The sequence below is a fragment of the Callithrix jacchus genome, chromosome 10 (assembly GCF_049354715.1).
Source record: "Callithrix jacchus isolate 240 chromosome 10, calJac240_pri, whole genome shotgun sequence".
NCBI classification, from domain to species: Eukaryota; Metazoa; Chordata; class Mammalia; order Primates; family Cebidae; genus Callithrix; species Callithrix jacchus.
In genome coordinates this window covers 37,974,582-38,501,606 of record NC_133511.1, presented here as the reverse complement: position 1 = coordinate 38,501,606, position 527,025 = coordinate 37,974,582, and the positions used below count along the sequence as shown (strand labels likewise).

The following is a 527,025-nucleotide window of genomic DNA, read 5'->3' as shown; positions in this document are numbered from 1 at the left end:
TGTTTGAGTTCCTTATATATTCTTATATATTAATCCTTTGTTGGATAGTCTGCAAATATTTTCTCCTATTCTGTGGGTTTTCTCTTCACTTTTTGATTGTTTTCTTTGCTGTGCAGAAGCTTTTCAGTTTGATGCAATCTCATTTGTCTGTTCTTACTTTGGTTGCCTGTGCTTTTGAGTTCTTATAAAAATATTTGCCTAGACCAATGTCCTGGAGTATTTCCCCAATGTTTTCTTCTAGTAGTTTCATAGTTTGAGGTTTTAGATTTAAGTCTTTAATCCATTTTGATCAGATTTTTGTATATGGTGAGATATAGGGATCTAGCTTTATTCTTCTTCATCTAGTTACCCAGTTTTTCTAGTATCATTTATGTTAGAGACTATCCTTTCCCCATTGTATGCTCTTGGTAGCTTTGTCCAAGATGAATTGACTGTAAGTGCATAGATTTATAACTGGATTGTCTATTCTGTTCCATTTGTCTATGTGTCTACTTTTATGCCAGTACCATGCTGATTTGGTTAGTACAGCTTTGCAATACATTTTGAAGTCAGGTAGCATGGTGTCTCCAGCTTTGTTCTTTTTGTTTGGGATTGCTTTGACTATTCTTCATCTTTTGTGATTCCATATAAATTTTAGGATTATAATTTTTATTTGTGTGCATACTGTTATTGGTATTTTGATAGGGGTTGCATTGAATCTGTAAATTGCCTTGGGTAGTATTGTCACTTTAACCATATTAATTATTTCAATCCATGAGCATGAAATAATTTCCCATGTTTTTGTGTTCTATTTATTCCATCAGTGTTTTATAGCTTTCCTTGTATTTATCATTTACTCTTTTGGTTAAATTGATACCTACGTATTTTAATTCTTTGTAGCTATTGTAAATAGCATTGCTGACTTTATTTTTTTCAGATTGCTTGTTGTTGGTATATATAACTGCTACTGATTTTTTATGCTGATTTTATATCCTGCAACTTTACTGAATTCATTTATCAGTTCTAGCAGTTTCAGTGTAGGTTCTTTAAGTTTTTCTAAACATAAGATTATGTCTTCTTTGAACAAGGCTAATTTGACTTTTTCCTTTTCAACTTACATGCCCTTTAGTTCTTTTTCTTTCCAATTAATCTCTCCAGGACTTCCAGTGCCATATTAAATAATAGTTGTGAAAATGAGTATCCTTATCTTGTTTCCGGTCATAGGGGAAAGGCCTTTTATTTTTTCTTATTCAGTTTGATGTTAGCTTTGGGTTTCACATATATGGTCTCTACTATTTTTGAGTTATGTTCCTTCTATATCAAGTTTGATAAACATTTTTATCATACAGGATGTTTTATCAAATACGTTTTTGGCATCTATTGAAATAATTATTTGGTTTTTGTTCTTGGTTCTGTTAATATGATGTATCACATTTATTGATTCGTGTATGTTGAACCATTCTTGCATCCCTGGGATAAATTTCTCTTGATCATGTTATATGATTTTTTTAATGTGATATTGAATTCTCTTTGCTAGTATATTGTTGAGAATTTTTGCATAGGTTAATCAGTAATATTGGCCAGTATTTTTCTCTCTTCATTGTGTCCTTATCTTGTTTTGATATCAGGGTGATTCTGGCCTCATAGATTGAGTTTAGATGTATACCCTCATCACTTTTTTTGAAGAGTCAGAGTAATATTGGTATTAGTTCTTTAAATGTTTAGTAGAATTCAGCAGTGAAGCCATCAGGTCCTGGGCTTTTCTTTCATGGGAGACTTTTTACTACAGCTTCAATTTCATTACTTATTATTGATTTAGTAAAATTTTCTATTCTTGGTTCAATCTTGTTAGGTTGTTATGAGTCTGGGAATTAATTCATTTATTCTGCTTTTCCAACTTGTTATATAGTTGTTTATAATAGTTTCTAATGATTCATTATATTTTTGAAGTCTTAGTTGTTTTGTCTTCTTTTTCATTTCTGATAATATTTATTTGAGTCTTTTGTTTTTCTTAGTCTAGATTTTAGTTTGTTGATTTTGTTTATAATACAAAAACAATTTTTTATTTTATTGATCTTCCATAATTTTTAGTCTCAATTTATTTCTGCTTTGATCTTTCTTACTTCTTTCTTTATACTAATTTTGAATTTGGTTTATTCTTTTCTGTTTCCTTGAGGTGCACCACTAGGTTATTCAAAATTTTTCTACATTTTTGATATAGGTATGTATTGCTATAGTCTTTTGTCTTAGTACTGCTTAAGCTATATTCCATAGATTTTAGTATGTTGTAGTTCCACTTTAATTTGTTGAAAAAATTTTTTTAATTTTCTTCATAATTTTTTATTTACTAAATACGTTCCAGAGCATATTGTTTAATTTCCATGTGTTTGTGAAGCTACTGAGACTCATCCTGTTACTGATTCCTAGTTTTATTCCATTCTAATCACAAATGATACTTGATGTGGTTTCTACTTTTCTAAATTCTTTCAGACTTGTTTTGTAGTCTAAGATATGGTCTATTCTGAACAATGTTCTTGTTCTAATGAAAGGAATTTGTATTCTGCAACAGTTGGGTGAAATGTTTTATAAATGTCAGTTAGACCTACTAAGTCTAGTGTTTAGTTTTAACTTTAATGTTTTCTTGTTGAATTTCTTTTTTTTTGGGGGGGGTCTGGATGATCTGTCCATACTGAGTGTGGAATGTTAATGTTCCTTACTAGTATTGTACTGCAGTCTGTCTCTTTCTTCTAGTCTATTGATGTTTGGCTTATATGCTTGTGCTCTCTGGTGTTGGATGCAAAGATATTTATAATTTTTATATCCATTTGTTGATTTGGTCCCTTTATCATTATACAGTTACTTTCTTTGTCTCTCTTTAGTCTTTGATTTGTAGTCTATTTTGTTGTTGGGAATTTTTTTTTTTAATGGAGCTCCATCACCAGGTTGGAGTGCAGTGGCGTGATCTCAGCTCACTGCAATCTCCACCTCCCAGGTTCAAGCCATTCTCCTGCCTCAGCCTCCTGAATAGCTGGGATTACAGGAATGTGCCACCACAAACAGCTAATTTTTGTATTTTTAGTAGATCTGGGGTTCCACCATGTTGGACATGATGGTCTTGATCTCCTGACCTCATGGTCGGCCTGCCTTGGCCTCCCACAGTGCTGGGACTGCAGTTGTAAGCCACCACACCTGGCTGATTTGTAGTCTATTTGATCTGATATAACTACTCCTGGTCCTTTTTGGTTTCTAGCTGCATGGATTATCTTTTTTCCACTCCCTTTACTTTCCGTCTATAAGTGTCTTTATAGGTGAAATGGGTTCTTAAAAGCAGTATATAGTTGCATCCTGTTTCTTTATCTTTTCAGCCACTCTGTGCCTTTTAAGTGAGTCAATTTACATTAAGCGTTATTATTGATAAATAAGAACTTACTACTGCTAATTTGCTGTTTGTTTTCTGGTTGTTTTGTAACTCCTCTCCTTCTTATTGCCTTTCGTTGTGATTAAGGGATTTTCTCTGGTAGTATGTTTTAATTTGTTGCTTTTTATTTTTAGTGAATCTATTATCGGTTTTTTGTATTGTGGTTACCATGAGGCTTACAAAAAATGTCTTATAGATATAACAAGTTATTTTAAAGAGAGGACAACTTATCTTTGATCATAAAGAATGAATAGCAACAAAGGAAAAACAACAAAAAACTCCTTACATTTTAACTTTATCCCTGCTACATTTTAACTTTTAGTTGTCTTAACATACATATTTATATATTTCCTGTCTCCTAGCAGGTTGCTGTAGCTATTAATGTTTTTAATAGATTTGTCTTTTGGGGTCATACTAGAGTTATGGGGGGACTGCATACCACAGTTACAGTATTAGAGTATTTTGGGTTTTTCTGTGTAATTTTACCAGTGGGTTATGTAAAATAACCAGTGGGTTATTTCTCCTTCATATAAGAAGGATAACTTTGCTGGCTGCAACAGTCTTAGATGGCGGTAGTTGTTGTTTTCTTTCAGCCCTTGAAAATGTCCTTCCACTTCCTCTGGGCCTGTACTCTTTCCATTGAATGAAGTCTGTTAACAGATAAATTGGAGTGTCTTTATTCATTTTTAACTTCTTTTCTCTAGCTGATTTATGGAATCTCCTTTTGTTCTTTGTCCTTGACCTTTGAGAGGTAGTCTTAGTTTTTTTTTTTTTTTTGAGACAAGATTTTGCTCTGTCAAGCAGGCTGTAGTGCAGTGACATGATCATGGCTCACTGTAACTTCAACCTTCTGGGCTCAAATAATCCTTTTGCCTCAGTCTCCTGAGTAACTGGGACTACACCTGGCCATGTCACCATGGCCAGCTATTTTTATTTTTAATTTTTTTGTAGAACTTGGGTCTCACTATGTTGCCTAGGTTGGTCTTGATCTCCTGGCCTCAAGCAGTCCTCCCACCTTGGCCTCCCAAAATGTTGGGATTACAGGTGTCAGCCACTACAGCTGACTCTGAGGTAGGCTTGTTTGAGTCAAATCTGCTTGGTGTTCTCTAACCTTTCTGTACGTGGATATTTATATGTTTCTCATGTTTTAAGACGTTTTCTGTTGTTTTTTCTTTGAATAAACTTAATTGGTTGTCAACTTTGTTGTTGGTTGTCTCTCTCTTGAACATTAATAATTCTTAGATTTGGTCTTCTGAGGTAATTTTCTGTATCTTATAAGTGATCTTCAGTGCCTTTCTTTCTTTTTCATTTTTCTCCTCTGAGTGTATTTTCAAATAGCTTGTCTTTGGGCTCACTGATATTTTTCCTCTGCTTCATCCATTCATTGATAGCCTCCAATGAATTTTTCAGTTAAGCAAATGTATTTCTCAGTTCCAAGATTTGTGTTTGACTCTTTAAATTATGATTTCAACCTCTTTGTTAAGTTTCTTCAATAAATTTGTGAATTGCTTTTTTGTGGTAGCTTGGAGATCACTGAGTTTCCTTAAAACTACTAACTTGAATTCTTGGCCAGTGAGTTCATATATTGTTGTTTCATTAGGGTCAATTCCAAGTTTCCTGATTTGTCTATTTGGAGATGTTATGGTTTGGTTCTCTCTTTGCTGTTATTTCTTGCAGATGTCTATGCCTTTGCATTGAAGGATTAGTTATTTATTCTAGTCTCTGTCTTGTTTGTTTTTGTTGTTATTGGGTATAGTTTATAGAGTTTCTTTACTGCTAGGTTGCTGCCTCCTTTTTGGCTCTAGGTGGTGCCTTAAGCCAACAGGGGCACTCCTAAAAGGGATGTCCCAGCAGTGTGATGTGGGAAGGCTAGTTAGGGGTTCATGCCCAGGGGACCTATTAGAAGAACCCCCTACAGCATGGTGATTCTGAACAGTTGCTCTGATTTGGTGCCTTCTTTGGCCAAGTTACAGAGTAGTTTCCAGGACTGGGGATGATAGTTCCACCTCCTTGAATACAGGCTTTGTTTCTGCCTGTATTCAGGGTTATACCTCCCTTCATACACTCGCAATGTTTAACATGGATTAAGTCAGGGACAAGCCTCCTGCCAAGGAACTGACAAGGGTGGGGAAACTCGTTTTTACCTTGGTCTCACTTTTTTCCAGTGTAGAAATTGTGAATTTGGGGGAAATTTTCCACATGCTTAGTGCTGGGCAGAATTGGGGAGGGGTGTCTTGGATGTGGATATCTAATTCTCTTACAGTCTCCTCAGAGTTTTTTCACTTCTCTTTGGCTCTGGGAACCATCTCATTTTCATATTTATGTTCTGGGATATTTCTGATTATAAGTTTGATGTGTATACTTGTTTTTAGTTTTCAGGAGGTAAGTGAAGCTAGCTTGTTTCTATGCTGCCATTTTGTAACCACTGTCTTTTTGCTTTTAACATAACTATGTGATTATATTTGAAGTGAGTTTCTTGTAAAGAACATATATTACTTTCTTTTATTTTTTTAGCTTTGGTTTTTTAATGAAATTTTCTGTATTTGAATTGGTGTTTTTAGACAATTTGTGCTTATGTTTAAGTTTCCATCAATTATTTTATTATTTGATTTCTGATTAACTTTTTAAAAAATTTTTGTTTCTCTTTTCTGTCTTCTTTTTACTCATTTCAATCTTTTCAGCATTCCAGTTTTGTTAACCTAGCATGTTTTTTATTATGTCTCTTAATCTAACATTTTAAATAGATGCTCTAGGAATTAAAATGAAATTACTTAACTTTGATGGTTTACTTAGAATCAATATCTTACCACTTCAAGTGAGTTGTAGAAACCTTACCAGTATATAGGTCCTTTACCATCTCTCCTAGTTGTCTTATGTATTATATATCCATACATTGAAAATCCCATTGGAAAAATGTAACAATTTTTGTTTTCGTTTTTAAAGAAAGAAAGAGAAAGAGAAAAGGAGGAGAGAAAACAGGAGTCTTGCTCTATTACCCAGGCTGGAATGCAATCTAGAAATAGGTATTAAAAACCTCTTTTATGCTGATGATTGTGCTTAACAGCGGAGACAGGAAGGAATAAGGAAAGAAAATAACAAACAGCCAACCAATATTTCATTTGAATCTGTGAAATGCTGTGCAAGTGCTGAAGAGTGATTTGCTTCCATTTATGTGTTCACTTTCAAAATAGGTATAATGTGATACTAAAAAAAATGTATGTTCTGTGGACCTGGGGTGAAGAATTCTATAAATATTCACGGAGTTTACTTGTTCCAGGTCTGAGTTCTAATCATAGATGTCCCTGTTAATTTTCTATCTCGTTGATCCGTCAAATATTAACAATGTGTTGTCAAAGTCTCTCGCTATTAGTGTGGGAGTCCAAGTCTCTTTATAAGTCATTGAAAACTTGTCTTATATATCTGGGTGCCCCTATACTGGGTACATATATATTTATGATCATTGACTCCTATTGTTGCATTGATCTTTTTATCATTATGTAACTCCTTCTTTGTTACTTTTAGTCTTGGTTACTATTGTAGTCTATTTTGTCAGAGACGAAAGTTACAACTCCTGTTTTGTTGTTTGTTTGTTTGTTTTGTTTTTCTTTCCTCTCCATTTGATTGGTGAGTCTTCCTCCAACCTTTTGTTTTGAGTCTTTGTGTGTCCTTGCTTATGAGATGGATCTGGATACAGAGTGCTGATGTGTTTTGACTTTTTATTCAGTTTTCCTGTCTGTATCTTTGATTGGGGCATTTAATCCATTTAAATTCAGGATTAATATTGATATTTGTGAGTTTAATATTGTCATTTAATGCTGGCTGGCTATTTTGCCCATTAGTTGATATAAATACTTCATTATGGAGATACTCTTTATCTTTTGGTAAGTTTTTGGGATGACTGATACTGGTTGTTCCTTTCTGTGTATAGTGCCTCTTTCAGAAGCTCTTGTAAAGCAGGCCTGGTGGTGATGAAATCTCTCAGTGCTTGCTCATTCATGAAAAAATTTATTTTTCCTTCATTTATAAAGCTTAGTTTGGCTGGATATGAGATTCTGGGTTGAAAATTCTTTTCTTTGAGGATATTGAATATTAACCCCCACTCTCTTCTAGCTTGTAGGGTTTCTGCTGAGAGATCTGTTGTAAGTCTGATAGGCTTCCCTTTATGGGTAACCTGACCTTTCTCTCTAGCTGCCCTTAGAATTTTCTTCTTTATTTCAACCCTGGTGAATCTAACAATTATGTGTCTTGGGGTTGCTCTACTTGAGGAATATCTTTGTGGTGTTCTCTGTATTACCTGGAGTTGAGTATTGTCCTGCCTTACTAGGTTAGGAAAGTTTTCCTGAATAATATCCTGAAGAATATTTTCTAGCTTGGATTCATTCTCTTCATGACATTCAGGTACACCTATCAAATGTAAATTAGGTCTTTTCACATAGTCCCATATTTCTTGGAGACTTTGCTCATTCCTTTTTACTTTTTCTTCTCTAATCTTGTCTTCTCATTTCATTTCATTAAGTTGGTCTTCGACCTCTGATATCCTTTCTTCTGCTTGATCAATTTGAGTGTTAATACCTGTGCATACTTCCTAGAGTTCTCGTATAGTATTCTTCAGTTCCATTAATTCACTTATATTCCTCTCTAAATTGTCTATTCTCATTGAGATTTCCTCAAATCTTTTTTCAAAGATCTTAGTTTCTTTACATTGGGCTAGAACATGTTCTTTTAACTCACAGAAGTTTCTTATTATCCACCTTCTGAAGCCTGATTCTTTTCACGGAATGCACTTGTTCTCCATCAGGCCTTGTTCCCCTGTTGATGAGGAACTGTGATCCTCGGTAGAGGGAAAGGCATTCTGATTTTGGGTATTCTCAGCCTTTTTATGCTGGTTTCTTCCCATCATTGTAAATTTATCCACCTGTTGTCTTTTAATTACCAGCTTTCAAATTAGGTCTCTTAGTAAACGTCCAACTTGTTAATTCCCAGGGCTGAAATCTGAGCAACCCACTGCGCTGGCTAAAACAGCAGCGTCAAGATTCTTGGTGCTTTTCTGTCCAGGAGTCTCCCGTCTGGCTTCCCTCCTGAATCCCTTCTTCAACCAGCTCCAACCGTCGGCCAAAAGGGGAACCAGTCCTATTTACTCTGCACCAAGAACTGCTGCACCAGGGCACCGGCAAAACCACAGCACCAGCTGCAAGAGTTGTGTTGGTGACCCGTGGGGCTCCTCCGCTGGGAATCTCCTGGTCCTTGAGCAACAAAAATTTGTCTGAAAGTGCGGCATCCTCTCGTTCTCTATGCTTTCACTGGGAGCTACAAGCCTGAGCTGCTAGTGGTCGGCCATCTTGGATCTCGCCACAATTTTTGTTTTCAACCATCAAATGTATTTTAAAGAACTTGAGGATATTTAACCAGATATTTACATTTCTGTTCTTCTCTCATTCCCTACATTCAAGGTTTCCTGCTTATATTATTTCCCTTCTCTCTGAAGAAATTCCTTCAGCAGTTCTTTTAGACCAGATCTGCTGGTGTGAATTATCTTATTTTACTTTTTTATTGCAGAGAATGTCTTTATTTCATCTGTCTTTATTTTTGTTGGTATTTTCACTAAATATAAACTTCTGAATTGACCGTTAGTTTTTCTCAACACTTTAAAGCTGTTCTATTTCCTTCAGGGGTCCATAGTTTCTGATGAGAAATTCACAATTATTTGCATCATAGATAATGCATTGTTTATTTCTTCTTGGTTTCAATATTTTTCCTTGTCTTTAATCTTCAGCAGTTTGATTATGTCTCTTGGTTTTGATTTCTACAGGTGGGTTTATTCTATTTAGTGTTCTCTGATGTTCTTAAATATGTAGGTTTATATTTTTTACTAAATTTGGAGAGTTTCAGGCATTATTTACTCTAATTTTTTTTCTGCTTCATACCCTTTATTCTCTTCTTTAGGTATTCCATTGAAATAAATATTATACCTTTTATTATTTTCTCACAGGTCTCCAAGGCTTTGTTAATTGCTTTGGTTTTTCTGTTGCTGTTCCATTTGGATAATTTATTTTGATTTATTTCCAAATTCAGAGATATCGTCTGTCATCCTTATTTTACTTTTGAGTTTATTCAAATATATGTATATTTACATATATATTATTGTATGTGATAGTTCTAAAATTTTAATCTGGATCTTATATTTCTTTGCTGATAGTTTATACTGTCTATTCATTTCAAAAGTGTGTGGCTTTACTTCTTTTAGTGTTTTTTTAATACCTGCTTTGAAGTTTTTTGGTAATTCCAACATCTGTGCTTTCTTGGTTTTGGCATATGTTAATTATACTTTCCTATGGAAATTGACATTTTCCTATATTTTTGAAAATGGAGTAAATATGAATTAGATCCTAAACATTTTGAATATCACATTATGATATAACTCATATCTATTATATTATGTATAAATCTTTTGTAAAATGTTGGTATTTTTAGTTTAATAGATAATCCACTTGGTTGGTTTTAGGTACAAGTCATGACTGACTGACCTATTTTCTGTTGTCATGTCTGTATCATGTCATTTCCATATATTAAGTTTTTTCAGTGTTGTTTAGATCTATCCCATAGGTGACCAGTCTAAGATTGGGGAGGTGGCCTATCTCATAGTTCTTTTCTTGTAGCCTTTGATATGTTGTTTAGTGTCTGATTCATATATATACAGCTTAGGGTTAAGCTCCAGAGTTCATAAAAAACTCTATAGGGTCTTTTTCATGAGTCCTTCTCTCCCTGTGATCTTAGTATAGTACTTTGCAGGTCCCAACCTTCCTTGTTCTGGTCCTCTGGCCAACGACTTGAGGCTTTTGTTACCTGATCTTCTGCACATGCACACTTATGTTGACTGTGCCCATGTCTGGAGCCTAGCACCACAAAGACAGAGAATTAAATAAATAAATCTCTAAACTGAAAAGTAGATGTTTATTCTACCATTTTTGGAGTGCAGCTATCTGATCAGAGAGGATGTTTCCCTTCTGCTGTGTCTGAATGTTTGTATACCCCCAAAATTCATATGTTAAAACTTAGCAAAAAAAAAAAAAAAAAAAGAAACCTAATTACCAATGTAATGATATTAGAAGGTGAGGCAGTAATTAGGTCATGGAGAAATAATATTGGGAAATAATTAGGTCATAGAGGCAGAGCCCTCAAGAATGGGATTAGTGCCCTTATGAAAGAGACCCCAGGGATCTGCTTTGTCCCTTTCACCATATGAGAAGATATTGTCAGGATCAGGAAATGGGCTCTTACCAGGCAGTGAGTCAGCTGGTACCTTGATCTTGGACTTTCTAGTTTTCATAACTATCAGAAAAATATTTCTGTGGTTTATAAGCCACCCAATCTAAGATATATTGTTGCAGCAGCCTTAACGTACTAAGACAGAAAATTGGTCCAAAGAAGTGAAGTGCTGCTATATCAATTACCTAGAAATATGGATGTGGCTTTGAAACTGGGTAATACATGGAAGCTGGAAGAGTTTTGGGGTACATGTTGTACACATCTACTCCAGAAGAAAGGAAGGATAAGGAGATGACTCAAGAATTTTAATTGAGAAGAAGATACAGCAGTAATTAACTACAAGGTCAAGGAAGGATTTTGTTTTTCTTAGAACAAGAGAGAAACTTGAAATATGTGTAGAGGAAGGAGCTTGTAGAAATGGAAGAAACTGAGAATGTAGGAAGAAGAAAGACTAAGATCCTAGAGGATCTGAGGAGAAGATGGAGTTGAAACCATTGGTGGAGAGATGGGCTTTGAACAAGAGTGAAATGTCTTGCTAAGGTTAAAGAAAGGAGGCAAAAAAAGTCATATCTTAAAGCTCAATTCGCGCATTTACTGGACATGATATGTGCTCAGGACTTTGTTACATGGTAGGGTGGGATGGAGAAGGGAATAGTAATTCAAGACAAGTACAAAACACTTGTCCTTTTAAATTATTGTTCTCAATAATTATATAATAGGTTATGAGATAGAATTAAGTTCCAGCTTCTTAGTGTCTCAGCAGAAGGAGAAAGAAAATCTTGAAAATATAAAAGGCTAACAAATACAAGCTTAATAGCACTGAGTTTAAAAATTATAATCAGAGAATATAAATGGATATCCACTCTGTATCCTTATTTTGTTAGGCTTTCACATTGTGCTAAAGCACGTTCTGTTTGTTTTGAACACATTTGAAGGGGTACCTTCGCTCTCTGCTATGGTACACACACTCCACTTCAGTTTTCTGCCTGGCCTCTTAAAGCATTAAACAATTGGACTAGAAAATCTGCACGATCTTTTCTAGGTTTAGATATCATGATTCTCAGGCAGCTTCCCTGGAGATATTTTTTATCACAAAACTCAATGCTAGGGATCACTAGAAACAAAGGATAAATTTAGGAGGGGAACCAAAGGAGGACTTTTCCTTTCCTTTTAAACTCGACTACTAGTACCTTCCTAAGCATCATATATTAAATTCTTTTTTTCCCATATAAAGTACAATCTCACTAGACATCTGTTTTCTTCTACTATCAAATTTTGAAGTAAAAGTGAATTACTGCCAAAACAAAGTAAAAAGAATTATTTTATACTACTCTAAAATAACAGCATCTAAATTATGTGTGTTGCTTAACCTTATATGGAAAACTTTCCATTTATGGGAAGATGTTTTTCATCTATGGGTATTATAAATCATTTATGAAAATAATGGAGCATATTGGTATGCCTCAGAAAAATTTAGAAAAATATTTAGCACCTAGAAAAACAACTATTTAAACACTTTTGTAGGTAGTCTAACCTTATGTACTCTGCTTCCCTTTCTCTCTGAATGGACAATATGAACTACTGATAATAGGCTTTAGGAGAGGAGGACAATGATGAGTATAACTGAGGCTGAAGAGAAACAGCCTCAGTTTATTATCCAGGAGGATCATCTTTGTGATGGCAGAGACAGGAAGCACTATCTTCCTGGGCAATCAGGGCAGCTAGTTCAGGATTATTCTCACAAATAGTTATTCCTGTGTCACTCCCTCAACATACCTTGTTTTATGCAATTTTAAGACAAATAATGCAAATATGAGATATACTAAATCTTATCCTCCCTTTTACTTTTGTTTAATGTACCAGGATTTTAGATAATTTACAATGTTTTAGAAATCATATATTGTCTTTATAGTATAGGTCCCAACTAATTAATTGGCCTGGCCTTGATGAAATTTTTTGTGTTTTTATTTTAAATTTTAATTTCAAAATTAAGCATAATCTTTATGAACAGTTGTAATGATTCCCATCTCATGTACATAGAAACAAGATAGTCAAATTTGAGCTATATTCAGAGCTGTTTTAGACTTCATTAAAGACTTTAACCTCAGAAATTATTTTTCCTTGGTACCCCAAAGTCAGATCTTTTTATTTTTAAATTGTTTGTTTATTTTTAAACTTTGTGGATATATAGTATGTGTATATAGACCTTTTTAATAATGGCAATACCTGCTAATCAACTTTTTCCCCATATACCTTCATTCCTTCCATTTCTTCATTAAACTAGTTTTCATCTTTACCAATGAAGTTAAAGACTTTGGAATGAACAACAAGTATTTTGGTAGAATGATAATTCAAAGTGAAGACAAAGTGAAATGGTCAATTGAGGGGCCTGCCTGAGAAACTAGAGTAGAAAATCTGTTTCCTGCTGCCAGTCAATCCTAGGTTCTGCCATCCCTGTCCTTCTCCAGGCCTTTTCATCATGAGTTGTGGAACTCTTTAAAGCAGTTGTGCCTTTGGACTCATAAAATTTTGAAGTTTGTATTAGCCACATTTTAAAATGTACAACGAAGCAGCTGACATTAATTTTAATTTAATCCAATGTTTTATTTGTTTTATATTATTTAACTGAATATATACAAAAATACCATTTAAAAGTGCAATAAATGTAAAAATGCTAATAAGGTATTTTATTTTTTCATGCCATGACTTTGAGATCTGGTGTGTATTTCATACTTTGTCACATCTCAATTCAAAATGGAACTGCTGAATGTAATTCACATTTAGAGTGTCTCATAAGTAGTGGATACTGTGTGGAACAGTATTGTTCCAAAAATGGATGGGAGCAGCTGTCCTTCACAGGCAGAGAAGGCCAAAAGCTCATCTCTGATACACTGAATTTCAACTAAGAGGAAATCCACATCCTGATGTATCTCTATATGCCTCTTGCATTATTTACAACTCTGACAGTTACATTCCTGGCCACTACAATTCTTGTTACAATGTGCATTTATGCATATAATAAAATAACCTCATTTATTCATTCATTCATTCATTTGCCAAATATTTATTGGGAACGTTCCAGTTGTTTCTGGCACTGTTCTAGCTTCTTGGAATATATCAGTAACAAAAGAGAGAGAGAGATTTTGCCCTGGTAGAGTTTACATTATACCAGGATGAGGCAGGTAATAAATCATTAATAGTAAGTAATTATATAATACGAATGTTAGAAGGTGATAGTGGAAGGAAAATGGAAAATGAGGAAGCCTAAGTGGGTTGGAAGTCTGGGTTAAGGAAGTGAGTTGTAGCTTTAAATAGAACAGAAAATATACAAGATAATAATATAGAAGAAAATAGAAGAAATAGAGAAGGTAATAGAAAATAAATAGAATATAAAGAACTAGGTGTTGAGATCACAGAGGTAACTGGGGTCAGGTACAAGATCCTAGCCTAAGTTTTATCTGAGATTCAAAGATGAGTCAGACCCAGCCCCATTCTTAAGGGAATCTATCAGGGGTAACATAACAAATATATTGATAATTATAATACAATACTAAATATAGCAATTGTCATGAAAGAATTTGCAAAAGATACCACAGGAATTAAAAAGAAGATTCCTAAAAAAGGCAACATGATAGAAGAAAGAACATGGGCTTTGAAGTTAAATAGACCTGGGTTTGCATCCCAGCTGTCATCTTACCAGCTGTCAATAGAGTGAACAATGATCCTGGATTGCCCAGGTCAGTCTGGTTTTAACACTGAAAGTTCTACATGCTGAGAAACCACTCAGTCTCAATTTTAGCACTGAAAGCTCAGCATGAGAAGCTTCTTTTCAGTCCAGATTTACCCTTGGAAGTCCCCACCTCTCTCCCTTGCAAACTAGTTTGGTTGGTTTGTGTGATTCAGGGACTGTATTCCCACAATTAAATTCAGAATAAATCCAATCTTGTGTGGTCGACTTAAGGATTATATATAAAATACATAAAACGCTTGGCACATTGAAGGCAGTAAATGTATGGTATTTGTTATTTCATTGATGGGGTCGAGGAAAGACTTCATGGATGTGGTAGGGTTTGATTTAGACTTTGAAAGAATAATGAAATCTTGTTTGCTATAGGGCAAGATAATGCTTAACTGGCAAAGAGGGATAGAGATAGGAAATAAGGCAAAGAGAACAGGAAGACCCAAAATACAGGAAAAGAAAAATTATGAGGCATCTTCTAGGGACTGGCAATTGTAGCTCCCATTTGAGCTAAGAGTGGGATATGATAAATACAAGAAAGAATTAGGGTTTGGAAAGTTTGATTTCGGCCTTCTTCCCATAAATCTTAAATGCAAGGAAGAGGAGTTTTTAAATTCAAGTTGCAAATATTGTTTGATTTCCCAAGTTTTATCTTTGTAAATATGCTTAATGAATCCTTACTTGTGTTGCTATTAAGCCAGATAAGTCAAGCTCAGAGACATATTTTCTGTTTCTAATGGATTGTTACAGTCATATTATTTATGTATTACATGTAAACTGAGTATGTGGGGTAAATATTCTATGTAAGGCTGGAAAACCTATCAGATGATTAGTTTTAAGGAAAGGGACAGAGAATACACCACTTACAAAGGCTATAAAAATTGCACTGGCATCACTACGAAGTTCTGTCAAGACCTGTCTCTGTAGGCCAGAGCTGGTGACAGGAGGGACCAATCTAGAAACAGTCTCATTGATAGAAATGGGAATGATAGGAGCAAAAACAATTGATGCCAGGTGGTATCACTGAACTTTTAAAATCCAGATGAATGCAATTATAAAGACCATTAAGCTCAGAAGCAGTGAAGGGGGTATCATCCACAGATCATTATATAGGTGCTAAATGAAGCACATGTTGCTAGGGCAAGATAAGAGGCAATCCAAAAAGACAGTGCTCAACTGGCACCACCAGAAAAAATCAAATATGGAGAGTCAGGGAGTCCAAGCTTCCCAACAAAAAGTCAACCATAATCACTAGCCAAGTGTTTGAACTAGAGCCAGCCTTTGGACCTAGAACCCAATGATGGAAGAAGAACCTGGGTGCTAAGGGAGCTGGCACTATGTTCTCAATAGGAAGAATAAATGAGTCCAGGAATTAACGGGTGCAAAGAGGAGTGGCTCTGCTTGTAATCACTCCCAGAACTCCCCTTGGGAAACTTGTGCTTCTTGTCCCTGCAATTTTTGTATCTGCAGTACGATCTTCAGATCAGTTTTGGGATTTGCAGTTCTCATGGCCCAAGGAGGGAACACTTTCAGCAGGGGTTACATAGTAATTTTCATTGAACTATATGCGGTGTTTAATATCTGGGTAATTCAAACTCATTGTTCATAGGGAACATTAGACTAAGTGAAGTCGGATCTTGGGTAATTGACTCTGATGGTCAAGAATGAGGAAGTGCAGTTACAAAATGGGGAAAGGCAGAAATATGTTTGACACCTAGGGGAGGTATTAGGTGCCTCTTGGTGCTTTCTTGACCAATTGTGACAATAAATGAACAATGCAGCCACCACACTCTGAGGCTAAGGGACTCAGATCCTTCAGGAATGATTTTTCAGGCAACAGCTAAGCAACTGAGACTGGCAGAAGTGCCAGCCAAGGGTGAGAGGAATCTGGAATAGATAATAGAGGAGGGAGACTATCAGCATTAGTTGAGACCAGCTGTAGATTAATCTGTTTGTAAATTTCCCCCAGGAAGACAGGTTACTAGATTTTGGACATGCTGCCCCCTTCATATAAATGAAAGAGAGGATTCAAGCAACATGAGGAGTAGAATGTGCGGGACACTGCGATCTGCTACCAAGATCTCTTTAATGAAGGACCTCTTTGCAAGTGCTGGTGACAAACAGCTTTTAGGTCTCAAGAACTGCTTCAGCTCTAATGAGCTGCCTTGCATATGGTCCTGCCCTTCTGAGTGGGCCCCTGATTGAGACCCGCTTACTAAGTTCTGGCCCTTTTTGGCCCAATGTAGGACAATTCTTATGAGCTGTTTTATCTCTTGAACTTTTCAAAAGATTGATAAAGCTTTGATTAGGTCTGCATCAGAGCTCAGCTTCAGCGTTTGCATTCAGTAAATGCTAGCCATTGTTAGCAAACAGGATTATTTTAAGGATAAAGAAAAAAGAGGTGAGACTATTGTGAGAATATTTTAATGATCAGTGTTCATATAAATAACACATTTCCTAAACTAACATCTTTTTTGCCTGATGCAAAAGCTAGAAGTAATTTCGTGCCCTTCGGAACATTTTATTTTCTTCTCTTGCCTCTACTCTTATGTTTCCCATGGTTACAGGTACCTGGAGAAACTGACTTCTTTCTCACATTAAGCCCTGCGAAATGAATGGGATGATGTAACCAATCTTCTAACTATAACTCTGTGTGTGTGTGTGTGTGTGTGTGTGTGTGTGTATTCAAACCATACACACTCAACAGAAGTTCTATGACAAAGAGTTTTCACTCTTGAAATGTCAGTACCACTAACGACATAAATATTAAACAATAATTCAATGTTAGCTTCTTTTTTAACTCTGAAAGAAAAATAATCTTGCTTTACCAATTCGACTAATAATTTTAGCCCCATTACATTCCTGGTCCCAATCTAGGAATGAAAGATAGAAATATGTTATCCCCAAAATCTTACTCTTTAGAAATTTGTAGATAGCTGTTTTTATGTTTTCTAATTCCTGGTAATTCCTACTAATGTGGTCACTGAGGAGTCAAAGAACTAAAAAAGAGTCTTCTAATGTAACTAATAATATAATAATTGCCATCTGTGAAGCGCTTACTGTGTGATAGACATCATGCTAATTGTTTCATTAATGTTTAATAAGCCAACTTAATAAATATTTATGGAACAGCCTCTGTGTACCAGGCACATAGTGAGCACTACCACGATGGCCTACACATCAGGCACGTTGCCTCTCCTTACAGCACTGATTGCCTTCTTGGGAAGGCAAACCTACATTATAATATAAAAAAATGCTATATTATGGAAAGAAAAGGATAGTATTGGACAAATAACATAGAAACAAATCTCAAACTATGTTTAATGCTCAGGAAAAGTTTTTCAAAAAAAGTGATAACTAAGTTAAGACCTGGAACATAAGCAGGCATTGGCTAAGAGATTGAAGGCTTTCGGGAGGAATAGAATGCACAAAGCAGCAGAGGAAGCAGATGATTTTCATCAGGCTGGAAAGCAATGTGGTTAATGGGAAACGGTGATAAAGACATCCAGAGAAGGGAGCAGATGACCAGCCAATGATAAAAGACCTTGCGTACCCATAAAGCAGTACCCATGAATGTACCCTCTACTTTTTCCTAGGGCAATGGGAAGGCATTAACCAGGATTTTAGTAAGCAGACAGATGACTTTTTGTATTTGCTGTTGAAAAGTTTCATTTTGATTACTCTGTAATCATAGATTACAGAGGCAAGCAAGACCAGAGGCAGCAGGAGGCTGTTAAAATCATCTCTGTGTTAGAGGGTAGTAGTTTGGATGAGGAGAACTTTGGGGTTAGCAAGATATTCAGAGGTTCAAAGGATGTTTAGAAAACAGTAATAATAGTTATTAGGGAATGTTTTGGGATTTGGTACTGAGACCAAGGAACAATAGGAACGCTGCATGTACTCCTGCAGATGTTGCCTTGAGCAAAGGATGGCTCCCCAGGAAATAGTCGGTGCTGATTCTCCTGTGAGCCCGCTTACCTGATTGTGTGCTCTGGCATGGCCTATGTCTGTCAGGGGAAAAGAGGATCTTTTCTAAGTTGCACAAAGATGCTGTATGGGCTACTGGTGACTGTGGAGGACGTTAACTGCAATACCGAGGTTTCTAGTTTGGACAATTGGATTACTGGTAGCACCATTTGCTGAGACTGGGAACAGAAGTGGTGGTGGGGAGGAAAGTAATGAATGCAGTTTGCACATAAACCCTACCACAGGCTGGGAAGGGTGTGTGTGTGTGTGTGTGTGTGTGTGTGTGTGTGTGTTTTGAGGGAGGTGAAGAGAGGTTGGCTAATGTATACAAATATTCAGTTAGAGAGAATAAATAAGTTCTAACGTTCAATAAATAGTGTAGGATGACTAGAGCTGACAACAGTGTATGGTATCTTTCAAAACAGCTAAAAGAGAGGATTTGAAATGTTTCCAACACAGAAATGATACATACTTGAGGTGATGGATACCCTAAATACCATGACTTGCACATTCTGTGCATGTAGCAAAGTGTCATATGTACACTATAAAAATTCACAAATATTATGTGTCAATAAAAAACTTATGAAGTAATATTAAGCCGATTTTATAAGAGTAATTGAGTTGTAGAGAGGTAAATGTTTTTCTTGAGGATACATAGTAAATAGTAAAACTGAAATTTAGATCTTGATACTATATTTTTTTATTCCTATAATTCCTAGAAAATAAGAAAGATAAAAGTCAATTACCACATTATGGGGACTACATTGTGAAAATAGATGTGATTTCATTTGGGAATTGGACCTGAAAAATTGTTGAGTCATTTGTGTATTTAACTTCTGAATATCCAGAAATTGAATTTCAAGACATATTTTTGCCTCTAAGCTTTCTTTTCACTTTTCCTCTCTTCCCTCTTGCTGTTCTTTTGATTTTCTCTTTTTTTCTAAAGCCCTTTCTCTTCTCTGTTATTCAAGCTCCAACTGTAGCCTTACTTCCTCCAAGAAAAGATTCCAAACATCCTGCTTGATATAAATATTCTTCTCATGAGCTTCCTGGGCATCTTGTGTATATTTTCACTTGAATTGTCACATTACCCTAATAGTTGGTTTACTTTTAATTTTACATTCCAAGTACCTTTCACATAGTTACTATTCAGTAAAGAGTGTTGTACAGAATATTGTGTGAATGAACCACTCCTCAAGGCACACCTATTCTAATAATCCTTCATTGATTTGCCAGTTCTATCCCCTAGTCCTATGACTCTCAGACATGGGTGGACATAAAAATGAACTAGGTATGTTTTTTTCAAAAAATATGGATTTACAGGCTTCACTGCAGACCTACTGAATCTGAGCCAGGGCCAAGTCATCTGAACTTAGAAAATGTTTCCCACATGACTTTCTAGTCAGGTCAGCCATTTAGGAACCATCGCTTTACCCCCAGCACAGTCTGATAAAACCCTTCTACCAATGTGTGCTTATAGTTGTTATATTTTATATGGTATTTATGTAATAAATTTATTATATTATTAGGGAATGTCGAGGTAATTATATATATCTAAACTTTTTAATATAACACCAGAAACTCAGCAGAGTGATAATGGTGGTAATGCATGCCTGTCCATAGTTTGTCCACAGAGTATTTTCCTTTGTCAATATTTTCTTGTGTCTCACATCTTAAATTTATTAAGGTACTTACAGTCCTTTCATTTTAACAGAGTTGCATGTCATACTTTGTATACTAAGTAAAATTTATGTAAACATACACATGAAGCAGGTAATTTTCTCTACTTTTTGGTAAAACATAGTATGATCACGTTACTGTTTTAGAAAATACGGGAAACACTGTTTATCTTGCTATCTGTTATTATGCACTTTATAAATTTTGCCAACATAGAATCCATCTGGGCTAAGGCCAGCAGAACTGTTTCACTTTTGCCTTGTTTGCCTGTTAACAACACAGCTAATGTCAACATGGCTTTATTTGCTCTTGCTCCAAAAAAGCTGACGAGAATCCATGTAGATACCTTATAAATCATTTAGATATTCTTCTGCACCATTAAGAAAGTGTTGACATTTTTTAAAGGAAGGCTTTTTTTTTTCAGACTACAGTAATTCTAACATTAAGCACGAAAATCATTTTTAGGTTGGCATTATTCATTTTTCTAAAATGCTATGTCCAGATCCCCATTTTTTTTTCAACAAGCTTGGCTGAATTAAATGAATGACTTGGCTTGACTTGACCTTGTAAACTTCGATGTCTTAATATTTTGCCATGGAAGTGCATTATCATTGACAGGGCATGTTTTATGTTTTTTGTTCCCATTTCCTCTGTTAGTAATCAAGAAAACCTGGCATTTCTTGATGCAATTAATATCTCTGCGTCAATAATGTAATCATATTTTTGGATTATTTCTCAACACTTCAGCTAATGAGACATCATTCTAGATTATCTTACTAAGTCTTTTATGCTCTCAACATTCTTTCAGATCTAAGATTTATCACTTGTCCTTCATTCTGCAAGTATGCTACTTCCTAGGGCTGGGATCTCTGAAGGAGTTCATGATAATTTCAACATCCCAAGATTTTGCTATGTCTTCTTTGTGGAAGAGCATCTCTCAAGAGTGGCATTTTCCAAATAACCTCGCAGGAGTCCTGTCAACTGTAAGCACACTTCTGGAACAAGTTAGTTCATTTTTACCTATTTTTGAGATGATAATTCCTGGGTGGGTTGAGTCACTGAACCTGTTCCTGCTGTATTGTCCAGTCATATCATGATTCTGTCATCCAATTAATTGCCTGTGTCCCTACCTCCATTCTTCCTAATTCTACTTCATCCGTATGTAAAGGGCCACGATAAGGTCTTCAAACATCATATTTAAGTAATTCTTTTGCAAATTCTGCAGAAATGTCTTCTTTCATATTGAATTGAGCTTGAACTTCTCAGTCTTCACTGAGTCCCCTGTCACTAGGCTGCCTCCAGGCCACCCCCCATCACCATTTGTTGTTGCCTAACGTGATGAGCTCTTGGTTTGTAGCCATTCTATTTTTCTTTAAGTTTCTGAACTTGTTCTTACATTTTATTCTTTCTGTCATGTTCAGTGCATTCCATTTTAATCACCTCCTTGTTCTGTACTCCTTCAACAATTATATTTAGCCATAGCTAAGGGAGAGTTGAATTTCTGAAAACATTTGTGGGGCTCTAAAATTAGCAAGGCAAGTTGCATTTTGAATTCACTAGAGGGAGTGAATTTAAATAATTAAAATGACCTTCCTAGAAATTACTCCAAGAAACTAAAGGAGTCCTTTTAAAGAGTAAAAAGTTACTCTTTAAAAGAGTAATTTAGAATCACAGAATAATAGAAGCTTAGTCTATGGATATCACTTAGTCCTAAACACTATTTTTTTTTCTTTTCCACAAGGTGGCTGTTTAATGAAAGTGGCAGCGCTCTGGCTGTGCTCTGCACACCCAGGCCTCTGTGGTGTCCTGCTGCTGTGCCGCCTGATGAGCAAGGGTTCCTGCTGTTTGGCTGACGAACCAAAACTACCTTCAGTGCTCAGGAGAAGGCGAGTCAGGGTGGAGGCAGGGAGGGTGCGAACGGAGAGGGAACAGGACGGAGACAAATGTTTGTTCTGAAGGAATCTGCTGTAGGTGAGCTCTTCCTCCTGCTCCACCACGTGGGACGCGCCGGCCTCCACCTCACCTTCCGCCATGACTGAAGTCTCCTGAGGCCTCCCCAGCCATGCTACCGTACAGCCTGCAGAACTGGCCCACTCTTTGAGCTCCCTGAGTGAGTGTCCTCAAACACAGCAGTGACCCGCTGGCCCCATGTCATATCCGGAACTCCAGTAACAGTCACATCTGTGCTGCTGGGGTGAGCCAGCAGGTGACGCTCCACCTCCAGGGCGCTGACCTTGTAGCCTCCGGCTTGATGATGTCCACCGAGGTCCGGCCTTGGATCCGGTACTGGCCGTCCTTAAACACCACGGTGTCCCTTGTCTTAAACCAGCCATCCCCGATGAGTGCGCTTTTAATCTTTTCTGGATTATTCCAGTATTCTCGAAACACGGAGGGTCCCCTCACCAGCAGCTCCCCGTCCTTCTCTTCAAACCCTGGGGTCACCATGGTGCCCTTCTCGTCTCCCTTTGCGTGGACGGTGTGGGCGCAGCCTTCCTTCTGCGAGTTTTCTGAGACAGCGCGCACCTGCACCCCTGGCAGCGGGGTCCCCACAGAACCTGGCAAGCGCGCTGCGGCGTTCAGGGGCCCGGGCAGAGCCATGCCGCTCTCGCTCACGCGGTACCGCTCCAGCAGGGTGTGGCCTGTGATGGTCTTCCACTTCTCCAGCACGGGGAGGGGCAGGGCGGCGAAGCCTAAGACCATGAGCCTGATTGTTTTCTTCACAAAAACGGCACGCACGAAATCCTGGACATGCATCCTGGTAAAATGCCATAGTACTCCATCAGCTTGGTGTATATGGTAGACACTGCCATAAATACACTGATATGTGGCGTTTCAGAACTTAAGAACTTCTCCCAAAGCTGCTGAGTGCTGAACAGGTGGCACCCACCAGAGCGGGCAGAGCAGCGTGTTGACCACACCATGGACGTGGTGCAGCGGGAGCACGTGGAGGATCACGTCGTCTTTGGTCCATGCCCACTTGTGGACCAGCCCAGTCACCACGGCCCTGAGGTTGCGGTGAGTGCTCAGCACACCCTTGGGCCTCCCTGTGGTCCTGCTGGTGTAGATGATCATGGCGCCCTGGTTTCTCCACCCTTGCTCCGTGACCAGCCCCTCTGCCACTTCCTCCACAGCTCCACTGTAGACGGCTGGCGTGAGAGGCAGCAGCGGGACCCCCTGCTTCCTGACCACTGGGCTCCGGAGCTACAGGTACTCCTGGCCGGCAAGGACCACCGAGCTCTGGGTGTCGCGGATGACGCACCTCAGCTGGGCCGCAGGGTGCTTCCTGTAGAAGGGGACCTCCACGCCGCCGCTCATCCACGAAGCCCACTGGGCCACGACATAGGAGGCGTAGTTAGCGCACAGGAAGGAGACCCTCTCCTCACGGAGGACCCCAGCCAACACACCCATGGAGCCTGCAGATCTCCCTGGACAGGTGAAGGCTACAGGAATAAAGCTCCATGTACCTGTGGTGGCCGTGCTGGTCAACCAGGGCGGTTCTGTCCCCAAAGCCCAGGGCACTGGAGAACGCTGGGGTGGTCCTGTTTGAGGGGGCCACGGGGGCTGTGCGCAGAAGGCCACTTCCTCCATGTCTTGCAGGAGCCAGACAGTAGGAAGCCAAGGCACAGGCCAGGCACTGGAAGGTCAGCTTCACAGGGGGCAGGTATCGTACTGACAGGCGTTCCCAGGGGCTTCCTAGGGGCTACCTACAAGACGGCTGCGCGGCCGGGGTGCAGGATCTGCCTCGCCGGAGCTTTTGCTCCGCTGCCCGGGCCGGGGTCCAGCATCTATGGCAGGCGCTGCATCCGGGCGACGCCGAGCAGGGCGGGAAAGGGAGAAGCTGAAGGCGCCATGATGGTGGCTGTGTGTGGGTAAGGGTGAGGGTGCAGACCCCTCCAGGCTCACGCTCTGGGTCCTGAGCCAACACTCCACTGACAGGCGATCCTTGCACTGCTTATGGCAGTTCACACCACAGGCTCGGCATTTGAGGCCTTGCTTATAGATACCCAGGATCGGGGCTTTGCAGTGGCGGCAGGTGACCGGGCGCAAGGAGTTGCTCTCCTGGAAGTTGTGTACGACGCCCACGCGGTCCCCCAGCACAGAGCTGGAGCGCAGAAAATAGGAGACCATCTTCTCCCTGCTGATGTAGCAGTCCTGGTTCTGGTCGAGGTCCCCAAAGGCGCTGAGGTAAGGGAAGTTCCCACGGATGATCTGGAACTCTTCCTGTGAGATGTGGCCATCCCCATCGACGTCAAAGTTCCAGAACACAGACTCCACCATCTTCTCAATGTGCTCCACCACTAGGGCCTGATCCAGCTTGGGTTTGGCAGCCGAGGTCCACTCCTCCAGCACCTAGGGCCGGGGTGGTGGGGTACAGCTCGTGGGGCTGGTTGGCAAGGACTTGGAGCGCGGCTCCCGCTGCTGGGATAGCTGGTGCAGCTCATCCTCCATCTGTTACTGATCCAGAGATGCCGTGAGCAGGCCGAGCAGATCACGGTTGGCCTGTACTGGTGACCAAAGCCTGGTCACTATGGCCAGCTTCTCCAGGATGCTGAAGACCTGCTTCATCTTGCCCTCATGGAGCCGGGTCCGGGCTGGGTCCAGCCAGTCAGGCAATGCCAGCTGCAGGGCCACCAGGTCCTTGAGGTGCACACCCAGGATGGGGAAGCGGAAGCCCACAAAGGCTGCCAGCCGGCGCTGGTAGTTGCCATAGCTGCCTGTCGCCGTCGCTAGTTCCACGAGACCATCCCAGAGCTTGATGGTCTCAGGGCTAAAGTGGCTGTGGGTCTCCTTGAGGCGGGAGATGGAGCTGTGGCTCAGGCCCCCGACCACTATCATCAGTATGTTGAAGTTCTGCAGCTGCAGCAGCTTCTCCGCCACGTGGACAAAGTGTGTGATGACCAGGCCCCGCTGCGGGGCTGTGGGTTTGCTGAGGATCATGACCCACTGCGAGATGCTTTTGAAGAGGGAGATGAACCGCTCCAGGACGGGGTTGTCCACAGTGTAGCCATGAGTCACAAAATTGTGATAGTCCTGGAACCGGATCTTGCAGAAGGAGTGATACTCCAAGTAGGTGAGATGCCCCGCCAGCTCCAGGGGCTCCAGGTGGTCGAACAACAGGGACATCTGGCGCTTTTTCTGTCCCATAGGGTTCCGCTGAGTCACCTGCCTCTTCCACTTGTAGGTAGGGACGCTGTCTATGTCGATGACGCTGCCGCGCCGCCAGTTTCCTGCTTGGTCTAGCAGAGCCTTCAGCTCCTTGATCTGCTCAGTGAGCTCCGTGTTCAAGTCAAACTCCGGTGGGAAGGCAGAGATCCAGTACGTGACCAGGTATCTTGTTTTCCTACTTGTTTCTCTTTTATTTTCTTTCCTAGTTATTGGCGGTTTCATCAATTGAGTGGTTTGAGCTAGGAACCTGAAAGTCATCAAGACCTCACTCCTTTGCTCAACTTAACACTATAATCTCTTCACCTAGACTGTGATCTCTTGAGAGCAGGATGGTGCTTGTTTGATGTCCTATCTCTCCTACCTAGCATAGTACTCAGAATACAGGAGGTAGTCAGTAAGTTCTTGAATTAGTGAATGAAACTAATCTTTCTCTCCTCCCTATATTTAAACCATTATCAACTTCCTTTGATTTTGTTCCCTAAATAGTTATTTAATCTGAGCTTTCTTCTTACCTTTCTGTTCTGTTCATTCCTTCTGATTTTACCTCGTAACTGGTTATTTAATCTGATCTCTCTCTCACCTCTGTTCTCATGATCTCTTATCTAGACTGTCAAAATAATCTGTTTGTACAATCTTGCCCCCCCACCCTCTATTACAATTTCTCAACATGATTCATTTTGAATTAAAATATGATCTTGCCACTACTGCTAGAATCTCTTCAATGGCTTTACATCATTCACAGGATTTTTTAAAGCCCCTTAGAATTAGACAAGGCCCTTTGTGGGTCCTTCAACCTTTCCAGTCTCAGGTTGTGTCACTCTCTCACTCCTCTTTTCAAATAGTACCAAACTAATTTGGTACTGTTTTATCCACCATGAGGTATATAGCTGATTGGTTCTTAGCCTGGGTTGGCGAAAAGGTCAGAGAAGGATTCCTAGAGTGGAAGACACATTAGAGAGACCTGAAAAATCAGTGAGAGTTAGGGGGAAAGAAGGTAGAACCTTAAAAAAAAATATAGCCTTACCTCTTTTGGTCCTATTTAGTTCTAAATTATAATTATTTAAACCTTGAAATTTATTGCCTGAAGTATAAGCACAATGCTACATCAAGCATTTTTTCAGTTAGGTCTTGTGGTTGACTGCAGGATCTTTCATTTATTTACTCATTCAACAATTATTCATTGAGTTCTGTTTATTTTCCAAGCACTGTGTTACACACTGATGGTACAGAGGTGGGCAAATGAGGCACACACCCTGACTTCATGGAATACAGTCACAGTTATTACTCAGTTACCCTTCAAAGCCTAAGACCTAAAGACTAGATTGGACCACAAGAGGAAACCAGAAATGCCAAAGATGTATCTTTAGCCTCTTCTCTATGTGAATGTTGTGCTAATTCAGTAAGGAATGAATAGCAGTTCACCCCCTTAGTGTCTGGTGGTGAGAATAACTGATACTTTTAACTATTTGCCAATGATACTATCATACAGATGAATCACAAGAGATCGGTTAATTTATGTTTTATTCTAATAATGGTTAGTGGAGAGTGTTGCCTTCAAGCATGGAATCAGTCTAAGAAAATCTTAAAAGCTTTTTGAATTCATATCAGTGTCATCACAGGAGTAGTTTTTTAAAGATGGAATTGACGTATACTCCACCCTTAAAGCAATAATACTGTTCTGTAAGAGGCTTAACACATCTTTAACAACCTCTCTTACTATCCTAGAAGAACTGCTGGATATATGTGTTCAAGCTGATGTGGTTTCAGTGCAGAAAGTTTCTTTAAGGTACCATGAAACACAAATCTAGCACTGCAAATACATACGCGGTTTGATTTATCAGGGTTTTGGATAACTTAGGTGTCATCTGTATAAATAACACAGAGGTCTCCTATGCAGCTAATTACTCAATATAGTTTTTAATCTTACTAGCTGATGTATGAATGCTTAGAACATATCTGAATGGTATATTTACTGCTCTTCTGAAAGTATGTTTTTAATATCTAATATGACCAGTTTAACTTATTGTTTCAATTCTCTGTTTGCTGCATTCAAAAAGAATTCTTTAGTAAAATCTTTTAGTGTTTCATTTTCAATTCAATACTCCCTAAATTTGCTTTTATTTAAGTAGTTTTGTGTTTGTAATTAATTCATATCTGGAAAATATTATGAATTTTTAAAAATTACACATATCTGGTCAAATTACTCCATAACGAGTTAAATGAATGAAGAAACCAGCAGTAAAAATGAGATGTGAAGGTGGGAGGGAAAGGTGAAAGAGAACTCATACATTTTCTCAGGTAGACATCAGAAGCCAAACATAGGCAAAGAGACAGGGTAATTGTTTACCAGATGTCAGAGAAAGAAAAGAGATCCAGAAACTGTAGAATCAAATCCAGAGCCGGGTGTGTAACTATGGTTACTACAGTTACTGTCTGTTACTTCAGCCAAGAAAATGGAAAGCATCAGGAATCCAGTCACAACTAGGATTGCATGGCATAAAAATAAATTATAAAGTACTTCACCTTTTGGAGAGTAATAGAATTATGGATCAGAAAATAAGAGAACTGGTATCACGGGAAAATCAATATTATACCAGTAGCACCACTACTACTCCTATGACCATTACTTCAATCTTTATGAAGATATGTGTTTACTGTAATATATCCAATGAAATGTGTAGATTTTGATAGAGGTGCTCGACGTGGCTGTTTACATGTCAAAGCACTCATCAGGCGCAGGTACCTGCCACTATGAACTAATAAACTCTCAGTCTTTTCTTTGCATTCAGAATCCTTTAAGGTGGTATTTCTCTTATTCTATTACAGTGAGTTCGGATGAAGTAAAATTCACATGACACAGAAAAGTTTCAATGTACACTAAGGTGAAATGGAGAGTGGCAGAAACAGAGAGAATATCTATGGTTAGAAACACACACAGGGAAGGGAGAAAGCATAGTGAAGGAGATAAAGAAGCACTGCTCAAAGTGGAGGAGGGAACATAAAGAACACAGTCTTACAGAAGCCAAGGTAATATCTATTAAAAAGAGAAGTGTGTGAAAGTGAGAAATGCTTAATTTCATCAAGTGCTATAGAGGAAACAAGAATGGTGAATTTGGTAATTAAAAAGACATTTGGAGCTTGGGGCAAGTGTAAATAATAATAATTGATGTCCACTGAGTACCCTCTACATGGTGGTTATTGTTTTAAGAACTTTTTATATAACATCTAATTTAATCTTCATAGCAACATTAACAATTTTAGGAAGTAGGCACTAGTACTACTCTCATTTTATATGTGAAATAACTAAAGCACAAAGATGTTGGTTTACTTACTCAAGTGTATGACGCTAATGGAGAAGCCATGATTTAATCCTCACAGTCTAGCTCTAGAAACAAGACTTCTACTGGAGGTTGATTTGAATTAGGTTGAATTCAAATTAGGTTCTGAAATTCTTGAGAAAATGTGGGAATAAGCTAGAGATGTCGGTAGAAGGTGACATGGTGAAGAGGAAGGATTCTTAAAACAGAAGGGAGTAGGCTGTAAAGAAGAGAGTAGTTGGACTAGCTATGTATGGAATGAGCCTAGAAGAACTGGTGGAGAAGAAGGGCATGTAGACTTTTCTCTTCTTTAGGAATGAATGGCCCTGACTTGACTGGGTTGGGGAGGAAGTAGGAATCTTAAGGAAAACAAACGATTCAATTAAGATGAAGAGGATAAAATGATAAAAAATTTAAGAAGAATTTGTTTTGAGACCCGTAGTGATTAGGTTTGCAGAAAATACCAATAGGTTAGTGGAAGGTTAGTGCTGTGCTGATTATGTACCTTAGGACTGAATTGACAAGAGTTCAGGAGACATCTGTAGGGGCCTAGATGTCTACAGGGATATGCTTAGAGGAGGTGTTGAATAGATAGAAAAATACCTTGTTTCCAAGTTACAAATATAATGTTATTATGATGGTAGAAGCATCCCCAAAACTCTGGCCCTAGAAATTAGGTTCTAAGAAAGCTTTAAAAGTGGTACTCCCAGTCTTGGGAGATTGATCTAAAATGAAACTATAAAAAAACTAAGAGAATTCAGAAAATTATCTGAATGAAGAAGTCCTTTATAAGTGTGACAAAAACTTAGAATTATTTAAAAATTTTTAATTAAATTAAGAACAATTTCAAAATAGAAAAAAAAACCACCACGAGCAAAGTCAAATGATAAACTCAATACATATTGGCATTTTTTAATAACAAATGCATTTTCTGATAGGTTAAGAATTTCTATAACTCAGTAAAAAGTGATTAGATTAATAGACAATAGTCAAAAGACATATTTATGTTCACAGAAAACAAAATAGAAATGGTTTTACAGATAAGGAAGATGTTCAGTCTCAACCACAAGAAACTTGTTAAGTGAAACCATAACCAGCTATCATTTTTTCTTATCAGCTTAACCAAGATAGAATAGTTGATAAGTTACTATGTTGGCAAATATATGAGAAAATACATACTTTCATACATTATTGGTAAAAGTATAAATTGTGTATTTGGCATATATGTAAAATTAATAATGCATCAAACCCTTTGACCCAGCAACGTGACTTCTAGAAATTTATCCCATAGGTAGAGTGGCACATATGCAAAATGAAATATGGTAAGTTATTTGGTGAAGCATTATTTGTAATTATAAAATATTGTAAACAGTCTAAATGGAACCAGTGCAAAGTTGGAATTAGAGAAAAAAATTGTGGTAAAATGGCATACTTAATACTTTTACATAGCATAAATCTGGAAGAATGGGCATACATAGAAAATAAATCCAACAAACTTCCTTGGTTTCCTCAGGGGATGTAGGTGTCACAGGAGATGTTTAGCCATTGTCTGTTCTTCAGTGTCTTTTTAATTTTTTTATTTTCTATTTGCTTTTTTTAAATTGCATTTTAGGTTTTGGGGTACATGTGAAGAACATGCAAGATTGTTGCATAGGTATACACATGGCAGCGTGATTTGCTGCCTTCCTCCCCTTCACCTATATCTGGCATTTCTCCCCATGCTATCTCTTCTCAACTCCCCACCCCCCGCTGTCCCTCCCCTATTTCCCCCCAACAGACCCCAGTGTGTAGTGCTCCCCTCCATGTGTCCATGTGTTCTCATTGTTCAACACCCGCCTATGAGTGAGAACATGCGGTGTTTGATTTTCTGTTCTCATGTCAGTATGCTGAGAATGATGATTTCCAGGTTCATCCGTGTCCCTACGAAGGACACGAACTAATTGTTTTTGATGGCTGCATAATATTCCATGGTGTGTATGTGCCACATTTCCCTGTTCAGTCTATCACGGATGGACATTTCGGTTGGTTCCAGGTCTTTGCTATTGTAAACAGTGCTGCAATGAACATTGGTGTCCATGTGTCCTTATGGTAGAACGATTTATAATCCTTTGGATATATACCCAGTAATGGGATTGCTGGGTCAAATGGAATTCCTATTTCTAGGTCCTTGAAGAATCGCTACACTGTCTTCCACAATGGTTGAACTAATTTACACTCCCACCAACGTGTAAAAGTGTTCCTATTTCTCCACATCCTCTCCAGCATCTGTTGTCTCCAGATTTTTTAATGATCGCCATTCTAACTGATGGTATCTCAATGTGCTTTTGATTTGCATTTCTCTAATGACCAGTGATGATGAGCATTATTTCATATGTTTGTTGGCCTCATGTATGTCTTCTTTTGTAAAGTGTCTGGTCATATCCTTTGCCCACTTTTGAATGGGCTTGTTTGTTTTTTTTCTTGTAAATCTGTTTTAGTTCTTTGTAAATTCTGGATATCAGCCCTTTGTCAGATGGGTAAACTGCAAAAATTTTTTCCCATTCCGTTGGTTGCTGATTCACTCTAATGACTGTTTGGTTTGCCGTGCAGAAGCTGTGGAGTTTGATTACGTCCCATTTGTCTATTTTGGCTTTTGTTGCCAATGCTTTTGGTGTTTTGGTCATGCAGTCCTTGCCTACGCCTATGTCCTGAATAGTTTTGCCTAGATTTTCTTCTAGGGTTTTTATGGTGTTAGGTCTTATATTTAAGTCTTTCATTGATCTGGAATTAATTTTAGTGTAAAGTGTCAAGAAGGGGTCCAGTTTCTGCTTTCTGCACATGGCTAGCCAGTTTTCCCAACACCATTTATTAAACAGGGAATCCTTTTCCCATTGCTTATTTTTGTCAGGTTTGTCAAAGATCAGATGGTTGTAGATATGTCATGTTGCCTCTGAGACCTCTGTTCTGTTCCATTGGTCTATATCTCTGTTTTGGTGCCAGTACCATGCTGTTTTGATTATTGTAGCCTTGTAGTAGTATAGTTTGAAGTCCGGTAGTGTGATACCTCCCTCTTTGTTTTTTTTTTTTTTTGCTTAGAATTGACTTGGCTATGAGGGCTCTCTTTTGGTTCCATATGAAGTTTAAGGTGATTTTTTTCCAGTTCTGTGAAGAAGGTCATTGGTAGCTTGATGGGGATAGCATTGAATCTGTAAATTACTTTGGGCAGTATAGCCATTGTCATGATATTGATTCTTCCTAACCATGAACATGGAATATTTCTCCATCTGTTTGTGTCCTCTCTTATTTCGTTGAGCAGCGGTTTGTAGTTCTTCTTGAAGAGGTCTTTTACATTCTTTGTTAGTTGTGTTCCTAGGTATTTTATTCTCTTTGTAGCAATTGTGAATGGTAGTTCGTTCTTGATTTGGCTCTCTTTAAGTCTGTTATTGATGTATAGGAAGGCTTGTGATTTCTGCACATTGATATTGTATCCTGAGACTTTGCTGAAGTGGCTTATCAGTTTCAGGAGATTTTGGGCTGAGACGATGGGGTCTTCTAGATATACTATCATGTCATCTGCAAATAGAGACAATTTGGCTTCCTCCTTTCCTATTTGAATACCCTTTATTTCTTTTTCTTGCCTGATTGCTCTGGCTAGAACTTCCAGTACTATATTGAATAGGAATGGTGAGAGAGGGCATCCTTGTCTAGTGCCAGATTTCAAAGGGAATGCTTTCAGTTTTTGCCCATTCAGTATGATATTGGCTGTTGGTTTGTTGTAAATAGCTTTTATTATTTTGAGATACGTTCCGTCAATACCTAGTTTATTGAGGGTTTTTAGCATAAAGGGCTGTTGAATTTTGTCAAAGGCCTTCTCTGCATCAATTGAGATAATCATGTGGTTTATGTCTTTGGTTCTGTTTATGTGGTGAATTACATTTATAGACTTGTGTATGTTGAACCAGCCTTGCATCCCTCGGATGAATCCTACTTGATCGTGGTGGATGTGCTGTTGCAATCAGCTTGCCAGTATTTTATTGAAGATTTTTGCATCTATATTCATCATGGATATTGGCCTGAAGTTTTCTTTTCTTGCTGAGTCTCTTCCGGGTTTTGGTATCAGGATGATGTTGGTCTCATAAAATAATTTGGGAAGGATTCCCTCTTTTTGGATTATTTGGAATAGTTTCAGAAGGAATGGTACCAGCTTCTCTTTGTATGTCTGGTAGAATTCGGCTGTGAACCCATCTGGACCTGGGCTTTTTTTGTGTGGTAGGCTCTTAATGGCTGCCTCGACTTCAGACCTTGTTATTGGTCTATTCAGGGTTTTGATGTCTTCTTGGTTTAGGCTTGGGAGGATGCAAGTGTCCAGGAATTTATCCATTTTTCCAGGTTTACTAGTTTATGTGCATAGAGTTGTTTGTAATAATCTCTGGTGATGGTTTGAATTTCTGTGGAATCTGTGGGATATCCCGTTTATCATTTTTATTGCATCTATTTGATTATTCTCTCTTTTCTATTTTATTAATCTGGCTAGTGGTTTTTTGTTTTGTTTATCTTTTTGAAAAACCAGCTCCTGGATTATGGATTTTTTGAACGGTTTTTTTGTGTCTCTGTCTCCTTCAGTTCTGCTCTGATCTTAGTTATTTCTTGTCTTCTGCTTGGGTTTGAGTTTTTTTTTGATCTTGCTCCTCTAGCTCTTTCAATTTTGACGATAGGGTGTCAATTTTAGATCTCTCTTTGCTTCTCATCTGGGCATTTATTGCTATATATTTTCCTCTGGAGACTGCTTTAAATGTGTCCCAGAGATTCTGGTATGTTGTGTCTTCGTTCTCATTGGTTTCGAAGAACTTCTTTATTTCTGCCTTCATTTCATTGTTTATCCAGTCAACATTCAAGAGCCAGTTGTTCAGTTTCCATGAAGCTGTGTGGTTCTGAGTTAGTTTCTGAATTCTGAATTCTAACTCGATTGCACTGTGGTCCGAGAGACTGTTTGTTATGATTTCCATTCTTTTTCATTTGCTGAGGAGTGCTTTACTTTCAATTATGTGGTCAATTTTAGAGTCGGTGCAATGTGGTGCTGAGAACAATGTATATTCTGTGGATTTGGGGTGGAGAGTTCTGTAAATGTTTATTAGGTTTGCTTGGTCCTGGTCTGAGTTCAAGTCCTGGATATCCTTGTTAATTTTGTATTTTTAAATGACTTGCTCTGTCATTGGGACTCCTTGTTTCAGGATAAGGATAGGACCAAAAGAATTGTAATTTTCAAAAACAAAACTTGATCAGCCACAGGTCCCCAGCACAGAGCTTAAATAAGTTGTAATGGTGGCTTAATGGTAGGTTTATGAAAGTCATAAATTCCAAATCAAGGCTAGTGTAGTCTATTTTGCAGGCAATGAGGAAGCAATAAAGGACTCTGAGCAAGAGAATGATGTATGTGGGCCATTGTTTTGGAAGATTCATCACAAATTCATGTGCAACTAGACTGGAGGAAAGAAGTGTCCACAGAGAGAAAGGCCAATTATGAGTCTATTGCAATACTATACTGTGCGCATGTTGCATATGTTTTATATGTGACATATATAAACACTTCAAAAAGTTCGTTATCTTTAACTTCCTGCCTCCTTTCTTTCATTCTTATTATATACTTCAGAAAGAATTGAAATTGCTAATACCTTGTCACCTAACATCTACATTACACTTTTCTCCCCAGTGTTTGGCATCTTTGACATTTTAATACAAAACAAAACAGAAAAATCAATTAATATTGTCTTTGGATAAATTAATTTGTATTTAGTTGCTTAACTGTTTTTTTCCATTTGAGCTAAATGTCATTTTGAAGGACCATTCATCATATACTTACTTCAGTTTAAAAGTTTGAGATAAAGATTTTTAGACCAAGTGAGAATTGGAACAGGAATAGAATCTAATTTTTAGAAGTAAGATTTGGAATTTCCCAGGAAACTTAACATCTATGCCTCCTTGGGAGTTAGTGAAGACTTTGTTTAGGAATGTGGCAATGGAAACGGAGAGGAGATGATACATTTGGGAGGAAGCTTTGACTATGCTTATGGACTAAGTGGATTTTAGAAAATACAGAAAAGCAATGGTTACTTTTGAACCTAATATTAGGAGAATTAGAACTCTAAAATAAAAAAGGAAGTGAGAGGAAATGGAGGAGGGTAAGCATTTCATAGAAATACTATGTTTTTAATAAATCAAATTTGGTTTGGCAGTAGACATCAAAGTGGCAATAGGCAAGCAACAGACCTTGAGCTCAGGGAGATTAATGTGGCTATGAAGATTAGAAAATCATTTGTACAGAGGCAGGTGACTTTTCTGAGAGTATAGAGAGTTTTAAAAGGGAATAGCTTGAAGGAAATGCTCCTTACCATTTTAATAATGTGTAGTGAAATTATTCAGCTGGTGTTTGAATTGGCACATGAAGTCATTCTGATAATGATAGACTTTGTGTAATAGTTTTCATGTGAAAGCTGAGACTGAGATAAGCAGTTGCATGCACCATGCATCATAGCAGTTCTCCTGACACATATCTTTAAGGAAAACCAGGATTTGGAAACAATAGCAAATTTGTTCAATGCATGTTGTATGCTTTCATGGCTGTTTTTTTTATTTTTTATTTTATTTTTTTTTACAAATGAGGTCAGTATAAGTGTAATTAGATTAACTCACTTCAATATGTTTATCTCATTGTAACCCAAAGTATAGATTCAGGAAAATCAACTACTCTTATTCATTAAAACATTAAGTTCAGTTGTGTAATATTTGTACTTATGTCTCAAAATAATGGAAAAACAATAGGAAAAATTGTTTCTTAATGTACCAAGTAGCAGACAACATAAATCTCTCAGTTCACTATGACACAGTTTCCAGATTACCCTACTTGATATATTTTTACACTCCATTTTAACTTAGAAATAGTATGATACATATTCTTCTCAAGATATAAATCAATTGAAATATATGATTGCTCTAAATAGTTGAATTCTTTTTAAAGCTAGTTTAATTCTTTTTAAAGTAAATATTAGCAGTATTACTCAAACCGTATTTATTTAAATAATTTGAGAATTGAGAACTTTAATATGAGAATGTATTCTTAAACAGAATTATGCCTTGGCTACCTATAAGAGGAAAATATGAAAGTTTTCTCAGGAAAATTATTTTTCACATATTTGATTTTAATGTACTATAGAAGAAATTATTTTCATTTTAATAAGTGAATTATTACATAGTCACAGCTAAGTATTACTGAAACAATTATCATGTTATCAATATATATCATTTAGAAAATTAGACTCAATAATAGGGGTAAAGACTGTGTTAACATTTAGGAAATGTAGATAATGTATCATTAGGAATGAACACTAATGCAGATTTTAACAATACTGTGCAATTTGTTGGTTCTCTATCTTGTATTAGAGAAGACTTCTTGTCTAACCTTGATTTAATTGTACTCTGTACATAAGCAGTAACCTCATTTGGGTCATAAATGTGAATCAGTAGAGTAAAAAGTACCACATTTGACCTTGCCATAATGCTAAAACTTTAGATATTTAATATTGTATTCCTTATTGAATGTACTAATTTCATTTGGAGATAACATAACTATCTTCATCTTTAAAAACATAAGTGAATAATGAATTAAACGAAAACAAGCATTTGAATCATCTTTTAGACTTTAATGGCCTTAAGAGTGAAATAAATAGAGACAATGTGAGTAAGTTACTCTGACATAAAGAATAAATTTGTGGTGCAGATTTAACTACATTCTGTTACAAATTGTGCCTGGGGAGTTTTATAGTTTTGTTTTCAAGGAGGTAGAATTAACAGGAATTGCATCAGGAATACCAAGCAGTATGAGAATGAGGAATCTCAAATTGCTCTTAGGACTCCCTGCTACCTAGCAAAGATCAGATATTCAAGTAAAGACCCCATTAAGACAGACCTATGAAGTTGTAGTTAATGAAACTTTACATGAACAAAAAGCATAAAGGGGTCTCACAAAATGATAGTACCCCTTTTTCATTTTATTTATTTATTTTTTAAGAATTAGTTTGAAGAAAGAGAGAGAATTAATAATTTTCTTGAACTGTGATATTCATTTTTTTTTTTTACTTTGATGTGATTTTTGTAAATAGTGTGAGGTAGGAGTCTAACTTTGTTCTTTTGTATGTGGATATGCAGTGATTCCAGCATCTTTTTTTTTTTTTTTTTGAGAGAAGGAAAGAAAAAATAAGGAGTGAAGGAGAGAAAGAAAGAGGAAGAAAAAGAGGGAGAAAGAATGGAAATGTTGCTTTATTCTAAAAAAATGGGTATTAATAATGGCCAATCAATATTTCATTTAAACCTATGAGTAGGTGTGATGTTGTATTGACAAGAATGTGTATTTCATGTATTTAAATTGGACAGCTCTATAAATATTTATTAAGTTTACTTGTTCTGGATCTGAGTTTGAGCCCTGGATATCCTTATTAATTTTCTGTCTCATTGAGTCTAAGTCTCTATGTATCTGGGTATTAGGATCGTTAGCTCTTATTGTTGCATTGATCCTTTTACCACTATATCTTTGTTGCTTTAAAATCTATTTTATCCGATATGAGAATTGCAACTCCTGCTTTTTATTTATTTATTTATTTATTTATTTTTGCACTCCATTTGGTTGGTAAATCTTTCTCCATCCCTTTGTTTTGAGTTTTTGTGTATCCTTGCATGTGAAATGGGTCTAGATGTAGCATACCGTTGGGTTTTGGCTATATCTTTTGATTGGGGGATTTAGGCGATTTAAATTTAGGACTACTGCCATTTGATGTTAACTGGCTATTTTATCCATTCATTGATGTAAATTCTTCATGTTGATGCTCATTACTTTTTGGTATATTTTTAGAAAGGCTAATACTGGTCGTTTCTTTCTGTGTGTAATGCTTCTTTCAGAAGCTCTTGTAAAGCAGGCCTGGTGGTAATAAAATCTCTGAGTTCTTGCTTGTTCATAAAAGATTTTATTTTTCCTTCAGTTGTGAAGCTTAGTTTGGCTGGATATGAAATTCTGGGCTGAAAGTTCTGTTCTATAAGGATGTTGAATATTGGCCCCCACTCTCTTCTGGCTTGTAGATTTTCTGCTGAGAGATCTTCTGTAAGTCTGACAGGCTTCCCTTTGTGGGTAACCTGACCTTTCTCTCTGGCTGCCCTTAGTATTTTCTCCTTCGTTTCAACCCTGGTGAATCTAAGGATTATGTGCCTTGGGGTTGCTCTTCTTGAGGAATATCTTTGTGGTGTTCTCTGTATTACCTGGGGTTGAATATTGTCCTGCTTTGCTAGGTTAGGAAAATTTTCCTGAATAATATCCTGAAGAATATTTTCCAGCTTGGATTCATTCTCTCTGTCACATTCAGGTACACCTATCAAATATAAATTTGGGCTTTTCACCTAGTCCCACATTTCTTGGAGACTTTGCTCATTCCTTTTTATCCTTTTTTCTCTAATCTTGTCTTTTCGTTTTATTTCGCTAAGTTGGTCTTCGACCTCTGATATCCTTTCTTCTGCTTGATCAATTCAAGTGTTTAAACCTGTGCATACTTCTTGTAGTTCCCGTATTGTATTCTTCAGTTCCATTAATTCACTTATATTCCTCTCTAAATTTCCTATTCTCATTAGGATTTTGTCAAACCTTTTTTCAAAGTTCTTAGTTTCTTTATATTGGGCTACAACATGTTCTTTTAACTCACGGAAGTTTCTTATTATCCATATTCTGAAGCCTGATTCTGTTAATAGGATGCACTCGTTCTCCATCAAGCCTTGTTCCCTTGTTGATGAGGAACTGTGATCCTCTGTAGAGGGAGAGGCATTCTGATTTTGAGTATTCTCAGCCTTTTTATGCTGGTTTCTTCCCATCATTGTAAATTTATCCACCTGTCGTCTTTGTAATTACCAACTTTCAAATTTGGTCTCTGAGTGTCAAGTAATAACGAGTAATTTTAAAATGTTGTTTTCCTGGGAATTTGTTAGAAATGCAAATTCTGAAGTCCCACCCCACACCTACTGAAAAAAAAAAAAACTCTGTTGTAGGGGCCCAGCAATCTCTGTTTTAACATACCTTCCAGGTGATTCTGATGTACACTAAAGTTTGAAAATACTGATTTAGAACAAAGAAATGAGTCTCAAAGCTGACTTTCTTATGTCTCTGGAAAGGTAATAGTGTTGAAAATCAAACATTTTTCATTGAGAGAATTTCTAAGTAGAAAAACTTCTCTTCACTTATGTAGTGAATAGCTTACTAACTTGAAGATAGAATTTTATTAAAAGCCAAGGTGTGGAGAATGTATAGAATGTGACATAGGTAGAGTCTCTCAGAAACAGAAAGGAGAAGTGCTTAGTGCACAGCCCTTCCAGACCTGAGAGAAGAGGAGAGAGAGGCACACACTCAAATGACCCTGCATTGCCCCTTCATGGTGGGAGTACCTGGAAAATGGGGAGAAGAAATCAAGTAAGGGATAATTTTCTTTCCTAGGAACACTCCATTATAGCAGGTCTTTATTTTTGATTCTGAGATCACAGTCCTGAAAGTTGCTAGCCCTGAAAAGATGTTCCACAATTTCCCTGGCACCATATCCAACGTGGTGCCCAAGCAGTGGAGCAGCAATGGCTATGGCATGTGCTGAAGATAGACTCACAGGCTGTACGTGGTGTGAAGAAAGGAGCTGGAGTTCTCAGGCTCTCACATGGCTTGAAGGAAAAAACTAGTGAATCAGAATAGGGCTGTGGCTTCCATCAGGGATACAGAAAGGAGAATTAAATAAATTCTTTTCACCTGAGAGTGAAAAGACCGCTCAAGTCTTCAGAAGTAAGGAGAACTAGCCCAAACTTAAACAGTGGGTGCTAGCATTGTCACTTTTAGACAGTGGATTTTGAATTAACTGAATATTTTCTACTAAGAAACTACTGCAAACCACTAGAAGCTGGTGAGAATGGTCTCTTGAAAGCAAGATAAGCTACAGCAAATTAACAAAATGTTAGTTTTTGCACACTCAAAAAATAAAATGTCATTCACCTTATATAACAAGAGATCTTTTTACTGAATTCATTATTCATTCTTTTGAGAATACTAGATATATAATAAACATATAACAGAGATGTTTAACACTTCAAAATGTGCTTCAAAAAATATATTCAACTTATAATCTTTTGCATACTAGTTTATGGTCTCTTACATTTAGGTTTAAAATCCATGGCTTATGTGATTTTAGTTTAATTTATAAAAAGATATTGAGTAAGTGTTATTTACCAATAGCTGTGCTGAAATCCTAGCATATTAATAATGTGCTGGAATATTATTATATTAACAATATGATATTAACATGTATTAATATTAAATATGTTTAATGAACTTGTTTAATAAATTAAAGATCATCTTGTCAAAATAAAAAACATTTTGTCTTTTTCTGCTGCCAAATAATTTCTTTTATACTCCTTTAGATGAAATATTTTGCTAATAAAATTTCCCCTTTTATTTCTTCTTTTCCCTAAGGACTCCCAATTTTTTTTTTTTTTTTTAATTGAGATGGCGTTTCGCTCTTGTTACCCAGGCTGGAGTGCAATGGATGATCTCGGCTCACCACAACCTCCTCCTCCTGGGTTCAGGCAATTCTCCTGCCTCAGCCTCCTGAGTAGCTGGGATAACAGGCATGCACCACTATGCCCAGCTAATTTTTTGTACTTTTAGTAGAGACGGGGTTTCACCATGCTGACCAGGATGGTCTTGATCTCTTGACCTCGTGATCCACCCACCTCGGCCTCCCAAAGTGCTGGGATTACAGACTTGAGCCACCACGCCCAGCCAGGACTCCCAGTTTTTATGGATAATGAAAATTATACTTTATTCATAACTCCATTTCTTTATTCTCTCCCCATTTGTTGTTAAGTCCCTATTCTATCTCTTCCTGGTACACATTCATGCTTAATTTTCTATCTTCTTCTATTTTTTCCATATACAGACCTCTTAAAAATCTTTCATACTTAATCTATTTTTGGGGGGGGCACTGAATTACTTTCCTTAAAGAATGAAAAAATTTCCTTGTAATTAAAAAATGTGTAATATAAATTTATTGTCACTATTTAGTTCTTCTAGACTGAGATCATCCAAGACCAGATGTTTCCATTTTCAAAATTTGTTTGAACCTCTATGTTTCTACAGTTATCCTCTAAACTTTAATTTCACACTACTCTCTGGCTCCTTCTACCTCCACTTCCATTCCAGCTAGACTCCAGCCCAGTTTGATGTTCTTAGTCGTCTTGCTAATTCATCCTTAAGATGCCCCATGTTATCTTTCTTTAAGACATTTTAATAGTTCAAAGACCATGTTCTTCAAGGAGTTTGACTAAGTCTGTCTTTCTTTAAAGCTGACAGTATGAAATTGCCTACAATTTGTATTCTGTACACTTTTATAACCCAGCAATTGTATATTTCTGAGAACCATTTTATTGTCCTGCTCCATCTTCTTATCCCAGTGTATCAATTTATCTCTTGTATGAATCTAGATTTCCATCTCCATTTAAGGCTCCTGGATGTACTTCTGGATCTTGAGATGGTTTTTAAGACATGTTAGCAAAATGTTGGACATTCTTCCACAAGAGTCGGCTTAGCTGTATTCCATTCCCTTGAATTTTGGGCCAGTCTTAGTGACTCACTTCTAGTGTGTTGGATGAGAAGCAGAAGGGCCTTAAAGGTTAGCTTAGGAAAGGCAATGCAGCTTCTGCCTGTTTCCCTTTCTTGAGACATATGTCTTGGGAGTCCTGAGTGGACACATGAGAAATCTGTCTATCGTAAGGCTTTGTGCTGGAGAGACAACATATAGAGGTCACATAGAGTTGCAAAGACCCAAGGAACTCCAGGTTTCCCAGCCTCAAACAGTTTGAATCTTTCCAGTGTCAACTGCTAGACACAAGGGAACAAAAGCTTCAGAGGATTTCAGTCCGGTTTTCAAGCTGCCCCAGATGAGTGGGTGGGACAGAAATTAGGTGTCCCTTCTGGGTCCTGCCCAGATTGCGTATCTGTGAGAAAAGTAATATACCTTGTTTGTTACTGCTGTTTTAGTTACCATGAGCTACAGTCACTGACTTCTCAGCTCAGAGAGATTGCTCTGTTGGGCTTCATCTCCCAGTGTCATAATTGAAATGTACCTCCAAGGAGAATGTCCAGGCAAATTTGATATTCAAATGTGCCAATCACAACTCTGAACTTCTGTGTTGTTGCTTATGGCAAAACGGTGAGTTCACTACCAGTTACATCATGGTAACCAGAAGTGGAGATTTTATTAAAGTAAATGTATACAGTGTTCATTTACTTTGTTTTTTTGTTGCTGTTTGTTTTGTTTTTTTGAGAAAGAGTCTCACTCCATCACCCAGGCTGGAATTCAACGGCATGATGTCAGCTCACTGAAACCTCCCGGACCTCCTGGGTTCAAACAATTCTCCTGCTTCAGTCTCCCAAGTACCTGGGACTACAGGCACTCACCACCATGCCCAGCTAATTTTTGTGTTTTTAGTAGAGATGGGGTTTCACCATGTTGGCCAGGCTGGTCTGGAACTCCTGACCTCAAGTGAGCTACCTGCCTCAGCTTCCTAAAGTGCTGGGATTACAGGCATGAGCCATCATGCCCAACTGAATGTTCGTTTACTTTGATGGAGATAAAATTCAAAACCAGAAACCTGCTGGATGGGAAAAAGATATAGCATGGAGTCTTTAAAATAAAATTAACTTTTAACTTAGGTTCAGGGGTACATGTGAAGGTTTGATATATAGGTAAACTTTTGTCATGAGGTTTGTTGTACATACTATTTAATCATCCAGGTGTTAGTTTAGTACCCAGTAGTTTTACTCTCTCCTGCTCCTTTTCCTCCTCCCACCCTCTATCTTCAAGCAGACCCCAGTATCTGTTGTTTTCTTCTTTGTTTTCATGAGTTCTCATCATTTAGTTCTCAGTTGTAAGTGAGAACATGTGGTAATTGATTTTTTGTTCCTGTGTTAGTTCACTAAGGATAATTGCCTCCAGCTTCATCTGTGGTCCTACAAAAGATGTGATCCCATTCTTTTTTCTGACTGCATGATATTCCATGGTATGTATGTACAACATTTTCTTTATCCAGTTTGTCATCAATGGGCATTTAGGTTGATTCCATGTCTTCATTGTTGTGAATAATGCTGCAACAAACATTCATGTGCATGTGTCTTGGTAGATGATTTCTATTCCTCTGTATATATACCCAGTAATAGGATTGTGGGGTTGAGTGGTAGTTTTGTTTTTAGCTCTTTGAGGAATTGCCATACTGTTTTCAAAAATGGTGGAACTGATTTACACTCCCACCAACTGTGTATAAGCATACCCTTTCTCTGCAACCTCACCAGCATCTGTTGTTTTTTGACTTTTAAATAATTGCCATTCTAACTGGTGTGAGATAGTATCTCACTGCGGTTTTGATTTGCATTTTTCATTGTGGTTTTTATTTGCATTTCACTAATGAATAGTGATATTGAGCTGTTTTTCATATGCTTCTTGGCCACTTGTATGTCTTTTGAAAAGGACCTGTTCATGTCCTTTGCCCACTTTTTAATGGGGTTATTTTTATCTTGTAAATTTAACTTCCTTATGGATGCCAGATCGCAAACTTTGTCAGAAACAAAGTTTGCAAAGATTTTCTCCCATTCTGTAGGTTGTCTGTTTATTCTGTTGATAATTTCTTTTGCTCCGCAAAGCTCTTAGGTTTAATTAGCTCCCATATGTCATTTTTTTTGCTTTGGTTGTGATTCCTTTTGGTGTCTCTGTCATGAAATATTTGTGTGTTTGCTATGTCTAGAATGGTATTGCCTAGGTTGTTTTCCGGAGTTTTTATAGTTTTGGGTTTTACACTTAAGCCTTCAATTATTATAGGAAATGGCAGAAAGATGTCTTGGTAATTTTAGTCACATAAAATTATTTACATTTTGTTTTCAACCCTGAAAAGTGGCAATAAATAAGATGTGGAAATTTATTTTTCTCCTAAGGAGATATGAAAAACCATGTTAGAGTTTACCAAAATATGAAGGTCACTTTGTCATTTTTACATACTCTTCAACATTTTATAATCATTTTATATAAAACTTTAATGTACAGTATTCTTAATTCCATGTTTTAAATTGACAAAATTGTATATATTCATGGGGTACATAGTAATATTTTGATATATATAATATATTGGAATCAGATCATGGTAATTAGCATATCCAATATCTCAAACATTTTTGATTTCTTTGTGTTGGTAGTATTCAATGTACACCTTCTAGCCATTTGAAAATATATATTGTTGTAACTATATTAATCCTACAGTGCTATAGAATACTAGACTCTATTCTTCCTATCTAGCTGTAATTTTGTATTCTTTAAAAAACATCTGCATATTCCTCCCTTCACCTTTCCCTTCCTAGCCTCATCTTCTATCCTACTCTTTACTTCTATGAGATAAATTTTTTTTTTAACTTCCACATATGAGTGAGAACATGTAGTATATAACTTTCTGTTCCCGATTTATTTCATCCACATAATTTCCTCCAATTCCATCCATGTTCCTGAGAATTACAAGATTCATTCTTTTTATGATTGAATACTATTCCATTTTATACATATGTTCCATATTCTTTATCTGTTGTTGGACACCTAGTTTCATTTAATAACTTGAATTCCCATCCATTTCATATCTTATATTCCCACCAACAGAGTATAAGTTCACTTTTCCTTCCATCCTCACCAGCATTTATTTTTTATATTTTTAATAATAGATATCCTAACTGGATGAGATAATACCTCACTGTGATTTTGATTTGCATTCCCCTGATAATAAGTGATACCATTTTCATATGTTTATTAGGCATTTATTTGTCTTCTTTTCAAAAATCTATTTTCAGATTATTTTCCCATTTATTAATTGAATGTTTTTTTCTGTTGACATGTTTAAATTCTTTTTATATTCTGGATATAATCCCCTGGTGAATGAGTAGTTTGCAAATATCTTCTCCCATTGTTTAGGTTGTCTTCTCACTTTATTGATTGTTTCCTTTGCTACATAGACAACTTTAAAATATATATATATATAATCCTGTTTATTTTTGTTTTCTTGCCTATACTTTTAAAGTCTTATGAAATCTTTGCCCAGACAAATGTCCTGAAGCATGTTCCCTGCTTTCTTCCAGTAGTTTTATAATTTTAGATCTAATTTGAGTTGATTTTTGTTTAGGGTGAGAGGCTAGAGTCTACACATATGGATATTCGTTCTTCTACATATGGATACGCAGTTTTCCTGGCACCATTTATTGACTGTCATTTCCCAGCAGTGAGTATTCTTGGTGCCTTGTCAAAAAATCAGTTTGCTGAAGATATATGGATTTTTTTGGGGGTTCTCTATTCTATTCTATTGGTCTATGTATCTATTCTTATACAATGCTATTTTAGTTACTACAACTTTGTAGTATACTTTCGGGTTTGGTAGAGTAAAACCTTCATCTTTGTTCTTTTTGCTCCAGATTGTTTGGCTATTCAGGGTCTTTTATGATTGCATGCAAATTTTAGGACATTTTTCTATTTCTGTGAAGAATGTTATTGATATTTTGATAGAGATTGCATTGAATATATAGATTGCTTGGGGTTATTTGTCATTTTAACAGTATTAATTCTCATTCATGAGCATTTGGAATTTTTCCATTTGTTGATGTCATCTTTAATTTCTTTCCTTGTAGAGGTCTTTCATCTTGGTTAAATTGATTCCTAAGTATTATTTTTGTAGCTATTATAAATGGCATTGCCTTCTTGATTTACTTCTTAGCTAGTTTGTTGTTCATGTATAGAAATGCTACTGATTTTATGTACTAATTTTATATCCTGCAAATTTAACAAGTTTATGTACCAGTTCTAAGAGATTTTTGTATCTGGTGTTCAGTGTATATATATTTCTTATTGTTATATTTTCTTCCTGAATTGATTCCTTTATTATTACGTAATTTCCTTCTTTTGCTTTTTTTAAAGATTTTAATTTCAAGTCTGTTTTGTCTGTTGTAAGATAGTTATTCTTGCCCACTTTTGGTTTCCATTTGCATGAATATCTTTTGCCATCTCTTTACTTTTAGCCTATGCATGACTTTATATGTAATTTGAGTTTCTTTTAGGCAGAATATAGTTGGGTTTTTTTCCCTTTATTCAGTCAATCTATCCCTTTTAAATAGGGAATTTAATTAATTTACTTTCAAGGTTATTATTAATAGGTGAGAACTTACTTCTACCATTGTATTGACTGTTGTCTGTTTTTTCTGTTCTTTTTTTTTTTTTTTTTTTTTACCATATTCTTTGTTCCTTATTTCCTCTCTTATTGATTATTTTTGTGATTGGGTTGTTGTCTATGGTGATAAGCTTTGATTTCTTCTTCTACCTGTGAGCTTTACAGTTTTGTGTGTTTTTATAATGGTGATTTCATTATTTTTTCACTCCGCACGTAAAGCTTCCTTGAGCACTTCTTGTAAGGCTGATCTAGTGGTGATAAATTTTCTTAGTTTTTGCTTGTCTGTAAAATATTTAATTTATTCTTCATTTCTGAGTGATAGCTTGGCTGAGTATAATATTTTTGGCAGACAGATATTTTTTCTGGTACTTTGAAGATATCATCCTATTCTTTCCTGACCTATAAGGGTTGGATGAAAAATATGTTCAGCTAATGGGGATTCACTTATATTAACTTACTGTTTTTCACTTGCTGCTTTTATAATTATTTCTTTGTCTTTGCCTTTTGACAATTTGATTATAATGTGCTTTGGAGAGAAACTGTTTGGGTTGAATCTATTCGGTTATTTGAGCTTTCTGAACCTGGATGACCATTTTTTTCACAATATTTGGAAACTTTTCTGCTATTATTTTCTTAAACATGTTTTCCTCACTTTTTCTTTTCTCTTCTCCTCCTGGAATGCCCAGAATGCAAAAATTTGTTTGCTTAATTGTGTCTTATAAATTCTATAGGCTTTCTTTTTCTTTTCTTATCTGCCTTTGCTATTTTAAAAGACTTGTCTTCAAGTTCAGAAGTTCTTCTGCTTGATCTAGTCTGTTGTTAAGCTCTTAATTTATTTTTATTTCTATTTCATTAATTGAGCTTTTCAGCTCTAGGATTTCTATTTGGTTCTTTTTATATCTAGCTTCACTGAATTTGTCATTGAAATCATGAATAACTTTTCTGATTTTGTTGAATTATCTATCTATATTCTCTTGTATCTCACTAAGCTTCCTTAATAATATTCTTTTGATTTCTTTTTCTGGCATTTCATATACTTCTTTATGATTGGGATCTGTTTCTAAAGCATTTTTGTTTTCCTTTGGAGGTGACATGTTTCCTTGCTTATTCATGGTTGATGTATCCCTATGTTGACTTCTATGCATGTGGTAGAAAAGTTGCCTTTTCTCTTTTATGGAATACCTTTCATGTGGAAAGAGCTATTTGTATAAATGGGCCTTGGGGTGTCGGTTTGATGGGGGTATATTCGCATCAAATATCAAGTTACACTTGATGCAGTAGTGCAATTTTTCATGTAGTTTCTTTAGCTGTAATACATACTGTTGGCATTTGCAAGTTCATCAACAGCTTAGGCTGAGAGAATCTGTGGTGTGGCTCTCCAGGAATGGGCTTGCCAGGCTGTCTCTCAGGTTAGGGTCATTTGTACACACATGGTGGTTTGGCTGACTTTGTGTCTCGCTCCCTGGGGTTGGGGCCAAGGGGCTGTTACTCTGGCTGGGATCATGGGCATGTGGTTGCTTGGTTGGTCTGGGAATGTGTTTGTCAGAGATGGCCCACAAGGTTATTTCTCAGACCTGGGATGGGGGTACAAGGCTACTTGGCTGGCCTGGGGATATTCTTGCCAGAAGCATTCTGAAGGGCTGTTTTTCAGTCCTACTATGTGGGCACATAGCTACTGGGCTGGCCTGGAAGCATGTCTGTTTGGGGTGACCTATAGGGCTGTTACTCAGGCCCAGGACACATCTGAATGGCTGCCCAGTTGACCTGGGAATGTGTTTGCTTGGGTTGGCCCACAGGGGTATTTCTTAGGCTCAGGATGTGGTCTTACGGCTTTTTGGCTGGTCTAGGGACATTTCTGCTGGATATGGCCCTCAGGTTATTTCTTAAGTCGAGGACGTGGGTACACAGCTGCTAGGTTGGAGAACAGACACCAACTCAGCCAAATCACAGTTGCTCTGGCTCCAGAGGAGGGGACACTCCAGAGGTGGCTCTGGTCTCAGATGGCACCATGCTGCAGCACCTTGTCTCACAGGGATTGGTGAGGGGGAGATAGTGTACACCTTATGTTCCTAATCTGAGGCAATGCATCTGCATGAATTCCCAGCAGCTTTCCAAACTGGGCTCACAGCTTGTTGAGTACTTATGGAGATTCTCCTGTAGTAAGAATGTGTTTTCAGTGGCAATAGAGAGTGGCGGGATCATCTACTTAACTTTTTCCTGCAACTGGAAGTCCCTCCTATCTCTGGGCCAATATGGTCCAAGTGGTGGAGACAAGACAGCAGAGGTGATGCCCTCCTGGTCTTCCAATCACTGCAAATATGTCTCCACTCCCCTACTGCACTTCAGTACTCTCCCTCTGACACTCCAGTCAAATCTTAGCTATTTATTTGTTATTGCCTTGGTCCTTTCTTGTCAAAGAGATGAGTGCTAAGCATCTCTAGTCAATCATCTTGCTCCATTTTTTAAATCTTTATAGCTAAAGAGCAACAAAACAAGAAAGTCAAAGATGCTATGTCACATTTCTACAAGACATTTAAAGACATTATATTTTGAAGCTTTTTCATTTTACTTATGACTCAATTGGAGTTATTACTTAGCTTTCTTGAATGGATTTTTGAATTTAATTGCCACTAAACTAATTTTGCTTTTCAAAACTGTTTTGCTGCTGTAATGATAATTTATTAGTTATACGATAAACCACCAAGGTGGCATACAGCTGCTCAAAATTCTGTGCAATAATTATACCAATTAGAAACTGTAGCTCAGGAAAGATGTACTGTTAAATGAAAACTTAGTAGTTACTAAATGCTGAGTTAAAAATAATCTTCTTCAAGTTATAAATCAATTCTCCAGATTGACAAAACCAGACAAAGAGTTTTAATTTATTTTTAGTTTATTATAATGAGAACACAAACAGTTCGGGGAAGTATTTCTTTAGTAATTATTACCAGCATACTGAGGCTTTTTGAAAAGTAGTGCTGAATGCCCTAAAATGAAACAAAAAGCAAAATAAAATAAAATGAAAACAAGCAAAAGAGATAATCGCAATCACTTTTAAAATGAAAGCATTTAAATAAAAATATAATTCAAGACAATGCAAGAAATAAAATCTGAAAAGGTTATATAATGATGCATCTTCAATTCCTGCTTAAATGTGTGAAAGAGCTGTCCCTGTGATGTATAGACTGAGAAGGCAATTGCTTCTGGAGCATGAGTTATCTTACTCCTACTCCTGAGTATCTCTACTATAAGAAGCTGAAATTCTAATCTTTAAATTTCTGCTTATAGAAGTAAGGTAAATTCTGAAGGCTTTTCTGCTACAAATTACTATATCCTAAATAAAACATGCATTTTTGCAATGCATTGCCAGACTCAAAGAGTTAGGAAAATCTCCAAGAATCACCTCCTAAACAAACACATATTATGCAAATTAATATGTGAGTTTAGGCTAAATTGGACCACTGAGCGGTAACTGGAGAACAAGCTGGAAAAGTGAAGTTGCCTGAAAAAAAGTGCTGATATTAGTGAAGAAAGAAGAGACAATGTAGTCTGTCGGTTGCAATATGGAATCTTTAAAGTGAACTCAAGTGATTCCAGGTGGACAGCAACTCCTGGCTTTTAGCAGAAGTGGTGCAAATCCTCTCTGGAAAATAGCAACTAGTATTTAGACTGTAAGACTTTCATAGATTAAGCCCAAGCCAATTTAGCTCACAATAAAGATCAATAAAACCACCAAAAAGATGAATTCATGTTGAAGTGTAATCCCTACTGCAACAGTATTGAGATGTAGCCTTTGAGAGGTGATTAAGTCATGAGGGCTCTGCTCTCATGAATGGTATTAGCACACTTACAAAAGGGTTGGAGGTTGAAAGGAGTGCTCTCTTGCTCTTCTGCTTCTCTTCCATGTGAGGACAGTGTTCCTCCCCTCTGGATGATACAGCAGCAAGGTGCCATCTTGGAAGCAGAGATCAGCCCTCATCAGACACCAGTGTAGGTAACTTGATCTTAGACTTCCCAGCCTCTAGAACTGTAAGAAATAAATTTCTGTTCTTTATAAATTACCCAGTCTAAGGTATTTTGTTAGAGCAGCATAAACAGACTAAGACAGTCATGCAATATCCGTTCCATCTGCACATTTTTATGGATTCTTGTGCCATTCAATGGTCTGGCTGCCTGGACTGATCATTGGCAGAAACACTTCCTTGTACAAGTTTGAAACTTTGGTTAAAGAATTCTGGGAACATTTTGTCTCATAGAGACAATATATAAATACTATTTTTGAGTGTCTATGAGTTTCAAAGTGCAAGATCAAGGTGTCCACAGTTTGTTTTCTTCTAAGGCCTATCTCTTTAGCTCTCGTCCTCCACCTGTGTGTTGTCTGTGTCCTGAACTCTTCTTGTAAGAACACCAATGATATTGGATTAGGGCCCACCCATGTGCCATCATTTTACATTAATTACCTCTTTAAAAGCCCTATTTCCAAATAGTCACATGCTACTTACTGAGGGTTAAGACTTTAGCATATGAATTTTGGAGAGACAAAATTTAGCCAATAACAGATGTACTGTGTCCCTTTGAAGGTAAAGGCAAATTGTGATGGAAGTCTATTGAAATAGGCCCTGAACACTAACCAGATCTATAGTACAAAAATCTGGGCCAGACGTAGTGCCTCATGCCTGTAATCCTAGCACTTTGGGAGGCCAAGGCAGGAGGATCACACGAGGTCAGGAGTTTGAGACCATCCTGGCCAACATGTGAAACCCTGTCTCTATTGAAAATATAAAACTTAGCTGGGCATGGTGGTGTGTGCCTGTAATTCCAGCTACCTGGGAGGCTGAGGCAGGAGAATCACTGGAACCTGGGAGGTGGAGGCTGCAGTGTGCCGAGATGGTGCCATGCATTCCAGCCTGCAGTCTGGGTGACAGAGCAAGACTCCATCTACAAAAAAAAAGCATCATTTTCTGATTAGATGGAGCCAGTAATATTTCAATAATATTTGGTATGAGTGCCTTAATGAGGGAGATCACAGTTTTAAGACTGCGTTTGAGCACTATGAGGCACCATTCATTTTTTCCAACTTTGTAAATAGGCCAAATAGGGCTGTTAAATAGAGAAGCAGTGGGGATAATCACTCTCCTTGAAATAGGTCTTATATAACAATTTTAATCCTTGAAGTTTCTTTTTAATTTACATTAGGCAGTATTCACTAAATTTAATTTTAGTTTATTAGTTATTGGCTTAAAGTATTCATGTTTACTTTGGTATATGTTAAAGCAATGGATGCTATGATCATGGGAATTTAGGCAAGGCAATAGTTTTGGTAATTAAGGTGACACATAACTTTTTGTTCTCTATGTTCAGTAACTCACCTAAGATTATAAGGTGTACTTTGTTTAAATTTAGTGGGAGCGTCAGGTACAACTGATTTAGGCCACAGTATGGATGAAGGCCATAAGATTTGCCAATTGATATATTTCAGCAGCTTTTAAAGTTAATTTAGAACCTGTATTTTAGATGTGCAGAAGCTGATCAGTATTCTTATTTTTCCCATATAAATTCTTTAAGTGAATTTTAGATTTCCGATTGGGCCAAATTGTGGATCTCTGTTTCAGTTTTGTTTGTTTCTTCCTCTTGTATCCAGGTTTCTTTCTTTTCTTTCCTTCTTTTTTTGGTACTTCCTTTATTTCTTCCTTCCTTCTTGCCTGCCTGCTAGCTGATCATCTTGGTAGTTATGGGATTGCTTTGGAGGTGAGGAGGTACTCTCTACTCATATTTTTAAGTAAGAGATTCTTCAAGAGAATCTCCAACCAGCACTATCAGCTTTAGGAGTCTCTCTCATCACAGTGGTAGATTTTAGCTTTTGACCATGTCACAGGGGTGCAATGGGTATTTTCCTTACAACCTTGAGGATCAGTATATTTTCTGGTGACAGAGGCATAGATAGCAACAGCAGCAGCAGCAGCAGCAGCAGCAGCAAAGGTATGAGCTATTTGCATTTAGGAGTGTGAACTTAGCATGTCACACAGTAACTACTTTTCCATGCAAGTTACCACCCAGTGGATATCAGTGTTTCCTTTCGAGTGTGCTATAGAATGGAGGTAACACCTGGTTGGGGCATATGACCATGGGGCCCAGAGTACAAGTTTCTGAGCTTATGCTAGAATTAAGACATATGATTCCATCTGAGACACACAGATAGGACTGGGATAAAGCACAACAGCAAGGGTTACTTTAACAAGGGCTCCAATACCGTAATCTGGCTCTAAATGCCTATTATAACATCTGACTTAGATCTATTAAATCTATAACAAAGGCTTGGTAGGACTTAGCAAATGCACCACAAACTGGCACAGCTCAAAGAGAAAGCTCACCAACAGGCATTAGATTCCGTTAAAAAAAAACAAATCAAAAGAAAACAGACTTCTGGTGGTGGTAATTGTGGTCTAGACATCCGGCTCACAGTGCCAAGTCTAGTGCCCACTGCTCTCCACACAAAACACCAAGCCAATTGCCTTTCCTGTATCTTTGTAGCCATTTTTGGACTTAATTCAATACAACCTACATTTTCCTGTAAGCTTCATTATGTGAGGAATAAACGTTTTTAGGCCCTCTTTGTGTATGCCCCTGTGACATCATCAGACTCAACCCAAACCAAATTTGGATAGAGTCCCTACTTTTTCAGCTGGATGGCTACAGCAGCTGGTCTAGTGGAGCCAAGAATGTATCTTTCAAATGAGTTCCCAGGTTAAGACCACAGTTTGGGTAGCAAACTCAAATATATCAGTAATCATAGTAAACATATATGAACTAAAACTGGCTGGTAAGAAAATTTGCTTATATGTTATTTTTGAAGACCAAGAAATACAAAGACAAAAAAACTTTAAAGATTAGAAAAAGCCATACCAGGCAAATACTAACCAAAATGGAAAGAAAAGCTAGGTTAGGATAGCTATATCAATATCAGAAAAAAATGTTATCTGTGATAAAAAGAATTAAGCGGCAAAGAGAGGATCAATATATAATGGCAACAGACTTAATTCGCTAAGATTTGATAACAGTTCTAAACTTGTATCCACCAAATAAGATAACCTAACTGATATTGATGAGAACTAACATATATACATATATACACACACATGCATCCACACATAATATATTTAATTGGTGGGGATATGCATTGGTACAATCTGCTTTAGATATTTGTGTTTAAAGTTTAACAGTCTCATGTAATAGAATGTATTATTTTTCTTCTAATTATATACCCTAAAGAAAATTCTGTACATATGCAAGAATATTCATAGTATTACTATTTGTAATAGTAAAATGGTTAGAAACCCTTTAAATGTCCACTAATGGGAAAATAGATAAATTTGGTGTATTCATGCAATAGAATGCTATATAGCAGCAAAAAAGAATGAATTCCAGCTGTATATAATTTTCTAGGATACAATTTGGCTGTATCCTAGAAAATATTACTGAGGGAAAAAATCAAGTCATTGAAGATTACATGGGGTACAGTTCTACTTTTACATATCTTAGAGATTATCAAATGTAAACAAATATTGTGTAGTGAAAAATACATATTTGAAACATTTAAAAATATAAAAATCAAGGGAAAATATATTCTAAAATTATGATTGTGGTTACCTGTGGTAGCAGGAGGATTGGAGAGGAGAGGAACATAGGTAGATACTAATATACTTATTATACCATTATTCTTGATCTGTTTGCTGGGTTATTTTAATTAATTAATATACATGTTACACATAGTGTCTCATATGAATCAGATGTTGTATTATGAAAATTTTTAATTTAAAAATATGAAAAAATATAAGGCATATCCCATGTCTAATGTATAGTAAACAACAAAAAATCCTAGCTTTTGTTAGTGTCATAAAGAAAAAAAATATTGAGAGAATCAAATTGAACAATTGCCTACATTTGGAAGAAAATTGGCCTCCAGTCACGATAGGGTTCCAGGGCAGCATGGCGGCACCTGGAGTTTATTGGGCTATGGGAGGAATGAAAACTAGGGGAGTGGGGAGGAGTTAGTTAAATGTACTGGAAGGGAAAAACTCATGTGTTGGGGGCTCCTAAATGCAAATATTTAGCAGTTTCTCATTGTATGTAGCTTATAACACCTTCATGAGATGTTCAAACACCTTCGGGAAAAGCCACATTTAGTGTTGCCACTTTTAGTGTTGACTCTGCACCCACTTCCCAATTCACAATGTACATTAACATCTTAGGAACAATGCACTAATATTAACATTTGTGAGAAAATTCACTAGTTAGCAAACAAAAACCAAAAACTCGTTTACCTTTATTTAACTAAGTAGTGCCCAGTTTGACCATGAGCCTCTTTTCTCTTTATGTAACAATATCTTACAGAACTGACTTTTCTATAGAGCTCATATTGATAAAGTCAGGCCTACTTTATTTTGTCTACAGCCAGTAGAAGGGTAGGGCCATATGTCAACCAGAGATCCGAGGTGAGGTAAAATGGCTTGGGTTCATTTGGGAAAGACTGCAAAGAATTTAAAATTTGAAAGTTAATTCAGGCTTTGGCATAGTTGCCATATGTTGGCTTACATATTAAAATTCCTCTTTATATTTATATTTGTGATAATAATTATTTCCTCTGTGCTTCAGAAGAAATTGTGTATGTTCATGGTTGATATATATGCATGTACACATGACTATGTGTAGCAGTATTTTTTCTTCTACATGAACTTCCAGCAATCTGTAGCCAGCCATATTCTCAGTCTGAATTTGGGAGTTTAAATTATTAAGGAGTTTGATGACCTGGAACAAGCAGTTCAGCTGGTCAAAGATTTGGAGGAATGAAGCTGAACAGAAACCAAAAACAGACTCTTACTTCCTGTGATGTGTGGCAAATGGAACATTTTAAGGCACTAATTTAAACCCCTTGTGTTTTGGGTACATAATATTCCACTAAAAGTTATTCGAGGGTTCTTCTACACCGACTTTACAGTCTTCAATTTTTCTGTGTTATTTATTTGTATGAAGTAAGGTTGGAGGAGCAATGGCTTCAAACCAAATGGGCTTGTGATTTTTCTAAAACAGAAATTGCTTAAAATATTTCTTTCAATGCCCTGGGTCATGGTGTTCTACTGAGTTCAGGCACACTACAGGCAACTTCCAAATTGTTTTATTTCTCCTTTTTTTCAGACTTAGATTCTAGCAGAAACATTTTCAATCTTTAGTCAATCATACCCAGTCTATGTTTAAAGCTTAGTGCTAAAACGTTATTTATCTTAAGAAACCTGGGAATGCAGGTAAAATATACAATCTACAATAATAAAGGAGTAGAAGGATATGAATGAATGAGCCTAATTACTATTCCTTGATAATTTTTTAAATTATTATTTCACAAATTGATTTGAGTACCTTACAGATGGACTGGTATGAAAATTTTGTTGCCAGACTATATTCTGTAATGGTATATGGATTAGCTGATATTATTATTCTGGTTACCAGAAATGTTACTGCAGTGGATAGGTAATGAGTATTCAGTTGAGAAAACAATATAAAACAATAATTGGGGAACGTTTTAAATTTTGAGAAAAGGGAAAATATGTATTGAGAAAGACTATACCAATGCTAGGGAGACCTTGCTAGACAATTAAAAGGCAAATTATGTATAACCAAACTATCCTGATGTTAATTTCAAGTACCCTTTCATTACCGCAGGGCTGACTATGCTTAACTAAGGTGGTTTTATTTGTTTAAACAAAGAAGATAGAGCTAGTTGAGCTTATATTTGTATTTTGTTATTCAGGTTCTGCCAGTCCTTTTCTGTGCATCCTGGCTGATGTCTGCCACAGGCTCCCTGGGCATCTTTCCCATTTTAGTCACAGAGATCTACAGCAAGTGGGAGTTAAGTAAATGCATGCTGACTGACTGGTTAAGTGCATGTAGTGGGATAGACATGTGTTTTGTTTGTTCGTTTGTTTGTTTTTGAGACAAAGTCTTACTCTGTTCCCCAGGCTAGAGTGCAGTGATGCAATCTCGGCTCACTGCAACCTCCGCCTTAGGGGTTCAAGCGATTCTCGTGCCACAGCCTCCTGAGTAGCTGGGATTACAGATGCCTGCCACCATGTCCAGCTAATTTTTGTAGTTTTAATAGAGACAGGATTTCACTATGTTGGCCAGGCTGGTCTTGAACTCCTGATCTCAGGTGATCCGCCCGCCTCAGCCTCCCAAAATGCTGGGATTACCGGCATGAGTCACTGTGCCTGGCCATATTTTGTTTTAAAATGTATTTACAAAGCAATGCTAGCCTCTGCATTTCCTCCAATTTCATTTAAAAAACATTATTCATTTTATTAATAGGAACAATTTGCTTTCTTCACTCCTTGCTGCATTAGGATCTAGCATTACTTACTCAGAAATGGCCCTCTGCATTTTCCTCATAGCACCTTCTGACATTAGTGTTGTCCGTATTCCCCTTGATCAACATTCTTTATTCTGCATTCTACCTGGGAAATTACTGTGTTTGGTGGGGAAAATAACTACATTATTGAAGTATGAGCTGAAAATAGATTGCTTCTAGTTCAAGAAAAGTCTAGACACCATGACACTTCCTGGGCCACATCATTAACTATCTCCCATTAGCTATTTCTCAGCCATTTTTGCATCCAGGGCTACCCTTTCACATTCATTGTTTAATTTAATCCTCATACTACATAAAAAGAGATCAAATTAGTACTGTTTTCACTTTAAGACACCTAAAACAGAGAGATATTACATCTGTCATTTAAACTCTCACAATTGATAAATGTCAGGCCCTGGATTCTGATCCTACAGTTTGCTTGACTCCAAAACTCTAGCTTTTACATTGAACTTGCAATTATACTGACTATTGTACATTGACTATATAATCGTATACATACAGTGCCTATGTGTTCATTTCCATGGTGCTGTATTTCCTTTTTAGCTAAATATATTTTATTAACTTAGAAGTTACTGATCTGGACATTTAAGCTCTTAATTTTTAAAGCAGCTTTCTCCCTCTCTTTCTCTCTCTCTCTCTCTCTCTCTGTCTCTCTCACAGAGGTTTGCTTTTATTTTATTGAATTATAGCAACAAGGCAATGCCAAACATGATTTTTAAATGACTGCATATTTCAGTTGTATTTGAAGGATGAGTGAATATTGCCAGGAGAAGGGAGAAGGGATGAACTGGCAAGATAGAGATAGTAACAAGTATAAAGGCATTGGTGCATGGAAGCACTTGATGTGATCAGAGATATGGAAAGTATCTAAATATATGAAGCTTTTCAAAGATTTCTCATATTTTCTATTATAGATTCTGAGTGATAATTTGATAAACCATTTAAAATGAGTATACAGGAAAACCCTATTGTGAGAAATTGACTTGAAGCTTTAAAGACTAATTGATCTTAATGTTTAAACACATTCCCGTACTACCTTCATTCTGAAACTCAAAATACTTGTAATGATTCAATTTCTGGGTTTCTGATACAGCTGAATTTTAGCTGAATTGTGTTAAGCAAAAGATTACATACAATTATTTCTTGGAATTAATAGTTGTGTATTGGAAGCAAGGATGTATAAGGACATCTTGTTCAAATCCTATCTTCCAGCAGTTGTGTTAAAATATCCTAAAATTATGATGAACTACTTTGAAAAAGATCTTCACAACTCACTTTTTTATACTGTTACAGGTTAACTCCTTATATGATCAATACATTCTTTATTTCTAATTACATTCAGAATCCTCCTAAAAAGTCCCCACTAGTGTCCACAGTGATTTATTGTATATTAGAACCTATTGTCCTTTCTCTTATAAAACCAAAATTGGCATGAATAAAGGAGCCTGAACTCTTTTTCAGCTCCCATTCCTTTAGCTAGACATATTTGTGCAGGGAAAAACTGGCACAAGCGATTTTACCTGAGGATCTTGTTAAAATACAGATTATTTGGCTTTATTTAGGATCTACTGATTCATAATCTCTGATGATAATATTTTTTAATTCACTTGTCCAGTGATTCTTTTGGAATCAGCATGACCCTTGTCTAAAGACTGAGGTTTGGGAACCACTGCTTTTCATAGAAACAAAATGGAATAAGTCAGTGCCTCATTCATTCATTCATTCATTCAAGAAATAGCCATAGAGAGCCCCTTATGTTCAGAAGTTATGGAAATAGGACACAATCCTTGATATTAAGGAATATCAGACTCTATGTGTTATATCATTATATTTTAAAATAAACTACTTAACCCCATGTGATGTGTTACCTGGAAGGATGCATGAAATTCTGTGGAAAACCTAAATTTATGGGAATCTAAAAAAGCTTCACCATGAAAAAGATATTTGAGCTGGGACTTAGAGGATGAATAAAAGTTTGCCAGGCAAAGAAGAGGCTGAGCAATCCAGGGAATAAAGAAAGCAATGAGTGGAGGAAATTTCTGATGGGCTTAGAGAATGGCAAGACAGAGTGGCTAGAGTATGGGACTTATGGGTAGAGAGGTGGTAGCGGAAGTTGAATTTGGAAAGATAACTTAAAAACAGAAGTTCCACGCTATAAATTTTCTTTTTAATTCTTTATCCAGGAGTCAACCAAGCTTCTTAATGGAAGCTTTAATGTGAACATTTGCTTTTAAGAATAACTCTTTTAAAAGAGTATGGAAGGAGTTGTTTAAGTATGGAATTTCGTATGAGTAAGAAATGTTGAAAAGAAAGCTGGTTAGTCCTTCTCCTTCCTCTCTCACCCTCTCTCTTGCTTTCGTTTTCTTTTCTTTCCCTGTTCTTCCTTTCATCTACCTTTCCTTCATTCTCTTCCTCCTTCCTTTCCTTCTCTTTCCTTCCCCTCTCTTTCTCCCTTCCTCCCCCTCCTTCTTCCTTACAGCAATTATCTATTAAGTAGCCACCATGTGCTAGACCCATTAATAGGCTTTAAGGATACAAAAATGAGTAAAAGATGGCCTCTGCAGTAAGGAGTCCATTGTCCAGAAAGGGAGACAGACAAGTCAGTGTGCCACTACAGTGTGGTAAAAGTTATGGAGAAGATGGGAAAAATGTCGTCAAGTACGTGATGATGAAAGCCTGCAGTGAGATGATGGTAATGGGTGAAGAGAGGAATGTCAGAGCCAGCAGGTCATTCTGTAAGTTTTGTTGATAGTACACATAATACAATTATATAGCACTTGGTACACAACTGTCTAAAGCATATGTGTGTGTGTTTGCATGCACATGCATATGTATTTAATCCTCACAAGCACCCTATGGAATAGTACATCCAATACCCATTTTACAGATAAGATAACTGAAGTAGAGAGCTTAAATGGTATTGCTGGGCTCTCATGGCTAGTAATCTAACCATGAAATTTATCTTGGCTCTCCCAAGATTACAGTCATTCAGCATTGATTCTAGAATCAATGCTGTAAAATGGATGGTGACTATGAGGGATAGGGAGGAGTACATGAACACCGTCAAATTTTTAACTTCAGAAATTGGTTCGATGATAATTCTATTCACTGAGGAAGGGATCACATGAGGGGTGGTAGTGTACTAGAAAGATAAACTTTATCTGGTAAATATTAATTTTGAGGTGTATATGCTTATGTACGTATTTAGTACTCTTCTTTAAATATGAGTCTGGAGCTCAGGGAAAGTGTGTAAGCTGAGTAAGAAAAGGGGAGAACAAGATTGGATGGAATTCTAAATGTGTTTCTGGGCAATGTCCTTATTTAACAAGAAAGCAGGAGAAATCCTCTGCAGTAAACAATGCCAGTTACTCTGAGTGACTGATGTAAGTTCACTTTTTGTCATTTGAGTATTTCTGAATTGTATCACTACTATTATAATAATTTATTTTAGGTTTACCATGATTTATAGTGCTTTTACACAAATAAACCTATAGTCTTATTTAATCTTCATGATAGTCATTGAAGTGAGGCAAAACAGATAGAAGAACTGAGATTCAGAAAAGTTCTGTGATTTGCCTAGAATTACACGTGTTCGAATTTGCACTCAAGCCATCTTATTTGACTTCAGTTTTAGTACATTTTCATCGTCATATGAATCTTTTCCTATGAATACATTCTATTTATTGTTTTCCACAGTGGGTAATTCATCGTGGGTACCAGGTGTCTGCCCATTTTCCAAGCAGTATGAATTTAGCTGAAATAAGATGTGTTTTACACTTTACAGTTCCTAAATTATCATATTTAAAGCCACTGCTAAATTACATTTCACCATTTAATGGGACTATGTTTGTGCCATCTTGTTCATCCTTCTTATTTAGAATTTAGTAAATGAAGAAGAATAGAGGAAGATTATCTTAGACTTTTGAATCAGTATAAAAAATATGTCTATCTAGCTATTGACTGGAAAATGAATTTTTTTCTTCTGAGGTTTTACACTTAAACACTAAAGCTCTTAAAATGATTCACAGTACCTCATTTCATCTGGTTCACCATTATTGCTGACTTTCATTTCTTATTGGGCCAGGGTTTTTTACATTCCTTAACCCCTCCATGTGCATTTTTACCTTGAAGTCTTAGAACTCTGTTTTGCTATGAGCTCCATTTCCAAGATCTCCTCCAGGCCCTTACCTCATTTTTTCATTCCTGTCTCCCAACTCCCTAGCTTTCTAGCACTCCCTATTTCTCTTTCTTGTGTTTTTTCTTATTATAGCAATTACTATAATGAAAAATTTTACTATAATTATAAATTACTATAATTAAAATTGCTTTATTATAAAGCAATTACTATAAATTAAGTTTTTAATTTAATTCATATTATACTTTAATCTTTATTATATAATTATCTCCCTACACTAAAATGGGAGCTGGATTTGTGTCTGTTTTGTTCACTGCTGGTACTATATCCTCAATATCAAGAACAGTACCAGGCAAACAGTAGATACTCATTAAGTAGTTGCTGAATGAATGAATGATATCTGGAGTTCTCCATAGTTACACAGCTTGTGGGTGGAGGAACATGAAGCAAATAGAGAAGAGTGTAATACACAAGTGAATATTTTTTAGTAGACAATTTTTAGAAGATAAATTCACATATATAAAGGAGTCTTGAAATTGGAATACTTTCAATATTATGTTTCATTATGCTGAAAAGCTGTCACATTCTCATCTGGGCACCTTTAGCTAATAGGAGGGACCAAAGATGAGAACAATAAGATGGAAAGAGCAGGAAAACCAGAGGCAGGTTACCTATGTTTCTTTTCCATCTGCTGCTCCATAGTACATTTGTAGTATTGGTCAAATCACCTAACATCTTGATTCCCAATTTCTAAGAACAGAAATTGAAGTACCCTGACTACAATCTCACTCAGATATTGCTAGGAATAAATGAGGGAGGAAGGAGGAAGTCCTTTGTAAATTGAAAGGCATTGTAAAAAAAAATGCATCCTAGTAGTAGTATCTTGCTAATACTATTTAGCAAAAACTTAGTGATTCTGTACTGGAAAAACTATGTGATGACCATTGCTATCTAGTAGGTACAATTATTGTCCCAAAAGAACAATGGTAGGGGCCAGGATTAAATGTCATCATTTGATTTGAAGAATATTCTGATAAACACCTATCACTTGAATTTGGTTCAATTTACTAATATTTTAGTGAATATATTTTTTAATCTTCCTGCCCCATCAAAGTCTCCAATTAATTTTACAGTAAAAACTAAGGTTGAAATGTTCAAAAACTTAGTTTATTCTGGATTTTGGTTTATGATTAGACTTTTTCAAGTTGCATTTTAAAAATATTCTTTTAGTTAAAAATCTACTCCCAATGTGATCTTTAAATTTTCATAAGTTTTAAAATTATAAGAGAATCTCTGGAAACCTCATTACATTTTTCTTTTCATAGTCTAAAATAATTCCTGAGATATAGTACATGTTTTTTACGTTTTGAAAAATTTCTCCTCTCTCGATAGATATTTTTAGTAGGATTCTTGACAATATTTATGCTGTAATCATCTCCTAATAAAATCTTTCTGGTCTTTAGAAGATCTAATATTCTTAACTTCAGTAAACCACATTGAATTGGTTAAAGCAGATTATAAATTATAAGGAGGGAGGGGAGAGATTAGAAGTGGTTCAGAGGTATGGTAAGAATGTGGTCAAAACTCAAATAATAGTAAGTAAGAGTAATGACATTTTCGTCTTACTGGGTAGCCAATTGATATTTTTAGTTCACCAGTTTCGCAGTGAATAATAATTATTCCTAAGTAAGACACTGTAAGCATAGCCACAACATTGAGTGGCAAATGTACTTAATTTCAGAATATTCATCTTTTCATTTCTAGTTATCTAATCTACTTCTAGATCTACTTCCATATTTTCATAGTATAACTACTCATATGCATTGTTTATTAGCTTTGTATCTGTTGCCTCACTATTACAGAAGAGGAAGCACTTTACAAATTGGAAGGCATTATAAAAATGCATTCTAGTAGTAGTATTTTGCTAACCAATGAAACTATAAATTTGCTGGGTATTAGAGAAGATACACTGAAACTTTACAGTATTGAACATCAAGATCTTGGGTCTGAGTAGGCATTTACTTAAACTGTAAGAAAAGTTAGTATAATTTCAGGCTTTAAAGAGTCTGAGAAATATTTGTGGTAAAATCAGAAATATCAGATTTCCAGATCCCAGAAATCAAAAATAATTCAGGAAATGAAAAATCTTTAACACATCCTGGATTTTTAAAAAAGTCTTTAAGAAACATAAAAGCGATCACTTTTAAAACCTTAGCTACAACAGTGGGAAGATAAGAATCAATGAAAATGTGTATTGTAGACAAAGTTTTTTTTCTGGAAGAGAAGTCATGGGTCATAGATTAAGAAGAATACTCTTTGTTCCTGGGGCATTGTGCTCCCCAAATCACAGTAATTAAATTGACTGGGAATATAAATCTTTCGCTTTCTTTCATTCTCACCCTCTTTCTTTAGATCCTAGTTATTCCTTCATGGTTATATTTTCACTATCAAGGCATATGCTTCATGAGTAGTTAAAATTGCTCTAATAATGGATTATTCATCACCTATTATCAGAAAAATATACAATGAAATCTGACAGTATTATAGACATCATATTTATTGATTCACTATAATTAAAATTTTAATGAATAACTATAAAAATATAAAATATTTTAATTATAACAGGTGAAAAATATGTGGTATGAGCACCTTTCCTACATTTACAGTGGTCATTGATAATTGGTTATAGAACTCTCTCCTGCTGACCCAGCATATCACCTAAGAATCTTTGTCAAAATCTATCAGCATTTAGTATTCTTTCCTTAACAATCAAGAGATCTGAAATATCATCTTTATCTTTAATCTTTCAACATAAAATGATTATTTTCTTTATCTTTTTTTGAGTGGTTTAATAGTATAAAGTAGAAATCCAATCAAAACTTTAAAACAGCCCTCAGTTTCTGATTAGTTTGGTAGTAATGGTGATTGTAGGTCTTGGTATATTTGGTTGTCTTGAGATGTGAACCTGCATCATAAGTCTATGATGGTATGATTGGCTACAATAGATTGAATAATGCACTACACCACTCATAACCCATCACCTATAGAATGAAGAAGGTTACATAACAACCATAGTAATTTAATCTTTGCAGTCTTTTTGTTGTTTTATTCTGTTTTTGAAATAGAGTCTCTCTGTGTCGCCCAGGTTGGAGTGCAGGTGAGTCAAAAGTTAGGAAGTTGGAATTCTCTTTCTATATATCTGTGAGTGTCTATCATATCAGTATCTCCCAGTGAAGGCATGTTGGCATTCGAAGGGTATCATTCCTTGTCGTGTAGGACTCTTCCTCACATTGAAGGATGTTTAGCCTCCTGTTCCTTAAGTTCAGCCCCTCTAAGTTTCAGTGTCTGTGAAGACATAAAATCCACCTTTTTTCATTTCTAGGCTGAACCAAAAACCCAAAAAAATTATCATGTTATGTTAATTACTATGCTTTTAAAGGTATATATATACATACATCTTACGTATATATGATGCATATATTTTATGTGTATGTATATATATTATATATATGTCTTGTGTGTGTGTGTGTGTGTGTGTGTGTGTGTGTGTGTGTATAAAAGATGCCTCATGAACCAGCCAATACACCTAGCCAAAGATTTTTATCAGGAATACTGAAGTAAAAGCAAGCATCTAGTCTTGGGTACATGGTGGATAAAGGTGTATTTTCTGAAGATAAAGCAATAGATAGCCAAAGATGAATTCAAATTTATTTTTAAATAAAATCCACAAAAATCAAGGACTTTGATAAATGAATCTTTCACATGCCGAAGCTTGTTTTCTTGCTTTTAAACTGACTCCACAGATTCATGCTGTTTTCTTATCAAAGAAAGATGCTTACTTCTGTGGTGTATTAAAATGAATAATTGTAATGACAAGAGAGAATGAGGTTCTACAAGGATAATATTAAAGTATGGTGAGATACATCTTGATTGAGAAAGGAAGGAAAAGTACAGCTTAATAATACAGGAGAATAAAAAAAACAGGAAAAATACAGCTTAATAATAGAATCCGAACATATTCAATGTGTCCCTTTCTTATCCACATTGCTTTAAAGAACTAAACAGGTGCTGTAAAGCACTGTAAGGAGGTGAAATAGACCATATGTCATAACACAGCCACACCCTCCTTCTCTGGGAAGCTAAGTTGTTAGTTGTTCTGGGTCAGACTCAGGAGATGGCAGGTTACAACAATAAAACGATTACTGATACTTATCAGTGTTGCATTCTTTGCCTCTGTTAATCTTCATGTAACTCTTGTCTGGCTACCTTCCAGGGAGCAGCCTCTAGTTTGGTTCCACCTCAGCCTTGATGCAGAGCTCTGGGATTTGCAGCATTCTGCCCCAGAGCAAACCCTTCTCCTCGAAACACTGAGCAAGAGAATGTAATGAAGATTTCCTGGGGGACTGAGAAGATTCACAACACATAGAACAGAGCAGAGCAAACAACTTAATGCAATTCCCCATTGGATGTTTTTATTTTCATCTGAAATCCCTTCTTTAATGAGCAGACATTAGATTTGCTCTCTCTTTCTCCCTGCCTTTCATAGCTCCACTATGACTTACGATGATGATTCACTTATCAGGGCAACCAAATAGGCCAAGTCAGACATCCAACATTAGTAACAAACTAATCAGCTAATCAAACAAATCAAATAGCCCAGCTCTGGCCCCAGATTTTTAAACAATGCTTTACAAAACAAAAAACTCTATAGTTAATGGGTTTTTCCAATTTTATTAAGTGGCTAAACAAAATTATCAAATCTTCATCCAGCTGGCCTTTTGGGGGTATGTGCAGTACCTCCCATTTTGCCCTTGCACACACATCCTTCAAGCAGTTTATCTAAGTACACATCACTGTACCAAAAGAGCTCAGATATTCCACCACAGAGGAAGAGGAGGGAATTGAGAATCAACATCTTGAGTCTAGCTCTTATATTCAAAGGTTGAATATTCATTCAAGACTTATCTGAGCATCAGATTTTTATTAACACATTGAAAATAAAATAGAAATGTAAAACCTTAAGCTTGACAAAATTGCTTTGTATATAGTTTACTTCATTTGATCCTTGTAACAATCTTAGTAGAAAGTATTGTCCTCAGTTTCCAAATCAGCACATCAGAAAGGTATAGGAACTTGCTCCAAGACACACAGCCATGGTCGAGTGGTAGCTTATGTCTATAATTCCAGCACTTTGGGAGACCAAGGCAGATAGATGACCCAAGGTCAGGAGTTTGAGACCAGCCTGGCCAACATGGCAAAACCCTGTCTCTACTAAAAATACAAAAAAAATTAGCTGGGTGTGGTGGCAGGTGCCTGTAAACTCAGCTACTTGGGAGGCTAAGGCAGGAGAATTTCTTGAACCTAGGAGGTGTAGGCTACAGTGAGCTGAGATCACACCATTGCACTCCAGCCTGGGCACAAGAGCAAAACTCTGTCTAAACAACAACAACAAAAAATACACACAGCTATTGTGTAGAGTGAGATTTGATCCCCGATATTCTAATTTTAATCTAGTACCCGTTTTACTCTATTGTATTACTTTGTTCATAAAGTAAAAGTATGTTCTAGATATTTGTTAAAATAATTAATATTGGAAGTAAATACCCCCTACTCCAAAAGAGAAAAAAAAAGTAAAAAAGCCATAATTTTAGACTTAAAACTGAACTGGAAAAAATGCTTTTCAAGCATAGTATGAAGCTGACAATCAACATGTTCATTGTATTAAACATCCTTTTCCATCATCAATTTTCATAATTTTATGAGAGAGGAAGGTCCTCTTTATCTAGAGAGTTTTCACCATTTATTATCAAGGTTTTCGATTTTTACTGTGTCATTCCTTGAAATGGCAGTCACTTAGTCCGTGGAATTAAATCTGCCATGTAATGTTTCTTAAATAGGCATTTAATGACCTCATTCAGGAGGCACAAGATCAGTTTCTTTGTCATGAATACTATGCCACCAGGCCTCAGAAATGGCATCTGGAAGATAGCTTTATAAACAGCAGCCCAACACATCATATGAACACAAAGACAAGAAAATGGAAAAAGAGAACTTAGGGCTCTTTGTATATAGACTTCCCGGAACAAGTACAAGATTGGTTAGTTCTCCCTTTTTACTCAAAACTTAATGAGACAGTTAAGTATAGCCATGAGTGTATCCCCCAGTGAAATAAACCTGAATGTCAAGATACTTTTCCTACTATCTGCAGTGAACTCCATTGACACCAGTTTATGACTATGGCAAAACTTGATTAGATGAAGAGGAAAAAAATGTTTGAAAGAGAAATGAGTCATATAATAATAATTAATCCTTATGAGGTATTTTGAACCTGGAGATCACCAGAGGATGCATAACACTCCAAAATAACTCTTGAAAATACATTTCTTCTTTGTTCTGGGGAAGGACATGTAGTTTTTGTAAAATTCTCAGAGACACTCAGAATCCAAAGAAAGGAAAAGCTGTTCAGTCTGAAGATGCACTCAGCCCCTAGGTTATGTGACTCAAAGCGCAATCTCTCATTTGCAGATTTTCATCCAACACTTTACCTCATTTAATCACATCTTATTCTTTAGGTTGGCATTGTAGTATCTCATGATAAACGTGTTTCACCAGTCTTGACTGCGGGCCTGAGGTTTTGTGCCTAGACTTGAAACTTCTCTGCTTAGACACCTTTCTGCTTTTTTTGTTTTGGTTCGGTTTTGGCTTCCATGGCCTTAACCATGGAAAACCCCTACAGTTAAACTTTCATTGGAGAGATCTCTTTGAGCTCTAAACATGTTGTGTTTAATTTCCTACTGGATCACTCCACTTAGGTTTCACTTAGACATTTAAAATTTAACATAATCAAAAAAACCTCATCACTGTCTCTACTATAGTATCATGACTCCCACATTTGGAGTTTTCACATCCCTGTCAACACTTAGCATTGTACGACATTCTAATATTTGCCAATCTGATGGGTAGAAATCTTGTTTAATTTGCATTTTACTAATTGCTATTGAGTTAGAGTAATTATTTGTTAGCATGTCCATCTCCCAATTAGACTGTAAATTCCCTGCAGATAGAGACTATGGGTTCTCATTTTTAGTTTTCTAGTCTCCAAAACAGTTTGTGGAACATGCTCAAGATCAATAACCTTCTATTTAGTGAGTTAAATGAATGAACTCATCAGAATCCCAGAGATTGCTGAAAAAGTGGCCTCTAGTTAAACAGAAATGGGCTGTATATATCAGGTTTAACCAATGCTAAGTATAAAGAATTGACACAATTTACTTTTAAAAGGTTGTAAGTAAGGTTACTTTTGACACTCATTTGACTAAGTCTCAACAAATTCAATTTTTTTCTCAGTGTGTGGCACAGGGGAAAGAGGAAGATTTTCAGAGTCAGGCATGTTTGTTTTAGCATCTTGGCTCTTACCTGTACTACATGTGTGACCTGAGGCATGTAATTTAAACTCTGTGGGAAAATAATACATATTTCATAGATTGAATTTATAAATTGTATTTGAACATAGCAGTGTATTGTGTTTGGGTATGGGGTATATTAGGTGGTCAGTAAATGGTAGCTTCATCATTTTTGTTGTAAGAATTTCATAAATTTTCAAAGTGTAATTTAAATTGAATTTCCATTCTTTTCTACATGAATTACCTTAAAGAGAAGTATACTGCATATTCTATGTGCTCTGCATTGATTTTTGCCATTTTCTGGATGACTGACTTATTGATGCTAAACAGCTTTATTGAGGTGCTGGTTTTTAAATCACAAGTTTCTGATTTGAAAAAAATCTGAGGATCTTATAATTTTTTTTGAGGACACCATTTTCTAATTAAAAACAAAAAATAAAGAAAGAAGAACTTTAGGGGAGTGTATTCAGCACTATTATGATTGTACTCATGATTTATTTAAGTCAAATTTTAAACAATTTATTAAGTGTTTGTTTAGTGTATTATGTTTAGTATAACAATGTGTATCCATCAGTTTTGTTGCAAAGATGCTTCCTGAGAAAACACTCTGAATTCAATAGCCTACGACAACAAATCACTTATTCTTTTTAATTTTTTTGTATCTTTTTTATTATTATACCTGAAATTTTGCAATACATGTGCAGATGTGTAGGTTTGTTACATAAGTATACATGTGCCATCATCTAGGTTTTAATCCCCATATGCATTAGGTATTTGTCCTAATGCTGTCTGCCCCTTGCTTCCCAGTCCCTGGCAGGCCCTGGTGTATAATGTTCTCCTCCCTGTGTCCATGTGTTCTCATTGTTCAGCTCCCATTTATGAGTGAGAAGGTGTGGTGTTTGGTTTTCTGTTCCTGTGTTAGTTTGCCGAGAATGATGGTTTTCAGCTTCATCCATGTCCCTGCAAAGGACATGAACTCATTCTTTTTTGTGGCTGTATAGTATTCCATGGTATATATATGCCACATTTTTTATCCAGTCTATCATTGATGGGCATGTGGGTTGGTTCCAAGTCTTTGCTATTGTGAACAGTGCCACAATAAACATGTGTGCGTGTATCTTTATAGTAGAATGATTTATATTTCTTTGGATATATACCCAGTAATGGGATTTCTGGGTCAAATGTTATTTCTGGTTCTAGATCCTTGAGGAATCACCATGCTGTCTTCCACAATGGTTGAACCCCCTCTCACCAATCATGTAAAAGTGGTCCTATTTTCTCCACATCCTCTCCAGCATTTGTTGTTTCCTGACTTTTTAATGATCACCGTTCTAGTGTGAGATGGCATCTCATTATGGTTTTGATAACAAATCATTTATTCTTAGACCCACATTTATATGTTGACTAAGCTTTAACTATACCAGACTGGTCTTGGGTTGGCTTGGTTCCAAACTACAGGCTGTGATCAAATCTACTAAATGTGCTTCTTATTCTCCATGGACTAATGAGCTACTCATGACATGCTTTTCTTAAGGCTATAGCAGAGGTGCAAGAAAGCAGGCCCAACTACAGCACATTGGTATTTGAGGATTTATCTGTGATAACACTAGTGATATACAGGCTTAGCGGAGAAGGTAATACACTACTTCAAGCAGGCACAATTTCAATACATAGAAAGAGAAAGCAAATTAACCTTCATCAAGCACTTATTATATATGAGGCACTTTACATAAATCATTGTATTTATTTCTGAAAACAACCTTGTGTGATGTGGTTGTCATTATCTTCTTTTATAAATGAAGAAACAGAGGCTTAGAGATATGAAATAACTTGTTGGGGTTGAAAAGTTAGTGGTAGGGCTGAGGTTGAAAATCATATATCCAGAGGCTACGTTTCATCTCAAGAAATAGGGGGAAAGTAAATTTCAAAGTGCAGAAAAGCAAAAGCTTGAAAGTAGGAAAACATGGGATGTATTTTGGTATTGGCAGCTAATCCTGTTGGGAAAGTTTAGTATAAAAGCCAAAGGCATGGAAGACAAGGTCACTGAGATTGCACAGCAGGCTAATTTGTGTTAAATTTTGAGCAGCCTCTGAAGAACTATTGAATAGAAAATAGGTAGTTCAGAGATGTACTTTGGAAAGCTTAATTCATCAAGTTATATGGAATATAGGAAAACATTTTGAAATTTGAAGACAACTCAAGAAGTTATCACAATAATTGATGTGGTGATGAGGGCTGACCTAAATTGGTGATGTGGAAACAAAAAGGAAGAGACAGATTGTGGAGGACACAAGCCAGGTGGAACAAACAATTTCCCAGCAACCTGTTGGGTAGCATAACTAGAGAAAGGAAAGGGCCAGGAATCGCTCCAATATTGTGCAGGAATAACTGCAAAAATGGCAATGACTTTCATAAATGTAGAAAGGACAGAAGAGCTAGATTAAGGGAGAAAGAATGAGTTCTGTTCTTGACATGTTAGGTTTGAGGAGAAAACTATTTGAAATTCACAACACACATTAAAAAGGGTTGACAGTAAGCTCAAGATTAGAATATGTTCTTACCTTCTTTCATACGAGTAGAACTGTAGCTAAGCTGTATGGTAATATATTCTCCAGGATCCTTACTTAGATTTATCTAACATGACTAAATTCCCACAAGTGATGTGTGAACAGAAGTCATACCTGTCTCCTTTAGACCTCTATGTTTGCACCTCCACACTCTTTAGGCTCAAACATTGATGACCAGAGTCACCTTGGAATTCACATGCTGAAGGTTGTAAAGCTACTAATTGCTAACCCCCTGCAACACTCTCCCTAGAATGTTTCATGAACGTTCTATAATAAATAAATATGTAGAGTCCTTCAGAAATAAACACCTATAGTCCTTAAGAATTTTTTGATTCTTTTATTATTTACAGTGCAGATCACCATTACTGTTTCAGCAATTGGTACCTTGCAGTCAGATTGTTGTAAGAAAAACACAAACTATGTGACATTAGATTAGCAGTTAAACTTGAACTTTGGGATTCTTGGATGCTGTGCTCAAATGTTTTGCAGTTCAATTCCTTGTAATAAATTGGAAGGCAAGGACAAGTGCTTACCTAACCTAAGCTCTAAGCAAAGTATCTGGAAAAAGTGAAAATTTCCTGTGTTGGCTGCTTCTTGTTGCTTTTATTAAGGTATAGAAAAAGAAGAAGAACCTAATCAAGCATTGATAGGTTTGCTAGCAGAGATGGAAGGAAGGAAAGTACAGACATTCAGGATCATGTCTACCTACTCATTTCTGATTTGGAAAAGCTTCTTCATCTCACATAACAGGAGATAAGACATCTGTAGCTTACGTGCCTCCTGTGAAGACTTGCTAGTCAAAGATTGGAACTACCTGCAAGAAAAGTAAATTGAAATACAGAGGCACCACTCAAACATCTATTCAGATGCCCTCAATGGAGGCCAATTACGGTAAGAGAGAGGCACAGGGGTAAGAGAGCAAGGAAGTAACAGAAGGCGAGGCTGTTTGGTAAAACCCAAACATTTTGAGTGAATTATATTGCTAAAAAAAGCTTTTGACTCTTTAAACAAACTTTGGGCTTTCAAATTTGTCCCAAAGATGAATATCTCTCAGGAAAGGCATAGTCCGTTAATGGTCATTTTAGGTGCAAGATGGGAGGTAGTAGTCAAAGAAGTGCTTATCTCTATCAGAGAGCCAAGTGAAGGCCCACGGAAAACAGTGGGTGAGATAATTCTTCCCAGAAAACACAACTAAGGTTTACTTAAAGAAATTACTCCATAGTTGGCCAGGTGCAGTGGCTTCTGCCTGTAATCCCAGCACTTTAGGAGTCTGAGGCAGGAGGATCACCTGAGGTCAGGAGTTCAAGACTATCCTGGACAACATGGTAAAACCTCGTCTTTACTAAAAATACGAAAATTAGCTGGGTATGTTGGCAGGCACCAGCAATCCCAGCTACTCAGGAGACTAAGGCAGGAGAATCTCTTGAACTGGGGAAATGGAGTTTGCAGTGAGCCAGATCATGGCACTGCACTCCACCCTGGAGGACAGAGTGAGCCTCTGTCTCAAAAAAAAAAAAAAAAAGAAAGAAATTCCTCCATAGGCAGGCATCCTGAGGGTGCCTGCCCAAGGATTAGTTCATTATTGCTTTCACTGCATACACCTATTCCTGCTACCTCTCCTCTTGTTTTTCATCGGAATCTCCTCTTCCCTCTTGCCTACCTTATTACATCTTGTCATGTACTTCTTGGAGAACTTTATTAATGGTATCAACAATGGTTCAACAAAACAGGTTTTAAGATTGTCTTAAGGACTGGCTTATCACTGTCTAGTTGTGAGGGGAACTCCATCTCATGTAGATGGTGGGGCATGGATAACCGCTGGCACAAGGTGGAGGCCAATGGCTAAGCTTTCACCAACACTCATTCAGAAGAAAGCCCTGGTGGCTAGAAATGCCCTTAATGGTAAGATGATTCAGACATTTGAAAGGCATGAGTGGAAAAATGTCTATAGGAACAAGGAGGTTGGCTGGTAATTAATAAGTTATACTTATACTGAGAGAGAGTGAAAAATGAGAGTCGTTAGTAAATTGTAAAGTCTATGCGTGAGAGTCAGCAGGCCTCTTTGGCCCTTAGATCATGGAGTAAAGAGTGGACACAGCTGAGGAGTGGGCACAGCTGAGGAGTGTGCTCAGGCCTCATTAGTTAGAATTGCAGAGCTCCTGTGAATTTTAACTGCTCAGCCCAGAAGGGTCGGGGCTTGACCTTTGCTAAGGTCAAGACCTTGATTGGGAAAACCTGGGACCACCAAAATACAGGACAGAAACATGTGGGGCCTATACCCTGAAAAAGAAGTGGCCCTCCATACTCCTCTGAACCCAGAGCCTGATGGGGTAGCTGGCCTCTCCCTAACAAGAGCTAGAACTTCCCCAATGTGAGCAAACAATGCAGCCTTACCCTGTCACCAGGTGACCCCTCAGAAGATTCCCTCCACCTCTTCTGCTGGCTGCCAGCAATATACTGAGGATTGAATATCAACATAACCTGGATAGAGATGAGCTGGGGCCCGAGAAAGAAGAGAAGGTTACAGTCACGAGGGAGATTCAAGTGTTCGCTGTCATGCCTAGCAGATGACAAGACAATATGCATTGGGTTTGGAGGGTGCCTGATTAAGAGATCAGCAACATAAGACTGAATAAGCAAGAGTTCAATGATTTGGAGGCCCTTTCTCGAGACAGTTTTGATCTCTGGCGAAGACGCTAGAGGATGAGACAAATTTACTTCTAGGGTGACTCTTAGCACCTGGAGAAAGTGGAGAAAGTGTTGGTTCTGAGTGAAATAGAAATGCCTGAGTTGTCCTGGCAAATAATAGAGGCAGGAATACAAAGGCTCAAGGAGTTGGCACCCTGGCATACATACACTTTGTGAGGCTATTGGACTCACCTGAGGATTAGGCTCCATAGAAGGGCCCACAGGATACCATCTTTACAAGGCCATCAGGGATGTGCTGTGTGAAGGCACAGTGTCAATAATAAGTTTAGCTGTGGATTTCCCTACAGACTAGAGATGATGGAAGGAGAAGCAACCATAGAGCTAGGTTCAGAGGTTGGTTCATTGATGGCAATAGGATGACAGAGCCCCCAAATAATAGAGGAGTTGGTTTTCAGTGCTTAGTCAGTAGAAACCAGACAACTGTAATTACGAAAACAATTGGTAAGTAAAAGGGGCATCCAAGGGAGCTTGACCCACAGAGAGTTGTGGAGATGCTTAATTGAACATGATGTTCCTAGGGGTAAATTGATGGGCAAACAACAAGGATGCTACATAATATCTTTAATCAGAAGAATGTGAGAATGGAAGAAAAGCATGTTGAGGGCTTGGCTCCGTTCCTGAACTTGAGCCAATTTTCAGATTCAGAACTCAGTGAATAAAGGGATGGTTGGGTTGTCAGGGAAGGACTCTGAAACGCTGAAGTTCTCCCTCAAAGAAATCTAGTGAGTGGTGTGCTGGAGCTGTCTCTTACCTGGTTCAGGGTTAACTGCACCTTTTTCCAGTTATTTGAAAGAAGTTTGAAATTTGTCATGGTAGGAGTATTTATACATGGAAATTAGCAAACACTATGAAAGAGGATATTCCCCTCTCACTTTCCTTGCCCCTGAGCTAGTGGTTAAAAATACTTATCAGCACAGCACTGCCTACAGCCATTTACTCGGGTACATTGGGAAACAGAGGGTAAACAGATATTTTGAGAACTATTGAGCATAGATCCTGAGTTTATATTAGTACCCAGAGACCCAAAGCATGATGATGATTCTACTGTTAGAATGGAAACTTATGGGAGACAGGTGATAAATGGAGACCTAGCTAACGCCTAGTGTACATTGGGTTTGTAGACGTTTTTTGGTTATCAAATTAATGATAAGGAACAAAACTCTTGGCAATTGGAGCAACTACCGCAATGGCTCCTTGGCTTGTGGGGTTAGAGTTGTCATAGCAGGGAAGCCAAGTGGAAGTCTCTGAAACTGACCCCTCCTTACCCTCCTGGCCAAGATAGTAAATCAAAAACAATAATTTTATTCTGGTGTTGGCTGAGGTTGTGAACCAGTAAGGTCCCAAAGGCTGCAGTGTAGTGTTATCTATCATGTCTAGTCCCTAGGGAAACCATATGCATCCTGGAGAATGACTGTAGAGTTCCCTCAAGCCAAAAGAGCAGAATGAGCAAGAACTGGTTAGCATACTAGAGGCCTTGGTGGTAAGACACATGTACTCCTGAGAGTGAGAAGAGAACCTGGTGAAGATTCAAAAACCTGGCACTTCAGTAAAGATTCTCGGAGGATAGTCAGGCATGTGATAGGGCATCGCCTCTGAAATAAAAGACTAACCACTGCATCTTGCATTCCTTCTTACAAAAAAGTAAAGATAGCACCTGATCGGCTTCTTTGAGTTGTGAAGACAAAACACTTCAAACCTAAGAACACTTCTCTGGCCCACATCCAGCCTGCCAGCGAGTATTGAATGGGACCCAGAACAGGTAAGGACTCTGTAGCAGGTTTAAGTGCAAATACAGTCCAAAAGACCATTAGATGAAGGACCCTGGAATTCTGGAGTAGGACCATACCCTCCTCAGTGGAGAATTACACATTTTCTGAAAAATAACTCCTGTTATATTCCTGGGCCTTATTGAAACAGAATGCTTGGTCCCAGAGTGCCATGTGGCCATCTCCAGAACTGCTGATTATTAGCTGAATTTTGTTGGAATTGAGTCATATGAGTCATTTGGTCCAGTACAGTCCATCATTAAAAACAGCCCAATATTGAGCCTGGCTAGAACCAGAGGTCAGATTTGGCTTCATGAGCAGGTAGCCCAGACCTCCATGTTAATCAGTGTATTTTCTGTTGTGCCCTCCTTTATTTCACACTTATGCCATAGGGATGGTCCTGTATAACCAGCTGAGGAGGAAGCAAAGACTCTAGATTGACTCACGAATGGGTCACCTTGATATGTAGGTGCAAGTTAAAAATAGACAGTGATTGCATTTCTGTCATCCTCAGGGATAGGCCTCAAAAGACAGTAGAGAGCATATATCTGTGAATCGTATACCCAGATATTCACTTTGTGTGGAAGTGGCCTGAGGTGAGACTATGAATAGATTCCTGGGCAGTGGTCAATGATCTGGTCATCTGGTGAGGGGCCTTGAAGGAAAAGGACAGGAATATCAGAAACAAAGAAGTCCAGGGTAGAGAAATGTGGATAGGCATATGGGAGTGGCCAGGAAATACACATATCTATATATCTAACACACACTGGATAGAACCAGTCACAGAAGGGGCACTGCACTGACCAAGTTGGCAAAAGAACTTAATCAGCTGATGTTAGCCAACTTCGGTGTGTTAATCCACTTTGCTTTGCTATGAAGACATACCTGAGGCTGCATAAAGGAAAGAGGTTTGTCTCAGTTTTATAGGCTGTATGAGCAGCATGGCACTGGCATTTGTTTCTGGTGTGGCCTCAAGAAAGTACAATCATGGTGGAAGGCAATGGAGGAGTTGGCATATCATATGGTGAGAGAAGGATTAAGAGAGAGAGAAAGGAGGTGCCAGACTCATAAACAACCAAAACTCACGTGAACTCAGAGTAGTGAGGACTCAAACACATTACGGTGGGATGGCACCAAACCATTCATGAGAGATTGTCCCCATGACCCAAAAATCTCCCACTAGACCTACCTTGAACATTGGAAGTCACATTTTAACATGGGATTTGGAGCTGACAAAACATCGAAGCCATATCACGTGGTCATTTGTTACCCCAGAACTGTCACAATGGATGTGAATTGAGTGGCTGTGGTGGCAGTGATGGAGGCAACATATAGGCTTAACAGCATGAATTCCTACTTATGAAGTCTACCTACCTATTGCCACCTCCAAATATCCTACAGAGACCAATACTAAGCTACCAAGTTGACATTATTTCTTAGGACAACTAATCCCTTATTTAATGACAAGTCAACTTCCTTGCACCCCTGGAAGCCTGGAAGGGCCTGCAGTTCATTCTTATATGGATAGATCTTTTAACTGTGGATTAACCTTTTCTGCCATAGAGCCTCAACCAGCACCCATATTGGGGACTTACAGAATGTCAAATTTTCAGGTTCAACATTCCATATAACGTTGTATTCATCCGGGCATGGTGGCTCATGCCTATAATAGCAGCACTTTGGGAGGCTGAAGTGGGTGGTTCTCTTGAGCCCAGGAATTTGAGACCAGCCTGGACAACTTAATGAAAACTTGTCTCTACAAAAATACAAAAATTAGCCAGATGCAGTGGCATGTGCCTGTAGTCCTAGTTACTTGTGGGACTCCCACCTCAAGGTTGCTTGAGCCCGGAAGGTTGAGGCTGCAGTGAGCTATAATTTTACAATTGCATTCCAGCCTGGGTGACAGAGTGAGACCCTGTTTCAAAACAAAAAGAAAAACAACAAAAAACATTGCATTCAACAAGAGAATACACTTTTCAGCAAATGAGATGTGAGATAGGGTCATGTTCATGGGGGCCCTACATTTGTGTTATATACCATACATTCTATATCCCATGCAGCCAGCTGGATGGGCATTGACATGGATTACTGAATACACAGCTGAAGTACCAGCTTAATGGAAACACTTGAAAGGATGCTATTGTGTAGTATTCCACATAAGCAGTAATCATAGACCTCTATATGGTGCTGTATCTCCAGTAGAAAGACTACATAGGTCTGGAAACTTACAGATGAAAACAGGAGTGACCTTACTGATTATCACTCTCAGTGACCCATAGAAACACTTTGTGTTTCTTGTCCCCACACTCTAGGCTATGCAAATTTAGTGATTCTGACTCCCAAAGGGGAGCACTTTCTTGCCAGGGACACAACAAAGATCTCATTAATGTGCAAGCTATGTTTGTACTTTGGGTTCCTTGTGTCCAGGGACCACCAGATGAAAAAAGTCACCATTTTGGGAAGAGTAATTGCCTCTAATCAACAAGAGGAGGTAGGGCTACTTTTACATAGCAGGAGCATGGAGTAATACATTTGGAACCCACATGATTCAATTGGATATCTCTTGATTCTTCCATGACAGTTGTAAATATGATTAACATATGCAGCAACACTGGCCTAAGAGGGGTATTTTACTATGGGCTCAGACAATGCAAGAACAAGAGTTAGGGTCATGCCACTTGGTAAATAGCCAAGATCTGCAGAGACAATAGTTAATATCAAGAGGAATGTATTATTTATTACTTATTTTTAAATTTTTATTTTAATAGCTTGAGGAATATAGCAGTTTTTGGTTACATGGATATACAGTGGTGAAGTCTGGGCTTTTAGTATACCTGTCACCAGATTGTTGTGTAGTATACCCAATAAGCAAATTTTTTGATCCCTCACCCCCCTGCCACTATTCCTTTTCTGGAGATAATAGTCTCCAGTGTCAGTTATACCACTGTGTACAATTTACATGCCATAACTTAGCTCCCACTTATAAGTGAGAAATATGGTATTTGGTTTTCCATTTTTGAGTTACTTCGCTTAAGATAGTGGCCTCCAGTTTCATCCAAGTTGCTGCAAAAGACATTATTTCATCCTTTTTTAATGGCTGAGTAGTATTCCATGGTGTGTGTATACCACCATGGTATGTGATATATATATACCACATTTTCTTTATCTACTCATCTGTTAATGGGCCCCTAGGTTGATTCCATATCTTTTCAATTGTGAATTGTGATATGATAAGCATATAAGTGCAGGTATCTTTTTGATATAATGACTTATTTTCTTTTGGATAGATACCTAGTAGTGAGATTACTGGATCAAATGGTAGATCTATTTTTATTTCTTTGAGAAATCACCATATTGTTTTCCATAGAGATGGTACTAATTTACATTCCCACCAGCAGTGTGTGTTTCCTTTTCACTGTATCTATATCAACAGCTATTGTTTTTTGACTTTTAAAAATGGCCATTCTGGCAGAATAAGTTGGTATCTTACTGTGGTTTTAATTTGCATTTCCCTGATAATTAGTGATGTTGGGTATTTTTTATATGTTTGTTGGCCATTTGTGTATCTTCTCTTAAGAAATGTCTACTCATCATCCTGATACCAAAACCCGGCAGAGACCCAACGAGAAAAGAAAAGTTCAGGCCAATATCCATGATGAACATAGATGCAAAAATCTTCAATAAAATATTGGCAAGCCGATTGCAACAGCAAATCAAAAAACTTATTCATCATGATCAAGTAGGATTCATCCCGGGGATGCAAGGCTGGTTCAACATACGCAAGTCTATCAACGTAATTCACCACATAAACAGAACCAAAAACAAAAACCACATGATTATCTCAATTGACGCAGAGAAGCATTTGACAAAATTCAACAGCCCTTTATGCTAAAAACCCTCAATAAACTCGGTATCGATGGAACGTATCTCAAAGTAATAAAAGCTATTTATGACAAACCAACAGCCAATATCATACTGAATGGGCAAAAACTGGAAGCATTCCCTTTGAAATCTGGCACTAGACAAGGATGCCCTCTCTCACCACTCCTATTCAATATAGTACTGGAAGTTCTAGCCAGAGCAATCAGGCAAGAAAAAGAAATAAAGGATATTCAAATAGGAAAGGTGGAAGCCAAATTGTCTCTATTTGCAGACGACATGATAGTATACCTAGAAGACCCCATTGCCTCAGCCCAAAAACTCCTGAAACTGATAAACAACTTGAGCAAAGTCTCAGGATATAAAATCAATGTGCAAAAATCACAAGCATTCCTATACACCAATAACAGACTTAAAGAAAGCCAAATCAAGAGCGAACTGCCATTCGCAATTGCTACAAAAAGAATAAAATACCTTGGAATACAACTCACAAGGAATGTAAGGGACCTCTTCAAGGAGAACTACAAACCACTGCTCAACGAAATCAGAGAGGACACAAACAGATGGAGAAACATTCCATGTTCATGGTTAGGAAGAATTAATATCGTGAAAATGGCTATACTGCCCAAAGTAATTTACAGAATCAACGCTATCCCCATCAAGCTACCATTGACTTTCTTCACAGAACTGGAAAAAACCACCATGAACTTCATATGGAACCAAAAGAGAGCCCGCATAGCCAAGTCAATTCTAAGCAAAAAGAACACAGCGGGGGGCATCACACTACCGGATTTCAAACTATACTACAAGGCTACAGTAATCAAAACAGCATGGTACTGGTACCAAAACAGAGATATAGACCAATGGAACAAAACAGAGGCACCGGAGGCAACACAACATACAAACAACTATACAATCTTTGATAAACCTGACAAAAACAAGCAATGGGGCAAGGATTCCATGTTTAACAAATGGTGTTGGGAAAACTGGCTAGCCATGTGCAGAAAGCAGAAACTGGACCCCTTCCTGACACCTTACACTAAAATTAACTCCAGATGGATTAAAGAGTTAAACATAAGACCTGGCACCATAAAAACCCTAGAAGAAAATCTAGGCAAAACTATCCAGGACATAGGAGTAGGCAAGGACTTCATGAACAAAACACCAAGAGCATTGGCAACAAAAGCCAAAATAGACAAATGGGACCTAATGAAACTCCACAGCTTCTGCACGGCAAAAGAAACAGTCACTAGAGTGGATCGGCAACCAACAGAATGGGAAAAAATTTTCGCAGTCTACCCATCTGACAAAGGGCTGATATCCAGAATTTACAAACAACTCAAGCAGATTTACAGGAAAAAAACAAACAAGCCCATTCAAAAGTGGGCAAAGGATATGAACAGATACTTTACGAAAGAAGACATATATGAGGCCAACAATCATATGAAAAAATGCTCATCGTCACTGGTCATCAGAGAGATGCAAATCAAAACCACATTGAGATACCATCTCACGCCAGTTAGAATGGCGATCATTAAACAATCTGGAGACAACAGATGCTGGAGAGGATGTGGAGAAAAAGGAACACTTTTACACTGTTGGTGGGAGTGTAAATTAGTTCAACCATTGTGGAAGACAGTGTGGCGATTCCTCAAGGCCTTAGAAATAGAAATTCCATTTGACCCAGCAATCCCATTACTGGGTATATATCCAAAAGACTATAAATCGTTCTACTATAAGGACACATGTACACGAATGTTCATTGCAGCACTGTTTACAATAGCAAAGACCTGGAATCAACCCAAATGCCCATTGATAATCGACTGGATTGGAAAAATGTGGCACATATACACCATGGAATATTATGCAGCAATCAGAAATGATGAGTTCGTGTCATTTGTAGGAACATGGATGAATCTGGAAAACATCATCCTCAGCAAACTGACACAAGAACAGAAAATGAAACACCGCATATTCTCACTCATAGGTGGGTGATGAAAAATGAGAACACATGGACACAGAAAGGGGAGTACTAAACACTGGGGTCTATTGGGGGGAAAAGGGGAGGGCCAGTGGGAGGGGTGGTGGGGAGGGATAGCCTGGGGAGAAATGCCAAATGTGGGTGAAGGGGAGAAGAAAAGCAAAGCACACTGCCATGTGTGTACCTACGCAACTGTCTTGCATGCTCTGCTCATGTACCCCAAAACCTATAATCCAATAAAAAATTAAAAAAAAAAAAAAAAAGAAATGTCTACTCATGTTATTTGCCCACTTTTTAATAGAATTATTATTATTTTTTCCTTGCTGATTTGTTTGAGTTTCTTGTAGATTCTGGATATGAGCCCTTTGCTGGGTGCATAGTTTGTAAATATTTTCTCCCATTCTGTAGGTTGTCGATTTATTCTTCTAGTTATTTCTTTTGCTGTGAAGAAGAATTTTAGTTTAATTAACTCCCATTTATTTATTCATTGCATTTGCTTTTGGAGCCTTGGTCCTACTTTTTTTTTTTTTTTTTTTTTTGCCTAAGCCAATGTCTAAAAGAGTTTTTTCTAAGCTTTCTCCTAACTTTTAGAGTTTCAGATCTTACATTTGAGTCTTTAATTCATCTTGAGTTAATTTTTGTATATAGTTAGATATAAGGATCCAATTTTATTCTTCTTCATGTAGCTATCCAATTTTCCAAGTACCATTTATTGAGTAGGGTGTTCTTTCCCCAGTGCATGTTTTTGTCTGCTTTTTTGAAGATCAGTTTGTTGCAGGTAATTAATATTATTTCTGGGTTCTCCGTGCTGTTCCATTGGTTATGTGTATACTTTCATACTAGAACCATGCTGTTTTGGTTACTATAGCCTTATAGTATAATTTGAAGTTAGCAAATGTGATGCTGCCAGCTTTGTTCTTTTTGCTTAGGATTGCTTTGGCTCTTTTTTGGTTCCATATGAATTTTAAGATTCTTTTTTTAATTCTGTAAAAAAAGACACTGGTAATTTGAGAGGAATTGCTTTGAATCTGTAGTTTGCTTTGGACACAATGGTCATTTTCATAATTTTGAGTCTTCCAATCCATGAGCATGGGATGATTTTCCATTTGTTTGTATCGTCTATAATTTATTTTTTAACCAGTGTTTTGTAGTTCTCCTTGTGGAGACCTTTCACCTCCTTGGTTAAACATACTCTGAGATGATATAGTTTATAGATATAGATATTGATATTTGCAGCTATTGTAAATGGGATTGAGGATAGTGGAGGAGGGGGAATATAAGTACCTGTTGTGATCCAGAGCCCAACTGCAACAATGGGAACTGGAGTTCATCCCATTAATATCCCTCTTCTAAATGTCCCCCCAGGTAGAAAAGTCCACAAAAACCATAAAGGGGTTGCCCCTGAACTGTGGAGTGTGGATCTTCACAATGCAAAGGATGGACTTTGGAAATATTACTAAGATTTCCAGGAAATCCTGCAGCAAGAGGGATTGTTAGATAATAGTTCCCATTTGCCACACCTTTGGAACTTTACATTTTTAAAGCTGAGTCATGAACTTCCAAGGAATGCTTCTAACCTGTGACTGAACCTGGTGGAGTGTCTGTGAGGAGGCCATTCCTGCCCCATGTGATGCAAAACTTCTCTGATAGGCAGTCTTTGCCCTTGGACTCCCCTTAGGTGTGGCTTAGACTTTCTCACAATGGCAGTGAAGTCTGAGGCTCCTCCTACTAAATCCTCCACATATGCTCTCTTTTCACAGGTGTCTGAAAGGCCGTTCTCTTGAGTCCTGCTGCTCCTTCTCCTCTGTCATTTTAATGGAGTTTCCCCAGTAAATCTCTTGCATATCTAATTTTGTCTTGATGTTTGCTTCCCAAAGGACTAAATCTATGACAATATCTGAGAGAATAAATGGATACAAGTTGAGCCCTTTACATGGAAAGCCAGTCTACTTCATGATGTGGTGAACTTTGGAATCTGATGCTGCTTCATTTTGCCATTCTGAGTTCAAATTAAATCTCTTGAAAACTTCTAAAAGCTCCTCAGGTAAAGTTACAGGCTTCTTCTTCTTCTAGGCTCCTGTTGTATCTTTGAGCTTTACCTGCAATACCTACTGTAACACTAACAAATGTTAAAAAAATTAAATGAAAACTTGTCTAAAGAGGAAAATAACTATTTGCATTTTGATATATTTTTCCAATTTTTGTACTTTGATTTTTTTTTTTCTTTTTTGAGAAAAGAAAAAAAAATCAAAGTACAAAAACTGGAAAAACATATCAAATGTTTTGTCTCTCTCTATCACCCAGGCTGGGTCTCTCTCTATCACCCAGGCTGGAGTGCAGTGGTGTAATCACGGTAACTTCAACCTCCCTGGGCTCAGTGATCCTCCCACTTCAGCCTCCCAGGTATCTGGGACCACACATGCACTCCACTCACCTATCTAATTTTCGAATTTTGCATAGAGATGGGGCTTTTCCCTGTTGGTTAGGCTGGTCTCAAACTCCTGGATTCAAGCGATCTGCCCATCTCACTGGAATTACAGGTGTGAGCCACTGCATCTGGCCTGATGTATTTTTTTGATTTTTAATTTTCTACATATGAAATTTGTACAAAGACTTTAAATAACAGTTTATCATGTGACATCTACAATTTTGTACCATGCTGGTATTCACCTAATATTTTAGAGTGGACATAGGCCAAGTGCAGTGGCTCACAGTTGTAATCCCAGCACTTTGGGAGGGCAAGGTGGGAGGATCTCTTGAGGCCAGGAGTTTGAGACCAGCCTGGCAACATAGAGAGACCCCATCTCTACAAAATAAATATAAATAATTATAATTTATAGTAATTATAAGCAAAAATAATTATAACTAGATGTAGTGAAATTTTATATTCACCATATACATAGTAAATAGAAAATTATTTTCTATACATAGTGAATAGAAAATGATACAGAGAGATAGATATAGATAGATACAGTGAAATTTTGCTGTTCAGTGTTGTTTCCAAAATTTCTTTAAATTTATTGAAGAAGTAGTGCTTTTGAGGAGAACCAAAAGAGAAGGGAGCTTTTGAGGACAACCAAAAGAGAAGGGAGCACCTTTGAAAGGAACAAGGGAAATTGGAAGGGAGAAAGAAGGGCATTTTAAGATTGTGAAACAAGTTAGAGGATAGGAGGATTGGAGTGGAACAAGCAGAGATAGCCTGACTCTTAATGTTGGTGCCCTGAGGAGACAAGACCTCCTCAGGGGGTCGTAGAAGAGGATGGCTGTGTGATGTACCTAAGGATGAATTTGAATATATTGCCATTCTTGGCTTTGACAAAGATTCCTGTGTCAGACACGCAATAGTCCAGAGAAAAGATTCATGGGCCTCGTCAATAGAGGTGTATATGGTAACCTTAATAGAGGAGAGGCTAGATTATTTTCTCCATCTTCTGGGCACTGTAGACCAGGCACTTCATATACTCTGGAACTACCTTGGGAAATACAGGTGAGACTGAAATTCAGATTCTTGTCAAATATGTGACATAGAAACTCAAGGTCAGATTTAATCTAATTTAAAGAAAATATAGGAAGGCACTTATTGTTGAACACCTACATTTAGAGACCATGATTTATACCCACTATATATATATATATATTTTTTTAGTAATGGTCTCACTTTGTCACTCAGGCTAGAATGCAGTGGTGCAATCATGGCTCACTGTAGTCTCGACTTCTTCAGCCTCAGCTTCCCAAGTAGGAGGGACTACAGGTGCATGCCACCAAGCCCAGCTAAGTTTTGTACTTTTTGTAGAGGCAGGGTTCTGCCATGTTGCCCAGGCTGTCTCAAGCCCTTGGGCTCAAGAAATCCTCCTGCCTTAGCTTCCCAAAGTGTTAGGATTGCAGGCATGAGCCACTGTGCCCAGTCAACCCACTGTAATATTAATTCCTAAACCTATCCAAAGAAAACCTCCTATTACCTCCAATCTGTTCTCATGCTCTGAAAAATATCTGCTCTTATTTCTATAGTTGTGTGGGTTATGTTTTTTCCTACCCCCTTCAGAACTCTTCACAAGTCAAGTCGATTAGATTTTATTATTAAATAAAAGATAAGACACCTAAATTTATTAGATTTTATTCTTCTTAATCCGGTAGATTTTCTAGAATTGTATGTGTTCGATGAAGGCAGAAAGGAGGAAAGGAGGTGATAAGCTCATTATTCTCCCTTGGCATAAATTTATCTCCCACATTGATCTTCCTTTCAGCTAAGAGTAAGAGAATCACTGTCCCAAAGCAGTAGCTCACTGCAGTTGCATAAAATTATCAGAGAAGCTGAGATGAACAGCAAACTTCCTGCTGGGACCATACTTGGGCAGCAGGTGTAGTCCTAATTCAGTCTGTGCATTGTCTGAGCACAAATGTGCTCTGATCCCATCCTGGGGGAGTACAACTCTCTGTCTGTAGGGAACATTGTACACACCATCTCCAAGCCTTTATCAAACTAAGACCCATTTGAAATTCAGTTCATTTGTCCAACCCAAGAGTCAGTGGAGACAGATGGAAAGAGCAAGAGTTGAAGCTAAACAAGTTTAGGCATAAACTTAGATGTGCTACTAATGCACTCTCAACTTCAGTATCTGTATCCATACTTGTAAAATGGGAATAATAGTGTTTATCTTGCAGGATTAAATATTTGGAGAAGTAAATGAGACACATAGATAATATGCCAGGCACAGTGCATTGTACATAGATAACCAATAAATATTAAAAATTCAAGGGGAGTCATATTAAATAAAATAATTATAATAAATAATATTTTGAAAAATGACTAATGAGATATTGTGATAAGCACTTTACAATTCACATAAATCCCAGGAGACAAGTGCTCTTATTGCATCGATTTCTTGATTAGGAACTTGAATCACAGAGAGGTTAAGGAACTTCCCTGGCATCTTATAGCTAATAATGCTTCAAACCCAGTTATTTACTTCCAGAAATTGTGCTATTAAATATTGTGCCAGATGGTAATAACTTCTTTCATAAAAAAAGGAGGAGGAGGTTAGATTATCTAAGGGCCTGAAACACAGAGAATGAATTAACTGATTATTACTGATCTTAAATTTAATATTCAATGGAAGCTCTTCCTTTGAAACCCAAAGGGAATAATGAAATGCATTTTAGATTTGGAATCATAAGACCTGTGAACAGTTTTCTGTTTCAGCACTTATTGTAAATCTTAACACCTCTAAGTTCTTCATATGTTAATAGGGGCAATTGCTATCTTACCTTGTTGATAGGTATAAATGAGTCATGCAAGCACCCTGTAAATGTAATTGCCTAACAAGTGTTAGTTGTCCTTAGCAAATGAGCTTAATTATACATTGAAGAGACTAAAATTAAAATAGCAATCACAGTGATTGTTCTGACCATTCCACTTGGAAAATACACCGAATTATTTTGTACTTCAGTGTGTAATGTATAACCAATTTCAAAATATTTTTAATATCTAAATTTCTAGAACCATTTTAATATTATAAAGTTCACATCGATGAAAGCAAAGAAGGATGCCACACAGTAATGCCTCTTTCTTTATTTTTACAGGAAGTTTCATGATAGGATGAGAAACAGCAGGTACCCAATATTCTGAAGGATGGCATTCTGGGGTTGCCTAGGTTACTCACCAGGATGCATTATCATGTTATGTCTCATATTCTTTTGGAGTGAAAATGGGCAAGATGTGGACATGGAAGTTAAGACTTCTGATAAACTTGCATCATCGTCACTATAATCAAGAATGTGAAAATATTTATTTGTTCATCACTTTTTAATTCATTTATCCAGTAATGTTAGACATGTCCTTTCTATTGAACTGTGCTAGATGTTGAAGAAGGTGTATCTAGAAATATTCAGTCTGGTTGAAAATACAGGATATATACAAATGGGCCAAGTGCGGTGGCTCACACCTGTAATCCTAGCACTCTGGGAGACCATGGTAGGCGGATCACTTAAGGTCAGGAGTTTGAGACCAGCCTGGCCAACATGGTGAAACCCTGTCTCTACTAAAGATACAAAATTAAGTTGGCATGGTGACATATGCCTGTAATCCCAGCTACCTGTGAGGCTGAGGCAGGAGAATCGCTGAAACCCAGGAGGCACAGGCTGCAGTGAACCAAGATTGTGCCACTGTACTCTAGTCTGGGCAACAAAGTGAGACTCCATCCTCTCAAGAAATACATATACAAATGAAGTAAATAACAATGTAGAAGGGTATATCATTAACTGACAAAATGAGTGATATAGCTGGTAAGTGCAAAGACAGTTCATAGAAAAGAGTAAGCAAGACAATGAGGGAGATTTTACAGGAGCAAGAAAGAAGCCAGGGGGGTTAGGAATGTCTGGGTTTCAAGAACTTATGAAGAAGTTCTTTTGGCAGAAACATGATAAATGAACTATAAGCATTATTCAGCCAAATAACTGAACAGGGGGAGGAGTGTTCAATTATAGAGAGCTTTGAATGTGGGCTGAGGAATTTTTTTTTTATTTTGGGACGGAGTTTTGCTCTTGTTACCGAGGCTGGAGTGCAATGGTGTGATCTTGGCTCACCGCAACCTCTGCCTCCTGGGTTCAGGCAATTCTCCTGCCTCAGCCTCCTGAGTAGCTGGGACTACAGGCATGCACCACCATGCCCAGCTAATTTTTGTATTTTTAGTAGAGACAGGGTTTCACCATGTTGACCAGTATGGTCTCGATCTCTTGACCTCGTGATCTGCCTGCCTCGGCCTCCCAAAGTGCTGGGATTATAGGTCTGAACCACCGCACCCAGCTGGCTGAGGAATTTAAGTGCATTATGTGGGCAGTGGATGTCAAAGTGGCAGTAGTGTGAAAGAACAGAAGTCTTCTGTCCACAGAAGGCAGCATTCACCTGGTAGAAGGATAAATATTGAGTTTTCTCTGAGGTCTTGACCTTCAGTTGTGAAAGAATTTACCTTAAGTATCAGAAAACAACCAACAGGTGCTTTAAACACATAGGAAAGTGTTTTTACTTGTTTATTTTGTTTACATTTTTTAAGGTATAAAAAAATTGCAGATGTATAGGAAAACATCAGTTATAATAATTTTTTATACCTTAAAAATATTTTTTAATATTTTTTGTTATCTTTTGTTTAAAATATATACATACAGTGATTTATAGAACAAAATTCTGAATTAAAGTCTACCAATGGTTTACATGTATAAAATATGTAATTAACTATGCATATTAGTTAACTAATTAATTGAATTAGAAATTTAATAGTATGTTTATAAAATCAAAATGTATAAAAATAGTTATGTGGACAAATTTTCTACCTTTGTTTTCCGGTCAACTGAATTCCTCTTTTTAAAGGTGAAAAATGTTTTCATTTCTAGGGTATCTATAAATATTTTGTGTATTTTCAATTATATATATATATATAAATACATTTTTTTCTTTTATTCCTCCTTTTACAAAACCAATCACATACTGCACATGTTATCCTGCTTCTTTTAAAAACTGTGCTAGAATTTGTTCCACATTAACATAAAATAACATCCTTATTTTGTATGAGTTCTTTTAATTCCATCATATGAATATATCATAATTTATTTAACTATTTGCTTATACAAGGGAATTTAGACTGATTCCAATCATTTACTTGCACAAATTGTTTCAAAAAATAACTTTATACATCTGACAATTTTTATTTATGTAAATTTATTTTTAGGTAAAATTTCTGCAAGTGAAACTCCTGTGTCACAGGGCATGCCCATTTTAATTTTGATTTTGTCAACTTGCTCTTCTTAAAGATTATATTAATCTAAGCTGTTACTGGCAATGTATAAACAAGGTTGCCTGTTTCTTCACATTGTTGCCAACATAGTAGTATCAAACATTTTAATCTTGGCCAGTCTGAAGTGAAAAAGACATCTGAACATGGCTTTATTTAAATTTGTATTTCTTGACGTCAAAATCGGGAACAAAACTATAGCATTTTGCTATAGACTGAATGTTTATATCCTCCCAAAGGTTGTATGATGAAACCTAATCCTTGATGTGCTGGTCTTTGGAGGTGGGGTCTTTGGGAGGTGATTAGGTGATTGAAGCCCTTATGAATGGAATTCGTGCCCTTTTAAAAGAGACTCTCGAGAGCTTCCTTGTCCTTTCCGCCATGTGAGAACACAACAAATAGACAGCTGACTGTGAACCAGGCAGCAGGCCCTCGCCAGACACCAAATCTATCAGCACTTTGATCTCAAACTTTCAGTCGCCAGAACAGTGAAAAATAGATTTCTATTATTTATAAGCTACCTAGTCTATGGTATTCTGTTACAGTATCCTGAACAGACTAAGACTCTTTTGATTCCCTCTTTACACAAGCCAAAATTCAACTTTGTTTGCCCCCTCTACCACTGATATTGTTAATTCAGATATCCCACTCTCATATATTCACAGTATGCCTTCTCTCCAAATTTATACATTTCTATAGTCCTTTGATCATTATATTTTCTGCTATTCATTAACCCATTCATGGTCCTATTTTCCTATCTAACTTAGATCCTTTACACATCAGTTCCTTCGCTTACTTACCATTTTACGCTTCTACAAATAGCCATGTGGCAAAATCACAACCTCTGATTAAGCCAACTGTTCACCCGACTGCAAGGATATGGGCAGCTGGACACTGCTGAATAAAATCACCCAGACCAACCAATGTCAAATCATCAGACACAGCTCCTCAGTCCTATCTAGGCCCTCAAGGCTGCCAAGTAGTTACTCAAGTTACCACATTCTTTCATTTTCAAACTTACTATTTCAAATATTTTTCATCTTCCTCAGGCTTCCACCACTCTTCAACAATACTTCTTATTTTCCAAAAAGTCTCTATCTTCCACCTTGTCTGTAAAGAGAAACTTTCATTCAGGAAGTCCCTCGATTTAACAGCACTAAGTCAGTACAAACTTACATGGTTTGGTTTTGTGTCCCCACACAAATTTAGTCTTTAATTGTAATCCCCAGGTTTTGAGGGAGGAACGTGGTAGGAGGTAATTGGATTATGGGAGAGATTTCCTGCATGCTGTTCTTGGAATAGTGATTAAGTTATCACCAGATTTGATATTTTTATTAGTGTTTAACAAGTTCCTCCTACACACACTCTCTTACCTGCTGCCATGTAAGACGTACCTGCTTCCTCTTCTGCCATGATTGTAAGTTTCCTGAGGCCTCACCAGCCATGTGGAACTGTGAGTCAATTAAGCCATTTTTAAAAAATAAATTATCCAGTCTCAAATATGTCTTTATAGCAATGTGAGAATGGACTAATACGCAGACCTCATCCAGACTTTCTTCACTTTCATTCTAATAAGAAGAAAGGAGGAAATATCAATTTCCCTTATCTAAAACCAATTTCTTTACCTTTGTTTTTAGTCACATGTATTCCTGCCCTCTCAAGGAAATTGCTCTACTAATTATTTTTTCTGTCCAGCCAACTTCTCCCTATATACTGGTCCTTTGCATAAACATTTAAATACGCATCTGTCACTCTTGTTTCAAAAACAAAGAAACTCATTCTCCTAATTTCGTCATTTCTCTCCAGTAGTTAAAACCTTGGCTTTTTTAACTACCATTTCAGTTCACTTTCTTTCCAGCTGCCTCCTCAATCAGTCTACTCCAATTTGACCCACCTCCAACTTCATGGGTATGTCTCTCCTGAATTTGCAGCATGTTTTTTATGCTAATTGAAAGAATTCTTTTTTTGGTTTTCATCTCACTTGACCTCAATTGCATTTGACACTGTTGATCATTTCCTCCTTTTTGAAATTCTACAGGTTTCTAAGACACCTACTTCCCTAATATTCTCTCCTTTCTGAACATTCTTTCTCAGTTCTACTTTTCCTCTCCGCCTTCTTTAGTCATCCCTTAGGCATGTGGATTCTCCCAGCTATCTTCGCTATGTCCTTGTCTTCTCACATGTCACTCCTGAATTACCTAGAAAGACCAACTCAGCCTGTCCTGAACTAAATTCTCATTTTGTACACTATTTTTTTATTTTTTGGAGGAGAATGAGGTCTCAGCCTGTCACCTAGGATGGAGTGCAGTGATATAATCATGGCTTACTGCAGCTTTGAACTCCCATGCTCAGGTGATACTCTCACATCAGTTTCTTGAGTAGCAGGGACCACAGCTGGATTCAACCATGCCTGGTTAATTTTAAAATTTTTTTGGTAGAGATAATTCTTGTTATGTTGCCCAGGATGGCCTCAAATTCATGGGCTCAAGTAATCCTCCTGCCTCAGCCTCCCAAAATGCTGGAATTACAGGTGTGAGCCACCACACCTGGCCCTCTTTTAACCTTTTAAACTTCCCTCTTTGCCATCTTTCCTGTCTCAATAAATAAAATCACTATGTCCCTATGACTCAAGCTAAAATCTTGGTAACTATCATCAAATTCGGACTAATTTGTTTATAACCACCCAGCCTCTCTTCATCACCTTTTTCTGTTTATCTGGGCTTCTCAGATTACCCCACAAGTGATCTCCTTTGGTTTATTCATGACAATCTACATTTATGTTCCACTCCGAATCAGATCATGTAACTTTTCTGTTTATAATGCTTCAATTACTTCTTATTTTCCACTGGGATCATTTCAAGATTCTTAACATGGTGTGTGAGACTCTGCATGTCCTGGCCCCTACTTGGCTTTTGCCTCCTCTCCAACCACTTCCTCCTTCAGTCTAGCTGTTCCAGGTGGAGTGCGCCACGTTCTGTGTTTTGTCCTCAGATCTTCAAATATGCTCATCTATTAGTGTGAGACAATCTTCAGCAGCTACCATCCTCCTCACCCCTTTTGGCCTACAAGAATAACTGCCTGTTACCCTCAAGTACCCTTTCACAGGTTATGTGCTTGGGAATGTTTTCTTTGAACCCTCCTCATCTCAGAGCCCCCCACCCCCTCACACATAGCAGTTTAGATTACGGCCCTTTGCTCTATGCTCCTTTGTCAACTGTTCTTTTCTTTTATTAACATTGGTTATACTTGTATTTATTTTTTATGTCTTTATTGAGATACATTTCACACACTTTAAAATTCATCCATTGAAATTATACACGAGTTGTTTTGAGTATATTCTTGAAGTTGTGTAACCATCATCACAATATAATTTTAGAACACTTTCAGTATCCCAGAAATAAACCCCATACAAATTAACAATCATTCTCCATTTCTGCTCCCTGTCTCCCTGACCCATTCCCAGGCAACCACCAAGCTACTTTCTGTCTCTAAGGATTTGCCTGTTTTGGACATTTCACATAAATAAAATCATGCATTGTGTAACTTTGTGTCTGGCTTCTTTCATTTAACATGACTTCAGGGATTATCCATGTTGTAGCATGTATTAGCATTTTGTTGTTTCTTATTGTCCAATAATATTCCATTGTATGGCTATCAGTTGATAGACAATTGTGTTGTTTTCCTTTTTTTTTTTTTTGAGACAGAGTCTTGATCTGTCTTTCAGGCTGGAGTGATGTAGTATGATCTCAGTTCACTGCAACCTCTGCCTCCTGAGTTCAAGTGATTCTCCCGTCTCAGCCTCCCGAGTAGCTGGGACTACAGACATGCACCACCATGCCCGGCTAATTTTTGTTTTTTTGGTAGAGGCGGCATTTCACCATGTTGGCCAGGCTGGTCTCAAACTCCTGACTGCAGATGATCTTCCCACCTCAGACTCCCAAGTGTTGGGATTACAGGTATGAGCCACTACACCTGACCTTTTCTATTTTTTCTGTTACGCTGCTACAAATATCCATGTGCAAGTTTTTGTGGACATATATTTTCATTTTTCTGTGGGAGGGGAGGTAAACTTTGAAGTAGAATTGCTGAATCGTATAGTAAGCCTATGCCTAGCATTTCAAGGACTGTTTTCCAAAGAGGCTGTACTGTTGTACATTCCCACCAGCCCAACAATGTATGGGGACTCTAATTTTTCGACATCCTTATCAACACTGTTGTCTGTCTTTTTGACAGATACTCTTTTTCATTTTTTATTTTTACCGATTTGTGTCTTCTCCCCTTTTTTATTGTTTTGTCTAGCCAGAGTTTGGCAATTTTGTTTATCTTTTCAGAAAATCAACTTTTACTTTTGTTGATTTTCTCTATTGTTTTTCTATATTGTTTCATTTATTTTTACTACAATCTTTATTATTTTCTTTTGTAACTGAACCTAGCTTTGGCTGGTTGTTGGTCAAAATTCAAACTCCAGAGTTAAGAGTTGGTGGGAGAAAAAGCAGACTTACTCAAGAGCCATAACCTGAGAGATGGCAGACTAGTGTTGCAGAGACTATCTCAGTTCTTCAAGCTGGCTGGAGGGTTTTTATGGTGTGGTGGGGGAATATGGAGAAACTATGCCCAGGGGTTTGCTATATTTAGGTAAGCATGTCTGATCTTGATGGCTATTAGCCTGATTCCAACAGAAATATAGATTAACTGCTCAGCATTCTTTTTGGGGAGGAATGTTCCACAACCTTGATTCTACACTTAGTTTTCAAGTCTAGTTCCTGGAGTTCTTTAAGCAAAGAAAATGAATTAAACATTGCTAAAAGCCCAGCATAGAAGGAAGGGGGAAAAAGAAGAAAAACAATTGTTTTTCAAGAAGGGACAGTAGTTTCTGGTACACTTCCTTCTGCTTCCTTTGGGTTTAATTTGCTCTGCTTTTTCTAGCTTCTTAAAATGCTTTGAGAACTTTCTTCTTTTAATATAGACATCATTAGCTATACATTTGCCTCTAAGCATTGCATTAGCTGCATCTCATAAGTGTTTGTATTTTCATTTTCATTTATTTCTGAGTATTTTCTAATTTACCTTGTGATTTCTTCATTAACAAATTTGTTATTTAAGAGCGCTGTTTTGTTTTTCTTTCTTTTTGAGATGGAATCTAGCTCTGTCACCCAGGCTGAGATGCAGTGGCATGATCTCAGCTTGCCTCAACCTCTGGTTCCTGGGGTCAAGCAATTCTCCTGCCTCAGCCTCCTGAGTAGCTGGGATTACAGACACATGCCATTATGCCTGCCTTTTTTTTTTTATGTATTTTTAGTAGAGATAGGGTTTCACTGTACTGGCCAGGGCGATCTCAAAATCCTGACCTCAAGTGATCTGCCTCCCTGAGCCTCCCAAAGTGCTGGGATTACAGGCATGAGCCACTGTGCCTGGCCCAGGAGTGTATTGTTTAATTCAATATATGTATGAATTTCCCAAATTTTCTTTTGTTGTTGAATTTTAATTTTTCTTTATTGAATTTGCAGAATATTCTTTGCATGATTTTAATCCTGTTAATTTTATCAAGTATTGTGTTTACCTTAGCATATTCTGGAGAAGTTTCTGTGTGCTTGAGAAGAATGCGTATTTGTTGTTGGGGGAAGTGTTCTGTAGTTGTCTGTTAGATGTAATTGGTGTGTATATTTCTTGAAGTTATCTATTTCCTTGTTGATCTTATACCTCAATTGTTCCATTATTGAAAGTGGGATATTGAAATATCCTTGTTGAATTATTTCTTCTTTTTCTTCTGTCTTGCTTTACGTGTTTTAGGACTCTGTTGTTAGGTATACATATATAATACATTATATGTATTTATAATTGCTATATTTTCCTAATGGATTATACCTTTTATCATTATAAAATGACCTTAATCTCTAGTAAAATAGTTTTTTGTCTTAAAGTCTATCTATTTTGTCTAATATGAGTTCAGCTACTCTAACTGTTGCAGAGCTTATAGCTTGCAGTGAATGCTGAGAATGAAGTACTCAGACAATTCCAGCTGAGCTAGAGAGTGGCTTTTCTGAGAGAGTCCACCTCAGCATCTGTCCACCAAGTATTTACTGAAAGGACTTGTATTAGCTACAAAAGTCCACTAGGTGGTAATTTGAGGTGGGTTGCTGAGGCATCTGTGATCTTGTGCACACTCAAAGTGCATGCTCAGGAAGCTGTTTTCAGCAATTCTTATCACACCACATACTCTACTCCCTGTCCTGTTTTCAGGGTCAAGAAGTTTCATTTCCATGCACAGATAACATACACAGTGCCTCATATTTTTTGCATGCCCTGACCTCAAATGCCATGTACATAAGCTTGAATATGTTTCCGTGTGCCCCCCACATCTCCCCTTTCTTTAATTCTTAGAGCAGACTATTCAATGCAAGGTAAGCTTCTATTGTTCTTCCCTGGTTATAGATGCATTGGATGGCAGCACAGAGCCATCTACAAATGCCTAGCAACAGATACAAAAAAGATTAGGTATAGCAGCCATCACCCAAATGAGTATGTTTAACCCAGACAACCAAGTGTTTGGGTTTAACCATTGAAAGCCTTCTTATAATTGCTGAGGAATACTTGCTTATAATTGCTGTGACCATTCTTCAAGTTGTTTCTTTAATTCATATTCAAGAATCAAAATTTGAGAAGACAAATGGTATGATAAGCCCCTTGCAGATGTGCTTTTCTAAATAACTGCAAGGCAGAATCTCCTTCCAGTTCTGGGTTAAATTTATAGGCAGCCACAATTCTGCTCACCATATCAAGATCATAACATAAGCTATAATTAACTGTATAACATTTTGATGAGACAAAGATATAGCATACCAGCTACTGGAAGACTGTAATACTATAAAAGGATTGATTCTGTTCTATGTTAGGAACACCTTGCCCAAACAGAAGTATATAAGGCTGCATAGTACAAACCAAGACTACATCAGTAACATTATTGTGCATAGAGAGGGTACAGTTGTCATCACTAGTAATGTACTCATGATGTGAAAGAACCTGTTCAGAAAAGGAAGACCTTGTCTCCAACTGTGGGTATGAGCAGGGCTTAAGGCTTGTTTCCCTTTTGGTTGTAATATTTGGTCCTGAAAGCCCATACTCTGACCACATGATAAAACTATTAGAGGGACTCCCAAATTCAATAGCCTGATTTGCAGACATAAACATGGGGGCTCCAATCAAGTAAAGTGCCGTTATCAAACAGAGGCACCTGGTATGGTACAGATTGTCTGCATGGAGACCACTGGACAGCCTCAAACTTATATTGCCAGTCCCTATTTGGAGGAAATATAGGAAGATCAAGTGCTTATGTAGCTTCGTTAGAGGCCTCAGTAAGATTAGTGGTAACAGCAGAAATAAAGGTCAATTTGCAAGCTTAGCATCCCTTTTGGGCTGATAGTAAACAGACTCCTGAGGAATGAGAGTAACTGTAGAAGAACAAAGAGGGGGATTATTACAATAAAATCAAGGAGTTATTAAGTTTAATCCATCTCAAATTTTCAGTTAAGGGATATGACAGGGTCATCCATCAACCTCTTGTCCAAGATATGTTATTAGATGACAGGGGTGGGTCAGCATCACATCATGTAATAACATTAAAAACAGGGATTTAGAACATGACTCCAATAAATATGTTCTTGAGCTGATCCCACTTGGCAAAGGACAAGAATTATAAGAATTACCAGCCATCCTAACATCCACGTCTGTCTTACTTTCTCAGAAGTTTCCCCAGTTACCGCCAGATACATAAGAAACTGGTTCTCTGCAGTCGCAGGGGCTTCCAGGTGGCAAACTGGATAGCTGTCTTGTGATCCAATTTCTTTAGCTGTCCTCAAGTAATGTCAGATGCCTTCCCAGTCATCACTGTCATTGCTGGTTGATTCTCCAATGACAGATCCTGTTCTCAAGGAAAAGAGCCCCATAATCCCCCTTTTTTGTTTATTAAGATATACTTGAGTTTAATGAGTTTGTTTAATAATGGGCTGATGGTTTGAGTTATGGGGGATGCCAATTTTATGTTGTATGTGCCGAAGTTGCATGTGCAAGTTGAGCACTAAGATAGCAATGTCCATTATCAGTTTTTATAGTTTGTGGAAGGCCTAAATTCATAATAGATTTAAACAAATGAGCAATAGCATCTTTAGTTTTTTCTCTGGTCCAGGGAGTAGCATGTATTAAACTTGTATAAGTGTCCATGATAATGTGGAGAAATTTAAAACATCTAAAATGTGGATACATCAGTATCTAAGTAACATCAGTTTGCCAGATAGCATTAGGCAGCAGACCTCATGGGTTGGCACCAAGCCCTAAGGAAAAAGGAAAGAGAGAACGTTGTTAGCAATCAGGACAAGTTTTAATAATCATGCGAACCTAAGCAAGTTTCAAATGAAACTGCTGTTTAAGACTGCAGGCATTCTGATGAGAAAAGCATGATCAGCTTGAGCTCACAAAAATGCAGAAAAATCTGCAAACCACATTTGTCATTGTACCAGAGCATTGGCTTGAGCGTTCCTTTCTGATAAAGGACCAGGTAACCTGGGATAAGAGCGAGTATGGGTGATATAAAGATGGTGAGGACAGGCACAGAGGAGCTCTTGCACTGTAAGAAACAAAGCTAGTAGGGATTTATTAGTAATGCCTCTACATGTGCAAGATCTAAATTAGTAATACGATACACCGCATAAGCAAAATCACTTACTATATTTACATCTTGGTGAGGATGTAAAGTGTGTAAAGCCAATATTAGGGCACCTAACTGCATCTATTGCATAGTTTTAAAATGTTCCTGGATTTCGTGTTGCCTGTTTTGCATGGCATCTTGCCACCCGATAGCTGCTTTTACTTGTTTTTTCCTGAACCATCTGTAAAGAAAGTAGTGGCGTGAAGCAAGGGCTCAGAGACAACAATAGACACAAGTTTAAAAGGCACAGTTCGTAAACAGTTCAGGAGCTTAGAGGCTCGTAAGTGGAAGCTGATATTACCAATAAAGTCAGGCATTGCTACTTGCCAGTTACGATCACAAGCTAAGGGAGTATGAAATTATTCCTTGCTTACCAGTAGGAAAAGAGTAGTGCGATTATATATTGATAATTGGATGCAACGCTGACATCTCTTTATGAGAAAAGAAGCTATTAAATCTGTAGTTTTTGTATGTGTTTAGAGGGATTATAAGACATGAACATAATATATAAAATACAGAAATGGCAAAAGATAAAGACTTCCTGTTAACGAGGGCATAGACAGGATGGATATTTTAAGTGACTTTTACCATATTTTCTGGCCTTAAAAACTCATTAAAATGTGACTGCAAGTCGCCAGGATAATAAACCTGCATTGAGTTAGTTTAAGTGTGTAAAAATTAGTAGAAAACTTTTTTTTAAAAGTCTGGCCTGGCAGGGTAGCTCACACCTGTAATCCCAGCACGTTGGGAGGCTGAGGCAGGTGGATAACGAGGTCAGGAGTTTGAGACCAGCCTGGCCAACATGTCGAAACGCTGTCTCTACTAAAAATACAAAAATTAGCTCGATGTGGTGGTGCATGTCTGTAATCCCACCTACTCAGGAGGCTGAGGCAGAGTTGCTTGAATCTGGGAGGCAGAGATTGCAGTGAGCAAGATCACACCACTACTCTCCAGGATGGGTGATAGGGCGAGACTCCATCTCAAAAAAAAAAAAAGAGTCTTTAGGTGCTGGCCATTTTTCTGCATTAGCCTTTAGCTAGAATGTTCCTAGATGTGAGCTTGGGAAAGTAGGGCTGTGGCCAGTTTCTTCCCATCTGCTCTGGGCTCCTTAGGCAGCGTCTCTTTTTAACAGTCACGACCTGTTGCTGCCCTTATACTGCAAGTGGCAGCAAGAGGTTAGAGAATGACCAGGTGGTAAAGTGTTTGCATAATCATGGAGGCAGGAGGCGAGAGGGTAACAGGCTAGGAGAAGACGTCGCCCCCATCCTCCAGGACACCTACGCTTTGAGCCAACCCTGTTAGGTAAGTTACTGAAAATATCTTTTTTTATTTTTATTATTTTTACCACCCCCAAGCAGAGAGGCTCAGGGGAGGAGCAGATATGCAGCACAGGGTCTGCTTTGAAGTTTCCTAGCCACAGTGTTTTAGGACATTTTATAGAAAAGCAAAATAAATATTCCTTACTGTTTCATCTGTTTTCTGAAGATGACAGCAGCTGGCAGAGCTAATTCACCTCAGCCTAGTTAGCATTTAACATATGGTTATGAGAGAGCGCCCCTTATTAGCTGGCTTCTCCCCTAGAGCTCTGTATTCTATCCTGCTCCACACCCCTCTGCTCACCTTATGCTAATAAGATCAGGGTGCCTATGGACTGTTTCTTAGTTCTTTCCCCAGGGGGCCAGGGAAGACAAGGAATTGCTTGTTATGTGGCAGAAGTAGGCAAAACATCAGCACAGCAAGCTGCAGGCCGCTTTCCATGCACAGTTACTAAGGTAAGTAACTTACCTTAAGGGACCATGGTGAGGGGCATCCTCAGGACCGGGCTGGAGCTGCTTACAGCCACCCAGAAACTCCCTTGGTTTCCTCTCCATTACCACAAATCCAGGAAGGGACAACTTGCCTAGACTACAAGTGACTAAATGGGCACTCCATGGCATCTTAGCAACTCTCCCGTCCCTGGCCTCTGTGGGCAGCAAGAAAGCCAGAGCTTTCTGGGATAACACCCAGGAGGCAGCATGCAACTTTCCTTTATACTCCAGGGAAAGAAAAAAAAGACAAGGCCAGTGTTGGAAGTAGGAAGTGAGAGCTTGTATATTAGGAAGACAATCATAATTGGCCACTTTCCTTCCCTCCTGGATGCACTCCTCCAGCAGGGAAGTTTGTCAAGGGGACATAGCCACCTGTTTGCTGACTAGGGGTCTTATCCAAGAACCGTTCTTTGGGCAGCCTTGAGTCTTAAGGGGAATGGGAGACACTGTTGCCTGAATGGGGAAAACAGATTCAGGGTCCCTTTAAAGGTGGAGGAAAGGAGGGCAATAGCTTTTCTAGAGTGGGAGGAAAAGGCTGCGGTCCATCCTTATCCTCACTAGAAAAAATCTCTTCCTTACTCCCTATAGAAGGGAATGAAGTGGGAAGAGAAATCTCTTTGTTGTTCTGGTTTGTGTTTCTTCTTCTAAGTCTCCTGAATTCCCTTCAGGTGGAGAAGATGGGCAGTTGTCTCAGTGCAATCTGGTAGATAAAGAGGATACAAGGCAGAGCATACCAGTGCCCGGGTGATCAAAATAGTAACATTAGTAAAATGACCTTGCTCATGTCCTCTTTTCAGGCAGTGACCTACCTGCTCCCATAACTTTAAATCTAAGTTTCCTTGATCAGAAAAACAAGAGCATTCCTACCTCATTCAGACCATAAGCTTGTGTAGAGCTCCAGGCACTACAGTGCACTGGATAGCCTTAAGTAGCTATTGCACTGTTTTGAAAAATACTTTTTGCTCTTTGGTTATTTCTTGACCCATGGTAACACAGCCCTTGATATTTTATGTGTGCATCCTGTCCTCCTGATGGGAGTCAGGACTGCCCCTTACCAGGATTCCCTGAAAATTGATGAGTTCTCCTCCATGTGTAAATTCAAGGTGATCACATTAAGGCCACCACTTGCAGAACTTGTACCTTGCAGTAAATGCCAAGAATGAAGTATTCAGACAATTTTAGCTGAGTGGGGATAGAGGGTAGCTCTTCTGAGAGTGTCTGCCCCAGCATCTGTCCACCAAGTATTTATCAAAAGGGCTTGTATTAGCTACAGACATCCACTAGATGGTCATTTGAGGTGAGTTGCTGAGGCACCTATGACCTTGTACACACTCAAACTGCTTTCTCAGGAGGCTGTTTTCAGCCTTCCTTATCATACCACACTCTCCACTCCCTGTCCTGTTTTCAGGGTCAAGGAGTTTCATTTCCATGCACAAATAACATACACAGTGCCTCAGTACTTTTCCATACCCCGACCTCAAATGCCATATACATAAGCTTGAATATGCTGTCACGCATCCTCCCCCTGACAACAGTATTTTGGATATTGCTTTTATGCTGGTATTGACATGCTGTAAAAACAAGGTGGACCCTGTTTGTTTTGATGTCAAAACTGATGGCACCATACACATACTAAGAGGATACAAAAAAATCAATTACTCACATAATTATCCTTCCTGGGAAGATCAAGTGACTCCCAAGCAAATAAAAAAACTGTGGTAAGAACACGGAAAGGAGCGACTGGCTTGGGGTTTATGAGGGTTGATTTTGGGTGTCAACTTAAATGCATCAATGGATACCCAGACCCTTTGTAAAGCATTAATTATTCTCAATGTGTAGGCCATTAATTCATTTCTTTTTATGGCTGAGTAGTATCCCATTGTACATCTATCTGTTATCTATCTATCCTCTTTCTCTCTTTCTCCTCCTCCTCTCTCTCTCTCTCTCTCTCAAACACACACACAGACACACAGTTTCTTCATCCACTTCTTGATTGATGGGCATTTGGTTGGTTCCACATTTTCGCAATTGCAAATTGTGCTGCTATAAACATGAGTGTGTATACATCTTTTTCATATAATGAATTCTTTCCCTCTGGGTAGATACCCAGTAGTGGGATTGCTGAATCAAATGGTAGTTCTACTTTTAGTTCTTGAAGGAATCTTCATACTGTTTTCCATTGTGGTTTTACCAGTCTACGTACCAAGTGTTCTCCATTGCATTCATGTTAATATCTGTTATTTTCGACTTTTTTTTATTATGGCCATTCTTGTAGGAGTAAGGTAGTAACGCATTGTGGTTTTGATTTGCATTTTTCTAATTACTAGATGTTGGGCATTTTTTTCATGTGATTGTTGGACATTTGTATACCTTTCTTTGAGAATTGTTTATTCATGTCCTTAGCCCACTTTTTGATGGGATTGTTTGTTTTTTTCCTTGCTGATTTGAGTAATTGTCAATTCTGGATATTGGTCTCTTGAAATATGCATAGAGTGTGAAGATTTCCTTCCACTCTGTTTGTTGTTTATTTTGCTGAATGTTCCATTTGCTGTGCAGAAGCTCTTTTGTTTAATTAAGTCCCATCTATTTATTTTTGTTTTCATTGCATTTGCTTTTAGATTCTTAGTCATGAAATTCTTATCTAAGCCAATGTCAAGAAGGGTTTTTCTGATGTTATGTTCTAGAATTTTTATAGTTTTGGGTCTTAGATTAAAACCCTTAATCCATCTTGGGTTGATGTTTGTATAAGATGAGAGATGAGGACCCATCTGTCATAGGAAAGAATTCATTCTCCTACATGTGGCTAGCCAATTATCTCAGCATCACTTACTGAAAAGGGTATCCTTTCCCCACTTTATGCTTTTGCTTGCTTTGGCAAATAACAGTTGGCTCTAAGTATTTGGCTTTATTACTGGGTTCTCTATTCTCTTCCATTGGTCTATGTGCCTATTTTTATACCAGTTCCATGATGTTTTGATGACTATGGCTTTATAGTGTAGTATAAAATCGGGTAATGTGATGCTTCCAGATTTGTTTTTTTTTTTTGCTTAGTCTTGCTTTGGTTATGTGGGCTCCTTTTTGGCTTCATGTGAATATTAGGATTGGTTTTTCTAGTTCTGTCAAGAATGATGATGGTCAAACCTTTTTTCAAAGTTCTTAGTTTCTTTACATTGGGTTAGAACAAGTTCTTTTAATTCCCAGAAGTTTCTTATCATCCACCTTCTGAAGCCTACTTCAGATAATGGAACACAGTCCTTTTCCATCAGGGCTTGTTCCATTGCTGATGAGGAACTGCAATCCCCTGTAGAGGGAGAGAGGTTCTGATTTTGGGTATGCTCGGCCTTCTTAGGCTGGTTTTTTCCCTTTATTATAAATTTATCCATCTGTCGTCTTTACAATTACTGCCTTTCTAATTAGGTTTCTGAGTTGACGTCCAATTTATTGATTCCCAATGCTGGGATCCAAGCAACCCACTGCGCCGGCCAAAATAGCAGTGATAAGACTGATGGTGCTCTTCTGCCTGGGAATCTCTGGTCTGGCTTTTTTCTTGAGTCTGCAACAAGTGGCTGTGCCTTCCCAGAGCTCCAAACACCGGTCAGTAAGGAAACCAGTCCCGTTCACTCTGCATGAAGAGCTGCCACGCCAAGGTGCCAGCAAAACCACTGCGCTGGCCACAAGTGTTGCGCTGGCAACCCTGTGGGGCTCCTCCACTAGAAATCTGCTGGTCTGTGAGTGATGAAAATTCGTCTGAAAGTGTGGCATTCTCTCATTCTCTGAGCTTTCACTGGGAGCTACAATCCTGAGCTGTTAGTGATCAGCCATCTTGGATCTCTCTCCCAAGGTTTGACAAAATGCTGAAAAGAATAGACAATATAGAGAGGAATATAAATGAACTAACGGAGTTGGAAAATACAACACGAGAACTTAGTGAAATATGCACAAGTTTAAATAGCAGAATGGATCAAGCAGAAGAAAGGATATTAGAGGTCGAAGACCAACTTAATGAAATAAAATGACAAGACAAGAATAGAGAAAAAAGGATGAAAAGGAATGAGCAAAGTCTCCAAGAAATATGGGACTATGTGAAAAGACCCAATCTACGTTTGATTGGTGTACCTGAATGTGATGGAGAGAATGAATCCAAGCTGGAAAATACTTTTCAGGATATTATCCAGGAAAATTTTCCCAATCTAGCAAAGCAGGACACTATTCAACCCCAGGTAATACAGAGAACACCACAAAGATATTCCTCAAGAAGAGCAACCCCAAGGCACATAATCATTAGATTCACCAGGATCGAAACGAAGGAGAAAATACTAAGGGCAGCCAGAGAGAAAGGCCAGGTTACCCATAAAGGGAAGCCTATTAGACTTACAGCAGATCTCTCAGTGGAAACCCTACAAGCCAGAAGAGAGTGGGGGCTAATATTCAACATACTTAAAGAACAGAACTTTCAGCCCAGAATTTCATATCCAGCCAAACTAAGCTTCATAACTGAAGGAAAAATAAAATCTTTTATGAAGAAGCAAGTACTCAGAGATTTTATTACCACCAGGCCTGCTTTACAAGAACTTCTGAAAGAAGCATTATACATAGAAAGGAACAACCAGTATGAGCCTTTCTAAAAATATACCAAAAAGTAAAGAGCATCAACATAAAGAAAAATTTACATCAACGAATGGATAAAATAGCCAGTTAACATCAAATGGCAGTAACCCTAAATTTAAATCGACTAAATCCCCCAATCAAAAGATACAGCCAAAACCTAACGGTATATCCAAAGATACACAAAGACTCAAAACAAAGGGTTGGAGAAAAATTTACCAACGAAATGGGGAGCAAAAATAAATAACACATTTGAAAAAATAGATTTCAAAGCAACAAAGATACAGTGGTAAAAGGATCAATGCAACAATAAGAGATCTTAATACCCAGATACATAAGACCCATAACGAGATTTAGACCCAACAAGACAGAAAATTAATAAGGATATCCAGGACTTCAACTCAGATCTGGAACAAGTAAACTCAATAAATATTTATAGAGTTCTCCATTTTAAATACACAAAATATTAATCGGCCATTATTAATACCCATTTTTAGAATGAAGCAATATTCCTGTTCTCTCTCCCTCTTTCTTCCTCTCCTTCTCTCCTTTCTTTACTTTTCAATATCCTAGTTCCTCACCTCTACTCAATACATTCCTCTGAACACCTGATTCCTTGTGATTCTCTCATCCCACTGAAACCTCCAATCCATTAAAAAAAAAAAAAAAAACTTCTCAAGCCTGAATCCAGAAGGTCCTCAAGGTCATGTGAATTATTTGATCTTGAAGCCCATTCACCAGGTACCTTGTGTTTCTACACCAACCCTCCTTTTCCTTATGCAGGTAACTAATTCAAGAGCCATCACCAAAATCTCCCTTCTGAAAAGAACCATTCAGAATTTTCTGTGACTCAGAAGTCATTGCTGGAGTTCTGACATAAATTTACTCTTAACAGTAGACTCTTCACATCACCACAAAATGCTAACTTATCTTCCATGAGGACAGCAGGTTCTCTCTGTCTTGTTCACTGTTGTATCTCCAGCACCTACATGTGTCTCACACAGTTCACACCTAATAAATGTGTCTGATGAATGAACGAACTGTAAAGAATAGTCTATGTTGATATAGACAGCCTATGAAATACAGCTTAGGAAGCAGAATAATACCAACACTCCTAAGTGGTAGGCAGCATGGCAGCATGTTAAGAAAATGGGTTCTAGAGTTAGACTAAAGGTTAAATCCCTACTCTTCCATTTCCTAAGTGTGTGCCATTGGGCAAGTCACCTAATTCTACAAAGCCTCCAACATTTCATTCATAAAAACTGGGAAGAAAAAAAAAAAAAAAATGATGGTGGTATTTTGATGGGAATTGCATTGAATTTGTAGGTTGCTTTTGGCAGTATGGTCATTTTTACCATATTGATTCTACCCACTCATTTATGAGCATGGGATTTGTTTTCATTTGTTTGTGTCTATGGCGTCTTTCATCAGTGTTTTCTAGTTGTCTTTGTAGAGATCTTTCACCTTCTTGGTTAGGTATATTCCTAAGTGTTTTGTTATTTATTTATTTATTTATTGCTGCTATTCTAAAAGGGGTCGAGTTCTTGATTTGATTCTCAGCTAGGTTGCTGTTGGTGTATAAAAGAGCTACTGATTTGTATACATTAATGTTGTGTCCTGAAACTTTGCTGAATTTATTTACCAGTTCTAGAAGCTTTTTGGATGAATCTTTAGGGTTTTCTAGGTATATAATTATATCATCAGCAAGCAGTGACAATTTGAACTCCTCTTTACCGATTTGAATGCCCTTTATTTCTCTTGTGTGATTACTCAATATAGAACTTCAAGTACTATGTTAAATAGAAGTGGTAGGAGTGGGCATCCCTGTCTTGTTGCAGCTCTCAGAGGAAATGATTGCAAATTTTCCCCATTCAGTATTCTGTTGGCTGTGGGTTTGTCATAGATGGCTTTTATTACATTGAGATATGTCCCTTGTTTGCCAATTTTGGTGAGGGTTTTAATCATAAAGTGATGTTGAATTTTGTCAAATGCTTTTTCTGCATCTATTGAGATGATCGTGTGATTTTTGTTTTTAAATTTTTTTTGTGGTGTATCACATTTGTTGGCTTGCATGTGTTAAATTATTCCTGAATCTCTAGTGTGAAACCCACTTAATCATGGTGAATTATCTTTTTGCTATGTTGCTGGATTTGGTTAGCTAGTATTTTGTTGAAGATTTTTGCATGTATTTTCATCAGGGATATTGGTCTGTAGTTTTATTTTTTGGTCATGTCCTTTCCTGGTTTTGGTATTAGAGCAATGCTGCCTTCAAAGAATGATTTAGGGAGGATTCCCTCTTTCTCTATCTTGTGGAATAGTATCAATAGAATTAGTACCAATTCTTCTTTGAATGTCTGGTGGAATTCAGCTGTGAGTCTGTCTTGTCCTGGACATTTTTTGTTGGTCATTTAAAAAATTACCATTTCAGTTTTACTGCTTCTTACTATTGGTCTGTTCAGGGTATCTAATTCTTGCTGATTTAAGCTAGGAGGGTTGTGTCTTTCCAGAAATTTATCCATCTCCTCCAAGTTTTCTAGTATATGTGCCTAAAGGTGTTCATAGTAAGCTCAAATGATCTTTCATATTTCTGTGGTGTCAATTGTAACATCGCTGATTTTGTTTCTAATTGAGCTTATTTAGATTTTCTCTCTTCTTTACTTGGTTATCCTTGCTAATGCTCTGTCATTTAAAAAAATTTTTAAATAACCATCATTTGGTTTCATTTATCTTTTGTATTTTTGTTTGTTTGTTTGTTTGTTTGTTTCAATTTTATTTAGTTCTGCTCTGATCTTGGTTATTTCCTTTCTTCTACTGGGTTTGGTTTGTTCTTGTTTCTCTGGTTCCTTGAGGTGTGACCTTAGATGTCTATTTGTGCATTTTCAGACTTTTTGATGTAGGCAATTAGGGCTATGAACTTCCCTCTTAGCACCACCTCTGCTGTAACCTAGTGGTTTTGATAAGTTTTGTCACTATTATCATTCAGCTCAAAGAATTTTTTAATTTCCATCTTGATATCCTTGTTAACCCAAAGATCCTTCAAGATCAGGTTATTTAATTTCCATGTATTTGAATGGTTTTAAAGGTTCCTTGTGAAGTTGATTTTCAGTTTTATTCCACTGTGATCTGAGAGAGTACTTGATATAATTTCAGTTTTCTTAACTTTTTTGATACTTGTTTTGTGGCCTATCACATGGTCTATCTTGGAGAATGTTCCATGTCCTGGTGAATAAATGTGTATTCTTTGGTTGTTGGGAAGAATGTTCTGTAAATATCTCTTAAGTTCATTTGTTACAGGATGCAGTTTACATCCATTGTTTCTTTATCAGCTTTCTGTCTTGATGACCTCTCTAGTGCTGTCAGTGGAGTATTGAAGTCCCCCACTATTATTATGTTGCTTTTTATCTTATTTCTTAAGTCTAGTAGTAATTATTCTATAAATTTGGTATCTCCAGTGTTAGTTGCATATATATTTAGAATTGTGACATATTCCTGTTGGACAAGGCCTTTCATCATTATATCATATCCCCCTTTGTCTTTTTGAACTGCTGTTGCTTTAAAGTATGTTTTGTCTGATAAAAGAATAGCTACTCCTGTTTGCTTTTAGTGTCCATTTACATGGAATGTCTTTTTCCATCCCTTTACCTTAAGTTTATGTGAGTCCTTGTGTGTTAGGTAGGTCTCTTGAAGGCAGCAGGTCTTTGGTTGGTGAATTTTTATCCAACCTGCAATTCCGTATATTTTAAGTGGAACATTTTAGGCCATTGACATTGGATATTAGTATTGAGATGTGAGGTACTATTCCATTCATCATGCTATTTGTTGCCTGTTTACCTGTTTGGTTTTTTTTTTTGTATTTTTGTTTTATAGGTCCTGTGAGCTTTATGCTTTAAAGAGGTTCTGTTTTGATGTGTTTCCAGAATTTGTTTCAAGATTTAGAGCTCCTTTTAGCAGTTCTTGTAGTCCTGGCTTAGTAGTGGTAAATTCTCTCTACATTTGTTTTTCTGAGAAAGACTGAATCTTTCCTTCATTTATGAATCTTAGTTTTACTGAATACAAAATTCTTGGCTGATGATTGTTTTGTTTAAGGAGGCTGAAGATAAGGCCCCAATTTCTTCTAGATTACAGGGTTCTGCTGAAAACCTGCTGTTAATATGATAGGTTTTCCTTTATAAGTTGCCTGGTGTTTTTGCATCACAGATCTTAAGATTCTTTCCTTCATCTTGACTTTTGATAACCTGATGACAGTGCGCCTAGGTGACAATATTTTTTGTGATGAATTCCTCAGATATTCTTTGAGCTTCTTGTATTTGGATGTCTACATCTTCAGCAAGGCTGAGGAAGTTGATCTCAAAAGATATATCTTCTTCCTCAGGAATGCCAATTATTCTTAGGTTTGGTCATTTAACATAATCTCAGGCTTCCTGGAGGATTTGTTCATTTTTTTAAATTATTTTTTCTTTGTCTTTGTTGGATTGGGTTAATTCTAAAATCTTGTATTTGAGCTCTGAAATTCTTTCTTCTTCTTGTTCAGTTCTATTGCTGAGGCATTCCAGAACATTTTGCATTTCTCTAAGTGCATTTTTTATTTCCTAAAGTTTTGATTGTTTTTCTTATGCTATATATTTCACTGATGATTTCTCCTCTCATTTCTTGTATCATTTTTTTTAATTTTCTTATACCGGACCTCATCTTTCTCTGGTGCTGCCTTGACTAACTTAATAACAGATTTATTTTTCAGATAATCAGGAATTTCTTCTTGGTTTGAATCCATTGCTGGTGAGCTAGTGTGATTTGGGAGGGGGATGTTAAAGAACCTTGTTCTGTCATATTACCAAAATTGTTTTTCTGATTCCTTCACATTTACATAAGCTATGCCAGAGGAAAGATCTAGGGCTTAAGACCGCTGTTCATATTTTTTGTCTCATGGGGTGTTTTCTTGATGTAGAACTCTCTCCCTGCACCCCCTCCTTTTTTTTTTTAAGAGATGTCACTTCCTGAGAACTGAACTGTAGTGATTTTTATCTCTCTTCCGGATCTAGCCAACCAGCAGGTCTACCAGACTCTGGGCTGATACTGGGGCTTATCTGCACAGAGTCCTGTGAGGTGAACCATCTGTAGGTCTCTCAGCCATATATACCAGCACCTGCTCTGGCAGCGGTGGTAGGAGGGTGAAATGGACTCTGCAAGGATCCTTAATTTTGTTTTTTAATGTATTATTTTTGTGCTGGTTGTCATCCTGCCAGGAGGTGGTACTTTCAAGAGAGTATCATCTCAGGTAGTAAAGGGAGTATCAGTTGGTGAGTGGGGCCCTGGAACTACTGAGTATTTGTCCTTTGTTTTCAGCTACAAGGGTGGGTAGGGAAGAACCATCAGGTGGGGACAGGGCTAGGTGTGTCTGAGCTCAGACTCTCCTTGTGCAGTTCTTGCCGTGGCTGCTATGGGGTATTAAGGTGTGGTTTCCAAGTAAATAGAGTTGTTTCCAGGAGGATTATGGCTATCTTTACTGTGTCATTCAGATTGTCAGGAAAGTGACGGAAAGCCAGTAGTCACAGGCTTCACCCAGCTTCCATGCAACCCAAAAGGCCAGTCTTGCTCCCACCATTTTTCCCTTCAAGAGTACCGAGTCTGTTTCTGGACAATCGGTGAGCAGGTTTCACTTGCCCCACACTACACCCTCCCAGCTGCTTTAAAGCAACAAAGATCAAAAGAGACAAAGAAGGACATTACATAATGGTAAAAGGATCCATACAACAAGAAGAGCTAACGATCCTAAATATATATGGACCCAATACAGGAGCACCCAGATATATAAGGCAAGTTCTTAACAACTTACAAAGAGACTTAGACTTCCACACAATAATAGTGGGAGACTTTAACATTCCACTGTCAATATTAGACAGATCAACCAGACAGAAAATTAACAAGGATATTCAGGGCTTGAACTCAGAATTCATTCTTCTCAGCACCACATCACACCTACTCCAAAATTCACCACATAATTGGAAGTAAAGCACTCCTCAGCAAATGCAAAACAACTGAAATCATAACAAACATTCTCTCAGACCATAGTGCAATCAAGATAGAACTCAGAATTCAGTAACTAACTCAGAACCGCACAGCTTCATGGAAACTGAACAACTGGCTCTTGAATGTTGATTAGATAAACAATGAAATCAAGGCAGAAATAAAGAAGTTCTTTGAAACCAACGAGAATGAAGACACAACATACCTGAATCTCGGGGACACATTTAAAGCAGTCTCTAGAGGAAAGTATATAGCATTAAGTGCCCACATGAGAAGAGTGGAGAGATCCAAAATTGACACCCTGTCATCAAAATTGAAAGAGCTAGAGGAGCAAGATCAAAAAAACTCACAACCTAGAAGAAGACAAGATATAACAAAGATCAGAGCAGAACTGAAGGAGATAGAGAAACCCTTCAAAAAATCAAGAAATCCAAGAGCTGGTTTTTTGAAAAGATCAACAAAATAGACCACTAGCCAGACTGATAAAAAAGAAAAGAGAGAACAACCAAGTAGAGGCAATAAAAAACGATAAAGGGGAAATCACCACAGATTCTACAGAAATTCAAACCATCATCAGATAATACTACAAACAACTCTGTGCACATAAACTAGTAAACCTGGAAGAAATGGATAAATTCCTGGACACCTGTGTCCTCCCAAGCCTAAACCATGAGGAAGCCAAAGCTACGAATAGACCAATAACAAGGTCTGAAGTCGAGGCAGCAATTAAGAGCCTACCACACAAAAAAAGCCCAGGTCCAGATGGGTTCACAGCCGAATTCTACCAGACATACAAAGAGAAGCTGGTACCATTCCTTCTGAAACTATTCCAAATAATCCAAAAAGAGGGAATCCTTCCCAAATCATTTTATGAGACCAACATCATCCTGATACCAAAACCCGGAAGAGACCAACAAGAAAAGAAAACTTCAGGCCAATATCCATGATAAGCATAGATGCAAAAATCTTCAATAAAATACTGGCAAGCCGATTGCAACAGCACATCAAAAAACTTATCCATCATGATCAAGTAGGATTCATCCCAGGAATGCAAGGCTGGTTCAACATACGCAAGTCTATAAATGTAATTCACCACATAAACAGAACCAAAAACAAAAACCACATGATTATCTCAATTGACTCAGAGAAGGCATTTGACAAAATTCAACAGTCCTTTATGCTAAAAACCCTCAATAAACTAGGTATTGATGGAACGTATCTCAAAGTAATAAGAGGTATTTATGACAAACCAACAACAAATATCATACTGAATGGGCAAAAACTGAAAGCATTCCCTTTGAAATCTGGCACTAGACAAGGATGCCCTCTCTCACCACTCCTATTCAATATAGTACTGGAAGTTCTAGCCAGAGCAATCAGGCAAGAAAAAGAAATAAAGGGTATTCAAATAGGAAAGGTGAAAGCCAAATTGTCTCTATTGGCAGATGACATGATAATATACCTAGAAGACCCAATCGCCTCAGCCCAAAATCTCCTGAAACTGATAAGCAACTTCAGCAAAGTCTCAGGATATAAAATCAATGTGCAAAAATCACAAGCATTCCTATACACCAATAACAGACTTAAAGAAAGCCAAATCAAGAACAAACTACCATTCACAATTGCTACAAAAAGAATAAAATACCTAGGAATACAACTTCCAAGGAACAGAAGAGACATCTTCAAGGAAAACTACAAACCACTGCTCAATGAAATAAGAGAGGACATAAACAGATGGAGAAATATTCCATGTTCATGGTTAGGAAGAATCAATATCATGAAAATGGCTGTACTGCCCAAAGTAATTTACAGATTCAATGCTAACCCCATCAAGCTACCACTGACTTTCTTCACAGAACTGGAAAAAAACACCACGAACTTCATATGGAACCAAAAGAGAGCCCACATAGCCTAGTCAATTCTAAGCAAAAAGAACACAGTGGTAGGCATCACACTACCAGACTTCAAACTATACTACAAGGCTGCAGTAATCAAAACAGCATGGTACTGGTACCAAAACAGAGATATAGATCAATGGAAAAGAACAGAGGCATCGGAGGCAACATAACATATCTACAACCATGCAATCTTTGATAAACCTGACAAAAACAAGCAATGGGGAAAGGATTCCCTGTTTAATAAATGATATTGGGAAAACTGGCTAGCCATGTGCAGAAAGCAGAAACTGGACCCCTTCCTGACACCTTACACCAAAATTAACTCCAGATGGATTAAAGACTTAAACATAAGACCTGGCGTCATAAACACCCTAGAAGAAAATCTAGCCAAAACCATTCAGGACATAGGAGTAGGCAAGGACTTTATGACCAAAACACCAAAAGTATTGGCAACAAAAGCCAAAATAGACAAATGGGACCTAATGAAACTCCACAGCTTCTGCACAGCAAAAGAAACAGTCACTAGAGTGAATTGGCAACCAACAGAATGGGAAAAAATTTTTGCAGTGTACCCATCTGACAAAAAAGGGCTGATATCCAGAATGTACAAAGAACTCAGAACAGAAAATGAAACACCACATATTCTCACTCATAGGCGGGTGAGGAAAAATGAGAACACATGGACACAGGGAAGGGGGTACTACACAGTGAAGTCTATTGGGGGGAATAGGGGAGGGACAGCTGAAGGCAGGCGGAGCTGGGGAGGGATAGCCTGGGGAGAAATGCCAAATGTGGGTGAAGGGGAGGAAGGCAGCAAAACACACTGCCATGTGTGTACCTATGCAGCTATCTTGCATGATCTGCACATGTACCCCAAAACCTAAAATGCAATAAAAAAAAAAAAAAAGAAAAAAAAAAAGCCAGCAGGGCTTTTGGGCCTGTGGAGTTAGCACACTGGATTCCCGCCCTCCCCGAATTCTGGCCAGGAGACTGCATTTGGTTGGAATCATTAGAAAGTTCAGGGTCGGGCGCAGTGTTCAAGCCCATAATCCCAGCACTTTGGGAGTCCGAGGCGGGTGGATCACGAGGTCAGGAGATTGAGACCATCCTGGTCAACATGGTGAAACCCGGTCTCTACTAAAAATACAAAAAATTGGCTGGGCATGGTGCGCATGCCTGTATTCCCAGCTACTCAGGAGGCTGAGGCAGGAGGCGGAGGTTGCGGTAAGCCGAGATCGCGCCATTGCACTCCCGCCTGGGTAACAAGAGCGAAACTCCATCTCAAAAAAAAAAAAAAAAAAAAAAAAAAAAAAAAAATACAGTTCAGGTGGAGGTTTTCATCTCCCTGTGGTCTTTTCCCAGTACCTCTGGCAGGCCTCCCTAAGGACTCCTGTGAACCAAAGCAGAAATGACTTCCCAGGGGACCCAGAGAGCCCACAGACCCTTTCCCATAGCTTTTTCTACCCCTCTCTAAGTTTACTTACCTCTCTAAGTTTACTCAGTTTTAGGTAAGGTCAGAATATTCTCCAATGATCTAGACTGTCAGGTTCCCCAGTGAGAGTGTTCAGGGGTAGATAATTCCCCCACCCACTTCACAGCTTGGGCACTCACAGTATTTGGGGTGTCTCCTGGGTTCTGTAGGATCAATCTGCTTTCCTCAAGGGGTCTGTGGGTTCTCTCAGTTTTCCTCGTTTATTCCTGCAGTAGTTCTGCAGCAAAAGTTCACAGTGAGATTCTCCATACTCCGCTCTGTCTGTCCAAGTGGGGCTGCAATCTAGTCCAGACTCCTGTCTGCCATGACATGATCTAGCCTAGTTTTTTTGACTTTGTTCTGTTGGTTCAAACAAGAAGAAATAATTTTCTTTGGCTAATTAAAACCCAGAGAGAAGGGATATGAAAAGTCAAAAGGGACGAAATCATGGGATAGTGGTATGGAGATAAGGACAGATGATAGTTATTTTTCTGGATGACAACTACCTCTTTGAGCTGGCTTTCCTACAGTGCATCGATGGCTTTACCTCCATAGGCACCAGGAGTTAGTTTTAGAGTCCATTTTGGAAGATCTGTCCCTGGGAGTCTTCAGAGAACATTCTATAGGTGCTGTGTGGATGTAGTCTGTCCCCACTTTCACCACTTGCCTCTTGCCAGTGATCACTCAGCAGCCCTTTTCCTAGAAGACACTACTGGGAGCCTACTCAGTGACTGTCATGCTATTCTACGACTTGAGGCTGGGGTTCACTGTAGTTGCTCTATGTTCCATACTCCAGCCTGGGAGCCATGTCTATCAAGAACATGCCCCTGCCTTCTAGCAGGACATGGCTATCTGTTTTGTGTCTGGTACTTTGGAAGGTAATTAGAAACATCTTAGGTTGGTTGGAGATTACACTATACTAGAGGGAAACAGAAAATAACAATATGAGTTATGATGTAATGTGATAGAAGTAATTGTAGACTCTTTTATTAGGAGTAGCAATGCATTACTGCAGTCACATACATCAGTGTGAATTTACTTCTTATTCTTTCCAAAGAGACAACTGTCTGAACAAAAGGTTTAAATGGTAGGAGGAAAGGAGGGAGTGGAACTAAGAATCTCAGTTTTGACATAGGCCACACTAACTGGAAAAGAGATGCTAGAAGGAGAAGTTAGAAGATCTTTAAGAAAAGCTGTGACTGTTGCAGAGCTTTCCCTGTTTTGGCTTTTTCTACAGTATTGTTGCATTTACTTGCTCCAGGTACTCACTAGGTCATTATGACATTAACCTGTGAACAGACTTATTTCAGCTTTGACTAGCCTGGCCTGTTGCTTCAATGCCATATGAATAGCACTCACAATACCTGCTTTGGCTATAAATATGATACCTGGCCCGTTCCCTCCTCCTTCTCCTTCCCAGAGATTTTCACAGAAACTTGTATATCAAGTAGGTCTGAGAAATCGTCCTGCCTGTGTAACCCCAAACTCAGAGTACAATAAAAGGAGTTTTAGAATCTGATGGAATAGAAATACCAAAGAAATGTTTTCTTCTCACTCATATTTGATTTAAGGCTGAATAGACTGTCAAGACTCACTTTAGTTACCACAATTCAGGTCAAGATGTCTAAATGTAAGTGAATCAAAAAGTCATTATGACCTGAGAAGTGTCTCATCAATTACCTTGTAGACTGTAGAGACCAAAGCCTTATGGCTTATTATGCCAAGAGCACATTGACTAGTTGGGGAGAAAGGAGTGATGTTTTGGCTTTCTTGACTAATTTATTTGAAGCATGTAAACTATTAACGATGTTAAGATTTTGACATCTAACTTGAAGCCTGAGAAAGCAAAGGGAATGTGTTATTCTTCAGTTTTCACATGAACTTAGAGTTCTGGTTAAATATTCCTCAAGTTATATCTAACAAATGGTAGTATACCTTTAATTACAGAATTACAGAGATAAGGCATTATGTTCACAATTATTAAAAACAATTATAATTAAAAAATTTTTATGATATTTAAAAATTAGAGTAGAAGCCTTAAAATGCTGAAGGTACAAGGACTTTTTCTGTGCATATTTGTGTGTGTGCATTTTTTTAGTATTACATCTGCAAGCTCCAGCTCCTGCATGATAGGATTACATCATATTGCTTTAGATGTTAAGTTATAAAGTCATTTATAATGCTAACTTTTTATTTATCTGTATATCTAAGATCTCTCTATATATTTTAAGACCTAAGGAGTGCTAAAATGAACACACAACACCAATTAGAACTAAAAAATAATTAATATATTTTAAGTCTATGTGTGCCCCGCTCCAAGTCACATTCTTTTTCTAATTCTGAAAAATTTTAGGTTCTATACATATGTTTTGTTAGAATTTTAGGATATGTGTTTGAATATTCATAAAGTTTAAATAATTTAAGTCATACTGTTTATATTGCACCTCCACTACAGGAGGTGACATTCCAATGATGGATTCTTTCTTAGCCTTCATCCTTGAGAGTTTGTGAAACAGAGCCCCTAGCCAGCCTCAGGGTGAGAAACAAACCTTTATTTTAAATCCCTGAGACTTGGGGCATTGGAATTGGTGATTACTTATGCCATCTTGACCAATACAAAAATCGTGACTCAAAGTAGGATGCCTAATAACAACAACCTAAAATATGCAAAGCAGTTGGCATTGACTTAATGGTCAGGGTGTGACTAGTGAGGAAATTGCTATCAAAGGCTGGAAATACACCAATCCATTTAGGTAACAGCAAAACATTTAGTGAAATTAGTGCCCATGGTTTTTTGGGGGAAGAAGATCTTGTACATAACAAACTTCTTGCGATAGAAGAGTGGGTGAGAAAAGAATTATTTTGCGATGTGTGTTTATTGCTATGATGTCTTGGTCAGTTATGAAGAGAAACACATATACCTAGAGAAAATGGACCAATTTACAAACAGAAATGAAGGAGAACAGAGGAAACCCATGATTCTTGGATTCATGGGATTATTGTTTGGGATTGGCTTCTCAACCTCAAAAAATAAACAAAATTAAAAAAAAATCTTAAAACACAAAGTTTGATTAAATATTTATTTACTCTATTTACTCTTCCTTGATTTTGTGCCATGGGGTTATACTGTTATTCTCTCTTCCAGTATTGTTACTTTCAATGTTTTGTTTTTATCTCTTCTGGAATTGCAACTGGCTAGCCAGGTTTCCTAACACCATTTATTAAATGGGGAATCCTTTCCCTATTGCTTGTTTTTGTCAGGTTTGTCAAAGTTCAGATGGTTGTAGATGTGTGGCATTACTTCCAAGATCTCTGTTCTATTCCATTGGTCTGTATCTCTGTTTTGGTACCAGTATCATGCAGTTTTGATTACTGTAGCTTTGTAGTATAGTTTGAGGTCAGGTAATGTGATACCTCCAGCTTTGTTCATTTTGCTTAGGATTGCCTTCGCTATGCAGACTGTTTTTTGGTTCCATATGAAGTTTAAGGTGTTTTTTTCCTGTTCTGTGAAAAAAGCCAATGGTAGCTTGATGGTGATAGCATTGAATCTATAAATTACTTTGGACGCTATTGCCATTTTCACAATATTGATTCTTCCCAAGCATGAGCATGGAATGTTTTTTCATCTGTTTGTGTCTTCTCATTTCCTTGAGCAGAAGTTTGTAGTTCTCCTTGAAGAGCTCCTTCACATCCCTGGTTAGTTGTATTTCTAGGTATTTTATTCTCTTTGTAGCAGTTGTGAATGGGAACTCACTTATAATTTGCTCTCTATTACTGGTATAGTAATGCTTGTGATTTTTGCACATTGTTTTTGTATTCTGAGATTTTGCTGAAGTTGCTTATCATCTTAAGTTTTTGGGCTGAGATGATGGGGTCTTCTAAATATACAATTATGTCATCTGCAAATGGAGACAATTTTACTTCCTCTTTTCCTAATTTAATACCCTTTATTTCTTTTATGCCTGATTGCTCTGGCTAGAACTTCCAATACTGTGTTGAATAAATAAAAAATGTATTTAAAATTAAAAAAAATTTCAGCAGCCACATCTTGGGATCAATTGATAATCAGGCTCCTTCTATTCCCCACCTCCAATCATTTTTATATTGAGCTTATAATCCATCTATCCTTTAAATTTTTAATGTATTTCTTACTGTCTAATCATGTCACTCATATTTTATATCAGTAGATTTTGGGACTCAAGTGTAGAATACAGTTATCTTTACTAGGTTTTACTTCCCTATATTTATTCTTTGCTCCAGCCTATAAATAAACTTGGCAGATTTTGACATCGAATGAACTGCTATTTCACCCTCTCATCTGTAAATCTTATATGCTATCACCTGTTCTTATGCAAATTATTGACAGAAACTTAAATGAATTAGAGCTTGGCACACAAGTAGAGAATTTATGATGTTGACAAGAACCAATTTTTGTTCTGAGATTTCAGGACCCTTTCCTTGAATTATAGAGATCTAGGTGGCATGTACTTTAAAAGATGTGCTTTTTGTAAGCCCAGTCCAGTTATCTTACCTCATTACTTCATTTTCTCAAAAACACTCTTTTGTAATATAAAGTAAATGAAAAACCAGAAGGTCAGGTTGTCAATGTTAGATAGTAGAAGTTGAGTAGAAAATGTAATCTTCTAATTTTCTTGCTGGCTCTCTCTCTACATTTTTTTCAAGATTATTTTTTCCTAAAACAACATCTTCCTGCACTTCTACTATTCAGGTATATAAAAAAATTTAAACAGAATGTAGGTGGTTTCCAAACATGGCAATGTAAGAATTATTAGGGGAAGATTTTAAAATATAGCAGAGTCCTGAAACCGTCCTCCAAGATTCTGATGGAGTATCTTGGGATGGAAGTCAAGAATTCGCATTTTTCAAAAGATCCCTGTGTTGTGCATCTACCTCAGACTTCGGATAACTACCTTTGGGACAAATGCCAAACAAAAAGCAATTTATTGTAATGAGCAAGTGGGTAAACTCTAGACTAGACTTCTTATTAGTATAAGCAGACATCTTTTTAGACACTGATTTACAACAAAAAGTTCAGAGAATTTTCAGCAATGAGAGACTAAACATGATTATGGAAGGATTGCTGGCATGAGAGTATTGCATCTTTGCTATAGCATGTTGTTTTTGTCATTTTCAGTTCCATCTCAAAACACACGAAAGAAAATATTGAAAATAGTTTGGATTAGGGAGATGAGATAACATTGACGTCTCCCAATCTTCATTTTAGCCTATATGCTTATACATGTTTATATCACTATAATTACAGTATGCATTGCAACTTAGTTTACGCTTTTCAATTATCACTATTTCTTAAACTTTTGCCCCATTGCTACCTAGTGTTCAGAAGTACAGGTTGAGTGTTTCAAAACATTCTTTAAAACTGGGTTTCCGTAAGTTAGATAATAAGCCCATATTACTCTTTATAGTTGTGTATAATTTTATAATTTTCTATCATTATGGATAATTGTAAAAAATAAAAGCTTCTGAATAAGATACTTTTTCTTATTTTAAAAATTATTTCCCTAGAACATATTTCCAGGAATAGTATTACTGCACCAAAATAGAAACACGTTTCAAGTTCTTTCTTCTTTTTTGAGACAGAGTTTCACTCCATCACCCAGGCTAGAGTGTAGTGGCATGATCTTGCCTCACTGCAACCTCCGTCTCCCAGGTTCAAGTTTTTCTCCTGCCTCAGCCTCCTGAGTAGCTGGGATTACAGGTGTGTGTCACCACACCTGGCTAATTTTTCTATTTTTAGTAGAAACAGGGTTTCACTATTTTGGCCAGGCCAGTCTCAAACTCCTGACCTCAAGTGATTCAACTGCCTCAGCCTACCTGGGATTACAGAAGTGAGCCACTGTACCCAGCCTTCCCTGTTATTATAATTACTTTCCTAAGTGATTAACACCCAATTATAATGCCATCAGAAAAGTATTCATGTATAAGTTTCACAAGAAGTTTACCAAATCAGATATTATTGATGCCCTTTTAAAATGTCTGGATATTTTAAAGGAACCATGGTAAACCATCATGTTTTATTTTATGTTCTATTTTCCCAGTAATTGTATTAATGCCAGTCAAATAGTATACTTTCTCTTTACTTTCTGTTATTTTCAAGTAGAATACTTTCTAAGATAGAAATGTGTGGCTCTGTCAGGCAGAAAAGCTGGGATCTACTAAGATGGCCAAACTAATTCGTATTGGTCAGCCTTTGCTATAGTAAAATGAACAGAGAAGCTCAAGAGCTTAAACAGTGGCATTGGTTTTTCTTGCTCATGGGTGCATGGAGCAGTTTTAGTGCAGCTTAGTCTGGTTATCTTCTGTTTGGGTACACACACATTCTTATTCTAGGATCCAGGATGAAGAGAATGGCTCTGTCTAGGACATGCAATTTTCATGGCAAAGGGAAGAACCGCAAGAAACCAAGCCAAAACAATGAGTCCACATTAAAGCTTCCGTTGAGGATTGGCACTGGGTCACTTCTGCTCATAATCCATAGGCCCATGCAGGTTACATGACCATGTGGGTGGAAAGTCTCATACGTACCCAAGAAGGAGCCTGAAGCCTCAGCCAGTTCCTGTTTAATAAATAGAATATAAAAGAAGAATTTAGTTAGGAATAAGTATCATGAGTGATTAGATACTAGACTTATTGAATATTAAGTGTCATGAGTGATTAGACATTAGTAATATTGAATATTAAGCCTTGATTAAAGTCTTCTTGTATTTTATGCATTATTATCTCGGAACTCTGGGTTGCCGTGGTCAGGGACTGATAGAGGACACTATGGAATATGGCCACGAGGCAAGGGCATTAATATCTGTTGAACAGGACTGGTGGTGATCAGCAGAGATAACCTATTGAATTCGAAAACCAAGCTCTCTGTCACACCAGAATAAGGGTTGCTGGAGGGCATTTAAAATCTCTTCAGTAGTGCCAGCACTTGGGGAAGCACCCGCTACTCAGCAGACCTTGGAAGGGAACATCCCTGTACTTGGGAGAGTTGGAGAACACTCCACTCCCCTACAGTCTTGGGGAAGGACTGATACCAGAGAGCCCAACCTGTAGCTACCTGGGGGCTTAATTGTTTCTATGTGGTGCTGTGCTCTACTGGTTACAATCTGTGCCTGCTTTCACTCCCTGTTTCTGTACCTGGGTCCTCTTTTGTAAATAGCAAGAAGTAGCATAATTCTTGAAGCCTTTGTTCTTGACAGGCATAACATAAAGGGCTGACAATTCTCACTGCCCCCATTTCAGTTACTTGAAAGCCCTGGTCCCTCGTTTCTTAGACACGTGATTACCCTACTTACCCTGCCCCGTTTTTTACCTAATGAAAGTCGTGTCCAGGTACTTGGGGCCACTACTGGTCTCTGCGTACTGGTGGTAGTGGTTCACTGGGTCCAACACTTTTTTCTTATTTTGGTGTATCACATCTTTATTTCTCCAGTCTCTCTTTTCTGCACCTGTAGAGAATACCCTCTAGACCCAGCGGGGTTGGACCCTGCATGACCAAGCCAGATAACAGGATGGGGAATATACTCTGCCTACAGAGACGTTCCTCAGGTTGCATGGCTGTGGATGTGTCTGTATGATAATCCTCATAGGAGGTGAGAAGATACAGTTGGGAATAACCCCTGAAGTCTTCTTTACTTACATGGTACTTGTTCTCTTATATATTTTCCTATCATAGAATTTAACACATTTTATTGACATTTATTGCTAAATTTTCTCTTGTAGACTTCAAGTTCCTCCAGAGCAGAAAAAGTGATTTACTCACTTTTGTGTATCCCTAGTGTCGGTGACACTATAGAACATGCAAACGTTCGCAAAATACATATATTAAGCAAATGGTTTTAGTCTCCGCTTCTGGAAAAATTATCAGCTTCAGCGTTCTTTTGTTTTAGAACTAATAAAAGGTAATACAAGTTAATCTGTTCTAAAATTACTAGACTCTTCTAAAGTACCTTTTTAATGCCTTTTTTTAAATGAAAATATTCCTACTCCTATTTATTTTAAAATCTACTTCAAGACTATAGGAGGAAAAAAAACCAGGATTTTCGTTTGTATTAAGTGACATCATAAGCATTAGGAGACATTAGAACTCCACTTAGAAGTTCAGTGCACATTCAGCCTCACGCTCTCAATTCAATAGAGGTTCTCTGGTCAAGTTGAGCACTGCTTGGGAAGAAGATAAATGTATAACAGACTGACTTTTCTACTCTCAAAGAGAGAAACTGAAAGGTTGTCTGCCAAAGAAAAATGTTTCTATTGAAAAATTATTTTTTAAAAGATTTCAAATCTGGGTGTAGAGCTGAAAGTACACATCGTCATCACTGAAGATGTCTTGACATTGTTAGAAAGTTGATAAGAGGAAGGAAAATATTAAAAGGCAATACAAATTCAGAAAGGAAGCTCTACAGTCAGAACCAGTTCATTCACCAGGCACAGAAGGAACAGTGCCTAGAAACCATACTTACAGCAGCTCTTAAAAATGAAAACAATTTTAATATCTTTGAAAATCTAAAACAGGGAAATAAAACATAATAATAAATCCAGCCTGGAATATAGCTGTCTTTGTGCCAAGTTCGTCATAAATGTAACTTTAAATATTTTTTAATGAAGGAAGGTGTCATAAAGGCAAAGTGCCTAGAGTCCACTAAAGTCATCACGCAGTCCTGTGAGTAAACTTTTCAAAGTAGGAGGAGGAGGCATAGAGCCACTGAGCTGAGCAGAGGTCTCCATAATTGTAGACTTGGCCTCATTCTCAGGGCTGTGAGTAGAATTATTTTAATTTTTCCCAAGCTAACACTGTTTAGTTCTTAATGCTAGAGGTGACTTGGAGCAAGATCATGATGAAAATTATTTAGGGGTCTTCCATCTTCTGTGTGTGTGTGTGTGTGTGTGTGTGTGTGTGTGTGTGTGTATGAATGTACATACATGCAGTTCAGTCCTTTTTTTTTTGATTATATAGAATGTGTTGAGCACTCTTCGAACCATCAGTTAACAAAGGAGAAAAAAACCCTCAACAGTCTCTCTCTCTGGACCAGTGGAGTCCAGTGTATGATCTGTAGACTGGCTGACGGCTTTATTATTTTAATTTGAAATTAATTACATATATATATTCCTGGTTCACAATCAGATCTTATATTCATTAAAAAGAATGGCCATTAATCTCTCATGGTTTTTATCATAATGAAGATGTTCAAAAATGTATTTGTATATCCAGATTTTCACCTACACCCACCTCTGCTTCCTTTTTTCAGTTTTGAGGACATGGGTAGGTAGAGGGTTAGAGTGAAATGTAGCAATGTAGTGTTGTGGTGACCAGGCGAAAGAACAGTGAGGAAGGAAAGTGAGAGGGAAGGAGAGGAAGAGAAGAAAAGGAGAGAAGAAATAAGGATGGGGGAGTAGGGAAGAGACATAAGAGAGGCACACAATATTGTAAACAGAATCAAATGTGCAACACATAAGTGGCACGGAGTCTTTAAATGCACACTTTTTAGGTATACAGATGTATAAGTACTTTCTCAACATTTTACTATGGAAATTTGCTAGTATACAAATTAATCAGAACAAATTTTACAGTACCATGCATTCACCACACAAATTACCATCAATATTTTACTATATTTGTCCTACAGCATATATATTTATCTCTCCTTCCTCTCGCCATCCATTAGTCTTTCTTTTTATTGAATGTATTTCAAAGTAAATTGCTGTTGGGGACTTACCCTGTAACTTTGTACATGTTTGTTTACAGGTTACTTTTTTCTTTTGAGATAAAATTTATATACAATTAAAAGTCACAAATCTTCAGTAAACATTAGCTGAGTTTTGATGAACACAAACAATGTTTGGTTTTCTATTCTGAATTACCTCACTTAGAATAATAGTCTCCAATTCCATTCTATATGTGTACATAGAGTTTCATTCTTCTTACATGTGTCTTGCCACTTATCCCAGCACCATTTGTGGAATAGGATGTCCTTTCCCCACTTTGTGTTTTGTTTGCTTTGTCAAAGATCAGCTGACTGTAACTATTTGGCTTTATTCTTGGGTTCTCTTTTCTGTTTCCTTGGTCTATATGCCTATTTTTATACCGGTACCATGATGCTTTGGTGACTATGACCTTATAGTATAGTTTAAAGTTGGTTTAATGTAATGCCTCCAGATTTGTTCTTTTTGCTTAGCCTTCCTTTGGCTCTGCAGGCTCTTTTTTGATTCCATATGAATTTTAGGTTCTTTTTTTTTTTGTCTAGTTGTGTGAAGAATGATGGTGGTATTTTGATGGGAATTGCACTGAGTCTGTAGGTTGCTATTGGCAGTATGGTCATTTTCACAATATTGATTCTACCCATCCATGAGCATGGAATGTGTTTCCATTTGTTTGTGTCATTTTTGATTTCTTTCAGTAGTGTTATGTAGTTTTCCTTGTAGAGGTCTTTTACTTCCTTGGTTAAGTATATGCCTAAGTATTTTATTTTTTGCAGCTATTGTAAGAGGTTGAGTTCTAGATTTGTTTATTCCCTTGGTTGCTGTTGGTGTATAGGAGAGCTACTCATTTGTGTACATTAATTTTGTATCCTTAAACTTTGCTGAATTCATTTACTGGTTGTAGGAGTTTCTTGGATGAGTCTTTAGGGTTTTCTAATTATACAATCATATCAGCAAAAAGTGACAGTTCAACTTCTCTTTACTGATTTGGATGCCCTTTATGTCTTTCTTTTGTCTGATTGCTCTGGTTAGTATTTTCAGTACTATGTTTAATAGAAGTGTTGAAAGTGGGTATCTTTGTCTTGTTCTGGTTCTCAGAGAGAATGCTTTCAACTTTTCCTCATTAAGTATAATATTGGCTGTGGGTTTTTCATAGATGGCTTTTATTACATTGAGGTATGTCCCATGCATGCTGATTTTGCTGAGGGTTTTAATCATAATGGGATGGTGGATTTTGTCAAATGCTTTTTCTGCGTCTATTGAGATGATCATGTGATTTTTGTTTGTTTGTTTTTAATTCTGTTCATATGGAGTATCACATTTATTGACTAATGTATGTGAAACCATCCCTGCATCCCTAGTATAAAACCCACTTGATTGTGATGGATTATCTTTTTGATACACTGTTAGATTTTGTTCACTAGGATTTTGCTGGGGACTTTTTCTTCTATTATATGTTCACCGGGGATATTGGTCTGTAGTTTTCTTTTTTGTTATTGTTTTGTCCTTTCCTGGTTTGGGTATTAGGGTGATACTGGCTTCATAGAATGATTTAGGGAGGATTCCCTCTTCTTCTATCTTGTGAGATAGTTTCAGTAGGGTTGGAACCAATTCTTTGAGTGTCTGATAGCATTCAGCTGTGAATTCATTTGATCCTAGACTTTTTTTTTTTTGCAGTTTTAAAATAACTATTTCAATCTTGCTTCTTGTTATTAGTCATGGGTTCAAAGTTATTATATCTTCCGGGTTTAATCTAGGAGGGTTGTATATTTCCAGGAACTTAATCCATCTCCTCTAGGTTTTCTAGTTTATGTTCATAAAGGTGTTCATATTAGCCTTGAATAATCTTTTGTATTTCTGTGGTATCAATAGCAATATTTCCTGTTTCATTCATAATCGAGTTTATTTGGATCTTCTCTCTTTTTCTTTTGGTTAATCTCACTAATGGCCTATTTTATTTACCTTTTCAAAGAAGTAGATTTTTGTTTCATTTGTATTTTGTATTTGTTTTGTTGTAATTTCATTTAGTTCTGCTCTGATCTTTGTTATTTCTTTTCTTCTGCTTGGTTTAGGTTTGGACTGTTCTTGTTTCTATAGTTTTGTAGCATGTGGCCTTAGATTGTCTATTTGTGCTCTTTCAGAATTTTTGATGTACATCTTTAATGCTATGCATTTTCCTCTTAGCACCACTTTTGCTGTATCCCAGATATTTTGATAGGTTTTGTCTCTATTATCATTCAGTTCAATGAATTTTTAAATTTTCTTCTGGATTTCATTGTTGACCCCATGATCATTCATGAGCAGTTTATTTAATTTCCATGTATTTGCATGGATATGTGGGTTTCTTTTGGAATTGATTGCCAGTTGTAGTCCACTGTGGTTTGAGACAGTATTTAATATACTTTTTACTTTTTTAGATTTACTGGGACTTGTTTTGTGGCCGATCTGGGAGAATGTTCCATATGCTGATGAATAGAATGTATATTCTTCAGTTGTTCAGTAGAATGTTCTGTAAATATCTGTTAAGTCCATTTGTTTTAGTGCGTAGTTTAAATCTACTGTTTCTTTACTGACTTTCTGTCTTGATGACCCTTCTAGTGCTGTCAGTGGAGTATTAACGTAAACCACTATTATTGTGTTGCTGTCTATCTCATTTCTTAGGTGTAGTAGTAATTGTTAATTTGGGAGCTCCAGCATTAAGTGCATATATATTTAGGATTGTGATAATTTCCTGTTGGACTAGTACTTCTATCATTTTATAATATCCCTTTGTCTTTTTTAACTGTGGTTTCTTCAAAGTTTGTTTTGTCTGACGTAAGAATAGCTACTCCTGCCTGCATTTGGTGTCAATTTCCATAGAATATATTTTTCCATTTCTTTACCTTAAGTTTATGTGAGTCCTGATGTGTTAGGTGAGTTTCCTGAAGATAGCACAAACTTGGTTGTTGAATTTTTGTCCATTCTGTATATTTTAGATGGAGCATTTAGGACATTTACATTCAATGTTAGTACTGATGTGTGGTACTATTCTATTCATTGTGCTATTTGTTGACTGAATACCTTCATTTTTCAATGTGTTATTGTTATATAAGTCCTGTGAGATTGATGCTTTTATGAGATTCAATTTAGTTCTTATAGTGCTGGCTTGGTAGTGGTGAATTATCTCAGCATTTGTTTGTCTGAAAAAGACTGTATCTTTCCTTCACTTATGAAACTTAGTTTCACTGAATACAAAATTCTTGGCTGAGAATTTTGTTTCAGGAGGCTAAAAACAGGACTCCAATTCCTTCAGTTTGTAGAGTTTCTGCTGAGAAATTTGCTGCTAATCTGTTAGGTTTTCTTTTATAGGTTACCTGGTACTTTTGCCTCATAACTCTTAAAATTATTTTCTTTGTCTTGACTTTAGATAACCTGATGACTATATGCCTAGGTGATGATGATTTTGTGAATTTCCCAGGTGTTCTTTGAGCTTCTTTTATTTGGATGTCTAGATCTTCATTAAGGCTGGAGAAATTTTCCTCAATTATTCCCTCAAATATGTTTTCCAATCTTTTAGATTTTTCTTCTTCCTTGGGAATACCAATTATTCTTAGCTTTGGACATTTAACATAGTACCATACTTCTTGGAGGTTTTGTTCATTTTTAAAATTATTTTTTCTTTGTCTTTGTTGGATTGTGTTTACTCAAAAACTTGTCTTTGAGTTCTGAAGTTCTTTTTTGTACTTGTTTGATTATGTCACTGAGACTTTCCAGTGCATTTTGCTTTTCTCTAAGCATGACTTTTATTTCTAGACTTTACAATTGTTTTTATTTATTCTATTTCACTGAAGATGTTTTTCTTTCATATCCTGTGTCATGATTTAGATTTCTCTAAGTTGGACTTTACCTTTCTCTGGTGCCTCCTAGATTAATTTAAAAATTGACCTTCTGAATCCTTTTTCTGACAATTCAGAGATTTCATCTTGGCTTGGATCCACTGCCAATGAGCTAGTGTGATATTTTAGGGTGTGAAAGAACCTTGTTTTGTTCTATTACTAGAATTGTTTTTTTTTTTTTTGGTTCCTTCTCATTTGGGTCGACTATATCAGAGGGACGATCTGGGACTCAAGAGCTGCTGTTCAGATTCTTTCTTTCCATGGGGTGCACCTGTGATGTGGTATTTTCTCTTTTTCCCTAAGAATGGGGCTTCCTGAGAGTCAAACTGCAGTGATTGTTTTTGCTTTTCTGGGTCTAGCTACCCAGTGGAGTTACTGGGCTCCAGACTGGAACTGGGGAATGCCTGCAGAGTCCTATGATGTGATCTGTCTCCAGGTCTTTTAGCTGCAAATATCTGTTCTGGTAGGTGTAGCAGGGGAGTGAAGTGGACTCTTTGAGGGTCCCTGGCTGTATTTTTGTTAGTGCAGTGGTTTATGTTAGTTGGCCTCCAACCAGGAAGTGGTGCTTTTGAGAGTGCATCAGCTGTGGTACTTAGGAAGGATGTAAACTTGTCCTAGGATTTCTGGTTAAGTATTCAGTTTCCTCAGGCAGTGGGCAGGGCCATAGAGCTCCCAAGATAAATGACTTTTGTCTTCTGCTACCAGGGCAGGTAGAGAAGGACCACCACATTGGGGCAAGGATATATGTATTTAAACAGACTCTCCTTGGGTGGAATTTGCTGCAGATGCTGTGGGGATTGAGGTTGTGGTTTACAAGTCAATGAGGATTATAGCTGCCTCTGCTTGGTCATACAGATCACCAGGAAAATTGGGGAAAGCAGCAGTCACAGGCCTCACCCAGCTCTTACACAGCCTGAAGTCCTAAAGGTCCATCTCACTCTCACCATGCCCCCTGAACAGAAAGGAGTCTATTTCCAGTCAGTTGGTGACCAAGTTCCCCAGACTACCAACCTCCCTGCTGAGGAAGCAAGCAGATTCACAGTTTTTCAGCATCTCAGGAAACTGCAGCAGTGATCTCATTCCTTCAAATGATTTGTGGATTCTCTCAGCTTTCCTGGTATGCTCTTGGAGGAAAAGTTCATGATGTGAATCTCCACACTGTTCTGTCCATCCAAGCTGGAGCCGCAAGCTACTCCTGCCTCCTATCCACTACTTTTATCCTCCGCTGGAGCCGCAGTCTAGTCCTGCCCCCTATCCACTACTTTTATCCTCTGCTGGAGCTGCAAGCTAGTCCTGCCTCCTACCACTACTTTTATCCTCCCCTGGAGCCTTTATTCTTACAGTATCTTTTGAGGAACAACAGTTTAAATTTTGATGAAATCTATTTAATCGATATTTTTTAATAGCTGTGTCCACTGTAACAAACCTTTGTCCACTCCCAAGTCACAAAGATATCCTCCTATGATTATTTCTGAAAGCTTTTTGATTTTAGCATTTATGTGTGGATCTGAGTTCCATCTCAAATTAATCCTTGTATATTGTGAGGTAGGAGGTTGTGGTTTCTCTTTTTGTACATGGCTAACCAACTTTCTTGATGTCTTTTGTTGAAAAGACTTTTTCCCCTGTTTGACTGTGGCTTTGATGCTCTTGTCAGGAATCTAATAATTGTACAAGTTCAGGTCTACTTTTGGGCTTCGTATTTTGTTCCACTGATCCATTTTTGTGGATTCTTATGTCACTTATCACACTGTTTTCATTACTGTAGCTGTATAATAAGTCTGAGAGTCAGTGTAAGTCATCTAACATTTTCAAAATTGTTTGGGATAGCATAGGCCCTTTGAAATTCTATGAAATATTAAAATTAGCTTGTTAATTTTTACAAAACCTACTTGAGTTTTGACTAGGATTGAATTTAATCTATAAATGAATTTGGGGAGAATTAACATTATGAAATATTGGTTTCAATCCGTAACTGTGACATATGGCTACATTTTTTCTCTTTATGTCTTATTTTACTATGTCTTGGAAAGCTCTTTTAACTGTAGCTCATTTTCAGGTTGCTGATAAAGACATTTCTGAGACTAGGTAACTTTTAAAGAAAAGAGATTTAATTGACTCACAATTCCACATAGCTGGGGAAGCCTCACAATCATGGCAGAAGATAAAAAGGTACATCTTAAAATGGTGGCAGGAAAAAGGAAGGTGAGAGAACTTGTGAAGGGAAACTCCCCCTTATAAAACCATCAGATATCTCATGAGACTTTTTCAATCAAGAGAACAGCTTGTGAAAGACCCACCCTTATTATTCCATTACTTCCCTCCAGATCCCTCGAATGACACATGGCAATTATGGGAGCCACAATTTGAGATAAGACTTGGGTAGGGACACAGACAAACAATATCATTCTCACCCTGACTCCTCCAAAATCTGATGTCCTCACATTTCAAATCCAATCATGCCTTTCCAACAGTTGCCAAAGACTTAACTCATTTCACCATTAATTCAGAAGTCCACAGTCTAAAATCTCATCTGAGTCAAGGCAAGTCCCTTCTGCCTATGAGCCTGTAAAATCAAAAGCAAGTTAGTTACTTCCTAGATACAATGGGGGTACAGACATTGGATAAATATACCCATTCCAAATGGAAGTAATTGGCCAAAATAGAGAAGCTAAAGGCCTGATGCAAATCTGAAATCCAGCAGGGCAGTCAAATCTTAAAGCTCCAAAATGAACTCCTGTGACTCTGTCTCACATCAGGGTCACACTGATGCAAGAGGTGTGTTCCCATGGTCTCGGGCAGTTCTACCACTGCGGCTTGGCAGGGTATGGCCTCCCTTCTGGCTGCTTTCATGGGCTGACATTGAGTGACTGTGGCCTTTCCAGGAGTACAATGCAAGCTATTGGTGGATATACCATTCTAGGGGCTGGAGGACAGTGGTCCTCTTCTCATGGCTCTACTATGCAGTGCCCCAAGGAAGACTGTGTGAAGGTTTCAACCTCACCATTTCCCTTTTGTACTGCCCTCCAGAGGTTCTCCATGAAGGCCCAGCCTCTGTAGCAAACTTCTGCTTAAACATCCAGGCATTTCCATACATCCTCTGAAATCTTGGTTGAGGTTCCCAAACCTCAATTCTTGACTTCTGTGCATCTATAGGCTCAATACAGATGGAAACTACCAAGGCTTTGTGCTTGCACCCTCTAAAGCCATGGCCTGAGTGGAACCTTGGCCATTTTCAGCCATGGCTGGAGTTGCTGGGATGCAGGACACTGAGTCTCTAGCTGTACACAGGCCCTGGGCCTGATCCATGAAACCATATTCCCCTCCTAGGCCTCCAGGCTTGTGATGGGAGGGGCTGCAGTGAAGTCCTCTGACATGCCCTGGAGACATTTCCCCCATTGTCTTGGTAACTTTTGGCTTATTTCTGCAAATTTCTGCCGCCTGCTTGAATTTCTTCTTAGAAAATGGGTTTTTCTTTCCTATTGCCTCATCAGGCTGCAAATTTTCTGAATTTTTATGCTTTATTTTCCTTTTAGAACTGAAGGCTTTAACAGCATCCAAGTCACATCTTGAATGCTTTGCTGCTTAGAATTTCTTCCACCAGATACCTTAAATCATCTCCCTCATGTTCAAAGTGCCACCAAATCTCTTGGGTGGGTCAAAATGCTTCTAGTCTCTTTGCCAAAATATAGAAAGAGTCACCTTTACTCCAGTTCCCAACAAATCTCTCATCTCCATCTGAGACTACCTCAGCCTGGATTTGTCTACATAATTATCAGTATTTTGATCAAAGCCTTTCAACAAGTCTCTAGGAAGTTCTAAACTTTTCCACATTTTCCTATCTACTGAGCTCTCCAGACTGTTCCAACCACTGCCTGTTACCTAGTTGGAAAGTCACTTTGACATTTTTGGGTATCTTTACAGAAGCACCCCACTCTACCAGTACCAGTTTACCATATTAGTCTATTTTCATGCTGCTAATAAAGACATACCTGAGACTGGGTAGTTCATAAGGAAAAAGAGGATTAATTGACTTACTGTTCCATGTGGTTGGTGAGACCTCACAATCATGGTGGAAGGTGAAAGGCACATTTTTTTTAATTATACTTTAAGTTCTAGGGTACATGTGCAGAATTTGCAGGATTGTTACATAGATACACACATACCATGGTGATTTGCTGCCTCCATCCCCCCCACATCACCTATGTCAGGCATTTCTCCCAATGTTATCCTTCCCCAACCTCCTCATCCCCTGCTGTCCCTCCCCTAGTCCCCAAACCCCAACAGACCTCAGTGTGTGATGTCCCCAACAAAGATCAAAAGACACAAAGAAGGGCATTACATAATGGTAAAAGGATCAATGCAACAAGAAAAGCTAGCTATCCTGAATATATATGCACTCAATACAGCCAGATGCATAAAGCAAATTCTTAATGACCTACAAAGAGACTTAGAATCCCACACAGTAATGGTGGGAGACTTTAACATTCCATTGTCAATATTAGATAGATAAATGAGACAGAGAATTAACAAGGATATCCAGGACTTGAACTCAGATCTGGACCAAGTGGACCTAATGGACATCTACAAAACTCTCCATCCCAAATCCACAGAATATACATTCTTCTCAGCACCATATCACACTTACTCTAAAATTGACCACATAATCAGAAGTAAATTACTCCTCAGCAAATGCAAAAGAATGAAAATCATAACAACCAGTCTCTCAGACCACAGTGCAATCAAAGTAGAACTCAGGATTAAGAAACTCACTCAGAACCACACAACTACATGGAAACTGAACAACCTGCTCCTGAATGACGACTGGATAAACAATAAAATGAAGGCAGAAATAAAGATGTTCTTTGAAACCAATGACGATGAAGACACAACGTACCAGAATCTCTGGGACACATTTAAAGCAGTGTCCAAAGGGAAATTTGTAGCACTGAATGCCCATATGAGAAGTGAGGCAAGATTAAAAAATCCTTACCCTGTTGTCAAAATTGAAAGGGCTAGAGGAGCAAGATCAAACAAGTTCAAAAGCTAGAAGATGACAAGAAATAACTTAGATCAGAGGAGAACTAAAGGAGATAGAGACACAAAAAAAAAAAAACCCTTCAAAAAATCAATAAATCCAGGAGCTGGTTTTTTAAAAAGATCAAACTAGACAGACTACTAGCCAGATTAATAGAAAAGAAAAGAGAGAAGAATCAAATAGATGCAATAAAAAATGATAAATGGGGTATTACCACCGATCCCACAGACATACAAACTACCATCAGAGATTACTAAAAACAACTTTTATGCACATAAACCAGTAAATCTAGAAGAAGTGAATGAATTCCTGGACATTTACACCCTCCCAAAACTAAACCAGGAAGAAGTTGAAACCCTGAATAGACCAATAACAAGGTCTGAAGTTGAGGCAGCAATTAATAGCCTACCAACCAAAAAAAGTCCAGGTCCAGATGGGTTCACAGCCGAATTCTACCACAGGTACAAAGAGGAGTTGGTACCAGTCCTTCTGAAACTATTCTAAACAATACAAAAAGAGGGAATCCTCCCTAACTTATTTTATGAAAGAAACATATGGCAGCAGACAAAAAAAAAGAGAGAGAACTTGTGCAGAGAAACTCCCCCTTATAAAATCATTGGATCTCTTGAGACTTATTCACTATCATGAGAACATCATGAAAAAGGCCCACCCTCATGATTCAATTATCTCCCACCACATCTTTCCCACGACACATGGGAATTGCGGGAGCTACAATTCAAGATAAGATTTGGGTAAGGGCACAGCCAAATCATATCAATAATTATTTTTCTCGTTTGGTTCATTATTTAGTCTTTCTGCTTAAAATAAGGATAGTTTATACACCACAGTTACAAGTATGATATTCTTCATTTTTTTTCTGTGCTTACTAATGCCAGTGAGTTTTGTACATTCAGATGATTTCCTCTTGCTCATTAATATCCTTTACTTTCAGATTGAAGTACTCCCTTTAACTTTTCTTGTATGACAGATCTGGTGTTGATGTAATCCTTCAACTTTGTTTGTCTGATAAGGTCTTTATTTCTCCTTCATGCCTGAATGATATTTTCAATAGTTACACTATCCTAAGGTGATTTTTTTTTCATCATTTTAAACATGACATCCCACTCTTTTCTGGCCTGTAATGTTTCCACCGAAAAGACTACTGCCAGACATATTGGAGCTCCATTGTATGTTATTTGTTCTTTTCTCTTGCTGCTTTTATAATCTTTACTTCATTCTTGACCTTTGGGATTTTGATTATTAAATGCCTTGAGGTTGTCTTCTTTGGGCTAAATCTACCTGCTGTTTATTATAACCTTGTTGCATTTGGATATTGATATCTTTCTCTAGGTTTGGGAAATTTTCTATTATCCCTCTCAATATACTTTCTACCTCTATCTTTTTCTCTACCTCTTCTTTCTGACGAGTAACTTATATTTGCCCCCATGAGACTGTTTTTTAGATTGGAGGCACACTTTATTTTTAAAATTTTTTTCTTTTATAACTGTGTATTTTCAAATAGCCTGTCTTCAAAATCAATAATTGTTTTGCCCACTTGATCAGTTCTGCTATTAAGAGACTCTGATGCATTTTTTAGCATATGTATTTCATTTTCACCTCCAGATTTTCTGTTTCATTCTTTTCACTTAAATGTCTTTGTTAAATTTATCTGATAGAATTTTGAATTCCTTCTCTGTGTTCTCTTAAATTTCTTTGAGTTTCCTCAACACAGCTATTTTGAATTCTCTGTCTGAAAATTCACATACGTCTCTCTCTCCAGGATTGAACCCTGGTGCCTTTTCATTTAGTGAAGTCATGTTGTTCTGTGTGGACTTGATGCCTGCAGCTGTTCATTGGTGTCTGATCTCTGAAGAGTTATGCATTTATCATAGTTTTCACAGTCTGGACTTGTATGTATCCATCCTTCCTGGGAAAATTTCTACATATTCAAAGGGACTTGGGGGTTGAGAGCTGAGATTTTGGTCACTGAAAGCCATATCTGCATTACAGAGCACCCAATGAAACGTGGTGGTTCTTGCTTTTCCTTTACTTTCTACTGAACCAAGGAATCTCTCTTTCTTTGCTGAGGTGCATGGGGTGGTGAGAAAGGTTACTCGAGCACCCCTGTGTTCATCATCACTGGGACTGGGCTGGATGAGACCTGAATCTCTCCCAAGGCCTGCTGTAACTACTACCTGGTTACCACCTATATTTGCTCAAGGCCCTAGAGCTTTAACATCAGCAGGTGGTGAAGCCAGCCAGTCGTGTGACCTTCATTTCAGAGTAGTGAGTTCCCTCATGTCCTCGGCTGATCCAGAGATACCATCTGGAAGCCAGGGCCTGACGTCAGAAAACCTAAAAATCTACCTGCTGTGGCTACACTAGCATTCAAACCACAATCCAAAGCCCTTCCCACTTTTCCCAGGCAAAATAATGTCTCTCTGTGCCCACCACCACACAGGCTCACAGAGAGTACTGTCAAGCTACCGGTGATGTTCACTTATGGCCTCAAGGGCTCTTCAGTCAGCTCATGGTGAATGCTGGCAGGTTTAGGATGCACCCTTCAGGGTGAGAACTAACCTCTGGCCAAGGATAGGCCCACAAATCCCATCCAAGAGCCAAATTTTGGAATCAGAGACTCTAAGACCCTGCTTGGTGTTCTTCCCCACTGTTACCAAGCTTGTATCTAAGCTGCAAGGAAAATCCTTTTTGTTGTTACCCCTCCTTTTCTCAAGCAGGAGTCTCTCCTCATATCCACCATGGTTGTGAATCTGCTGGGTCACACCTGAAGCCAGGAAATCTCAGGATCTCATCCAAAGCCCCACAGTATGTACTACCTGGTTACCACTGCTGATTATTCAGATCTCAATAGCACTTCAGTCACCAGGTGATGAATCCTGCCAGTACTAGATCCTTCCCTTCAGGGCTGCAGTTCTCTTCTGGCCCAGGGTATGTCTAGAAATGTCTGGGAACTATGGCATGGAAAGGGGACCTCATGACTCGGACTGGTGCCTTATTCCGCTGTGACTGAGCTGGTACTCAATATGCAGAACAAAATAATCTCTACTTTTCTGTCTCTTCAAGCAGAAAGAAGGGGTCTCTTTGAAGCCATGAGCTGTGTAGCCTGAAGTTAGGGGAGGGTGGTATCAGCATTCCTTAGCCACCCCAGCTGGTGTTTCAGTGGGTCTTGTACATGTGCACTCCCATTCTGCCATCTCTGGCCCAGTTCAGCCCTAGGCCTCACCTGGGTGTTGCAATCCTTGTGGCCGAGACTGTCTTTCAAGTTTGTGTGGAGCCCCAGAGAGCTTTAGCCTGTGATGATGAGGCTGGCAGGAACTCAAGTCCACCCACTGGCATCAAAGTTCCTCTCTGGGGATGGTCTAAATACTCCCTCCGGTGGATCTTGACTGAGTTCTGCCTGTGCTGGCAGCACTGAGTTCCAATGCAAAGTCCCGCAGTCACTTAACACTTTCTCCCCCAAGAACACAGATTCTCTCTCCACGCTGCCATGTGGTCACTTCTTGGGGGCTGGGGAGGGTGGGGTTGGCAATTCAACACTGTCTTTTTTGCCTTCTTCAATGCCTCTTTCAATACTATGAACTTAATACCAGGTACTGTGATCACTAACCTAATGTTTGGTTCTTACAAAGGTGCTTTTTTGTGTAGGTAGTTGTCAAATTTGGTGTTTCTGTGGGAAGGACAATAAGTGGAGGCTTCTACTTGGCCGTCTGCTCAACTTCTTTCCCATTGTTGTTAATCAACCCTTTCTAAATAACTACTCAAATTTATATATTTTTATTCATCAAAAGATGAAAATGGCAGTAAAACACATTATACTGATATTTTTGGATATTTGTATATAACTGGTATGAATGTGTGTCAAATTCTGGTCTTTCTTTTCTGGTTCATAAATCTGTAAAATAAAGTTCAATTAATTAATCAGTTTATTCCTTCATGAGTTTAAGCATTTAATTATCTACCACATGCCAGATACCTTACTAAGCAAGGGCTAAAACAATGCCTAATACACATACACAGACTTGGCCTTCAAGAAGAAAAATTCATAAATAATACTATATATACCATGAATAAGCACATGTATTGCCTTGCTTGAATCACTAAGTTTATATCTGTTTCCTCATTTGCTCATTTATACTTCTAATACTCTTAAAATTACCCTTGTTTAGACAATAAATTATGTAGTTATCTATAATACATGAACTTAATTTTATAAGCAAAACATGAATAGATGAATTTAAACAATGTAAAAAATGTTTATGATATTTTCAGTTTATCAATTTAATGATAAATTCATGTTGAAGATTTTATATAGGCATATATAATGTGATAATTTAGTTTTTCCCTTTTCACATTTTATTGACCAAATTTTATTTAAACTCTCCACATGTATATTTAACATTTGTATTCATATTTCTGTCTTTTGCAGAGCTTTTTTTCCCTAGCTATCTAACAAAATTTTGAGCATATCCTGTTTACTTACATATAAATTATTTGAGATATATAATTGTAGGGGAAGGGCGATGTATGCGTGGGGTAAAAATTTTAATTTTTCATATGAGACAGGACAGTTTCCTCCAATTCATTGTGTAGCTACATATTTGTGACCTTCATGCAACCAACTATTCTAGTGGTGTTAAATTATAAATTTAGTTTTTTCTTGGTAACTTCCAATATTTGCAATTGCAACATTTTACCCTGGGGAATAATGACTAGTTCTGAGTTAAATTTATTTTCCTTATTTCCTCCAATCAGGTGATACATAAAGATCCCAAATTAGCATCAATGGAGATGTTTCAGACTCAGATGTCTCCACTAAAGAATACTTTTTCGATTAACATAAATAACTCAGTGTTATTTATGTTAAGGTGTTGTCCAGCAAACAAAAACTTTGTAAGAACTTAAATACCAGGTGACAGTTTCTTTTCTAAAGGCCTAATCTATGTAAAAATCTGGTTAAGTATTTGGATATATATGAATATTAAAGCAGTGTGGTAGGTGCTATAATAGAAGAATATATGAAATTTCAGGGAAGAATAATAGAAAGGACTCAGTCTTGGAATTTGTGGAACAGGAAGAGAAGGAAAGAACAGAGTGCTCCAAAACAAAAAACAAAACAAAAAAAGGTAGGAAGGGGAAGAATAGGGGAAGTAAGAGAGAAAAAAATGGAGCCCAGGATAGCAACATTTCTTTTAAGAAAGATCTCATGAATTCAACCAGTGAATAAATTTTCTGGGAGTGCACATGGTCCAGAGCTCCATGGGGCCTTGCATCAGAAGGGCAGACATCATCATCTTTGTGCACATTACAGACGGAGTTCCAGGAAATGCCTGAGAAGGTTCCGTTTCTTCTTACTTGTGGCATTTTCTGATCATTAAGTTAATACCTGCTTGCTACAAAGAAGCAGGAAATATCCAAAGTAGAAAATAGAAGTCACAATAATCCCATGACCCAGAGATATAACCAGTGTTTTGTTCTTCTGCGGTTTCAATATAGCAAACAATTTCCAAATAATGAAATCTTGAGTCATTTACCTGGGAAATCCAGTGATACAAATAGAAACAGAAACAAGAAGCTCCTTGTAAAATTTCTATTTTTAAATTTTAATGTTTGAGGGAAACCTATACTTGTAGTAAGGCAATCGCCTACCAATATCTCTACCCCTGCCCTATTCTCTGTTATTTTTGTTGATAGGGAAAGAGAAAGGCCTGATCTGGGAAGGCTGGAGAAACTGAGGATGGACTGGATGACATTGATGCTACTGCCTCATGACAAAATCTGATGCAGGTAAGCCAGGGCAACTTCAATACGAAGACTTTGGAATGTCTTCATATATTTGAGGCTAAGTGAAGACCTCTCCACTGAAGCAGGCAGCCACTCTATCTGCCAGACTCCAGCAATGTACCAATGGCATGAGGTAGGAAGTAATGAGTGCGCCTGCAGGCAGCACCCTAAGTGTGGATGTTGGTATTCTGTGTAACCCCAAGTGGTTTGCAGGAAGCATTTGCAAATAGACAGATTGAAGCTATCAGAGGAGCAGAATGTAGAGTAAGTTGTATGCATGTGGAAACTGTAGCTTATTGGCTGAATTATGTTCCCCTTTGGGAAATATTTTCAATCAAAGCAATTTTCTTGGAAGCAAGCTAGACTTCAAGTTTTTTTTCTTACTTTGTATGATATCTGAAATACTTGTGTGTGTGTGTTTGTGTGTGTGTGTGTACGCGCGTGTGTGTGAGTAATATCTCTTATTTATTGCCCTTGGTTCTGTAAATGACTTTTAAGCACATTTTCTATTTGATTCATCAATCATGAGGATCTAATTAATAATGGTAAACAATGATTTTTGTAATGTTTCTGGAGTCCATGTACAGAGTGCTACATGATTAAGTTGTGAAACCTCCTTGCTGAGTTGTTACAGATAGTGAGGATGTTTATATGACTATGCTGAAACAATGGCATCCCTATTTTTTATGTGACTTGCCATCTCTTTAAGTTTGTACCCAATGTAAAGGCCTCACTGTGTTCCAAGATGTGTAAACAGTAAAACACTTTTCATTATGCCAGTGAGAAAGGAAGACTGCCTGAGCGCAGACCACTCAAAGCAGAGAGACAAAAGGAGCAACCACATTTCTCACTCAGACACACAATGGTTCTTGAGTAATAGTTTCCGTAAGACATTCTGCAGCTAGGGTTGAAGGAATTAATCTTTCTTGTAGAACAACTACAGACTAAGGCCTTTTATTCAATAGCTGTAAGCCTACAAATAAAAGGAATCAACATCCCTGGGAAGTCCTGCTTTGGAGAACACAAAGATGACTAGTAACAGGAGTGACACAGGAAGAAAAGAGACCATTTCTTTAGCTACACCAGGCAAAAAGCATTTTCACCAGTTCTCAGAAAGATAGTATGAGATTTAGAGCCCTACTGCATGTGATGTATTATGCTAAAATTACAATAGTAGGCTACATAAGCTTATTTAGTTGGGCTCAGCCTATACTTTCTGTTACATTTATAGAATCCTGAATTAACAAAGAGACCAACCTCTCCAAGTTTTATTTTAGCTGGGCAGTTGGGCCTGGAAGACATCCCTTATAGAAGTGAAGATTTGGTGTTTAGATGGAGCAGACTAGATACTGCCTAAAAGGATTTTACTCTACTGGGGATGTGGGACAGGAATGGGGGATACAAGTGACACATTTTCCCCATCAATAAAAGAAATTGGGTATGTTTTCTGAAGCCATGAGGAATGGAGTACCCTTTCCCTACTCCTGTTCACTCCCCTACATTCTTCCTCTCTCCCTGAAGGAGTTATAAATATTAGTGTACAAACAAAGAGGGTAGGAAATGTAGCTCTATATTTATAGCTCAACTGATTGGTCTCTGAGTTCTGTATCCTGTTGAGCTTCTGGGAAGCAGCTTGCTCTGTTTGCCTCTCTCCAAGACTGTGCTGCACTTTACTACATTATTGGGGTGGGAGGGCGTTGGTGGTAATGTCGTGAAACCCTCTAGTCCTTGTTCATTTTCCTGGTCCATGAGGCGCTTCAGTCTCAATCACTTTTGTGCTACATTTAGGGACCTGAAATCTTACAAAATGCTTCCTATTTTGTGTGCATCCAAATGTACCACAAGACTCTTTTTGGGGGAGTGGGGGGAGGGGCAGTGGTTACCTTCTCCCAGTAATGCTGCTAGAAAGCCAAGTAGAGGGTGAACCTACTGCAGACTCCATTCTCTCTCCCTACCTCTGCTAGCCCAGGAGAGTCTCATTCAACAAATGAGGAAAGGTTGGGAAACAAAACTTCTGTTCCAAAATATTCTGTCCGTATATTTGCCCATTTTTGCTCTTTAGACAAACAAAAGCTTATAGAGTTTTTTGCTTTCTTCCTGACACATACCTAAGGTAACAAACATAGAGCCAGCCACAAGCTTAAATATGGTAAAGGGAAAAGGGAACATGCAGAGAGACAAAAATAGCATGGAAGGCAATATCTCAAAATACGTTACAGTTGCAATTTTTGGCCTATGTAATTATTTGTTATGGCAGGTTTCTAAGCAATTACTATGGTTGTCTTTAGTAGTCCAATGGGTGGCCATGCACAGCTTGGGAAGCCGGGCTCAGAAAGTGTAGAGAAATATGCCAGCAGACCTGCCCACTCTCTTGCTGTGGACACTGTGAAGGAAGGCAGTGGAAAGAAGCAGCTCCTTGCTTTTCCCTGGTATGATGGTAGAAAGAGCACAGGTTCTACAGTTAGAAAAACCTGCCTTCACATACTGGTTCTTTGATTTGGGGTAAGTCACTTATTGACGGCTGTCACAATTTGGAATTTTCTTGAAGTAGGATCATATTTTGTTTTTTTTTTTCTTTTGTCTTTATGTCCTCAGAGATGAGCACACTGATGAAACATACTTGGCAAGCAATATATGTGGAATGGATGTATATAGTTTAACACTCCACAACTTCAGTTTTCTTATTGATGGGAAGTGATAATAGCAGCTGCTGCTGCGAAGATTTAGTAAAGCTCCACATGTAAATAAGCCTGGCAGACCTCGAAAGGGCAGGCATTCAGTAAACGATCATTTCTCTCTTCCTTTTCCCCTCTCCCCTTCTGTCTCTTCTACATTTCCTCCCATATTTCACCACCCAGTGACTGCCCATAACTGGTGTTTTTATTCACAGTAGGTATAATATCCCTCTATTGATTAACTCATAGTCATCATCATTATCAACAATAACGGCATAAATAGGAGTTGAACATCCAATCTGTGAGGTATTAGGCTGCTCATGTTTTTGACAGCTTTGGAGTAAGTGCAACCCCTGTCTCTTCCATCACATCTCCATCTGCCTGATATCTTACCGCTATTTACCCAGAGAAATGAACTGCTGCTTTCTCTCTTTTGAAGAAGGTAATTCTGTCCTTTAATAAAACCTTTTTTCCCATTCATGATTCTAATCTGCTATCCATCTAAATAATTTGATTTTTTTTCTGAGACTATTGTTTTTCTGTGTATAGTTCTTCAGAGTTACTCAGTTTAAAAAAAAAAAACCCTCCCAACAAATGACACTTTGTAAATATCATTGTATGTGGCTTACAATTTATATGTATGTATCTTATTTTACAACAATTTAATTCCTTTAGACAGCAGTCCCCAACTTTTTTCGAACCAGAGACTGGTTTGTTGAATGACAATTTTTCCATGAACAAGGGTGGGGGGTGGACATGGAAACAGGTGGATGGTTTTGGGATGAAACTGTTCCACTTCAGATCATCAGGCATTAGATTGTCCTAAGGAGTGTGCAATCTAGATCCCTTGCATGTACAGTTCACAATCGGGTTTGTGTTCCTGTGAGAATCTAATGAGGTCACTGATCTGACAGGAGGCAGACATCAAGCAGTAATGTTAACTCACTCACCTCCTGCTCTGTGATCTGGTTCCTTTCAGGCCGGGGATGGTACTGGTCCACAGCCCAGGGGTTGAGAACTCCTGCCTTAAGGGGTAAACATTGAGTGGGTAATGTCAGTTTCTATACCTTAGAACAGTGATTTTTAAACTTTGTTTCTGAAATAAAACCCTGGTTTTGCCCATAGATAAATGCAAAATACAATTATATTTTTCTAAGGTCAATTTTGTTAATATAATTCAAAATCCTATTTAGTTTACTATAAAGTCAGTCAATACAAATAAGAATTTCTGTGATGAATACAAATATTTGTAGTTGGCAATATAATACTGGTTTTACAATTTTACATCAGTCTCAGCAACCTGTTTATTTCTGTATTTCATGGGGCTCAAAGCTGGAAAAGATTCTGATTCTTACAGAGAAGAAATTTCAAGTGGTACTGGTTATGTAATCTATGATTACATATCTTTGTGTGCATTTTGCAGTCACAGACATCCTGCAAACAGTTAAAAGGCTGGAGAAGCAAGTCTAAGATCTGCATACAAACCAGTTAATCTAGTTTCATAAACTAACATATTGGTGGCATTTTATACCTTTCCAGGAAACATTTCCTATAGTTCAATAAGATAGTAAAAAGATAGTTTAGAACTGGTATCAAATGTTGAAAATAATTTTCCTGCAACATCTTTGGAGACAAGTTATACCTAGAGTCACTTCAAAACCAATTGCATAAAATATTCAACGTTACTTGTTCCATGTTATTAAATTAAAACAGTCTTCTGAAAAAAAGTCAGCTTCAATTGTCTTTGGTAGGTCTATGTTATGCTCATGAAGATGCTATGCAATTGTCATGATAAATAATAACTACCTCTGTCATAGCTCTTTTATACTTATTTTCTCAATTGACCCTCATAAAAACACAGCAAGATAGTTGTGGATATTATTACCGATCTACATAGGAAGAGAAGATTATATGAATTGCTTCAAATTACACTCCTAATTTCAAGCAAGAGATTCAAACATGAGTCTTTGTGTCCCTGAAACTCAGTCATGGTCTGTAGAGCCCCCTGCAATGTTTTCACAGCCCATGCCCTGGCAGAATGGGAGCCCTTGTTGACTGGACACAGGGTTTATAATTTCTCATTTATCCTTTGTTTATTAAAAACAAACCTTTAGTATGTATACATTCAAGAATATAGAGAACATTTATTCATGGTACTCTTTTTTTTTTCTGAAAGAATGTAGTATCCTTTCATTTGAAGGAATGTTTTGAACGTCTCAAATCAATAGAAATACGTCTTCTACATCTGGCTGGGCTGGCTTCAAGTTTTCAGAGGAAAAGAAAAGGAACTTTACATTACTGATAGAGTATGAGAAAGCAAATAAGTATAGGAGAAATTTTTTTTTAATCTGAAAGCACTGGCATCTAATAAACAATAATTCTGTGCCTGTTTTCATCCTTCCTGCCTCAAATGCTTTGTGAACAAAACGTAAGATGATGTCGGTAATCTTTATTTGTAGCCCTCAGAGTATGCTGCAGTGATGGTGATTTAGGACTAGGAGAGTTTCATAGGGTACAGGTCAAGATTTGAACCCAGGCAGTTGGATTCCATAGCTTGCCTTCCTAGTCACTATGCTCAGTTGTTTTCCATGGTGGCAAGTATAGTATTCCTAAGACCATTCATTTTTAAAGGATTATCAGCTGTTAGAACTATCAAATATTGTTCAGATTTCCTGGCTTTGTAGGCATCCATGCAGAGGCTGGGAGATCACCAGCTGAAATATTGTAAGATTTCTTCATTGGTCAGGAAGTTGGGTCTTTAGATATAATTCTAATGGAGTGTTTTACTACTGGAGCCTTTACCTGTAATAGTTTCCTCAAATTTGATCTTGAACTTTTTCTCATGAGAGTGGCAGTAAACTCTAGCTGTGCCCTGTTGAGATTCTAGATAAGGTAGTCATGTATATTGCTTATTTATCCTGGTAGGTAATCTCATGCCTAAGTGTCTCACCTGTGACCAGGAGTTCCTCTCACAGAAAATTTGCTTGTACTGGCATATACCCTTGTGGCTCTTGTCTGATCTGTGTTCATTTTATTTTTACCAAGATAACCACTTTCTAAGACAGCCTGATTGGGAGGAGAGTTAGATTCTGGGGTATTTTTTAGTTGAGACACAGAAGAAACAACTCAACAAAACACATGAAGTAACAGAAGCAGCAGATTACTTGTAGATCCCAGAGGAAAGAGGGTAGCAAGACTCACAGGGTTAATAGCAAGTGGGGAATCACTGGGGACAGGCACACTTAAGCAGTGCATGGAAAGCAAGAGAGAGAGAGTGAGGAATCTGTGGGCCAAGCCTTTCCAGGGTGTTCCTTAACCAGGATTCCTGAGGGTAGTTCTAATTGGTGGGTTTACAGCAAGCAGGCATGAGTTCCTTCAAATTACGCTGTGACTGAAAGGTGGTCACTATGGCATATCTGTGCAGCTCATGTGGAGTGTGAGGGTCATTTGGGCAAGTCAAGTAGGTTATATCTATCTGTCCACGGAGAGGTGGTCACTTGAAGGTGTCTGTATAAGGCAGATAATCTGGATCAATCACATTGAAGACCTAGGAGGGGTAGAGAACTAGAAACTGTGTCAAGGTTTAATAAACATTGATTCTGTTGTGAGAAATTTTAATTTATATTCAAAATGCATGTCGAGGCAACATATACTTATAATTTAGTATATTACCATATTAAAGACTCTACATTGAATGGGTTACAAGGAGACCATAAATCCCAAAAATAGTATGCAAAATGTATACATCATCAAAAAGCTAATCTGCCACAATCAAGTAGACTACTCCTGGGATGCAAGACTGGTTCAGCATATACAAATCAATGAATGATTCATCACATATAAAAACAAAAACCACATGATTATCTCAACAAATACAGAAAAGGCTTTCAGTAAAATTCAGCATCCCTTCTAACAACTCTCATTAAACTAGGTACTGAAGGAGTATACCTCAAAATAATAAGAGCCATCTACCACAAACTCAGAGTCAACATCATACCAAACAGGCAAAAGCTAGAAGCATTCCCCTGAGAACTAGAACAAGGCAAGGATGCTCACTCTCACCACTCCTATTCAACATACTACTGGAAGTCCTAGCCAAGCAAGAGAAAGAAATAAAAGACACCCATATAGGAAGAGAGGAAGTCAAACAATTGTTCTTCAGAGACAATATGATACTATGCCTAGAAAACCCCATAGATTCTTCCCAAAGGCTCATGAATCTGATAGACAACTTCAACACAATTTTAGGATACAAAATCAATTTACAAAAATCAGTAGCATTTCTATACACTAATAAAATCCAAACTGACAGCCAAATAATGAATGTAGTACCATTCACAATAGGCACCAAAAGAACAAAATATCTAGGAAAACAGCTAACTAGTGAGGCAAAAAACCTCTACAATGAGAATATTAAAACACTGCTGAAAGAAATCAGAAATGACACAAATGGAAAAACATTCCATGCTCATGAATAAGGAGAATTGTCATTGTTAAAATGGCCATACTGCCCAAGGCAGTTTACAGGTTCAACACCATTTCTATCAAACTACCAATGATATTTTTCACAGAATTAGAAAAAAATTCTAAAATTCATTTGGATCTCAAAAAGAGCTGGAATAGCCAAAGCAATCCTAAGCAGGAAAAACAAACCTGGAGGTATCACACTACCTGACTTCAAATTATACTGTAAAGCTAAAGTAACTAAAACAGCATTGTACTGGTACAAAAATAAACACATAGACCAATGGAACAGGTCAGAGAACCCAGAAATAAAGCTGCACACCCACAACCGTCTGATCTGTGACAAAGCCAACAAAAACAAGCAATAGAGAAAGGATTTCTTTTTCAATAAATGCTTCTGAGATAACTGGGTAACCTAATGCAGAAGAACAAAACTGGACCCCTACTTTTCATCATATACAAAAAGCAACTCAGGATGGATTGAAGAGCAAAATATGAAACCTAAAAATATAAAAACCCTAGGATAAAATCTGGGAAATACCATTCTGGACTCAGCCCAGGCAATAACTTCAGGACAAAGACTTTAAAAGCAATTGCAGCAAAACCAAAATTGACAAGTAGGACTAATTAAAGAGCTTCTGCACAGCAAAGAAAGAACAACAGAGTAAACAGACAGCCTACAGAATGGGAGAAAATATTTGCAAACTATGCGTCTGACATAGGTCCAATATGCAGGATCTATTAAAAAAAAACAAGTCAACAAGCAAAAAACACCCCTATTAAAAATGGGCAAAGGACATCTTTGGTGGGAATCTAAATTAGTTCCGCCACTGTTGAAAGTAGTTTGGAAATTTCTCAAAGAACTTAAAATAGAACTGTTCAACCCAGCAATTCCATTACTAGGCATATAACCAAAGGATTATAAATTGCTCTACTATAAAGACACATGCAAATGAATGTTCATTGTGGCACTATTTACAATAGCAAAGATAAATGTTATGGTAAATGCCCATCAGCGATGAACTGATTAAAGAAAATGTGATATATTCCATGGAATACTACTACAAAGCTATAAAAGATGAGATCATGGCTTTTGCAGCAATATAGATGGAGCTGGAAGCCATTATCCTAAACAAATTAACTGAAACACAAAAATAATTATCACATGTTCTTACCTATAAGTGGAAGCTAAACAATGAGTACCCGTGGACACAAAGAAACAGTAGATACTACTGTAGCCTTTACGAGGGTGAGGAGGAGGGCAAGGATTGAAAAACTACATGTCAGACATTATGCTGATTACCTAAGTGATAAAACCATCTGTACATCAAACCCCTGTGACATGGAATTTATCCACATAACAAACCTGCACATGTGTCCCTTGAACCTAAATAAAAGTTGGAAAGAAAATAATAAAAAAATTTGCATATGCATAGTTGTGATTTTCTGGGAAGAAAACTATAGCTTTTTACCATATTCATAATCCAAAAAACGTTTTCTATTATTTTTTTGAGCTAGAGTCTCACTCTGTCACCCGGACTGGAGTGCAGTGGCATGATCTTGGCTCACTGCAGCCGCCACCTCCTGGGTTCAAGTGATTCTCCTGTCTCAGCCTACTGAGAAGCTGGGATTACAGGTGCACACCACCATGTCTGGCTAATTTTTTGTATTTGTAGTAGAGATGGGGTTTCACCATGTTGGCAGGCTGGTCTCAAACTCCTGACCTCAGGTGATTCACCTGCCTTGGCCTCCCAAAGTTAATAATAATGTTATACAAATTGATTTACTGATTGTAAATATGTCAATCTCAAAGGATAACCCTTTCTTGTTAAATTATTAGCAGCAATAACATTTGGACAAGATTAATTAAAATGGGTTAGGATCTGTAATGTAGCTAGATGATCTATACATCTATGTATCTATATCATCTAATCATATATCTATGTTGTGTTTTGTTTTCTAATGGTTTATGATTCATAAGTGCTTCTGTTGTATATTGTCTCATTTAATCCAGTGTCACCCTTGTAAGTGGGTTAGTAATATTACCATTTTTATAATTAAGGAAAAATATTTTTGGTAATTCCCAACTTACTGTTATTAAGTAGAGGAGCTAGAATTCAAATCTAGGCCTATCAACATCCAACCTCAACAGTTTTCAACACTGACATGATTCAGCTTTCTATTTATTAATCTATTCTTTTTACAATTTTATTGAGGAATAACGAATAACAGAGAACCCGAAAACCTGCACAGAGCTGAAGAAATTTGCTGTTATTTCTATTTTTATTTCTTTATGTATAACAGGCCTTTAAAAAAATTAATCTTTGGCTGCTTTTCAAATTTTCTCTTTATCATTAGTTTTGAGATGTTTCCTTATCTTACGCCTTGGTGTAGTTTTTATTGATTGTGTTTTATCTTTTTGGGGTTCATCAGGCTTCTTATGGTCTTTATTAGATTTAGAAAAATTTGGCACTCATATACTTGAATACTTTAATTAGATAACTGACATTGTGAATTTTACCTTTTTGGATGCTAGATATTTTTTTATTGCTACAAATGTTCTTGAGCTTTGCTCTGGGTACAGTTAAATTACTTGAAAACAGTTTGATATTTTTTGGTCCTGCTTTTAAAATTTGTTATGTGGGCCCAGAGCAGTGATTTGTTTAGCACTCCTCATGCCCCTACTGAGGGGAGATACTTCTGGTGCTCTACCCAGTGCCCCATGAATGAGGTTTTCCAGTCTAGCTGGAAGGAAAAAGTAATCTCTCTGTCCTTGTGTGAGTACTCAGCAATCTAAACCTGAGTTCTCAGCACTCTCAACCTGTTGCTTCCAAATCTTTTGGATGTTGCTTTTTCTTTTTCCTGCTGCTTTGAGTAGTTTTCAAACATACATAAATTTATTAATACTCTGCTGAATGCTCAAGGGGACCCTACAGAGGTCTCTAACGTTCTCTGTGCAGCCTTCTCCTTCTCAGTAGCCTGTCTTGCCAATTCCAGCTACCTTGGTATCTCTGGACTCTCACACAGACTTCTAAACTCTGAGAGTCTACCCGGCTCTGCCTCGGTTCTTCCCTTCCTCTATTGTATCTTAGAAATTATCTCAAAGCAATTAAACTGAGGAATTTGTAGGTCTCACCTTATTTCTCCCTAGTTTCTGTCCTTTACTGCCTGATATTAAATGATTGGCAACATTGTTTTATATATTATGTCAAGTGTTTGGTTTTTCTTTTCTTAAACAAGGAGGTAAATGCAGTCACTACCACTCCATCTTGACCAGAAGCAGAATTCTCTTAGCCTTTTGTTGTCCATCTATTCAACTCAGATCTTTGAAAAAATAGAAAAGGACTCTTTTTTTTTTTTTTTTTTTTTTTTTGAGACGGAGTTTCGCTCTTGTTACCCAGGCTGGAGTGCAATGGCGCGATCTCGGCTCATCACAACCTCCGCCTCCTGGGTTCAGGCAATTCTCCTGCCTCAGCCTCCCGAGTAGCTGATATTACAGGCACACGCCACCATGCCCAGATAATTTTTTGTATTTTTAGTAGAGACGGGGTTTCACCATGTTGACCAGGATGGTCTCGATCTGTTGGCCTCATGATCCACCCGCCTTGGCCTCCCAAAGTGCTGGGATTACAGGCTTGAGCCACCGTGCCCGGACCGAAAAGGACTCTTTTTTGTTGTTGTTCTTTGCTAACTTGTATATTCATAGCATAACTTTCTGTCTGTAGGCTTACTATATGTGGTGGAACTAGAACAACTATATCTTATCCAATGTGCAACTCCACCACATAATAAAATTTCCAGTAGCTAATATTCACTGTATAAATGTTTGAGTGCACAAATGAATAAATTAACAAATATATAAAATCCAAGTCATCCTTGGGGAAGGAAATGCAAATATGATGGTTGTATAATACATACTGGTTTTAAAATGTATTTCATGCAATAAATTGAAATAGAAATGAAAGAAAGGAATGCAGAAAGGAAGTGCAAAAACACTTGGAAATGTTATTAACTATTGCTTAGAAGTGAAGAGGGAACCTGAGCCTTCCAAAAATAAATGGAGCATGTGGTGGGCCAGACTCCCAAGGGGAACGAAAGTGTATATACTTTCAAGTTCACCTCTTTTTTTCATTTCTGCCTTGGTTATCGCTCTCTCTGTGTGTGTGTGTCTATGTTTGTCTGTCTTACTTTCTGTCCATCTCCCCTCTTTCTGTCTTCTTCCATGTCTGATATTACATGTGCTATATTTAAGGAGTCTAAAATTCACTAACCAAATAATTGTGTTGATGAAGTTTGGTGTGGACTAGACAGATTGTGTGAATCTAGCAAGAGCAGAGGTGCAATCTGTAATTGCAAAACTGTGCAAGATTATTCTAAGACCCCTTCTATTTCTGTTTCTGTTTGCCTGTGGGATCCAAGGGGAAGTGGACAGTCCTCCAGATTACAAAGAAGGTGCTGTGTCTCATTGACTTACAACAGCATAATTCCACACAGTTTTTCCTTAACTTTCTGTTCCTCCAAAGGATTACTTTAACTTGTTATTAATTTAGAAACATTTCACATTTTAAATGTTGTATTTGTAGGTTTTTATTCGTAATTTTTACTTTTTAAATGTTAATTTCCCATGGCTAACAACTCAGGCCTTAGTTTAAGTAAAGTTGAGGGGTAAAATTATATTACCAAAATAATAATTGAACATATGAAGGCTTGTGGTTTACGTCTTATTTCTTTCCATTAATATAGCAGCATTCCCAGAAAACAAAATAAACCCACAAAAATCACTGCCTTTTAATTCTTCCATGAAAACCATTGTGGGTCAGGACACCCTTGTGTATTTTTATACCTGCCCATCTTGATATATGTCTAATATTTTCTCCTGCCTTTAATTCTGTAAACATTCTATCCTTAGTGAGTGCTTATTTTTGATGCAATCAAATCTGTAGCACACCTGTCTCTGTGGATGAAAAGAGTGAGTCATTTGTGAGGAGCTCGGTCACATTAACTCTTAGAAGATACAAAAGATGATTTATGAAATTGAGTTTTGAGAACATAACATGATGCCCTCATGATGGAAAAGAACTCATGGATCTCCTGGCAAAGGTCATCTCCTTGATCTCAAAAGGGGATGCAGAGTCATTGCGAAATGTAACTCTCAAGTTAAATCCATGGAGTTTAGTAAGCTAGTTGAGTAAGTTGTAAGAAATGCCATTCAAAACGTTTATTTTCAGGCTGTTCCTAGTGACTGCAAATCAGCCAGTTGAACATGTTTGCACCTTGCTGATCTGCTCCATCTTTGGAGATGCATTTTAGTATAGATACAGTCTGTGTTTTAGGGACACAAATCAGAGGAATAACAGAACCAGTATTACTCCACTGAGTCATGGCCTTTGATTTTCAGTAGAAGCAGCTGGCTTCATTTTCTCACTAGGTTCTTTTCCTAGCTCCCCACTGAAAGGGAAGAAGAATATAATAATGAATGTTAAAAGCCAGCCCTCTGATGGACCAAGGAAGAGAACAGTGTCAGGATAGCATTTCATAATGATAAGGAAAAAGCAATTTGCTAATGTAGGTGAGTGCTTTATCCTCTGTGCGTGTGTAACCTGAAGAGGGTAAATTACTTTTTCCTGGTACCACTTGGTATCCATGAGGAGGTAATTTGCCTCACAATGTCAAGACACCCTGCTGCTGTGAAAGTGGTTATACTTCTGGCTTGCTGAAAGGAGAGCGTTTGGCTCACAGTTGAGCTAATCCCTTCATTAATGACCCAGGTCAAGGCTAAGATGTTTCAGGACATACAAGCAAGTGCACAAATGAATAGATGCTTTTTTAAAGGGGGTGGTTGCAAGTATGTTTTTTAGCTCCTTCATTGGTTGTTATTTAACTGTACTTTTCCCTTAGAGACAGAGGGTTATTAAATTCTAAAATAGTTAAAAGGAAAGTAAACGTTTCTCGCTGATCTATAGGACTACAATTTAGTTTTACACATGCCTAGCAGCTCAGTGCTGTGGGAATGATTTCCTCTGTTTGCTGTTTTGAGGCCCCACATCTGAAAAAGGGGCTTTGGTCAGTTGGATACCCCAAAAGAAGCACCTGCCTCTTTAGGAAATTTTTCAACTCATTGTAATGTGACTGGTAACAAGAAAGCATTATAAGCAAAATGCCATTATTGGGATGAGTCCTTTAGGACAAGAAAATTTATCACTGGTCTGGAGATTTATTACTTCTGCTATTTCTTTTGAGTTAAAACTTTAGGGCGAATAATACTCCCTGAGTGTAAATATTCATTCTTGGGTACCTTTAACCAAACAGTCACCTTGTACAGAGCCACTCAACAGAGTATCTAAAACTCCACTGTAGCGCATCTGTCTTTCATAAACTGATAAGACTACGCTGCCATTTTTCTCCGTGGTATCTATGAAACTCAAAGGGTTTCACAGTATGGTGTATGTGGGCGGAGAGTTATGAAATCAGCCATTATTCATTCATTTTATTTACTAAATATTTTGGGGGAACCTAGCACAGGTGAGATATTGTACTTGATGCTGGGGTTAGAACACAAGTAACAAATGTAATCCTAATGCTTGCATCTTGGGACGTATAGTCTGTCTAGGTACAAGAGCATTAGGTAAGAAATCACACAAATAGTTACAATTGTGATAAATCCCCTAAAGAACAAGTAAAGGGTGCTATAAGAATGTGTACCAGGGAAATAATTTAGTCTGGAGAGTGAGGTGTCAAGAAAACTTTCCTTTTTAAACTGGGTGCCAAAGAAAGAATGAGTGGAGATAAGAAGGATGAGGTGGGAGAATTCCCAGTAGAGAAATAAACTTGGGTAGAGGTGCTAAGGGGAGACTAAGCTTGAAAGTAGAAGGGAGTCAGTACAGTACAGAAAATTAAATAAGGGAAGAATGGCTCAAGATGAGATTTATTAATTTATTCATTTAATAAACATGTATATAGTATTTACTCTGTGCCAAGAAGAGCTGTAAGTGCTTTACAAATATTGAATTCTTATAATGGCCTTGCAAGATATATTCTATTATTATCCCCATTTTATAGATGTGGAAACTAAAGAACAGAAAGTTTTATAATGAGAGCAGGGACTATATAAAGAGACTAAAAAGCCATGTGAAATATTTAAAATCTTGTCATAAGTGCAATAGGAATTTGAGAATGGTTTTAAGTGGTGAATGCCTTCATCACATTTATATTTTGGCTAGATATCTCTAATCAGTGTCTGAAGAAGGAGGTGAGAGGTAAGGGGTGCAACAAGAATGAATGAGAAAATCACTTAGGAGGCTACTGCGGTGTTACAGGAGGGGATGGCACTAAGCAATGCAAAGAGTTAGATGGATGTAAGAAATGTTTTGGAAATTGAACAGGCAGGACTAGAAGATGGAATTGATGTGGTCCAGGGTATGAGGAAGGGAAGGTCAGGGGTGATTTTTAAAATCTGCATCATAAATAAATATGTGGAGAACAATTTGCTAGGTTAGAGAACACAGGCAAAGAACATTTGGCAGCAGGGCAGAAAATGACTGTAAATTGAATTTCAGCCATAATGCATTTGAAGTTTCTAGGATATATTTATGTGATAAGTATTTGGATTTGGGAAAATGAAATGCAGAATCAAACTGAGAAAAAAATATACATCTTGAAGTTATTTGGCATCTATTAAATTTTTAACTTGTGTGTTTCTTCTCTAGACTCTAATGCAGACATAAGAAGTGTAAGGCAGTATTTAAGAAGTATCATGTAATCATAAAATCCATAAAAGTAGTTAGAGCTTTGAGACCATAGAGGCTCTATATTAATAAAAGCATTGTGAATATTTATTCCATTTCTGCATAATTGGTTCAGAGGAAAATCTCTAAGATGAAATGAAGCTGAAGGCAGGCAAGGTGATGATCCACAGATTCCAAGTACTCAGTTTATAACTGAATTGTTGCTAGCTTATATTTTGAGTTTCCAAATATTTTAACAAAATTTTGAGACTTTCCCTTTACCCTCACATTAAACTTTAGGAATGTCAATCTCTAACACACTTCACTGAAACTCCACTAAGAGACTTCTCCTAATATCAAGCTCCAGAAAGAGTGAGGTGTTACTCACATTACATACCTAACATGTCTGTGTGTAGGCATGCTTTAGCTGGGTAATATCCTACACTGATGAGCAATTTAGGCCTTTGTTTCTGACATGCCAGGCTATGGAGTAGAGCATCGGATGAATGGATACCTTTGAAAACAGCAATTCCAACTAACTCTGCTTTTTCTTTTTGAGATGAAGTCTTGCTCTGCCTCTTAGGCTGGAGTGCAGTGGCACCATCTCGGCTCCCTTCAACCTTGCCTCCAGGGCTCAAATGATTCTCCTGCCTCCGCCTCCCTAGTAGCTGGAACGACATTCCTGCTCCACCACGCCTGGCTAATATTTCGTATTTTTAGTAGAGATTGGGGTTTCACCATGTTGGCCAGGCTGGTCTCTAATTCCTGACCTCAAGTGATCCACCCACCTCAGCCTCCAAAGTTCTGAGATTACAGGCATGAGCCACTGTGCCCAGCCTAACTCTGCTTTTTGGTAAGCTGTTCTGATGCAACTCATGGCATCTAATAGCATTTTCTGAGAAGATAGAAAAAGCTTTGGAAGTCACGGTCCCTTCAGTCCCATAGTCTGCTTGCTTTATTAACTTTCTCTTCAGTTTACTCCCTCCTCCTTTTATCATATGACAATTTTGACTATTCCTAAATCTCGCAACAGGCTTTCTTTTTATTTTTCCCTCCTAGCTCATTAATGGGCTTGGGACATTTTATTGGCATTGGAGCTGAAGAAATCTGTGAAAAAAAAGTCTGTGTGTACATATATATGTCTATGTGTGTATATTTGTATATATGTGCATATATTTGTGTAAGTGTACATATATGTAAAGATGACTATCACACATTTATTTCTTGAAAGGATAATAAATTAATTAGCTTGATTTAGTTATTTCATAACACATGATTTTTTTTTTTGAGATAGAGTTTCACTCTTATTGCCCAGGCTGGAGTGCAGTGGAGTGATCTCTGCTCACTGCAACCTCTGGCCCCTGGGTTCAAGTGATTCTCCTGAACTCAGCCTTCCAAGTCGCTGGGATTACAGGTGCCTGCCACCACACCTGGCTAATTTTTTGTATTTTTAGTAGAGATGGGGTTTCACTGTGTTGGTCAGGATGGGAATACAGGCATGAGCCACTGCGCCCAGCCAATATATGTAAATTTCAAAACAGAAATATACATGTGTGTTATAAATATACATGTTTTAGTTGTCACTTTTAAAAATGCCAGTAGAAAAACTAGCTTTCCTTTTATTAAATGAGCTGTATCCTTCTGTTCAACGTCGAGTGTGGGGCAGATTTTCAGGGTTTTGAATATGTGCTCTGTGCTCCGTAGACAGGAGGAAGACTAATAAGAAGCCAGCTCTACTTTTGACTCCATGAGGTACCATCTTAGGCTTCAGTTTCCTCAGCAGTTTGGACAACAGGGTCTGCAAATTTCCTTCTTACTAATGTTCTATGATTCTTTCTTTGAGTAAAAAGATGAATTTATGACAAAATTTAAAAAAAGAAAATCAGCTTTTATAAAGGTGTAATTCTTCGGAAAAAAAAAACTGCTAATATGACTTGTGAGATAAAGCAGATTATAGAGCAAAATTGTTGGATTTTTCACAACAAAAATACATGGAAGCCAAGAGCAATAATTAACATTTCTGAAATATTATGTTACTTTCTCACATTACAGAGTAATACTTGGGACTGTGAGGTGGGTAGGAGTACATTTCTTTACCTAGCTAGGGATTTTAGACAACTTAATGTAAGTTGCCTAAAGGTAAGTCAGTAGACCCAAGAATTTTGACTTCAAATTGCAGGACTCATAGAGATCCATCCAACTGTAAATTTAGGCTGGGAAGGGTCAGATTATTACTGGACTTCTGATATCACATTGCTTAGCGTCGAAGCACAATTTACATATTTTCATTGATATTTCTATATAATCAATTCTAGACATATTTGTTTACTGTCTCCAGATTTTAGAATTTTCAATGGCGTGTAATAAGGAACAAAAAACATCAGAAGAGGGGAAAAAGATCTGTTGTGGCCTAAGTAGCAGTGATAGCACGAACACAATCTACGCTGTAAAAAGCAATGAGCGAAACTCACAAAACATGTGGACAAATAGGAGCTAGTGTAAGAAAGTGACCCAATGGAAAGATGTCAGCAAGTGGCAGAACAAGCACTAAGAAAATTGGACAAGTTCCTCAACATGACATGATTTAAGGTCAAGAAGAACTTGAACAGCATGAATTTGGCATTGAGCAGAAATGTGAACTCCCAAGAGAGGCAGCTCCCTCAGCATCACTTCTAGACATTGAATTTGGCAATAATAGAATGTTAGCTAGTCCAGGACATACTCTAGACAGAAGAGGCTCTAAACATCTATAAAAAGCCTCTACTCATTGTAAAACAAAAATACTTAAAATACATAAAATTAAAAAAAGAAAGTAAAAATCTTTGTAGTACTGCATCTAGGAAGTTAGTTCCTCTTACCATTTTTGTATATTACTTTCCAGTGATGAAATAATGAGCTGTAATGTGGAGGAGGACTAACAATTCATCAAGTGAATGCAGGGAAGAAAGGATGAATCTGGACGTGAAATTTCAAGGCAGGGCAAGAACTTCTGTTCACCTGTAAAATAGAAAAAAGTTTATTTTCAGTCTCACCATTATTTTCCAAGTGAGGTTATTTTTTTAAATTACTAAACATAAGCTTCTCAAGGGCAGGGGTTGTGCCATTTTAATCTTTGATCCTCCAAAGACTATTATAATGGTTCAGCAGACACTCAATAAATATTTGTTGAATAATCGGAGGCAAGTAAGACATAATAAACACAAAAAACTAGCAAAGGAAAATTAGAAGGAACTAGAGTTTAGTAGAGTATTTAATGAAAGTGCAAAAAACTTGCAAAAGAGTTTGGGAATTAGGGAGGGATAAAGAGGATTTGACCCAACCCTGGGGTAGCAAATGACATATAGACTGCCTGATGTTAACTTCTCCCTAGTAATTCATTAATCTCTAACAGGGATCATTTTAAAAAATACATTGTTAAAGATTTAGAGGGTACAGTACGAATTTGTTACATGGATAGATCACAATGTAGTAGTTGGATTTGGGCTTGTATTGTACCCGTCATCTGAATAGTGAATATTGTATACAAATAGGTAATTTTTCAACCCTTTCCCTATCCCACTGTCCTCTTTTTCAGAGTCACCAACGACTATTATTTCCCTCCGTGTGTTCATGTGTACCCATTCTTTACCTCTCACTTATAAGTGAAAAGATGAAATATTTTATTTTCTGTTTATGAGTTATTTCACTTAGCAAAATGGTCTCAAGCTCCATTTCCTATGTTGCTACAAAACGTAGGATTTCATTCTTTTTTACAGCCGTGCAATACTCCATGAGATATATATCTATATAGATATCTATATATGCATATATATCTCTATATACATATATATAACATGTACATATCACATTTTCTTTAATCATCCTTCAGTGGAACGGAGGTTAGTCCATGTCCTTGCTATTGTGAACAGTGTTGTGACAAACATGAAAGTGCAGGTGTCTGTTGGTGGGAGTGTGAACTAGTTCAGCCATTGTGGAAGACAGTGTGGGGATTCCTCAAGGATCTAGAACTAGAAATACCATTTGGCCCAGCATTCCCATTACTGGGTATATACCTAAAGAATTATAACTTGTTTTATTATAAAGACACATGTGTATGTATATTTATTGCAGCATCGTTCACAATAGCAAAGACTTGGAACCAACCCATATGCTCATCAATGATAGACTGGATAAAGAAAATGTGGCATATATACACAATGGAATACTATGCAGTCATAAAAAAGGATGAGTTCATGTTCTTCACAAGGACATGGATGAAGCTAGAAACCATTATTCTCAGCAAAGTAACAAGAAAAGAAAACCAAACACCACGTGTTCTCTAAGTGGGAGTTGAACAATGAGAACACATGGACACAGGGAGGGGGACGTCATGCATTGGGGCCTGTCAGAGGGTGAGGGGATAGGGGAGAGACAGCATTAGGAGAAATACCTAATGTAGATGACGGGGTGATGAATGCAGCCAACCACCATGGCACTGTATACCTTGTAACAAACCTGCATGTTCTGCACATGTACCCCAGAACTTAAAAATAAAATACTATGTAGGATCATAAAAAAAAAAAAGTGCAGGTGTCTTTTTTACATAATGATTTTTTTTTCTTTCAGTATGTAACCAGGAATGGGATTGCTGGGTGGAATAGCAGCTCTATTTCTAGTTGTTTGAGAATCTCCATACTGTTTTCCATATAGATTGTACTGATTTACATTCCCGCTGACAGTGTAAGCATTCCTTTTTCCCCACACTCTCACCAACATCTGTTGTTTTTTGACCTTTAAATAATCGTTATTCTGACTGGTGTGAGATCATATCTCATTGTGGATTTAATTTGCATTTCTGTGATGATTAGGGATGTTGAGCATGTTTTTATGTATTTGTTGGTTGCTTGTATGTCGTCTTTTGGGAAATGTCTGTGAATGTACTTTACCCAGTCTTTGAGAGGGTTATTTGTTTTTTTTCTTGTTGAGTTGTTGAGTTCCTTATAGATTCTGAATATTAGTCCTTTGTTGGATGCATGGTTTGCAAATATTTTCTCTCATTGTGTAGGTTGTTTACGCTGATATTTGTTTATTATTCTTATTTTATTATTCTTATTATTTTTTTTTTTTTTTTGCTGTGCAGCTTTTTAGCTTAGTTAAGTCCTGTTTATTTTTGGTTTTGTTGCATTTCCTTTTGAAGTCATAGTCATAAATTCTTTGCCTTGACTGATGTCCTGAATAGTTTATTCTAGGTTTTTTCCTAGGATTTTTATAGTTTCAGGTCTTAGATTTAAGTCTTTGATTCATCTTTAGTTAATTTTTGTATATGGTGAGAGACACGGGACTAGTTTCATTCTTCTGCATGTTGCTATCCAATTTCCCCAGCATCATTTATTAAATAGGGAGTCCTTTCCCAATTGTATATTTTTGTCAACTTTGTGGAAAATCAGTTGGTTATGTGTGTGCAGCTTCATTTTGGGGTTTTCTATTCTGTTCCATTGATCTATGTGTTTATTTTATACCATGCTGTTTTGGTTACTATGGCCTTGCAGCATACTTTGAAGTCAGGTATTATGATGCTTACAGCTTTATTCTTTTTGCTTAGGATTGCTTTGGCTATTTGGGTTCTTTTTGGTTCCATATGAAATTTAGGATTTTTTTTCTAATTCTATGAAAATTGGTATCCAACAAGGACCTTGTAATTGGAAAGGGTAAAAGAGCCACTTGAAAATGGAGACCCCAAAAGACAACACTTCTCTAATTTAAGTGTCTTGCAGAAAGTACAGATATTGGAAGAATTGCAGAAAACAGAAGTGTCAAACTTCTGGAGCTGTGGAACAGTAAATAATTATTTGGAAAAATGAATTGCAGACATTATAGTCTAGATACCAAACTTGATGATTTCCAGCAAAATTCTAGAATAGATGATCAGGCAAAGCAAGACTGACTTGGTTGAATGCTGGCTCTAGTGCTTACTAGCTACATGTCTTTTGGCAAGTTATATAACCTCTCTGTGCTTCAGTTTCCTCAGCTGTAAAATCAGAATACTTTTAATATCAGTCTTGTAAAGATGCTATAAACATTAAATTCTCTTAAGGCATGTAGAAGATTCCAGCCACATAATAAGTGCTTTATAATTGTTACCATTACTAACACTTAAAAATGAAGTGATTATCAATAGAAGATATCTCAACTAAGAATTAATCATACTTTACATAAACATTTTACATTTTTTGAAAAAATTTGGGTTGCTTATTCAAGGGTATTTCATACATGTGTCTGTATGATAGGAAAGTCTCTTGAGTCTTTATTGCTTTTCTCATGAGTGTGACAATGGCATCCTCGTGTGATAGGTGGTTGACTAGGAGAATATAGTAAGAGGGCAAATACTTTAATACACTTTTTGCTCTCAAAACTATACAGAATACTGGGAGAAGTTTCGGTCAAGATTTTTGCTTGCTATACACAACTTTATAAAAATAAGTTGATCCAAAATTGTTAACTTTTAGAGTTGAAAGGAATTTGAGGGATCTTCCAGTCCAAACATTCGTTCTATAGCTGAACATCTGAGGCTAGGAGAGAGCTAATGATTTGCCCAAAGGCACACAGCTAGTGTGTACCCTAGCCAAGACTTGAATTCATATGTTTTGGATACTAAATGTGTTTGAAGCTAAACTCTGTTAGGCAGTAAGTCACAGTACAGATTGTACTTGTTTCTCTCTGTAGGTGCTGTTTATAGGTGGCTATTTCCTCATTGCAGCAATACAACATCAAAGTGCTGTTGTTGTCTGTTTTCGACAGAATCTGTTGCCCAGGCTAGAGTGCAATGGTGCAGTATTAGCTCACTGCAACCTCTGCCTCCCGGGTTCAAGTGATTCTCTTGCCTCAGGCTCCCAAGTAACTGGGATTGAAGGTGTCTGCTACCACGCCTGGCTAATTTTTGTATTTTTAGTAGAGACAGGGTTTCACTATATTGACCGGGCTGGCCTCGAACTCCTGACCTCAGGTGATCCACCCACCTCAGCCTCCAAAGTGTTCGTATTACAGGCGTGACCCTCCATGCCTGGCCCAATGTGCTGTTAGTACATTGACCTTCATGGTCTACGTAATGAAGTTACCTGTTCCTACTACAGCCACTGCTTTGCCCACTTATACTCCAGTGGTATTCACTGAGGAGTTTAGATAATATTCTTGAAGCCACACAGGAGCCTAAGGTTTGGGGTAGACTGAGTGTATTTCTCTGAGTAACATGAAGCACAAGCTTCACTGCCTGAACTGTGAATTACAAACTTGCACTCAGAATTTCTTTTTAAATTTAAATGCCGTTAGGCTATGCAATCGTCCTCTGATTTGCTAGAGACTCCAGCACCTTTCTGCCTGTTAAAGGAAAATAAGTTGTGATCCACATCGAACTCCAAAGGTGTTCCACAAGGGCATGCCTTCATCTCCAGACACTTCATTTCACAGCCAGCATTTCCTTTTCATAGGCTTTTGTCTGTCAGTTTTCCTTAGCCCACCCCTTTTCCCAGCAAGCACCAATCCTCTTCACGCTTCTGCCTTCTTCCCCTATTGACTTCTGCGCATATCATGGCTTCTGCCAACTGCCAACTGTAAATGCTTTTGAGGAGAAGGGTGGGTTCTGGTCTCAGTGCTTGCTATTTTGAGGAGGAATGGGGAGTCCTATGGCTAATGGAGAGGGGCAGGAAAGAGTGGGAAAGCTTCATCTCTGGGTTACAATTGTCCTTTTCTTATAGTATCCAACATCAAACACATTCCACCACAATATGAAATTATTTCTCTTCTGAAATTTTCGTTGATTCTAAATCAGAAATTCATGTTTTTCACGTTAACATAATGTTGACACCTCTTCCTGAGGAAAAAAATAAGCCTGGCCTTTTAATGTTAATAGTGTATTCTATTTCTCACTGCATTCAGTGTATTTGTAAACTTCTTTGCACTAACTGCCACTGAAAAGAACTGCCATTTAAATTAGAGAAGAGCAGTTTGCCCAGGCCCAAACTGCTTTTTTCTAATCTAAAAGTTAGGTCTTGACTGCAGGAAATGATGAAAGAAGTTTGGCTCACATCCACTCTACTATCCTAACCTAATAAAAACTCCAGAAACATGTATTCAATGCCAGTTATGCTCTGGGCACTGTGTTATTTATCTCTGCATTCCCAGTGTCTAAGGCAGAACTTTTGCCCTAGAGGAGATGACAGCATTTCTGTGGTTTACAATTTTATGAAATCCGATGGAGAAGAATGTCAACAAGAGCCAGTAGAGTCTGGGAAAGCCTCGTGAATCAGCTGAAGACTTCAGTGGTCTCTGTGGGATTTGGGTGCCCGGAAGAGATAGGGAAGGTGTTCTCCATCAAGGAAACAGGAGATCTGTAGGCATGGAGCTGTGACTGTCAATAGAAAAGGGGAGTCAGTAACTTCTAGAGGAAGGTTGGCACAGTATTAAAAATAAAAAGTGTAGGTAAGAAAGTCAGGTTCAAAAGTGTATTCTTTTTAAAATTTATTGTATCTTTACTTTTATAGATTCTGGAGGTACAATAGCAGTTTTGTTACATTGATACGTTGCATAGTGGTGAAATCTGGGCATGTAGTGTAACCATCACTCAAATAGTGTACGTTGTACCCATTAGGTAATTTCTTATCCCTCGCGCCCCCTCCCACCTTCCATCTCTTCCAGTCTCCAATGTCTATTATTCTACCAGAAGTTTATTTATAATGAATTTATACAGCTCCAGAAATAAAATTTCTTTACCTATTCAACATTTCTTGAATATCTTCTGTTTCCTAAGTACTGTGCTAGGATTTTAAAATAAAGAGGTAGATAAGACACAGTCTATTCTATTAAGCATCATACAGTCTAATGATGATAATTCAAGATCTCTCCAAATGCAACAAGTAGCACCACTTCCAATTCCAGCACAATTTTGGAAGACTACAGAGAATAAGTCAGAGAGAGCAGAGATGGAGTAGAGAATAGTTGTTGAGCGATTAAAAAAAACTGCCCCAAGCCAATATCATGGCCAAACCTTTTCTAGCTATCACAAGATAGATAATATTACCCAACATACCTTCCATTTTGTTAGCATTTACACATTCACTTATTTTTAATGTAAAATTTAAAATTGGATGTCTATCATATGTCAGGTATGATATTAGATTCTAGGAATTCAGAAATGACCCAAATAGATTGATTGCATCTCCTTCCTGAGTGTATCATCTGTCATGGCTGGAGAATGAATGGTATTATGGGACTACATGAGAGACACCTAACGTAGCTTTTGGAAGGCAGGGTGGGGAGAGATCTCGGAGGACTCCTTAAAGGAATCTAAACTGAGGATAAGCTACATTTTTTTAGACAAAAATAAGGTGAAAATTGTTCTAAACATGGGGAAAAGCATGTAAGAAGAGGAGAGAAGGTAAGATACATTTGATGGAACTCAGGGAAGTTCATTGTAATATGAATAGTCCAGGCCTTCTTGCTTTATCACTAAAGGCTATTCCCATGTAGTGATATATTCAAAAGACACAAAATGCTAGTATCAAAATAGCTTGGAATTGTAGTCAGTCACACAACATGTAGAAAACTTTCTAAATGTCTTTGACATTATGGTTGTTCAAGTTCTATAGAAGCAGAGCCTGAGGCAGGAATCCGGGTGCAGGTGATTCATTTGGGAGTGTGCTTCAAAAGAACCTGTGAAGGAAGTAGGATGATCAGGAAATTGAGCTAAGCAAGGGTGCTGTTTCAGGTTAGATCCAGCCTTGTGGATCCAGTGGGGAAGGGCTCTGTAGTATAAACCACACCAGACAGCTGCCCCCCACCCTTCAGGAAAGGGAGCCACTTTTTTATACTCATAAAACCTAGTCATTGGTAGAGGCATAATATCAGGATCATACTTTCTTGTTTCTGACATTTATATTTTAGCCCTTCCATCTTATTTGGTTTCTATTATTTTGACCACACAGTGTTTTCTAGAGTTAAGTAATACAATTATTGACTCCTGAGAAAGTTGAGAGGGGAAGGAGAGATGGGTGTTGATGCTGTGATGCTTTTCTCAGTACTGCTGGAGAGCAGCGGGTGTGTGGAGGCAAGGAGTGAGTGGGCTGTGGAGAATTTTAGGCCGGAGAGGTAAGTAGGAAGCTGTGTAATGGGGAACATAGAAAAGCATCCAACTGTACTCAGAATGAGTTTAGGAAGACAGTTTCTCAAATGGAGGCCTGAAAATGTGGACTTGTTCATTTCAGTGTAACTTAGAAGACTTGCTAGTTTGTGTTGGTCTCTGCTTTGTTCAAAGTGAATCATGGATTCCCTGAAAAAATCATAAACTTGGTTTGCAGTTGTCTGCTGGTTAGAGCAAAGAAGAGTATTTTTTTTCTGTCTTGTGATTGGGGTTGGAATGACATGCTCCTGCAACGATTTTGTAGGGTCATAAAAGTAGAAAAAGCTGACAGAAACGACGTCCTCCACATGTTTCCTGTGTTTACCCCACCCTCCTCAAATTTGATCTTCCAGAAAAATAATCACTTTATTTATACATTCTGATATTTGAGTTTCCATGTGTTTTATTTGCCAAACACACTAGTTGGATATTCTTTTCCTAGTTTAGGAGTTTACGCAAGATAAAGATGCTTTTTTGTTGTTGTTGTTTTTAGAGTTGATGTCCTTTTTATGATGATTATTAATTAATAAGACATCTTCTTTTATGGATAGTACATAGAGAACCTAATTATGCTGTTTAGACAACTAGCACTTAAAAAGTAATAGTGATTTATTCAGTTTCTTAATTTCTGGAGCATGTGGTCAGATAGTATATGTTTATAAACCACATTCTGCTTACAATATTGTTTTCAACCTTGTTGAATGCTATGATGGGAAAAATAGTAGAAATTACTCCTATTTATGAGAAAATAATATACTAGCATGAAGAAACAGAACAAAAGCTAATAATTAAATGCACATATGCTTGGGTTTACATGACATTTGCCACTCCAAGTTCTTGTAAGAGTAAATGGCTCATAGTAGTCAAATGCTCTGAAGTTGTTTGGGAAGTAGCACAGATGTGGTGGATGTATATGGACAATTGGCAAAATGGTCAGATGTGAACTTGATGTTTGTATTCAGGTTTCCTACCATGGATGAGCATCAGAACTGCCCATAGGTTTTCAAACTACTGTTTCCAGTGTTCACCTCAGACGACTGAATTAGCATTTTTTTTTTTTTTTGGTTCCAGGTTTGCATTTTCAGAAAGCTATACAGATGGTTCTAATGCTTGACCATAACTGAGAACTGTGCCCTAGGGGTTTATCAAAGCTGATATATGTCATATCTGGAATATATACAGGAGTGAATGCTGCAACCTAGGCTTCAACTGTCTGTCCTTCAAAGGTTTCAGGGGTCAGTTCTTCAATATGCTCTGCATTCTTCTGTCATATACTTTCATGGAATCTGGGGAATATAGGGATGGGGAAGAGTTTATGACTAACCAATTTACTAAACCATTTTCAGAACATCCCAGAGGACAGCCTACAAATACATCCAATCTTAGTTTATCTCTTGTAAACCATGGAGTTCATGGAACAGACCCATGTCTTAGAGACACTGACAGCTGCTTGTTGTGGTTCCTGGGTCTCGCAGCTTTCCTAGGACATGACCGCAAGTCCAAGACTTTCTTCAGGAATACCAGCAGGGCTGGGGAAGCAGCCAGAACTAAGGCAGTTGAAAATAATTGATCTGGAAGGATCATGACTCCTATTTTTGCAGGAAAAATTAAAGTGACTTGTCCAGGAAAACCTTCTTGACACAAGACACAAAACTTTAAAACTCCTGTTCACAAGAACAATAAAAGAAACACAATAAATGGAAGTCTGGTAGAAAAACAAACTGAAGGAAAGTATTTGCAGCATAAATAAAAGATGAAGAATGACTATCCTATTAAATACCTATAGTTCTTGTTTATTAATAAGAAAAAAAAGTAGTACCTCAGTGGAAATACACACACACACACACACACACACACACAGAGGAGTATTCCAACCCAGGCTTCAACTCCTGTTCACAAGAACAATGAACAAGTCATTCATAGAAGAAATACCAAATGGCCAACATATTGAATATGCCAAGCATGTTTCTGCCTGATCGTTTTACAACTGCTGATCCCTCTGCTTGAAACCCTCCTGCCTGCAGATATCCTCATGACTCATCGTCTCACTTCCTTCAAGTCTCTGCTTTAATATCTTCTTACCAGAGACACTTTCATACTCACTCTACAAAATATCATGCCCCCAGGTTACTCTGTATCTTCTGTCTCACTACCTTATTTTGACTCATAAAATTTGTAAATATCTGACAGTTTTTTAAATTGAATACTGCCTGTTTCCCTGGAGTAAAAGATAAACTGCGTGAGAATGAGAATGCTTTGCTCCATATCACCAGCATCTTGATAGAAGAGGGCTTCCATATTGCCAGAAAAGAATTGTTGATTTAGGCCAGGTGTGGTGGCTCACGCCTGTAATCCCAGCATTTTGGGAGGCCAGAGCAGGCAGATCACAAGGTCAAGAGATGGAGACCATCCTGGCCAACATGGTGAAACCCTGTCTCTACTAAAAAAATATAAAAATTAGCTGGGCATGGTGGTGTGCGCCTGCAGTCCCAGCTACTCGGGAGGCTGAGGCAGGAGAATTGCTTGAACCCGGGAGGCGGAGATTGCAGTGAGCCAAGATCACGCCACTGCACTCCAGCCTGGTGCTTGGTGACAGAGCGAGAATCTGTTTCAAAAAAAAAAAAAAAAAAAAGAATTGTTGATTTAATGAATAAAACTTTTTTAACTAATAATAAGGGAAAGTAACATGAGAGTTTAATATATTTCTTTTCCCTATCAGGTTGGCAGTTTTTTGGGTACTCCCAGATACTGCCCAAGTTGACCTCCAAAAAACTACACCACCTGTAAATACACTAGTTGCATATATAAAATTTAAAATCCACATACCCTTCAATCCTTTCAATACAGAAATAAAGCAGACATGTATGGTCTTTGGAGCACTAACAGTGACAGCAAAAACTTAGAAGCAAACTAAATGTGCACCAATGAGAACATAGGTTCATTTTTACACCCATGTGATGGTACAGCATCAATCTGTACAAATGAGGCAAATCTATATTAGAGTTATAACAAAAAGTTCTGAGATATATATACACACACACATATATGTGTCATATGTATGTAGAAACAAATGTAGAATTAATCTGCTTTTGAAAAAATTATGTTTATATATAATAGATGCATGAATTCTACAAGAAAAACACAAGATTATGCCACAATATGGCATATTCAATATGTTTACCATTTATTATTTAAGGCAGTTCCCTATGGGGAGGGAAAGATTCTGGTAGGGTTGGGCATGGAGTGGGGACTGTACTTGAAATTATTTACTTTTTTATTTTTAATACCATAGAATGTATCCATTGCATTACCTGAGACATAAGACAAAAGGGAAACTGGATCAAAAAAGTTAATATAAAATCTGAAACTACTGCAGAATGCTTTCTACAGCTCTTAATAACACACCTCCAGGATGTGGGACCAAAAAAAAAAAGGGGGGGACTGCCAGTTCTGCAGCATCAAAGAAGGGTTACAAGATGCAGTCACTTACTAACAACTAAGGGAAATTGCCTCTCCTCACTTTGATGTTTTGTGACTTTCATGGCCCTTCACAGGGACTTTCTGGGTCACTATGCTCTCCTCTCCCTTCTGAGCTGCCCTAATCCTTGGTCACTTAAGTATCTCTGTGAGTCAGATCTTAACGATAAGGAATTTTATTTTTTGCCAGAGAAAAGATTCTTTGAGATAACTCTAATCATGTGAGGGTAATGTTAGTAGATATTTGGGAATTGTCTGGGAAAACAGTCTCTTTTGAAAACATTCCAGTTGGTGTCCAGGATAAATGAATATTTGCTATTTATTATGTACCCAGAAGAGTCTTAGGATACGTATTTTCAAAGTGATTTTCCCAACTTGACCAGCTTGTAAACTCTTAGAGAAGAATGAACAACCTTCTCCATTTGCCTGGGACTGAGGGGTTTCCTGGGATACGGGACTTTTATGCAAAACCAAGTAAGTCGTTAGCAAATTGAGACAAGTCACTTACCTTACAGGCAAGGATAAGACAAGTTACTTCAACAAATATGTATTAAATGCCCAGCCAGTATATGCAGTGTACACTGTGTTAGAACCTGGAGAAATGAGTAGTGAGCCAAACACACACATAACCAGTTCCTGCCCTCATAAAGTCTTCTTGAAAAGAGAAAAGTGTGATGTCAATTCTGCCACACAGTTTCATGTGCATTGGCTAAGCACTTTTGACCCTTAGGGAGAGAGATCCATGGTATCTGTAGAAAATTTTTGTGAACTAGAAAGGACTTGAGCAGATTGTAAAAAGGATGCCTGGCTTTTCATTCATTCAGCTCCTTGAACATAAGTGGGCCCTCAACAGATGTTCGTGGAGTTAAACTGATACGACGTTTGAAGCAACTTTGATCGTGGATTGAAACTAAAGAGGAGGAGAGAGTTGTATGGATTGGAGTCTGGCTTCTGCTTTGGGCAGATGCTCAAATGTCTCTGTAGTCACATGCTCTGAAGTCTTGTCCTCCAGCTCTCCAATTCAGGAAACATTTTTAAGTATTCATTTTCTTAGAGGCATTGGGCTTTGAAGAACTGCTTCAAAATAATTTACATTTTAGTATGTAGCTATTAGGTAGAGTGAATATTTCTGTACAGCAATCATGGCTATCCCTTTTGGATAACAAAGCAGCTGTGAAAAGTTATAATCCACAAGATGGGGGAGAACCAAGAATGATGAGTGGGGGCCTTAGCAAATATTTTTCATTGAACTCTGGGGATCTGATGATGTGTTATTTGTTCTGTCTGCCAAAACTGCCAAGGGGACAGAATTTTGACGTCACTGGTCAGGATTCAGTAGGAGAAGCAGATTGCTGAGACATAAGGGAACCTGGATGTCACCCCACCCAGGCTTTCCCATCAGCTGTCTGTGTGACTTGAGAGAGGTAACCTAACTTCTCTGGCTATAGTTTCCTTATTTCTAAAACGCAGAGTTCGAACAAACCATCATAAAGACAGCTCTCGTAGTAATATTCCAGATTTTTACCCTTTTTTTCCCATGCATCCTCAGATCATCACTGTCATTGCAATACTATGCTTTCTCAAATTTAATAGGCTTTATGGCATGTAACAACATGATTTATCCTAACTATACCTTATGATAGTGACTTCTGAATGATATATACAGAGGGGTTCAGTCTTAATGATAATGTTCCTCCCTTACACTGTGTAGGCAGGAAAGGAGGAAGAGGCAAGTTAAGAATGCTTGATCCTAAAAGACTGAAAACAGTCCTTAAGTCATTTAAAGTGCTTTTCAGAATAATCCGTTAGTGAGGAAGAAGGGTAAATAATTACCCAAAAGCTCTTTTCTTTTCCACTGGTTAAGGGTGTGTTCTACAAGACATTGACATAATTGTTTTTCTAGGTTAGACATGTGTAAACATAATATGGGGTCCCAGTCCATGTCACACTAAGGAAGTGGTGAGTGGTACAATCCATCTGCACCTGTGTGAGATAAGATATTGTCAGATTGCCTCAGATCCCATAAAAAGTACTATGGCAGGCTGGGTGAGGTGGCTCATGCCTGTAATCTCAGCACTTTAGGAGGCTGAAGCAGGAGAAACACTTGAGGCCAGTAGTTCATAACAGCCTGACCAACATGGTGAAACCCCACCTGTATTAAAAATACAAAAAACATTAGCTGGGCATGGTGGCACATTCCTGTAATTGCAACTACTCAGGAGGCTGAGGCACAAGAATTGCTTAAACCTGGGAGGTGGACGCTGCAGTGAGCTGCGATTGCATCACTGCACTCCAGCCTGGGCAACAGAGCGAGACTCTGTCTCAAAAACAAAATAAAACAAAACAAAATACAAACAAAAAAGAGTACTATGACAGAAGCTGAACCAAGAGACAGGAAAAGACTAGCGTATCTTAAGCAGTATTTTAGAGGTTGCTGATACATCTTTTTCCCCCCCGGGATGTAGATGGGAAATGTGTTCATTTTAATTTGTAGAAGGAAACGCCTTCCAGTATTATGAGGTATAGTGAGGTTATTCACCCCATCCAGCAGACTCATAAACAGAATACCACCATGGAATCGGAGATATCTAGATTGGATCTAAGATTCACTAATGACTAGTTTTTTGGTCATAGACAAGTCATTAGCTCCATAAAAGTGTCACAGAGAAATGGAGGCAAAAATTTATGGATTTCTGTACTTAGTTCCCTCCTCCCCTTAAAAGCAGCTATGTAGTGGCTATAAATTCTTCTTCCTATAAAATAATGGATGTGTACCATTCAGAATATATAAGGATTAAATTTGAAATCATGCAGACTGCTGAGCTGATCTGCATGATAAGCATTTTCCTGGTTTGTTCAGCAGATGAGGCAAAGGGGATGGACCTAAAATCTGTCCTGATTCATGTGCCCCTTATGAGTGAGCATTCAGGGATCCAACCCCAAGGTCATGATAAACAGTCCTGAGAAAGATATCAACCTTCCTCCAGGGAGCGGTCAGCGTGATTCTGCTATGGGCAGAGACCTCTTACTGTTCTTGTACTGAAGTTCCCTGTTTCTTGTCTCTTGCCTGCTGGTCCATTGCCCAGAGGTGCTATTCAGTCTTGGACCAATGCCCCCCATTGGCTGGAACAGGTTTCAATGCTGATCCATTGTTTACCTCCTCTCCATAATGAATAATTAAATGTCATATTTGTTAATTGGTCCAAAACCGGCGAAGTTTTTGACTTTCCTTACTTGCTTATTTTGGCTAAAAGCAAACAGGTGTTGAGATGAAAGCAAACAACTTGTTTATTCCTTATGAAAAAACATGAAAAACTGAAATGATTCTAAGTACTAAATAATTTATATAAAGCTTAACAAGTATTGGTTGTTACACAGCAGATTTGATTTCCTTTCAGGGTGAAACTGTCTACATTTGATGCCGCAATATAATTGTCATGTGTTCCTTTTAAAATCTTTCATTCATTTAATAAATACTTATTGAGGGTCTTAAATGAACAGTGACTAGACTGTGTATTTGCAATTTGTATTATTTTTAATGATTACTATGGGGGAATTCTAAAATTTAGGCTGCCATAATATTGCACTCTTATTAGATGCCATGAAAGGAAATATTTCCTGCAAAATCAAATACAAATCTGCATAATGACTTTCAGATTTAATGTGAAAAATGTGCTTACTGAAATAATAACTTAGAAGTACCATTTTGTAAGATTATATTTTCTTTAACCTCTTAAAACCCTAATTTTCTCAACTGTAAGATAACTGGCCCACCACAGTGGCTCATGCCTGTAATCCCAGCACTTTGGGAGCCTGAGGCCAGCAAATCACAAGGTCGAGATCGAGACCATCCTGGCCAACACGGTGAAACCTGGTCTTTACTAAAAACACAAAAATTAGCTGGACATTGTAGCATGCACCTGTTGTCCCAGCTACTTGGGAAGCTGAGGCAGGAGAATCGCTTGAACCCAGGAGGCGGAGATTGCAGTGAACCGAGATTGTGCCACTGTACTCCAGCCTGGTGTCAGAGCAAGACTTCATCTCAAAAAATAAAAGTAAAAATAACTTGTGTCCAAAATACCACGGCTAAAATTAGTGGAGCAGGGGGTTTAATCCCAATTTTTCTGACCTCAAAATCTAGATTGTCAACCACTATCAATATAGTATATTAAAATTTCAGATAAGCAATCCAGTAATGCCTCCTAAGAACTAGGAAAGCAAGAGCAAGCCAAACCGAAAATTAGTAGAATAAAAAAACATGTAAAGATCAGAGCAGAAATAAGTGATATTTAAATGAAGAAAACAGTACAAAAGATCAACTTAAAAAAAAACAAACAGTTTTTTTGAAAAATAAACAAAATGAAGAACCTTTACACAGACTAAGAAAGGAAATAGAGAAGACCCAAATAAATAAAATCAGAGATGAAAAAGGAGACATTACAGCCAATTCAAAAGAGGCTACTGTGAGCAACTATATGCCCGTGAATTGAAAAACCTAGAAAAAAGGGTTACATTCTTAGACACATACAACCCACCAAGATTGAACCATAAAGAGATCTAAACCCTGAACAGAACAATGACATGTTGATATAATTTAGATTTGTATTCCTGCCCAAATCTCATGTCCAAATTGTAATCCTTAGTGTTGGAGGAGGGAGCTGGTGGGAAGTGATTGGATCATGGGGGTGGACTTCCCCCCTGCTGTTCTCATGATAGTGAGTGGGTCCTCACGAGATCTGGTTGTGTATAAATGTGTGTAGCATTTCCCCCTTCTCTCCCTCTTCCTCCTGCTCCAGCCATGTAGGAGGACATCCTGCTACCCTTCATCTTCTGCCATGATTGTAAGTTTCCTTAGACCTCTCAGCCATACTTCTTTTACAGCCTGTGGAACTGTGAGCCAGTTAAATCCCTTTTCTTTATAAATTACCCAGTCTTATGTAGTTCTTTATAGCAATGTGAGAATGGACTAAAATACATGTAACAAGATCAAAGCTATAATAAAAAGTATCTCAGCAAAGAAGAGCCCAGGACTCAATGACTTTACTGCTGACTTTTACCAAACATTTAAAGAAAAACTAATATCATTTTTACTCAAACTATTCCAAAAAAATAGAGAAGGAGGAAATACTTAACTCATTCTGTGTGGCCAGTATTACCTTGATACTAAACACAGACAAAGAAACATTAAAAAACAAAAATTATAGGTCAATATTGCTGATAAATTTTGATGCAAAAATCAACAACAAAATTCTGGCAAATCAAATTCCACTGTTATGGTGTGGGAGTCTAAGTCTCTTTGTAGGTCTCTAAGAACTTGCTTTATGAATGTGAGTGCTCCTGTATTGCGTGCATATATATTTGGGATAGTTAGCTCTTCTTCTTGCATTGATCTCTTTACCATTATGTAATGCCCTTCTTTGTCTCTTTTGATCTTTGTTGGTTTAAATTCTGTTTTATCTGAGACTAGGATTACAACCCCTGCTTCTGTTTGCTTTCCATTTGCTTGGAAAATCTTCCTCCATCCCTTTATTTTGAGCCTATGTGTGTCTTTGCACTTGAGATGAACACAACACACTGATGGGTCTTGACTCTTCATCCAATTTGTCAGTCTGTGTCTTTTAATTGTGATATTTAGCCCATTTACATTTAAGTTTAATATTGTTATGTATGAATTTGATTTTATCATCATGATGCTAGCTGGTTATTTTGCCCATTAGTTGATTCAGTTTCTTCATGGTGTTGATGGTCTTTACAAGGTAGTATGTTTTTGCAGTAGCTAGAACCTGTTTTTACTTTCCATATTTAGTACTTCCTTCAGGATTTCTTGTAAGACAGGTCTAGTGGTCACAAAATCTGTCAGCATTTGCTTGTCTGTAAAGGATTGTATTTCTCCTTCACTTATGAAGCTTAATTTGGCTGAATATGAAATTCTGGGTTGAAAATTCTTTCATTAAGAATGTTGAATATTGGCCCCCACTCTCTTCTGGCTTGTAGGGTTTCTGCTCAGAGATTCACTAGTCTGATGGGCCTCTCTTTTTGGGTAACCTGACCTTTCTTTCTGGCTGCCCTTAACATTTTTTCCTTCATTTCAACCTTGGTGAATCTGATGATTATGTGTCTTGGGGTTGCTCTTCCTGAGGAATATCTTTGTGGTGGTCTCTGCATTTCCTGAAGGTGAATGTTGGCCTGCCTTGCTAGGTTGGGGAAGTTCTCCTTTATAATATCCTGAAGAGTATTTTCCAACTTGGTTCCATTCTCCCCATCACTTTCAGGTACACCAATCAAATGTAATTTGGCCTTTCATGTAGTCCCATATTTCTTGGGGGCTTTGTTCATTCTTTTTAATTTTTTGTTCTCTAACCTTGTCTTCACACTTTATTTCATTAAGCTGATCTTCAATGTCTGATATCCTTTCTTTGCTTGATTCATTCAGCTATTAATACTTGTATATGCTTCACAAAGTTCTCATGCTATGTTTTTCAGCTCCCTCAGGTCATTTATGTTCTCTAAGCTGGTTATTCTACTTAACAATTTCTTTAACCTTTTTTCAAGGTTCTTAGCTTCATTGCATTGGATTAGAACATGCTTCTTTAGCTCAGAGGAGTTCATTATTACCCACCTTCTGAAGCCTACTTCTGCCAATTCATCAAACTCATTCCTGGTTCAGTTTTGTTCCTTTACTGGTGAGGAGTTGTGATCCTTTGGAGGAGAAGAGGTGTGCTGGATTTTTGAATTTTGAATTTTTGTGCTTTTTTCCCCTTCATCTTCATGGATTTATCTACCTTTGGTCTTTGATTTTGGTGACCTTCAGATGGAGTTTTAGTTTGGACATCCTTTTTGTTGATGTTGATGCTATTCCTTTCTGTTTGTTAGTTTTCTTTCTAACATTCAGCCCCTTCTGCTGCAGGTCTGCTGGAGTTTGTTGGAGGTCCATTTCAGCCCCTGTTTGCCTGGGTATCACCAGCAGAAGTTGCAGAACAGCAAAAATTGCTGCCTGTTTCTTCCTCTGGAACCTTTGTCCCAGAGGGGTACCCACCAGATGCCAGCTGGAGCTTTTCTGTATGAGGTGTATTTTGACCGCTGCTGGGAGGTGGCTTCCTGTTAGGAGGCATGGGTGTCAGGCACCCACTTGAGGAGGCAGTCTATCCCTTAGCAGAGCTCGAGTGCTGTGCTGGGAGATCTGCTGCTCTCTAGAGCTGGTAGGCAGGAACCTTTAAGTCTGCTGAAGCTGTGCCCACAGCTACCCCTTCCCCCTGGTGCTCTGTCCCACAGAGATACCCTGCCAAAAGAGGAGGAATCTACAGAGGCAGTCTGGCCATGGTGGATTTGCCAAGATGTGGCAGGCTCTGGCCAGTTCTAACTTCCCTGAGGCTTTGTTTACACTGTGAGGGGGAAACTGCCTACTCAAGCCTCAATAATGGCAGATGCCCCTCTCTCCACCAAGCTTGGAAGCTTTGTTTTGCTCAAGCTCAAGCATCTTAGGTTGACTTCAGACTGCTATGCTGGCAGCAAGTATTTCAAGCCAGTGGATCTTAGCTTGCTGGCTCCATGGGGATGAATCCACTGAGCTAGAACCCACTTGGCTCCCTGTCTTCAGCCCCCTTTCTGGGGAGTGAACAGTTCTGTCTCACTGCTATTCCAGATGCCAGAGGGTTATTTAAAAAAAAAAAAAAGAAAGAAAAAAAAAAACTCCTGCAACTAGCTTGATGTCTGCCCAAACAGCTGCCCAGGTTTGTGCTTGAAACCCAGGGCCCTGGTGGTGTAGGCACCTGAGGGAATCTCTTCATCTGCAGGTTGTGAAGACCGTGGGAAAAGCATAGTATCTGGGCCAGGATGCACCATTCCCTATGGCACAGTCCTTCATGGCTTACCCTACCACCCTGTTTCATCTCACCTTCTGTGGGCTACATCTACTGTCTAATCAGTCTCAATGAGATGAGCTGGGTACCTCAGTTGGAAATGCAGATATCACCCACCTTCTGTGTTGATCTTGCTGGGAGCTGCAGATGGGAGTTGTTCCCATTTGGTCATCTTGCCAGTTACCCAATATACATCAGGATCTTATAAGGAGAACAAGACAAACAGCAATCACTGGTCCTAGAGACAAAAGGCTGGGATTCTTAGCTTGGTTTCTCTGTTCATTAGCTTTGCAAATTTGGTTAAGTCATTTAATCTTTTGGTAGCCAGTTTCTTTATCTCCTAAATGGTGATGTTAGCAAATGCCCCCAGACTGACCTCAGGGGTGTTAATAGGGCCAAGATAATACATGTCCATGTGATATGTACTGTGCCAAGTAATATTATTACAACAATTTGCTTCCATTCCTCAGGCAAAGGGAGAGAGGGAGGAAGTTCCTGCATGCACTAAAAATTCTCTGAAACTGTTCAAATGAGAACTAGACTGGAAGAATCTGTTATGCAGATTTCCCTCTCCTTACTTTTGGAGTTCTGTTATTTAAAAGTCCCAGAAGTCAGAATCATCTAAATTCCAAAGGGGACATTTTCATAGAATTTAAAGGTTGAATATGGCTATGCTAATGTGAAATGGGCAAAGAGGTTTGTTTAAGTGATAGTTTCCACAATAATTCTTAACAGTCCGGATGCTGACAAATAAATTACTATTCCTTGCAGGACTAAACCTTAGATGTCAGCCCAAATTTAAATATCTCAGAAGCTGATTTAATGCCACCAAATTCTGCTGGATTTTCTAATGTTATTGCTCCACACCACAAACTTCCAGTCAATCTGTGCTTGAGTAATTTACAGGAGAATTCACCAGACTAGCAATATGCTATTTTCTGTTCTCTTATGTTCTCTTCAGTTTCTTTAAACAGTATTTAGGAGGCTGGCCGGGAGTGGTGACTCACACTTGTAACCCCAACACTTCAGAAGGCCAAGGTGGGTGGATAACCTGAGTTCAGGAGTTCGAGACAAGCCTGGCAAACATAGCAAAACCCTGTCTCTACAATTATCCCTATGTAGTGGCATGCACCTGTGATCCCAGGTATTTGGAAGGCTGAGGCAGGAGAATAACTTCAACCCTGAAGGTGGAGGTTGCAGTTAGCCAAGATTGTGCCACTGTACTCCAGCCTGGACAACAGACTGAGACTCAGTCTCAAAAAAAAATGCTTAGGGGACTTTAGTTCAAACTGGCAACAGACATTATGGGCTGCGGCAGTCACGTTCTGTTATGTTTCTGTGTTGGCAATCTAAAAACCTCGAACCTTAAGTCCAAGAAACTGTATGAGGCCGTCAACAGTAGAGGTGCAAATGTTGAGGAACCCTTGCTTTTAAACAGGCATAGGATCAACTGTGAAGTGAAGACTTTTCTTTCTAACATTTGTTATAGTTTATCTCATGGGAAAATACAATTTAACTTTCTGATACCAAATCTTTTTCATGTTGTTTTCTCTAGATGGAACTGTCAAAGTTACATCTTTATAAATATATCCATGTATCTATCAATTTGAGAATTAAAGGAAGAAAATTAATCTCAGAAGTATTTTTTCAAAATATGGAAATGTCAGGCAAATATTTTTAATTAGTAAAATAACTTTTCTCTGAATTAGAACTTTTTTTTCTATATTATTTCCAGGAATAAAAGTGATCATCCTAATTTCCAGAACATCAAAGCCTACACAGTTCTGAAAATCGAGAGTTTCATAACTTCCCTGCTGCAGCAGGGAAGGCCCCTGATGTGTTGATAAAGCAGGCAGGCCCTTTGGTCAGAAGTGTCTCATCTACTTCAGTGCTTTGATTGCCTGTAATAACTCCTTTGGAAAACTTGTGGAGAAATGTGAGCAGTATTAGACAAGCGGGCAGTAAATCAAGACTGATGGGAGAGTTCATAGAATGGATAACCTTTAATGGGAAAGAAAAAAAATGGATTTGGAGAACTATGGAATCCACTAGTTTTCTCAAAAGTCACATAATGGTATTGAGGATATGAAATGTAAAGAGGAAAAAGACAAATATGCTTCCTTCTTTACATGAATTCAACAAATATTTAAGAGTATAAACATGAGAACACATAGTTTCCATGTTCAAAAAACTTACAGGGTCAGGTGCAATGGCTCACACCTGTAATTTGAGCACTTTGAGAGGCTGAAGTGTAAGTTTTGCTTGAGACCAGGAGTTTGAGACCAGTCTGGGTAACATAGCAAGGCTGCATCTCTACAAAAATAAAAATTTTAAAAATCAGCTGGCCACGGTGGCATTTCCTGGTAATTCCAGCTACTTAAGGAGCTGAGATGGGAGAATTTTTTAGCCTGTTGTATAACTGCACCCAAGCCTGAGTGACAGAGTGAGGCCTTGTTTCTAAAAGAAAAAGGAAAAAAAATCCAAGAAGCTTATAGCAGTGAGAGATATAAAGGTAAACAGTTAATTTTAATATCCTGCAAGACATGCTACAATAAAAGTAATACAGGAAGATATAGGAGCATGAGAAAGGGGTGCCTAGCAACCCAACCAACTAACCTTTTCTTGGAAGAAGTGAATTCTAAATTATTACATTTGTCTGGTCTGAGAGAGCAATAATAGAGGCAGAGGAAACATCACACTCCTTATGTCTTCAAAGCTGCATTTCAGAGAACTGCAATGAGTTCAGAGTACTGGTGAAGGATCTGATCGAAGTGAGGCTGTTGAACATGGACTCAGTTCCACCTTAGTTAGGAATTGAGCTTTATCCTAAAGGCAGTGGAGACAATGTATTCTCAACAGTTCTATGAGAAGACACAGCAAAATAGAATATTTAGGATCATGGGCTCCATGCCTCATTTTTCTTAACTGTAAAATGGGTATGATAATAATAAAACCTCCCTTATAGTGTTGTTGAAACAATTGAGCAATTTAAACCACATGAAATACATAGACTAGCACCTGATACATAGTGAGTACTCTATAAATGTTGGCTCTTGAATTACAATGTGTTTTAATCTGGGGAATGACATGATTAGATGTGTTATAAAATGATGACTGGCTTCAGAGAGGGGAATGGGTTCTCAGAACTGCAGTTCATCTAACAGTGTGAGCTTTTTCACTGTAGGGAATAGTTGTATGTATTATTTATTAGTTGTGGGCAAGGAATGGCGTGGCGTTTAAACACTTTGCTGAAGCTAAAGTGTATATACTTTTTGACTAAACTGAAGAGAACCTTACATGATTACTTAGGTTTTACCCTCTCATTTATCAAACCTCCGAGAGGTTAAATGACTTACTCAAAGTACCATGGTAGTGGTGGCAGATTTGGTATGAGCATCAGGTCCTTCGGACCTCAGTACATAGTTTTTTTTTTGGTTGTTGTTGTTCTTCCTTCATGTTCTTAAAGGATCTCGAGGAGTAGGTCAACAATGACTAAAGTGTGTTCTTGAGGCCCTTTTCTCTACAGCAAGTCTCAAGCTACCAGGAAACACTGTGTCCTGCATTTCAATAATCTCCCCAAGCACTATCATCTTGTTATTGAAAGATTTTTGTTGATTCTATCTTATATTTCAAAAGATTAAAGGAGCTTTTAGTTGAGGATAGTGTGTTTTCCAATTTCTGGACTAAATCCTTTAACTGAAATAAAAAACAAACTACCCTCTTGAATGCAAGTGGTTGTTAGGAAGGTAGACAACTGGGGTAATGTCTGCTTCCCAGTTAGTGTCCCATAATATAACCTTTTAAAAACTTCTTCAAGAGCAGCTTTTTTTTCACTGTGGGAAATAAGGAGCAATTTTGATGGTCCTTCCAATCAAGGAAATTTGAGCAAAGAAAGCTTTTAGGGCCTCTGGTTCCACTCCCTCCACTGATGCATTGTTATCAGAATGACAAAAATGGCTTGTCTGACTCTAGATTGGGTGATGGGATCATGGTGTCTGGTGCTGGCATTGTCTGTTCTGTGCCTTTGGGGAAATGATTTGATCCTCCTTTTGACCCATCAATAAAATGAGAAAGAATGAGTGACCTGTAAAGATTGCTGTCTAGTATGACCTGGCACAAAGTATTCGAGAGACTTGAACTCAGAGAATTGAACTCAAAATTGTACTGGTTATATTACTTTTTAAATACTTTTAAAAAACCGATTGGTTGAAAAGAGTGTCATTTTTGATGCAGAGTTCTGGGGTTATAAACATGTAAATCTGGAACACAATATTTATTAGGGTGGTATACACATCTGTCTCTTACCATTACCAAGATATTTTGTTTGTGAGGGCTGCTAGAAAAATTTTGCCTATTGGAACAAGATATATCAACAACCCTCTTTCCTAGAATCAAGCAGGGCGATAAGCAGGGTTGGAATCATGGCAAAAGGCAATGGGCATTTGTCTTATAACTTTATCTACTTGACTTATGTCAATTCAGGGTGGGAGAATGTGTAATTTGTGGCCGGCTTCCTCTGGAAAGGGGGCCTCATGTCACACATTGCTAGCAAAAAGACTTTCGTTTTCAGTATCCACCATAGATTAATAACGTTCTCAACCAGGCCTAGTGCAAACTGGATAATTGATGTTTGCTTTCAGAAGGAAAGAGTTTAGGTTAACAAAGTTTGTTTCACATGTGTGTAGGAATAGAAGGTATGATGAGAGGAAGGGGATGTTTTTAGTCAAGTAGACTTTGGTGAAGAAGGTGGTTGAGTTTGAGAGATAATAAAGTTATTATTGAACTAATACTTTCATCATTCACTATACATGTAATTATTAGGCACTTCCTATTGACAAATGTATACAGTATCAGAAACTTTGTTAATGACTTGCTCGGTGTAGCACAATGGAGAATAGTAGAAGAATCCTGACTATGACGAGTATTAATGGATGACATCCATTACATAGAATACAGTACACATTCAGAAAGTCATTGTGCTCACTTGGACATTATGAGAATGAATTTAAGAAATAACCTGGGAAGATTCTAGAATCAGAAGGGCAATCATTGCCTTGGATCAGCTTTCATTTTGGTAGGGAAGACAGTCCTTTCCCAAATTTTCTTTATTATGAATTACATCAGATATTTCATTGTGTATTTCATTGTATATTTATATAAATAAGATATTGACTAAAACAGTGTGGAAGAACAGAGGAGGCAAAATGGCTAATAATAAGCAGTGTATAGTGTTGGTCTCATTGGTGAAGCTAGAACTTTATAACTCATGGTCCATTGCTCCCTCCCTTCTCCCTCTTGGCTTAATATAATCTCCCTCTTCTGATAAGCCTGATATCATCTGTGAGATAGCACTTAAAACATTACATTTTGTCAGCATAGAAATTTGCTTAAGGGATAAATAAATTCCAGTGAGAAATAAGAACAATAAAAAGAAAAGAAATAGAATAATGTATGTGGAAAATATTAATCCTTCATATACTCATTGTTTTCACAGGTGTTCATTCTCCCTTGTAGTGTTTTTCTATAATTCTTGCTATATAGTTGTCATGGATGAAAGATTTTACTTCATTCATTTTCATTTGTAAAACAAGATTAAGATGTTTTCTGCCTCTTCATAATTGAGCTCAAATACCTGCTGTTTTTAGTGGAAAGAAATTACATTCTCTTGTACTAGAACACAACTTTGTTTTTTGATCCTTGAGTATTTGAGTTGCCTGGAGAAAGTGAAGTTTCTGTGTCCTTAACTTTACCTACTATATTCTGAAAATTGACTTCTTGTTCTAGAAACTTTAAAAAAAAATCATCTTTTTTCAGAATCCTTTTGCATTGTTATGTTACTTTAATAATCTTTGTGGTTTCCCCAGAAAGAAGCAGCCATGTGTGGGTAAATATTCTTTAGCCTATAATAAGCAATTTTGCTGTCCAAAATTAACACAGCAGAATAATACAATTCTATTGACTTATTTCCTCATTGTATATGACTATACAGGCATGAAAGAATTTGTAGAGAAACCAATTATTCATGTAAAGTTATTATCCATAGGAAATTCTCCTAAACAATTTATGTTTCCCCCTTCTGATAAGATTATTTTTCAAGATTATTTCTCTAAGTGCATAGAGACTACTTACTGTCAAACCTTGTTTTACCTCCAGTGAAGCACTCTCATTTATCGACCAAAAGACTGCAGCCAATTTTGGTTTGGGAGACTTCGAAGGACATTGAATTTGAATTTGATTCATTTGCTTCCACTTCCACAGAGTTGCTATCAATTCTATAAGTGATTCATAAACCAACAAGCAGAACACATTGAAATGATTTGTAGTTTGTAAGAATAATATTTCTCAAGTTCCTGCCTTTTTTTTTTTTTACCTGCATCATAGTTATTATTGGACAGAGACGTATCCCTATATCGCCATGGAAAATAAAGTGGGGACCACAAGAAAATTTAATGGATGAAATTCAGTAACATGCAAATGAAGTTTCTCAGTTTGGAATATATCTGCATCCTGTATTTGGCTACCTTTCTTTTGATGGCCAGTTTATGTGTACTTCACCCAATTTTCTTAGGGTTTTTTCTGACAACTCAAATGTAACATGTCTGAAGCAATATCAAGAAAGGATATGGACTTTAAATGCAACACCTAAATTAAAATCTCTGTTTAGTATTACATAAGCTGTGTGGTTTTCGGCTAGTTAATACAACTGAAGACTTAGCTCAAATGAATATATTAACAGATGCACCTCAAAGGCTATTGTAAGAATTAATAAGACTGATGTGTAGAATGGTACAGTGCTGGCTGTTCAAAAAATGATACTTGCATTTGCATTCAATAAATGATATCTCCTTTCACTTCCATTTTCTACACTTGGCCAAATTATTCATCAATTTCCAATGAAAAATAATTTGAATTAATTCCAGAGTTGGGGAATAATTCTTACAACTTCCCTTTCCTCACTCTCCTATATGAATTAATTCACAGAGATTTGCTTCCCTGCCTCGTATTATTTCCAGAGTTGATCTTTTCTCCATCTCTCATATCACTAAAAAGCCTCTTCCAACTGAATATTTCACTAGTCTTTAACTGGTTTCCTATACCTACTTTTGTCACTATTTCCTGCCTATCCATTTTCTGCCCTTATTTTGCTGTTATTTTTTCTAACTTCTAAAGACAGATGCTTAGCTCAGTAAATAGCAGCCCTTTTTATTTTGTAATGTAATCATTTAAGGCTGTAAAATGATAGGTATTGTTTTAACTGCATCCCACAAGTTTTGATAATTAGTGATTATTGATTCTACATATTTTAAATTTTTCAATGTTTCTTAATTTCCAACATACAGAATTTATTTTGCTATCTTTTGTCATTATTTCCACTTTAATATTGTTGATAGTAGAAAAACATCTATGTGATTCCTTTCTTTGAAATATGTCTTGTTTTATTGTCCAGTTTGTAGTTCATTTTTGTAAATGTTCTATGTGGGCTAAACAAAATAAATCTACCCTGTTGTAATGTGTTCAGTGTTCTAAATGTTCCATCCATTAAATGTAGCTTGTTTCTTTCAAATCTTCTATAATTTACTGATGTTTTTATCTGCTTAATTTATTACTTATACAAACATATTTATATACTCAACACTTACATAGTTCACAGAAGAAGGAGAAATCAACATGCCTGTTAAAAATCTTCCACTGTTTCAAATCACTACATTTTTTAAGTAGTAAATTCTTCTTGGTGAATTGAACTTCCAATTTTGATAAAGCTATCACCTTTATTTCTATGGATATCTTTGCCTCAAAGTTTATTTAAACCTGATATTTACATAATTTTTTAAAGCTTTCTTTTGGTTTGTATTTGACTAAAATATCGTCTCATCCTTTTACAGTTAACCATTCTTTATCCTTATTTTTCGTTTTTTTTTTTTGTGCAGAGCTTGTGTGTGCGTGTGTATATCTATATATAATTTTTTCCTTTCTAACTTTCAAGTTCAGGGATACATGGGCAGGTTTGTTATATAGGTAAATTTGTGTCATTGGGGCTTATTGTACAGATTATTTGGTCTGTTTTTATAGTTTTAATCTGTAACTTTTTTTGTAAACTGGGAAATTTAAATTATTTATATTTATTGTGAATACTGATAGATTTTGGTTTGTATGTACTGTATTATTTTTTGCTTTTTAGTTGTTCTATCTTCTGTGTTTTATTTTCTTCTCCTTAGTAGCTTTCCTTTGGACTATTTTTTGTTCTGCTTTATTCTCTACCAGCTTGAAGGTTTTACACCTTTTTCTCTACAAGAAGCTAGGCTAGAAATTATTACATGCATCTGAACTTTCGAAACCTAAATTTAATCAATGTCCTACTTGCTTCCTAAGTAATAAAAGAACTCAAAACAGTTTGAGTCCATAAGCCCACTCTCCAATTATGTACTAATGTTTAATATGTTTTATTTTCATCTCTCTTTAAAACTGTACAAGATACTCTTGTTGTTGCTATTTAGATTTAATATTTTTAACCTTTATTTATATATTTAACTGTTTGTTCATTATTTCTTCTTTCACTTAAGACGTTTCATTTGCTACCACTGTCTAAGTGAGATACACTCTTTAGAACTTCCTTTATGGAGCGTTTGCTGTAACAAACTCTGTTTGTTTATGTTTGGAAATGTCTTTATTTTGCCCTCATTTTTGAAAGATATTTTCACTGTGTATATCTTTTAAATATATTTTTTAAAAATATTTTTATTTTAATAAAAGATACATGCAGATAATTAATAATTCTTGAGTTTTCAATTTAATGAATTATTATAAACTGATCACTCCTGTGTAACCATTACCTAGATCAAGACAGAGAACATCTCTGAGTCCCTAGTGACCTGCCCTTCTCCCTTGTTTCCAGAGGTAACTTCTATCCTGGTTCTAACATCACAGATACATGTTGCCTGTTTTCAAACTTTACATGTAGTATGTGTTATTTGACTTCTTATTTTCTACAGTATCACAGTGGTGAAATGTCATTTATGCTATATGCAGCATTCATTTGGCTATCTGCATTGTTTAATAGTTCTCCATTGTATAAACATACTACAAATTATTTATCCTTTCTGTGGATGGTGGACATTTGGATTGTTCTTCTTCAGAGCTATTACAATAAAACAGTATGACATGCTCGTACTTGTCTTTCTGTGCACATATATTAATTTCTGTTGGTTATATGCCTAGGAGTAGAATTGCTTGGGATGATTATATACATGTTCTACATTATTTTCCCAAAATTTTCCAAAGTGTTTGTACCTAATTGTGTTTACAACAATAACGTTTAACCATTTCTCATCCTTGCTAACACTTGGAATTGTGGAATTATCAGACTCTTTAATTTTTGATATTGTGTTGGGTATCCAGTGATATCTCATTATGGTTTTTGTTTGCATTAACTTCCCTGATGAGTGGTCCCTTTTTTTGTTTTTTGAAGATAAATCTTTCCTGAGAGAAGATCTACTTTGTGTCAGGCAGTTAAAATCAGGACAGATCATTTGAGTTTAATTAGATATTATAATTGTTTAAAGCTAGCTTTCAAGGTTTGTGTTTATTTTTAATTCACTGCTATTCCAGAGTGTATCCCTTTGAAAGTCCCAACTAACAGCCTAGAGTGTTTATCGGGCCCCCCAACTCCTCCTAGACGCACATTCATTTTTCCACCAGCCTTAAAAACCTACTGAAAGCTTTGGGCAGCTTTTCAGTCTTTCAGTACCTGCTTCTAAGACAGCAAATGCCCCAGTGAGAAAAGTGACAATGAATGTCAGGTTCGCCTCTCTTTGTTATCCCCCCAAGTTTGTGCTCTCTGGGTGGGTCTCCGACACGTTCAAGTATTTTTTTTTCTTTTACTTTGTATTTTTCTACTTGTTTTTGAAAGAAATAATTATCAACAGCAAGCTGATTTGCAATTACCAGAAGCATCTGGTAAAATATTTTGATTGTTATTTTTCAGCACATTGAAGATTTTATTCCACTAAATCTCCACTTCTGTTGTTTTGCTATTGATAAGTCAATTCTCGATCTAATTATTCTCCTTGAAAAACTATGTTTTTTGTATATTATCTCCATGCTTGGTGTTCAGTACTTTCATTATGAGTGCTCAGATATAGATTTTTTTATTCAGTTTATGAATTATTAAACTTCTTAGATGTGTAAGTTAATGTCTTTCATTAGATTTGAACAATTGCTAAGTAGTCATTGCTTCAAACATTGCCTCTGTTCTATTTATTTTTGGGAAATCTGGATTGATATATATTGGACTTTCTTACTCTATACTCTCTGTATGTTATTTTCTCTATCCTATTTTTCATATATTTTGGCCCTTTTTCTACACTGCAGATTTATTTCCCTGATATATTAAGTTCTTTAGTGTTATATAACCCATTGTTAAAATCATCCATTGGTTATTTTAAATTTTAATTGTTGATAATTTGGGGGGAATTTTTATTTGATGCTTTAATGTTTTTTCTAGGTTACTTTTATTTCCTGTACCCTGAATTGATATTTTTGTTTCTTATTTCCTTCGATATAATAAACCTAACTATTATGTATTCTCTATAGGTATGTTTCAAGTGTTCACTGTTTCTGCTGGTTTTCACTAATGGAAAACTTGTTTTACTCAGTGCCTAGTGATTTGTTTTTTGTTATATTTTTACTGTAAACTGCTCATTTTCCTTGTAGGTTTATTTGTGACACTTATTTGATGCTTAGGATGAAGGCAATTTCCCTTCATGTGGATTCGTTTCACTTCTCTGGCAGCTAGAATCACTACTTGTGTGGGACCATTTTAGTTAAAATCACCACTTAAGTTATTTTGCTTTACCCAGTCAATGTGAATTTGAGCTATCATTGCATAAGAAAGCCACCTTATATCACATTTCTCAGAGACATTTCCCCCTTTTTCTCAGTAACATTATTGAAACAGGAAGTATTTCATGGGAAGAGCAAGATTAGGAAGTCATGAGTTTATTTCTAATTCATTCAAATACTGAGGATGTGACTTTTGGGGTACCAGCTCTCTGAAAATAAAGTCTGTTGTTATCTTCCATACTTTAGTTGGCCTTGTACTGTGTCTCATTTTGCCCATACCCAAAAAGCATAAAGAATAAAACTTGAGTTCAACATCTTTAGCTGAATGTAAGATAGAAGTGGTTTCTGTGTTACTTTCATTCATATGGGTTTCTGTCTCCATGTGGATTTTAAAGTCAGTATTCCATACATTTCTTCCATTAGATTGATGGTTTTTTACTGTATTTTATCTAGAATTTTTAATTGTTTTCATTGGGAAGTTTGGTTTGGTTACTACGTCTACCATAACTGGAAATGGAAAGCCTGTCTAAACTATTTTCTTCTGACAACCACATGATCTGTTTTGTTTTCGTTTTAGTTTGTCATATTACATCAAGGCTGAATCTCCTTTAATGGGTTTCTGTTTCTCTAAGATAAAGCTAAAACTTCAACTTGGCTCGCAGAGACCCACATGATCCCCTCTCCTAATGCTCCAGTGACTTCTTCTCAGGCCACATTATTCCTTGACCATCTGTGCTTTGGTCATACTGCTCTTTTACACTTCTTTGCATATCTTCTCCTAATGATTGGTGACTTTAATTTTTCTCTGAATCTAAGAGTTTCTGTTTTCCGTTTGGTAGGTGCTGGCTATGTGAACATGATAAAGTGCAGCATGTGTTCCTCAGCCTGGCTTCTAGGAGTGTGTGGTCTCTATCTCTGAGAGTCAGAACCTATCCTCTGGTTCCGTGTTGCCCCTTCTATCCCGTTGTCTGTACAAAGCTGAAACCTATCAGCTAAGGTTGCTGCTGCCCATTGCTCAGCTCAAGTCAGCAAGAGCAAGGAGTCAACTGGTTTACCTGCTCTGAATATAGAGACAAATTCAATTATCCCAACAATTGTCCAGCAGGTCTCTTCTGTTCATTGTTATCTGTTGGTGCTTTTGTGGAAAACAAAATGGATTCTGAAAAAATCTTAAACTCTCTTTTCCTCCTATGGGTTAGACCATGATTCTTTATTTTCTAGCAAATATGATTGCTTTCACTTTTAGGAATTCCTCAAGTATCATCTGTGATAGTCAATTTTATATGTCAGTTGGGCTAGGCCATGCTACTCTGACATTTGATTGAACATAATTCAATATGTTTCTGTGAAGGTATTTTTTAGATGAGATTAACATCTACATTAGAGCTTGTGTAAAGCAGGTTAACCTCCATAATATGGGTAGGTCTCATACATTTAGTTGAAGGTCTCAATAGAAAACATCCCTGAAGAGGAAAGTCAGCCAACAGATAACCTTTGAACTTGAACTGCAGCATCAACTCTTCCCCAGGTGTTCAGCCAGCCAGCCTGCTCTGCAGATTTTAGACTTGCCAGCTTCCACAATTACATAAGCCTATACATATATGTTGTCTATTACATAATATGTCATATTACATATACAATAGCTTTATTAGTGAGAATAGGAGAACCAATCTGCTACTGGTCCTGTTTTTCAGGAGAACTTTAAATAATGCATCATTCCACTTGGTGGCACTCTTTCCTGTTTTACACATTTGTTATACTTTTATTCTTATATTCCTATTTCTTTTTTTTTTTTTTTTTTTTTTTTTTGAGACGGAGTTTCACTCTCCTTACCCAGGCTGGAGTGCAATGGCACAATCTCGGCTCACCACTACCTCCGACTCCTGGGATCAGGCAATTCTCCAGCCTCAGCCTCCCGAGTAGCTGGGATTACAGGCGCGCGCCACAACGCCCAGCTAATTTTTTGTATTTTTAGTAGAGACGGGGTTTCACCATGTTGACCAGGATAGTCTCGATCTCTTGACCTCATGATCCACCCGCCTCGGCCTCCCAAAGTGCTGGGATTACAGGCTTGAGCCACCGCGCCCGGCCATTCCTTTCTATTTTTTAACTTCATGGATATTTTGGTACATTATGTGTTCAATATACCATCTTGATTTTAAAAATCTAGAACCCTTCTTTGAGAAAATCATTCAATAGCTGTAGAAGAATTTGAAAAAATTGTCGGTCATTTAGATGTTTAAGTAATTCTTGAGTCAACTTTGATGACACACTTCTCTTTATAATTTATTAAGAATGGATTTAACATTTATACAACATATCCTGATTTTTTACTCTGTCAGTGATGTTACCTTGTAATTTTCTACTTTACACCCAAACTGCTTCTTATAAATACAGCCTCTAAAAACTATCAGTAGGGAGAGAGATAAGGAAATGAAAAAGAGATAGACACACTTGTAGAAAAACTCAAGTTGATATAATAAGACAGTAAGAGAATATGATCTATGGCAACTCTTCCCCAAGTCTATGTCTTAATAACCAATAAGTTTTGCTTCTCTGAAGTAAACGTTACTTTATCGTTATATGTTAATATACTACCAGATTCTATTTTTAGTATTTTGTATAACTCAAAAATTGGTTTATTTACATTTTATTACTGAGGTAACTGCTTAAGATATGCCAACTGATATGTTTTCTTTCACTACATTACATGTCAATACTCAAATTGTGGAATCAGAGTACACTTACCTTTCTTTCTGTGCCACAAGAGTTAGATTTTTGGTTTTTGGTGCTGTTGGCCTTTTTACCTCTTCACAAGTCAAAGCTGCAGCAAGGGAAATTAGCCTGACCTTTACCTGGTGATAACCTTGAGTATCTCTTTTCAGCCCTGTGCCTTCACTAATGATGTCTTTTGCTTACTAGGGATTGCAGGGGCTGTGGTGGGGCTTCAAGAAATGATTTACTCCCCCTTTTCTGCCAAAGACTTTAAAAATGACTCAAAGATTCTTACCACAGTTTGACACTGGTAGAATTCAAACCAAGTAGGGTATAGGAAAGAAATCTGAGTATAGAAATTTTAAACTATCTAAAATGTCCCCAAGAACCAAACAGAACCTGTTATCACTGTGCAGACCTTCCAAGCATATTCTCGTGGAGATAATCACACCTTCTTAATGCACGAGCTTACCTGGAGGCTCTATATCCCCTGCATTTCTGGGCTGTGGCCCTTCCTTCACCCCTTCTTGTGTCTTGGTAGCTTGGTGGTATGAATTCATAGGTTTAATTACACCCTGTGCTGCTGGCTAGGGAAAAAGAAACTTCTGGTCCTGAGCAAGGAGCAAAAAGGGAGAGTTTAAGTGTAATTTTAAACCCAGATGGTAGTTTATTGTTTTACTGTCTCTTACTGGTTTTGGTTGAACTCAAACAATTTTTTACAATGAAAGAAGTTGTCTCATAGCCTAAGGATTCATCTTTTGCCAGCAACACTTCCAGGGTCCTCCTGCGAGGTGCATGTCCTCTCTGTCAGCATAATTTTCATGTTTGATAAACATAGAAGTTTATAAGAACGTCTGCTTCCTTCCAAAGCTGAATCACATTGGGAATCTTTCTTATAGTCACTTAGCCTTGACTATTCCAAATTTCTTAATCCCTCTAAATCACTTTTTCTCAACTCCAGATTGGAACAGAGACATTCTCAGCCTATTTCATTCCATTTTTTCATTGATGATTTTACTGTTCATCAGTTGTAAGGAGACTACATAAGTGTATATATTTATGGGTGTATGTGCATGCACACATATGTGTACACAAATATATATTTGTGTATACATATACATTTTTTGCCACATAACTGCATTTTGTATGCTTTAGATACACTAGCAACTACACCAAAATATTTGCCACAGAAGAGAAAATCTCATTAAAGTAATTGATGCCTTTAAGAATATATGCTTACACATATATATATGCGTATATACAGTTATACATATATAAATGTATATGTATTTACTGAGCATGTGTGATGCGTCATGCAGTATTCTAGTTGATTAAGAAAAGCCAAACAAACTAGGCAAAATACATTCTCTCATGCTAGTGGAGAGTGGAGACAATATATGCATAATTCAATTTTAAAAAGTAGTTTCAGGTGTGATAAGTACTATCAAGAAAAAGCACTGTAATCCCAGCACTTGGGGAGGCTGAGGTGGGCGGATTGCTTGAGGTTTGGCATTTGACAACAGCCTGGCCAATATGGTGAAACCCTGTCTCTACTGAAAATATGAAAATTAGCCAGGCATGGTTGTGTGTGTCTGTAGTCCTAGCTACTCAGGAGGCTGAGGCAGGAGAATCGCTTGAACCCGGGAGGCAGAGGTTGCAGTGAGCTGAGATTGCACCATTGTACCCCAGTCTGGGCAACAAGAGTGAACCTCCATCTCAAAAAAGAGAAAGAAAAAGCAAAATAAAAAGACAGCAAGATGAGAATTGCTATTTTAGATGGTCAGGTTGCCTTCTCTGAGACTAGAATGAAGGACTGTGCTGATCTCAATAGGCAGCTGTGAATACATTGTTAAAATAAGACGACTAATCAAGAATTGTTCAATGTGGGTAGCTGGCCCCCACACTTGTGCAGGGGCAGGAGGACTCTCCCTGCCTGGAGTAGCTCTCAGAGTGTGTGTTCACTGCCGTGGGGTGTTCCTTCTTTGTTTGTACATGTGTTTTTCTAAGAGAAAAGTACTTAAGTCAATATCCAAGTCATGGAATATGTAAAACAGAATTATTCTGTCTTCCTTTATAAATAATTAATTCCATGTTTTATAGAAATGCATTCTCTGTTGTTAATCTTGTTGCTGTTCTGAGTGATTTTTCTTCCCTTTGGATTCATGCCTTTACAGGTACTTTTAATTTTGGTTTGGATACTGACTTCTCTTCTCGTTTTGTATAGTCTCCTTGCCCAAGCTAGGCTAGAAGAATAAGAAAAATTCACTTAGCTCTGTACATAAGACGTCGAATCTAAATGTATCTGTAGCAATATTCACTTGTCTTTCCAGACTAGCCACAAATTGAATTGCCACTTTGAATGATACAGCACGGTATTCCAACAGTCTTGTTTTCTTGCTCTGATTACATAGAAAATGACTGTCAGATTTTCTAGCCTGTCCCAAACTTGAAATGTGATAGAAAAGAACACAGTGGATTTTTTATCAAATTGCTATATTGGCAACAGCCTAATTTTTCTTCCAAGTGAAAGAGTGCTGCTTTTCCCCACTTGCTTTAGTGCAGCTATCAGAGAGTACATTAGCACAGCATTCTTCTGCTAAGGTTGGGTGATAAATGATAAGAAAACATACAGAATATATTATAAAATAAAAAATATGTCCCTGCTCTGTTTTTTTTTTTATTAAGAGGAATGCCTGGAAGAGAAGAATCTTTATAAAAGGAAAATAATAATTGAAAGAGAAAAATTTTCTTGAAAGTGAGAAAAAGTAAAGGAAATTAATTCAACAAACATTTATTAAGTGTTGCCCAAGTACTAGTCATCATGCAAAGTGCTTAGAACACCAAGGTAAATAAAATGCTGTCCCTGTCCTTAAAAAAGTTGTGGCCCATTAGGACATGACAATTTCACTTTCTTGACATAATGATTTTAGTATTGCTCTTGGACGTGTAAATGGAAAATGAGAAAGCAGCAGAGAGAGTGATAATCTCTATTTATTGAGGAGCAACCTAGAAAGATGTCCCAGAAGATGTTATCTACAAGTTGCAATTGAAAGACATAATTGGAGTTCATTAAGTGGCTATGCTGGTGGATAGGCAGTGATTGAACAAGCATTTCTTGAAGAAAGGTACATATAAAGGCTCAGAATCATGAAACGGCCTAGTATATGCAGGACTTCAGGAACAGTCTTGTACTGTTGGAATATAGTTCCTCAAGGGGACCAGCTTGTTGACGTACTAGGCTGATTGGTGAGACAGGAAAGAAAGGTCAGATCATGATAAGTGTTATCTTTTAAGTAAAACAGCTTGGCTTTCATTTTTAAAACTATGATTCAAATCCTGGCCGCATATGAATCCCCTAGGGGAGCTTTGAAAAAAAAGTTTAGTTTCCATTTCCGAAGATTTTTATTTAGTTTATATTAAACAGAGCATAAGCATCAGGATTCTTAAAAAGCTCCCCAGTGTTTTTTTCTACTTGTTTGTTTATTGTTTTGGTTTTAATGCACAATCAGGGTTGAGAACCATTGCTTACGGAATTGGATATTCAGTAAAGGATATGAAAATACACAGTCACATATAATCTTTTTAGTGGAACGAGCTCACCCTTCAGGTCTAGTTCACTGTGTTAGCATTTTCATCATGGACAGACACCCTCTCTGAGCCTCTCATCCTGCAGCTGTAAAACTAGAAACCTAGTAATATCCACCCAACAGCACTGCTATGCAGTCATATATGCAGGAGCACTGTATTAAGTGTAACACAGTCCACTTTTCTAGGTCGAAGCAGTCCACAAGTTGAAGCACACGTTGTTCTGGATTGTCCAACATCCTTTGCATTCCAGCCAATAGTAAGATTTCTACCTGATTTCTACAAGTTCTATTATTGATAAGCTTTATAAAGAGGTCTATATAAAGGTGGGATGGTGTCTCTTCTTTCCTGGGACCCTGTTGTTTCTGGAGGTAACTCCTTGAACTGCTGCTGCCATTTTATTAAAGAGGAAGAAATGTGAAGAGTCTGTGTCCTTGAAGACAGTGTTGGCGATCAAACATCCAAGCTTGGAGTCCACATGATGTCAAGCCTTCTCGTTATGTGAGAGAATACATTTCTTTAATGCCAGTTTGGATATGGCTTCCTGTAGAAAATGTATCCTAATTGATGGGCAAACTGTAAATCAAAAAAATAAGAGGTTTCATGAAGCAAATACTCAACCTTGTTGAATGTAGGCAGTTTTATCTCAAGCTTGAACAAATTGGACTGAATTAAAACACACCTAAAGAATCTTAGGTCTGATTTAAACTTACTAAAAATAGAAAATTGATTCCATTGCATATGGAAGTTACAGGACTATAACGGGGCATTAAGGACACAAAGGGGAAAGTGAAATTCATATAATACTAAGTTTCTGAAACCAATATGACTTTGACTTTTGTATCTGGAATACCAGCCTCCCGAGAGATCACAAGACCAAGTACAAGCTTGAGGGATCACTGAATTAATTTAATTCCATTACTTTCAAACTGGGTGACCTCTGGCAGGTTACTTCTGTGAGCCTTGTTTTCCTCAGTGGTAGCATGAATAAAAGACTTCAAAGCATCTGTTGTAAATATTAAATGGAATACTATAAAGCATTTAACACAGTGCATGATAAATAGTAATAATTATTATTACCACAATATTCATTTGTACAGGTCTTAAATGGAGAGAGAGGAGCCATGTCTGGCAGTGATGACCCCGCTAGAGTTGTTCCAGACTAATTCTTGTGCCTAGAACTATGTCTAAACAGACTTAGCCCCCAGAAAATATGATAGGGAACTTAAGCTGTCTTTTTTTAATTTTAAGAAATTTAACATAGAAGCATATTCTTTATTCATTATAGAATTTCCATAGGACATTGGAAATTCCTCCATTTAAAAACAAGAAATTGTAGTAAGTAACTTCATGCAAGACAACTGTGGTACATCTTTAACATGTATGAGTGATTTGCTTTTAACTTGATTTTTGGCCTTTTTCCTTAGACGAATAGCCTGAATTTCAAAAATTGAGTGACCTCATAGTTATTAGTGTCCCATAGTTACTAATGATGAAGACATGCTTAGACCCTGAGCATTCACAGACAGATGAGATCTCCCTGGGAAAATGGAACATAATTTTCTTTAGAATAAAATGACAAAATGTAAAATTTGGATGGATATTAGGGCAGAGAATTAAAAGACATATAAAGCAAGAATATTCTTTGGCCCAAGAAAACATGTTTAAATCCATGTACCGTTACTTAGGAACTATGCTAGATAATAAATCTTTCAAGAATGAATGCAATTAGGCTACAAATCAAAATGAGGTAAAATTTCATGAACAGAAAAGCCCAGAATGAAGGGTATTGATGGGCTGTTAGAAGAAAAATGTGAAACTAGCTGCTTTGAGGAATGAGCTTCTTCCTTTCAGCATTGTTCCCAGTCTTCTCTTATATTGTCATCAGAAATCAAATCTGCTCTAAATCTTGACTCAATTTCATCTCTGGGTCATGCTACTCGGCGAACTCTATAAAAATCTTCAAATTAGGTTTAGGGTTGTCCTCTGAGCCCCACTAGCATCTCACTGTGTGAATGGTGCTGCATATACTTTGTCCTTATTCTGCTGGATGCATTTTAACTGGGCTCTATAGCATGAAGAATCTGAGTTCTTTACAAAAAAGTAAAATTATTTATAAAGAATATTTTACTAAATATACTGTTTTCTATTTCTTGCATTCTGTTCACTTTTTTTTTTTTGGATTAGGTCCCCTCCAAAAACCTTTTAATAGACAGAGCCCAAAAATAGACAGAGCCCAAACACAGAGTGGCTGCTTCAAGCAGTGGTGAGCTTCCTGTTTCTGGACACTGTTCACTTTCTATAGCTGTGCTCTATAGCATAAAGAACCTGAATTCTTTATCAAACATAGACAATTCCTCATAATGAATTCTTTGAGAAATATATTCTTTATAATTTTTGTATTCTGTCTTCTATTTGGAAAACAAAACATCAGATCCATTTCTTCCATTTTTAAAATAGTCACATACCTACAACCATCTGATCTTCAACAAAGCCGACAAAACCAAGCAATGGGGGAAGAACTGTCTGTTCAATAAAGGCTGTTGGGATATCTGGCTAGCCATATACAGAAGATTGAAACTGGACCCCTTCATTATACCATAGACAAAATCAACTAAAGATGGATTAAAGACTTAAATGTAAAACCCAGAATTACAAAATCTCTCAAAGACAACCTAGGCAATATATTCTGGGCATAGAAACTAGCAAAAATTTTGTGACAATGATGCCATAAGGAATTGCAACAAAAGCAAATATTAAAAAATGCAATCAATAAAAAAGCTTCTGCACAGCAAAAGAAACTATTTGCAAACTGTGCATCTGACAAAGCTCTAATATCCAGCACCTATAGGAAACTTAAGCAAATCTAAAAATAAAAACCAAACAATGCCATTAATTAGTGGGCAAAGGACATTAATGGATACTTTTACAAAGACACATATGCATTCAACAAGCATATGAAATGCTCAATATCACTGATCATTAGAGAAATGCAAATCAAAGCCACAGTGAGATAGCACTCACACAAGTCAGAATGGCTGTTATTAAAAAGTCAAAAAAATGACAGAAGCTGGTAATCTGTGGAGAAAAGGGAACACTTATACGCTATTGGTGGGAGTGTTAATTAGTTCAGCTATTATGGAAGATGGTGTGACGATTCCTCAGAAAGCTAAACAGAGAACTACCATTTGACCTAGCAATCCCATTATTGGGTATATACCCAAAGGAATATAAATCATTCTACCATAAATACACATGCATGCAGATGTTCCCTGCAGCACTCTTCACAATGTTAGAGACATGAAATCAACCTAAATACCCATCAGTGACAACTTGGATAAAGAAAATGGGGTACATATATACCATGGAATACTATGCAGCCATAAAAAAGAATGAGGTAATGTCTTTTGTGGAAACTTGGGTGAAGCTGGAGGCCATCATCCTTAGCAAACTAATACAGGAACAGAAAACCAAATACCACATGTTTTTGCTTATATAAGTGGGAGCTAGATGATGAGAACTTATGGACACAAAGAGGGGAACAACAGACACTGGGGCCTACTTGAGGCTGCAGGATAGGAGGGGGGAGAGGATCAGGAAAAAACAACTATTGGGTACTAGGGTGACAAAATTATCTGTAAAACAAACCCCAGCAATATAAGTTTACCTTTGTAACAAACCTACACATGTACCCCTGAACCTAAATTTAAAAAATAGAATTTTATTATTATGAAATATTTTTACTGCTATTCTTTTTAAAACGTCATTGTTCTTGTCAGCAATCTTTTCTGGAACAATCATAAATTTTAGATCAATAACACTTTTAATCGACTGTAAAAAGTGTGCCATGATTGACATGAGTATTCACTGCATAACTTTGTATCAAAAGAAGCCTATTTGCCTTGGGGCCTCATAAAAATTTTATATATTTCATGGATATTTCAAAGTCAACTTATCTTTTCTAGTATTCTATCATCAGAAAAATGTTATCTTGTGTGTATTAAGCTGTTCTCCAAGAATGTAAATATTTCTGGGAGATATTAAGAGGAAACTTAGTTATTTGTACCTCCTCAGTGCTATTTATTTTAATAAGCCATTTCTCCCCTCACCCCCAGCAATAACCATAGCCAAGATAATATTTTTCTTTAGGGAAGAAGATTTGATAGGAATGTAGTCAGTAGGAATGGGTAATTTTAAGTTATTGAAAATTGTCCTGTGATAGCAGATTTAGGAGGGTAGTTGAGGACAGTTATTCAGAGTAAATGGAGGAATTTGGGACATATGGACACAAGAAGGGAAAAATCTAGGAAGATTAGAGGGTCAGCTTGTTATTCTTGACATTACTGAACAGGTCCTTAAACCTCAGTCTTGGAGATGAAGTGAGGGACAGGTTCTCTCCCTAAAGTGGGCTCATTCAAGAAGTTGAGAAGGGGAAAGGAAGCTCATCTGATTCTACCTTCCCTGTGGCATCTTCAGGGTAAACAGATGCAGCAAGTGATACTGGAGACCTTTCTCCTCTGAAACCCAACTTCAAGACAAGAACCAAATATCCTGACCTGAGGTTCTTGTGACAATGTTCCCATCTATCCTGTTGAATGAAGGCAAGAACACTATGAGGAATGCTGCTCTCTCCCCTGGCTTCCATTTCTAAACCATCTCTCAGCCTACTTCCCCTACTCTTGTTGCCTCAGACTACCTACAATCCCTTAGCATTTCCTCTAAATACACCAAGATTTTCCCACCAAGCTCTACCTGGACTGCTCTTTCTCCAGCCCTTTGAACGATTTGCTCCTTTTAGGTTGAAATACCATTTTTCTTGACTGTCCCATTTGGAAAATGACTTTTTGTTATTCTCTGTCTCAGTGCCTACATTTTTTAATCACTTTAAAAGAAATAATTCCAGGTTCTAATATGTTTCTGTTTATTATTTGTCCCCTCTCTCTCACTAGAATGTGAGCTACTTAAATGAAAGGCTGTCTTGTTTACTACTGTTTCTGTAGCACCTACCACATGACTGACGTTTTAAGAGCAAACATACAGTGCTGGGTTTGATGGGAGCTAAATGGTGTCACTCTCAGCTCTCTAAAGGGTCAGGCTACCACTGTGCTGCTTAAGGTTGAAAGCAGGATTTGTAGACTTTCTTTGATAAAGGGACCCTCAATGCAGCCTAAGGAGGAGAGGAGAGGGAATGGTGGTATCAGCAGTAGATGCCAGCATTTTCCTAGGGGAGGATCTTTATCTCTTCTCTTGCATTTGCACAAGCTATTTTTTGAGGCTTCTTTACCATGTGGGCTGGTCTTTGAAAAACAGGAAAAAAAATGTCATTTTACCAAATGTTACCTACTCATTATTTTGTCAAAAAAATCCACCCAAAACAAACAAGAAACTTGTATAGTCTGTGTAATATATGAAATTTTAAGAGTTGCTTTTTGAGGACTGTAAACCCCTTGAAGGAAGGGACTCTGTGTCATTCATCTTTATAATATAATGTCCTAGACCAAAAAAGAGATTCATCTGTCAGAAAATATTAACTGCTCCTAAAGCAAGCCCCATAGCGTGAAACGGCTGTCAAGAATACTCCCAAATCTAGAATAATAACCCAAGGGAGACAATGTTGGTTACGTTTAGATATAACTAATATGATTGTTCCTAAGGCGATTTTCATTTCTAGCTCACTAATTTATATTCTTTGGTCACCTGACATCAGAATTGAATAATCATGGTGAACAAGTGTGAAGGGGTGATGATTTGTCTAGGGCTTCCTATACAGCACACCCAGATCTACATGCAGCCCCTAGAATACATTGTGAGAATTACATGAAATGGTATACAATGTAGTTAACTACTTTTACTGTTATACTGAGGAATATTGAAATTCAGAATGCTTTTGCAACTTGCTCACAGTTACAAAGCTAGAAACTTGCTTATGCTCTCAAAGCTAGAAAGTGGCAAGGCTGAAATTTGAAATGAAGTTACTATGTTTAATTTCCATTATAAGATTCTTTTCCAGAAAATAATCTGGGAAACTAAATAAAATCCTGGGGCTAAGGATGTTCTTTTACAACAGAAAGGCAGGAAGAGATTGACACTTAGACCAAAAAAGGGCTTTCTAATAGTAGAATCTTAGACATGGTAATAACTGCAGCAAATTTTTGGAAGGAAAATCCTTCTGTGCTTATGCAAATGGTACTTACATGATCTTCACATGGACCAGCACTCAAGCCTCATTATTTCCTTTCAGCCACTCTTATTCTACATCTTATTTCTGGGAGTTGGTCATTTTATATTTTGACTGCCTGGTAGTTTTTTCCAGAATCATTGCAGCATTCATAAAGCATTAGTATCCAATTTCATGAAAGGCTGTTAAATAGCATAATTTTGGTTCTTCCTAAAAATACAAACCTTGACTGAAGCCTCAAGTTCCTTTTTATCATATGACTTCCCATGATAAACATGCCAGATGTTGTTCCAACCTACGCTGTTTCCTCTTTTAAGACCACAGTGACAAACTGACTATATAAATCCAGACTGGCAACACCCATGTCACGTTATTTTATTTGAAACTCAATTCTGTCACAAAATAATATGTTGCCCAAATTGAATTTCTAAAAAGATCGGGTCACAAAGATAGAGACATACTCTCTTGAATTCAATTGTGAAAAGCATCCCTTGAAAGCCACTCCACAGTATTACCATACGCTCAGCAATGCATCACATCTTTTTTTTTTTTTTTTTTGAGACAGAGTTTCGCTCATTACCCAGGCTGGAATGCAATGGTGCAATCTCAGCTCACCGCGACCTCTGCCTCCTGGGTTCAGGCAATTCTCCTGCCTCAGCCTCCTGAGTATCTGGGATTACAGGCATATGCCACCATGCCCAGCTAATTTTTTGTATTTTTTAGTAGGGGTTTCACCATGTTGACCAGGATGGTCTCAATCTCTTGACCTCGTGATCGACCCGCCTCGGCCTCCCAAAATGCTGGGACTACAGGCTTGAGCCACCTCACCCAGCCAATGCATCACATCTTGCCATAACCGTGAAATAACTTAAAATTTAAATGTTTCACTCCCGCATTCATTATCTCTCTCATTCCACAACTGTCTTCTGAGGAAGGTGTTGCCTAACCTTTATTTATTTTAAAATATATGCTAATTATATCTCAAAATGTATATATTGAGATATAATTAACATACAAATTATATGTATGTAAGGTGTACAATGTGATGATTATGTATAATTTCACTCATTTACAGGGTATAAAATTTGCTCAGAGAGTAGATCTGAAGTGTCTTCACTGCACACACACACAGACACACATACACACACAAAATTGTAACTATGGGTGGTAATAAATATGTTAATTTGGCTGTGATAATCATTTACAGTAGATATATTTGTACTTATATATAATTATGTATAGAAATACATTTGACTACAATTTAAATATATAAATATTTGAGAATGTGATAATCATTTCAGGTATATAAGTACAGTATAAATATATTCTTATATATTTCATATATGTTTTATATATAAATATATATTTATATACATATATTAATACTATAGATACAATTATATTTTATATATTATGTAAATATATAAATACATACTGTGAAATGATTATCACAGTCAAATTAACACATTTATCACTACCCATAGTTACCATTTTGTGTGGGTATGTGTGTCTGTGTGTGTGTGTGCAGTGAAGATCTACTCTCTCAGCAAATTTCATATCATGTAAATGAGTGAAGTAACCAAGGCAAAGCAAGCTGAAGTGATAACTAAGAACTAGGACTTAAATGAACTTAAGTAGTCTAGAGCAAAGAGCCTCTTGTTGGAGAGCAACGACACTGGAATCAGACAGAGTTACTTTTAAATCATGCCTCCGTTATTTTTTTAGCTGTCAGAAAATCAGCAAGTTCTTAACAATTCAATGCTTTGGTTGAAATAGGGATAATCATTATACCTATTTTATACCTATTTTAAAAGATTATATGAGGATTCAAAAAACATTATCTACAGATATTATTAATTATAATTATTAGTTCCCCCTTCATCATTCTTTCCAGTTCATTTGATCTGCAAACATGAGTATGAAGCATGCAGCAAACATTCCTGCAGTAGAATGTAACCTCCATCCAGCTACTGGCAAAAGAGCATCTCTCTGGCTCCCAGGGTGACTCATGCAGGTATTTTTATAGTTCCTGCAGAACACATTAACAAGAAATAGTGCTATTTCCCTCTGAAACTACATCTCAAAGTGAGAATGGTACTCCATTCTGCCTTAAGTTTAGATCTCTGTGGACACAACTTCCAGTATTGATGATTGCAAAAGTGAAGTATTAGATTCTCACTGCCTGCTAAGGAAGATATATTCGTTAAGCATGCAAGTCCTTTAAATACACAAAATATACATTCTCCACTTTAAATACACAAAATATTGATCAGCCATTATTAATACCCATTTTTAGAATAAAGCAATATTCTGGTCCTCTCTCCCTCTTTTTCTTCCTCTTTCTTCCTCTCCTTCACTTCTTTTTTTTCCTTTTTTTCCTTTTCTCCAAAAAAAAAAAAAAAGCATGCAAGTCCTTCTTTATAGCTCATTTCCAAATTATTATACATTATCACCTTTCAAAGGAGTAAATCTTCAACCACAGGCAATGTGGTCTCTGTGCTTGCTTTCCTGTGCTTGCAGAAAACAAAAGCAAGGCTCCTTGATAAGGTGGCCATGAGAAGCAAGAAGTCATGATCACAGAGCTGGCAGAGAGCAGGAACCAGATCAGTGCAGCATCTAGGGTAGGGGTGGGACTGGAGGAGTGGGGCTTGTGGAAGATTTCTAAGGCAGTCCCGAGGGAACCATTTTTAAAGCACCAGCATCAAGGTTGGGGATGGGATGGGGTTTGAGGGCTTGAAAGGGGAGGGCAGGTAGGGTAGAGGTGAAATGTCTTTGTTTTTCAGGCTGCTTTAACAAAATACCATAAACTGGGTGGCTTATAAACAACAGAAATTCATTTCTCACAGTAGGAATAAATGGAGGCTAGAAAGTCCAGACTCAAGACACTGGCAGATTTGGTGTCAGGTGAGGGGTCACTGTCTGGTTCATAGATAATGCCCTCTTCCTGCGTCCTCGCATGAGAAAAAGAATGAGGGATCTGTTTGGGGTCCCTTTTATAAGAGAACTAATCTCATTCATGAAAGTTTTTCCCTCATGACATAATCATTTCCCCAAAATCCCACCTCCTAATACCACCACTTCAGAGTTAGGATTTCCCCATGTGAATTTTGAAAGGACATGGACGTTCACTCTATGGTATGAACTGTCAAGACCTGAACACCCAAATGATACTTCTGCAGGAGTGGGTAGCTGTCTCTTAGCCTGTGTATGGCTCCTGTCTCTAAAACAATCTCAAGAAGTGTCTCAAGCCCACAGAGAAGTACAAGGTTGGTAAGACTTCCAGGACCTTATGTGGACTGTTTCAAAACCAGGAGGAATGTAAAGGCTTGCCAAGGGATGAGTTGCCTTTCCACTAAGAGAGGAGAACAGTTTTTTATTCTTTTTTTCTCCCACAACAAAATGAAAGCATACCCAAGGCCATGGAGACCTGTTCTCTAGGACACTGTGACCTTTCCCATTCCAGTTTAGGCTTAAGGCGCAGAATCTGCCACTTAAGCCATATATCTACTTTGTGAAATTGTTTTGCATTCAAGTTTCCAGAAAATACTACGTAGTACACTGTACTTTTTAAAAAAGCTTCTTGTTTAAGATTTGATGAATGTAAATGTTTGCATGTGAGAAAAAAATGATTCTGAAAGATAAAATTTAGAGGACAGTGTTCCTTTGTTTAATTATTTAATATTTTCTTCAATGATTTGTCAAGAATATATGTAAAATTGGGTTTAATTCCTATGCATAATTCTATTTGTATTTAAAGTCAAAACTAAGGATAGCTAAAGCATTCTAGAATATTCAGTGTATTTAAGTTCAAGGAATGGTTTCATGTTCAAATGCTGACTTTGGTGACAATGAGGCTCTATTTATGTCAAAATAAATTTTAGAAGAGCAATGCCAGATTAAAAATTTGGTCAAAGTGAACAACTCAATTAAAGATAGTCAAGGCTGTCATTCTACTTTTTATAAATGGTAACACAAGATAAAGAATTTAAGTGAGTGGATCTCAAACACTAAAACTGGACCATGATAGCTTTTCTTTCACTCTACATTGTCAACAGTGTTCTCCATTCATCAATAATACAGTCCATCCTTTGGAAATTATTCTGAAGATGAAGATGATCGTGACAGTCTTTATTTCTAACAACAAAGTTAAAAAAACAGTATTCACATGTTAATAAAGCCATATCATTGCAGCTTAACATGTTAACTGAAAACCCCAAATGTCTCGTGTTTGTCGGTTAGTTTTTGCTAAATTACACAATTTTCCAGAATCCTTATCATACGCTAGCATTCAGATTCAACAAGTGTTTCAAGACCTGGTGTGTGCTAGGAAATATATCCAGGATGCTTACCTATTTTATCACATGTAAGTCCCACCATAAACGTTTAGGATTGCCTTTATTGCCATTGTAACCCAGCATAGGATTGGGTTCTGGCTCTCTACTTTGGAGTCACATAACTTTGTACATGCCTATTAGCCTGTCTTAGACAAGGATTTGGTTTTGTTTTTCTTATCCCTCTGTGGATAAAATCCAAGGCAGACATGAGCAGTAGTTCTCAACTTAGAGTGGTTTTTACCCCACGGGGAAATGTTTGGCATTGTCTGTAGATATTTTTATCGTCACAACAGGATGGTGCCTAATGCACACAGTCTAACGATGCTGCTAAACATCCCATAATGCACAGGGAAACTCCCCATAATAATGAATTGTTCATCCTAAAACGTTAACAGTACCAAGGTTGAGAAACCCTGAACAGAAAAACTGAATTGGGTAACTAAATCATGAAAGATGAGTCTTAAATTAGTGGTAAACATGAGTTCAACTAAGTTGAAAGAATACAAGCATTTAAAAATAGGATATTAATTTTAACTCATCTGTTTTTTGGCGTTCCAAAGGCTTTTATTTTTCACTAGCAGTTAGCACAGATTTTCATTTATTCAATATTTATTATACATTGGTGTATGCCAAATAACACCCATGAAGTCATAAAAATAAACAAGGCATGGTTGCTATCCTTAGGCAGTTCAAACTCAAATGAGGGGAGGCTCACCAAAAATCCAATCATTTTTATGAAATGTGTGAGTGCTGTCATAGTCATGTAATAGAAAGGTCAAGGAACTCTGTCTGGGTCAGAGAGATTTTCAATTATGAAAATTAGAAATTTTTTTGAATATTTAGGAAGTTTAACTAAAATTTGAGATTTATAGTATCATGGTCTACAAGATTTTTAATATGCTTTGTCATTAGGTACTTTCTGATATGCTTTAAAAAAAACCCAGAATTCATAAAACGAGTTAGGGATGAGTCTCTCTTTTCCTGTTGTTTGGAATGGTTTCAGAAGGAATGGTACCAGCTCCTCTTTGTACCTCTGGTACAATTTGGTTGTGAATCCATCAGATCCTGGCCTTTTTTTCATTGGCAGGCTATTAAATATTGCCTCAATTTCAGAACTTGTTGTTGGTCTATTCAGGGATTCAACTTCTTCCTGGTTTAGTCTTGGGAGGGTGTATGTGTCCAGGAATGTATCCATTTCTTCTAGATTTTCTAGTTTATTTGCATACAAGTGTTTATAGTATTCTTAGATGGTAGTTTGTATTTCTGTGGGATCAGTAGCAATGTCCCCTTTATCATTTTTTTGTCTATTTGATTCTTCTCTCTTTTCTTCTTTATTAGTCTGGCTAGTGGTCTATCTATTTTGTTGATCTTTTCAACAAACTAGCTCCTGGATGCATTGATTAATTTTTTGAAGGGTTTTTCATGTCTCTATCTCCTTCAGTTCTGCTCTGATCTTAGTTATTTCTTGTCTTCTACTAGCTTTTGAATTTGTTTGCTCTTGCTTTTCTATTTGTTTTAATTGTGATGTTAGGGTGTCAGTTTTAGATCTTTCCTGCTTTCTCCTGTCGGCATTTAGTGCTGTAAGATTCCCTCTAAACACTGCTTTAGCTGTGTCTCAGAGATTCTGGTACATTGTGTCTTGCTTCTCATTGTCTTCAAAGAACTTATTTATTTCTACCTTAATATCATTATTTACCAAGTAGTCATTCAGGAGCAGGTTGTTCAGTTTTCAAGTAGTTGCGCACTTTTGAGTGAGTTTCTTAATCCCAAGTTCTAATTTGATTGCACTGTGGTCTGAGAGACTGTTTGTTATGATTCCCATTCTTTCGCATTTGCTGAGGAGTGTTTTGCTTCCAATTATGTGGTCAGTTTAGGAATAAGTGTCATGAAGTACTGAGAAGAATGTATATTCTGTTGATTTGGGGTGGTAATTTCTGTAGATGTCTATTAGATTCCCTTGGTTCAGAGCTGAGTTCTAGTCCTAAATATCCTTGTTAATTTTCTGTCTCATTGAACTGTCTAATATTTAGAGTGGAATGTTAAAGTCTCCCACTATTATTGTGTGGGAGTCTATGTCTCTTTGTAGGTCTCTAAGAACTTGCTTTATGAATGTGGTTGCTCCTTAATTGGGTGCATATATATTTAGGATGGTTACCTCTTCTTGTTGCATTGATCCCTTTACCATTATGTAATGCCCTTCTTTATATCTTTTGATCTTTGTTGGTTTAAAGTCTGTTTCATCAAAGACTAGGATTGAAACCCCTACTTATTTATTTTTATTTTTTATTTTTATTTTTTGCTTTCTGTTTGCTTGGTAAATATTCCTCCATCCCTTTATTTTGAGTCTATGTGCATCTTTGCACGTGAGATGAGTCTCTTGAATACAGCACACCCATGGGTCTTGATTCTTTATCCAATTTGGCAGTCTCATACTGAGAACAAAACCTCACAGAGACACAACAAAATAAGAAAATTTCAGGCCAATATCCCCAATGAACATTGATGCAAAAATTCTCAATAGAATACTGGCAAACCAAATCCAGAAATGCATCAAACAACTTTTCTATCACAATCAAGTCAGCTTCATCCCTGGGATGCGAGGCTGGTCCAACACATGCAAATCAATCAGCATAATCCATCATATAAACAGAACCAATGACAAAAGCCACATGATTATCTTAATAGATGCAGAAAAGGCCTTTGATAAAATTCAACAACCCTTCATGTTAAAAACTCTCAAGAAACTAGGTGATGGAACGTTTCTCAAAATATTAAGAGCTATTTATGGCAAACCCACAGCCAATATCATATTGAATGGGCAAAAACTGGAAGCATTCCCTTTGAAAACTGGCACAAGACAAAGATGCCATCTCTCACCACTCCTATTCAACAGAGTATTGGAAGTTCTGGCCAGGGCAATCAGGCAAAAGAAAGAAAGAAAGCATATTCAAATAGGAAGAAAGAAAGTCAAATTGTCTCTATTTGCAGATGACACAATTGTATATTTAGAAAACCCCATCTTCTTAGGCCGAAATATACTTAAGCTGATAAAGAACTTCAATAAAGTCTCAGGATACAAAAACCAATGTGCAGAAATCACAACCATTCCTGTACACCAGTAATAAACAAACAGAGAGCCAAATTATGAGTGAACTCCAATTTACAATTACTATGAAGAGAATTAAATATACCCAGGAATACAACTTTAAAAGGATGTGAAGGACCTCAATTAGTACTACAAACCACCCCTTAAGGAAATAAGAGAGGACACAAATAGATGGAAAACCATTCCATACTCATGGATAGGAAGAATCAATACTGTAAAAATGGGCATACTGCTCAAAGTAATTAATAGATTCAGTGCTATCCCCATCAAGCTACAATTGGCTTTCTTCACAGAATTAGAGAAAACTTTAAATTTCATGTAGAACCAAAAAAGAGCCTGTATAGCCAAGACAATCCTAAGCAAAAGAACAAAGCTGAAGTCATCATGCTAACTTCAAACTATCCTACAAGTTCACAGTAACCAAAACAGCATAGTACTTGTACCAAAACAGATATGTAGACCAATAAAACAGAACAGAGGCCTTAAAAATAACACCACACATCTACAATCATCTGATATTTTGAGAAACCTGACAAAAACAAGAAATGGGAAAAGGATTCCCTACTTAATAAATGGTTTTGAGAAAACTGGCTAGCTGTATGCAGAATATTGAAACTGGACTCCTTCCTTATCCCTTATACAAAAATTAAGAAGGATTAAAAACTTAAATGTAAAATCTAAAACTGGCGGGGCGCGGTGGTTCACGCCTGTAATCCCAGCACTTTGGGAGGCCGAGGCGGGTGGATCACAAGGTCAAGAGATTGAGACCATCCTGGTCAACATGGTGAAACCCCGTCTCTATTACAAATACAAAAAATTAGCTGGGCACGGTGGCAGGTGCCTGTAATCCCAGCTACTCAGGTGGCTGAGGCAGGAGAATTGCCCGAACCCAGGAGGTGGAGGTTGCAGTGAGCCGAGATCGCACCATTGCACTCCAGCCTTGGTAAACAAGAGCAAAACTCTGGCTCAAAAAAAAAAAAAAAACAAAAACAAAAACAAAAAAACCTAAAACCATAAAAACTTAGAAGAAAACCTAGGCAATATCATTCAGGATATAAGCATAGGCAAAGACTTCACGATTAAAACACCGAAAGCATTGGCAACAACAGCCAAAATTTACAAATGGGATCTAACTAAACTAAAGAGCTTCTGCATAGCAAAAGAAACCATCATGAGAGTGAACAGGCAACCTACATAGTGGGAGAACATTTTTGCAATCTATCCATTTGACAAAGGGCTAATATCCAGAATCTACAAAGAACTTAAATATACAAGAAAAAAAAGAACCCCATCAAAATTAAGTGAAGGATATGAACAGACATTTCTCAAAAGAAGATATTTATGTAGCCAACAAACATATGAAAGAATATTTACATCATCACTGGTCATTAGAGAAATGCAAATCAAGACCACAATGAGATACCATCTTACACAGTTAGAATGGCGATCATTGAAAAGTCAGGAAACAACAGATGCTGAAGAGGATGTGGAGAAATAGGAGTAGTTTACAATGTTGGTATAAGTGTAAATTTGTTTAACTATTGTGGAAGACAGTGTGGCAATTCTTCAAGGATCTAGAAATCGAAATACCATTTGGCCCAGCAATTCATTACTGAGTGTATACCCAAAGGATTATAAATTATTCTACTATAAAGACCCATGTACATGTATGTTATTGCAGGACTGTTCACAATAGCAAAGACTTGGAACCAACCCAAATGCCCATTAGTGATATACTGGATAAAGAAAATGTGGTACCTATACACGATGGAATACTACGCAACCATAAAAAAGAATGAGTTTACTTCCTTTGCAGGGATATGGATAAAGCTGGAAACCAGCATTCTCAGAAAACTAACGAGGGACAGAAAACCAAATACCACATGTTCTCACTCAAAAGTGGTAGCTGAACAATGAGAACGCATGGACACAGGGAGGAGAACATCACATACCAGGGCCTTTTGAGGGGTGTAGGGGTAGGGGAGGGATAGCATTAGGAGAAATACCTAATGTAGATGATAGATTGATGGTTGCAGCAAACCATGCCACATGTATACCTAGGTAACAAACCTGCATGTTCTGCACATGTATCCCAGAACTTAAAGTATAATAAAAAATAAAAAATTAAGAGTTCATTTTTAAAAATCTAAAATAGAAAATATGTGGTTTCTATGTTTTAAAAAATCCCAGAATTAATTTCAAATTCATTTATATGGGCATATGCTTTTACCAAGCATGAACAAAGTAAAAGGTATTTTCTACAGTCTTTGTGAACGAAGTCATACATCTGAGTTAATAGACTTTTTCTCAGGAAAATGGCCACCCAAATGTCATTCACATAATGTGAGTTCTTAGAACTTTACTAATGCATCTACCATAGTATTTTTGATTGCAAATCAAGTGTCATGGTGAGTTTATTTAAATCTCTTTATTTCTTCATCAATTTTTTTCATCTAGATGATTTATGGAAACTTTCTGTCTAAATAGCAACACTCAGAAGGTAAATCAGTATTTCCTCAGTGTCGATGGAAAAAAATATGTGTTGAGTAAACTGATGGACAGTTCACAGAACACCTATAACTTGGGCTATATACTATGCTAGGTCCTGGGGTTACAGACAATTGAAGGTGATAGACAAGTGAGTAAATAAATATGATCGTTTTGCTGTGTGCTGTTCCCATCCCTTTCCTCTATCTACTGAATTATCAGTCACATTTATTCTGCTCACTACATTTTCAATCTGTGCACATCTCTCAGTTACAGCCACCAGTCAAAGCCACCAACATCCCTCTTTGGTGTCTTGTAATAGCCCTTTAACTGGTCTCCCGACATTCTCTCTGGCTACAGAATAAGCCATGGCATGGGTGGAGGATAGGAGTGATTTTTTTTTAGTTGGAGTTTCACTCTTGTTGCCCAAATGAAGTACAAAGGCACAATCTCAGCTCACTGCAACCTCTGCCTCCCAGCGGATTCAAGAGATTCTCCTGCCTCAGCCTTCTGAATAGCGGGGATTACAGGTGCCCAACACCAGCTCAGCTTATTTTTGTATTTTTTGTACAGATGCAGTTTCACCATGTTGGCCAGGCTGGTCTCAAACTGCTGACTTAAGGTGATCCACCTGCCTCAGCCTTCCAAAGTGCTGAGATAACAGGCGTGAGCCATCTCACCTCACCAGGAGTGATCTCTTACAATTCAATTCTGATCTCTTCACTCCTCTGTTTAAATACTTTAATGGCTCTATTGGTCTTTTATAAGGAATTAACTTAGGAAACCAAAACATATCTGTGGCCTTATAAGAAATACAAAAAGTTCATTTTAATGACTATGTTGGTCTTTTATAAGGAATTAACTCTAAGAAAGCCAAAACAGATCTGAGGTCTTACAGGAAATAAAAAAGTATCAAAATGGCCTAACAAGCAATAAATAACTTGTATTTCTTTAGGATTCCATTCATCTCATTGAGTTATTCAGATCTTTTTGCATATTCTGTAGGTTACTCTTACTAATTCCTGATAAAACCCACTTTATATTTTACCATTCATTTTTTTTGTCTTTGTGTCTTTTCCTTTTTTCCATAATTAGATTAGCTAGTATCTTGTCTATTTTGTGTACCTTTAAGACACATCAAATATGTATTAGTGATTCCAGTTTTTTTCTTTTGTAACAATTACTAATTTTTATCATTATTTCCTTTTTTATAGCTTAGATCATTTTGCTGTTTGTTTCTGTCTTCTTGAGTTAAATACATTACTAAAAATTATATAAACATTCAAATTCAAGCTATGAATTTCTTCAGTCATAGATTTAGTCATATTTAGATTTGTTATATTTTTTGTTTACAGTAAATTCAATATTAGTATCTTTTAGACATTCTGAAATTTTGTTCTTTATCTTTGAAGATACCAGAATTTAGGAGATTTTTTTCAAATTTGAAGTAATGAGGTTTTTTTTGTTTGTTTGTTTGTTTCTTTGGAATTATTTTCTGATTATTTAGAGTTTTGGTCAGATAATTTCTAATTTGGTAAATTTATTGAGGTTTTGGTGACTTAAATTTTGGTTGGTTTTTATAAACTGTTCCATGAGCATTTCACCATCAATCTGATGAAAAGAAGATCTATTCTGTTAAAAGACTTAAGTCATGGTGATACAGAGTAGATGTAGTAGTTGTGAGGTTATGAGAGAAACATAAAAATAATTGATATCTTAGAAATAGATTCAGAACTTAAAATCTCTAAGTAGAACAATTTCAGACAAGATCATTTTCTAACGTATAAACATACAGTTGGTTAGAGGCAGATAAAATGATAAGAAGCCAAATGTATAAACCTCAAGCAATAATGGAATCAAGCCATGAAAGCATCATTGAGAATTAGAAAGATGCTGCTACACGTTCTAACCTTCTCCTATGTAAAATGCAAGAGAATAAGCAGCCCTCATAGAAGATACCTTCAAAAGAAGTTGTATCTTCTAGAACACCTATCATTTAGTTAGGTTGATGGAAAGTTCTTGAAAAGGGGATACTATAATAGGATTGGCCCTATATCCCCATATGGTCAGAACAGAACCAGTTCAAAGTCTGTTGCCCAGCTTAAGTGTTAATGTTTACTTCACTCTCTAAACTGTCTTAGTTTGGGAGATAAATTATATGGTCACCCTAAAAAAAAAGAGATAATATTTTTGAAATCCATGCAAAATTGAAGAGTTCTGTGTAAATATTGGGAAGAGGAAAGAGATGGAAATAATGATAAAGGAATAACAAAGCACAGAATGGTTTGGAAACAAGAATTTCCTTTGTCTCTGATTTTAAAGAAAAATTAAAGCCAGCTAATGGTAACTCCTAATATACTCTGTCACAGACTCACATAGTCATGGAGTCCATGCAGTAATCTTTATTATTATTTTGTCTGTTAAATATGACACATTGTCTTCCTAAGGATAAACTCTGTACTCTTGCACATCTTTTATTTCCGTAGGTAACTTACTTTCCTCCTTTACCAGTACATTGCCTCTTTCAACTTACGGCCTGTCAGCATTTAATTATACTTATATGTCCCTCCTATCCTAAGAATAATAAATTCTCTCCAAAATAATAAACTTCCATCTGCTATAATGTGTTTTTCTGTATCTATTATCACTTCTTCACCTTTCATTCATGCTCAAGCCCTCTATAATCTGGCCTCAGCTCCTCAACTTCATTGAAACTGCTTTTCAAGTTCACCAATGATATTCAAAGACACTTTTCCATTCAAATATTTCCTTGACTTTAAGCACTAACCACCCCTTCTCCCATCCTGAAACTGGTATGGACAGGAGGCAGGGAAATAATAGGCAGAAAAGGGTGGGGTGCCTGGTGAAGCCCCACCCTCAAGCCTGGATCCACGGCCCAAAGTGAGAACATACATTCTTCTTTTCTGCTCAAATGTTGCTTTTTGGCCTGCCCCACGTCCATCTTGTACCCCCAAAAGACCTGAGGCTCCACTGGCAGAAGGACAGCAAAGTAGCTGAGCGGCAGAGTAGAGCAGCAGAGAAAGAGAGAAGCAGCAGCCAGATGTCAGAGAATAGCAGCTTGACTTGAGAGGGACAGCTTAATGGCAGGACTTTGGAGAAGAGCTCAGCCAGGGATGTCCAAACTCCAGAGGAAGACCACCCTCCCATTCCATCCCCTTTCCCGCTCCCCATTCCACTGAGAGCTACTTCCACTGCTCAATAAATTCCTCCACATTCACTACCCTTCAATTCATTTGTGCAGCCCGTTTCTTCCTGGATGCCGGACAACAGCTCGGGTACCAAGAGGGTAGTTGCAAAAGGCTGTTATCCTGACCCTCCACTGAGCTGTTTAACACTTAAGCCATCTGTGGATTGCAAAGCTAAAAAGCACACTGTAACACCTGTCCTCTGGGGCTCCAGGGGTCATGGGTACCCTTCTAGATGCTGCCGTGGGGCCACACAGAGTTCTACTCCTGCCAGTACCCAGAAGCACCTATCCCAGCACCTGCACCTACTCACCTGTGTGCTTCCCCTCTCGTGAGGGGTTAAAATCTGTGGGCTGAGTAAATAAGCCAACCCTTTTCGAGGGGTCAAGGGGACTATTTCATCTCAAAACCATCTCTTCTTTTGATAACAACACATTCCCTAATGTTCTTAGCTCGCTTTCAACTCTTGTTTGAATTCTATTTTGGGCTTCATTTTTACTATTCTCCCTTTCAGTGGTGGTATTTATAGGATTCTGTCCAACTACCTCTTATTTTCTCACTCTTCTTGATAATTCTTATCAATTCCTTTCATTTTTAAATTTTTTTTTTTACTATTTTGTGTTAGCTAAGGTCTCTCAAGTCTCTCTCTCCCACCCAAATTTTGCTCTTGCATCCTGAAGTTCAGATCAGTATATACAGCTGCTTACTAAACATCTTCATTGACTCTTCCACAAATGCCTCAAATCAGCCTATTTACAATTCAAATCATATATTGTGCTCAACATGCTATTCTTCCATGGTTCTCATCTAGTTTGATGGTTCTCATCTAGTTTGATAGTTCTCAGTTGCTCAAGCTGGAAGTATGGGTATTATTGTGACCACTCTCCCTTCCCTTTGCTCCAACATGTACCTAACCCCAAAGGATTTTTCCTACTTTTATGTCAAAATTTATCTACTTGTCTCCATTTACATAGCACTACTCCACCTTCTAACTGGTCTGCCTCCTTCTGTCTTAATTTCCAAACTCTTCCCCTACCTGCTGAGTATACACACAGAGGAACACTCACCTACAACCCATTCTCCATATTGTACCAAGCAATCTCCCTAAGAAGTGAATATAATCAGAGCACCCTCTTTCTCAGAAAAAAAAAAAAAATTCAATGTCTTCTCATTGCCTTGAAGAAAACTTCAAATTATTATAACTAGATTCTTGCAGTGTCTCCATTTGGTGGCATATAACCCTGAAATTTTGTTTTGTTTTCTTTTCTTCTCTGTTCACTCCTGACAGTCAATATTGGTTCTCCTTTCCTTGCTTAGAAGCAGGGTCCTTCATGACATTTTGGGCAGATTCCTTAACACTTGAGTCATTTTTGTCTGTTAAAAGTTCATTAAGTTTAAAAGACTTTCTCTTCAAAGTTCTAACTTCTAGGTTATGCCAGGACAGGGAATGGTGGGGGTAGGCAGCATCTCTCTCCCCCTAAACTGTGTTGGTGGTTCTTGCAGTCCTTTCTCTGTTCGTTGTTGCTGCTTCTCTGGCCAATGATGACTGACCCTCTAAGCTCTTGGTTTGTCTGGCACTCAAATGCTCATTCTTCTGTTTGGGTTGGGGGAAACTTATGTGCATTCTTTGGAGGGTCTTCTTAGGTGGAGAGGTGCAGGCATTATTGCCATACCCTGATGTGAGAAAGCCAGTTTCCCACCTACCTCTTCCAACTCTCTTCAGCTCCAACTCCTAGTGATTTCTACTCGGCAACTTCTTCCTACCAGATTTTCTTGCTAGACAGCCAACTTCATGAGTGGGGTACTTGAAAGAAGGCTGGGCATTGTACAAATTATTGCCATATAAAATAGTTGGGTACAGGCACTCTGCCATAGCCTCTTTCTCTGATATCTTCCTCCAATTCGTTCTGTCCTGTTTGGGTAGGAACAGGGGCGATCCATAATTTGGCTGCTTACACCGATGACTAGCTAGGTGTGATACGTTATTACTCTATCTTCAAATCACCTGAGTAACTTTATTCAACTTTCAAGTATAATTTGTTATGTCCCTTTTTCCACACTATCTTTCTGAAATTCTGTACTACTCCATTGTAGCCCATTTAACTACATCAGTTACAAAGATAACCTTCAGAGAGATCTCTTTCACTGAGAGCAGTCAGAGGCACAGAGGTGGCCTGATTCCTCTTATATTTTACTTCCTGATTTCAAGGGAGTCAGCTCTGTTCTCTGGCTCAAGCCTTCTCCCCTTTTTACCTGAAGCTCTATGACATCAACTCCTACTTTTCACAGACATTTCAACTTAATCATTTTTTTCCAGTCAACACTTTTAAAATAAAAACTGATTACCCTTTTCTGGGTATGAGGGGAGCCAAAAGTTGTAGAATACAAAATTCTAAGAACCCTTTGGGGTCAGGGAAAGAAAAGCACCCCTCGTTTTTATAATAAAGTTATAGTTGACTAAAAAATGCATAATTAATATATTAATTGGAAATTTATTACACACTACTTTTTTCTTTTATTTTTAGTTGACACATCATAGTTGACATATTTATGAGCTACAGAGTGGTATTTTGATACCTGTATACAATTTGTAATGATTAAATCAAGGTAATTAGCATCAATGTATAATTAATTTTAATTTCTTTGTGTTGGGAACATTCAAAATCCTCATTTCTACCTTCATGAATATATGCAATAAGTTGCTTACTATATTCATCCAGAAAATATTTGTTAACCAGGCATCTGACAAAGGTCTAATATCCAGCATCTATAAGGAACTCAAACAAATTTACAAGAGAAAAACAACCCAATAAAAAATGGGCATTGGATGTAAACAACACTTTTCAAAAGAAGACATACATGTGGCCAAAAAGCATATGAAAAAAAGCTTAATACAGTGATCATTGGAGAAATGCAAATCAAACCACAATTAGATACCATCTCACACTAATCAAAATTGCTATTATTAAAAAGTCAAAAATAATAGATGTTATCTATGGAGAAAAAGGAACACTTCTCCACTGTTTGTAGGAGTGTAAATTAGTTCAATCATTGTGGAAAGCAGTATGGAAATTTCTCAATGAACTAAAAATAGAATTACCATTTGACCCAGCAATCCCATTACTGGGAATATACTCAGAGGAATATAAATCATTCTGCCATGAAGACACATGCTCATGAATGTTCATTGCAGCATCATTCACAATAGCAAAGACATGAAATCAACCTAAATGCCCGTGAATGACAGATAGGATAAATAAAGCATGGCACATATATACCATGGAATACTATGTAACCATAATAATGAGATTATGTCTTTTTCAGAAACATGAATAGAACTGGAGGCCATTATCCTTAGTAAATACATGAACAGAAAACCAGTTACCACATGTTCTCATGTATAAGTGGGAGCTATACGGTGAGAACTCATGAACAACACGAAGAAGGGAAAAACAGACACTAAAGTCTACTTAAACCTGGAGAATGGGAGGAGGGAGCAGAGCAGGAAAAAAAAAAAACTACTGGGTACCGGGTAATACCTGGGCAATGAAATAATCTGTATAACACACACCCATGGCAAACGTTTACCGATATAACCTTTTCATGTACACCTGCACCTAAAATAAAAGTTTTTTAAAAAAACTATATTCACCCTACAGTGCTACAGAGCACTAGAACTTAGTCCTACTTAGCTATAATTTTACACCTATTAACTAACCTCTCCCTAACTTACTCTTCCTCTTACACTTCCCAGCTACTAATAATGACAGTTCTACTTTCTACTTCCACGAGCTCAACTTTTCTTAACTACCACATGTGAATGAGAACATGCAATATTTATCCACCTGTGCCTAATTTCACTTCACATAATGTCCTCCAGGCTCATCCATGTTACCATAAATGACAGGATTTTATTGTTTTTAATGGCTGAATAGGATTCCATTGTGTGCATGCATACACACACACACACACACACACACACACTACATTTTCATTATCTGTTCATCTATTGATGGACATTTAAGTTGATTTCATACCTTGGCTATTGTGAATAGTGCTGTACTAGACATAGGGGTACAGATCTCTCTTCAGTATACTGATGTCCTTTCCTTTGGATATATACCCAATAGTGCAATTGCTCAATTGTATGTTAGTTCTATTTTTAGTTTTTTGAGAAAACGTCATACTATTTTCTGTAAGGGCTGAACTATTTTGCATTCCCACCAACAGTGTATAAGAGTTCCCTTTATTCTACATTCTCATCAGCATTTGTTTTTAACTTTTTAGTAATAGCCATTCTTAGTGGGGTGAGATGATATTTCATTGTGGTTTTGATTTGTATTTTCCTAATTATTAGTGATGCTGAGCACTTTTTCATGTACTTCTTTGTCACTTGCGTATCTTTTTTAGAAAAATATTCAGATCCTTTGCTCATTCTTTAATTGGATTGGTTTTTTCTATTGTTTCTTTGTATATTCTGTATATTAGTCTCTTGTCAAATAAGTAGTTAGCAAATATTTTCTGACATTCTGCAGATTGTCTCTTCACTCTGTTGATTATTTTCTTTGCTGTGCAGAAGCTTTTTTTCTTAGTATCATATCATCTTATTTTTCTATTTTTTTGCCTGTAGTTCAAGGTCTTACCCATAAAATCTTTGCCAAAACCAATATTGTCTTAGTCCTTTTGTGTTGCTATAAAGGAATACCTGAAGTTGGGTAATTTAAAAAGAAAAGAAGTTTGTTTGACTATGGCTTTCCACATTGTACAAGCATGGCACCAGCATCTGCTTCTGGTGAGGGATTCAGGCTACTTCCACTCATGGCAGAAGGTGAAAGAAAGCTGGTGTATAAAGGTCACATGGCAAGAGAAGAAGCAAGAGAGAGACAGGTAGAAGTTCCAAGTTCTTTTTAACAACCAGGTTGTGTAGAAATTATTACAGCAAGAACTCCCTCATTTCAAGGATGACAAGTCATTCATGAGGAATCCTCTTTCCTGACCTGAATGACTCCTGCTAGGTGCCACTTCCAACACTGGGGATCAAATTTCAACATGAGGTTTGGAGGGTGGAAAATACAAAGTTTAGAAAATGTCCTGAAAATTTTCTCCTATGTTATCTTCTAATGGTTTCAGAGTTTGGGGTCTTACATTTAAGTCATTAATCCCTTTTGAGTTAGTTTTTGTATACATTGAGAGATCGATAGTCTAGATTCAGTCTTCTGCGTACCGACAGCAAGTTTCCCAACACCATTTATTGAAGAGACTTTCCCTAGTGCATGTTTTTGATGAACATTTATTGAAGAGTCCTTTCCCCATTACATGTTGGCAATGCCTTTGTGGAAAATTAGTTGACCGTAAATATTTGGGTTTACATCTTAGTTCTGTATTCTTTTCTATGATTCTATGTGTCTGGTTTTATGTCAGAATCATACTGATTAGGTTACTATAGCTTTGAAATGTATTGGAATATATTTTGAAGTAAAGCTACCAGGCTTTACATGGTGGCTCATGCCTATAATTCCAGCACTCAGGGAGGCCAATGCAGGTGGATCAGGAGGTCAGAAGATGAAGACCATTCTGGCCAACATGGTGAAACCCTGTGTTTACTAAATTGAAAAAATTAGCTGGACATGGTGGTACATGCCTGTAGTCCTAACTTACTCAGGAGGCTGAGGCAGGGGAATCATGTGTACCCAGGAGGCAGAGGTTGCAGTGAGCCGAGATTGTGTCACTGCACTCCAGCCTGGCAACAGAGCAAGACTCCATCAAAAAGGTGAACAAAAAGTCCTTGCACAACCCATTTCCATAAAATGTTTCCCCTATGTTTGCTTCTGGTAATTTCATTCAAGTATTTAATCCATTTTGAGTTGATTTTTTTTAATATGGCAAGAGGCAGGGACCTAGTCTCTTTCTTCTCCATATGGGTATTTAATTTTCCAGCACCATTTATTGGAAATACTGTCCTTCCCGAAAGTGTGTTCTTGGCATCTTTGTCAAAAATATGTTGGCTGTAGGTGCAAGAATTTATTTCTGGGGTCTCCATTTTGTTTCATTGATCAACGTGTCTTTTTTTTTTTTTTAATAAGCTCCATGGTCTTTTGTTAACTGCAGCTTTGTAGTATATGTTGAAATCAATAGTGCGGTTCCTTCAGTTCTGTTCATTTTGCTCTTGTTTTGGCTGTTTTAGGTCTTTTAGAATTCCATATGAATATTAGAATGCTTTTTATTTCTGTGAACAATGTCATTGGAATTTTTGTAGGTATTGCATTAAATCTGTAGATACCATTGGATAGTATGGCCATTTTCACAATATTAATTCTTCCAATTCATGAACACAGGATGTCTTTTTACTTGTTTGTGTCTTCCTCAGCTACTTTCATCAGTGTTTTTTACTTTTCCATGTAGAGTTATTTCAATTCCTTATTTAGTTTTTTCCTAGGTACCTTTAATTTTGTAAGTCACTGTAAATGAAATTATTTTATTTTTCAGATAGTCTGTCATTTGCATATAAAAACACGACTGATTGTTGCATATTGATTTTGTATCCTGCAAATTCACTGAATTCATTTATTAGTTCTAACATGTTGGTTTTTTTCAGGGCGGGGGAGTTTTAGGGTTTTCTATATATACAATAATATCATCTAAAAACAGGGACATTTTGACTTCCTCCTTTTCGATTTGGAATCCCTTTCTTTTCTTTTCTTTTCTTTCTCTGATTGCTCTAGTTAAAACTTCCAGTACTATATTGAATAGAGTGCTGAAAGTGGGTACACTGTCTTGCTCCTGATCTTTGAGGTAAAGCTTTTAGCCGTTTCCTGTTTAATATGTTAGCTGTGAGTTTGTCATATATGGCCTTTATTCTATTGAGGCACATACATTCTATATCTAATTTTTTGAGCATTCTTGTCATGAAGGAATGTTGAATTTTGTCAGATGCTTTTTCTACATCTATTGAAATGAACATGTGGGTTTTTTTCTCTGTTTTGGTTAATGAGGCGTATCACATTTATTTATTTGCATATGTGGGACCATTCTTGTATACTTGGGATAGATCCCACTGGCTAGTATCTTAAGAATGTTTGCATCTATGCTCATCAGGGATATTAGTTTGTATGTTTTGTTGTTGTTGTTGTTGTGTTAATGGTTTGGCTTTGGAATCGGGGTAATGCTGGTTTCATAAAATGAGTTTGGAAGGATTTCTTCCTCACTTTTCAAATATTTGATAGGATTCATCAGTAAAGCCATCATGACTTGGGCTTTTTTTTTTTTTTTTGATAAAATACTTTAAATCACTGGTTCAGTTTCCTCACTAGCTATTGGACGGTTTGGATTTTCTATTTCTTCGTAATTTAATCTTTGCAGGTTGTATGTGTCCATTTCTTCTATGTTCTCAATTTGTTTGGTGTTTAATTTTTCATTAGAGTCTTATGATTTTCTGTATTTCTGTGATATCAGTTTTAATGTTTCCATTTTCATATGTAATTTTATTTGGGTTTTCTCCCTTTTATTTCTTGGTTAATCTAGCTGAAGGTTTGTCAGTTTTGCTTATATTTTAAATAACCAGGTCTTAGTTTTGTTGATAGTTTGCATAATTTGTTTCTTTTTTCACTGAACTTTATTATTTCCTTTCTTCTACCAATTTTAGAATTAGTTTATTCTTGTTTTTTTAGCTCCTTGAGGTGGATTGTTAGGTTGTTTATTAGCTATCTTTCTCATTTATTATGTATGGATTTACTGCTATGAACTTTTCACTTAGAACTGCTTTTCTTGTGTTTCATGGTTTTGATATAATTTGTTTTTATTCTTATTTGTCTCACACAATTTTTATATTTCCCTTTTAATTTCCTCATTGATTGACTGGTTTTTTAGAGGCATGTTGTTTAATTTCCATGAGTTGTTATGGTTTTTGATGTTTTTCTTTTATTTCTAATTTTATATACCATTGTGTTCCAAAGAGATACTTGACATGATATTTATCTTTTTAAAGTTGTTAATACTTTTTTTGTGGCCTAACATAATCATTCCTAGACAGTGTCCCATGTGCGGTTGAGAAGAATGTGTATTCTGCAGCTGTTGCATAGAATGTTCTGTAAATGTCTGTGAGAACCATTTTGGTCTATGGTGTAAGTGAAGATTGATGTTTCTTTTTTTCCTTTTTTTTTTGAGATGGAGTCTCACTCTGTTGCTCAGGCTGGAGCAACACGGTTGTGAGATCTTGGCTCACTGCAACCTCCGCCTCCCAGGTTCAAGGAATTCTCCTGCCCCAGCCTCCCACGTAGCTGGGACTACAGGCACATACCACCATGCCCAGCTAATTTTTGTATTTTTAGTAGAGATGGGGTTTCAGCATATTAGGCTGGTCTTGAACTCCTGACCTTAGGTGATCAACTCACCTCAGCCTCCCAGAGTGCTGGGATTATAGGCATGAGCCATTGTACCCGGCCAGAAGTTTGGTGTTTCTTTGTTTTGTTTTTTTTCTAAATGATCTATCCATTGTTAAAAGTGGGACATTGTAGTTTCCTACTATTATTATATTGCAGTCTATCTATCTCTCACCTTAGATCTAATAATAAGTGCTTTATATATTTGGATACTCTGGTGTTGAGTGCATATTTAAAATTGTTATATCCTCTTGTTGTATTGATCTCTTTGTCACTGTGTAATAACCTTCTTTACCTCTTTTTGCCATTTTTGATATAAAGTCTAATTTATATGGTATAAGTATGGCTCTTCCTGCTTGCTTTCAGTGTTTGTTTGCATGAAATTTTTTTTTATCCCTTTACTTTCAGTGCATATTTGTCTGAAGGAAATGAGTCTTCCGTAGATAGAATATTGTCGGGCTTGTTTTTCCGATTTTTTAAAAATCTTAGTGACTTTATCTTTTGATTGGAGAATTCAATCCATTACATTCAAGATAATTATTGATAGGTAAGGACTTACTACTGCTATTTTGTTACATTCTAGTCATTTTGTAGATTACTTCTTTCCTTCCTCTCTTGCTGTTTTCTTTCATGGTTAAGTGATTTTCTTCAGCAGTGTGTTTTGATTCATTGCTTTTTATTTTTAGTGTATCCATTATAGGTTTGTGCTTTGTGGTTACCATGAGGCTCACAAAAGACATCTTACAGTTATAACTGATTATTTTTACCTGATAGCAACTTAACTTTGGTCATGTCAAAAAAGAAATCATCAAAATAAAACTCAATGATTTAAATTCATTTCTGCCCCCTCCAAAATTTTGAATTTTTGATGTGACAATTTGCATATTTTTATATGGCCTATTCCGTAACAGACTTTTGTAGTTACAATGAATTTTAATCATTTTGTGTTTTATTCTTCATATTAAGGATATAAGTGGTTTATGTATCATAATTACCATATTACTATTTCTGAGTTTGTCTGTATACTTAATTTTACCAGTGAGTTTTAAACTTTCAGATATTTTCTTATTATACATCTTCCTTCAGTATGATAACTCCCTTTAGAATTTCTTACAATACAGGTCTGGTGGTAATGAATTCCCTCTACTTTTGTTTGTCTGAGAAAGTCTTTATCCTTCATTTCTTAAGAATAATTTTGCCAGGTACGGTATTCATGGGTGGCATTTTTTTTTTCCTTCGGCACTCAGAATATATTATCTTACCCTCACTTGGCTTGTAAGGTTTCTACTCAGAAGTCTACTGCCAGGTAAACTGGGTGACCTTTATAAGTCATTTGCTTCTTTTATCATGCTGCTTTTGGAATCCTGTCTTTGTCACTGACCTTTGATAATTTAGTTATAATATGACTTGGGATAGTCATATTTGTGTTGAATCTATTTGGTGATATGGAACCTTCCTGTATTTGAATATTTATGTATTTCTCCATATTTGGAACATTTTCTGTTATTCTTTACTTAAATAGGTTTCTACCTCCTTGCCATTTTCAAGTATCTTTTGAACTTCAGTGACCCTTATATTTGCTCTTTTGATGTTGTCCCTTAGAACCTGTAAGTTTTGTTTGTTTCTTTCCATTCTTTTTCAATTTTTTTCTCCTCTGTTTATTTTCAACTAGTTTATCTTTGAGCTTGCTGATTATTGCTTCTGCTTGATCAATTTTGTCATCAAGACCTTCCAACAATAACAAACAAAAAAAAAAAAGGAAAAAAAAGACCTTCTATTGTATTTTTGAGTTCATTTATTACATTTTTCAGCTGTAGGCTATTTGATATTTTAAATTTTTTCAATAACTTTGTTAAACTTATCTGATAAATGTCTGAATTGCTTTGCTGTGTTTTTCTAGAATTCACTGAGTTTCCTCAAAACTACTATTTTAAATTCTTAATCTGAGAGATTACACATTGCCATCTCATTAGCATCAGTCATTGGCTTCTTATGTTGTCTGTTTGCTCTTACTTATTTCAGATGTATGTCTATGTCTTTGTACTAAAGTATTAGGTATTTATTCCAGGTTTCTCTGTCTGTCTTGGTTTGTTTTGATCTTCCTAAAGTATATATGTCTAGGCAGACTGACTGTTAAAGTTCCTCATCTCAAGATTGTTGACTCCTTTTCAGCACTAGCTAGTGCCCTAAGCTAATGTTTGCTGTAGCTTTTGCACAGGTTCTGAGTTTTGCCTAGTGCCTATTTTGGATGGGCCTGTGGTTGGGATGTAAAGTAGATATGTGGCTGTCTGGGAAGGCTGGCTGAAGGTATGTACACCAAGGACTCATGGAGAATGCCTCCTATACAGCATGATGCTACTGAATAGCCTTTCTAATTTATGCCTCCCTAGGCAGAAATGAGGAGCAGCCACCAAATGTTGTATGCTGACTGCTGCTAGCCTCACCTCCACTTTTTGTCTCTAGCTAACCTAAGGAATTTTTACCCTACAGGCACTTGTAATGATTCCCATGGGTTAAGGCAGGGATGTTTTTCCTTCTAAGCAACCCAGAATGGTGGAGAAGTCAGATGTCTGTCTTGATCTCAGTTTTTTTAGTGTGGAGGCTACACTTTTTGAGTGTAGAAGTCCAGGGGCCATTTTGCATGTGGTGCCTGGCAGCTTGGTGGAGGGGCATCAAGGTTAAAAAAGTCCATTTCCTCTACCTTCTGTTCCTGGGTTTTCACTTCTCTGGGGCTCTAGGGATTGTCACAGCCTCAGTTTTAAGTTTTTGGATGTTATAGGTGATGATCTTGGCACTGGATAGTTGTTTTTGCTTTCTATGATGAAGAGTCAAGCCAGATTGCTCCTACTCTGCTATTTTGATACTATCAGTGAATCCATATTAAATTTTCACTGAATCATCTGCTGGAGGAATTAGAGAAGTAACTTCACTGTCTGACATGTTAACAAAAGGCAGCTAAGTGGTTGCAAAGGTCACATGGCAGAGTCAACAAATCAGCAGCTATTACTAGGGAAGAAGGAGGACAAGAGCAGTCTCTTAGGGTTTCTTTTTCTCTTTGAGTTCAGCACAGTCTTGCAGAGAATCAACCTTTCCTCTTCTCATAGTTCTTGAATTGTGTGGTTATTGTTATTCTTTTTCATCTTCTGGCTGCTACTTTATTTTTGGGTTTTTATTCTGACATAAAAGAGGCACTGCTGCACCCTTCAGTTTTTGTGTTCTTCTTTCTCCACTTCATTCTACATTCTCCTTCTGCCTGTTGGCTTTCGTTCGCCTTTCACTTGGAGAGCATCGGCAGGAATCAGCCAGAGGGATAGTTTGCTGTTTATAGAACTGGCCTCTTCAAGCTGTAGACAGACTTCCCTAGAATGTCACTTCAATGTCAGACAGGTCTTCAGGGCAGCCACACAGTACCTGGAAGGATGCAATGGCCATAAAAATGAGCCTATCAGATCTCTTGCTTCAGGGAGCAGAACTGATCAGTAGTCTCAGCTGCTCTTCTTCTGGCTCTTCCCTGCTCATTTGCTTGTGCTGAGAGCATGCCTCCCATGAATTCCTCCTAGCAGCAAATGAGCATAGTGGGGATACTAGCCTAATAGATGCAGGCCTATTTCTGTAAAACACAGGACTCCTTTTTTGGTGACTACTTGAGAATTTCCATATAGCTAAAACTTTCTTAGAACAGTGCTGCAGCTTAGAAATCTTATTACTTAATCCCCCTTACTTTCTCCTTTGGAAGCCCCAAAGATGTTTAAATGCTGAGAAAGATTGAAAATGGTCGAGAAAACTTGGGACCCTGAGAAATGAGATGGGGGCATCTGGATGGGTATCCTGAGGATATTGACTCTGCTCACTCTTCCCCATCCTGACATTTCTCAGAGCTTTCAGCAGTTATCTGCCCTTCCCTAGTAAGAACTAACACTGTCCTCTTGCTAGAAAATAAAGCAATGAGTCAAGAAGTATCCTACTCAGCCGGGTGCAATGGCTCAAGCCTGTAATCCCAGCAATTTGGGAGGCCAAGGCAGGCAAATCATGAGGTCAAGAGATCGAGACCATCCTGGCCAACATGGTGAAACCCCATCTCTACTAAAAATACAAAAATTAGCTGGGTGTGGTGGCGTGTGCCTATAATCCCAGCTACTCGGGAGACTGAGGCTAGAGAATTGCTTGCACCCTGGAGACGGAGGTTGAAGTGAGCCGAGATTGTGCCCCTGCATTCCAGCCTGGCACCTGGCAACAAAGTGAGACTCTGTCTCAAAAAAAAAAAAAAAAGTATCCTACTCAAGAGCTGCCCCTACTTCCTCTCCTAGATTACACACTGATAACTATGATACCAGTAGAAGATGTGCTGAGCTAGATAACGGAAGGTAGAAATTATATACTAGAGAAACTACAAATTTTAGCTAGCTAATACTTGTATTGGAGTTTTAAGGATGTTTGATGCAGGGTACCGAAATGTAAGAGGGGACAAGCAAGAATTCATTGACTTGGGGGAATTTTCTCGACACTGAATTTACCATTTTTGTTAGGACCCCTGGGAATAAGGCAAACTCACTGCTAGAGTGGCTATTAGAAGCTTGGAGTACTGTGGAGGTAAACCGCAGGCTTGTTCCTGCGAGAAATGCATTTTTGCCTGGGGTACTTCAACAGGCAGCCTCAGCTGATCTGTTTGCCATCGGCCTGGCTGACACTTTCTTCGAACTACACTGCAGTTTGCTGCAGGTTGAATTGCCTTCCACCCAGTCATCCTTCTTTCCCCCTCTCTTTCGCAGCTGTCTGTCTCTGCCTACTCTTTGAATTTCCCTTTCTTTATCCTTATAGGTATTTCCTCCAGTAAATTTCTCATACATAACATCTTGTCTTGGTACCTGCTTTTAAGAGGAATCCAAATTAACATAGGGGAACATTTTGGTATTAGTCTATGGGGGGGGGAGTCAGGAAGCAGTAGAAACTCCATAAGAACTTGTTTTTCTTGAGAAATTATTTTCCCTGGATTTTTCCCCCAGATCTCCAGTAAACAACTTCAAGCAATGAGTTGTTTGGCCCCAAGCTATCCGTACATTCTCAGGCTTAGAATTCTATTTCCCAAGGCTACTCCCCTTCACAGAAGAAAATAAATTGTAACATTCATACAGCAGAGATTGAAGAACATGAGCTCCAATTTAAACTTCTGAGGCCAGAGAGCTCAGATTCTATCCTCAGAGCTACCAGTCCAAGTCAGTTTTAAGCTGATGATCATGGAAACAAAAGGAAGCTTGCTGATCACAGTCCTGTGTGGTCTCTCTCAGTACAATATGTCTCAGTCCCTCCCTTTACTTTCATATTTAATAATGTTATCAGTGACCCATTAGGGATCCATAAGACCTGTTCTCACATACGGCCCACCCCAGATGAATTCTTGTGTGATTCTTCAGGCTCCCCCCAGGGCTTTTGTAATTTGACTGGAAGAGCTGCCTTGGGGTTTGACAGAACTATCGAGAAATGAGAGCCCATCTTGTGCCAATTTCCTTCCATTTGAGTGAAATTACTTTTACTTCACCACATTCAGTATCATCAAACACACCCTCACTTTTAAGCAAGAATCACCTGGTTGATATTGGCTGCCTTCATCAGAGCTTTCCCCAGGCTCCTAGATTGTGAATTTTTACGAATATTCTTCTGTATCCCTCCTCACCTGTGAGTTTGTGCCCCTACTCACAAATGTTCATTTGCTGTGTGAAGTGCATGTTACTTTGATATACCTTTGCAGAAATGTGTATCATAGAACATTGATTCCTTTAGACATTAATAATTTTTCTGCAAAGATGGCTTCACAGTTAAATATACAGAAAAGTCTGCATTATAAAAAGCATATGTATAGGAATACATGAAACGTTTGACTTTAAGACTTCTCAGGGTCTATAAGGTGATTAAGAGCATGGTGAATCTTCAGGAGGGAGTAAAGTATATAATAACTTCCAAAATTATTTACCACAAAATTCATGGAGTCCATTCTGACTTCTGCAATTACTTCACAGCTGATGGCCTCGGAACGGGATGCACAAAATTCAGGGCTGCATGTTGAGAAGGGTGTGGGGTGCCTTCCCCTGATAAGGAGTCTCTGCTGAAATAAGACTGATCCCTGTTACCCCTCCAAGGAGCTTCCTGCAGCGAGAGCCATCAAGACTGTGAATAATTGATTTTAACGTCCTGGATGCTTTCATGGCAACATTAAAGTATTTAATGCTAGTCCCTGCCTTCAACTTTAAACACTGCCAGACCCAGACTCTGAGATGAGCAGTTAATTACTTTAGTTCCTTTTCTTCCCAGATTCATTTGGGTCCCATCAAAAACACAAAGCGCATCGTGGCTGAGAAAAACAGGTCACAGTTGGAATTCATTTGGCAATAGAGGATATTGGATTATGTCCCTGAATATCTGCTTTGGAAACAGTAAAACTTCCAAGCTTTGCTAAACAAACTGCTTGTGTTTATGTGACTGACGCACCATAAGCCATGGGTCCAGACTGTACTTCTGTTCGAAGGCTTCCTAAATTGTAGTTTATATTCAAATCTATTGTGCATCAAAACCCAAAGTTTAGCAAACTCCTCCAGGAGACATATACATTCAGAGACTTTCTGATATGTGCTGTAGTCTAAACATAACCTGAATTGCTTTAGAATGAACATTTTTGTCAATTACTCTCTGGAATTAGGGACTCCTTTCTATATAGATCACATGACAAACCCATGCAGGGAATACAGCCTAAGTCGATTTGAAAAGATTTAAGTGCTTGGCTAACACAGCAAATCCTAGGGATCTAGGATTTGGGAGACATTCCCTTATTGGTGGTTTTCTTACAGTCTTAAGGCTCAGTCTGACGGTTGTACATAATTCGATGTTTAAATACTCCGGGGCCAACTAAATGAACCTGGGAATATAAAAAGGACTACTGTTGCACTGTAGAATATTCAGTTATTACATGTAATTTATTTAACAGTTTCCATATATTATCTACCACTGAGGATTTAATTCAATATTTATTTTTGTGTATATATTTATAACTCCCTTCTACTGAAGATCTGAGGGCATGGATTTATTCCAAAAATATGAAATCTTTCCAAATACACAAGACTTGATTTCTCTTCATTTGTTGCTCATTCTGCATTGGTTCCCCAAAAGTGAACCTATCACTATTCCTATAGGGATAGGACATCACAACTCCCTCTTTCCCCTTAGTAATTTTTTTTTTCTGGAGAAGAATGACAGTGTCTATGAGGGGGGCCTGTTTGTTGTGGCATAACAGGAGAAGGTCCATAAAGGGACGGGTGATGGAAGGTGTGGTTAAGAAGAGATAAGGGAAAATGAGGACAGAATTAATGAGCATGTTAGGAATGAGAAGATGTCAGGAAACTGTGTATTTGACTTTCTGAAGTTTGCATCTCACATACATGCATTTGTCTTGTGGCTTAACTACATGGAGCTTTATTAATGCTCTTTTCCTAAGGGAAACACTGACACTTCAGGCCTGCAAAGACAAGAAGAGTCTAGCTCAAGCTTGTCCAACCCATGACCCACCAGCCACATGTGGCCCAGGATGGCTTTGCAGCCCAACACAAATTTGTAAACTTTATTAAAACATGAGATTTTTTTTTGCAATTTTTTAAAGCTCATCAGCTACTGTTAGTGTTAGTATATTTTATGTAGGGCCCAAGACAGTTATTCTTCCAGTGTGACACAGGGAAGCCAGAAGTTGGATACCCTTGCTCCAGCTAAATGAATTTTCCAGAATCTTTTTTTAATGTCGAAAGGAAATAAAAATCACAGAATATTTTGCAAGACAAAAGATACGATATTAATGTAATTGGAGGCACAGACCCTGTGCCCTAGGAATCGGTGGAGTTCATGAGCAGGGCACCTGCTAGGGGTCTGGTCACAGTAGCAGAGGTCTATCACTTGGCATGGGAGGTTTGGGTAAGCAGAGAGGAAAGTCTCTGTATAAGGATGAGGTAGTCTTTTTATCCTTCAACACTTTTTAAATCACCTTACAGGAGGGAATAATTTGAATTATGCTTTGGAAAGTTGCATTCTTTAATATGGTCTTTTCATTTATACGAATTGAGATGTTTTCTACAATTATCTTTATTCTACAGCAATAGAGGAAATCGCTCCCTTATCGGTACTACATCCTTGTAGCTTTTGTGCGTTGATCTGTTATCACAATTACCACCCTATTTGATTGCTTATCTGTCTTCTGTATTAAATGAATCTTGGAAGGACAGGGAGTATGCCACATTCTTCTCACTTCCTCAGTGCCCAGCACAGTGCCAAATTTAACAAGAACTAAAACAATGGTTTTTGTTTTGTTTTGTTTTCTTTTTTACTTAATTGAAGGTGGCCACAGTGGGAGTGGGGAGAGATAGGAAAGGTATAAAATCTACCGTCTTTTCAGAATCAGAAAGAAATTAAGAACAGAGTTACTGGAATCATTAAGCTTTATTTTCCACCTGCAGCCACAAATTTGTTAACTATAGTTACATTTGCACAGACATGCAAACATTAACCATATACCCTTCCTCCATTATAGCTCAGGCTGAAAACCAAGGCTCTATCCTCAGAGTTCAGAGCCTGACCAAGCCAGTCTAGGTTTGTACCAGCCACCAGCTGCTCCTCGTCCTTGTCAGACAGAAAAATAGATACATGACCTATAGCTGTCACAAATTACAGTGCTCATGCTACCCAGAATAGTACAAGCTGTTCTTTCTTTTCTCAACAGTCAATCAACCTAGATGTGGAAAACCCATTAGGGCATCTTTGCTGTGCTTTCCCCTGCCTCCTTCATCCTCTCATTGCATCCCTGTATGAAGTGCTCTAGGCTGAACTATTTCTTTTTCTAAGATAATTAAGGCATAGGACAGCCACTGCTACATACACATGAACAAATTTTATCCTTAATATCTCCCCCTTAAAAACTGTTTCATATTCAATTTTCCTGGCTCAGTTTCATTTATTACTCATAAGTAGAGTTGGCTCTTACTTAATTCAGCAGGTATTTTTGAAGCATATATGGTGAGACTAAGGCTGTGTCTGTAACCACTGGCAGGGAAAAGACACAAGTAAACATCTATGCTTGATATTCAGCATGCTCACTCCTGACACATACAAGCAGGGCAGCTCAGAACCGTGGCAGGATGGGTAGTTGGGAATGTGCAGATCACTTTGCTGCTGTTGGGGTTATTTAAGCAGGGGCTGCGCTCACACGTTCATTCAACCACTGTTTATTAAGTACTTCCTGTGAATAGAAGTCCTTGTGTTCTCCGCTGTTGAATAGATCCAGGAAGGTGGCTTGATGAGAATTTAGGATTGGTGGTGGTTTGGGTATGGGTTAGAAATCATTCTATGGCAGTTTAAACTCTCTGATTCTTCTAGTAGGGCTGGGCAATGCTGCTTATTCACAGAATCCTGTCTATCTAAAAGAGAAAAATAAAGTTATTTGAAGCAAGACAGCAGGGACTATTGTTTGTCCTTCCAGTATCATTTAGTCATTGAAAAAACATTTTCTAGTGAGTTAAAAAAAATCATTTCAAGCCAGTTTCAAAGATACTAAGTTACCTGTATCCATAAAGCTCAGCTCCGTGTTTGCCTATAGGGAAATTTTTATACTGATCTTCTAAATTTTGTGGAAAGAAGATGGAGGAGCATTATGACCTGAGGAGTTTGGGATGTCTCCCCTGAACCTTTTTGGCAAGAAAGTTGAGCCCCTTGGGTTTGCATTGATTACATCTACAGGAAGAGGCAATGGCACCCTCTGCTGGCTTACCTAGGTCAAGATGCCTTTTTGCTTCTATCCTTCATTGTCAAATTGAAAGACAAATTGTTCTTTACCTCACTTCACTGCTGATAGGAGCAACTTGACCTGAGTTTGAAAATTACTTTAACACTCGTCCTCTTGAGAGAGCCTCTTCTTTTGCAATTACTGTACATGCTTGCATACGTAAAGTACTAGCCTTGGTCTTAAAAGCACTAGGATTAGAATCCTGGTTTTCAGCAAGAACAATGATTGCTACTTCTTTTCTCTAAGATACAAGATGGGGACTACTGTGAGAATTAAATTAGCAAATGTGTTAAGATAGAACGTGAAGTACACCCAGAGAAAAATAATATTAAAGAAACATTCTGTAAGCATTCATCTATTTTTTTTCTCACTCTGAAGCACAACTTAAATAGTGAGATGGGATCGATATATATATATATAAAGGGGTACAGTGATTGATAACATATCTTTTTGTCTTTTGCACAAGGTACTGAGTCAGATGCTTTGCAAGGAAAAATAAAGAAATGCTATCCGTTTATCAGACCCTTCTGTATTGTATTCATCTTTGATCAGTTGCAGAGCTTAGGACGCAAGGTTTTCTTACTAAGGAACTGATGTTTGCTTTAACCTATGTGATGAGGAAATAGAATTCAGAATAAACCAGCAATGAAACAAAGAGTCTCATCAGAACAGACCACTCTCTGTATGCTAGCTTTATGTTTTTGTGTCTTTGGAACCAACACAAATCAGTCTTTTGTTTTTGTGAGCTCTGGACGTGGCAGTGTAAAGTGGGATCTCTCTCCACGACCTGAGCTTCTGGAGCTCCCCCAGCCATCGCTGCTCCTCTGAGTGACTGGCTTTCCTGGTGGGCTGTGATCGTCTGTGGAGAGAGTTGTTTTTCTTCTCAGAATGGAAGATAAAGGGGAGCTGACAAGATATTCTTCCATTTTTTGCAGTGTTATAACACACCTGATGCAACACCATTAACTGTGTGTAAATCTTCCTCCATCCACAAAGATCAAACGCAGATGGGTGAATTAAGGCATTTTTAACTCCAATGTCTGTACTTCTTGCATTTTACTGTTACTTCCAAAAAGATTTTATTTAAATCCTGATTCTACCGCTTATTAGCTATGTAACTTGGAGCCAGTTATTTGATCTGACTGAACTTGAATGTTCTCATCTCTGATAGAATAACATCATGTAGGGTTGTCACAAAAGTTCGATGAGAGGAAGTAGATAGAAGACCTAGCACAGAATCTGCCAGTTATGTCTGCTTAATAGATGACAGTTATCATTGATTAATATCACTAAATCTACAGGAATAAGGACTTCTGCATAGTAAAAATTAAAAATAAGTTATTATAAAAATCCTTGTTATTTTTAGATACATTTATGTTATATTTGAATACATTTATTTGCAAAATGCAAATATTGCAGCGTCATCTCACTCACTGCCGGGGAAGAGAACATGAAGGAATGACTTGTGTATGGCCCATGTACAAGTCAAGGCCATAATTTCATTGGCTCTGTTAATGGTCTTTAGGGACCCATCTCCAATGCCATAGATATGAGCAGGGTTATTAGAGCCTACCAGTTACCTCATAAAACCAGTCTGTGTCACAGTGCTCCAGGCCTCCCAGCAGGCTGCTCCAGAGCTGAAGCACAAGCTGCTCCCTGCTGGCTGCTCCTTGCCTTGGAGATGGCCAGCTGGCTAGCTATATGCAGAAGCCTGAAACTGGACCCCTTTCTCACACCATACATGAAAATCAACTCAAGATGCATTAAGGACTTAAATGTAAAACCTAAAACTATCAAAACCCTGGAAGACAACCTAGGCAATACCATTCTGGGTAGAGGCATGGGCAAAGATTTCGTGATGAAGATGCCAAAAGCAATTGCAACAAAAGCAAACATTGACGAATAGGGTCTAATTAAACTAAAGAGCTTCGGCACAGCAAAAGAAACCATCAACAGAGTAAATAGGCAACCTACAGAATGGGAGAAAATGTTTGCAGACTGTGCATCTGACAAAAATCTAGTATCCAGCATTTATCAGGAACTTAAATGTAAAACAGAAAAAATAACCCCGTTAAAAAGTGGGCAAAGGGCATAAACAGGACACTTTTCAAAAGAAGACATCCATGTAGCTAACAAACATATGTAAAAAAGCTTAATATTACTGATGATTAGAGAAAGCAAATCAAAACCACAATGAGATGCCATTTCATACCAGCCAATATGGCAAATATTAAAAAGTCAAAAAGTAACAGATACTGGTAAGGTACAGTTTGTTTCAGAAAAACGAACACTTACCAACTGTTGGTGGGAGTATGAATTAGTTTGACCACTGTGGAAGACAGTGTGGCCATTCCTCAAAGACCTAAAGACAGAAAAACCATTTGACCCAGGAATCCCATAATTGAGCATATACCCGAAGGAAGAGAAATTGTTCTGTTATAAAGACACATGCGCACATATGTTCAGCCTAGCTCTATTCACAATGGCAAAGACAGAATCAACCCAAATGCCAATCAGTGATAGACTGGATAAAGGAAATGTGGTACTTATACACCATGGAATACTATGCAGCCATAAAAAACAATGAGATCATGTCTTTTGCAGGGACATAGATGGAGCTGGAAGCCATTATCCTTCGCAAACTAACACAGAAACAAAATACCAAATACCTCATGTTCTCACTTATAAGTGAGAGCTAAATGATGAGAACACATGGACACATAGAGGGGAGCAACACATACTGGGGCTGATTTGAGGGTGGAGGGTGGGAGGAGGGAGAAGATCAGTAAAAATAATTAATGGGTACTAGGCTTAATACCTGGGTGATGAAATAATCTGTACAACAACCCCCATGACACAAGTTTACCTATGTAACAAACCAGTGCATGTACCCTTGAACTTAAACGTTAAAAAAAAAAGAAAAAGAACTTCATACATCACTCCTTCTCCACCACAGGGCGTGCTAGAAAGTGACTTGGGCACTATGGCTCAAACTGGCCGTGGCTTGATTCAGTCACAAACCACAGTTGGTTTGCGCTGAAATGCCAGCTCAGGTCCGTGAATTTCAAGAAGAAAAAGAGAGTTTAGATACTCTTTTTTTAAATCAATGTTCATTTTGGCCTCTAATTTCCTGGCCAAGCACTATGCTAATTTTATTGCCATTTTTTTTTTTAACGTAAATAGGTGGGAGGATGAAGAGTGGAAGTTTTCAGGAAAACACCAGGTAGCCTAGTATACTGTCACTCTGGTTGGGGGGAAATTTGATGTCTAGCAAGACATCGAATGATGATAAAACTGCACTATATAGAATACTTTCTTTTCTGACTTAGGATAGCCAACACAAATTCCACTTCATTAATGACCTGAAAAACTATATGAAATATATGTATTCTTCATCTGGACTATGCTGACCATTAGAAATTCAAATTGTAAATCAAATTACAATTTAAAAACTGAGGCTAGCATCAGTTTTTCTAGGGACAAAAGAGCCCATGTCACGGAAATTATGGGGAAAAGGTGGGAGAAAGGAAGGAAAGAGAGATTCAGCTAGAAGCTCGCAGGAAGGAGGAAGGCTTGTGGGGAAAGGCGGCTGGAGATGGAGATAGTGTGAACTGGATAGTGTGTTCCAGTTCAGCTTCGGCCATGTGTCAACGCAAAAGTCTGCACAGAATGTCACAATGTGGGTCTGACCCAGCCAATTCTGATGCTCCCAATATCACAAGAAACTGCCATTCAGGAGATGATGGCAAAGTAAGATGAGGAAAGGAAGGTCGCCGCTCTAGAAGTGAGAGTAGGAACGGGCCCTGCAGACAGACAGCCAGAGAACAGTGTTGCTTTCGCTGCCTTCAAAATCCTGCGAGGGCTTCCTTCTCCACTCAGTGGAGAAGCGCCTTCCCATGGCCCTCCCAGCCGTCCAAGCTCTGACCATTCTTGTGATCTCTCTGACCTCATCTCCTCCTGCTGTCCCTCTCCCTCCCTCAAACCCCCTCTTCTCCTCGCTGTTCCGCAATCCCCAAGACGTGCTCATGCATCTGAGTCTTTGCACTCAGGTTCACCCAGCCTAGAATGTTCTTCCTACATACCTGTGTGCTCCCTCTGCTACCTTCTTCAGATCTTTTTTCTCGTTGCCTTTCCTGATTGGGCACATCCACTCCAGGGAATCTTCAGTCCTGAGCACATGGGGCTCTCACAGAAGTATCAGGGAAGGGTCTCTAGTCCAGTGGGGCCTAGGAATGCTTAAAGAGTGTTTAAGACTCAGCAATAGACCCCTGGCGGTTTATGGGATGATAACCCAGCTGACTTCGAGGAATAGGCATGAGACTGGGGCACCGATGAGTAAGTCCTTACCATCAAGACCAGGGAAGTGTCAGAAAATAAAGCCTGGTTGAAGCCATGTCCCCGCAGAGACAGTAGCCACACATAGAAGAGAAGACCAGTGTGAAGTTTGGAGGTGAAATTTAGTCAGCACCTAGATTAACCAAAGGTTATAGACAAGAACATGTGTGTCTGTCTTGTCATGGCTCTGGGCCAGAACTCCCCATTTCCCACTCTGCCACCTGCCTGCCCCCTGTCTTTCCAAGACTGGTCTGCTCATGTCTCAGCCTTGTCTTTATTAGCCCAGATGCATACCTGGAGGGTTGCCCTGGGATTATTTTACAGGCACAAATAGCATCTCAAAACTGAGTTGGGCCTCTAGGGCAGACCTGATGCAGATGTATAAGGCATGGTTTTAGCCCAATTCCTGACAGGGATGCTCAATTGTTAAGTCCCTCAAAGAAAAAGCACTTATATACATTTTCTTGTTTAACCATCACTTGACCTCATCAAATAGGTTATTTTGAAACAGCTGAGGACAGTAGGCCTCAGGAAGGCTCAACATTTGTCCAAGTTCACCTGGGAAGTGGTAAATGGCCACTGTGGTAGGTTTTGCTCCAGCTGTGACTCTGGAGCTGTGTGCATTTCTTTGAACCACTTTGCCATGTGACATCAGCACCAGTGGCAGGGGGTAGGTGCTTCCTGCCTAGTTCTTCACAGGCCCTGTCACCAGCCTGCCCGAACTGTGTCAGTGTGACCTCTTAATCTGGAATACTGTGTGTTTTGGCCAGCAGCCAGGTATACAGGAAACAAAGAGAGTGCAAGTCAAGCCAGGTTTATGTGTTCTTTCTGGCAGTCTTTAGGGAGATCCTGTGCCAGGCAGCCAGAGATAGCGCATCTGACACCGGAGATCAAGTCTTCCACTAAGTGTCAAGCTTACTCAGCCTGGAAAAGGTTACTGAGACATCTGTGTCCCCACGTTCATCCAGAAAGTCTTGAAATGGTTCCTTGGGAGTTTTTCTCTACCAAAGGTCTGTTTCACCTTTTCCCTCCCAGGCTGTAGCTACTAGCCCTTCTGCGGTTGCAAATTGCACCAAACAAAGGATTCTTTAAACAAATGTATTCATTTAGTAAATATTTTTGAGTACTGAAAATGGGCTAGGATACCTGAAAGTGGCTGTGAACTAATTCCTTAGGTTATGAGTCTCTAAAGTTTGTGCAGGGTGTTTTTTAGTGTGTGGCAGTAGGGACGTGAGTACTGTGAACCAGACCACCTAAGAGGAAATCAGTCATTCGGGCTGCTGGCTGCCTTTTCTCAAGGTCACCCTTGGTCCTTACATTTCCCATGGCTGTCTCATACATTCCTGCTGCCTCTCAGGCCAAGGACACAGCTATGGAATTCTTGATTACAAGGCAGCCTAACAAAATGACCCCATATTCTAGATATTTTCTTAGATGCTCATCTAAAGTTATCAATTCTGGGTCTCATTCTTTAGAGATCCAGATAAATTCTGTCAGGTTAATATTGATAATTGGTTCATGTACAACCCTCATTAAAATTGCATTTCAAAGAAACATAACATATCTTCACTTAAAGGAAGGACAACTAGTGGGCAATTTGAAAGGCCTAGCTGCCTCATGAGGAAGGGATGTGGTCTGGGATTACTCTCTAACCCCCAATTGATATAATTTAGTTTAATAGACTAAGCAGCCACCTATAAATACAGCCATGTTTCCAGGGACAAAGATGTCACCTGGTTTAACCCCATGTAACCCAGACATTCCTTGACTTCAAAAGCATACAATGCATTTCCTCTATAGACTCAAAAAAAAAAAATTAAAAGTAAAAAAAATGCAATTTCTTACAAAGTACCTAAACATGTGGCACCAAATAACATTTTAGAATTCTAATGCAATCTGTGACCGCAAAGAACACTGTTCCTGGTGCTGTGCATTCGGTGTGGAGTAATGTTGTTGGTGTTCCTCCAAAATCCATTTTTAAAAAATATTATACTTTAAGTTCTGGGTACATGTGCAGAACGTGCAGGTTTTTACATAGGTATACACATGCCATGGTGGTTAGCTGCATCTATCATCTGTCATCTACATTAGGTATTTCTCCTAATGCTGTCCCTCCCCTTTCCCCCTAATCCCTGCTATCCCTCCCCTAGCCCCACATCCCTCAACAGGCCCCAGTGTGTGATGTTCCCCTCTCTCTGTCCATATGTTCTCATTGTTCAACACCCACTTATGACTGAGAACATGCGATATTTTGTTTTCCAATCTTGTGTTGGTTTGCTGAGAATGATGGTTTCCAGCTTCATTTATGTCCCTGCAAAGGACATGAACTAATCCTTTTTTATGGCTGCATAGTTTTCTATGGTGTATATGTGCCACATTTTCTTTATCCAGACTGTCATTGATGAGCATTTGGGTTGGTTCCAAGTCTTTGCTATTGTCAACAGTGCTGCAAAAAAAGTATATGTGCATGTGTCTTTATATTAGAAGGATTTATAATCCATTGGGTATATCCCCAGTAATGGGATTACTGGGTCAAATGGCATTTCTATTTCTAGGTCCTTGGGAATCGCCACACTGTCTTCCACAATGGTTGAACTAATTTACACTCCCACCAATAGTGTAACAGCATTCCTATTTCTCCACATCCTCTCCAGCATCTGTTTTCTCCTAATTTTTTAATAATCACCATTCTGACAGGTGTGAGATGGTATCTCAATGTGGTTTTGATTTGCATTTCTCTAACGACCAGTGATGATGAGCTTTCTTTCATATGTTTGTTGGCTGCATAAATGTCTTCTTTTGAAAAATGTCTGTTCATATTCTTCAACCACTTTTTGATGGTGAAAAAAAATTTTTTTTCTTATAAAGTTGTTTAAGTTCTTTGTAGATTCTGGATATCAACCTTCATCAGATGGGTAGATTGCAGAAATTTTTTCCCATTCTGTTGGTTGCCAGTTCACTCTAATGATAGTTTCTTTTGCTGTGCGGAAGCTCTTGAATTTAATTAGATCCCATTTTTGTCTATTTTGGCTTTCGTTGCCAAAGCTTTTGCTGTTTTAGTCATGAAGTCCTTGCCTATGCCTGTGTCCCGAATGGTATTGCCTGGGTTTTCTTCTAGGGTTTTTATCGCGTTAGGTCTTACTTTTAAATCTTTAATCTATCTGGAGTTAATTGTGGTATAAATGTAAGAAAGGGATCCAGTTTTAGCTTTCTGCATATGGCTAGCCAGTTTTCCCAATACCATTTATTAAATAGGGAATTATTTCCCCATTGCTTGTTATTGTCAGGTTTGTCAAAAATTAGATGGTTGTAGATATGTGGCATCATTTCTGAGGCCTCTGTTCTGTTCCACTGGTCTATATCTCTGTTTTGGTACAAAACAGAGGGTGATGCCTACACTTTCTCTTTTTTGCTTAGGATTTTCTTGGTTGTGTGGGCTTTTTTCTGGTTTCATATAAAATTTAGGGTGGTTTTTACCAGTTCTGTGAAGAACGTCAATGGTAGCTTGATGGGAGTAGCATTGAATCTATAAATTACTTTGGGCAATATGGCCATTTTCATGATACAGTTTCTTCCTAAGCATGAGCATGGAATGTTTTTCCATCTGTTTGTGTCCTCTCTTATTTCCTTAAGCAGTGGTTTGTGGTTCTCCTTGAAGAGGTCTTTCACATCCCTTATTAGTTGTATTTCTAGGTATTTTACTTTCTTTATTATTTCTAGGTATTTTCTTTCTTTCTTAGCAATTGTGAAGGGGAGTTTACTCATGATTGGACTCTCTGTTTGTCTATTACTAGTGTATAGGAATGCTTGTAGTTTTTCCACATTGATTTTGTATCCTGAGACTTTGCTGAAATTGGTTATCAGCTTAAGGAGATTTTGGACTGAGACGATGGGGTCTTATAAATATATAATCACGTCGCCTGCAATAGAGACAATTTGACTTCCTCTTTTCCTAACTGAAAACCCTTTATTTCTTTTTCTTGCCTGATTGCACTGGCCAGAACTCCCAATACTACGTTGAATAGGAGTGTGAGAGATGGCATCCTCGTCTTGGGCCAGTTTTCAAAGGGAACGCTTCCAGGTTTTGCCCATTCAGTATGATATTGGCTGTGGGTTTGTCATAAATAGCTCTTATTTTGAGATATGTTCCATTGATACCTAGTTTATTAAGAGTTTTTAGCATAAAGGACTGTTGAATTTTTGCCTTCTCTGCATCTGTTGAGATAATCATGTGATTTTTGTCTTCGGTTCTGTTTATGTGATGGATTACATCTATAGATTTGTGTATATTGAACCAGCCTTGCATCACAGGGATGAAGCCAACTTGATCATGATGGATAAGCTTTTGATGTGCTGTTGGATTCAGTTAGCCTGCATTTTATTTAGGATTTTTGCATCAATGTTCATCATGGATATTGGCCTGAAATTTTCTTTTTTAGTTGTGTCTTTGCCTGGTTTTGGTGTCAGGATGATGTTGGTATCATAAAATGAGTTAGGGAGGATTACCTCTTTTTGTATTGTTTTGAGTAGTTTCAGAAGGAATGGTACCAGCTCCTTTTTGTACCTCTGTTAGAATTTGTCTGTGAACAAGTCTGGTCCTGGACTTTTTTTTGGTTGGTGGGCTATCAATTGCTGCCTAAACTTCAGACCTTGTTATTAGTCTGTTCAGGAATTCAACTTCTTTCTTGTTTAGTCTTGGGAGGGTGTAAGTGTCCAGGAATTTATCCATTTCTTCTATGTTTACTGATTTATTTGCATAGAGGTGTTTGTAGTAACCACTAATGGGAGTTTGTATTTTGGGATCCATGGTTGATATTGATATCCCCCTTATTATTGTGTCTATTGGATTCCTCTCTTTTTTTTTTAACATCAAAATCTCTGGCTCTAATGTGGTACCATTCAAGCCATCTCCCCTTTCCATGAGAATTAAATAACTTCCACTGGCAGCAGGGAAGATAACTATAGTTGTGGCTTAATGTCTGCAAGAAAATTCTTTTTTTTTTCTTAAAGGAGAGAAGGAAAGAAAGAAAAAAAGGAGTGAAGGAGAGGAAGAAAGAGGAAGAAAAAGAGGGAGAGAGAATGGGAATGTTGCTTTATTCCAAAAATAGGTATTGAAAACCTCTTTTATGCCAATAATTATGCTTAATAATGGCCTATCAATATTTCATTTAAACCTATGAGTAGGTATGATGTGGTACTGACAAGAATGTATATTTTGTGTATTTAAAGTGGATAGCTCTACAAATGTGTATTAAGTTTACTTGTTCCGAATCTGAGTTCAAGTCCTGGATATGCTTATTAATTTTCTGTCTCACTGATCTAATATTGATGTTGAAGTCTCCCACTATTACTGTGTGGGAGTCTAGGGAGTCTAAGTCTCTTTATAGGTCTTATGTATCTGGGTGTTAGGATCATTAGCTCTTATTATTGCATTGATCCTTTTACCACTATATCTTTATTGCTTTAAAATCTATTGTATCAGATGCGAGAATTACAACTCCTGCTTTTTGTTTATTTATTTATTTTTGTTCTCCATTTGGTTGGTAAATCTTTCTCCATCCCTTTGTTTTGAGTCTTTGTGTATCCTTGCATGTGAAATGGGTCTGGACGCAGCATACTGTTGGGTTTTGGCTGTATCTTTTGATTGGGGGATTTAGTTGATTTAAATTTAGGATTACTGCCATTTGATGTTAACTGGCTGTTTTGTCCATTCGTTGATGTAAATTCTTCATTATGTTGATGCTCTTTACTTTTTGGTATATTTTTAGAAAGGCTAATACTGGTTGTTCCTTTCTATGTGTAATGCTTCTTTCAGAAGCTCTTGTAAAGCAGGCCTGGTGGTAATAAAATCTCTGAGTACTTGCTTGTTCATAAAAGATTTTATTTTTCCTTCAGTTGTGAAGCTTAGTTTGGCTGGATATGAAATTCTGGGCTGAAAGTTCCTTTTAAGGATGTTGAATATTGGTCCCCACTCTCTTCTGGCTTGTAGGGTTTCTGCTGAGAGATCTGCTGTCAGTCTGATAGGCTTCCCTTTGTGGGTAACCTGACCTTTCTCTCTGGCTGCCCTTCATTTCTCCTTCATTTCAACCCTGGTGAATCTAATGATTATGTGCCTTGGGGTTGCTCTTCTTGAGGTATATCTTTGTGGTGGTCTCTGTATTACCTGGGGTTGAATATTGTCCTGCTTTGCTAGGTTGGGAAAGTTTTCTTGAATAATATCCTGAAGAGTATTTTCCAGCTTGGATTCATTCTCTTCATCATATTCAGGTACACCTATCAAATGTAAATCAGGTCTTTTCACATAGTCCCATATTTCTTGGAGATTTTGCTCATTCCTTTTTATCCTTTTTCCTCTATTCTTATCTTCTCATTTTATTTCATTAAGTTGGTCTTCGACCTTTGATATCCTTTCTTCTGCTTGATCAATTCAGCTATTAAAACTTGTGCATATTTCACTAAGTTCTCGTGTTGTGTTTTTCAACTCCATTAATTCATTTATATTCCTCTCTATATTGTCTATTCTTTTTAGCATTTCGTCAAACCTTTTTTCAAAGTTCTTAGTTTTTTTACTTTGGGTTAGAACAAGTTCTTTTCTCTCAGGAGAAACTCCCAGGAGTTTCTTATCATCCACCTTCTGAAGCCTACTTCTGTTAATGGAACACAGTGCTTCTCCATCAGGGCTTGTTCCGTTGCTGATGAGGAAATGTAATCCCCTGTAGAGGGAGAGGCATTCTGATTTTGGGTATTCTCAGCCTTTTTAGGCTGGTTTCTTCCCTTCGTTATTAATTTATCTATCTGTCATCTTTACAATTACAGCCTTTCTAATTAGGTTTCTGAGTGGACATCCAATTTATTGATTCCCAGTGCCGGAATCTGAGCAACCCACTGTGCTGGCCAAAACAGCGGCGTTAAGACTGATGGTGCTCTTCTGCCCAGGAATCTCCAGTCTGGCTTCCTTCTTGAGTCCATAATAGGCTATTCTGCCTTCCTGGAGCTCCAAACGTCGGTCAGAAGGGGAACCAGTCCCGTTTACTCTGCACCAAGAGCTGCTGTGCCGAGGCACCGGCAAAACTGCTGCGCCGGCCACAAGAGTCTCGCTGGCAACCCATGGGGCTCCTCCACTGGGAATTGTCTGGTCCGTGAGTGACAAAAATTTATCTGAAAGTGTGGCATCCTCTCATTCTCTGCACTTTCACTGGGAGCTGCAATCTCGAGCTGTTAGCTATCAGCCATCTTGGATCTCTCTCTTTTTTCTTCTTTATTAGTCTGTCTAGTAGTCTATGTATTTTGTTGATCTTTTCAAATAACAGCTCCTGGATTTGTTAATTTATTGAAGGGTTTTTCGTGTCTCTCTCTCCTTCAGTTCTGCTCTACTCTGAGTTATTTCTTGTCTTCTGCTAGCTTTTAAATTTGTTTGATCTTGCTTCTCTGGCTCTTTTAATCCTGACATTAGGGTGTCAATTTTAGATGTTCCCTCATTTCTCTTGTGGGCATTTCGTGCTATAAATTTCCCTCTAGACACTGCTTTAAATGTTTCCCAGATATTCTGGCATGTTGTATTTTTGTTCTCATTGATTTCAAAGAACATCTTTATTTCTGCCTACATTTCATTATTTATCCAGTAGTCATTCAGGAGCAGGTTGTTCACTTTTCATATAGTTGTATGGTTTTGAGTGAGTTTGTTAATCCTGAGTTCTAATTTGATTGCACTTGGTCTGAGAGACTGTTTGTTATGATTTCTATTCTTTTGCATTTGCTGAGGAGCATTTTACATCCAGTTATCTGGTCAATTTTAGAATAAGTGCAATGTGGTGCTGAGAAGAATGTGTATTCTGTGGTATTGGGGTGGAGAGTTCTGTAGATGTCTATTAAGTCCGCTTGGTCCAGATCTGAGTTCAAGTCCTGGATATCCTTGTTAATTTTCCATTTTATTGATCTGTCTAGTATTGACTGAGGGGTGTTAAAGTCTCCCACTATTATTGGGTGGGAGTCTAAGTCTCTTTGTAGGTTCTTAAGCACTTGCTTTATATATCTGGGTGCTCCTGGATTGGGTGCATATATATTTAGGATCGTTAGCTCTTCTTGTTGCATTGATCCCTTTACCATTATGTAATGCCCTTCTTTATCTCTTGTGACCTTTGTTGGTTTGAAGTGTGTTTTATCAGAGACTAGGATTGCAACTCCTGCTATTTTTTTTTTTTTTTTTTTTTTTTTTGCTCTCCATTTGCTTGGTAAATCTTCCTCCATCCATTTTATTTATTTATTTATTTTTTGAGACTGAGTTTTGTCCTTGTTACCCAGGCTGGAGTGCAGTGGTGTGATCTCAGCTCACCGCAACCTTCGCCTCCCAGGTTCAAGTCATTCTTCTGCCTTAGCCTCCCAAATAGCTGGGATTATAGGCATGCACCACTACTCCCAGCTAGTTTTGTATTTTCTTTTTTTTAGTAGAGATGGGGTTTCTCCATGTTGATCAGGCTGGTCTCAAACTTGTGACCCCAGATGATCTGCCCACCTCAGCTTCCCAAAGTGCTGGGATTACAGGCACTTTGTGCCAGTAAACAGATGGAGGAACAGCCATGCCCAGACCTTCCATCCCTTTATATTGAGCCTCTGTGTGTCTTTGCACATGAGATGGGTTTTGTGAATACAGCACACCAATAAGTCTTGACTCCTTATCTAATTTGCCAGACTGTGTCTTTTGGTTGGGTCATATAGCCCATTTACATTTGAGGTTAATATTGTTATGTGTGAATTTGATCCTGCTATTTTGATGCTAGCTGGTTGTTTTGCCCATTAGGTGATACAGTTTCTTCATAGTGTCAGTGGTCTTTACAATTTGGTATGTTTTTGCAGTGGCTGGTACTGGTTGTTCTTTTCCATGTTTAGTGCTTCCTTCAGTAGCTCTTGTAAGGCAGGACTGGTGGTGACATAATCTCTCAGTAGTTGCTTGTTCATAAAGGATTTTCTTTCTTCTTCACTTATGAAGCTTAGTTTGGCTGGATGTGAAATCCTGGGTTGAAAAATCTTTTTTTAAAATATGTTGAATTTTGGCCCTCACTCTGTTTTGGCTTCTAGGGTTTCTGCCAAGAGATCCACTGTGAGTCTGTTGGGCTTCCCTTTGTGGGTCACCCACCCTTTATCTCTGGCTGCCCTTAGCATTTTTTCCCTGCATTTCAACCCTAGTGAATCTGATGATTATGTGTCTTGGGGTTGCTTTTCTCAAGGAATATAGTGTTTTCTGTATTTCCTGAATTTGAATGTTGGCCTGCCTTGCTAGGTTGGGGAACTTCTCCTGGATAATATTTTGAAGAGTGTTTTCCAACTTAGTTTTATTCTCCCTATCTCTTTTGGGTATACAGATCAAACATAGATTTGGTCTTCTCACATAATCCCATATTTCTTGGAGGCTTTGTTCATTTTTTTTGTTCTTTTTTCTCTATTCTTGCCTTATCACTTTATTTCATTGATCCTGGTATTCTTTCTTCTGCTTGATCCATTCAGCTATCGAAACTTCTGTATGCTTCAAGAAATTATTGTGCTGTGTTTTCCAGCTCCATCAAGTCGTTTATGTTCTTTTCTATGTTGGTTATTCTAATTAGCCTTTCATCTAACATTTTCAAGGTTCTTAGTTTCCTTGCATTAGATTAGAACATGCTCCTTTAGCTCGGAGAAGTTTGCTAATACCCACCTTCTGAAGCCTGCTTCTGTCAATTTGTCAAACTCATTCTCCACCCAATTATATTCCCTTGCTGGTAAGGAGTTGTGATCCCTTGAAGGAGAAGAGGCATTCTGGTTTTTGGAGAATTCAGCCTTTTTTCACTGGTTTCTTCCCATCTTTGGGATTTATCTACTTTTGGTCTTTGAAGTTGGTGACCTTTGGATGGGGTCTTTGAGTGGACATCCTTTCTGTTGATGCTGAAACTATTTCTTTCTGTTTGTTAGTTTTCCTTCTAAGAGTCAGGCTCCTCTGTGATCTGCTCGAGTTTTCCTGGAGGTTCTCTACAGACCCTGCTTGTCTGGGAATCACCAGTGGTGTCTGAAGAACAGCAAAGATTGCTGCCTGTTTATTCCTCTGGTATCTTCTTCCCAGTAGGTTACCTGCCAGATGCCAGCCAGAGCTCTCCTGTATAAGGTGTCTGTCAGTCCCTGCTGGGAGGTATCTCCCTGTCAGGATACACAGGGGTCATGGAGCCACTTAGGGAGGCAGTCTGTCCCTTATCAGAGCTCAAGTGCTATGCTGGGATATCTGCTGCCCCCTTCAGAGCTGCTGGGCAGGGACATTTAAATCTGCTGAAGCTGAACCCATAACTGCCCCTTTTCCCAGGTGCTCTGTCCCAGAAATAAGTGGGGGGGACTTTATTATAAATCTCTGATGGGTTGCTGCCTTTTCTCAGAGATGCCCTGTCCAGCAAGAAGGGAGTCTAGTGACAGTCTGCCTGCAGAGGACTTGCTGAGCTGTGTGGGCTCCATTTAGTTGCTGTATAAACTTCCAGGTGACTTTGTTTACACAGGTAAGGTTAAAACTCCCTTCCTGAGCCTCAGCAAAGGTGTATGTCCCTCCACCCACCAAGCTTGAACGTCCCAGGTGGAGTTCAGACTGCTGTGCTGGCTGCCAGAATTTCAAGCCAGTGGATCTTAGCTTTCTGGTCTTCATGGGAGTGGGACCCACTGAGCCAGATCATTCAGCTCTCTGGCTTCAGCCCCTTTTCAGGGCAGTGAGTGGTTCTGTCTTGCTGGTGTTCCAGGTGCCACAGGGGTATGAGAAGAAAAAAAAACTGCTGTGGCTACAATGGCTGCCCAGTTTTGTGCTGGAAACCCAGGGCACTGGTTTTGTAGGCACTGGGGGAAATCTCCTTGTCTATGGGTTGCAAAGATGGTGTGAAAAGCACAGTATCTGAGCCTTAGTGCTAGAGTGTCAGGAAAAGTCCCTAATTGCTTTCCTTGGCTAGGAGAGGGAGTTCTCAGGTCCCATGCACTTCCTGGGTGAGGTAACACCCCACCCTGATTCAGCTAGCACTCCTTGGGCTACACCCACTGTGTAAGCCCTCATGAGATGAACCTGGTACGTCAGTTGGAAATGCAGAGGTCTCCTCTCTTCTGCATTAATCTCACTGGGAACTGTGTACTGGAGCTGTTCCTATTTGGCTATCTTGGCGGAAATCCTCCCAAGATCCCTTTACAATGTGTCTATTCATGAAGACTGTATAGTTTTGCTTCTAAATGCCTGCATCTTTGCTGAAAGTACCCGAGGGTTTAGGTTCATCTGAGGCAGCCCTTAGCCAATGACTGATAGAAAATGGAAAATGAAATTTCAGCTCAGAAAATTCATCTGCAGGATCTGTTTGAAGTTATCCTTAGCAGGATTTTGCCTACATTGCACAATTGCTTGGCTTTCTCCTTCCTTGTCCTGCCTTTCCTCCTTCCTTGTCCCTAACACTTCCAGTTTTTTGGGGGGAGCATTTCTTCATAAATTGATTGTGCATGAATCCTCATTCTAGGGTCTCCTTCTGACATCATTGTCCCAAGGAATGGAAGTAACAGTGCTTCAGTCTCAATGCTTGCTTCCCCAAAATGTATGCTACTTCCAAACAGAAGCATCTTTGACCTAAAATTCCAGCCCACCCATCCCCTTCCAAATACACACCTAGAGACTTCTCCTGGGGGCTTTCATAGCATTTAATAGGTTGTATGTCTGGCTCCAAACTCTTTGAGAGCATAAACTGTCCTCGTTATTGTTTGAATTTTAAGAGAAATTATTTGTGAACCCAAAATGATCTGTGAAATGGCTGAGAACCAGTCTCAATGAATTTAGAAAGTTTATTTTGCTAAGGTTAAGGACATGCCCATCACACAGCTTCATGAGATCCTGACAACATGTGCCAAGGTGGTTATGTTACAGCAGGTAGACAGACATGAGCAGGGCCGGAGAGGGTCCCTCCTCAACCAGGAATGTCAGGCAACCATCAAGTGACAGGCAGTTATTAAACTGTCTCTCTGAAATAATTGGTTGCAATCAGTACCATGGAAAGGCAGTCTCCCAGTAAACAGAAACACCTGAGACTGGTAATCAGCAGCTTCCTGACAAGATCTCAGGAGTTGGGCAAGTGAGCTCAAGTATACACATTAAGAGGCAAAAAAACAACAAAACAAAACAAGGAATTTAACTGGTGTATGAACTTCTAGGGACATTTGACTGGTAAAGGAAAAATTCCTCAAGTTAGCATGCATACAACTCGAGTAAACGCACTGCACATGTGTGGGTTATGATAAGAGGTTGTAGAAACCGAGGTTTTATCATGTAGATGAAGTCTCCAGGTAGCAGGCTTCAGAGAGAATAGATTGCTAATATATCTTATCAGACTTAAAGAGTCTTTTCTATCAGGAATTCCAAAAGAGAGGAGGGTATAATAAAGTATGTCTAGCTGCCCCTTCCGATTATGGCATATGAGTTTTTCAGGATAACTTTGGAATGTCCTTGGCTGAGAGGAGGGGTTTATTGAGATGGTTGGGAGGGGCTTAGAATTTATTTTTGGTTTACTGATTGAATAAACCACATGTTGCTGGGCAGCCACAAAGTCCCAGGAGCTCTTCCAAGCATGGAGACACATAAAAGTCATTGGAATGAAGATGGCATTAGATACTTCTCTTGCAGAGCACAGGTAAAGACACATGGAGTAGCACATTTTTGAGTTTCTGCTAATGCATTTCTTATGGATATTTTTGCAGTTCTCATGAAATACTGGCAAATACTAGAAGGCTACAGGGCTAGTGCCTGCTTTGAGAGGAAGGAATTGGGAATGATTTAGATTATCTCATTGGATACAGTCAGCAGCAGATAGGTTACAATTCATGTCTGGATTGTAACACTAAGAATAAATGAATCCTGGAAAAATTATGTCCTCACAATGTCAGCCTCAGGCTAGACTTCTTATTGGAAAAAGATTATTTAAAAAAATAACTGCTGATCCTGTGACATATTAAATGCCTTTTACCAACCACAATATTAGAGGACTTCTCGCTTGTCCTGATTGATAGCAATTCAAACCTTAACAGTTTTTTGCACAGATGTTTTCTTTATAAACCCTCCCTGGGCTCTTAAGCCATTAGTGAGATGTCATTGGTTTAGGAGAGAAACACCTACCCTAAGTTCAAACCTAGATGTTTTGGAGATTTGCAAGAAAAAGTAATTAGGTCTCAGAGTGGACAGTATCAGGCAGAGGTGATGAAACTGAGACAGGCTTTTTGTGTCCTTCTTGTTAGTGAGGCTGAATGTCAAATGAACTAATGACACAAGGTATAGGTTAACTATATCCTATTAGTAGGTCATGAAAGACGACTGGATCATGGCACTGAGGCAGCCTGATAGGCTAAATCCATAAATGGAATAAGGCTAGATCCATAAATGGAATAGCAGGAAAAGCAGGCATGTGAATCATTTATTATTGATTTCTACTTCTTCAGCCAAAAGATACCTTTCTAATTAAGCAAAAGTATGAGTGAATGAGTCAAACGTCATCATCTTCCAAGAGGGAGATGCAAATCAATCAGGACTTACCCAATGACCGGACAATGTCAAGGTTTCCTCAGATGGATTAGGTATGTCCTCTAAAAAAATAGGATAAAACCACAAGCTGTGGCAGGTAAATTAATGCAATACAAATTAGTCCAGGCTTCATTCTCGAGGGCTGTATAGCTATCTAGGATGAATAAATTAAGATGGGCCTCATGGAAGTACCTTGTATTAATTAGGTCTTTTGCTTATAAACAGACTACTTGTATTCTGTTTCTAGTACTACTACTGGCAATAGCACCCAGAGCACTGCGATGAATTTCACAGGTTTCAAATAAAAGTTTTGTGAGCTGGACCTAATATGGAAGCTGCCCTAAGCTACCTTATGAACGATTCTATTATAAAATCATGTCCATTATCATGCTCAAAAGTAACAAAAGTGCTTCGAAATTTTCCCAAATACTGCCCAAATGTGACTCATCTTTTTAAAAAATGGTAAATAGGTAGCATAAGAGCAAGCTTCCCATGTCCACGGCAAGCTTTTTTCATTGTCTCTATGTCATTCTTTCCTACCAGTTCTGACTGGGCCTCAGAATTCTTCTTATCACAATGCCTTAGACATGTTGAACCAAGTGATCAGAGAAACATGAGTTAAAACCTAAATTTCAATAGATGTATGAGGTTTAAGGGAGAGTTGTTTGAGACAGAGTGGCAAAAGGAATTATGGAGCCACATGCTTTCTCTAAGATTGCTAGTATTAACTGAATGTTTATCACCAGCCTAAAATGTATTAACTCATTTAATCCTCACAAAAACTCAATGTAGGAGGTATTAGTTGTTTTTTCCCCCTCCTGCATAATTGGGATAATGAGGTCCAATAAAGGTTAAGAAACTTGTTGAAGAGTATACAGCTATTGTCAGAGCTGAGATTTACCCCATACTTCTGGCCACAGATGCTGTACTCTGAACCACTGGGATGAAAAGAACTCAGAAGAGGTAAATAATGTAGAGAGACTAGAAAGAGAGTATGAGGAAAAAAAATGTAAAAGGATACATAGGAAAAGCAAAAGATCCATATTTATATTTTTTATAGAATTATAGATAGCTGTGCTTTGAAAAATGTCTTTAGGCATATGTACAATTACATATATATGTGTTCTTTAGCTATCCATTATATATCATGGCAGACTTTACGTGTATATGTTTATGTGTATTTAAACATTTTTCTCAGTGTTAACAAAGAGTAGCAACAACCTGACATGTTAACATTTTTCAAAATACAGCAAAACACTTTACAATTTGACCTTTTCCAATTATTCAGGTGAAAATCCATCTTCTGAAGAAGAGTGAAGGGTAAATGTCACATGGCTGAATCATGGACTACTAAAAAGGTTAAAGCAAGCGTAGACCATTGCCACAGTGCTTTTAGCCTGAGACATAATAAGTAAACTTACTTTATTTTGAAAAAAAATTGTTTCTATGGTGGTTCAAGAGTGTATTTAATAATTAGGACAAAAATGCAGGGATATGAAATTCAAGACTCATTTCCTGAAGGTCAGCATCAGGGTTTTCTTTCACCATTTAGGAAAAAAAGTAGTGTGCCTTCTGTGCATTTCCCAGAGAATATACCTCTTTGTCAACTTTTTATACACTGCTCCTGTAATTTGTCAATGTGCAAGGATGAAAGTCTTGTGACTTTCAGGGTGGACATTAGAAAAAGAAGAAAGGTTAAAAAATTATTCAGTTTTATACAAACACGTTGTTATGATTGAAATGCTCATGTCCTCCCCCAGTTTATATATAGAAATCCTAATTCCCAATGTGATCACATTTGAAGATGGGGCCAAAGTTCTCACGAGTGGGATTAGTGCCCTTATGAAAGAGTCCCTAGAGGCCTCACTTGCCCCTTCCTATATGGGAGACACAGCAAGTGGACAGTGTCAAAGGCCAGAAAGTGGACCCTCACAAGACACTCAATCTGCCAGCACCTTGATCTTGGATTTCCCAGCCTGCAGAAGACTGAAAAATAAATTTCTGCTGTGTATAAGTTACCTGTGGTATTTTATTTTAGCAGCCCAAATAGATTAGAATACCAATCTTTCTCCTGTTGATTTTCTTCAGTGTTTTAGGTAACATTATACTTACTTAGAAAGTATTACAGTCATTATGAATATGTGAGCTCCTTATTACATATAATTACCTTTACCATTGAATAAGGTACCTTTTGATATGTAATTTTCATGAGATTTTGAAAAATATGAGCTACTATCCCTATGATCCACTTATACTGGATAAATTAATTATCCGTCATATGGCACTAATATTTTTTAAAGAAACTATCATACAGTTGGTCATTGTCTCTAGCTATTTACTCAGCTCTATAAAAATCTCTAAAATCAAATATTTTTGATAGGTCTTATTATTAAATCCATCCCAGGAAAGTATTTTTAAAAAGTGCCTCTGGAAACTTTTACAGCTGTAGCTATAAACATAGAGCAAGGAAGAAAATTCAAGCAATCATTGCAATGATTCATGAAAAAAAATTGCTTTAATTACCAGGTCTTTTAGAGAGTGTGCTGTATCTCTCACCTCAGCTAGCCACATATGGAAGTAATGACTTGGACTAGGAATCAGTGTTTTGTATGATAACAGATAACAGCTGAAGTTTCAGTTTCCATCCATTTTAGGATTCTGGGCTGCACGCCTGCACAACCTTTGATTAAGTTGGAAATACGTGCTGTTTACATCAAAGGGCAGAGACTCTCAAGTGTAGGAATTCATATTCAGCAGCATTCACCAGAGCTGCCAGGAGCACTGGCATGACGCTCAGAACCTTGCTTGGCACGCAGTGATGAAGGAGGGTTTCAGAGTCAGGAGGGAGATTATGTGTTCAAATCAGAACTGATGCAGGGCATGCTCAGAACGTGCCACCTGGAGAAACATCATCTGTGTCTGGGGCTCTTCCTTGGTCTGAAGCTGGTAATCGATCCTGACAGTGATTTCATTAGGGGACTGCCTGGCATACAGTCTATCCATTTTAATTGAAAGTTTGGTTTGTTTTCACTATTGACATGGAGATAAGATTCTTTCATACTGAAACAGTCCTGGAAGGGTGGGATAGACTGTCCAAATAAAGTGAAAACATTTACTCCTGAGTCAATCCATTCTGCTCACTTACTCATAGCCATTGAATTTACTATTGCTCTCCGAAGAACTCCCAAAGTGTCCCATACTCATGCCCAACTCTTGGTTTTGCTCATACTGTCCTTGCCAAGAAATACACATCTCTTTCTTTTATTCTTTTTTATAACTATGACAGAATTCAAGACATGCTATTTTAAAATATGACACCCTAGCATATTCAATATTTTAAGCTGAAGGAATTCGAGACACAGCAGAAGCAGGAAGGTTATTCTCACCTTCCCCTCACCCTTATCCCCTGAAGCAGGTCATAGAACCTAGAAAGAATTTTCTGATCTTCCACTGAAGTAGGTAATTCCAGAAGTGCCCTTCCTATACATGGGAAATAGGAACCTCCTTATCTCTGAAAACACAGAGTCACAGAGAAGACACACACAGACACACACACAGGCTTTATATCGCTTAAAGCCCCAGGCCTTATTGGCTAATTGACTATAAATAGATTTCTATATAAGTAACAGAAGAATCTGAATAGATCTTGGTAATTTTTTACCACTTCAGTACCATTACATAATACCCCCTTGTCCAATTACATTTCTCCATGACTGTTCACTCTTTGTCAAACTTAACATAAAAATGCATAAGTTTCAGAGTATCTTTGTTCATTTCTGAAGGTTCACATGTTACATAAAACATGCTAAATAAATTTGTATGCTTTTCTCTTCTTAACCTGTCTTTGGTTATAGAGGCCATAGCCATGAACATAGGCTGGGTAAGGAAGAGATATTTTTCCTCTTCTACATCTACAATCCTTTTGAAGCCAAATCCTCTCTTAACCCACAGCCTTCTTTGCTTAATGCTCATTGATCCCTGGACTGGACATATAATGGAAGCTAGGGTGTTCAGATACCATGTATTTTTCCTCACCTAGAAACTTAAATACAAGCTTATAACACAATGAGATGACCACACTCCCCTATGGCTCATCAAGACCTCCAATAAATGCAAAGCAGACCTAGTCTTCATTCCTGGCTTTGACGCTCTATGTGCAAGTTACCTAGCATCTAACTGCCTCAGTTGTCTCCTTTCCAGTATGAGAGTAATGATAGAGTTTACCTCATATAGTCAATGTAAGCATTGTTAGATGAAATTGGATAATTCATAGAAAATATTTAACATTTCTCTTATTTGTATTAAGGTCCATTGCCCCATTTGGTTGCAAGTACCTTGAGTTCAAACACTCCTTTTCTTCTTTCAATCTCTGGTAGTTTTAAGCAGACAGCAGATTCTGGTAATTTCTTTGATATGCCTCATAAAATCATACTGAGTTTGTGTTATTTCTCAGTTTCAGAGTAATAAGAGCAGCGGAGAGGAAACCCAGGCCTTGATGGAAAAAAACAGTGACTTTGTTCTATTTGTTGGTGGTCGATCTGTGGTGAGAAGATGAAGAGTGGGCAGGGCTCAGCCCTCAGGGAGCAGTTGTGTGGTCACAGTGAAAAGTAGCACAGCTCTATCCTCCTCATGGGTAGATAAGCCTCCAGAAAGCATTCACTCAGAGGGAAGAAACAGGACAGAGAGAGCAACCAGGATAAAATCATCTTAGTTTCAAAGGCAAAGCTGACTGTGACATGAAGGTAGGACTTAAAGCCAGTGGTCTTTCAACTTTCCCCATGCTTATGACTGCATTTTGGTAATGTGCCTGTAATTAAGCTCCTGTTGGAATTTTTAAAAGGTTTCTTAAAATATGTTTAATTTCCCTTTTCATCTTCCAACTTAGAAGAAATGCTAATTATTCCAAGTTGGAAGATAAAATTAGAAAAGATGTCAATTCAGTTGCACTTTGATGAAAATCTGACTTCAGGACATTAATTTGAACCATAGGAAACACCTGGAGGGTAGTGCCTTTTGCTGAGAAACCCACAATCATGCCTGTTGTGTTTCCCAAAACTTATATCTTGTCAGGTCAATCAAACTTAACATACACTGAGGAATCTGAATATCTTTTCTTGAGTCTTGTGGAGTCAAGCCCATGTGCTGTCACAGAGCATCCTTGGCATGACGGCACATCTCTTGCATGGCACAACACACACTCTGTGAATGTTAGATTATTTTAATTTTGATAGTGCATTTGGCATGAGGTTGATTTTTTACAACTGGTGATTCAAATATTGTCACAAAATACTTGAAAATCGATCTTTATGTATCACTAAATTACTTTTCCATAAGTAGTATCCACAAATACAAAATCACTGAATATAAATTTTCAGCTGTAATTTCTGATCTGGTTACATAAATGTTATTTAATTTAAATTAAGCCAAAGTTGGAGCTAAACAGCTTTTCTGTGACCATTTCATCTTTAAGATGAAGTTAAAGATTTGCATTTGAAATACCCCTTGATTGAATTGAAAGTAGCATTTCCAGTTAATGTGTAGCATCCTCTGAATGCCAATGGTCTTTGAGTAAACAGATGAACCTTCATGTCTCTGTTTTAGTTGTTTCAGACACCACTTCACATCCTCTTGGTAATGCACATGAATGCCAATTCCTGTTTTATATATTTGGGTAGAGGATAGAACATATTAAGAATAACAGATAAGTATTTTTAAATTCCCATGTTATTTTTCTCCTTTACATTCAGTGGATAAGTTCGGGATTCATACATTGCTCCCAGAAATGGCACAAAATTGTGCTATAATAGAACCAAATAACCACATTATTTGCAATTTTGATTTTTTCTCAATAAAAGGTAGTTATTTAGACGGTAATTTCTTAGTCACAATAAAAATTTATAACATAAAGAGCTTTTGTTTCCACATTAGCCACAAAAGAAATAGGGCAGCATTTTATGTATGTGTGTACACATTTAAACACACACACACACAAACTAGACCTTTTCCAGGGTTCAGTGGAGGAAAAATTGTTTTGCATTATTAAGTATAATGTTTTAAAATAGATGAATCAGAAATTTTTACATAGATATAAGACCATTTTGTATGAACACTGCCAATCATGTGCTTTGAGGGATAAATAGGGTAAATGATGGTTAAACAGCAGTCTTTAAAGGGCCATGGACTACTTTTCCCCAAATTTCAGAGCCAGGAGTCCCCAGCAGAGGATCCACGGAGCAGACAAGAAAGAACCTGAAATAACCTTCGGAGGAAAAATTACATGGGCAGTAACATGGGTCAGCCTCTGCCCACTGGAACTCATTTCCAGGCAGACACTACATAGCAATGACATCATTACAACAGTTACATCTAACAAAGCAGTTTTAAAACAAGCACCAAACCACTGGGCATAATTTTCATCATAATCTACAAACTTTACCCTGAACAATGGAGTTTAATCACCAAAAAAATTACATACTAGGGTTCCAGATGATAGGATCACCCAAGTTATTTAACTTTGCACCACTGTATTTCAGCCTGGGCAACAGAGCAAGACTCTGTCTCAAAAAAAAAAAAAATGGTGGGCACATTGGCACTTAAAAAAATAAATCAGAAAATAATATGGCTTCAAGTGGACAAATAAATATAAATTTCTAAGGAAGTCTTCGCATTATCTATTGGTTTTCTCTTGATTTGGTTCCATGGATAATTTCTCTCCAAGTTCTCTAATAAGTTCTGCTAGGTCTTGTGTATTCTGAGATTTTTCTTCAAGGAGTTCATAGCGGAGACTTGAGATATCCTGCTTAATTTCTTTCAGTTCCCCTTTGAAAGAAAGAGTGATAAGAAGTCAACTATAATACACAATGCAAAAAAAAAAACAACAAAACTTGTGATTGTGGGACAGGAGGAAATCAGCCCTAATTTCACACACAATTTTATTTTGAATCCTTTCAAAGGAAATAACTTCCTAATGGAGAAGGTGGTTGTTTTCTTAGCTAAATGTTTTGGTGAATGAAGAGATTGTAGCAGAATGATAACAAAAGTCCTCCTAAGGTAAGTTAAAAGAAAACAGTGGTGAAGAATTCAGAGGTTGAGGCAGCAGCACCTTCCTTGCCTTTCCCACCCACTTCCTCCTCCCTCCAAGTCCACCATGAGAATGACAGCTTTTCATCTAGCAAGTAGCAGCTGTCCCCACCTGTGGAGAAAGCCTATTCTCCACTCTTTAACAGAATTGGTGGTTGGTGAGATCCTGTGCTACTTTTCCCCTTGAAGTTCACTCTCCCCACGCGCGTCTCTGCAGCTCTTCCTCCACTCTGCATTAGGTCCCGGTCCTGACTCACATTCAGGGGCTGATTTGTTTCTGTGTTCAACTCACCTTCGTTCACTTCATCACTCTCCTTATCTACCTGGGCCTGCAGTACATATCTTTTAATGAGCCTCTTCATTATTTTCTAGACGGAGAAAGGAGAAATCTATGTCAGTTTGAGGTTGATGACAAAGATCTCATTTGGAACAAGATTCTGAGTCTTCCTCCCTGTAGTCAGCCCTTTGGAAGTGATGGCTATCAAAGACTAAGGTGATTCAGCTGGGATGCATGCGATCTGTACATTTTGCTTTTCTTTCCTTCTTTTTTTTTTTTTTTTTTTTTTTTGAGACAGAATCTCCCTCTGTTGCCAGGCTGGAGTGCAGTGGCATGATGCCAGTTCACTGCAACCTCTGCCTCCCATGTTCAAGCAATTTCCTGCCTCAGCTTTCCAAGTAGCTAGGACTACAGGAGCGTGTCACCATGCCCAGCTAATTTTTGTATTTTTAGTGCAGACAGGGTTTCACCATGTTGACCAGGGTGGTCTCAATCTCTTGACCTCGTGATCTGCCCACCTAGGCCTCTCAAAGTGCTGGGATTACAGGCATGACCCACTGTGCCTGGCCTTGCTTTTCTTTTAAAGCAGTTCCATATCACCTGGGCTAATGACTCAAAAATGAATTCTTAGAAAAGAATGTTTAAAGAAAACATGTAATTCCTTATGTCCATTTCTTGTACTTTATTTGAAAAGTATTAGAGCAAGAGAGTCTTTTAGTGGGGTTGATGAAAGATGTACATTACCCCTCATGGAAATGGGGAATCTAGCTAATAATGTCCATTCATTTAAGCCCCATGTGTCTGACCAAAAAATGGAACCGGTTTTTATTTTAAACTTTCTATTAATTTTGGAAAGACTAGGTTCAATGTAATAAATTTTTCAAGTACCTTGACTTCTGTCATGCAAACATTGATTTTACTATTTTTTTTTTTTTTTCATAAAAAGAAGGAATCTTAGTGGGTGCTCAGAAAGTCCTGGATGGATATAGAACTAAACAAAATTTTACACCTAAACCAAGGTTAAACAGTAGATAGTAAGTCCCCACCTTCAAGAATCTATTCTAAAGATATGATTTAGCACATGAACAAGTATGTTCATAGTAGAACTAGTTATATAACAGAAAAAAATGAAACTTTAAATGTCCATCAATAAGGAATTATTTTTAGTAAACTGTCATATATTTATATAAAAGAATCTAATACATTCACTGAAATTAACAGGAATATATATTTTGTGAGAAAAATCACAAGGTAAAAACTATTACTCATTATATACAATTAACTCATTTATATAGTATTATATATGCATTTCATAATATTATTAAGATATATGTAAAATTGCACACATATAGACATATAATCACCTGGCAGAATTTTTACCAACAGCAAGCAGTCTTTGTTTCTCAATGGTGGAGTTTGACATGAATTTTACTCTCTTCTTTATGTTTTTTTCTAAGGTTCGTCTTTTTCATTGAACATGGAGACTCTCAGATCCGATTCCAAGACTATTTTTTTTTAACTGATATCTCTCTAGCACTTACAAAATGCCTGGTACATGGTAGTTGATAAATACTTGTTGAATTAATGCATTATTTGACAGTAAAGAAAATATCCTAATACTTTATTTTCATTTAAATAATCACGTAGTTTAAGAATTTAAATATTACAAATAACAACTCTTATTTCTTTAAAAATCCATGCTTACCTGATACTGTCTTGGCGGATTATTGAAACTATTTAGACGGAAATCTTCTGAGTTCCTTACACTTGCTTGTTTATTGTGCCCAAGCTGTAATTTGAAAATAATTAGAAATGAATTTCCATTTAATTTTTCTTTTAAATAATGTAATGAGATGTTATACAATTATAAATAGTCTCATATACACAAATTATCTATCTGTATACTGCCATTTAACTTGCTTAATATTCTGTCTTCCAAGACAAATCAATGACGCTTTAGGTGTGCTCAGTTTCTTAATGGCTATCAGAGGTTGTCTGAGGAGTCTCTTAGACTTGTGAGTGCCGGTCACGTTGTCATGAAAGTCATGCTTTAATCTTTTCACAGATACATCCTTGGTAAAGAAAGAGTCAAGCAAATTGAAGAAATAATGGTGGTGATCTCAGTAGTTCATTGATGAGGGATCAATGGTGCCACCTGATTAACTAAGACATCCACACCTGCGACATGGTTTGATGTGGTTCCTGAAGAAACACCAGGGTAAGACTGTGGTGGAAAAGAATTCAGTCACCAAAAAATTTCTAATGTTTGAATTTTAGGTACTGCATACTATCCCATTTGGGCAGCACTTTTTAAGTTAAATACATTTACCTGAATAGGCAAATAAGAAAGAATTAAAGCAATCTTCAATAGAGGTGGTAGTATACCATATTAACATGTAGGGGGATGATTTAAAACCTCTTTAATACATTTTCTAAAAAATAATCTAGAAGAACTGAAGTAAAACAAGTAGCTCTCAATTTGCATGTTTATGATACACAGCTGTTTTCTGGAGGAAGAGACACTCGAGATTGTCTTCAAAGATACACAGTGATTTATACTTCCTGGTGACATCTATGGTGCTGCTAAGTAAAGCTCAATGAGACTGAATTAAAATCCTTGTATTAACTTTAATGCTTTGATATTTCAGCCACATATTGAATTAAAACAGCTACTCAGACATTCATCTATTGAGCAAGTATATATTGAGGGTCCTGTGCTAGGCTCTGGGTATAAATGAACATAAGCAATTATGGTATAGCTGAGTTATGGTAATAGCACAATTATGAAAAATATGGCAAGATTACAAGATTGATAAGATTTGTAATACATAAATCTGGAAATGTTATTTATATAGCATCATTTTTCATGTATCGATTTCCTTTTTCTGTCACTCACTCTAAAGATGTAAGTGTCCATATATCTTAACTTATACTGAATTTTAAAATCACTCTGATGAATTATATAATTCATCAGATTAACCAAAGAGAGGCAGTTTAGGTTCTCAAAAAGAGGACTTGAAGCGAACCTAAAGGATAAATACCATCTGGCTTTGCTACAAGCTAGCCATGGAACAGCAGGCAAGATACTTCAACTTTCTACATCCTTGTCTTACAGTGAGGGAAGTGGTCTAGCTAGCTTCTATCATCATTCAACCCCCACTAGTTTATGAATTTGTGAAATGCATAAAAAGTTCCACATAACATTTTAAATAACATAATGGGAACCCTGGCTTTGAAACTATAATTTATGTCTTGAGAACATCATAAAAGGTGAGGACCAAGTGTGAAGCCCACTGAGCACATAATGATAAAGCGTGCAGGTGAGGAGATGCTCATAACCACATGACTCTGATTTATTTGCCATCTATTCAATAACTCACGTTTGACATTTTGAGCTAGATAATTCTTTGGTGTGGGTGGTCTCCTGTGCATTATGAAATGCTTAGCAGCATCCGTGGCATCTAACCTAGGGATTAGATGTCAATCAGAGATCCCACCACCCTCTACTGTGACAACCAAAAATATCTGCTGGTATTATCAAATGCACCAGATTGGGGGTGGAGGGTGCAATCGCTGCTGGTCGAGAACCACTGGTATAGTCAAATGGTATAAAACTAAATATTTATATATCCACAGGGGCATTTTTATATGACTAGTTTTTTTCTAAGTATGAAATACCAAGTTTTGGATACATATATATTTTATTTTCAGAAAAAAAATCTAGTCAGTGTCTAATACATCATAGAAATTCAGTAATTTTTTTTTAAAAACTGAATACTACAGAGAAGAATAACTTATCCAGTGGTGCAAGGAAGTATTATTACCACTCGGTGGCAGAAAGTGCCATTATTTAATGTCTGGAAATCCAAGTCTGCAAGACTATTGCATATAAAAGAAAGAAAATTCACCTTGAAAACTGAATAGTATTTAAAGCTCAGGGATTTGGATATTTATAGATGGTGCCAACATGTATACTGCCACAAAGACTGGAAGTGGGAAACTTGTTGACTATATGCAAAAAGGACTGGATGCAAGCTTTGTTCCTAATATAGAAATAAACACTCTCTCCAATTCCAAATGAACCATTGCCTGCCCTCTTAGTTAATACCTTTTACCATATTTTATTCATTCTTTATTCGTTTTCTTTTTCTTTTCTTTTTTTTCTTTCCTTTTTTCTTTTTTTTTTTGAGATGGAGTCTGACTCTGTTGCCAGGCTGGAGTGTAGTGGCATCATCTTAGCTCACTGCAATCTCCACCTCCCAGGTTCAAGTGATTCTCCTGCCTCAGCCTCCCAAGTTGCTGGAATTACAAGCACGCACCACCACACTCAGCTAATTTTTTATATTTTAATAGAGATGGGGTTTCACCAAGTTGGACCATGTTGGCCAGGATGGTCTCTATCTCCTGATCTCACAATCTGCCCACCTCAGCCTCCCAAAGTGCTGGGATTACAGGCATGAGCCACCATGCCCAGCCTCGTTTTCTTTTTCATTTCCTAATAATTAGTTTGATATTAATATTTTAATATTTCTCATCATGTAGGTTCATTGTAGGATTAGAGTGAGCAACACTAATAACTTGTTTCTAATTCATTAAAAACAAACAATCTTAAGTCTTTAAAGTTTTTTATATTGCTGGATATAGGAACAGTTCGGGGAGTCTCCTATTTCCTACAAGCATTAAATGTCCTGCAACCAGGAACAGAGCATTGGACTGAAAAGGTATGGACAATAATATTCAGTCAGCAGTACAGATAGGAAATGAAGCTGAATTATACAGTGCTTAAAAACATATTGCTCTGAATTAAGTGGATGTTGATTGAAATTTAGGGTCTGTCACTTGTTTGAAATGGGACTTTAGGCAAATCATTTCATCTCTGTATCCTTAGGATCCTCAGATACACAGTAGAGAAAATAATATTACCTGCCTCCAAGAGCATTGCAGGAATTAAAGAGATGAGGTATAGAGAATATATAGCTTGACACACAGTGGACATTCTATAATTGTCAATACCTATTATTTTATAGAAAGGTAAATATCTACTATGTGGCTTTAGGTCTATTTCACGGTTAACTTTAATCTACACATACCCCTTTACTTATGACAGGGTTATGTCCTGATAGATCCTTTGTAAGTAAGTTGAAAATACACTTAATGCACCTAACTACTGAATATCATAACTTAGCCTAGCCTACCTTAAACATACTCAGGACACTTACCTTAGCTTACAGTTGGCCAAAAGCATCTAGCACAAAGCCTATTTTATATGAACGTTATAAAAATTTGAATCAACATTCAAAATTTGAAGCACAGTTGTTTCTACTGAACATATAGTGATTTCACACCATCATAAAGTTGAAAAATCATTAAGTTGAACTATGGTAGGTCTGGGACTGTCTGTAGTCAATTCATCCTGGAGATATTTCCCCAAATATTACTTTGTACTGATGTGCCGAAGTCCATGACTAAGTCATTCAGGGAATGAAATATTCAGTGATTCCCACATTCAGATGAGCATTAAAATCTCCTAAGCTCTACTCTATTGGGTTTAAAAACCCTCCCTAAGATGACAACTGGAATGTGATCTGTTCAGAAGTTGGAAGATAATCAAGAAGTTATCTGGCATTATCAGGTTTACACATGTAATAGACTATGGAAGAGATCAACTTTTAGTTTATGCTATCCTTTCAGACTGTATATCTCAAAAACTAATGCTAGCAACCACCAAAGTCAGTGACCTTTAGAGTTAAAGGATATGATCAAAGATAATGAATAGGTCCTCTTACCTTGTTTCAAAATTTGTTTTTATATATAGTTCATCCTACTGATATCTATGGTGCACCTGGAGCAGATGTGACAGCTACATTTGTACAGCTAACTAAATACTTTAAAATTCAAGAGGTCAGAGAGAAGACCTGAGTGAAATAGAAACTCACCTAGCATCTTAGATATAGATGTTATGAAAAAGAGTGGGCAAAAGTCATATGAGTTGGGTAAGAAAGAATGAACCATAAGCATTTTTCTTAATATGTATACACTTGACCCAAAGCATCTCATTAGCAATGGGCAAAAATTATTTGAAATATAAATGATTGCCTTAAAAACATTTTATCGGGAATACAGTTTAATGTATAGCGTAAAACCAAGGCATGTGAAATGTGTCTCAAGTTTTGTTCACCACAAGCTCATGTAGCAAGGGAAAATAAATTCTTGTGTTGACTTAACCCTCCAAGAATCAAATGCCAAGACTGAGTTGAAAGTATGAGATGTATCAAGGCTTATTGCCTCTGATAGATAAAGGGTAGTTGGAGCAGGAGAAGACAGAGAAAGCCTCTCCACTGTGAGTCTCTACTCACCTGTGAAAGAGGGAGAGGTAAAATGATTGTGTGGGAAAGTCAGTCCCTCTCTTGGGGAGCAGCACATCTCCATGGCTGCCACAATACACAATTACACAAGAGGCTGTCTAGATTGTTAAACTGATTGGAATCAACATCTTATTCCAAACTTCACAATTGCGGTCAGACATCACAGGTTTAGTACTTCTTCTACAGTTTGTTTTAAGCTATAATTAAAATATGTATTTTCAGATTTTCTGCCAAGATGGCCAAATAGGAACAGCTCTGGTTAGCAGTTCCTAGCGAGAGAGATGCAGAAGGCCGGTGATCTCTGCATTTCCAACTGAGGTAACTGGTTCATCTCATTGGGACTGGTTGGACAGTGGGTGTAATGCAAGGAGAACAAACCGAGGCAGGGTGGGGTGTCGCCTCACCCAGAAAGTGCAAGGGGCCAGAGAACTCCCTTTCCTAGCCAAGGGAAGCCATTAGGGAGTTTTTCTGACACTCTGGCACAGATTCTGCGCTTTTCCCATAGTCTTCACAACCCACAGATGAGGAAATTTCCTCTGGTGCCTACAATACCAGTGTCCCAGGTTTCCAGCACAAAACTGGGCAGCCATTTTAACCACAGCAGTTTTTTTTTTTCTCATACCACAGTGATGCCTGGAACACCAGCAAGATAGAACCACTCACTCCCCTAAAAAGGGGGGCTGAAGACAGGGAGCCAAGTGATCTGGCTCGGTGAATCCAAACCCCATGAAGACCAGCAAGCTAAGATCCACTGGCTTGAAATTCTCAAATGAGCACAGCAGTCTGAGCTGGACCTGAAATACTTAAGCTCAGTGAAGGGAGTGTCCACCATTGCTGAGGCTGAGGTAGGCAGTTTTGACCTTGCCTGTGTAAACATAGTTGCTGGGAAGTTTACACAGCAACTGGGCAGAGCCCATGGGAGCTCAGTGAGGCCTCTGCAGGCAGACTGTGTCACTGGACTCCCCTTTTGCTGGCCAAGGCATCTCTGAAAAAAGGCAACAGCCTGTCAGGGACTTACAAATAGAGCCGCCATCTTCCTGGGACAGAGCACCTGGGAAAAGGGGCAGTTCTGGGTTCCTCTTCAGTAGATTTAAACATACCCGCCCAGCAACTCTGAAGGAAGCAACAGATATCCCAGAACAGCACTCAAGCTCTGATAATGGACAGACTGCCTCCTCAAGTGGCTCCATGACCCCTGTGTATCCTGACAGGGAGATATCTCCCAGCAGGGGCTGACAGACACCTCAGACAGGAAAGCTATGGCTGGCATCTGGCAGGTATCCTCCTGGGAAGAAGATATCAGAGGAAGGAACAGGTAGAAATACTTGTTGTTCTGCAACCTCCGCTGGTGATTCTCAGGCAAGTAGCATCCGGAGTGGATCTCCAGAAGAACTGCAGAAGAGGGGCCTGTTTGAAGGAAAACCAACAAAAAGAAAGGACGTCCACTCAGAGACCCCATCCAAAGGTCACCAACTTCAAAGACCAAAGGTAGATAAATCCATGAAGATGGGAAGAAACCAGTGCAAAAAGAATGCCTCTTCTCCTCCAAGGGATCACAACTCCTCATCAGCAATGGAACATCACTGGACAGAGAATGAGTTTGAGAAACTGACAGAAGCAGGCTTTAAAATGTGGGTAATAACAAACTTCTCTGAGCTTCTCTTCTTGCATGGTCTAACCCAATGCAAGAAACCTAAGAACATTGAAAGAAGGTTAGACGAAATGGTAACTAGAATAACCAGCTTAGAGAAGAACATAAATGACTTCATGGAGCTGAAATACACAGCACAAGAACTTTGTGACGCATACACAACTTTCAACAACCCAAGTGGAAGAAAAGATATCAGAGATTGAAGATCAACTCAATAAAATAAGAAGGCAAGATATGAGTAAAAAGTAATGAACAAAGCCTCCAGGAAATGTAAATCTATGTTTGATTGGTGTACCTGAAAATGACAGGGAGAATGAATCCAAACTGGAAAACACTCTTCAGGATATTATCCAGGAGAACGTCCCCAACCTAGCAAGGCAGGCCAACATTCAAATTCAGGAAATACAGAGAACACCACAAAGATATTCCTCAAGAAGAGCAACCCCAAGACACATAATCATCAGATTCACCAGGCTTGAAATGCAGGAAAAATGCTAAGGGCAGCCAGAGAGAGAGGCTGGGTTACTCGCAAAAGGAAGCCCTTCAGACTCAGTAGATCTCTCGGCAGAAACCCTAGAAGCCAGAACAGACTGGGGGACAATATTCAACATCCTTAAAGAAAAGAATTTACAACCCAAAATTTCTTATCCAGCCAAAATAAACTTCATAAGTGAAGAAAAAAGAAAATCCTTATGGACAAGCAACTGCTGAGAGATTATGTCACCACCAGTCCTGCCTTACAAGAGCTACTGAAGGAAGCACTAAACATGGAAAGGAACAACCAGTACTAGCCACTGCAAAAAACATACCAAACTGTAAAAACCATTGACACTAAGAAGAAACTGCATCAACTAACGGGCAAAACAACCAGCTAGCATCAAAATGGCAGAATCAAATTCACACATAACAATATTAACCTCAAATGTAAATGGGCTAAATGCCCCAACTAAAAGACACAGACTGGCAAATTAGATAAGGAGTCAAGACTTACTGGTGTGCTCTATTCAGGAGACCTATCTCACGTGCAATGACATACCTAGGCTCAAAACAACAGGATGGAGGAAGATTTACCAAGCAAATGGAGAGCAAAAAAAGCAGGGGTTGCAATCCTGGGCTCTGATAAAACAGATTTTAAACCAACAAAGATCAAAATAGATAAAGATGGGCATTACATACATAATGGTAAAGAGATCAATATAATCAGAAGAGCTAACTATCTTAAATATATATGCACCCAATATAGGAGCACCTAGATATATAAAGCAAGTTCCTAATGACCTACAAAGAGACTTAGGCTCCCACACAATAATAGTGGGAGACTTTAACACCCCATAGTCAATATTGGACAGATCAACGAGACAGAAAATTAACAAGGATATCCAGGACTTGAACTCAGATTGGACCAAGTGGACCTAAAAGACATCTACGGAACTCTCCACCCCAAATCGACAGAATATACATTCTTAGAACCACATCACATTTATTCTAAAATTGACCACATAATTGGAAGTAAATCACTCTTCAGCAAATGCAAAAGAATGGATATCATAACAGTCTCTCAGATCACAGTGCAATCAAATTAGAACTGTCTTCCTAGTGACTTATTATACATCCTTCATGCTTTCAGTATTTTCTTACTAGAAAAATGTAAGATCCAATTTACAATGACCTATTATTGCAAAAAATTTATTGAAATTTACAACCAAATAACAAAAAGAGCCATTTCTTTATAATATGAGACATTACATTTGCACAGGTAATAAATATTTTAGGATTTGTGGGCCATATATGGCCTCTCTCACATATCCTTCTTTATTTTTTCACAACTTTTTAGAAATGTAATTTTTAAAAATCTCAGTCTGAACAAAAACAGGCTGAAGACTGACTGTGGCAGGAGGGTTATGATTTGTTGACCCCCTACACTACCCAGCCTCCTAACCACTAAACTATCTTTCTAGAGTGAAATGACTTTGGAGCTCTGTTATATAACTTATTTTCCATGTCTTAAATTTCCCTTATCGAAATCATTTTTAAATGCAATCTAGATTCACCTGGATAGTCAAGACAAACATAACTTGTCTAAACAGCAAGAATGTGCCAATTTGCAATGACCCTAATCTGCTGACTCTCTTGGATGACCAGGAATGATTTCTACTTGTCTTCTTGCTTCTTACTCTCAACCCACGTGGCCCCATCACTATGGCTGAGTCCCAGACTGTGGCAGGGCTCACAGAATTCATGCATAGGTCTCTCACCTGCATGCTACCTCCCACTGCAGCCCTTCCCACCTGTAAAACTGTTCTTTGGAAGCTCCTCCCAGTCAAATTTCCTAATTTACTAGGGCTAATGGTTTAGTGTTTCCCTTACCTAAAGCTCTCCTTTTTGTTCTGATTTGTAATGGGTAATGATTGACATGCTAGTAGAAGCAATGGTTAGAAAGGAGTCTGGGTGGCTGGACATCAAATAGGCTGTAAAAGGATTCCTATGTTGTTGGGGGAGGTAACATAATCAGCTTAAAACACACACAAAAAAAGTCTCCCTCCTTGTCATTTGTGTTCCATGGGATGGCCATGTAGCATAATTCTGGTCAATGAGATATAACAACAGAAATTTTTGGGAGATTCTTCTGAGGGTGGTGGCAGATTGAGCTAGCATGCCCTACGTTTCGTTTGCCCTTACTCCTACATTCCTGAAAAGTGGATACAATAGCAGAAGGAAAAGCTGTCCTCTTACACCTATGAAAAAAATCCAAGAGAATCACAGAAACTCACGCCTGACAACAGGCACATACTGCCTAAATCTGGAGAGTTAAATGAGGCAGAGAAGAAACAAACAACTGTTTTGTTTAAACCACCATGATTTGGATTTTATATGACTATGAGTAATTTAATGCAAGTCCTATCTGACACATTGCCCTTTTCCTAATTCATTCCTTTATCATTTCCTTTTAGCAAAAAGCATTTATTGTGCCCTTACTATGAGCATCCCACAAAAAATGAAACATGTCCTCATTGTTGAGGATTTCGCTACTCCCAGCTAAGGAGCTGATAGATCTCTAGAGCACATCATTCATTATAAATGGTGTCTACCATAATAGCCATTAAGGTCCCACAGTGCCTTTTTCCATGACTTCTTGATTACTGATAAATTAGGAGGCACTGGGGACCACGTGTGCTCTCTACCTGAGCTGCAGAAAGTGAAGTTAATTATATCCTCCATCAGGTTCTTGACAGATTCATCTCTTCATACTCCCTTTCCTGTATCACTAGTCCTATATTCCATCACTATAAGTATGTGCTTAATATATGTCTTAAATATACATATAATTCTTTTTTGCTTATCAAGTATAGGCTTACTTCCACCTCTCAGTAATGGAATTTTTGAGAATCATTAAAATAGTTAAATTCTTTAATGTGCCTGTTCTCTACTTCTTAAAACTGCTTTGGAATATCTGTCCCTTTCTCTGAAAAGACAAACCTGATTATATGCATAATTTCATATTTTTAAATATTAGCTTACCTGTCTTTTGTCAAGTGATAATTTTGAAAGGTCTTCACGACTTCCTAAAACTCCAAGTTTCTTTTCTTCATTCATCTTTTAAAGACAGAAAGTGAAATGAGTATAACTGCAGAACCAGTCTCACTCTTCATTCCATATTTAAAAGCCATCTGGTCTAATTCCCCAACAAGTTTAATGAGAGGAACATATTCTTACTGGGTTCTTCCCTTTGGCAAGTGCTTGGACATTTCCTCTGGACTCTGAATTTCCTCAAGCTGCAATTCTAATCAGACCTGTAAACCACTAATTTAATTACATAAAAGAAAGAAGGGGAATTTTTTGCCACTCAATCCACTGAGTTCTGTAAGTTATATTTCTGGAACGATGCCATAGGTGGTATATCTTTCCAAAATTTCTGCACAAATTAATCATAACTACATTTAAAGAAAGCTTTAAAATTCTGAAAGTACTTTTATATACTTATATTATTTGATTTTCAGGATGTAGATATAATTTTTTTCACATATGGCAGATGAGGAAACTAGAACTCAGAGAATGTGGTACTTACTTGAGAACTCTAAATAGCAAATGCCAAACAAACAGTGCAAGAATTGCAACATTCCTTTTACTTAATGATAGAATCTGATTGTTCCAGGGAAACTTTATAATCATTTGGCCCAATTGCCCATGCAGTGTAAGAAGGAAAAATCTTCAATAAATTCCCGCGGTCAGCCACCTGGCATTTATCGATTGCCTACAATGGTGAGAAGCTCACTACTTCTAAAGGCAGCCCACTCTTCTGTTAGGCAGATTTTCTTCTCAAAAGTTTGTTCTTAGACTGAATTAAAATTTAACTATTTGAATTTTTTGCCCATTGCTTTTCTTCCCATTTTGGAAAAACAAGTGTACTTCCTAATTAAAGATGGAAATTATAAAGACATTTTTGGTCATCTTCAATGTTCCTTTTTCAGAAGAAACAGCCAGCTCCTTCAGTTTTCCCTCATATGACACTATATCCATATGTGTCCCATTCTGGTCCTCCTCCTCTATATACAACTGGTATCTCAGTGCTCTTCTGAGTATAGTGGTCTGTGCTCAGCAGGGATCTTTGCACAGCATAATTGCTCATTTTCCCCTCCAGTCAGACACAAATTCCACATGTTCTGTAAACATGTCTGAACATGTTGTGATGGCCCTACTGCCTCATCTAAGCACTCAATCTTTTCCTGGTTTTTTAAAGATTACATCACCTTGTGGGATTATTGTTTTCGTTCAATGTCCTGAGTTCTTTCTTTCTTGAACTACTTACTGCCAAGCCTGGTCTCCCAAATTGTATGTGAGCAACTGATTTCTGAACTTTTCAATGTGGAAGTTATCTAAGAGTTCATCAAGTTGCCCCCCAGGCATAACTAGCTGCTGATACTTTACCTGGCTCTATAAATTGAAGGAGAAGGGAGGGAGATGAAGCCACAACAGCAAAAAAGCAGACCAGCATAGCTCTTCTCTCAGTACTCATTCCAGATAACACAACACATTATTTTAGTTATATTTCATGAATTTTTCTTATGTTATTGTAAGTAGGAAATGTTCGTGTGCTCAAGTTAAACAGACACAAGCCAAAGGACTGTACTGTGCGAAGTGGCTGCATGTGGGATGGATGGACTGCTTCTTTTTAAAGGGATCAGGAACTTTTAGAGCATCAGGAACTGCTTCTTTTTAAAGGGATGTGGCGCAGTGGTTACAGTAGTCACGAATGGACATGTCATCAGGAACTGCTGCTTTTTAAAGGGATGTGGCACAGTGGTTACAGTAGTCACAGCATTTAAGAATACAACTAAAAATTATCAAGCGAAGTTACCTTGTTCATCTCTGCATCTTCCTGGAAATCTTTTTTGTGACTCTGGAATAGCTCAGAAATCCATTTTTTAAGCTTCAGTAAGAGATAGAACAGGGACTTTGGGCTTGGCACCAGATTGAAGGGAACAGGAAGTGTTCTCCCCTCCTCAAAGTAGGAAAACCAGAGCTTGGCCCTTGCAAATTTCCACTCCACATCAGCATCATCCTATACAAATACACATGGCAGTTCAGCAAGGAAATGCATAAACAGAATTACTGGGAGGCTTTTAACATTGTGTGGCTAGATGGAGAACAATGCCTACAAACACTCTCAGACTCCAGTGATGGTTCCAAGATTTTTTCAAAATGTTAACATTCTATTCACATACTCTTTCTTAAATTTGTCTAAAATTTTGACAGTCTTACAGGACTATGAATATCCAAGTTCCCATGTGTTTATAAATACCTGATAGATATAAATCTATTTTCCTACTTTCTGAAAAACACTATGAAAAATTATTCTCTCTTTTATCCTGCAATATACCACTCAATTATTTGGGACACAGATCAAAATTTCTGGAATAAAAATTTCTACTATTAATCTCAACTTGAGAAAATTTTGAATATACTCAGAAAAGACTTGGAGAATAATGGTATTCATAAACAATATTTTTTTGAATAAAATATAAATTCATGCTGATATAGAATTTCTAAAATTTTTTATTAAATGACTAACAAATCAGCATTTCTGCTTCTTATGCCTTACTGCCCCACTATATCTTATTGATATTACATTTGGAAGCAAAGAGTTAAAATTTTCCAGATTACTGGTCAAACGAGTATATAAAACAGGTAATGAATGAAGGGGGAACAGCAGCCCATACTCTAATCCTCATTGCTGAGTTAGTTCTTGGAATAGTTAAAACATGTAGGCACAAATGATAAAATGTATTGAGATTATACCTCAATTTCCTGGAATGAACTGTTGATCATGGCAATTAACATATTTAACAAAACAATGACCATTGTAACGTTATACACTCCATAAAGAACATAACCAATGTTTTCAATGAATTTGTGGTTATAGTTGATGACCACTGATTTCACTTCAGAAAGTCCAAATATAGCCCAGAACAGTGTCTTAAAACTCTCTTCAACTCTGGGGAAAAATAAAAGAAAGAAAAGAAATAAGAAAGTGTATAAATAAATAACAATAGTACCATAATAAAAGTGAGTTGGTTTAGTGTCTTTACAAATTAGTGAAAATTTATTAAAAATATTCTTCATTTCTCTGAAGCTCACTTTTATTTTCTATAAAATGGTTACAATAGGATTGTTGCAAGGATGGGATAATACTGTGCATATGAAGTATACAATCACAGCTCAATATCTAAATACATAATAAGCACTCAATAAATGCTATGAACATAATTTCATAACCACAGATATGAACACTTAATCCATAGTTTTGGCAATGGAATTGTTAAATGTACTATTTAAAAATATTATTTGTTAGAATCATTTTAGGTTTACTGCTGATCTATACTTCTATGTGTATCCAATAAATAATAATCATATACATTTTAATGGAAAATATGACAATATAAACAGACAGTGTTACCAAAATGACTGACATGTCTTAGGTAGGAATTTCAATGCTTTAGGCATAATTATTGACCAAAGCTAAGCCAATTTGCTTAACTCAGGTGGTTTCATTTCCCTGGCAAACTGTATTTTAGAGAAATATGGAAAACAGTAGGCTTATGTTTCAGTTGTTACTTTTCATTGTAACACTGAAGACCTAATATTTAAATAATCTATCCCAAACACACTTTATAAAAAAAACACACTTCCACATTGAACATAAGTCAAAACTCATCACTATTGGTAAGTCAGATCTACTCAGTGATAAGATCTGAGAAGTTCAATTAGGAGAGCAGCTGTTTTCACAGTTAGTGTCCCCAGGAGTCCCACAGGCAGGAAAGCAAGGGAGTTCAGAGTAACAGACCCTAGAAGGAGCAAGCAAGGGTTACACCCTGGATGTTCACATACCGCTGTAGAATATTCAGCAAATAACTTAATTTTTGTGAATTTCAGTTTCTTCTTATTGAAACAGACATAATAAAGGGAGGCAGGCAAGGTATTTACTGGCGCTAAAAATGTTATCATTATTTAATATTAGAAAGGTTCCTACATTTTAGAGCCCCTCCAACTCAATTTTTTTTTTTTTTTTTTTGAGATGGAGTTTCGCTGTTGTTACCCAGACTGGAGTGCAATGGCACGATCTCGGCTCACCACAACCTCCACCTCCTGGGTTCAAGCAATTCTCCTGCCTCAGCCTCCCGAGTAGCTGGGACTACAGGCGCGCACCACCACGCCCAGCTACTTTTTTTGGGGGGGGGATTTTTAGTAGAGACGGGGTTTCACCTTGTTGACAAGGATGGTCTCGATCTCTTCACCTCGTGATCCACCCGCCTTGGCCTCCCAAAGTGCTGGGATTATAGGCATGAGCCACCGCACCCGGCCCCCAACTCATTTTTAAAATCCCCTCTCATTTTGCAAAAGAGGAACTAGACATGAAATCTTTACCGAAACATTATTTATCTATCCCATGGACTTAAATAAACACTATTAAACTAGTATTTATTAAATTTGCAATAACTATCATCAAAACATCTGAGATTACATACGTTGTGAAAGCTTCATTTTGTTTTGCACCAATGTAGTAGGAGTAGAGGTTGAACATTCCAATCATAAAGGCCACAAACACCATAATGAATATGACCATGAACTTGAAGATGTCTTTGACTGTTCTTCCAAGTGAGATCTGCAGAGGTCCAAAGCTTTCATTTGCTGGTAAAATATAAGCTATCCTAGAGAAACTTAAAACTACAGCAATTGCATAAAGACCTTCAGATATTATTTGAGGATCAGAGGGGTCCCACTTTATCCTGGCTAGGAAAAAGCAAAGACAAAGAGTTGTGGTGAGTTTTTATTTAGGTAACTTCTTTTTCCGAGAAAAAAATATAATTACATTAGAATCCAGTTTTCATATATATATTTTTAATTGTGTTTTAGGTTTTGGGGTACATGTGAAGGACATGCAAGATTGTTGCATAGGTACATAAATGGCAATGTGGTTTGCTGCCTTCCCTCCCCATCACCTATGTTTGGCATTTCTCCCCATGTTATCCCTCCCCACCTCCCCACCCCCAACTGTCCCTCCCCTAGTTCCCCTGCAGAGACCCCAGTGCGTGATGCTCTAGTTTTCAAATGGAAGTCTCCCATCTTAAAGGGCTTCTTAAGCATCTGCTATGTTTGAGCTTCTTAGTTTATTAAGAATATGACTCTCCTGGTTTTGCTAGCAATTTCCCATAAGGGGATAGCATAATTAAGACTTCAGACTAGAAACTCAGTATATGTAAAAATTCACATATATATGTGCACACACATACACACACAAAACTGAAAGAACTTACACAAACTACTTCTCTAATTTTGTTTCTCCATTTTTGAAAATGAGGTAATATCCCTTCTAACTCTCTTATCTTTGTGAGAATTCAATAAGTCAACTTATGTTCAGTGTTTAGCAAGCGCCTGGTACTTAATAAATGGTAGCATTTATTATGCAGTCTTAAACTACAATTACACTATAATATAATTTTTGGCTTGTAGCATATTTGTGGTCATTTAAATTTATTAGGAGTAACTTTTATTGGTCACTTTTAAAAACAAGTCTATTTTTACCATAAAATGTAGCAATTACCCACTTATGAATTTTTCTGGCATTATTACATTAAGTCATCAAAACTGCAATTAAGAAACCATTATGAAGAAAAACACAAAACAACAGTGTGTAAGAAAGGGGAAAAATATAATTACAAATTTGTATTTGTTTATTTGCTGAGAAGTGGAATTAGGAAAGGATAACAAGAAACCAGTAAAAGCAGTTTTCTTTTTTATAGCGCTTTGGATGCAGGCATTATCTATACCTACATGGCTTTGAATTTTTAAAATCAAGTGTACTTTTAAGAATCTTAAAAAACATTAAAACATTAAATACTAATAATGGAGCCCTTATGTGATATTAGCAATAAACTTATAACTGAATGTTAACTAATTTCTTATCAGAGGGTTTTAAATGAGAATTCAAAGAAACTATATTTTCCCCATCCAGGTTTCTATGAGGTGGTAGTCTCCTTAAGTAAATAACTGAACCAATTTCCATCCCTTAATCACTTTCTTCCTGGAAAGCTGGAATGGCTTATCTGATTGGGTTATTAATCAGATTGGGCTAAATTGGGATGAATAACTGAGCATAGCTGGTTAGACATTACCTTCTCTCTCGGGAATTCTCCTTTGGTCCTCTATGGAAGATCTCACTCCATAGGGCACTTGCTGCCATCCTCTTTTTGTGGGGAGGACTGCCCTAGTCCATCGCTATCTAGAAATTGGAGGATATGTCTACCTAATTCTGGGGTTCAATATTACTGAACCCATTAGCTAATAGACTCAGACCTACGTCATCCATCCTGGATTTTATCAGTGTTAGAGGTGATGATCTGGCCTCCATATTAATTCCTTGTTTTATTTCTCCACTAATTCAAAGCCTGGTTGGGAAATAGTAGTGTTATTGATGGGGGGCCCTCTCAGAGATCCCAACAATTCCTTTGCTTTCAAGTACTTTTTATATATCTTAAATGAACATGATACTCAAATGTGAACTTTTTTATATATATTTATGGGACACAACTTGGAGTTTTCATAAATGTCTGTATACATTGTACAAAGATTAAGTCAAGCAAATTAACATATTCTTCACCTCACATGTTTACTTTTGTGTGGTGAGAACATTTAAAATTTACTCTCTTAGCAATTTTCAAGTATACAGTACATTATTAACTCCAGCCACCATATTATATGTCTCCAGAACTTATTCATCCTACCTGCGTACCCTTTGTAAACTTTGTACCTTTGACAAACATCTCCCCATTTTATGTCCCTTACCCCAGCCCCTGATAACCACCATTACCTTCTACCTCTGAGTTTGGCTTTTTTTAGATTTCACAAATAAGTAAGATCATATCCCATTTGTTTTTCTGTGTCTAGCTAATTTCACTCGGCATAGTATCTTCCAAGTTCATTTATATTGTTACAAATGACAGGATTTTCTTCTTTTAAAAGGTGGAATAGTATTCCATTGTGTGTGTGTGTGTATATATATATCTGTATGTGTGTATATATGTGTATATATATATACACACCCACAGATATATAGATAGATGGATAAAATGTGAACTATTTTTAATTAAAAGGGGGGGAATAAATTCAGGACATAATACAGGTATTCTCAATGAAGTTTGGTAATTAGCCAATTGATCTAAGAGGTAAAGAGAGATGAGTCTTGTGATTAAGAGACTTTTCCAGGGAGTTGAAAAATCAAAGGAAGAAGCAGAAAGTATGCTTTCTCACATATAGATGCTCAGTCTTCAGATACAGATGTTGGAAACTAACAACCAATTTTATAAGAATTGGGCACTAACCAAACTACTATTGACATCTGCTTTACAAGAAAATTCTGTGCTTTTACTAATTTATACTGACTGTTTACTGTAAACTCACCCAAATTGTAGTATTTCACATTGTCTCCCAGTGTGACTTTTGTCAAGTCCTTCAAGGTATCATTTGCATCGATGATGCTTTGGGCTTTGGAAGCATGCCAGAATGCCATGAACCTTGCAATGAATGATGCTGCAAAAATTGCTAACATACCAAAGTCAAGCATATTCCACAACTCAAACAAATATTCCTTGGGGCCTTGAGTCCAAATTTCTTTACATTCAGCCCATATCATGCCTGCAGCAGAAAGGGGTTAAAATATCAATACAACCGCATTCAGTCTTAGCTGTTCTATAGAAAAAAATATGTCTGAAAGGTCTCAGCCTGACATTACAAAACCCTTAAAAATTTGTCCCCAACCTGCCATCCCACCATAATCCCCAAATCCTCACAAATATCATAGTCTAGAAATATCAGTGCATACCTCAAAGCAATTTGACAAAGTTCACTGAACATCTTAAAAATAACAAACATCCTGTTGATCAATTAATTCCACATGTAAAAATATATTTAAAAGATGTTTATTATAGGAGACCTTATAATAACCCCACACACAAACACACCCACACCCACACCCACACACTCAAAATAGAAGTAAGATGGAAGTGGAACTTACACAGATGGAATATTATGCAGCCATTTAATATGATATTTTATTAATTACCATGGGACAGTGACCATGAGAATGTGCCTCAGTGACACACAACTATAGGAATGTGATTGTTCACAGGCCTCACCTACTGCCTTTTGAAAACCACGGCCACTTTTGTTCAAGGCCGTGTTTCCCCAGGCTGCTCTCAGCCAATTACTGAGGGTGCCCCTTCTTGGAGACATGGGACTCTTCTGATGGCTGACTTGGCTCAAGGATTTCATAACAGCCTTGCCAAACTTCCCTTACACTGTGTAAAGATCTAGGATGCTTCTACCCAACCTTCCTGCCTGCTCTCTGTCCTTTGGGGTTTGACTTGCATCCCTGTTGGAGAGCTCTTGAGACTTTCCTCAGCTCTCTCACCATTTCCTCTCAAAAGAAATGTTCCTTAATAAAATTTCCATTTTCCTTAATAAACCTGTTGAACATTTAATCTTTGTGCCTGCTTCTTGGAGGACCCGGACAACATCCACTGGAAAAAAATTTATATTGTCATGCTAAATAAAAATGTTTAAAATGGTTTATGTTTAAAACCAGCACAGTGAAAGCCTAGAAGGGATGACAGGAATTTATTAATAGTCATTGCCTTTTTCTGGTGGAATTATTAATAGTACTGCATATTTGTTCAAAATTTTAGTGTAGTACTTAGGAACTAAATTTGAGATAAGATTATCATGAATTTGAGAATTTTTCCTTCTATTTGTCAGCTATGAAGTCTTTGATAAGATATTTAAACTAACTAAAACTCAGTTTGTAAAATGGGAATGATATTGGTTCGATCCTGCTTTACTGGATTGTTATAAGCCTTAAATAAAATAGTTCATGTGAAATACACAGCTCAGTGTCTGGCACTTGGAAAAAAATATGACATTTATTGAATGCTTACTATTTAAAATTTTCCATGACTGGCACATTTTTTTCTTAATTTGAATAATCCCACTTTTTAAATTAAAAAGAAGTTGCTTTATCCCTGTTGTCTTTAAGATACCCTACTCTGACATCCTGCCTCTCTCCGGAGCCATTTGGAGAAACACAACCCAAACTGCAACAACTGATCAAAACTTGCCTCCATCGAGAAGTCCTTCACAGCCTCTAGTTGAAATTAATCTTCTCCTCACCCTCAGCAACCACCCGCCCCAGATTCTCACATTTGCCCTAAATGTCAATCACAGAACCTGCTATGTCAGGATTAAGAAAACACCCTGTCTCTGCTCTCCAAGAGCATATCATGTGCCTTTTCTCAAAACCAGTATTCAATGCAGCACAGAGGACATGGATTTAAGAAAAGACATCATTACTTATTTTGAGTTCTTTCAAGTTAAGAGGGGACTAGGATTGAATTCATATATAATCTGGGGGATCAAATTTATAGCAGGAAACATGGCAGCTTTTCCCCCCTACTTGGTCCCTGGGTTCCTGTCAGCCTCACTAGGAGATGAGGATGGTTCAGAGTAACAAGCATGGGGACCAAAGGGATATTTGAACTCATGCAGTCTAGTTGTTTTCAAAGCTTCCCCTCCTTTTGTTCCTCCCACTTCTCCATCTTCTGTTATCTTTCTCTCTTTAAGAAGTAGAATCCCTGGCACCAATGTTTTCTCTGTCTCTCTTTAAGAAGTAGAATTCTTGGCACAAATGATGTCTTCCTGAAGCTTGAAAACTAAAACAAATCAGTGAGCTATTCTGCTCGAAGGAAAAGTTTCTGTCTCATTTGTCCTGAGAAACCCTGAGAGCCTCTAAGCAGAGTCTGAAATACTGTATCAAGTTCAGCTTGCCCCAAGCAGGAGACTTCACAGGAATCAAGCCTCTGCTCGTACAGATCTTGCGATAAGGTACTTAACTAATTCTGAAGTTTGCTCATTCCACTGTTGAATTTTCAGAATATTCCTTCAATGTGGATCCACTGGTTCTATTTTTGCCCTCTGGAGAGGTAGCAAATGAGTCAGCTCCCTCTGCCTTCAATTTTTTTTTTTACAAAAAAACCACCAAAAATCCCACCTGTGTGCTCATTAAATTTGTTTTTCGCTAGCAGGGATAGGTTAACCATGAAACTGAAGCTTCAAGATGCCTTTACTTGTCCAGGCTCCTAAGTCCTCACTTTGTCTTCTTTTTCCCTAAATGGAGCCCTCGGAATAAACAAGCTTCAGATTCCACTGGATCTTACCCCATGCCTCACCGTCTAGGTGAAGCTTCCCCAGTCCCCTCAAGAGCTGTTCTGAGAACCACTCATTCTCCTAACTGCTGTGCTTGAAACTCTTCTTAGTTTGCCAATTGGTGCGCGTGGCACCCGGAGCCTGCAGATGCGGTCTGGCCATTGAGTAATTACTGCCCTCGGCTGCCGTCCTCTCCTTCTGTTGAAGAGCCAGCCCAAGACTGCATCTGCTTTCTCAACAGCTCAGACTGGCCATTAAGTGACAAGTGCTCCTATGGCCCTTTTTACGAGTGTCTTCAAGCATGCCCTCCTCCCTGTGTTCCTGGCATACATCCTCTCATTGATTTGAACTCACTGTTCTGCCTGGTCAACATCTCCTAGCACATCGGTTTTGTCATTCAGCCTTTCAACTTTTGTCAAATAAAAATGAGATAAATTTGCTTTGTGACTAACTGTCACTCTCTCCCTCAAGCCCATATAACACACCCAACATCGCATCTAAGTAGCCCACTTCTTATTAACATTTCCAGAAAGTACAACTTTCTTTCAAGAATAACTTCAAAAAAGAAAATAAATACCAATGTCAGAAACTGAACCAGAACTCTAACATAGGCTACAAAAGCATCAGCTGTCCTGAGTTGTTCATTATTTTTCCTTTAAATAAATAACTGTGCGCTAGTCTCTGAAGTCAAATACAAAGGCTGATGAGACAAAAGTTACAAGGAAAATGCTTTTGATTAAAGCTTCATTTAATATTCCTGTGTTAGGTTTCTAAGTGAAAAAGGAAGAAATATACATAAAGCTTAAAATAAAACTAAGACTAGTACGAGGAGAATGATTTATGTAAAGAATGACATGAACATATTATATAAAATATAACTCCCTGAACCCATGCAGTCTAGTTGTTTTCAGAGCCTTCATTCTCCAGTCCCAGGCATGATCTTCCTTCTCTATTCTCTCTCTTAGAGACTGCAGGCATTGTCTATTGATCCAAGGTAGAACCCACAGGTCCTTCCGTCTGATGTGCAATAACCACCAAGTTGTTTGGGGTTTACCTATTAGTGTGCTTTTAAGTTTATACATGTTTTATATATAAAACATAATATGTCTGGCCAGGTGTGGTGGCTTATGCCTGTAATCCCAGCACTTTGGGAGGCCAAGGCAGGCGGATCACCTGAGGTCGGGAGTTCAAGACCAGCCTGACCAACATGGACAACTCTGTCTCTACTAAAAATACAAAAAAAAAAAAAAAAAAAAAAAAAGTACTGGGATTACAGGCATGTACCACACCCATATACCACACCATGTAGCTGGGTGTGGTACATGCCTGTAATCCCAGCTACTCAGGAGGCTGAGGCAGGACAATTGCTTAAACCCAGGATGCAGAGATTACAGTGAGCCAAGATCGTGCCACTGCACTCCAGCCTGGGCAACAAGAGTGAAACTTCATCTCAAAAATATAAATAAATAAAATATAATATGTTCATTTTTTTCTTTACCATAAATCATTCTCCTCATATGCCTTTATATAAAATTTAATTTTTAAAATTCTTTACCCCTTATATGACATTTAATTTTTCAAAGTCTCATCTTGTACTAAAACAATCATATTTTGCCTAATAGGAAAATAGCACTCCTATGTAAAAGTGACATATAAACTCTTAGTGAAAAGTTGGGTAACTACAATTACCTGAAATTTCTTGAACATGTCTGTTGTGACATCTGAAAATTGAAGATTGCTGGAACTTTACTCAAAACGCAAATACTCCCAGGGATCATATTTTCTATTACTGGATGGACATTTCCACCTTGAAATTCCATGGACACTTCTAAGTCAATCATAACCTAAACATTATCAGCTTTTCATTCCTCCAGTCCCAAGCATGATCTTCCTTCTCTATTCTCCCTCTTAGAGACTGCAGTCACTCCCAGCTGATCCAGGGCAGGACCCACAGCTCTCCCTTCTGTTGTGCAATAATCACCAAGTTGTTTGGGATTTACCTGTTAGGGTGCTCTCAAGTCCTTTCCTCCATCTCCTGAGTTCCAGGCCTCATCCCTCTCACAGAGAGTACTTCCACTGAGTCTCAGCCTCTGGACTCTTTAAATCCACCTTCGATCTCACAACTACTGTGACCTTTCTAAAACATTATCAGATCAGATCTCCCATTGCTGAAAAGCATCCTCTAGCCATTTCTCCGCCCTCATCTTGCCTTACATCCTTAAACACACCTGGGCTCCTTCTCTGCCTAACGCATCATATTTCGAGTGTGCCAGGTATTGCCATAGTTCCACAACTCTCATGTTCCTGTGCCTTGTAGTATCCTTGTCCCCCAAACAGGTTTGGATAACATTCTCTTATCCTCAAAGTATCAAACTAAAAGCCTGGAAAGAACTTCTTGCCCCTTCCACTTCACATCCCACCTGAGATTTAGATTCCCGATCTGCATATGTTCATAATATCCCAATAACTCCTCAATTATGGCATTTGTCATGTTGAATTTTAATTATTGATTTATTTACTGACCTGCCTCTCAGACTTAACTTCCTTGAGCACACGGACTGTGTCTCATTCACTTTAGTATCCTCATTACTTAACAAAGGCACTTAACAGCCACTGGATTTATTTATTTATTCATAAATATCTAATTGAATTATCTTTCTTATTTTCATTATATTTAATGGCAAGGCACATGTATGATTGATAGTAAAGACAAATAGTATAACTAAGACCATATTCCTTTTCTTTCACTTACCATCCAGGAGTCCTAAAGAAAATTACTTAATCCTTACATAACTCCTATAAAACATAAGTGATTATATGTTGTAGATTAGAAAATTGAGATGCAGAGAACGTGATTTGATGTATATAAAGTGCTTGGAATAATTTCTGGCACATAATAAATGTTCAACAAATGGAAGTGCTTCAATTCCTATCAAATCTCAATGTAAAATCGTGATTGTTTTTAAGCTTGAAATCACAGCTCTCTCTCAAAATATGAATATTATAATAGCCTTGTGTCACTAGTGGAGTATGACTGATACGATCCTGTTGTTTTTCTTCCTGGGTTTTCCTTGGAAATGCAAAAAGCACACAGCATGTGAGACTACGGCACTGATAACGAATCCAAGGCAACTGTGCTTTAAGAACACAAAGAAAATTATGATGTGCAGGGCATTGTGTCGTGCTGCACACACACATTTGTATAACTGATGTGTGAAACAATCGGTGTCATTCAGTACAACTGCTAAGGCTGCAAAGAGAAATCATGACAGAAAATCAGTCTTTACCTATTACCCATGATATAATGAGCATCTCCATCCATGAGAAGCAGGATGTTTTCATCCTGAACAGCTGTTTTGCATTATCTGTGCTGGTTTCATTAGGAAGGAGTTTTGTGCCTTCAAATCTGTCAGCTGCGTTCATGACTAGCAGTCCCAGAAAAATGGTGAAGGAGGCTGCGTGTGCTACAAACTTCATGAATGGTCCACGCATTATTTTCCCCATCTGCCACAACACACACCAAAAGAAAATCTGAACTTTGTTTTGTACACTTTGCAAAACATACATAAATACATTCACGAATAAACATCTGCATATTCCAGTGTTCTCCTGAGATAATTGTTTATATTTATGTAATTCATGATAGAGTAATATCTTCATGCTGTTATAAAATTCTGTTCACATTCTTCACCTACATGTGCCAATGTTCTCAATTAATAGGTAAATAAATGTATTTTTCTAATAAAGAATTTTTAAATTCTTAAAATATAAAATATTGTGGAGAAAATATAGAGCATAATATCAGCATTATTCATATAAAGCAAACTAATTTAGTGGGCCTGATATATTGAGGAAGTGGCAATGAAAATATGAAACTGAGTCTACTTCACAAGGTATAGAACCTTGGTGGTTGTCCTCACATATACTTCATTGACAGGCCTGAGTGGATATTGCTATTCTGGTGATGATGTCAATGCAGTAAAAACCATGAGTACTGGCTGGGCATGGTGGCTCATGCCTGTAATTCCAATACTTTGGGAGGCCAAGGTGCGCAGATCATGAGGTCAGGAGATCAAGACCATCCTGGCCAACATGGTGAAACCTGTCTCTACTAAAAATACAAAAACTAGCTGGGTGTGGTGGTACACGCCTGTAGTCCCAGCTACTTGGGAGGCTGAGGCAGAAGAATCGCTTGAACCCGGAGGTGGAGGTTGCGCTGAGAACTCCAGCCTGGCAACAGAACAAGACTCCATCTCAAAAAAAAAATTTCATGAGTACCAAGAAGAGAACTCCCAGCTGAGGGAAGGACAGCAGGGCAGTTCCTCTAGTGTACTGGAACAATGTTCTGGAAGGACACTGGATTTAAAGCCCAACATTTTAGGTTCAGGTTCCATTTTCATTCCCTTATTAGCTGAGTAACAATGAGCACATTTCCAAATTACGTGAAAACCAGACTTTATATGAAATATGGGGACAATAAGAGCTAGTGTGCCTTTTATAGTACAAGATTCATTTCTGTCTGAGATGCACAGATCTTCACCTAGGCAGAGTGAGGATCTAGGATGTGACTAAGAGGCCTGGACATCCTCTGAAATGAACAAAACTGAAACTGTATGTGCAGTTCCCCCTGCCCTTTAGGAGACGGTTCATAGCTTTCAACAGCTTTTCAAAGGAGTTTATTATTACAGAAAACTTTACAAACTAATAAAATACAACCAACACTTAGTTGGCACTGTTTAAGTGTTTAACACTGTTAACTCGTAATCATCGCAACAATTCAAAAGAGCAGGTGCACTCTAATTCCCAGTTTGGATGAAGAAACTGAGGAAGTGAGGTCAAGAAATTTGTCAAAGGTCACATATCCCATAAGTGGTAGAGCTGGAACTTGAACCCAGGCACTCTTGTTCCTGAGTTAATACTTCTATTTGGTTTACAGAATAATTTCATACTTTCTCATCAATGTACCTACATATATAAATTATTAGTGGAAACAAGGAATTATCTTTTAAGACTTGGAAAAGATAAATGCTATCATGGAAGGAACACAATTGGTGTTCTCTATATCTATACCTTTATTTGTCTATGTGGTTTTCAAAATCATAAAAATTAGTTCTGGAAAGGGCCATATAGTTCATAACTTCTCTTGACATTTTGAATGTCAGGCCAAACACAGGATATCAGGAGATATTGTATTGTATCTACCTCTCTCTCTCTCCCCCTGGGTTTGTGTGTGTGTGTGTGCGCGTGTGTGTGCGTGCACATGTGCACGTGCATGTGTGTGCACGCAGTTGTCCTTAGGTATCCATGAGGGATTGGTTCCAGGACCTTCCATGGATACTAAAATCTGAGGCTAGGCACATGTACTTTAATACTTTAAATCATGCCCAGATTACTTATAATACATAATATCATATAAATGCTATGTAAATTTTTGTTATAGGATATATTTTTAAATTGACATGTATTTGTACATATTTACAGGAAGTACATAGTGATATGTCAATACAAACAATATATCGTGATTAGATTAGGGTGATTAGCATAGCCATCATCTCAAACATCCATCCTTTCTTTGTGTTGAGAATATTCAATATCCAGTATATAGAATAATGCCAAAATAAAGTCTGTACCTGTTCAATACTGACACCATTTTTTTCAAATGTTTTCAATCTGTGGTTTGTTAAATCCAGAGATGCAGAACCCACAGATACAGAGGGCCAAAGAATACACACACACACACACACACACACACACACAAACACACATACACAGAGTTTTAAGCCAATAGATTATAGATTCTAGGATTGCAGAACCAATCCAATGTTACTTTGTAAAAATTTGCTATAGAAAAAAATGCTTAGATGACATAACCTACTAAATTGATTCAAAGACTATTTTTTGTTTCTGTTTTTTTAGATCCTTTTATAATATAACTCTCAAATAATCAAATGATGGCAAAATTAAAACAAATGATAGAAAAAGTAAGTTTGATTGCCTTCTGCCTATTGTCCTTACCTATTTTTCTTTTTAAATATAAACTGTTAAAAAAAAATCAATGTTATATTTCCATGATGTGTTATACATACAATTTTAATTCTATGTTTTATGTATGATTTATTTTAATCATGTATTAAAGCAAATAAAAATGTATTTCAAGAATCCTTATCTTTCTCATGGGAAAATCCATTATAAATCCTAAACCATTTTTAAAATTCTCCATTTATTTGACTGTTTTGGGAAGCATGGGATTAGGGGCAATGACTGTTAGTGAAATTCATGAAAAACTTATTTATCACCTTCCAGGTTCCAGAAAGAATAAGCAGCAGACTTCAAGGACATCATACTGTAGAGTGTAAGTTAAAGTAGAACCAAATAAATACATAAATAGAAAACATGAGGTTGGGGACATAAAATGGAGTTTAAATAAAACTATGTACATTAGAATGAGCCACAAATCTGAAAACTCTGGAACCTTAGTTTAGCTGTCCTGGACACCTCTAAAGTTAATCTTCAGTTTTCAGGGCAGGGTGTCTGATCTGTGTGCCTCACCCCTACCTGGCTTCCCTTTATTCTCCACTGGCCTACTGACCTTTACATAATATTACTCTTCCTTTATTTTATGCTAAGGGGAGTATCAATCCAGGCATTTTCTTCTGCTTATTAAAAGTCTTAGGGTATTTTTTGATTTGTTTGTTGGTGGTTTTTTGTTTTGTTTTGTTTTGTTTAGCAAACAAAAAGCTGGTTGCCTAGAAACTGAAATGGGCATGTTCTAAACCTCACAGCCTTTATTTTTCTTACAAAAATTGGGAATTGCATTTCTCTTTAAAATAAGGGTGATTTGGGCATCTCTCATTAGACTTTAGGAATTAAAGCAAGTTACCCTTTTTAGTAAAAAACTGCAAAGGAGGAGAGCTAGATGAAGAAATTGAACAACTGATGTACCTGGAAAATGACTGAGGATAAGGACTGAAATAAACACCTGTCTTTAAATATTATATGTCATACTCTCTTTATGTATTTATTGATGACTAAATACCTAGCTACTCAATACTGCCGAGAAATGGAAGGTTGAGACTAGCTTAAACTAAAATGATTTGAAATTACAGTGTGACTATTTTTATTGTAATGAGCAAAAATAATTGATATTTGGACTATAGTATAAGAAAGATCAAGTGAAAACAAAAGGAATTTTGGAAAGGGGAAAAAAGAAAACCAACTTTTGTTTCCTATAGCAAAACCAACTTTAAATAGAAGTAGGGACTCACTCAGTCACAGTGCATACACCTGCAATTTGATCTTATATATGGATATATTGGAAAATCCAAAATATTTTAAATATATTTGGAATAAAACCACCAATTTAGCTGAAGCAATCTCCTCCCACAAAAAAAAATCCTGTGGCCTGTAAAGCATATTTACGTTTGTTGCAAATGGAAAACTATAAAATAAGTTTTATCATCATGCCTCAAAGGATAAAATAGTAAACAGTAAAATAGGTTTTGGATAGGAGAAAAAAAATACCTTGACAGTGTCCTTTTAATTTGATTATTAGCCTCAATGTTCATAAACGAGGATGGAAAACAGAGGCCAGAAAGAAATATGACCAGTGAAGAAGAAATAGTAAAGGAAGTCAGTTTAATTAGAATTCAATCAAAATTTAAGAAATGTGTAATTCTAAGGACTGCCAAAAATAGTCTGTGTCAAAGCACCAGACACTCTGGAAGATATTATGCTTTCTAACACACTGGTTCTGGACAAGGAAAATTATTCAGTTTAGGAAAGAGATTATAATTTAACTGGTCACAGAATGAGAACAGGTATAATTTAAAAACTCCCCCCAGTTTAATTTAATTTAAATCTCAGATGACTCAGGAAATATAAGGAGAAGAAGAACAAAGACACTACCTACATAAATAAAACTTACATTCTAGTGAGGATGGTTTAGAAATGTGTTTGTCTAAATTTAAGGGTTATCAGTGCAATTTTGTTACACAAGTAAACTGCATAGTGGTGAAGTCTTGGCTTTTAGTGTACCAATCACTCAAATAATACACATTCTACCCATTAAATACTTTATCACCACCCATCCCTCTTCTGCACCCCCACTTTTCTAAGTCTCCAATGTCTATCATTCCACACTCTATGTCCATGTATACACATTATTTTTCCAGGCAAAATCTGTCATTTCTGTTAAAAGGGGAAAAATGTAACTTTCTAGATGAAAATCTGTACTATAGATATCATTTCTAGTAAATTGCACTATTTTCATTTTATTTTCCTCATTTATATTTTATGTATCTAAGATATCAAATTTTGGCCTTATATATTTTTAAGGGAAAAATATCTATGATGATGGATTTTACTCTCATGAGAAAATGTCCAGTTTCCAGTAGTTCCTGTCATCATTACTAGAAATAATTATGTTTCCACTGTCTAAAAGGCTTTGCACAAGCTTTCTAGCGTGAGTCATTTTGAACAGTCTTTATATGGCTAAAACTCCACATATTACCAAGTAATTAGAAAACAATACATTGTAATAGTGATGTTTGTGTTTGCTCCCACATATTATGAACGTTTGAAAATAAATCATGCCCATGTTTACGCAGGGAAAGTGACCCTACTGATAGTTCTGTCTACACAGCACATTAACAGCCAGCAGACATTTAGCCACTAAGCTTCAGAATTGTTTCAATCTGCTTCTCAGAGTTAAACAGATCCAGGGACATGGCTTCAAAACATGAAGAATAGGCTTGTTAGCAATGCAGGACACAAATTCCTCTACTTGTTAAAGGAATGATAGGTCAATATTTCTCAAACCTATCCTGTCACACAAATGTTAGATCCATCTGAACAGAACATTTTTACCAAAGTCTGGGCAGATAGCTTTTGCTAAGAAAATAGGCTATTTCTGCCCTCAGGTTCTGGTGTACTTAGTCCCTAAAATATATATATATATTCTTTACTGAAACAAGTATTAATTAGTATTTACATGATGACCTTTCATTTAAGATTCATCTTGTCATATTAGCTAAAATAAATACAGGACAAAACTTTCATCTCAAATTTTGCCAGAGGAGAAACAGAAAAAGTGTTCAACTTTTAGGACGTCATTTGAAATACATGCTCAATGGTACTACAACCTCATTAAAATATATAAAAGAATATGCATAGATATACATAGAGAAAAGAGTCAAAGAAAATAAATGAATATAGTTACTGAGTTTTCCTTCACACATTAACAGTGGTGATATTACAGGTGAATTTCAACTTTTCCATTTTTTTATTTCCTATAGCAAATATGTATTATTTTAAAATATTAAAAGTAATAAAAAATTATTTAAACTCAAACAAGCATTATTTTGTAATATTACAAACAATAAAGATTACTGTAACCAACTATAATTGCCTGAAATTTTCATTTTGGAGATAAGATTTTTCCCCACGTAAGACATACTTCTAGTAGATAATAGAGGTCCAAGCTTCACATACATACCTTGCTGCATGGAGCAAACCAGTAAATCAGAGCCAGGAAGGGCAGTCCAATGGCAACAGCAAGTACCACGAGGAACTTGACCACCATTGTCTGCTGTCGTAAACCAGAAAGATTCTCATACCAGATGGAAAGAAGTTGCTGTTGGCAGTTTGGATGAGCTACAAACTAGCAGGGAAGTGATGAAACATTTAACAGTTTGATTAAAGAAAGGTTCAGCATAAACAATTCTCATGTGTTCTAATAGTTCCATGCTTTCTGATGAAATGTAATTAGAATTAAAGAGCAAACATAAAACAAAGGCAAGAAGCAAATGGCAAAAGGTTCTAATATATTTTACATAAATTTGAAGGTTTCAATTTATCAAACTTTTCCTTTTTGACTAATGAGCTTTCTTTCAAAGCATAGAAAAAGTTTTAATTCAATATTATAAAAAGATTAATCTATGTTTTACATAGGGCTTTTGTGATTATATAGTTTTTCATCTAGAAAGATATCATATTAACTCAGTTGCCTAAATTCTTTTAAAAAATACCACCTTTCCTGCACTGACCTAAAATGTCATACATTTTATACTAAATTCCCATTTGTATATGGGTCTGTTTCTGTACTGCCTATTCTGTTCTATTGATCTCTCCTTCTATTCTTTACAAAAGCTTTTAATTAAGAAGCCTTTAAATTTCAATATTTATTTTCTGAGGGAATTTTTTTAATTCTCATATATTTATTTTTACAACTGAGCCATACATATGGCAGAATTGTTTAATATACAGAAAAGCAATATCCCAAAATAAAAATTGGTAAAGAATATTAAAAGGTTATACAAAGGACAGATTATATAAAAGAACTACAAGTGCATCTTAAGGTTGGTTAACCTCAAAGGTAATTGAAACAAGATAAAATGTTTATCCACTCAGAATGGTAAAGTTGGACAATACCATTGTGGGTGGAAGAAATAAGCCCAGTCACATGCTGTTGCTGTGTATGGAAACTGGTATGCCACTTTTGAAGGAAAAGCTAGCAAATGTTTGGAAACCTAAAAATAAAAATTTGACATATTAATTCCACATCTAAGAATTTTGTTTACAGGTAAAAGTCATGCAAGTAAGCAAGCTATATGAACAAATATGTTTGTTGTATAAAAAATAAACAAAAATGTAACAAAAATCTGAAAATTATAATAAACATCCCTAAATAGTAAACAGATTAAATGAATATAATGAGATAACAATGCATTTTTTAAAAAGATCAAGTGGACATTTATTGACTGATAGGTGAAGTCCAAGAAAGAAATTTGTGTTGAGAAACGTAACAATGGTTCCTTATTCTTCATTCAGAACTGGAAAAATGGGGAGGAGACATGTTTATAGTAATTGAAAACTTATCATAGGCATATACTACTTTTATTAGAAAAATCTACCTTCAAAAGCATTTTTATATTTTATTTATTTACTTATTTTGTGACATAGTCTCGCTCTATCACCCAGCCTGAAGTGCAGTGACATGAACTTGGCTCGCTGCCACCTCTGCCTCCAGAGTTCAAATGATTCTCCCACCCCAGCCTCCCAAGTAGCTGGGACTACAGGTGCACACCACCACATCCAGCTAATTTTTGTAGTTTTAGTAGAGACAGGGTTTCACTATGTTGCCTAGGCTGGTCTCCAACTGCTGATCTCAAGTGATCCACTTGCCTCTGCCTCCCGAAGTGCTGGGATTACAGGCATGAGCCACTGCACCTGGCCAACTTTTTAAAAGATATCTCATATAACCTAAGAAAGTAGAGAATGGAGACAATACTTGAAGACAGTGACTAAAAATATTTCACAAATGAAGATGCAGCTGGAGGAAAGTCTAATGCAGTAAAGAAGGAATTGAAGGCATTATTGGAAAACAGCAACAAATGGGATAACGGAGTCAAGTCTCAAATGGTAATGTTCTTGTCTTATAACAAGTATTTCAGAATTTGGATACATGAAGTCATTATTACAGCATTAGCCCAGTCAAAGAAAGTGGCAATCCCTGCAAAATTCTGTTTCAATACGTCTAGATTTTAAAGACTGGCATTTAGTGTAGGTAAAGTGCCTCACAACTAGTACAAATGCTTATGATTTGTTAGAGAATCTGCCTAGTACAACTGTTAATTAGAAAATTCTAGCTCAATCTAACAATATCAACCCTTTATCCTTATTTAGCACCAACAAGAACCAAAATAATGTAAACGGGCTTCATGCCTGACCTTACTTTTTTGACTTCATATTTAATGGCAAGTTTTAAACGGCTGAGATTTGGGCGACCATGATCACCACTCTGGAGCGTCTCAACATCCCCATTCAGAATGGCCTCGACTTCTTCTGTGTTTCTGCACAGATCAAGGAGTCCAACAACAAAGTCTTTGCACTGCACTGACAGTTTTTTGTAGTCATTCTAGGGAAGACAAAGCAAAACAAAAGCAATAATGTAGAAGCAGCACATTTTACTATGCTTCAGACTTGAAGAATTTTACACCTCAAGAGAAACATTCTGTTTTTAGTTTTACTGTTCATTTATCATATTTCAATTGCTGTTCCTGCTGACCTCTAAAATAATTTAGCACATGAATATTTTCTTCATACCCTCAAAAAGGAAATTTATTTAAAGCATAATCAAAGCTATTTTAAAAAGAGTACACTGGCTGGGTGTGGTGGCTCCTGCCTGTAAAACCCACACTTTTGGAGACCAAAGTGGGCAGATCTCTTGAGCCCAGGAGTTGGAGACCAGCCTGAGCAACATAGCAAAACCCTGTCTCTAAAAAATACAGAAAAAATTAGTCTGGAGTGGTGGTGTGTGCCTGTAGTTCAAGCTACTTGGGAGGCTAAGACAGAGATCACCCAGGGAGGTCGAGGCTGCAGCGAGCCATGATCATCCCACTGCCACTCCAGCCTGGGCAAAGTGAGACCCTGTCTCAAAAAAAAAAGCGTATCTTGTACTAAACTCACCTGTTGACCCAGAAGAAATGTAAAATAACCAACCTTTTCCACAGCACGATCATAGGACTTTGCATACATCATCTCCTTCGTGGGTACAACTTCATCAGTTAGGCACATGATATACATTTAAACTGTGTTGATAAACTTGAGCAGCATAGAACATTGGAAAGGTTCCAGAGAAGAGCAAGCACATATCTATTTAACAGATTTTCACTGAAGAACTTTATATTGCAGCCACATGGTCAAAAGATGAAATCTAGACATAGAGTCTACAATTTGTGACTCTTTAGAGGAAAGAAAATTTATTCAAACACTGTTGTAGTTTTGTAGTTTGTTGCTAACTATCTAATACTCTATTGGGAAGACTAAAACCGTGCAGGTCACATTCAGATTACCATAAACTCATATCATATTTCTATATGGCATCAATTTACATCTTAATTCATGCCTTTATAGTATTTCCTCGCATTATTTTCTTACACTAGGACCACCTATAACCAAATGCTAATCAAGAAAGCCTGTTAGTTAGAGCAGTGGTATTCAATTTTTTTGGCTTCCCTGGGCTACATTGGAAAAAGAATTGCCTTGGGTCACACAAAAAGTACACTAACACAAATAATAACTGATTAACTTAAAATGTTTTCACAAAATATCTCTTAATGTTTTTAGAAAATTTACAGATTTGGGGCTGCATTCACAACCATCCTGGGCCACATATCTGACCCACATGTCCTTGGGCTTTGGACTGGACAAGCTAGAGCTTGTTGTTTTGCAGATGGATGGTATTATCTCATTTAATCTTTACAATTGCTCAGGTTGAAATATGTGTCCAAAATCACCAACTGGTAAGCACCAATATCAAACTTTAAGCCTAAATTTTCTTGGCCTCAAACCTTTTTGCCTTTGAGATAATGCCACTTTATCTCTCTTGTTTGGAGAGTGCTTTTCTACTTTGATTTTTGAAACAACTGAGGGGACAAGCAGGGAAAATACTATTCCCATTTTGCACATGAAGAAACTAAGGTTCTCTGAAACCACGCAGCTTCAATGACAGACTTTTATCTTAAACCCAGTGCTGCAGATTTAAAGTCAGTTGCCTCCTCTTGAAACCAGTGTCTTGTAGGATAAAAAGATTTCCTTGGAGAGATCAAGGGAAATGTATGTGATTCTGGATGTCAGTCAATAAGGCCATAATGGGGGGCAGTCTGTATGGAGAACAGGTTAATCGTGAGTTTGTGTAAGGTACCTGCTTGGGCTCCTTTCTGTAAATCGTGCTGAAAGTGAATTTCAGTACATTTTAGTAACTGCTAAACAGTCTACAATTTGCTAAACTGCAGGTCTAAAAAGATTCCAGAAAAGCGAATTAATAAAGCAAATTGTGTCTTCCCTGAGAATAGCTCAGACTACTTATAAACAGATGTCTGGGCAGATAGTCTACAGAGAGTTACAAGGAAACAGCTTTGCTCATCTTTTTTTTTTAAATGGAGTCTTGCTTAGTCCCCCAGTTTAGAGCGTACACTCAGGCTAGAAAGCAGTGGTGCGATCTAGGCTCACTGCAACCTCCACCTCCCAGGTTCAAGCGATTCTTGTGCCTCAGCCTCCCGAGTAGCTGGGATTACCGGACTGTGCAATTGAATCCAGCTAATGTTTGTATTTTTAGTAGAGATGGGCTTTCACCATGTTGGCTATAGAAAAGAGTCTATTAGGGCCATGGGGACAAACTTTTAGATACGGAGGTACATATTTATCTGTGTCCACTAAACTATAGTATAGTAGTTAGGACTTGGTAGTTTAGAGCTGAATATACCTGCAATCAAATCCCAACTCTTCTACTAATAAGCCATGTGACCTTTAATAAGTTAGAACCAGTCTATGTGGTAAAGGTTCTTATTACTCTCATTTTACAAATGAGAAAACTGAGACTCAGTGAGATTAAGTAAGCATTAAAGAGACTCTGCATGCCAAGGACTTAGCGTGGTTATGAGCATTTAGCAAGCATTCGATAAAGTGTAACTACTTGCGGGTGGATCACGAGGTCAAGAGGTCAAGACCATCCTGGTCAATATGGTGAAACCCCATCTCTACTAAAAATACAAAAAATTAGCTGGGCATGGTGGCACGTGCCTATAATCCTAGCTACTCAGGAGGCTGAGGCAGGAGAATTGCCTGAACTCAGGAGGTGGAGGTTGCGGTGAGCCGAAATTGCGCCATTGCACTCCAGCCTGGGTAACCAGAGCAAAACTCTCTCAAAAAAAAAAAACAAACAAACAAACAAAAAAAGGGTAACTACTTTATCTTATATCATCAAAGACAAGATCTGAAAACTGGCCATCTCTTGACATTCATAAATTATCATAGAGCTAAGACAAAATTTAATGCACCTGGCTGCTTTTGAATGTAGAGCTCAATTATAATGAATTCTTAGTCCTTTTAAAGGCAGCAAAGTAATTGTCAAAATCAGCGCTCTAAGAAAGTTCAGATATATTTAGATATTTGAAAAGAAATTATGATCGTTCAAATGTAGGTAACAATTTTTTAAAGCAGAAACCAGATGGACTGAAAAAGTAAAGTGTGAGAGCTTTGTGGTATTTAACACCTTAATCTATAATTTTTTGTCCAATTCATCACTAATTCCTAAGACATTTTCTTAAGCAAAAAACCTATTTAGGAGAGAAAGAAAGAATAAGACTATGATTTCAGAAATACACACTTTTTTTCTACTCAGGAAATCATTTACAAATATTTTCTTATTTTAACTTGCAGACATTACTATTATTAATTCATATTTTAAGCAATTGACATGTAAATTCACTCAAATAAAATGTTAGTGATAGTTTATTAGCCAGAATGCAGCACTATGATTTTGGTTCCTTAATAGGAAAAATGAAGCTGATGGGCTGACTAAATTCTGGGTCATGTCTTTGAATCACACACCTACACCATACATTCATTAATCAGTTATGGGTGCTTGCCTATTTACCTATGAAAAGCTGAAAAGAGTTAACTGATAGTGGGCTAATAAAACAGTTTAGAAACCATTAAAAAAAAAAGCCCTGTTAAAATTATCCTTTCAAAGGATCCTCTTGGTTGAATTTTAGATAATAGATGTTATGATTTGTGATTTTAATCTCTGGCTCTTCTTTCTATATAAAGAATGACGTGGTTTCACCATGTTGACCAGGATGGTCTCGATCTCTTGACCTCGTGATCCACCCGCCTGGGCCTCCCAAAGTGCTGGGATTGCAGGCTTGAGCCACCGCAAACCCCGTCTCTACTAAACATACAAAAAAATTAGCTGGGCATGGTGGCGCTTGCCTGTAATCCCAGCTACTCAGGAGGCTGAGGCAGGAGAATTGCCTGAACCCAGGAGGCAGAGGTTGCAATGAGCCGAGATCTCACCATTGCACTCCAGCCTGGGTAACAAGAGCATAACTCCGTCTCAAAAAAAAGAATGACATTTACTTCATAGAAACTAACGGGAAAAATGCATGTCTGTTTCTCAGTAATCTACTGTGTGGGCCCTGAAGATGGAAGACCTGGGTTTGAAGTTTACTAGCTATGTGACTTTACATAAATGATTTAATCTAAAGTCACATAGCTAGTAAGCTTCAATCCCAGGGTACTAATATTATTCCCATTTTAAATGCAAGGGTTAGAAGCTTTAACCCTTGCATTTAAAATGGGAATAATATTAGTACCCACGAATAAGGGTTGCCGTGAAAATTATACATGATAATGAATGCCAAGTTCCTGGCACAGGGTAGTGCAGATTCATGATGATGATTATTGTTTATTTCACAAACAGTATCCAGCTCTTCACAGTTCCCCATCACAAAGCTATGCTATCAAATATAAAGTCATGTTGAAATTCCTGGATATTATCTGCAAACACTGGCAATAAAACTATTCATATATTTTCACAACAAATAGTTTATGCACAGCACTGTGATAGATACTACTATGATGGCAGTTTATAAAATGAGATTATAATGTGAAGAGTAAGCGTTTTCATCTCTTCCACCTCACAGTTAGCAGCAGAGGCACTGACACGCAAGAACTACCTGAGACTGGATATTTATAAAAAAGAGAGGTTTAATTGGCTAATGGTTCTAATTGGGCTATACAGGCTTCTGCTTCTGGAGAGACCTCAGGAAACTTACAATCACGGCAGAAGGAAAAGGGGAAGCAAATAACTTCTTCACATGGCAGCAGGAGAGACAGAGAATGAAGGGGGAAGTGTCACACACTTTTAAACCATCAAATCTCATGAGAACTCACTCACTAGTATGAGAACAACAAAGGGGAAATCCATCCTCATGATGCAGTCTTCATCCACCAGACCCCTCCTCCAATTCTACATGAGATTTGGGCAGGGACACAAATCCAAAGCATATCAATAAGACAGGTGTATAACACTATGATATATGCAGTGTTACACTGGCCAGCCATTCTCCTTGGGGCCAAGTATAACTCTGGGGCTCTCTTCTCCTCAGGATAATTGTCACCAGATGGCACAATGATCATGGAGCTCTGTCACAGCTGATGTGGTGATGATTAACAGGCATTTATAAAGCATCTACTATGTGGGGTTGTGAGGACATAAAAGTTAATCAGACACTATTCTATAGAAAAGGTAAAAATAAATGGAATACAATTTCAGAACAAGAATTGAAGAAAAACATTTCCCTAGATATGTCAGACTTTTTCTATTGATTGTTGCCATCAGCAGTGGCTGCTTAGTTACCTTAGTTGTATTAAGTGGTTGGTTATATACACTTAATACAATGTCTGGTTAGCTTTTACTCTTCCCTTTGCACAAGAATCTTCAGGTCCTAATGAAAGAAACTACAAAGCTTGAAGAGCAGCAATGAAGGTAAACAGGTAGTTTCAGGGGCTGGGGTTGCTCATGAAGCAAACTACAGCCCTTAACTCCCTGACTGTTGACTTGTCATAAACCTACAATCCTGTGAGAATGAGATTTTCTCTCCCCATCTGTTTCAAACTACAATAGGAAATTCAAAGACAAGAACCCACATACACACATCCCCATATCACTTCACTGCATTTATTTGTTTACATTTCTGCCTCTCTTGAATAGATCAAATATCCTTCAAGACAAGGATTACGTCTTATTCATCTTTGAATCCTCCCAACCTAACATGGTGGGAGGCACGCAGTAGGTAATCAACACATTTTGCCAACTGATGAGAAGAAAGGAACATAGCTGGGTTACAAAGCACACCTGGATTTGAATTTCTACCCTGCCACTTAAATTACGATATGATCTTGGAAAGTTTATTTCATTTGCTGGCCTTTGAATTTCACCTCATTAAGGACAATTTAAATTCTGCTATAACACAGAGTGTAAATAACAGAATAATTCATAAAGCTCACCTAAGGCACACTGTCTTCTTCCTCTTTGGTCAGGATCCAAGCCCCATGCTTCTGGAGCTATGATTTTGCCTTGCAGACTACTTCACGTGTACGTGGCACCCTTTAGCACCCTGTTAAGGTCTGATAATGGTGACACCATCTTTCTACCAACAAAAAGTACTTTTCAAAGCAGCTATTTTATTGGAGGATAGTTACCATTTGGATATTATATACTAGAACATAGCAACTGTTTAAAAACAGGCAAGGCAGTAGTTTCTCTACCCTTCCTCTTTCTCAGAGTCAGCAGCAGAGGCATCTGGAGGGCTATGTGCACATCACGTGCAGACCTCTAGGAAGATGTAAAGGAGCTGGAAGACCTCCAGGAAAGCTCTCTATCCAGAATGACAGAGAAGAGGACAATTCCTGCTGTATATAAGAGGGGATTTTTTTCCTTCTTTAATTTTTACTTTTCTTTAAGTTCTAGGACAGATGTACAGAATGTGCAGGTTTGTTACATAGGTATACATGTGCCATGGTGGTTTGCTTCAACATCAACCTATCATCTTAGGTTTTATGGCCTGCATGCATTACGTATTTGTCCTAATGCTTTACCTCCCCTTGCTCCCCAGCCCCTGACAGGCCCCGGTGTGTGATGTTCCCCAAAACAGAGGATTTTTAAGGGGAATAAAAGGTAACATTGTGTGCGACTACAAACAACCTAAAAAGTAAACAGATTCAAAAAAAGGAAATTAGAGACATAAGTCATAGGCATATATCGAGATACTAAAAAGAACTTAAGAATTCTGGGGAATGTATTTGTGGACAAGACCATCCCTGGTATTTATCTCCTTGTCTTTAAGTCTGTTTTCCCCTATTTAAATTAAAACTCAAGTCAAAGAGAGAAACCAAGAGTTTTTGCTGCCCTTCTCTGGTATCAAAACCAGTCAGTTTTGGGTTTTCTATTTTTTACTGATTTTGTATGTGTTGTCAATCTTAACCCAATTTTTAGTTTAAGATGGCTGAGGTCTCATACTACCAAAGCCTAAAACAATTTATAAAGATTCAATATAAAAACTAAAATAGAATGGGTAAAAAAGTTATGTTTTCCTCCATTTTCTTTAAAAACCTGCTACTCCCCAACATCTCTTGGTTTTCTTTTTGTTCCTGTGGCTCCATCTAATAGTTATAGTTCTCGGCTGAGGTCTGGTATCACCTCTGCTTAGAACCAGCTACACATGTAGTGATATGAGTAACAAAATCTTTGGCTTAGAAGGTTCAAGGCACAGGCTAAAATTGCCTCAGAAACCCAGGAACATCTCCCATGTTCTCTTTTGTTAATGGACTATGGGTTATTATAGTAGGGGACAATTTGGAAGGAACTTATAAAAGCAAGCTGTATATTGGAGCTTACAAAATCTTTATGAAAAGTTTCATTCATGAACCTGGAAACCATAATTCTCAGCAAACTGACACAAGAGCAGAAAATCAAACACCGCATGTTCTCACTCATAGGCGGATGTTGAACAATGAGAACACATGGGCACAGGGAGGGGAGCACTACACACTGGGGTCTGTTGTGGGGAAATAGGGAAGGGACAGCGGGGGGTGGGGAGCTGGGGAGAGATAGCATGGGGAGAAATGCCAGATATAGGTGATGGGGAGGAAGGCAGCAAATCACACTGCCATGTGTGTACCTATGCAACAATCTTGCATGTTCTTCACATGTACCCCAAAACCTAAAATGCAATAAAAAAAAGAAAAAAAACTATCATTCCCTGACTGTCACAAAATAGACTGTCTTCAAATGGGGGTACGTGAATACTTTCCAAGAGGTTGCAGAATATTGACAAATTTTAGGGAATCAATTTGCAGAACTTCCACTTTCCCAAAATGGATTTCCTTGAAAATAGATCTTTTGCTGTTTTAGAAAAGTAATTCACTCTCACCCACTCACTCATGTAGCAAACAACAGAGAGTCCCCCTTTTACACTATCCAAGTTCTATAAACCCTGCAGGGCTTCCTGTATTTCCCTGAATAAATACACATTTCTGCTGAAGATGAAGCTTACTGATAAAAGTGCAGTACCTTGGCTCTTTTTGGAATGTTCCAATTTCAGATGTAGAGTGCAGAGTAGAGACAGAAACAAAGACTATTTGTAATGACTTCACCTCTTCATTTGCCAACAATTATCAAAGAATGAATGCTTCTTGCGTGAGAGTCCAGAAAGAGTTAAGCAAAGACAGCATCAGGAGGGAATACTGAATACCAAACAATCCTTTGTCATGTATTTAAATGTAAATGATTCCTTTATGTTATTCTTAATATCTTTCAGATGTATCATTAGCTAGAAGAAAAAGTATCTCAAACAGGCAAGGCAGAAAACTTACAGTGATTCTTTAAATTTGTGACTTGGAATAGTTTACATAACCCAAAATTTTTACAGGATATGGTCAAAACCCATGGATAAAACTTTTATGTGATTTCTTTCCAATTTAGTATTTGTAATTCAGTATGATAGTTATCAAGTCATATCTAGAAATACTTATTTCAACTACAGTTTATCCTCTTAATTTTTTCCAGAAAATCTTTAATCATTTATATGTCATCTAAACAAAGTCTAAAGTAACATACTGGCTGCCATACCAACTAATTTTTAGCTACACACACACACATATATATAGTATATATGTAAATAGTATGTATATATATATATATATACACACACACACACACAATATAAAATGTGTATATATACACACGCACATTTTTCTTTCATTATACAGCAAAAGTGTGAACGTTCTTAATACCACTAAAGATACATCTAATAAGAATTGTGTCATATAGTTAAAATTTATTTTTCAAAATGTGTACATATTATTTTTAGCAACTGGGTTCATGTTTATAGTTTTTGATTAAATATATCAATAATAAATATAATGATAACTCTTTCCAGAGTATTTTCAATATCTAGAGCCTTTTAACAACAGGAAATGAAACAAAAATTCTAAAATTTTATATACGTGTGTGATATATATATTTTATTTATAAATGATATATGTTATGTATATAAGTAATTTTAAGAGACTTTGCAATAAAAACATGTAATGTTAGGAATCACATTTGTGAAGGAATTGGACTGAAAATATAACCTCAAGGAGTGAAAGGAAAAGTGCAGCCATTCTGAACATTCAAGAAGAGGTTGTTCGCTTAGTTGTGGTGGGCATGAAATCATCATAGCATTTAAAGTCCTTTGGATATCGCTGAAGGAAAAATTGAAGAGTTCTATTCTTAAATGGCAATATGCACACCATGCAGAAGTCATATGCCTTAAAAATATTTATACTTACAAAAGACAAAAAATATATCAATTTTTAAATGTGCACATGAACACAGAATTTTTTTAACATCTTTCAGATGGAAAGGGAGGAAAGAAAAATAAAAGACCATGAGCAGGGAGGATCTCCTGTGGCCAATACCATCTCTCAGGTCCCTGTGAGGCTGACTAGGCCTATGCTATCCAGCCTCAGTGACTTTAATTTTCTGAGACTCTCAGGGAGCTATTTAAAAAGATTTAAAAACAAAGACTGAAAGACTGAAAGGCTATGTGCAGGCATGTTTGCAGTATATCAGTGTTTATTTCTTGATGGCAAAATTAGGAATGATTTTAAAAACTTTCTTCATTTTTATTTTATTTGTAACATGGCTATGTGTTATTTTAAAGAAAGAAAAAAGAAGTTATTTTTAAGGGTAGATGCAGCAGACTTAGGAGCAAACCTCAACTCAGAGATGCCAACTTCTCTAGTCCTGTAAGATCCCACCCTGCTGTAAACTGAGGCTGGAATGCTGGGACAGTGGGATGCTGGCAAAAGGGTTAGTGTCGCAGTAGTCATAGGTCATGGGGGAATGTGATTTCCCTGTGAGTTTACACACAAAGGCAATGGAGCTTCACCCTCACATGCGGCTGTTTTTTCATCTGCTGTTCTAACTAATTTCAAAGAAGAAAAACATTTGTTTTAATGTTTGACACCTGGCAAGGAAGAAACCTTTTCTTGTTTCTTGTTTTTGTAAAATCGCCTTAAAAATCAAGCCAATAACTGTCCTTTCTCCTTGTGCGATAATTTTGATTCAGGTTTCTAATTATAAAATTTGTCAAGTTCCAGGACATACTTTATAAAAGCATTTTTTAATCTAATTTTTGAAAGTTTTTTTCTTTTTTTTTGAAGGAGTCTTGCTCTTGTCACCCAGGCTGGAGTACAGTGGCGTAATCTTGGCTCACTGCAACCTCTGCCTCCCAAGTGCAAGTGATTCTCCTGCCTCAGCCTCCTGAGTAGCTGGGATTACAGGAACCCACCAGCACATCCAGCTAATTTTTGTACCTTCAGTAGAGATGGGGGTTTCACCATGTTGGCCAGGCTGCTCTCTAACTCTTGACCTCAGGTGATCCACCTGCCTCGGCCTCCCAAAGTGCTCGGATTACAGGCATGAGCAAAAGAGATTTTTAAAAAACATTAATAACATACTCCTAAATACATTTATGTTTTCAGTTAGATTTATCTTTTCTTTGCTTTGAAAATTTCACAGAGGCAGGGCATTATCAAAAAGGTATGCTTGTTCAGAGGCTCTAAGTAGCTGCTAAAGATAATGAAGCTAATAGAGAAGCATACATGGGAGGAAAATGCCTAATCCATATATTTCACACCGATGAGAGCAGAAAGAAGGCTGTGATAAACAGGGAAAAGAATGTCCATATCTTTACATCTTCATCATTGTAAGAGGCCTCAACATTTTGCAATGCATTTAGGGACCATGAAGAGTTCACATACTGGTTGGATGTGATTCTTCCCCTCTCTGAGCCACTAGCCCGCTCCTCACTCCGTGAGGTCATACCTAATATGATAGTTACTACACACAGATCTTTTCTATTACCTTGGATTACAAACTAATTGAGGACAGGATTGCTGACTGAATTGTCTTTGTATTTTGTACTACCTCGCCATCCTCATCCTCAACTATCCCTAGTTAAAAAACAAACGGGCTCAAAAGGTGTAGGCAAAGGGATTAATGAACAAATAAAGAATATAATAGTCTTCCGTGGTTTAGAGAAAGCATGTAAACAACATACAGTAGAGAAAACACGAAATTAAGAAGTGAAATTAATTAAAATTAGTAATAGATTTTGAAAATGATTAATATCAATCAGAGTTCAAAATGATTTAATTTGAATCAGGTGAACTTCTCTGTGTCCTAGGAGTCAAGCGAAAAGTAGTAAGAATCTGAGACAGGGTTGGAAAGGACCATTTTCTTGTCTTGCCCTGTTAGCTACCAGATAGCTGGAAGAAAAGCACCTTTCTCCACCTTGGGCATTTCAGTGGTCTTTTTCCTCCTCCAACCCTTTCTGGATAGACAGGAACTGAGGATAGAGGGACACATGACATCTGATACTGAGGTGAAACATCAGTGACAGTGACACTAAGAAGCTGTCCAGGACAGATTGGGCTGCAATCCCTCAAGCAGTATAGAAACAAGCCTTCTCGCAGCATTCAGAACAGAAAAAATAAAACCAATATTCACTTTTGTAAAACATTGTACTTGATGAATCCAACCTGTTTCCAACCTGCATTATTTGGTAAAGGAGATAAGCACATCATAAATATCAATAACACATGGTAAAAGGTGATGGGCACTAAAAGTCAGATCAGAACTACCTCAAACTGGCAGAGGGAGTCTAGAGATATCTGTGGGGAAGATCTTGGGCTAGGGTTGCAAGCTTTCATCCTCTCCAAATGTAGCAAAGCCATACGGAGAATGGCAGCATCTGACACCATTTCTCTCTCCAGATACCTCTTACTAAGAGATGGACTGCTCAGAGTTCTCATTTCCCACTATTTCATATCTACAGTCTTTCGCTTTTGCTGGTAACTTGGCCTAAGATATCTTTTCCCTCATTCTTTGCCTTCCAAATTTTTATTTATTCTACCATATAGAGCTGAAATGCCATCTTACACATAGCTTTCCTGAAATGTGCTAGGAATGAAATACTGTCTTCCCTGAATTTCTACATTACGTTGCTTTTACCACTACCTGGTAGTTTTGTTTATATTTTTATTCAGGTGATCATTTGTGTCTCAAGTCAACTGTGACTCCCTTAAGCTTATTCTTCTTTCTGACCTCAACAGCATCTATCACTGTGCTCTGAACATAGAAATAGTGCTTTATGGGAGAAAAAGCCTGGGCTTTTCAGAGCGCAGCATACCTGGATTCTGAACCCAGCTCTGTCATTTCCCATTTGTTGATCTTGGGCATTAGCACAACTTTCTATGCCTTCATTTACCCATCCAGACAGGAACTAATAATATCTTCTCAAGAGGGATGGATAAAGATTAGATATAATAAATGTAAAATGTCTGGCAGAGAGTAGAGCATCACTAAATGGTAGCGATAACTTTTGCTACAATGATTATAATAAAGAGCTTGTTGGATAAATTTATAAAATTACCTAGCGTCCACAGTAACTAGGACAGTGCTGAGTACATGGTGGAAGCTGGTAAATATACCTTGACTCTAGCTTGTGGATGGTGAAGTGTCTGTTGTTAATGACCTACCTTGAACTCTTTCTCAATATTGGCCAGCACTGCCAGTTCATTGCTAAGTTCTAGAGCCGTCATGACTGGATCTTCACTAGACAATGACAGGTAAGCTGGACTTGCCAGGCCTTTATAGGCATTAATCCTAGATCTGGAGTGGCTAAATGAGTCATGCTTCTGTTTCTGGTTGCAGTCATTGCACTTGCAGAAATAATCATGAGGCCGTTCAATTCTAGCACCCTTCCGCAGGAGGGTATGCACAATTTCATATTCCTGGCAGTGGGCGGCCAGAATGATTGGAGTCACATCATGGGAGAACCGGGTCCCATCTTCATCATAGGCATAAAAATCATCTTGCTGGAGTTCCGATTGGCTAGGACTCGTTGCTAACCTCTTGCCTTCAGCAAAAGCTGGATGACTGAGAATCGCTTCCACAATCCGAACATAACCTTTACTAATGGCTAGAAGCAAAGCATCCCCAACCCGAGAGAGGTTTTCTTTCTTGAGAAGAAGTTCTGTAATTTCCAGATGCTCATTGGCCACTGCCAACTGCAGGGCATTCTGGCCCATGTAATCCACACAGTTAACATTGAGCGAGAGGCATTCTTCTAACATCTTCCGCACCACTGGGATGTTACCATATTCAGCTGCATCTAAAAAGCGTTCCTCCTCTATAGATAGGCTTGTTGAGCGATCACTAAACATGTATGCTGGTCCTCGATTAGCTAACCTTCTCCCTTTCTCACGGAGAACTGTCTGCCGCCGGTGAGCCAGTCTGTTGTCAGATCCCCGGCTGCAATAAAACAGAAAGATTGTAAACAAATCATATTAAGAGCATTTTCGTGTGCCAAATGACCTGCCATTCATCTAATACAATCCTCAAGTATATTAGATGTTGTCTCATCATCTCTAGACCTATTATATTAAAAAATGAAGATGCGTTTATTTATTAATGGATTCCAAGAACTTCACAACTAAGAAAGCAAAGCACTTTGCAGATTTTAACATTCCAGTTTGCGGTGGAGACTAGGAATGCCATAATCACTCCATGCCATTCAAATAGAAACTAATGTACATTTCTCAAATATAGATGGTATAGACTTAGGAAAGATGGACTATCTTATCCATAATCAGTCACCAATGTGATAGAGAATGTAAGACTAATTTTTAAAAAGTAGAGACAATAGAAAATTCATTCAAGTTAACAAATATTTATTGAGCCCCTCTGATGCCAAGTCCAGGAACTATATTAGGTCCAAGAAAACCAAAATATATATACTTTTTCCTGCTTCTGGATCTTCACTAGAAGCAGAAAAGATTCACGTCTCATAGACTAAAGAGAGAGAGGGCAATCAGCACATTGCTTTGTTATCAACTGTTTAATTATAATGATAAGCCTATAGCAGGACATCTATCCCAGATTCTGAGAGAAAATGATATGCTGAAAATGGAAGGATGAGTAGAAGTCAGGTGAGAGTGTGTTTTGGGAGGGTGAGACAGGGGTTGGGTATAGGTTGAAAATTTTCTCTAGCAGAGGTATCAGCTAAATGTTAGAGTATAGGTTTCATTAACATGGGCAATAAGTGCTTGAACTCTGTTATCTCAAAAATCACTGCAAACTGGAGAAAATTGTGATGTGGGTGCCAGGTAGGAAAAAACACTCTTATGGTACAGGAAGTGGTCAGAGCTGTGGCCAGCCTTCAATGCAGTCCTTCAATCTGTGATAAGAAGGGAAAGTATCTGGGTGCTATGGCTCACCCCTGTAATCCCAGAACTTTGGGGGAGCCAAGGCAGGCAAGGCTGCCTTGCCTGAGCCAGGAAGTCAAGACCAGCTTGAACAACATGGCAAAACTCCATTTCTGCAAAAAATAGAAAAATTGATGGTGCATGGTGGCACAAGCTACTTAGTCCCAGCAACTTATGAGTCTGAAGCAGAGTATCAACTGAGCCAGGAAGCTGAGGCTGCAGGGAGCCTTGATCATGCCACTGCCCTCCAACCTGGGTGATAGAACAAGATCCTGCATTAAAAAAAAAAGGGGAGGGGGGAAGTGATTCTTCCTCTGATCAAAATTCTAAATAAATATTTTTTCCTTATTAATTCATAACTTTATGTCTTAGTGTCTTTTGAGCTTGAAGGGATCTCATTACAATTAGATGTTCAACTCCTATTGGTATCACTAACTGAACCCAAAGAAGACATGTTTTGCAGAACTGGGGAAGGGCCAGGTTACAGGGGAGGCTAAAGAGAAAGAAAGTGTGATAAATGAGTATTATTTCCTTTCTTTACGAATGTTCCATGATTCATCCCTTTTTAAAAACTGTCACACTCCAGCCTGGCACCTGGTGACAGAATGAGACTCTGTCTCAAAAAAAAAAAAAAAAAAACTATCACAAACTTACCAGGACAAAGAGGACAATAAAAAGATCCAAGGACTCCATAAGCCATCTTTCCCTCCAATATAGTCAGGTCTGGAGAATCTTAGTTGCTTTCCCTACTGCTCTTTATCAACCTTGATTCCACATCTCCAGACAATGTGGTCTGTGGCAGTGTGATGGCCAGCAATAGAAAGGAAGAGAGTAAAGTTTCAGCAACTCACAAATAGATTTTCTTCTTGGAGGAGCTTGAAGAATATGCCGCCATATTCACAAATATTTTTCATAGATTTTCATTCAATAGCGATTCCTTTAGCTATCCAAGGCCTCTCTAAAACCAACCAAACTCATATTTTCTTAAGAGACAACTTCATAAATTTCAAAAAAATAATAATAAATAAATAAATAAATGAATAACATGAAAGGCCAATATCAAGTTATATATGATAAGATAATAACTTCTAAAATGGGTCTTTAGATAATGTATGTGCAACTTTTATTAACTATAAGGGAACAGCATCCATAACTATTTTGTCCTGTAGCTATTACTTTTATTTTTAATTCCATTTTAAATTCTATTAAAATTATATATGTGCATATTTTATTTTATTCTCACCATGTCTTGATCTCCAGAGGTAAAACATTTTAATTTAACTATTTTAGCTGGTTTTTAAAATAATTGTAAATGTTATAATCACATAGCTTTGGTTATATTTTTACTTCTTGATTTTTCAAGTTTGGTATTACCTATGGACTTCCCATTATAGCACACCCCTCTCTCTCTCTCTCTCTCTCTCTCTCACACACACACACACACACACACACACACACACACCCTTCATGGTTCCTTATCATTCCAGTATTGTTATATCATGACTATTTTTTAGGTAACTATTTACTATTTACATTATGACAATGCAAGTGCTAATCATAGCTAAGCAGTATACTACTGTGACTTTCAGGTACAACTCCCCTGCAAGTTGAAACCTAGTAGGTAAAAATTCTTTTCATTTGCTCGGTGCTCTGTATATATATGACTAATTCAGTCAAACTCTCTTCTCCATCAATGTAAATCTTATTTTAATATATTCAACATGTTATGTGGATATTTCTTTTTTGAATTTTGGAAAATCTGGACCAGATGCTGTCTAGACTTAATGCATGTATGCTATCTCTGAATCTTCCTTTTGGTATCATTCCAAGGATTCTCTGCTTTGCTTTTGTATTGGGGTCCTTGTTTTCTGTATCCAAGATCTTCCTTTTTCTGAGTGGACTTCATTGTTTTAGTACAGGACATCTGCCAACAGCTGACTAATAAAACATGCATAGGTAAATTTTTAAAGAAGGTGTACATCTAAAACTGACTTTGTCCTACCTTTAAACTGAATTGATAGTTTGGCTGGGTAGAGAATTCAAGGTTAAGGATAATTTTGGAGGCCCTGCTCTATTAAATTATACTTTTGTGGCTATTGAGAAGCCTGATGCAATTTTGATTATGGGTATTCTCTTTGTCTCTGGTGTTCTAAAATTACATGGTTGTTTATTGAAGGGAGTCTCTTCTCCTCCATACTGCTGCCCATTTAATATGGAAAAAAAAGTGTTCTTTTCTAAGAAACATTCTTGCCCTATTTATCTGATAATTTTGTTTTTTTCTTTCAATGTACCATTTCTGGAATTCCTTCTTTTTGAATGTTGGACATCCTGGAATTGTCCTTTAATTTTCTCATCTTTTCTCTTATATTTCCAATTATTTATGTTCAATATTGTTTACTATATTCTTGGAAATTTCTCCAACTTTATAATTATGAAAATTATTATATTTTTAGTTTTCAAAAACATCTTTTTGATTTTCAAATGTTACTTTTTATAAGACTCTTGCTTTTAAGGGTACAATAATTTTCTCTTCTCCCTCTGGAGATGTTAATGATAAAGATTTGTGATGAAGATCATAATTCAGAGAACTTAGTCTTGAGTTGCTCTTCTGTGTTTGTTTGCTTTGGTCTCTGTATTTCATAGTAGAATTTTTCCTCATATATCTAGTGATTTTTAGTAGATATTCTTTGCTTCTTTTTAAAGAAATATTCCTTATAATGTCTTTTCTAAGAGAGTATAATTTCCTCTTATAAAAACTAGACTGAAACTAATGTTACTTTTGGCAAAAGGTAATTCTTGAATTAGGATTGAGTGAGTTTCTAGAAGAACTGCATTATTTCTGACTTAACAATACGGATGATGTAGAAGAGACAGGAGATCATCAAGGTTTGTTATGTGAGCAACAATCCATCATCTTCCTGCTGAATTCTTAACCCTCTTCCCTTTTCTCTGTCACTTTTCTGGCTTTTACTTCTTATTTTTAGCCTTTTACTTCCTCTCTCTTGTCTTCTGTATTTATTGCTTTGCATAGTTTCTATTGTAGACAAGAGGAAGTTAAAGATTGGGAGAGAGACAGTAGCTTACAAACATAGAGAATACTTTGAAAAAGAAAAAATGTAAAATTAAGGGAAAAACAAAATAGGATCAGGCATCTATAAAAGTAAGACGAAAGTAATAGGAGTGAGAACTTGCAAGAAAATCTCTCACATAACTAAAAAAATGACCAAAAAATTGACACAAAATAGTAGTACATACCAAAACATGAAGAACAAGCCTCCACTTTTTTAATCTATTAAAATGGAGGATTAATTATTCTGACCTATCTCAAAGGACTATTTTCAGAGCTAATTAAAATTATGAATGTAAAAAGAATTTTAATTTGGATTTAATTTTTTCACAACCACGTCAATAAGAATAAGCACTTATATAGTACTTACAAAAATAAGTAGGACACTTTGACTTTATCACTTTTTTAGCTGTTATTCAGTTAGAAGACCCACGAGAAAGGCAAGAACTGAGATGGTAATTGATATAAGTTGTTTGTCTTTTTTTGTCTTTTTTTCAGACAGGATCTTGTTCTGTTGCCTGACTATAGCCATGACCTCCCAGGCTCAATCCTCCTTCCTCAGCCTTCTGTGTAGCTGGGACTACAGACAAATGCCACCTCATTAAGCTAATTTTTGTATTTTTTTGTAGAGATGGGTTCTCACCATATTGCCCAGGCTGGTCTCAAAACTCCTGGGCCCAATTGATTCTCCCACCTCAGCCCCCCAGTGTACTGGGATTACAGGTGTGAGCCACCACACCTGGCTTTTGTTTGTCTTTTTAAAGAAGAAAAAATAATAATTAGCAACTTTACTTATATCTCAATTTTTAATCTGGTTTAGAAAATTTTATTTTTTTATTTAATGCTAAGTTTACATTGAGCTAGATAGAATAAGTCTGAGTTGTGGCATCTTTTATTCTAAAATTTAAAAATAACAATCTATGATTTTCCTACCATGTATTTGAAAAATGACAAGTGCTATCTTGGCAAGCCACTAATCCTAAGGACATGTCTTATTTCCTTCTAAATTACTATGGCTTTTGTACCTATAACTTCTTGAAGGAACAGCAAAGATATTTTCACAGATTTTTTTTTCCATTTTAAAGCATCTTCTTAGTTGTTGTGACCACACATATTAATCATATGCAATGATATAAGTTTCAGATATATGTTTATGCAAAGGCCTAGATTGTCATAATCTCTTTAGCACTCCGTCAACAGTATCCAAATCTGTGACAGAGTTACAACTTCATCATTCTGTATCTGAAAAGCCAGAAAGTATCAATACATTTTTGTTTGTTTCTGATTATTTTAGGAATATTACAAATGCAGGCACAATGAATTCAGCACCCCTTGCATGAGCAGTGAGACATAGTAAAAGCTGCTCGCATATTGACAGAACAAAACCGCATGCCTTGCTGCTCTCCTTATCTTTCTTAACTGCAGCCTGGAGAAGCAATAAAAAATACCACTGTCAGGAGTGGTGTTGCTTAATCCCCGCCTCTCCTATGCAAAAGCAAAATGTGTAAAACAACTTTGTAAGTAACAGATATTTGAAACAAATGCAAGAAAGATACTAGATATTCCTAGATCATTTTACAAACCTCTCTGCAAATGGTTTTGAAAAACTATGTTGTAGAATTTTACATTAATAGTAAATGAAATGCAGCCAAATCATCTATTAAAAAGAGGAACGGCCGGGCGCGATGGCTCAAGCCTGTAATCCCAGCACTTTGGGAGGCCGAGGCGGGTGGATCACTAGGTCAAGAGATCCAGACCATCCTGGTCAACACGGTGAAACCCCGTCTCTACTGAAAATACAAAAAATTAGCTGGGCATGGTGGCACGTGCCTGTAATCCCAGCTACTCAGGAGGCTGAGGCAGGAGAATTGCCTGAACCCAGGAGGCGGAGGTTGCGGTGAGCCGAGATCACGTCATTTGCACTCCAGCCTGGGTAACAAGAGCGAAACTCCGTCTCAAAGAAAAAAAAAAAAAAAAAAGAGGAACAACTCGGTCCATAGCTCCACAGCACTACTTCAACAAGAGACATTTTCATTTCAGCTAAAGAGCACACATTTCAAAGTCAGCTCTTCTATTTAAGAAAATATTAAGAATTTTTCTTCACCCATTTAGCCACATTTAATATGGTTAAAAGCTTAACGGCCTACATTTTCATGTCTGTATTTTTATAACTTGTTTAACACAACATATAAATACTGGTTCTAGGAAAGAGTGTAATTAGCCACCGCCCCTATGGCACTCTGATATAGATAAGATCATGAAAACCATGTTTTTAAATACCTCATTTTCCTGATCCTAATAGTGCTTGCTGCCTCAGATAGTGAGAGATGGAATAATCCATCTCTATTGAAAATGCCAGCAATGCAAATTAGCTTCTGAGTAGAGTGGATTGCATGCTTGAGTCCAGCATATGTAGTAATTTTCTCTACTTCCTGTTCAACTATGATGCACTTTTATCAAATGGAACTGCTTTTACACAAACTAAGCTTCATATTAAGTACCCAGCTTAACTTTGACTTTTTGCTTTAAAAATCCTTACAAACATTTTAAAGCACAATTCTACCACAGCAGAAGTTTTAAAAATGTAAATGAAATGTAACTATTCCAGGCAGTGTGGTCAGCCACAAGAGTAATGTAGATTCATTCTAGGAAAGCAGAAATAAAAGAAATTCCAGAATTTGCATTTTATTACATGCACAATTGTCTAAGGGAATAATTAGACTCGGATATTTAGAGATTAACACTATATACAACCAGCAAGTTTGTAACCCACTTTAGGGAGATGAACGAAAGAAGTCATTTTGTTCTCATTTTACAGCACAGACACTGTTTTTGCCCTGACTACTTAATCTCTGGACACACACCCTAGGCCCTGCCTCTGGGGTTGAGGAACCTATAAACAATTAGAGTGGTTTTCCTTAGTTCTATGAGAGCAAGGATGATTTTGCCTTCTTCACCACTGAGTTCACCACTTTGCAGAGGGACACGTTGTAAACTCTCAGTACATAACTGCGGAATACATGGATCCCTCCTGTCAAAGGAATAAAATTCAAAGCCTGCTTGTTCCCTATTAACCTGACTGAAAGTGACTACAGTGTACAACCCTACACACAAAAAAGGAACAAAATACAAAGGTTGAGCCACAGTGTGCTCTGATGTATATGTAGTATGTTATGTTCATTTCAAGTAAGTACTGAGTTCAACAGGGGACAAAGGAAATTGAAAGCCATGTTTTTAATGGCATCCTTGTGACTTGTTTATGATCTGGAAGCAGAGATTTTCATGACTTTAAAGGCAGAACTAGGGCTGGGAGCAGTGGCTCATGCCTGTGATCCCAGCACTTTGGGAGGCCTAAGTGAGCCAATCACCTGAGGTCAGGAGTTCGAGATCAGCCTGGCCAACATGGTGAATCCCCATCTTTACTAAAAATACAAAAATTAGCTGGGAATGGTGGTGGGCACCTGTAATCCCAGCTACTTGGGAAGCTGAGGTGAGAGACTCATTTGAACCAGGAGACAGAGGTTGCAGTGAGCTGAGATTGCATCACTGTACTCCAGCTTGGGTGATATAGAGCAAGACTCAGTCTCAAAAAACAAAACAAACAACAAAAAAATACAGAACTAATATTTTCTCACCCTGCTCTCTCTCCCAATTCTTTACATTTTACATAGACTGTGACCAGCTGTCTTTACAATACACTACCAAATCCCTTGAACTTCCAAATAATCTTCTAGATAGCAATTCATTTTGATTCAATTAGTTTCAGTTTTCCCCATGAACTCTTCTCATTTCTTCAAATACTAACTTTCTGTTTGATCAGTCACACTACATCACACCCTACCTTAGTATTCTATGAATGAAATGATATGAGCCTGAGCTGCTTGTCAGTTTCAGTTGGGAGCCAGCAAAAATATGACTGAAAAATGTAGGATGCATGTAACAAATTGTGTGTATCATCAATTGACATCTTGTTTGTACAAATTAGAAATCAAACTGTGCGAGAGAATGAAATTGTAGGTAAATAACGGAAGTTAAAGAAACTTGCCGTTTTATAAAACACTGTCTGAAATGTCATTGTTCCCTTTTAGCTTCTCCTTGGTAGTTTAATTTATTTCATGTGCCATGTCTTCCTACTTTGAAATGCTCTTTGGAAGAGCTCTGGGCCCAGACATTTGCGGTGAGAATAATTAAGGACAAGTTGAAGGAAACTGAGAACTGAGTCCTTGGGGATCTGAACTTGAGAAAACTTTGGGGAACCTTGCAAAATATTGGGAAGAACAAAGTTCTAAGAACAAAACAGGGTACCCTTGGGAATACCAGCAAACTATATCCAAATTATCTCATCGAAGGCAGAGGTTTAAATTATTTGCTTCTATTATCAATGACGGTCATTTCACGTGTATTACACAAGCACCTTTTCCAATTCCACAAATATACTCTGCATAAGACAGATAGTGGGGAGGAAAAAGCACACTTCAATTATTGGACAATTTAAAAGTTTAATGAAGGAACTATAGGAGTATGTGTGCAGAAGTTAGAGAAATCCAACATGGCACCATGCAGTGCCCACATTGGAGACAATGTAGGCTTAAGTCTGTCTGAAGGGGCGTAACAATGGAACAGTTACCAGAACAGGAGAACTATAAGACAAGGGACACTTGACAGTGGCCCTTACCTGGTGACAGCTCACCATCAAGGAGAGAGTCAAGGGAACTGATACTCTGACCTTACTCTCCTGCTCTCCAATGCCTCTGATGGGCTGAACTCAGTCCAATGCTGGGGGGGCAAAGAAGCCCATTGATGCAGTCCACACAGGTCTGCATTGGTGCCATTGCCACAGGCAGAGAACAGTATGCAAAGCATGAAGGGTAGGCCAAGAGGACTCAACCACCAACACCCAGCATATGCTCTATATAAAATAATTTCACTTTGCCGTAATTAACTCCTTGCTCAGGTGATGGATGCACTAAAATCTCAGAAATCATCACTAAAGAATTTATCCAAGTAATCAAATGCCTCCTGTACCCTAAAAAAACCTATTGAAATAATTTTTTAAAGAAATTTAAACTACTAGAAAGAGAAAGAAATTACTGATAAAAACTATGCATGCAAAAAATGGTAACTGTATTTTTTGAAATGTAACTGCTGCATCATCAGTTCACACCTTTCTGAGCTTATTTTTCCCTTCTTTAAGCTATCTGTCAGGAAAGACACTCACCCATTCAAGTTCATGCAGTCCATTATCTTAAAAAAATGAATCTGTAACTAAGATTCATCCATATAAATTCTAAATTAATGTTCATATGAGGCTTAGGATGAACAACTCTGATTTAGAGGTGAGAAGAATAATCTGATGTCACAAAAACATTCAAAATGTTTGTAAAGAGCACAAGCTGAAGCTGCTGATTCCCAGAGATAATGGTGCTGAAGAAAGAGACTTTGATAATAGGTCTGGAACATGCTCTAAATGCCCACAATGGGGGAGAGTTCCAAATGCTCACAGTACAGGTTTCAGTCTATATGAGACTGCTATGTGTAATAGAGTACATGGATAGAGAAACAGAAGGTAGGACCATGCAGCACATAGTTTTCATTTATTGAAACCAAAATCATGAAATGCTTTTCTTTGCTGATGTGGTATGATTTCAGACATCATTATCAACCATCACACCCACCACCACTGGGATGGTAACAGTTCATTCATTCATTCATTCATTCATCAATTCAAATATTTACTGGATGTCTACTTCAACATGTTCTAGGCACTCTGCTAGGCACATGGGGGTACAGCCAGAAAAAAATAGGGCATGCCAGAAAAAAAGAGAAGCAAGCAAAAGATTACAGGGTTATTGAATGTTCCCAAAGAGGAAGTAGTATGATATATAAATGATTAGCAGTTTTCAACCCAGTCTGGGGGTCACAGAAAGCCTTCTGAGGACGTGTCACTTAGCCTAAGAATGAAGGAGAGGTAGCTGAGAGGAGGAAAGAAGAGACTCAGCCTCCAGGCAGAGAAAATCACAGTTGTATAAGTCAGCAGTCCAGAAAAAAACCTGAAGAATGTTTATTATGGCTGGAACACATAAGAGTTCTCATCTCCAGTAGGATTTCTGGTTCCTGGCTGAGTTTAACTAAAGGGCCAGCACTCAGGATTAGAAGCTAAACATCCATTGATATTCATAGTTTAGCACTTAGCACTTCTACCCCAGGGCAGAAAGGTAAACATTTAGGTAATTCCTTAACAGCTCAGTATTCCAATTTAGGAGAGTCAAGCTTCAGGACCCACAGACTGGATTGCCACCCCAGTGGTTTTGTTCTGAGGGGGTTGGGCTTATATAATGCACGATCTCAAGTGGGAATAACTATGGACAAATTGAGGGAAACTGAGAACTGAGTCCTTGGGGACCCAAACTTGAGAAAACTTTGGGGAACCTTGCAAAATATTTGGAAGAACAAAGCTTTAAAGAAAGATAGGCTGAGCTGGGAATCCTTACACTGTCAGATACTACCTGTGTCATCCCTCTGAGCCTCGGATTCCTTAACTGTAAAAACCAAAAGGGAATGGCATCAAGGATAGCAGCTACCAGTTAGGGTTACCACGAAATTGGTGTTTTGTGGATTCTGCTTAAGGTAATTCAATGCCTCATCTACAATGGACTTCAAATCCTTCTTCATCATAATTATTCAAGCCTTTCCAGTTTGAAGATTTTCTGCTTAATATATGAAATAGAAACTAAGATAGCTTCTCTTTTTCTAATGCCATCTGTCAAATTTGCACCATGTGCCTCAGAACACACTTTATGTGTGTGTGTGTGTGTGTGTGTGTGTGTGTGTGTGTGTGTTTTCCCTTGTTGTGATGTCAGCATGGCTAAAAGGGCATTTCGTTTTTAATCTTCAGAATACTCTGTACTTGGTTTTGCTACCACTGTTCTTAAAGTGTGTTCTATTCTTATACCGTCACCCCTGACCATATATTTCCCTTTCTCTTCTTACGTATGTTCTTTAAACCTGAACTTATCTTTGAATTCCAGTGCCAAGCACAGAGCTGGGCACAAAATGTTTTATGCATCTACAAATGAATAAAAAAGCAATTGAAAGAAGAATATGAAAAGAAAAATGAATGGAGAGCACCCAGGTTTGTCACAGTTTTAGGAGTTTCTCAAACTATTTTACTCCATATCAAGAATCTTTTTAAAAATTAGATAGAATTTCACTTATCATCAATAATCAAATATTTAGTAACACACTACACAAACTACCTCTACCATCAGAGTTAGATTGTGCAAGGAAGTTCTCAGTAGTAAAAATTATTATTTTTCCACAGTGTTTTAAAATAACTTTTGTCATAAGGTGAAATGTACTTACCCACCCTAAGTAAAAATGAAATATAGCAATTTAGTGGAGTTTGATTTTAAGCATACTAATTGTGTCAGGTAAATTATAAGTTTACTATATATTCACCCCTGTTTATCAAGCTTTATCAATAAAAATATTATATAAACTTATAGGTACATAAATTAATTTGACTAAAACTAGGAGGATGGAAATTGATATTTATTAAAGTTTTACTAGAACCAAATAACTTTGTAGGTATTACTTTAATTTTCACAGCGTTTGGTGAGATTGGCTTTGTTATTTCGCTACATGAAGAAATCTTCGGAGATCACTCCTGAACAGGTATGCAACATAAGAAAAAGCATTTGGGGGTGTCTTTGTTTTCTGAATTTCTTTTAAAATGCAGCTGAAAAAAAGATGAGTTTCAATATCCCCTCCCCCAAAACTATGAACATGTATGGACTCTCAACAATACCTAGAATTAGTTATGAACTGATATATAGAAACTTCTTTCTTAAGTTCACGCTGGTAATGAGTGGTAAAGCAAGACTGTGAACTTAGGTTTGCAGATGTCCTATTTTATTTTTTTAATCTTATTTTATTATCATGAGGCATACATGATGAAAAGAACTACCATTTTAAAAATAATCATAAAATTACCACCATTTTCCTAACCATTCCCACTTAAGAACAAGATCACTGATCACTTTGAAGACCTCCGTGTACCTATTTAAATTACTGTCTTCCCCTGAACTCCAACAACCAACCATTACCTGGCTTTTATGTTAAGCATTCTCTTATTTTTTATAGCTTTTCCATCTTTGCATCCCCTAAACAACACAGAAAGTAAGTACTTAGCACAAAAAAGTAAGTACATAGCACAAACTTAGTAGAATAAGGAAGAGAAATATTGCCACTGTTACACTCTTAGAGGAAAGCTCCTAAAATAAGATAGGCAGAGCAGAGTCAGTGGTTCATTATCTGGCTCCAGCTTCCCTGATGGTTTGCAAGAGCCCCTGTAGTTTGGTCGGAGGCTGACCATGAATGCATCCTGGGAACACAGGGCTCCTCAGAGCTATAGCAGCTGGCCGGGTGGCGAGCAGGACATCTGGCCATGCATCTGCTGTGCTCTACTCTGCCATAAAAGAGCATATCGGAACACATCACCTCAGAGGTGAGAAAGGGCTCACTGACATTCAGTCCAGCCTTCCCTCATCTCCACCATGTGCCCACTGGTGTGGTGGCCCATCTGAGTGACAGATACTCCTGCAAGCCAGTTTTCCAGCCACCAGTAGGATGACTGTATGTGTCATCATATGGTAATTTTGGTATAAATCTAACTTGGGCACAACAAATGCTAGTTGTCATTTTGAAACTGAATCAGAAAGAAACTCTTATAAATTTAAGATGATTTATTTGAAAGTGCTTTGTATAAAAAAAAGCGCACGATAAAAAGAATCAGAATTAAAAAAAATAATAATAATGACACAATCTGAACTTTACTGAGTGAGTGGGGCAGAGAGCTAAGAGAATCAGTGCAATCTAACCTATGCTAATTCTCTCAACTCTCTGACCTCCTCACTCAGCCTTTCTGCTCCAGCCATACTTGTTTTCTTGCTCTTCCTCCATGTACCATGCATGCTCGTACTTTTGCCCTTTCTCTACCTTCTGCCTGGAAGCTCTTATCCTGATACCTCAGGATATACTCTCAATTCATTCAGGTATTTCTTTACTTAAAAGTCACTGATATGGTTTGGATTTGTGTCCCTGCCCAAATCTCATGTTGAATTGTAATCCCCAGTATTGAAGAAGGGGCCTGTGGGAGGTGATTAGATCATGGGGGTGGATATTCCCCTTTCCATTCTCATGATAGTAAGTTCTCATGATATCTGGTTGTTTAAAAGTGTATGTCACCTCCCCTTTTGTGGGAATTCACTCAGAGTGGTGGCAAAAATATTAAGGGAAAATATTAGAGAAAGTTATAGAATATAGTCTCAAACCCGTTTGGAAGGCCTGAGAGTTTTTCTATAGTTCTTGACTGAAGGCAGCCTGTCCCCTTAGTCAAGTAAATCAGAGTAGAAACAAAAGAATATGGGGGTTTTATCTAACTTGTTTACTCATTAACCTTTGATCATTCTGGATGGTTCTCTAGGTTAGGGGGACAGGGGGGTGGTGTTGACCAGGGATATTACCCACTAATGCTGTTTGCTTTGGGAACCTGTCCTTTAATCTTCAACCTCTAGTGGTGTTGACTTTAGAGTTTTTGTCATTCAATGTGTGCTGAATAAAGGCCAGCCAGTGTTCACTACTGTTTATAGCACTTTCCAGAGTGCTGTAAGTCACTTGACACATTCAGTCGAATTAGCAAAGTATCTGTGTGTCAGTGTACTTTACTCATCCATCACTGAGTCAGGAACTACAGACCTCTGCAGATGATGACCCTGACACCCCTTCACTCTCTTCCTCCTTCTCTGGCTATGGAAGACATGCCTACTTCCCCTTTACCTTCCACCATGTTGCTAAGTTTCCTGAGGCCTCCTTACCCATGTTCACTGTACAGCCTGTAGAACCATGAACCAATTAAACCTCTTTTCCTTACACATTACTGAGTTTCAAGTAGTTCTTTAGAGCAATGTGAGAATGAACTAATATAGAAAATTGGTACCAGAGAAGTAAGGCATTGCTATTAAGATACCTAAAAATATAAAAGCAACTTTGGAACTGAGTAACAGATATAGAGGCTGGAACAGTTTGGAGGGCTCAGACGAAGACAGGAAGATAAGGAAATATTCTGAACTTCCTAGAGACTTGGTAAATTGTGGTGACCAAAATGCTGATACTGATAGGGACAATGAAGTTCAGGCTAAGGTGGTCTCAGATGGAGATGAGGAATTTACTGAAAACTGGAATAAAGGTCATTTTCGCTATGCTTTTGCAAAGAGGTTGGAGTCACTGTGCCCCTGACTTAGGGGACCATAGAACTTTGACCTTCAGAGTGATGACTTAGGGTATCTAATGGGAGAAATTTATAAGCAGCAAAGGGTTCAAAATATAGCCTGCCTGCTTCTAACAGCATATGCTCATATACATGAGCAAATGAATGATCTGAAACTGGAACTTATATTTAAAAGGGAAGCAGAGAATAAAAGTTTGGAAAATTTGCAGCCTGACCCAGTGGTAGAAAACAAAAATCCATTTTCAGGGGAGGAATTAAAGCTAGGTGCAGAAATTTGCATAAATAAAGAGGAGCCAAATGTTTATAGCCAAGACAATGGGGAAAGTACCTTAAAGGCATTTCAAAGACTTTCTTGACAGCCTCTCCTATCACAGGCCTGGAGGACTAGGAGGGAAGAATTGTTTCATAGGCCAGGCTCAGGTCCCAGCTACCCTGTGCGACCTCAGGACACTGCTCCCCATGCTCCAGACATTCCAACTCCAGCTGTGGCTGAAAGAGTCCCAGATATGTCTCAGGCTGCTGCTACAGAGGGCACAAGCCATAAGCCTTAGTGGCTTCCATGTCATGTTAAGCCTGCAGGTGCACAGAGGCAAGAGTTGAGGCTTGGAGACTCCATCTAGATTTCAGAGAATGTATAGAAACTCCAGAATGTCCAGGCAGAAGTCTGCTGCAGAGGCAGAGCCCTCACAGGGAACCTCTACTAGGGCAGTGCTAAGGACAAATATTGGGTTAGAGCCTCTAAACCGAGTCACCAGTGAAGCACGGCCTAGTAAAGCAGTGAGAAGAGAGTCACTGTCCTCCAAACCCCAGAATGGTAGATCAATTGACAGTTTGCACTGAGCATCTGGAAAACCACAGGCACTCAACACCAGCCTATGAGAGCAGCCATGGGAGCTGAACCTTGCTGAGCCACAGGGGCAAAGCTGCTTATTGCCTTGGGAGCTCACCCCACGCATCAGTATGGCCTGAATGTAAGATATGGAGTTGAATGAGATTACTTTGGAGCTTTAAGATTTAATAACTGCCCTACTGTGTTTCAGACTTGCACAGGACCTGTAGCTCCTCCCTTTGGCTGATTTCTCCTGTTTAGAACAGATGTATTTATCCAATGCCTGTACCCCCATTGCATCTTGGAAGTAACTTGTTGTTACTTTACAGGGTCACAGACTGAAGGGACTTGCCTTGTCTCAGATGAGACTTTGGACTGTGAATTTTTCAGTTAATGCTGAAATTAGTTAAGACTTAGGGGACTGTTGAGAAGGGATGATTGTATTTTGTAATGTGAGAAGGATATGAGATTTGGGAGGGGCCAAGGACAGAATAATATGGTTTGGATTTGTGTCTTCACCCAAATTTCATGTCAAATTGTAATCCCCAGTGTTGAAGAAAGGGCCTGGAAGGAGGTGATCGGATCATGGGGGTGGCTTTTCTCCTTACTGTTCTCATGATAGTGAGTTCTCACAGGCTCTGTTGTTTTAAAGTGTTTATCACCTTCCCCTTCAGTCTCTTCCTCCTTTTCCTTTGTAAGATGTGCCTGCTTCCCCTTTGGCTTCCACCATGATTGATTGTAAGTTTCCTGAGGCCTCCCCAGCCATGCCTTCTGTACAGCCTGCAGAACTGTGAGTCAATTAAACCTCTTTTCTTTATAAATTACCCAGTCTTAGGTAGTTGTTTATAGCAATGTAAGAACAGACTAATACAGTCACCTTCTCACTAAGGCCTTCCCTGGTCACTATTTAAAAATAAAATCTCAACCTCTAACATTCCAGGTCTACACTTCCTTCTTTATTGTTTCATCTTATCACTAACATCTGTACATTTTACTTATTTATCTTGTTCATTTTTGTCTTTTTGATAAGAATGTAGGTTCTGTGAAAGCATTTATTTTCCCCCAAAGTATTCCCAGTACATAAAACAGAGCCTGCACCTAGTGGTTCTAAGCAAATATCTGTTGAATGGATGAAAGCATGCATAGATATATCCTATGCATCTATCTCTGCAAGGAAATGTTAGGCATAGCTTCAGTGCCAGCATTCTAATACAATTCCTTGAGAAAATCCATAAAATGTATAAAGTTATATTAAACTAATTAGAAACAAAAAAGATAGAAAACACAAATTGCCAATACCAAGAATGAGAGAGATGATATCATTACAGAGTCTAGAGACGTCAGAAGGATAATAGAATATTGCAGACTAATTTATGCCCACATATTTGACAGCCTGAATTGACAAAAGACTTTTAGATATGACACCAAAAGTATGATCAAGAACTTAAAAATTTGGCAAATTTGGCATCAACAAAACAAAGAACGCTTTCTCTCCATGCTCTGATCTACCAAGGCACTTTTTTAGTATTCTTTAGACTTAAGACAAACTTAGTCTTCCTGGCAGTGGTTTTAGATCAACCTGCAGCAGGTCACTAGCTTTCCTCTTAATTCCCTGTAGTTTTTCTTGGTCTGTCTTTGCTTGTCCCAAAACAGGCCCGAGTGACAGCAGGGAGCAGGAGGATGACAGACATGCATTAGGATTTAGCAAGGTTTTTTCTTTAACTGGTCAGAGTTCTTTTGAAATGGGTGATTCTCTGTCTTCAAGTTAGGCCATGGGCATGACACCTGTGAAGTCTTATTTCTCTTTTGTTATTCTGTTTCATTTCTAAAACATATTAGAAAATGGAAGTGAACAGTTGCCACTGTCTTCAACTATCTGTAATTTTATCTTTCTTGTAAAAACCTTTTAAATCAATAGTAGCAAAAATAAAATATAGATTACACTAAATTTAGATTAGACTAAATCTTTGATGAAACCAATTTCAATCTTCACTGGAAAGTAAAAAAGCAAAATTTCCATATTTTCTTAGTTTAGACAGGAGTTCATTTCATAGACACTTATTGATAGCTGAAATTGAATAGAACAAATTGAAATAGACTAAACCATTTCAGTAGTTCTACATTTGAGATAAAAATGTATCCAATCTCTACTCAAATATTTTGCTCCACTTACAATGATCATTTAAGTCATGTACATAGAAGTAGGAAACAAAGTTGTTTTAAAATTTTTCTATTATGCATAAAATGATTCAGAATGGAGACAGTGATTCATGTGAAATTTTCTGCTCTTTTCCTTGCCTATATTTTAGTAAAATACATATTCCCCTATTATTCCTCTCATCCTGATCCTTCTGTGGTTTTAAAATTATAATGACTGTTAATTTAGGAGGCACTCCTCAAAGGGGAACAGCCATTGTCCTTGTCAAAGTCAACATAGGATTACCCATAGATACTCAGCTGCCTATATCCCATTGTTTAGTCCACATTCCTCCAATGTAAAAGTAGCTGCTCATTCATTTTACTTTTTGTATTCACAACAGCCTTCCTTTTTCGAATTCGGGATTATAGGTTGATCATGATCCCTTAAGTGAATTTACCAACAAATGGAAAGGCAGGGGCTTCTGCCTCAGTCAGGCCATTTTTATCCCTTAAATTTAAATGTATTTATATCACAAACATAATTCTACCATTAAATATAATTCTACCATGCTGCAAGAACTTTGATTTCAACACTTTGTTTTTTCCATGTCAATATTCCCCCTTTATCAAAACAGTGAGTAGCGGGTAGCAGGTGGTATGATACGTATGTATACAATGAGATACGTAGACTTCATTTAAGAAAAGTAGACAGCAAAATCTGATGCAGTGTTATCCATGGAAGGAATAAGTGCAAGTGATTTTATATTTCACTTGTTTTTTGTCATTATTTTATGAATTTCCCACAGTGTGCCTGCGATACTTTTAAAATAATACATTTTTCCTCGATACAAAATGAAATGCTGCTTAAATTTACTTTCCAACTATTTCTTCATTTCTAGGCCTTAGAAATACATTAGCAACAATCAATTGAGCCTCACTGCTTCACTTGAAATAGCTTCTGCATTAAGTAGAAATCTTAAAGGAATTGTTAAAGAAATGAAAATGTTTATAAGTCTAGTGCCAATTTTATTACCCACTGATTTTTGTATAACCATGGAAGAAAAAATTAAATAAAATGAAAACTATCAAAGTACTATTGTTTTGGAACAAGCACATAATGGTCATTAGCATATCTCTCGCCTTGGAAAGGCAAGGTGGTAGACCATCTTGTCTTTGGAGTCAAGTGGACTTCTGCTCAAACCCTAGCTTATGAGTTATTAAGGGTGTGATCTTGAGTGACTAACTTAATATCTCTTAGCTTCAGTTTCACCACATGAGAAAGAGCAACATGAATACCAACCATGCAGGTTTATTTTAATAAGTAGGGGAAATTTTTCAAGTAACCCACAGCAAAGATGCTTAGTCTTAGCATTTTCAAGACATGATGATGAATTGAATGGAAAAAAGAAAGTAAAGGGAAGAGTCTAGGACAACATTCATAGTTCTGGCTTGGATGAACAGATCCAAACTGAGACCTACAAGATGAGTATGAATTAGCCAGGTAAAGGTTCAATAAGAGGAAAGAGGCTATTCTAGGACTTGGGGATGCATGAACAAAAGGCAGAAGGTAAGAGAGAACATAACACGTTTTTGGAACTCAACGTAGTTTAATATGCTTTAGGAGTCAAGCACAACAGAGTAGCTAGAGATGAAGATGAAGCGAAAGGGCAGCCAATCATGAAGAAACTTTTGAGTTATGATGCAATGTTTGTACTTTATCCTGAGCATAATGTGGAGACACTGAAAGCTTCTAAATCATATCTGAAGTTGAGAGGAGCAGGGACAGGAAGCAGGATGACCAGGTAAGAGATTATGGCTATAAGCCACAATGGTGGCCTAAAGTTGGTATCAGCAGCGGGAACTAAGAGAACACATGAGAACAACCTTCCCTGATTCTGTAGGATGGGCGGGGCAGCTCTTTTTCTTTTGTGATGCATATTCCTTTGTACTCATGGCCCTCACTGCAGAGTGCTTATCACAGTACATCTTAATGACACAGTAGAACAGATTCCAAGAGTAGTGTCTTGTTTCTAGTCCCTCACGCAATTTCTGGCACCTGAAGAGTTCCATATACATATGTTAATGTTAGAGTGTAAATATGAATCTCTCTCTCTCTTTGTGCCTCTCTTTTTAACAATGACCACTCATACGCATGATGCAGACCCTCGAATTAATGGAATTGTTTCCTCCAATAGAGAGAAGACCACTGTTATTATAAAAACTCTCAGTGGTAATTTCTATGCAAAATGGTTTTGTATGCTGAACATTAAGTTAAATATGGCATATTTTCTGACCTCAGAAACATATAAGATACATACTTTGAACTTAAAAAAATCATTTTTGGTGTAATTCCAGCACTTTGGATAAAAATGGCCTGACTGAGGCAGAAGCCCCTGTCTTTCCATTTGGTTGCGGTGAGCCAAGATAGCACCATTGCACTCCAGCCTGGGTAAACAAGAGCGAAACTCCGTCTCAAAAAAATATAAAATATATAAAAAATCAATAAATTTTGGTATAGTTTAGTTTCTCTTTCTTATTTTAAACTCAAGGTCAATAAGTATGTTTGCTTTTTTACTGAGTGAATGTTTTCAGATGTGTTATTCCTAAACTGTCTCTTTGTGTATATAAATCCTTTCCAGAATTTTCTGAATATTAGAAGATGATTTAATTAAATAGTCTCAATCCTGAACAATAGAAAATGAATGTATTTTTAAAGTATATCTGATTCAGTCATGTTTCTAGTAAGCAAAACTCTTCACTGTATACATAAATGTTAAATGAATGAACAAGGCTAGAATTTCAAACAATATTTTATAGGTAAAGACTGTGTAGTGTTTTATGAAGCACACTACTAACACTGGACAAGAAAAAATGCCGGAAATATGAATAATTTTAATTATTTGCAATTATTCAGGAATAAAATTTCTTTTTTTTTTAATTTACTGCAATATATTATTTGCCTCTGAAATCTACACTTCCTCTTAAATTCCAAATAGGGTTTCCTGGTTTTGCAAGGTTCTAATGAATTACTGCCTCCAAGTCTTGGTGAAATGTTTTCACTTGCAAAAACAAAGTAGATACTGAGGTGGTATACGTAATATGGAAAAAGTTTTCAATCAGCAATACTGTACCTTGGATAAACCTCATTGCCTACACATTGCAAACGTCATTGTCACTGTCACTGCACAAAGTTAATATATGCAATACAATCTTATTCATTGGTATGATCTATTATGAAATACCTAAAATTATCTTTAAACAGATATTACTTTAGAGAGTTGTTGGCATCTGTATTACATGAGGTAATATGCTATAAAGAGTTACACATATTATGCACTCAGTAAATGTGTTTATTACCATTGCATTATTGTTTTTACTCTTACGTGCAGTCTGCTTTCTGTTATAGAAATCTCTGCAGATGTAGGACCATCACCTTTGCTATGTCGTACTTTCTCAGCCTATGTGTATCTGAAAACCATAAACATACTTAGCGGTGTGAGGTAACAAGTAATTATGTCAATAAAGATTCATTTCAAACTGAATTTCCACAAACTGAAAGGTTCTTAAACGTTTTCTGGAAGGCAAAGTTGACATAAGAATGCATATGAAGAAATAATTTGTAAAAATACTACAGGTCAACAGGCATCTGGAATCATGAAAATATTAATGATTCCTCCCAAGCCATGTATTCTCAAAAATTCCAACTAATGAGTGCACAGCCACATTAGCAAGCAGGAGACATGAACAATGGATAGGCACCATTTTTCTCTTTTGAACAACTCATGAACTGAATATTAGTTGAAGTAAGAAATAAAAAGTACATTTTCTAAGGAATTCCCACACACTGTAAATACCAGACTTCTGGATCCACAAGACTTTATTTTGTGACACAGGGGTTCACAGATCAAACAGTTCAAAAAAGCTTCAAACTTCACTAGAAGTCTAGAAAAATCAGAACGAATGAAGGGAGTTCACTGCCCAGTACCTGCTCCTGTGGGTGGGAGTAGCATAATGTGGATATAGTCGATTAGCTAGGAGGGAAGGAGAGACATAGAAGAAATAAGAGTCTAGGCTAAATATCAGGGTGGCATCTTGGCACTGAAAGCTCCTGCCTTTGGAGCACTCCCATAAGGGAACCAATAGAATCTGCTGCTTCATAAAAGGAATTAAATTGCCTAGATAAAAGCATGAACGTGCACTGAGTGATCTCTTGCCATTTAACTAGGACATCAGAGACACATAGTGTTTCAAAATTGTTTGTTTTAATGCAGAATCATCTGACGCAAAGTAAACTAAACCAGTGCTAAAGCCTGGCTAGAATACATTGTTCTACAGAATTTGATAATCTTGGAATTAGGAGGCACCTTAAAAAACACGCACTTATTCATGAAATACAGATACTACTTCCTATGTACATGCCAGGTACAATTTTCAACATTATTTTATAAATAATAAGTCAATCACAGTTGCCAAGATAATGGAATAGGAGGCCCCCCTGCTCACATACCCACAGAGCAAGAAGGATTTGGCAGCCATCTACTGATAAAAGTGCTTCTGTGGGAGCTTTGGGATCCAGGGAGGAGACTTTAAAACTCTGGTAGAGCCCCAGATTAAAGAAGCATACTTTAATAGGGGCAGGCCCACACTTGGGTGTCAATTTTGCTGACTATGGTATAAACTATTGATCAGAAATGACCCCATCCCTTGTAGACCCAGCTATAATCCTGTTTGGCCTTGGTCCTCCCACCAGAACCATCTATCAAGGAGGAGTCATGCTCAGCTATGTTTGGGTGACAGGTCCACGAACCGCAGGCCTGGCTGTGGGCCCTGAAGTGGCCCTGTAACTCAGCTCTAACCCCTCATTGACCAGTCTGAGAACAATCATGCCTGCCCAGAGACCTGCTGGGAGACAAACCTATCCACGCCCTGGAAAACAGGCTTGCCACCCTCAGTCGCACAGAAGACCCTGAAAAAGCTCTAACTTCACTCCAACCCCTATAAACTGCAGTCTGAAAGCAGTCCTGTCCATCTAGGAACCTGCTGAGAGTCACACCCCTGTGTACCCTGGGAAGCAGTTCAGGTTTGCTGAACTCCATCCCACAGCTGATCCTGAGACAACCCAGTAGTTTGTCTCCAATGCCCCTCAATTGTGATCCAAGGTCAGTTCTGCCTATCCAGGAACCTGGGAGGAGACACGCCCATCTGTGCCTCCAGAGGTAGGTCTGAGATGTGAGGCTGGGCTGTAGACCCTGAAGCAGCCCTGTGACCCAATTTTAGTTTCTCTTATCTGCAGGCTGGGGCCAGTCTTGCCCCGCCAGAGACCCATCAGGTGACCCTTCCCAGGAATCCCAAAGAAGCCATGCCTGCCTACAGACCTGATAACAGGCCCACTGTCTGCAGACCCTGAAGGGGACCCTTCTACTAGTACTAGCCCTACTGACCAAGATTCTGGAAGTCCAGAATGCCCAAGGACCAGACAATATTCATGCTCCTCGATCGCCTGGTAACAGCCCTACCAAATACAAACTGTGATCTGGGGGTAATCCCATCAGCCCTGGGACCCAGCAAAAGCAGAAAACCAATGCATCAATAAAATAAGATATTTAATAAATAAATAGAAATCATAAAAAAGAACCAAACAGAGCAACAAATATTGTATTATCTCATTTATGTGTAGAATCTTAGAAAGTCAAACTCACAGCATTGCCAGGGCCTGAGGGTGGGGATATGCGGAGGTGTTGGTCAAAGGGTACAAACTTTCAGTTGTAAGATGAATGAATTCCGAGAATCTAATGTACAGCATGGTGACTATAGCAAATAATACTGTATTGTTGACTTGAACTTTGCTAATGTGTGCTCAACATATGCATACACACATACACACACACTGGTTCCAATGTGTGGTGATGGATGTGTTGATTACTTTGAGTGTGGTGATCATCATCCAATGCATACATATATCAAATCATCATGTAATACACCTTGAATACATACAATGTTTATTTGACAATTATACTTTAATACATCTGGAAAAAAACTTCAATCCTCATCAGCACTCTGTGAGGTACATAATATTAGTACCACCACTTACAGGTGGGAAGAATGAGAAACAAGAGTATAAGTGCCTTGGTCTTGGTAGCACAGCTCCTTAGTGGTGGAACGGACACTTGACCTCAGGAAGTCTAGACCCAAAATCTGCATCCTGAACCTTTCAAATGCATTGCCTTTTATCTTGGTAGGCACTCAGTACTACTTTTCCTAGGTGTGAAAGACTGTGGTAGTGTGTATGAACAGCATGCATAGCATTTATTCTAAAAAAGAATTTGTCTCACAATCTTGATTCTGGGAATATCTGATTTTGCTGAAAGATTATTTGCTAATTACTCTTCTTCCCAAATCTTATGAATAGGATGAATGAAGTAGGCATAATTTGAGGCTTTTTGTATTTAATACTATTTTACTGCCTATCATATTTTCACCCAATCTAAATATGCAAGGCCCACATCAGCAACTTTTCCACATCCACTGTTCCTATTCCCAGAGAGTACTGACATTATATACTACATTTTTGGCATCCCCCATAAGCAATCGAGTTCATTCTCTCTTCTCCCTATTCTTTCTGCTCCACTGAGGTTCAAAAGCCTATTCCCAGGTTATCGTAGAACTGCCCTAAGCATTCTCTCCCTTTCCTATCTACCTGTTTTAACCATAGCAGTGATGGCTGGTTACGGAGACTTGGAAAGGTGTCAGCTCTGCAGGTTGCAGGCATGGCAAGAAGTGTCCTGAGGCAGAGGCACAATTAGGTGGACAAGGACCAAAATGAGATCACTCATGGTGCTAAAGCAAAAGCAAGTCCAGGGTTCAGATCAAGCAACAGCACTATACAGTTGAACCCAAGGGCACATGTATCCTGAAGCTAAGTAACTCAGTCTTCAAAGTACCTCAATGGTGCAGGTCCTTTTCCAAGCCTTAGAAGAGACTTTAGCAAAGTTTCCTAAAATTATGTAAGTTTAAGAATCCACAAAACCTAAATCTTCTCATTGAATCAGTGGTTTCAATCATACCTTCAAGATGGAATTTGGTTCAGCTATTTAGAAAATTGGAAACCAGATAAAATGCATCTCTGGTGTCCTATAGCCTGCCTCATTCTGCCTTTAAGGGCAGAATTCTGCCTCATTCTTACTTTGTTTTATAAATTATTGAAGTTAACCCAAGTTTGAGATAGATCTTGTTCTTTTCCTAAAAGCATCCAGGAATAAGAATGATTTGCCAGAATTTACTGAGTCCTAGCCTAGGGTCAGTGTGCATGAGGGTCACTTATAGCATGGCATGAGAACAACTGAAAGATACATGGCCTGTTCATCAGGACTGTCCAAGTGGTGGAAGTAAATGGGAGTGGACAATGTAGTGAATGTAAGCAACTCCTGAAAACAACAGAGGGCTAATGCAAAGTGTGGCTCCAGCCCTCAGCCAACATTGTTATGCTAATGAAATTCAGTAGATAAGAAGGATGCTTTGAGGAGGAGAAAGAATTAGCCAAGATCAGCCAGTAGCATGACAGAGGAGTGTGGGAGAGAGAAGCTGTTCCCCTCTCTGTCACTTGGAGGTTGCCATTTAGAGGGTGAGGCAGTGAATGGGAAGGCACATTAGATTTCCAAGACCAAAGGTTCTTGAGACTACATGGCAGCCTCCGATCTTTCTTCCTCCCAGCTTCCCCAAGGATTCACTGACAAACCAGTAGTCACACTGAGCTCCTCAGAAAAAAGCACCCCAGAATCTCAGTGCTGGCTGAACTGTATGGCTAAACATTCAACAGTGCCATGGTGAGCCACAAACCAAGAAGGTCAGGGTAGAGAAAGCACTTAGAAAAATGGACTTGAGAATATAGAAAATGAACAACGAATGAAGCCCAGTCTTTGGGAGGTGATCAGGGATAGAAAGGATAGGAGTAAAACTTTGTATTAGGCTGTTCTGGCATTGCTATAAAGACATATCTGAGACTGGGTAACTTGAAAAGTTTAATTGGTTCATGGCATCTACTTCTGGGGAGGACTCATGAGGATTCCAATCATGGCAGAAGGCAAAGTGGAAACAGGCATATCACATGGAAAAATGGGAGCGAGAGAGAGTTAGGGTGCAGGGGTGGGTGCCACACACTTTTAAATTACTAGATTCCACTAGAATTCACTGTCACAAAGACAGCACAGAGCCATGAGGGATCTGCCACCATGCTCCAAACACCTCCCACCAGGCCCCAGCTCTAGCATTGGGGATGATCATTCAACATGAGGTTTGGGCAGGAACAAATACACAAAGCATATCAGAGTTGTAGGTCTAAAGCACCAAGTGAAACTCAAGTGTCAGGTTCAGGGACTCACAGGAGAAAGAGCTTCACCATGTCAGGATCTTGGTGTCTCTCCTAAACTGAACTGAGGTGTTGCTTAAGTTTTGGCCATTAGTTTTATATGATATCTCAGTCTATAAACAGGGACTTCTGTCTTTCTCTCTGTTCCTTTATTCTAACTAGCTTTTTGCTTATGATTCCATTTCCTTTTGGGAATTAATCCTACCCTGAACCTCAGCCCAATATCAAGGGCCAGCTTGTTTGCTGTATTCACAGCCACACTCAGGCAAATAAGGGATCCATAATCTATCAGCTTATGGCTGATCATCATCCACTCCTGTAACTCTATATGAATTATTAATAGGTTCCTTGATGTTGTGTTCTCCATGCCTGTCTGGAAGCTTCCATTCCAGCCAGCTCAAAAGGCACCTCTTCCAAAATCAAGCTCTGTCATCAGGAAGTTTCCTCTATTCTTATCCTTTCTCAATATTGGATACTGAACTGGTCCCCAATTCTTCTTCATTTTTTCTTTCCTTTCTTTCTTTCTTTGAGATGGTGTCTCACTGTGTTGCCCAGGCTGGAGTGCACCATCTCGGTTCACTACAACCTCCACCTCCCAGCTTCAAGTGATTCTCCTACCTCAGCCTCCTGAGTAGCTGGGACTACAGGCGCCTGCCACCATGCCTTGCTAATTTGTGTATTTTTAGTAGAGATGGAGTTCCTTCCACCATATTGACCTGACCTCAAATGATCTGCCCACCTCGACCTTCCAACGTGCTGGGATTATAGGGGTAAGCCACCATGCCTAGCCCCCCTTTACTTCTTATATAATCTGCATCACTACTGCCTACACTCAAGTATCATTTCAAGATTTAACAGTTAGAGTTTGGTGTAAACATTATCCTAAAACAAATTCACCTAGAATTATCTTTTGATAATGTCAGGCAAGTTTTTAAAAAAAAAAAACAAACAGGTTTCTAAATAATACTATAGATAAAAGATTGATAACTCCATATATTTTAATTAAGAGAAAGATTAAGTAACAATTGATACACATTTAGAATTAATAGTCCACTTAGCAAGAGATGGCTCACATCTTTTCCACACAACTACTTAACAGCTAAGTGAGCTTTCAATCCAATCTGAGCTTTCCAAAATATTTTTAAGGGTTTATTAGGAGATTTCTACACATCAGAAATGTATATGGGTCATATACATTTATATGAGAAAATATGTAAGATTTATATGAGAAAATAAACACAAACCAGGCCAAGCATAGTGGCTCACACCTGTTAATCCCAGCACATTGGGAAGCACAGGTGAGCAGATCACCTGAGATCAAGAGTTTGAGAACAGCCTGGCCAACATGGCAAAATCCCATCTCTAACAAAAACTAAAAAAAAAAAAAAAAAATTAGTTGGATATGGTAGTGCATGCCTCTAATGCCAGCTATTTGGAGGCTGAGGACTGAGAATCGCATAAACCTGGGAGGCAGAGGATGCTGTGAGCCAAGATCACACCACTGCACTCCAGACTGGGCAACAGAGAAATATTCTGTCAAAAAAAAGGCGGGGGAAGGGAAAGGGAAAGGAAAAGGGGAATGAGAAGAGGAGGGGAGGAGGAGGGGAAGGGAAAGGTGAAGGGAAGAGAAGGGAGAGAAAAGGGAAGAGAGAAGGAAGGGAAGGAAAGGAAGAAAGAAGAGAGAAGGGAAGGAAGGGAGGGAGGGAGGAGAGGAAGGAAGGAAGGGAGGGAGGGAGGGAAATTATTTGAGGAGCCAAAGTGATTAGGAAATATATAATAATATAAAAATGAAGGTAAAAACTTTCCAGAATGCTCAGAAGTAGCATGTTCTAGTTAACCTATTTTTATGGCTACCTTAGCTACTAGCCAACAAATTCCTTAATCTTATGTTTTTTTGCTTTAACCTTTGTTACTGAAAGCATTCACAAAATATATTTGTCTATGTCTGCTCCAAACTTTCTGAATCCTTTTAATGACTCAGAACTTCAGAGGACTACAGAGGCATTATTCTGAACATTTATGTTCACTTCAAATATAGAAGATATGGAAAACTGGGCTGACTCTAGGATATAATTTCATAGCTTTGTTTGCTTGTTAGTAAAATCCCTTGTAATAGACTATTTTCCCTTTGTGATTTGTCTAGTCTGATAAAAGCAGAGCATAAAAGCATTATTGATTAGGGATGCTAATCAGCTTTTATTGTATTTAGAAGTTAGAATGGAAAGAATAAAATATTCTATAGATAAATAAAATGACCTGCCTGGAAAAATTTTAATAACAAAAAGTTGGTAACCAGATTAATGACTGTAGAATGTGAGAATATCCTTGAGATAATATTCCTATAAATTAAATAGATTGCATCATGCTTGATTTTAATTAATGCAAAGATTAACAAGAAAAATGGCAGACTTTTAAAAATGCTCCAATTCTGTCTATTCAGACAGTAATTCCCTTATCCATGCAATAAATATTTACTCAGCATTGCTATATGCTAGGAAATGGGGAAACTGTGGGAAATAAGCAGACAGACTTCTCTCTTTATGCAACTCCATATTGATGAGAAAAACTGACACTGAAAATTTAAGGGCAGTCCAGGCACACTGGCTCACACCTGTAATTCCAGTATTTTGGGAGGCCGAGATGGGAGGAATATCTGAGGTCAGGAATTCGAGACCAATCTGGCCAACATGTTGAAACTCTGTCTCTACTAAAAATATGAGTATTAGCCAGGTTTGGTGATACAAGACTGTAATCCCAGCTACTTGGGAGGCTGAGGCACGAGAATCACTTGAACCTGGGAGGCGGAGGTTGCAGTGAGCTGAGATTGCACCACAGCACTCCAGCCTGGGCAATAGAGCAAGATTCTATCCAAAAAGAAAGAAAAGAAAAGAAAGGACAAGAAAATGTAACTGCAAGCGATCAGAGTGTGATAAGAACTGCAAAGTGCCATACATTCTCTAGTTTAGGGTAGGAATCAGGAAAATCTTCCTGGAGAAAATGATATTTAAGATGAAAACCAGAGAAAAAGTAAGATGTAGTAGGGGGAGAAGAAAGCCTTCCAGAAAGTAAAAATAACTAATATCATGGCCCTTAAGATCCTGGCATGCTTGAAGAGCCAAAAGTCCAGTAGGGCTGGGGGATCAGAGAGCTGAAAGGAGAATAATGCCTCTCTTGGCTCAGTCATTAGTTAGCGGCCAGAGCATTGAGGCCATTGTACTGTTCTTAGGATTCTGGGAAGTCACCGATAAGTTTAAAACCTGGGTGATGCAATCAGATTCGTTTTGCAGAGATACATTGTAATCTGAGGAACAGATGGGAGGGTGGCAAGACTAGATGCAAGGAGACCAGTTAGGAGACTATCGAAATACTCCAGGTGAGAAATGGCACCATTAGGATGGAAAGGGGTCAATGAATTTGAGAAATCTTGGAAAGGTAGAATTAATAGGAGTTACAGACTGATTGGCTGTGAGTGAAGAGTTGAGGATGTAAAAGGTTAAATGCGTTTACCAATGTCTGAACTGAACATCTATGCTTATAATGCTGCATTTGGAGTACTTTGTGATAAGATAATGCAGTCTTTGAACCTGACTTCCTTTAGCAAATTTTAAGATAATATTCAAAATTGTACTAATTTAAATCCAAGTTCAAGACTACATTGTTTTGCACTTAACCTCTTTTATATTACATCTGCATCTTTTTTCATCTACACCAAGAATCCTGATTCCCAAGGACACAAGGAATGATAGAATATTCCATATATATTCATTCACTTTATCCCACATTACAATCATCACAGTCTCAGAATAACAACACTAATACTACTGTTGCCTATGCAATTACTGAGAATGGGTTTATTTTTTTCGCTCTCTATTTCTTTGTAGTTACACTATATTCCATCTGAACATTTGGCCATATATACTATATCCTCTCTCACTCTTTCAAAAACACTTGTCTGGATTCTGTAAGTAACTACATCTTTAATGCTGCTACATGGCATCATGTTGGTGTTTTTCTAGTCATTCTGGTTGTTCAGAACATTCTTTAGAAGCATCTTCAGGAAGGGATCTAGAGAACCATTTCCTTGAGTTCTTGTATGTTGTTCACAGTTGCTCTGCACCCTGTATACTTAAAAGTTAGTTTGCTGAATATAAAAATCATTGCCATGATAAGCATTGATGCAAAAATCCTCAATAAAATACTGGCAAACAAAATCCAACAGCACATCAAAAAGCTTATCCATCACTATCAAGTAGGCTTCATCCCTGGAATGCAAGCCTGGTTCAATATATGAAAATCTATAAACATAATCCATCACATAAACACACCAAAGATTAAAAAACACATGATTATCTTAATAGATGCAGTGAAGGTCTTTGACAAAATCCAACAGCCCTTTATGCTAAAAACTCTCAATAAACTAGGTAACAGTGGAACGTACCTCAAAATAATAAAAGCTATTTATGACAAACCCACAGGAAATACCATACTGAATGGGCAAAAACAGAGAGCATTCTCTTGGAAAACTGGCACAGGACAAGGATGCCCTCTCTCACCACCTCTATTCAACATACTATTGAAAGTTCTGGCCAGTGCCATCAGGCAAGAAAAAGAAATAAAGGATATTCCATTAGCAAAGGGGAAGTCAAACTGTCTCTATTTGCAGAAGACATGATTGTATATTTAGAAAACCCCATCATCTCAGTCCAAAATCTCTTTAAGCTGATAAGCAACTTCGGCAAAGTCTCAGGATACAAAATCAATGTGCAAAAATCACAAGCATTTCTATACACCAGTAATAGACAAACAAAGAGCCACATCATGAGTAAACTCTCATTCACAATTGCTAAAAAGAAAATAAAATATCTAGGAATACAAATAACAAGGGATGTGAAAGACCTCTTCAAGGAGAACTACAAACCACTGCTCAAGGAAATAAGACAGGACACAAACAGATAGAAAAACATTCCATGCTCATCCCTAGGAAGAATGAATATTGTGAAAATGGCCATACTGCCAGAAGTAATTTATAGATTCAATGCTATTCCCATCAAGCTACCATTGACTTTCTTCACAGAATTAGAAAAAAACATCTTAAACTTCATATGGAACCAAAAAAGAGCCCACATATGCAACACAATCCTAAGCAAAAAAAAAAAAAAACAAAGTTGGAGGTATCATGCTACCTGACTTCAAACTATACTACAAGGCTACAGTAATTAAAATAGCATGGCACTAGTACCAAAACAGAGATATGGACCAATGGAACAGAACAGAGGCCTCAGAAATAACACCACACATCTATAACCATCTGATCTTTGAGAAACCTGACACAAACAAGCAATGGGGAAAAGATTCCCTATTTAATAAACGATATGGGGAAAACTGGCTAGCCATATGCAGAAAGCTGAAACTGATCCCTTCCTTATACCTTATACAAAATTAACTCCAGATGGATTAAAGATTTAAACATAAGACCTAACACCATAAAAGCCCTAGAAGAAAACCTAGGCAATACCATTCAGGACGTAGGCATGGACAAGGACTTCATGACCTAAACACTGAAAGCAATGGCAACGAAAGCCAAAATAGACAAATGAAATCTAATTTAACTAAAGAGCTGCTGCACAGCAAAAAAAAAAAAAAAAAAAAAAAAAAACCTATCATTAGAGTTAACTGGCAACCACAGAAGGGGAATAAACTTTGCAGTCTACCAATCTGACAAAGGGCTAATATCCAGAATCTACAAAGAATTTAAACAAATTTACAAGAAAAAAAACCAAACAACCCCATCAAAACGTGTGCAAAGGATATAAACAGACACTTCTCAAAAGAAGACATTTATGTAGCCAACAAACATATGCAAATAAGCTCATCATCACTAGTCATTAGAGAAATACAATTTAAAACCACATTGAGATACCATCTTATGCCAGTTAGAATGGCTATCATTAAAAAATCAGGAGACAACAGGGGCTGGAGAGGATGTGGAGAAATAGGATCACTTTTACACTGTTGGTGGGACTGTAAATTAGTTCAACCATTATGGAAGACAGTGTGGCAATTCCTCAAGGATCTAGAACTAGAAATACCATTTGACCCAGCAATTCCATCACTAAGTATCTACCCAAAGGATCAGAAATCATTCTATTATGAAGACATATGCACATGTATGTTTATTGCGGCACTGTTCACAATAGCAAAGACTTGGAACCAAACTGAAGGCCAATCAATGATAGATTGGATAAAGAAATGTGGCACATATACACCACAGAATACTATGCAGTCACAAAAAAGGGTGAATTCATGTCTTTGCAGGGACATGGATAAAGCTGGAAACCATCACTCTCAGCAACTGACACAAGAACAGAAAACAAAACACTACATATTCTCACCCATAAGTGGGTGTTAAACAGTGAGAACACACAGACACAGGGAGGAGAACATCACACACCAGGGCCTGCTAGGGTTGGGTGGTTAGGGGATGGATAACAGGGGATGGGGTAATTGGGGAGGGATAGCATTAGGAAAATACCTAATGTAGACAATGGGGTAATGGATGCATCAAATCACCATGGCATGTGAATACCTATGTAACAAACATACATATTCTGCACATGTACCCCAGAAATTAAAGTATAATAAAAAATATACAAGAAAAAATAAATAATCACTAATATTTGTTTCCTGGATTATCTTAAATAGGTTATTCCATTTTCTGCTAGCAAAAAAAATTGCTGTTAAAAAAAAAGTCTGATGACAATTTACATTTATTTGCCTTATAATTCACCTACTGGTTTTGCTTAGATGAAGAATTATTTTTTCTTTAAAATGAGTAATTTTACTAGAATGTGTCTGATGTTGGCCATTTTGGGTTGATATTATTAAGTACTCCATGTGCCCTCAATATATAATTTTAAATGCATACGTATTTTTAGCAATTTTCTTGGACTGCAGTTCTTAGTATATCTTTCTGCCCTCTTGCTTTGTTTTTAATTTTTTCCCATAGATCTCAATTACCTTCATATTGATTCTTCTTTGCCTATTCTCAGTTGTTAACTTTCTGATTCTTTTTAAAATCTCTTTCTTCATTTTTTTTTTAATTTTTAGTTTTACTTAGCTGTCCGATGTGTTTCTTCTCTCTTGTGTGGATGTTTGTTCTTTATTTCTAATACCTCAGTTCTGTCACCATTTTTCTGAATTTTCCTCATTCTGATGAATATTACTCTTATATCATCTTTTTAAGTCTTTTAGCTTATTTTGAAAAAGTTATTTCTATACTTTTCTGTTGCCTGTTTTTCTATGAAATTTCTTTCTTTGAATTTTTAGAAGGCACATAACTCAGGGTAACTTTCTAATGTCACAGAACTCCCCGTCATTTTCGCAGAGCAGCTTTGCTTCCCAAGACTTCCTGGCTCTGTGGCCCCCTTACCTTATCCCCTACCCAACTCCTGTGTGGGAGACTGAATCGTCTCCCAAAGATATCTGTGCCTTAATCCCTGGAACCTGTGAGGATGTTATGTTACATGACAAAAGGGACTCTACAGAGGCAATTAAGGTTAGAGACTATGAAATAAAGTCTGGAGATATTTTCCTGGATTACCCATGTAAACTCAGTCTAATCACATAAGCCCTTAAAAGCAGAAAACTTTCTCCAGCTGGAGGAAGGAGACATAAGGCAGAATGAGAGATCAGAGAGATTTGAGACATGACAAAGATGGGACTCATGTGACAAGGCCACTGCTGCTGGTTTTGAAGATGAAGAGGGCCATGAATCAGAGAATGCTGGCAGGCTCTGAAATTAAGAATGATCCCCAGAACAGACAGCAGAGAAACAGAGACCTCAGTCTGTCAACTACATGCTACAACATTCTGCCATCAACCTGAACAAATATGGAAGAGGATTATTTCTAAAGTCTCCCAGTAAGAGCCCAGACAACTGATTCTCTGGTTTGTGCTTCGTGAAACTCGGAACAGAGAAATCAGCCACGCCCACCCAGATTGCTAACCTGCAGAACTGTGAGATAATACACTTATGTTATTTCACATCACTAAATTTGTGGCAGTGTTTTACACTAGTAATCTGAAAACAAACACATCTGTTTTTATTTTAATCTTTTTTCTTTCTGTCTTTTTTACCATGCTCAATTTTGACTCCAACCCTCACTGTGATGTCGAGTCCTAGAAAGGATCCCTAAAATCTCAGTTTTCAGATTCCTTAGAGCTAGACTGCTCCAACTCTGGGGCTAGACTGCTCTCATGTTTAGAACTGACCATAAGCCCTGCGCACTTTGTTAGTAGAATGAGCCAAACCCTCCCAGTTTCAGCTGCTGTTCTTAGATTGCCTGGGCTGTCTAGTAAATATCCATCACTGTGTGCAGCTAATCAGTTTCTCAGATGCCACACTGAGCTTTCCTCTGAAGACACTTACTCCAAGCAGTAGGTGTCTTTGGCTTTTGCTGACTTGCCTCATCAACATACATTTTGGGGTTGTGGAGATACTCTGTCACGAATTTTGTCATAAATACTGTCTGTCATGTTTTGGTTTTACTAAAGAGTTGCCTTGGCTGTTTTTTTTTTTTTTTTTTTTTTTAGGAAAAAAACATTAAGCTCCTTAATAAATTATATTCACACAGCTTTTAGAAAAGGTAGCCTTTTGTAATGTATACAGATTTTACCTTCTTCATGCTGACTTTAAAATTGTCATCTTTTTTTCAACTACAGCTTTTGTATATAGTAAACCAGAAGATGTGTATGGAGCCGGTTATTGCCAAGCACATCAGAGAGGAAGAGGAAATCAGTGATAGTTATATTTCTGTCAAAATGCCAAAAAGTTACAACAAAGTAAAATATAATTTAAAAACTTTTCTAACTAGTTCCTTTTTGTTTCACATTCTCAAACCACGGTCAAATATTCTAAATATCTCTGAGACTTTCTCCTTCAATGCTTCACTTGTATAAACCTAAAATCCTGACCATCATGCAGTACAACATGGAGTAGGTACCTTTGCTGAGGCACATTCAACTGTTCTGGCAAACAGTAAAACATATCATCTAAATGCCGAAGGTGAAAATGTGAAGTTTCACTGAGTCACTGACTTCACCTCTTTCGATCTGCCTGTTCTCCAAGAACATCCTTCTCCAGAAGATCCAAGTTCCTGTAGCTGTTTTCTTTGTGTCGATTCCAGTTCTAGTCTTTTGTGAAGTAGAGAGCATTACCTTTCATGTTGTTCCTCCTACATATGACTTTATATGGGGGAATTTGAAGACAGTTTTAAAAAATATGCTTCTTTTGCTGTAAGCATCTTTCTAGAATCCTGGGCTTAATCTAAACATACTTTAGAAAAATTGCTCATAAATATTATTCTTAAAACAGGCCATATTTCAATTTTTTAACAGCAGTTGTTTTTAAAAAATAATGGCAGTTGCCTTTAAAAACTTAGTAATAAGTTTCTGCATAAGGAGAGTTAGATTAAAATAGATTTCATTAAGTCCTAGGCCATCTGTTCTATGAATTTGGGAGTGTGCGAGGAAGCCCACCTGTCTAGACATTAATGATGTAAGAACTGGCAAGTGGTGAAGGAAGAGCTGTCAGTCATGGAAGTTTCAATGGGATCATTTGCTTTTATTATGTAATTAATTATTGATTTGAAACACTAAATTATTTTTTAAACCTCTACTTATGTCAAAATGCAGCAAATAATTGAGCGAGTATTATGAGAAAATTAAAAATTTATTCAAAAGCTTTTTGGCTTCTCTTAGCTGTGAACAACGCATATGTGTAAAACTTCCTGTTCTCCAGGAAATACTGAAACAATTATCAGCAGTGGAAATGAGGCAACACCAATGAGTTAGCCACATAGAAGACTGCCTAAGGTCTCTGCTCTTCAGCTGTGATGGGAAGGGCACAGGCAGAGCAAGAGCAGATGAGGAAACAAAACACTGCAGGGTCTAAGGAACGACGTGGGAATTAAGCAGACTTAGGTATTCGGAGCAAGACATTAAATCACAGCCAATTAAATTATCTTCTTTTTTTTAATTTTTATCAAAGACATGGAGGAAAATATTCTTCATAGCATATTTTCAGTGTATTTTATCCTTTACATTTCCTGGGCATATGCAGTGTTAAATGACTGCATTCTACATGCTTGGAGTCTATTGAAGTTCATTCTTGTTTAATTGTGTTGTCATATGTAATGTAAAGAGACATCCAAGGCAACTCAATGTACAATTCAGAGGTCACAGCCATTTATTTCATCAGTGTGAAGATGTCAGAAAAAATGTGTACACATAACAATATCAAAAATAATTTTCACCTAAGGAGTCCAGTTAATTCAGATACAATATTTATTGTTCTGAAATACTGAAACAATTCGTTTTGAATATGAACTCTAAAGAAGGTTGAGTTAAAAATAAAAATATTTTGGTTACATTCCTTATTTGACCACCATTTTTTGTTTCTGTTGACTCAATTATGTGAGTTTTTAATTTCTCACAAGTGGAGCAGAAATAAAGGCACAACAGAATTATGAGGATTAGATTAAATATAACCTAGAAGATGGCTGGACAGGAACAGCTCTGGTCCGAAGTTCCCAGCAGGAGTGATATAGGTGAGTGATCTTCACATTTCCAACTGAGGCACCAGGTTCATCTCAATGGGACTAGTTAGACAGTGGGTGCAGCCCAAAGAGGGCGAGCCAAAGCAGGGTGGAGCATCGCCTCACTTGGAAGCACAGGTGCTGGAGAACTCTCTCTCCTAACCAAGGGAAGCCATTAGGGACTTTTCTAGACACTCTGGCACTCTGGATCAGAAACTGCACTTTTCCCACAGTCTTTACAACTCGAAGACCAGGAATTCCCTCCAGTACCTACAACACCAGCACCTTAGGTTTTCAGCACAAAATTGGGCAGCTATTTTCACCATAGCAGCATTTTCTTTTCCTTCTCATACCCCAGTGGTGCCAGGAATACCAGTGAGACACAACTACTTATTCCACTGAAAAGGGGGGCTAAAGCCCGGGAGCCAAGTGATCTGGCTCAGCAGGTCTTACCCCACAAAGACCAGCAAGCTAAGATCCACTAGCTTGAAATTCTTGCAGCCAGCACAACAGTCTGAACTCGACCTGGGACATTCGAGCTTGGTGGGAGGAGGGACGTCCACCACTGCTGAGACTCAGGTATGCAGTTTTAACCTCGTCTGTGTAAATCAAAGTCACCAGGAAGTTTACAAAGCAACTGGGAGAAGCCAATGGCAGCTCAGCAAGGCCTCTGCAAGCAGACTATCTAATGATACTCCATTCCTGCTGGGCAAGACATCTCTGAAAAAAGGCAGGAGCCTGTCAGAGACTTATAAATAAAGCCCCCACCTTCCTGGGACAGAGCACCTGGGAAAAGGGTGGTTGTAGGTTCCTCTTCAGCAGACTTAAACTTCCCTACCTGGCATCTCTGAAGGAAGCAATGGATCTCCCAGCACAATGCTTGAGCTCTGATAAAGGACAGACTGCCTCCTCAAGTGGATCCCTGACCCCCGTATATCCTGACAGGGAGACACCTCATACAAGAGAGTGCAGGCTGACATCTGGCAGGTACCTTTCTGGGATTAAGTTACCAGAAGAAGAAACAGGCGGCAATCTTTGCTTTTGTCCAGACCCCCTGGGTGATTCCCAGGCAAGGAGGAACTGGAGTGGACCTCCAGCACTACTGCAGACCTGCAGCAGAGGGGCCTGACTGTTGAAGGAAAACTAACAAACAGAAAGGAAATAGCTTCAACAGCAGCAGAAAGGACATCCACTCAGAGACCCAATCCAAAAGTCACAAACTTCAAAGACCAAAGGTAGATAAATTGACAAAGATGGAAACAAACCAGCACAAAATGGCTGAAATCATGAAAAACCAAACAGCCTCTACTCCTCCAAGGGAACAAAACTCACCAGCAATGGAACAAAACTAGATTGAGAATGAGTTTGATGAACTGACAGTGCAGGCTTCAGAAGGTGGGTAATAACAAACTTCTCTGAGCTAAAGGAGCATGTTCTAACACAATGCAAGGAAACTAAGAACCTTGAGAAAAGGTTAGACAAAATGCTAACTAGAATAAACAGCATAGAGAAGAAAATAGACGACTGATGGAGCTGAAAAACACAGCACAAGAACTTCATGAAGCATACACAAGTTTCAATAGCCAAATCGATCCAGTGGAAGAAAGGATAGCAGAGATTGAAGATCAGCTCAATGAAATAAAGCAAGAAGGCAAGACTAGAGAAAAAAGAGTGAAAAGAAATGAACAAAGCCTCTAAGAAACATGGGATTATGTGAAGAGACCTAATCTACATTTGATCAGTGTACCTGAAAGTGTGGAGAAGAATGAATCCAAGCTGGAAAACACTCTTCAGGATATTATCCAGGAGAACCTCCCTAACCTAGCAAGGCAGGCCAACATTCAAATTCAGGAAATACAGAGAACATCACAAAGATATGCCTCAAGAAGAGAAACCCCAAAGTACATAATCATCAGATTCACCAGGGATGAAATAAAGGAAAAAATGCTAAGAGCAGCCAGAGAGAAAGGTCAGGTTACCCACAAAGGGAAGCCCATCAGACTCACAGTGTCTTGGCAGAAATTCTGCAAGTCAGAGCAGAGTGGGGGTAAATATTCGACATCCGTAAAAAAAGAATTTTCAACCCAAAATTTCATATCCAGCCAAACTAAGCTTCATAAGCAAAGGAGAAATAAAATATTTAAGGACAAGCAACTGCTGAGAGATTTCATCACCACCAGGCCTGCCTTACAAGAGCTCCTGAAGGAAACACTAAACATGGAAAGAAACAACCAGTACCAACCACTGCAAAAACATACCAAATTATAAAGACCATTGAAACTATGAAGAAACTGCATCAACTAAAGGTCAAAACAACCAGCTAGCATCAAAATGGCAGAATCAAATTCACACATAATTATATTAACCTTAAATGTAAAAGCACTAAATTCCCCAATCAAAAACATAGACAGGCAAATTGGATAGAGTCAAGACCCATAAGTCTGTTGTATTCAAGAGACCCATCTCACATGCAACGACACACATAGGCTCAAAATAAAGGGATGGAGGAGATTTATCAAGCAAATGGAGAGCAAAAAAAAAAAGCAGGGGTTGCAATCCTGGTCTCTAAAACAGACTTTAAACCAACAAAGATCCAAAGAGACAAAGAAGGGCATTACATATTAAGTAAAGGGATCAATGCAACAAGAAGAGTTAATATCCTAAATATATAGGCACAAAATACAGGAGCACCTCAATACATAAAGCAAGTTCTTAATGACCTAAAAAGAGACTTAGACTCCCACACAATAATAGTGTGAGACTTTAACACCCCACTGTCAATATTAGACAGATCAATAAAACAGAAAATTAACAAGGATACCCAGGACTTGAACTCAGATCTCAACCAAGCAGCCCTAATAGACATCTATAGAACTCTCCAATCCAATACACAGAATATACATTTTTCTCAGCACAGCATTGCACTTACTCTAAAATTGACCACATAATTGGAAGTCAAACACTCCTCAGCTAATCCAAAAGAATGGAAATCATAAAAAACAGTCTCTGACACCACAGTGCAATCAAATTAGGACTCAGGATTAACAAACTCACTGAAAACCACACAGCTACATACAAACTGAACAATGTGCTCCTGAATGACTACTGGATAAATAATGAAATGTAGGCAGAAATAAAGATGTTATTCAAAACCAATGAGAACAAAAACACAATGTACCAGAATCTCTGGGACACATTTAAAGCAGTGTCTAGAGTGAAATTTATAGGACAAAATGCCCACCAGAGAAGCAAGGAAATATCTAAAATTGACACCCTAACATCATGATGAAAAGAACTAGAGGAAAAAAAAAGAACTAGAGGAGCAAGGTCAAGCAAATTCAAAAGCTAGCAGAAGACAAGAAATAACTAAGATGAGAGCAGAAGTGAAGAAGATACAGACACCAAAAACCATTCAAAATATCAAAGAATCCAGGAGCTGGTTTTTTAAAAAGATCAACAAAATAGATAGACTGCTAGCCAGACTAATAAAGAAGTAAAGAGAAGAATCAATAGATGCTATAAAAATGATAAAGGTGATATCACCACCAATCCCACAGAAATACAAACTACCACCAGAAATTACTACAAACACCTCTATGCAAATAAAACAGTAAAACTAGAAGAAATGGATAAATTCATGGACAATTACACCCTACCAAGACTAAACCAGGAAGAAGTTCAATCCCTGAATAGACCAATAACAAGGTCTGAAATTGAGACAACGATTAATAGCCTACCCACTGAAAGTCCAGGACCAGATGGGTTCACAACTGAATTCTACCAGAGCTACAAAGAGAAGCTGGTACCATTCCTTCTGAAACTAGTCCAAATAATACAAAAGAGGAAATCCTCCCTAACTCGTTTTATGAGACAAATATCCTGATAACAAAAACCAGGCAGAGACACAACTAAAAAAGAAAATTTCCAGCCAATATGCATGATGAACAATGATGCAAAAATCCTCAATAAAATACTGGCAAACTGAATCCAACAGCACATGAAAAAGCTTATCCATCACGATCAAATCAGCTTCATTCCTGGGACACAAGGCTGGTTCAACATATGAAAGTCTATAAACTTAATCCACCACATAAACAGAACCAAAGACAAAAACCACGATTCTCTCAATAATGCAGAGAAGGCCTTTGACAAAATTCAACAGCCCTTTATGCTAAAAACTCTCAATAAACTAGGTATTGATGAAACATATCTCAAAATTATAAGAGCTAATTATGACGAACCCATAGGAAATATACTGAATGGGCAAAAACTGGAAGCATTCCCTTTGAAAACCGGCATGAGACAAGGATGTCCTCTCTCATCACTCCTATCCGACATAGTGTTGGAAGGTCTGGCCAGCGCCATCAGGCAAGAAAAAGAAATAAAGGGTATTCAATTAGGAAAAGAGGAAGTCAAATTGTCTTATTTGCAGATGACATGATTGAATGTTTAGAGGACCCCATTGTCTCAGCCTAAAATCTCCTTAAGCTGATAAGCAACTTTGGCAAAGTCTCAGGATACAAAATCAATGTGCAAAAACCACAGCATTCTTATACACCAGTTCCAGACAAACAGAGAGCCAAATCATGAGTGAACTCCCTTTCATAATTGCTATAAAAAAATAAAATACCTAGGAATACAGCAAACAAGGGATGTAAAAGACCTCTTCAAGGAGAACTACAAACCACTGCTCAAGGAAATAAGATAGGACACAAACAGATAGAAAAAAATCCATGTTCATGCTTAGGAAGAATGAATATTGTGAAAATGGCCATACTGCCAGAAGTAATTTATAGATTCAATGCTATTCCCATCAAGCTACCATTGACTTTCTTCACATAATTGGAAATAACCACCTTAAATGTCACATGGGACCAAAAAAGAACCTGCATGGCCAAGACAATCCTAAGCAAAAAAAAAAAAAAAAAACAAACAAACAAAGTTGGAGGTATCATGCTACCTGACTTCAAACTACACTACAAGGCTACAGTAATCAAAACAGCATGGACTGGTACCAAAACAGAGATATGGACCATGGAACAGAATGGAGGCCTCAGAAATAACACCACACATCTACAACTATCTGATCTTTGAGAAACCTGACAAAAGCAAGCAATGGGGAAAGGATTCCCTATTTAATAAATGGTGATGGGAAAACTGGCTAGCCATATGCAGAAAGCTGAAAACTGGATCCCTTCCTTACATCTAATACAAAAATTAACTCCAGATGGATTAAAGATTTAAACATAAGCCCTAACACCATAAAAGCCGTAGAAGAAAACCTAGGCAAAACCGTTCAGGACATAGGCCTGGGCAAGGACTTCATGACTAAAACACCAAACTCAATGGCAACAAAAGCCAAAGTTGACAAATCAGATCTAATTAAACTCCAAAGCTTCTGCATAGCAAAAGAAATTAGAGTGAACTGGCAACCAACAGAATGGGAAAAATTTTTTGCAATCTCTTCATCTGACAAAGGGCTAATATCCAGAATCTACAAAGAACTTGAACAAATTTACAAAAACAAACAAACAAACCCATAAAAAAGTGGGCAAAGGATATGAACAGACACTTTTCAAAAGAAGACGTTTATGCAGCCAACAAACATAAAAATAAGCTCATCATCACTGGTCATTAGAGAAATGCAAACAAAAACCACACTGAGATACCATCTCACACCAGTTAGATCATTAAAAAATCAGGACGCAGCAGATGCTGGAGAGGATGTGGAGAAATAGGAACACTTTTACACTGTTGGTGGGACTGTAAATTAGTTCAACCATTGTGGAAGACAGTGCGGCAATTCCTCAAGGATCTAGAACTAGAAATACCATTTGACCCAGCAATCCCCTTATTGGATATATACCCACTGGATTAAAAATCATTCTATTATAAAGACACATGCAGACATATGTTTATTGTGGCACTGTTCACAAGAGCAAAGACTTGGAAACAACCCAAATGCCCATTAATGACAGATTGGATAAAGAAAATGTGAATATATATGCCATGGAATACTATGCAGCTATAAAAAAGGATGAGTTCATGACCTTTGCAGGGACATAGATGAAGCTGGAAACCATCATTCTCAGCAAATTCACACAGGAACAGAAAACCAAACACTGTATGTTCTCACTCATAAGTGGGTGTTGAACAATGAGAACACATAGACAAAGAGAAGGGAACATCATACACAGGGGCCTTCAGGGGTAGGGAGCTAGAGGGGGTGTAGGGGAGGGATAGCATTAGGAAAAATACCTAATGTAGATGATGGGGTAATGGATGCAGCAAACCACCATGGCACATGTATACCTATGTAACAAACCTGCATGTTCTACACAAGCCACCCTGGAAGTGAAAGTATAATAAATAAAAAATAACCTACACAAAAGCCTGCAAGGAATTATAAAACCCTTTACATATGTAAACTTTTTAACTTTAAAACAATATTTTGAAACTTGCTTAATGCACAGGAGAGACAAAATCAGGCTAGCAATGCAGTTACACAAGCCACCATAGTCCAAAAGCTCCAGGATGTGAAAACAAAGACAAACATATTTTATGAATTAATAGAAAAGTATATTAATGTCCATAGGCAAGGAAATTTGATTCAAACTTTTATGAGGCTACAGGATTCTTTAGTTATACTAACTTCAGAAATAAATCTCTTTGATAGATGAAAACCAGTCATTTTTGTTTTTTCTATGAGGAAAACATATCCAAAAATTTAAAACTCATTCAGCTTGCTACTTATCCATTATTCAATTCTGTGAGGTTTTTGACAAAATGGGGCAGAAGAGTTATGATGCTTTAAACAAATAAGTTTCTTCTTAAAATGATTGTTTTTCCTTTTTTTTTTTTTTTTCTCATACCGAGTTTCACTCTTTTGCCCAAGCTGGGGTGTAGTGGCATGATCTCGGCTTACTGTAACCTCTATAGGTTTCAAACAATTGTCCTGCCTCAGCTTCCCGAATAGCTAGGATTATAGGTGCCTGCCACCTCACCCAGTTTATTTTTATATTTTTAGTAGAGTCAGAGTTCTACTGTGTTTTTCATAGTCTGTATGAGACAGAAAGCTGAGGCCAGAGGCAGACTGAGTAGGTCGATATGGTGAGAGTATTCTCCAGGGACAATTTCTGATTAAGGGCACCACTCATGCCTACTTTTGTAGGTGAAAAACACCTTGGAGGATGTCAGGCTGGAGGATGCTTTCTTCAGTTGCTTTGCAGCACAAGAGAAAAAAAATATGACATTATTAATAATTCAAGAATGAAAGCTCAGAGCATGCTAATGTATATGCAAGTGTAGCATTGGTAATGGCAATGTGCTCTCAAGAGGCTTATGGGGGAACTCAAGCAGAGAGCCTCTAACCAAGAAGCACCCATATAGTTCGTATTATCTTGAAATATATACTAAGTCCACAAATTTGGAATATCTGGAAAATATCAGGCAACTCTTGGGTAATTCAGATTGAAATCAGCAACTGCCATGTCTAAAACGTAATTGGTAGAATGGCTGGTGCATTCTCTACTGGAAGAGAAAAAGGATAAATTTTTAAAATAATTGAAAGAATTGAAATTAGAGCCATAATTGTACCTAGTGTATTTATTGTGCCTTGATCTATAGTGTTTTGACCACCGTAATTTCAAGGGTAGAATCAGATAATACACAGAGTAAAAGAGAAGTGCAGGGTCTGTTGGGCACCTGCCTGCAGCACCCCATCTAAATATGTAATAAATGAATACCAGGATCAATTATAAACAGGGTGCCAATTAACGCCTCGTGACCAAAAAAAAATGTAAATTGGCCACTCTATTCAGACCCATGATAAAGATAATTCCCTTAAGTAAAAATCTAAAATAAATCTTTCTGGGACAGATCCAGCCTTGTTAGGTAGTTTTGCAAGTTTTTCTTGTATAAATACTGATTTCAGCTAGCTGATAGCCACTAGTAAAGCCAGCAGTCAAACCTAGCTAATACCCAGGAAGCAAGTGACGCATTTGGGTTTCACATCCTGCATTTTACCTACAACGAGTAATTCACTGTCGAAAGTTTAACATTTATTATGAATCCTAAAAAGCTACAACATTCCCAAAAAAAAACACATAAAAGAAAACTAAAAAGACAATAGTGTCTACTAAAAAGTAAGCATACTTTGCCATTATGAAGGATAGTGAATAAAACAAATTCTGACTATCTTTATAGCTAGATTTATATAATCTATCATTATACATAGCAAATGTGATATATATGATTATTATTTTTAAATGAAAATAAAAGACACACCTAAACAGAATAAAATTCTATTAAATTTTTAAATTCAACATGAGAGAAGAAACTTAAGAAAACATGAGAATCTTAGTGGCCTTAGATTAGACAAAGATTTCATAGATAGGATGTTAAAAACATTATATTTTCAATGGGTTAACTGTACTTCATCAAAATTATAAGCTTCTGCTCTTTGATACTCAAGAAAATGCTAAAAACAAACTATATACAGGAAATATTTGTAAAATATATACACAGTAAAGAATGTCTATCCAGAATATATAAAGAATTCTTAAAACTCAATTAAGACAACCCAAAACAAAGGGCAAGAAATGAAAACATATCTTTACAAATATCATATAAGCATGTGAAAAGATGTTCAACATAATTAATCATGAAATAAAAAAGACTGACGACATCTGGTTTGGCAAGGGTGTGGAAAACCTGGAATTCATACATTGCTGGTAGGAATGCAAAATGGTGTAGCCATTTTGAAAAGCACTTCGGCAACTTCATATGAAGTGCAACTTACATGTTCTGTATGACCATGGAGTGCCATTCCAAGACAGATAAAAACATATGTTTGTTCAGTGGTCTGCAAATTAATTGACACTTTTTGAACTTTTCTAGGAATGTATCTGGAGTACCAGTAGTGCTATATTGAGAAACTCTGCCCTGTGAAATAACATTGTAGGAATTTGTTCAATTTATGAAGATCACCTAGCCTTTAAGTATGAGACTCCTGTAAGAGTTATGGTTCTGAATGAGAATTAGGTCTGTATTAGTCTTTACACACACACACACACACACACACACACACACAAACACACACACAAACAAGCATCATACATAGCCCTATGTATCCACGGGTCCTACATTTACTGAGTCAACCAATTATGTATCAAAAATATTTGAAATAAATAAAAAATAACTAATAACAATTTAAATAATGCAAATAATACAATGTAACAACAGTTACACAGTATTTACATTGTATTAGGTTTGTAAGTAACTAGAGATTAAAGTATATAGGAGGGTATACATAGGTTATGGGAAAATACTAGCCGATTTTATATCAGAGACTTGAGCATATATTTTGCTATCTGCAGGGGGAATGGTTAACCCAAAACCAATCCCCTATGGATACTAACAACTGTATATCTATCCATTACATTGCCACAATAAAAAAACTTCTCTTTTATAAGGTACCTTGGCTAGTTTTGTAATCCATAAAATAGCTTTCTTGAGACTATTAAATAGTCTGGGTCTTTTGATTGCTCATCTAATACTCTGTTAACCACATCATGAAGTCTCCTGATAAAAACCAAATAGTTGGATAAAGCTACTCATCTCGACTCAACCTTAATACATTTCTTGTAATTTAGCTAACACTCTAGTAGTCTCCCCTTATTCCTCAAAATAATTTTTAGGCAGACGATGGAGGCCTTTATCATTTACCTTCCTTTAATTAAGATATCTTTCCACTTGCCTGAGATAGACTTTATTTTTCATATCAGCTGCTAAACATAGGCATCAATTTTATCTGACCTATTTACACATATAGCATCCCTGGTGTCATCTCGTTTTCACACAGATGGGCCCTTCCTTTCCTTGCCTATGATGTTCAACTTTTTCCATTCCGTGAATAGGGCTATAAAGAAGAGAGTGAAGACAAACTATCTGAGTTTACAGAAAATAAACGTGATTATCTAGTATCACATTTAGAACTCTTGGCCAGGCACAGTGGCTCACGCCTGTAATCCTAGCACTTTGAGAGGCCAAGGTGGATGAATTATCTGAGGTCAGGAGTTCAAGACCAGCCTGGCCATCATGGCAAAACCCCATCTTTAAATACAAAAATATTCAAAATATGTATAAAAAAGAAAAAAAAAGAACTCTTTACCCTCAGACTCATGTGAAAGATAAAAGAAGCAATTGCAAAAATTCCAAGGTAACCTGCAGGTTCCTCAGTAACAAGTTAGTGAATAAGTATGTGCATAACTTAATAAATGAGTGAATGAAGTAGCCTGAGAGACCTCACTTTCAATTTTGGCTCTTCCACTTAGTACCTAGAAATTTGGAAAGCTAGTTAGCCTTTCTGAGCTTTGGCTTCTTTATTTACAAGATGGGAATTGCAATACTTATTTGTAACACTGATCTGAGTTTTAGATACTAAGTATATAAAGGATCTATCACATCATTTGGGAAGCAGTGGATATTTAAAAAAGTGCACGGTGGCTCAAGCCTGTAATCCCAGCACTTTGGGAGGCTGAGGCCGGTGGATCACGAGGTCAATAGATCAAGACCATCCTGGTCAACATGGTGAAACTCCGTCTCTACTACAAATACAAAAAATTAGCTGGGCATGGTGGCACATGCTTGTAATCCCAGCTACTCAGGAGGCTGAGGCAGGAGAATTGCCTGAACCCAGGAGGCGGAGGTTGCGGTGAGCCGAGATCATGCCATTGCACTCCAGCCTGGGTAACAAGAGCGAAACTCCGTCTCAAAAAAAAAAAAAAAAAAAATGAAGTGCAGCTGCAGGAAAAATGATAAAATTTAAATTCTATTTATGATTTTTTTTAAAAAAGATGTCTTTAACCAAAGACTTTTACCAAAAAATGATGAATATACCATCATTTATTTATTTTTATTGATAGATATTTGTGTTTCATCTATCAATAACAGAATGGATAAATAAATGATGGTATATTCATCATTTTTTATCTCTATATATAGATATATATAACACAAATATCTATCAATAACAGAATGGATAAATAAATGATGGTATATCCATATAATGGGATTCTGTACAATAGTAAAATGAATGAACTAGAGACACTAAAATTTTATGAATATCAAAATTATCTGGTGAACAAAATAAGGCAGAAATAAAAAATACAAATGATGTCATTCACTTACAGAAAGTTCAAACACATTATATTATTTAAGGATAAATATATAATAAATGTTAAGTGATAAAGAAAAACAAAGAAATGATCTTCACAAGAGTCAGGTCAAAAAGAGGTCCATGGGAATCTTCTGGGTTTGGTGGCATTTTGTTCCTTGATCTTGACCATTGGTACATGGAATTCATTTTATAACTATTAAACTTTATATGTATTATTTACTTTTCTACGTGACTCTCAATAAAGACTGAAAACAAAACTGTCATTAGCATTACAAAGTATTAATTATTTTTAGTTAATTAATATTCCTTTTCTTTTACAAACACATGACATCTAAGTCTATATGGGCCCTGAGATTTTCACATACTCACAAACATGAATGTAATATTTCCTTTTAGATATGAGAATAACAAAGCATTGCAAGTACTCTAAAACACAAATAGGATGAATGGCATGGAACAAAGGCTCTGCTGCAAAGAACATTTTGTAGGATTCTAATACCTTATTTAGAAATTCCCAAAACTTTCCTGCTTCAAGCTAAGGAGAACATACACTCTGTATGGGTTTCACATAAGCCCTATCAATTATGTCAACCATGCCTCCAGTATATCAACTGAGACCATCAATTTCTGTTATGAATATTTCTTCCTGTCTTCAATTTAGAAAGCAATGAGTTATTGGAAATTATGTAGAATTTTGTAAAAGACAATGTTAACAGGTATCCAGGTAGTAATTTTCTGACATGTGTCCTAGAAAACTGCCTGAAGGTCCAGCATACACTAACAAATGGACATGGAGAATGGAACAGGTGCACACCACTGTATCTTCTTTGATCCCAGTAGGCACTATATGCTCCTAGCCTGCTGCCTGTCCCCTCCTACACATTAATTCCCAATATTCAGAATCATATAGCAAACTAAGGAACACTGAAATGAGACTACCAGACAATTCTGACATCAAAATGTAACTGTTACATCAATAAATATGCTGCAAATGTGTTCACACATATTTCTCACATATAAACTGTCTCCAGGAGATACCTATTATGACTTTAGGATTCCTATTGAGAGTATGGAAGTCTTGCCATGTACAGTGAATCTATTATTTGAGTAATGGGGCTAAAATAGGATTTCTATTAAACCAACTATAATCTAAAAGAACTTCAACAAACAAGGTATTCTGAAATATTCTCTCCTTTCACTTCTTGAGCTGTATGCCAGGCATTTAAAAGTTACCATCTCCTTAATCTTCCCAACAGCCTAAGAACTAGGTATTATATAAATATACACACACACATATATATCACAGATGAGAAAAGTGAGGTTGAAAGAGGTTAAGTAGCCTATCCAAAAAGTTGTCCAGCCACTAAACCAAGGTAAGAATCCAATTCTATTTTTTTATTGACACCGATTCTGTGTGATAGCAAAGCTCATGCTCTTCTCACTTCAAGAGATGCTGCATCTATAAACAATCATGCTTATTTATAAAAAGAAAACTAATATGAAATGATTTAAAACTTTAAAAAATATTTCCACACAGTGAAATACAGTGCAGCTATTAGAAAGAATACAATATATCTATCATTGCTACAGTGCAAAATTTTACAAAATACATATACTGAGTGAAAAAAAGTGTGGTGTAGAAGACTGTGAAGATACCATTTAATTTTGCTTTGCCAAAAAAATATATAGAGTTACATATGCATTGATGTGTTCTGAAAGAATGTGCAAGGAAATATCAGTGGGTAGCCCTGGGGGTGGTAGCAAGGGTAGGGTGCATGAAGAGAGACTGACATTCTCCCTTTGTATCTTTCTGTATGTTTTGATGTTTCATGTTCAAATATCACTTTCTAAAATTAAAAGACAATCCAATTTTTAAAAAGATTATGAGATATTCAGATCTGAACAAAGGCCTACTACTAGCAGAGATGAATACTAAACATGCCTGCTTTAATCACCTGAAGTGATTTCAGCAAGTGAAGTGCAAAATCAAACACTTCTGTTAGTCGAAGAGAACTCAAAACTTAGAAATACATCTGACTTATTCAATAGGTTGATTTAAAAAGGAATATATCATAAAATGTAAAAAAAGTTATGAAAACAATGTGAGGACAGTCAGTTATATGGAAAAATATTTATATCCACACCTCATATGATACAATAAAGCAAAAAAAATGTGAGTAAAACATTTTTACCTGTTTTATTTGGTTAGCTAAATAAAAACAAATCCAAGAAAATACCAAAAGGCAATTCAACATCTATCAGATCTTATATTGGGAGTTACAAATTTTGATGAGTTAGAAAAGGCTATTATAAAAAGAAAGATTCAAATGTTTATGATAAAATAATTTCAATAAAAAGTGGTAGTATAAAAACATTATATTGAATAAGAGAAAAGAGGAGTTATTATGTTTAAAATTGAGAGGAAATTTGACCAAAAAAGGATAAAAAACCTCTTGTATGTAAAATGGAACATTACAAAATAAATTAAATAATAAAAATATAAAATAAAACACAAATTTAAAAATGCCAAAAAATAAATAAAATAAAATAAAATTGAGAGAGAACTATTATGGCCCTAATAAATATGTAAATTTCATGTAGATATAATTAATATAATTTTAAAAATACAATTAATGAAGCAATTTAGAAAAAGTCAACTAATAAAAATAAATGCAAATTATAAACAATACGAGGCATTATTTTTCCATATTGAGTTAGCAGCATAAAGATGATATCAAAAGTATATAAGACTGATATAAAATTATAACCTCCCCTTTTTCTGATCTTATAGAAATTGGAAAAGACTTATTGGAAATTAACTTAATAATATAGTTTAAGATTCATTAAAGTAATTATATTCAGTTTTTCTGCTTTGGAAATTACTCCTGATGAAATTTAGTCTAAAAAGAATCTAATTTTTTTTAAGTAAGATGTTTTTGGCAACATTATGTATAAGAACAAAAGTTTAGAATCAACTTACATATGCCCAGCAGTTACAAAATCATCATATAATTAATTCCTCAACAAAAAGTTCCTTGATAGAATTTTATCTGCCTTTTATGATAATTATAAAGAATACATATTACACATGAAAACACAAGTATGATGTTATATTAAATTTTAAAAGACAATATTATTCTTTATATATAAATGCTTCCTAAGGCCTTTGTACGATGATACATTATAGAACACAAACAGATTAAGTAAAAAGTACACACAATCTGGAGAGCATGTAGTATAACCTCACTGTACTGGAAAAATGCGTTCTTATTGAGTGTAATACTTTTGAAATATTGCATAATTGTATTTCCTTTTTATTTTAAAAATAATATATGTGCTCAACTACACATTCATTGGGCTCACCTAATATTGTTGTGATAGAAAAGATGATTCCCATTGTTTATTAGATCATAGTATTTAAAGTAAATTGAACTATGTGATTTAATAATGAAATATTTAATTTTGGTGCTGCATTGACCAAAATTAAAATAATGTTTCATTAAGAGCTACAATACGACTACAAATAGGTAAGTACATAGGACAAAATAGTCAGTATCCATAATCTAGTTTGCTTAGAAAAAAATGCTTCTGTACTTTAAGAATCAGAAAATAGTTTCTCCATATAAGAGCATATCTTCAAGTCAACATCCTTCTATAAATAAATGGCTCAATTTCAAACTTCCTGGAAGTGAGTATTTAACATTTAATCATTAAATACAGTCAGGGAAACTACTAAATGAATTCAAAGGACTAAATGAATACTATGAATTGGTAGTCATTAACTGCAACCATACTTTAAAGTATTAAAGAATAAACAGTATGGACAGCCAAGCTGGAGTGACAATCTTAGTAACGACATATATTTATAAACAGTTTGTCAAAAAGAAGGCCAAAAATACATTATATTTGACCATTTAAAGTATTTTTTGGCATAATTTCTCTTTTTTAAAAATAATACAAATTATTCCACTAAGAAAGAATGTTAATTCTTTAGGAAAAAAACTTGATTTACCTCTACATCATGAAATTGATTTTCATTACTCTCTCACAGTCATAAAGCTGTACATTTTTTCTGTAGTTCTAAACAATGTTTAAATCAACTCTCCCCTCCCCCATCAACAAATTATCTCTACCAGTTAATGATTCAGAAACTTCGCTAAAATTCAATTATTTACAGATGGGTCTAGAATTTCTACACATACTGTGTGCAAGGCAATGTTTGCCCTTTGATCCAAACTATATTTTCAAGGCCCTCTCTAAAGCAAATAGTCATGGAAGATAGGTCTCCCTCCAAAGCCTCAGGGTAGTCATGGTTATTGCTCATTGCCAAAGATTTAGGTTCTCTAAGCTTAGAGATCCATTCTGTAACACAACTCACTGTGAGTGCAGGTACCATCCCATTCTGTTGTGTCTCCTTGTAGAAACTGGGGTTTGGGAAACTGATACAAAAATGAGAATACACTAGCTTCTGTTATTGCTATGAGAAAAGCTGTCCAACCTTGCCCAGGAGGTTTGTGTTTTTTACCATGCATCCATGAAACTATGGCAGGCCATCTTGTTGTCAAGTTTCCAAGTAAAAAATCTCAGATCTTTCACAGGTCTCTACACCAATAAGATCATATACTTTATTTTATCCTTTATAAGTTATTTTCAGAACATAGAAACTTATCATTTTTTTTTGCTAAGTGAAGCCAGGGCCATTCACTGCACATTTCCCACTGGGCAACAGGTCACCTCTAGCTGTAAGCAACAAAAAGATGACGAGGAGAAACCAAAGTAACCCACATTTGAAACACACAGTGGCCTACATTTGAAAACGTAGTAACAAAGCCACATGAGGCTGGCTTTTCTAATCATCCAAAATTACTTGGCTCTAAGTATTTTCATCACCTTCTGTCTCAGCAGTTTCTATGTAAAGAAATAAAAGGGTCCAGAAAGTATCTGTACCAAATCATAAAGCTTTAATCAATCCATTCTGACACAAGACAAACCAAGGAGGTGAGTCACAAAGTTCAAGTTTTGCTCTTTAGACATCTTTCTTCTATTTAGGTTTATTTGTTGCAGAAATCAAAAATAAAACACTGGTTGATGATCCAACAATAAATTCTAAATGATGTTTAGTCTCAGCTGTTAGACTGCCCATTTAAAAAAAAAATACCTATCTACTTAAGATGATAAATGTTTCAAACTCTGCATAGTTCCTCTATAATTCCTACATTATTATTTTTCAATTGGTACTAAATATACACCTGATAGCAACAGATGAGGATCAGGTCTAATTCTGGGTTCCAGTTAGTGTTTGGAAGAGCATGAGTAAATGACATGGCATGAATATAAATGATAGTGACAAACATTGTTAGACTTCATCCAGTGTGGTTTTTCTGTTTCAAGTGGCAGAAATTAAGTGAAAATATCAGAACCAATAAATGTTTATTCTTTTCTCAGATGATGGCAAAGAAATACTAGTATTTGGCTAATGTGAAAAGAGAAGCTTCCTTAAAGTCTTGGTTTGCATAAATTCAGGAAGTAGAGTATTAATGGGAAGTAAGATAGGGTCCACAGGGTGACGCATAATCGAAGACTCAGTGCCAGTCCCCTCTTTCCTTGTTGATTCAAGGTTGCACACCTGAGCTAGCTCTGATACATGTAATAACTCCAGCCAGTGAAATTTACCATTGAAAAACTGGAGTTTACTGCAGAAACCAAATGCTGTTTCAAGCTCTTTCCTATAATCTATACCATCTCTGCCTACTCTGATACAAGCCTTATTTTTTTAAAATTTTGCTTTTGTAGGCTTTGAACCCTCTCCCTGAACTGTTATCACAGCTGATATTCTATTTCAAACTGGATAAACAAAAGAATAATTAAGATGAAACCATAGGCGAAATACAAATATCTCCCTGCCTGTGAACTCCTATTGCCTTCCTTACCTATCCCATCAGCTTCTCTTAGATGCCAATGTTAGTTTAAAGCAAGTAACGTTAGTCCCATGTTTTGGACATTATACTTTAGATTGCTGATCAATAGTTTAGAATCCACCAGGTTGTGTTTTTAATAGTTTCCAGCTTTCCTTGCTCTTAACCAGTTCGCCTACTGAGAACTTAGCATATGCTGTATCACATTCACTAAGAATTATAATATATTCTAGCACACATGTATGGAAAAGCTCCTCTGCTTTACTCACGTCTCCTCTCACTCCATAGTTACTTTTAGAAGAGTAAGTGTAGTCATATATCATTATCTCACAAAAGGTACTTAAGATTTATCATGTTCCAGATACCAAGTTCAGCAATAGGGTATATATAAAGGAAAATGAGACAATTGCAAAAAAAATAAAATAAAAATTAATTCCCTGCTCTGTAATAGATGCTGTTGTAAGTTTTCATAGTTCTGTGGGGAAAATGTCCATGTGAACACATTTCACACATGGTTTAAATGCTATGCTAGAGGTATGTACAATGCACATGGAAATAAAGAAATAGGTGCACTTGACTCTGCATCAGTTGAAGCTGAATTCACTGGCTGTGACTTTTAAAGTATGTGTCCATGCAAAAGGGTTCTATAAATAAAGGGTCAGATACAAAAAGTTTCTATAAATAAAGAGGAAGGAGAAATCAGCATTCCAGGCAGACAGACCAGCATATTAAGTGAAATGGATGTGTGAGACAGTATATTCTATACTGTATCACTTCAACAGGAAGAACTGAAATGAAAATTGTTCCTTTTCACTTCTACTTTTCATTAAGAGGCCAGTAGCAGAGAAACTGGAACAAAAAAAGTTTTAGATATGTGTGTAAACTTTTGTTTGCATTTGTTATGCTTGGTATATTAACTGGGCATCTAGGATTATTTTAAAGTAGGGCAACAATAAAAAAAAATTAACCTGTTAAAAGAATAAACAGTGGCCTGATTATGTTGAAATCCTTAATGTTTCCCATGTTTGCATGAATGTATGTATAAAACATATGTATATATTTGGAATGTGGTGGGTTTTCCTGGTTTCAATGTGAGACACTGACCTCTACAGCATCCTTCAGTGCCCTAGCCAATTTCAGGTGGTGGTTGCCCATTGCCAGGCAATGGGAAGAATCAAGTTATTGGCTTCACTATATTCCTTTCCCAGCTTCACCCAAAAAGTGAGGAAAAAATTTAAAAAACAAAGATGAAAACAACTAATCAACAAAATTATTTATTAACCAAAAGTTAATGAAAGGTACTGTAAACTTGAGCCTTAGAAAGATAGCAGCTGATCTTCTTTCAAAGCTGAGTGTTCTCTCAATCAATCCCAGCCCTATTTCCTTGCCCTACCATGTCCTCCTGCTGGGTGTAGGCATGTCACCCACTTGACTCCCTTCCCTCTCTGTCCTCTCTAAACTTACCTCGTTCTCTACGCTCAAGTCTTACAAGAGGCCACCAAGATGCCACTCCATGGGTTAAGGTTGGTCCAGGTTGCATTAGTGTTTGCTCTTTCTTCTTACCTAGATAATTTTCAGTACTAAGACACTGTAGTCTGATAGTCACTGAGACCTCATCCTGTGCTGGACCAAGGGATATTGCCATGAGCAGTAGAGTTGCAGACCTTGGGAGCTCATCCTCGTGTGAAATATATGTTCACTAGATGACTACACAACTAACGCTCTTTTTGATGAAATCAGCCTTCACCTATTCTTCAAAGGCAGGATGTTTTAGGCTGGATGTCAACTGGTCATAGAACATATGAGGACTCCATATTATTCCTTCCGTTCCAAAAACGGTACCTTTCTTTTCAACTTTGCCACTTGGCATCCTACTCTTTCACCATTCTGAAATGGACTTCTATTCTATTATTTAACAACAACCACAAAAAGGCTTCCTTTTCCTGTTTAGGAAGGGTCCTGTGTACTCAGCTCATGACCTGAGCTTGGTAAGCGGTTGAGCTGATATATTCTGTGCATAGTTATAGATGTGAGTCATCTGCTTTTCTGTATCCTGGTATGAATACCCCTGAGCATGCAGTGTGACCTAAGGACATATGAAGTTATGAATAAATATATTTCATCCTTTTAGAAGAAGGAATGATAGAAAAACAATTTTATTTTTAGATGAACATGGGAACATTATGTGAATGTAAACTTTTAATGTAAAACAGATGTCAAAGAATATTTGTATTTATGGTGGACTGTATCAGATTTCTATGAGAACCAGTCATTTTTTTCTATAGCAAAGAACATAAAATGTGGATAATTTTATATAAATAAAATTATTTATAAAACTGGAATAGCAGTGCATACAAAATGTTCCTCAAGACAAATCACATGGTGGGACATCAAATAACTCAGCAAATTTCAAAGGACTGAAACTATAAAAATCAGTAACAAGAGGACTTTTGAAAAATTTGCAAATACACAGATATTGAACAGCTCACTCCTGAGCAACCAATGGGTTAACAAAAAATTTAAAGGGGGATTTTTAAAATGTCTTGAGGCAAATGAAAGTGGAAACGCAATATAAGAAAACGTAAAGAATACAGCAAAAGCAGTTCTAAGAGGAAAGTTTATAGCAATAAACACCTATATCTAAAAAGAAGAAAGATCTCAAATGAACAACCTCATATTATATCTCAAGAAAACAGAAAAAGCAAAAGAAAATAAACTCAGCCCACAGTTGGCAGAAGGAAGCAAATAACAAATATTAGAGCAGAAATAAATGAAATAGTGATTAGTGAACCAATAGAGAAGATCAACAAAAAAAGAGTATGTTTTTTGAAAAGATAAAATCAACAAATCTTTAGTTAGGCTCACTAAGAAAAAAAAGAGAGATGATTCAAACAAAATCAGAACTAAAAAGAAGATATTAAAACTGATACCATAAAAATAGGTGACAGGGGGATGGAGGCAGCAAACCACCTTGCCATGCACGTACCTATGCAACAATCCTGCATGATCTGCACATGTACCCCAGAACCTAAAGTACAATTAAAAAAAAGAAATATGAAAGTACGTAAGAGAGATTTCTAGGAACAATTATATGCCAACAAATTGGATAACCTAGAAGAAATAAATTCCTAGACACATAGAACCTACCAAGACTGAATCACAAAGAAACAGAATATGTAACAGACCAATAACAAGTAAGCAAATTAAATAAATAACCAATAATTAAAAGTCTCTCATCACAGAAAAGCCTAGGACCTGATGCCTTCACAACTAAATTCTACCAGACATTTAAAGAAGAATTAATACCAGTCCTTTTCAAACTATTCCAAAAAATTAAAGAGAAGGAAATACTACCAAACTCTTTTTATGAAGCCAGCCCTACTCTGATACCAAAGTCAGATGAGAGCTTTACAGAAAATTACAGGCCAGTATCCTCAATGAACATAGATGCAAAAATCTTCAATAAAATACCAGCAAACAAATTCAACAACACATTAAAAAGTCATCCACCTGATCGGGGGATTAATTCCTGAGATGCAAGGATGGTTCAACATGCACAAATTAACATATGTGATCCATTACATAGAAAGAAAAAAAGGACAATAAAACCCATATGATTATCTGAAGCATTTGACAAAATTCAGTATTCTTTCATGATAAAATCTCTTACCAGATTAGGTAGAGAAGAAAGGAACCTCAATAAAATAAAGATGGATAGGCACAGTGGCTTACACCTGTAATCCCAGCACTTTGAAAGGCTGAGGCAAGCAGACCACTTGAGGCCACAAGTTTCAGTCTAGCCTGGTCAACATGGCAAAAAACTGTCTTTACTAAAAATCCAAAAATTAGCCAGTCATGGTGGTGCATGCCTGTAATCCCAGCTTCTTGGGTGGCTGAGGAATGAAAATCGTTTGTACCTGTGAGGCAGGGGTTACAATGATCTGAGATCATGCCACTGCACTCCAGCCTTGGTGGCAGAGCAAGGCTTTTGTCTGATTACACACACACACACACACACACACACACACACACACACACAGAGAAACCCTGTTATAACAAATGAATACAGAAAAGTTGAAGGATACAAAATCAACACTCAAAAGATCTGTAACATTTCTATACACTAACAAAGAATTATCCAAAAAAAGAAATCAGGAGAAAAATCTCATTTACAACAGCTACAAAAAGGATAACATATTTAGGAATAAATTTAACCACGGAGGTGACTATCTTCTTCAAGGAAAATTATAAAATGTTGATAAAACAAATGGAGGAAGACACAAATAAATGAAAAGATATTCTATGTTCATATATTTCAATAATTAATATGGTTAAAGGTTTGTATCAGACAAAGTGATCTACAGATTCAATGCAATCCCTAACAAAATTCCAACATCATTTTTCACAAAAAGAGAAAAACAGTCCTAAATTTCATATAGAACTGCAAAAATCCTTAAATAGCCAAGGCAATTCATAAGCAAAAAAAGTAAAACTGAAGTTATCATACTACCTGACCTCAAAATCTAGCACAAAACTATAGTAATCAAAAGGGCATAGTACTGGCAAATACACACACACAGACACACACAGACACACAAAAACACATTATGTATACATACACACACACACAAACACCCCAACTAGTGGAACAGAATAGAGAGCCCAGGACCAATTTATGTATGGTCCATTGATTTTTTTTTGTGTATTTGTTTGGGTTTGGGACAGGGTCTTGATCTGTCATCCAGGTTGCAGTACAATGATGTAATCACAGCTCACTGCTGCCTCAACCTCCCAGGCTCAAGCAATCCTGCCTCTTCAGCTTCCAAATGTGTTGGGATTACAAACATGAGCACTACACCCAGCCTATGGTCAACTGATTTCTGACAAAGGCGCCAAGAATGCACAATGGTAACTATCAAAAGGATAGTCTCTTTGATAAATGGTGTTAGAAAACTAGCTATCCACATGCAGAAGAATAAAATTGGGCCCTTATCCCATGCCATATGCAAACATCATCTCAAAATGGATTTAAATATAAGATCAGAAACCGTAAATCTACTGGAAGGAAACATAAGGGAGAAACTACACAACATTGATCTAGGCAATGATTTTTGGATTTCAACCCAAAAGTGCAGGCAACAAACACAAAAACAGACAAACAGGGTTATATCAAACTAAAAAGCTTCTGCACAGCGGAGGAAACAACAGCATGCAGAGACAACCTGTGACTTAGGAGAAAAATATTTGCAAGCCATATATATAAGGCATTAATATCCACACTACATAAGGGGCTCAAACAACTCAGTAAGAAAAACAAAACAAAACACAGTTAGTAAATGGGCAAAAGACCTACATAGACATTTCTCAAAAGAAGACATATAAATGGACAACAGATATATTTTTAAATGTTCAACATCACTAATCTGTTGAGCCAGTCTATTTAGTGATTAGACTAACCCCTAATTTCACACTGTATTCATAAATCATAACACTATGTACCCCATAAAATTATATAACTATAAATTGCCAATTTACAGTTTTTAAAAGTTTGAGGAGCAATATGCCAGCTATTCCCTAGGGAGTGATTTTCTATGAAGTTATCACTGTAGATTTTAACAAAACAAATAATGATCATGACATATCATGGATACACCTCTAAATAAAAGTGAACTTTTTTCATAGGGAGTTAAAAGAATTTATTGGCAATTTGAAAGAATTTTTATTTCAGTGATTTTTCAAAATTGATTTCTCTCTACACTTGAAAGCATCTACTATAATTCAGTGTCTTTTCTTACAGTTAATTTTTAAAGCAACGGCTGGCCATCTTGTGAAAAAGTAATGTCTGTCAGATCAAGTACTGAAACAAAAATAAAACTGTATCACTACAAGATAACTTCAGTTTTCTTGTGGATCAATAGAGTTTTAGGTTTCATTGTGGTGGCATATGAGCAGGCAAAATGTGTTTATTTTCCAATTAGAATTTCATGGAAATTGACCGAATATTCATCCTCAATCTTTTAAAAATGATTAGTCTGTGGGTGAGCCTAGTTCGTATTTCTTTTGGACCATTTAGCATTTGAGAATATCAGAACACTTCACATATCAAACCTTAATTCTGGCTTCTCTTAAAAAAAAAAAAGAAAGAATTTTGGAACACAAGCCTCTAAAGCCTCCAGGCAAGAAGTGATCAGGGTTGAATGAACACTATCAGCTTTATGTAAGGCTCTCCTCAAGATCATTAAGTCCCCAACCCTCCTTTACATCAGATTTGCTTTCCTTGTTTTCATTACTTGCACTTAAGCATTTGAGTTGGTAAGACTGATTCATTCAACCATCCTTCCATGCATCAAACATTTTTAGATAATGATGTGTGTGACAAACTGTTCTATAACAGGTATGTAACTAAGACCTCGTCTATGCCCTCAAATACCCAAAAGCTCTATATAGCAGACATAGAAATAAATCATCTTACTACAGTATGGTAAGAAAAAAAAAAATAGCAGAGATCTGCCCAGCACGTTATGAGAGCTCTGAGAAATAACCCAGAGTGCAGAGGAAAATTCAGGGAAGGATTCTCTGAAGTGCTGTTCCTAATGAAAAAAGAGTCTAAGATAATCTAGGCAGAAAACCATGTAGGAAAGGCACAGCAGTCAGAAGCATTGATCATTTATTGTTAGAGCACAAAGACTGGGAAGAAGGCAAGGAGAGTTGATGTTGGTGAAGGAAGGTGGAAGTCAGATTGTGGAAGTCAATAAACTGAGCTATCCCACAATAGGGTCTCAGATTATTGCCAATGAGTTAATCCACATAAGAGAGCATTCCAGTTTAATATCATGTCTTATAGTGTGAACATTTTTGTTATATTTGATTTAAATCTTTCTAAAATACACTGGATACATCTCTCTTTTCTTAAAGTATATTTCTAATGATCAGATTAAGTTTCTTTTGATGACTCAACAATACATTATGAATGTCAATCACTACAGCATGCTGCTGATAAAATATGAATGCTATCAGCGGGTTTGAGAGTTATGAGACTTTGCCTCATACACTAATAATAATCCACTTGTGTAACTCATCTTTTTAAAATACAAAGCTGTTAAATTGATGGCAACAAAAAGTCAGTCTCAAGTACTGTCCCCCTCTTCTCATTTGTTCTTTCTTACATACTATCAGCTGAAAGTAAAAGAGCAAGTTTATTAGATATACGTAAAGTAAGTCATTTATTTCTGTTAGAACAAGCACCCTTATAAATCTTTATTATACCCAAATTTCATGCCAACTCTTTTATTTACTAGGAAGCATCTCCATACTTTTTATTTTAAATTTTCATGGAGACAGTTGAAAGCATTTGAGAATAGTGGTTCTCATCCTTTTTATCCTTCTACTCTGCATCTGAACAGGTGTTTACCTAATGAGAGAAAGCTCCCTTAGATTGTTATACAGCGGTACTGACGGTGTAGGCTGGAACTCTCAAAAGCCTCATTCCTCTGTCTTCTTCTCAGGAAACATATGAGAGGGCTGACAATATCAGAGAGTTTCAGGGCTAAACTTAAAGCCCCTAAAATTTATAATCATATTAAATGGGAAAGAAAAACAATTGCAATGTAACTAAGAACAGTATGACCCCATTTAAAAATATGTAATATAAATAAATAGAAAGACATTAAATAATATAAAATATACACATATTAGTTTATATATTTATATACATTAGTTTATATGTATTTATAAATATGAAGATATTAAAGAATATACATTAAAATGCTTTTAAAAGTAAATTATTATAGGAGTTTGCTCTTTAGTTCCGATTACTAATTTATTGCCTGGGGCACAGCTCACAAATGCCTAAGATACACCATAGGATCATAAAAAGATGGTGCTGGTTTCCTAGGTGAGTGAGGAGAACCTGTGGTATATAAATGTCCCAGGAGACTAAAAAGTCAAACTACCTTTGCTTATGGATGGTTCCTACTTCTCAGTTCTTGTCCTCTTCTAATACTTCTGAAAATGGATAAACCCGGTCATAGAACAGAAGAGAAAGGACATAATGGACTCAAAAATAAAGATGGCAACAGAAGAAAGAAAGGAATACAAAGAGGAAGATAAGGAACTAGGGGAAATTACCCAATTTCAGTGGGACTTGCAAATATTTGAATGAACAGTTGTGTATTTAGCACACAGTTACATATTTAGTACCTATGAATTTGGTTTCATCTTGAGTCCCAGAATATTTCCAGTGTAAATCCCTTCATAAATCCTATGTTTTAAAATTCTGTCTCCATTCTTTTTTTTAACCAAAGTTTTTCATATATTTTACATGAAAATGCTTGTTTCTATATAACATGAAATTGTAGAACAAGTGAATTAAATTTTGCTCTATGGATCTCCTAACAAAAATCTTAGTTTACATAATAAAATAATCTGAGCCATATGCACATGTAGGTAGCTTCCTACTATTGTGAGCTGAAGCATCATAGGAAAAATGCCTTTGTCTTTCTTTCTGACCCCTGTGAAATATGACACTGGAAGTAAGTATTAAATATACCTTGTCCAAGAGAGTAGAGAATAAGCTCTAGGAATATAAACTTTGGAGTCAGACTGCTTGGGTTTTAATCTCAGCTCTCCAAATTACCTACGTGACTTTGCAAAAATTAGTTTTTATGTCTGCTCTTTCACTTTCTAAGCTGTAAAATGGAGAAAATAATAGGCCTACTTCATGGGGCTGTCATGAGATATTAATGGGTTCCTAAGCATAAAAAGCTCAGTATCATGCTTAGCAGATAGTATGTTCTTTAATCATATTTCTTCTGCCAATAATCTGGAAAACTAATCCACATAAAGAGGTTAGAATTGTGTTGTCCTGTATGATAACCTCTAGCCATGTATAACAATTTAAATTCATTAAAATTAATTAATGCTGAAAATTCAGTTCCTCAGTTGCACCAGCCATGTTTCAAGGGCTCAATATCAGTGATGGCTACACTGGGCAGAGCAGATAATGAACGCATCCACCACTTCAAAACTTTCTACCACGTAGGGTTTTACTAGAAACTGATTATAATAACACGAATAACAGAGACCTAAGGAAATAGACCCAGAGGCTTCATGAAGTGCTGAGGATGCTTTTAGTGTACATGTCTGCCTTTTCCCATGTGTCTGCAAGAGTGGGGCAGGGCTGATATGTTAGAAAACTGAAGCTTAAGGAGTCTTGAAGGGTCTTGAAGGTGTTAGGTAGGAAAACATTACAAAAAATGTTAAGGCTGTTTATTGTCTTCTATGTCTTGTACATCTTTTTTTTTTTTAATTTCTTGATTCTAGTACAATAATTACTGCCTAATACTCACCACACATTTGCTTAATTCATAAATTTTAAAAGTCAAGTATGAATGGAGTGAGGATAGAGAGGATGGGAATATCTGCAAATGGGGCTGGAGGGAGAAGAAAAGAGAAAGTCATGATGGGAGAGACTAGGGTTTGTGCATAACTGGGTATGCAGAGCATGATGCAGTGAACACACAGAGGGTGTATAGAGTGAAGGTGAGGGCAGTCCAGGCCTCTGCATCCCTCTACCCAAGAGTTCAGCTAGTTTTATTTTAAGTATTTTCCTTCTTTGTTCCATTTTCTCCTTGTACATTTAGAATGAGAAAGAGATGGCCAGAGGAAAACAGAATTATATGTTTGCATGGAGCTACAGAAACAGAGACAGTTTCTGCACACATTGCAAGATTTAATAAACGTGTCCTTCCTCCTACTCCCACCTCCTCAATAAAGAATCCAATGTGAGACATCAGTTAGCAAGGAAAACAAAACTGATATCTTTAATATTAAGCTTTAGTATCTATGAAGATGGCATATGCTTTTGCAATGTATGAATACTCTTTAATATCTTTCAATAAAATTTTAAACTTTATTCCATTAAAGCCATGTTTTGCTAGATTTATTCCCAATGACCTCAAGTTTTGTTGTTTGTGGGAACAGTATATTATTATGTTTTCTAACAGTTCATTGCTGATATAAATGATTCTGACTAATTTTATGTATCAATCATATACAGAAAAACTTGCTAAACTGTCTTACTGAATCTAATAATTTTTCCACGGAATTATAGAGCTTTTACTATACAGTCTTATGCTAATAGTGGCACTTTTGTCTTTTCCTTTAAAAGTTATCATTTTTATTTCTTCCCCTTTCTACTGTGCTAGTTAAGGCTTCAGTACATGCTTATAGAAGCAACAGTGTAGGTATCATTGTCTTTCTCATGAATTTAAAAAGAGATGCTTCCAATATAAAAGAAATTGAAGAAGGCACAAACAAATGGAAAGATACTTTGTGCTCATGTGTTGGAAAAATCGATATTGTTCAACCATTCGTATAACCCAAAGTGATATAGAGATTCAAAACAATCTCTATCAAAATTCCAGTAGCATTATTCACAGAAATAGAAAAACAATTCTAAAATGTATACAGAACAACAAAAGAATCCAAACAGCTAAAGTAATCCTGAGAAAGAAAAACAAAGTTGGATGTATCACAGAAGCTAAATTATATTTGAAAGTTATAGTAATCAATTAATATGGTACAGTATAAAAATAGACACATAAACTAAAGGAACAGAATAGAGAACCCATAAATAAACTCTAGCAATATAGGGTTAAATAATTTTCGACAAGGGTACAAAGAAGACACAATGGAAGAAAAGATAGTCTCTTCAATAAATGATATTGGAAAAACTGGATACCAACATGCAAAAGAATCAAATTGGACCCTTCTCTTACATCCTACATGAAAACCAGCTCAAAATGGATTAAAGACCTAAACATAAGATCTTCTCCTAGAAGGACACATAGGAAAAAAGCTCCTCGATATTGGTCTTGACAATAATTCTTTGGATATGACACCAAAAGCATAGGCAACAAAAGAAAAAGTAAACAAGTAGGACTTCTTCAAACTAAAAGCTTCTGCACAGCAAAGAAAACAATCAATAAATGAAAACAAATGTTCAAAACTACATAATATTCAGAACAAGAAGAAACACAGCTAAGTGATAATGAGTTTAGTTAATAGCAAAATGTTCATTTTGGGAAAATTTTACCCTAAAAATATTGGGTGATTTGAAAAAAAATATATTCTTCAATACTTTCTGAAATTACAGAACTGGAAGTTTACACTGAGAATCCAAATGAGGAAAGTCAATATTATGATAAAAATAAAATCCTAAGAAATTATTTTATTCTGTAATTTAAATGTAAAATTATTGCAATGGGCTATTCCTTAAGAAACAAACTGGAGGGGGAATTTTTCCATATACTTTCTCAAAAAACAACTCTCTGACACTACTCTTCCAATATCTTATCTAGCATATCAATATAGGCCCATCATTTCTGCTCCTAAAATATATCAAGAATAGCACCTTGTATATAGTAGGTATTAGATGAAAATGTGCTGAATTAGAATATACTATTCTCTAATTTATTTGACAATATCTGATCATCGGATCCTAAATAGTATAATTTTTTAATCTCATATGTTTGTTCTTAGATAAATACAGTAATAGTTTCCTTGATTGAAACTAGGTTTATTTTCAGCTCTGGTTTTCACTGTGAATCTAAAAAAGTTGAAATAATAGGTTTCTAAAACTACCTACGTATCAGAATCATCTGGATAATTTTTTTTTTTTAAATGTCATTGTTAGGCTCAGAATTTCTACCCTCAAAAATTCTGACTTATTTGGAGTCTTGTCAGATTTAGGAAATCTATATTTTAAAAAAATCATTTAAGTGATTCAAATACATCACTAGATGTAAAAACCACTAATTAAAACATTTTTAAATCTTCATTATCTGACATACATGTTTAGACAAAATCTTGCTAATACTTTCTCTATGTTCATTTAATGCATGACACTCTTCAGTGATATCTTTCTCCATCATTTTCTAGTAGATGGATATTAGTTTCTTGCAGGTAAGAAGGGAGATGGGAATAATTTCTAAGCTACTTAAGAGTATATGGGGTATATTGTAATCTAATAGGAAAATGATTGACCTTATTTCTAGACAACAGATTACAATAAAAATCAACTAAATCACTTTATAAGTTTTGCCCAGGTATAACTTTGTGAAAATCAAAATTATATTATCAATAATAACTTTTAGAGCATTTTTTTGCTTACCCATTCTTTTCTAACTTTCTTGATTTTAAATTGGATTTCTTCATTTCAGTATTTTTTTCTGGAGATAATAAGCTTTGATCTCAGGAAGTTTAGTTTTCACAAATCTTTTCAACTTAAATAAAAATTTACACCCCCTTCCTCTTGTTATTAAAACAAAAACAAAAACAACAAAGATGTATTCCCATAGGTATTCTATAAACTTGAAAAGAAAAACTGTTTATGTACAAATTTCATTTGTAGGATTGTCAAAAAATATTTAACAAGCATCATTTTAGAGATCAAGAATATAACACAAAACTCTTAAAACTCATCAAATAACCTAAGCTACAAGAATACAAAACTCCAATATTGTTTTTCTTAAAAGGCTAATATGAAAACAGGATACCCTAAAGGCAAAGTCTAGTGATACCATATGATGTCCATAGAGGACAGAATTGTAGAGATAAGGCCAATACACTGAAATCGTTTTGTATGAAGCAGGCAATGACTTATTCATGTAACAAATATTTATTAAGTGCCTACCAGATGCCAGTCACTGTTAACAGAGTATATCTTGTCCTCATTGAGCTGCTATTCTACTTCAGGGGAAGCGTAAAACAGTAAAGGTAAAAACAAACACGCATATAAACAACACAGTCAAATATGAGCTCAAATCCTGGCTCAGATACTTAAGAACCATTAATGCTTTGGCAAATGATTTTACCTTTCTGAACTTCTGTTTCTGCATTTACAAGTGGAAATAATGTTACCAACCACACAGGTTTGCTGTGAGGATCAAATAAGCTAATGTAAATAAAGCAACACCCTGGCATAGTCTTATCTGTGTTTTAAAGTCCACTAAAGAATAATATCCAAACCCCTTAGCTTTGGACAGATCATAACAATACTGTTTGCCTTGTAATCTTTCATGTCTCTTCTTGTTCCTCATTTACCCTAACTCTAGCACACTGAACATCATGTTTCATTAATTCTAAGACACATATTTCTGCCATTTTAACTTCTCTAAATAGAGCATGTCTTATAATCTAAGGCTTCTTGCAATCACTGTCAGTCAAGTGTCAGTTATTACCATGACATAGTTTTCATTACCAGTGCATGTACAAACATTAAAAACAATGGCATTCAGAGTTTCAGAATGAATGGCATGGCTTAAAGGAAAAAAATCCAGGAAACAGTAAAGCTAGTAAAGCTCCTTTTAAGTCTAAGAAACAAATACGTGTGTGTGTGTGTGTGTGTGTGTATGTTTGCGTGTGCACGTGCGTGTGTGTGTGTGTGTGTGTGTTGGGAAGAAGAGTGGAGAGTAAATAAGGAACAGTGGTGAATCAGATTTGTTTAGCAACATTCTGGAACTGTTAGTCAAAATAGGCTAGTTATATGCAATTGCAAAGTCAGCTTAATTGCCTAGCACCAAAAGCTTTTGGTCAAGTACAGATTCTTTAGATTGTTTTTTAAAAAATGCTTCATCACCAGTGTTCTTTTTGGCGATGAATGTTCAATTGGTACATAGCACAATACTGTGGAAAATGTAGGCACTGAAGTTTCTGAGTTTTAAAGTGATTCTGAAGAGTCCATCCCTAAGCATGAAGGACTTAGGAATACCACAACAAATTTGTTTTGCTTATATTTTCTTTTTTCTTATGTACATAAGAGTTACTTATGGTGCAAACCTGTATCTAATTGAGTATAAAGAAGTGTTTTATAGGTATAAAATAAAAATCTAAGATACAATTTAACGGATAGCACTTTTTTTGCTTATTTCTTAAATATACATAAGATGTCAAAGCAGGTTACAATTGATAAAAGCTTAGACTTCATGCAATGTGGTATTCGTGATTCCCCTAAGATGGTGCCCACCGTACCAAAGGAGCTTAAACAAATGTGTGTTGAAATAGATTAAGAATCTTTCCAGATGGAATACAGTGTCTGGCCCTAAATGCCCCTCCAAAGAAAGGGTTCCTGCAGAAATCCTTCCCCTAGGTAAGCGTGGGGATTTTCTAACTGCCCAGGGATCAGCTTTTTGTAGCTGCTTCTTCCATCCTTCAATGTATTCAATGCAAAATTCTGTTTCAAGAAGGGCTAACACAGTAATAACAAAATGATTTTTATCTTTAACAGTTTAACCCCCTAAAAGAATTTTTAAGTTACCTTTAGAAATCACCATTTCTGATTCTTATTATGACTCACAAATCTCAAGAGTTGTTAGTGATTCCCATGAAAAGAACTCTTCCTAGTTTTGTGTGAGGGTTTTGTGCTACTACAGGTCAGGAAAATATGCTCTTTGTGCCACAAACCAAAGCTGCTGCAATTGAAACGTGAACTCTGCTTTGAACAGGCAATCACTCTTTATATGACTATTCACACTGTAATTGATTTGTGGCAACTTAAATTTTTAGATAAATGCCATGTAAATGCTTTAAAAATTACACAAATTCGGTGGTGAAATCCCCAGTTTCACACTGTCATGTTAGTCAGTGTCTCTAAAGCAACCTACATTATAGCATAGAAACAATTTTATCCACACGATGGCAATGAAAAGTAAACAAAAAAGCCTTGCCTTTTGCAATCTTTAGTGTGATCAGTTTGTGGATCTTTGGTAACATTAGCAATCTACACAATTTTGTTACATTCATAGTCTTCCTCCGATGACAAAGATTGGCAGTTTTTCAAAACCTACTTTCACTGTTTATTGAAATGAGAGATAAAACAAAATCCTTTGCTCTTCCCTTTCTTCCCATTTGTTCCAACTGCTAGCTGGGTAACCTACCTTCACAACTGTGTAACCTAGCCGTGATTTGGCAAGTCACCTACCTTCTTTTTACTGTGATTCCTTTTTCTTACCAGGAAAGTGGGGATTATAAAAATGCCTATCTCATAGGTTCATTGTAAGGATTAAATCAGTTAATACCTACAAAGCACTTGGAGAAGGGCCCAGCACACAGAGGCCTCTAATAAATCTACCTATTATTTCTATTCTTGCTGGGCATAATCATATAAAATGAACAGAGATGAATGGATAGATTAATGAATTAATGAAAGAAGTGAGATATAAAGCTTGACCTTCAAAGATGACTAAGATTTCAACAGAACAAGAAAGTGGGGGTTAAACATACTTAATACTGCTATTTATGCCCTTTTCTTCCAGTCTTCTGCCTGTACCCAGGATACAACTTGGATATAATGAGCATAGCACAAGGAATGTTGGTTCAGTAGATCAGAGCCAATGTGCAGCTCTTCAAATACCTATGAAAAGGGAGAAGAGAAGGAATGGCAGGTGAGTATGCTTTTGAAGAGCATAATCCACCTGCATCCAGCTGTGCCCGGCTGGATGCTGAGAGACTAGACGACCCCACGCAACCTGCCAGCCCCTCTCTCCACATGTTCCAGCCCCAAATATATTGGGTTTTGCCCACTTGACAACAACTTACTGGCTGTGTAAATTTCCTCACATTGTTTAACATCTCTACATTTCAGCATTGTTCTTTTATAAAACAGATACTAAAAATAGCTGAGTGGATGCTCTGAAGTTCGAATTACATTTATATGACAACTAAAAAAGAATCTGCTACAGAATAGGTATTCAAAAAATGTTAGTTGCCCCAAATATATATAAATATTTTGGATTAGTCCTCCACAGAAACAGCAACTTACATTAAACTGTATATAATTCTAGTTCACATCGTTTCTCCTCCTTGTCATGGCTGAGAGCTGAATTAGGTAGAGAGAAGTTAGGCTGCAATCATATAGGTTGTTTGAGTATGTGTAACACTCATTTCTGCATTCTGCTTTAAACAGAGATTCTATAAGAACTGTGATTCAATCAGTTCCAATGGCTTAAAGCCTCTTGAGCAGCATACCAAATTTTAGATACCAAAATTTAATTGAAATTTGCCACATGGATGAGCACTTCTCTATGTATTGAAAGACATCAGAAGATTCCTAAACAAAGAGCAATCATACGCGGTAATTTTATCCAACTGGAACCAATTATATTTAGCATTTTTTATGAAAGAGGGAGAAAAATAAGAATGGACTCAATAGAATGTTTTTCTTTTATGACTTTTACCCTCTTTAAGATGAATTGCCTAATGAAGTTACTTCTTACAACACAAGAAGCATAACTGTCCAGAGAAAAAGAATTATGCAATGTCTTCCTGGAGACAAACATTTTGTTACAGAATAAATGCGGGCTTTTAAGCACATCTGGCAATCATTCCACAAGCTACAATGCTGGCATCCTAAAAATGTTTCATGATAATAATAATGTGTTACCAGCGGAGTTGATTACTTCAGGCCAGGAAAGGTTTCAACACAAAATAGGTGGTTTCCATGCAGAACACAGAGCTTCAAAGTCATCAGCTATGAGACCCACCATTAATCCAAGTGGATGGGAAAGATGATGGCTCCTAATAGAAGGGGATCCAGATTTGAAGGTGGTTTTTACATGTCCTTTTTCCTGGAAGAGCAAGCTTCCACACTGCAAACGTTTCACCAAAGTCCACGTCTTGGCTTTATGGTTATAGAAGCTATTTCTAAGGGTATAATAGATTATAGGATTCTTTCCTCGTTCTAAACAACTACATATGTATAAGAAATCATGGTGTCGCACATGCTCTTTTATTGATTTCATTTATCATTTGATAAATATGTCTTGTAAAAAAATCAGACCTTTTATTTTTATTTGGAAATACCCCATACTGCAGCTGGGCTGTCGTGTTCTGATGTGACTGCCCCTTTGGGGTCAGAGAGTAAAGCCACACCTCTGTGGGTCAGTGGTGGCATCTCTGCTTACAGGAGTGGACATATCTAATGCCAATCATCCAGGAAAGAAGGAGAATTTTAAAAAGAAATAGTTTGGAAAGTAGATCTTACAACAAAGAAAAAGTCATTCTTCAGTCTAGGCTGAGACTAAGGACTAGATGGATTGAGGACAGTCTGCAGAGGGAAAGAAAGAACACTCACTGCCAGATAGATGACACTTGGGGCCAGGCAAGGGTCGTCCCTAAAAGACTATAAAAGAGCTGGGAGAGCAGTTATAGCCAGCCAGGAGTTTTTCTCTTTTTATTAATCCTCTTTGGTAAAGACACAGCTTCATCTCAGGTGTGCAGAGGAAACTTCAAGGGAAGAAGTTCAGGCTAGAGAGCTAAAAGAAGAGTAGTATGTTGGTGGCAGTTGTGATTAGTGAAAGATTCCCTGAGAGATGAGTCTTTGTGACAGACAGCTGGAATATAAGATATAGGTATCTCTTTTGATATGGACATTCGCTCTTCTACCTAACCTAGCTGATCCAGATGCTGTTTTTTAAAGTAGCTGGCATATTTTATTTCTTATTAGAATACCTATCAAAAAAGAGGAAATCCCTTTGTTGAGGAATAAATTAAATGGCACCTTCTCTTTGCCAGGCACTGTGTTAAGTAGAGGAGGTTGAAGGACAATGCCACTTCTTGTGGCTTACATTCTAGTAAGAGTTAAATGACACATGAACAAATAGATGTAAAAATGTTTAGCAGATGTTTCAACAAACATGGTTGCCAAAAATGAGGGAGAGATAACAAGTATATGATAATTTAATATAATGCATAGGTCTGAGTCCATATTCTTCAATCTTAAACTTTTTTAAGACGATAGTTACCCTATTGCCAATCAATATCAGGAAAGAATCTCAAACTTATAGTCTGAATTTTTCATTCCCTTAGTTATTTATCAATGTATTCAAGACTAATTTTTTTGCCTGGAGAAAAGAAGGCTATACATGAGGGTTTTTATTTCCTTGTGTTCTCTAACATTACATTACCTTTCTTAAATGGGGAATTCAAACTCTGGATCCTGGCATTTATAAATGGGGGCTTCAGATCATCCAAAACCCTCTTGAAGTCAATAAAAATTTTAAAGAATCTGTGACCCATTTTTAAAAAGTCATTTTTTTTGTTTTTTCATATGAAATAGAATTAAGAATCACTTTCAGTTTCCCCTAAGACTGTGATTCAACAAGTCACCTTTTAAAAATTTTTAGTACATATCCATCAGAGACCTTATCAGCAGTGAAGCACTGACTCCATTAATAACTGGAGAGTCAACCTTTCATGTAATAGAAAAGCCATAGCTCTTACAAGCTCCTCATTATATAACCAAGGTAATATCAAAGTATATTATGAGTTCCTTTCCACTTTAAATACTTTGATTTTAAAACTCACTAATTCAAATCTCTATGTTTTGATTGATTTTTAGTATTTCCTCTTATCTATGGTATTCTGAAAATTAAATGGTATGTTTAAATGAGTTTAATTTTCGGTTTTATACTAATATTGGTATACTTCATGAACATGAGAATTCATCATTTCTGGGAAATTCTTACACATTATCCATTCAAGTGTTGCCTCCCCCTTTCTAATGTTTTCTTTTCCCGGAACTCTTACCTTCTAGCTCCATTACTCTTAATGATGTTCATAGTTTCTATTTTTTATGTCTCTGTATTTTGGGTATTATCATCAATTACGGTCTATCCAGTCTACATTGAACCCTTCCAGTGAACTTTTTAAGAATTGTATTTTTTAATTATAGATGTTCTAATTGCTTTTTTTCTTTAAAAATGTCTTGTTTTTGGCGAATGCCTGTAATCCCAGCTACTCAGGAAGCTGAGGCAGAAGAATTGCCTGAACCCAGGAGGCGGAGGTTGCAGTAAGCCGAGATCGTGCCATTGCACTCCAGCCTGGGTAACAAGAGCAAAATTCCGTCTCAAAAAAAAAAAAAAGTCTTGCTTTTTTCCTTAGGGTTTGATTTCTTCATTTATATTGTCAACATTTATATGTACATTTTAAATATTCTTTCATGTCGTTTTATTATCTCAAGTTTTTAAGAGTCCACTCACTACTGCATGTCATGTGTCAACTCTCACTCATGGATTGTATCATTCACTGACTCTCACTCTTGGTCGATCATTTCCTTGTGTGTTTTGTCATTCATTGCAGCTAGCATATCTTTAGCCAGACTTGCTTTCTTCCTGAAAATCCTAGGCAAGCTAGATGCTTGGTACTATTCTTTCATAATGATTTTGTGTTTTACTCTCGTAGGAGCCCCAGGAGTATTGTCCAGGTTGAGAATTTCTAGGCTAGTTAGGTAGAGTAGAAAAGCAAAAACAAAAAATCCAAAATTGAAATTCTCAAGGGGGGAGATTTCTCTTCATCTTACTAATAAAGTTTCCTGTTCTCACTCTATGTTGGTGGACATATATTTCTAGCCTACATTTTCATTGAATGGTTTTATGCAGTGCACAGGAATAGGTCAGTTCCAGCTCTCTACTTCATCTGGCACCAAGAGTTTACCTTCTTTTGTCTCATATGGACATTAGATTCCAGGCTTCTTGGTCACCAAGACCCATAACTCCTACGGTAGCCACATCATCACTTCACAATCTATACTCACTTTTAACATCTTTGTTCTTGGCACATGGTAGATCTTCTATTTTTCCCAAAGTTGGGGAGTGTTTTAAAACTACTCAAAAGTCTTTCATCCAGTACTGCTAGGTGGTCGTAACTACAAATTTTTCAGATTGTCTCAGTCAACTGCATTGCTAGTGCTTTAAAGTTTACTGTTTCATTATTCATAATTAATCATTTACTCCTTCCCAAGCAGAAAGTTTAATTGGACTGTGTTTTCAGATCCTGAAATTTTAGAAATGCTTAACTTTTTTTAATATCTGGGATTCTTCCCCAAGTTCAGAAGTGATTAACTGTAGACAATCTTTAAAGTTCTGACTAAATAAAGGAAGTCTGAAATGCCTCCTGGGAACTTGGCAGAACATGGGCCTTTCTTGTTAATCACCATTATAAATTCATTGAGTGTATTAATTAATTTGCTATTGAAAGTTGATAAAAAAGAAAATCTGAGTCATTTCCTTCTAAACACCATTTTAATTTGTTACTACTTTTACTATTTAAGGTTACATAATTGCTTACAAATGAGATAATTTACCATAATTTTCAGAAGTAAAAGTCCCTTAAATATATGCAAAAATCTTACTAAATAAGAAAACTATGCAACAGAAATTTTTGGCAAGAGTCACAGAATCTATTCCACAGAAATGACAACTTACAAAGACTTGAGATCTTATAAGTGAAAATCTCAATGATTTGAGAAAATGGCAATATTCATATCTAAAATGTACTAGTGATTGCCACTTTCAGAAATACACCTCCCACTGGAAAAAAAATGAAATTGTATAAATCAGAAGTCAAAAGCATATGAAAGAGTTGATTTCTACCCTACCAGAGAAAGTAATTTTCTTTAGCTCTTTCTCATACATCATAGGTATGAAATACTTTTGTTTATTGGTTAAAATTTTTCCATTAGTTGATTATTGAACGGGAAAAATTAAAACCTTGTCAGAGAAAACAGTGGATGAAAAATACTATAGAATCTTTTGGAAATAATAGATTCATATAAAATCAAATTCAAATTCTAGATCATGGCTCATTCTTACATATATTACAGTAGCTTTACATGGCACAGGGGTGGATGTTATGAATTGAAGCACATTAAAATATTTCTGTTTATCACTCTGCTGCTTAGTTCTATTTATTAAGAATAGTCCAAGATTCTCGAGCTAAGAGAGAAAAATACATATTCACGAAATAGCACATGCAAATATGTATTTTGCTCAGGATAGCCTGGGTAGCACAGTGGGAACCTGTACCTAAAAAACATAATAACGATAAACAGACAAATTAGGCAGTAAGCCACATTTGAAGAAAGCATTGGGGAAAGTTTTCAGGACAACTTGAAAATATTACTTTCTTTAGTCTCTCTCACTACTGATATATAACCACAAGTTTTTTAATCAAATATTTTTTGACAGACACCGTGACAAGTGATTATAGAGATTATAGAATGAAAAAAATGTTTTGTTCATGGTACAGTCTAATTTTTAAAAAGCAGTATAAATTTTTAGTCACTTAGTTTAGTCGGGAGGTAATGGTGCCAAACCTATAGCCCTCAGACATAGGATATCTCAAGTTTAAGCCAATAAAAATTCCATCTGTACCTTAAACTTACACTTTCAAAGCAAATTTTTAAATAGCAGCATTTCCGAATATCCAGGATTAATTTATTTTTCTTTCTATTCTTATTTTTTATCTTCATATATATTACACTGTTATTCAGAGGGCGGTCCACGGATGCGCAACCTTGTCATCACCTAAGGGACTATCAAGAATGCAGAACCTTGGGCTGCACCTAAGACCTGCCTTCTCAAAACCTGCATTCTAACAAGATTTCCAGATGATCTGTATACCACCCATTGAAGTGGGAAGAGTCTGTACTATTAGAAATAAAAATATCTTTCAATTTAACACATCAAGTATAAGATTTCTTGGATGATGAAATTGTCCTGGAATTAGATATTGGTGATGGCTGTACAACTTTATGAATATGCTAAATAATAGTGTATTGTACAACTTCAATGGGGGAATTATAGGATATGGGAATTATGTCTTGACCTTTTAAAAACAAAAATATATAAAAAATTATAAATGCTCTTAACTTGCACAGCACACAGATTAATGAAACCAGTACTAACTATTTTCTTTTATCTTTGAGAAAAGTTACTCTCTTTACTGGGACTCACCTCTTTTAAATGCCCTCCTCTTTTAGATGCTCTTTTAGATCGCTGCTTGAACGCAGCGATCCTTTACTGGGGCCTACCTCTTACTTAGAAAGGGCACCGCAGCAGGCTTTGAGGCAGGCAGCCCTGACACACCCATCTATTAGGTGGGTCTCCCAGGCTCCTATGGGGAGGAATCCTCCCTCCAACTAAAGCTGTTTATAGAGCTGAGAACCTGGAGAAACTGCTTGCCGGTGGATGTGACAAGTCAGGAAACGTAACTACCCAATCACCCAAAGGGGCAAGGGGGCAGAAATGCTATCTGCCCGCTGCACATGTGGTCACAGTGGTGTGGAGGAAGTGGAGTCTTCTTCTGGAGTCCACTCTGCTTACTCCCTATCTCCTCCCTCCACCCACCCCGCTAATAAAAACTACCCTAGATCACAAATAAACCTTGTAGTTACTCACAGGCCAATACAAACGACCCCGATGCCCTCACTTTTACAGCCCAGGAGTCTTCCGGCCCACTCCCCTAACAGGCTAGTCTCCCCCGACGCCTGCGAAGGCAAAAACCTTCGCGCAGCCAGTGGGGAGGCCTATTGATTCTGTTTCTGTCTTCACTCCAAGGCGCCAGGACCGAGGAGAGAATATCCTGGGGAACATGTCCACCCCCTTCCAAGCACGCCTTCTAACTTCGGCTGTCCAGCGGTCCAAGGACCTCTGCGCTCAGCCTGAAGCGCTAAGCCAGGCGTGGAGACCTCTGGGCGCGCGAGTTCCAGAGTTACTAACTACAGGCACCCCAGCGGCTCCAACCCTTCGAGTTGTAGTCATCACTCCCACAGAGGCTAAGAGTCACCAGGGCGCACATCTGAATCAGCCCCCTGTTCATATCATGCCTGTTAACGCGGCGATCCAGTCTCTTCGGGAGCACACGATCAAGGGGTCTGGAGAAATCGACCAGCTCTCTCATCAGCTGCAATGGTGTTGGTACTCCGCGGTCTCACTTTCGTGGGCAAACATATCTATGGGTACTCACCAGGAGCAAACCTAGACACACACACCCCCACTCCCCGCGCGCCCCTCGACTTACTCGGGTCCCAGCTCCGGCTCTCACAGACCTCCCAGCACCGTCCTAGGAGGTACACACGCGGGTTCAGAACGCGCGCGGACCGGGCTCGGCCACTCACGCGAGCGCACAGCCTCCCTCCGCGCAGCCCGCACCCGACCCGCCCGCGCCACTGGCACTCACAAGCAGGGGTAGTAGCCGTAAGAAGGCAGCGGGGCGTGCGGGCAGCCGTCCTCTCCCAGCTCCGAGTCCATGAGCAGATAGTCCTGGCTCTCGTTGCGCCGCGCACCGGCTCCGACTGTGCCCCGGGGAGAACTGCCCCTCCGGGGCCCGAACTCCGGGCTCTGGCTCATGGTAGGAACGCCCGACTGGCCTGAGTTCCACTCCCAGGGGAAGCGAGTGGACAGTTACAGCAGAGACCTGGTGCGAAGGGCCCGCGTCAGCGACCAAACCGGTCCTGGGCAGACCGGTGCCCAGGGGACGGCGATGAAGCAGGGGTGCAGATACCCGCCGCGTGTGCCTCGCCTGCTGGCCCAGGGAGAAGTCACCACTTAAGGGGGTGCAAAGGGGACCCTGACCTGAGCAGGTCAGGCCGAGGAGACCCCGTAAGGATGCATCCCGGGCTCCAGGGCAGAGAGAGCACAGGCGGGGCGCGGATGGCAGCAAAGCCTGAGAGCGGAGAGCAAGGGAGACGGAGCTGAAGAGTTACTATGTCAACCGAGACTCTCCAGCCCTCAGCTCCCGCCTTCTTCCCCCGCATTCTCCGTCAATATCCCCACCTTTAAAGGGATCAGAGCGACGTTCTAGAAAGCACCCAAAGCATGTCCTGTAGCCACAACTTTCAGGAGGCGGTATGAATCTGAACGAGGAGGAGCCAGGCACACACTTTTTTTTCACCCTCTACTATTTAGTCAGCTTTAGTAAGGACCCAACTTCGGACTTTCTAGGAAGATTCTTTTAAGAACCACTCTCGAAGAGCCAAGGAAACCTGTTCCTTAAAAGGGATACGAACCTCTTCTTTCTCCGGACTGCCTTCATTTTCTATGGGCATTTCTCTCTTACTCTCAACTCCTAAAATTATTATGACTCTTTGCTTTAAAAACGAAGAGCGTTCTGTGTTCCCAAAGCCAGATGTTCCCAGTTTCTGAGGAAACCAACAAAAATAGGCAAGCATTTTCCGATGATAACGATAAAGAGGCCAACAACCTGCTTACTTCAGAGAAAAAAATTTCTTTCCATCACTGCGAGTGCCAGAATTATTTTTCTGCCAGATGTTTCCCACATTTCCACACTTTTTATTTTTAAGAGTTAGGTTTCAGTTCTAATAAGTATGCATACATGTGAGAAGTAAAAACTTGTCAACAAGGATGAATCAGTATTTGTAGACCTTTACACAGTAGTAGCCAATTAAGAATCCATTCATTCAGTCAACAAATATTTAATGAATGCCAACTGCGTTTCAAATTATTACAGAATTCAGAGGCAAACAAGCAGATGAGGCACCTGTCTGCCCTCATAGAGCTTTCATGGCAGAGAGGGGAATCGATTAAATAAGGAAATGAAAAAGTATCAAAGACAAATGTTACAACGAAAATAAAACAGGTTGATGTGATGGCAGCTGATGACTGACTACTTCAGATGAGGTGGTTAAGAGGCCCCTCCAAGGAGGTGCTCGTTAAGTTGAGACATGCGTGGCAAGCAGCCAGCCACAAAAAGATCAGAGGCCCATTGCAACTGGATGGAAGAAATCCAGACTGAAATCTGTCTGCAAAGGTGCCTATGCTTCCCACGAACAGGTGGACAACAAAATCAATGTTGGACGGGTGGGCAAAAGCAATCAATTTGATAAAGGGCAAAAGAGGTCACACATTTAGAAACTTCTGAGTTTGCCTTTAAATTTAGGACAGAAACTCAGAGCAGAAACCATTTTATCCTGAGGATCTAGCTTTGTATTTCTCACAGGTATGCAGGATGCATGCATGCTTATATGCATGCTTGCATGCATGGATGCATGGATGGATGGAATATAAAAAAAATGAAAAAACGTTCTTGGCACCTGAAAGAACATTTTCCCTGGGGAAGCAAACAACCCTGGATCATTCTGAAGTCTGTTCTTTCTGATTTAAAAGCCTTCCTTTTGATCTCTCAACATGTAGAGCCATGATTTAAAATTCTTACAATTTTCTAGTTATCATATCTAGCAATAAGATATTCTGCCTGAAGTTTGTTTGTGGCAACTGCTATCTGTAAGTATACATTAGCTTTGATGCTTGAATGAATTCATCAATAAATATTTAGTTAAACTGCCAAACTCATCTCTTTGGCAGCACCACATATGGGAAAACATTCATGGGAAAAGTAATATCAAACGTTTTCCACCCAACTCAAACTCTGTGAGTTAAAGCCAAGTTAGAAAACACTTGTAGCGTCAGTTGAAGTGCTAATCTTTCATGTAAAAAAAATTGAGACATAATTTATTTTGCTGTTGTTACAGTTAGTTGAGCTGTTTGTGCCTTTTCTCCTAATACTTTTTTCATTTACAGGTAGCAACCTTCACACTGAAAAAATTACTACAGTAAACTTTTATTCTGAAATCAGTTTATCATTTGGTAAAAGACAAGTTTTTCTCTGGTTTTTGTTTGTTTTTTGTTTTTTTGAAGTATAGTGAGTACTGGACCAACAATCCCAGGGGCATTTACTGAGCACACAGAAGGAATAAGATGGTGTACAAATGTTAGAAGATTCTGAAAGAGCTTATGACATGATGAAGTGGGATCATTAGATCAGAAGTCTCAAAGCCTGGATTTTCATTTAGGCCATTTCCCTAACTGAAGTTGCATGTTTTCAGAGAGGTCATTAAATCTCTCTCTGCTTCAGTTTATTCATCAGTAAGCTGGTATACAATTATGCCTCAGTCTCTAACTTCCCTCATTGTATAGTTATCCATGCAGTTTTATCACTTTACATTAAAATCATGATGAAACCAATTTCAAAAAAGACAAAACATGACCAAATAATATATTTTTGCATCTAATATGGAAGAATTAAGTAGATTTGGAGTCATGAAGAAAGCTGAGTGAACAAAGAAATAATAGTTTTTAAAGTTAAAAACTGTTGGGTGAGTGCAGGACTGAGTTCTTACAGAGTTGGAAATTGCTATGCAATTATAGGTTATGTATGTTTATGTAGTATGTTTATGCTACTGAAATAAAATGAACACTCAGTCATTAATTCTGAGATATGAGAATGAAGGTGAGCTATGTGTCTCTGTGGACAGAGGAAGAGATGCTAATGAGAGAGGATCTTTGCTTCATTATACATATCTGCACTGTTTGATTAATAGATTGATTTTACAAAAACTAGTATTTTATATGTATGTGTACATAAAATACATATATGTATTTTATATGTATGTGTGTATATGTACTGTATACACACAATATACATATAATAACAGTGTTTTGAAAAGCTGATAGGAGAAAAATGAGTAAAGAAAAAGACTTTTCCTCTAGAGTAGTGATCCCCAACGTTTTTGGCACCAGGGACTGGTTTTGTGGAAGATAATTTTTCCATGGACCTGTGGGGTGGGATGGATGGTTTTGGGATTTTTTGAAGTACACTAAACTTATTGTACACTTTATTTCTATTATAAGTAAATTTCAATATATAAGGAAATAATTATACAACTCACCATAATGTAGAATTGATAGGATCCCTGAGCTCATTTTCCTACCACTAGATGGTCCCATCTGGGGATGAGGGGAGACACTGACAGATTATCAGGCATTATATTCTCATAAGGAGCACACAACCTAGATTCCTCACATGCGCAGTTCACAATAGGATTCACTCTTTTAGGAGAATCTAATGGCCCCACTGATCTCACAGTAGGTAGAGGCTCAGGCTGTAATGCAAGTGATGGGGAAAAGTGTAAATACTTTTCACTTCACAAGAAGCTTCGCTGGCTTGCCTACTGCTCACCTCCTGCTGTGTGGCCCAGTTACTAATAGGATGGGTAGCAGTTCATGGCCTGGGGGTTGGGGACCCCTGCTCTTGGAAGTCTTAGGCAAGAACCCCAAAGGGAAAGGAAAAGAAATTGCCACTAGGAGCAAAAGTTTAAGAAAACATTAAATGCTTAATGACTCAAGAAGCTCAAAAGTTACACAAAGCTGCAGTTTGTGAGTTGCTGTTGCTGATGGGAAACAACTACCATAGGAATCTCTCTGGAAAATGCAGTTTGGAGTTGGTTGGCCAGAAGCACAGATAAAACTTTAGTCATGATTTCATCTGGATATTTTAAAATATAAGCCCTGACTCCTACCAGATGTAAAAGCAGAAATACCTCAGAAGCAGCAGAGGGGCTGATTCTCTATGAATGAAAATGCTCTGCAAACTCTAGTTTGAGGCAAATTTGAACAGGTGCTACTATATCTTTGAACCTCAATTTCTTAACTTTTAAAATAAAGACATTATGATAATTTATATTTAGTATCCCTCTTGCAGCTAAAATGTTATGTTATTAACCATCAGAAACATATAGAAGACTCTATGGATTGCTACTTACATTTTTGCTCTAATTTGAGCTTGACATAGATATTGTCCAAAATTCTAACACTATCATAGACTTATTTTATAAGCATTTGTGATTAATAAGGTTTCACTTAGAGAAAAAGTTATGTTGGACTAAATTAACATCTCTTTTGACATAATTATTGGGACATTTTTAGTAAACTATTTACCAAGAGCACTGTGTGATATGTTTGTCAGCATGATTGAAAAATATGAGCTGGGTAACAAAGGAATGATTCATAAATATTTAGAAGATGGTTAAAAAGATCGTTGATTTATAGATCAATGTCACCCAAGTTTGGTAAATAAAGACATATCAAGAATGGACTGAGCTGCTTTTGGTTTTTTTGTTTTGTTTTGTTTTTTGCTGGTTTTTGCTTGGTTTTAGTTTTCTTTCACTGGAGATGTTCAAATACAACTTGGACCTCAAGTTTCCACATATACTACAAAGGAAATTAATACACTTATGGAAAATTAAAGGAGTACTAAGGTCCTTTAAGAAAAAGTCTAGAATTCAAAAACTAATCATTATCTCCATGGATCCAAAAAGTTCATAAAATTCAATATCCTTCATTTATCAAAAGAAAATAAGAAAAAGCTTAGTAAACTAAGAGTAACAGACACATTTTTGATGTAGTGAAGAAAATTTAGATAAAATCGACATGGGGAAATACCAGAGATGTTTCCATTAATGTAAGAAATCAAATAAACATGTTTGTGATTATCATTACTATTTTTATAGCTAAAAACTTCAAGAATAAGTAAAATAAAACATAAAAAGGTTTGAAATGAGAACATAAATCTACTACTTTACAGGCTATATGTCTACTATAAAAAATTCAATATTTTTAACCAAAAGTAGTTAAATTCAAAAGTGAGAAATGTGTTTGGTACAATCCCAGATAATAAAAGTAAATAATAAAAATTCAGTAGTTTTCCTTTATATTGTCAAGAGCAAGTCAAAATATAATAAAATCTATAAAATATAAAATAGAAATATGTTTAACAGAGAATTATAAAACCTATGAAAAGAAAATTATAAATCTTCACTAAGACCTAACTGAAAAATAATCAAAGATCTATATAAAATTATATAATACATTTTACTGATAATTTCATTATACTCATATTAAATTTATACATTTAATAGAATGTAGTAGTTTCAATATTGTCTTCCTAAGAACAGATTTTTCTCTACTATTTTTTTTTCTAAAAATAAATTTGTAAAAGAAAAAAATTCAAAATAGAAAAGTAATGAAAGAAACTTGGTCTAAAAAATATAAAATGATTTAATAAAACCACAATAAATAATGTAAATTGGTACCCACAAACTAGAAATATATAAAGAATTTAATAGAAAGAATAAAGGATACAAAATATTTTAAGGTATGATAAAGACCGCATCTTAAGTCAATTATAGAAGTGAAGGAATGTGGAATAAATTAAATTGGATAAGAGATTTGTCTCATACCTCTGTCAAAAATGGTTTGCGTTAGTAAGTCAAATGTAATTAAAGAAGTTGAAAACCTACTAAAGATACAGCTAACTTTTTAAAGCAAATAATCAACACATTTAAAAAGATTAAAATCATATCAAGTATCTTTTTTTGCCACAATGGCATGAAACTAGAAATATATAACAGTAAGGAGACTGGAAAATTCACAAGTATTTTGAAATTAAACAACATACTTCTGAACAATCAATGGATCACAGAACCAATCAAAGGGAAAATTAAAAAATATATTGAAACAAATGACATGTAAACACAACATACAAATTATGGGAAGCGGCAAAGGTTTCTAAGAGAAAAGTTTGTAGCAAAAAAACACCTACATTGAAAAAGAAGTAAGACCTCAAATAAATAACCTAACATCATTTCTCAAAACAACAACAACAAAAAGAACAACCTAAGTCCATAGCTAGTAGAAAGAAGGAAATGACAAAGATCAGAGAAGAAATAAATAAAATAGAGACTCAGAAAACAATATAAAAGAGTAACAAAATTAAGAGTGGGTCTTTTGAAAAGATAGAATTGATAAATCTCTATGTAGGCTAATAATAAAAAAAGAAGACTCTAAAATCAGAAATGAAAAGGGAAACATCACAACTTACACAGAAATACAAAGAGTCTTAAGAGACTATTACAAATAACTATATAGCAACAAAGTGGATAGATTAGAAGAAATAGATAAATTTCTAGAAACTTACAATCAACTAAGACTAAACTATAAAGAAACAGCATCAATCACAAGCTGGAAGACTGAATCAGTAATCAAAAATCTTTTGTCAAAGAAAAGCCTAGCACCTGATGTCTTCCCTGGTGAATTCTACCAAACATTTAAAGAAGAATTAGGACCAATCGTTCTCAAATTACTTCAGAAAACTGAAGTGGGGGAATACTTCTACACTCATTTTACAAGCCCAACATTACCCTGATACCAAAGCCAGACAAAGGCATTACAAGAAAAGAAAATTATAATATCCTCAATTAACATCGATGCAAAAATCCTCAACAACATGCTAGCAAACTGAATTTAACAATACTTTAAAAGGATGGTACACCATGACCAAATGGCATTTTTCTCTGGAATGTAGTATGGTTCAACATACTACATATGTTATGGGCAAATCCATAAACATGATATACGCATTAACAGAATATAGCACAAAAACCAAATGATCATCTCAATAGTTAAAGGAAAAGCAGTTGACGAATCTCAACATGCTTTCATGATTAAAAACTCTTAAGAAACTAGAAACAGGAGAAATGCACTGCGGCACAATATAGGCTATATATGACAAGCTCACAACTAATATCATCTCAATGGTAAAAAATTGAAATATTTTCCTCTAAATCAGGAGCACGACAAGGATGTCCACTCTTTCTACTTCCATTCAGCACAGCATACTGGAAATTCTAGCCAGAGCAATTAGGCAAGAGAAAGAAATAAAAAGCATCCAAACTGGAAAGGAAGAAGTTAAATTGTCCCTGTTTGTAGATAACATAATCTTATAGTTAGAAAATATTAATGATTCCACCAAAAAAAACTGTTAGACATAATAACCAATATAGTAAAGTTGCAGGATACAAAATCAACATACAATGGTCATTGCATTTTTATTTAAAAAACAAATTGTCCAAAAAAGAAATCAAGAAAACAATCTTATTTACAATAGTAATCAAAAAAATAGTTAGAAAAAACTTAATAGTTAAAAAAAACTTAGGAATAAATTTAACCAAGAAGGCAAATGACTTGTACACTGAACTATAAAACACTGAAGAATGAAGGTGAAGAAGACATGAATAAATAGAAAGATACTTTATGTTCATGGATTGGAAGAATTAATACTGTTAAAATGTTTATACTATCCAAAGTAAGCTACAGATTCTCTCCATCAAAATTCTGGTGACATTTTCCCAGATAAAAAGAATTCTAAAGCATTCATGGAAACACAAAAAACCCTGTGATGTTTAATTTTGAACTTAACTCGATTAAGGTATACTCAGATAGCAGGTAAGGTATTATTTATTCTTGATGTTTCAGAAGGAACTGATCCCTCTTTTGCTAAAAGGGAAGCCCAGGTAGTTGTGGTTTCGATTAGATGATTGGGCTATCGCAGGTGCGTCTGTGTGTATGTTTCCAGAGGAAATTAGCATGTGAGTTGGTGGTCTGAGTGGGGAGGACTTACCCTCCATGTGAATGGGCACATCCAATCAGTTCTGGGCCCCAGTGGAGCAAAGGCAGAGAAAGGGAGAATTCTCACTTTCTCTCCCTGAGACAGGATATCCTTTTTCTCCTGCCCTTGAACACGAGAACTCCAGGTTGTCTGGTCTTTGAACTACAGGACTCATAACAGTAACCCTCAGGATTTCTGGTATTCAGGATTCAAAATTACACCACAGCTTTATTGGTTCTGCAGTTTGGAATTGGACTGAGACACATTACTGTCTTTCCTGGTTTTCCCACTTGAAGATGGTCTGCAAGATTTCTCAACCTCCAAAATCAAGTGTGCCAACTCTAATAGATAATTTTTCATATATCTCTCTATATATTCTATTGGCTCTGTCTTTTTGGAGAACCTTGACTAAAACAACCCTCAGTAGTCAAAGCAATCCTGAGGAAAAATAACAAAGCTGGAGGCATCACACTACCTGATCTCAAAATCTGCTATAAAACGATAGTAATCAGCATGTACTGACATAAAAACAGACACACAGGCCAATGGAACAAAATAGAGAGCCCAGAAATAATAATAACATTATATATATATATTAGATAAAAATAATAGTAATATGAGTAATAATCTGTGACAAATACATAAATACATATATATACAAATAGGTATAAATACTTAAAATGTATATCCATGAATGCACAGTTAGTGAATGAAAACTATTTTCATTTCCTGCCATTTATTCATTATCCAAAATTTGATTGACGTGGTTATTATCCATTATCATCATAATTTATTTTGCTGCTCAAATGGTTCTAGATTTGCCACTTTGACCAGCCTCTGAAAACCCCTCCATATCAGTTTATAGACATCTTCAATCTTTTTTTAAATTAATGTATTGTTATATAAATCCATTATGTAAATCAAGGATTTACAAATTAAGGCCCACAGGCAAAATCTGACCTTCCATTTGTTTTTCTAAATGATCTTTGATGCAGGGCCATGCACATTTGTTTATATGTCGTTTATGGCTGCTTTTGGATTACAACCACAGATTTAGTAATTGAAATGGAGACTACGTGGGCCAAAAATTACTCCCTGGTTTTTAAGAAAATTTTGCTGTCCCTTGGTGAAAATTAATCATAATTTGTTCAAACAATGTCCAATGCATGGATATTGAAACTGTACCCAATATTTTTAACTATTAATAAAGCTATAATGACTAGTCTTGTGTATGTGTGTTTTCATATTATTGGAGGTTAATATGGTTTGGCTGTGTCCCTGCCCAAATCTTATCTTGAATTGTAGCTCCCATTAATTCCCAGATGTCATGGGAGGGACCTGTTTGGAGGTAACTGAATCATGGGCGAGGGTCTTTCCTGTGCTGTTCTCATGATAGCGAATAAGTATCACAAGATCTGATGGTTTTATAAAGGGGGAGTTCCCCTGCACACGCTCCCTCTAGCCTGCCTCCATGCAAGATGTGACTTTGCTCCTCTTTTGCCTTTCACTATGATTGTGATTCCCAGACATGTGGAACTGTGAGTCCATTAAAGTTTTTTCCTTCATACATTATTCATTATGTCTTTGTTAGCAGTGTAAGAACAGACAAATACAAAGGTGTATTTCTAGGATGAATACCTACAAGTGGAATTGATGGATCAAAAGCAAGTACAGAGTTACTTCAATCTGAAAACTAGTGCCTAATTAAATTTGGATAAAATTTTGCTAATTATATGTTCAAATATCTTTTTCTGGCCCATTCTCTTGTCTCTTTCTGAGACTCCAAATAAATACATGTATGTTATGTGTTTAGTTTATTCATTCTTATTTTTCTTGTTCTTCTTCATATTAGATATTTTCTATTGATCCATTTTAAGTTCTCTGTTATCTTGATTGTGCTAAGACAACAAAATAAATTTTTTAATTTCAGATATTACATCCAAAATTTTGGATACTTTTTTATACACAAAGGATAAGGTAATAAAGAATAAGGTAAAGCATATCTAGTCTTCATTTCTATATTTATGCAAACTATGTCTTCTGTTCTTTTAGATATTTTCTATCAATATTTTCTTTTTCTTCATGCAACTCCTTTAACGCCCTTATCTACTACTTCCAACAACTACATCATCTTTGTCCATTATCTTTTCCTTTAAAAATACATCATATTGGGGCAGTGTTGTCTGGTGGGGGTTGGAGATCTGTGTCACTGCTGCTGTCACCATGGCTTGGGTCCAGACTTCACCACAGCCTCTCAGGAGACGAGGGCCCTGAGAATCTCTTTAGTGCCAGATTCCAGACTGCAGGCAGCCCCGTTAAAGCAGGATAAAGAGCCTCTGAATGGACTCTTCCTGGGAAGCTTTGCTAATTCGCAGCAGCTAGACCACGTTTCTCATTGACATCTGTCTGTCAGCTTAGCCATCACATCATTTCACTGTGGTGGTAGGAACTCAGCTCAGAATTCTATATAGAAAAAGCACCTGGATCCCAGTTTTTCAATGGCTTCAAGACAACCAGAAGTCCCTGTTCTTGAGGCTGATGGGACTCTAGGCAAGACATTCCTGCCCACAAGGATACACCATCAAGCATCCAGCTACAAAGATGCCCTCAAGAACCCAGCACCCACAACTCCTCCTCCATCAGACACGGGCAGTGTACCCTAGAAGCCACTGATTCCAGAGCATAATATCAGCACCTCACTAAGGTGGAGGAAAATGAGGTCAGTCTACCGTCCCCTGCCATGACCCTGTCATCAGCCACTGACAGTGTGGAGAAGGTCCCAGTGGTGAAGGCTAAAACTACCCATGTCATCATGAATTATCTGATCACAAAATAAACCCAGGAAAGCATTCAGCATTTTTGATGACAGGCAGGGCTGAGAGATGTTGGCTACACACCCCACTGGGGCCTCACCACCAAGGAGACCAAGTACCTTCCAGTGCCAGAAGCACTCCACAAACTGGAGCTGCAGAGTGGAGAGATAACAAAAGAGACAAAGCCTGCATCAACCCAGTCACCGCAAGCACCACTCCTCATTCTTCCCCTAAGCAGAAGCCCAGAGGCTAGTTCACTTCTGGTTCTTCCACCCTCAGCCCTCCCTGGGCCAAATCCTAGCACCATAGATTATGGAAGTGGGGATAAGGACAGAAACCTGTCAGGTAAGTTGACCCTCTTTGGACCAAGATCCCTTTAGAAGTATGATTCTGGAAGTTTTGCCACCCAGGCCTACCAGAAGTCCAGAAGCCTTCTCCAATGGAACTGATCCATGTCCAGGCCAACTGACTGGCTGAAGACCCAGCAAACTTGAAGCAACCCAAGATGGACAGCCTAGTGATGGAAGAGACAGCCACCATAGACCCATAAGCTCAAACCTCATACCTTGAATGTGCTCACTCCCACTGGCTTCTAGAGCCCTTTCCATTCCAGGGACCCTGGTAAAGAGGGTTTCTTGCACCCAAATCCCCTTTACATTGGCTCTGACATAGGAAAGGTACATTTCTAAAAACTTGTTAAATTGAGGCTAGTGCTGGAGACATAATTGGTTTTAAAGAAACATTAATACAAACCTTGCCCTTGTTGTGAGCAAGAAGCCATTTTGTACTGCTTTAAAGTTGGACTAAATAAACTCAGCAGTGATGTATGGGGGATCTCATTACCTATTTTTTTCATCATTTACTCTAGGTAAGAATTTCAATCATTGCTTAATAAATAAAGAATGTTTGTGCTGTTCTGAAACCCAGGCTCTTGATTCCCTTACCACTATCCATGTGAGCATTTACAAATCCTGGCATAGAGGTGCTCACTGACTCATTGAGATGACTCTAACTCTCTTGACTGCTGTTGCTGTGTTCCAGCCTTGTCATTTAGGGAACCCAAGATCTGTTTGGAACCTGGGTACTGGTAACAGCCAGACTTGGCAAGGACCCCTCTTTCTAGGCTGAACCTTGAGTCCCCCTGCTTTTTGGTAGATCTAATAAATCACTCTCCTGCAGCCATTTCTTCATGTGGGGCCTCTTAGGCCAGTACCGGGAGAGGCATGCTTCTCTTTCTATGCCACAGAACAAACATTAGTTAGGCAAAAACTTTCCTGTGCTTTAAAGTGAGATTACTTTAACTCCAATTTGATTAAAGACTTTCTAAGAGAGAAAATTCAGTCTGCGGAATTGTTATAGGTAAATGGACATTAAACTTTTTTAAAGTAAAGTAAGATGATGGGTTAGATTATAGTCTAGAGGCTCATGTGAAATCAGTGTTACCCTATTTTGATATGCTTGTTCAAACCAGGGACTGAAACATCTGGACTTGGGGGGTGAAAGAATTCAAAATTTTCTGTACAAGAGTATTTTTCACCAAAATGAGCCTCATTCCTTTATACAACACATAACTTTATTGAGGAAAACAAATGGGGAAACTGCCTTTTTACTTCTCCTCACTGTGTACAAGTTCAGTCATTGTCTTAAACACCGTCTCAAATACTCATTTTTGTTTTGGATAGTATCTCATCAGCATAAGAAGCTGACCTTTCCATAGAGAGGCCTGGAGTCTAACAGGCCTCCTCAGAACAATTAATTTATTTGTGTCTTCTATTATAATCTCTTGTTTTAACAAAAAAAAAATCCTTACTACTTCCTCAAAAAAATAGGTCACATTTCCCTAGTTCTGTATATGTGAGATAATAAGAATGAAATCCTGTCATTTGCAACAACATAAAACTGGAGGTCATTGTGTTAAGTGAAATAAGCCAGGCCCAGAAAGACAAATTTCCCATGTTCTCACTCACTTGTGGAAGCCAAAAATTAAAACAACTGAATTCATGGAGACAGAGAGTAGAATGGTGGTTCTAGAGGCTACGAAGGGTAGTGGGTATGGCAGGGGGGATGGTTAATGTGTACAAAAATATAGTTAGATAGAATGAATAAGATCTAGTATTTGATAGCACAACAGGATGACTACAGATGTTTCAGGCCTTGACTTGAACAAGAATATCAAAATAAGGTAACACTGGTTTCACATGAGCCTCAAAACTATAATCTAACTGCACCTACCATCTCACTTTACTTTAAGATAAATAAAATGTAATTTATTATATATTTTAAAATAAATAAAAGAGTATAATTGGATGGTTTATAACACAAAGAAAGGATAAATGCTTAAGCTGATGGTTATTCCATTTACCCTGATGTGATTACTGTGCATTGTATGTCTGAATAAAAATATTTAATGTAAGGTAGTTTTTTCCAGTTCTGTGAAGAAGGTCATTGGCAGCTTGATGGGAATAGTGTTGAATCTATAAATTACTTTGGGCAGTATGGCCATTTTCACGATATTGATTCTTCCTAACCATGAGCATGGAATGTTTCTCCATTTGTTTGTGTCCTGTCTTATTTCTTTGAGCAGTGGTTTGTAGTTCTCCTTGAAGAGGTCCTTTACATCCTTTGTTAGTTGTATTCCTAGGTATTTTATTCTCTTTGTAGCAATTGTGAATGGGACACAAGAACAGAAAATCAAACACCACAGGTTCTCACTCATAGGCAGGTGGTGAACAATAAGAACATGTGGACACAGGGAAGGGAACATCACACACTGGGGTCTATTTTGGTGGCCAAGAGAGGGACAGCAGGGGGGTGGCGATGTTGGGGCGGGTTAACATGGGGAGAAATGCCAGATGTAGATGACAGGGGGATGGAGGCAGCAAACAAACCACATTGTGTGTACCTTTGCAACAATCATGCAGGATCTGCACATGTACCCCAGAACCTAAAGTACAACTAAAAAAAAAGTATTTCATTTATCACATAAATATACACACCCAGTATGTACCCATAAAAACTAAAAATTAAATCTATATATGATTGTAACCTAGGCAAAATGAATATAAGGTTTTGAAGACTGGAAAAGTCTTGTATTTTTTTTTATAAAGGAATTCACTTGATCAAACTTAAATTGCAAATTATTTCTTTGGGGTGGCAGCTTAAGGCATTTCTTTTATTTTTAGCTGTGCTACTTTGAATCTACCCCCATGTATGCTTAGTCCCAGCCAGATTTGGCCAGAGTTGTTTACATAATCTGAAAATCACCCCCATTATTACTCTCTTCTTTTAGGAATCTTCTCTGACTTCCCAGCACCTGAGACTGTCCTGAATTTTGTCCTCTTGTCTATAGGCCATTAAGGTTATGAATTTTCTACTGCAGATTTTCCCATCCCACTTTGTGGCAGTTTTGGCCTCTCCTCCAATAAAAGTCAAAGAAAAATGTACTCCAAATGGGACTCTTCTTTCAAGTTTTCACTCCCCTCAAGAATTATCCTGCTTTCATTCATTCTCGAGTGCCTTTGTATATATTTTTTTTGCCTTTTTCCTAGAATTAAAAGTTGTTACATATGGCAGATGTGAGTCTTGTAGAAACTTAATTTACCATATAGAAGCAGGCAAATCATAGTTTAACCACTGAAAACTATAGACAATGAGATAATCTTGAAAGCAGCCAGTAGAAATATGATAAAATATACAAAGGTGAATGACAATTCAATTAGCCAATGATTGCTCTCTAAAGTACCAGAAGATAGTGATATAACTTCTTCAAATCTTATCTAATCTGAATTTTGGGTCATAGTTAAATTTTCTTTCCCTACAGCCAAGGTGTAAGAGAAAATACAATTCCCAGAGCTTGTATGGCTTCATTTTTATATCTCTGTATCTGATTCATTTTTGAAATTTCTTCTTGTGTATGGTGTGAGTTATGGATTCAATTTTGTCTTCTTCTGAATGACTCTTCACCTACCCCAGCAGCATTTATTAAAAACTTCACCTCTGTCCTGGTGTTCTTAGGTACCACCATTTTCACTTACTAAATTTCCACATGTACTTGAATCTACTTCTAGACTGAGTTTTCTATTTTATTTATATGTTTATTTACTTTTGAGTTCCACAATGTTATAATTGTAGAGGATTTATAATATATTTTAATATAAATTAAGACTAATCTCTTAGTTTTCTTTTCTGTATATTCCTAGCTATTCTTGTATGCTAATTTTTTTAATATAAATTTTAGTATCAATATTTCTGACACCAGAAAAAGCACCTGGTGGTATTTTGGTGGTATCAAATTAAATTTACATATTAATTTAAGAAAAACTGACACCTTTATGATGTTGAGTCATTATATCCAAATACAAGGGATGTCCTTTTTCTTGACTCAAATCTGTCTTCATCTTTGAGAATTGTTTTAGTTTTATTCACACAGGTTTTGCATATTTCTTATTAAGCACATTTTTTACTTTAAAACTTTTTATCACTCTATTTAAATATAGTTTTATTTTCCATTATGTTATATAAATAGTTATTTTTATTTGCATTAAGGCCACTGATTTCTATATGTTAATTTTATATCCTGTTACCCTACCAAGTTCTTTGTTTCAGTTACTTCTATAATCGATTATTCAGGGTATTCTAGGAGTAACATCATACTATTTGCAATTAGAAACAGCTTTTCTATTCTTTTAGTTGTTTTCTTTTGTCTAATTGCATTGGTTAATACCACCAGTATAATGCAAAATGTGTAGTATAGATAATATATTTTGAATTAGTAAAATTGATAAACTTATTGCAAGCTTACCAAGAAAAGAACAAAACGGAAGAAAGCAATTTTAGAATTGCAAAATAGAATGTCACTGTACATCTGTAAGATGTACAGTTCCATTAATAATGGAAAGTTATTATATACAAAGTTATACCCAAATGAAAGCTGAAAAAGTCCTAGAAAAAGATGCATCTTATCAAAATTAACACATGAAGAAATAAGAATTATATTTCCTGATTAAAAGAGTGAATCAGGGTTTACAACTGTCTCATAAAGAAAACAGTGGTGGATAGGGAAGGGACAGCGGTGGGGGGGAGCAGGGGAGGGATAGCCTGGGGAGAAATGCCAACTGTGGGTGAAGGGGAGGAAGGCAGCAAAACACACTGCCATGTGTGTACCTATGCAACTATCTTCCATGTTCTGCACATGTACCCCAAAACCTAAAATGAAATTTTTAAAAAAGTAAAAAAAAAAAAAAAAAAAAAAAGAAAACAATGGTAAATGGCTTCACTGGCTAATTCTACTAAACATTTCAAAAGGCAATAAATCCGATCTTATACCAACATAGCCACAGAATAATAAAAGGGGTAATACTTGCCAATTATTTTTATGAGAACAGCATATTCTTAATATCAAATCAGACTAGAAGATGTAAGAAAAGAAAATTATAAGCCAGTTTCACTCGTTATCATGCACTACATAAATAGCTAAAAATTAGGCACATCGTGAATAGATTGATTTTATCTTAGGAACATAAGGGAAATTTAATATTAAAAATCAAGCAATTTATTTGTTACATTAATCGTGTAAAAGAAAAACTCAAAAAACCATTTGTCTCATAATTCCTACTTTTGATGTTCATTCTAAGGCAATAAGTGGGGATGTGGGTAAAGATGTTCTGAGTACCAGTTTTTTACCCATTTCTCTATGTTCTTGGCCATGACTTTGCAGTTTTTCCTGTTAACGATGGGAGTCAATTTTCTCACCCTTGATTCTGAGTTTGGCTGTACAACTTACTTGGCTGTGGTATTAGCAGATGTGGGCCCTGCAGAAACTTGCAGACATGGTAGTTCTTCATTTCCACTATTTCTTGCTGTTTCTCAAACAGGCAGAGAGTGCTTCTGCCTTAGGGCCTTGGTTGTGTGTGCTCCCTCCATCTGAAGTGATCCTCCCTGTGGTTATCAGCATAGCTGGCTCCTTGTCTTCATTCTTGTCTCTGCTTATTGCTACCTCATCAGAGGAGCCCTCTCAGAATATACGAAGGAAATTATGTGTCCTTGCAAAAGAATTACAGGCCATCACTATCCTTTTTTCCAGTTTTCTTTTTTTGCACTTATTACTACTTGACATATAGAATGTTCATGTATTACTTGGCCATCTTCTATGACTGAATTATGAGACCCACCAGTGCAGGAACCTCTTCTATTTTACCACTGAATTCTTAGTGCCAAGATGAGTACTTAGCACATCAGTAGTCAAGAATTATTTGCCATATCAAGACTCTGCCTTGGGTCTTACTGACTGAATCAATCTTTCTTAATTTAGCAAAATGTAATATACCAGAACCTCACACATGCTGGAGATGGGGGTGATGAAGTGAGGTGGGAGTTAGAAATTGTTGCAAGATGGAATAGTTAACTCAATACTTTGAGAGTTCTGAAAGTGATAGGAATATACTGCCCTTGATATTGTTCTTTCTAGCTATTCCATACACTGAGAAAAATCACAATCTGAAACTTCATAAAAAGCCACATGAAGGAATCAAGATGATAAATATACTTTGGAGAACATGAAGGAACTTTAAAGGAAGAACTTGAAAGATATAGTAGGAAAGAAACATAAACATGGATAAAGCATTAATGAATGATGATCACAGTGAACAAGGAATGAAGGAAACATAAATACACACACACATATACACATATATATGTATGTGTGTATATATATGTAATGTGTGTATATGTGTGTGTGTATATATGTGTGTGTGTGTGTGTGTGTGTGTGTGTGTATATAACCACAAGGACTTGGGTACTCAATATAAAGTGACCTATAAAAAATCCCAAAGTCAGGCCGGGCATGGTGGCTCATGCCTGTAATCCCAGCACTTTGGGAGGCTGAGGCGGGTGGATCACGAGGTCAAGAGATCAAGACCATCCTGGTTAACATGGTGAAACCCCGTCTCTACTAAAAATACAAAAAAATTAGCTTGGCATGGTGGCGCGTGCCTGTAGTCCCAGCTACTCAGGAGGCTGAGGAAGGAGAATTGCCTGAACCCAGGAGGCAGAAGTTGCGGTGAGCTGAGATCGTGCCTTTGCACTCCAGCCTGGGTAACAAGAGCGAAACTCTGTCTCAAAAAAAAAAAAAAAAAAGAAAGAAAAATCCCAAAGTCAAAGAAATGAAAATGTATACAACTAATTTCCTCTCTTTATAATCAACATATTTACATGTGGAGAAGGTGATTGTTTGCATAGATGAATGTGTCATCAATAATCAGGCAGATATTAAAGTATTTGGGCTATAATATAGAAACATAATTTGTAATAAAATGAATTGAAGAGAGAAATAACAGATGTTCAACAAAAGCTGAATGCTGAGAATTACTTTCAAGGAAGTGACTCAATATGAACAGCAGTCTTGTCAGTCTTGTTCATACCACATAGATGCTTTCATAGCATTAATAGGATTAACTAGATGTTTCAGAAGAAAAAAAACCAACTATGTACAACAGAAGAAATAGCTTGCCTAACGGAGCCTAAATTAGTCTAATCTATTTTAGTCTGTGATTCTGAGCTAGTAGGCCCTTGAGAATTGGAGGGAAATATAGATAGAAAAAAATTGTTTTTTTCCCAGCTTAATGACACTGAGATAGTCCTGAAATACATTTAAAAGACTTTACGTTCCAAATATAACTCAGCTTCTGTCAGTCACAGAGAAAATAGGTGGAAAGTTTATTTTTATAACACATTTCCTCCAGTGGCCCTCTCCAGGGTAACTGCTTTGCCTTACTACAGGCAGTGGAAACAGAGAGGGATATCAACTCTGTGAGTAAATTAAACATGTATGAGTTACACAATGAATGTGGTAGAAAAAATTCTTTTTATTAATTTTGTTTTCCTGAATATTTCTGATCTCCCTCTCAAATCTAAGTCCAGATTATTCTCAGTCCAACATTTCTTCTTTGATATCCTTTAAAAAATGTGTTGAGTTCCACTTGGCACGGGACACTGTGGGAGGCACTAAGAATACAATGGTGAAAATGTATACAGCACCAACTCTAAAACCCCATCTGCTTTTTGTCTTGAGGGCAGAATGGATGCACTGTGATAGCACCTATGATAAGGATAAACACAATGGTATGGAGGTGCCTGAGTTAGAGACTTACTTTGCTTTGAGCATCAGAAAAGATGTCATAGCATCTGACATTAGGAGACCGATATCCCTAGGAGTCAGGGGAGACAGTGGACATGTTCCAGGAAGAGGGAATAACCTGAATGTGAAAGGCAGCATGGAAGATTCAGGGATGCTGGAGAGTTCATGATTGGAACACAGAATTGAAACAGTAAGTGGAATGAGATGAGGCTACCACACTCCTAAGGGAAATGTAAGTTCTCTTTTCAAAGTGTCTCCCTTCTCTTAAAAATTATTGTCTCTTCAGTGAAAGAGAACCGATCTAACCAATTCCATCTGCTTCTAACTTCCAAAATATTCTTGTTTGTTCCTGGGCATAGGCTGAACTAACTTTAAGAGGAACTTTATAGTTTGAAAACAAAGATGATAACAGCCCTTTCTCAAAACAAACACCCTTCTTGCCTTGGAACTAGACTGCCTTTGCAGGTCTAACAAATTAGGCAAAAGATTAGAAATTACAGTTCAGGACTCATGCAGCTGGAGGCTACAAGATTCTGACACTCCTCAAACTGCTCCTGGGGATAAAATCACTATTGTAAAACCTAAACCCAGTGCTTGACGTATTTTGCAGAACCTGCACTTGATGGATCAGCTGGCACCACTTAGATTGAAAAACTGGCTCATCTGATCCTCAGGCCCCCACCCAGGAAGTGACTCTGTAAGAAAACAGCTTCAACTCCCTGAGTTCATCTCTGACCTGACCAATCAGCACTCCTGGCCCACTGGCTTACCCCCACCCACCAAGATGTCCTTAAAAACTCTGATCCCCAAATGTTCAGGTAGACTTATTTGAGTAATAATAAAACTCTGGTCACACACACAAAGACACACACACACACACACACACACAGACACATAGACACATACACAGAGAGAGAGAGAGAGTGGGAGGGAGGGAGAGAGAGAGAGAGAAAGAGAGAGAGACATAAATTACTGTCTCTTTTTGAATATTGCTGAGACTCAAAATCTCTCTAACTTTCCACCTCACATTCTCCGATGGGAAGTTTTATTCCATTCATTCTGTTTACCCTAAGATAATTAACAGCCTTTTAAAAACTAAGAAAATTTGTTTTCCACAAAATAAACACTCTATCCCATCCTCTCATCTCCTGCCATTTAGCACAACCTGAGGGCAAGTTTCTTTGAACTGACTGCACCATGGACCATGCCATGGTGACTCCTGTGACCCACGCATACACCTCCAGATGGACTCCTGGGGCCAGAAAGTCTGAGTCAGCCTTGTGACATTGGACCCTGCAACCTGCTTAACTAAGTTGACAACATTTTGCCATTGTTCCTGCCTCAACCTTCCCTGTCTCAACTGATAAGCCAACTTTGTGACACTGGACCTTGGACCTTATGACACACCCCCAGCTTGCAAAAACCACCCTGAACTGTAACTTCTGTAACTTTCCACTGCCTACTTCAAACCTATAAAACCAACTCTTAGACCACCACCCCCATTGAATCTCTTTTCGGACTCAGCCTGCCCGCAGCTGGGTGAATAAACAGCCATGTTGCTTACACAAAGCCTGTTTAGGAGATCTCTTCATTCAGAGTGTGCATAACACTGAGGATAAAAGAACCTCATACTACCTTCCCTTCCCATCTACAAATGATAACAGAGTATGCCCCACAAATGTATTCTCAAGATTTCCCTGGCTCAGAAGCATTACCGTGTGTGTGTGTGTGTGTGTGTGTGTGTGTGTGTGTGTGTGTGTGTGTCTTTTATGTGAAGGAAACCTCAAAGAATGTCACATTTGCGATTAAGCCAAACTGGAGTCCTGAACTACTCTGCTGATATTCCCACATAATGTTCTTACTATTCTGCTGATATTCCCACATAACATTCTTCTAATCTAGGGTGCATCTCCTAAAGATTGCTCTGTTCTCCACACTATTTAACAAAGTCTCTGGCTGGGTAATATATGATGCATTTCTCAGAGTGCAGGCAGCTATTGTGTGGGTGGGAATTCACACTCTGGATGTCTGAAGGAAGATTTGCACTCTCAGAGAAACATGCGCAAAGAACATGTTAGCATGGCTAAGTTCCAGAAGCTAACCATTAGAAAATTCTTGTTTATGGCCTTAACTTTTGGTGTGGTTTTCTCAAAGATTACAGAGATTATGCCATGAAGCATACAGGGTAAAAACTATGTTAGCCCCTTTTCACCAAGCACACACCATACATTTCTTTCTTAAGCTGGACATTTCACCTCTATCTGAGGATAATATGGGGAGCAAAAGGAAGTGTGCCCCAATGCACATTCATGTCTCTACTGACTCATTCACAAGGGAATCAGCAATGCAGGAGTGCCCTTAAAGAACCTTCTTCATGACGAGCTTCTTAGGGAGTTCATTATACTTCCTAAAATATTTTCTCTTTTATATTACAGACCAAACATTTATGTTACAAAATATAAACTGGTGAAATACTAAAAATAAAAATCATCACTCCTATCATTTCAAAACAACCATTGTTAACATTTGATGTAGGTTCTTCTGAAAGTTTTATCTATTTGTGCTTTTCTCTTTTACAAAAACAGCACATTCTATAAATATGATTTTGTATCCTATTTCTTTTATCTAACCACAAGTAGTAAATATTTACATGTATACTTTAAATATTCTTTTATAAGAACATTTTACATGTGTATAGTGAGTGCTCCATTGTATAGTTTCATTAATTTTGTATAGTTTATTCTAAGCTCAAACTTTTAGAAATGTTTGAACAATGGCTATCTGAGAGTGCTTAAATATTTGAATTTTGGTTACAGTACTGTCTCTTCGTTCAGTGAACATTTAAAATTTTTTATCTAGGTGTCAGGTATTACTTAGGATTAGTGAGAACAAAGATCAATAAATTTAGTAAATCTGATTCAAAGTTATGTGCTTGTGAAGAAATTTTAAACTTCTTAATGCTAACTCTAACCCTACTTGTGGAAGAAAGGTTCCAAGATGAAGCTTGATGAAGAATCACTTGAGCTGATTTTTGAGGGGTGATTTGGTGTTAGCCAGTTGAAGAGTGAGGGTAAGTGATGTTTCAAGCAGAGAAAGCCATATATCCAAATCCGCCAAACTGATTAATTATCCTTACAGTATAAAAGAGGAAAGGGACAAAAAAGATGAGACTTGAAAATACACAGAGTCAAACCATGCCCAGAAGTTGAGTCATAATCCTCAAGTATATTATGAATCTTTGAAAACTTTTAAAGTGACAAGTGACAGAGTGAGGTTCTAGAAATAGTGCTCTATTTCTATGGTAAGAGTGTGGGAAGGAAATGGATTAGAAGGAAACAAAACTTGAACAGATACTGAGGAAAATAGGAATACTCATTCCAATCTTCTGATTCAAGCTCATTGAAATTCATGTTGATATTTCACATATTGCCAGATACCATCTTCCAAGTTGACACCAGTTGATTTATGAGCACTCATTGGACATGACTGCTTAGTTTTAAAACTAAGTGCACTAAACTCTTGCCTGCATTTCCCTGTTAACTCACGGAGCTATCGTGGTGGTCTTAATACCTACTGGAATCTAAAGGATTCCTGATCTCCTGGCAATCCCATCAGAAAGAAAATGAAATGAAATAAAATAAGGAATATTTCCTTTCTCCCAATTTCTCCTCTCATGTTACTTCATGTTACCAGAAAACTCCCTGCAGAGCGTCAGATCTGCATGTGGTTTCAAGCAAAACTTAAGTAATCCCTAAATGTCATGAAATATTTAGGTCTCTGAAGGCCAACATGTTTCCTCACTATTTCAATAAGGCAGAAAACTTAAAAGTTATTAACCATATGCATTTTTCATCAAAGAGAATTTAAGTAAAGACTTAGAGTATAATCGACCTAGTAATTTTTAATACAGGATGTGGTGTGAAACACTTTATTCTCCATCTTGTTTGACCCATCTTGCTAAGTGCAGTTCCACTGAGTGCTACAGTCAAAAGATATATTATTTGTCATAAATTAAGCTTATTTGATAATATTTGAACTTAAGCCATAACCTTTCTGCTTTTCCCATAAATGTTTGTTTATGGGAAACTGCTACTGATAAAACTTTGTGTACATTATTTTGAAAATGTGAAGTTCAATCCCAGAGGATCTTGCTGGGTCAGAGGAGATCATGAGACCTACCAAAACCTTTGTGCCTTTCTAACATTTGCTCACTTGAAAAACATTTTCACTTTTTCATCTTGATCTTACGTTTAATGGAATCCCATCTTCCCCATATGTAGTCAATAATAATTGCTTATTATATAAATTTAACGCTAAAATTTAAGTTGCATATTTTGTTAGATTTTTGTTGAGAAAACTTTCAAAGCTATAAAATGATCCTGGTATTCTTTGGCAAAATAAATTCCAACTCCTTACTGTGGCTCAAAAACTTTACATGTTACCTCTTAAGGCTTCTTTTTTGTTGATATTGTCGTAGCTTTGAGACAAGGTCTTGTTACATTGCTCAGGCTGGAGTGTCATGGCTGTTCACAAGTGCTAGGATAGTTCATTGTGGCCTCCAACTATCTTTCATGCCTCAGCCTCCTGAGTAGCTGGGACTACAGGTATATGCAACCATGCCTGGTTGCACCATCTCTTTCTGCTTCTTTATACATCATGTTGTACACTTTCTCTTCAATTTGTGCCCCTTCCCACTGAATGTATCTATACATAGCCCTTGGTCTCCAATGTCATGGATTACCATCATCAAGTCTGATTCACCCTGGATTTAGTACAGGAATAACAAAAATGCATATAACTCAAGACATTGGCTCACCTACCACATAGTCAATCTGGGTCTAGTGCTATTCAAACTGGGCAACAAACCTACTTTTACCTAGTATCTACCATTGCCAAAGAGCAAATTTGGTAACGTCAGGGGAACTTCACACTGAATTGCAGAAATGTGGTGTAGGTATTCTTTGACTTCTCCAATGGCCAGAGAGGAAGATTACAATTACTTGATTCTTTATGCATAAGAGAACTACTTGGCTCTATTTTCCTCAGAAGAAAACAGTATAACTGGAAAGATTTGGGGCTTCGTGGTGTACCCAGCACCAGTGGTCCCGTGGTGAGGCTCCTGGGATACAGCAGAGAATATCTGGCTGCTTACCCTAGTTTTGTCACTATCTGGTCCACATGCCTGGCACACTGGAGACCATAAAAATACTGAAAAATAAATGAATGTGTTATGTAACTTTGACTCTCTTCCAACCTTTTCGGCCTTTTTCATCTCCATTTCCAAAATGAAAATGTTGGATTATTTGATGTTTAAGATCCCTGAAACTCTAAAATTGCATGATCTAAGCTAAGAATGCCTACTAGAACGCTATCCTTACACTAAACGCTTTTGAGCAAAATGAAATTGATAATTACTCAAGTGTCAAATAAAAAATTGTTTTATGTATTTTTTATTACATGTGTACTATAAGCAGAGAACTCAGCAATCTAACCTGTCTTGATAACAAGTTCCCATTTTGCTGATACAGGACATTCAAAAACTTTCTATCAAATTTTCATTCTTTAGTCTCCTATCCCAGGTTTTATTTACTCTTTCTCTTAATAACTACATTTTAACATGAAAATATAGGTTTTCATTCCAAAGTAGAAAAGATGTAAGGATGGCCTTCACTGGCTCATGGGCAGGAATGGATGTCTGGTGAGGCAGAGTCCCCCGTCAATGACCAAAGGTGATGGAGAAGAAGCTGCAATGCTGCTTTCAATCACCAGGGGGATCTATCCAGGGCAACTCAAATATCATGTTTTCTAACCCCAGCCGGCCTTTCTGCATCACCTACAACTTCCTTGAGAGTTTAAAAATTACATGCTTCCAGTGTAATGCTCTCAACTATTTATTGTTCTGTGTTCTTCTTGCTGTTGTCCTCTGCCTTTCCTCTTCCTGGGTTTGACCTAGAATCCCATCTTTCATCCAAAGAACCTAGAGTTTCAGGAGAGTGAAGGGCTGCCCAGGTATGAGCTACCTCAGCTCAGATCTGATCTGAGTAATTGTCACTCCTGGCCCTCAGTTTGTTTTTCACACCTGGATGCCTTCCTGCTGGTGAGGGAACAAGCCAGCACCATCTCGCTCTCCTGCCATTTAGTCTTCACCATCAAGCACTTTAATAATGCACAGACACACACCTATTTAAAGTACACAATTATGTAAATATCTTGAATATTAGATAAATAGGTATTAGAAAAATCAGTACTTGATTGGTTATACTAATGTTTCTTCACTCTAAAAAAAGAATTTTAAATAGAATCTTGATGCTATGTATTAAAATTCATTTTTTCAAATTTTGTCTTAAAGTTCACACATTTACAAATTTTTCAGGAAGAAGGCTAAATGAAATTTCATACAGTGCTGGGGTTATGAAGTACCTTGTTTTATGATGATTTACAGGGGATACTGACATGTGCAGGGTCATAAAGCCCACACATCAGCTCTTTTCAATATCATTTGTTTTCCAATGAGTTTTTGTTTCTGTGTCCTCTGTTTTCTCAGTATAGATTTTGAACATTGCACACAGATGGATTCTGTTTAGAATCTAATGAAACTGAAAAAGTCCAGCAGTCAGATAACCCAGACAGTCTCAACTTCATTCTGTTTTAAGCTCTTAAATATATTTAGGTCTGCCTCTTCTCTCCCTGAAGCAGCAAAAATAAGCAATGGTGACCTTTACTATTGTGCTTAAACAGAATCTACTCTTTCCTTTGAGTCTCCCACTGAGGATTTATTGGATGTTCCGCCACGGGTCCTAAGATCCCTATTTCCTGCTCCCATATTCCTTGGCTTGCCTTTTGTATACGTGGAATTAATACTTTGGGGAAGAATTTTGATTAACTTTGTTTCTCTGAAATTATGTGACATATTCTATTTATAAGTTGAGCTCTGATGACTACTAATGTAGACCTTAGGAAAAAATTAGGAATTCATTCTCTGCATATTAGTAAGAGGACATTCTGAGAAATGATCATAGGTAATGTTGTCCTGGTGCAAACATCACAAAGTGCACTTAGACAAATCTAGATGGCATATCCTACTACACACCTGAACTATGGTATCACCTGTGGTTCCCAGGCTACAAACCTGTATTGTATGGTACTGTACTGAATATTGTAGGCAACTGTAACACACTGTTTTGTGTATCTAAATATATTAAACATAGAAAAGATACAGTAAAAATATGGCATTCGAATCTTATGAGACCACCATTACAGATGCAGCCCCTTGCTCAATGAAAAGTCATTATGTGGCACATGACTGTAGTTTCTGTTCTGTACAAGAGTAGAAAAAAGTGAGTAGTGTTAAAATGGTTTGAAAGAAAGGAAGTAGATGACTCAGAAATTTTAATTCCATTTTGTTCATGACTAAGAGCGTACAAACAGTTCTGAAACACTTTAACCTTTTTCATTCTTGTTCTCATGTCCTAAAATAAAGTTAAAATGTAACCAGTGGGTCAGGTGAGCTCACCCCTGTAACGCCAAGACTTGGGGAGGTTGAGGTGGGCAGATCACGACGTCAAGAGATCAAGACCAGCCTGACTAACATGGTGAAACCCCGTCTCTACAAAGAATACAAAAATTAGCCCGGCATGGTGACACATTACTGTAATCCCAGCTACTTGGGAGGCTGAGGCAGGAGAACTGCTTGAACTCAGGAGGAGGAGGTTACATTGAGCCAAGATCACGCCACTGCACTCCAGCCTGGGTGACGGAGCAGGACTCTGTCTCAAAAAAAAAAAGTAACAATCATTGAGCAACTCTGAGATATCAGGAACTGTAATGTACTAGACATTCTTACACCAATATTTTGAAAAACTTGCCTGAGTCTGTCACACAGTTAACCAGTAGACCTGAGACTTCTAGTGCAGAGCTTCTTAAGTTCAAAACCTATGATCTGGTACGTGACCACTCTGTATTTTCTTACCCCAATCCAAGTGATGAGCTATGCAGGATGGATATTATCAGGGTTGTGAGGACTGAAACTCTCCCCAGTAGCAATGGGTGAATGGTGCAATGGGACATTTCATTAGGTTAAAGGCGGGAGCAGGGGAAAAGACAGCAAAGATGCTGGTTTAGTAAAGCTAATGGAAAAAATTATTTTCATTCCTTATTCTGGACTTTATTCTCTTGTCTTCAACTACTCATTGGGGCTTGGTTTTAGAAATTGCTTTTGGGTCCAAACACCTATTAGAGGAGATGTATATTTTAGTGTTTCTGAATACTTATCTGTGGTGAATTATTTTTATTTCTATTGTTGCCAACCAATGTGGCGAAATGTTTAATGATCTCAGTTAAAGAGTAAAAATAATGACATTATCTAGTGAATTCTAATAAAGCTAAAAGTACCACATTGATGTAATAGCCTATATTGTAAAAGACATCTACTATCTTCAATATCATTGCATTAAAAATGTAAAAGAAAAAGTAAGTTTTAGCTTTTATTTTGCTTTGCTTTTTGAGGCTAATTGGAAATACTCTTTGAAATCCTCTTTTGTTATCACAATTCTACCTGATGCAACGTTGAGAGGGAGGATTCAGGAAGATAAATCCAGCAGGTCTATATAGAAATGGAGAGGCAGAAATACAGGAGTTGGAGAAATGATTGAAGAAATTCTTGCAGTAATTTATCTTGGGGTCTAGAGCCTACAGGTATGGGAGCAAGAAGAATAGAAGAGTTGGAATATAAGCCTTATTTCAGAGGAAGAATCACAAGGACATTGTGCCATAGGAAATAGAACAGAATGGGTGTTAATGGCATATAATGATTTAGCTAAGCAGCTGGAACGCACCTAGCCAACTGTCTTGAAATTAACCTCATAACTTCAAATTCCATGAGACTTCATGTCACCACGAGGAAACTGAAGTGGAGCCCCACTGAGAATAGTAGTGTCCTAGCAGATCAATAGCTGAGTGAAACCACTCCAGGCTCATAGAAGGTGGCTAGTAACTGTTACTCACTCCCAGCTACATGATCTTTAATCCACAGAACTCCCTGAATGTAGGTATGGTTAGTCCCCCTGAAAAAAGCTTATTTTCAGAGAAGCTAATTTCACATGACCCAAGACTAGTACAACAGAGATGTGAATATAGGTCAGAGAGCATAAGAGGAAGCCCAAGAAGTCTGCCCTTTATCAGAAGCACTACTTCAAGCCTCCTTTACATGGCATTAGAGTAACAGACAGGAGAGAAAGGGGACACTCTTGTAGCCTCCTTGGTAAGAATATTCTGAAGTTAATTTAATGAGAGCAGATTGGCAAACATGAACTTGGCTCCTGTCACATGCCAGGCAGTGTGCTAGATCCAGGGCATAAGAAGATACATAAGATACATAATGCCACAGAGGAGCTCAGTGGCTGGCAGCAGGTAAGCAGAGACGACATTGTAGGGTAGTTTCCTGGAGTAAAACTCACCAGTGCCAATTTGCTATGTGGAGAGAAATAGATCTTTGTGCTTCATAATCTGCAGTCAGATCACTAGATTTATATTACACAAGGGCTTCAAAGAAAATTCATGAAGAGAGTTGAAAATTTTAGGAGACTATACATTTTCAAAGAAGCTGTATACAAATTTTGCAAATAATCTTTTAATTAAAAATGATTATTAATCTGGCCGGGCGCAGTGGCTCATGCCTGTAATCCCAGCATTTGGGGAGGCCGAGATGGTTGAATAACATGAGATCAGGAGTTTGAGACCAGCCTGGACAACATAGTGAAACCCCATCTCTACTAAAAATACAAAAATTAGCCTGCCATGGTGGTGCATGCCTGTAATCTGAGCTACTTAAGAGGCTGAGGCAGGAGAATTGCTTGAACCCAGGAGGCAGAGGTTTCAGTGAGCCAAGATCATACCACTGTACTCCAGCCTGGGTGACAGAGCAAGACTCCATCTCAAAAAAAAAAAAAAAAAAAAGATGATTAGTCTTATTATACATGTGTTGAGTAAAATCAGGTATATTGAATTACAACTAAATCATGAAAACACTTGAAACAAGTCTCCTTTGCATTCATATATCATTCCCATGAAAAGTACGAGTTTTCGTTTCTTACTATCCAGATGTTCTAGCAGGTAGAATTATGAAGAACAGCCATCATTTAAATTTTAAATACTGAATGTTAAAGCAGAGATGTTGGTCAAAGGGAACAAAATTTCAGTTAGGAGGCCAGTTCGGGAGATCTATTGTGTAACATGGTGAGTATATTTAATAACAATGTAAAGAATTCTTGAAAACTCCTGAAAGAGATTTTATATGTTCTCATCACCCCAAAAAATATAATGTGTGTTAGGTAATCCATATGTTAATTAGCTCAATTTAGCCATTTCACAGTGTATATGTATTTCAAAACAACATGTTGTATACAATAAATGTATACAATTGTTATTTAGCAATTAAATAAGTAAATAAAATGTTTTTAAAAATAATCTGCATTGCTCTCAGTACATTCGGTGCTTGCAAGGTTCTGGCTTAAATATTATATTTACTTTGCCATTGCTCTTACTCAGTAGTCCACAATGACTCCCTATTACCTACTCCTTCAATCTGGTTCTCTTAAATATGACCACTTGCTTACTGGTTTAGACCTACTCTCTCTAGAACCCCTACCTGTTCTTCTTTCACCCTAGCCATGTCATGCCTCTCTCCAGCACAAACACCATACATACATCCGTGACCCTATTCCCCACCCACCCACTCTACACACACCCCACCATACACACACACACACACACACCCAAGGCAAGTGCTGTGCGAATGCTGGGCAGGCTTGCCCTTAAATCACTTTTTTTTTTGCCCTTGCCTTTGTGTGGAGTGGGGGTGGGGGGAGTTGGGGGCTTAGCTGGTGGGGAACAATAAATCTTTTCAGCTGGTCTCTCTATTTCTAACTAAGATGGATTCGACTAGTCAAAATTATCTCCTGAAGACTGGGGGTGGAGGGAGGAGGAGGAAAGGGGAAAACAAAGTATGTCTCCCTCCCTTTGTGCCAAGGGCTTGTTGTCCAGCAGTAGGGGCAGCTGCTTTGTGGCTCCAGCTACTCTACATGCCACTACGGTTCCAACTTTCGATGGGTGACCCTGCTTATAACCCAGATCTTCCCTACTCAGTCCATCCTAAGAAGGGTAGTGGCTTCCTGCTGCTGCTAACCTCCAGGCTGTCTCCCCTCCTCCTGTGATCTTTGAAGATTTTCTACCACCTGTGTAGTTAACTATGAGCATCGAATTTCCTGTTCTGAATACTCAAAGTCGTTTCTATTTACCTATTGGACACTTACTGATGCGGTGCTCAAAAACCGGGAGCTTTTCAGTGAATGGTATACGTTCTATTTTCATCTTCTTATTTGATGATGAAATAATCCAAAGGATATGTTTTAAATTCCTATACTATAGGAAGGGAAAGTGATTTACCTTTCCAAGCCTCACAGTTACACAGGTAGTGAGAGAGCCCAGATTGGAACTAGGGTCTAATCACTTACTACTTGTATTCACTTATTTATTAATCTACTTGATTAGATCACACACTCTTTAGAGTATTATTTTGCCTCCTCTGTGCTGTTTGGCACAGTTGGGAACAGTATGGGTAGAAGCTCAATGATATTGATTAACTAATTAATTAATTGTATAAGAAGTATTCAGCCACGAGACACCTGTCTTTTAAGAGCAAGTTTTAACCATTTCAGTTGTTTTTTCCCATTCATTTTTTGTCATCCCAGCTGACACAGGAAGACAAGAGGGAGTTAATTCACAGGAGTAAGGAGGCACCACCAAGGGCAGAAATATTTGTTCCTAAGAAAGTGTAGCCACAAGATTTATATCAAGTGGGAAAGCCTAAAGGTTTGAGGAAGAAAACAAAAGTTTGATTCAGGAGGGCAGAACAGAGACAGAAATGGCAACCGGATGTCAGAGACATGCCCTGGATAATCTCTTTGAGATGAACCATGGAATACTCAAAATAGGCCTCAGTCCAAAGAAACAGAGCTGGGTAGGAATGAGAGAGGAATGCAGGTCCCAGCCAGCTGGCTTGGATACAGTATGAGAGTCCTGATAGAGTCCAAGGACCTAGCAGAGAGAGAGAAATCCTGGAACCCAGAACACTGGGTGGACTGCACTCCATGGAGTGGCCATTTGTTAGTGTTGCTGAAATTCACACTGAGAAACTGAATTTTTCTATATATTTTAGCCCTTGGGTATGAAGCTACATAGGAGCCTTTCCAACCACTGGTGAGGGTGTTATCATTCCTAGCTCAGCCTCATTGCTTTATGAGGACAGCTTGCATATGGCAGCCAGTTGGTAGCTAGGCCGGAGGGTGGGAGCTGAAATAATCCACTCTGCCGGCAACTATATTAAATGCAAGATTTCCTTTCCTCTTCAGAAAAATGTGGTAGTTTTACCAGGGATTTCACATTATTGGTATCCATTTAATTGGCACAAAACAGGGCATTTGACCGGGGAGATCGCAGGGAAGTTGAAACTTACCTTCTAACAACTTCTTTCCGAGAGTCATCTATTCTTCAAGCCTAGCATTGCTTTCCCCTCCATTTCTTCTTCCCATCAAGAAATGTCACCTTTCCCTATTAAGAAATAAAAGGAAAAACTTACAGGAATTGGTATCACAGAGACAAGTTAGGAAACAATTTAAATGAGGGAAAGATAAATAGAATCAAATTCAGCATCAAAGTTTTATAAGGGGAAGTCCTATTTGATCAATTTGGTAAGAGATGAGTTATTGGAAAACTTCACTGGATTTAAAGACTCTAACAGCAGAAATCAGATTAGAGTGAATAATAAAATGTAAAAACTATGTATATGCTCTTTTGCAAAGAATCTTGGCTGAAAGAATAGAGAGGGAAAGTATTAGAGGACACATGGGTTAGTTGGTGGAACATAGTCATGGCAGGTTGACATGAGCCTAGGTAGATGATGAGATTTACATTAAGGAAGAGTAGTCCTTTGTTAAAGGAGGTAAGAGAGTAACGATGGGTTCAATGAACAGCTTAAGTTGGTGAAGGGTAGTGGAGAAAGTACATGACTAGGTTTCTTCTAACTACCTGTCCAATGAAATTGTATCTTGTAAGTCTCAAATACAGATTACAAGAATAGCACTTGTGCATGTCAAAATTCCATTTTTTCTCATATACGTTTCTTATTCGTCCTTTCCTATGTTCTGAATTATAGGGAGCTACATTGCCTAGGCCATTTCTTCTGGTCTGATGGCAAGTTTGGGTACTTGGTGGCAATTGTGGAAGATGGAAGGATAGAAGGGAGGGAGAAACCAGGGTACTTCTTTCCTTCCTTTCTGTTCACTTCCTATGGTGTCTGACAGCAATTACACCTTCACCATGGCTCATAATCTGACCAATTTGGGTTCCCAGCTTCCATGAATCTACCACTCCTCTTCTAGCACCTTCTACACAGCCCTGGTGTCCAAGGTCTGGCATCACTCCTGTTGCGTTACTGCTGCTGCTAAATCTCTAGGTGCCTCACTACCTCATATTGGCTTTTCATCCTTTCTACCCCAGTACTACCATTTCTTGTATCAAATTTACTCTGTTTGAAAGAGCTAGAGTGATTTCTCTTTTCCCAGCTGGACCATGACTGATAAAGCAATATCCCTCCAAATCACTTATATAACCACAAAGAAGATACGATTCCAGTGTCTAAGTAGATTTGTCTCAATCATGTATCTTTTTTCTGAGAAACATACTCAACCACAACAAAAGTTTTCCAAAATAGAGACCACTGACTATGATAATTTTTTCATAATTACTATTGATGACTAATGGTTATAACATAGACTAGCTTTTTTTCCTAGCTTTTTTAAAGTTTTTATTTTTAATTGACACATACTAATTGTATACATTTAGGAGATACAGCATGCTATTTCAATATGTCTATTTTTCAGTTATTAAATATAAGTAACTAGTCACGCCACAGAAGAGTATAGAACACTGCTTTTAGATAGCTCTCTAATCTGTAAGTATAGTCTGTAGTTTATTTTTATTTCCATTGTTCTAAATGCTTCAAAAGTAACTTCCTCATTCTGTGGCATAATATTACTGAACTCATACATAAAATATAAGAATATTTTTATATTAATACATAATAAGGAGTTGTGATTTTTGTCTCTTAGAAGCTAGTATAAAAATTCCTCACAAGCAGGCTATCCTCTGCTTAGAAACTGCTTATAAGTTTCCTGAGATGGAAAATAAGTCTTCCAAAAATGACTGGGCAACTTCAAATTCCTGGGGGAACATCTGGGAGGAAGGGAGCAAGTACCAATGAGGTGCCAGTGATTCTTCTTTAAGAAAAATGTTCCCCTGTAGCCCAGCATCCCTGGCTAAGAACAAACTTGGACAAAAAAACAATCTATTATCATGTCTTTTCTTCCAAAATTTGGCTGTAGAGTGTGTAAGGTGAATTTTCTCTGTTTCCTCTATAATGTCTTCAGAAAATTTTATGTATTTTACTCATGCTTTCATGTAAGTGAATTCAAAAAGGCTGAGAGAAGAAAGTTGGTAAATGAGGGGACAGTTCTTAGGAGAAAAATGTGTCTAACTGAGCTTCCACGTATGTACTGTCCACTTAGTACTCTTCTGAATTTGAAGATACAGAATGCTGCCTAAGTGGAAGATCTCACTCATTCATCCATATGGCCGTCTCCTCTCCTGGGATGTGGTGTGAACATACATGCACTGAGCATGTTCAATGTTCATATACTTCTAGAGTTGGAAAATGACTAACTTGGACTAAAATATTCAGGTGAATTTTGAATTTTATGGCAGAGTTTTATTGCAGTACTGAGCTTCAGTGTGGTTCACACAGATCTGAGGAATCAGAAAGTGGGAGGAAGGTCACATAAAGGGATGATGGCAAGTGTTGGTATAGGTCACTTTCCATGACCTGCCTCAGGCAAAAAAAAAAAAAAAAGAGAAGAAAACACATTTCTTTTTACAAGCACATTCTCTTGTAATTTTATGGGAAATCACATGCTGACCTTAGTGTCCAAGATTCCCTTTCATGGCAGCCAAGCAGGTCTCCAACTATGTTTATATTTCTTATCTATAATGTGCATGCTCTGAGTGTGGGATTGTGCCGGTGTGCGTGAGAAAGCAGCACCTTCTAAGAAGCTGCGACTGGATGTAGCCCTTTTCCGTGAAGGCCAGAGACATAATTGGGTCAATGCCTCAGGGTAGTCAGATCCTGGGAAGCTGACTCATGCTTACTAAAATGCACAAAAGAACTGGTGTTAGCCATGGAAAAAACAAATATCACAGCAATAAAAGACGTAGGACAAGCACATTCTCCTCCTGTGGTAAACAACATGGGAAGCTGCTGAGAAACCATGAAAAGTCCCTGCCTCAGAGACCAGAAATAGCTGAAAGTCTTAATGTCCACACTCTTTTCCCTGTAGGCAGACCTATGAGTGATTTGAGATGTTCCTCTGTGAACCTTGACTCACAGCAAGGGGACTGAAAGCTCCTTCTCAGAAGCTATCTCCCTGCCCTGCACTCCGCAAGGCAGCAGCTCCATCATGCAATGAAACTGACTTCGGCTTTTAAGTACTGTTGTGCTGACGAAGCCAAAACTTGTCCTATACTGTCTCCTCCCGACAGAGTGTACTCATTTACGGGTATTTCTCAAGTACGCCACACTTTGTGGCAGCTCTTGAGTAGCAAATATTGCTCTGTAATCACACTCTTCAAGTTATAACATGTATACGATTGTGTTTTCCCCTTCATGTTGGCTTCTCTGCTTTTCACGAAACAAATCCCAGTTCAACTTCAACTTGGTTGTTTGAATCACCATGTGTCTCACACTGAGAAGTGATTTTTTTAATGCTATTTGTCTGGCAAAGGCTTGCAGGCTTGCCCTGCCCTTTTACTTATCTTTGTGGAAATCTTTGGCTTTTGAGTCACCGTGTGTGCTTTCAGGTTAATGAAGTAATTGAAGTAGGGCTGTTCCCATTTTATGAATGAAGGAAATGAGGCACAGAATGCTTGCCTGCTAAAGCTGCAAGATGGCAAAGCTGGTTTCTAGTTCATGTGTGTGTTGATCAAACCAGGAGCTCTCTTCAGTACCTGCAACTGCCTTTGCTGCAGAACTTTTCCTTAGTTCAGCTATAGACAGGGTCCCTGTCCATCTCACGGCCATTAAAATTTAGGCTTGCAGATGGTTTGAAGGGTGAGTAAAGCAGGGTTTTACTGGGTGAAAAGGAAGAAAAGGGGGAAACAGGGACTCTCCGCAAGGCCTAAGTCCCCTGTTAGACTTAGGGGCAGTTTGAATTCCAGGTTCTACACACAAGGAAGAGGAGGGGCCAGGCTCCTTCCCCCTGCAAATGTGGCGAACTTCCCAAGGATCCACCTCAGTGAGCATTCCTCCCAGTGCGCATGCCAGTACAAGTTTGCCAGGGACCACTTCCATCTGACTGTCTTATCTTCATCAATGCCTGAGCCCTCAGTACTCTGGAAATGGGTATAACATTTCCTCTCCTGCTATCTTAGCAATAGACCTTCCAGGATGAGTAATGGCAGGATGTGTAGAACTACCCCGACCTCCTGCTCATTCACAAGGATGTAATTTGAGAATGAATCCTAGAGAACGTTTTCAAATGCCTTCTTACAGGTATTAAGAAGGTATTCAGTTACATGATACAATTAACTGCTGCCATCATGTCATATGATAAACTAGTTTGAACAGGGCCTTTCTGTACCACATTACAGGCCATAGAGTAGCATTTTTAGGTCATGGAGTATGAAGACATGTTGAAATCCCAACGCAGTCACTTAATGGTTGTTTTATCTTGAGAAAGTGACTTAAACTCCCAAAGCTTTAATTTCGCCAGCTGTAATTATTGTATAATAAATGTCAGTACATCAAGCGTTTTGTGAGATTTAAATGACACTGTATAGAAAGTTCGGCATGGTTGTAGAAGTGTAAGTAGTAAATATAGAAGTAGTGATAGCAGTAATAGTGATCTTTGGAGGACACTAAAATATTATTAGAAATATTTTTTCATAAATTATCTCATTGTATCATTGTATTATCACTATCTTACAGATGAGAATATAGAAACTTATAGAACTTAAATTACCTGCCCAAGATCAGGTTAAGTGCCAGAGAGGGGACTCACATGTCCTCAGATTCTAAATTCTCTCTGCTTTCCACATTACAAGTAGCCCCAATGGGAAATGTGTTCAGTGTTTCTCATGGTGTAGTTGATGAGGTCAGCTATTGTTGGAGGGCTCCGGAAGGTCTCCAGATGCTAGTGAAACCCTAGCCCCAGCCAGTGTCCAGGTTCTTGACACTATCACAAGAATGAATTTGGGAAGGAGTCAGAACAATGCAAAAGACAAGAAGCTTGCATTGGAAAGAGAAACTACCACTTAAGAGAGAAGTGCAGGCATGCTCATGAGAACAAGTCACACACAAAGGAATTTGGATTTTCTATTTTAATGTGCTCTTCTAATTAGGAATAATCAGGAGGTTTTCTAAGGAAAAAAAGGCGGTGATTTCTTAGAATTGGTGTGGCACCTATTTTTATATTAAATATGGGCATGCTCAGATCTGTTGTGGTGCTGGTGGGTGTGTCATTTAGTATGGTAATGAGCATGTAATTAGGTCTGGGGTAGGGCATGCATCAAATCCACCATCATGTTGGACTCAGCCAGTTTCATCCAGGTTATCCCCTATCCTCTCTGTTAGGGTCTTATCAGCCTAGGCTCATCCTTGTCATTGTGGCTAATTTTAATAGCTCCTTTCTTGCTGCCAGATGAAATTGCTGCTTGACATTTTCTCGCTTCTGTGACCACTGAGTATTCCTGCCCCAAGCTGAAGTTGTAGAGAGCTGGGGACATGGTCTTCAGAAGCTGGAGTTAATTTTACTATTGACTAGAATGATATTAGACTGCAAATAAATTTGTATAATAATGTAGGTCTGTTTAACACTATGCGCCTAACACTGTACTAATTGCTTTAACCCTTATGACTACTCTCGAAAGAAGCATTTATATTGCCATTTACAGATTAAAAAACTGAGTATTAGAAGAGGTAAATGGCTTGCCTAAGGTAATATCTTGGCAAATGGTTGAGTCAAAGCTTGAATCCAAAGCTGGTGCACCATTCGATGGGTCCTCTTGCTTCTAATGAATGTAGCCAGCCCCTAGTTTACTTGTCTATAAATGTTACCTATGTCGCAGTACTGTGTGAAGGTGAGATAAGATGACACTAAGTAAAGCACTTAGGATAAGGCCTGGCACATAACAGACAATAGAATCCTTATCTCTTCCTCTTTATTGATCTGAAAAGACAGTGACCCAGAATGAAGAAAGAAAGAAAGACAGGCCTTATCTCTGAGTGACATCTGTAGGCAGCTCAGTGACATTAGAATTGGATTTTTCTTGCATCAGGTGTCATCCCCCGTTGAGCTCTGTGCATAGACTGATGGATGCGTGATCTTTGCAGGATGGAACTGAATGGTAGAGCTAATTGCTTTAGGAAGTTTACTACCTACGGGAAGTATAAACCTCATGAAAAACAACTGGTGGTGAGAGAAAACAGAGACATTCTTAACCAGAAATCTCCCATATTCCTCTCTCTAGCTCCACGTAGCCCCTGTCTGCCTTACAAAAAGGGAAAGAGGCAAAGATCTGGTATATTTTGTATTTATTCATCTCCTCCATCCATGTATTCATCCATTCAACCATCAGTATTTATTCAGCAGTTACTCTGTGCCAAGCTCTCTGTTAAGAAAGAAAGGTGAAGAACTACCAGATAACACATGATCCAAGACCTAAAGAAGCTCACGGTCTAGGAGGGAGATTAATAAACATACTAAAATCAAAATACAGAGCTCTGGGTGCTTGGATAGATAAAGTAATGCCTGAGTGCCATGAGACCACAGAAAAGGGGAATTTAAATCAACCAACGTGTCCAGTAAGGCTAAGGAGACAAGCCATGAGCTATGTAGTGGAGGAGAGTGTTAGCCAAGGCCCTTGGCTTGAAACAGCAAGGGGTGTTCCATCTTATGAGTGGTTATGGAGGGAACCAGAGGAATACTGGGTGGTTTCATCATCAAGTTCCACATATCAATGATCCATCGTAACCTTCTCAACACTTTTTCACATCATTTCTCCTATTCTGTCACTTTTGTCTTAGAAATTCTACATAACTCTCCAGTGTTTTTAAAACATACATAACTCTTCAAACTTTTAAGGATAAACTACCTATTACTATTTTTACATATCAAAATAAAAATAATATTCTATTTCCAGTGAGGACAGATTTGAGCAATGCCAAGATTCAAGGAATGAAGAGTACTACAAGTAATAAAGCGAGGCCCTATCAGATCTCATTTAATTTCTCTGTGGTTGTACAAGTAGCCCAAAGCTTTGAGATATAAAATTTATTCCTTTTTAAAAAATATTTTCCTTAAAGTATGGTAACTTTGTCAGCCCCTCCATGCTAATATTACTCATGTTAATACTGAGATACTTTCTCAGGAATAGCATATGATGTATCACTAAGAAATGATAAATAAAAGGATAAATGCAGCATCAAGACTTCTGAATGCTTGTGTAGATTACTGAAAATTGGTGTATATTAGTCTAGTCTCATTAAATTCTTACACAGTGAATATATATCTGCATTCAGAATTTTATTTTCATGTTCTTGGAAAATATTGAGTAGAACATTTCTGCAGTCTGGAATTAATATTAAAAAGAAATTGATTATATCTTTTAAGAGTTTATTAAGCAATTGCTCTATTTAAGTCACTGTGGTAAATTATAAGCACATAGACATTAAACAAAAACAGAATTTCTGGCTTTATGAGCCTCATGATTTAATTGTATGGGAGACCAGAAAATAACTGAAAGAGTCATGCAGAGTGCTACAGGAGGAAGCCTACAGGAGATACATAACTAAAAAGTCCTGGCTGGGAGTGCTGGCTCATGCATGTAATCCCAGCACTTTGGGAGCCTGAGGCAGGCAGATCACAAGGTCAGGAGTTCAACACCAGCCTGGCCAATGTTAGTGAAACCCTGTCTCTACTAAAAATAAAAAATAAAAAAATTAGCTGGGCTTGGTGGTACCTGTAACTGGGGTACTCAGGAGACTGAGGCAGGAGAATCACTTGAACTCAGAAGGCAGAGGTTGCAGTGAACCAAGATCACACCATGGTACTCCAGCCCAAGCAACAATGCAAGACTGCATCTCAAAAAATAATAATAATAATAATCCTTAGGAATGAGAGGAGAGGAGTCAAGAAAGGTTTCCTAAAGGACATATGCTATGTATGACATATAGGACAGCTTTTGCCAGGCAAAGAAAGCAGAAAACTACGTACTAGACAAAGAGAGCAGCATGTGGAAGGACATACAAATAGGGAGGCAGTAGTTTAGACAGTATCAATAAATGATTACTGCCAAGTGCAGTGACTCACGCCTGTAATCCAAGCACTCGAGGAGGCCAAAGTGAGAGGATCACTTGAGGCTAGGAGTTCAAAATCAGCCTGGGCAACATAGCAAGTCCACATCCCTCCAATAAAAAAAAAAATTATCAGGCACGATGGTGCATGCCATGTTTGTAGTCCTAGATACTCAGGAGGCCAAGGCAGAAGGTCGAGGCTACAGCGAACTATAATTGTCCCAATGCACTCCAGCCCGGGCGACAAAGCAAGACTGTCTCTCAATAGACAGATAAATAGATGACAGATTGATTGATTTATAGAGAAAGTTAAAAATAATTAAAACAATGAAAGTCTGGATCTGGGCTGAATAGGAAGAATCTCATAGCTTGGGAAAAGATGGAGGACCTAAGTACTGCTAGTTTTAATGAGGTCTCAGAATATATATTGTGCAAATAAGGTTTATAATGAGTTCATAAAACATCCATGTAATGAGCCGGTGAAATGGAGTGAGGAGGGAGATCGTGGGAATGGAGAGGGTCAGGGGACTTTAACAATGGGATACTTTATGGGCCACTGATGTCCTCAAGATCCTAGAAGCTCTTGGAGCTACTGAGAAAGACTGTGATCCTGGTGTCAACACTAAGTGTTTACCTCCTCTGCTCCTGGGAGCTCCTTCTCTGCTCCTAGAGCAAATTGCACAATTAAGTTGATGAAATTGTAGAAATCCATTATCTTGAACCTCATTTCCTCAGAGCTGCTATGGAAGTGTCATAAGATTTCCAGTTTCTTTCACAACCATTTCCAACCTTGACAATTCACAAGCTCTATCAGCTTCATTCTTATTTTCAGCAGATTCACCGACCTTCTGCCTTACAGGCCAAAGTGAGGCCCAGCAAAGCAAACACCTCAATTTCTTTCCCCACCTAAAAACTTGGCCGAATCTATTCTTCTCCTCTTTGTGTCTCACCCTCCTAAGTTCCAAGTCTGACCTGCAGACTCTGGCAAGCAAAGGATGAAAGGAGTTTGCAGACACAGGTGTTTTGCCTGTGAGAGCATGGCAAGGGGACCCCATGGCTTACAGACTCCCAAGAGGGAGGCCGGCTATGCAGTGCAGCACCCATATGCCAGAGATGCTTGTATTTATTTAGAATAGATTCAATGACTGAGGTCTCAAGCAAACACCATTTGTGGGTAATAAACATTGCTGACCCTCCAAGTAGAGAGCAGTCATGTGCATGGATGATCAAAGGGTGGTTTCCAGGGAAATAGGTAAACAAACTTATCTAGATAAATTCCTTTGCACCTCCTTGTAACCTGCTCTTTGCCCTAGCCCCAAGATAAGAGGATTTAGCTGCCTTCGGCCAAAATTCTTTCCCAAGGATTTTGCAAAACCTCCCAGCCTTCCAAGAAGGTTTGCGTCTTTCCTTATAATTTTTCCCACCACCCTGACCCAGCTCCTACACCTAAGCTACCATTAAAATATGAGATAATAATTATATACATCTAACAATGTTGTGGGGGAGATTAAGCATCACATATAATCCTTAAGCAGGTATAGCACATAGAGATCAATGCTTATTAGTTATCATTACTGGTATTACACTGGTTGTTGTGAAAACTTAATCCAACAACTGCCTTCACAGTCACATCCCAGGCTGCCCCTTGGGGTCTCTCATTTCATTTTTTCCCCTCACTCTCCTGTGTTTTCTGCATTTTCCTCTCTGCATAAAAGATCAATTATTTCACATCTGTAAAAAAAGCTTCTTTCTCTGCTTTTATTCCTCTTCCCAAGTCACTGCCCAAATTTTTCCTTTGCTTCACATCAAGTTCCCTGAAATGTACTCAGAGCCTGCTATGTATGCTGGTGTGCTGACACATGCCTGTAGTTCTTGCTGTTCAGGAGGCTGAGACAGGAGAATCACTTGAGCTCAGGAGTATGAGGATGCAGTGAGCTATGACTGCCGCTGCACTCCAGCCTGGGTGACAGAGCTTAATCAAACAGACAAGGAAACAAACAAAAAACACAAAGAATCTTCTGTATCCGCTTCTTTCTCTTGATGTGAAAAATATGAACCCACCACGTTTTGTCCTCTACCCTGCAGAAACTGCTTTTCAAAAGTTGCTTCTAATGTACAAGATGTTGAATCTAATGAATGTTTTAATCCTCAGGAATAGTGACACTGTCAAGTTCCATTCCTTCCTCCCCTTCTCCCTTTCTCCTTGAGTGCTCTTATTCTTTCATAACATTAGTAACATTAGCTCCCCCTACTTAGTGTGGTACTTTGTACATTGTTAATCCTCAATAAGTATTTGTAGAATTAATAAAAATATCTTTGATAAAAATAATATATTCCACAACAATACATTTTCTTTGGAGAGTAGGTATATTTTAGTGTCTAAGGATAAGTGTGTCTGAGTTATGGACATACTTAGGTTAGGAAGCTGCCTGCATTAGTGTAGAAATTAGGCCATCCCCTGAACTGTCGTTCTTAATGGGATAAAAAAAAAAAATCAGCAAGCACCTAACTGACAGTATTTAAAATAATCCAGATCTTATTTTTACATGTTTAGTAGAAAGAGACAAATTACAACAGAAAAAGCTCATTTACTGTGAAATTTGCCTTATCATCTTGTTTCATTTTTTACTAGCTCATAAAATCAAAGTGTTGAAAAACAATTTCTTGGCTGATCCACAGTTGACAAATACTTGGTGAAATTTCAGTGTATCCTTTTACAAATCTGATACCTTAAATGGGAAACAAAAGGTCATTTTATGTTTCCCAGCTGGCAGTAGACTGTGGTAAATATACCTATTTAGGATATCTCAAATTCCTGATTAGCATGTATGGGACTTGCAATTGTAGTACAATAAATATCTCATTGAAAATGCTCTGTGCTGCTTTTCTGATCACAATCTTTCTATATACAAGTACAGCCAAATCAGACACGACAACACAGACAGCCAGTCAGCTTCTCTATGGCTTGTTACTGTTGCCCTACAAACAGTAGAATAAGTATTTCTGAACCCACTCTACTAATGTGATGATAAATGAACTTACCATATCTGTTGCACTTACTGATTCATTCATAGATTTACTCACACACTCATGTTTTCACATATACATATGCTTTGAAAGGACTAGGCTGAATCATTCTGTAGTTACACAGACTTGGTCCTAGTGAATCCTAATTACAGAATCCCCAATAACATCTACATGGTAGCAAAGCTATACCATGGAGGAATTGATTCCTTTAACAGAAAGTCTGAACTTTCTATTCCAGATGACACAGTTCTAATTCAGATCTTTATTGACCCTCACCTAGACTAGGGTAATCATGTTCTAACCAATGTCCCAGATTGGCTTCTCTGGAAAACAGAGTAAGATGTAGTTTAAAGTGCAAAATACTGATAAAAGTGTGTGCTTTGGATTAATACCTGTGGAAGGGAGAGGAAGGAACCTGGAGTGCACAGAGATAAAAGTCAGCCCAAGTCTGCCACCCAACCCAGGAGCTCAGAAGCTAGAAAGACACTACAGGGTTGTCTTGAATTAGGCCAATATGTCCAGGCCTCTATACTTACACATACATCAGTCACTAGAGGTGAGCCAGTACTGCAAGGAGTCTGACATTGGCTGAGAGAACCCTCTGTAGGTGAGGCAATCCACAGCAAGTCTGACACCAGAAGGCTGACTATGAACAAAACTCCCAGTATCACTGCCCCACTTGGGGAGCACATCCCTGTGTTCATGACAGCTTGCCTTCCTCTTTTCACCTCTCCCTATTGTGATTTAGCACATACATTATTCCTATATTAATCTTCCACCAACCCAGGTTTGGTAATGAAACTCCATTGCTCAAAAACCTTCATAGTCTTCTATCAGACACATTAAATTTATCTAACTCTCCACTATTTCCTTTAAGCCACCTTCTAGGTTTTATCCATAGTACTCACTTATGCATCTTTCATTTAGCAAAACCACTATTCCCTAAGGCAGTTCAGGGTACTATTATTGCCAAATGAATGGTGTGTATGTCAGAGTAGTAGTGGACAATCAGGAAAGTCATTTTTGTGAAAGATTTTTGTTCATGCTCCATCCTTGACTTGTAGCTTTGCTTCTAATGTTTCTTTTTCAGTTTTTGTTTGTTTGTTTGTTTTTTAAATTAATTTTTTTCTTTTCATTTTTTATTTTATTTATTTATTTATTTTAAGACAGAGTTTCGCTCTTGTTACCCAGGCTGGAGTGCAATGGCTCACGGCAACCTCCGCCTCCTGGTTTCATGCAATTCTCCCGCTTCAACCTCCTGAGTAGCTGGGATTACAGGCATGCACCACCATGCCCAGCTAATTTTTTTGTATTTTTATTAGAGATGGGGTTTCACCATGTTGACCAGGATAGTCTCGATCTCTTGACCTCATAATCCACCCGCCTCAGCCTCCCAAAGTGCTGGGATTACAGGCTTGAGCCACCGCACCTTGCCTATTTTATTTTATTTTATTTATTTATTTTTGAGACGGAGTTTCAATGTTGTTACCCAGACTGGAGTGCAATAGCACGATCTTGGCTCACCACAACCTCCGCCTCCTGGGTTCAAGCAATTCCCCTGCCTCAGCCTCCCGAGTAGGCGGGACTACAGGTGCACACCACCATGCCCAGCTAATTTTTGTATTTTTAGTAGAGACGGGGTTTCACCTTGTTGACCAGGATGGTCTCGATCTCTTGACCTCATGAGCCACCCGCCTCGGCCTCCCAAAGTGCTGGGATTATGGGTGTGAGCCACCACGCCCCTAATGTTTCTTTTCTAAAAGGCTCTCCTTGTAATTTCTAAGTTAAAAAAATCCTATTGTTCTTCAAGGCCCAACTCATGCTATTTCTTTTATGTAATTTCTCAGATAGGGGATGTCCAGTTGCTATTTATGAACCAGGATATTTAATATTCAATTGTGCAGGGTTTGGCATGCTACAATATATTTCTCCCTTTCCCTCCAAACTATAGACTGCCTTCTGTGGGGGATGTTTCTGAGACATCACAGACAGGGACTATGATAAATGTCTTAAACATTTCAGACAAGAGGACAGAATGGCCATGGTGGGGAAGACTTGAATAAGACCAAGGGTTCTTAGAAATATGAAACTGGAGTGGAATGGAACTATTAAAATTTAAATCCTTGCCAAATTGCTGACATGGTACAAGGCATTGGCCCTCTAACAATTTAAATTTTAATTATTAAACTAGTGAGTAAATCCATGAATTCTGAAGACCTAGGAACTGCATACATTAATTGGATTTATAGTTCATTTTCATGTATAAAATGAGGAAGATGGATTAGATGTTTTCCAAGGGTCCTTCATGTGCTAAAACCTGGCAATGTAGGTTACACTTTGTCTTTGTATAGTCACTTTGTTTAGGTTCATGTTTGTGAGCATTTTGTGGGCACAGGCTGTACGTATTTCATCTTCCTATGTTGACAGACACATAGCAGATATGTAGTAAATGCTAATTAAAAGAATCCTCCTCCCAAGCCATTTCACCATTTCACCATGAAAAAACTGTGCTGTTTCAGATGACAGATTTAATTAGTGAAATAAATGTTTTCAATGAATGAGATTTAGAGATATCTTGGTACATGTGCTTTTGACCTCTCATCATCTTGAAAGCTGTTAACTAATGAGGCCAAACATTACAGTGTAGTTATATACTCAAATGCAGTAAAATCTCCAGAGCTGGGGTGAGTTTTATTATGTTTTATTGAGTAGTGGATAATTAAATGACATAATGAATGTAATTATTCCAGTGTACATTAAGCATTTGTTAAGTGTCAGCTATTGTTAACTATTTTTATAATATTTGTGTCCAGAGGTCCTTAACTGACATAGTTCATTGCATGTGCTATTCCTTCCAGCAGGAGGCCTAGTAAGTTTTTATACTAATGGTAATGCCAGGAATTTCTAGGTAATAGCAAGATTATACCCCATGCCTTATCTATGTGACTCCTGAGATAATTTCATTAATTTGAGCATGAAAATCTCATGAGTTTAATCTTGATGGCTAGATGGAAAAGTTAGCATATGTTATTTTCATGGCTATATATTCTTTCTTTAGTGGTGGTTATCTGGGGACATACTGTTATTTGTTTAAGAAGTATAAGAAGAAATCAGACCTAAAATGTCTTTAATTTTACCATTCCAAACATCCATGAGTGTGTTCTTATAAATTCTTTGTATTTATTTCAGGGTAGAATTGTTTGCTTTCACAGTATGTGTAGTTAAACTTATAGGCAAGCAGTGTAAAGTTTTTCTCTCAACAATGTTTTGTTCCTAATTTCAAACACTCTAAACAATTCTGTCTCTTAGCCAGTTTTCTCTCTGTCTCCGTCTGTCTTCCCCCCCGCCCCTCTGTTTCTCTCTCTCTCATTCTGTCTCCAATTCTATTCAGTACCATTCGACAGGATTGAAATGTCTCTGATCTGTTATGAATTTAAAAGGCCTCTACAGTGTGGAGGTGTAGAGGTTTGTTGATTTGCTGTCTCCAAGAGAGTAAAGATGGTCCCAGCCCTTACTATTACTGCCTGAAACTGAGATCAAACATTGACACATCAACACAGAATAATCTTGCAAAGTACCCTATGACAGTTAGTAATGTGGACTCTGAGCACAGTGTCTGAATTTGAATCTAGTCTCCAACACTTACAGTTGCAGAGCCTTGGAAAACTGAAGATCAGGTCAGTTGAACAACTTGCTTATCTGTAAAACAAGAAAGCTAATTGTGAGGATTACATGAGCTAATAATGCTGCACAAATGTCTGTATTATCACTTTTTTGCAGAGGGGAAAACTGGTGCTCAGAGACGTGGTACTCTTGTCCTGTGTGCCCACTTCTTAAGCGACCAGGCTAGGACTTAGATCTACCTGTTTTGGCTCCAAACCTAGTGTTTCCTCATTTTTGCTTGGCTGCAATGCCACAGCTCCTTCATGTCTCCTGCCTAGGGTGTTTCCATAAGGCACATGGGTCCAGGTGAGTAGTGTCATGGAATAGCAAAAGCATGACAATAGTGTAATAAGACACAGGTTGAGTTCAATGCTCTCTAAGCCTCTCTCCTCCATAGTCAAATGGAGATGCAAATGTCTTCATCAGCTCAGGCTGCCATAACAAATTTCCAGAGATGAGATGGTTTAGACAACAGAAATTTATTTCCTCACATTCTAGAGGCTAGAAGTCCAAGATTAATGTGTTGACAGGATTGGTTCCTTCTGAGCCCTCTTTCTTTGGCTTGTGGACAGCTTCCTTCTTGCTGTGTCCTCATATGGTCTTCTTGTCTGTATGTCTGGATTCTAATTTTCTCCTCTTATAATGACACTAGTCATAGTGGAGTAGAGCCCATGATAATAACCTCATTTAACCTTAATTACCTTTTGAAAGGCCTTCACTCCAAATAAAATCATGGTCTGTGTTACTAGAGGTGAGAACTTCAACATATAAATTTTGGAGGAGGTACAGTTCAACCCATAACAATAAATAATCCTAATTTTGCAGGGACTTATTAGGTACTAGTGAGATCATATGAGCTAAAATTAAAGCTCAAAAGTGAAGAAAGCATTCATTCATGTTCAGTTTTTAGGAATGGCCAATCCTAAATTGTATCTTTGGTTTCTTTATCTGTAAAATCAGAGTATTGGGTAATATAATTGGTTTTGAAGTTTTTTAAAGCATAGTTCTGCCTTCAGATCTGAAGATTTGTAAAAGTTCATGCTATACAACAGGTAACAGCAGAGCTGCTTCTGCACAGAGTTGCATGGGATGCTGAAGTCCAGCCTGCTCAGCCGCTCCATCAATCCCAGCCTATGCCACTATCTTGTTCCAATGAATACAGCTGAAAATCGGCTAAATTTCTTCCAGTTTTGTGTTTCAAATTGCCTATGAATCTGGAATCTAAACCCCTAGACTTGGTTAAGCTGTCTAAGAAAATGCTAGACAGAGTTATTCCAGGTAGCCAGGACTTTGCAATACTCTACATACATATCCTCTAGAAATGCAGAAGAGACAAGTTATTCTAAAGATGAAAAGAAAAAAAGTGTCCTCCTCAGAGATGGTCACATAGTCCAGCTTCATTTATTTATGTCAAACAGGTATATCCTTCAGGGTCTTGAGAGATGTCATACCAAAAGAGGAAAGCAAAGAGAATTTTATGAAGAGATCATTTGAAAAGCTATAGGCAAGTTGTAGGAACACATAAGAAGGATTAAGTATTCTAGAACTAGAAATCGCTAGAAACTTTTACCCTCCTTGGTCTGATGGTAAAGAGAAGGTAGATATTAACAGAACTCAGCAAAAATTATAGTTGCAGGAGAGGAGTCACCCAGTAATAATGACGACCTTAGTGAGAGGCTGCAACCACTGCAATATCTCAAAAGCAAACACCTTCATCTCTCTTTACTCCCACTCACCAATATCAAGCCAGTAAGAGTCACCTGCAAAATCCAACCACAACCTAGACAGTGAGGGAATGTGTGTGATGCAGTTAAAGAGGTCAACCTCCTAAGGGACAGAGCCCACTGGAAAAGGTGGAGTGTGAACTTGAAGAAGGAAACAGTAATTTCCCATTTGGGGATTCATGTATGTATTATCTGTCAAGATGTGAACATATGAAGGCCATAAGCACAACAGATCAAGAATCCCAAGCGAAAAGCACCAGAGGAAAATACAACAGGAAGTCATTTCCTTGAATGATAGAGTATGGTTGAGCAGATCGTGAGAAAAGTGACAGAGAAAAAAGCTGGGCAAATAACATCATGAGCACATAAAGGAGGACACATGTGAAAAAGATGGGGAATCAAATGGGGATGATATTTAATAACATAGGTCATAATACAAGCTTAATTCAGTCTGTTGTAAGGCCTATCAACCTGTAAATGTCACTATTAAAACTAGACTCAAGTAATTATTTAGCAAAAATATCCCCTTTACTGTAGAATCCTCACTCCCTATGAGAAATGCTCAAGATCTTGAATTATGGTGTGTTTCTAGGAAATGAGAAGAAGATGGTGAATATGAGAAACACAGTGAGAAGACAAATCACAGAACTTGAAAACCATGGTTCAACAAGAATGTTGAACATACAAAGCATGGTTTATAAATATGTTCCATTTTTGCTGCTATCTGAGATAAGCATTTGTATAACTTATTTAGGATGTTAAGGTGTTTATCTCATGAAACAAGCAGAGAAGTTCATCTTGTTCTTATTACAGGTTTGTAACCGCTGTCCAGAGTATAATACCACCTGTTTGCAATAGTCTGACATTAGGGCAATTTCTGTTATTTGTAAAATTGAAATCATGGCTTTCTTCTTTCTTAAGTTAAAAACAGTTTAAACTTCTGGCTGGAAATTCTGAATAATGATTTATACTAGTTCTTTAGCATATATAATTAATATTTGTAAATAATAGGCAACAGGTAAATGGAGCCCCTGGAGGGAGGGGTGGTTGCGGTCTCTGGTTCGGTGGACTTAGGCTTTCCTGCCTGCTGGCTCTTAGGAATCAAGGCAGCAAGTGGAACTCCCCCCAGCACAGTGCACACACTCTGCCAAGGGGCAGCCAAACTACTTCTTTAAGCAAGTCCCTGCTACTGTGCCTCCTGACTGAGTGAGAACTCCCTACAGGGGTCACCAGACACCTCATGTAGAAGAGTTCCAGGAGTCATCAGGCCAGTACTGCTTTGGGACCAAGATCCCAGAGGAAGGAACAGGCAACCATGTTGGCTGTTCCGCAACCTCCACTAGTGATACCACCAGGTGCAGGAGAGACTCAGGCAAATAGGGTCTGAAATAGACCCCCAGCAAACTGTAGCAGCCATGCAGAAGAGGGGCATGACTGCTAAAAAACAAAACAAAACAAAAACAAAGAGAACACAACAACATCAAAAAAAAAATGATCCCACAAAAACCCCAGCCAAAGGTCAACAGCTTCAAAGATTAAAAGGAGAAAAACCCATGAAAAGACTGAAAAAATGTTAAGAGCAGCCAGACAGAAAGGCCGGGTCACCTGTACAGCAAAGCCTGTCTGATTACCAGTGAACCTCTCAGTGGAAACCCTACAAGCCACAAAAGATTGGAGGATATTCAGCATTCTGAATTTCCAACCCAGTATTTCATATCTGGCCAAACTAAGCTTCATAAGCAAAGGAGAAACAAAATCCTTTCCAGACAAACAAATGGTGAGGGATTTTGTCACCACTAGGGCTGCTGGCAAGAGTTCCTGAAGGATGCACTGAATATGGAAAGGAAAAACTATTATTCAATACTACAAAATGCACTGAAGTACACAGACCAATAACACTATGAAGCAACTACTTTAACAAGTCTGTGAAATAACCAGCCAGCATCTTAATGACAGGATCAAATTGACACATAGTAATAATCTTAAATGTAAATGGACTAAATGCCCCAATTAAAAGACACAGCCCATCAAACTGGATAGAATTAAGACCCAACAGTGTACTGTGTTCAAGAGACCCATCTCATATGCAAAGACACATCTAGGCTCAAAATAAAGGAATAAAGGAAAAATTACCAAGTAAATAGAAACAGAAAAAAAAACAGGGGTTGCAATCCTAGCTTCTGACAAAACAGACTTTAAACCAACAGAGATCAGAAAAACAAGGGCATTAAATAAGAATAAAGGGTTCAATTCAACAAGAAGAGCTAACTATCCTAAATACATATGCCAGATTGATAAAACAACTTCTTAGAGATCTACAAAAAGACATAGACTCCCACACAATAATAGTGGGAAACTTTAACAACCTACTGTCAATATTAGATCATTGAAAGAAAATAAACAATGATATTCAGGACTTGAACTCAGCTCTAGATCAAGTGGACTTGATAGATACCTACATAACACTCCACTTCAAATCAACAGCATATATATATTCTTTGTGGTGTCACATGACACTCTAAAATTGATCACATAATTGGAAGTAAAACACTCCTCAAATGCAAAAGAATTAAAATCATAACAGTCTCTCAGACCACAGAGCAATTAAATTAGAACTCAAGATTAAGAAACTCACTCAAAACCAAAAAACTACATGGAAATTGAACAACCTGATCTTTAATTACTCCTGGGAAAATAATAAAATTATGGCATAAATGAAGAAGTTCTTTGAAACTAATAAGAACAAAGAGAAAATGTACAAGAATCTCTGAGATGCAGCTAAAGCAGTGTTAAGAAAGAAATTTATAGCACTAAATACCCGCACCAAAAAGTTAGCTCTCAAATATAACATCCTAACATCACAATTAAAAGAACTAGAGAACCAAGAGCAAACAAACCCAAAAGCTAGTAGGAGACAAGAAATAACCAAGATCAGAGCAGAAATGAAAGAGATACACACACACACACACACACACACACTCTCTCTCTCTCTCTCTCTCTCTCTCTTTCTCTCTCTCTCTCTTTGAAAAAAATCAACGAATCCAGGAGCTGATGTTTTGAAAAAATTAATAAAATAAATAGACTGCTAGCTAGATTAAAAAAGAAGAAAAGAGAGAAACTTAAACAGACAATAAAAAATGATAAATGAAATATTATCATGGACCCCGTGGAAATACAAACAACTGTAAGAGAATACTATAAACACCTCTATGCAAATAAACCAGAAAATCTATTAATAGAAGAAATGGATAAATTCCTGGACACACACACCCTCCCAAGACTGACCCAGTAAAAAGTTGAATCCTTGAATAGACCAACAATGAGTTCTGAAATTGAGGCAGTAATAAATACACTACCAATCAAAAATAGCCAAGGACCAGATGGATTTACAGCTGAATTGTACCAGAGATACAAAAAGAAGCTGGTAACATTTCTTATGAAACTATTCCAAACAGTGGAAAAAGAGGGACTCTTCCCTAACGCATTTTATGAGGCCAGCATCATCCTAATACCAAAACCGGGCAGAGATACACAAAAGAAGAAAACATCAGGCCAACATCCCTGATAAGAATCGATGCACAAATCCTCAATAAAATACTAGCAAACCAAACCCAGCAGCACATCAATAGCTTATCCATAACAATCAAGTCAGCTTCATCCCCAGGATGCAAGGCTGGTTCAACATATGCAAATCAATAAACATAATTCATCACATAAATAGAACTAAAGATAAAAACCAGATGATTATCTCAATAGACGCAGAAAAGGCCTTCAATAAAATTCAACATCTCTTTATGTTATAAACTCTCAATAAACTAGGTATTGACTGAACATACCTTAAGATAAGAAGAGCAATGTATTACAAACCCACAGTAAACATCATGAATGGGCAAAAGCTGGAAGCATTCCCCTTGAAAAGGGGATTCAAGACAAGGATGCCCTGCTTCACCACTCCTACTCAACAAAGTATTAGAAGATCTGGCCAGGACAATCAGGCAAGAGAAGGAAATAAAGCGTATTCAGATAGGAAGAGAGGAAGTCAAATTACCTTTGTTTGCAGATGATATAATCCTATATCTAGAAAACCCATCATCTCAGCCCAAAAGCTTGTTAAGCTGATAAGCAACTTAGAATACAAAGTCTTAGAATACAAAATCAATGTGCAAAAATTACAGGCATTCCTGTACCCCAACAACAGACACGCAGAGAATCAAATCATAAATGAATTCCCATTTTCAGTTGCTACAAAGAGAATAAAATACCTAGAAATACAACTAGGGATGTGAAGGACCTCTTCAAGGAGACTACATGCCACTGCTCAAGAAAATAAGAGAGGATGCAAAACAAATGGAAAAACATTCCATCCTCATGGATATAAATAATCAATATCATGAAAATGGTCACACTTCCCAAGGTAATTTAAAGATTCAATGCTATCCCTTCAAACTACCATTGACATTCTTCACAGAAATTGAAAAAACTACTTTAAAATTCACACAAAGCCAAAAAGAGCCCTATTGCAAAGATAATCCTAAGCAAAAAGAACAAAACTGGATGCCTCAGCCTACCCAACTTCAAACTGTACTACAAGGTTACAACAACAAAAACAGCATGGTACTGGTACAAGAACTGACACATAAACCAATGGAACAGAATAGAGAACTCAGAAATCAGACTTCACATCTACAACCATGTGATCTTCAAAAAAAAAAAAAAACAATAAAAACAAGTGATGGGAAAAAGATCCCCTATCTAATAAATGGTGCTCGGAGAACTGGTTAGCCATATGCAGAAAACTGAAACTGGACCCCAACCTTACACCTTATACAAAAACTAACTCAAGATGGATTAAGGAGTTAAATGTAAAACACAAAATAAAAACCCCAGAAGAAAATCTAGGCAATACCATTCATGATACTGGCACCGGCAAGGATTTCATGACAAAAATGTCAAAAGTAATTGCAACAAAAGCAAATTACTGACAGATGTGATCTAATTAAACTAATGAGCATCTGCACAGCAAAAGAAACTATCATGAAAGTGAACAGACAACCTACACAATGGTTTTGCAACCTATTCATCTGACAAAGTTCTAATATCCAGAGTCTACAAGGAACTTAAATTTATAAGAAAAAACAACCCCATTAAAAAGTGGGCAAAGGACCTCGGCGCAGCAGCGCTCGGCAGAGGCGCAGAGTAAACGGGACCGGCTCCCCTTTTGACCGAGGTTTGGAGCCCCAGGAAAGCAGAGTCGCCCACTACGGACACAAGAAGGAAGCCAGACAAGAGAATCCTGGGCAGAAAAGCACCATCAGTTTTAACGCCGCTGCTCTGGACCTGGGAACTAACAACCTGGACGCCCACTCAAGAGACCTAATCTGAAAGTTGGTAAATTCAAAGACCACAGGAGGATAAACTTACCATGATGGGAAGAAACCAGCGTAAAAAAGCTGAGAATACTCAAAGTCAGAACGCCTCTCCCTCTAAAGATGATCACAGTTCCACATCAACAATGGAACAAGGCTTGATGGAGAACGAGCGCATCCCAATGCTAGAATATCGCTTCAGGGAATGGATAATAACAAACTTTGGTGAGTTAAAAGAACATGTTGTAGCCCAACGTAAAGAAACTAGGAACTTTGAAAAAAAGTTTGATGAAATCCTATTGAGAATAGACAACTTAGAGAGGAGTATGAGTGAAATAATGGAACTGAAGAATACAATACAGGAACTCCGAGAAGTTTGCACAGGTTTAAACACTCGAATTGTTCAAGCAGAAGAAGGGATATCCGAGGTCAAAGTTCAACTTAATGAAATAAAACGCGAAAAGATTAGAGAAAAAAGGTTTATCCTTTTTTCTTAGTGTAAAGAATACTCAATACACTAAGGAATGAGCAAAGTCTCCAAGAAATGTGGGACTATGTGAAAAGACCAAATCTACGTTTGATAGGTGTATCTGAATGCGATGGAGAGAATGAATCCAAGATGGAAAATACCCTTCAGGAAATTATTCAGGAAAATTTTCCTAAACTAGCAAAGCAGGTCAATATTCAACCCCAGGTAATACAGAAAACACCATAAATATATTCCTCAAGAAGAGCAACCCCAAGGCACATAATCGTTAGATTCACTAGGGCTGAAACGAAGGAGAAAATACTAAGGGAAGCCAGAGAGAAAGGCCAGGTTACCCACAAAGGCAAGCCAATCAGACTTACAGCAGATCTCTCAGTAGAAACTCTACAAGCCAGAAGAGAGTGGGGGCCAATATTCAACATCCTCAAAGAACAAAACCTTCAGCCCAGAATTTCATATCCAGCCAAACTAAGCTTCATAACTGAAGGAAAAATAAAATCTTTTATGAACAAGCAAGAACTCGGAGATTTTATTACCACCAGGCCTGCTTTACAAGAACTTCTGAAAGAAGCGTTACACACAGAAAGAAACAACCAGTATCAGCCCTTCTAAAAATATACCAAAAAGTAAAGAGCACCAACAAATTTACAAAAAGTAAAGAAGAATTTACACCAACGAATGGATAAAACAGCCAGTTAACATCAAATGGCCGTAACCCTAAATTTAAATTGACTAAATCCCCCAATCAAAAGACACAGACAAAACCCTACAGCATGTTACATCCAGACCTGTTTCACAGGCAACAATACGCAAATACTCAAAACAAAGGGATGGAGAAAGATTTACCAACCAAATGGAGAGCAAAAATAAATAAATAAATAAATAAATAAAAAGCAGGAGTTGCAATTCTCGTATCGGATAAAATAGATTTTAAAGCAACAAAGATATAGTGGTAAAAGGATCAATGCAACAAGAGCTAACGATCCTAACACCCAGATACATAGAGACTTAGACACAATGAGACAGAAAATTAATAAGGATATCAAGGACTCAAACTCAGATCCGGAACAAGTAAACTTAATAAATATTTATAGAGCTTTCCACTTCAAATACACAAAATAAACATTCTAGTCAATACCACATCACACCTACTCATAGGTTTAAATGAAACATTGATTGGCCATTACTAATACCCATTTTTTTTTTCAGAATAAAGCAATATTTCCATTCACTCTCCCTCTTTCTCTTCCTCTTTCTTCCTCTCCTTTACTCATTTTTTTCTTCTTTCCTTCACTCAAAAAAAAAGTGGGCAAAGGATATGAACTGACACTTCTCAAAAGAAGACATTTATGTGGCCAATAAACATAAAGCCCAACATCACAGATCATTAGAGAAATATAAATCAAAACCACAATGAGATACCATCTCATGCCAGTCAGAATGGAGACTATTAAAAAGTCTAGAAACAACAGGCCAGGCATTGTAGCTCCTGTAATCCCAGCACTTTTGGGGGCCAAAGCAGGTGGATCACCTGGAGTCAGGAGTTCGAGACCAGCCTGGCCAACATGTTGAAACTTCATCTCTACTGAAAAATACAAAAATTAGCCGGGCATAGTCAAGTACCTGTAGTCCCAGCTACTCAGGAGGCTGAGGCAGGAGAATCGCTTGAACCCAGGAAGTGGAGGTTCAAGTGAGCCAAGAGCCAAGACTGTGCCACTGCACTCTAGCCCAGGCAACAGAGTGAGACTCTGTCACACACAAAAAAAAAGAAAACAAAAAAGAAAAACAGATGCTAGAGAGGCTGCAGGGAGATAGAGATGGTTTTACACTGTTGGTAGGAATGTAAATTAGTTCAACCATTGTGGAAGACAGTGTGGTGATGAATACTCAAAGACCTACAACTAGAAATACCATATGACCTAGCAATCCCATTACTGGGTATATACCCAAAGGAATATAAATTCTTCTGTTATAAAGATACATGCATGTGTATGTTTATTGCAGTGCAATTCACAATAGCAAAAACATGGAATCAACCTAAATGCCCATCAATGATAGACTGGATAAAGAACATGTGGTACATATATACCACAGAATACACTGCAGCCATATAAAGAAACGAGATCATGTCCTTTGCAGGAACATAGATGGAGCTGCAAGCCATTATCCTCAGCAAACTAACACAGGAACAGTAAACCAAACACCACATGTTGTAAGTGGGAGCCAAATGATGAGAATACACAGACACAGGGAGGGAGCAACATATACTGGGAGCTGTCGGTGGGGTTCTGGTGGAGAGGGAGAGCATCAAAAAAAATAGCTCATGCATGCTGGACTTAATACTTAGGTGATGGGCTAATAGGTGCAGCAAACCATCATGGTACATATTTATCTATGTAACAAACTCACACATCTTGCACATGTCCACCCAAACTTAATAAAATAATTTTTAAAAGACATAGATGCAAACTTGTAAATAAATATTAGCAAATAATATTCATATTTCCAAATTAAGTTTATTTCACCAATGCAAGGATGGCTGAACATTCAGCAAGCAATCTATGTGTTTGATCACATTAAAAGAATAAAGGAGAAAAATCATATACCTAGGGCTCCCAACTTATCATGTTTCACATTTAGGGTGATGCAAAAACAATATGCATTCAATAGAAAGAAAACTTTACGTACCCATGAAACCATTCTGTTTTTCACTTTCAGTACAGTATTTAATAAATTACATGATATATTCAGCATTTTATTATAAAATAAACTTTTTGTTAAATTTTCCAAACAGTAGGCTAATATAAGTGTTCTGATCACATTTAAGGTAACAGACTAATCTATGATATTCAGTAGGTTAGGTGTATTTTTGACTTACAATGTTTTCAACTTTCAATGGGTTTATTAGGATATAATCCCATAGTATGTCAAGGAGCATTTGTAACAATCTCAAATGATGCAGAAAAGTATTTGATAAAATGTAATACCTGTTCATGATTTAAAGCTCTTAGGAAATTCAAAATATAGGGGATATCCTAAATTCACACAAACCAATAGCAAAAATATTCTTTTTATTTTATTTTTATTTATTTATTTTTTGAGACGGAGTCTCCTCTGTTACCCAGGCTGGAGTGTGGTGGCACAATCTCAGCAAAGTCATTATTAATATGCAACACTGACATCTTGCCATTGCAATAAGCTTCTATTGCTCATTGTATTGGAGGTCCTAACCAGTGCAATAGGTGGAAAAAATACACAAAAATTAAAATAAAATGAAAGTTATAAAAATTGGAAATAAATAAATAAATTGTGATTGTTCTCAGATAACATGATTTTGTCAATAAAAATCCAAATCCAAAAGATTATCCCATTATATTTAGCAAGGGAAGTAAGAAAGGTTGCTGGATGCAATGCCAATGAAAACAATTAATTATAATTTGTATAATATCAATCCACATTCAAAAATTAAATGAAGCCACTAAAGACAGCATTAAAACAATCATTATCTGTGAATAAAATAACAAAAGATGTTCAAGACTGCAACACTTAAAACTAAGAAACATTACTTAGGAAAATAAATAGTTTTATGAATTCATAGTTATGACATTGCCATGAAGTAGATGATTCAATATTCTTAAGATGGCAATTTGTCCCAAACTAATATATACATTAGCTGTAAATTCAAAATTTTTTAAATACCAACAGATTATTTTGAAACAACTAACAAACTGATTCCAAAATTTACATGAAATGCCAATGGCCAAAGGTAGCCATGATTTTAAAGTATCAAACCAAAGTTGAAGGACTCAAACTCCTATATGTCAAGACTTAATAGAAAGCTACTGTAATTCAGATGATATAATGTTACTGCTAAGATAGAGAAATAGCACAATGAAATAGATTAGGGTCCAAAATCAGACATAAATATATGCATATATTTATAATATGCATATATATACACACATGTAGAGAGAGAGCCCAAAATCAGACATTCATATATATACACCTATATAAATAGATATGTAGAGAGACTTGGTTTATGACATAAATGGTACTGCAAAGCATTGGGAAAGAAGGTTCCTTTCCACATGGACACATGGGGAGAAACAACACACACCAGGGCCTGTTGTTGGGTAGGCGGTGGGAGGAGGGAGAGCATCAGGAAGAATAGCTAATGGATGCTGGGCTTAACACCTGAGTAATGGGAAGATCTGAGCAGCAAACCACTGTGGCATAAGTTTATCTATGTAACAAACTGCACATCCTGCACATATGACCCAAATATAAAATAAAAGTTGAAAATATTTTATAAAAAGAATGCTATTTTAAATAGGTGGTGCTGAGTTCATTAGATATCCATATAAAAATAGTACAAATATTGACTATTCTTTACACTAAGCTTGTAAGTCAATTCCAAATAGACTGTAAATCTAAACTTTAAAGGTAAAACTATAAAAATTTTAAAGAAAAACACATGAATATCTTCATGGCATTGAGGATAGGCAAATATTTCTTAGAGAGAAAAGAAAAGGAGTTAACTTTAAATAAAAATTTCATATATTCTAACACATTAAATGTAATAATTTGTTTATCAAATGACAGTATTAAGAAGTTCTGGCCAGGACAATCAGGCAAGAAAAAGAAATACAGCATATTCAATTAGGAAAAGAGAAAGTCAAATTGTCTCAATTTGCAGACAACATGCTTGTATCTTTAGAAGACCCGATCATCTAAGCCCAAAATCTCCTTAAGCTGATATGCAACTTCAGCAAAGTCTCAGGATACAAAATCAATGTGCAGAAATCACAAGCATTTCTATACACCAATAACAAACAGAGAGCCAAATCATGAGTGAACTCCCATTCACAATTGCTACAAAGAGAATAAAATACCTAGATATACTACTAACAAGGGGCATGAAGGACCTCTTCAAGGAGAACTACAAACCACTGCTCAAGGAGATAAGAGAGGACACAAACACATGGGAAAATGCTCATGCTTAGAAAGAAAAAATATTATGAAAATGGCCATATTGCCCAAAGTAATTTATAGATTCAATGCTACCCCCATCAAGCTATCATAGACTTCATTCACAGAATTGGAAAAAAACACCTTAAACTTCATATGGAACCAAAAGAGAGCCTGCATAGCCAAAACAATCCTAAGCAAAAAGAACAAAGCTGGAGGCATCATGCTACCTGACTTCAAACTATACTACAAGGCTACAGTAATTAAAACAGCATGATACTGGTACCAAAACAGAGATATAGACCGATGGAACAGAACAGAAGCCTCAGAAATAATGCCACACATCTACAACCATCTGACTGTCGACCAACCTGACAAAACAACCAATGGGGAAAGGATTCCCTATTTAATAAATGGTGTAGGGAAAACTGGCTAGCCATATGCAGAAAGCTGAAACTGAATCCTTTCCTTACACCTTATACAAAAATTAACTCCAGAAGGATTAAATATTTAAACATAAGACCTAACGCCATAAAAAACCTAGAAGAAAACTTAGGCAATACCATTCAGGACATAAGCACAGGCAAGGACTTCATGACTAAAACACCAAAAGCAACGTCGACAAAAGCCAAAATAGACAAATAGGATCTAATTAAACTTAAGAGCTTCTGCACAGCAAAGGAAACTATCATTAGAGTGAACTGGCAACCAACAGAATGAGACAAAATCTTTGCAATCTTCCCATCTTACAAAGGGCTAATAACCAGAATCTACAAAGAACTTAAACAAATTTCAAAAAAAAAAAAAAAAAAAAACCCCATCAAAAAGTGGATATCAAAAAAGGACATGAACAGACATTTCTCAAAATAAGACATTTATGCAGCCAACAAATCGATGAAAAAAAGCTCATCACTGCATTAGAGAAATGCAAATCAAAACCACATTGAGATACCATCTCACACCAGTTAGAATGGTGATCATTAAAAAATCTGGAGACAACAGATGCTGGAGAGGATGTGGAAAAACAGGAATGCTTTTACACTGTTGGTTGGAGTTTAAATTAGTTCAACCATTGTGGAAGACAGTGTGGTCATTCCTCAAGAATCTAGAAACAGGAATACCATTTGACCCAGCAACCCCATTGCTGAGTATATACCCAAAGGATTACAAATCATTCTATTGTAAAGACACAGGCACATGTATGTTTTTTGCAGCACTGTTTATAATAGCAAAGACTTGGAACCAACCCAAATGCCCATCAATGACAGAATGGATAAAGAAAATGTGGCACATATATACCATGGAACACTATGTATACAGCCATAAAAAAGGATGACTTCGTGTCCTTTGCAGGGACATAGATGAAGCTGGAAACCATCATTCTTAGCAAACTGACACAAGAACAGAAAACCAAACACTGCATGTTCTCAGCCATAAGTGGGTGTTGAACAATGAGAACACATGGACACAGGGAGGGGAACATCACACATCAGGGCCTGTCAGCGGGTAGGGAAGGGATAGCAAGGGGTGGGGGGATTGAGGAGGGATAACTTTAGGATAAATACGAAATGTAGAAGACGGGGGGGGTGGCTGCAGCAAACCACCATGGCACATGTATACCTATGTAACTCTGCACAATCTGCACATGTACCCCAGAACTTAAAGTATAATAAAAGAAAAAAAATTTAATAAAAGGGACAAGTTTAGTTAATCAAAAGATAATGTAAAGAAAGTGAAAAGATGTCTTAAATACATATATAACAGTGGTCTTATGTTAGTTAAAAAGATCATTCCTTATCCAGTATGATTAGAGATCAACCTAGGAAAGCACAGATTTTCTCTGCATTAACTAAAGGCAAGAAAGAACATTAAGTCATTGCATCACTGGACAACTGTCCTAAAGGCCATAGAAAGTTATAGGCATGGCCACCTGTAGAGAACTACTTGACTTGTGCCACAGAGTCTGCAGAAAATATGGGTGATTACCCTCTGTTCCAGCAGAGGGGGCATATAGGGTAAAGGATGCCTATTGTCACCCCCGATATATTCAAGTGCTATAGACCAGATGTGGTACCTTGGTACACAGATATCAAGATCCATGCAAATACAGCACAAGCCCTGAAACTGTCTTGTGTCCAACATGAGTGGGAGTCACTGCAAATCAAACGTTCAGCTTGATTCTGGTGGCCCAATCTCTGTGCCAATGAGAGAGACCCATTCACTAGACTAGAATCAGAGTAGTCTACTGGAATCAAAGCCTGACAAGGGACCCATGGAATAACCTCATAGGTGCAAGTTCCAGAGCTTCCAGGGACAACTGATAAAGCCCAAGTGTTTTGGGAAGTAAAATAAGAGAAGAGCACAAGAGAGAGAAATGGGAACTGGGACCTGTATGCTGCAATTCTGGGCTTGGAATAACCTATTAAACTGGCACTGCCAACCCAAGCATACTTCAGATATTACAGAGAGACTTACAAAATTCCCAGGCAATTACTTCTAGTGGGGTCCCCCAAGACAAAAGCCTAGGGCAAATGTCCCCACACTTGCCCAAGTCTTAAGGCAATTAGAGATAAAACTAACATGACTTACTTGTATATTAGATGTGAGAGGTGAAAAAAACTAGATTTTTGGCTTGAGTGATTGGGTAAATGATGTTATTCACTGCGATGGGAAACCTGGGAAAGGAATAGATTTTAGGAAAAAAGTAAGAAATTTATATTGGCTAATGAGATTTGAGACTCTATTAGATGTACAAGTACAGATGTTTAGTAGGCTATTAGGCCCACAAGTCTAAAATCTAGATGAGCTGTTCAGTGTAAGGATTTACCTTGGAAATCATTGTAATGCAGGTATATTTGAAGTGAAGGAGTTTACTAAAACTGACTCTGGAGAGGATTTAAGTAAAGAGGGGAAGAAAGTTCATGACCCAGGCCTAAAGCGCTACAGTATTTAGCAATCAAGCCAAGAAGAAATTACTGGCAAATGAGTACAACAAAGATTAGTCTCTGAACAGACAAATTTAATGATTTACAGTTAACTACTAGCATAACTTATTGCTTGTGTAATCTAGCTCCTTGCTAAAAGTGTTCCCAGACATTAAATGTGAAATGAACAAGGCATGACTATTTACTTTACCAGTATTATTTTGGGCCGAAGCTGCTGACACTGAGATAGTACCTATTAAGCTGGTACTACCTTAGAAGGATGATTTCTTTAAGAAAAAAATTAGAATTAGTGTTTTCTTTATTAATATTTAATATTGTCAATTATTAATTAATAAGTATTAGTTTAATACCTATCACATGTTTATATTTAATGTTAAAACTATTTTAGTATAAGGCATTAAGAAACATTTATAATTAATATTCTTTTTATTAATACTTGATATTAGGGTAAGTCATGTAAGCTCTGTATGTATTCAAAATATTTTATTTATATTCTGAGAAGTATTCCTGTAACTCCTACTTATAAAACATTCTGTCATGGCAATTAATTTCTGTATGCATTGTGAAACCTTTGAAAATATATATTGGTGTGAGAATTTAGATTGTATAAGTTAGTTTTGGAGTCAACTTGATTATGCCCATTATTTCAGTGTATTTTCAGATTTATAAAAGAATCTGAATTATAATGACTTTATAGTGATACCTGTTATAGGATTCATTTCAGAGGTGGCACTTAATCAGCAATGTCATTTCTAACTACAAAACAAATATGTGTCTGTTATTCACCTTACCAGCCAGTAATTGGGGCTCCAGTTACCTAATGAATAATGCCTATTATTGAGTAAAACATGAATGTGCTGGGCAGGCTCTAAAATGACCTCCAATGATCACTGGTATTCACACTTTTGTGTAATCCCCTTTCTTAGAGTTTAGGCAAGACTTAAAAACTCTCTTCTAATAAAAAGAAAATGACAGAAATAATAATATCTCAATTCCAAGATTTGGTTATAAAAAGCCTGTTACTGCCATCTTGGGAGCTCTTTCACTCACATGCCTTTGGATAGCTCAGTCTGAGGAATTACATGACATTTATAAGGACACTCGAGCTGCCTAATGGGGTTCATGGGGTAATGAACTGGCCAGCAGCCAGGGAGGAACTGAGGTTTGCCAACAAACACTAAGTGATCTTATAAGCGAATTCTTCAGCTCCAGTCAACTCTTGAGATGACTATAAACCTGGCCAATTGCTTGACTGTAACTTCATGAGACAATTTAGGCCAGAGACACTCAGTTAAGGTACAACCAGATTTCTGAACAACAGAAACTATGAGATAATAAATGTTCATTGTTTAAGTCACTTAAGCTCTGTGGCACGTCTACAGATGATAAAATATAACAAGTAAACATAATTACACAAAAGTGCTATTGATTTCCAAAGGTCATTAAATAATGATAAAAATGTTAATTCATCAAAAAGATTTAACAATTGAAAATATGTATATACCCAACATATATAGAAGCAGTTAAATATGCAAGGCAAATATTAACAGAACTGAAGGCAGAAACAGACAGCAATATAATAATAGTAAGGGACTTCAAAACTGCACTTTCAACAATGGATAGAATGCCTAGAGAGAAAATCAGTAGGAATCATTGGATTTAAACTATACTTTAGGCCAAACAACCTAACAGACATACATAACATTCTATCCATAAGAAGCAGAATACACATTCTTCTTAAGCAAACATGGAAATTTTCCAGGACCAATCATATGTTAGGTCAGAAAACAAGTCTTAACAAACTTAGATGATTGAAATTATATCAAGTATTTTTTCTGTCTACAATAGCATTAAACTAGAAATCAATATGAGGAAGAAAACAGTAAAATTGACAAATATGTGGACATTAAACAGCACACTCCTGAACAATGAATAAGTCAAAGAAGATATCAAAAGAGAAATTTAAAAGTTCTTGAAAGAAATAAAAATGGAAACACAACAGACCAAAACGTAAGGGATGCAGGAAAAGCAGTGAAAGGGAAGTTTATGAAGATAAATACCAACGTTAAGAAAAAAGAAAACTCTCAAATAAACAATCTAACATTAACCCACAAGATACTAAAAAGAAGAACGAACTAAGCTCAAAATCAGCAGAAGAAAAAAATAATACATATCAAGAAGAAATAATTAAAATAGAGACTCAAAAATAATAAAAAGATCAATGAACTGAATTTTTTTGAATAAATAAAATTGACAAATCTTTAGCTAGACTAAAGAAAGAGAAGACTGAAGTAAAATCAGGAATGAAAAAAAAGAGACCTGACATCTGATATCACAGAAAATCAAAAAATTGTAACAGACTACTATGAACAGCTAGATGCCAACAAATTGGATGATGTAGAAGAAATGGATACATTCCTAGAAACTTACAAACTTCCAAGAGTAAATAGTGAAGAAATTAAAATATGAACAGACCAATAACAAGAAAGGACACTCAATTAGTAAGTAATAACCTCTCAACAAAGTCCAGACCAGATGGACTGGTGAATTCTACCAACTATTTAAAGAAGAAATAATACCAATTTATTCCAAACTGTTCCAAAAAACTGAAGAGGAGAAATACTTCCAAACTCTTTTTATGAGGCCAGCATTACCCTGACAAGGACATTACATGAAAAGAAAATTACAGACCAATTTCCCTAATGAAGATAGATGCAAAATCCTCAACAAGATATAAGCAAACCAAATTTAGCAGCACATTAAAAGAATAATACACCATGATCAAGTGGGTGCAGGATCGTTCAACTTATGTAAACATGGCACAACACATTCACAGAATGAAGGACAACACCACGAAGTCTTATCAATAGATGCGGAAAAAGCATTAAACAAAATTCATTTTTTGCTCATTTCATTATTTAAAAAAAAAAACCTCTCAACAAATTAGATACAGAAAATCCACAGCTAACACACTTCACACTAAAAAGTTGAAAGGTTTTCTTCTATATAAGAAACAGGACAAAGATGCCCACACTTGCAACTTCTAAAAAACATAGCACCGGAAGTTCTAATTAGTAAAGAAAAGGTAGTAAAAGTCATAAAAAATAGAAGTTAAATTGTTCGTTTGCAAATGATATAATCTATATATTGAAAACTCAAAAGACTATACCAAAAATCAGTTAAGTGAATAAATAAATTTAGTAAAGTTGCCGGATACAAAATCAACATACAAAAATCAGTCATGTTGCTACATAATAATAATGAACTATTTGGATAAAATAATTAAGAAAATATCTCATCGCCTGTAATCCCAGCACTTTGGGAGGCCAAGGCGGGTGGATCACGAGGTCAAGAGATCGAGACCATCCTGGTCAACATAGTGAAACCCCGTCTCTACTAAAAATACAAAAAAATTAGCTGGGCATGGTGGCGCGTGCCTGTAATCCCAGCTACTCAGGAGGCTGAGGCAGGAGAATTGCCTGAACCCAGGAGGCAGAGGTTGTGGTGAGCCGAGATCACGCCATTGCACTCCAGCCTGGGTAACAAAAGTGAAACTCCGTCTCAATAAATAAAAAAAAAAAAAAAAAAAAGAAAAGAAAATATCTCATTTACAATAGCATTAAAAAAATAAAATACTTAGAAATAAATTTAACCAAGGAGGTGAAAGATCAGTGCACTAAAACTTTAAGACATTGGTGAAAGAAATTGAAGACATAAATAAACAGAAAGATACTCCCATTGTCATGGTTAATATTATGTGACAACTTGAGAGGGATAAGAGATACACAGATAGCCACAAAACATTTTGGAGTGTGTCTGTGAGCATGTTTTCACTGAGAGCCCAAACAAAACAAAAAAAGTAGCAGAAAGGGTTATATTGTTTTTTATTTGTCACTCTATTTTCTCCCCTCCATCACCCCTTATTTAGTATTAATTGAATAGTTGTATTCCTTTTGACTATTTGGCCATAAAACGTTTTTTTTAAATTGCCGCCTTAGGGATTATACCATGCACCTGTGACTTGTCATAATATTGAACTGATTAGCATTAATATTGTACCGCATTTTGTAAAATGTAAAAATGTTACAATATTATCATTCCATTTACTCAGTTCTTTGTTATGGTTTTTATATTTTGTAGATCTTCATGCATTATAAACTTTGTTTCATCTGATTTTATGTGTTTTATGCAAATTAAAAGAAAAATAAGTCTCTAAATTTCCAGTGTCCTTCATTCCCAACTATAGGTGTGATTTTGTTTCTCTGCTTAAGAAATCCCTTCAGTATTTCTTATAGTGGAGACCTGCTGGTGAAGAATTTTCTCAGTTTTTACTTATGTGAAAATTGTTTATTTTACCTTTATTTTTACTTTGAAGTATATTTTCATTGGATTTAGAACTCTTAGTTGATCGTTTTTTCTTTTCTTTCAGTGAAGATGCTATTTCTGATATTCTGGTTTTCCATTAGTTCTGAAAAGTCAGTGCTAATATTACTGTTATCCTCTATACAACAAATCATTTTTGTCTGCTTTCAAGAGTTTCTATCATTAGATTTCATAGTTTAACTACCATGTGCCTAAGAATGATATTTTCTTTTTTTTCTGAGACAGAGTCTTGCTCTTTCGCTCAAGCAGAAGTGCAGTGGCGTCATCTCCGCTCACTGCAACCTCTGCCTCCTGGGTTCAAATAATTCTCCTTCCTCAGTCTCCCGAGTAGCTGAAATTACAGCTAAATTTTCTTTTACTTTATTTCTCCTTTCTCCGTGAGACTACAATTACATATATGTTATATTTTTGTGACAGTCTTCCACAGATCCCTAAAGCCCTGTTAATTTATTTTTTTCATTTTCTATTTTTCTATTTTTTCATTTTCTATTCTTTCCTTTCTTCTGAGATACACAGAGATATTAACTAACCTTTATGTTTATACTTGGTCATTTGTCATGTTCACTCTGCTGTTAAGCTCATGCCATGCACTTTTATTTTTGATATTTTATATATTATTTTTATATGTATTTCATATTTTAGTCCATTTATTTTTAGCTTCAGAATCTCTACTGAGATTTCCCATGAAAATTTTTATTTTAAAAATATATTTTTTTATTGGTACACAGTATGTGTATATATTTATATGGTACATGCAATATTTTGATACAGGCATGCAATGTGAAATAAGCACATTATAGAATATGAGGCATCTATCCTCTCTAGTGTTTGTCCCTTGTGTTATAGTTATACTCTTTTAGCTATTTTAAAATACACAATTAAATTATTTTGACTATAGTCACCCTGCTGTGCTGTCAAATATCGGATATTATTCATTCTTTCTATTTTTTGTATCGATTAATCATCCCCATCTCCTCTCTACTGCCTATTGCCCTTCCCAGCCTCTGGTAACCATCATTCTACTCTCTATCTCCATGAATTCAATTATTTTGATTTTTACATCCACAAATAAGTGACAACATGAGATGGTCTTTCTGTGCCTGGTTTATTTCACTTAACAGTTCCATCCATGTTATTTCAAATGACAAGATCTCATTCTTTCTTATGGCTAAATAGTAGTCCATTGTGTATGTTTACCACACGTTCTTTATCTGTTCATTTGTTGATGGACCCTTAGGTGGCTTCCAAACGTTGGCTATTGTTAACAGTGCTGCAACAAACATGGGACTGCAGATACCTCTTCAATAAACTTGTTCTCCTTCTTTTGAGTATATACTCAATAATGGGATTGCTGGAACATATGGTAGCTCCATTTTTAGTTTTTTGAGGAACCTCCAAACTGTTCTTCACAATGGTAGTAATAATTTTAATTGTTACCAAAAGTGTACAGGGTTCTCTTTTCTCCACATTCTTGCCAGCATTTGTTATTGCCTGTCTTTGGATACAAGCCATTTTAACTAGGCTGAGACAATATTTCACTGGTTTTGATTTGTATTTCTCTGATGATAAATGTTGAGTAGTTTTTCACATACCTATTTGCCATTTGTATGTCTTCTTTTAAGAAATGTTTTTGCAAATCTTCTGCCCAGTTTTTATTGGATTAGATTCTTTTTCCTATAGAGTTGTTTGAATTCCTTGTATATTCTACTTATATAATCCCTTCTCAGATGGACAGTTTGGAAATATTTTCTCCCATCCTATGACTTGTTGATTGCATCCTTTGTTGTGCAGAAGATTTTTAACTTGTTGTGATCCCATCTGTTTATTTTGGCTTTGGTTGCCTGTGCTTATAGGGTATTACTCAAGGAAATTTTTGCCCAGACCAATGTTCTGATGAGTTTCCCCAGTGTTTTCCTATAGTCGTTTCATAGTTCGAAGTCTTAGATTTAAGTCTTTAATCCACTTTGATTTTTGTATACGGCAAGAGATGGGGATCTAGTTTTATTCTTTTGCATATGGATATCCAGTTTTCTGAGACCATTTATTGAAGAAACTGTTTTTTCCCCAGTGTATGCTCTTGGATCCTTTGTTAAAAAAAAAATATGAGTTCACTGTATGTATATGGATTTGTTTCTGGGTTTTCTATTCTGTTCCATTCATCTATGTATATTTTTATCCCAATACCATGATGTTTTGGTTACTATAGCTCTGTAGTACATCTTGAAGTCAGATATGTGATTCTTCTGGTTTTGTTCTTTTCACTTAGGATAGCTCTGGCTATGCTGTATGTTTTCTGGTTTCATATAAAATCTAGGATTGTTTTTTCTATTTCTGTAAAGAATGTCATTGGTATTCTGATAGTGATTGCATTGAATCCACAAATTGCTTTGAGTTACATGAATATTTTAATATTGGTTCTTCCAATTCATAAATATGAAATATCTTTTCATTTTTTGTGTTCAATCTATTTCCATTTCAATTGTCTTCAATTAACTTTGTCAATATTTTATACTTTTATTATTGAGATCTTTCACTTCTTTGGTTGATCCTTAGGTATTTATGTATGGCTATTGTACATGTGAACACATTTTTATTTCTTTTTCAGATTGTCCACTGTCAACATATAGAAATGCTACTGATTCTTGTATGTTGATTTTGTATCCTGCAACTTTGCTGACTTTGTTTATTAGTTCTAAGAATTTTTCTGTGGACTCTTTGGCTTTTCCAAATATAATATTATATTAGCTACAAACATGGATAATTTGACTTCTTCCTTTCCAATTTTCATGCCCTTTATTTCTTGTCTAATTGCTCTACTAGGACTTCCATTACTACGTTGAATAATAGAGGTGAAAGTGGCATCCTTCTTGTCATGTTCCACATCTTAAATGAAAGGCTTTCAGTTTTCCCCCTTCTGTATGACACTGGCTATGGATCTGTCATATATGGCTTTTCATTGTGTTGAGGTATGTTCCTTTTATATTCAGTTTTTTAAGGAATTTTTACGACAGAATTGGAGGGTTTTTATCATGACAAAAAGAATGATCTTCATCCTTCATTCTGTTAGTATGATGATCTCATTGATTGATCTGCATATGTTAAAGGAACCTTGCATTTCTGGGATAATTTCCATTTGGTCATGATGAATGCTTTGGTTTGAATTTGGTTTGCTAGTAATTTGTTGAGGATTTCCACATCAATATTTGTCAAAGATATCGGCCTGTAGTTTTCCTCTTTGTTTGTTTTTGATGTGCCTTCGTCTGATTGTTATATTGGGGTAATACTGGCCTTCTAGAATGAGTTTGGAAGTATTCCCTCCTTATCTATTTTTTGAAATAGTTTGAGCAGGATTGATGTTAGTTCTTCAAAGCTTTGGTAAAATTCAGCAGTGGTGCCAGCAGTCCTGGGCTTTTCTGTGCTGAGAGAATTTTTATTATGGCTTTATTACTTGTTATTATTCTGTTTAGGTTTTTGGATTTCTTCATGGTTCAATCTTGGTAGGTAGGAATGTACCCGTTTTCTCTAGATTTTTCAATTTATTTTTAAAAAAATAGCCTGTCATGGTGGCACACATCTGTAATCCCAGCCACTCAGGAGGCTGAGGTAGGAGAAGTGCTTGAGCCTGGGAGGTTGAGACTGCAGTGAGCCATGATTGTTGCATCACTGCACTCCAGCCTGGGTGACAGAACGGGACCCTGCTTTAAAAAAATTCAGAGGAGTGTGTGCCATGACTGGCATGGCAGGTTCATTTGTTCACCTGGGACCTATACTCCTTCTGTCTTTGTGATATGCAATTTTTAGTTCATGGCTTCTAGTCATGGCATCTGGTCTCACTCAAGGTTCCCTCATAGTCTAATATGACTGTTTGCATTTACTGTAATCACCGAAAGAAAGGAGGAACAGTAGAAATAAAAAAATTCACTCCAGCTGGAGCAGTTCCCTTAGTCTTCCTGTATACCCCACAGAGCACTCCATCACTTTGGCCAATTTTTAGTTACATAGAGCTGAAGGTTACATATAACTTAGTTACATGTAGCCGAGAGGAAGTAAAACCTTGGTTCTTTTACTAGGAAAGGAAAGAAGAAATGTTAGATGATACCTTGCTGTTTCTGCCATGCTGCATTCAGAGCCCCTTACAATCTTGCCCTGACTAAATGCTGGCCTTGTTATCCAATATTGACCTCCTAATGAAAACCATTCACCTGGACCCACCTCTGCCCTAAACAGTATTCTAGGGTAAAAGTTTTATTTTTTCACCTTTGGTACTTTAAATATGTCATGTCACTCTCTCCCAGCCTATAAAGTTTTCACTGAAAAGTCTGCTGCCAGATGTACTGAAGCTCCATTGTATGTTATTTGGTTCTTTCCCCTCGCTGCTTTTGGGATCCTTTCTTTATCCCTGACCTTTGGAAGTTTGATTATTAGATGCTTTAAGGTAGTGTTTTTTGGGTTAAATTTTCATAGTGTTCTATAACATTCCAGTGCTAAAATGTTGATATCTGCCTCTAGGTTAGAGAAGTCATCCATTATTATCCCTTTTAATAAACGTTCTACCTTTATCCCTTTATCTTCTTTTTAAGGCAAATAACTCTTAGATTAGCCCTTTTGAGGCTATTTTCTATATCTTATAGGCATGCTTCATTATTTTTTCTTTTTTCTTTCCTCTCCTCTGATGGTGTATTTTTAAATAGGCTGACCTCATCTCACAAATTCTTTCTTATGCTTGATCAATTCTGCTATTAAGAGATTCTGATATATTCTTGACTACATCAGTTGCATTTTTCTACTCTAGAATTTCAGCTTCTTTTTAATTACTTCAATCTTTTTGTTCAATTTAGATAGAATTATGAATTCTTTTTCAGAGTTTTCTTAAATTTTTTTAAGTTTCCTCAAAACAGCTATTTTGAATTTTCTGTTTAAAAGGTTACATGACTCTGTTTCTCCAGGATTGGTTCCTGGTTCCTTATTTAGTTTGGTGAGGTCTTGTTTTTCGGGATGATATTAATGCTCGTAGATGTTCATTCAGTATCCGTACACTGAAGAGTTAGGTATTTACTGTAGTCTTCAGTCTGGGGTTGTTTGTGCCCATCCTTCTTGGGAAGACTTTTCAGGTATTTGAAAGAACTTAGGCTCCACACCCAATATCACTGTGATTTTTGCAGACTCATAGAAATACCTTCTTAGTAGTTTTGGATAAGACAGGCAATCATTCTCTGGATTACCATGAAGAAACTCTTGTTCTTTTCCCTTTCTTTCTCCCAAACAACAGAGCCTTCTCTCTATGCTGAGCTACCTGGAACTGGAGGCGTTGTGATGTAAGTAACCCCGTGGCTACCAGCACTGGGACTGTGCTGGAGTTCTTCCAGGCCGTGGGCAGTTCCACAGATGGTATCTGGGATCCAGAATTTGAGTCACGACCCTTAAAAATTTGCCCATGTTTTATTCTACTGTGGCTAAGCTGGCACTCAAACTACAATACTGTTTTTTTCTACTCTTTTCTTCCTTTTCCACAGGCAAAGGAGCCTCTTTCTGTGGCCACTACCACCATGAGCCCACGGGAGAATTCTGCCAGTCCACCACTGATGTTCACTTAAAGCCCAAGGGCTCTTCTATCAGCTTGTAGTGAATGCTGCCAGGCCCAGGACACACCATTCAGGGAAGTGCACTCCCCTCTCTCCCAGAGTACGTCCAGAAATGCTGTCCAAGAGCCTAGGCCTGGACTCAGGACCCCAAATTCCTACTAGTTGCTCTGCCCTACTGTGAACAAGCTGATATCTAAGATGTAAAAGAAAATCCCTTTTACTTTTACCTCTGCTTTTCTCAAACAGAAGTATTCTTTCACCATAGCCACCACATCTGGGAATGTGCTAAGTAACACCTGTAGTCAGCATGTCTCAGAGCCCAGAACCCATGGAGTATTCCCTGGATATCACTGCTGGTTATTTAAGCCCCAAGGACTCTTTAGTAAGAAAATGATGAGTTCTTCTGCCAGATCTGCATCATTGCCTTCACGGCATTGTGTTCTCTTTAGGGCCAGGATATTTCTAGAAATGTCATCCAGCAGCGAGGGCCTAAAATGGGGGCCTCACGACTCTGCCCAGTGCTCTATTCTATCCTAGAATCCAAGATACAAGACAAAGTCCTCTTTACTCCCCTCTCCTTAGGCAGAAGGAAGGAGTTACTTTTGTTGCTGTGAGCTGTATAGCCTTGTTTGCAGGAAGCATAGCACAGCTACTCCTGCAGTGATCCTGCCTGATCTCTCCCTAAGTAGAATGTCACCCTCTGAGCCCACCCCAGCACTAGGAGTTGCCTCGGAATTGCAATCTTTGCATCCTAAACTGCCTTTCAAGTTTACTAGGACCTGACAGCACTTTGGCCAGCAGCAGTGAAGCTTGCCAAGAAACTGAAGTTCCAACCTCTTGGAAGGGTGATTCCTTTCTGACTGGGTCTGATTCAAGGGCTCCCCTGTGCACCAGTGCGGGCTGAACCCAGCATGGTTTTGCTCTCCACTGTGACAGGGCAGCACTGACTGAGTTCAATGGAAATCCTTCAGTCACCGTACTCTCCCTCTCCCAAGTTCACAGACCCTCTATGCCACATAGTCACTACTTAGGGGCTTGGGGGGTGTGTGTGTGTGTGTGTGTTTGTGTGTGTGTGTGTGTGTGTGTGTTAGAAATTGAAGACTAAAACTAGGAACTGTAATTGTTGCCTTAATTTTTGGTTCTAACAGTTGTGCTTTTCTGCGCACAGAGAGTTGCTAAACCAGCATTCTAGTGGTGGGGAAGTGGGGTATGGGACGAATGGTGTAGGCTTTTATTCTGCCATCTTGCTCTGCCCCAGATTTTTCTATTCATTTGGAACATTATTGCTGTAGTCTAGGATCCAGTCAGGAAGTAGAAAATTCATCAAAAATTTGAATAGGAGAAGGACTCAAGATGGCGCTGTGAGAACAACCCAGGATTGGAGCCCGCGTTGAATTCGCAAACGGTGAGTCAGTGCTGCATTTCCAGACTGATCTTTGTTGCCCACAGAAAGGGGAAACTCCCAAGTATAAAAAGACACGGGACGCCAGGCAGTAGGTCTGCCTGGCGAAGCCGGCAGCCGGGGCGGCGGTGGCCGGCCCTACCCAGCAATCCCCACAGGGCGCGCTTGTCCGGGTGCCTTGTTGAACCGGCAACCTGAGACTTGAGAGGGCTGGACTTGAGACTGAACGAGACTTGCACAGTAGCCCAGCCCAGGGGATTGCAGGGACAGATCGTTTGGGATACCCAGTGGGACGAACAAAACTGCGATTTCAAACTATCCCGGGCAGACGGTCCGAGACGCTCTGTGGGGGAGGGGCATCCACCACTACGGAGGCAACCTGCCCCAACTGATATACACGCCCACTGCTGAGGCAGCCAGCCGTTGCCGAAGCAACCCGCCCCAACTGAGATACACGCCCACTGCTGACGCAGCCAGCCGTTGCCGAGGCAACCCGTCCCTACTGAGATACACGCCCACTGCTGACGCAGCCTGCCGTTGCTGAGGCAACACGCTACAACGAAGAGACTCCGCCGCAGGGCGTGGCGGAGACCACAGCAGAGCCGGCAGGAACAGCCCGAATCACACAACAGCAGGGCGGAGCCTCGGCAGCCAAACAGTGGCTAGTCTGCCTTTGAGCTGGGCAGGACACCTGATCGGACATCCAAAAATAAAGCCCAAACCCCTCAACACAGAGCATTTGAGAAAAAAAAAAGGGTTGTTTAATGAGCTGTGTTGCAGCAGAATCAAACATAGCAGCCTAACAGCCCTGAATGAACAACAGAGTGCACAGCTCAGCAATTAAACCCCTATAAAGTACAAACTGTCTCCTCAAGCAGCTCCCTGACCCATCTATATCCAAAAGACTGTCATTAGGCAGGCATCATCCTGGGACAAAGAGAGCAGAAAAAGAAACTAGTAGCATCCCTCGCTGTGCCACGGCTACTAGAGGTGCACCCCAGACAAGCAGGGTCTGGAGCGGACCTCAACAGTCGTACAGCGAAGGGGCTAGACTGGTAGAAGGAAAACCAAGCAACAGAAATACTTCATCATCAACATTCTGGGTGTCCACTCAGAGACCCAAACGAAAAGTCAGCAACTACGCAGATGACCAGCGGACAAATCCACAAAGATGGGAAGAAACCAGTGCAAAAAGGAGGAAAACACCCGAAACCAGAACACATCGCCTCCTAGAAAGGACCAAGACTCCTCACCAGCAAGGGAACAAAGCTGGACGGAGAATGACTGTGACGAAATGACGGAATTAGACTTCAGAAGATGGATAATGAGAAACTTTTGTGAGCTAAAAGATCATGTATTAAATCAATGCAAAGAAACTAAGAACCTTGAAAAAAGATTTGAAAAAAGATTTGAGGAAATGATAACAAGAATGGATACCTTAGAGAGGAATATGAATGAATTAAAGGAGCTGAAAAACACAATACGAGAACTTCGCGAAGCAAACACAAGTTTCAATAGCCGAATTGACCAAGCAGAAGAAAGAATATCTGAAGTCGAAGACCAACTCAATGAAATAAAACGAGAAACCAAGATCAGAGAAAAAAGCGCAAAAAGGAATGAACAAAGTCTCCAAGAAATGTGGGACTATGTGAAAAGACCTAACCTACGTTTGATAGGTGTACCAGAAGGGGACGAAGAGAATGAATCCCAGCTGGAAAATACTCTTCAGGACATCATCCAGGAAAATTTCCCCCACCTAGCAAGACAAGCCAACACTCAATTGCAGGAAATACAGAGAACACCACAAAGATATTCCGCAAGAAGAGCAACCCCAAGGCACATAATCGTCAGATTCAACAGGGTTGAAATAAAGGAGAGAATACTAAGGGCAGCCAGAGAGAAAGGTCAGGTCACCCACAAAGGGAAGCCCATCAGACTCACAGCAGATCTCTCGGCAGAAACACTACAAGCCAGAAGAGAGTGGGGGCCAATACTCAACATTCTTAAAGAAAAGAACTTTCAACCCAGAATTTCATATCCAGCCAAACTGAGCTTCAGAAGTGAAGGAAGAATAAAATCCTTTGTGAACAAGCAAGTACTCAGAGATTTTGTCACCACCAGGCCTGCTTTACAAGAGCTCCTAAAAGAGGCACTACACATAGAAAGGATCAATCAGTACCAGCCATTCCAAAATCACACTGAATGCTAAAGAGCTTCAACATAATGAAGAATCTACAACAACTAACAGGCAAAACAGCCACTTAGAATCAAAATGGCAGTATCAAATTCACACATAACAATATTAACCCTAAATGTAAATAGACTAAATGCACCAATCAAAAGACACAGACTGGCAAATTGGATAAAAATCCAAAACCCATCAGTGTGCTGTATCCAGGAAACCCATCTCACATGCAAGGATACACAAAGGCTCAAAATAAAGGGATGGAGGAAGATTTACCAAGCTAATGGAAAGCAAAAAAAAGCAGGAGTTGCAATTCTCATCTCTGATAAAATAGACTTTAAAGCAACAAAGATCAAAAGAGACAAAGAAGGCCATTACATAATGGTAAAAGGATCGATACAACAAGAAGAGCTAACAATCCTAAACATATATGGACCCAACACAGGAGCACCCAGATACATAAGGCAAGTTCTTAATGACTTACAGAAGGACTTAGACTCCCACACAATAATAGTGGGAGACTTTAACACTCCACTGTCAATACTAGACAGATCAACCAGACAGAAAATCAACAAGGATACCCAGGGCTTGAACTCAGACCTGGAGCAAGCAAACCTGGTGGACATTTACAGAACTCTCCACCCCAAATCCACAGAATACACATTCTTCTCAGCACCACATCACACCTACTCTAAAATTGACCACATAATTGGAAGTAAAGCACTGCTCAACAAATGCAAAACAACTGAAATCATAACAAACAGCCTCTCAGACCATAGTGCAATCAAGTTAGAACTCAGAATTCAGAAACCGACCCAGAACCGCACAGCTTCATGGAAACTGAACAACTGGCTCTTGAATGTTGACTGGGTAAACAACGAAATGAAGGCAGAAATAAAGAAGTTCTTCGAAACCAATGAGAATGAAGACACAACGTGCCAGAACCTCTGGGACACATTTAAAGCAGTCTCTAGAGGAAAGTATATAGCAATAAGTGCCGATATGAGGAGAATGGAGAGATCCAAAATTGACACCCTATCGTCAAAATTGAAAGAGCTAGAGGAGCAGGATCAAAAAAACTCAAAACCCAGCAGAAGACAAGAAATTACTAAGATGAGAGCTGAGCTGAAGGAGATTGAGACACGAAAAACCCTTCAAAAAATCAATAAATCCAAGAGCTGGTTTTTTGAAAAGATCAACAAAATAGACAGACCACTAGCCAGATTGATTAAAAATAAAAGAGAGAACAACCAAATAGATGCAATAAAAAATGATAAAGGGGAAATCACCACAGATTCCACAGAAATTCAAACCATCATCAGAGAATATTACAAACAACTCTATGCACATAAACTAGTAAACCTGGAAGAAATGGATAAATTCCTGGACTCCTGTGTCCTCCCAAGCCTAAACCAGGAGGAAGCTGAAACTATGAATAGACCAATAACAAGGTCTGAAGTTGAGGCAGCAATTAAGAGCCTACCTCACAAAAAAAGCCCAGGTCCAGATGGGTTCACAGCCGAATTCTACCAGACACACAAGGAGGAGCTGGTACCATTCCTTCTAAAACTATTTCAAACAATCCAAAAAGAGGGAATCCTTCCCAAATCATTTTATGAGACCAACATCATCCTGATACCAAAACCCGGCAGAGACCCAACGAGAAAAGAAAACTTCAGGCCAATATCCATGATGAACATAGATGCAAAAATCTTCAATAAAATATTGGCAAGCCGATTGCAACAGCAAATCAAAAAACTTATTCATCATGATCAAGTAGGATTCATCCCGGGGATGCAAGGCTGGTTCAACATACGCAAGTCTATCAACGTAATTCACCACATAAACAGAACCAAAAACAAAAACCACATGATTATCTCAATTGACGCAGAGAAGGCATTTGACAAAATTCAACAGCCCTTTATGCTAAAAACCCTCAATAAACTCGGTATCGATGGAACGTATCTCAAAGTAATAAAAGCTATTTATGACAAACCAACAGCCAATATCATACTGAATGGGCAAAAACTGGAAGCATTCCCTTTGAAATCTGGTACTAGACAAGGATGCCCTCTCTCACCACTCCTATTCAATATAGTACTGGAAGTTCTAGCCAGAGCAATCAGGCAAGAAAAAGAAATAAAGGGTATTCAAATAGGAAAGGTGGAAGCCAAATTGTCTCTATTTGCAGACGACATGATAGTATACCTAGAAGACCCCATCGCCTCAGCCCAAAAACTCCTGAAACTGATAAACAACTTCAGAAAAGTCTCAGGATATAAAATCAATGTGCAAAAATCACAAGCATTCGTCTACACCAATAACAGACTTAAAGAAAGCCAAATCAAGAGCGAACTGCCATTCGCAATTGCTACAAAAAGAATAAAATACCTTGGAATACAACTCACAAGGAACGTAAGGGACCTCTTCAAGGAGAACTACAAACCACTGCTCAACGAAATCAGAGAGGACACAAACAGATGGAGAAACATTCCATGTTCATGGTTAGGAAGAATTAATATCGTGAAAATGGCTATACTGCCCAAAGTAATTTACAGAATCAACGCTATCCCCATCAAGCTACCATTGACTTTCTTCATAGAACTGGAAAAAACCACCATGAACTTCATATGGAACCAAAAGAGAGCCCGCATAGCCAAGTCAATTCTAAGCAAAAAGAACACAGCGGGGGGCATCACACTACCGGATTCCAAACTATACTACAAGGCTACAGTAATCAAAACAGCATGGTACTGGTACCAAAACAGAGATATAGACCAATGGAACAAAACAGAGGCACCGGAGGCAACACAACATACATACAACTATACAATCTTTGATAAACCTGACAAAAACAAGCAATGGGGCAAGGATTCCATGTTTAACAAATGGTGTTGGGAAAACTGGCTAGCCATGTGCAGAAAGCAGAAACTGGACCCCTTCCTGACACCTTACACTAAAATTAACTCCAGATGGATTAAAGACTTAAACATAAGACCTGGCACCATAAAAACCCTAGAAGGAAATCTAGGCAAAACTATCCAGGACATAGGAGTAGGCAAGGACTTCATGAACAAAACACCAAGAGCATTGGCAACAAAAGCCAAAATAGACAAATGGGACCTAATGAAACTCCACAGCTTCTGCACGGCAAAAGAAACAGTCACTAGAGTGGATCGGCAACCAACAGAATGGGAAAAAATTTTCGCAGTCTACCCATCTGACAAAGGGCTGATATCCAGAATTTACAAACAACTCAAGCAGATTTACAGGAAAAAAACAAACAAGCCCATTCAAAAGTGGGCAAAGGATATGAACAGATACTTTACGAAAGAAGACATATATGAGGCCAACAATCATATGAAAAAATGCTCATCGTCACTGGTCATCAGAGAGATGCAAATCAAAACCACATTGAGATACCATCTCACGCCAGTTAGAATGGCGATCATTAAAAAATCTGGAGACAACAGATGCTGGAGAGGATGTGGAGAAAAAGGAACACTTTTACACTGTTGGTGGGAGTGTAAATTAGTTCAACCATTGTGGAAGACAGTGTGGCGATTCCTCAAGGCATTAGAAATAGAAATTCCATTTGACCCAGCAATCCCATTACTGGGTATATATCCAAAAGACTATAAATCGTTCTACTATAAGGACACATGTACACGAATGTTCATTGCAGCACTGTTTACAATAGCAAAGACCTGGAATCAACCCAAATGCCCATTGATGATAGACTGGATTGGAAAAATGTGGCACATATACACCATGGAATATTATGCAGCAATCAGAAATGATGAGTTCGTGTCGTTTGTAGGGACATGGATGAATCTGGAAAACATCATCCTCAGCAAACTGACACAAGAACAGAAAATGAAACACCGCATATTCTCACTCATAGGTGGGTGATGAAAAATGAGAACACATGGACACAGAAAGGGGAGTACTAAACACTGGGGTCTATTGGGGGGAAAAGGGGAGGGCCAGTGGGAGGGGGAGGTGGGGAGGGATAGCCTGGGGAGAAATGCCAAATGTGGGTGAAGGGGAGAAGAAAAGCAAAGCACACTGCCATGTGTGTACCTACGCAACTGTCTTGGATGCTCTGCTCATGTACCCCAAAACCTATAATCCAATAAAAAATTAAAAAAAAAAAATCTGTCAGAAAAAATAAAAAAAAAATAAAAAAAAAATATTTGAATAGGAAAATGTAATTAAAATAATCAGTAACTACTAAGAAATAAAGACAATTCCAAGGCATATTTAAATTGCAGATATAGAGAACAGCCACTGTTTCTAGGACTGAAGCAGAGTAATTAAGGAATAAATAAACATAGAATAAGTTACCTCTATTCCCAGGGCTGAGATTCAGGCATGCCTGGAGGGGGTGTGGCTGTGGCTCCCTGGATGGCAGGAAAGTTAGCGATGTGCTTTATATAGAGATGGCAAACAAAATCACCTGCTAAAGTGCCCAGACCAGTGATACAGTACTGAGAAGCTGCCTGATGAGGTGTTGCTGAAATTCACAGGAAAGCCACCTTCTGGGAATCACATTCTACAGGCTACCTCACACTCAGAAACCAGAATTTTCAAAAAATTCAAAATAAAAAGCATACCTTAATAAGGAAGAGAAAGAAGCCACTTCCTCCTACAGTGTTCCTTCAGCACCTTCTATTACTAAGTCTTAAGGGTTCATGCCAAGCCTGGGCAACACAGTGAGACCCCATCTCTACAAAAAAAAATTTTTAAGTAGCCAGGCATAGTGGCACATGCCTGTAGTCCTGACCACTTGAGAGGCTGAGGCAGGAGGATTCCTTGAGCCCAAGAGTTTGAGATTCCAACAGGCTAGAATCATCTCATTGCATTCCACATGGGTGGCAGAGCAAGACCTTGTATCCAAATAAAAATTTTAAAATCTTAATATTTTCCTAACCGACAAAAGGGAAAAGTTGATTCACTCTAGCTATAGATCATAAAGCACTGAAAAGAAAGGTAGGCTTGGAGCTAAGAGACAACAAACCAATAACTGCCAGTTTGACCATAGTTATAACTGTTTTAAAATTTTTGTCTGCTAGTTTCACCATGTATGTTATCTTAGGATTGATTTATTTTGACTTATTTTTCTCTTAACTATAAGACGCAATTTTCTGTTTCCTTGCATGCCTGCTAATTTTTAATCTGTACTGGACACTGTGGATAATATTTTGCAGGGACTGTGGATTCTGTTATCATCTTCTGGTTAATGTTGATTTTTATTCTAACAGGCAGTTAAAGTATTGGATGATCACATCAGACTTTTAGATGTTTCACCCATTTTTTAGTATGTCTCATGGTTTATGCATAGATCTAGTGTGAATCCTTTAGGTTTAAATTTTGGGATAGTCTACTCCTGCAACATGAAATTAATGAGGTTTCCACGAAGAGCCTGAGTTTACCAAACTGCTTCAATATGACCAGACTCAAATTTCAAATTCTGTCTCTCTTATGAAGGGCAGCAATTGAAATCGCTTTCAAGATTTCAGCTGGGTTCCGTAGAATCTTCCCCTTATACACATATCAGAGGGGAGCCGAGATTTGAGGACTGTTTATATAAAGATATGGAGACTCTTTCTTCTGTATTCCTCCTTGCCAGGATTTCCCACTCAATTTCCAACTCCTCAGGCAGCCCTCAATTCTGTTCTCCAGCACTTAAGTCAATAACACAACAGCTTTCAGCTTATTTCTAGCTATTCTTTGCCTTTCAGGCTAGACAGTTCCCACAGAGAAAGAGTCAAGTTAAAGTGTACCTTTTCCAGGGAGGTTTTTCTTCTTTAAGGGTCATATCCTTTACAGTTTCTGCCCTGCTTTTTGGTACTCATAAGTTTCTGGAAAAAAAACTACTACTCCTCTACAGTACCAAAACTAGACAAGACGATTTCTAAGGGACATTCTTATTCTGAGAGCTTTGGTTACGACTTTGAGCAGTAAGTAGATCATAACACATGTTGAAATGAATGTGTTTATTTCAATTGAAAGAGTTATAAGTGTTAGTACAATTTGCACTGTATTCAATACACACTATTAGACAGCATATTAATTATACTGGGGTATAATAAAATGGAAAAATAGGATAAACGTAGCTGTATAATAATTTATCTGATTTCTCTCAAAATGAGATAATAAATATTATGTCTTCATAGTAATATTATGTCTCTCAAAATGAGATAATAAATAAATATTATGGTCTTCATAATAAATAACTCTAGTTAATGAGACATGCTTATAAAATGTGTTTGTATGTGAAAAAGAGATCAGCATAGTATAGAATTCTTATTGTTCCTGAACTTTCACTTTGCTTCTCTTTGGAAACATATTCATGTTTCTGGATGGGTGAATTATTGCTCTATCACAATCTGTTGAACATAGATGGTCTCCTGGGCAAAGCATCAGGTCACATAGCACAGCTGGCTGAAGAGAAGTAATTGGAAAAAATTTATAGCTCAGTAACAAGCAGACATCTTCAATGGCCTGTTTCCTTCTTTTCTCATTAACTTGTCTGAAGTTTCATTTCTTTGGAACTACCAGCTGCACATGGCTTCGTCCTCGTTCAGCTGGGTCTCAAATAAATCTAGTCTTGGGTAGTATGTCATCTTGTGTAAAAAAAAAAAAAAAAAATGTGAGGAAAAATAAGAAGAGCAGCTCCTTGGTGTCATGATGAAGAGTCACTAACCTCTGACTGCAGAGGGAGATACTTAGGGGCAGCCTGTCTGTATCCCTTTCTTTCTATTTTATTAAGTGCTTCAATTGCTTTTCTTTTCTTAATGTAAGAGAAAATCTTATACACTGAAAAAAAAATCCACATAACCTATAGAAAGTAAAAACGGAAAAATTTTTTAATTCACCGCTAACCTCACTACATACTATAAAAAAAAGTTTATAATTGTTACAAACATTTGCTGTATAAACTTGTGCAAAGTAGAAACATTTTTAGGTAAAGCAAATTTCTTTTCCTAAATGTACATCCATAGTATTCATTTTAGTTGCAGCATATTGTATGAATGTACATGCTTTTAAACTTTATTTTATCAATTTTCTAATGGGGCTCAGTTTATTTTGTTTTTGAATAATATCATGATGAGTATCCTTATACATGTATTGTTTTGCACTATTTCAGTAAGTTCCCAGAATTGGATTGTTGTATCAAGGATATAGACATTTTTTAAGCTTTTCATGGACATTAGCATGCATTCTTTCAGACAGAACATACCAATATCTTCTCCCACTATGAAGTGAGAATTTGCTTCACCCTGAGACACATACTATTTGTACTAAAACTTTGAGTCCAAGTAATAGCAAAATCTAACCTTTGAAACATTTGCTACATGGCAGCATCTGTTCACAAGCATTTTAGATTCATGGTTCCACTTACATTTAAAACAATTCTATAATGTAGGAGCTGTGATTATTACTCTCATTTTGCAGATGAAAAATGGAAACACAAGGAAACAACTAGTCAGGTCAACATTCAGTAGAGGTAATGCCAAGATTTAATCTCAATCTGATTTCACAGACTGAACTCTGAATGGAGTCTCAGGAAAAACAGTTTAGCACAACTAAAAAAGTGGCATAAAGCCCTTGGTGTGCGAACAAGCCCTTCTTGCCTCTGGAACACCACACTTTCTTGGCATCCATTCTATTTCACGGGCAATTCCTTCCTAACTCCTTTGCTGGCTTCTCTTCTATCTAATTCCTAAATGGCACAGTACTCAAAGCTCAGTCCTGGGCTTTGAGCTCTTCTCTTTTTACAGAATGTCTTAGGTGACCTCCTGCAGTCTTGTGACTTTAAAGATCAATTAAAAACCAAGGATTCCCATACTGTATTTACAGTGCTGACCTTTCCTTGGGCTTATATCTCTAACTGCCTTCCCCACAACACTGCAGGGTCTAATCGGCTCTCAAATCTAAGATGAGCAGAACAGAATTCATAATGTTTCCTGAACCTGTTCCTCCTTTGTCTCCCACATCTCAGTAAATAATATCACTAGTACTAAGTTGCTCAGATCAAAAATCTGAGTTAACATTTCTTATTTTTACTTTTATCTCTACATCCATTTTATGAGTAACTTCTGTCTACTGTACCTCTGAGATAAATCTCAAATCCATCCTTTTTTCCGTCTTCACTATCACTCCTTAGCTCAAGCCACCATCACTTCTATCAGCTACTCCAACTTTCTCTATAACCAATTCTCTATATAACATTAAGAATAACCTTTGAAAATATAAATCTGATTACATCTCACCATAATTTCAAATTCTCAATAATTTCCCAGTAGGTTTAGGATAAAATTCAAATGCTTACTCTAGTTTACAATCCCCTCGTTACATGGATCTTACCTATGTTTATTTTGCATTGGGTACCACTCTCCCCTGACTGCCATGCTGTAGATGTACCACTTTCCTTTCTACTACTTGAAAATATCAAACTTATTTCCAATGATATACTTTGGCATTAGCTGTTCCCTTTGCTAGGAATGCTCTTCTCTTAATCCAGTAGTTCTCAAATCAGAGGCAATTTTGCCCCAGGGGGATATTTGGCAATGCCTTCCCAGACGTTTTTGTCACAGCTGGGGAGGTGCTACTAGCTTCTCATACTAGAGTCTAAGGATGTTGCTAAACATCCTCTAGTGCATAGGATAGCCCCCAACAACAAATAATTATCTGGTCCAAAATTTCAATGGTGGGAAGGCTAAAAAACCTCACTTTTGTCAGCATACAACTAGCTCTTTTTATTTTCTTGGATCTCAGCATATATTTTAATTCTGTAGAGGCCTTTCTTGATCCCTTAAACCTAAGTCGCCTACTATCACAACAGTTTAATTCCCTACAATGCATTTGTCATTCCTTGAACTTTTTCATGTTTATTCATTTAGTTTGCTTGCTCTTTGTCTGTATATTTGTCTATATTATAAATGACGTGACAGTAAGAATATTCTCTTTATTAAACATTGTATCCCAACCACCAGGGACACTGTTTCAAAGAAACTACAGCTCAAAGAAGAGCTCCCGAAGGATAGAAGAGAATGAAAAACTGAGACTGTGACGTTGTTTTACTGGAGAGGTGAGGATATTGGCCACTGTACTTGTAACTTCATATTAGAAACCTAGGGATCAAAGTAGGTCAGACACTGAGGCAAAAAGATGAGCTTGGGGGGGGTGGGTGGGATGACCTAGCACAATCACCTGACAAGCATAATTTTTGTAAGACATGTGTAAGACATTACTCACATTTGTAGAGCTCCAGAAACTGTGGTGGAAGTGGAAGGAGGAGGGAGGTTTTAGACAACAGTGGCAAATATAAAGGTGGCAGCGAAAGCCCCAGGCAGCTCAGCAGAATTCTGATCTACCTTTCCTTTCTCTCTTCCTTCTGACAATCCCAACCTTAGCCTCCAGGTCACAGGAGTCTCAATGCACTAAAAAAGGTCCCGAATATTTCACCACTGATTAAGATTCCCACCCAAGTTACCTTGTCACTGACAAAGATAGGGCCCAAGCCTACTAGGGCCTATACTGAATAGTTCTCTGAGAAGAAAAGAGCATGACCGGAATAGGTGAGGGAGATTGGCATGAGTAAGATCAAATAATCTTTTTCTAAAATACAGTACTCATTAGGCCCAGTTTAATTAATATGTCAATCAAATCAATCAAATATTCACCATGTACCTACTGTGCACCTAAACTAGTATCACCAGCTATTCAACCTCTGGCATGGTCTAGATAATCATCATAAGAGAAGTAGACTGAGGCTGAGGGTAGCTAAAATGTTAGCAAGGTCCAGACAATGAGAAATGTCAAGCATGAAGTTAGCCCCAGCCATAGGTCATAGAGCAGCTCATAACCAGGACCATGAGGACAGAGAACAGGATGTGCTCCAAAGACCTGGCATCAAAGGTGCAAAATACAATCTGGAGTCCTGAAATGTAGGCAGTGCACAGTGATAGGGATTCCAGAACAGACAATAAATTACCAAGTGAAAGGGAGGCAGGCACCAGTCCAGGACTCTAACCCAAGAATTTGGGGATCTAAAGGGTGGAGATGAAGGGTAGGATTAGTAAAAACACAAAGCACAGCCCAAGTGCTGTTGATTGATTCCCTGCACGTTATCAGTGCAGGAACTCTGGCAAGGACGGAAAACTCAACGTGTGGGACTTTCCCAGATAAAGATGCTAGACTAGCACAGGCAGGGATTAATGTAATTTTTTTTTCTGTTTAGGGTAAAAATGGGTCTAGGTGAATGGTTTCCATAAGGAGGTCAGTATTGGATAACAAGGTCAGCATTTAGTCAGGGCAAGACTGTAAGGGGCTCTGAATGCAGCATGGCAGAAACAGCAAGGTATCATCTAACATTTCTTCTTTCCTTTCCTAGTAAAAGAACCAAGGTTTTACTTCCTCTCGGCTACATGTAACTAAGTTATATGTAACCTTCAGCTCTATGTAACTAAAAATTGGCCAAAGTGATGGAGTGCTCTGTGGGGTATACAGGAAGACTAAGGGAACTGCTCCAGCTGGAGTGAATTTTTTTATTTCTACTGTTCCTCCTTTCTTTCGGTGATTACAATAAATGCAAACAGTCATATTAGACTATGAGGGAACCTTGAGTGAGACCAGATGCCATGACTAGAAGCCATGAACTAAAAATTGCATATCACAAAGACAGAAGGAGTATAGGTCCCAGGTGAACAAATGAACCTGCCATGCCAGTCATGGCACACACTCCTGAATTTTTTTTAAGCAGGGTCCCATTCTGTCACCCAGGCTGGAGTGCAGTAGCACAACAATCACGGATCACTGCAGTCTCAACCTCCCAGGCTCAAGCACTTCTCCTACCTCAGCCTCCTGAGTGGCTGGGATTACGATGTGTGCCACCATGCCAGGCTATTTTTTTTTATTTTAATAAGCTAATTTTTTCATTTTTTGGTAGAGACAGGGTCTCCCTCTGTTACCCAGGCTGGTCATGAACTCCTGGGCTAAATCGATCCTCCTTACTCAGCCTCCCAAAGTGCTGGGATTACAGGTATGAGCCACCACAACTGGCTAGATTTATCTCTTTTTTTTTTTTCCATAAGAGAGGAATAAAGATCTATTTTGCTTTAGTCACCATTAACTTGGCATCTCCATTATATGCAGATTTCCTTAATCTCAGTTGATACAAACAGTGAAGGAGCCATGTGGACAGACTCTAGGGCAGTCTTCCATGATTTCACCTCCTACTGCCCATGCCTGTGGGCAATCGCCTCCCCCTCAGCATGAGCAGGACCTGTCACTTGCTTAACACTAACAGGAAATGGCAAAGGCAAAGAGGTGTCACTCTTATGTTTACTTTATATATGTAAAACTATGTTTTCTTAGCAGATTCTAGAGACTCTGTCTTCCTAGCTGGCTTTGAAGAAATACCCAGGTGGAAAGGTCCACATGACAAGAAGCTGAGGGTGGCCTTTAGGAGCTGAGAGTCTCTCGATCCAACAGCCAGCAACAAACCAGGGTCCTCAGTTCTATGAACACTAGGAAATGAATTCTGCCAACAACCTGAAGCGGCATGGAAGTGACTTCTTCCCAGTCAGACTCCAGATGTGAACACAGCTAACACCTCGCCTGCAAACTTTTGAGATCGTAAACAGAGAAATCAGCTATGCTGTGCCCAGACTTCTGACCCACCCAAACTGTGAGATAATAAATGTATGCCGTATTAAGCCCCAGCATTTGTGATAATTTTTTATGCCAAGGTAGACCTCTAGCACTAGGAATCTGAACTAATCTCAAATTTTCTATGGCTGTAGTTCACCTTATCCTACAAATTCACCATTCTGTTATATTGTGGAGTATGTACACGTGGAGTTCATAGTTACCTGATTTCACATATAATGTAAAATACATTGAATGATTATCAAAAAGTAAAGGTATAGTCTTTACCTCCAAGAAGGCTGTTAAGTGCTTTTGCATGCTTACTAAGTATCTTCACTGGCACCTTCATCAGAGGCAGGCAGGAGACTAGTTAGGGCTCATTCAGGCTCCTTGAACACAACAACAGATTGAGACCCTCCTTTTACTTGTACAGTGAGTGACACAAAGCAGATTAATATACTTTTTTATATTTAAAAAGGAAGAAGCAGAAAAGATTCCTATCTTCCCAAAATATGATGATTAAGTAAACATTGAGATTAACACAACTTTTTATACTTAAAAAGCAGAACAGAAAATATTGCAGATTTCACATATGCCTGAAAATATGATGAAGATTAAGTAGTGATATTTTCAAACAAGAGTGCCACAGAACAGCAAAACATTATTATTAATTAACATACTTGTAAAATCCCAGGTTCCAAGAAGAGAAAAATCTTGGAAGCAATTATGAAATTCATTATATGACATTTAGATTAAATAAACTCTTAAGAATACAAAACTGTTCTTTGATACAAAATATGTTCTTTGATCTGCCAAATATGAATAATCCACTTTGATAGTCTTCCACCTATCAGCTAGGGGTACTGAAAAATGACACGACTTAGTAAACATAGAAAGCTTCTAAAAATGTCACCTCACTCAAATGCATTATAGTGTATCAAACATAATTGCTCTCTGTGTTATAATAGTTAGATAACATAAATGCCATAGAAAGGATCGGAGACAAAAGAGTTTCTTTATTTTGTATTAAACAATAGATAAATATCAGTTAATAAAGCAGTTGTGAGTCAATGTTTTCCCACTGAGTGTTGTTTTAGGGGATGAGATATGGATTAGAATAATGAAAGTATATAACTTATTTTTAAAACTTTTTCCAGAAGTTCTAAGTATGTCAATTACTTCTACTATTTCTCCATTAAAGACAAAATATGTGAGGTACTGCTTTTCAGTCCAATACTTACAACTAAAATAAATCTATTGATATGTGGCTTAATTGTCTGGATATAAAATTTTTTTCAAACTAGCAATTTTATCAACTATAAGCTTGCCCCAAATGTATGACACATGACAGTCTTTGGCATTTCCTTCATTTCCCAACCCCACCAAAAACAACAAATAACTAGAAAAAAAATTGTATTCTCATCCTTAAATATTTTATATGACTTTTGGAAATAAAATATTCAAATGGAAAATTACTTTGGCCAGCAATCGTAAAACTTAGTTCTGTTCAACAGGCCTTATGGTTAGTGGGAAATCTCTCCATATTCCGGCAAAGAAATGACTGTCACTCCTAGTTGTTAGTAATGGTGTGAGTTGATAACACTTTATATCTTTCAAGGAAGTTGTATATTGTAAAGTGGAGGGGAAAGAATTTGGGGGGTGAATTAGTTGTCACTTGTCACATAGCAATGGGATATAAGATTAATATTAAACAATTAAATATTTCCACATGCTTCTCAATTTCAAACAAATTACATGTATAATCCCTACATATTTCATGTCATATTACTCTAATTTCCTAAGTTTAATTGTTTGATCACCTTTTTGTATGACTGTTTAGGTAAATATCTGTATTACTGATAATAATTCACTGTTAAATCAATGGAGAAAGATTGAAAAAATGATCATGCTGGCTCTTTCAGGAAAGGTATAATGACTTAGGAGTTCCAGAGTGGAATAAAAAAACAGCAACAAAAATAACAACCTCTCAAAAAAGAATTCAGGAATAGAGGTCAAGGAGTGAATCTTTATGAGAGAAAGGGTCATCAGCCAAGCAGAAGTTGAGAACTAAAAGAGATCTTCAGGTTGCATTTTATTACACAGATCATCCTGAAGTTACACATTCTCCATGAAAAAAAAATTTCTAAAAATACAGATAATTTTTATCTATATATCATTCAATAGTTTATAGAGAGTTTTCACGTCTGTTATCTTGAATTTGAGTCTCATGGTAATCCTGTTGATATTAGTCATTCCTATCATGTAGTAGTTCATGATCATACACTCAAAAATGGCTCCAAAAGGACTAAGTCCATGTGTTCTTGAGTAGTGCTTCTCAAAGTTTAATTGAGATTTGTTAAAATGCAGATTGCAATTTAGGAGATACCTCTACTCTCAGATACAGTGTAGATTCTGAGAGCCTGAACATCTAATGAGCTCCTAGATAGTGCTGACATGTCTGGTTCATATGGACCACAGATTGATTAGCAAAGTGTAAGGCTAGATATAGTGCTTTTTCTATTACAGGACACTTCTCTCTCCTCTTCCATAGCTACTGACATTTGTACCAAATATGTTATCATTTAAATCTATTATATTCTGTGTGCATCCATTTTTTTCTATTTTCTCATATATAAATAAATCAGCAAAGTGTCTGGTAAAGTTTTGTAAATGAATAAGCAAAATACATTGTAAAAATCTGAAGGACATAGTCCACATCAAATAAGCCTTTTCTCTCCTAAATAGCTGGGAACAGAATATATGCAATCTGAAAACTGAAATAAAAATGTTTCCAAATTAAAAAAAATAAAAATTGAGCTGACTGCTTTGACTATCCAGAGAACATAGCTGGTATCTATCCTGTACCATCGTGGAGAAGTAAGATGGAATTCAGGAAAATCAGAAGCAAGTTCTCAACTGAGAAGAGGCTGGGGTTTGAGGCAGAATTTAAAAGATCTGAGAGCATCTCTAAGTAAAACTCAAGTCTCATGATTCATGTGAAGGTGAAACTCTCTACCTCTTATTACCTGTCTGCTATAGTTTGTCACCTTTATCAGTCCTGAAAGCTATAATAAAGCAGTAAAATAGATGTTAACATCAAGCTTTCCACCAAGACACAGTGATTCAATAGAAGCTGCATGCCCAAGTGAGTGGGCTGATCACAGTTTTCAGACTCTAGGACTCCTCACCCAGGACTCCTAACACTCCCCTAACGCTCCAGAACTGTATAGGGCCTGCTTAAGACAAAGATTTCATCCTGACACAAAGACAAAATCCACCCTGCTGAACACATTTTAAAGGAGGTAGTGAGAGACATAAATTATGTTTCTATTATAAATTATGAGCCATGGTTGTTTCAGATATTCTTTACGTAGTCTGGCTGTTCGGGTTGAATTTAGAGGGCTGTTTTGAAAGTGCCTTGGACTACCCATAATGAGGACAAACAGGAGACAAAGGGAAAAATGGCGATACTGTGGCCACAGGTACAGGAAACAGCTTCACGTTTTAGTGAAGTCAGAGAACCAAGTCGTGCTGCCGTCATCTCCCACCACAGGGCGTGCAGAACCGAGAGGCTGCAACTCTTGCCTCTTCATCCACTAAGGCAATGTTAATCAGAAGTTTCAGTTTGAAATGTTCTAGTAGCTAATAATTTTTAAATTTATAACCCAGTTTTTCTACTAAAAGTAGAAATCTGACTTGTTTAAAATGAATGTACCCTTCAGCTCACAAGATAAATTAGCCTTAAAAAGAGATGTTGCCTAAAATGGAGAAATGCTAAAAATATTTACATTTTATGCTTGTATAATCTAGTAGGTACTTTGTACAGGATAACATTTATGTTTCTCTTAGGACCAAAAAAGAATTTTTTAAAGCAAAGCATTGATAAATAGTTATTTGACAAGACAACATTGAAAAAATAAATAACTGATTCATTATTACAGATGCTTTTTGGACAAACTCAACTGTTCCTGTCAGTGGATCCAAGTTATTACTTAAAATTTTTATATATTTATCAACTTGGACTAAATTTAGAATTAAGTCCAAGTTGATAAATCTCCTTCTAAGCATCTTTTTTCATGCAGATATACGTAAAACATAAATCTTCAAGCAAAGAAGTATTATTTCCCTAATGTAGACTTTTTCCATATATTTAATGTATCAATCAGCAAGATGATTAAATATAACAAAATTTTCTAATTTTCAGAAGAAATTTCACCATTCAACTCACTTTCTATTTTTATTTTATTTTATCACTATGAAATGCAACATCTGTTTCACATGTTGTAATTTATTTTCACAGCGATAAGGCATTTTAGGGGAAGGACCATTTCAAAAATGTATTTCAACAAAATATAATGATGAAAATTCAAGAGAATAATAAATAAGGCACATTTAGATTTAAGAATATTTAAATTATCAATATTTTAATTAAAGAATGCTAGGGAAAATTAATAGCACATTTTCTAGTTTTGTTTGTGGTAGCAATATTAGTATAAAAAGTGTTCACTGAATAAAATGTTTTATGAATGAGAGCCAATGACTGACGATAACTTTTTTGGAGAGCTTTACTTGGAATTTTCTCTTTATGTAAGAAATGAAATAAAATACTAGATTTTATTTGATCTTTTTTCTTGAAAGAAGTTTTGAAAAATTTTCTTTTGAAAAAAATTAAAGTACCTATTAATTAAAATAGGTGCTTCTGAATTTCTTTATCAAGCCCTGCTAGATATTATCAGGCATTCATAAAAAAACATTTGTCACATCATTGACATCAAGGCAAATATCTAGGGAAGTAAGATAATCATAGGAAACTACAATAAAAATACTGAAACCTAAAATGTACATTCAATAATTAATATAGAAAACAAGAAAGAAGAGAAATTAGTCTGAGCTAGTTTGATTGAAAATAGCGTCCTTCTAGATTAGTACTCAGTCACTGAATTTTTTTTACCTCTGATCTGTTATTTTTATAGATATGAATACTATGTTACACCTACTTTAAGTTAATGTTATCTTTCAGTGCTAAAGCTAATCTACCTTGATCAAAGATCATCAAAAGCATAGAGTGAATCTTTTGTACAGATGATACCTAATCATCTGACAAATATGCCTCTCCAGCTATTATTTATTAATTCAAACTTCAATATGACAAATGAATTTCTGTATTGACTCATACATTTATTGGATTATTTTACTTTTCACTTGCTGCTAGGAAGAGCAATAACAGAAGAGGATATGGAAGAAACTTACAGCTTTTTGGTACCAAACTTAGCATAAGTGTCTTCAGTCTCCTGACTCAACTTCCACCTGTCATTGCTATTCCAACATTACCTACCTTCCTTCCTTTCCTTCTTTTTCTCTTTTTTTTTCCTCTCTTTTCCCTTCCTCTTTCCCTCCTTTCTTTCAAAATCAAGCACACAGCTGAGCCCTTTCAGAAACTGGACTTTGGAATTAGAAAGGTAGCAAAAACGTCTTGAAAGGAGCACTGGGTTTAAAAATCACAAGCAGATACCATATGAAGTTCTATCATTTCCTAACTGTGACTCTAACCTGGTCATTTGTTTCCTTATGTGTAAAATGGGAAGAACAAATTTTTATACACTTGTTGTAAGTATTAAATTACATCTAAAAACACTCTTGAAACTTTTATAATTTTTAGGGTGCTGCATCTGTCTACCAAAATGCCTGCACTTGTCACTAATAAAACTTATTCTCAAATAAAATCAGTAAGGGAAAATATATTTTGAGTTTCACAACTAAAATTTCTTATATTTCCTAATGTGTTATCTGAGAAGGGTGAACTATTCACTTACTAACATACTAGGAGTGACTTTTTAAAATCAGTTTAAAGTAAGATTCTGGAAGAATGAAACAGAGTGAGTGTTGATGGAAGAGTCGAAAGGAAGAAAAAGAGAGAAAAAAGTTAAATCAGGACAAGAAGTTTGAGCACCATGAGAATACTCAGGATTAAGGAAACCTGGGAAGAAAAAAAGGAAAAGAAGAGGGAGTCCCAAAAACTTAGGCCTTGATTACATGTCGCCTCTCACAATATGCTGTAGTTTCCTGTTAATGTATGTGTCTTCCTGATTAAAATACAAGCACCTTGATTGCAAGAATTATATTTCCTAACCTCATATTACTGTATATAATTGGCAAACAATAACTGCATAAATCAATGAAGAAGTCTGTTTCAATTTTTTTGAGACTGTGCTTTCATCCATCTGCCCATCCTTTCATCCTTCTTTCCCTGTTGCCTTCACAACCTTCAGACACTGACTGAGCAAGTACTAAGAATGGGTACTGCAGGTAAGCGCTGTTAGTTAAAAGAGACGAAAGAAAGTCCTGTATAAATTTGAAATTGTCAGCATCAGGTAACAGAATGTTGCCTGAATTTTATTGTAATTGTAAATACGAATTGCCTTAAAGATTTGTTATCCCATGAGGCAAAATTGAAGCTGAATACAAAAGAGTACTTTGCTCCAACAAGTTGTAGAATTATAGATAAGTGTTAAAGATGGTTTGAGAGTGAGTTTTTCTTTTCTAGTTAATAGTTTCAAAAGCACTCATCTCAGAGATTTCTGAAAATTTCTAACCTATAATGTCAAAGATAGTTTACTTCCTGGGGCCACAGGAGGGGTGTGTGTGTGTGTGTGTGTGTGTGTGTGTTACATTTTGCTTTCTTGATGGAACGATGGGTTGGTGTGTTTGGCTGCTTCCTACAGGTCTTTGGATGATTATTTGTTAAGTGTGGTTAGGAGCCCTTCACAGTGACTATGATAGATGGAGAAATGTCTGCAGCTTGGATACATGCCAAAATTGTGCCTTTCTTTAATACAGCAAATGAACGACCGTGGTCATGAGTCAGCTTAACTGGTACGCCTGGGAAAATGCTTGAACAAATCATGATAAAATCAATCTGCAAATACTTCTAAAAGAATATGGTTTTTTGAAGAACAAAGCCTGGAAAACTAATCTCTTCTGCCACTTCTGAGTTCAGAGTGACAGGAGCTTAGTAGATTACAAAGACATATTAAAATTTGACTTTATAAGGATTTTGATTCTTCATGCATGACACCACCAACCCACAGGAAAAATGATGGAGGTAAGCCCAGGAAACAGAGGCGTGTCTTCCTACACAGGGCTCCAGTCAAATTATGCTGTTATATCAATGAAGACTGCATGTAGGACATCTGGCAGTAGAGAAAATGGGTCCCAGTCAGCCATGACTCTCTATTATTACATAATAAGCACCAAACTACAAAGCAACCAACCTAAATTTTAAAATTCCCCTTTGACGCCACTTCCTTCTCTGGCTCCATTTTTCTGATTCCATTTATGTAAAACTCTTTAAAATAGTTATCCATAATCACTATCTCCAATTCCTGTTCCTCCATTGCAGGACCAGTTGCATATTTTGCAGGGTCCAGTGCAAAATAAAAGTGTAAGACCCCTTGTTGAAAATTATGAATTTCAAAACAGTGGCAGCAGGGCGTTAATCTCGGAGTGGCCTCCTCTAAGCATGGGGCCTTGGACCTGGTCCTGCTGCATTGTCTTCAGCGCCCACCCCAATCCGGCTTTTATCCTCCACCAATTCTACTAAGTAAAATGATTTTTCTCGATGTCTGCACTGATTTCCATAGGATAAAACTAACAGTCAATTCTCCTCTTCATCATACTGGATCCAGGAGTGATATTTAGCCGAGTGATTACTCTGTTTTTGTTGAAGCACTGTCTTCACCCGGTTCCAGAATTCACTTCTGTTCTCTGTATACCTCACAGGACACTGCTCCCTTTAGTCTAATCTTCCATTTCCTCCTTGTGGTAGGTTGAATATTGATCCCCCCCCCCCAAAAGGTGGAGGGACCAGACCTGTGATTATGTTATCTTAGGTGATAAAAAGGGCTTTGTACATGCGGTTCAGTTAAGGATCTGGGGATAGGGATTACCCAAGTGAGCCCAGCGGAATCACAAAATGGATCTAAGTCAGTAGTAAGAGATGTACTGATAGAAACAAGAAATTGGAGTAATATGAGAAAAGGGCCATGAGTCAAAGAATGCAGGCAGCCTTTAAAAACTGAAAAAGGCAGCCGGGCACGGTGGCTCACACCTATAATCCCAGCACTTTGGGAGGCCAAGGCAGGTGGATCACGAGATCAAGAGATCGAGACCATCCGGGTCAACAAGGTGAAATCCTGTCTACTAAAAATACAAAACTTACCTGGGTATGGTGGCGTGCGCCTATAGTCCCAGCTACTCGGGAGGCTGAGGCAGGAGAATTGCTTGAACCCAGGAGGCAGAGGTTGCGGTGAGCCAAGATTGCGCCTTTGCACTCCAGCCTGGGTAACAAGAGCAAAAGTCAGTCTGAAAAAAAAAAAAAACTGAAAAAGGCAAGAAACTAGACTCTCACTTGAAGCCTCTAAAAGAAACACCATTCTGAAACTCTGACAAGACCTTGATTTTAAACATCTGACCTCCAGAACTGTAAGAGAAAAAAACTGGTATTGTTTTAAGCCATTAAATGTATGGCAATTTGTTAGAGAAGCAAGAGTAAACTAATATATTCCTCAGCAAAGAAACTCTATACCTTGGCCTGCCCAGGGATCATCCCTCGGACCTTTTGCCTTCTCCATCTATGCCATCCCTTAGGGTACCTCACCCAGTTTCAAGGCTTTAAGATACCAGCTGAACACTGATGACTCCCAAATTTATTTTTCTGGTTCAGGGTTCCCTGAACACCAGATTCTCATGTGACATTTTCATTTAATTGTCTAAAAGGCATCTCAAATTTAACATATCCTCCAATGCATGGTCCTTCTGTTACCTTCCCCATATCAGTAAATGGCAACTCCAGCTCAATTCTTCCGGTTTCAGAGGCCAAAAACTTTAGTTATCATTGATGTCTCTCTTTTTCTCACACTCCACATCCTATCTGTCAGGAAATCCTGTTTGCTGAGCCTCCAAAATACATCCAATCTGATATTAAATCTCATACTTCCCACTACTTTCCCAGCTACTACTCAGGGTAGAGCCACCATCATGGCTCATCTGGAATATTCCACCAGGCTCAAACTGTTCTCCCAGCTTCTAACCTTGGCTCCCAACAACCTAGGCTCAACTCAGCAGCCAAAGTGATTCTCTTACAATATTTTCAGTGTCATTTCTCTTCTTTTAAAACTCTGTAATGAATTTCTATTTCACTCAAGAGGTATAATCCTTACCGTGACCTAGATATCCTTTGTAATCTGGCTCTTCTGCTACTTCTAGGACCTCCTCTTCTAGCACTCTCACGCACTCTGCTCCTATACCAGATTCATTGCTCTCTCTAGAACACTCTCAAGAAAGCTCTTGGCTGGGCACGGTGACTCACACCTGTAATTCCAGCACTCTGGGAGGCTGAGGCAGGTGGATCATGAGGTCAGGAGTTCGAGACCATCCTGGCTGACATAGTGAAACCTCATCTTTACTAAAATACAAATAACCAGCCAGGCGTGGTAGCCCGCACCTGAAGACTCAGCTACTGAAGAGGCTGAGGCAGGGGAATTGCTTGAACCCAGAAGGCAGAGGTTGTAGTGAGCTGAGATTGCACCACTGCACTCCAGCCTGGAGACAGAGCAAGACTCTGTCTCAAAAAAAAAAGGAAAAGAAAGTTCTTGCCTCAAGGCCTTTGCAGTTGTTTTTTCTTCTACCTTAAATGGAAACACAGATATCTGCATTACTCACTTCTTCACTTTTTTTAGGTTCTCAACTCAAATATTATGTTATTATTGGCATGGTCCCTGAATACTTTCTCCCACTCAGCTCCCTGTCTTTCTTATCTTGCTTTGTTTACCTCCATAGCTCTATCACCATGTAACAGATACATTTAAATATTTGCTTAGTTATTGTTTGATTCCTACTACTAGAATGTGAGCTCTATTAAGGAAAGTACACTTTTTGTTCTCTAATTACTTCTCAGTCAGTGCTAGCACAGTAACTAGATAGTACTGCACACTTTATAAATACCTGTTGGATGAAATGAATGAATAATGGCATAAGACTGTCAGATGCATCACTTGCCAATTTCTAACTAATGTATCAATGAAGACCCATGAATAAACCATCCAAGCCCACATTTTGAAATGAAAATTTTAAAAACATTAGTAAATTCCAAAATGCCCACTAATTAACCTAAGTGTCCATTAAAAGATAATTGAATATCTGGTAGAATTTGGCTGTGAACCCGTCTGGATCTGGGCTTTTTTTGTGTGGTAGGCTCTTAATTGCTGCCTCAACTTCAGACCTTGTTATTGGTCTATTCATAGTTTCAGCTTCCTCCTGGTTTAGGCTTGGGAGGACACAGGAGTCCAGGAATTTATCCATTTCTTCCAGGTTTACTAGTTTATGCGCATAGAGTTGTTTGTAATATTCTCTGATGATGGTTTGAATTTCTGTGGAATCTGTGGTGATTTCCCCTTTATCATTTTTTATTGCATCTATTTGGTTGTTCTCTCTTTTCTTTTTAATCAATCTGGCTAGTGGTCTGTCTATTTTGTTGATCTTTTCAAAAAACCAGCTCTTGGATTTATTGATTTTTTGAAGGGTTTTTCGTGTCTCAATCTCCTTCAGCTCAGCTCTGATCTTAGTTATTTCTTGTCTTCTGCTGGGTTTTGAGTTTTGTTGATCTTGCTCCTCTAGCTCTTTCAATTTTGATGATAGGGTGTCCATTTTGGATCTCTCCATTCTCCTCATATGGGCACTTATTGCTATATACTTTCCCCTAGAGACTGCTTTAAATGTGTCCCAGAGGTTCTGGCACGTTGTGTCTTCGTTCTCATTGGTTTCGAAGAACTTCTTTATTTCTGCCTTCATTTCATTGTTTACCCAGTCAACATTCAAGAGCCAGTTGTTCAGTTTCCATGAAGCTGTGCGGTTCTGGGTCGGTTTCTGAATTCTGAGTTCTAACTTGATTGCACTATGGTCTGAGAGGCTGTTTGTTATGATTTCAGTTGTTTTGCATTTGTTGAGCAGTGCTTTACTTCCAATTATGTGGTCAATTTTAGAGTAGGTGTGATGTGGTGCTGAGAAGAATGTGTATTCTGTGGATTTGGGGTGGAGAGTTCTGTAAATGTCTATCAGGTTTGCTTGCTCCAGATCTGAGTTCAAGCCCTGGATATCCTTGTTGATTTTCTGTCTGGTTGATCTGTCTAGTATTGACAGTGGAGTGTTAAAGTCTCCCACTATTATTGTGTGGGAGTCTAAGTCCTTTTGTAAGTCATTAAGAACTTGCCTTATGTATCTGGGTGCTCCTGCATTGGGTCCATATATGTTTAGGATAGTTAGCTCTTCTTGTTGTATTGATCCTTTTACCATTATGTAATGGCCTTCTTTGTCTCTTTTGATCTTTGTTGCTTTAAAGTCTATTTTATCAGAGATGAGAATTGCAACTCCTGCTTTTTTTTGCTTTCCATTAGCTTGGTAAATCTTCCTCCATCCCTATATTTTGAGCCTTTGTGTATCCTTGCATGTGAGATGGGTTTCCTGGATACAGCACACTGATGGGTTTTGGCTTTTTATCCAATTTGCCAGTCTGTGTCTTTTGATTGGTGCATTTAGTCCATTTACATTTAGGGTTAATATTGTTATGTGTGAATTTGATACTGCCATTTTGATGCTAAGTGGCTGTTTTGCCTGTTAGTTGTTGTAGATTCTTCATTATGTTGAGACGGGTTCTCAGCCGAATTCTACCAGACACACAAAGAGGAGCTGGTACCATTCCTTCTAAAACTATTTCAAACAATCCAAAAAGAGGGAATCCTTCCCAAATCATTTTATGAGACCAACATCATCCTGATACCAAAACCCAGCAGAGACCCAATGAGAAAAGAAAACTTCAGGCCAATATCCATGATGAACATAGATGCAAAAATCTTCAATAAAATATTGGCAAGCCGATTGCAACAGCAAATCAAAAAACTTATTCATCATGATCAAGTAGGATTCATCCCGGGGATGCAAGGATGGTTCAACATACGCAAGTCTATCAATGTAATTCACCACATAAACAGAACCAAAAACAAAAACCACATGATTATCTCAATTGACGCAGAGAAGGCATTTGACAAAATTCAACAGCCCTTTATGCTAAAAACCCTCAATAAACTCGGTATCGATGGAACGTATCTCAAAGTAATAAAAGCTATTTATGACAAACCAACAGCAAATATCATACTGAATGGGCAAAAACTGAAAGCATTCCCTTTAAAATCTGGCACTAGACAAGGATGCCCTCTCTCACCACTCCTATTCAATATAGTACTGGAAGTTCTAGCCAGAGCAATCAGGCAAGAAAAAGAAATAAAGGGCATTCAAATAGGAAAGGTGGAAGCCAAATTGTCTCTATTTGCAGATGACATGATAGTATACCTAGAAGACCCCATCGCCTCAGCCCAAAAACTCCTGAAACTGATAAGCAACTTCAGCAAAGTCTCAGGATATAAAATCAATGTGCAAAAATCACAAGCATTCCTAGACACCAATAACAGACTTAAAGAAAGCCAAATCAAGAGCGAACTGCCATTCGCAATTGCTACAAAAAAAAATAAAATACCTTGGAATACAACTCACAAGGAACGTAAGGGACCTCTTCAAGGAAAACTACAAACCACTGCTCAACGAAATCAGAGAGGACACAAACAGATGGAGAAACATTCCATGTTCATGGTTAGGAAGAATTAACATCGTGAAAATGGCTATACTGCCCAAAGTAATTTACAGAATCAACGCTATCCCCATCAAGCTACCATTGACTTTCTTCACAGAACTGGAAAAAACCACCATGAACTTCATATGGAACCAAAAGAGAGCCCGCATAGCGAAGTCAATTCTAAGCAAAAAGAACACAGCGGGGGGCATCACACTACCAGATTTCAAACTATACTACAAGGCTACAGTAATCAAAACAGCATGGTACTGGTACGAAAACAGAGATATAGACCAATGGAACAAAACAGAGGCACCGGAGGCAACACAACATACATACAACTATACAATCTTTGATAAACCTGACAAAAACAAGCAATGGGGAAAGGATTCCATGTTTAATAAATGGTGTTGGGAAAACTGGCTAGCCATGTGCAGAAAGCAGAAACTGGACCCCTTCCTGACACCTTACACTAAAATTAACTCCAGATGGATTAAAGACTTAAACATAAGACCTGGCACCATAAAAACCCTAGAAGGAAATCTAGGCAAAACCATCCAGGACATAGGAGTCAGCAAGGACTTTATGACCAAAACACCAAAAGCATTGGCAACAAAAGCCAAAATAGACAAATGGGACCTAATGAAACTCCACAGCTTCTGCATGGCAAAAGAAACAGTCACTAGAGTGGATCGGCAACCAACAGAATGGGAAAACATTTTTGCAGTCTACCCATCTGACAAAGGGCTGATATCCAGAATTTACAAAGAACTCAAACAGATTTACAGGAAAAAAACAAACAAGCCCATTCAAAAGTGGGCAAAGGATATGAACAGATACTTTACGAAAGAAGACATATATGAGGCCAACAATCATATGAAAAAATGCTCATCGTCACTGGTCATCAGAGAGATGCAAATCAAAACCACATTGAGATACCATCTCACGCCAGTTAAAATGGCGATCATTAAAAAATCTGGAGATAACAGATGCTGGAGAGGATGTGGAGAAAAAGGAACACTTTTACCCTGTTGGTGGGAGTGTAAATTAGTTCAACCATTGTGGAAGACGGTGTGGCGATTCCTCAAGGCCTTAGAAATAGAAATTCCATTTGACCCAGCAATCCCATTACTGGGTATATATCCAAAAGACTATAAATCGTTCTACTATAAGGACACATGTACACGAATGTTCATTGCAGCACTGTTTACAATAGCAAAGACCTGGAATCAACCCAAATGCCCATTGATAATAGACTGGATTGGAAAAATGTGGCACATATACACCATGGAATATTATGCAGCAATCAGAAATGATGAGTTTGTGTCGTTTGTAGGGACATGGATGAATCTGGAAAACATCATCCTCAGCAAACTGACACAAGAACAGAAAATGAAACACCGCATATTCTCACTCATAGGTGGGTGATGAAAAATGAGAACACATGGACACAGAAAGGGGAGTACTAAACACTGGGGTCTATTGGGGGGAAAAGGGGAGGGCCAGTGGGAGGGGGAGGTGGGGAGGGATAGCCTGGGGAGAAATGCCAAATGTGGGTGAAGGGGAGAAGAAAAGCAAAGCACACTGCCATGTGTGTACCTACGCAACTGTCTTGCATGCTCTGCTCATGTACCCCAAAACCTATAATCCAATAAAAAATTAAAAAAAAAAAGATAATTGAATAAAGAAAATGTAATATATATACACAGTGGAATACTATTCACCCATAAAAAATAACAGAATTATGTCTTCTACAGTGACATGGATTGAACTGGATACCATTAAGTGAAACAGCTCAGAAACAGAAAATCAAATACTGCATATTCTTACTTATTAGTGGTAGCTAATTAATATATACATGGACATAGAGTATGGAAAGATAGACATTGGAGACTCAGAAGGGTAAGGAGGTGTGAGATGGTCAGGGGTGAGAAGTTATTTCATGGGTACAATGCACATTATCTGGATGATGGTTATACCAAAAGCCCAGACTTAACTAATAAACAAGATATCTATGTAAAAAAACTACACTTATACCCCTTAAATTTATACCAAAAAAAGGTAGTGTGTGACCAGGGTGACCCAGGGACTGCCTTAATTAGAAAACCAGCTGGTCTTCCTTTTCCCCTAAACACACACTTAATGGCACAGCTATCTTCTAAACCCAGGTATTTTCAACTGGAGATAATTTTGCCTCTAAGAGGACATTTGCAATGTCTGGAAACATTTTGGTTGTCACAACCAGTGGAAAGATGTTACTAACATCTAGTGGACAGAGACCAGAGATGCTGCTGGGCATCCCACAATTCACAAGACACCACCTACAAGTAATTATCCAGCCTAAAATGTCACCAGTGAGGACTGTATTCTGCTATTGTTGTTGGGTAGAGTGTTTTTAAAATGTCAATTAGGTCACTGCATTAGTCTGTTTCAAAGACATACCCAAAACTGATGTTAGACATACCCAAAACTGGGAAGAAAAAGAGGTTTAATTGGGCTTACAGTTCCATATGGTTGGGAGGTCTCAGAATAATGGCAGGAGGTGAAAGGCACTTCTTCCATGGTAGCAGCAAGCAAAAATAAGGAAGATGCAAAAGCAGAAGCCCCTGATAAAACTATCAAATCTCGTGAGACTTATTCACTACCACAAAATTGGTATGGGGGAAACCACCCTTATTATTCAAATTATCTCCCACCAGGTCCCTCCCACAACGTGGGAATTATGGTAGTACAAGTCAAGATGAGATTTGGGTGGGGACACAGCCTACCATATCAGTCACATTGATCAATAGTGTTACTTCAGGCTTCATTATCTTACCACTTTTCTTTTTACTGCACCTTCAGCCATTGAAAGATGGGTGTTAAGTTTTTCAACTATAATTAGAAATCTATGTTTTCTTGTAGTTCTATTTGCTTTTGTTTCTCACATCTTAAAACTCTCTTATTAATATGCAAACATTTAGGATTATGTCTTCTGCATGAAGTCACTCTTTCATCATTGTCAAAGGACTCTCTCTATTGTTGGCAAGGTTCTGAAAGCTACTTTGTCTGAAATCTACTTTGTTATAAATATAGCCACTCCAGTTTTCCTTTGATTAGTGTTAGGATGGTTTATCTCTTTATGTCCTTGTACTTTTGATGTTATTTGTATTGTTATATGTAAAGCGGGTTTATTAAAGACAGTACATAGTTGGGCCTTTTTTCTTTCTCCAGTCTAACAGTCTCTTCCATTTAATTGTGGTATTTATACAACTTAAAATTAATATAATTATCAATGTGATTCGATTTAAATCTACTATCATGCTGTTTGCTTTTTATTTGCCTCATCTCTTCTTTGGTTACTTTGATCTTTTTCTGTCTTTTGGTGGTGGCAGTGGTCGGGGAGAAGAAGGGTGGGTCTGCTTTATAGTGCCATGAGGTAGGAAGGATTCTAAGATGACCCCCAAGACAGCTATTACCTGGCATACATATTCAGTACATTGCTCTTCCTTTGAGTGTAGGAAGGACTTGTAAATATGATGGAATTTAATCTCATGACTATGTTATACCACCTGCAAATAATAAAAAGATTTTTGCTGTAATTAAGATCTCTAGTCAGTTGACTGAAGTAATTAAAAAGATTATCATTAGTACAACTGACCTAATCAGGCTAGTGTTTTACAAAGGGCCCAGGCCATCCTTGAGAAGGAGAGTAGAAGTAAGAGAGAGTGTCCTGCTAGCCTTTATGATGTAAGCTCACATGATGTGAGAGGGCCTATGAGAGGCCAACACAGCAAGGATGTGAGGGCAAGGATGCGTGTGGTCCCTGACTGCTATAGTCTGAGTTTTTGTGTCCCCCCAAAATTCCTTTGTTAAAATTCTAACACCCAAGGTGTTGGTGTTAGGAGATGAGGCCTTCAGGTGATTAGGTCATGACGGTGGAGCCTTCATTTATGAGATTAGTTCCCTTATGACCTAAGTTAAAGAAAGATGCCTTGCCCCTTCCACAATGTGAGAACACAGCAAGAAGATGCCGTCTATGAACAAAACGTCAGCTCTCACCAGACACTGAATCTGCCAGCAACTTGATCTTGGACTAGAAATGTGAGAAATGAATTTCTGCTGTTTATTAGATGCCCAATTTATGGTGTTTTGTTATATCAGCTCAAACTAACACACTGACCAATAGCTAGCCAAACATAAGGATCTAAGTCATACAACTGCAAAAAAAAAATAAGAACATTAGAATATAAATGAAATCTGCCAATAATCTGATTGAACTTGCAAACAAACCTTTCTAATCAAACCTCCAAATGCCAATGCAGCCTTGCCAGCCTCTTGATTTCAGCCATGTGTGTTCCTAAGCAAAGGACCAAGCTAAGCTATGCTCAGATTCCTGACCCACAGAAACTGTGGGATAACAAATACTTGTTGTTTAAGGTATTAATACATTAAAACTGAGGCACAGGAAGGCGGAGCTACTTGCTGCAGTTTACATGTCCTAAAGACAAAGCCAAGATTGAAACTCTGTCTGTCTATCCTCAGAGGCCTCATCCTTAACCATTAAGCTACATTCTTTCTTTGTACCAGCTATCAATAGATAATGCAATTTTGTAGAGAGTTCAGAAATATACCTAAGCATTACACAGTATGAGACAGAGGTGGCTTTTGAATTACTGGGACATCAACTCATCATCTTTTGTCCAATCCTCTGACCTGCACAACTTTGGCTCTATCTCCTCTATCTCCTCATCGCTCCATTCATCTCATACTTTTTCAAAATGACTTCTAAAATCTAAATTGTCTACAACAATTCTCAGATCATTATTCTTCATGACCCAACAAATACTTGCCTTTTTGCTATTTTTGAGCCTTCTATCCCTCTGTATCATTGTCATTTCCCAAAAATCTAGTTACTATATGCATCTTCCCATTTTAGAACATGCCACTAACTTTCTGGCTGAACTCCAGACCCTCAAAGGTGGGTCTTTGTAACCACAGCACCAGACATACTGTAGATGTTCATAAATGTATGCTAAGGGATTAAATTAATGGCTTAAAAGTCAATGCCTCCAAGAGTCACAAATGCTACTATATATAGTACGTATCTGCTATTAGCTTCCAACAGCATCATCCTTACCTCCTGAACTGGGAGTGATTTCTTCCCACACACAAAACTAAGCAGTGTTTTGTGACACAAACCAGTGGAAGGCTGTTGCCTATAGGTGTCTTGGCTCCAGATAATAAATTGCTGATTCATTAACAAATTATAATATACATTAGAATGATTTTTTCTTCTATACCTTGTGCATTCACACATAGGAAAAATTGTATAGAGTAAATGTTGACACGAATAAAAACATGGATGTTTCAAGCAGTAAGGATGCTTATTCTCAGAATAAAGTCTTTTTTTGTTGTCTTTTCTTTTTTCAGTGACTGGTCCTCACTCTGTCACTCAGGATGGAGTGCAGTGGCACCATCATAGTTCACTGTAACCTTGAACTTCTGGGCTCAAGTGGCCCTTCCATTTCAGCCTCACAAGTAGCTAAGACCACAGGAACATGCCACCTCTACTGGGTAATTATTATTATTTGCAGAGATGGGAACTTGCTATATTGCCCAGGCTGATCTAAAACTCCTGGCCTCAAGCAATCCTCCCACCTCAGCCTCCCAAGGCAATGGGATTACAGGTGTAAGCTACCATGCCTGGCTCAGAGTACAGTTTTAATATCCAAATTTTCAAGCATTCATCCACATACTCTAAGGTAATTAGAGGGCATTAGTGAAAGCTTTTAGGTATTACTTTTTTCTTATTCTATAGGTCAAGTAGTACATTCTAATTTCATGTTACTTTTGAAAATTAATAAGAAAATATAAAATTCTGTAAGGCAGACTTTTTAAGGTAAATAAATGTATTAGCAATTTACAGATGAGGAAACCTAGGCTTATAGAAGAGATGTGATTCTAAGCCCACACAGAAAACAGCAGAAGTGAGACTAAGCCTACATCTAACAACATATCCATGACTGAATGTAATTTATCTAGGTTCTGTCCCCCCACCAAGACAACAGGAACACTGGAGCAGGTCTGGACTGCTGGGCTGCCCACAGGGGAACCCGGTGGAGTCTGTTGGTAGGGTGTTTTTGCATGGCTGTGCAGTCCAGCCCTGAGGGCAGCACCTGACAGCTGGCATCATTAAGAGAATCAGAGACTGAAAGTTGGGCAAAACATCCAATCAAGTTGTAGATCTGGAAGGGCTCTACAGGGAAGGAGAGCAGGGCAAAATCTGGAGAAGTTACGTAAGAATAGAAGTTCCAAGCATGAAATGTGAGTCCAAGCCTAGAGAGTATCCGAGGGGAGAATTTGGCACTTTGTTATAGGCAGCTACCTCCCACACCAGTGAGGAGATAGTGTCAAAGATCAGCTACAGCTCAAACAGATGCACCCTCCCTGTGGTGGCTCCCCATACAGGGGAAATGCACTCCTCTTCATAGCCTCAAGATGCCCATACTCCCTAAAGCAGAAAATGGGGAAAGTCAGGTTTTTTTGTTTTGTTTTGGTCTGTGTTTGGCTACCATAGAGAAAAAGGTAAAAATTATAGGCTGAGAATGGAGGGGAAGTAATACTCTCAAGACATATTTACTAGCAATTGTAAATGAACAGTTGGCGAACTCTTCAGCATAGGGAATACAGCTCTGAATTTTGCATTGATTTTCTCCCCTAAATCAACTCTCATAACTCATCACACATTACATCCTTCCACCTATTGAAATTGAACTCATCAAGAGTGAATTCAAATATTTTATGGAGAACCATCCAATTCATTTGCAATGGTAACTGGTGTGGGATTTTATGGCATGACTACCACGTAATTCCAACTTGGCTATCACTGGCCTGCAACCAGCTTTGATTCAAAACGTTGTTTGAGACTAGGTCAGATGAGATTTCATGGCAGTGGGGTCATTGTCTACCTGTCTGTCTGGGGTTTTTGCGTTTTCTAACAAGTCGACAAATGTTTTATGTCTAGTGTATCTGACTCTCATCCTTCGGCATGATTTACAGTTTCCTCAGAACAACATGGCACTGTCTTTGGGCGAGGCATGTTATATAACCATTAATATTCCATTTCATAAATAAAGATTTTGCTAACACTCTGGCTCAACAAACACTTCCATACTCAGAAAAGAAACATAATAGGATAATACATACTAGGTTTGGAAGAACTTTGATATTGTGTTTCTCTAGCAAAATCTTTGTCAGAAAAGCAATAAATACGATTTGTAAAATTTTAAGTGATTTTGCCAGGGATGGGGAGTTGACAGGTTAATGGAGTGAAAGGGAAAAATAACTTAGTGAGGCGAGAACTCTCTGAACCTTTTTTGTTTTATGGTTGTTATTGCTATTCTTATTTGATCATTTCAATAACCCTGAAAGGTAATGATATCCACTTTAAGGATGAAAAAAACCCTGAGCCTCATGAAAGTTTAGTAACTTGATGAAGGTCAGTTGGAGAGACCAAGGTTTCTTGAGGGCTTGAATCCAGATCTGCCTGATTCCACAGCCCAGGCTTCTGTGTATGACATTGTCAGCGGTGCAAAGGGACACGATAGGTGCTACAAGGGTGCCTACCCAGAATCTTTTGTCCCTTCTTTCATCTTAATAAAATCCAAATGTTGTTAAGATAACCACCCTCCCATACATCATTATGTATTTCAGAGGATGAGACCTTATCCCCTACTCAAGGGGTGCCTGATGGAATGGTCATTACCATTCCCTTTGCCATGAAGGCTTCAGGGTTCAAATGTAACTTAATTCTGGCCAATGTCATATGAGGGGAAATCTGTTGGTGGAAGGGAAGACGGTGGACAGCACTTTAAGGAAAAAAAAATTATCTGTCTTTAGAGACTATATAGTAAATGCACCTCATGGTAATAACTTAAGCATAACCTGAGAATAGTCCTATATGGCAGACATACCTAAGTGTGTATTCTGAGCTAGGGAATCCAGGAGTGGCCAACCAGCAAATTCGTTCCTTGTCTATGGGAAACATCTGAGCCTTTAGTCCATCCCATGACACATGAGCCATATATAGGATCAAGGCCCATGTTTTGGGTTGAAGGTTACCAGGTGGAGGTTGTTAGGCAAAGAATGTTACAAGAAAATACTATATGAACCTCATGCTTTTTTCCAAGTAGTTGCGGTGCTTCTGCCCAGTCTGCTCCCACTGGGCTGTGCAATTACTCTCTCACCTGCCACCACTGGACTCTCTCCCCTCTATGTAAACCCCAGTGAAATCCCATGTCTTGTTTGCTGGCTTTGAGTCTCTTCTTAAGCCTCTTGAACCTGATGCCATCCCCACTGGATTCTATGGGGTTTCAGCATGACAGAGAAGAAAGCCAAACAAAAAATAACTTCATCTTGGGGATATGGTTATATTTGGAAATGATGCCTGGAGCTGCTACCAGCAACTTGGTATCAGCCTTAGGATAAGGCCAAGAGGACATATGAAGCAACAAAAGAACCTTGGCTTTTGAATAGCTAGTGGAATTCCCCAATTAAGTAACCTTGGAGTTTGCTCTCCCCCCTGGGGTCCCCTTATAAAATAACATAAGCCTGTGTTCACCCCAGTTTAAATTCTGGTTTCTTCCATTGGACCTTAAAGAATCCTAATAATATAACTGGATGCCAAGACTCCATGCGGCAAGACTAGACTGACTTCACTCCTTGTGGATTTCACAGCAGTTGTAACAGGAGATCCTAAACTAAAATAAATTCATCCAAACAGAGCAGGTGAAAAGGTCAAAGTGGCTGAAACTTGCCACTATGACTTCTCAGGCAGCAGGGTTAGGAAATCAGAAGCCAGCTATTATGGAGGCAGGAACATTTGCAGGAATGAAACCTGGGACTCCTATCAAAGCAACCTGGCTAGTTTAATGAGCTAAAGTTGAGCCCTGTAACTGATATACAGAACAGGTGGTCAAGTTCTATCAAGCTGACGTCATTTACAAGAAAAGTAGAAAGAGGTTGCCTGGCAAGAGCCACGTTAATTAAATTTATCTCCTAAGAATTTCTTCCTGACAGTGACTATTTTTTAATTTAAGGGACAACTTTGAAACTTAATTTATCCCCACAATCACTTTCAATTCATTGGATTTAAATTTCAATTAAAATGTTAAAGGTTTTATGTTAAATATTTAAAACATATTGTATTAGCAGCAATTTTAATAAATCAGTGAAGATTCTAAGTATATGAGCTATTTAAATTCTTAACCCAATATTTGTATTTAGCAGGGGAGGAGAGATTGAAAGTGGGGAGAGAGAAAATATTAATAAACAGCATACCTCGGTCATAGTTCCTGTCATTAGTCATAGTTCTTATTTTCTGTTAGTATACATAACAGAGAAACACTCCAGCATTTTGTGATTCACTGCATTTTATTTGCTAATAATAGAATGCCTCCTAAACAACTATGTATAGAAAAGCACTGAAATTGCTTCCCTGGAAAATGGAGGGTATATACTCTGTTTAAGTATAGACTCACAGAAACTAATGAATACTAATTACCATTTATCTTCTTCCACATTCCTGGATTTTCTTCAGTGAGTTTGACCACAAAAAAAATAGGTCCGTCTCACAGTAGATCTTTTTCTTTCATAAATTATCCAGTCTTGGGTATGTCTTTATCAGCAGTGTGAAAACAAACTAATACAGTAAACTGGTACTAGTAGAGTGGGGAGTTGCTGGAAAGATACCCAAAAATGTGGAAGTGACTTTGAAACTGGGTAACAGGCAGAGGTTGGAACAGTTTGGAGGGCTCTGAAGAAAACAGGAAAATGTGGGAAAGTTTGGAACTTCCTAGAGACTTGTTGAATGGCTCTGCCAAAATGCAGATAGTGATATGGACAATAAGGTCCAGGCTAAGGTGGTCTCAGATGGAAATCAGGAACTTGTTGGGAACTGGAGCAAAGGTACTCTTGTTATGTTTTAGCAAAGAGACTGGCAGCGTTTTGCTCCTGTCCTAAAGGTTTATGGAACTTTGACCTTGAGAGGTAATTTAGGGTATCTGGAGGAAGAAATTTCTAAGCAACAAAGCATTCATGAAGCAGCTTGGGTGCTGTCAAAGGTATTCAGTTTTATAAGGAAAGCAGAGCATAATAGTTAGGAAAATTTGCAGCTTGACAATGTGATAGCAAAGAAAATCCCATTTTCTGAAGAGAAAGTCAAGCCTCCTGCAGAAATTTGCCTAAGTAACAAGAAGCCAAAAGTTAATCCCTAAAACAATGAGGGAAATGTCTCCAGGGCATGTCAGAGGTCTTCACAGCAGACCCTCCCACCACTGTTTGGAGGCCTAGAAGAAAATAGTGGTTTCATGGGCCACCCCAGGGTCCCAGGGCTGTGCACAGCCTAGGGACTTGGTGCCCTGTGTCCCAGCCATTCCAGCCATTACTAAAAGAGGCCAAGGTACAGCTCAGGCCATGACTTTAGAGGGTCCAAGCCACAAGCCTTGGCAGCTTCTAGGTGGTGTTTAGCCTGCAAGTGCATGGAAGTCAAGAATCAGGTTTGGAAACCTCCATCTGGGTTTCAGAAGATGTATGGAAACACCTGGATGCCCAGGGAGAAGTTTGCTGCAGGGGCAGGTCCTTCACAGGCAACCTCTACTAGGGCAGTGCAGAATGGACAGGTAGGGTTGGAGCCCCCACAGAGAGTCCCTACTAGGGCACCACCTATTGGAGTTATGAGAAGAGAGCCTCTGTCCTCCAGTCCCCAGAATGGTAGATCCACCAAGAGCTTACACCATAAGTCTGGAAAAGCCACAGACACTCAACACCAGCCCTTGAAAGCAGCCAGGAGGGAGGCTATGGCCTGAAAAGCCACAGGGGCAGAGCTGCCCAAGACCATGGGAACCCACCTCTTGCATCAGCATGACCTGGATGTGAGATATGGAGAAAAAGAAGATCATTTTGAAGCTTTAAGATTTGATTGCCCTGCTGGATTTCAGACTTGCATGGGTCCTGTAGCCCCTTTGTTTTGACCAATTTCTCCCATTTGGAATGGGTGTATTTATGCAATGCCTATACCCCTATTGTATCCAGGAAGTAACTAACTTGCTTTTGATGATACAGGCTCATATGCAGAAGGGACTTGCCTTGTCTTAGATGAGTTTGGACTGTGGACTTTTGAGTTAACCCTGAAATGAGCTGAGACCTTGGGAGAAGGCAGGATTGGTTTTGAAATGTGAGAACAAGATTTGGGAGGGGCCAGGGATGGAACAATATGGTTTGGTGTGTCCCCACCCAAATCTCATCTTGAATTCCCACATGTTGTGGGATGGACCAGGTGGGAGGTAACTGAATCGTGGAGGCAGGTCTTTCTCTACGCTGTTCTCATGATAGTAAATAAGTCTCATGAGATCTAATGGTTTTAAAAACAGGAGTTTCCCTGCATAAGCTCTCTCTCCTCTTGTATGCCACAGTGTGAGATGTGCCTTTCATCTTCCACCAGGATTGTGAGGCCTCCCAGCCACGTGGAACTGTAAGTCCATTAAATCTCTTTCTTTTGTAAATTGCCAGTCTCAGGTATGTCTTTATCAGCAGTGTGAAAATGAACTAATACAACAATTATATTCAAGGGCTTACTAGCAAAAGCTGGGAAAGGATTTACATTGTCTGCTATTGCCAATATTTTCTAGAACATTGTATTAGTCAGGGTTCTCTAGAGGAAGAGGACCAAAAGGTAAGCATATAGGTAAGTATTAATTTGTTTATTAATAAGAAATTGGTTCACATGATTATGGAGACTAACTCTGGAATGAGGAAAACTGATGGGATGGTTGCAGTCTGAGTCCAAAGACCTGAGAAGCAGGAGAGCTGATGGTGTACATTCCAGTCTGAGTTTGAGGCCAAAGGCAGCAGAAGACTGATGTCCCAGCTCAAAGACAGTCAGACAGAAAGACAGAATTCCTTCTTATTCAGTCTCTTATTCCATTCGGGTCTTCAACAGATTGGATGAGGCCCACCCACATTGGGGAGGGCAACCTGCTTTTCTCAGTCTATCAATCCAAATGTTCTTCTCATTCAGAAACACCCTCACAGGCATATCTAGAAATAATGTTTAACCAACTATCCGGACGTCCTTTGGCTCAGTCAATTTGACACATAAAATAACCATAACAAACACTTTTTAATTGTTTTCACTGATGCAGTGTAAGGCAGTAAAAACATAAGCAGGAAATGAACCTGTCTTTTGAGGCAATAAAAGACTATTTTCTTTAAAGATACCCTAGAGATTTCTATTAGCAATAAGGCAAATTAGATCTAAAGGTCTTTCTTCTACAAAAAATTAGATATAGTGTAAATTTAGAAAAGCTTTCTAATACATATTATACCCACAAGTAAATAAAGAAAATATCTATGAGCTAATAAGATTAATAATAGCAGCAGTGAAGATCATAATAAACAATAAACTGAAATCAGAAAGGTAAGCTATAAGGATTCCAAGGACAGTTGCCTTACCATGACTGAATCATTGGGACTGGAGGACACAGGCTCTGCAATGTGAAGGACCTACACCTGAGGTGTATGAATTTGACAGCCTCAGAAAGGAGGAAAGGAATACTAAGTTGGCAGTACTCATTGGAAGCAAGAAGAAACAAACAAAAATCCTCTTAGGAGAAAATTCATTTCTATAAATTAAGTTCAACCAAACATAAAATCACAATAAAAATTATCAGTGCTACAAAGAAAAAGCCACAATTAGTTAAAACAAAACAGCAAAACAACTGCATAAAAACAAAAATCATCAATCGTATAATGAAAATTAAAATTATTAGAAAAGTAACATTAAAAACTAAGTATGAAATGTTAACAAATTAAATTATGAACTGAAAATAGGGGACAAAATACTATAAAAATGACCAGGTAAAAAAGAATCAAACAGAACTTAAGAAACAAAAGATATATAGTAATTAAAATGCATTCAGTGGAAAAAGGAATTATCAAGAAATACAAGGTAAATAAACCCATGAAAGAGAGGACAAAAGAAACAAAGAATAAATAAGATTTAATCAGAACCTGAGAAGAGATAATAGAAAGAATGGAGGAGAGGCAGTATTGAAGGAGAAAATACCTATGACTGTTACAGAATGACACAGTTAGATTAACAATAAAAAACAAATGAGGAGATCCAGATAAATGCAATCAGAAATAACAAAGATGGCATTACAACTGATTCCACATAAATACCAAAGATCCTCAGAGTCTATTATGAACACCTCTATGTACACAAAATAGAAAATCTAGAGGAAATGGATAAGTTCCAGCAAACGCACAACCCCTCAAAATTAAACAAGGAAAAACATTAAAACCTGAACAAACTGATAACAAGTGTTTTGAAATTGAATCAGTAATAAAATATCTACCTGCAGAGAAAAAGCCCTAGATCAGACAGATTCACAGGCAAATTGAATCTACCATATGTCCAAAGAACTGGTATCAATTTTACTGAAGCTATTCCAAAAAAAAAAAAAAGAGGAGGGTCTCCTTTCTAACTGACTCTATGAAGCCAGCATCAGCCTGATACCAAAGTCTGGCAGAGACACAAAGGGAAAAGAAAACTACAGGCCAATGTCCCCAACTTTAATGATGAAAAACACAAACAAACAAACACACACCTCAGCCACACATCAAAAAGTTAATTCACAATTAATAAGGCTTTATTCCTGGGATGCAAGACTGGTTCAACAAGAGCAAATCAATAAATGTGAAGTACCACTTATAATTAAAAGCAAAAAAAAAATGTAGGATCATCTCAATAAACACAGAAAAAGCTTTTGATAAAATTCAATATGCCTTTATGATAAAAGCCCTATACAGAGTAGGTATTGAAGGAACATACCTCAAAATAATGAGAGCCATCTATGACGCACCCAAAGCCAACATCATACTAAATGGGCAAAAGCTGGAACCATTCCCCTTGAGAACTGGAATAAGACAAGGATGTTCACTGTTACCACTTCTATTCAACATAGTACTGGAAGTCCTAGCCGGAGCAATCAGGCAAGAGGAAGAAATAAAAAGCATCCAAATAGGAAAAGAAGACAAAGTATCTCTCATCACTGATCATGAGATTCTATATCTGGAAAACCCTAAAGACTCCACCAAAAAGCTCCTAGAACTGATCAACAACTTCAAACTAAAGTTTCAGGATACAAAATCCATGTACAAAAATTAGTAGCATTTCTATATACTAATAATGCTCAAGCTGAGGGTCAAGTCAAATCAATCTCATTTACAATAGCCACAAAAAACTGAAATACCTAATAACACATAAAGCAAGAAGGTGAAATATTTCTATAAAAATAACTACAAAGCACTACAGAAAAATATCAGAGACAATATAAATGGAAAAGTATTCCATACTCATGGACAGGAAAAATGATTATCATTAAAATGGCCATACTGCCCAAAGCAATCTAAGGATTCAAGGCTATTTCTATCAAATTACCCATGTCATTTTTCACAGAACTAGAAAACTATTCTAAAATTTATAAGAACAAAAAATGAAGCCAAATAGCCACTGAAGCAATCATAAGTGAAAAGAACAAAACCGGAGACACAACACCACCTGACTTCAGATAATACTGTAAGGCCACACTAACCAAAACAGCACAGCACTGTTACAAAACCAGACACATAGACCAATAGAACAGAATAGAGAACCCAGAAATCAAGCCACACACATACAACCATCTGTTCTTCATCAAAGGCAATGAAAACAAGTCATAGAGAAAGGACTCACTATTCAATAAAGAGTGCTAGGATAACTGTATAGCCATATGCAGAAGAATGAAACTGGACCCCCCCTACCTTTTACCACTTACAAAAATCCAACTCAAGATGGGTTAATGATTTAGGTGTAAGACATCAAAGTATGAGAATCATAGAAGAAAACCTAGGAAACATCATTCTAGACATCTGCCTTGGGAAAGCATTTATGACTAAGTCAAAACAATTGCAAAAAAAGAGAGAGAGAGAGAAATTGCCAAGTGGGACCTAATTAAAGATCTTCTGCACAGAAAAAAAAAAAAAAAAAACAATCAACAGAGTAAACAGACAACCTATAGAATGGGACAAAATATTTTCAAAGTACACATCTGACAAAAGTCTGACTTCCAGAATCTATAAGGAACTTAAACACATCAACAAGCAAAAAAAAAACAACCTCATTAAAAAAATGGGCAAATGCCATATATTAGTTCATTTTCACAGTGCTATAAAGAACTGCCTGAGACTGGGTAATTTATAAAGAAAAAGGATTTAACTGACTCACAGTTCAACATGGCTGGGAAGGCCCTAGAAAACATCGTGGTGGAAGGCAAAGGGGAAGCAGGGCACTTTTGTCAAGAGATGGAAGGAGAATGAATGCAGGTGATTACCAAACTTTATCAAACGATCAGGTCTCACTAGAACTCACTCACTATCACAAGAACAGCATGGGGGTAACCGCCCCCCGATTAAATTACCTGGTCTCTCCCTTGACATGTGAGGATTATGGGGATTATGGTGATTACAATTCAAGATGAGATTTACGGTGGTAACACAGCCAAACCATATCAGGATATGAAGAGGAATTTCTCAAAATAAGGTATACAAGCAGCCAACAAACAGGAAAAAATGCTCATACCACAATCATCAGGGAAATGAAAATCAAAACCACAATGAGATACCATCTCATACCAATCAGAACAACTATCAAAATGTCAAATAATAACAGATGCTGGTGAGGCTATGGAGAAAAGGGAATGCTTATACACTATTGATGGGAATGTAAATTAGTTCAGCCACTGTGGAAAGCAGTGTGGAGATTTCTCAAAGACCTTAAAACAGAGCTATCATTCAACCCAACAATCCCATTACTAGGTATATACCTCAAAGAAAAGAAGTATTTCTATTAAAAAAAAAGACACATGCACTCATATGTTCATCACAGTGCTATTCACAATAGCAAAGATGTAAAATCAGCCTAGATGCCCATCAACAGTGGATTGGAAGAAAATGTGGTACATATACACCAGGAAATACTACACAGCCATAAAAAAGAATAAAATCATGTTCTTTGCAGCAACATAGATGCAGCAGGAGGCTATAATATTAAGCAAAATAAAACCAGAAATAATACAGAAAACGAAATACTGTATGTTCTCACTTATAAGTGAGAGCTAAATATTGAACACACAAGGACATAAACATGAGAACAAGAGACAGTGTAAACTACCAAATGCGGGGAGTGAGGGAGGGAGCATGGTATATTAGTCCATTTTCATGCTGCTCATAAAGACAGACCCAAGACTGGGCAATTTACAGAAGAAAATGATTTAACGGACTCACAGTTCCATGTGGCTGGGAGGCCTCATAAATAACGGTAGAAGGTGAATGGCACATCTCACATGGCAGCAGACAAGAGAAAAGAACTTATGTAGGGAAACTCGTGCACAAACCATCAAATCTCATGAGACTTATTCACTATCACAAGAACAGCATGGGAAAGACCAGACCCCATGATTCACCTACCTCCCACCAGGTCTCTCCCACATGTGGGAATAGTGGGAGTTACAATTCAAGATGAGATTTGGGTAGGGACACAGCCAAACCATATCATATAGGTTGAAAACCTACCTATTGGGTAATACGCTCACTACCTGGGTGACAGGATTTATGCCCAAAACCTCAGTATCACACAATATACCCAGGTAATAAACCTGCACATATACCCCCTGTATCTAAAATACAAGTTTAAATTTAAGAAAAATCCATCTATATCTTCTTTCAATATGCATGCTGAAAATGTAGAAAGTACAATGATAAAATTATATGCCATCAAACACTAAACTAAGTAAAGCTACTACAGCAACATTATTGCCAGCTAAATTAGGTTTTATGTAGAAGGCCCTATATCCGTAATAATTTGGTTTAAACTCTTTGGGAAGTAATTTGGAATTATAATATAAACTTGAATATGCACTCAGCAATCCCACTCCACTTTCTAGAAAAAGCATTGCACATAAACCCCAGTAGATATGCAAGAATGTTTATACCAGCACTGGTCATATAAGCATCAAACACAAACAAAATTACCTAAGAGCTTAAACACAGGATACTAGATAAATGATATGGCATATTCACACACTCAATTATTGTAGAAAACAGTAATTAAGGAACTCCATATGCCAAAATAGACATGATTCCTAAAAAAGAAATGATGAAAAATGGTAAGTCACAAAACACTTCATATAAGATGATACCACTTTTACAAAGCTCAAAAACAAGCTGAACAATATATTGTTTAGGGACACATACATATGTGGTAAAATACGCTTTTAAAAGCACACATTTTAATCACAAGATACCAGGAATTAGTTATTTTGGAGAGTGAGTCAGTAGTTTGAGATCTAGAAGATGCACATAGGGTAACATCAGTGATAAGACAATGTTCTCTCTCTCAATGTAGGCAATTGTTTCAGAAGTGATCACTTTATTATGCTTTATAACTTAAAAATACACTAGACAAATCCATTTGTAGCAAATATAATAAATGTAAAAATACACAGTCTTGCTAACACTTCCCTAAGTATTATCACTCTCAGATACTGTAATGAAATGCAATTAAAACTCAAAAAAGAGCACATCTAATTTGAACCCTTGCCCATATAACAGTTCTTAAATAGCAGATCTTGAACTAACTGTATCTCTGAAAAAGAGAGCAGTACACTGCTCTCTTCCCTGCTTGGGAAATATGTTCATGTCAAAGGAACAATATCTGCCATAAAGTTTTCCTTTCATATAAAAATGTATTGTTTCCATCTTCCAAAATGGCTAGAATCAAAAAGCTAGACAACAAGCTTTATTTTGGTGAAAATAAAGCAAAATCAGAACCCTCACACACTGCCAATGGAATGTGAAATGTTACAAACACTCATGCCAAAAGTCAGTTTTCCAAACAGTTAAACACAGATTTACCACATGACCTGGTAGTTTTCTCTTATGTATATACCCAAGAGAAATGAAAACATATCCACAGAGAAACGTTTGTACACATGTTTATAGCAACATTATTCATAGCAGCCAAAGATGAAAATAACCTCAATCAACTGACAAACTGACAATAAAATGTGGTATATGCACTCATACATGGAATAGTGTTCAGTCATCAAAAGGAATGAAACTGAGCCATGCTACAACATGGATGAACCTCAAAAACATTACACTAAGTGAAAGTTAGTTAGAAAAAACTACATGTTATATGATTTTGTCCATATGAAAATCTAGAACAGGGAACTTTAAGGTGACAGGAAGTAGGTTAGATATTTCTTAGGCCTGGGAGGCAGGGCCAATGGGGGAGTATAGAGATGATAACTAAAGAGTAAGGGGTTTCTTTGTGAGGTTATATGAATATTCTGAACATTGACTGTGGTGATCATATCAGATATCTGTGAATGTGCAAAAAATGAGTTGTGCACTTCAAATGTGTAAATTTTGGCTGGGCACAGTAGCTCATGCCTGTAATCCCAGTACTTTGGGAGGTCAAGGCAGGTGTATCATCTGAGGTCAGGAGTTCAAGACCAGGTTGGCCAACATGGTGAAACCCTGTCTCTACTAAAAATACAAAAAATTAGCCAGGCGTAGTGGTGCATGCCTGTAATCCCAGCTATTCAAGTGACCGAGACAGGAGAATTGCTTGAACCCAGTAGGCGGAGGATTCAGTGAGCCAAGATGGTGCCACTGCACTCTAGCGTCCTCAACAAGAGCAAAATTGTGTCTCAAAAAAAAAAAAGTAAACTTTACAGAATATGAATTATATCACAATGACACTGTTTTTAAGATGCATTATTTCCAACCTCATAATGGCCACTGAAAAATGCAGCTAAAGTGCATAATAGCAATGTAACACTGTAGGCAGTATGGTCCAATAATATTTTGTCTAAACTTGGCAACCAGCCAATCCAATACCTCAGCCAGTCACAGGTCTTCCAACTATCCCAAGCTTAATTTATCCAGAAGATGTTAGGAGCACATCTAGTAGATTCAGAAACGAAATAATAAATAACGTGGGTGTCAGTGCTGGCCTATGTGATTTCATATTCATTCCCCTCCCTCTCCTCTACTCTGCATCATACAGGTACCCCTTCAGGCCCTATTTTACAGGCATCAAACTAGGTTTGGGGTACTAGGAGGCACTGTCAGGAGACTGTAGGGTGGAAGGAAACAAGAAACCAGGGTACGTTTTGCCTTCCCTCTCTGACTCAGTCTGTGTCCACTGCACAGCTCCAGCTCCCACTAGGTAGACTGCAGTGGTTCCAGTTCTTGCTGCAGAACCCTGTCCCTGGGCCTCCAACCCATGCCTTCTCCAGACAAGGAGTGACAACAGCTACTGCTTTTGCTAATTTCTGAGTTGCTTCAAAGTATCTTTTATGACTTCTTTGTTACACACCTGTGTAATTAATGCTTTATTACATTCTCTTCGTTTAAATGTGTAAAGGTGATTTCTGGTTGAACCCAACAAAGCTTGATTCACTGTTTCACAAGTATAATAATGGTATAATAGTTCCGTTTATCTCTGATCATCTTTCTGTTCACTGCTTCTATCCTGCAAAATCTAAGTATTTTATGAGATGATTATATTTCACTTTGTGGCATTCAGAGCAATTTCAATTTGTTCAACTTAATGTGAAAAGAGAACTGATATAGAGAACAGTAATAAAATGTGAACCATGAAACAAAAAAATAATGTTTTAGGAAGTAAATGATTGGATTTACTTTCAGAAAATTCACAATCCAAAACCATGGGAAAAAAAGCCTTCCACTCTATATTCAGTCAGATGGGATATATGAAGAGGAATTAAAAATCATTATGCTAAACATCTATAAAATATCAAACACTGATATTAAGAAAACTCTCCCTAAAGATAATGGAGATGATTCTCAAAAATAGCAGTGAACTCATAAATTCTTCAATACATATATTTTAAGCACAGTCATAAATGTAAAAAATTAAAATGTATGACCTAAATTTTAATCATCTAACTACAAATAAAACTCAATAATAAATTGAGTCACTACTTGTGACTTTTAATTTATAGAGACTGAAAACTACTGTTTTCCAGGGCAAAATACTTGGCAGAAGCAATGTCATTGAACAAGAATAAGAGACACCACAGCAAGCTTAAGTATATTAACACTTACAATAAGTGCAGTTTATAATCAATGCTCTTTATAATCAGTTCATCCTACAGACATTATTGAAGCACCATGACATGCTAGGGACACAGCAAAACACTAAGAATGCAAATGCTGTTTGCCCTCAAGAAATTGTGTATAACTAGGAAGAGAAACACATGAATGACTATAAGACAATGTGGTAAAAGTTGTGACACATTCCCAACGAAATGCACTGTGGGAATATAGATGAGGGAGCAATTCATCTTGCCAAGACCAGTCAGGGAAAGCTGCTGAAAAGAGGGGACTTTGGAGTTTGTTTATTCTTGGATTCATTAATTAGCTCAAACTCATTCCAGCCTGAGGAAAGAGGATGAGCTACAGCACATTGAAATGAAACTGTATCCTGTGTTTGGGAAACTGTCTAATGTGTTTAAAGTCTAATGTGTTTTAGAAAGAAATAACAGGAAATAAGTCAGAAAGGTGGGCAGGAGATAGATAATAAAGAGGGCTTCCTGAACATGCAAATCGATGTGGACACTGTTCTGTGCCACTACAGTAAAAACTTGCATCAGAGGATGGACTTCAGGATATGAGCTAAGGTATCATCTTTAAGTGGTTGGAGATTATTACCAGTAATAATTATACAATAAAAGTGTTCATTTCTTAGTCACGCATGTACCTATTTATGAGTTAATGTTAAGTAATTATAAAAGCCTTCTGTATAAAACAAATAATAATAAAGCATAGTGGAACTAAATCTGGACTCTGAAAATTTAGAACCAAGGCTGCTATTTACTCTATGAAGTGTAATTTCAAGTAAGCTCAAGTAAATCACTCTTGAGCAAGTGATTTACAGTCCCTGAACTTCACATTCCTCACCTATATAGCAGAGACATACTGTCTGTTCTATCTCACAGAATTGTTGCAACAGTCAAATGTAATTGTGCTCATGAAAGGGTTTTGTAAAACACTTGTGATGTTCTGCTATTGTCAAGACAAAATTGCCATTGAACATCTTCAGTAGATGAGTCATAATAGTGTAAGAATGTGGCATTCATAAAAATGCAAACACACTCAAATACTTTTACACAGAATTTAATAGATTTCACAGATATCCCACAAATATCCACAAACAAGAACTCTGCTCAGTAGACACAAAATTTTGAAAGAGTTCTTGCTAGGTTCTTGCACTGTACCTGGTACATGGTAATGGCTAATAAATATCTGTGAATAAATGAATAAGTGAATTAATGTTGCCACTATTTTAGGACATGATTGTATTGAGTATCCAAAACTGAGGAAGAAATCCAATAGCTAAGCCACCAGGAAACACCTTCAAATGTTGAAGATGTTCCCAACCTGCCCTCCAGGAAAAGACTACAATCTACTTCCTCTCTGCATCTGGGACCCCTGTGCCTACTTGCATTTTTGATGGGCCTCATATTATTCAGTCTTTTATTCTACCATTTTTTAAGAGAGTAATCTACCCTGTGGCAGCAACTGTCCTAGCTGCAGGGGAAGTAGAGGTAACTATAAAATGCTTGCTCTCTTTATAGTCTAGTTGGGAATGCAGACAAGTAAATAAAGGATCATAGTAAAGGCTAGCATGCAGACCAGTCACTAAGTAGTCCATACCCTTTCAACATGGTCCAGATGACTTACAGCTGCCTTACCCTAACCCCTAGCCATAATCTGCATCTCTGGGCCTGAGTGCTTTATTCTGAACCATACAAGTCTGCTCTTCCCAAAGAACAGTAATCCTTCAATATCTGAGAAGCAGCACCTTCCAGACATTCTTAATTTATATACAAGTGCTGGTGTATAAATATTTCAGCTCCCTCCAACTGGGTGGTTTAATTCTGAGTTGTGTATTACATGCCAGTTCCTAAAAGTAACCTGGTAGGATTTAAGATCTACTGGCCCACTGTGGTTAATCACACATCCTTTTGTGTTTGATTTCTCTTCCCTGTGTCACTGCCCCTCTCCCTGCCAGTGTTCCATGCACATCCGAAATAAACTACTTATACTTGAATCCTTGACTCAGGTGTTTGCTTCTAGAAAAGTACATATGAAAAAATGAAGTCTCTAAAATAGAAGTACGTATAGAGTATTGTGGATGAAAATGAAATTGTCTAAATAAAAGACCGGATTATCAGGGAAGATTTCTTAAAGAAAGTAACATGAGCAAGCCTTGAAGACACTGGCCTGGCAGAAAAAGTTAGGTTGAGGGCACCCAGGTAGACCAAAAACATATGAGAAGATATTAAAGTATGAAACAGCATGATGTATTTGGAGAACTAAATGTTGCTTCTGTGACTAGAGGGAAGGGTGCCTATCTTTGATGACATGGCAGACAATGAAGCTAGAGGCAGACAGCGGTCACCTCATGAATTATCTTGTGGGCTCAACCAAGAGTCTGGGTTTTGTCTTGAAATACAAGAAAGGCAGAGACACAGAAGGATTTTAAGGATGGGAGTCACACAATTGAATTCGTATTTGAGAAAGATTACTTTGGCAGCCACGTAGAGGTGAGATTAGAGGCAAAACATGTGGAAGCAGGGAAACCAAGAGAATACTTTCAAGAATTCTCATGAAAGAAATTGATAAAGTTGAAAAAATGGGATTTGGTGAAAGTGTGAATCAGGTGTCAATCCTGGACCCAACAGATAGCAGCTACGTGACCTCTGGAGAACTATTTTGCCTAATTGAGTCTTAGTGTATGTCTAGGCAACATTAGAATGATATTACTTTCCTCCCGTGTTTTATAAAGACTAAATTAGATTGTATGTGAGAAGTCTAGCACAGTTCATGGCAAACCACAGCTCGCGTTTGCTGAGAACCATTATAATTAAGGCACTGAGATTGATGGTGAAGAAAACTGAACAACTATGAGAGATTTCTGGCAGCATTTACCAATTAAATGAATGCGGACTGTCAGTTCAGGAAGACTCACACAATTTGGAGGGTTTGGTTTTGGGTGATGGAATGAGTGGTGGGATCATTCAGCAAGGTAGAAGAGAGCTAGGTTTTGAACATATATACCTTGGTTATTTGGGTGAACAGAAGATGAAGAGATCTTGAGCAAAAGAGAGGGACCTGAGCTGGGGACACTGATCCAAGAGTCATCAGTGCTCTGGTGGCTAATGAAGTCCTACAGGCTTGGGGAACATGACATTTAGGAGATGAAAAAAGAAAGAACAGCTTGAAATACAGACCCCTGCTGTGGATTCTTGCCCTGGAAAATGTAATACCTATTCAGTTGGAGAAAAGTTCTGCAGTTTCACATTTAAGGGAAGGACAAGAAATAAGATTTTGAACATAACCTCAAGAAAAAGAAGACAGGAGCTCAGACCTGCAAGAAGCAGTTTGGATAAAAACACATATTAGTCTGACTCTCTGTAACATGAATAAAAGCCTAAATTGAGTCAACAGAACAGGTCATGTTCTAAAGAGGAAAACAAATAGTGCTAGGAAACACTGCACATTAACTCAGTTTCCTCATTCTACACTGGGCCCTGCAGGCAGGCAGGCATGTGTTCGCTCTATGAAAGAACTTTTTTTTTTTAGGTGGAGTCTCGCTCTGCTGCTCAGGATGGAATGCAGTGGCAGGATCTCAGCTCACTGCAACTTCTGCCTCCTGGGTTCAAGCAATTCTCCTGCCTCCACCTCTCAGGTAGCTGGGATTACAGGCACCCACCACCATGCCGGCCAGGCTGGTCTCAAACTCCTGACCTCAAGTGATCTGCTCACCTCAGCCTCTCAAAGGACTTTTTAAAGGTATGATTCTGTAATTTAGTCCTCAGAAAAAGTAGTTAGAAACTGAATTTTTTCTCTCAGAGAGGTTTGTGAAGGTACCATGTTCACTAATTAATAGATTATAATAATGCAAGATACCTTAAAAATCTTTTCTATTGGAATATTTAAATTTGCAACCACATAGAGTAATTTATTTTAATAACCCAAAATCAACCTTTCTCAATGACTTTTAAAATGGTGGCTTAATGTTACTGTAGCCCAGTGACTCTTGAAGGGAATGATGCTCCCTCCTAGTGGGGGCATTTTGGAAACAAATATGAATGTTTCTGCACGTAACAAAGGTTGGAAAGACACTAGTGGTTTTTAGTGATCAGATGAATGGATGTGAGAAGTCTCTGAAAAATAGTTCAAGTGACTACAAGATGTGTTAAACCATGTGACATTGTATAAAAATTTGTCACAGCAGCTTCAAAAGAGATTAGTACAATGATGGAAAAAATTAAATCATCTTTTCTATGCCATTGAATAATGGTGACATTTCAAAAAGAATCAATGATTTGGTAAAAGTTGCCAAAAAGCAACTGAAAATGAGTTGCAATCAACTGAATTTTTGTTTCAAAAGAATGAACATTTCTGTGGAATAACAGTCTACTATACTCAAATATTGTTTCTTTTCAGTGAATGAAGAACTTACTAAGATAACACTATTTTCAAAATGACTGGAAATGAATACAAAAGAGTCATCAAAAATTAGATGCGTCAAACCCTTATAATTACTTCATAGAAAAAAGTTTTTGTAATGCCTTTACATTAGAATAACATGGAATGTCATCAATATTTAGCAATGTGGGTGTATAGCCAAGTTTTTCAAAGTAGCACTAAGTTCTTTAGAAATTCATCATATTGTTCTTTGGTCACATTTGGTCACCAAGTATCTGGGTAGAAATCTCCGCAAATCATTGAGTGCTATTCAGTGCTATTAATACAGTTAAGAGTTGTCTCTGACACTATGCAATAACAATGAAGAAGAATTTGAATGTTTCATCCTAAACAAAGAAGATGATAGTTTTCTAAAGGAAACTATTTAAAAATATTTTGTTTACTATTTGATTCTATTAAGTTTTCAAACAGTAAAAAATTAAACATTAAAAATTGAGATAGTATGGCATAATCTTTCACATATATTTGAAAAACTAATGAGGGTCTTATTAAGATGCAAAAATGAAATCAACATCAAAAAGTGATGAGAATAATAGTATTTAAGCATAAACATTATTACTTTGAACTGAGAGCATTTCCAAGTTTCAATTTTTACAGCAGCTAGATAAGAATATGTTTAAAGAAACATAGTTGAAACTATATCACTCTTGCAATAGACTGAATGCTTGTGCTCCTCCACAATTCATAGGTTGAAATATTAACTCCCAATGTGATGATATTAGGAAGTGGAACCTTTGGGAGGTGATTAGGTCATGAGCATGGAGATCTCACGAATGGGATTACCAAATAAGAAGCACCCCACAGAGTTCTCATACTCTTTTTCCACCATGTGATGACACAAAGGGAAGACAGCAGTCTGCAATGCAGAAGAGAACTCTCACCAAATTCTCCTATGCTGGCACCCTGATCTCTTCCACCCTCCAAGACTGTCAGTAATACATTTCTATTGTTTATAAGGCCTTCGATCTGTGGTACTTTGTTACAGCAGCTTGAAGGGACTAAGATTGCTCTTATATGGATGCTTTTATAAAAGAGCATCATTTATTCCATTAATGACAGATACAGTCTCTCCTACCAGGGCCCCAGCCAGTATAAATATATGGCACATTTAAATTAAGTGATATAAGGAACATCCAATAAATATATAATTTTCTAAGACATCATTAGGGAGTAGAGAAACCACAAATGGTGATATATACATGACACTAATAAAACTAGGGCACCAGATAACCAAATCCACAATCATATTAGTTGATTTAGTGACTAAATTCTACAAACATTTGACAACCAATGCCTTGCCCTCCATCCCATGCCAACACTGAAGTAAGCTTAATATCACCACATGGCATGTCTTACTTGTGCCTTATTTTTCCCAAACAAGAAGATTTTCCCTGCTCCTTAATTATATAAGCAATCCACTCCCACTTTGAGAGTTTCTTTCATGGGGCCAATTTGAGTACCAAGTACTGCATTATTCAGTACTCCAGTGAGAAATAAATGGCATACTCAGATTGGGTAACTTAAGGAGAATTTAGAGAGACTATTCCTAAAGGTTTAGGCAAATGGCAAGAGGGAGAGAATACTTGGAAACTTGCATCCAAGGCCTGAAGCAGGAGGGGTAAAAGGATGAGCTCACTCACCAGACTAGCAAATATCCGGCGGTTTCCTCTTTAAAATCTGTAATTAGTTTCTACCTATTATTTCCTTTTATCTTTTTTTCTTAAGTATAAATAAATCTGGCCAAGTATTAACTCTAGTTTTTATACTCTTTTGTATCTACACCCTTCAATTTTTCACTTTGGTATGATGTCTGATCATTTCATTCTCTTAAATTCACATTTATATTTTCTTTTTCTTTTTTATTGCATTTTAGGTTTTGGGGTACATGTGCAGAACGTGCAAGATAGTTGCATAGGTACACACATGGCAGTGTGTTTTGCTGCCTTTCTCCCCAGGCTATCCCTCCCCAGCTCCCCCGCCACTGGCCCTCCCCTATTACCCCCAATAGACCCCAGTGTGTAGTACCCCCTTCCCCGTGTCCATGTGTTCTCATTGTTCAACACCCACCTATGAGTGAGAATATGTGGTATTTCATTTTCTCTTCTTGTGTCAGTTTGCGAGAATGAGGTTCTCCAGATTCATCCATGTCCCTACAAACGACATGAACTCATCATTTTTGATTGCTGTATAATATTCCATGGTGTATATGTGCCACATTTTCCCAGTCCAGTCTATCATCAGTGGGCATTTGGGTTGGTTCCAGGTCTTTGCTATTGTAAACAGTGCTGCAATGAACATTCGTGTGCATGTGTCCTTAGAGTAGAACGATTTACAGTCCTTTGGATATATACCCAGTAATGGGATTGCTGGGTCAAATGGAATTTCTATTTCTAAGGCCTTGAGGAATTGCCACACTGTCTTCCACAATGGTTGAACTAATTTACACTCCCACCAACAGTGTAAAAGTGTTCCTATTTCTCCACATCCTCTCCAGTGTCTGTTGTCTCCAGATTTTTCAATGATCGCCATTCTAACTGGCGTGAGATGGTATCTAAATGTGGTTTTGATTTGCATCTCTCTGATGACCAGTGATGATGAGCATTTTTTCATATGTTTCTTGGCCTCATGTATGTCTTCTTTTGTAAAATGTCTATTCATATCCTTTGCCCATTTTTGAATGGGCTTGTTTTTTTCCTGTAAATCTGTTTGAGTTCTTTGTAAATTCTGGATATCAGCCCTTTGTCAGATGGGTAAACTGCAAAAATGTTTTCCCATTCTGTTGGTTGCCAATTCACTCTAGTGACTGTTTCTTTTGCCGTGCAGAAGCTGTGGAGTTTGATTAGGTCCCATTTGTCTATTTTGGCTTTTGTTGCCAATGCTTTTGGTGTTTTGATCATGAAGTCCTTGCCTACTCCTATGCCCTGAATGGTTTTGCCTAGATTTTCTTCTAGGGTTTTTATGGTGCCAGGTCTTATGTTTAAGTGTTTAATCCATCTGGAGTTAATTTTAGTGTAAGGTGTCAGGAAGGTGTCCAGTTTCTGCTTTCTGCACATGGCTAGCCAGTTTTCCCAACACCATTTATTAAACATGGAATCCTTTCCCCATTGCTTGTTTTTGTCAGGTTTATCAAAGATTGTATGGTTGTAGATATGTTATGTTGCCTCCAATGCCTCTGTTATGTTCCATTGGTCTGTATCTCTGTTTTGGTACCAGTACCATGCTGTTTTGATTACTGTAGCCTTGTAGTATAGTTTGAAGTTCGGTAGTGTGATGCCTCCTGCTGTGTTCTTTTTGCTTAGAATTGACTTGGCTATGCGGGCTCTCTTTTGGTTCCATATGATGTTCATGGTAGTTTTTTTCCAGTTCTGTGAAGAAAGTCAGTGGTAACTTGATGGGGATAGCATTGATTCTGTAAATTACTTGGGCAGTATAGCCATTTTCACGATATTAATTCTTCCTAACCATGAAAAGTTTCTCCATCTGTTTGTGTCCTCTCTTATTTAATTGAGCAGTGGTTTGTAGTTTTCCTTGAAGAGGTCCCTTACGTTCCTTGTAAGTTGTATTCCTAGGTATTTTATTCTTTTTGTAGCAATTTTGAGGCGAACCCATCTGACTACTTTGTTATAGTTCAGATCTGCCTAAATATTGAAATTAGTAATTTTTTAAAATAGATATTTTTAATGTAAAATTATGTACATAATTTTCATTTGTGGGGGCTAAGGGTTTATTCACTGTAAAAAAAGACATCATTGATCTGACAGTGCTGAGATTCATTGTTATGACCTCATTAGTCAGGTTCAATAGGGCTACAAAATTGAGATGATTATGAAAAGGTAGACGCTTCAATTATAGGGAAAGTAATCTAGGTAGTGGTGTCTTTACTAAATTTTCCTGGTACGGACATTCATTTCTTCTACTCTGGGACTTTTTATTACTCTACATTCAGTTGAAATGAACAATTATGTTAAATAGACCTTTGAAAACCAACAAATGAAGAAACTCTTAGAACTAAGAACAGAGTTCAACAGCTCTAAAACTTAATGAATCAGAATGTAATAGTAAAGAAAGCTTATCTTTATAATAATGATGGAAATATAAATACCAAGAAATAAACTTTAAAAGAAGTATGTATCACCTATATCACAGAAACCACAGAACTTAATGGAGGGACCTAAAACAAAACCTGAAGAGATGAAAAGTTGAAATGAGTTCCTTGATGACAAGTCTCAATGTAATATACTTGACAATATATTATGTCCCATCAAATTCATTTATAAAAATAATACAAATCCAATTACTTAAAATACATGGTTGGGAAAATTGTATAAAAATGTCACACACACTTACATAGAGTCAGAAGTTTCTTTAAAACATAAAAACAAGGAAGACAATTTGCACTGCTAGACATTTCTCACTAATACTTTTAGGTAGTTGCTATGTGTCATTTTCTATAATCAGTAGAGGCTGACTATAAATTTCATGTTTGTATTACTCTGGTATACAACTTCTCCTTTAAAAGTGGACAAACGGCTTAGAAATAACTAAATATACAATAATAGGCAATTATGTAAATAATTTTAGCAAATTTATAACATGAAATCCTGTGAATCACTGAAAGAATAATTAACTTGGGAAATACTCATAGTATAAATCAATGATAAACAGTACAAAAGGTAAACTATATGTCCAACATAATCCTATATAAATATATATGATCACAAAAAGACTAGAAGGTACTATATTAAATTATTAATGATAATGTAATCTCAAAGTAGCAGATTTACTTTCCTTGTTTAATCTTTTTGAAAACATATTTTTCCTATCAGAAAAACTCCCTCAAATTAGGTTCAGTAAAACTCTCTTAATGCCCCTCCATTCCTTCTCTAAACATCTGATTCCCATCCACACTGAGGGCTTGTAGTTAAGATGATGCTCTCCAAGACATTCCAGCACGAATGCTCCAACAGTTAAATCATGTTTATCAAGGGCCCATTATTGTTTCCCAAGCCTGTTTATGCCAGTTACTCTTATTATTGTTATTCTGTAATTTAATTGACTAGCATGTAAATAGATGGAACAGGAGCAGGGAAACAGATGTTGTTTCTAACAACCAAGTTAAAGATTGGAAAAGACTCCATAAAGTCCAGTCAGTTAAAAGGCAAGAAAGAGAGACAGGAGACAGACACAGAAAGACAAAAATAGGGAGAAGAGTGACAGAATAGAGAGGAGAAGGGAGGAGGAGAAGGAGAGGAGGAAGAGAAAGAAGAAAGGGGGAAAGGAGGGACAGAGGGGGAAAGGGAGGGAAAGAAAGAGAGGGAGACAGAGGAAGAGAAGGAAGAGAATAGAGGAAGGGAGGGAGGGAGGAAGGGCGAGACAGACAGTGGGAGGGAGGGAGAATCACCTACATGTTTCCTGGACTAAAAATTATTTAAATTGCAAGAAGAAATGATAAAAATCTAGAAAGATTCAGGACACAAATTACTTTGCAAGTGTATTTAAGTTCTCTAATAACTTAAAGAAACTGATGCTAGAACAGTAAATGCTGTACTGTCGGTGTGATTTATGGGAAAAAAAAAAGCATAAGTAACCTAATCAATGGGCACACACCAAAAGATATGACCTGGATTCTAGACCAAAATATTGGTGAAAAATGCATATTTAGGGTTTTAAAACAAAATATTTAAAATCAATGAGTAGTTTTTCTTTTTTCTGAGTCCCCTAACCAAACTTTTTCTTTAATCATCTACCAATGCTGAAAGATTAATAGGACCATGACTATGCTGTGCTACTGTTAAAGTTGTAGGTTTAATCTGCATTATGGCAGAGTAGAAAAAACATAGGATGGGGTCTTGTGATCGAAGTTATAGTACTCAGTTGCTAACTATCTGTGGACTTCTGTGCAAGTGTCTTAACCTCTCCACTTTAATTTCCTTATTTGTAAATGAGAACATTTGGCTAGAAAATTGGCTCAAAAGACATTTGTACTTTTTGTAACAATCTATGATTTGTGAATAAACATTTATAAAGTAACAAATAAGCTTACAACAGTAGAAAACAGCCCTTTTTTGGAGAACATAGGGAAAAAAGGGCATATAAATTTAGCTCTATCTAAATTTTTATGCAGAGAAGTACAAAAATCACTCTTATAAACTTGAGTAAATATAATAAATTTATATATTTAATATTTAAAATCATTGTTAAGATTTTGAGAAACTTACCTTCTTAAAGTTAAATCTGGTCTGAAAGTATTTTATTGTTAAAGAACTTAACACAACTAAACTACAAGTCTAGATCTATTACCTGGTAAAAGTCTGGTATCCTGGAAAAGTCTTCTAACCATAACTTGCCAAGAAAACATCTACTTTGTCATTTACTCCCTACCAAACCCAATCCTAGGGCATGAATTAAACCAGTAATATTCTGAACAATTGAAGAGTGGGCAGAAACATGTTCCATAAATTAACAGTTAATAGTTACAATGTTGGCAAGGAAACTATAATGCCTGCAGTGACCTCTCTGTTCACAGGCCCACTGGCCACAAATTGTCCAGAGAACTGCAATTAACATTCCTGGTTTATTTTTAAGGCCTCTATATCCTGCTGAATTGCATATTCACAAGCAGATCACAAATGGAAGATTTAAAATGTCCACCCTAAATTAGTTCATATGTCCTGAGGGAAAAATGCCCCAAATATCTTAATAACCAAGTTGTGTTTTATATAAAAAGCAATCAGAAGGAAGTCACTCAACCAGCTGATTAGTAACTCTATACAGAGCTAAGTTTAGCCTTAAAACTGAAAGGGCACAGAAATACACGCTGCAAGCAAAATCTGTTCCATTTTCAGTAAGTTTAGCTTATCCAAATCCTTAAGACAAAAACCAATAAAAATAGGATAAAGAGGCATAAATGACATATATTTCATTTTAACACTTAATTTTTTGATTTTCATATAACATCTTTCATACTCTGTTTTTTGAGAGATGACGGCCACAGTGGAAATAACCTAAGAACCTAAAGTTAGGATTTGAGACAAGTTCCTTATTTTTTTAGATGTCTTACTTGGAATAAGTCAGTTAACCTATCAGAATTCCAACTGCATCCATCTTTCCCAAGTGTTTTCATCAAAAACATTGGAAAACATTCACAAGCTGTTGAATCCTACTCAGAACTGAAACTCTGTTCACAAATTTTTAGCCAAAGCAAATAAGTAAAGTAAAATAAGACCTGTAGATATTGAAAACTAGTAGAAAACAATTTCCAGTGGTAATATTACATTTAAAAAATCAATATATTTAACCAGAAAACAGCTATAAATAATACAAGTATTCAGTATATTGTACAGTTAGAATATATCATCACTAGCTAGTAAGAAATCATAAAGAACTAAGTCCATTCATAATACCAAAGTGACAACGAAAAAGCCAATGTGTTATATATGCAATGATTATAAATGTCCTAACAAGACATTTATAGGACCTTTATGAAGAAAACTACAAAGCTTCACTAAAAGAGGTAAGATAGTAAATGATCAAGTAAAGCTAATGAACTTTCTAATAGAAAGAGTAATAATGAGCAAATTGCATTATCAGATGTTAAAATACATTTAAATATAATGTAATTTAATCAGATATTACTAAGCTACATGTTTAACTAAGACAAAATTACATCTAAGTATACAGAGATGCTAATGTGTGAAAGGTGATAAAATTAGTGGGTAAAACAGATTCTTCATAAATGTTGCTGGGCCTCTCCATCTTGAACTTGGTACCTAAAAATACAAGTGGATTTGGATGTGAACAGATGTTTCATGTGAGAAAAAATGGATGTGAACAAATGTTTCAATATATAAAAATAATTATATAGCTCATATTTTCAATAGTTATCAACACTATAAGATACCATTTATCACTTATCAAATTAACAAAATTCAATACACACATAATATTTCACATGCATGAGTATGTGTACGTGTAATAGCCTGTTAAGAATTTGGAGAAATGAAGCATTATTATGGACTCAGTGGTTATATAAACGTTTACAACCTATCTGAAGGAAATTTATGCATCAAGGGCCATATGTTAATCCTCCTGACTAATTATCTTAGGGAAAGGACTAATTATTGTGACAAAAAAACAGCATGCAGTTGTGTTTTTTATATACTTATGATGTATTAGAAAACAATATCCAAAAACTTTTTAAAATTTTTTGACATTAACAAACTGCCTAGTTCAGGGCTATATTCTCAGTGCCTAGTACCTGACACATTATAAGGGCTTAATAAATAATATTTGAATAAAAGAATGAAGGTTCTCTCATGAAAAGATGTTAAAAGATCCACATCTTTTTAAGAAAATATTATACAGATATTTAGGATAATAATTGTAAAAATATCAAAACATGAATATATACTGTAATAAATAAATAGAATATAAATATTATGTAGTTTTATGTATATTATGGTTAAACTAAGTAAAAATACATATGCATATAAAAATAACAGAAGAAGCTATATTAAGATAAGCCCAACTGTGAGAAGATGATGGTGAGTTATTATTAATCACGAAATGTTGGAGAAGTCATAACCCAAACAGGCCTAATTTTCCTTATCTGTTATATGTGTATGACTTTATAAAGAGACATGAGTAAGATAACACCATTTTACAAATTACAAAGTACTTCATCAATATTAAGTAGTAATTATCACGATTCACCACAAATTATGATCTTCCCTGATTACTGGTATTTATATGCTTTAAATTAGTTACTATTTCCTCTTTGGCTTAATGCTTTCCCTGGAAAAATATAAGCCAACTTTTGTAAGAAAGAAAAGAAAGGTTTTATACACACACACATACACACACAAGAGAGACAGAGAGAGTGGAAGTGAGAGAGAGAGAGAGAGAGAGAGACAGAGACAGACAGAGAGAGGCACCATACAATGACCTTCAGTCAGTGACAGACCACATATACGGTGGTAGTCCAAGATCATAACAGGGCTGAAAAATTCCTATTACTAGTGATGTCATAGCCATCATAATGTCACAGTGAAATTACTTTTAAAAAAAATAAATGTATTAGAAAAAGGACTCAAGATGGCACGGTGAGAACAACCCAGGATTGAATCTCTTGGTGAACATGCGGAGGGTGAGTCAGGGCCGCATTTCCAGATGGATCTTTGTGGCCCACAGAACGGGGAAATTCCCAGGTATAAAAGAGACGTGGGGCGCCAGCGCAGCAGTTTTGGCCGGTGCAGCCAGCAGCCGGTGCTGCAGTGCAGCAGCGCTCTACAGTGCTCCGCACAAAGCGCACAGGTCCGGGTGCCCTGTTGAACCGGCAATCTGAGACTTGAGAGGGCAGATTGGCCTTTCCATCTGATTGAACGGGACTTAGACAGTGAGCCAGGCCAGGAGATTCCAGGAAAACGGAGTTTGGGCCAGCGCAGTGGGATAAACAAAACGGAGATTCCAAACACTCCAGATGGAGAGTTTCACTGTGGGCACAGCTGAACCCAGAATGGTGCAGCTCTGTGGGGGAGGGGCGTCGGCCATTACCTAGGCAATCTGCCCCTACTGATGTACATTCCCATTGCTGATGCAGCCTGCCGTTCCCGAGGCAACCCGCCACAACAGAGATACTCTGCCACAGGGCATAGCCCATGGCAGCAGGGCGGAGACCACAGCAGGAGGGCAGAGCTAGCAGCAACAGGGCAGACCTCGCACCAGCAGGGTGGAGCCTCGGCAGGAAAATAGTGACTAGACTGCCTCCTAGCTGGGCAGGAAAGCACAACAGACACTCATAAAGAAAGCCCCGAGAAAGAGCATCTGAGAAAAAAAAAAGGGTTTTTTTATGAGTTCTGTTGCAGCAGAATTAAACGTAGCAGCCTAACAGCCCTGAATGAACAACAGAGCTCACAGATCAGACTTGAGCTCCTATAAAGTACAGACTGTCTCCTCAAGCAGCTCCCTGACCCCTCTATATCCAGAAGACTGACATTTGGCAGGCATCATTCTGGGACAAAGATAGCAGAAAAAAAAACTGGTAGCATCCCTCACTGTTCCGCAGCTGCTATAGGTGCACCCCAGACAAGCAGGGCCTGGAGTGGACCTCAGCAGTCCTACAGTGGAGGGGCTAGACTGGTAGAAGGAAAACCAAGTAACAGAACTACTTCATCATCAACAATCTGGGCGTCCACTCAGAGACCCAATCGAATAATCAGCAATTACTCAGACGACAGGTGGATAAATCCACAAAGATGGGAAGAAACCAGTGAAAAAAGGAGGAAAACACCCGAAACCAAAACACCTCACCTCCTACAAAGGAACAAAACTCCTCACCAGCAAGGGAACAAAGCTGGATGGAGAATGACTGTGATGAAATGATGGAATTAGACTTCAGAAGGTGGATAATGAGTAACTTTTGTGAGCTAAAAGAACATGTTTTAAATCAATGCAAACGAACTAAGAACATTGAAAAAAGATTCGAGGAAATGATAACAAGAATGGATAACTTAGAGAGGAATATGAATGACTTGAAGGAGCTGAAAAACACAATACAAGAACTTCACGAAGCATGCACAAGTTTCAACAGCTGAATGGACCAAGCAGAAGAAAGAATATCAGAAGTCGAAGATCAACTCAATGAAATAAAATGAGAAACCAAGATTAGAGAAAAAAGTGCAAAAAGGAATGAACAAAGTCTCCAAGAAATGTGGGACTATGTGAAGAGACCTAACCTGCGTTTGATAGGTGTACCAGAATGTGACGAACAGAATGAATCCAAGCTGGAAAATACTCTTCAGGATATTATCCAGAATAATTTCCCCCACCTAGCAAGACAGGCCAACACTCAAATGCAGGAAATACAGAGAGCACCACAAAGATATTCCACAAGAAGAGCAACCACAAGGCACATAATCATCAGATTCACCAGGGTTGAAATAAAGGAGAAAATACTAAGGGCAGCCAGAGAGAAAGGTCAGGTCACCCACAAAGGGAAGCCCATCAGACTCACAGCAGATCTCTCAGCAGAAACCCTACAAGCCAGAAGAGAGCGGGGGCCAATATTCAACATCCGTAAAGAAAAGAACTTTCAACACAGAATTTCATATTCAGCCAAACTGAGCTTCATAAATGAAGGAAAAATAAAATCCTTCGTGAACAAGCAAGTACTCAGAGATTTTGTCACCACCAGGCCTGCTTTACAAGAGCTCCTGAAAGAGGCACTACACATAGAAAGGAACAACCAGTACCAGCCATTCCAAAATCACACTAAATGCTAAAGAGCATCAACATAATGAAGACTCTACATTAACTAATGGGCAAAACAGCCAGCTAGCATCAAAATGGCAGTATCAAATTGACACATAACAATATTAACCCTAAATGTAAATGGACTAAATGCACCAATCAAAAGACACAGACTGGCAAATTGGATAAAAAACCAAAACCCATCAGTGTGCTGTATCCAGGAAACACATCTCACATGCAAGGATACACAAAGGCTCAAAATAAAGGGATGGAGGAAGATTTACCAAGCAAATAGCAAAAAAAAGCAGAAGTTGCAATTCTCATCTCTGATATAATAGATTTTAAAGCAACAAAGAACAAAAGAGACAAAGAAGGCCATTACATAATGGTAAAAGGATCGATACGAGAAGAGCTAACGATCCTAAACATATATGGACCCAATACCGGAGCACCCAGATACATAAGGCAAGTTCTTAATGATTTACAAAGAGAATTAGACTCCCACACAATAATAGTGGGAGACTTTAACACTCCACTGTCTAAATTAGACAGATCAACCAGACAAAAATTTAACAAGGATATCCAGGGCTTGAACTCAGACTTGGAACAAGCAAACCTGATAGACATTTACAGAACTCTCCACCCCAAATCCACAGAATACACATCTTCTCAGCACCACATCACACCTACTCTAAAATTGACCACATAATTGGAAGTAAAGCACTCCTCAGCAAATGCAAAACAACTGAAATCATAACAAACAGTCTCTCAGACCATAGTGCAATCAAGTTAGAACTCAGCATTCAGAAACCAACCCAGAACCGCACAGCTTCATGAAAACTGAACAACTGGCTCTTGAATGTTGAATGGATAAACAATGAAATGAAGGCAGAAATAAAGAAGTTCTTTGAAACTAATGAGAATGAAGACATAACATGCCAGAATCTCTGGGACACATTTAAAGCAGTATCTAGAGAAAAATATATAGCAATAACTGCCCATATGAGGAGAATGCAGAGATCCAAAATGGACACCCTATCATCAAAATTGAAAGAGCTAGAGGAGCAAGACCAAAAAAACTCAAAACGTAGCAGAAGACAAGACATAACTAAGATCAGAGCTGAACTGAAGGAGATAGAGACACGAAAAACCCTTCAAAAAATCAATAAATCCAAGAGCTGGTTTTTTGAAAAGATCAACAAAATAGACAGACCACTAGCCAGATTGATTAAAAATAAGAGAGAACAACCAAATAGATGCAATAAATAATGATAAAGGGGAAATCACCACAGATTCCACAGAAATTCAAACCATCATTAGAGAATATTACAAACAACTCGATGCATATAAACTAGTAAACCTGGAAGAAATGGATAAATTCCTGGACTCCTGTGTCCTCCCAAGCCTAAACCAGGAGGAAGCTGAAACTATGAATAGACTAATAACAAGGTCAGAAGTCGAGGCAGCAATTAAAAGCCTACCACACAAAAAAAGCCCAGGTCCAGATGGGTTCACAGCCAAATTCTACCAGACACACAAAGAGGAGCTGGTACCATTCCTTCTGAAACTATTCCAAATAATCCAAAAAGATGGAATCCTTCCCAAATCATTTTATGAGACCAACGTCATCCTGATACTAAAACCCGGCAGAGACCCAACAAGAAAAGAAAACTTCATGCCAATTTCCATGATGAACATAGATGCAAAAATCTTCAATAAAATATTGGCAAGCCGATTGCAACAGCAAATCAAAAAACTTATCCATCATGATCAAGTAGGATTCATCTCGGGGATGCAAGGCTGGTTGAAGATACGCAAGTCTATAAATGTAATTCACCACATAAACAGAACCAAAAACAAAAACCACATGATTATCTCAATTGACACAGAGAAGGCATTTGACAAAATTCAACAGCCCTTTATGCTAAAAACCCTCAATAAACTCGGTATCGATGGAACGTATCTCAAAGTAATAAAAGCTATTTATGACAAACCAACAGCCGATATCATACTGAATGGGCAAAAACTGGAAGCATTCCCTTTGAAATGCAGCACTAGACAAGGATGCCCTCTTTCACCACTCCTATTCAATATAGTACTGGAAGTTCTAGCCAGAGCAATCAGGCAAGAAAAAGAAATAAAGGGTATTCAAATAGGAAAGGTGGGAGCCAAATTGTCTCTATTTGCAAACTACATAATAGTATATCTAGAAGACCCCATTGTCACAGCCCAATAACTCCTGAAACTGATAAGCAACTTCAGCAAAGTCTCAGGATATAAAATCAATGTGCAAAAATCACAAGCATTCCTCTACACCAATAACAGACTTAAAGAAAGCCAAATCAAGAATGAATTGCCATTCACAATTGCTACAAAAAGAATAAAATACCTAGGAATACAACTCACAAGGAATGTAAGGGACCTCTTCAAGGAAAACTACAAACCACTGCTCAACGAAATAAGAGAGGACACAAACAGATGGAGAAACATTCCATGTTCATGGTTAGGAAGAATTAATATCATGAAAATGGCTATACTGCCCAAAGTAATTTACAGAATCAACGCTATCCCCATCAAGCTACCATTGACTTTCTTCACAGAACTGGAAAAAACCACCATGAACTTCATATGGAACCAAAAGAGAGCCCGCATAGCGAAGTCAATTCTAAGCAAAAAGAACACAGCGGGGGGCATCACACTACCGGATTTCAAACTATACTACAAGGCTACAGTAATCAAAACAGCATGGTACTGGTACCAAAACAGAGATATAGACCAATGGAACAGAACAGAGGCATCGGAGGCAACACTACATATCTACAACCATACAAACGTTGATAAAACTGATAAAAACAAGGAATGGGGAAAGGATTCCCTGTTTAATAAATGGTGTTGGGAAAACTGGCTAGCCATGTGCAGAAAGCAGAAACTGGACCCCTTCCTGACACCTTACACTAAAATTAACTCCAGATGGATTAAAGACTTAAACATAAGACCTGGCACCATAAAAACCCTAGAAGGAAATCTAGGCAAAACCATTCAGGACATAGGAGTAGGCAAGGACTTCATGAACAAAACACCAAAAGCATTGGCAACAAAAGCCAAAATAGACAAATGGGACCTAATCAAACTCCACAGCTTCTGCACAGCAAAAGAGACAGTCACTAGAGTGAATCAGCAACCAACAGAATGGGAAAACATTTTTGCAGTTTACCCATCTGACAAAGGGCTGATATCCAGAATTTACAAAGAACTCAAATAGATTTACAGGAAAAAAACAAACAAGCCCATTCATTAATGGGCAAAGGATATAAACAGACACTTTACAAAAGAAGACATACATGAGGCCAACAATCATATGAAAAAATGCTCATCATCACTGGTCATTAGAGAGATGCAAATCAAAACCACATTTAGATACCATCTCACGCCAGTTAGAATGGCGATCATTAAAAAATCTGGAGACAACAGATGCTGGAGAGGATGTGGAGAAAAAGGAACACTTTTACACTGTTGGTGGGAGTGTAAATTAGTTCAACCATTGTGGAAGACGGTGTGGCGATTCCTCAAGGCCTTAGAAATAGAAATTCCATTTGACCCAGCAATCCCATTACTGGGTATATATTCAAAGGACTATAAATCGTTCTACTCTAAGGACACATGCACACGAATGTTCATTGCAGCACTGTTTACAATAGCAAAGACCTGGAACCAACCCAAATGCCCATTGATGATAGACTGGACTGGGAAAATGTGGCACATATACACCATGGAATATTATGCAGCAATCAGAAATGATGAGTTCATGTCGTTTGTAGGGACATGGATGAATCTGGAGAACATCATTCTCAGCAAACTGACACAAGAACAGAAAATGAAATACCGCATATTCTTACTCATAGGTGGGTGATGAAAAATGAGAACACATGGACACAGGGAGGGGAGTACTAAACACGGGGGTCTATTGGGGGGAAAAGGGGAGGGCCAGCAGGGGGTGGGGGAGGTGGGGAGGGATAGCCTGGGGAGAAATGCCAAATGTGGGTGAAGGGGAGAAAGGAAGGAGCAAAACACACTGCCATGTGTGTACCTATGCATCTGTCTTGCATGTTCTGCACATGTACCCCAAAACCTAAAATGCAATAAAAATTTAAAAAAAAATTTATTGTAGCCTAAGTGTACAGTGTTTATAAAGTCTACAGTAGTGTACAGTAATGTCCTAGGCCTTCACATTCACTCACCACTCACTCCTGGACTCACTCAGAGCAACTTCCACTCCTGCAAGCTACATTTCTGGTAAGTGCCCTATCCAGGTGTAACATTTTTCATCTTTTATACCATATTTTTACTGTGCCTTTTCTGTGTTTATATATGTTTAAACTAATACTTACCACTGTGTTACAGTTGCCTATAGTATTTAGTATAGTAACAGGCTGTACAAGTTTTTAGCCTAAGAGCAATAGGCTATACTCTATAGAGTAGATGTGTAGTAGGCGATACCATCTAGGTTTGTGTAAGAACACTCTGATTTTCATACAATGACAAAATCACTTAATACCTCATTTCTCAAAACATATCCCCATCATTAAATGACACATAACTGTGTGTGTGTGTGTGTGTGTGTGTGTGTGTGTGTGTGTGTGTGTGTGTGACTTAATGATGTGGGATACATTCTTATATCTGTGTGTCACACATATATACACATACACTCATGTGTCATTTTATGTGTGTATACACACACACACATATAATCTTTTAGTTTATCATTTACCATCTTTTATTTTCTCCTTAAATGTAAGTAAGAAATTTAGACTACATTAGGGATGGCTGTATCTAACAATGCATTTCAAGTCAAAGCTTAGTCATAACCCTGCTGCCAAGTGGAAAGATAGCAAACTGCTTTAAGGAAAATCGGATCTCTCCTTAAGTGAAACAATCCAGTGTCTCATAATCTGCATGTCATTAAATTCTCATCACCAATATTATTTTAGAGACTATAGTTTATAATAGGATATCTTGAGCATGTCTATGGTAAAGATAAATAAATTAGACTCTCCTGGCTAAACTCTGGTTATCACATAAGCAATGTTTTCAAAGATTGCATGAGCTTTGCCCATTCATTTTGATCACTAGATATTGAATACCATTGTGTTGGCTTAATATATTTTCTACTGGTTTTTATAATTATTATTTAAAATGTGTGTAATAGTTAATAGAATTGATGTTAATTGAGCAGTTACTGTGTGCTAAACACATGTATGATCAATAAGAATAAAGGTGTGAAATAAAGTTTCTACTAATTACAAATCTACATCTGACTTCAGTGAATACATTTTAATATTAACAACTATTCAAAGCAAAAAATTATAAAGTGAAAAAAGATCTAATGGAAATTGATTTTCAATTTATAAGTACAGTAAGAAATAAGTTGCTCAAAAGATAGCCCTCCCCCAAAAGTTATGACAATTTTCACTCAACATTTAATGTTCTACCCTATGAAGTTTGTCATTTATTACAATATAAATTTCTTCCCTTGCTCCACAATACAGGATGGGGCTATGTTCTCTGCTGCTAGCTCCCATAGTGCCTGATACAGGACAATACATGTTGGTATATGCTCAATAAACATAATTTTGTAGACTGGGTAATTGCTATTTATTCTGCCATATTACCTTTTCCAAATGATAAGAGTATGAAATTTAACAACTTAGATTTTAAACATAAGATTGGTGATTTGATCAGTTCAAAAGCACAGACACAGCATTTGAGGGATTAATCTCTGCATGCAAGTGGAATAAATAGTTTCTTACATAGTAGGTCTCTTTCCTGGTAACATCTACATGTAGCTTTTTGTCTGAATCTAAACAGTATAGGTAATTTAAGAATATGAATTATAATTGGAATCTACTGGGAAGTAATCTTCCAAGTAGATCAGAATACTTTGGGGTTGGATGAAACTTATTCAAAGTATACAGATTCTTCTCTAGTCAATAATTTCCAATTTGTAGCAGATGTATAAAAATTTCCAATAAAGATATGACTATATATATAATTATATGAATACTTTTTTCTTACTGTATATATGGATAAAATACATTTTTAGCAGTAAATCACACTAAGATTTATTTTGTATTTCCAATAGACCAGGATACAGCATACATAATAAATTATGTAAAACAAAAAATATCCTAGAAATAATTAACTAAACACATTGAGTTCTTCCTGTATCAAGATATTTTCCATATCAGTAGATGGGGTGGACATATTGTTTCCCATTTTATTTTCTCAAAATAATACTTATGCTTTCAGAAGATTTCACCGAAGTAGCTCTTGGGAATTACAAAGTCTTCAGAACTATTCTATTTGTAATATTTTATATTTTTACAACCATCAGAGTTTAGACTTTCAGTTTACAGGGTCATCTCTCAAAGACCTTACCCAACATGCAACCTTTGTAGACCATATACTGTTCATCAGGAACTCAGTTATGACTAGGCAAAATGTTGTCTTGACTGGAATTTGCTCCTTAACAGATATTCAGTCTCCAGGACATAACACTAAATAGAAAACAAGGTAAGTAGTTTGAATTAGATTAACTTTGGGTTCTCAATTCTATAGTTCCCCCAGGAAATAAGGTGACGGCCTTCTTCAATAGTTTTGCATTCTCTTTTAATGTTGAACAGTCCCACAGCCTTCATCCCAGCAATTCTAAGTGTAGGTATTTGCCTAAAGGAGGCTGGAGCTCACATGCTAGATAGAAGATGTGTCCAAGAATGTGGATAGTATCACTTATACCAGCAAAAAGGTAAAACACCAAAAGTCTGCTGACAGGAGAAGAAATTTTAAAATTTGGTTTATACACATGATTTAACTAAAATGAATGAACTACAACTGCATGCAACAACATAGATTAATTTTAGGAGCATGATGCTGCGTTAAAAAAAAGCATGTTTCTGCAGACTTTGTATAGCATGACACCATATTTTATAAAGCCCAAAACTAGCAAAGCTAAACAATATATTCTCTAGACACACATACATATATTAAAATATTTTTAAAAATAAAAATGGTAGGCCGGGCACGGTGGCTCATGCCTGTAATCCCAGCACTTTGAGAAGCTGAGGCAGGTGGATCATGAGGTCAAGAGATCGAGACCATCCTGGTCAACATGGTGAAACCCCGTCTCTACTAAAAATACAAAAAAAAAAATTAGCTGGGCATGGTGGCATGTGCCTGTAATCCCAGCTACTCAGGAAGCTGAGGCAGGAGAATTGCCTGAACCCAGGAGGCGGGGGTTGCAGTGAGCTAAAATCGCACCATTGCACTCCAGCCTGGGTAACAAGAGTGAAACTCCGTCTCAAAATAAAATAAAATTAAATTAAAAGGGTGAAATGATGAACAAAATATTCAGAACAGTCATTACCCTATAGTAGGGAGGGCAGTGGGGGTGAGTGAAGGAAGGAACACATAGGTAGGTGCAAGGTTTTTTGAACTGACTGTACCAAGCTATACCATGGTCAAGCCATCGAGACCCCTGTGACCCACACATACACCTCCAGAAAAAAAGAATGGCCAGCTCTGCCACTGTTCTTGCCTCAACTGTTCCTGCCTTAACTGATAAGCCAACCTTGTGATACTAGACCTTGAACCGGCAACAAAAGAAAAAGAATGGCTAGCTCCTGCAGTACCTAATTAACTGACCTTGAAATATTCTGCCTTTGCACTGCCTCAACTGTTCCTGCCTTAACTGGTAAGCCAACCTTGTGACGCTAGACCTTGAACTTTGTGACAACCCCCTCCCACCTGGGCACCTCCCCACCACCAGCTTGCAAAAACCACGCTGAACGGTAACTTCTGTCCCCTGCCTACCCTAAACCTATAAAACCAATTCCTATCCCACTGCTGTCTGATGACTCTCTTTTCGGACTCAGCCCACCTACACCCAGGTGAATAAACAGCATTGTTGCTCACACAAAGCCTGTTTAGGTGTTCTCTTCATTCAGAGCGTGCCTAACATTTGGTGCTGAGACCCAAGACAGAGGTACTCCTTTGGGAGACTGACTCCGTCCCTGCTCTTCCTCTGAGAAGAGACCCACCTGTGACCTCAGTGCATCAGACCAGCCCAACAACCCTCTTGCCACCTTCAGATCAGGTAAGCAGTCTCTCCCTCTCTCTCTCTCCCTTTAAATCCTCCTCCTTGTAAACAGAAAAAGGAGACAAGTCTCTCCGTTTCTCTCTCTTCCTCTAAATCCTTTTCCTTCTAAGTACAGAAAAGGAGACAAGCCTCTCTCCCTCTCTCTCTCTTTTCCTTTAAATTCTCTCCTAACTAAATATAAAGGAGACACGCTTTATCCATGCATTCAAACACTCCAACACTGATCATGGACTCGGGAAGACAGTCTTTCCTTGGTGTCTGGTCAACAGCGGGAATGACTGCCTTGACCACTCACCCACATTACAGCCCAGGACTCAGGCAGGGACACCTACTGAAAACCCTGCTAGCTGCTCTCCTCCCTTTCTCCTCTTCTCTACTCCTCTCCTTAAAACTTAGATCATAATTAGTCATCATATGATGCTTTATTTTGTGTGCGTGTGTGTATATATATATATATATATATATATATTCCTCAGTATATATCAATATTATATTAAAAATAAAGGTAAAATAAATATAATTTTTAAAATATTATTTTTAAAAGTGACTACTATGAGTGATCCAGTAAATACTATTCTCCTCTAACGTTTTAAGTAATAAAGTAGTTTTCTTGTTCATTTATTTATTATTTATTCTCCACTTACTGAGAAATATAATGAGTTGGCACTATGCTAGATACTAGAAATTCAGAGCTAAATAAGATGGCCAGTGCTCGTGAAGAGCTCACAGTCCAGTGGAAGAATTTTAACAACTGATGACAGTTCCCCATGAGTAGGAAGGACAAGTAAGATATTATATGAAAAAAACTGGCACATAGTGAGTGCTTAAAAATTAACTCTATTTTTATTATTACTGCTATTATTGTTACTTGAGCTGGGGTAAAATGCCCTGAGGACATGGACACTGGGCACTTGATGTTCTTCAACAGGTAAATTTTTTCTTCCTAACCCAACGTGTACATAATAATGAATGCTTCTGCTTCACACGGCGCCTCTGAGTAAGCAGAATTTGAAAGGTAAGAGAACAAAGTAAACCAAATATTATTTAATCTGAGCTCTACACCATACTGCCTGTTCTATTAATATTTACTCTCTTTATAAATGTTTGCCCTACACTTTGGTCTAATAATTCTAAGAATGTAGTTTCCTCACAGAGTTCTACATATCTTTAGAAAATCAAAACTAGAAATAGTTTATGGGACAAATAGAAGAACCGAAAAGCAACTATAACATAAGAGACTTTCAACTCTGTTTATTGAGTCAAACGGCCTTTGAAATCCACTAGCCCACCTCTTAAAGTGACATAAGGTGAAATATTTTGTCAGATAAAGTGACTCCTACATACATCAGTTGATGACGCTTTGTTCTGAGATTAAAGTGTAAGAACAATCTATTAACTGAGCAGTATTAAAGCTTAAAAGGATGAAATTTATCGGAAAAACTACACATTTCTGTACAACTTTCAGGAAATAATTACTCTCATTGTATAGATAAAACTGAATTAAGATTAGGCTCATGCCTGTAATCCTAATACTTGGGGGGCTGAGGCCAGTGGATCACCTGAAGTCAGGAGTTCAAGGCCAGCCTGGACAACATGGTGAAGTCCAGTCTCTACTATAAATACAAAAAAATTAGCCAAGCATGGTGATGGGTACCTGTAATCCCAGCTATATGGGAGGCTGAGGCAGGAGAACCACTTAACCTGGGAGGTGGGGGTTACAGCGAGCCAAAATCATGCCACAGTACTCCAGCCTGGGAAACAAAGAAAGACTCTGTCTCAATAAATGAATAAATAACTTTATTTATGAATTCTTCATTCATGGTCAAAAATATTTTATTCAGGTTTCAGTGGACAATAATACACAAAGCCCGAAATCATATAAAAGCAAGAGTTTAGATGCCAGCCATGCAGGTTCCAATCATTTCCTCAACCTAGTAATACTCACTGCTGTAAATTCCAAAAATATCTCCACCAAATGGTAATTAGAAAAAAAGAAACAATTCCAGCCATTGGCACAGGTTTCTCCCATAAACAGAGCCCTGTGGGCACATTTCACACGAGGCCATCTGTTGTTTCATGATGGTGAGTTAATAGATGGTTGAGACAAGCAAGAGTAACTCATTATTCAAAGATCCCTCTCAAAATGAAGTTCTAGTTGAACCGTGTAGGCTCTATACTCTGTTTTACTAGAGTCAGGGGAAAGGAAGTATTCTTATCTAATCCTTTTTACCTTTTTGTTTTACTTTCTAAAAACAGCCAAAAACAAAAGTGAAATAATCCCTCTAGTAGTAAAATAGATCACAGGCCAAGGTGGCCAAGCTAAAATTGCTTGATGTGGATTTGGAAAAGGTAGAAAACATTCAGAATTATAAAATAAATAGGCAGGAAATTCAGCCAGTAATCATAGTTGCCAGATAAAATACAGATATATAGTTAAATTTTAATTTCAGATGGACAATGATTTTTTACTATAGTATGACCCACACAATATTTGGGATATACTTATACTAAAATATTAGTTGCTATTTATCTGAAATTCAAATGTAACTGGGCATCATGTATTGTATCTGCTAAATTTGGCAACTCTATTAGTAATGAATTCTAAAAATTATACAGCAGTGTCTGACTGGGCTCAAAATAGAAATCCTGATTGCCATACAGTAAATAATAATATACTCACCAAAAAAATAGTACAGTGCAACAATAACAATATAGGATATAGGGTATTAGGGTGAATATGATCATTCTAACAGTCTAAATTTTTAGGCTATAGCAATGTATTCAGTTAAAAAATATGCTGAAACTTTGGGGGTTATAGCATAAGCTTGTATACTGAAAAATCTCATCACTTCTATTGCCAACCATTCAGATGACTTTTTAACATATCCCTGTTAAACATATGTCATCACTTAATTACTTTTTCATTATTGTCTTTATTCTTTCATGAACTATCCCAGGTACTTTTTAAAGCACTGGAAATAGAGTAGAAAACAAAATAAAGCTCTATCCATGTGAAGCTTACCTTCCAGTGAGAGAAGACAGAAAACAAGTGAGTAGATGGAACTATAATACCTCAGAGAATAAGTGAATCAAAGAAAAACGAAGCAAGTAAGGGAGATAGAGAGTTTTGGGAGATGGCATGAGTTATGGTATTTACATTGGGTAGCAGGGGAAGGCCTCTCTGATAAGGTGACATTTCAGCAGAGACCCATAAAATATGAGGGAGCAAGTCATGCAGGTGAAAAAGTAAGAATGAAGGTCCTGAGATTGATAAATCCCTGCTGCAGTTTACAGACAGCAGGAGACCAGTGTGACCAGAGTTAAGTGACTAAAGAGGAGAGAGGTAGAGGATGAAGTCAGGGAGTTGGTGATAGGAGCAGTCCTTAAAACGACTTAAGATTTTACACAAAGGGAAACAAGAAGCTCCAAAGTTTTTAACTTTATCCAAGATCCATGATTCTTCAGTTCAGTAGAGTCACCTCAGGCTCTGTATGGAGGATAAACTTCAGGCTGGTAAGGGAAGAGTCAGGGAGAGCTGTCAAGAGGCACTGCCATCAGCCAGGCAAGAGATGACATGGCCCAGGATCAGGTGGAGGCTTGCAGCAGGGAAGGACATGAGAAGCAGTTGCACATGAATGCATTTTGAAGGTTCGTCAACTAGAAGGAAGAAAGGATATGCAATTCCTGCCTTCAAGGATCTTTCCCAGTGATAGCTCACATTTACTGAGTATTTGGGTGACACCAATTATACATACAGAGCGAAAATCTACATACCCAATCTCACTAGCCTTCTCAACAACCCCACAAAGAAACTGAGGCTAAAAGAAGCTGAGATATTTGCTTCAGAGGCATATTGCTAATAGGTGAAAGAGTCGTGGAGGTGCTAAGATTTAATTGACACCGAACAATGGAATATACACTCTGAGTATATATACAAAGATACATAGGCTGTAGGCTCTAACCTCACAAAGCTTGGGAGAGATTTTAGATCAACACAAAAAAGATGGTTAAATTACTATACTAGGCAGTGTGTGGTTGAGAACCAAATGTCTGTATTTAAATGTTTTGTAAATTTGGAGGAGTAGGAAATGTGTATGATTTAAAGTGATGAAAGAAGAATTCATGGGCGAGGGAGTGCAAGCTGAGCCTAGTAGAAAGGGGAGCACTTGGATTAGATGGAGAGGAGGAGGAGGATAAAAAGCAGTAGCAACAACAGAAATAGATCTTAGAGTTTCAAAAATTAGGATGCTATTGCCAGGGCAGAGAGTTGACCATCTTGGTTGAAACTGGGGGAAACAGAAACAGTATCCACACTATTGAAAATCTGCACCATCTTAACCAGTTTGTCTGATGATCTCTTTTAAGCAGATGTGAAATATACTAGTATTGACCAAGAAAACGTGAACCATATTAGTATTGACAAAGAAGCTGCACATTTTCACACAGAGCCATGAGGCTTTCTCATCTACAAGAAACAAAATACCTCTTGCTTATTCATATGGACACATATTATTTGGCAATCATCCCCTCCACATGGAAATTTTGTTTGGATATTAATAGATGATAGCTGATAGAGTGGTGGAGGAAATAAACTTTACACACTATAGCTCAGATGTATAACAAAAGAGAAGAGGCTTCATTTTGAAACAAATGTCCTGAGTTTACTGCCAAACACCCATTCCAGCATATGGCTGGGGGTGGGGTGGAGGCAGAGAGTTAAAATGCCAATTAGAGGTGAATCATTCTCTTCTGGTTCAAAATGGTCCTTTTTATTTAAAAGTCCCTTTTGGAAAAATATTTAGGCAATTCAAAGGTCAAACTATTTAACAGGGCTGTCATTTCTCTCTCTCTAAAGGACTGTCTTCCTCCTTTGCAAGACAGTTTCTGGGAACAAGGTAAAGCTCATGAATGCCCAGGGAGATGGAAGGGCAGGGGCTCCCGTCCACCTGTGATTGAGGTCCAGATGGAGAGGAGGTGTAGGATTTATAGCACAGCAATTTTATCTTTGCAGGTCTGTCAGCTCCTGTCCCTACCACCTCTGCTTCTAGAATGTTCAGCTCATGTAGCTCATGGTCTGTTATTTCAGCACACCAGGGGGTTGCTGCCTTTCACCTGAACCTCCCTTGTCTCAACTCCTGCATGCTCTTCCGATCTTCTGGGTCTCCTCTACTTTCTCCATCTGTCCTCTGCCTCAGCTGGCCATGCCCTGGCCTCCCCTATATGGACAACATGGTTCTCATCACAGGGATGCCATTTGTTCTCGCTCAGCTATGTTCCAAATCCTCCACAAATAGCAAGTATAAAATTTTATATCTCTCTCCATGCCACCCAGCTATAGCAGTATTTAAGAGAGAAAAGCAATCTTCAGCACTCTCCCTGCCCAAACGTGCCAGATCATGTTTCTCCTCTGCTGTGGTCACTCCATGTTGGCCTTGGGGCTCCCTATGAACAGATCTCCTTCCTGAAGACAAACAGGGAATGAGGGTACAAGCTCTCTGTACTTTCACATTCCCTCTCAGTCTAGCAGGGATTTCTCCCACTCTGTAATCATCACCTCTGAATTTCTTCTTTAAACAGCTTTAGTGAGGTATAATTCATATGCCATAAAACCTACTCATATTAAGGACACAGAAGATTGAATTTTAGTAAATTTATATAGTGGTGTGACCATGATCAGGATGTAGTTTTAGAACACTTGCATCAAGATAAAATGTGTTCTTACAGCCACTTGAAGTTAATCTTCTACCCCAGGTTCTAGCAACCACTGCTCTGCTTTCAGTACTGGGAAGAAGGACCTCCTCCATTTCTAATATGAGGAACCAGGTAAGACCAATTCTCCCACTGAGTACAGCTAAAACTCTATATTACATGCATAATGTATGAGATATACATATAAATGTGTGTATAAATATATATATATGAATTATAATTTGGCTGAAAATTACCAGACCAAAATCTAGGAAAATGTGGGAGCAATAAAGTAAGAACAACTTGAGAAACTGCTTTGGTACAGAGGGCATTGGTCTATATGAAGATAAAGCTGTGAACAGATCCGACATTTTAGTAGCTTCTTAGAATGTTGGCAGCTAAAGTAAAAGCCAGCACCTACCTAAGAAGAAAGTCTGACAAGCACCACCACCTCTTCTTTAAGTTAGGGCTATCTGAAAAAGAGTAAGCTGGAGTAAGCTACTAGTTTAAGTTTTACAGAAAAGTTTAGTCTTTGGACTTGGATAACCAGGTGTAAAGACTGCCAATATGCAAAGAAACAAGACACTGCAAACACAAATCCAGAGAAATAAGACACAACTGAAATGGAGTCATAACGACTTTCTATATTACTATGAAGTAATTATGATAGAAGAAATTTTGAAACATCTTTAAAATATCCGGAAGAAACCAAAAACTACAAAAAGTAATGGAACAATTCTTTTTGAGACAGAATCTCACTGTCACTCAGGCTGGA

The 527,025-nt window shown here is 37.6% G+C and overlaps 1 protein-coding gene, 2 long non-coding RNA genes and 3 pseudogenes across 5 annotated transcripts; 3 read left to right on the top strand and 3 right to left on the bottom strand.

The window, feature by feature from the left end:
* Window positions 1-21,745: 21,745 nt before the first annotated feature.
* On the bottom strand, window positions 21,746-23,730 carry LOC144576466 (malonate--CoA ligase ACSF3, mitochondrial pseudogene; annotated as a pseudogene).
* Window positions 23,731-23,738: 8 nt separating this feature from the next.
* On the bottom strand, window positions 23,739-25,277 carry LOC100400919 (RAS guanyl-releasing protein 2 pseudogene; annotated as a pseudogene).
* A 47,480-nt stretch (window positions 25,278-72,757) lies between these two features.
* LOC144577977 (uncharacterized) lies at window positions 72,758-251,099 on the top strand. Of its 2 annotated transcripts, XR_013522852.1 has the most exons (6): window positions 72,758-73,492; window positions 74,694-74,810; window positions 82,555-82,721; window positions 86,258-86,287; window positions 137,323-137,415; window positions 250,732-251,099. It is a non-coding gene; the product is annotated as an uncharacterized LOC144577977 (long non-coding RNA). The 2 variants fall into 2 exon arrangements; XR_013522851.1 differs by lacking the exons at window positions 137,323-137,415; window positions 250,732-251,099 and having other exon boundaries at window positions 86,258-87,737.
* Window positions 251,100-251,480: 381 nt separating this feature from the next.
* Window positions 251,481-377,457, bottom strand: TRPC6 (transient receptor potential cation channel subfamily C member 6). 2 transcript variants are annotated; one of them, XM_002754643.7, is made up of 13 exons: window positions 376,957-377,457; window positions 299,836-300,610; window positions 287,135-287,317; window positions 284,897-285,061; window positions 278,691-278,907; window positions 272,608-272,841; window positions 269,676-269,940; window positions 267,949-268,144; window positions 267,008-267,211; window positions 265,171-265,245; window positions 255,341-255,424; window positions 253,651-253,726; window positions 251,481-253,097 (listed from the first exon to the last, which is right to left on the bottom strand). In XM_002754643.7, the coding sequence occupies exons 1-13, from the start codon at window positions 377,124-377,126 to the stop codon at window positions 252,946-252,948; spliced, it is 2,796 nt and encodes a 931-aa protein (XP_002754689.3). In that variant the 5' UTR covers window positions 377,127-377,457; the 3' UTR covers window positions 251,481-252,945. The 2 variants fall into 2 exon arrangements, with proteins under 2 accessions (XP_002754689.3, XP_078195356.1); XM_078339230.1 differs by having other exon boundaries at window positions 376,798-377,090.
* Window positions 253,729-263,382, top strand: LOC118145748 (uncharacterized). The gene is made up of 4 exons (XR_004731137.3): window positions 253,729-253,851; window positions 255,701-255,853; window positions 258,280-260,318; window positions 260,628-263,382. It is a non-coding gene; the product is annotated as an uncharacterized LOC118145748 (long non-coding RNA).
* A 10,061-nt stretch (window positions 377,458-387,518) lies between the features above and the next one.
* LOC100395140 (putative monooxygenase p33MONOX pseudogene) lies at window positions 387,519-388,429 on the top strand (annotated as a pseudogene).
* Window positions 388,430-527,025: the final 138,596 nt, after the last annotated feature.

Coding starts and splice junctions, on each gene's coding strand:
- TRPC6 (XM_002754643.7), bottom strand. CDS start 377,126: ATGAGCCAGAGCCCGGAGTTCGGGCCCCGGAGGGGCAGTTCTCCCCGG. Junction 300,611..376,956: donor TACGGCTACTACCCCTGCTT/GTGAGTGCCAGT, acceptor GTTTTATTGCAG/CCGGGGATCTGACAACAGAC. Junction 287,318..299,835: donor ATATTGAGAAAGAGTTCAAG/GTAGGTCATTAA, acceptor TGTCTTCCCTAG/AATGACTACAAAAAACTGTC.